This window comes from Cheilinus undulatus, linkage group 3, assembly GCF_018320785.1.
Source record: "Cheilinus undulatus linkage group 3, ASM1832078v1, whole genome shotgun sequence".
Lineage (NCBI taxonomy): Eukaryota > Metazoa > Chordata > Actinopteri > Labriformes > Labridae > Cheilinus > Cheilinus undulatus.
In genome coordinates, this window is record NC_054867.1 from 22,404,258 (window position 1) to 22,978,817 (window position 574,560).

A 574,560-nucleotide genomic window follows, 5' to 3' on the forward strand; every position below is an offset into this window, starting at 1 on the left:
AATTTAAGTGAGTAGACGCCCATACCAGCTGATTACCAGAGCATGAAACAGAGCGGCAAAAGAGAGAAGCAGAATTTTGCAGAGGGCAGCAAAATCAAATAGCTAGGGTCAGTTCTGGAGGAAAGAGTTTGGTACAATACATTTGAGGTTGTCACACTGGAGGAGGAAGATTCTCTGGGGAATGATGCACAAAATAGATCGAGCACTGATTCATTTGGACAAGAATTATCATCAAATGCCTTGAAAATCATCTTTCCTAAAACCTCACTGTATTTGGCTAGCAGTCATCGCAACATGTGGTGAACCAGCATCAAAGGTCACCAACCTGAGCTCACCAGCTGCACACCAGACTGGCCAGCAGATGGGACACATTATAGAACAAGGCGTTTTTTTAGATGATATGATCCTTTCTTAAATAGGCTCTTCCATGAAATTCTCCATCACTGCACCAATATTTGTTTGTGGTAAGTTCAAGTTGAAAGAAAGTGGGCGGGAGTTTCCCCAAGTTTCCTGAAACCGGTTTGACCTTTATGATGCTTTTTTCATATACATACAGTACTTACCTGTATTTGCCTGCGCTTACTCTTCTTGCTGTCCATTTTGTTTAATTCATGTGTCTTTCAGTCCTGCTGAGATTTCACCTCCCTTGTGATTTTTCTGCAGATGGCCAGAGTCTGTGATCCTGACAGAGAGGTCAAATGTGGCTAAGGCATTGAACACTGTTGCATATTTTAATTTCTGTTAACCAGAAACAGAACCAAATATTGCTGACTTGAAACATTATTTCATTTTTACTCACATGCACCTGCCACTTGCCATGTTTCTTCTCTACTTCTGTTTTCCTCTCCATCCACAAGAGCCAGCATGAGACTACTTGGTAAATGGTTGCATGCTGTTCATATGTGTGTATATTTGAACAGCATGGGTCTACATGATTACATGATGGATGGCTGTAGGTGAATGTAGGCTGTTGCCTTCTGAAGATTTAAGTTGGTCCTTTCTTATTTATCACCATGACTTCTCTGCTGCCATCTGTCTCCTCTCTTTCCTGCCGGTGTTTTCTCCTGGTAAAACAAAGGGGCTATGGCATAAAGAGCACAATTTATGGGGTTCAAGACAAAAATGTTCCATTATTATTTAACTGAGGAAAATAGTGGTATTCTTGTGTTTTCTGCTTTGATTGGTCTGCTTGTAAAAAGCATCACATTTATTTTTAAGGGAATAAAAATATTATTATTAATTATTAATTAATAATTAATAATTAATTAATTAATATTATTAATTATTATTATTAATATTATTATTAAAAAATAATCCAAAAATTGCTTGGCAGCCTGTACATCCTAATAAAACAAATGAATTTAGTAACTTCGGGTAAATAACACTATAAAAGAAAAAATCTTTGTCTTGTAAAACAGTATGTAATGCAAGGCTGGAAATTTAACCTCAACCTTTCAGAGAAAATCAGCAGTACAATCATTTTATTTTAGATTTCTTTCAAGAAAAGGTTTGGAAAATCTATTTTTCTGTAGGCACAGAGTAAAAAAAAAAAAATGTAGACATCCAAGTAGAAGCCAAATGTCACTGTGCTCTCCAATCAGCAGGATGCCCCCTGGAAACTCTCCAGATATTTGGCTGTCACTAACAAAGGGTCAGTTTTTGAGAATTTTCCAAAAGCTATAGGTCTGTGAGGGATACCGTATGGCCATATTGCATCGCAAAGAGTTGGTGCAAGGCAGATTACCTGGGACAATTTAGGCCAGGGCTAAGTTCTCCTTTTTATACACTAGGGATGAGACAATTATTCACTGAATAGATTGTTATAAATTCCAGGGAAACTTCATGTTGCAACCAAATCTAGTAACAGGTAAAGCATGTGATTTCTCTAAATTGCCTTTTTTCTTCAAGCCCAAGCTCAGTCAAGTAGGCAGTTTGATGGTATTTATTTGAAAGTGTACATCAAGTATGAACATTATGAAAATAAAAATATATATAAAACAAGACAACATTCAGACACCAAACAACATAAAATGCTATTGTATACAAAGGCTATTTGTCTAGACTGACCAGGACTAAAGTGACCATATGGCAGATAGTAAAGTGCTACAGTGTTGAAGGGCTGATGTATTGCACATGATCATCAATGTGCTCGAAGAAATTGCAGATTTACATTTGTGTACTTCACAGCGTGAGTGATATTATTTTAAAGGGTTTTTTTTTTTCTGTGTCTCTGATATTTGTGTGTATCCACAGATTTTCTGAGGATAGTTAAGGATTTTAGAAGACCTGATTAAAAAAATGCAAACCCCCTTCTACTTATTTCTGCTTTTTTGACTTTCACTTTGAAATTAGTCCCACCTGATCAATTACCAAAGTCAGACTGACTACATCTGATGCATGATCTTATGTTAACATTATCATCATGTTATCACTATCAGGCCCCCATGTTTGCTTGCCTCCATCAGATCTACACCTTTACCTCCCTGATGACATCACCATCACATCTGATTGGTCTGAATTGGTTGATTAACAAAGGAAACAAAGCTTTATAAAGGACCTGGTGCAAGTTCATAAAAAATGCCGATACACAGTAAAAAAAAAAAAAAAAAAGTTTTTAGGCACTTATGTGCAGAGAAACTGATTTTTTGATAAATTATAATAACATACAATAAGAAGTTTAAAACATTTTATTCTGTTGTGAGACATTCTGTATAAGAACTTGTACCTTTGCTAAGCAGAATATTTGGGCTATGCCATGAACTATAAAATTTGGTTGTCCAATAATCCAAATACATTCTGAATGTAGGGCTTTTACTTGAATTAAAATGTCTGTCTTTTTCTGAACCTGACACGCCAGATAGTAAACCTTCCATAGACAGTGTTTGGGAAAGGGAAGAGCCTTCGAAAAAAAAATTGGAGTGTGATTGGATGAACGTTCTGTCTGTTACATCTTTACGGGCCAATCAGAGCAACAAAACATGTGACGTCGTAGCCCTTAAACCAAGGTGCACCGTTACTGAGGAGTACACTCCATACATGCCGACTGTAGACATGTCAGTGCACAACTTTTGTCTTTTTTTTTTTTTTTTTTTTAAGCTTTATTTTTGGCCTTTTTGCCCTTTTTATTTGATAGGACAGTGGATAGAGTCAGAAACAGGGAAGAGAGCAGGGAGAGACATGCAGGAAATAGTGCCACAGGCCGGATTCGAACCCAGGTCGCCTGTGTACATGGTGCACGTCTTAACCACTCATCTACCAGTGCGACACGACTTTTGTCATTTTTGAAAAGGAAACAACTCAATGCTGTTCTTTGTTCTTCTTTTAACAAAGAAATGTCATCAAGTTCTGTTAAAACTGGCACTTTAGCAGCATCCATGATAATGTCTTCCACCATAATTACACCAGCCTCTTCTTGCTGTTTGCATACGTCACGACTCTGCCGTGCCTGAAAGTACTGCACCCCCTTGCTGATTGGTCCTGTCATTTTCTTACCAGGCCCAAACAATTCAGATGGGAGCTTTACAAAATGGATTTGCCTGTGAGAAACACAGAAGCGGCAACAAGAGACCGGTGCAGTTATGGCGAAAGACATTAACGTGGATGCTGCTGAAGTGCCAGTTTTATCAGAACTTGATGACATTTCTTCATTAAAAGAAGAACAAAGAACAGCAGTGAGTTGTTTTTTGGAGTTACTCCCGCGGTCTCACAAAAATAACTCTCGACAAAGGCAAAAGATCATGTTTACCCATCCAGGGCTCCACAGCACTCGGACCTTTGACATTAAGATCGGTTAACTGATCCAGATCACTTTATCTTTGCAAGTATTATTGAACAGGGATAACAAACTCGTGTATCTCTGCATGTAATATTGCACAAAAGATGCACACATAGTTGTATGTAAGTAGGTACACATGGAGGTAATGAAATGGTTAAACATGGTCACACTTCTGATTTGTCCTGAGCCACGCTCTCAGATGACACTTGAAACTTGCAGAGCTGGAGCATTCCCTGACTGAGCGTGGTAAACTGTTCCCTAGTGTGCTCTCTTTGAATGATACCACTTTTTGCCCAAAGGTGTGACATCTAAGGAGTACCTCACAGTCACCTCTGTGGCTCTTGTCAGTCTTGGTTTGATGTTTTGGGCTACAGTCATTTAGCTACAGGCCACAACCTTTGACTACAGGCATAACTATCTTTACAGATTGCCATTTTTCCTCTCACAGATGGTGATGATAATGATGATGATGTTATTACAGATTATTTATGAATAGCTAGGTTTTAGAGTAGTAAGATTAAAAAAACAAAAACATTGTGTTCTCTGCATAACTAGATGGAGCTCCTCTGAAAAAATGCAGATAATAACAGAAAAGTAAATACAGAAATTGTTCTGCCAACGGCTGTCCAATCTGTTATTAATGACTAATGCCCAGTGAAAGGCATTCTCGCCAATGCCGACACGGCTGGCTCGATACTGTACAAACACAGTCGTCCTGTCGGCAATGCTGAGAGCAACAGAAGGGACAACACAGGACAGGTGGCGGCTACATGTGATTCATTGTTCCTGTAAGAACGCACAAGTCCCACTGGTTGACAATCACTCCTCCCTCTCCCTCGCTCTCTCCTTCACTCCCTCTCTCTCTCTCCAGTCTTCCCCTCTCATCTGTCTCTCCTCCTTCTCAGATTAGGTGTGAAGAATAATTAGCGGGTACTGAAGAGCCCTTGGTGGACGGGATACTCATGGGAGCCTGGTCACTTTCTCCGCCACCAAATGTCCCCAGAAACACAGCTGACAGTGGGCCGCACTGTATCAGTAATGAGACTGCAGAATTATGTATGTGTGTGTCACTGTCACTGATGTGTTTGTGTGTGTTCACCATAAGGAGCAGGTTTTTGGCAATGCTCTCATTGTTCTTTGCCAGTTTGTTCTTTGCCACCTTTTAGAACCATACATTGGAAAAACATTTGATGAGTGATGAGCAGATACACAAGTTTGACGCAGATTCTATCATTCTGTCCTCAGAGGGAGCACACTCAATGAAAAAAGTCAATTAGAGCTATAAAAACAGACATAGGCCCAATCCCATTGTCCACACACACACTCACTGACTTTGAGGCGCACTCCCGCTAAGCCTGTGAGGGCTTAGGACTGTCCCACTGTCAAATCATAAAGTGCGTGAGGGATCTCTCACTGACTTTTTGAGCCCTTCATGCACCCTTTCCATGAGTGGGCATCTCTGCAGACTTAGCATGAGGGAATTACCCATAGTTCATTACATTGTGACGTATGACAGGGATTCTCAGAGGATGCCGCTGGTAAACGCTACAAAAGTGAAGTGAAAAGAGCAAAATTGTAAACAAAAAACATGGAAAGTGCAAAAAGGGGTGGACATTGCAAAAAAGAAGTATCTTTGCTGCAAGTATATTATATAAAGGGCCTTCATCCACTGAGAAAATAGGTCTATAGGTGAGGCAGGCTTGTTTTTATCTTTGTTTTAAGCTCTGCAAGATGCCGTCTGTCAGCAAAAGAAGCAAAGGGCTGTCCCATTCCTGTTTCTGCCACTTCTAGCCCTTGCAGCCTCACCCACTCAGTCACTTTCCATGTGCAGTCAGTCAATAAGGGCTCAGGGCTCAGGGTTTAGGGAGGAGTTTTAGGCTGAATCCCATTTCTCCCCTCAACCCTCAATCTTAACCCTCAGTCTCAAAATGCGCGATCCCGCGAAGTGCGAGGGCTGTCCCTATACTCCCGAGAGTTGAGCCTAAGGGGTGAGATAGAGGGCGTTATCTTGCTCAAATTTGAGCTGTTCCTGGACCTCACTTGGTTTTAAGGGTTATCACTCAAAGAAAGATGGCGGCGAATGTGGGGAAGAAATCGAGCTATAAATGTAAATTTCTGTGTTAATAGAGATCAAAAAATTAAGAAAACCACTCCAATATCTTAGTTTAGTGATATTTTATGGATTATTTGCCTTTTTGTAGCATAACATTTACTTTTATTTTTACGATCGTAAGCCGGTAACTGTGCCGTCACGGACCTATAAGGGTGTCCAGAATTTCAGCGCACTGTGTCCGGCACCCGGCGCAGCCTCAAGTTGGGCGCTTATTTGTCCTCTTTTGGAGAAAATAATGCAGCATATTGTCCACTGCTCTTTTTCTCTGCACATCAGTCCAGTGTTTGTATGTTAAATATGATCCTGGTAACGTTTATACAGCGTTGACCAAACATAAACTCTACCTGGCCGTCCCACATTAGTTATATATTTTTCAAAATTGGTGCCATCCGCAATCAATAAAGTGCGTGCGTCCGCTCGCTGTCCCTCTCTCTCCCTGTACTTGCTGCACAGAAACTTTCATCATGTCTGTCCAGGAAATTCACCCATTATACTGCGACCTCTCTTGTCAGACATCAACCTCTATAATTGTTTAGTTTGTGAATTTATGATAAAACTCTGTGAAGTTCCTGCGCTGGTTCTAATCAGGAATCAGTTGACGTTGTCAAACTCCCTCGTGCAGATCAGCTGTTCTAAAAATCATATCGCAGGTGAAAATAAATAAAGACAGGTTTTTTTTTTTTTTTGTTTTTTTTTTAAGATTTATTTTGGGGCATTTCTGTACCTCCACTAGACAGAGGAGGACAGTGGACTGCGTCGGAAACAGGGTCAAGAGTGAGGGAGAGACATGCGGCAAAGGGCCCCAGGCCAGACCCAAAACCGGGCCGCCCGTGTACATGGGGAACGCCTTTAACCACTAGGCCACCTGCTCCCCAGAGACAATGTGTTTTTAAAGGTGATTTAACAAAAGATGATAACACTGAGGCAGAAACATAAAGAGGAAGGGACAGAAGCTAAACGGATGAGCTGCTGTGTGTGAAGGAAGGGGAGCTGTGCAGGGGTGTGTGTGAGGGGGTGTAAGGGGGGCAAGATCATCTGGTTTATATTATTTTTTATTTCAAGGAGAAGACCCCAATAGAGAGCTAGTTGGATTAATGTTATGATGAAAATAATTAACCCATAGTGACCACTTTTTTAGACAGATAGAAATTATAAATGTCCTTATTATTGCAACACGGAACATGATCATCAAAATCAATGATCATTTTACTAACCAAGAACTGTGTCTTTTATATGCTACTAACTTGGGCTAAATTGCAAAGACTTTCTATTTCTCATCATTTTGGTAATATATCCTTTAGTTATTTTAAGACAACTTTGAGTATTGTTCAGTGAATATGTCTGGCCTTTGTCCAGGGGGGGTCCTGGATCTTATTGTCCTTTAATGAGTCAAGTATCTCAGAATCACTGTATCATGATACCATCAGTATCATGGACATAATTGTATAGTAGTGGGGAGTACACTAGAGTCCTATTTGTTTTGATTATTCTTGTTTCACTAAGGGCTGCAAAGTGTTTTTGGTGCTGTGGAAATGGCCACCCTAGTTACAACTGGTGTTTGGCGTTAGCTAATGGCCATGTTATACGGTGACTTTTAGCTGAACATGTCCGTGGTGGTGGTGTTTATATATGTTATTTGTGTGAATATTAACAAGTTCTCCTTCTTCTTCTTCCTTTGAATCGACAGACTACACCGTTTTGGCACATTACTGCCCTCTTCAGTCTGTAATCTTAACTGCTATTAAGGGGTGTTCCATTTCTAAGTCATGAGATGGCCCTTACACTTGGTTTTGAGGGGCGAGTTAAGACTGAGGGTTGAGCTTGTGGGTTAAGATTGAGGGTTAAGGGGAGAAATGGGATTGGGCCTTAGATTCAGCCATACACTTAGTGGCACTTCATTTCCTGTTCACCTTTAAAGCTTCTTTTACTTTCAGCTGTTCAGCACAGTTGTGGTGATGTGTCATAACCAAGGCCACCCCTAAGGGGGGATAAAGGGGAGGGCTTTCTGGGGCCCAGACAAGCGGGGCGGGGGCATGCAGGTCAGCAAAAGCATGGTCAATTGTAAAGTTAAGCTGTTATAAAAAATATTTTATATTCAATCACTCTTATCAAAGAAACATGAAATTAATTTTATGTATTCTTTTGTAGAGTGTAGCCTTTATCAAAATATAAACCCCTTTACTTGAAACAGAATCACCTTTTTATTGGTAATGTTCATAATGTTGGTGGGCACACTGACTAAACCATTAAAAAAGTCATGTCAGATATCACAGCTAGGCCATGGCGTGCACAATGCTCAGGATACCAGAGAATAAAGTACAAGCAATAGAAATATCTTGAGGGGAAAGTATTTAAACAATTGCAAAATAAAGGTGAAATTTGTCAAAAATGGGCAGAAACAAGTGGTGGAAAGTGGTTATGAGTGGCAAAAATGGTTTAAAATTGGCAAAAAAGGGGTTACAAGAGGCAAAAAAAATTGTTGAAGCAACAAATATAGGTAAAGAAAGGAAATAAAGGGGGGGAAGGGATAAAAGAGACAAAGTTGGGAAAAAAAACAAATATGGGTTGAGAAAGAAAAAAGGGGCAAAAATAGATGGGGAAAAGACCCAAGTTTACACATTTTTGCCACTTTACTTCAATTTTTTTACATTGTTTTGTCGTTCTCCACCCATTTTTGATGGGTTTTTTTTATGGTTTTTTGCCATGTTTAACCCGTTTTGGCAGTTTTTCGCCTTTAATGTCACTCTTTTGCCACTTTATGCCTATTTTTTTCACTGTATTTCCACTTTACTGTCATGATCTCAGCTGTTTTCTCCTCCCTAGTCCTTTTGTTTCAGCTGCTTTTCCCATCCCTAGTGTGTGTTGTCTGTTGTCTGTGTGTGGTAATCACACACACCTGCTGCCACTCCAGTTGCCAATCCTGCTGCACACCTGAGACCCATCCACCAATCAAACTCCTGCAGTGTAAATATACCTGGCTCTTCACTCCAGTCTTTGCCTGATTGTTCAGTTTCACCATGTAGTAACTGATCTCCTGGCTCTAACCCTTGAGAGGTTTTTGAAACGTTTAACTTTTTTTGAAACTTTGGACCCTGACATTAATCTCTGTGCTCCTTGTCCTAAGATCACCACTCACCTGGATCAAGTCCGTTTCCCTTGCCCTGCCAAGCCTTCTGTTGCAGCGTACCACCGTGACTTCAAATAACCCCCCCATCATTCATTCACTGTCACAGGAAACATCTTGGAATCCTCATCAGTTTCTGTTTTTGGGTCCTAGAATTCAACAAAGTTGACATTTACTCTCATTTTGCCACATCTTTCTGACATTTATTTCCCATATTTTATGCCTTTTGCCCAATTCATTTGCTTTCCACTTATTCTTTGCCACTTCTTATGCCAGTTTTTTTCCCAATTTTGCTGCCTTAGGCCCATTTTTGATACTTTTTTGCCACTTTTCTGATATTTTTTGCTTCTTTTTACAATCATGTAATTATTTTGTAAGTTGTCTCAGTTTTTTCTGTTATATTTTCTGGCATCTTGACGTTTGTGCACATCATGGTCTAGTTTTGAAGTCTTACATTACTTTCCAATGCTAGCTTTTCCTGCTGAGTTTAGTGTGCCCTTCCATGCTGCTAACTTTACCAATAAAAAGGTAATTTTGTTTTGAGAAAAGGGGTTTACACTTTGAAAAAGGATATATTTGTACCGTAGCGTAAATAAAATTAGTATGTTGTTGCTCTGATTAGAGTGATTATTATTAAGGTTACAACTTAAAGACCCTGTAAAGTGAAAGCCAAAGTTTTTGTCTTAACACTCTGGAAATGTTGGAATATGGTTGCTTTAAACATGTGAAAACTCTGAGATCTACATGAGACTAAATTCTGGATTTAGGCCATTTCATCTCTTTCCTGGCTTGGTTTCATGTGGGTGGGGCCAATATGTGGGCTCACAATGTCATGAGCCCACAGTAGAGAATGACCCCGCCCCTCTAACGCTACAATATTGTAGTAGGAAGCAGTCACCTGGAGCAGGGACTTCTGGTTCATTTTGTGCAAAGGAATTCAGTCCTGTACTCTTGTACCGTTCTATAATGTTCATGTTTCATTGAAAAGTTATAGTTATGCATGTTTTGTTTATTGGTTCATGTTTTTAGGGGAAAATATTTTTCCAAGTATGACACCATGAGTGAGGGGGTTAATGCTGCAGATTACCAGTGTCCTGAGTGGGCGTGGTTTCAGCTCATTCAACACACGCCCACACCATCCTGGAGCAGATTTTACTGCCTCATCTTTCATGATTTGAAGCTTAATTTTATAAACTTAGAGATGCTTTATGTGACTGAAATTTGACCTGGGGGTTCATGACACAGTGATTTATCATATGACAAACCTAAATACAGATTTATTTTTACTTTACAGGGTCTTTAAATATCTTTATCATAGCTCAACTACAAAAGACCTTTTGCTGACCTCCATGGGCCCCCATAGCTGGGCCCCCCTTATTCCCCCCTTATGGACGGCCTTGTAATCTGATGACGACATCCAATGTAAGTTTGATTCAAGCCTGACAAAGATTTCCTTTCCAACGCTCCTGTAGCATGCATGTATATTTAGCCTTAAAAATCAAGCACTGATTCCAGTCTTAGCCTAGCTTCATCCTACCCTGTTAAATCATCAATCAGTAGGAAATCCTCCCAAAAATGGGTAAATCAGGGTAAAACTATGAGGGTAACAACTGATTAATTTCATATCAAGCTGGGGAGGAAGCACTTGGGCCCGGTCTCCAGATGGCGGGAGGAAGCAGAAGAGACGGGGCTTTGCAGCAGCATCCATACAGATGAGTGGAAAGCTGTGAGTGAGTATAATATTGGTGGGGGGTGTTCCTGACACCCTGGCATGTCCCATAATCGGCTTTCCTCAGTGACAGCATGGAGCCCATAGGAGAGTCCTGTCTGTCTGTTTCTATGTCACACAAACATGAATGTGCAAATACACACATGAACACACACACACCTGGCTGAAGAAGCAGGGGGTCTCCCACTGCCAGCTGTAGATCAGGATTCACATAGAGCCGCACTGGAACACACAAACACGGGTGTATGCAAAATATGCAGAGGCAGCTTCTAATCCACATACTTAGCTGTAAATTTTACAGCAGGCTGGATGTTACACACTCACGGTGATTCAGGAAGCCTTAATATGAAGATCATCATCCACGCACACGTTTGAAGAGTGAAGGACTGCAAACAAAAACATAGATTCCCAGTCTCACACTGTGAGGTTTCATTACACCACCTGCACTCAGTTATGAAGGGGCCATGCACATTCACATTCACGTCACACACTGTCATACACAAAGTAATCTCTGCATCACACAGAGGTGTAGACTGCAGCAGCAGACAGAGAGGTCTGTCATTCATACAGCTGCAGGGAGTGAGCGCACACCTGGAGCCATGCAGGGAAAAACTATTGAACAGAACAGCAAGAAGCAAAACCTCTCAGACAGCGCTGCAGCCTGTGACCTTTCTCACCAGCTTACATCACCATCTGCTCTAGAACCTGCAGGACAGGTCCAACACTGTCAGAATATTGTTGTATAACTGACAATAAACACACATAAAAGTGACTGCCAAAAAGGGAATCAATATGACGTCATTCCTTTTTCATCTTCTAACATATTTTTGTTTCCCTCCTAAATTCACCTGCTCCCTGAATGTCACAGACAGTTTTCATGTCCTGTGGCGATCTGTGGAAGTCACCAGTCTCTGTGTCCGACAGCCCCATGAATAACTGAGGACTGCTATCTGTCCCAACACGACCCCGGGACACTGCAGGAAGGAAACGAATGTGAAGGCCAGCGTGCATCAATAAAGGCCAAAAAAACGTGACAGACTTCTGAGGCGTGGCGGAGGTGAAACTACTTTGGCCTTTAAACAGCAGCAGTGATCTAAGAAAGCTGAGAAATGTGTCTGAGTATGTGTAAATACAAGCATTTATTTCATCTGTAAATGTCCACATTTCACATAAAGTTACTCTGATCTATTCTATATTTCATTTTTAAAATGTCCAGTTTTGTACTGGACTTTGTAAATTTGTTTCAAGTTTTGCTAAAGTGTTTCTGACTTTGTCATTTCATCTTTGGCATTGGAAATTTGTTGTAACTGAAGTGAAAGTGTTTCAGTCTTTGTCACTCTGTATTGTCCTTTTTTAAAAATGTGTTGTGTAAAATGTAAAGATGTTTTGTCATTTTTAAAAGTGTTTTGCTACTGTTTATTTGTTTTATAAAATATAAAATTCTTTTGGTTGATGTAAATTAGTTCAAGGCAGAAATGCACACATGTCATTTTTTGCAAGTCCAAGTCAAGTCTCAAGTCTTTGAGTGGCAAGTCCAAGTCAAGTCTCAGGTCTCCGATGGTTGTAATGAGCGTTCTATGATCTGCCTCTGACGTCCAGTCTGCTTAGACCACTGCACTGTTCTATCTAAGGAATTTAAATCCTGTACTGTATTATCACTGTCAGTAGGGTGGGGTATTATCTGTGGCCGGCTCACCGTGGTGTGCACATATGTACACTTACATATAAACGGGGCTTGACATTAACTTTCTTCACATCAGCCACTGTGACTCAAGGCTACTAGCCACTCAGTGTTTCCACGGTACCTCTGCTTTAAGATGAAATACATGCTCTTTCTTTTTTTCCCCTCAACATGATCAGTTTAAGCTCTCCCTTTAATAAAGCTCCTCTCTGTGAACATATGAAACACTACACAGACATGAGTCATACTTCACTGATAGAGACAGAAACTGAGACATTGGAGATTAAATGTTCTTGTTATTTATCAGATATATTTCTTTAATGGTATTAATTTTATACTAACACAAAAACACTAACTGTTAATGAACTATTTATTCTGAAATAAAATAAAAACTCCATGAGCATTTCTAATTCTCACTCAGACAGATCTTCAACCAAGATCGCTGAGTATTTCTCCCTCCATTCTCCTTAAGAAACTTCTGTCATCATTTACAGTGTAAATTTCTTTATATGGGTAAAAACAAGCTATATTTTACTTTATTCAGCTGAAATCTTCTGGACTCCTTAATTACTAATTTATCTGTTACAGCCTCGTATCCATCTGTCTCTGTTTCTCGCTGCCTCCATGGACTGCATTTAAAGTTTTTAATGTTCGTATCGTCTTTTATGTTCATTATCAACAAGTGGCAATGCAGAGATTCTAACATTATTTTTTTCCCCATAAACATATGATATTAAGGGAATATTAAACAAACAATATTTTAACATTGCGCACACCCATGGCTCACGTGGGCGACACAGAGACACACACAACTGGAGCACACACACAAACAGCGCTGACGCTGATCCTCCGTGGTCAGAGAGGAGTTTTAATGCAGGAGAAAAAAGTTTAGGTATTCTGAAACTTTTGTGTTTGTGTGTCATTGTTATGCAGCATGAAAGAAGATGAGGAAGAGAGGAGAGCAGCCATTGGTGCTGCATAAAAGACGCACAAACCGTCAAACGTAAGGGGAGGAAAGTGGAAAAGAGTGACAAGGGGACAAGAGATCATGATGGAAAAATTAAAAACTGAAGATTTTGCATGAAATCAGCAAATTTTACTGTAGAGTTACTGGTGGGTTTTATTTTTTAACCCTTGGAGGTCCACTGGCTATTTTGTCTTTTTTTGTTGTTGTTTTTGTTTTTGACAAAAAAAAAAAAAAAAAAAACACTCAGAAAATGCATACAGTGCTCATGTTTGGTATAATCTTTTTTGGCACTACCTTAACTTTATAAAATGAAAAATATATTTCTATAAGTTTAATTTACTGTTTAAGATACAGTGCCTCAAAAAAAAACACAATACCCCACAAAAATTGTTATTCAAAAATTGTTATTTAAAATGATATATTTGTAAAAAGAAATTACAGTGTGCTGAAATTATGAAAAAATATCTGTGCATGTTCTGTACAGCATGGTCCACTGTCCCTTGTGTGTAACAACATTTTTTATATAAAATTAAAATGATATTTCCTGTTTTGCTTGGCCTATTGACATCAAACTAAAACTGAAAGAAAGCTTAAAGATCATGTTATCCACACAAAGTGATTGCAATGCAAAATATGGCTTTGTTTTCATGCTGTCATGCAAAAAAAAGTAGCACATGATGAAATCACGCTGGCTTGATCGTGGATCCCTAAAGCCTGTTTCAGACTGGGAGTGTGACATGGGGTCTGGACCATGACAGGTGGATTTTCAGTTTGATTGCATGTTAACAAGTCAGAGCTTTCAGATTGCCTGCATGTGCGCTGTGTTTTGCGTGGCTGATACGCCCGGCTCAGGCGCGAAAGGTTATGAGATTCGAAGTCTCGCCTATTTTCTCCGCACACCGCGTGTGGCTGTGGACCATATTAGACAGGAAAATGATAAATGCAGAGCCATATTTACATCATTGTGGCAAATATGGACATAGAATATGTTTACAATGTGTTTCTTGATAACCCTGAGGAAGGCCACTTTTATCACTTTTATCACTTTTTATCACTGTTTTTATCAAACAGGAGCTTGAAAGCTCCTGTTTGATAAAGTTGTCTGGCAGGAGCGGGAGCTGACACGCACGACACATGCAAGCAGCAAAACATGCTCCCAGTCTGAAACGGGCGTAAGAGTTAATCTAAACATTAACACCCATTTCAGACTGGGAGTGTGTTTTGCTGCTTGCGTGTGCCGCACGTGTCTGCTCCGGCTCCTGCCATTGCGGCTTTCACACAGGGTGCAAGTTTTCCGCATGTCAGCTGCATCTCCCTGCTCTCAAAGCCTTGTTCCTTCTTCATAAGTTTTACCTCAATAAACCTCCCTAAAAGCGACTTGATTCAGTGTACAGTGGAAGTTTGTCAGGAACGATTCAAAATAAAAGAATTCTGTACAAGTGAACAGAGTTTCTCTATAGAAATGCTAAACTGGGCTTTTAATTTGAAAAGCACAAACCAGAAAAGCATTCATATTGTGTTTATCTTTCCTGTGACATATTCTACCAGTGTGGAGACATAAAGTTTCCCTAATAGTTGCTCTTTAGAGAACAACTTTATCAAACAGGCACATTCAAGCTTGTGGCCTTCCTCAGGGTTATCAAGAAACACATTGTAAACATATTCTATGTCCATATTTGCCACAACGACATAAATATGGCTCTCCGTTTATCATTTTCCTGTCTAATATGGTCCACAGCCACATGCGGTGTGTAGAAAAAATAGGCGAGACTTCAAATCTCATAACGCTTCGCGCCTGAGCCGGGTGTATCAGCCATGCAAAACATGATGCACATGCAGGCAGTCTGAAAGCCCTGACTTGGTAACATGCAATCAAACTGAAAATCCACGCGTGTCGCGGTTGGGACACGCGCATCATGTTCCCAGTCTGAAACGGGCTTAAGACTGGCCAGTCATTGCACCCTGTTTCCACTCCTTGGCTATGATAAGCTACTTAGCCACTTCCTTTACTGTAGCCATACACTGTACAGACAGGTGTGAGATGAGTGTCCACCCACATGCATCTGATTCCGTACTATAACTAAAACAGAAATGTTTTTCAAGTCAAGAGCTTCTCATTTATTTTTAAAAACTAATAGAAGTATAAATTTGTGTGTTTACATGGTATGTATGCAGTACTTCATGTCAAGTTTTTCTACATTAAGGGTGTACTTTATCAGTAATTCCAAGCTAATTCTTTAGGACAGGAGCATGCTCTGCTAATACAACAACATTATAGCGAACCTGACCCAGCCTGAGCCCTGTAGATCATCACTTTATTGTTAGTGCATATGGTAATGTCATGCTAATAATGGTAGAAATCTGGGTAGGCCTCTTCTTAGCCAAGGATGCCAAAGCACTAAGTTGATATCTCACTGATGTGTTTGACACATAAAGCATATTTTCCTATATGGCTGCAATTTCTGCATAAGGATGAGCTGTGTTAGCTGTATCTGAGCATGCAAACGGTTTGCAGCCAAATCATAGTCCTCACGATCTAAGCTGAAGAGATTCAAAGTACTCGTTTCACATTAAAGAAAGCTCTCTTGACAGCCAAACATAAGCGAGTTTAATAGACTTAGCAGATGTATGTGTGGGAAATTTGTGTGTCTGCATGTTAAGCTCATCCATCCTGAATGAGTTTGCACTGTCAGGTCTGTGTTCTTAATGAACCGTAGGGGGACCACACTCCCTCGCTCTCCAGTCACTGCTGTGTAAACGTCCTCTAGCTGCTGCTGCCAATGACTCAAGGTAGAACCAAACACACACTCATACCTGCTCTACATGATGTGTGTATGTTAGTGTGTGTGCTTGATGATGTGGTAGATACACATGTACACTCTCTCAGAGGTAATTGCCTTCCTGCTGGTGACACTGGCATCCCTCAATCCTGGCAGTGATCAATCGTAAGGAAACAGGTAAACAAATCTGTGTCTGGAATCTTTAAAGCAGTCTATCTGCCCTTGTTAAGAAGTGCAGCACCTTTAAACGGACAAGGAACAAAAGAAAAGCACCTGGCATGGGAATACATTCTGATTCTGATTTGTAAAGCTGCAAATCAGAAGTTATTAAAACATTAGTTCCCAAATTTTTTTTCTTTTAAGCATCCTCTACTTGAAGCTGAGAAAAAAATTCCCCAAAGGAATAAAAGAGATACATTGCTGCTCAAAATTAACATGAATTCTAATCATTTCCATTGTCTATCTGACTGAGTTGCCTGTTGTTCTTTAAACGGGTAAAAAAAAAAAAAATCACATAGCCTATTAGACATTTTTAAAAACACTCATTTATTTTAATAGAGTCATTAAATCTGTAATTTCATATCGAGTCATGCAAAATATGTTTTTCTCTCCTATAAAGGGCTGGAGAGCACAGTGGTTTAAGTTGCTGACTTTGTTACCTGATTGGGGGTTAGAATCCCAGTCAGGGCACACTGAGTACTTTGGATAGAAGCGTTTGCTAAATCTCAACCTTTTCACCCCAAGACCTCCAAAAATAAAGGTAAAAGAGACCTGAGACCCCCACCGTACCTGAAGGTGGATGAACATATAAGGGGGGTATAAAAGGGAGAATTTTGTGGGACCCAGCCAAACTAGGGGCCAGCAAAAGGCCACAGTGTGATTAAGCAGATGCTTTTATCCAAAAGTGATGTAAGAACAAAGAACAAAAAATCATGGTCCATGGTAAAGTTAAACTGTGATATATATATTATATTAAATCTGAAAAAATAACGACTCTAATCAAAGAAAAAAATATCCTTTTTAATCATTTGTGTAGTAAGTAGCCCTCTTAAAAATGTAAATCCCTTTGTAAAAAAAAAAAAAATTATAATAGGTTTAAAATAACTAAAATGGGTTATTAATGGAAAAAACATGGTGGAAAAGATGGTGAAAATGGATTTTAAAGTAGCAAAAATGAGATAAAAATGACAAAAATTGGCTTAAAATGGGCATAAATAGTGGAAAAAAGGGAGTTAAAAAGTGTCTGAAATCGGTTGAAATTAGCAAAAATGGGTGGAAATTTGGCGAAAAAGGGAAAAAAATAAATATAAACATGCAAGAAAGGGTTAACTGAGAAACACAAAATAGGCAAATAATGGGAGAAATTGGTTCAACTTGCAAAAATGGGCATATCAGATAGTGAAATGTGGTTAAAATGGGAAAGCTGATTGTTTAAAGTGGTGAAAGGGGTTAATAGTGGCAATAATGGGTCAACAGAGACAACATTAGGCTCAAGTGTCAGGAACTGTTTTAGAAGTGGCAAAAACAGGCAGAAAAATGCAGTGGAAAGGGTTAGGTGTTACATGGCAAAAATTTGTTAAAATTGGTGGGAAGAAATGATGGAAAGGGTTACAATTTGACAGAACTGGTAGAAAGTGGCAACAGTGTAATTCAAACATTCTCTTAGTTTTTTTCGGGCATTTGGAGACCCCACTCTCAGTGACTTGAGACTCCTAAGGGGTTCCTGACCCCAAGGTTGAGAACCACTGCGCTAAATGACACTGTTACATTGTAACACTGCTGTTTGAAAGGGAAGTAATGAGCAAGGTCAGGGCATGTCACGACCAAATAAGCCAGGGGTGTCCAAACTATGGCCAGGGGGCCAAATGTCACCAGCAGTCCAATGTTGTTTGGCCCGCAGTAAATTCTAGAAATAAAATGAAATATGGCCCAGATTTGAATATTGGCAATCAAATGTCAATCAATCGAGGCCCCCTGAAATCTGATTGGTATCCCCAAAAACCTGAAAATGGTTGTCTATTTGCTTTGTCAGCCATTTAGCGTTAGTTCATCCGGGCCATAGATTCAAGCTCTGCCCCAGTCAGCAGATCTAATGCAAGCCCTCATCAGCTGACAGCAAGCTGATTTGCCCTAAGCATGCTATTGGCCAATCGCTCTCATACTGCCTTCTTTAAACTTCTCTTGCCTGGCCACACTCTGCTGCTCTGTCTGCAAGCTGCTCTTCAACCTTCCTCCACCCCAGCTCCTCCTTTATTCTGCTTCTGACTTAAGCAATGTAAGATACAGTACCTCATCTTGTGTATATTATAGTGGCCCCAACATCCTTATTTCTGCATGTGGCCCTCAGTGGAAAAAGTTTGGACACCCCTGAAATAAGCAAATTGCTGATGTCTCTGACATTGGTTTTGTAAGTTTAACTGCAGTTTGAGACAGGGACTCCAAGAATATCCAACCATACTTCATCTCTTCACACATTCTTCATAAGATCGTGGAAAATGTAGAGTCTCTATGCAGGAGAGAATCTTGCTACTGAAGGTAAAGGATTTATTTCACGAGTACTATTTTTGACTTGTGTTTGGTAATCAAAAGCATTGGTGCATCCTTGAAGCCATCGGCTACAATCTAACAACTTGGCTTTAATTAATGTCTCTAAAACCACAACTGTAAGTTACTCAGGTCAGGTCATGTATTAGCTGGCCTTTTGTAGTGTCAACCTTGGCCCTTACTGCTCTGGCCTCCTGGTGGCCACCACCCAGACCTGTGCCAGGCCCATGCCCCATCTCCAGGTATCCTCTTTGCTGACCCTTTGGGACACACAAGGCCGCCCCGGACATCTGGCAATTCTGTCACACATGTGCACTGCATTGTAGAGATGGTAAAAAAAAAATCTGTCAAATGAAAACTAGTTTTTCATTTGGAACAAAGGAAGTTTGACATTTGGTTAAGGCTGTGTTAAAAAACACTTAAGTCAAACATAACTCATGTAGAATAGAAAGGGGCTCTAAAAAGGAAGAGATTAGGCTTCTACACATAATTTAGCCAGGGTGGACTCCAAAGTTATTTTGAAGTGTGAGCAAACTCTCAGCTGTAGTTCATCTTCATCTGTTTCCCTTTAGAAACACCACCATTTTTACTTTTTAAATTGTCTATAATGAAAGTCTCAGCGTTTGACCTTTATTTTATCTGAGAACTATTAAAGACAAAAAAACATATCTGTAGCTCCCTTCCTAATTAATCTTCTTCACTGAAAAAAAGCTGAAAATGCACATTTTTAGATCTGGGGAATTAAAACAATTTCCAGGGATAGTATGTCCCCAAACCTCCTAAGTAAACTGGCTTTTGAAACTCTGAACTCTGTCTATAATCCTGCTTACAGCCTTGAATCAGGCTTTTGGCACCATTTCAATCTGCTCTCTCACTTCCCTTTACTTGCTAAATGGGCTGTACACAATGGCAACAAACTGAACTGGAAGCATTTGCTCTAAGTCCTTTGTCACTGGCTGCTGGTTACACTGAAGGACAAGAAAAGTGAACCTTTACTCCAATAGCAGGAAATCAAGCAGCTGAGATTTAATCATACTTAAAGACTCTTGTACAAATCTGGCTTTCCACTTTCCAAAGGGTAAAATATGCTGATAGGAAATCAATATACACTGAAAAAAAGGTACTTTTGGATAAACTTGAAAAAAAATTACTACAAGTGGTAACAAACTGACTTAAGTTTTTCCAACTCAAATTAACAAGGTGTTCCTTTGAGTTAAATGTATTTATTAATTTGATTTATTTCAAATCAAAAATGTTATTTGTTCTAAATTTAATGCAAGTGAACTTAAAGTTAGCGGTAATTCCCACTCAGCTATTTACTTTACCCTACACTGTAACACTGAACAAGTTAAAAATACCACCAGGTGAGCAAACTTTGTTTTTGTTTTACCTGGTTACAGCCCTGTTTTTTTCTTTATTTCTATCACATATTTGATTCTTGAATATTCATTCCACTCAAGGTTGGCTAACTTAAGGGATTACAAGTGAAAATAACTGTAAGGTGCATACTGCACCAGGAATTCCTCTTCCACCATGTTCAGTATATCATTCATTGTGTATTGTGGCTGATTCCAACAGACCAGACTTCTCTAACTGACTCAGTAATTTCACTCATTGTGCAAAAGTGTCTAATGTCTAAATGCATTCTGGGAAAACACTGAACACTATGGGGTAATTGTCAAATAATTTGAGTACAATTACAAAAAAAGAGCAATTGATTTCTGTTCTCTTAAAAGTAAAAACATGTTCTATTAACTCAGAAAAATAGAGCCGCTTTAGCTGTTTTAGAGTTTTAAGTCAACACAACTACACATTCAGGAGTGCCATGCACCCTCTCAACTCACTGTTCCAGGTCCACTAAAAAATTACAAAAGGAAGAAAAATGCTCTGAGGGTGGAGCTTTTTTGATAATGAAAAGGAGATCTTATCTCTTGTAGTTCTTGCCAATAAATATCATATTTTAATCTACAACTCCTGAGTAGATCCGCAGTATTTAGTACTGAGTACTAAATTCAGTACTAAACTTTCAATGAAATACTATTTACTTAAGTAAATAACCAGAGTAACTGTACTTTTACTTAAGTACAATAGTTTTCCACCTCTGATGACATGACGCTGTCATTGAAAACAAAACTTAAGAGAAACCTAACTGATGCACTTCGCCTGAGCTCATAGTTTAAAGAAGTGGTTCTCAACTTTGGGGACGGGACCCCCTTGGGGGTCTGGGGATGCTGAGAGGGGGTCTCCAAATGCCCTAAAAAAAAGTAAGAATATTTTTCAAATTACACTGTTGCCACTCTACACCAATTTTGTCACATTTTTTACACCTTTTCATCATTTTCCCCACCAATTTTAACACATTTTTACCATTTAACACCTGTTTTTGACAGTTTTAAACTCTTTCCACAACCTTTTTTCTGCCTGGTTTTACCACTTCTAAAACAATTCTTGCCACTTAAGTTTAGTGCTGCCTCTGTTGACCCATTATTGGCACTATTAACCAATTTTTACACCTAATTTTCCCATTTTAACCATATTTCCCCATTTGATATGCCCAATTTTGTTAGTTTAACCAATTTCTGCCAATATCTACCCATTTTTTCTTTCTCAGTTAACCCTTTTGGACAGTTTATATCAATTTTTCATCCCACTTCGCCAATTTTTCACCCATTTTTGCTAATTTAAAGCTGTTTTAGACAGATTTTAACTCCCTTTTCCACTATTTATGCCCATTTTAAACCACTTTAACCCAATTTAACCCATTTCTGCCGACAAAGGGATTTACATTTTTAATAGGGGTATTTACTACACACATGAATAAATGAAAATATGTGTTTCTTTGATAAGAGTGGTTGTTATTCAGGTTGAATATAAATAGTATCACAGCTTAACTTTACAATGGACTATGGTTTTGCTGACCCCGAATTTGCCAGAAAGCTCTCCCCTTTAACCCCCCCTTATGGACGGCCTTGTCTGCACACTACTATTCTGAATTGTGCATGGCTGTGTTCAACCACCTTCAGGTACAGTAGGGGTCCCCGGTCTCTGGCACCTTTATTTTGGGGGTCGCCGGCTGAAAAGGTTGAGAGCCACTGGTTTAAAGAAGCAACTCGCAATTTCAAGTTGAATAAGCCCTAAAAAGTATGCTACTGCCTCAGCAGCACAAAACTGTATTAGATTCATGCAAAATTTGACATTACTTCAACACTCAAATACACTTATTGGAGTGTATACCAAGATCTCAAGACAATGATAAAATAAAAAAATCATCTAGAATTTAACAATTGCTGTATTGTTTTGAGAATAATGTCCTGATATATAAACATTCAGTATTTAAACATCTTGCAGTTCAGCTATGGAGAAACTACACTTTTTACTTGGTCCTTCAGCAGAATAACACTGCCTCACATTTATTTGGTAGCATACCGTAGACTGCAAATGAGTTTGGATTGTTGTCATGCTTAATGCCTTCAAGTGAATTCAATATGGTTCAGCAAAGTAGACTCTTCAGTAGAAGTGTGTACAGTAAGACTGCAGGGTTAAGGAGACTTTTCTCATGTGGTATTACATGTGGTGAGCAAAAAGTTGAAACAGCATTAAAAATTAGACTACAAAGCATTCACAGGAAGCTGGAGAGACAGAGGGTTCAGGCATTTCCCGTTAAAAAAGACCGAACATTTGGAACCAATATGGCAGCAGCTGCCAGATTATTTTATTGAACTCATACACTCATATGATTCTGATCACTTTCATTGTTTATAACACTCCAACTAAGCAGCCTTTACTTTATTTATCTGCTGTAATTTCACCCTTATGAAGAATATTGCTGCTCAGGGGGTTAAATTAACCATCATTTACAGTAAACTAGCAGGTCATAGGTGAAATCAAAATTGCATGGTAACATAACTTGGTTTATTGGAAGTTTATTCAGAGGAGCAACTCATTAGAAATAAGCAGAAACATATTCAAACAAACTAAGTCCCCTGGTAATTGCTTCACAAGGTCAGAGATCACATCATTAATACACAGTATTATCATGCAGTGTTAGAAGCTGGAGTGCAGCATCACACATGCTGCTCGCTCCATATGTTAAATAAAAGGAAGCATGCGTCCTTAATCAAAAAGACTATTCATCACAGTGGCTACATCCACCATAATGATGCGCATAGATAAGGAGATAATAAGGTAAATGAGAAGGAGAGTTAAAATAATACCGTAGCCTGCATGGTTCATGCACTGTTGCACTGGTGATGAATGATACAGGCCCCTCTCTTCCTTCTGCAGCTCCTCCATCTTTTCCTTTTTTTTTTTAACCCATTTCCCACTGCAGTCCTCCTTGCAGAAAAATACAAGAGAAGCAAAAGAAAATCTGCATCTTATGTCACAAATAGTTTTCAGAAAATCAATACAATATATTTACACAGTTGCAAGTTAAAAGATTGAACATTAATACAAGTGGCTCTAAAGACAGATGCAGTTAAAGTCGCATGAGCCTGCACAGCTCACCTGTTGGTGCTGGCAGATGGTTTGGCCCTGGAGAACTGGTAGTAACAGAACAATAGCCAATTAAGAAGTGACAGAGAAGCTGAGGGGGCCAAGGCAGTTCATGGGTAGATTCAGTCAATTAGTCAAACGCTCCATTAGGAGACTGTCCAGAGACACCATGTTGATTGCGTTCTATTATCCACACCAATCCACAGCTTTTGAATGGCGTTATGTGATTATAGCATGTATAGAGGTGCTAATGTCACATTGAGAGGGGTTTGAAACTTTCACAATGACCTCTATCTCCTTCATAAAATGTGTCAGGATCACGCTGAGTGAGTTGACCCAGGGAGACTAAATTAAAGGTGATAGTCTATGATATATAAGGTAGAAAAGATGTGTGAGGTCAATAAGAACCTGTTACCATGTGGCTTCATTTTATTACGCTCCGTCTGTACCAGATACTAATTCATGCTCACGCACACAGGGGTGCTAGAAAAAAAGCAATTTACATTAGAATCTGAAACAATACTTTATTTCATCCTACATTTTCAACAGTACACAGTACAGACACAGCAAACCCACTAGTATGCACTTTTATGCACTGTCTCCATCTCCACTGTTGCACAGATGCAGGTGTTGGCGTATGGACTGTAAGCTGCACTGTTAGCATTAGTAGTGCTAGCTCATTACTGTTTCTGATATACGGATGTAGTGCCTACACTGTCTATGAAACTGTGAGTCAATCAGCCTGTTCTGTAGCCAAGACTCACTGTGGATTCTCCAATCCCCACGTAAGAGGAAGCCTGACGTGTATGCTGTGATGTGATTTGAATGCATCTTACTTGAGTTAGCAACAAGAGGTTGCTGTTAGACTATGACAAGTGTTTATACACCCAGTTAAGCTACAGTAGAAGCAGTGTTGTTGCTGTTCAGCTAAGGATAGGCCGCTGACAGAAATCAGAAAGAACACAGGAAAAAGCTTTCAGCTTGTTTAAGCTGAAAAATGCTTTCATTTTAACAACTACATCTTAATGATGTTGAATGTGGCCAGTAAAGATCTTTATAGAAATATTTGGAGCTGTAACAGAACATTCATAAAGCCACAAACTTGTATACTCAAACTTGACAGGTTACCTAAAGTAAGGATAGGTAATGAATCACTACAATACAGAGAAACATCTGATCTTAAGCATCGTAATAAAAAACTTCTACATTAATTTATTCTCTTATTAGATTTTGGGAGTGATCTGGATCACGTCCGGATCCAGGAATTTTTTAAAGGATTCTTTACTATTGGGAGATAGGGCTAATGGCAGAGGTCTGCACTGTTACCACTTCACACCAGGAGATGGCAGACATGAGTAACTTCAATCCCAGCAGCAATTTTTTGGTGTGTTTCTATTCAAAGTTTCGGAGTTTATAGAGTTTGAAAGACGCTCTCGGTCGAGGAGACAAGTCGGAGCGTAACAAAGAGAAAGACAGTGAATTGTAGCGAGAATACTCACAATGCTGGGAGGAATAGAGGAATATTCACCCTCTTCCATGACTTTCAGTTGTCAGGTGAGACCATGGGTGCTTCCGCCATGACAGTCCACATGTAGCAAAGCCAATGCTTTGCCTCACCGTGTCTCCACCCCACCGGGGAGGAAGTAATCGGTGAATTAGAATTTGGGAGTGATCTGGATCACCGTCTGGATCCAGGAATGTTTTTAAAGGATTCCTCACTACTGGGAGATATGGCTAATGGCGGAGGTCTGTGCTCTCTGAGTGCTTTTCTAGTTTACAGATGTGTTTATGTTATTTCATACACACAAATACATGTCGGTACCTCGCTCTGCGTGTGTTACCATGGCAACATGTTGTAGTCTCTCGTTCTCGTTTTGCCTCGCCTTCTTCCATACCGATTCATTTGTCTCATGCTTAGAATGCCTTACTGTCTGCCCATAATGCCCAAGGCAAAAGCAAAAATACCAAGAGAGCATAAATTAGGTGTTGTTTATGTAGAATATAAGACCAGCGGAAGTAGATGAATATTTGGTTTCGGCTTCTTCTACGTCTCCTTTCTCTTTCACTGCTCTTTGCAAATGTATAACAGCTTGACATTTTCCAGATGGTTTGGTCTGATGAAGAAGTGCAATGTAAATCCGAACCAAACCATAGGAAAGGGCAATATTGCAATTTGAGTCATGAACTGAGCCGAGACCCCCAGACTAACAGGTGTGAAAAAGCCCTCAGTTAGACGATTTACAGTAAATCAAGTAACAAGATTTTTATTATATAGTAACAGTAATGTGATTACTAAGCAATGGTAATGTGTTACACTGTTGCATTACAGACAAATGTAACACCAGGCACTGGTGACATGATTGTAAATCAGGTGACAAAAACCCTACAAATAGGCTAAATCTAGCATCTTGAACACATTATAGTTTGCTTCTTATGTCAAATGATTAAAAAAAAAAAAATGGGAATGTGTTGTAACTCAGGAATCACTTTGAACTGAAAATCAATTCTGGATTGAATCATGACCCCCAGATATATAAATGAGCTGAAATGTGAAACTGAAAGACTCACATCTCTAACACACATTTACACAAACACTGAGAAATCGTCTAAAATTGGGATGAAAAAAAGTCTTGGAGAAAGAAATCCATAGATACACACATACCAGAAATATGCTCATGCATTAAACATGCACACACATGCATGCCAAACCACACAGAGCACACAGACTCTGGCATCTATCTCCTCCACACACAGCACACCGTCACACACTCTTCGTGTTGAGATCAAAGATACGCTGTCTACAGTTGTGCCCTTCTCTTCTTCATGACCTTAAGCTGTCAGTGTTATCTGCTCCAGACATGAACACAAGCACATGGAGCATCACTGTAGACTATTTTTCTTCAAACACACACAGACACACACACACTAACAAATCTCATGGAGGCAATTACGTAGCTGAGCCCCTAATGTTGGCTGGCTATCAAATGTTTTCCTCCCAGCTCACTTTGCTGCGTTGTGTGTCTGCATGTCTTTTTTTTTTTCAGAGGAGCTAGCATGATTGCTACCTTCTCTATTCATAGATTATCTGTTGATGCAGACGTAACAATTTGCTTTTTAAAGCTGTTTTTTTTTTGTTACATCCTTAAGTGTCTCTAACTGTGCAACTATTTCATTCCTCTGCAGCTTATTCTCCATCTCCATTGTTCCTCCCTTCAATGTGTGCCAAGTTGTGTCGTGTTGCTGCCTCTTCAGCTCTTCATATCCCCTTTACATAGGCACCAATATGAGGTAAAGCAACTTGCTGCTTCTTGTCACATAACCTGGTAACAGCAACCATAGCAACCTATCACAGCCAGCCACTTTGCATACAAATGATTGTGACAGAAGTGTGCATGCATGTGTGAGTATGCATGAGAGGAGCTGGTGCCAGTTTGCTGGTGGGTGGGTATACAAAGCTGGTTGTGTGTCAATAGGAGTTCTTGCACACATACATGTAAAGGAGAGAGAAGGAAAAGTGAGAAAAGAGTGAGAGCGCGGAGACCAATTAAATTTTCTTGTCTTTTGATATCACTGTGAATACACTACGAGCAGAGGCCAGCACTTGATCTGTGCATCAGATGGTACTTATGTTTCAGGCTTTTATGCATGCAAGTGCATGAGATGGGAAGCCTCTTTTCTGTCTGTCTCCTGGAGTGTATTCTAAAGGCCTGTTTGATTGTTAATACCTTTAAATAATTGATATCATCTGCAATAAAAAGCATGCAATCTGGACAAAAATTTGAAACATAAAGGGCTGAAGGAACTGCATGACCTCCTGTTGTTTTGATATGATAAGCTTGAATTTAATTATGATTGCATGCATTGTTTCATTACAATCTATTGATGTGATTATTGTATCATGCATTATTATTACTCTGAGACCAAATCAGGCTTGTAAGGCACTATTACAAAGCAAGAAGGAAAAAACAGTACCTGAAATGGTCATAAATCCAGATGGAGCAATCATTACTATGAAGGCAGAAAAACAGAAAGTATCATCTTTACCATCTGTTCCATCAATGTATAAATTTAGAGATTGTCACAAGTGCTTTTCATGTCTGATGTTGTGTGAAAATGTATGCTTCTTTTCAGCTAATGGAGTTCAAAGTAGTCCCAAGTAATCAAACCTAATTTATAGCAGAAAGTGACCCCGCATCGTTCCAGGGCGCACTCACAATGAATAATAAAGACACATCTGTGACGGTCTGTTCACACGTTTCTTGGATTTGTTTGTTTGCACATAGTGTTTGTGTGTGTGCGTGGGATTCTGCATCCGCCTGCATGTGTTTGATTGTGTGTGTAAGAAAGCAGGGAGGAGGCAGCGTTTTTGAAGCAGTGGGGGGATATTGTGCATATCGTCTCTGCCTCCTCTGGTCCTGGCAGCTTGCCCAACATCTGCAGGCCTGTGTTGTAGCTGTGCTGTGATACCAGGGTGGCATAGCCCATGATGGATTACAGTCATTGCACAGGTACCCATGCAAAACTAATGTGTATATAAGCAGGTGTTAACAGCTACACTGATGTGTGGAAGTTCAGTGTTTGTGAACAGGTGGGAGGATGCTGAAAGGTTTGGAGTATTAGAACTCATAAATATAGATATAGTAAATGAACAGATAATTGAATAATAACAGAACTCTATGAATAGCCTCCATACACATGTTGATGTTGCCTTTTTGTTGCAGCATGGACTTGTGCAGGCTCGGAAACCAGCACTGAAGCACATCTTGTTTTTTTTTAATCCTACACTCCACACAGTGATTGTAAAATATGAATTAATCATTTATTGTCCATAAAGTCCTCTCCTCTGATTTAACACAGAAAGGCCAGTTGATTTGTCATCAAGTCTGCTGTCCATCCAGAAAAACAGATGTATACAATCCTTGTTGTCGTCTTTGTTTACCTAAAGCTTTTCAAGTAAATAAATAACCATTACGAAGCTGCATTGTAAACTGGTGGTATAGAGTTTTAATTTTAAAACATATAATAGAAAAAATGATCATTGGTGCAAGGGAACTGCATTGTTGGGACTGTAGGACCTACCATATTTAAGACCCATAGCAAGGACTAAAAGTCAGAATATCTTGCATCTCCTTTTCTGATTTTCTTCATCTTGAATATTCTCTTGCCAGTCTCCAGAAGTTATGCTATAAAAGGTTAAATATGTAGGAGCGTCAACCTGGAATGCTGACATACATTAAAAAATAGGGTGTCATCATATTAGGCACAAATGTTTGGTCCTGTGCCTGAGCTTGATCGCTCCTTCCTCCCCTCTGGTCTGCTTTCACATTAGTAAAGTAGGTGGTGGTAGCCTATGTGCTAGTTGGGTTGCAAATCCACCAAAAAGAAGAAAGGAGACGTGGCAGCCATGGCAACCACTTGGATCAACATTTGTTTTTGCTCCATGTGGGCAATAAAGTCCATCCTGCAGGCTACACAGCACAAGCTGGAGCGTTGAAACCTCAGTGTTAAACATGTCAAGAGTTGACAAAGTGTAATTCACTCATTGCTGAAATTATATGACAGTGTTGCATTCAGTGTTAGTCCAACTCTGTAGAGAGTCAGTGGCTCTGCCTACTGCCAGTTAAAATGAAGAACAGGCATAGTTTTTATATCCTTGTGCAAAGTGTTTAGATGGGTTTTTAGATGTATTTATATTCATTTATAAGTTATTAAATGTGTTTAGATGTTTCCTGTTGTACAGTGATCATTGTTGGGATTCCTTTGCTCATGTTTCTGGTGGAACGTCGTTGTTTTTGATGTTGCTGTTAATTACCCCCTTTTAGAATGACTTTGCTTTTAAATGTGTTTTTAAATGATTTTTTATGTTAATTTTTGTGTTGTTTAAGCCTTGTTAAAGAAGAATTTCTGTCACTTCATAGACAGACAATAAAGCCTTCCAACCTACCTAGACACTTCTGCACCATGAGTGAAGTTATCTGCTGAGTTACTGATTCTCATCAGAGAATGTTTCCAAACTCGTCTCTTTGCTCCTCCTTACCAGAAAAAACTTGATTTTGCCACAGATGGATAGTTAAAATGGCAGTTTTTAGTAATTATTAAAAATGCATTGCAACATGTCCAAAAATAAAAATGGTAAAAACTTGAAATCTAAACCCAAAGTAAGGAAAATAATACATTGTTGTGTTGAAAACTTGTATTAAGCGATATCCCAGTTTATTTGTAATTGATAACATAAATATTCATACCTTAGAATCAAATCAACATTCTGTGGTGTGGACCCATATAGACACTGTCAATGTGTCCGAATTACTTCTGCCAGTGTTGATTTGAGAATGCAGGTTTTACTGTGTACATGATTTTTTTTTTTTTTTTTCACATTTAAAAGACATCAACATTCTCCCTCCTTCCACATCCAGAATGCTGCTTTTAGGATGAAATGGGCCTGTGTTGCCTATACAATGTTTTTTGAAGGGGCAGTAGTTGTCATGTCTGTTAAGTATCTGTTCATTTATTTCTCAAGTTTAATGTCTTGCATTTCTTGTTTTATTTTGAAGATCACTTACCCCTGTCTGTGTTTCAGGTATGTGTCCTGTCCCTTCCCCCGTCATGTGCGCACCTGCTCCTGATTGTGCCTTCCCTCACCTGTGTTCAATCACTCCCCATTACCTTGTGTATTTTACCTCTTGTCTCACTCTGTCTCGTTGCCAGTTCATTGATCTTCATTGTCACGTTCCAGCACTCTTGCCTAACTTCAAAGTCTCATAGTTTTGACCCTGTTTGTTTTCGACCTTGCCTTTTGCCTCTCGTTTTGGATATCTCTGCCACGTTTTTGGAACTGCCTGGTCTCGAGTTGTGCATTTGGGTCCTGCCTCTGGTTTAGTTCATGACAGTAGTTGCAAGACTTTACAGCTGTACTTGCATGAATCATGACTGAGACCACTTCCTCAAGTAGACTGGGCCCTAGAACAGCATGTTTGCATTCACACAGAACAAACAGAACTTGGCTCGGACCTAGGTCCCAATATGAAACCACTCTGTCAACTCTGTAACATTTTATTACTTAAGTTGGGTACATATAGTACAATGCCAGTTTCAGTAGTTTTCTGAGCCAGAAAAAAATTCTTCATTTCTATAGTTGTAATAGATGTACTGTATCTTGTCAATCCCTGTGACACAACTGCAGTGACAGACAAATTATGTTTATCGTTGCCATAGAAATGCAGGATGTGATGTCAAAGTGTGTTCTATAAGGAAGCTGAAGAGTTACTGGAAGCTATCGTTCCGTTGCTGTTTCATTTGTACTTTGTGCTACTTATGCATTCTCTGCTTCCCCGTGTCTGCCCACTGTATGGCTTTTCAATATAAAAACTACTCTGTATAAGATTAATTTGCTTATCAGTAAAGTCCTGTTGCAGTTTAAAGGAAGAAGTTCATTTACTGAGGGAGAAAAGCTGTTGAAAAGTGGCCTGCTAGCAAAGCATTCTGGAATCCCTCTCAGCACTAACCAGGAAGGCCACTTTTAACGACTTTTCTCCTTCATTACAAAAACCATCATTGAAACAGAAATGACGCTTTAACTTCCTGAATTCAAATCAAAAGCAAGCAATGGAGGTGGGCAGGACATTTCCGCGCCCCCCTTCTTGTCATCCTTAATTTTTTTTGATTGAGTTCAACCTATCAAAAATATTCAAATTCCTGCTGCTTTTTGGGAGATATCTTAACAAAATAATTGTCTTCCCACAGAGTGATTATTTCTTTAGTCTTTTTAAAGTGTTTGTAGGAGGTGGAGATAAATCATTAAGTATGAGATGAAAGTGAGATATCACTTTTGACTTCACGAACTAGGACCAGACTTGGAATTGTACCAATACTGTGCATCAGTATCTCCACATTTTCTTGTACATCTGTAGGTGTGCATTTATTTATGTAAGTTTTTTCCTGTATATTCGACTGATTCCCTGCACACACTTGCCTTCTTTTATGAACCGCAACATACTGAAAGCCAAACAAGCCAACTGACTCCTCAAACAGCAGAAAGTCGAACCTTTTCAAGCCTCGTCTTAGAGCTTTTTCACTCAGACTTCTGGCTGTTTGAGTGTGTTTTGGATTTCCCCTTGGCTCTTCTTTCTCTTGATATCACATGCATTACACTCCGAGTAGCCCAACCGGCGATGCCTGTCTATGAAAAATGGATCTCTCCCAATACGCATTGCCATGGCGATGCACAGCTTACCCGCCAGTGCTGCCTTTTTAAGGATTTGCATCAAAGTTGCTGCAGTGATGAGGGGGTGAGGAGAAGTAAGGGTAGACACAGATTTCACTTCTCCCTCAGCACCTATGAAAACTTCATTTTATGTTTTATCATGAAATTATACACAATAGTAGGGTGCTGTGCTGTGTGTATTTGTGGTTGCATGTGAGAAAGGAGGTTTTAAGGAGGGTAATGTGTGCATGTGAGTAGGGAAATCTGTACTGTTTTACAATAAAATATTCCAAGCCTGAACACTCATGTTGTATGCCTTTTAAAAAAATTGTCAGGTGAATATTCAAGAAAAATTTAATCCAATATTTATTTTTACATTCTGCTCACGAAAAGGCTAATAAGCACTTTGGTAAAACGTGGTATTTAACCAAGGAGATAGTTCAGTAATACACATATGAAAACACTAAAAATCCACTACTGCCTTAATGAGAAATCAGTAGTTAAAAGTGACCTCCAAAACGTTTAATAAAGCTGACTAGACAGTCGGCTTACAGGAAATAAAATTTGTCTTACATGAAAAAACTGTAAAGCAGCTAATTTTGCTAATGCTGAAGCAAATGAAGCTAATGTCACTGTGTTAGCTATGCAGCCAACATAGCTATGTAGCTAAATCTCAAGCTAACAAAGCTATGTTAGCTAAGAAATGGCATAGATAACGTAGCTACACAACTAACATAGCTTATGCTAAAGCAAATGACTCTATGTTGGCTACGTTACATTATTCTATGTTTGCTATAGCTAGATGTTTAATTAAGCTGACTTAAAAGTCCATGTACAGGCAATAAATTGTATCTTTTGAAAAATACTGTAATGCAGTTAACATACTTAAGGCTAAAGCTAATGAAGCTTTGTTAGCTACACAAGTTACATAGGTGGCATAGTTATGTTATGAAATCTAAGGCTAACAAAGCTATGTTAGCTACAAAACTGCATAGGAAATGCAGCTAAATAACTAACATAGCTACATCCAAAGCAAATAAAGCTACATTGGCTGTATTTTACTATGCTACATTTGTTATAGATAGACACATTTTAGGAGTCGTAGTAGAGGAGTTTGATTTTTAGCTTCTTTAGCTAAAGCTATGGTACCTCCATTGCCTTACCTCTTATGTGTAAACTAAGCAGCTAGCAAAGCTATGTTAGCCTTTGCTAAAGCTAACAAAGCTAAAGTGAGTTGAAATGTGGTTACTTCATGAATGTAACTGCCAGACTTAATTTATGAATAAATAAATCAAAAAAAAAAAAAAAAAACTTCTTAAACATTGAGCTAGCAAATTATGTCCCTTAAGTTCTGATGGATGCTGTGTCTCACAGTAGTGGTCTGTGAGAGGGGGGATCTGAGATCTGTGGTCTGCAGCCAGACCCTACCAAAAAAAATTGTAAAGTACATTAAATTAAATTTCAAAATCAGGAAAAATTAGTACTAATCTTTCCTTGAAGATGCTGTGAGCTTTTCTGAGCGTAGCAAAAACCACACCCACTGACCCAACAATGACGCAGCTCTGTTGGCCCCGTCCAGCCGTACGTGGTTGATCCGCCAGAGCTGGAATCAGCTTAGGGACCTGAGGACACTGGCCTTCTCATTCTCAGGACATTTAGATAAAGAGCTCTTCTTCAGATTCTGGTATACAGGGAAAAGTCACAGGCAGAATGAAGAGCTAGCTAGCAACATCAGACTGTAATGTTGAAGCTTTCAAACAGAGAGTTCCTTGCCATCGAGGGGAGATTAAGGAACCCAAGTGTGTCATCCATTTACGCCTCCACCTCCACCCTCAACCCATCATTCAGTCCAACACAGACCTCAATCTTTTAACATGTTTACAGCAACTTTTTCTAACATACTCAGTGTGTTTAAGGGGTAATTTCATTTTTTTTCTCCACAGGAAGTTTATAATGTGATGCACATTCTCAGATGTCATGTTCTACATGCAGTATGTGCTGTACATTCCTAAAGGTCTTTCTTTAAAACGCCTGAATACATTTCAGTGTTAAAGTATGGCTGCTGTTATTCAGTTTTGTATTATAGTTTTTCAGTATGCTTTCCCTTTAAACCTCAGTGTTTTTATCAGTTGTTTTTTAGCATGACTCACTATTGATACTCCTGGTGGTTAACGGCTCTGTCAAACAGCTGGTGCAAAAATCAACAGAAAATTTCATATACAGATGTGGTTTTGATGTTTTTGATGCTAAAGATAAAGATTTGAGAAGGATCAAATATATCATTATTAAATAACATAACAACAAGAGAGAAATAACCATCTGTGGATGACTGTTTTACAAGAGATCACCTGTTTTTTCTTCTGCTGCACACCTTACATCAATTTAGAAATGAGTTAATAAATAGGGAGAAGAAGAAAATAACTAGCAATGTTTCCGGGCCTGTCCAATGGAGGGAGCACTTTGCCTAAAACAATGAAACAGTATGTAACTCCAGGTCAAAAATAGAGTTTGCAAACTGGGGCATCACCACCTTAAATTATGCAGATTCTGGGGCAGGTTTCAAGTCAAAGCCAGTCAATAACATTTCATCTGTCATCTTCTATCGCTCAAAAAAGATCTCTGGAGTTCTAAATTTGCCTCATGCTTCAAAAATGTTGAGGTCTGATGATGTTTCCATGAAAAACAAAGAGTTATAATTCTTTGTGGATATCTGCCACTCCATCAAGACAGAGCTGACACTTTCTTCTCTTTTTTATGACACAAAAACGAGACACATTGTAAATGCCTGTGAAGTGTGTCGCTGGTGGGTTAAGACGGATTTGCTGAGCCCTTATCTTACCTTTGAACACAGCTCTGATTAAGACAGAGATTTCTGATGGCTTGGATAAACATCCTGAGGTATTGTGGAATCAGGAACCGTGTAAACAAGCGTTTGAACAAAAAGTGCAAAAACATCACAAGGTCTCCAATTCTGCCGAGAGTCGAGAAATCATCTGGGCCTTGAAAATCATCTGCCTTGTATTTGATAAAAAATTCGTTGCTGTATTGCGCTGAGACAGGCAAAAAAAAGCATCAAAAGTATTTTTGATCAATTTTTCAACGCTTTCATTTCCGAGACTGGAACTATTTTAGGGTCATGTTTTAATGAGGCGATGCTTAGACAGTGTTGATCACACATTAATTGTTAGCGCTCATCTTTGAAGTAGAACATCTGCATATAGATGTGCTCTCCATAAACTGCGATTAGGTCCATTGTGCCATTAGATCACACTTTCACTGCTAACTGTCATGTACTCTGGATTATTCAGAGCTTTTTTATGCATTTAGTGGTAGTACTGATATCTCAGTCTGCTTTCCTTTTTAAAGTGTATTCAGGACAAGAGTGGAGTTCTTTATGGGGTATATTGAAACACTGTATAATATTTGAACAAAAATGATATGTACTGTGTCTTATTCACTTATTAAAAAAATACAAATTCCCTCTTATCTTTTATACAATACCATTTTTCACATAACCACAACTTTTGTGCATATTTGACCAATCACCCCATTTTCCGTCAGCATGGTCACATACATCACTTATTTAACTTTAAAAGATCATTCTCCTTAAGAATAAATTATCCACATACTTCACTGTATGCTCAGTATATTTATATATTTAGTACGCTGTCCAGTGCCTATATATAATTTGACTTTGTTGACCAAAAAAGTATTTTAAAAAATCTTTAAAGAAGTGGTGAACACTTTAACATTTTTTTCAGCTGTACACTGAAGTATCTGACTGAACTATGTTAAAACACATCAATGCTGGTGTTATTTCTGACATTTGCACCAAAATGATAAAAATCTGCATTTTACGGCTTTTAATCAGCTCAAACAGACATCTGCTTTAAAAAATGTTGTCTGAAAAGGCGTGGCCTATGAGACCATACTCTATATAAAAGGTATAACGTTACCACCCCTAACCAACTTTACCATTCAGAGACCACTCCCATCCTCTCCTGCTCCAGCTTTAGTAACGCCGGTGCTGGAGCCAACAGCCCAAACAGGTAGTGCTTAGGACCACCATGGTCCACCACCAAACTACAGTCTGCTTCAGGGGACACTGGAGGGGAAAAATTCTCCACCTCAAAAGATGCAGCACTGCTGAGGCAGTGGTTGCCAGTCAATCGCAGGGCTGACACATAGAGACAGACAACCAGGCACACTCACACCTACAGCCAATTTAGAGTCACCAATTGACCTAATGAGCATGTTTTTGGTGGTGGTGGGAGGAAGCTAAAGTACCCGGAGAGAACCCACACGTGCACAAGGAGAACATGCAAATGCCGCACAGAAAGGCCCTAACCCCTGCACCGCCATGCAGCCCACTTGTGAACCTGATATCTTTAAAATGCATTTGGAGATTTTCTTCTAATTTTGCACAAATATCCATTATGACTCAAGGATGAACTGAACAGACTTTGCTGTCATAGGTTAAAGCTCAGTGTCATGGAACTCATGTGCATCCCTTGCTTTTTAATGAAGAACACCATACCACACTAGTAGAGCACCACACCATACCAAAAAATAAAAACATGGTCACAAGTATGAGCTCTGTCTTTACTGCCCCGCCCCCTCCTCTCTTTCATCTTTTATTTGTTTTTCTTTTGATGCCCAGAGATGCCCCCCGCATCCCACCACCACTGTCCCAGCACTTTTTTTCCTCCTCTGTCCCATACTACTCCTCTCTTTTCGCTACCCCCTCTTCCCCCCTAACCTTCTCTCTTTCCCTCTTGCATCTGTTTGGTGTATTCCCAGGGGCCATGAGGGGCCAGAAGGGTCCATGAATAAGTCATTAACACTGGCCCCCCAGACTCTGTGATCATTGCCAACCTGTTCAAAAACATGGTTCCCTGCCACCTCTCTTGCTCCCTCAGCACCCCTCTCTCCACATCCATAAGCAATGAAAATGTAAATAAATAAAGCAATAGGGACCTGTGAGTGTCTGCCTCAATTTTTAGACCTCCAGGGGCTGGTTGAGCTGACATGGAGATGATACTGTATTAAAGGGATAACCAGCCATTTTTTGTATGTTTTTATATACTGATATATCATGTGGTCATTGTCAAAGCGCCAAACTAGTATGGTCTAGTCTTCTTTGTAAAGTGTCTTGAGATAACTTTGAATATGAACTGACACTTACAAACACATCAGAAGGAAAAAAGGCCTGCAGGTCTTTGGATGTTCTGGGTTCTTTCGTGACCTCCTGGATGAGTCGTTGATGCACTCTTGGAGTAATTTTGGTAGCTCCTTCTGGGAAGGTTTACTACTGTTCCAGGTTTTCTCCACTTGTGGATCATGGCTCTTACCGTGGTTCGCCGTACTCCCAAAGCCTTGGAAATGGCTTTGTAACCCTTTCTAGACTGATAGATGTCAATGGCTTTGTTTCTCATCTGTTCTTAAGTTTATTTAAATGGCAGCATGATGTGTTGCTTTTAGAGATCTTTTAGCTGACTCCACTTTATCAGACAGGTTCTATTCAAGGGATTTCTTGATATAACACACAAACACGGATGCAAAACATCGACATGACGTAAAACTGATACAACTGTTCCTCTCTATGACAATCTTAAATAATGGCGGAGTTTAAGAGGGACATATCTGACCAAAAGAACCCAAGAGTAGCCACCAGGTCAGTAAATTGCTGTCATCATTTGTGTTCTCAATTATTCTGAGGCCACATTTCTTGTAAACAAAGCCACAAGTATACAATGTGATGGTGTACATACATGAGGTAAATGGCTTAGGCAGAACTACATATGAGTGCAGGGAACTGGAGAGTGGGCAGTCATGCCTCAACGTGGTACAGGACAACTTGGCTTACTGTGAGTATTTCCTTACACTACTTACATAAAGTATCCTGATTAAATTTGATATCTGGGCAGAATGAGTCACATCTAATTTGGTTCAAACACTCAGCTGATGCTACAGTGGGGAAAGGTTATCCTCCACACTATCACACCTTAATGAAAACTGTGTTGGACTGAAACTGTAGACCTAACATAGACAGGGTATACTAAACATTTCAATCTCAATAACAATGAAAAGGGATAATAATGATCAATTGAAATGATGAGAGTGTTTTAGGAAGTGAGTATTAATGAGGCTCTTTGGTTCTTGCTGTGTTTCAGTGTCTTCATGTCTGTCACACACCTGGACTATGTGCAGTACCAGACTATTGAACTGTTAAAAGAGTTATACCACTTAAAATATGTTATGAACTTTTGGCTCGTTCTATTTCAGTTCATCTGAAGAACTTCGGCTCACAATTTTTCTGCACAGTTTGAGACGTAAACAGTGACTCATCCATGACCTAAAATATTCCAGAGCACTCACCTGAAACAGCCTGAGTGACTCTCACAAGCAGCAGGGGGCTGAAAAACATATCGCATAAGTTGAATCTGAATAAATGGTCGATGGAGGGTTCAAGAGGTCAGACAGAAGTACCACTTTGTAGTATGATCAGAATTTTAGATGTATTTTATCGACCTAAGCACTGTTAATTAGTCTTTGGCCGATTAAATAAACACAAGCTCTGAATTTAGATGGGTTGCAATGCAACACTTAATCAGAGGATGTTTTTGCACAGCATAGGTGATTTTTGAACATTTTTTAGGAGTGCTGGATGACCCCTAAATTCATACTCAGCACCCCTAAAATATTATAACTGGAGCAAGAGATCTCATTTTTGCATTACATGTCAGGATGCAGAGAAAAACGAAACCCTTCATTATTAAACTGCAGAAAAAGCCCAGATACTGCTATAGTGAAAAGTTATATTATTTAGACCAGCCACTCTCACAGGCCGTTGATTTGAGATGCCATATTTCTCAAAACAGAAATACATGCTAAAACTCTAAAAATAAAATCTGATTTAGAGTCAGGATACCAACAGTTAAAAGCAAAAAACCTGACCTGCAAAACCTGATTACAAAATGTTTTAAGATCTGATCCTAAACTCCCTGCTATACAGGAATGAAACAAACTTTTGCCAATTTTAGCTCAACATTTAGTTGTTTTGTGGGTTAAATGATTTTAGAAAAATATGTGGTTCAGCCGAACAGAAGCAGCACAACCCTTACAGGTAGCCACAGATCTGGAGTGGACAGGTTTGTGAATTGGTGTACGTTCACCAACTGCAGATTAATACGGATAAAACAGTGGAGATGCTGGTGGACCCAAGGTCAACTGGGGACAGTAGCTCAGTAGCCATCCATGGACGTAACATTGAGCAGGTGGATTCATACAAATATCTAGGGGTTCACATTGCTAACAACTTAAGTTGGCACACACAAGTGGCAAGTGTTTGTGCCCGAATCCACCAGCGCATGCACTTTCTCGGTCGACTCAGAGTGTTTGGTGTGTGTAGGAACATTATGTTGATTTTCTACAGAGCAACTATTGGGTCTGTGTTATGGTACGGTATTACCAGCTGGTTTGGCAACTGAACTGTTAAATTAAAAACTCAAATACTAAATCTGACAAAAAACGGCAGGCAAAATCATTGGTATGGCAGTACCTGTAACTCCTCAAGACTTGTTTGAACAAACAACCCTAAGACTTGCAGACAGTATTTCATCTGACTTGTCTCATGTACTGCATTCTGAATATGTTTTATTTAACTCAGGAAGGAGGTACAGAGTTCCCCTTTGTAAACATAACAGACACAAACACTCGTTCATCCCACTGTCAGTGAAGCTCATAAATGAGCAGATTGCTCAGGATGTACAGACAAGACAGTTTGAGGCCATGTGATGCTGAATTTGCACTGAGATACCAGTATGCACTTTTTATCTGATCTGATCCTATTGACTATGTATTTTATGTATTTTTATTTATTTTCTTCATTATGCAATTGGTTGTTCTTTGACCACTTCTGGATGAATGAGTTAATGTGCCAAATGAGCTGTATCTGTGCAGCAGACCTCTCTGCCCAAGACAAATTCTCCCAAGGGAGACCAATAAAGACACTTTGACTTTGACTTTGAATCTGGCCCTGCAGATTCTTACAATCCCAGCTTTGTTTACAATAAAATGCAAGTATGTTTTCTTCACAGTCTTTAAGCAAAATTAGATCAATAAAACTACAGTTAGATGGTGATGCAATGGTTAGCACTGTTGCCTCACAGTACAGCAAGAAGGTTCCTGGTTAGTATCTCTGTAAGACAGAGCCTTTCAGGAAAGACTCGCACCCCTGAAAAAGCGGAGAAATAATCATGAGAGTGACTGTGTGCTGTTTCTTCATCAAGGGCTTTTAGTGGAATTTTTAAACACATTGACAAATAATAAACATTTTACAAAATATGCATTTGCAATGCATTTTGAAACATAAGAAGACGTTGAGGTAGGTAACAAATATTTCCTTTAAAGCAGAAAGGATAAACAGTATTGATATTTATTTTTTTATCATTTTCATATTTATGTTATTATATATATCTATATTATATATATCTATCTCTCTCTCTATATATATATTTTTTTTATTATAACTGCAATACATCCTTTCCTTACCTTTCTTTTCAAGCAAAAATGTCTTAAATTCCTTACACACCTAGTGCTAAAATCATGAATATAAATGCATATGAAACAATAAACATCTTTTAACACGTTTCTGTATCAGTTCACATGAGAAACAGAAGACTAATACAGATCACACTACATGCAGCGCAGCTACAGGTCATCCTGCAGCACAGAGCAGGGGCTAGCTTAGCAAAATTACTCTTCACAAAACATGACTTAAACGTACTCCAAACATTACAACAATATCATCGCAAACTCTAAACATGTTAGAAAGTTATCTAGGACTTGGTAGCCGTATTTTTGACATTAAACATACCTGAAAAATAGGAGAAATAATCACAAGAGTGATTCTGTGCTGTTTCCTCATCAAGAGCTTTTAGTAGCATGAGGAAAACACCGCATATCCCCCTAGCATTTCTGTGAGGCAAAAGCAATTGATAACAGATGATCTTAGCTCAGCCTACTGCAAAGATACACGTTAGTAAATCTCACTTTTAACATTAAAGAATGAGGTAGATGTATATTAAACGCTCTTGTAGCACTTAAACTATTCCTCGTTACATCAAACAGATTTTTGAAAGTCTTTAATATTGTAATCGCTTTTTAAATGAACTTTTCTTGTGCATATAGCCTACCATGTTTTTACCCTTAATCAAATTTTTAATAATCATGAACTTGTTGTTTTAATCCTTTCTTATCCATGCATGACTTTTCAACTTGTCACAGAGTTACATCAGTCACAACTAATGATTGACCTCAATGTAGGCTATCTTTTCTTTTATTTAAGTTACAGCACAAATTTATGGCTCTGGCTCTTAATGTTGCAAAAAGTCCATTGTAACAGATGAAAGAAATAACCCAGTCTGACCTCAGGTTAAGCAAGTATCCAGACATCCCGATAGCACCCTTTTCCAGCTCTTCCAAGGAGATTCCAAGGTATTCCCCAGGCCAGTTATTTAGTCATGCTTTTATTCTTGCATTGTGCTCTTGGTGGCTGAAAAAGATATACCAAATCCAGTGGTCCCAATCTGGGGAAAAGGGTCACCTGGCAAATTTGGCATATTTTTTAATTAAAGTACTTTGTTTAAAACTTTTAAGGAGTTGTTTCAACCCACACATAGATTTCTCTAGATATTTCCAAGATTTTGCATTGACATTAAAGATACTGTTAGTAATAAAAGCATTTAATATTTCTCTGGGGCCTGAAATCACGCATGGAACATAGATTCTGCCAGGGTTACATCAGTAAGTAGCTCACTATGATCTTCATCATGACAGGGCCACCTCACAGACTACCAGAGGCTCTCCTGCTGCTCATAGTGGGGCGCTCTGCAGATACGCCTGCTCATCACAGTTTTCCCAAGGTGCATCTCTTCCCCAGCAGAGACGCCTTGTTTTTATTGCTGCTGCCTTTGAGTACGCTTAGCCATGCATGAAATTGTGCATAGGATCAAAGCCTGCCTTATTCTGGGTGTTAACAACTTTATCAAAGTGTTTTCATAATCAGAGTAGGATTGTGATTACATTATTGTATGCGTATAACATGAATGTATAATGCTAATCAACATGAGGCGGCTAAGGTATTAGTTTAAAGACCTCACAGCAGGAAGATCAGAGGTTTCATTCTCAATGCTGTCATTTTCTGTTTGCATACCATAAAACTAAACAGGAAGTCACTTGCATTACTGGCACTTGAACAGTTTTTTAAAACCCTTTGGAGAGTGCAGTTGTTTTTATTCATATAAAATGTTAACCATAGCACACAGGAGGTTACAATTAAATGCTGTCTTAGATGTGTAAGCATGGTGAACATTGATGTAAATTCCTTCAATAATGACCAGGTACATTCATACAGTCCCTTTGAGTCCTTTCAGAATAGCTTGAATTTTCTCTGTCCTCTAGTCATGGCACCATAATCCCCACCAGGCCTGCCCACAGAGTTTGCAGGCCCCTGATAAACCCAGAGACTGGCCCTCACCAGTTGTGATTTAATGATAGTTTCTGCGGTAATTTAACTGCTTCTCTGTGTCCAGTTCTGCATATAAGTTCCAACTATTAAATCATTACAAGTTTCCATGCATGTGTTGGATCAGTGACATTGGTGCTAATGTCCTGGCTAACAGTTAAAAGTGAATCAAACTATTATTGGATTCTGATGTTAAGATTATTAATGTGTGCCTCTTACTAACACCTTTAAACCGCTTTTCTGCCATTTTTGCCATTTTTTTGCTGTTTTTCATCAATCTTGTGCACTTTATTCAAAAGATATATTTTTGGGCCTTTATGCCTTTATTGAGAGAAGAGGATAGTGGACAGAATCAGAAGCAGGGACAAGACAGCTGGGAAGAGACATGCGGGAAAGCACCACAGGCTGGATTAGCTGACCGCATACATGGGACGCATGCTTTAAACCACTCGGCCATCTCCACCCCCAGTCCATTTTCATCAACCCCCCCTAATTTTTTTAATCTAATTTAAATAATTTAAATCTAAATCCTAATTCATTACATTTTCTGCCCATTAAAACACCATTTTCATCTATTCTGCACACTTTTTACTAATTTTTCCACACTTTAACCCATTCTCGTCACCCTCCCACCCCACATTTTGTCTCTTTTAAGCAATTTTTACCATTTTTGCTACTTTGCCTACTTGAATTGCATTTCACTTTTTCGATTACCCATTTATTTCCACTAGAAACCCGTTTTTGTCACTTGTAACCCACTTTTCACACTTTTTCTGCCTGTTTTTGCCACTTCTAACCACTTTTTGCCACTTTCTGCCAAAACTTTCTGCCTGTTAACCCATTTTTGCCACTTTTAACTCATTTTAATTCTGTTTCATGAAAGGGATTTACATTTAGAGGAAGGCAACAGACTACAACAAAGGAATAAAAAGTATTTGTTGCTTTGATAGGAGTGGTTATTATTAAAGACCCTGTAAAGTGAAAATATATCTGTATTTAGGTTGTTATATTACAGGTCACTGTGTTCTGAACCCCCAGGTCAAGTTTCAGTCAAATAAAACATCTCTAGGTTTATAAAATCATTAAAAATGATGCAGTAAAATCTGATCCAGGATGGTGTGGGCATGTCTGTTGAATTAGATGAAGCCATGCCCACTCAGGAAATATGATCTTCTCAGGTTTAAAAATGTTACAATCTGAATGGAGGACAGCACTCACACCATTATCCTGCCTCTTGACCTTTTGTTGACGTCAGATAAAGAGACAAAGTCTGTTTTCTGGCTCAAATCTCTGTTGTGATGCTTTAAATCATCCATAGACCACCGTGGCTGATAGATTTGGCAAATTTACCTCACAATGAACAAAAGAACAGCATTTAACTGACTGGATTTTATATTGTCGTGTAGGGGAGGCGGGGTCATCCCCCCACTGTGGGCTTGTGACATCATGAGCCCATATATTGGCCCCGCCCAAATTAAACCCAGCCAAGAATGAGGCAAAAAACTTTCTAACAGTCTAAATCCAGAATTCAGTCGCATGTAGATCTCAGTGTTTTCACATTTTTACAGCAGTCATATTCCAACAAATCTAGTGTGTTAACACAAAAAATTTAGCTTTTTTCTTTCCTTCTCTCTTCTGCCATGTGGCTCTCAAACTCTTAACCTTCCTGTCTGTGTCTCTCGATCCCCACACGACCTTTCCTCTGTGCTTTGTTCACTCCAACATGACTCTGTGTTTTTAAGCTGCTCGCTCACGTCTGTCTGTTAAAAAATTAAACTCTTGTGTTATATAACACTGACTTGTAATGGGGAGCTGCAGAACGGCGTACACTCTGCTGTGGAGGGTGAATAATGACAGCACTTACCCACTTTCAACAACCTGCTTTCCCACTTTTCCCTCACACTCACAGACACACAAACACATGAAATGGAGCTTCTGCTGAATTGTAGATGATGTCTCTGACATTTAAAGTAGATGTGTATTTCTTTTCAATTCTCCAATCTGGTCTTTTGTGTTTCTTTCAACAAATCACAGTAAACTGCATTTAAGAAGGGTCTTCACGTCAGCCAGAATAAAAGTGTATCTTTATTTTCTTGCTGTTCCCTCTTTTCTCTTTAGAAGAAAGACCCAAGTAATTAGAAAAACAGACACTCTGAAGTTTTTGAGGTGTTTGAGATTGATTTTTTAAGTCCCAGAAGTAAAAAATCTCAATAAGACATCACTTCTCAAACACAGAGAAGCAAAATGTTCCTTATCTCTGAATAACAACATATCTGGTGAGGGAATAACAGAAAACATGTAACTTTTGTTCATTTAAAGACTCAACAACCCTCATTTGCAACTCCTCAGTCCCAAGTGGCAAAGAGAGATAACAGTTTGAATTTCTGAGGAGTTTGAATGGCTTCATTACCCAGAAATGATGTAATATGGTCTTGTTCAGCACCCAGAAATGAAATCCCTCATTGTTTGGTGTCTGATAAGGCTGGTTATGTAAAAATAAATAAATAAATAAATCATATCAGTGGCAGCGTTTCCAGTTGCATGTGTGGCCAGCCTGCTACTGACTGAGCATTTAAACTCTCATTTTAAAGTATTTTGAAGTTTTGGTTCAGCAATCAATCAGCAAATGGATTTGAGAGGATTCCTCATCAGTGAGGAGCTGTGGAGTTCAAATCCCCAGTAAACTATGTTGGGAAAACTGTAATAGCTGCATAAACAGTTTGATCCATTGGACTGAGAAATGAATCCTTCATCAAACTCAGCTCCTGCTTCAGTCCAGGAGATGAGCAAACATAAAATGATCCTGCACCAACTCATGCAACACACATACAGGTGACTGTCGATAAATTAGAATATCATAGAAAAGGTAACTAATTTCAGTTTAAAAGAAGAACTTATATATAGGTTTATTATACACAGAGTGAAAAGTCTTTCTTATTTTGATGATATTGTCCTACAGTTTATGAAAACCTTATATTCAGTATCTCAAAAAAGCAGAATATTACATAAGATTAGTATAGAAATGATTTTAATACAGAAATGTTGGCCTGTTCTTGTGTATGCACTGATCACTTTGTTGGGGCTCCTTTTGCATGAATTACAATATCTATGCTGTGTGACATGGAGGCGATCAGTCTGTGGCACTGCTGAGGTATTATGGAGGCCCAGGTTGCTTTGATAGCGGCTTTCAGCTTGGCTGTGTTTTTGGGTCAGGTGTCTCTCATCTTCCTCTGTGGGTTTCAGGCAACTTGGCTGGCCAATCAAGGGCAGGCATATCATGGTCAAGTCCTGCTGGAAAAGGAAATTAGTATCTCCATAAAGCTTCTCAGCAGAAGGAAGCACTCCGTGGTCTAAAGTTTTGTGGCAAATGGCTGCGTTGACTTTGGACTTCAGGAAATATACCCACAGATGACGTGGCACCCCAAACCATCAGTGACTGTGGAAACTACACATGGATCCTGTGCCTCTCCTCCCTTCCTCCAGACCCTGGGACTTTGATTTCCAAATGAAATGCAAAATTTTACTTTCATGTGAGAAGAAGGCTTCGGACCACTGAGCAACAGTCCAGTCCTTTTTCTCCTTAGCTCAGGTAAGACTCTGATGTTGTCTCAGGCTTGACATGAGGAATGTGACAGTTGTAGTGTTAACAAGCAGTTTGTTCCTCTGAATGGCACCAAGATGACGTAAAGCACCTTCACCTGATTTAGTTTTGACTTTATTTATGTTCAAGTTGCCTCTATGTGATGAGCATAGGGATCTGACTGGGCTAACACCTGCAATGGATTGTTTCATTCTTTTCATTCAACACTTTAACCACTTTGCATGGCACCTGTTTCATGTTTTGCCTATGGTTTTCATCTTTTCAATAGGCATCTCAGACTCCACTTTTAGTGACAAACACTGCTTAGCTAGGATTTATTTTTGTTCAGTTGGTTTTCTTTGTAAAAATTTCCTCATACCTTTGAGGCCTTTATTGTACTTGCTGTATTGCTTGAGAGCATTAGACCCACTGTCTTGAACTTGTGCAGCAACAGTGCTTGTTTGTTTCCTTTCTTTTTTTGTCCCAATCATCTGTTAATTTCAACTGTTTAATGTGTCATGTCTGATGTTTTTAATCTGTGAAGAAGATGTCACTCCAAAGCCTGACACACGAAAAGATTTTTAAAATCCCAAACAATTTTAAAAATGTTTTTTATGAATTGACATCCCTTTTATCTTTTAAGTGGGATGTCAGAATCTGCTAGAATCTGCTTGCAATACTTCTTCCATCTGTTCCATGTTACGTCGTGCAAAAGAAGACAAATGATAAAATACTGAATTATCAAAAAATATATCTATATCTATCTATCTATCTATCTATCTATCTATCTATCTATCTATCTATCTATCTATCTATCTATATGTGTGTATATACTGTATATATATATATATGTATATATATATATATATATACAGTGCTTAACAAATTTATTAGACCACCCTAACCCTAACCAAAGTAAGGTTGGGCATTGGTAAGCATTGGTATCATTTTTTATGTTTCTGCAATGATTAATACACCAATATGTAGAAGCTCTTTCACCCAAATGATATTTTTAATGCTAAAATATAATTATTATTGTTATCCATGAATTTTCAAATTGATTTACAGAAAAACTGAAAAAATAGTAAAGCACATTATTATTTCTTTATTAATATGTCTAATTATAGTTATTGACTTGCATTCCTGAACAGAAAAATGAGTTTTAGTGCTTGAATGTTATGCTTGATTCATTTCTGACTTCTCAGAGAAGCCCAGTGAGCCGGCTCAAATTTGGGTGAGTTCAGTTTGAAATCCCTCATTCCTGTTCAAAATGGTAAAACGTGGAGAGCTGAGTGAAAATGAAAGAGTCCGCATTAAAGCACTTCATGATGCTGGACAAATATGACAGGTGTTCTAATAAATTTGTAAAGCACTGTATATATATATATATATATATATATATATATATATATATATATATATTTTTTTTTTTTTTTTTTTTTTTTTTTTTAATTTCTTTTTTTAAATAAATTTTTTATAGATCAAACTTCATCACACTCCTGGACTCTGTTTCCCAAAATGCAAAATGACCTCAGTTGTTTGGCTAATGAAAGTAAATAAGCTATTGCTGCTATCAGGTCCTCCAAAGGTTTTTCTTAGGTGATGATTACAAACACAGAATATATAAAATAGATATATGTTTCACATTTGCATGTTTGTAACATTTGAAAACGTCGAAGTAAAGAATTTTGGTTAATAAAAGTTTATTATTACCATCATGCCCTGTGATTGACTGGCAACCAGTCCAGAGTGTACCCCTCCCCACCCAGTGACTGCTAGGTTAGGCTCCAGCCCCCCCATGACCCCAAACAAGATAAGCAGTATAGAAAATGGATGGATGGATGGATGATTATAACCATCATAATCTATCAGTGAAGGTTGCAAAGGGTGCTGTCTCTACAGGGCAGCAGTGTTAATTTCGTTGACTAAAACTATGACTAAAAATCTTCGTCGACAGCCTTTTGGCTCATCCACACAGAGTTGCTCTATGTGCGGGGTTTACCAGTGCTGAAAGCCCTGTAATGGCTGCCTCTACTGCTCTAAATACTCAGATATAGCTTTAGCCTCTGTTTCACCAGAACTGGGCCACATTTATGTATGACAAAGAATAAAACAACCCTATAAGCTTTTCATGTTGGGAAAGATGTTTTTACTCCACTGTTGAGCTGCTTTGGCATGATTATGTCATAGCTGAGGGGGGAAAGGGAACTTGTTGTGTGAATGCTTGTGGCTGCTAGCCGAACGTTAGCTCAGCCTCAGCCAGAACAACACGTTTTCATTACAGCTAGTGCTGACAGCAACACGGTATGCTTTCTACGAAAGACAACGAAGATGCCGCTCTTCTGCCCCCGCTTTGGCATGAGAGAGTCACAGTTAGGGGGAATGGGTTAGTTGTTATATACAGCTAATGACTTGTGTCCCAGCTAACGATTAGCAGGCTTGTCATTAGTGGGGACTGAGCCGCAGTGGAGCTTCTGTCTGAACCAGACAATGTGTCTGAATCAAACAAGCGCAGAGAGCAACACTGAAAGCTTTCTGTGACAGAAAAAATGTTCTCTCTCCACTCCCGGTCTGATTCGGCACAGCTTTCTACGACCTCAACCGATGTTAGGAGCACATGCTGATGACGAGTTAGCATGTGGCTACCACAAAGCGTTAAAGGGGAGTCCACACAATCTCCTCTAATAAAGAATCCAAGACATATCCGAGCGATAAGAACAGCTCATTTCGAAGATAACACCCACATCCAGCTAACTAAAACAATAAACTGGGGAGTTATGGTTATATAGCAGAGAATGATGAGGAATTGTTCTGTATTGTAATAGGAGAAGCTAGAGGACTGCCACTGCTAGGCTAACAATAGCCTCACTTTAAAGCATTCAAATTCCACAATTGTCCCCAAAAACAGTAATCAGAGGGCATAATCAGATGATCCTATGCTGTCAGAGCATAACACAGCAGTGTGGGGCTGATAAGTTATGAGTTTGGAGAGAAAAGTAGTAATTGACACCACAGGCTATAAATAGCATTGCTATTCAGGTGTACTAACACAGAGTCTGCAGCGTCAGAGAGTGGTGTTTAAAGCCAGAGTATGCGACAGCATGAAGCAGAGCTGGCATGAGGATCAAACACATTCACTGTGGTCAGAACAACTGAGGGTGGTCATTAAAGGGAAACAGCATGCCCAGAGGAAAACATAGGAGATCCACGGTCAGGTAATAACGGTCTCCACAGGTGTCATGGCTGCTGCTATTTGAACATAAAATGTAATTGTAAAAAAACAAACCAAAACACCTCAGATCCCAGTGTTGCGCCATAATCAGGTGTACAAAATCACAATCCATACTGGTCCAGCTGATAATGACCACTAACAGGGCACCAATAAGAGGAGGCGCCATGGAGAAACGGAGCATTGAAAAGTTGAAGACTGGGACAGCTGCCCAGCAAAAAGACGTGCAGAAGGAGGTGACGTCACTAGTCTCACCGACACCCTCTGGGCACCTGAACTACTAACAATCATGGCAAAATCACTGCCAGAACACACATTTCAGTCAGGCACTTCAACAAGCATCCTGGATAGTTGCGGTCAGCCACATACTAGGTTTTTACCTAGTCTTGTTTAAATCTAAAGTAGAAGTCATTATAGATACAGCTAGGTTTTTTTTTTACTGGTAGTCATGTACCAGGCTGGTAAACACTGGTGACAGTAATGTGTTTTCACAGGTGAGGTATGATTCTTGTAGTACTTGTATGCATTTTCACATAAAGTGTCCTGCCCGGTGAGGCTCTAATGCACTTTGAGACATGCTAGCTGCAGACTGGAGGGTTCTCTCAGGACACGCTCTTGCCAGATGAGTCCTAATGCATGAGAAGTGGATGTGCAGCTGTGAGCATACAGGACGGAGGAGGAGGATGACGGAGGACAGTGGGCAGAAAGAGGGAGGGGAAGCAGGTGGGGCAGACGGGGTGGAGGAGGAGACGTCTGCCGGGAGGGCTGGCTCTACAACAGAAGGAAGAAAGAAAGTCTCTCCAGCATTCCTCATTTCTCTCATTTATGTGTCTCTGCCTTTTCCTCTCCCTCGTTTTCATGCCACATCTGGACTCACTCTATCCTTCTTTTCAACACCACTGTTGGATTCCTCACATGCCAATCTTTCTCCTTCCTGTCCAGGCGCTATATGTCCCCTCGTCTTTCTCTCCTCTCTTTCCTTCCTTTCATAGTCTTCTATCTCTCCTCGCCACCTTCTTTCCACTTCTGCTTCTTTGTGTGTATTTCAACCGTCTCCTCAATGCTCCATCTTTTCACAGGGAGAGAGCTTGGCATGTGATCTGTGCCAGTGCAGGCTAGTTTGTGCCACCCTGCCGAGAGAGTGGGTGTCAAACACAGACACCGGCACAGCTTGCCAGGGAGATGGCACCGCACTGAAGCCAATGGCTGCAGAGAAACATGAATATATGTCTGCTGCCACCCACTCATCCAGGACCTGATCCCCCTGGCTCACTTCAATTTGAGGGAAGATCTCTTTTTCAAGTAAAATCTTATCATGTTCTCTTCTCATTACTGCTACATTTGGACGGCAGAGCCTGGTACAATTCATTTGTTGGTTATGACAGCACATAAACATTACAGACATCAGTTCCACCAATACTCCTTTTTGGTAAGATTATACAGAAAATGTTTTTGTTTGTTTGTTTGTTTGTTTTTTCTGTAGTAACAAGAACCACATAACTGATAGCCTGCTTTAAAAAGATACTCGCCAGCCAGTTTTTTAGGTACACCTTGCTAGTACTGGGGTGGAGCTCCTTTTGCCTTCAGAACTACTTTAATTCTTTGTGGCTTCTTTTCAAACATTCCTCACAGATTTTGATCCAAATTGATATGATAGCAAATATCATATATATATATATATATATATATATATATATATATATATATATATAAACAGTGCTTGACAAATTTATTAGACCACCACCCAAAGTAACATTTATGCCACAGCTGCCCTAAATTAACAACATTGGTAAAAATTGGTAAAACCAAAATCATTTTTATGTTTCTGCAATGGTTAATACACCAATATGTAGAAGCTCTTTCACCCAAATGATATTTTTAATGCTAAAATATAATCATTATTGTTATCCATGAATTTTCAAATTGACTGATTTACAAAAAATACCCTGAAAAAAATAGTAAAGCACATTAATATTTCTTGATTAATATGTCAAACTATAGTTATTTACTTGCATTCCTGAACAGAATGAGTTTTAGTGGTTGAATGTTATGCTTGATTGATTTCTGACTTCTCAGAGAAGCCCACTGAGCCGGCTCAAATTTGGGTGAATTCAGTTTTAAATTCCTCCTTCCTGTTCAAAATGGTAAAACGTGGAGAGCTGAGTGAAAATGAAAGAGTTTGCATTAAAGCGCTTAATGATGCTGGATGGTCTCTGAGACAGGTGGTCTAATAAATTTGTTAAGCACTTTATATAATTTTTTTATTTATCAATTATTATTTTTTATTTCTATTTATCTCAAACTTTAAAAGAAAAAATAAATAAATAATTAATAACAAAAAAAAACAACAATCAAGGTCAAGACAAATCATATGCATATGCATATAAAACATTTCATATATATTACCAACTGTCCAAAATAAACAAAACAAATTCACATACACACGTATGTCAATACACATCTAGTTTGAGAAGGGACAGACTGAAGCAAAAGCTTATATAGTTCTGCCCCTTCATTGCAGTGTCAAAAAAATATATATATACTTCTTGGTCCCCAAGAGATTGGAGAACAGGTTTGTGCAAAAAAATGGTCTTTGTTGAATGTGTAACACATAAAAACATTTAAGTTCTAATTACCATTTACCTTTTTCTTTTGTCTTTATAGTGTCATAACTGTTTTAAAATTCAACTGACATTACTACAGCACACACATTCTTAAAGCCCAGGTTATTCTTAAAGAGAAAAGGGGTGTAGAGCAGTGATCATCAACTGAAGGCCCAGGGGCCACATCAGGCCCCCACGTCTTCCCATCCGACCCCCAGAGGATTATCAAATTCAGAAAATTTGATAGGGCAAATTATGGCATTATTTTTTTTTTTTCTTGGGGTTTAAATAAAACCTTTAACCTAGTGACTTGTCAAACAAGAAGCACACTAGTAGATCTGTAATTTGGCAGGGTAAACACATGCCTGGTATTGCTATCTTTACTAAATTTGCAGTTTTTGGATCAATTTTCACATAAAGCTCTCTAAGAGTGCAATATCCCTCTCAGAGAATCTTCACAGATCCCTTTCCTGCATGTGTTTTTGGTCAATCACGACACAGCATATTAGCATTTAACTCAGTGATATGTGCTCAGAATTTTCAATCACCCCCTTGTGGCTGGCTGTAGGTGATAGGGACTGATCTCACTATTTAAGGCTTGAAGTTCCTTTAATTTTTTGGAGGAAATAATATTTTCACAAGAGTATGTTAATTAGACAGAAATGTTTATTTTATTGCAGTTTATTTTAATGTCTGGCCCCCAGGCATCAGTTAATTAAAGCTGGGTCCTGTGAAAATGCACTTGATAACCCCTAGTGTAGAGCTTGACTGTGCACCAGAGGGTTGATGTTTTACAAGCTTTTTAAGACAACAAGTCCAGGTGAGAAAAACATGTAAAAATAGCTTCAGGCATGAAGAGTTAAAGCAAACTGAAACAGTTGAATCAGAATTGCCTGAGTGTTTGATGAGTTACACAGAAATCCAACCATCATCCATTATTAGTGAATATTCAACCAGAAATTTCAGCTAAAGAAACTTTGCCTGCTGTGCTGAAACAAATCCCCCTCTCTGTGACTGAAATGTCTGTTATGCCTTATCCTGTCTACATCTAAGAATAAGAACATGTAATTAAAATATGTAGCTAGAATGTAGCCCCTTGTGGCTGACTACAGTATAAGTGACAGAGACTGATCTTGTTAATTAAATTGATTTGCTAATGAATTTTAATTTCCTTAATATTTCTATTAAACCTGCTACCCTTTCTAAAATCCCCAACCCTGCTCACCATGTAGACGAATGGGTTTATCTTGAGTCACACAATGATGTCCTAATTGCGTCAACCTTTTATAGCAAGAACAAAAATAAAGTAGTGAGGTTCGTCTGAAAAACTGAATTCATGAATCACCTTGTGAAATTAGATCACTCTCCTGCTCAGTGGATCATGTAGCAGTGGTTAGAAAATGGTTTCAACATAGAGATGTTTGACCAGAGCCCATAGTTAACTAAATAGTCGTGTTAGTGTTGAACCATAAGGACCTGTACTGACAGCTGCCATTCATTTTTAAGGAGCAAGCTGCAAACTTTTCTGAGCAAAGCTTTCAGACTGTATTTGATTCTTTCATTTGAAACATTTCAGCAAAACTTTCCTCCCAGTCATCTCCAGCAGCTCTGCTCTGCCTCTGTATGCAGGCTGCTGTGCGTAGAGACAGTGTTTTATCATAGTTTGCTTTTTGATTCTATATCGAGCCTTATCGCTGAAATCAACCAAAGCACTTCCTTTCAAACAAGAACACTGAAAAAAAACTGCAGGTAACTCAAAGTAAAACTCTGTACATTAGTTTCCTTGTTAGCAGGCAAAATTCACAACATGTTTGAAACATTCAGCACAGAGGCAAAGTGTTAACTCTCACTGTTGTGGTTTAGGAGTTTGTGTGACAACAAACAAAGAAATGAGGAGAAAACTTAGAAAAACAGGGAAACAGAGAGTGCAAAAGAGGTGTGAAAGAGTAAAATGCAGACAACCTCAATGAGAGATTTACAATGCCAGTTGGGTGAGAAAGATTCAGTACAAACTTGACACATACCAACATCTAAAGACAAAAAACAACAGGGAAAAATTAGATGGAACTGGGAAAAGGGTACTGGAGGATGCAGTGACACTGATGTACATTCCAGCATGGAATTAGTTCTAAAGTGAAAAGGTGATAAAATTTTAAAAAATGATCAAGTGGGTTCATGTTTGATGTCTTTTTAGCTCAGGAAGATGTCAAAACTAATTTAAAAGGTCAAAAAAATGTCAAAATTAGCAAAAGAAAAGAAACAAGCCGCTCCAAACACTCTTAAGATTGAACCATGGCTCTCCTACATTAACACACACACACCCACCCCCACACACACACACACACACACACACATATTAGGCTGAACCCCCCCGACCCCCTCCATCCCAGTGGAAGTACCCCAGGATCAGCAGCAGCGACCAGGGGATAGCGAGCGGCCCGGGCCGGTGTGACGACCCCGCTCTGACAGAGTGTCAATACAAAGCAATTTACAAGCGCATGAAAAATCGACCCTCGATAACAGGCAATTTCTCTGCTCCGTTGCCTCAAGAGGCGTGACCCGTGTTGAAAAAGTAAGGGTGGGAGGAAGGAGGGAGACAAAACAGGAGGAAGAAGACGAGGATGAGGAGGAGAGGGGTGATCATGGTCCAGTGGATGTGATTACAGCCTTCTGTGCTCTAAAAGGGGGGGGGGCAAGGAGGGGGAGAGGGAGCAAGGATGAGAGGGAGGGAGGAAGCTAAACTGACCAGTAATAGGGCTGGGGTAGGAATTGGTGCAAGGGGTTGTAATAGTGATGTGAGGAGTAAAAGAAACCACTGGGATGAATGTGATGGTCGGATTAAAGCAAGGAGAACTGCAAAGATAGGAAGTTTGAGGTTCAGAGTTTTGTAGGACCAAATGATAAGAAGAAAAAAAGAGGCAGAGACAGCAAGGAAACAAGGCAGAGATAAAGAACAACTAGCAGAAGAAAACAATGAGAAAAGAAGAGGAGGAGGAAAAAGAAGAGAAAGGGAGAGTGAGTGTAGGAATGGAGGGAAAAGTGAGAAGGAAGAAGCAGAAAAAGTAAAAGAGAAACAGAGCAATATAAGAACAGGAAAAGGCAAGAGATGGAAAAAAGATTTAGAAGAGGGACAAGAAACTGAAGATCTAGAAGTAGAAGATGGAAAGAATGAAAAGTTATGTTGTGTTTACACCAAACGTGAATGATTGCCTTTCCACATGCATCTGAATGCGAATAAAGGGAGCTAACTCCTTTAAATTTTTTTATTTTATTTTATTTTTTTTACTCATATGAATAACTCGTTCCACAAGACATGAGAGAGGAGGGGCTTCCTTCTCCCACATCTGACATTTCAGTCAGTTGTCAACAAGCTTGACCACTCTGCGAGGATTGCTGCTTTGTATCTGATGTGACAAACTGACAGACAAATGTTTTCACCAAACACCAGCAAATCGACCCCCTCACTTACTTTCCTCTTTATTTATTCCTGTGCCAGTAGAACAGATGCATTGGGTCGTATAACTTGGGATAGCTACAGACAGACTCCACAAGCTTCTCCTCAATTTTACAGTTGAATGAACCTCCTCCCACTCAGGCTGGTCTGTCAGAGATGCTGATAGGCCATCACGGCACAAGTGATTTGTTTGAGTTTGGATTTTTCAACTCCTGTGAATAAGTGAATGAGAAAGGTAAAGCAATCTGTGCAAATTGATCACTCTATTTTCTACTTATTACTCACTAAATTTGTGCATATTACTCTCTCAATTCATACTAATTACTCACTCAATTCATGCAAATTAGTTGCTTAATTTGTGCTTATTACTCTCTTAATTCACACACACTTCTTGCTCAATCTGTGCTTATAACTTGCTTGATTCATGCAAAATTACTCGCTCAATTTGTGAAATTACTCGCTTAATTAAGCTGATTACTTGCTCAATTCACTTTAAGTACCTACTTCATTTGGGCGATTTATTAGCTTATTTTGTGCTAATTACTTACTCAGTTCCTGCAATTTACTTGCATATTTTGTGCTAATAACTTGCTCAACTTGTGCAATTATAGCTTACATTGTGGTAATTACTAGCCCAATTTGTGTTAGGTACTCACTTAATTTGTGAGATTTATTCAAACATTTTGCGCTAATTACTTGCCCAACTTGTGAAATTTACTCACTAGTTTTGTGCTAATTACTTGCTCAATTTGTGCAATTTACTTGCTTATTTTGCAATTTACTGACTTATTTTGTGCTTATCATTTGTGAAATTCATGCTGTTTACTTGTTCAATTTGTGCTATTTCCCAGCACAATTCACAATAAGTTCTCAATATGTGTGATTTGTGATTTATTTTGCACTAATAACCTGGTCAATTTGCATGAATTGCTAGCTCAATTAGTACAAATCATGCCACACATTTTCAGCATTTGGGGGGTCTAAAATGTCTACTACCATCTTCACACTGAATTTTCATGTGATTGACTTTGATGAAAGTTTTTACTAGCCCCTGATGTGACCATTACATTAGGTGAGGAAGAGGAAGACAAAGAGAAGAAATATATAAATCAAAAGAAAAAAATGAAGAAAAAGTCAAAGAAAAGATGAAGAAACAGGAAGAAAAAAAAGACAAGAGGGAGAAGAGGAAGAGTAGGAATTTGAAGAGGAAAAGTGGTAGAGGAATAGAAGGATGAAGAAGCAGAAAAAAGAAAAAAGTCAGAACAATAGGAAGAGAAAGAGGAAAGGGGACAAGATGAAAAAGAGGAATTAGAAGAAGAGGAGAAAATGAAGACCAAGGAAGGGGAAGACAAAGACAAGAAATATAGATCAGAAGGAAGAAAGGAAAAAGTAAGGACGGGAGGAGAGAAAGAGAAGAAGAAGAAGAGTATGTGTAGAAATAAACTGAGTAAAAGTGGTAGAGGAATAGAAGGACAGAAAGGAACAAGTGATAAAAGAAGGAGAAAAAGAAAAGGAGAATAGGAAGAGGAACAGCAAAAGTTAAAAGCTGAAAAAGAATAATGAGAAGAAGAGCAGAGGGGGAAAAGAGGATCAAGAAGTAAGAAAAAGAAAAGAAGAGTCAGAGAAGTAGGCAGCTGAGGAAGATGAATACAGGAGAAGAAATACAAAAGTCAGAAAGAGGAAGGGTTAAAGAAGAGGAGGAAAGAGAGAAGACGGAGAAAAGGAGAGTAAGAGGAGAAACGAAAAAGAGAAAAGAAGAAGATCTCCAAATAAGGGGAAAGAAAAACAGTTTGAGAGTGGAGAAAGCAGAAAAGGAGGTGTAGGGATGTTGCTGTTTTTGATGAGATGTGTATTGTGTGTCTCTGTTAGTGTGTGTGTTAGTGTGTGTGTGGACTGGAGGCCACAGGTGAGGACAGAGATAATGACCTCATTCCTCTTCTCTTTTGCCGAGACACTTTCTTCCTCGGCGCTCTATTCATCAAGCCCTCTATCCGTCTCTCCATCCCTCGCTCTTTTTTCCTTATTCTCCCTCTCCTGTGTGTCGGGGAGCCAGAGGTCACACCTTCATCCGAACAGACAGGAACACACACAAAGAGAGAAAAAATCCAGTCTATGAAATGTGCCAGAGCCTGCCTGTCACAGAAAAACACACAGGCACATGCAGCATGTTGACAGATGTCAGGGACTTAAAGAAGAGAAGGATTCCTATTAAATCAACACTTGATAATAAGTTCACCCATGTCAGGATCAAACGCTGACTCTGTACTGCTCAGTGAGATTAGAGGTTGTATAAAATTAGTCAGAGTTATTTAGTAAGAAAGATGACTTTTAAACTTTCTTTTTCAACTAAAATAAGATTCATTAGTATGGCTCCTGCACAATTAAAGTTTTCTTTCTTTACCTTGAAAAACTTTAAAATCAGTTTTGCACATGAATTACACTGTATCAGGGATTTAGTTACTTCATATCAGGTTCTTTCTGTATTATCCAGTGATGTAGAAGCAGTTAAATCTTTGTCTTTCACCTCCAAAAGAAGCTGTTTGACTCTAAAAATACAACAAGTCTCTCTGTATGATGATTAAAGGTGAAACAGCCCCTACATTTCAGTATTTTTGTCCTTCTAGTAGTGCCAGTCATTCATTTACTGATCAGCTTAGAGAGAAAATTTAAGGGGTTGATGAATCAGGGGATAGAGCAAATCATTTTAATACCTTTGGATGAATTTTAGCCAGAAGTTTAATGTATGAGCCAGGACTGATTTAGTGAAAATAGTAGCTTTAGTGGCAGCTGGATCAGTTCAGGTACTGTTTAATTTTAACACCAAGAGCTTCTTAACCCTGTCTATTCTCCCTGAATCTGACTTTAGACGCCTGATTTATACTACTGCATTCAATCTATGCTGTAGCATACACTGAAGGTTCATTTAGCCCTGAACTTGCAGAGACATTGTTTATACCCTGGTGTGCATCCCCTCAAAAATGTAAGTACTCGCTGAAACAGCAAAGACCCGTGCTGCCCCGTGATTGGTCAGCCAGGTAGCACTGGGTGACTACCAAGTCTGATGTCTACAAGAATACTGTGTGTACTCTGATGAGAGATAAATGGCTGCAGACAGGTAACTACTATTTCATCAGTTCCTCTCCCTAATGTGTCTCCTCTTTTTGTCTTTGCAGAATCAACTGCTGTGTGATATCTATCAGTCCAACATCATACACTTGGTTCCAACTGCCATAGTTCCCTGTGTACAAAGAACAGAGTGTGATGGAAAAGACCAGAAACTATCAGGTCTAGCACACCAACACACTACTACGTTCATGACAGCGTTAACCACTATGGCATAGCTACAGCATAGATTCAACATATATATAAACCAGGACAAAGGATAATATCGCATCACCTCTTGTTAGGAGGATTTTTACAGCTGGAGTGATTCTCAAAATATCCTCATTTAAATCAGGCACCCAGTATTGTTTAAGGGGATATTTCTTCATTTTTGAAGTTGAGGAGGTGCTTGGCGATAGCAGTGGTATTAGCCTTTAAGAGGACCTGCTGGTCGTTACAGCAAGGAAGCTAGGCTAACCAGTGTAGCAGATGGGTACATTTTATCTTTGTAATTAAGTAAGTTTTAGGTTAAAATGGGCCAAGAAACAATGTTGCCTCAAATGTACGCTCTATCAAACATTTTGGAAGCATTTTATTTTTTTCCCAGAAGCCTCTGTTTGGCTCTATTTTGCAATACAAGCTTCTGCTATGTGCTCTTCCACCTCAGCATATCGACATCGACATCGACAGCAACAGCGACAAGGACAGCAAACTAAGCTAAAGCAATCTAAAACTGTGGATAAGGTTGGATATTTTTTATAACCTGGGGCACACATGGAAACAACTTCTACAGACGGCGACTCAGTGGGAAGAAAGCCAGGTGAGAGAAACACAGGAAAACTGGAGAGCAAGTTGCCTGGTGATGTGGATGTGGAAACTGTGAGCCAATGCCGATGATAATGGAGAGATACTGCTGTTATGAGTCGGCCTTCCCAACACTTCTATAGGACATTTTTTGTACAGAGTATAGTTGCTCACATGCGCCTGCAGTATGTCGCTCTCCATTCACAGCTCTGTGTACTGAATGCTGGTGTTTTATAGACTATATACAACTTCCATAGAGATAAATTGGAGAAATCGACTCCAACCAGGAGAGCTGAGTGGAATATGTCCTCAGATTAAGTTCATGGCCGTCGATTTATTCTTCTAATGGCTGAAAATTAGACATGCTACGGTTGGCACCATATGTTTAACTTATGAAAACGTGTCAGCTGCTGAAGTGGAAAACTGAGATGAAATAACTAGTTTAGTTTAGGTAGTGGTCTCATACATTTGAGCCAACATCATTTTTTGGCACATTTTATCCTAAAACTCACTAACTTACGCTGCAAATCTGTCTGCTATAGCCAAGCTTTCCTGCTGGAACAACCAGCAAGTTTTCCTCCAGGGGCGATGCACACTGCAATAACAGGAGGCTAATGACACACACAACTATTGTCAAATATCTAATGCGACTGAACTCATCCCTTTGAGTGCTTTCCCAGTGTGCCTTGTGACTTTTCTCCCACATGTACATTTAAACTCTAATCAGAGAGTGTTTGCTGTCAATATGATAGTTTCTAACGTGTTGCATCTACAGGCACCTGCTGTGCTTTTCTGGGCCTGATCCAGCTCACTGCATACTGGGTGCCCAGGCCCCGGTGGGCTGTCGTCGCCATAATGGCTGTCAGAATCCAAGTTAATCCAAGTTAATGAGATAGTCTAAACTTGACGCTTTCCTTGTCAAATGCTCCTGCACTGGGCTCATTCTTCTGCAGGTCTTGAGTTCTGGGCACATGCCGGGCAACAGTAGCTGTAGCTGCTCAGCTAACCCAGTAGAGCAGTGGTGTCAAACTCAAGGCCCAGGGGCCAAATCCGGCCCGTGGAACAGTTAAATCCGGCCCCCAAGATTATATGTTATAACTGGCCCATCAGTATGAGGTCTGCAGATTCCTGAAGTATAAAAATGTAAATGTATCCTTGATGATTTAAGATATCCCTGTTAGGTCATAAAATCTGAAAAGATAAGGTGAATAATTAGATAAAAAGTCTGGAATGTGGGAAAAGAAATTAATTTGTGTTTTAATTTCATATTTTCAATTTTGCATCTCACAATCAGGGGTCAAACTTAGGATTTTGACTTTTTATTTCGTACATTGAATATTTCAACTCTTAATTTTGACTTCTTATATAATATTTTGAGCTTTTACATTCATAATCTTAAATTTTAGGTCATATTTTGACCTATTTAATGAATTACTTTGTATTTTCTCTGACATTTTCAACTCCTAACTTTGACTTTTAATCCCATAGTTTGGCCTTTTAGCCTCACAATTTAAAAAAAAACTGAATCATATTTTGACTTATAATTTCATGATTACAAATTTTACTTCCTATTTTGACCTTTAAAACTCATGATTTTGACTTTCTGTCTAATATATTTCAAAGTTTCTAATATATTTGTTTAAAAACATTATTTTTCAATTTCATTTTTTGACCTTTTTGAACTAATAAATTAACTTTTCTCAGATTGTGAGCCTTTAAACTTATCCTTTCAACTGTTTAAATTTCAAAATCATTGATCATCAGTGCATCAGTAAGTTTTTTTTTTTATAAAATAATAATTATATAATTATATAATATTCTATTACTGGTGAAACAATGTTGACAGTTTGAGGTTAAAAAGGTAACCTTGTTAGGCCCTCAGGCTACACCTGAATCCAGAACACGGCCCCTGCTGTGATTAAGTTTGACACTCCTGCTGTAGAGCTACAGACACTCCACTCCAGTGGTGTTTGCTGTTATGTGGTCAGATAATAAATTCAACTCCAAGTCTCCCTCCTGCATCTGTCAGCATCAATCCCTATCAAAATGAGCAGTGATTTAGTGAGAGCTGCCCAGATCCTATATAACCAGGAGCATGTTTCAGACGATGCATTTGCTTTGGACATTTGCATATGTTTTTAAACTTACAGCACATTACTACTAATGTATGTCGTTTAAGCAGTCGCGGATTGTTTGCCCCCCTCAGCCACCGTGGATTTCCCACCTGTTTCTGTAGCACATGGCCTGGCTTAACCTCTAAATAAAAGATTGATTTTCTTCTTGTATATTGACCCCTCTTTTTTAGCCAAAGGTGAAACATTTGCTCAAACAAAAGACACAAAAAGAGCTATTCTGGCAATGTTTGGAGACCCTGTGCTGCTGGGAAAGAAGAGACAGCCTTCTTTCTCCACTTGCAGCTAGCAGTATATCCAGCAACAAAAAAAGAATCACCAATAGCCCTGCACAGTCACAATCGATTACTGAAAACCTTAGCACTCTGTCTCTGAATCTATGACCGTATAGCTTAGTGGAGAGAGAGCTTTATACACCTGCTACTTGTGCTGCACCTAAACTCAGTATATCACAGTGAAGAGGTTACACTTCAATGCTGCCTGGATCTGGCTGAGAGGCTGCTGCTCACTCTAAGTAAAAAGTATAAATTTCATTTTTTTTATACTAAAATTATTGTAATTCTATTGCTGGACTGCATTATTGCAAACTATCATTTGACTGAATCTTTAATGCAGCACATGTTGGATTCTGTTGATTTTGATTGGTCCATAGAAAATAGCATTTTTGTCCTTTATTCACAGTTATACCAGACATAAATGAAAATGGATCATTTATCCTTAAAAACTAAAATAGTCAAATATGAAAAAGGGAAGATTTATTTATTACTCTGTTAATCTTAAAAGCTAATATTACTCTTAATTATTTTGTTTCAAATTTTTGTTTTAAAGGTTTCCTTCAACCTTTTCTCAATCATTACCATTATTTTGATTCTTTGTTTGCATTCCCACTTTTATGGCTGTATAGGCTACACTTAACCCTTATTTTCACCTTTGTAGGAGTTTTCTTTCCCTCTCAAATCTGCTAGGAAGACTATCCTGTCTGTGTGGACTAGAGGTCAGAATTATTAAACATGTTCATTGTAACAATTTGAAATCCCATTATGTGGGGGGAACAATTAGGACAACAGAAACAGGCAAGCATAGGATACTTTTGTGAAACAATAGCCAATCAGGGAGCAAGCTGGCTGAAGGAGGAAGCACAGCAAACACAGCCATGGCAATAGACATGAAGCATAAAGTTAAATGGATATCACAAATTGAGGAGCAAGTTTCAGATTCGTTACAACACAATGAGCTGCCTTGGCTGTGCCAGTTTATTTCTTATGAAGATCAAACATTTCTGGTAGTTGCAGCTTCCCACTAAAAGTATGATGTTTGATTTGACTTTTATTTTGAAGAAAGATAAGACTTTTTACAGAAAATGCCTGGGTTTGTGTTAGCACTTATCCATGCTCATCACAAAGCATTCAGGCTTCAGACAAAAATAGGAAACACAGCGGATCAGTTTGAAATATGTCATGGGATGTTCTATGAGTCTGGAGCGTTTAGTCTGTGTACAACCACTTTAGAACTGCAGCATCTTAACTTTATGGGAGGAGCTGTCCCCAGAAATTGGGGAAGTTGAGAGGGATCTGCCTGCAAACTGTACATTTCTGACAGAACATTTCTCTGTCAGAACAGAAATACATGTCAAAACATTAGAAATTAAATCATTCTAAACCTCTGTTTTGGTTTAGGGTAAAGGTTAAGGTAACAGTTAGAATACCAAAGTTAAAAGTTAAAACCTGACCTGCAAAACCTGATTGCAAAATGTTTAATAAAGCCAAATAAACAGTCTGCTTATAGGACAAAGGTCAAGCTCCATGAAAACATTTGAATACAGCAAACATAGCTAATGAAGCTGTATAAGCTGCAAAGCTGTGTAGCTAACGAAGCTAAAGTTAAGCTCACAAAGCAGCTATGTTTTCTAAAGCTCACAATGTTGTAGCTAACTTAGCTACATTGGCTTATATGTAGTAACGTGTATTACGCAGTTAGCAAAGCTAGTTTCGCTTTGGCTAAAGCTAACGAAGCTAAAGCGAACCACCATTCGTGTTACTACTAAAACGGGTCTATATAAAATTTAATCCCGGATTAGACTGCCAGACTTTGTGAATAAAGTTGAATTTAAACAGAACTAAAACTTTGCATGGTAAATTACGTCACTTTCATTCTGAAAGAGCCAATGTCTCATAAATAGTCTGCAAGAGTGGCTGGCAGAGAGGTACGGAGAGTCTGCAGCCAGACTTTGTTAGGGAAGTCTGGTCACCCTAATGTATACTAATGAAACAGTAGTGGTGAACAGCAGTAACGTTGTTTTTGTCTTTAGTGCTGCAACATCAAACTGTCAGATTCTAGATTGGTGGCAACGGTGTCAACCAGTGGAATTAAATAAACATGTATGTCTGTTATTTGGTTGCTTCTGTGGTACATGTGAGATGCAAAAATCTAAGATGGCAAAATTCAAGAAGGAATTCGGTTGGTTACCAACTTGAAAAAGCGGCGAATTTGGTGCCCATCCCTACTTACTTTTAAATATGGTAAATCTTTTCACATTTATTAGGCTTACTGCTAATAGGCTAAATTTAACATAATGTTCCTTTAACAATGCAATGAGAAAAAAATTTAATAAAGCAAGAACGTTAAGGCACAAAATTAGTGGATTCATTAGCAATGTGAATCTTCTCTTCGCATATGTCGATCTCACTTCAGTGAGCCTTAAACTACGTCAGTATTTAATCAAAACATACTGACAACAAACAGGGGTACAAACAAATTACAGTTCCCCCTCATAACCATCAAACAATACCAACAACATCTCAGCACCAACATCCTACCCACAACTAAGAGAGAATCATGACCTTTACATTTTGAAACTGACAACCAATCATTTCAAACATCCCTGCTCTGATGAAGTTGTTGAGCTCAGCTCCCTTCTGAGATTTTAAATCATGTTGTAAATGTGTAGATTTCTAAAACACAGATTCACATACCCATCTCAGTCTAATCAGAGGTCTCTGCTATAATTACATGCTTAGAGTCTTGCTGGGATAGAAAAGTGTGCTTGAGTTTCTGCCCAATTGTCTTGTTCTGCACCCCCACTAAACAAAGACCCCCTGCGTGGCACACCTGCGGTATCCACATAAAAGCTCTCTCTTTATATATTCAGCATGTGGGAGTGCAACACAGAAAAAGAGAGACTTTGGCCTGTATTGTTTCCTCTGCACATCATCTCTGCTTGCTTAGATCTCACAAAACAAAGAGAAGAGGAGAGGAAGGCATTCGAGCTAATAATGCAGAGCTTTTATTCTGAGCACAAACTCTTTTGAGAACACATCTTTACTGGCTTTAAAAGAATGCAAAGGATCAAAACACAAGTAAAGATAAAATGCACTTTAAGGTGCCTCTCGCAGGGATCACTGTATTGGAATTATTTTCACATAAAATCAGAAATGTCTCAAACAGAAGCGCAAAACTGAATCCAAGGTTTCAAATCGGGTGCTGCTCCTCCTGGATATGTAACTCCATGCTGACATGAATTATGTGCAGGCGGAGTACAATCCCTTGTTATTACACAAGCCATTTTGTTCAATGATTTAAGATAGTGGTGAGTTGTGTATATTGAATGTCAGTCTGTAACACAGCTTGTTCTCTTCTTCTATTGTCCCCATCACTCTCTGAACCCCCCTCTTTCCTCATTCAATAGTAATTCTCTCTTTTTCTCTGCAACGCTCCTCCTGCTCCCTACATACTCATCTTTGCGCTTGTCACTTTCCCTTCATGTCAATTACCATGTCCCCTCCGTTTTCCCCTTCTGCTGGCACTGCTTGCCCTCTTCTAACACCTTCTTCATTTGTATCCCACCCTTTCCTCATCCCTCCTTCAAGCACTCCTCTTTTATGTTTTACTTTACTCCACTGTTTCTTCATGTGAAGCTTCTTTATGTTTATTTTTGTCTCTCTCTGTTATAGTCACTCTTTTCTCTTCATTTACGTCAATCATTTCTTTACCCATTATCCTGCTCCTTCTCCGCCTTCTTCGTCTTCTCAAACCTCCTTATATTTTTTTCACTGACTTGAGATGTTTCCACCTTCTACCTCCTTTTTTCTTCTCCCCCTCCTCCTCTCCCTCATCCATTGCTCCATCCCACACGTTCTTCTCCTTCTTCTCCAACATGCAGCATCTTCTCCTGCATTGAGTGAGTGACCTCAATCTGTCTCTTTGCATTAGAGCCCCTCCCTTCTGCGGCTCAGGAACACCTTGGTGTGTCTGCCACCTTTTCCTCTGGTGCCCTTCATTCTTGTGCGTGTTCGAGCTGAAGTGTGTGTGTAATTGAACCTGGATTGATAAGGAAGCCTTTCTTTGTGTGCTGGTGCTACAAGTGCATTGGACTTGGCTGTGCCGTAAATGTGTTGCATGTGGGAGCCAGTTTGTTGGAGGCGATGGGGTGTGTGGGTGCACTTCCTGTACAGTGTGGTTATCAGTATGCCATGCAGGGAGCCTTAAATGGATTTGAGCTTGAATGTATCGCTTTTCCACAAAGAAATTCAAGATTATCTTGCAGTGCCAGTGTCTTAAACGCACATGCATATGTTGTAGAGTGTGTGTCTGCACGTGTGCAAGCTTGTGATATCACAGTGTCTGGTATGTTGTCTGTAATTGCCTGTGCCTTACCATCCATCACAGCGCTGTTTTTCTCACGCTTTCTTTATCCTCTTCAGTCACAAACTTGTTCTGTCTTCTGCAGAGAGGAAAAAACTTTTTTTAAATTCTCTCTGACAAGTGTTTTTATTTTTTAGTTTTTCAAATTGAACGAAGGCATACATAAGAAACTTTCTAGAAAGAGATTGCGTGGGGGTCTAGAGGGGGAGGAAGAAACATCATATCTGCCAAGCAGGAAAACAATCAAGGCAGATAGTTGTCAAAGACTGTGACACCGGCACAACATTGAGGTCCCACCCTGGGAAAATGAAAAACAATGCACTGACACAAACACAGGATTCTCTGCAAACCTGCCCTTACCTTGTTTTTTCCCATGCTGCTTTGACTAAACTTTCATTTTCGCAACTTTTATTTATTTATTTTTTAAGATTCTGCTACACTTACATTTTTGGTATTTCAGTTGGCAAACTAATGGATGTACTTGCTTGAAGGTTGGTCACAACATCAGGTAACCTGACAAACCAGATGGACTGTTATGTATATGCATTGCATGAATATATTTCACATTTATCTGGGAAAGCTCCCATAGAAAGTGCTCAGACAGAGCTTGGAGGAATGTTTGGTCTGGCACATCCATGATGGGCCAATCAGAGCCATAAAACAAAATTATGTTTTATGCCTGCACTTCTCTAGAGCTGACAGGTTGCTGCTGCGGTAAACTGTTAATGGCGGAGCTTCTTGGTGAATAAGATTGATACCAAGGCCAGTCGGGAGACATGCAAAAACATCTTCTCCGCCTAGACAAGCCTTCCCTGTGGCCCTATGCTCTTGTTTTGATAAGGAATGTGGTCCGGTTCTGATTGAACTGCCGCTTTCCTACTGCTACATCCTATCTAACATCTACTTCAGCAGCAGCATAGACTGTAGAAAGAATTGAAAAACCCTGTGTGACGTCAGTCACCTGCTTACAATAGGCGGACTCAAACGGCTTTTGAAGCCCATTCGTGGATGCTTCCATATTGAAATCGCGGTCTCAATCGAACTTTAGATCAACCTAATGGCCTGCCCACTAAGCGTGACTTCCGGTCAGCCTGCTAGCCTGCTGCATAGCTTTGCTAGTTATGTAATTAACGTAACTACATAAGCCAATGCAGCTAAGTTTCAGCAATGTGATCTTAAGCAAACTTAGCTATAGCTAATTAGAGAACATACATACCTATGCAGCTTACCTATACTTTGTGAGCTTAGCTTTAGCTCCATTAGCCATATACATTGCTCCCTTTGTTATGTAGCTCTGTTAGTTTCAAAACTGTTATATTTGTAGGTTATGCTGCTAAAGGAGCTATGTAAACTACACTGGCTGGAATAGAATGTTTTCATGGAGGTTAAGTTTTTCTACTGCAGCTGCAGACTGTTTACTTGGCTTTATTAAATGTTTTTGACTTTTATCTTTTGGTAAAAGAGCATGTATTTCAGCTCTGAGATACGCTGCATCTCAGATCAACAGTCGTGAGAGTGGCCATCAGACATGAACGGGCTGCAGCCAGACTTTATTGCCAGCCTAGGGTGAATAAAATAGCATCAATATAGATGGCAAGCAAGTTCCAACCCCCTCAAGAAGCTCCAGGATGTCTTAATATCAAGAAAATACAGTTAAGCAGATTTTTTGGTGGATGCCTGTGTGGGCAAATAGCAAGCAATAAATTAAATGTATACGATTTGTGGTAGTGGTAGTAGGGGTCTTTGCCTAGGGGCTCCAAATTCCAAAAGCCACCCCTGGTACCAGCAAGCATGACCTCATTCAGAGTAGACTACACAAAAAAAAACAAGAGATCAGCACAGCAACTGAAGAAATATTCTGCTTTACAAAAGGCTAACCAGCCCTTCTGGATGCTCTCTGAGAATTATCTCCAAATATTTTTTCGCTTTGGCTAGAAGTACATGAGAGTTTGCCACACTGTAGGAGGAAAAGAACTAGAGAAGTAACCAACAGAGGAGTGAAAAAGCCTCCCACTGTAAACGATGTACAAGAGGAGAAATATATCAAAGGACTTGAAATGCAAAGAATTTTCTTCACAGCTATATGACTAATGACAATTTGACAGGAATATGTAATTACATCAGTGGGTGTTTAAAGTGTAGCTTTGAATAGGACTGTCACTTGACTTACAGTGAGTGCTGCACATGTTCTGTATGTGTGTAACAGTAAAAATGCATTTGCTGCTTTGTTGCTCAGTCAGAAAAGGGTGGAATGCCCTCTCCAGGTTGGGAACGAGATCCTGCCCCAAGTGGAGGAGTTCAAGTATGTCGGGGTCTTGTTCACGAGTGAGGGAAGAATGGAGCGGGAGATCGACAGGCGGATCAGTGCGGCGTCGGCAGTGATGCGGTCTCTGCATTGGTCTGTCAAGGTGAAGAAAGAGCTGAGTCGAAAGGCGAAGCTCTCGATTTCCCGGTCGATCTATGTTCCGACCCTCACCTATGGTCATGGGTTGTGACCAAAAGAATGAGATCACAGATACAGGCAGCTGAAATGAGTTTCCTCCGCAGGGTGTCTGGGCTCTCCCTTAGAGATAGGGTGAGAAGCTCAGACATCCAGGAGAGGGTCCGCGTTGAGAGGACCCAGATGAGGGGGCTCAGGCATCTGGTCTGGATGCCTCCTGGACGCCTCCCTGGTGAGGTGTTCCGGGCAGGCACCACTGTGAGGAGGCCCCCGGGGCAGACCCAGGACACACTGGAGAGACTATGTTGCTTTGTTGGCCTGGGAACACCTTGGGATCCCCCGTGAAGAGCTGGACGAAGTGGCCAGGGAGAGGGAAGTCTGGGCTTCCCTGCTTAGGCTGCTGCCCCCGCGACCCGATCTCGGATAAGCGGAGGAAGATGGATGGATGGATGGATGCTTTGTTTAAAAAGATGATTGGAGCTCATAACTGATAGTTTCGAACATGGACCTCACTTCCACTAAAAGAACTTTGCTTTGCAGACTTGAGAATTGAAGAGATCCCAACCATTCTCAGAAGTTTTGTTCCAGAGCTGGTGCTGTCTGCAAAGGAAAGCCCAAACATACCTAGCTGTTAACACTCCATCTCCTGCGCCAGCTCTGGCACCCTCCCTGCAAGAGAGAGAGCTTCCACTTAAACACCAGCCTGTGCTCCTAGGGCTCAGCGTGCTACGATCCCCACTTTTGCCCGCCACCAAGCTTTGTATACATCAGACCCACATGTCTAATCCTTCAGGTGGTGGGCCTTTAGGTTAGAGGAAACTCAGCAACCATGCACTCCCCATAGAGCTCCCCCAGGTCTGGTTCTAGAGCAGTATCCTGGAGTCCAGTTCCAGTTTAGGTATTAGGATTCACTTTTTGCCATTTCGGGTGCCTTTGTTGAGTCTTTCTTCATCTGTTCCCTCCTATGGCACTAGTTTGCCTTGGACGACCCTGAGGTCTTGTATCCCCAATATCAGCTTCACAGGTTATAATACCAGGTTCACAGGGATACTCAGACCCTTCCCCCATATTAAGATAGAGAATCATGGAGGGACAAATTTTCTTAATGGACTTTTCTGATTCTCAAATTAAAAGTGTTTTTTCCCCCTTCCATATCTTTATAGTATTGACACATGCCCACTGTGGTGAAAGTTTATCTTCTAGAGGCAACATTTGATTGGTTAGTCCTGTTTTGTTGAAAAAAAGTGTTGTGGAGACAAAAAAAACTACAGAGGAAAAAGTGTTTACTCTGTTTTTTGTGTATGTGTTTGTGTGTGAGCATGTGGGTAGGTGCGTGTTTGGGGTTTTAGGTCCATAGAGGCAACGACCTGGACGTGATTGTTGTGTCGAGGTTGCGGTTAAATTGACTGTGTCTGAGGCAGTGGACCCAGTGGGTGAAAACTTTGCTTTAGGTGGGAGACACACTGTGAAATCACACAGTCACAGCTCAACACGCTACATCAGGCACACAGCACGGAACGCTGTCACGAATCCAAAACATTTCATTGAGAGCATGGAATTCTGTCTTTATCCCCATGTCACACCACAGTTAATTAATCAGTCTAAAAAACAGCGTTCACACCAGTTTTATTACTGCATGATGTAAAACTTCATGTCACAACATATCTGTCATATTTAAAAAAGTATAACTGCAGCATGTTCCTACTTCAGATTGTCTCCACACACTTCAGGGACACATCAAATTAATTCCATCATCATTGTATTATTTTGACACTAAAAAAGGCATCACATAGTAATTCACAGTGTGACTGGACTAAAGAGTATAAAAGGATATTTTCCACCATTGTCATTCCCTAACTAACTAAGGGAAAGAGTGTGATATCACACATTACCATATGGACATCTGTGTTTAACTTCATCACCATTAATTTATAGAAGAATAATGTCACTTTTATCCGCACAGAACAAATAGGCTGACCTGGTGAAAAACTATTGCTCAGGATATCAGGATGGAGAACCATTTGATTCTGATGTTGGCATGTTCAGTCATAGCTATGATGAAATCAGAAAGCAGGGTTGTGACCCCACTGTAAAAACAAGTTTTACTTGATTTTACTTTTCTAACTAATGCTAGTTAACTCATGCTAATGCATTTTCATGTTGCATTTGCTCACAGAAATGTACTAAGTGATAAATGGGCAATTTCTAGTCCATGGACATTAGATTGAAGCTTTAAAAAAAAAAAAAAAAAAACCTACGTCACACCAGAAACATCCTCCTAAAGTAAAAACAGTCAGACTCCATTATAATCTATTATCATCCCCTTACTCCCACCTGTCCTTAAGCCTGTGACGTTTTTCACCAGGGTTAAGGAAAAGTGGATAGGAAAGTTGTAAATATTTTTGTGTATTGTTATTACATTTTTTTTGGGGGGGGGGGGTTACTTTGTTTTGAATCTTTAACACTTTCTTACAGAGTAAATACTTTGGTTGTTATTGGATTATTATTGTTGTATTATAAGTGTATTGGTGAGGGTAAAAAAGGGGTGAGGGAACAAGGGTTAAAATGTCAAAATGGGTAAAATGTATCAATGTATATCCATGACAATAAGATGTGCATCTATGTAACTAACACTACTGATTGACACCATAAAGTATAAAAAGAAAAAATAAACAAGTAATGATTCATGCTTATCATCAAACAGAGAGTTCCTTACATAAAAGTTAAAGAATAGTCTTCTGAAGATTAATTTTTGGGTCTTTAGGATAGCAGAAAATAAATGTGGTCATACTTTTTACATTTGGCAAAAAGTAGACTATTGCATTAACCTGTGCCAATAAATTAGTTTTACTCGTTAGTTGTAACAAAAGACTGTCTCTACCATAGGCTAAATATTTCAAACATCTCCAGCATTTTATTTAAAATAAGAAGTGGAAATGGTTGAAACGTATTATATTTATAGGCCAAGACAAAGTTGTAGTTCTTGCACTGCTCCTAGATCGCCTTGATTCCACTCTCCAGTGTGAGTACTCAGGCTATGCACAACAATTGGACCGTAGCATGAGCGTATAAATCTCGAATTTTGGTTGTGTGTCATCAACGTTCAGTCACACAGTGACTGCTGAGATCAACCAGAGTTGGATGCAGTCAGTGCAAGCAGGCAGAGATGAGGGGGAATCCCCCCAGCAATTTGCACCCTGGTGATGCATGATGGTAAATATTGCTGGGCTAGTGACCATTGGTTGATCACTACTCTTTACAATGCATTGTGGGATAGAATTAATGCACTATGTTGTGTATAACAATCCTCACTCAGACCACTACAAAGTGGCGTATTCACAATATGGAGTGATTTCAGACACACGTGTTTGGCCTCTGTGTAGTCCATCATTGATTTGTGCCATACTGGAACCAATAATATGAACTTAGGTCCACATACAAACAATGTTATCTTAACAGTTTTTAACCTTTTTTATCTACAGAAAATGAGTGTATTTATTCCTCACATGAAACTTCTAACACCAATCAACCAATGCATAATAAATCTGCAAATAGTGTATTCCACAAATACATTTATGTGTCTGCAAATAGACAAATTTGTGACCATTTACCATGAGTTAAGCCCATTAAATTGAACTTAATTCAGTTACTTTAGAAATACTTATTTGCTTCTTGCAAATACTCACCGTGGTCTTACAGGGGCATTAAGAAATGTGATAACTTTAAAGGTTTTCTCATTTATTTAGGTGTTCTAGTTACAGATGTTTATTGTGTTGGCTGTCTTGTGCATGGCCTGCTGTCACATTTAAATGGAACTGAGCCATTGCAAATATTATTAGTTACATCAGTGCTTCTCCTGTGTTGCTGTGGCACGTCAAAACACCTGTGATGAGACCGGTTTGGGCTCAACGCATGACAGGGGCTACAGGTGCAGACACTCAGTGTATTATGAACTTTATTCGACAAAATCAAATCAAGAAGGAATATTACCAGTAAAAACTGTTGGATAAATTCCTCACTTTTGTGCCGTTTTGCTGAGTGGGTCTTCATCTTTCTACTCTGACGGTCTAGTCATCGATCTGGCCAAGGGATCCGCCTCTGACAGGAGCTCAGGTGGAGGAAACAACAGTGGGGGTAAAAGAGATTGAGGAAAGGTCTGATAGGACGCCTGCTTCATCTTGGCATTACCTCCTTAGACTCTGGGCTCCTCTCACCTCTCCTTCCTTTTTTTCTCTCTCTCCCTCTGCCTTCACTGTTCTTTGCCACACAGGATTCAGTGGAGCGATGGAGGGAAACAGAGCCGAGCCACCTCCACCTGGTCATTATCAGACACGCACCTGCTGCCTCTCCTCCATGCCTGGTTTCCTCTTCTGCTCCAACTTTTACCTGTTTTAGCTCCTTCGTCTGCGGTTAACCTTGACTAATAGAGACATGTTGTCTTTAATTTTTTTCAGCATGTCTTCATGAGTGACAGAGGCAACTCTAGTCCTTTTTTTGTTATTCAAACTGCATGTTTTGTCAGTATTTAGTCCTGAAACACAGTCTGTCTGTGCAGTCTCTTTCTACATGGCAACACTGACATGTCATATTATTTATAACTTCCATCTGCTGGGAGACAAAATACTTTGCCTTTGCGTGAAGTGCAAGGTGAAATGTGCTAAACCAGTTGTTAGAATCACTCTAAACTCACTCCTAACAATCCTGTGATGACACCTGTGTGACAGGTTACCATGACTACCTGACAGTGAAGGCACTTTTCCATCCATCTGTGCCGTAGCAATTGCTTCCACCTTGCCCCGCTCTAACCTCCCCTCTCTCCCTCTCCCTCCATCACTTTTTTCTCTCCCCCCATGCAACACACATGCCATTCACACAGAGAGGAGAGGAGAAGGTCGAGACTGCCGGCTTTTTTGAAAAGACAAGGCTACAAAGGCACTGAGCTCAGCCGACAAAGGCAAGCCAGAGAGGCAGCGACGAGCAACAGGGGCTATAAAAAATTCATGGCAAATAGAAAAGCACTGTGGAGTCCTAGAATGTGTGAACCGTGCACTGTAAACTTCTCTCTTTGGTGTGTCGCTCTCCCTCTCTCTGTTACACTCTGTTTTTTCATGTTAGTGTTCTACCCTGGCTCCCTGACTTTAATGCACATTATTTCGAAAAGTACTGCAAGAAATGGAAGCTGGAGTCAGTCACTAAGCTTGGGGAAACATATTTGACATGAATGTACGTTTAACACAGGACTAGAAGACAGCCTCACATGAATACTGTTGTATGCTGGAATGCACATGGTTAATGGTTGTAGTTGTTTTTGTTACTTCATGTTTTTCAGTCAGGATAACATACATTCAGTTTCATTGCAGATGAGTAAGACAGCATATCAATGATCTTGCTAAGGAATAAAACCATTTTTATGAACTCTCTGAACAATCTGATGTATGAGCTCCCAGCGTATCCACTATGTGTAGTCCCCGGCACAGTACATAAAAGCACATCTGAACATTTGGCAGCAGGGCTGGCTGGAAGATGAGCACAAGCAGCAGAATTTTCATATCCTGCAGTAATTTAAGCTGCAGTCTGCAGACCGGCTCATTCATGAGGTGAACTGCAATGAGTGTGCAGCTAAGAGGTAATTTATGCTCTGCTGACAAAAAATTAAAGTATTGAAAAACAACAGTTTTAAGTCCTATTATGGTGCATTACAATAGTGCACTTTGTTCATGAATTACTTCATGCACTGATGAAGGTATTGGTATCTTTTAGTTGTAGCATCATCAAGAATGATTCACTTTATAATCATCATTCAGTATGATGATTATAAAGTATTATAAAGTATAAAGTAGTTAGCAATGACAATATCCTTGCATGCCATTTTGAAGGTGTCAAATATAGTGCCTATAAAAAGTATTCAGCCCTTCAGATGTTTTACCCTTTTATTGATCTTAAAAATTAATCATGGTCAATATAATCTGGCTTTTTTGACCAAAAACAATATTTAACCTCAAAGTGAAAACAGATGTCTGCAAAGTAATGTCAGTTAAATAAAATATGTATTGTAAAATAAGTGCATAAATATCCCCCCCTTTAAAGTGACTGACCTAATTCAACAGAGGTCCAGCCAGTTGGTGCTAGTAGTCTCAGAATCAGTCAAATGAGGATCACCTGAGTGCAGTGAACATGTCTTAAGGGAGTTAAATTCTAGTCACTCCCTGTAAGTACAAAATGGCAATGCATAATTTGGGACAATATATACTTGCCATGATTAAGTGCTCTGTACAGCATTTGAGTGTACTCATAATTACACTGTACTTTGCAGAACTTCTTGGCCTGTTTTGGTCAAATATTGAGGCTGAAGTTAGGCAGATAGTTGTGCTCTGGATGTCTTTGCATATTACCAGGGGCATGGGAAAATAATCTGTTGAATAAATAAAGTCCACGCCTTTAGGGTGGAGTAAGGGATGGATGTGGCGAGTAAGCACAGCCAAGGGAACTGGCCAGGTTGGCAGTAGGATTGCCACAAGCCCCTGGTCAAGCTGTTGATGTCCAATGGGCCTGAAAACCAAGGGGGGTGTTCAGGCGTATTACCAGGGTTGAAAAGGCTTTGACAAAAGAGATGCTGTGGAGCTTGACCTTGGCTGTCTAGCAACACATATGCCCCAGTTTGTGGTACATGAGACCCACAATGCCTAAAAAGTATGCACATGAATTTCTATATAAGAGATCTGGAATACTCTAAGCGATTTATTACATCCATAGATCAGAGGGCACAAACGTCACACATTCATCAAAGACACAGCAATACGATCACACAAGCAGGGTTTAAGGCTCATTACACCGAAGACATCTTCCCATGTGACGTCTACAGTTATGAAACCTTAAAGGTCAGTGAGAAATATCTCTTCACACTGTAGGTAATACTGTGTAAAGTGATGCTATAAAAAGCTTACAGCGGGAATAACACAGCATCCCTGAACAGCACTGTCCTCAGCTGCATACATTAATTAACCCTTTGTCTTATCTCTCTGCTACAACCTGGTGAAGAAATGAACCAGCGGTTAAACCTCCTTCTCCAGGTATTAGTCAACTCAGCACAAACACATGCACTGTCCCTGTGGTTAATTAATAGAGCTAATTAAGGGTCCTTGTGTCAGTTCCATTGCCAAGCAATGTCCGTGCCTTATCTCCATCCCACAATGCACTTGATCACTAGCTGCTGTGTTTGAGACGTTCCCAAGAAGTGATTAATTAATTCATGAGCGCCAGGGTGGTTAAGACAGCATCCGTGTGACATCAAAGTGACAGTGGTGAATGCACGGGAGGATGGCGTGTGCGTTGAGTTAAAGTTGCATGTTCAGAACAACTCAGCTGATCACTCATGAAAGGCCGACACACAGGCTGAATGCAGGGGTTAAAGGTCAAAGCTTAGGCTGAATCTCTGAGGGAATTAGACAGCATCTGGTACCCTCTGATAGGTCTAATAAGCATTAATAATTAATCATAAAATGTATAATGAGAGCATGTCTTAGGCAGATTCACATGTGTGTAAAAATGAAAAAAAAAATCATCTGTTTAATTTTGTTATCTTTAAAAAAACATGCAATGTAGCTTTATCATTCTCCACTGCAGCATGTCGTAGCTAATTATTGAGCATGAATGAGGAGAATTATTCTGCTTATTGTCGAAGAAAACAGCTCTATCAAGAGCCATTCAAATAATTGGAGAAAATAAAAAATATGTACATATCTATTTGACTTCTTTGTTGTGCCCCCTCAAAGCTTAATGCCACAATAGAGCCAAAGAGATTCATTCTTCTCTCCAAGGAAAAGCAGACGCTTTCAAGTCCGAGTCACTGAAGCTGCAAGACACAGGGAAAAAAATGCAGCCAAATACACACATTGAAGATAAAAGCTGGTGGTATTGTGTGTTTTGTGGGTGTGTTTGCACGTGTGTGAGGCAGAAAGAGAAGTGTGGACTGCGGCTATAAGCAACAGTTCTGAAGCATTTTTATTAATCTGGCCTGGAGCATCAGCTGGATGAGCTGTGATTAAATTGACTGATGGTGTTGAGCGTGGGAAGTCAAAAATTGACCTCACTGACCTCCAGACTGCATTCATGTGTACTCACACAGATCTGATGCTGGAGAGCATGCATGTGAAAGCATCCCTGCACTCAGGATTCCCGCACATACTCCCTCCGTTGATCCCTCCATACTTGAATGGAGGTGTGAGCCTAATCAGACAGACTGTTTAGGGTCCCGAGGGATGTGACCAATCACCTGGCAGCTAAGACAGGCGAATCAGACAGACCTCCTCTTCCTATTCACAGTGGGGCGTCTCCACAGGGAGTGGTGTGCTGGTGTGTTTGAAGAGGAGGTGAAGCTCAGTGATGAGCAAGGTGACACATGGAAGTCAACTTCAGCTCTCAATCAATTAAGGTTAAGACTTTTGGCAAAAGTTCAGATTTGTTTAAAAAAATCAAATAATAGAGCAGATAATTTTCTTAGAAAGCCTCGGTCATGGGCGGCTGTTTTTTGCCAGATTTTCTTTGACAGATTAGGTGCAGAAGATACCAGAGTCAACCTCTTTAAATGGTCTGAAAAGCTCCATATAGATTGTCAACTCATGTGTGTTAATCAGACATCAGGAAGCTTTAGGTCAGTGGAGCAGGGAATGGATTTTCTCTGGCCCTGACAGGGAGACGCTGGCCGTAATGGTTTCTACCTGTGGAGAAATTAACAAGCCAGTCAGAACAGAAGAGCATCAGCCAGTGAACTTTTATTTCACCTCAGATGCAGAGACGATGGTGAATGCTTCACTTCAGATGGACTCAGTGGCCTGGAGAAGAGGCTGTGATTTTTACAGGATATTTCAACTGGTTAATGCAGAAAATGGTATATTATTCAGGGTTTCTTTGCTTGTGAGCCACTATGAGCCATATATGTGCTGTTTTCTCCCTGAGGCAGCTATCTGCTGGCTTCTAATGGTTCATGGCATGTCATCATGGTTTCTATTTAAAATCATTCTAATGAGGTTTTAAAGATTCATTTTTTCAGGGGTGAGGGATGTTTTTATGTAAGATAGGAGTGGATAGAGTAGGCCACAAGTCAGACCTGGACCAAGAGAACCACAGCTCAGGTCGGGACAAGACAGGTATGGGAGCATATGTCAGTTTGGCGCTGCTGTATCAACCTTGGTCCTGTACTGCTCTGGCCTCCTGATGGCCCTCCTCCAGGCCTGCCTCCTAGCTTAACCCCTACATGACACTAACCTAGCCAATCAGATTTCAAAGTCCCCCCTCGGCATCCCTTGATCTGTCTGTGCAAAGATAAAGGAACTGTAGAGATTGGTGGTACCTCTCTGTGGATTCTTTACTTCAGAAATTACTCTCACAGTGCAGTTCATAGCTTAAACAGCGCATAGGCTGCATCCATTTTAAATCTTCACCCTGCTGCTCACTCTTCATGGTGTATCTGTTTATGTCTGCGGTGGGCTGAAGGTTGGCAGTACCTGTACTTACACCCACTCCTCTCCTTTAACAGCTTTTTCTGTAAACCACAAGTTTAGAGCAGTGACGGTAATCCACCCTGCAGCTTTCCAAAAACAGTCATGGATGCCACCTTCCAGGAGAAACTGAACTAATTACTAGATTTAGGTGTCCTATAGAAACCACTGCCACTCATGGTGCTTCTTTTCCACCATGCACTTGATGCAGCCCACGCTGCCAAAAGACCCCTCAGTTAAAACAGATCTCCAGTTTAACCAGGTTCAGCGTGCGATAAACCACAGAGCCCTATTCAGCTGTAAATAAATGGGAAAAGAAGGGGGGGTGAATACAGATCATAGCTTTATTAACTATGGCAACAGAATTTTGCATGCAGGGAGAGGTGGAGGAAGGAGGCGGGGGGGGGGCATCGAGCATCTTATGCTTTGTAAGGAATTTATCATAATGTTCGCGCTGCAAGATCATTTGCCTCTTGACAGGATCATTACGAGATTCAGTGCTCCCACGACCATTACGCAATTTCAGCGTTCCTCCTCGGATGGAATTTTAATTGAATTAGCCCGGCTGGTTACACATGGTGCGAACGATAACATTTTCTGTCTATCTGGGCTCATTGAATCTGCCGGGGGAGGGGGCGGGGGGTGCTAACGCTTTAAGGCAGGCCGAGAAAAAAAAGGGACAAGGTGGTTTTGGTTCAATCCAATCTGCTTTCTTCTCTCTCTGTTCCTCAATGCCTTCTTGTTCAGCAACAATACGTGCTATGAAAATCACTGGGCCAGCCTTTCTGAGCCTGCTGATGCTCTGCTGTATTAACACGCAGAGCCACTCTTCCATGTAAGTGCCCATGTAAGCTGAGGGCGGTGCAAGCATGATGTATAGTTGGGGGGTAAACGTGTTAGTATTAACACCTCCAGAGAGTAAAACCTCCACCAGCCACTCAAGTATGTTCCCATCAGAATGATTAATGATGCAGGTCCTGTTATGAAAGAAAGGAGAGCGAGGAGGGAAGCTATCACACTGAGGGTCGACAAGAAGGTTCCCTTCACACTCAACATTGTGATAATTCTTCCATTATAAATGACCCAGCACATAAAAGGCTAATTTAGGCTGGGGATCAATGCAAAAATCCAAGTGTCAATGCAAACATCATGACAGAACTTAAAATAAGAGTCACAAATCTTTAAAAATGCTACATGGTTTAAACACAAGATGCAGTATTGTCTTGATTGTAAACAACCCAAAAATAGGAAAACCTATGATGCAAAGTTTAATTTTAAATTGGGAAATAATAGAGCATAAATCAGCAAGGGTATTCTATATTTTCCAAATTTGATTTTCTGCTATATCTGAACCTTTAACTTAGAGGTTTTGATGCAAATTTACCCCACACTCTCCTGCTTACTCTTCCTGTCCATCTTCAGCTATCCTATCTATAAAAAAAGAAAAATCTATTGAATTAAACAAATACACTCATCAGGGTGACAGAAACTTCAGTGAGTTTAGAGCTGTGTTTTGAGGTTATAAACATCCTGACAGAGCTGATATTAAAAAGTCGACAGGAGACTGCAAGGTCAAAAGTTAAAAATGAAAATAATTTTAACGTTCACTATAAGTTAGTGGCTTAGCCATCAAAAATAGGATAATCTCTGGGCACTCATAAGACAGACGTCAGAGGTAGAAATGTATTTAATGAGCAACAGTTTGAGGAAGGCCCTTTTCTATTCCAACATGACTGTGCACCAGTGCACAGAGCAAGGACTATGAAGACATGGTTTGATGAGCTGGTGTAGAAGAAATTGACTGGCCTGCACAGAGCTCTGACCTCAACCCAATCAAGCACCTTCGAGATGAACTGGAACCGAGAGCCTCTCCTCTTATATCAGTCAGTGGTTGAACTCAAAAATTTTCTACAGAACTAACAGGAACGAATTCCTAAAAAAACTAAAAAATCTTGTGGAAAGCCTTTAAAGAAGAGTGGAGGCTGTTAAAGCTGAAAAGGGGGGGGATTCTATATTAAAGAAAATGAATTTTAATACAATATTATTACAGTCCCTGCTGGTGTAAAGGCCAGATGGCCAAATACTTTTGTCCATATAATATATTAGGCTAGTACATAAAGAGTTGTTTTTTGCAGTGCAGGTTTGGTTTGGATTTGTTTATCTGGTATACTTTTAGATGCAAAGCACATGGACTTAAGATGAAAAAAACTAAAATCTGCATGGACAGCAATCTTTGGTGGTTGTGCAGGTCATGACACAATACATTAAAATGTTTCGAAGAACTGTTAAAGGTTTTAAAAGTACCAAATGTGCATTTATGAGGAATCAGAATAGCTTTAACCAAAGCACAGGTGTGAGATCTAGAATCATGCAGCAGGATATGTATTATTAATACAATTTACCTATGGCAAAGCCCCACTCTTCAACATTACAAGCCAATCACATTGCTTGCAACTCCCCAATGCACTTGGAAATCCAGCTCATAGACCTTGATAGAAAAGCATTTTTCTTGTGGTTTTATCCAAATTAATGCAGTTTAGACTTAAAAGAATGGAAAAATGGTGCTCATGAGGAAAATGCAACACTGATATCAACTAAGGCTAACTTCAGCTTGATTGTGTTCATCATATCTGTGTTAACTGTTTAGTGAAAGCTCAAAGTTAAAGCTATTTTTAACTGCAAACTATTAACATCAACTTGGGCAGTTTCCATGTATAAAATTGGTCATTTAAAAAAAATCCCAAGACACATTTTATTTAGCAAAAAATGTTTAATCTCTCCTTGATGTGTTTATTTACAAGTAGTAAATCTGCAAAATAGGAAATAACAGAATATTTACACAATGGATGTTAACCTGCAAACTTGTGACAGTTGCTTCAAGTCTGAAACTCTGCATGTGTCTGAGTTATAGGAGTATAAATTCCTTTGCCGGCTCCGCCCCAGATTCATTTGCTTAGCATCTCCTTGGATTCTATGTAACTTCCATTTCAAAAAAGAAAAGAAAAAAGGGGCAATGACTGAATTATCCAGAGTAAGATGAAAGCAGGAAACAGCAAGAACTGAAAACAGAATGGTGCCAGGACTTGTATTTGATTTTAGCTACTACGGTTGTTTGGAAAGTGTGACAAAGCATGTTTAAACGGCTCAGAATTAAACATGAGACACATGAATGTGTGCTAAATCTGCTCATGCTGAACACAGTGCAGTCAACTTTACTTGTTAATTTGTTCTGATCTGACAGACATAGTTTAAAAAACCAGCAGGTCTGTCAAACCGCAGACGGCGTGTTGTTCTTGTGACATGTTCAGCTTGTGCTCGCTTCCTCCTGATGACACCAAACACTATTAGACAACAGACATGCTGTAAACCACCGATAAATACAATTATCACACCAAACAGTGCAAAATGAAAGGCAGATTATGATGGCTGGGAAGTTTCTCTAAAGATGGGCCAGGACTTTCAAAGCAGGTCAATCTAAAAGGCAAGGAACCATGCAAATGATAAACAAGGCAACTCTCCCAGCAGTCATTTCAATCAACCAAATTACAAGCAGAATACGACACAAATGGAGCATGAACCTGAGGATAGATCAAGAATGTTTAAGTGTCTCTAAAAAGCCTGACAGATCAGCGACTGAGGGCTGTGGCCTCATTTAGTTCCTATCTGTCTGTGTGCTTTAGCATGAAGCACATGGATTTGTCTTAGTAGACTCAGCTTATTTTGCAGTACTCTCATACATGATTCAAATGGACATTATTAAATGTGTAGCCAACATAGTGCTCTAAAAAGGAGTTGTATTTAACCTAGCATGGGCAGGGTGGTCCCTAAAGACTGCAGTCTTAAGTATTAGTTCCAACAGGTATCCAGTTAAATAGGCTCATAGGTTTTTGCAGCTGTAAATAGTGTAAACAAAATTGTGGCTTAATATCAATTTGGGACTTTTGCTCATGTTTCTTGCATTCCAAACAGATTGTTTTTGTTTTTAAAGAACCTAGTGTAAAAATTAAAAGCGACAGCATTGATGATCAGCATAAGATGACAGCCCTAATGTTTGACAGAAAAAAACAAGGTACAAGAGTTAAAGCAGCAAGTCACATTTCCATCACAAAGACACAGATGCTCATCTGATGCAACAATTCCATTTTGATCCTTGAGATCAGGAAAAATAAACCTCGAGATCGGTCAAGTACTTCAACTTCAGGCAAACCAAAGAGAATTTTGTCTTCTGTGTACCGTTAAATGTACAATTTATATGTTCTAAAATAAAAAGACATAAAATAAAAACAACTCGATTACAAAAATGGCAAACAGCTTTTGTTCATCATGAAATAAAGTGTACAATTTACAAATGAAAAACAACAAAAACATTATACAGACCACAGTTTGGTTTTTCGGCAAGCAGGAAAAAAATTGAGAATATTTTTCACCACAAAGTCAAAAACCCTGACTTAAAGACTTTGAAAATAATCCTCTTAAAAGAACAGTTAATAAAGAAAAACAAAAGCTTAAGCCACACACGGCAATAGGCTAGTTTTGAAACAAGAGCTGCAGGCTAAGGGGAGGATTACTCAGCCTAATGAACAGAGGTGTGTCACCTCTATATCTTTCTATACCTCCTTAAGATAAAAAGCTAAACGACCTGTCTCAAATAGATAGGTGGAGAGCAACACTCGATATCCTTTCTTTACCCCTGGATTCAGGTCTTAACATTGGAAAAATGAAAGTGGTTTAAGGCTGAAAAAAAAAACCCAGCTTCTCCCACTTTGTTTCAGCACTGAGGAACTCGGCTAAGCTCTGCCTGACCTCAGTGTTACTCCTGTAAACAGCATCTGAGAGCGCCATCACTTTAGCTCCTCTAAAACGACTGTGCCAGAAAACTGATGACCCTTCAAGGGGGGATATCACAAACTCAGACAGATATGATGGCTGCGGTTGGGAATATTACAGGTAGTGCAATGTAGCTACTTCATAGTTGAGTCACCTAACCATGATCCACTGAAGTATTACTTAATGAACCAGCCGTGGCGCAGGATACTAATGTGGCCATGATGAAGCAACAATCCTTAGTGTGTATATATTTGGTTTTCTGAAACCAAGATTGCACTGATTAATATGGAAATAACAGCAACTTCATGTCATTGCTGTGCTAACTGAGGAAAATGGACAACTCTCTGTGTCGTCTCTCTTCACACTTTTTTTAAAAAGGTTCCTAGGATGTGTCGGACATTTCTTTTCAGTCACTAGGCATGTTCATATTCAAAAATCATACGGTAGCACATTCCATCTAACAAAATGTCTTTGCACTAAACAACATTCAAAGAAAACATGGCACAGTACGACTTTTTTGTTTCTTTTTCGTTGTTTTTTTTTTGTCTACGTTTTTTCTTTTGTACTTGAAATATCAAATCATGTCTTACTGTTGTATTTTTTATTGTGTTTGTTGGTTCAAAATGAAAAAGAAGATAAACAAAATGGTTTCTCTCTAATCTTTCTTTAAAAACGTAGCTGTATTTATATAATATCTATATCGTCTTCCTTTGTAACGCTTCTGTAAGTTGTGCAAATTCAGCAGTAATACAAGTGGCGAGAGATCAGAGAGTGGGCAGTTGATTACATTTATACAAAAAAAGAAATAAAAACAAAAACTAACATCCTTTAAAAGTGTGACACCCGTTGGAGTCACATGACCTAGAGAGCCTCTCTCCATTGGCTCATCACAGATTGGTCCATCCTGCTTTTGATACCATATATGGAGTTCCTGTGCAGGCTTATTTGTTTCTTTCCCGGACCACCGTGTCAACACGACAGAACTCCTAAAATCAAAATCAAGCAAACAACAAACACCAACATCCACAATAATCTAATGCTGTCAGTCGACATGTTTCTCCATGTGTCCGTGTGTGAACGTGTCCGGTGTCCCAGTCCGTCACACCGACACCAGCCCACACAGTGCACGGGGTCTGCACACAAACACACACATAAACATGTAAGCGTACACAGGCCCGCCCATCTCTGCTGAACCTCCCCCACCCTGGTTTACAGTATACTGCTTCAGTCTTTGCGCAGTTCATCTGTCGTATTGTTGGGGGGGTTGGTTGGAATTTTGTTTGTTGTCTGGGTGAGCGGAGCGAGAGGGAGAGACAGATGGAGAGGAGGAGTGAAGGAGACGAGGAGATGGAGGTGCTGGATGGTCCTCAGCTGGTTAGAGCCATTGTGTCGATGACCTGCTCCAGCTTGCTCCTCAGTCTCTGTCTTCTCGCCTGTTCATCCCGCTCCAATGCTGACAAGATCTGAGGATGTAGAGCAGAGAAGAGGTCAGGAAAAGGTACTGTGTGCTAACTCCCACACACAACATAGAGGCCCCCCCGGAAAAAAAAAAAAAAAACCCAGGGATACCAAGAAGGATTCCACCTGGCTTTTTCATCATTTGAACATTAAGTCCTTTCTTATAGAAAACAAGGAAACAAAGAATAGAAGATTCAAGGGATAAAACATGCTGGAAAGTTAGAAAAACCTGTTGCTTACGATTATAATCTATCGTGTTCAACATAATGTACATTTCTGTGGAGTGAGGCAATACTCAACAATTCACTGCTTGATGTTCACATTTTTCTCTTCTTTAGCTACAGATTTATGACTATACTTCCATTGGTGATTTTTAATCAAACAATAGCTCATCCAGGAACACTCTCGTCATACATTTTACCATTTTTTTTTTTTAAATCAAAATGGATATTCAGTTTTATTTGTCAGAGAAGGCTCTGTTCATAAGATGCTCCCTGGGTGAGTCAGACAGCATGCTTTGATTTTCAGAGAGCAAATGGCTATAAACCCTCATATGGATGGATACATTTATGATGATATGTTTTGAATACTACAAAATTAGTTAAAAAGCAATTAATCCATAGTAATATAAATCTGAATGAGGGTGCAACAAGCTTTGTTCTATAAAGAAGGAGGCTGGGGTGAAGGAGGTTAAGGTTTGCCAGCAGCAGCAGCATGTTGCAGCTTTACTAACGCAAGCAGGGATTAGTGAAAAGGATGTTATATTTAAATGAGCCGCTGTGTTGAGAGAAAGAGGTGTGATTGGCTGTGGGAGCTGGGAGGCAATAATTGGGATCAGGTGGCCATGTCCTGCATGAACTAATGCTAAGCTTAATTTCCTGTGCATTTTTTCTGTATAGGCATGCAGAGAAACTTTGGGAAAAAACACATTAGATTTATATATATTATAGGTTTGGCTATATCATAACCACATTTTTGTACTTATTTACACCCATGTTAAACAGTATCATCAAAATTAGTAAAAAAAATTTGGAACCAAAATTCCACTTTTAAAAACAAATCTAAAAATAAAAACATTGGATTTTGTTATTACACTGATGGAATATTTGCTGTTCATCTCTTTAATCGCACAGTAATCCAAAGAACAATGTCACTGAGCTAATATTTTAGTGTAAATCGAGCTCACTACAACATGCCTGGATGTGAAGACATTTTTCAAGATTATTTTTGGAGGTTTTCTGGCTTATCAGATAGGATAGCTGAAGGGAGACATATGGAAATATGGGGGAAGATAGGCACCAGGGAATCGATCCTGCTACCAGCACACTGAGGACTACAGCCTCTGTGTATGAGCGCTTGATCTAACCACTGAGCTAAACCAGCAACCTGAAGGAGATTTTTAAGGGAAGAAATATTGAATAATCATACTCTATTGTAATGCAATTTCATCCACTGTAGACCCTTTCTTTGCATCCAAATACATTTGTGCACAATTCATACACATCTGCTATCATCAAACATTAGGACTACTGATACTTGCGCCCTAGGTGACTGCCCATTTTGCCTATGCCCAGAACCGACTCTGTTAGGCTGCATAGTTCCTGAGGGTGATTTTTCTTTTTGTTTTTACAAATGTCTGCCTGTAATCACCAACAAATTGTTGTCAATTACAGCAGTTTCACAGCAAATGTAAACATTAATATGCTTTGCTGACTCAGTCTTGTAATTTCTCAGATATCGCCTGAATATTTATTTTTCACAAGCAAATATACGCTCTACAGCCTTGAATTTCTCATGTATTAGCAGGTAAAGCATCATGCGTCCTACTTATGTGTACAGCTGATGAGGGGGCAGAGAGTTTATCAGGCTGAAGTTGCTGTGTGAAAAGTTGATGTAAAAATGATAGATGTGATCATTCTCAAAAATTTACAGCATGATTTAATTTAAGATTAAAATCTGAACTAACAGTTGTTGTGGTTTATAGCTTGTCAAAGCAGATTTTCTGTTTCACATGTATCTACTTGCAATGCCAAAAGAGCTGCCACTGGAAATTTCACAAACTAAATTTCAGGCAAACATCATCAGAGAACCTTATTCAAGCTGCAATGGTGTAGTTTAAACAGCTGCATCTGTCCCATGTGTCTAACTGGGCTTTAAAGTAACCTGTTCTTAATGAAGTCTCAGCTGTAAGCCTGTGTTTCCTTTGAGTTTTAAGAAAAAATCCTTGAATTAAAACATTTTTAGTATTTATTCAATGGCCCTTTTTATTTTTTATCGAATAGGAGAGTAGGAAAGAAGAGAGAAAGAGTGAGAAATGACATGTTGGGGAAGGAGCAATAGGCTGAATATGAACCTGGGCCACCCACTTGGAGGATCATAGGCTCTACAGATGGACTAAAGCCTTAGGGCGCACTCACATTAGGCCATCCGTACCGTGCCGTATTCTAACCGTGCTGAAGCCCATTTGACTCCCTCTCCTGTCCCCCTTTGGCCCACACTCACACTGCTCAACACATTCAAGCCTGGGCACGGATACGTCACACGCTGACATCATCACACGAAGCCTCCACCGTTGATGAACTTATATGTGATGATGACTCAGTATATATAAGTGTTGTTTTTTGGCTGTAAAATAGCTACATTTATTTCACCTTGTCTGGGATCAGGCTACGTTAACTATACAGAGCCCAGTGAAGAGAGAGAGAGACAGCAGTTCAAAGTGAAGAGTTATCCCTCACAGCATATAATCTGGAGCCTGATCAGAGTTCCAAGCACTTCTGCTGAATGAAACCTGGACTTTTTAACTTGACGAGCCCCTACAGTCATTCCTCTGTGTGTCCGTATACTGTCTAAATCCCCCTGGCATTCCTTTATGTGCCATGAACTGTGCCATCTCTCAGCGTAATTTTGGATGCCTTTCAGTGCTGCACCAAACAAGCTCTCATGTCAAAGGACACCCTGTGTCCAGAGCAGGATTAAATGTTGAGTCAAATTTTTTTTTTTTTTTTACCGCAACAAGAGCAATTTTAACCATTTAATGAGAGCTGGAGGTGAATACGCCACAGGCTTAATAAAAAAGGTTTAAATCAAATGTCGGCGACAAAGAACACAATTTCACTTCTTGATAACATGAAATAGAATTAAAGGTAAGTTTATTCAGTGGATGATAGTACGGTATTTAGGGATGGGTACCAATTCGGTACTTTTATAGGCACCGACTGAATTCCGTCAGTACTACCGATTACTGATTCATGTATAATCAAATGGTACCATGTTTCGGTACCTAAACGCATCCTTGTGACTGCAAGAGAGTGGAAGAGTAGTCAATTTTCCATGCCGGACGCAAACGCAGCATTGCACACACCTGAGTAATGACGTCGGTAGCAGCGCAATGAATCAACAAAACAAGCATGGCTGATTGGCTCTGGCTGTTTCCTGCTTGTTCGCCTCCCTCCCTCTTGCTCTCCCGTAGTGAATCCTCACTTTAAACACTGTGATTTACCTGTTTATCTTGTGGATATCAACCACAGAAATATAGTAGATAAAAGGATATGTTTGTTAGCTCAGTCACCTCACAGAGATTGAACTAAGGCATGGTGAGGACTGCCTTGTGTGACCGTGTCCTTAAAGTTGCTCTCCATCTCTCTAACTTGACACATCTGGCGCCGTATAAAGCACTCTGTCAGGATGGATTCAGAGTGATTTTGAAGGAGTGACAGAACCACAGGCTCGTCCTCACTGCTTATTTCATCGCAGAATGAATCAATTTGCCACTTTCTGTTAACTTTTTGCAGTATACAAATATAACGTAACAGACCCTGTGCGTGACATTTATGCTTTTGGGTGGATGGTCACATGAGTGATTGATGAGTGAGGAGCAGACTCTGCTCTTACCAGGTAAAGATGACATCTTGGTTTTGTTGGAAAAAGAACTGCACGAGGAAGAAGATGTGCAGTACACGTAGTTCATGGTAGTTTGTTTACTTTGATTTTTAATACTTTAATTGGTAAAATTTTATACCTCTTATTTATTTATTTTGTTATTTTGACTCCATACTCTATTGTTCATTTGTTTTAAACTTATTCTCCCTCTATGGACCCCAACACACATTATTCCAAGGGGGGAAATTAGAGGAATAGGAGGTAGTGGGCTGGGTTTTCATTTGTGCAATATAAAGAAAAAAACACTGGGTTGTTATAGTAGTTTAGGTTTTCCATGTTGGGGTAATTTTTTAAAAACACTTTTTTTAAACATTGATATTTGATAACGTTTTGTTATTGAAAATTCATAAGTTTTGAGGTTATACAACATTTATTATTGCATATTATTTACACTCAAAAGTACTGAAAATGTGTACTGCTGTGTACCGGTATCGGGAATCAGTACCGTATCGGTTCAAAGGCAAAAGGTACCCATCCCTGATGGGATTATAATTTTATAATAAGAGGGGTTGAATCTGCGCATACTTGTCTGTGTATTTGGCACTCTCCTTTACACATGGAGGATGAAAGGTGTTTGCTATCCTGTGAGCTGCTGTTTGGGGCTTAATCAAGAGAAGAAGCTTTATTTCACAAACCAAAAAAAACTCTCACAGTGGTGAAAGACTGGCTTTAGAATCTGGTCAGAATGTGGACAGGGCTGGGAGCCATTACAACAAGGTCGGAGTGGAGCTGTGCGAAGTTAAAGTCTTCAGCTCTGGTAAAATCTTTGTAGCTTTTGAAATACAGTGAGACAAAATATGTAGTTCTCACTATCTTTCTAGAAAGAATCCTGCTGTCTCTAGCATGCAGGTGCTGCCTAATGTGCTCTCTGCACTCCTAGGTGGGTCCTTTGTTGTTACTTCACGTTACGTCACATTCCCACGCCTGTGCTCCTTCATTTGCATCCATGCCGTGCCTAGGCCGACCTTGTCCTTCCGTGCCGGGGCCGCGAAGCGTGCCATGGAACAATTGCACTCACACTGACCAAACGTACTGGACTTTAGGCTGAAATGGGCCCAGGCACAGTACGGATGGCCTAGTGTGAGTGCGCCCTTACTGCAAGGTCACTGACACCCCTACAATCAACATTTAACTAAATTTAGACTTGCACAAAACATAAAGTTATGGATGACAGTTTTAACAGTATCTTGAGGAATCTCACCTCATCCTTGTATTTAACAATGTAGGAGTAGATCTCATGGAGGGCTGACATGCTGTTGAACTGGTTTGCATGTAAGCGCGACTGTTCCGCCAAGTAGGCACTCATGTCCTGGTCGCTGATGGCCGGCATCCTGGAGATGTCAGAGTAGTACCTGGAGAAAAAAAAAGAACTCTTTAGCGCATGAAAAGTTTAATCTGACATAGCCTTAAGATGACAAGATTGTGTTTCCCTACCTTTCTACCCAGTTCTTATAGTTGGGGATGTCTTTAGCATAGAGCAGCTTGTTGGAGGGTGAGTCCTTCCCGAGTTTATGCTCCGATGTCGAACAAGAGTCCATGAAGGTCTGAGCCACCACAGACAAGCAGGCATCTGTGATGCTGTTCTTGTGGATGTCAAAGACGAACTGCGGGTTCTTGATCACGTTCACCCAGAACCGCAGAGGAAGACTGGAAATTGACAGAACAGAGGGGGTGAGGAGAAAGATAGAGCACTTGACAAGCCGTAGGTGCAGAGAGCGCTGCAGTCTGAGTGATAAAACACCTGAGGCAAGCAAAACGCGGAACATTCTGCAGAGCTGTAAAGTTATTCATTCCTGCTGCCTTATTGTCTACTTTTTTATACTAAGCAAGTTTTATACAACACTAATGAGACACAAACCAGCTACTTAATATTCCAAGACATAACCTTTCACAGCACGCACCCACACATACACACTCACAGACATAGACACACATGCAGACTCACCAGTTGCTCTTCCATGTGTGCCGTACATCAGAATCTGATATGGAGTGTTTGTCCGCCTGCTCGTCCAAGAAATCAAACATGTACTTGATGGCGAGAGGCAGGGCACTTCCCCTGTGTGCAGTGCTGAAGATGGTCTCAAACAGGTCATCTACAAACTTCTGAAGCGTACCCTGTGAATGACAACCAAAAAAATGCTTACTGAAATTGCAATATCATTATTTTCTAGGTATTCTAAAATTATGTTGAAGCATTTCAGAGAAAATATGAGCCAAGTTCCTAACATGTTGAAAATCACCAACAATGTCATAACAAGTCTATCAGGATTTTACTCTGAAGGACTTTAGGTTGAGAAGATGCTATCCGTTCATGCACATAACACTGAGCAGGAGAAAAATTCAAGAAGTGAGTTGACCACTTAAAAAAGCCTCTGTGTGCATCTGCCTCTCTGTTGGTGATGGTCTGGCTGAAGGCAATGGCTGTCAGTAGCAGGTGTTTGAGAATGACAGCGCTTTGCTTTTAGTACTCCGTCTTTCTGAGACTTTGTGATGGTGCTCGTCAGTGTTCTTTACAGTATTAGGATTGGGCCCAATGAGAGTTCAACCCGAGGCTGTTCTGCAATGTTTTTCACCAGATCACACAACTCTGGAGAATCTGAATCCTCAAAAAACTTCTCTGAAGTTGAAACAATTTTTATATTTCCCACAAGCATCTGCTGTCTTTGCCGCCATCTTCCAAGCATTCAGGCCACCTTTCACAGAGCCTTATTTAAAGCAGCCAGAAGTTGAATCTGCATTTTCTTTTCCTTTACACATCCACAAATCAGCTTCCTAAACATACACAGAGCTGTGGGGGCTGAAATAAACAAGTACAAACTGCAGTGTTCCAATTTCCCCCTCATTGTCTTCCCTTGGCTTGTATTTCCCAGTCGAGGTAACACTGATGCCACTAACCTCGCACTTTCCCACCAGGAGCTCAAACAAAATTAATCTGCAGCTAATGAGTGAAATGTTTGAAGGGAGGTGGTATCAGAGTGAGCTGAATCTGAGATAGTATACACAAATGAGAACAAAAGCCTGACACTGATGGTAGAGAATACAAGCTGCTGCTTTTTACTCTGATCATTAGACTTTGGTAACAACTTTGTGCACACAGAATGTGGACAAAACAGCTGATGTCTATGCAGGTTTTCAGTACAAGATGTGCACCTGAACAGGATGTTTTGGTACAAAACAAGTATCATGTGGAGCTAAAAAATACAGAAATTAGCTTTGTCTGGATGGTTAATGTGCTGGAGGATGTTTGGTGCTGTGCAGAAACAAGGAGCAATGAAATGTTATCAGCATCTTAGATTAGTGAAGATTTGGATTTATAACAAATTAAAGACTCCACGAGTGACACGAACAACACAGCTAGTTAAATTCCAGAGAAAATACGTAACCTGACAGTTGTATTTCTAACTCAAATGTTCACAGAATATTAGGACCATTCTACAGTGCCTATAAAAAGTATTCACCCCATGGATGTTTTACCCTTTTATTGATTTAATAAATCGACCATGGTCAATATAATTTGGCTTTTTGAGAGAAAACCCCCCTTACGTGCCAAAGTGACACAAATGTCCTCAAAGTAATGTCAAATTAAACAATAATATATCATGTACAATAAGTGATTGGGGGGTGAAAACTTTTTAAAGGCACTGTATGTGGAGCTGGGGTCCAGTAACTAGGGAAAAAGTTTGAGCATAAATCTGAGATTTCAAAGGATTTAAACAACATCGAACACCTGCCATTCTTTATACTAACTATGCTATTTTTATTCTTTACTTAATAACTGAATTACAATATAAAAATGGAAAAATGAGTTTCATGCTTTTGCAAAATTTGCTTTGCAGGGTATTTGTGCACATGACCATCAGAAAAGAACAACCTTAGCAACCTTTTGGCAACAAAACATTTACAAGTTTTTCTCTATTATTCTCAAAAAGCTCTGTTGTAAAAGCCACATCCACCTAGAATATAGAATAGTTCCAAGGGCTGAATTGGCAATTCAATGAATCAGTTTAAAAGTGAAGTGAACTCTAACACAATCTTCTCAATTGGGGTTACTTAGGGATAAAATCCACATAGTCTCACCATTGTTTCTCCAGGATATAAACACACACTGACTGCAAATAACCTTTCAGATCATCATCTGAAGACACGAGCTGCATAAAAAACCTGTGCACAGGTTCCACAGAGTGGTCCTGAGGACACAGAGGACTGTGGTGAGTAATGATCGTGGGGTAAAGGCCTGAGCCTAAAAGCCCTCCGGCTGCCAACAGAGGGCCCAGTAACACCAACAAAACAACTCAATAGTCAAAGGTCAACTTCCTAATTAAGACACACACACTCAATCCTGTGCATATGTGTGTGTGTGTCTTCGTGCAAAAGGTTATGAAAAATGTTAATGAGCTTTGAGACCACCACCAAACAAAGGTCAGGGGTAGGGGTTGCTGGCAGAGAAGACAGATGTGAAGGCTTGGGTGTTTTAAGCTAAAGGTGTGTAAATATTTGTGTGGATCTACATCTTCTGGTACCTTAGTGGCCAGAAGCCTGGTCAAGTAGATCTCAGAGACCATCTTGCTCCCTCTGTCCCCTTCCCTCTGGTCTGAATGGTCGTGGTTCTTGACCAAGTGCCAGAGTTTGGTGCCGCTCTCGAGGTCGGGGGTTATCATGGGTGTTCGGGAGCGAAGGCTGTCTGGACTACTGGCTGTCCTCAGCATACTCTCTGGAAAAAAGAAGACAAAGACACAAAAAATGAAAAAAAAAAAAAAAAAAATCAACACAAGTAACGAGTTGAACAAGTGATCTGTTACTTTAGACTGTTTTATAAGCATTAAGGAGAAAGGAAGTAAACAGGGAAAGAGGATGCTGAAAGGTCAAGGATATGTTTGAAACAACTGCCCTGGAGCTCTTCAGTAATATTTAGAGGTACGTGAGGGTTTTTTAATAGAGTTGTTTCACATTTTCTTTAAATATGAAACAGATGTGCCTTTAAAACAAGACTGAGGTCAGACAATAAGATGAGTCATACAGAACATACAGCAATTTGGGGCCTCTGGAAAAGAAGACAAGGTTTATATTTGATTAAAGCAATTAGGTAACACATAAAGCAGCTCACCATGTGATTGCAGTCAAAGGTTTATTTAATCATTTTCATTCATCATTTCAAGAGGCACAGTCAGCAAATGAAGCTACCTGGGTATAAAAGCCACAAAATAAGAAATCTGAGGCAGCTACAAAGAGCCAAATCTCTGTGTGAAGTTTCAAAGCATTTCTAAAAGGTGACAGCTTCTCCTGCTTGCATGTCACTCTCTCATTCCCAAATAAATTTGTCTGTCATTCTCTTCCCTCTTCCTCCGCTTTGTTGGACAGTGATCTGCTATTTTTATGACACAGAGCATTACACTCTCACTTTGAATGCTTGTCACATCCGTGACAAAGCAGGAAAAGGATTGAGAGGTTCAAAATGTCATGAGAGAGCATGGAGCAGGGAAGTATGAGGGTAAGTGTGATGGGAGGTGTTAGTGAGTATTTATGTTTGTGTCACGCAGGCAGAGCCCAGAAGCAGAGTTAGTGTACACCAGAGGAGGATGAAGAAAACAGAGAGATGGAGAAGTGAGACACAGAGACCCACTTCACACTAACCTTAACATGTGTTCTAAAGTGATGCACGTGATATGTTTGCAAATATGGGACACTTTATCATACAATGTCACTTGGGATGGACATCTTGGACGTATATGAACACCAAGATGTCTCCTTAAACATATTGAGGAGCTCTGATAGAGAGACATTAAAAGATACAAGCAGCAGTAGAGAGCTGGTTTATGCTTCTGCCTTGAATCTGCGGCGTACTACATACATTTGGGTACGTACACAAACATATATTGTAGGGGAGAAACATGATTTTCATGTAAACAATGATCTTACAAAGCACATGTGGACACCAGAAAACCTAAGGAACCATGCTAACCCACCTAGCATTCTGATTGTATTGATGACTGTAACCAGGTCTCTATAATAAAACTACATTCAATTTCATGTTTATAAAGGTGGGAAATAAATATTACACAACTTCTTTAATTAGTTTCTCTACACTTGTCAAAAGACAATATAGATTTAATGCACAACATTTAAAATTCAACCACCAAAGGATTCCTGATCAAAACAATTACACAATATAATGAATAGAGATCAATGCCACTGATATGTCTATCTGTTTTGAATTGAAGACCCTGTTCTCTAAAAACAGCAGTCCGTACAGTGTATTTACTAAACAGTAGGGGTGTAACAGTACAGAAAAATTTCAGTTCGGTACGTACCTCGGTTTTGAAGTCATTTTCGGTACAGTAAATTAATTAATTAAATCAATTAATTCGGTCCTGAATTAATTACATCTAATTTATTAATAATGCTGCGACCTCCTTCCAAAAGTTCTTCAATTATTAAAAATATTAATAAATAAATACATTTTTGAGTTACTAGGTTATTTTAATTGATATATTGGCATATTTATACCCATTCTTTAAACACTAAAATCTCCCAGCCAACTTTAAAGCATCATCATACAATGGTGAGTTAGCTTGATAAGTATACTAATTAGCGTCTATCCTGCTGATTTTAACACAGACTTCAGCACTGGATTACTATTTCAACCAATGGGACCTTGCAAAGCATGTTGAGACCACTTGCAGTGCGAATCTGGAAGGCCCCTTTTAACAGCTTTTCTCCCTCACTGTGAGAAATTAAAGAGTGAAACCAAATTCATTGGTTTATTGCCTATTAAATACACCTTATGGAGTACAGTTTTAATGAAAAAGGTCTTCAGTTAAAAAAAAAGAAGTAAGCCTAGGAGGCTGAACAGCAGGGGTTAGGGCAGGGACAACCTGGAAATGTCCAGTGGGGCATGGTTGGGGCAGGGAGAGTTTAACTTGCAACTGGTAAATTGCATCTTGTTTCATATTTAAAAAAAAATTGGTATTTCTCTGCTTTTGAAACTGTTTGAAATATTGGTGTTAATGTGAGAACTCAACTAGAAAATATACAGTGCTTAACTAATTTATTAGATCACCCTAACCCTAAACAAAGGTTTATGTCACAGCTGCCCTAAATTAACAGCATTGGTAATTACCAAAATCATTTTTTGTTTCTGCAATGGTTAATACACCAATATGTAGAAGCTCTTTAATATATCATATTTTTAATACTAAAATATAATCATTATTGTTATCCATGAATTTTCAAATTGACTGATGTACCAAAAACTGAAAAAATAGTAAGCACATTAATGTTTCTTGATTTATATGTCAAATTATAGTTATTTACTTGAATTCCTGAACAGAAAAATTAGTTTTAGTGGTTGAATGTTATGTTTGATTCATTTCTGACTTATCAGAGAAGCCCAGTGAGCTGGCTCAAATTTGGGTGAATTCAGTTTGAAATTCCTCATTCCTGTTCAAAATGGTAAAATGTGGAGAGCTCACTGAAAATGAAAGAGTCCGCATTAAAGCACTTCATGATGCTGGATGATCTTTGAGACAAATATGACAGATGGTCTAATAAATTTGTTAAGCACTGTATATAACACAGGGATAGTCATTTTAATTCTTATATAGAGCAAAAATTTATCAGACTGTAAATTTAACTTTTCAAAACTAAACAAAAGAATATATTTGATGCAGAGACAGAGAGACAGACATTTTGTTCTTACTAGCATCTTGTCATAAATTCAATTACACATACTATGAAATGGGATAACACATGCATACACTTGTACACACAGACGTACACACAGACACACCTTCTCTCGTACCGTATCGGCTGAGGGACTTGGTGAATGTGGAGGAGTTGGAGATGTTGTAGGCTGAGTTCTGTTTAGGCACCAGGGCAATCACTGAGCCATCTGTCACCTGAAGACAGGAATGTCATCATTGGTTATCATCACAGCACAAAATGTCTAGTAACAAGATTACTGTCCAAATCCACAAAAATCCCTGTGATGGATGTATTTTCCTAATTATTGTCCAGAAATCACATTTATGTAAGAGGGAATCATTGTGACTAAAGAAAATAACTGATACATTCAACTTCAAGAAACAAAAAAATAAAAGCACTATTTCTACTTGAATGTATTTTGAAGCAACAATTAAGTGCAACCCAACCCATATAAAGTGATTGTTTGAGCAGCAGTGTACCTGATAGTGAGCCAGGGTGTTGAGTCTCTTCCAGTCATTGTCGATCTTTGTAGTGACATCCTCGTCCTGCAGGATGATGCGAGCCATCCTTCCCTGTCTCCATTCTGTCAAGCACATACATGGAAGCGCAGTAACACAAATGAGAATAAGAAATGGGCTACACTTCACCAAAACTCCCTCCTTCAAATAAAAGTCAAGTTGTTTTGACTTTCTCAAGATTAAGACAGCAATGCTCTTTGAATTAATAAATGGAAAAGGGTATAGTGTCTTATTTCTCTGACTTTTGGCTCCTCACTCCAATTATTTTTTTGCTACAGAGGAGCTTCTCCTGCATGAAGGGCACCCTCCTGCTTCAGAGAGCGCTTGAAATGATTCCAGATTTACCCCCCTGTGGTAGTGCACCTGTGCTGTAAGCGTGTTCTTTGTGTGTTTTCTTACCCAGGTCCATGTCGGAGGCCTTGGGTCTCTGGGAGTAAGGTGTCCCTTTGTACACGGCATCCAGCAGCTTCTCCTTCACCTGCGTCACCGTGTCACAGTTCAGGCTCTTCACCAGCACTTCAGGAGCGTTCTCATTCTCGGGATTTACGCAGTGCAACGTCTGAAGAGGCAGGGAGAATAAGTCATGTTTTAACCAGTTAAAAAAGGCTGGAATGGTTAACCATAAAGTATGATCAACTCCATAATGATTGTTTTCATCTAAAACTGACTCTTTATGTGATATTTTATAATCAAAAATCAACTACAGAACAATGAAAATGTCTAAATACCTACTACAGTACAGATTAACATGCTGTCAATAAATTCCACATGGTACTGATTTAGCAAATACAACCTCCCAACAAATAGACTTAATACTTACCAAAGTCTTGTAGTCAATCTGCTGCCTGATGAGTTTATCCTCGCTGAGGGAGTAGCGGGCCTCTCCTGTGATTGAGTCTATCGGCCCCTTCTCCATTTGCTGCTTCATGGCACAGTACAACATGAAGAGAGGCTCACCAGCACACTCCTGCAGACAGGAAGAGAAAGCAGCAGATGAGTGAGTAGAAAGAGAGACACAGGTAGGGTTAGGGGTAAGAGTGAGGGATGAAAAGGAGAAAAAATGTGTGTAGTTCAATAAAAGTTGTTGTGTAAAAACTTTACTAACAAAAAATACTCAAAGCAGAAAGTGTGTAGCTTTGCTCTTCAACACTCCAATTATATTTCTAATCTCCTCTAAGCCAATCACAGGCTGAGCGGTAAATGATGAGGGCATGGGGCATGGTGTATGTTGGCCGACAGCTTGCTGGAAACTAACAAAGAACAGCGCACGCACCATTTTTCTCTCAGACACACTCTCCAGTCTCTCCCCTGTGTCTCGTCTTTGGGAGAAAAAACTCCCTTTGTAAATCTCTGTTAGTGTGTGTGTAAGTAAGTGAGCAAGAAGGAGAGGAGAGTGTGAGCGTGAGTGAGAGGCAATTGATGGAGGAGTTAATAGAAGGTTAACGACTGAGGGGTAAAAAACGCTTGGAGAAGCACTTTGGTGTGTGAGACGTGTCAACCAGGCAACGAGCACTGGGATGTTGGGCCTCCGTCTTTCCTTCCTTCACTCTCTCTCTTTACACCTCTTTTTCACTTACTCGTTCTGCTGGCCTGCCAAGTAAGCGCTGCCTGGTTTTACAACTGCTCTGTTCCTCCTGAAAGGGTCATTCTGGTTATTACAACCTGACTCTTTTTAAGATTTTCAAAAGCAATAATAACACGCTCATCCAACATCTTACTGGGTTTGTGCATTAACCGTTTTTCAGCGCAACAAGACATTATCACTGACTCCTGTTACTACCTCTGACTATACTTAAAACCAGTGCTCCCACACTTAAAGGCTGAGACCCTTTGTAGTATGACCAGGGGAAAAAATAAAAATAAAACATACTTAATATGTCTTTAACAGACTGACACAAACATCCAAGCCTGGCGAGAGTAAAATCACCTGATTTGATTGAAGAAGACTTCACACAATTTTAATCTTAGGTGTTGAGTAGTATTTTAACATCTAAATTTTATAAAAAAAAAATGTAAGGTTAAGGGTCCCACCCCTGACAACCCATAATGTCAAAGAAACTTAAACTAACACTAAACCTACTAAAAAACAAAAACAAAACAAAAATAAACAGCAGTAAATCTAATCAAAACTAGAATGAAATTCAAAACAAAAAGTAAAAACTGAATAATAATAAAAACTAACTCAAAATCTATAACCTTGATTCACTATGGGCTGTAAGCTCTGTGTGACCTTGTTGGTATACATAATGAAGTTGACCTGGCCTGCGTTGCCACTTTTCAACAGCTTTTCACCCGCATTTGGACATAATCTTTCATCTCAAAAAAAATAATGGTATGCTTTTAAGTAGCCTTGTGGAGTGCGGTGTTAATTCTGGTAGCTATTTTAAATTTAGCCTTAGTCTTTAGATAAAAATCACTTTTAGTCTTATTCACATTTCAGTCATTTTTTTAACCTTTACCATTTTACTCAATGAAAAGTCCATATATTTTAGTCTATAGTTTAAGTCACAATATTTATTCTCTTTGAACTAATTTTATCAGCCAAATTGTAAAATGAATAAAAAGGTAAAACACTTATACACTGGTGAAAATACTGACAGACCTTTAATGCATGGTGGAAAAATCATGGATTATATATCTCCAATAGTCCAGCACTAACATTTTAGTCTTATTCAGTCTCCTTGATGAAAACTTATTTACTTTTCATCAGAGTTTTCATCACCAAAGATCTATTTTTAGCTAGAGTTTAGTCTGCCTCGAGGAAAAAAGGTGAACATTTTTAGTTTGAGTTTTAGTTGACAAAACTGGCACTGATGGAGTGCTGATTTGACTAAAACACTTCTTAACTAAATACAAGAAGTAACCAGTTACGGTGCGAAGAGCACCTCTGGACAAAATGGTTGAGGGCTGTGGGTCAATTCTTCGTATCTCATGTACAGTTGCTAGCAGGATTACAAATAAGTGGTGAAAACATACTAAGAGAGCATCACAGCGCACCAAACTGTCACTTTCTGGACTTTGCTGAGGGTATGAAATTGTTACTATAGGGAGACAGTTTTAACATTTTCAATTTTGGGTATCCTGAAAAGCAGACTACATCTTCTGTTCCAGTGTGACATGTTTGAATAAGACACTGACATATTGCCAGACTAACACAAAGGAGTTATGAGTGAAAATATTGATATCCTCAAGAATCTGAAGTTAAAACTAAGAGCACTGCAGAGTGGATGTTGTTCTTTTTAAGATAAGTTGTCTCATGAAATAAGTGCTGGGAGAAAATGTTAAAGAGGAATCAGAATTTTCTTTAACTTTTTCCCTTTTGACTTCCAAATATTTTGGTCTAAATTTTCACATAAAATTTTAGCTGTAGACTGATTGACATTACCCTTTAAAGTTCTAATGTGATATTTTGTGCCTAAAGGCACAGGAAGTCTATGGCTAAGTCCTGCCCTCCACCTTTCAGTCGGGCATGTTCATGCATCAACATGTCAGTCATCTCGGTGAGCTGTCAAATGAACTCTATGGGATAATCTGACACTGGCTGCTTCCTGTTGAGAAAACACAGTCCACCGGCTGGCGTCCTCTAACAGCATACAACCATATCAAACCGCACCTCAAGCCCTTTTGTCTGTGCACGGCAACAGTATGGAAAAGCAATCCTCAGCCTCGATGTTTAAGAACTCATTTAGCTCTGCTGTGTTTTTGACTTCAACATCCTGTTGCTGTTGTAAAACATCCTTTCTTTAATTTAATTCCACTCGCACAGAAACATTTTCATACAGTCATCCCCCATTGAACCCAAAGCAACACACAGTCCATCTGGTGGAGGAAAAGAGGAACCATGTGCCTCCCTAGTCTTTCAAACAAGCCAGTGCACTGGAGGACAAGTGAACTCTTGGAATAAGGTAATGGATAAAAGGATTTTTTTTTTTACTCCTGTTCCCTTTTGGTGAGGGAAAGCTTCATCTATTTCCTCCCTTTAAACAGCGACTTGACCTTTACCCATCTCTATTCACACCTGGCTGAACCTTGAAATTGTTCCAGGCCTCTCTTTTATGTGACCCTTGTAAAACTCGGGAGAAAGAGGGGTGCTGAATTGCAGAGGTTAGATAAAAGCTGGGTTGGCAACCTTGCTGCTAGCTATAGCAAGTACTCACAATCCCTCTACTTCTTCCCTTTCACTTTTTCTGTCATTCTCCATTCTTTCATTTTAAACCGTGGTTGCTTCCAAACATCCCTCTCATCCACAGAGTAGCCATATAATACTGTTTTCCACACATTCCCTCACCTTCTTTGTCCCTTTATATTGTTTTGTCTTGTCTGAAACAGTGTTAATAACTAAAGTATGACTTACAATGTTTGTTAGCTACCTTTTGTGGGTACAATGAATGTACAATGAATGAGCCACTGCCATCTATTTTGGTTTGATCAGGCATCTGAAAAGTCCCTTAAAAAATGTTTTTAATATTCATCCCTGTAGATGTGTATTGTGGCCCAGCAAACTCTACCCAAATAGCATGCATGCCTCAGAAGACTGATAAATTCTTAAATCCAGGAAGAGAGTGGCAAAGTGGGTTGTTTAATGACGTTTCACCAGTTAATCCAACATCAGTTAAACTGTGGCACTGGCTGTCATACATCAGACAAAATAAATGATAAAAAGGTGACATCAGCTAAAACTTCTGACTCTGTTCTGTTACATCCCAGACTTAAAATAAGAACACTGAATCAAGTTTTTAATGATCATTTAAAATGTGACTGAATTTTTCAAAATGGTTATTTCTACGATTTTTAGTTATTCTAAATGATCTCTTGCCGCCCTCCTGCAGCACCTCTGGGCCCCACCAGTGGGCCCCGGCCACATTTAGGGAATCACTTAGTTAAACCATCCCAGCATACAGCCGCCTATAAACATTTGATAGCAGCTCTCATACAGGAAAGAGGCGGTGGGGTTTTTAAGTCAATGAGCGTGTAGGTCCACTTGGCTTTGGCCATAAGGTCAGTTGGAACAAGCAAAAATATAGAGGTTTAATTTATGTTAGTTGCAGTAAAAAAATTCCTATCTGGCGTGTCAGGTTAGACTAAATTAGTTCAAAGAGATTAAACTATGTAACTAAAATTAATGACGGAAATCTTTTTCATTGACAGTTTTTGTTGACTAAAAGAAAATTAAAAGTGCAGAGGTTAAAAATGACTGAAATGAGACTAAAACTAAAGATGATCTAAGACTAAATTTAAACCAAGATTACACTAGTCAGAAGTTCATCAACACAGCTTCTGTAAAAGATTCCCCTGCAGCTTCCCTTCTAGCCCACTCCCCTGTCTCTGAACCTGACTCAGTCTGTCCAGTCTCACATTTGGAGCCAAATTACACACAGAGAAGCACACTCAGACTGGACCCACACACAGTCACACAGATGCTAACTGGGACCCCTGGGGGCTTGGCTTGTTCGCTGTCCACCAGAATGTGGGTCCTGGCGGGGAGCTTAAGACCCCACTGCAAACTGATTAGCCGCAGCCATGTTTGAATGTGGAGAATGCATGTGTGGAAACAAGAATTTAGCACAGTTTAAGCCTCAATAATTCTCTCTGATTCCATATCAGAGGGAGAAGAATTCAAAAAGAGACAGAGGACATACAAACGCAGAGACGGACAGACAGAGAAATGAGAGAATGTATTTGTGTAAGATCTCTGGTTTTGCTCTTTTGCTAAGCCTCAAAGCTCTGAAGGGGGATACAAGCACACATGCTTACACACACAGGCTCACAAAGTCACTTTTTTGGCCTAATAAGAATCCAGTGCAGGACACAAAGAGAAGACAGGTTAGAGCGGGGGCTACAACTGGGCTAGCTGTGTGAACAGCGCTTCAGACGGCCGATTCCTCAATTCAGAGAAAAGGAGAATTTTTCACATAAAAGACAGAGGTAAGGGATAGCTAGCCTGTTGCCTCTGCCTTATCAAATGCAGCAGCTGTCAGTGTGTCTGTGATGCATTTTTATGTCCTCAAACAGCAGTTGTACTAGGATCGCTTCAAAAGTTGTGAGTCTGTATGTGTGAAAGACAATTTTACCTTGAGGAACTTGTAAAGCAGGAAGGTGAACCAGTTGGTGAGCATCTTCTCAGCGACTGACTCCGTCCTGGGAGAGATGAAAGAAAGGAGAAGGTGAGAGGTGAAGGTGAAAGACAAATAATAGAAATGTGGAGAAAGAGAGAGGCGGGGAAACATGGAAGTAAAAAGAAATAACTTATTTTGCCACCACACTCACAGAAATCTCTGCACAAGACAATGGGAGGTTTGGAGTCATTCCAAACTCATGTCCCTATTTCTCTAAGCAAGCGCACCCAAACATACCCCCCGCACACATACACACACACAAAGCCCTATGGCTACGATCTGTGGGCATGAACCAACACTTTCATCGCAGGGGGGAAAAGGCATTTAAGACACGCTACCACATCAAAGAGAACACATAGTGTTATCAATCGTCATGCAGTTAGCCTTCAAACAGCCGAGCTCTTCTCTTTGCTCCCCTCAGTCCCCCTCACATGCAAACATATTAACTTGGCAAAACAAACCCCCCCATTTCTTTCATTGTTTCAACCTCACCCCCCTATCACCCTCACATTATTCCCCCCTCCAAGCAAACACACTCGTCTTCATTAAAAATAAAGCAATTAGTATAATTTGCTAACTTCTCTCGTTAATCACAAACCTGCCGTGTAATGAGGGAAACCTTTGCACGTGCACGCTCTCAAGCAGACACATGTGAACAGCCAGCGAATGAGAATGGAGCAATTAAAAGGCATTGTAATTACGGACTTATTGTGTCTAATTTGTTAAACAGCTGAAAGGGAGAGCCAGCAGTAAGGGTATGTGGGGGGAAGGCAAGAGTGATTATTTCTTCCCTCGCCGTCATCGTCCTCAGATTTACCCCTCTTGGTTCCTGCAATCCTTCCTTTTCATATTAGAGAGAAACAGGAAGACTGCTTAATTACTGTTCCTTGTTTTCCTAGAGATGAATGGAGGATGCATCAAAGCTTACTAGAACTGGTTTATGCTGGGTTACTGGGTTGTCTAACTGGGCCATATTCCGACACTTCTAGTATTATTAGTGCTTTTGTCTTTAGCAAGGAAAAGGTGCATAAAAGTTGAAAATTATGTTGAGCAATGACAGCAAAGTACGATTTTTTTCTACTTAAAAGAGAACCCAAGCAACTAAGGAATAGTGTGGAAATAAAGATAAAGCAGAGGAAAACTAGGCCAATGATCTAGTGAAGGCCTGTAGCAGGAATGAGACGTGAACTCCTACGCTATGCTTCCGTGAGCCTCCCTGTTTGACTGTTGAGTGTTTTTTGATGTATGTGGAGCAAAAAAAAAAAAAACAATCCATGGCTGTCAGCAAAATAAAGTGGATGAAAGATGAGGCAACAGAGAGCGGAGGGATGAAGGCAATACACCTGGACGGAACACGCTTTTGGACATGATAGTGGGCGATTGTACAGCCTTTCATTCAGAGAAATGGTATCCCTTTGTCTGATGTTCTTAAAAGGAACCCTACATGATAAGACAAATTCATCTTAATGGAGAGATATGTATAGCTCTTATAAATATATTCAACAAAAAACTCACTAGAGATCTGCATTTTGAAAGGAAGAAAATTAAAGATGTAAACTCATCAGGAGGTGCCATATTTTAGTCCCCTGGACACTACATGCTTAACACAGTGTCTAATGACATGAGTCTCTATACATAAAGAAAGGGATAAAAGTCAAGCTCACTGCTTGTGTTTGTGGTATGTTGCCATTGGTTCTTGTTTTTAAAGGCTATCAAAGGTGAGTTGGCTCTGTGTTTATTACATCTAACAAAGGAAGTGTTCAGGTGATCACTGAGACATTAGGATATGATGAGGATCAGACAGGTGTGAATAATGGTACTTAAAGCTGTATGGACATCAACAGCCAGGACATACAGGCTTGCTCTCTCTGCAGGCACTGATACAGACACTGCAAAAACAGCTCTATTTGCCATCTCTTTGCCTCTATAACTACATTCACTTTCATGATGTTCTCTTCACTAACAGTGTGATCATGTTCATAATATGAGGACTTGATGGGTGACTATTACAAAGAAACCAACTGCTGAAGCCCAATGACGTCACACTACCGAGAGTGCAGTGTTGACTTAAACATGACGGTGTTTTGGTGGCTAATAAAAATTTTAATTAAAAAATTTCACTAAATGTGAATATATAAAAGAGATTTTTTTGTTCAATATGTATATCAAAGATGCAAATATATCCAACAAGGTGAATTTGTCTGATTATCATTTTAAGCGTTCAGGCACGGACATCAGAACAAGGGTTAATGTAGCTTTCCTGTACACAGTCACTGAGTGTGAGTCTATAATATCTCATTTAAACCAAATGCAGCAGCATAATTTTACCATAGGGGATGAAAATCCACATAGGAGCAGACTATTAGTATTTCTCCAGGGCTTTTCTATAAATATGCTCACATCTGAAGAAAAAAGGTTCCAGAGTCTATCTGTAGTTGAAAAAAGACTAAAACAGGGTGTACCATGTGTAATAATTGCCGAGCTTATTAACGCAAGCTCCCGAGGCTAACATAGTTAGCAGGGACAGCATGTTGTGACCGTGCACCCCAAGAGGGGATTGGAAAAGGCTTCACACAGGCACACTGGCTGGGAGTCATTTATTTGATTAGATTTTTAATTAAATATCTCTCAGAGGAGAGGGAGAAGCAAAAAAAACATAACTTTTTTTATCATTTAATGTCTAATTCCAATTTATTTGGAGTCAGGCCATTTCTCTAATTGTGTCTTTCCTTAAATACGTGTATCTTTTCCTGCCTGCCTGACTGCAGTATCTCATTTTTCTGTCTCTTTTTCCGTTTGCCTGCCTTGATGCTCTATACCAAGTTGCACCCTCTATTTTCCGTTCTTCCTTTCTCTCGTCCTATACATGTGCCTTCCTTTAATTTGCCTCCAGCTCCAGTATCCCTCTAGATATTTTGCCCTCTCCTTCTGTCAATCACTATTTCCCTTTCTTCCTCTGCTCAATCCTCCTTCCTATTTCAGTGTCTGTCTTTTTCACCTCATATTTTTCCCCTTTACCCCCTTACTTTCCCTTCTGTCTCTGTAAATCCTCTCTCTTGCTCTATTTACATCCCTGCATTCTTTACCCCTCTCTACCTTGCTCTCACCGTGAGTGAGAGAGGAGAGAGCGGCGTGTCTGACTGCGGCTCCACTGGGAGAGAGTATGTGTGCTCAGGGGTGTAATCCGCTCTGACAGGGACAGGGTTGAGAGATAGAGACGAGCTAACGTCACAGAGGCCTCTAAAAGTGACAGTGCCTGTCCACCGCCTTCCTGCTCCATGACTTCAGCCATACAAGTCAAAAAAATCTCTTGACATTCACAAAGAGCCGCATCTTTTTTTCCCCACCATTTTCCATTCTTGTCCCATCTTTGCATCTTGATGACTATGACTATTTGTTTTGCAGCAGTTGTGCTATGGCGACAGAAGGGCTGAAGAAGAGAAACAGTGAAAAGTGACCAAACTTTATTCAGTTTTTTAAAGGCTGCATAGTCAAGGTGCCCACTTCTCAAGGATGCTCTCAACCAGTGAGAAGTATGATAAATTATGGGATGCAACCTAAACCTGTACCCCTTTCTAGGACACTACCTGTGCCTGTGTGACATGTCTCTGTGCAGAGTTCAATCTTGTGTCTATCCCGTCTTCCCCTTCTCTCACCCTCTGTTTTCTTACCTCCTGAGTAAGAGCTTGGGGTGATTTTTGCTCTCCAGGTTTTTGTCGATGAGGTCAGACAGGAGCTGTTTTAGGACACCTGTGGCGTACTCCATCTCACCCTGCAGTGCTGTCATGATGAGAGAGGCTACGTTGCCCCGATCACGCATGGAGAAGGAGCGCTGAGCCTCCAAGGTGCGGATGAAGGTGAGCAGGAAGTGCTTTTTTGTCAGCAGCTGGCCAAAAAGTGTCAGGGCCTTCTCGACATTGGCAGGGACCTGGAAAAGACGGGGTAAGGGTGGAGAATGGGAAACAGAGAGAGACGGTGGATGGAGGGATGAGGAGTCAATGGTGGGATATGGACAAATGAGTTAAATAGATTGAAGCGTATTTTAAAGGATGCAGTAATCAGGTCATGGAAAGAGGAGAGAGAGAAACAGAATGCAAAGAAGGGTGGTGAAGTTAAAGAATAAAGAGAGGTTTAAGGTGGTGCAAAAGCATAGGAAAAGAAATAGGGCAGAATATTAGAGGTAAAGACGGATAAAAAGGTTGAGGTCAGGATTAAGAAGAAATGTAGAGGAAAGAATCGGTGGTGAGTCAGATTTAAGAAATGGATTAATGAGTATGTGTGAGAAAGTGGAATATCAGATGATTGCTACATCCCAAAGGGACACGCGTGCGCAGATAAAATGACAAAATATATTTCTAGAGGGATGATCCCCTTCCAGATGCTTCCATAAAACATTCATTTTAGCACTCTAGTTTTACTACCTATTATTGTCCCCTTTTCCCAGATCTCTCTTTACCATTCCTCTCTGCCTCCCCTCCCTTCCTACAGAAGGAAAAGGACAAGCCTCCCCCTCTGAGGGAGAGAAACAGAGGTTTGAAGTGAGAATGTGAGCTTCATGCTGTAATAAGAAATTGATCTCCCTGCTAGCGCACTACTGTGGCCTGTGATTGCCTGGGCCATACAAATGAAAATCCAATGTCGCGCTACACTTTCCCCTCGGAATACACTTGATAGCATGAGCAGATACCAAACGCCTCAAAGCCCCATCCCTGCGGCCACCAACTCACACGCATGTCAGCGTGCATTTCCATGTGATGTATGTGTGATAGACCCGGTGCTTACACAGAAAAATGATGGAGGACTGTGTGCGTGCTGCGTTACAGCATCCACACAGACGAGGTTCATGGAAATGATAGAGTGTTCCCTCTTGAGGAGGGAGCGGTAGAGGAGGGGAGAGTGTTTTATTGAACATGTGAACATTGCTTTTTCAGAAGCCTCAAACAGGCCGGGTCCTGTAGAGGCAATCTATCACTTTTATCAGGACACTGAGGAGCTCCTACATAGCTCAGTCCCAAAAAATACCTTTGATTTTTTTTTTTTTTAATCAAACTGGAGCTTGCCAAGAGACTTAAACTTAAGCAGGTTTTCCTGACTAGTTTGGACTTGAGTACTCTGAGAATTTACAGCTGTTGAGGATGAAAGCTGTTTGGTGGATCCCATACAAAAAATACTGATCTTAACCCAGCTAAAACTAATCACACCCTCTAAACTGTCAAGTTTCACTTTGTTAAGTGTTAGTTGTTTCCTTTTCCTGATCCTCCTTTTTTAAAGTTCTGGTATCAATGCAAAGCTTAAATTAGTTGAAACTTCTCGCTTTACTGCTCAAACATTTTAAAAACTAATAAACCTTTGGAGAAAGTTAAAATTAGTTTGAAATTTTCAGAGCAAAACTAGAATCTAACTGGATTTATCAGTGTTTTTCTTATGTCTGTTCTCGTAAAGTTTCTGAATTTTAAACAGCAAATTTTAAAACTCAACCTGATGATGTTTGTTCCTTTATTTCTAGTTCTCAAGATGTCTCATTCTGAATTATTCCTTATTTCAAACTCAACACAATTTCACACACTGGTTAAAACCTTTTTTTTCCATTCATTAATGTGATTATGTATGTGTGGGTGAATGAGTGTGAATTGTCGCTACTGACCCGTACCTCCATCTCCTTGAGCACAGGGTGGTCCTCTATCCCAGGGAAGAGGACCCGCATGGCATAGGTGCGATAATCCAGGAAAGGGATTCCTGCTCCATCCAGCTCCTGAGTGAGTTCATGGATGTCTGTCTGCAGCTCTGCAAAGGCTGCACAAAGGACAAGGAAGTAGTAAGGCATTTTTATGAAGCAGTGGCAAAGCAAAACATACACTTGGGGGGTTGTAACGGTACACAAAAATTTTGATTCAGTATGTACTTTGGTTTTTTAGGCCCAGTTCAGTACTGTGATTGAAGCAAATGCAATACAAAAAATATATATATACAAAAAAACCCCTCAATGTAAATTAATTACATAAATTAAATTTAAATCAAGAATAATGGTGCAACCTCCTATCAAAAAGTCTTCAGCGTATAAAGATTATAAAATAGTTTATGCAAATACATGTATTTATATACATATATGTGTGTGTGTGTGTGTGTGTGTGTGGGTGTGTACAGTGCTTAACAAATTTATTAGACCACCACCCAAAGTAAGGTTTATGCCACTGCTGCCCTAAATTAACAGCATTGGTAATTACCAAAATCCCTTTCTATGTTTCTGCAATGGTTAATACACCAATATGTAGAAGCTCTTTAACCCAAATGATATTTTTAATGCTAAAAGAGAGCTGTTATCCATGAATTTTCCAATTTACTGATTTACAAAAAAACTGAAAAAATAGTAAAGCACATTATTATTTCTTGATTAATATGTCAAATTATAGTTACTTACTTTATTCCTGAACAGAAAAATTAGTTTCAGTGGTTGAATGTTATGCTTGATTAATTTCTGACTTCTTAGAGAAGCCCAGTGAGCCGGCTCAAATTTGGGTATAAAAAGGTGAATTCAGTTTGAAATTTCTCATTCCTTTTCAAAATGCTACAATTATAATTATATTTCCTCAAATTTTCCAATTCCCAGCCACATTTGAACTCATCATAATATAACTGTTGGTGGTCTGATTAAGTGTGCTAATTTATGTATTTATTTTGGCTCAGTTAACTTGAACAGGTGTTTAAAATCTGCATTTTCAAAAACGTACATGTGTGTAGATCAGCTTGAAATCGTCATTTACTTGATTTTGTCCTCTCAGAAATTACCAGCAAAGGGTTGTTTTTGCTTTTGTTTTAAACGTGTTTGCTCTATTTTTTCTCCTAGTGGCATTGACATTTACATTTGTGTGGTGACGTTTTGAATGCTTTAATTGCCACGATGGGCGTGCTGCACTACTTACGTCTTATCCTCGTCTTTGTCCACTGTTGTAATTCACAAGAAAACAAAGCGTTCTGAAGCAGGAGACATTTTAACTGGGGATATTCAGGCTATTGCTCTTGTCTGCTGTGGCTGTCAGGACAGTTGGAGTTGTGCTCCTGTTTTACCGTCCCTGTATGAACTCCGCTTTACATGTATTGTTCGATACATGTCTGTAACGTACAGAGAGGCCTGTTCCGAATTGGTACCCCTATATGCATGCATGGTAAAGTTGTGAAATGTGACTATTTGGCTAATATTCCATTTTAAAGATATGCTTTACGCTCTCAGCCAAAAGAGAAGGAAGTTGAAATCTTGTCTACAGAGTGTCCTTGACTCTTCCTGCCTCCCTCAATGGGATTTTTTTTTTAAATTGCAGTTTTTGGAGAAAATGAAAGGCAACTCAGGTGAAGTTGAGGAAAAGATGGAGGCGTGTGGAGGAGTTGCAGTGAAAGCAGCATTGTGTGATCGCTCTCTGAGAGCAGAGAGAAAGATGGAGGGAAGAAAGTGAGCAGGAATGGAGGAAAGTGTTGTGGTACCCGTAGCTGGGAGGGTGTTTCGGGGTGGAACATGAGCCTGTGAGTATACACACATTACATACTGCCACCTCACACAAATACACACACACATCTCTCCTGTCTTGCCCCTCAGCTGAGCATATAACCTTGTGCCCAGATGATTTATGTGAGTGCATGTGTCAGTGTTTTTACACATTTTCCATTCGCAGTCAGTGTGTGTTCTGACCCTTTTCTGTATACTCCAGTGGTTTCAGAAGCTACATCTAGAGGGAACAGACCGGATCAAATATATTCTTTCACACAAATCCCAAAAAATAGCACAAATACCTAATGCTTTTGCTGTATAGCACTAATAATTTCATACAGATACAGAACTCCCAAGAGGTTAAAACAAGCAACTCTTCTATTCCAGTATCTTAACAGTGTAATTTTGTATCACCCTTAACTGCATCCAAAATACACCACCAAATGTATACACAACCCAAACAAATAATGAACCAAAGCCCAGACTAACAGATGGCTGGTGTCACCCCATCCCTCTCTTCCTATCCCTCCTATTCTCCCTCTTTCTTCCCTTCAAAGTGACATCTCAGAGGTCACCTCTTCTCTCTCCAATGGTTTCCTGTTTTCCACTACATCTTTCAATCTCAGTTTTTTTTTCTCTTGTTGGTTCCCTGATGCCATCAATCTTTCTTTGGATCTCTAGGTGACCTCTTCCTCTCTAAACTACCCCAAATCTTCTTTACTTTGTTTTCTTTAGTCCAACTATCATCTTATAAAACAGCAGTGACATGATAATACCAACCTTTCTTTTTTCAAGTTATTTTACACAACTTATCTGCTGAATTAACTATTTTTGTCTCCCTTAGTAATCTTCCTGACCATCTCTTCTTCAGCTCCCCTCCCATTCTCCTCTCACAAGTCGCCCCCTTATTTATCGTCCTCACTCTGTTCCTCTCCTTCCATCCATCCTGTTGTAGTCTTCCAGACAGTGGTGACAGCGGGGGACAGACAGGGTCACGGCACCTGGTCTCACTGCCACACACCCCAGCCAATCATTGTTTGACCTGTGGTGTGAGTTTAGGTGTGTGTATGATTGCAGAATGCAGGTTGCAAAGGGGCCGGACATAAAGACTTGAGTGTCAGAGGGACTCCTGTGAAGTACGGAAATGCTTAAGGAGGAATAACTGATGAAGTCCGCTTTAGAGTAGATGACTTCTTAACAGTATTCAACAGCAAAAAGTGCAGAGCCTAAATAAAGTATTCACCCCTTGGATGTTTAACCCTTTTGTTAATTGTTATTTTAAAAAATCATGGTCAATATCATGTGACCTTTTTGAAGTCTTTTTTTTTTTCAAATTGCATCTCTGTTCTTAGTAAGATTAGTTAGAAAAGGACGTATTCATAATTGTACCTCTGAAGCTCTGATTGGTCAACTGAGTCTAGACAGCTGTTTATGAGCACTGGAAAGTCTGGAGATAGTCTTGACTTGGGATAGCAAAAGAAATGAACATGAATATAGCGTCAAGCATATGATGATGTAGTGCTAAACTATGTAATGAGCAAGTTTGTAAATCAAACTCCTACCAAAACAGGTGAGGAGAAGAGAAAAGACAACTTTTCCACCAAGAAAAGCTTTCAATGTGGTTCCTTTATTTTTATCTAAAGAAATGTTGCTCGGTTCTGATAAAACTGCCCCATTTGCTGCATCCAAACTAGTCTCAGTAGCCATTTTTGACAGGCTTGCACTATAACCTAACCACGCCTGAAGCTACTGCCTCATTCTTCTCAAATGACTGTTCATTCATTCTCTGACTGGGAACTAACATTTCAGATGAATGCTTTTTAAGATGGACAGACATGAAATCTGTCCGATCCGTATGCTTTGTAAGGTTATCCATGCAAGTGAAAGCAGCAAATTTATGTATCTCATTTTTATATGTGGTTTACAAGAGCTGTGCAACAAGTGAATTGATCTCTAAAACAAATGTGTCCTGATGATTGTAGTTATCAGTATTCTCCTTCTCTTTCTCCCCATCTGCTTCGCTCTGTCTTGCCAGACAAACCAGCAGCAGCATCAATAGGCTCTCACTGGATCCATGCTGTCTCCTGCCAAATGAATATATGCTAATGCACTAGTGTGTAAGTCTCTCTCCCTCCATCTCTCCCCTTGCTTTAGTCACTGCCAAAATCCCTCCCTCCTTACTACCCCTCACTTTTCCCACCTCTGTGCCCTTTATCTATCTAACCTCCATCTCTTCCTCCATCTCTCAGCGTGGATGGTGGTGAGGCCAGCCAGGCGGCTCTCTCCTGGGGTGGAGAGCCAACATCTGGTGGCTGGCTCAGATCAAAGTACTCCTCTGGAAACACACCAACACCCATGCACACATGCACACACACACCGCTGCCACCTAACAGCAGGGGGATAGTTGGCAGCGAGAGGAAGGGAGAAATAGAAAGTAAAAGAGTGAGGAGAGAGAAATGGATACATAGACAGAATGGGAGTTGTACAGCATTTGAGGTAAGCTGCAGCGAGGGAGAGATTTACTGAAAGTTATTCAGGGACAGTGGAGTTATTTGAGGAAAAAGATGAAGAGAACTGAACAGGGAGAAAGATAAAAGGAAAGCAAGAGAATACAATCATTATAAGAGTTCTCTAGAGGTTTGAATTATTAGCGTCACACTCATTCTGTGTCTCAGCTCACCTTCTTTGCACTCAAGGGCCACCCTGGACTCCAGGTTGTCCATCTGCAGTTGCAGCCGTTTGAGAGTGCGGTCAGCGTCCCTCGACTTCCTCTTATAGGCAATCAGCACCACAATGATGACAAGCAGGAGCAGGCCACCCCCTCCTCCGATGCCAATGATGGCAGGTAGAGTGAGCAAGCTGTCTGAGTAGATCTGCAAGGTCCCTGGGGAGTATTCAAAGCCTCCAACGCGCACCTTGTAGACAGACACAGACAAAAACCCTTGTTTGTGTAGTGGTCTGATAAGGTACACATGAAAAACTGTGGGTGTTTTTGCCACAGTAGCCTATTTGACAGTGATCCAAGCTGAGGCTGTAAACCTTTACACTCTTAGATTCATCATGTAGATCATATATTAGCTGCCATTGCCTGCATCAACACTGCATGATAGTAAAATTTTAGAGAAACATCTTGGCATTTTGTATCATCTTTACCTTGAGCCTAGGGATGCACAAAAATAGATTTTTACCAATATTTGATATGCAGATATTTTTAACTCCAGATGATACCAATATATATACAGTGCTTAACAAATTTATTAGACCACCTGTCATAAAAACGAGAAAACAGAAATATCTTAGAAATCTTTCAAAAACTTGTCTAAAACTAAAATTGTTATTTATTTGGCAAATAAACTGAAACAACTAAATAGTCCTTTTCACACATAATAACCAAAAAACTTCATATTTTGTATGGCCTCCTTTGGCCTTGATAACAGCTTGCATTCTTGCTGGCACTGTTTTTATGTACTTTTCCACAGTCTCTTTTGTTATTGAGTTCCAAATAGTTTCTAGCTGTTCCCACAGACTTGCTTTAGATGAAACTTTTGTGCCATCAATCTTTGAATCTACTAAATCCCAAATTTGTTCATTAGGATTCAAATCCAGACTTTGACTTGGCCAGTCCATCAGTTCCAGTACTCCAGATTCCTTTTTCTTGGTCAAATAGTCTCTGCACAGCTTTGAAGTATGCTTGGGGTCATTGTCTTGTTGGCATATGAACCCACGACCAATCAGATTCAGTCCAGAAGGGTTTCCATGATGCACTAAGATGTTGTGGTAGACGTTCTTGTTCATGATACCGTCCATTTTCACTCATTTGCCCACGCCGTATCCACAAATGGAACCCCATACCATAATGGAATCTCCATCGTGTTTCACTGTGGGTGCAATGCATCTGGCATCAAAACGTTCTCCAGCTTTTCAGCAGACATAAACACGCCGATGCTGAAGGGTTCAAACTTGGACTCGTCCGTCCAGAGTACCTTCTTCCAGTCATCAACAGTCCAGTGTTTGTGCTCCCTGGCAAATCTGAGGCATTTCCGGATGTTTGCAGGCCTCAATAATGGCTTCTTAGCAGCTATCCTTCCCTTTAAGCCTTGTTCCATCAGTCGTCTGCTTATGGTCATTCTGCAGACTTTCTCAGACTATGATCTAGAAGCATTCATCTCTGCCTGAAGATCAGCAGTGGTCTTCCTTCTGTCTCTGGTACCTCAAATCTTGAGGTTTCTGACATCTGCTTCAGTTAACTTTGGTTTCCTGCCTCTTCCTTGGTGCATTTTGGAAGTACCAGTCTCGGCAACTGACTCCAAAGCATACTTGACCACACTGTGAGAACACTTTTTTCTCACTTGAAGAAAAAACACTTGAAATTAATTTTTCTGTTCAGGAATGTAAGTAAATAACTATAATTTGACATATTAATCAAGAAATAATAATGTGCTTTACTATTTTTTCAGTTTTTTTTGTAAATCAGTAAATTTGAAAATTCATGGATAACGACAATAATTATATTTTGGCATTAAAAATATCATTTGGGTTAAAGAGCTTCTACATATTGGTGTATTAACCATTGCAGAAACATAAAAAATGATTTTGGTAATTACCAATGCTGTTAATTTAGGGCAGCGGTGGCGTAAACCTTACTTTGGGTGGTGGTCTAATAAATTTGTTAAGCACTGTATATGCACACAATATTATATGTACTATTTGTATATAAACTATTTTGTGTTCTGGACCCCAGGAAGAGTAGCTGCGGCCATGTGCCAATGCTAATGGGGATCCAGATAAACAATAAACACCTTCTTTGTTGTACAAAACACTGAATGTCTCCTATGCAAAAAGAGGCCGAGTCAAGCAAAGTAAGTATTTTCCTCCCCGTGCTGTCTCAGACACAGATGCTGCAGGAGGATATGATGGTATTTAGCTCTGCTGTTAGCATTAGCAGCACTAGCTCTTAGTGTTTGTAATGTTTACAGTGCTGTGTCTGACATACTTAGAAACTGCCTGCACTGTTTGTAGAGCCTTGAGTTACTTAGCCTGTTCTGTTTTCTCAAAAGAAAGGTTTTAAGACTCACTGTGGATTCTACAATCCCCGGTAAGAGGAACACTTAAACGACATATCTACTAACTGTGCTAAACTTAAGTACTGTAGTTTGCTTCAGGAACATTCATATGCCTGAATTCACATCATACATACACGCTCACCCAGAGTGAGTGTCAGTAACTGCTGACTGGCATGGAAAGTGATAATAATAGGAGCTGCAGTCAAAGTTTATGGTCAAAGACATGTGTTACACTTTATAACTATATGGGATACTAATGGATACTGAAAATGTAAAGAGCCCGATTCTTTTTTTTTTTTTTTTTTATTAAACCCGTATATTTTGAGTATATATTAGAAATAACAGAAAATGTTTGGTGTTTTAACAATGTTGTAATTACAACTGACACCGACACTTTTGGCTGAAAAGTCACCAGTTAACACGGCCACTTGTTAAAACATAACACCTGCTCTCCAACAGCATTGTTTCCAGTGAAGGCTTAGATTTATGATCAAATTTTTTTGCTGGAAAGTTTCTGACAAATTCCTTTTCTGCTTAAATTCACATATTTTATTCATATTAAATTATTTTGTAATCTATTGTTTTCTTTGTTATCACTGTAATGAGTTGATTAAAAAACACTACAAATATGCAAAAAACCCACACAATATTATTCTGAGCACATTTCATAAAGCTTTTTCATGTCAAATATTGAGTTACAGCCCCTTAGTGCACAGTAGACTGTGCTGAAATTATTACCTCTTTAAAAGAAAAAGGGAATGTGTCGTGAATCAGGAAGTGATTTGAATCAAAAATAGATTCTAGATTAAATGTGCCTCATAGAATCAGAATCGAATTGTGAGATACTGAAAGATTTATATCTCTAATGGATATATCTTTGCTGTAAATTTTCATCTCTGCCGAGACCAATATCATGCTTATAATACTGTGCATCCCTAGTCGCGCTATTTTCATATTTGCACACCTGAAGATAAATAACATCTTTAGGCTAGTCTGCCCCTTAAAACTTTCCTGAGTTGCTCTTTTACACATGTTACAATCTGGAAGGTGGTTAGGGTTGGTGAGTGGAGGCCCTTTATAGCTTAAAAGACAAGACATGGTAAAAAAAGAAAAATAAAAAAAAAACAAAAGTTGACTAGAAGCCAGTTTACTATTACAACATACCAAAGCAATCAAGCCCAATGCTATCAGATGCTATCATATTGATATAATATATAGACTGTAGAGTTAAGACAAGGAATACAATGCTGAGTAGAAAAGTATGAGGAAGTTGTATTAAATGTATGGAAATGGAATCAGTCAAGTCAACATCCCAACTCCCAGCTTGCAGTGAGCTCTCCTGAATTGTTTTGTAATCTTTTTTTTTGTAAAGGGTGGCTGGCAAAAAAATAAATAAATAAAAATAAACATAAAAAATCTGGGTGAAAAATATGTCCCTTTGCCTTTACATAGCAGCTCACTCTGATAATTACAGGATATTTTCAGGACTTCAGTGCATCATTGGTTTTTGAAAAGCTACAGCTATATATAAGACATAGGTTCTACTTGGCTAAAATCTCAATAAACCAGCACTGGGATGAAAAAAAGCACTGTCTTATATTGCAGTTACTATGGCCAAAAGCCCTGCATGAGATGAGCCACAGCAGAGAAAAACTCAAAAACCTTTTACATATCTGTGTTTGGGGAGGCAGCATCTGGGCCCTGGGGCTGTGAAACAAATACATGTTTGCATAGTCATACATCGACATGACTTTCAACCATATCACATCAAAACAGATCTGGCTAGGAGATCATATTAGAAAAAAACCCACTGGGACATATTTTTTCCACCTGCTTTTTCCTTTTTTTCCGATCTTCAGCTCACTTCCTTCTATGAAAAACCAAATAGAGAAGGGTAAAAATAGACTCAGACCTCTTCCACCCACTAGCCATTTTTTGTCTCTATTGAATATCAATACTCTTCAAATCCCATGAAGGATGCCAGCCAAAATGAGACCGATCAAAAGCCTCAGTTGCAAAAACCAAGCAAGAGACAGGATGTGTGTGTGTTTTAGTTGAGTATATGAATGGGGAACAGAATTGCATCGTAATTGAAGAGATTTAGGTCTGATGGATGGGGAAGAAAGAATGTGATGAGTGAATGAAAAGCAGGAAGTGGATTCACATAGAGAGGAGGGATGAATAGCACAGTGGAAACAGAGCGAGAAAAGGAGGTATGGAAGAAAACGTGCTGAGAGGGTGAAAGAAACGTGAATGCTAGACACTCCAGAGAGTAACACACAAAAAATCCAAGAGGGATGATGAAATAACAGGCACTTAAAATGAAAAAAATGCAACCCAGAGAGTCCTGTACATGTAGTGGCACATTCCTTCACTCTAAGAATGAGTTAACACAATGGGAAAGGACATACCACACATTGGGATGCTGCTCAGCACACACTTCACACACAAGAATGAAAGTTTGACTCACTGTGACTTTGTGCTCTCCGGTCAGATTGGGCCATTCACACAGCAGCTGGCTCTCTGACAGGGTGAGCACGCAGGGCGTCTCCCCGATCAGCACTGTGTAGTTCAGCTTAGAGTTTCCTGGAGCTGAAGGGATTAGGTTACGACCCTGGAAGGAGACGCACACATGTTTCAGTTACTTCCATACTGTCTGAGTCTGAGACAGTACATACAAACAGAATTATAATCACAGAGTGAGGAACAAAAAGGAGTTATTCAAAATCGTCAAATGCTTCTTTCTGATTGGCTGGCAGGTGTCTGTCAATGGTCCAGTGACAGCTCCTAACAGTCTGCAAGGTACTTTAAACTGCAGGTAACCATAGCAACAGTGCTCCTTCTCTTTACCAGCAAATAACACCACTCAAAGACTGACAAAATATAATTTTTGACAAACCAAAAAATGAATTATGATTGTAACTGAGCATATCAAACCCTATCTAAAGAACACGTGATAATGAACACAAAGGAGTCCTGATGTAGAAATGTGTTTGTTGTTAAAGGAAAAGTTAAATTCCTTAAAGTAAGCCTCCCCCTTCTCTTACCTCTCTCTTCCCATCCTTTCCCTCAATCTTTTGCACTCTGCATGGATTTAATTGCTCTAAAATCCCGATGAACATCTAATTTCTCCTCAGTTACTTAATAGGATGCCATTTCTGCACTGTTTATTCCTGCAATTCTTTACCCACAGCAGTGTAAGGCAATCAGAGCCTTTCATTATAGAATCATATTTAAAGTTACAGTGGAGAGAGGCATGAATCTTCATTTTCTAAAACTCCTCCCTGATTGGCTGAGAGAATAAAGGCTTTAGTTTTCCATGAAATTGCATGATAATTTCCTCTCTCGCTCCTGAGGCTTTGAAGTTCAAGAGGAGAGGTGACATGACAAAAGACAGCAGGGGGAGGGTAGGGTAAAGCTTTTTTAAACGCATTCATGATTCAAATGCATACTGCATCCATGGCTTAAAGTAAACATGACTGTGAAGTCTCTCCTCTGAAGTTATCTGATAGAAAGCTGTGCCGGTGGCACAGAAACGCACTGGTCCACTTTATAAACATTACTTTCCTCAGCAGCTGATATTAAAGAGAGAGCTTTTTTACTTAAAGGCCTTCAAACCCCTACGGAGACAGCAGTCAGAGAAATATTGTCTTTCAAGGTAGAGGTGCATCAGTAAGACAACAACATTAAAACAAAAACTCTCAAAGCAAGAAGGAGGAGGGAGTAAAGTGTCTGTAAAGGAATGTTTGGAGAAAATCATTTCAAATTCTGTCAGCCTTATCACCAACTTCGAATACATTTTATAAAACAACTGTTTGTGAAATTGAGCTTTTAAAATTGGTGATGAATGCTGCTATCTCCTATTACTGCTCCACCAGTGTGTCCCCCTAAATATCCATCATTTTTCCTCAAGTCCTGGTATGTCTTAACCCTTTATAAAGCAGTTGTTGAAAAACTCAAAGATAACAATCTAAGCCTTAGAAGATTTTTAGTGGACATTCCATACTTTTTCACGTCTGTCAGTTACGTATATATATTTTCTTTATTAAGGTGAGAATCAAGGTTAGCTAAGTGATATGGTTCCTTGCCTATTTATCAAAAAAAAGTCCATAAAGTGTAGGCATATTAGGATGCTAATAAAAGGAAAATAAACACACAGAGAGTCTTGTGAGTATTTATTACACATTATCAAGTTATTTCAATACAAAATATTCATTTTACAGGACATGGTTAGGTTGCCTTCTGATTCTGTCTTTGAATGGAAGACATGACTAACTTCAGAATACTGTAAAAGTAATAAAGGAAACGCCCGTTTTATCTCATAATTCCAACAGAAAACCTATAATAATGAAAGATATTGAATCACTTTGTAAAATTTAGCAGTGATGAGGCTCACAATAAAAAGTAAAAAGCTCATTTAAGTAAAATTAAACTGTTTTACTGTTGTGAAACTGACCAAAATCATAAATATTTCACTATTTGTACCATCTATTTTTCTTTACAATTTCACAAAAACCGTAAAAAGGTTAAATGTCCAAATTAATTAATGCAGAAACACATTCTTAATGTGTAAATTTCATCATCTTGGCATATTTGGGATGTGAGGGCCACTTCTTTTGGACCAAACGATACAAAACTGCATTTTTTGCAGTTCTGCAGGAAACAGAAAGTTTGAGACGCTTTGGGCCAAAGCTGATTGGTCGCATGGTTTGATGTCACTTTCCATGATGCTGACTGATTTCCACTGATTGGCTGAGAAAAATCATTCTGGTTCTACTGTATAATAGAGAGGCCACGAAGGAAGTCTACCCCAGTGACCATATATGGTTTCTTGCTACATAAAGGGTTAAGACATTTATTTCACACCTTTTCGGAGCAATATATGATGCAAAACCACCTTAACGTGCTCCCTGGTATTATTTGAGAATACATTTGAACCCCTGCTTACAACTGCCTGATCTACCATGTGAGAAAAGAGGGGGCAGGCAGCAGAAAGAAGAGGAAAAAATGATGCAAGAACAGAGAAGCAAGACAGACAAGCTGATTCGCAAAACACAAAAAAAGCAGAGAAAGATAGAAACGCAGGAGGAAGACACAACGATTGTAAAGCAAAGCCAGGTAGAGACAAGGCCAAAACTGATCAATTCTATGAGCAGGAGACAATTTACCTTGAGTATGAGTGGTGAGCTGGGTTTCAGCTCCAGCATGCCTGAGGGGCTGAGAGGTTCAAACACAGGGTCCGGGTGGTAGCTGAATGTCTCGTTTACCACCAGCACAGAGCGCACATCATCCATGACAAAGCCGATCTCATCAGGACTGCTGCCAGCCTCTGAGAAGGTTTTATCAGATCCGGCCACAGAGGGCGCCAGACACACCATTACAGTGTTGTTGACAACCGTGCAGTTCTGGTATGAGGGAAGAGAGAGGGAGGGAGTGAGGGGTAATAATGAGAAAAGGAGGGGGAGAAAGAAAAATAATTTATTTTCCCATCCACAACCTTTTGTGCAAAGTTTAAAGGCTTGGAAAGAAACTGCTTGTTATTTCAAAACCAAAAGAACCAATAAAACATAATATGGTATGATAGCTAAAAGCAGGTGAAGTGATATGAGTGATTAAATGTCTCAGTAATGACATAATGAGGCAGAGGCTGGCTTAATAACATCAGAGTTGTAATCAGTGTTGATATCATCTAGAAAATCCCCTGTGGGGTTTGACACTTAAATCAGTGAGCAGAGAACAAATTAGACAAAATGACACACAGAGAAATAGGAGAGGTCAGTCGGTAGCTGTTAGCACTAACACAGCATGGCTAAAGAGACCTTTGCATAGTTTCACAGCATGTTACAGACTTACATTATGTTCTATATGTCAAGGTCTAACTTAGTTGCTCACAAAGGGTGTTAAATCACACTGAGACTGAGCAAGTCTGTGTGTATAGGTCAATGGAAACATTAAGCAAGCAAAATAAAATTGACTGCAGAGTTGGGGACAAAGGAAAAAAAGTGATATTTTTATTTTCAGCTAAAAGGAGGAGAGGGAAAAAGGTTAGCTAAGCCCCGTGGTGCTAGGTGAAGAGAGGGGGATTTGCCAGCGCTGCTTTATTGCTGGTTGACATTTCAAAGGTTAAACTGCTAAAAGGAAATTCAACATCAAAAACAAACAGAAAATGGGCCCTTGGCTGCTTGACCGACGGGTCAGGTGTGTGTGCCTGTATCTGCGTCCCAGGAGTGTGTGTATCGCCTGAAAATCAGTTTTTCAACAGAGAGGGAGAGACAGACTTAGAGAGACACCTGTGTGTCTATGTTGGTTTCAATACGTCTCACTTGCCAAGTCAAGCCACTGCTTTTTTTGTTTTGTCAATAAAACAAGCGTGTGGGTGCCTGGATCGACCACTCACATTTTCGGACTTGGCAGCTCCATACTTGGCTCTCATTTTGGGCTCCTTGATGGTGGCCAGATTGGTTCCAGTGATGGTCAGCATGGTTCCTCCGCTAAAAAAAAAGGGAAATACAGACTTATTATAGAAGAAATGAAGACATACACAATTGTTCAGTGTTTCTGAGAAAAGACAAGCAGTTCTATGTGCACCTCTGTGTTACATACTGATATATCATGCTGTTCTTCTTTCAGGGTCCAAGAGCATACACTATTCAGCAGTCTATCAGTGGAGATAAATGTTAATAAATCTGTTCTCTGTGGGAGCCAAGAGGGCCCTTCAGTTTGCGATTTACCATTAATGCTCACTCCTGCTGTAGCCCTTTCGCCCGCTTATTCATGGAAACCCATTTTCAGGTAATGACAGTAACGCTAAAGCCCTTGCATGAATGTTAAAAGCTTCTTTAAACCAATATGGAGCTGGAGGGAGGAATAAGTGAATGTGTCGCATCACTCCTGTGAGCTGAGGCATTTGGCCTCTTCTCAGCACCTCTCCAAACAAGGGAGATTGTTTCAAAGTATTTCAAAATTGCACTGCGTTATGTTTCTTTCTTTCTTTTTTTTTTTAAGCACGAGAGGCAGTCAGCAAATACACCACTGTCCGTGATCTGTTCTGTAACCTTTCCCCCTGTGACCTATTTGACTCTTTGTGATGCCTACCAGCAGGGACATAGGTAGTATGGGTGAGAGTCCTATTCCCTCACGCTGCCTTCTCAACAGCCTCCGCTGGCCTGAGAGGCTGAACTTTATCTGATGTGAGCTGTTCTGACAGCAGCTAAATAAGTTAGCATACAACCTAAAACTGGAGTTGGATAAGGCGAGGCTTGAAGCCTACTGGCACTGTGAGTCACCCTGGCTCAAATAAACCAAAAAAATCACATCATATGAAAGATGCACTGGCTGGTTTATCGCTTATTTTCATACAGGTGATGATACATCAATAAAAGAGCAGATTATTTGGCAGTGCTTTAACACTAATGTCCTGTTATCCAAATATCACATAATTTGGTTTGTGCCTTTTTTTAGCTAAGGAGTCAGGAGGTATAAAATGTTTAACCCATTCTGGAGGGAAATTAGGCCATCCTTAGATGTAAATCTATGAAGACATAAGACACAATGTGCACAACTAGGGGGTTTGGCTGTGTTTTGCTGAAGCCAAAAGGAAAAGGCATCTAAGGGAGGGGGATGTGGACTAGTCTAAGACCTACAAGTCCAAGTTGCTTTAGGAAGGACCCCTAGGATGAGGGGCAAGTAAAACCAGATTCTACCAAGGTACAAGAGGGCAAAGGGCTTTGTGATGGGTTAGAAAGAAAAATGTTTCATCTAGTAAAAAAATGACATTTTCAAGACACAAATTAGCTGAATATAATGCCAAAATCCTGATTATTAGTATTGTATCACCACCTTGCCTCTGTAAGAGTGTGAATCTTTTCTGAGCATACTGCATACTTCACTGTGTAACAAGGTGCAGTATAACTTCTTGTGTGTCGTGTGTACGTGTTTTCAGCCCGAGAGTCTCTTCCTAAAGGGAGCAAGTCTAAAATGTGTCAGAATTGTACTTTGGACAAGCAAGGCTCAGCGCTGTTTGATCCCTCCAGCAAAAGGGTCACCAAAGGGGAAAGAGGGCAAAATAGCTGGGTAAATAAAAGCGTGACTAGCCTGGAGAACCATATACCTCATCCTCTGGGAACACTGAGTGAAACGCTAAACACAAGCTTGGTGCAGAGGTTATTCACTCTCACGGCTGGAGCCAACTCTTTCATTCCCTACTTCCCCCTCCCATACATTCAACCTTTTATTCATCCACTCCAAATGAAACTTCTCATCCACTATCACCTCTTTGGCATGATGAGAGACTTTGTCTCCCTGCAGAGTTTTAAACACAACTCCCACTTTCACCTCCAAACGCTGTGATGCAGTAGTGGATTGTGTGTCTGCCTGAACAGTGTTTCAGTGAGGAAAATTCATGTAGGCTTCCTGAAGAGGCAATAATACCTGGGACAAATATACAGGTGCATCTAAAGAAAGAACAATATCATGTAAGCGTTTTTTTTTCTGTGATTTAATTAAAACAAGTAAAGCTTCAATAAATTCTAGATTTATCTTATTCAAAGTGAAATATTTTTATACTTCTTTGCTTCAGTGTTGATGATTACAGCTTACAGCTCGCAAAAATTAGAAGCCCCTTTCTCAAAATATTAGAATACTAAAACACAGATCAAAATAAGCATTTAAAAAACTGAAGTGTCTACATTTTTTTAATTAGGCTCATGTATGCAATCAGTATTTAGTAATGACATTGGCACCCCAAACCATCACTGACTATGCAAAGTGAAAACACTGGACAATGGTCCAGTTCTTTCTCCTTAGCCCAGTTGAAACACTTATGATGTCCGTGGTTCAAGATTGGCTGACACTAGGGACCCCCCAACACTTGTAGTCCGTTTCCTGGACATGTCTGTGTGTGGACTCTTAATCCACTGACTCCAGCCTCAGTCCAATCCTTGTGAAGCTCCCCTAAGTTTTTGAATCTGTTTTGTTTTGGCTGAGCACATCCCTGTTGCTTGTGCACCTTTTCTTACCACACTTTTCCCCTCCAGTCAATTTTCCATGAATATGCTTTGATATAGCACTCTGAGAACAATCCGCCCTGTCAACCAATGACCCTCTGTGGGTCAACGTCCTTGTGGAGGATGAAAATGACTGTCCTCTGGACAACAGTCAAGCCAGCAGTTTCCCTCATGATTGTGGTTGTGTGTACTGAACCAGAGTAAGGGAATATAGGCAAAAGAAACCTTTGCAATGTGTTATTTTCTACAAGTATTCTAATATTTTGAGATAGTGGATTTTTGAAGCTTTAAGACATAATCATCAAAACAAAAAAGTCTTGAAATATTACACTTTATATAAGACGAATACAAAAAAAAAATGGAAGTTTGACTGTGAATTTAATCAAAGGAAAAAAAATCAACTTTTACACGATATTTAAATTGTTTTTTAAGATGCATTAGTTTATTCATGTGTACCTTAAAGGCAATGACTTAATTCATAAGGAGGTTTATAGAGAATTCAGAAATCATTGCAAATTTTTCTGATTCTTAATTATTATAGGGAATATTTACATAAGAAGTGCACAGCTAAGAAAACCTACAACATTAATGAATGAACACGAATTGTGATCAATGTATACAACTACTTTATCATTTAGCCTTTAATCTTTACATGAAATACATCACCTGGTTTTTGATCATTCATTGAATCCAACCTTTTATTTCAGGGTTTTAAGGAGCTGTACCATAGAAAAACACTAAAAGGTTTGGAAATTTTTCAAGAATATGAAAGTCAACAGCAAATGTGGGCACATTTGTTTCTTTAGTCAGTACACTATTAAGTTCAGGGCTTCATCTCTGACTGAGCTAAGGAGAAGTTGAGTTTCTAGGTCATGCTAGTGAGCCCATTAGCTCTTAGAAGCTCCAAGCTTTTTTCTCTCTTCACAACACAGCTTGTGTTTGCACAGGAAACCTTCCCGTGGCTATGCAGTCTCATTTCAGTAAGTCAAATAATATTTAAAGATACATCTCGGCTGCAGCTCATCAACTAGCAGTGCTCTGCTTCAGGAGCCTGCTGTAGAGCTGTTCAAAGATTTACATTTGAAACATAAAGATAAACAGAACAAATAAAGTATCTTGAAAAGTAGGAACAGAGTGAAAATAGAGGGGATGTTTTGTTACTATTTCCCCTTGCATTAAGTCAGAGAGCATGCTGGGGGACTAATACATTTATCACCTTTTACATAGAGCATATATTTCAGTTGAATTGGCTTTACTTCTCTGAAAATAGATATTAATGTAGAGAACATCCACAACAGGGTTGATAAAGTATTGAAGCTTTTGTATCCATTCTACAGATGGACATCAAGCAGAATGTTAGATCAAGCGCTATGTTGATGTAAATTACAGATAATTAATTATAATATAACAGACAGACGTGACATAGCTTTAAGAGTTAGCTATATGATGATGCAAATAGAAAAATACAGCAGAGCTAATACTGGCCAGTGTTTGAATCTTTGCTCATGATTAGTCAGTCACTTTAAGGGCTGATTAAATGTGTGCATTATGGGAATTAGTTGTCAACAAGTATTTCATTCATTTATCCATCTAATACAGCCTCAAGCTTGTAAACAAACTTAAAAACCAGGGGAAAAAAAGTACTTCTTCTGCAATCGGAATAGCAGTGGGAAAGTCTTTGATTGTGTCCTCACCTGGCGATACTCCAGTCAGGCTCTATCTTGAGGATGGTTGGATCGTCTGTATAGTTGAACTTGACCTCTGGGTTCCTCAGCTCAGCGGCGTTAATGTCCACCATGACCGGGGTGTTGCCTGGGGCTAGTCCTGCTGGGGTCACACAGACTATCTCCTTGCTACTCCGCCTAGAGGAGGGTGCGAAGAGATTAAAAAACACAACAGGGGAAAAAAAAAAAAACAAAGAGAGATCAAGGATTGTTAGGTGACAGTGGTAGAATTAAAATAACTTTCATAACTCATAAATTATCTGTCACATGGAACAAAACAAAAAAATACCACACACAGAACTGTGACATAGCCTCATATGTACAAGGGCACATCTTTCAGTGTGTCCAGCCATGGTTTCATCAGCACAAATCACAGAGTGCTGTACTTCAAAGCTCCATCTTTTCTCTCTCTCTTTCTCTCTGTATGTCTGTCTCTCCTTCCATCCTGCGCTCTCTCTGGCTGATAGATCTGAAGTGGCAGATCAGGCTGGTTGTCTCTCTGTGTGATGTAACTCCCTCCCTAGCAGACAGGCAGCCAGCTGTGACCTGCTGGGAAAACTTTGTGCTGCTGCCAGAAACTTTGCGCTCCACTCCAGTAGCTCATTGCACCATCTCCTCCCCCTGTCAGGGTATCGTTGGCTGAGCTGCGGACGAATAGCTACCTGCGAGATAGCGTTTGTGTGTGTATGTGTACCAGTGCACAGTAACAGTACAAGCAGAGTGTGCACTAGCAATCTGTGAAGGTCTCTGAAGGAGCATATAAACACAGAGATTAGGCAATTAAGATTCAGTCAGGACCACTTTGTCAAGAAACACACAGGATTTGCCGGTCTAAATTTTTTCCCTCTTTATTAGCAGTTATTAATTTGCTCTAATTGATGTTATTCATATTTGACGGTGTGGCTGTTTTGGGATCCCCAGAACAGCCACACCTTTTTTTTTTTTTTTGTGTGGCCAAAATGACATGTGCAGAACAAGCTAACCTGAATGCAAAATCTCCCTCTGTTTGCCAGAGTAAGATTGAAATTCACACAAAGATGGAAAAGTGGACACAACCTCACCATCCAGGGAGGACACCACATACAAAGCTGGGCCCCTGAAGAGGAAAAACCGCACCCACTTCAGCCAATAGGAGGTGGAAACAGAGCTGCACTTTCAAATGAGCCGTCCTTCATACAATGACACTAGAGACAAGTTCCATCCACTTTTTACAAGCAAACAAAAAGATTTTACCAGCATGGACAATGAACAGAAATTTCTGCTGGGTGAAGAGCAACAGTGTTGCAGCACATTACATGAGCTTTTGTGACGAAGGAGAAATCTCAAACACCACACCACCACCATGAAATGGACTTTCAGTATTTAAAAAAAGTATTTCTACACTTTGATTCATAATTTAAAGTTAGACCAAGTTTTTGGTATCAACTATAATACTTTTATCCCCATCAACACTATTATAAATTCTTAGATTGCATTAAATTGAATTGGTTTGGAAGATGATTAAGAAGATTCATAAGGAGAAAACCTATTTTGGCATCTTAATCCAAACATCAAGGTAGGACAAGGAGGTAGAGCAAGTGGGTGGAAATGGCTAGAGGAACCTAAAGGAGGATGCTTTGGTGAGCCACATTTTTGTCGTCTCTCAGGAGGCTATTTCAACAGTGTCCTAAGAGCGAGAGGACTGAAGAGGGGATGAAGAGAGAAGGAAGATGTAAAACGAAAAAGGAAAGGACAACTTTTCCACATTCCACTAGTGCAGCGTTTCTATGGCAACCGTTTGCACAACCCTGTCGCCTTAAAGGGTGCCTGTGGTGCTTTGTATGTATTTTTTGACAAGGTTGCGGCCACACAAAAGAAAGCCAAGAGAGGGAGAAGAAAAGAGGGTGCAGAGGGAGGTAAGAGGATGAGTGAGTTGAGGTAAATAGGTTTTGATTAAAGCGGAGGCCTCACTGAATACAAAGACACATTAAAGAGATGGACTCATCCAGTTCATTACTTTGGCCATAAAGGTTATAGCTGCTCAGTGAATGAAAGGCCAAGACTATTATGTTCACCTTTCTCCAGATGTGCTACAGAGCTTTAAATTGGCCTTTCCTTTTTCTTTTGATATGATATAAAAAGAATTTAATGGGTCTAAGCTCATTAGGTTGACCTGTCACTTGTTGCCCAAAAGAAAGAAACGGCTTTTAGAAAAACACTGAAGTTCTTGAGAGTTTTTCTCTAGAAGCAGAAACAATTAAGAGTTTAAACCCGAGCTTAAACTTCAAACGTATAAGAAGAGGGCAAACATTGGGCCTGGAAATTCCTCTCAGTACAAAGAGGCTTGTTTTACTTCACTGACAATCTTTTCTGAGAGGTATCTTTTCACTGTCATCTGTCAGACAGCAAACATGAGTGGATTTAGTCCAGAGCTCAGTTTACTGTCACTTTGCCAGGAAGGGACTTGAAGAAAACAATAGACTTCTTGGCTTGAAGAATTAGAGTCATATCAACTTGGATCTTAGTCTTTTCTTCTTGAAATCCTGGGAGAATCTCTTGCACAGTGAGTGACAACCAAAGATAAGGTAGCTGATTATTTTTACAACTAAAATAGGCAACAAAAAAGTGCCACATTGAAACATGAGTTCAAAGATGGAAAATATGACTTACCAATTACTAGCAACACTATATCATTGCAGCAAAATTATAGTCATATCTCTCACAAAATGTAGGTCATGTTCTTAAACCATTCACAGTACCACTGAACAATGATATCAGCTTTCTCTGAGAAAAGCTACACTGTCATTCTCACAATTGCTGTGAATTACAGCACTGCAGGTCATCCTCTTTCTGGCTGTATTTATCAGAGCTGCTGCAAATCAAAGACAGCCACAAGGAAAAAAGATGATTTCTTTTTTCCGCACACAGGGAATGACTATAATTATTAAACCCTGAAGAACAGGAATGGAGGTGGATGGCTGGAGTAAAAAAGCAACAAGAGAAAATTACAACAAAGCATGAGGAGATTGATCTAAAAGTAAGACTTCAGAGTGAACAAACTGTACATAATAAAGGTAACTTGGATTCACACACCTCTCGAACCGGCATGGGTTGAGTCCTATCTTCACAAATACAGCACTTCCTGCATTGAGATGACTGCCTTCAATGGTGATCCTTGTTCCTCCAGACAGAGGCCCAGTGGAAGGATGGACGCGGGTGAAGTATGGAGACTGAGGAGGAACACAGGCAGAGGACAGGTGTATCAACTATGGCTGTAGGGTTTGATCAATCAGTGCAATTACAATGTCACCACTGTCAGGCCAAAACCTCCTATCTCCATAATCACCACTTTGCAGGAAAGGAAAAAAAAAACTTGACACTTATTTTTGTTCTAAAACTTGTTAAACCCACTGACAGATGAAAAGGGTGTCTGATAGCGCTGATTTATTAGAAAAAAAAAAAAAAAAGAGAGCGAGAGAGAGAAATGAGGTTTTGGCCAATGCAGAGATATAAAAAAAAACAGGTAATTGTGTTAGTCTGAATAAATCTGGACTTAAAAAAAATATTTGTTAGTTAAATGGAAATAATTTTAAACTGGATTTTTGACACACCTAGATAATGTTAGTAGAGGTGCTGAGAAAAACAGATAACTGTCAGAATAACAACTTCTAACAGTTTTTAAGATTTTTGATCAATTCAAAATGTAAAAAAAATGTTATTGTTACATGTATTTTATTTCATCCTAGATCAACATCATGCCGTTGATATTTTTCTCTGTTTTTCTCTGTCAGAGTTTTCCTTCCATGTATTTACATTGTAATAAGCAGACAAGAAGGCTACAAATAAAGGCTAAAACCTGCATTATCTAAACACTTACATGTTAATTATTATATACAGCTCCTTAGTTCACAGCAGACTGGAAAAGAATCTGTACTACACACCCCTTTGCTACAAAGAGCCAATATGTTGTGATTTGGGAATTATTTGGAAACAAAAATTGATTCAGAATCAGATCGTGACACTTAGAATATGAATCAAACTGAATCTTGAGATACTGAAAGATTCACAGCCTTAGTGGTTTTATTCTTGCATGTATCACCTCTGTCTGCTGGAAATTGGTCTATAAAGCATGTCTGAAGTAAGGTTGTGTAGTAAAACACTTGCTGTTTGTTGATTGTGTTGTGTCAATGTGACAATGACAATTTTTAAAAATCAGTTTTTTGTAATTTCCTTTGATTTTTGAAGGTCCTATATCATTTACAGTAAATTAAAGTTAAAAAGTAGTTTTCATTTCATAAAGTTGAGGTTGATCTGAAAAAATATGGTATGGCATGGTAAACACAGAGTGATTTATGTTGTCAAAAGAAAAGTATTGTTAAAACGTCAAAAATAGTCTTTGAACTTCTAAGGGTTAAGTCCATAGGATGGACAGCTGTTTTATGATAACTAGTTGGAAGGCGGCATATTGTCACCAGCTATAGCACAATGAAACATACTCCTGCACTGACATACTCCTGCAAATGGACTGAAAAACTTCAACTGTTAATCAACTTAATTGTGCATCTAAAATCTCTACTGTGAAGTATCAAAAACATACAAAACTTTTTCTTTAAGCTTCAGTTTACTACTTTAAACCATCACTTACCACAAAGGTGAAGGCCTTAGTGGAAACTGCTTTGTAGTCTGGGTGAATGCAGTCTCTGACGCACACTTCAACCTGAGCCTCCTGCACCCTGTAACCTGTGGCATCATTCAGCCGACACACAATCCTGCAAGGAGGAAAAAACAGAGGCAACATGTGAGTTCCATTATCACTATTATAATAAAATAAATGCATACATTTGTCTGCTTGACAATAAGACAGCCTTTTCTGAATAAAGTAAGCTTGGCTGAACAAGAGGTGAGTGAGGGAAAGACAGATAAGAGGAACAGTCCAGACCAGATGATGCTGCAACATTTTCTTCTGCTCTGTCCAAGCCTGAAAAACTCACTGTCTGGAATAAACCCTTTCTAAAGCCTTGCTTATAAAAAGTAATAATAACCTGAAAAAACAGTCTATTAGAGAGAGTCCACAGCGCTTGAGTGTCTTTACATTACTGCATAATGTAAAACCGACCAAGTGTCGTGCTTGGCCTTGGGTGCTGGCCGGCCAAATGAAAATCCACTGGAGAAATGATGGAGTGAGGGAAGAGGGCAGGAGTGGCAGCATAGCCCACGGGGAGAATGCACGCACATGCATACACACACTTCATGTTTCACCCACTGGAGACACTCTTGACTGTTAATTAGCCAGAGCGAATGAATGAGACAGAGAGAAAGGGTGAGAGTGCAGTGGAGAGAGGAAGCACAGAAAGACGGAGAGAGAGGGTTAAAGTGAGAGAGGCTGATTAATTGAACCAGCTCATATCCTGCACATCTCCTCAGCTTCCCTCCTTTCCCTGAGATGAGTTATTAACTCTCCTGCTTCCATCCTCCCTGTAGGTGGCCATGGCAACTGCAGCGCTGCGGCAGCAATGAATTTCACATTCCAATGCTGCTTGTTTCCCATTGTTTTTATTTTCCCTTTCATTTATTCCCCAGGTCTCCCTCTGTGACAGGGGCCGCCATTAAAATGCTGGACAGCTTTCAGTTAGAAACTGCGGCTTCGCTTGCATCATTATGGCACAGATGACAGGTGGCTACATTGAGCTGTTATTATGTGGTTAGAAAGACAGAACATTCACGGTACATTTGTGAAGATGGCAAGATTATAAATTACAACTCACTCAATCAAATTACTGAGGGAAATGTGATGGTAAAAAATTAACCATGAGCCAAATTGTCACCTGGAACTACTAACAAGAAAATAAAAAAATACCAGGTTCTGTTTATCCTCATTACTGGCAATGATTTACTTTCCTCAAAGTGTAATCCCATCCATCTATTAAATAATTGATGACAGCGGTAAAGGAAAAGCCTGCTAACACTCAAAGAAGTGTGATTTTCTTTCTCTGTCACTTCACTCTAACATCACTTCTCCTCATGAAGTAAAAGCACTGCAAGAGGGAGAGAGGAAAAAGTCAAAGCGAGAACAGTGTGTCTACATTTTGCCCAACCTTTCTTCTCTCCCCAGATGACCTGAGACCTCTGCTGTCAGTCCTGTAACCCTGTCCTGTCTCCTGTGCCATGGCTCTGATGGGGTCACAGGAATGACGAGAGGAACCGGGCCACTAATGGCACCGTATGGCTAACATCACTTTTAATTAGCATGACAGCCTCACTGCTGGCCGCTACGAGGCAATGAACATGTGGTATAAAGAAAAGAATCACATTATATGAGCCTGCTGCATCCAGAAACCGTATGTTCTGTGTAAAAACAACAATATATTAAGTTATACATTATAAATCAAGCCTGACATGTCACTGCTGAATTTTAATGCCCATTTTGGGGACACCTGTCATCGTTTGCAAGAGCTGCACAGCATTCTGTTGTCCTGGTTGTCAAACCATCAAAGTCACATATCTTACTTTTCTTCTTGTGAAGCGGAGGCAGAGTGAAAACTAAATCTGCTGGGATTGTGCGGTAAAACTCACAAACGGAGCATTTGTGTACAAATGACAGCTACATGGTTGGAAATAGAATATTGAGGACACCTCCAGTAGTGACGAGCGTCCCCATTTTCTCCTTGCTCTAAATTGTATCTGCTCTGCTTCCAGATAAATTCCACATAAAATAGAGCGCATGACTCATCTGGTAGTTTATCTGAAAACCATGATCTTTCTTTGTACCTGTGCTAGCGTCACACAGGATGCAGTTAAAAAAAATCCTTTTTCTCATTTTGAGTCTGCTCTGATAAACAACTTCCATGAATACTCCTGGTTGAGCACTTAAAAATTAAGAGCCATGTCTTGGGTCAAACTCAGCAGTCAGTGGTTTTCTATGTATTGAACAAAGAACTTGTAACCTTGTGTGAATGACTTTGAATATAGTTAGCATAAAAGTGTAAACACAGAAATGGGTAATAAATTATTATAAATAAATAAATAAATGTACATATTGCTGGCATCATGCCAAAACCTTGTATCTCCATTTTTCACTTTTTTTTTCTTCTGAAATCAGTGGTCACCCTTTACATCCGTAAGTGTGTTTTAACCAATTTTAAAGTAACAGAAAGAGTCAAAAAGATGCAAACTATGAGCATTCAGTATTAAATTAACTGAAAAATACAGCATCTTATTATCGCCTTAAGAAGTGGTGATTTTGGAGATACATCAGTAATATGCTTTAAAATGAGACAAACCAAACCGGGTCATGTTTAACTCGCGACAACAACATGTGGGGTTATTTGCTGCCACTGATAATACATTCATGGTTTCCAAGAAAAAAAATCATACTGTAAATAAACCAGTCTCTAATAATAAATCATAAATGTTCCTGTTAACATAACTAGATTAATCAAATTCAAAATTGTTATTATCTTAAAACTCAAAAATGAGGAATAATCTCATGTGAATGAGTTATAATGGCCAAAAATGTGAGAAAAACAGTGTAAAACCTAAATATGAGATGATTTGGAGCTGGAAAAACTTATTTTCTGAGTATTGTTGGAATAAAGCTATTTTCCAATAAACCAACACAAGGGTAAGCAGTACCAAACAGCCCACTAGCACTGAATTGGTTTTGTTAGAACAAGGAGAGTAGTGCTGAACTGATGGAGGGTTAACAGAAGCATTGTTGTGCTCAGCAGCACATCAAGGTTGGAGAAAGGCAAGCATGGAAGTAACAACTCCCAGAAACAGAAAGGTCTGAAATGAAGAGATGAAGACTTACTGCTCAGCACTGATGTACTGGTCCTCCTGAGGGTTGCAAGTCACCTTGCCAATGCGTACCCCGCTCTGGATGTCTTTAAACTGCAGACCCAGGTTCTCCCCTGTGATGGTCAGCATGGTTCCTCCCTGCCTAGGTCCCGTCTCTGGAAACAACTACATGGAAAAACAAATTAAAGAGGACATATGTTAGGAAGAACATATGTGACTATTGATTTTTATCCAAAGCAGTAAATCATAGAACATATGATGGATGTCAGCATGGATGACAGTTTACGTAAGTCATCATGGTCGCCTCCCATTCTGAGTGACTCGGATACTTGCTACCTCATTAGATGAGATGAAAAATGACTCAGGATGCATTAAGTCCGCCTCAACTCAGTCAAACATTCACATCCTGCCAACTCACACACTTAACCTGGACCAACCCATCAAGCCCTGGCTCACATCTCTCATTTAACCTTGTGACGATTAATCTACTGAACACAATTACTCCACACAGCGACCTCTGCTCCCTCTCTTTCCCCTAGAGGTCTGCGAAAGGTGTGCGGAGGTGCTAATGGCTACCCGAGGCTAGCCCATTCACTAATCACCGTCCCATTCATCCAGCCCGCAGACGCAGACAATGGCCCCTTTGGTAATCAGTCATTACTAGCATAATTAGAGCTAAAGCTAATTGGATTAGAACCTGGTAGGGGGAGGGCGGGGTCATTTGTCACAGCGGGGTGGGATGAGAGCAAAAGGGGAAGAGACATTGATGATTGGGTATCTTGATGTGGGGCTGTGGGTAAGGTCCATCTTTGACCTGCCTCGCTGTAAAGAAAGAATAAAACGAATGATTACCAATTAAGCTCCCATTCTTTCTCTCAGTCAGACGCGTCTCCTGAAAGAAGGAAGCCATCAGTACCCAGAATACAAATATTCCTATGGGGAGTACTAAATGTCCAAAGGGCCAATAATAATGGAAACATTTTACTGAACAAATGATTCTTCTTACTATTGGGCAAGGTTGAACCAATTTAGACCCAAGGCCACCTACAAAACAGCCACTAAAATCAAAGTATTGTTTGAAAACGACGTCCCCAGATCTTGGGATTTGTGAGAAACTGCACAGAATTTCAGCATTTACTAAAATTATTTATTCCACAGCCTATATAGCAAATACAGACATGAAATTAAAACACTCAAAAGCCTAAATCACTGGCTTTAACTGTAAATAACTGCCCTTGCCCCCTGGTTTTTTTACTTTTTTGAATCATCAAATCAAAGTCCTCAACATTCCCCTCTTCCTTGTCCACAATTACATTAAAATCTGGGTCTATGTCTTAATTTTGTTGTTCTGGTCCAATTTATTAGTGTTCTGGTCATTTAAAATCATCTCATCTCAACTTGCTCCCTACATTGCTACTTTACCACCAGGCACTTTGCAAAAATGCTCGGTCTAGCATCATTATAAGAAGGTGACAGGTTAGAGAAGCCACAGGTGTTCAGGACACTGCTAACAGAAACACACAATGGGAACAAGGCCCACTGTCATGTGGGCCAGAACTGAAATGCCACAGTGAAATAATTAAGAAGTGTTTTCCATCTTACACCAGCTAGGCCTCTGATGAACATCCCTCCTCTTTCCCTTGCCCTTTCCCTCTTCCTCTCTGGACTTGTGTCTTTTTAATTCACTCTCTGTCTCTTCGTCAATACGCCTGAATGCATTTATTTCAGATGGAGACAAAAGAGTGAGTGGCACACAGTCAGAATCTTCAGATATGGTAATCAAATCTCTTTTTTCCTTCATAAGCACTGGCTTATCAAAACACAAACACACACACCCACATACAAGTTGTTGCATCCACAACTAAGCAACACAAAAAGCTCTTTTTGATAAAAGCCACCAGCCTAAACACTCGCTCTATTCTCCTCTCGCCATTGCAGCCCTCAACACTCATTCAAGCCCCGTTTTTCTCTTCGTCTCTGACTTGTCCCATTGTGTCGGAGGCTTTGTGTGAGGCCTATTGTGGCTGGCTTAACAGATAGCATCTGCTAGTTATAGGGAAAAGAGGAGGAGAAGGAAGAGCGGAGCAGAGGACACACTAAAAGATGATATGAACATGGTGAAAGGATTCTAAAGTTTATCTGTTATATGAAAGCCTTTCAAAAAAATAAAGTCACACAAAACTGATGGAAGCAATACAGCGAGTGATAAAGGGGCTATTATGAGTCTTTACCAATAAATGTTTACATGTGGCTAATTGAAAGACGACATTGCTCGAGTAGTGAATCTAAGAAGAAGAGCGGGAAAAAGTGGGACAGAAGTCAAAATCACACTGGGGCTATTATATCAGTGCTGCTGAACTTTGGAAGCACGCTCAGATGGTATGATCATTAAAGCAACGCTTCATTTTGACAAATTAGGATAGAACCCATTGTTACATCACCTTTCCAGTTAACAGAAGAGTTTTTTACATTTCCTGGTTTAACCTGTTAACTTATTACCCTCAATGCTTTAACAGCGAGACTCTTTGAACAGTTTTATACAACTGAGGCTTTGCCAATACAAGCCAAGCAAAAGTTTTTAGCAACAGATGGATCAAGAAAAAAGTGAAAGTGAAACAAGGTTAAAACAGATGAAGGACAAACCGGAGTCTGCTTAGGGGGATAAAACGAGCTGGTTCAGTCATGCCAAGCGTTATATATTAAAGGTTGGGTATTCACCTACAACTGCTGTAAGTTTCTAATAAGTGATGTCTTTAGTTCACTGCTATACCTACTTACTGAAGTACGCATGTCATGTGTGCTTGCATGGCACAAAGGATCTTGTAAAGGTAGAGAGGATGTTTAAGACAATGAATGTTTGAGGTGTCCATGAAAATCTAAAACTTCTGAAAATATTCAGCAAATTGAACATACTGATCCAAACGATAGACAACTCAGTATAAGAATGATAGAAGAAATATAAATGGTCTCTATTGATAAAGAGACAATCTGTCAAATTTTGAATGCAAGTGTGTGCCAAAGTTGTCATAAACTTCTGATTCCTGATCAAAAGGAAAAATGCAAGCACACTTGTGGAGACATTTTAGAACAAACAGAAGGAAGCCCACATTTTTTAGAAGGTATGATGACATGCAATCAAACTTGGACCTTTCAATGCAACCCTGAGAAAAAAATGGCAGTCAATGCACTGGAAAACACCATCCTCAGATCACCAGGATGAAGAATGCACAACAAAGGAAGTCCATATTTAAGGCCATTCATTCATGAAGGGTCAGTGGTGAATTTACACTATTACAAACAGTACAAGAATAAGTCTGAAGAAAAAGCTCACAATTGTAAAAAAAATGGTTTCATTCTTCATCGAGACACACCAGCTCACAGAGCACTCTCTTTAAGGCAGTTTCTGATGCCAAAAACAAATCACAGTGTTTGATCAACCCTATTGACTAACCTTGCAAAGCAGAAAGATATGCCCATTTCAGTGTTTCTCACTGGCAAATCCATCTTGCAAAGCTCACATCTGAATTGTTTGGGCCTGGTTAGAAAGTGACAGGACCAGTCAATGGAGACATTAGTGTGGATGCTGCTAAAGCGCCAGTTTTATCAGAACTTGGCGACATTTCTTTGTTAAAAGAAGAACAAAAAACAGCATTGTGTTGTTTTCTTTTCAAAAACGACAAAAGCCCTGTACTGACATGTCTGCAGTCGCCATGGTTCGCATTATGCTGTTTCTTTATGGAGTTTACTCCTTCGGTAGCGGCACAGCTCGCTAGCAGCTACGTCACGTGTTTTGTTGCTCTGATTGGCCCGTAAAGATGTAACAGACAGAACGTTCATCCAATCACCCTCCGAGTATTTTTCAAATGCTCTGCCCTTTCCCAAACGCTGTCTGTGAGTGGCTTTCTGGTGTGCCAGGTTACCTATTCACCTGATCTAAGATTAAATCTGTACTCAGAGGAAAATTAGTCTGTATCAGAAGTTAGGAAAAGACCGACAGAGGTTCTGGGACAACTGACCAAAGATGTACTGCACTGCTTTGATCAGTGGAAGACAAATGCAGCAGTGTGTTGATGCAGAAGGAGAGAATATTGAAGGAGAAAGACATTAAAAAATGCTTGTCTAATAAAATTGTATTATTATATTTATATATAAACCCTTATAGTCTTGTATTTCAGACTTTTTAATTTAACAACGTTTACACTTTTTTAGCAGACACCCTGTATACACTGCGTTAATGCAAATTGGATTTTAGTGTCATAAACATTCAATTTTTAGTTTTTCAATCAAACTCATGGATGGTATTGTGTCTCAGGGCTCTTTGGATCACTGAAATCAATCTTAGACACCTGTGGTAATTAGCTGCCAGGTGAGCCCAATTAAAGGAAAACTACTTAAGAAAGACGTTCCACATTATTAAGCAGGCCAAAGGTTTCAAGCAATATGGGAAAGAAAAAAGGATCTCTCTGCTGCTGAAAAGTCTCAAATAGTGCAATGCCTTGGACAAGGTATGAGATACTTCACAAAAACTTGAGCGTGATCATCGTACTGTGAAGAAATTTGTGGCTGATTCAGAGCACAGACTGGTTCGTCCAGATAAAGACATAATGAGGAAGGTTTCTGCCAGACAAATGCATCCGATTAAGAGAGCAGATGCTAAAATGCCATTACAAAGCAGCAAACAGCTATTTGAAGCTGCTATTGCCTCTGGAGTCCCACCAACCTCAAGGTGTAGGATCCTACAGAGGCTTGCAGTCATGCAGAAACCTACTATTCTGCCACCCCTAACCAATACTCACAAGCAGAAACAGTTGCAGTGGGCCCAGAAACACATGAAGACTCATTTTCACAGTCTTGTTTACTGATAAGTGCCGTACAACCCTGGATGGTCCAGATGTTGGATCATTTTTTGTACTATTTCAAACTAAATTTCTCTTTTAACCTCTTAAATGTTGAAGCAATTCAGGTTTTTTACTAAAATATCCCAACATGAATCGATATTGAATTGAATCGAGAACTGAATTGAATCGGGGCCTTGAGAAAGAATCAGAATTGAATCGATTCAGGCAATCAGTGGCAATACCCAGCACTAATTTATATGTAGCTGGTGTAGTTAAGCAGCCCATTTGATGCATTTTACTTTGCAAAAAAGGTTTTGTTGAATGGTGCTATTTTTTAATCATGATTTATCTTTAGCACAATAAATACAGCAAAATATTGTGATAAATTTTTAGTAGTTATTGACCATCCCTAATTGAGAACCTTTGGAGCATCCTCAAGCCAAACATCTATGAGGGTGGGAGGCAGTTCACATCAAAACAGCAGCTCTGGGAGGCTTTTCTGATATCTTGCAAAGAAATTCAAGCAGAAACTCTCCAAAAACTCACAAGTTCAATGGATGCAAAAATAGTGAAGGTGATATCAAAGAAGGGCTCCTATGTTAACATGTAACTTGGCCTGTTATGATGTTTTTGATTAAAATAGCTTTTGATTTCAGTAAATATGGCCTCCTAATGCTGCAAATTCAACAAATGACCATTTTCAGTTCTTTTCAAACTATAAAATGTTTTGAAACTCTATTGTGCATAATAATTTGGAACAGTGCATTTACATTTTTTTATTTAAAAAAAAACAAACAAAAAACAAGTCATCATTGGGAGGTTTGTTCAATTGAATTTGAATTATGCTCTAACAGTTGATGACCTGAAAATTATGCTGTCATTTGCATCAACTATTTAGGAAAATCAGAGAAAAATATAATTTGCATAATAATGGAGAACGCAGTGTAGGTGTAGAAACAAACACAGAAGTCTTGCAGAGGCAGATACTGCAGCACCAAAACATGACAAAGAATTTATTTGCTTTTCACATTTACACTAAACAAAGATATGCATCTTACTACTAATCAATGCAAAAACAGACTCTGTAAAACACAACAATGCCATATAAGGAGGATCACAAAGAAGTTAAAACACAGACTTAGGCAAAAACACTAAAAATACACACTTCCTCACAAACATATACACACTAGCCTGGTCTGTGTTGTTTTAATTGGTTTCTAAGGGCCAGCTGTAATGCTCTTCCTGTCCCCTAGGAGTAGGCAGGCAGGAGATGATGGATGATGGAGGGCCAGGTAGCATCCAAGGCCAGTACTAGGACACTGCTGCACCACACTGGGAGACAACACCAGATAGTGTGTTTGTTTTTTGCACGTGTGTCACTGTGACTGTGGCTGGGAACGAATCACAAAAGCTTTACATTCTGGCTTATTTTATATTGAGTTTTCAACATGTTGTGTATGTATGCAGACTTCCTAGTAAATGTGTGTTTACAAGCAGGGGTTAACACACAAACTGTGTTTGCATGCTGCAAAAGGACAAGTAATTACTCTTAGTGCACAATGTCAGTGCAGACAATAAATACAGCACAATAAAACCAGCACTTTTACAACCTAACAACCAAATTCTTACAGTGTCTAAAACTAATCATTTAGAGCTTATAACACAAATTGCCATGTTTGGAGAACAGTACTTAGGTGCCAGGGCCATTACTGGAATGGTACCCAACTGCACACTATTGAACAACGTCAAATGGGCTATAGCACGCTCGGAAATGACACAAAATGGGTTCAACGCTTGCTGCTCTGAAAGCTCTGGATAGCTGTGTGGGTAAATTATGTGTCTGCATGTTGTGTGTGTGAGGGGACCCTTTCTTTCTTTCTTTCTCTCTCCAGTGGCGTTTCTTTGCTGGTCGAACTCACATTCTCCGGTCCAAATGAAATTAGCGGCTAATCCCTGAGCTAATGGCCACACAGCAGCTAGCATGCAGCAAAGAAAAAAAAGTGAACAAAGAAGCCTGAATAATTCAAAAAGAAATAAAAAAGGGGGTGTCTAACTAGGAAAAGGGGATTTGACAGAATGGATGGTGAAAAGTGGAGTAATATTCAATTTGTGTCGTGCATGTGATGCTCTCTGAGGGATGAAATGGCAGAAGAAAAAGGAGAGCTTTTCTTTGTCGCCTGCGGATGTTCTTTTGGCATTAAATGTCACACTGTAAATGTCAAAGGTGGAGAGGAGAGGTGAGGCTGGCAGCGCAGCTTGCTGATAACGCTTCCTCTGTCGTCTTTCATTTCTTCTTTTCATCTTTGTCTCCACCAAGTTCTGCTGTAGGTTTCTCCTCCTGCTGCTTTTGAAGCTCGTCTGCGTCTGCTTTTTTGACTGCCACCAACATCATGCCCTGAGGCCAGGATTTTACCTCTCAATATGCATGCAAGTGCACATGCTTGCATGCACACACTCATCCTTTAACCCACCCTTTCCTACACACTTTCCCCCTTCTTCCATGTTCCTCATACATACACACACAACCCAATTGCCTCCCTACATTTGTTTCTAAGAGATAACTGAAGCGAGCAAGAAGAGAGAGAGAACATTAGCTAACGGATTTATCTATGTGCCAGTGCCCCAATTATCCAATATCTCCATTACGCATTCAGAGAGGCAAACCCGTGTCGCACAGGAAATGTACTGAGGGCTCCAGCCATGAAAGTCTGCATCGATGAAGCAGGAATGCGTTATAAACTATACATATATTTCACACTCATTTAAATGGAGAGAAGTGGCCCTCGTCCTGACTGAAAAAAACGCTTCAATTTATCTGAGATGGAATTAAATTTAAAGAAAAATGTTGAAAAAAGGAATGATGGTGGAGGAAAAGAAAGGAAGAAAGCAAAAGGATGAAAACCATTTTAAGGGTTAAGTCACATCTCACAGAGCAGTGCATGCGAGAGCGTGCATGAGTGTCACTCCCAGCGGTGAGCTGTGAGGCACTAACCCAGGTCACAGTCAGACCAGGACCACTGTCATGGCTCCCAGTGGTAGCAGATGGGTATGCCAGGATGCCTAGATGCCTTAGCTCACCCAGCCTGTCACATGCACACTCACTTTCTGCACCCATGGTGGGACGCAATTAGCACTCCTCAAAGATTCTCTGTATTTCTTTTTTTGTCTTTTCTGTGCACGCACGCACTCTAGAGAAGCCTCCTATCAACCTCCTCAGGTGTTTGTATCTGTGTGTGTGTTTTTGCATGTGTAGCTATCATCTCTAATCCCGTCAGTGTGTACAATCATGGAGTGTGTATGAACCACCTCCTCCTGGCCAGCCCATCTGTGTTGTGGTTGCAGTCGTGGAGATTGCTTCAAAGTTTACTCCCCTCCCTGCTGTCTCCTCTCCATTCACCGGGTGCAAACAATGACGCAGACAGGTAGGGTTTCTAATCTTGTCTCCTGGAAAACTTACTTTTACTAATGAGCTTTGATAATCCTCTGGTTTGTGTTGAGCTTCAAAGTTTGCCAATGGATCATGGACTTCAATGTCCTCTCCTCCTGAATTTTGTCCTTACTGTTAAAGGAGGCTGATAACCTTGCAAAGCCGATGGATTGGCCAGATTTCACGTCTGTCACCAGGCAGATCCATCTTGCAAAAGCTCCAAACTGACCAGACCAATCAGTGCCATTTGAGGAGAACGAGGCAGTAGCTACGGGCAGGGTTGAGCTTGTATAGTGCTTTTACATTGCAGGTCACATCTACCCACACTGATGTCAACAGTTGCTAGTCAGATTTGGCCATCAGTATTACCTAATCCCATTCATACACATGCATACCCATTTACATGCCACAGACGAAGACGAAACAGTGGAAGCACACCGAGGTTAAGTGTCTTACTCAAGGACACATTGACATGTGAATGCAGGAGCCGGGGATTGAAACCACTCTACCTACTGAGCCACACTAATGAGTCCCCCTTTCAGATATACAGTCAGTCGGTAATGGCTACCAGTGAAGCACTAAGCTTGGATGTACCTTCTGTATAGCAGCGGTTTTTATCAGAACTGGCCCACAATTCTTTACAATAGGAAGAGCAAGGGCAGCACTTAAACATTTTCTTGACAGAGAGGATGTTTCTGTTCTTCTCCTGACTGGGTTTGGCATGAGTTTGTGATAGTTACAGGTATGATTAGTTGTACCAAAAGCCGGTATTTGTGGTTTTCCTGGTATTTGAGCATAGGGCCCTTGGTGCTTCCGGTCTCACAATACTCTTGTGACTTGCGACGTTGACTAATGGCAAGAGGCGCCACCTGAAGTCGTTTGTGACAACTTCTCTTTGGCGCATCTTTGTGCATCATTGGCAAGACTGTGTGTCTAATGCCGACATGCTCAGGATAGCGGGGATGGGAAGGACCAGCTGAACTTTTCCGTTACCTGGTATGCTTTCCTGCGCCTGAGCCAACTCACCACATACTGGGTGTCCAGAACCCTGTGGACTGGTCCAGCCACCAGGGGCGACTGTACGCGTTGTTGAAGGGGGCAGCTCAGAGGATAGAGAGGAGGGCCCTGTGCTGGCCTGGACAATGGCCATCAGGAGGCCAGAGCAGTACAGGACCAAAGCTTATACAGCAAAGTGCCAAACCAGCATATGCTTCCATACCTGAACTTTTCTGACCCGTATACCATGGCAGTTTATGTAACGATTAGCTTGGATGTAGGTACACCAGCATTGATCAGAACCGGACAGCATTTCTTTACTAAAGAAAGCAAAGAGGGGTTGGCCTAGTGGTCAGGTTATGCCCCAGTTTGTTTCACCAACTGTCTCCAGTAATATTTAGCAACAGTAGCGGCTACAGTGGTATGTTCACTCCGGAGCTGCACATGTCCACTATGTCATATGATTTGTTGCTTTAATTGGCCCATGATGATTAAGACAGGCAGAATGTTCATCCAATCACCCTCTGAGATTTTTTTTTTTTAAAGGTTCTACCCTTCCCAGGCTCCCAGGGAAGTTGCCAAGATTGATGTGAGGCATATTTAATCCCAGTCTATTTGGCATGTCTGGTTAGGAGGTTAAGTTACTGAGCAAAAAAACACCAAATAGCAGTTGAAGTGTGTGCATTATTCCAGAGGAGATTTCCTTTATCTCTGAGATCAGCAGCTCCATTAATGCTAGATTCAGAGTGGGCTGTAATCTGACCTTAGTGTGTTATTATGTGTGGCAAATGCATCAGGTAAATTTCCAGCCAAATGAGCTGGCAAACAGAAAAGTGTTTCACTTTTTATGCTATTTTTTAGGATCATTATTGAAACTTAGTTGCTTATGGCTAAGCTTAGTGCTGTGTAGTATTTAAATATTGAGTCACAAAATAGAAGTGGCATTTGAAAGTATGTTGAACACCTTTAGACAACCTTAAGAGGTCGTTCTGTGTGGTCTTGTATAAAACCATGCAATAAACTTTGAGCTTGCTTTCCCGGCTGCTGATTGGCTCCCTGTGTGATGTGTCTTAATAATGACGCCTTACCTTAGTGATCTTGGGGTGTGCACAGCGGCTGTTTCCTGTGGTGGCATGCATCCACGTAGTCTCTGGAGGAGTGCACTCCTGCCTCAGGGAGCATTTCTTCTCCTGTACGCACCAGCCGCACTCAAACCTGGGGTTTGCCTTCAGACACATCCCACAGCTGTCCCTCAGGGCATAGCATTTATACAGGTGGGCTGGAGAGGAACAGAGAGGAAAGATACAGAGACGAGAGTACATTTTTATTGAGTGGGAAACTGTAATAATAAAGCAACCTCATCATGAAAATGTTTTTTTGTTGAAATATTACATTACAACCTCATGTCAGAGATAACAAGTGAAGAAAAAAGCATGCTTTTAACTTTACAAAAACTTCTTCAATGTCACTGAGAGAAAGTTAAGTAAAGGCTTTTCTTCCCAAAGGCCTCAAAATTTGTAGAGTGATTTTTTTTCCCCCCTCTGTGTTATTTTCATCCCAAAATCCCATTGGTCATGGAGCAGCTTTAGAGCAACCCTGTACCAATTATGGGCAACTAAACGGCTCCTCTATAATTACATTAACATATCAGTATTTAAGACGAATGAGCATCGCTCACACTCCGCCAGATGATAATCATGATTCAGAAATGTGGAGTGTGCAGACGATGGAGAGATAGGCAGAGAGGGGGAGACATCTTTAGGCTGTTGTTCGCCTTTCAGGAGATTAGAGCTTGACATAACACAATGTTAAAGACATTAACACATGCTGCTGATACTGCATGCTCTTAATACTGCTGTACATATGTGAATATGTCATTTATGAGCTCTTTGGATAACCACTCAATGTCAAAGCATTTTATAATGCCTCAATGAATGTAAAGAACCTATCACCAAGGACTGCATTGGGGTCCCTATGTCCATATACTCAACTCTGGTGTATGTTACAGAAACGTCAATATAACATATCAGTATATGTGAAACTTGAGACATCAGCAGTTTGCTTGGTACATTATAGAGCGCTTCGTCAATAAATGGAAAAAAGTGACTCAGTGGTGTTACTTTACATTACTGACAAAGTGGCCATGATCACTGCTTCACAGCCTCTCAGATGTAACAACCTTGAATGTTAAATACAACATGAAAATCCCAGCTGTTTGCCGCTTCTTTCATTCAATCAAAGAGAAACAAACAAAACCAGACAAAACAGTTCCCTCTGCTTCACAGAGCCCCTGTGCTTGTCATCAATGGGCCGTATCGAGTACAGTGGTGATTGGAGAAGACGTTACCTTACCTCACAGAAGGGGAATAATGTTACAGACCCCTGCTGAGTTGTTCAGACTACAATAATTATGGACACAGTGATGTTAAGACAGTCCCCCTGGTAATTATATCCAACAGACATGATCTCATGTTATTCTCCCACACTGTTAATACGTCTGTGTTTAATCATTACCCAGACAGTTCTTTGTTTGGAAGAAGACGCATAGCCACTCACCACTGCATAGTTTATATTACTGTGTTAGAACTTAAGACTTCTCAGTTCTGTGTTCTGTGTTGCATCTATGCAAAATAAGTACATCATGCATCTGACAAGACATCATATGATACAAAAATGTCCTGTAACTTCCTTCTTTTGTGGATAATGTCTAGGATAATGTCTAAGCACCTTATAAAAGATAAAAAGACAGGCATTTAGTAACCTGAAACATGCTAGAGCTCTAGAGTGATCCAATAAATATGCAAGGTAAATCCGGGCTAAATTATAACCTGATAGGCTAGTAATTTTGTAATCAATACATTCCGGTAAGACTAGCAGGTTTGTCATTTTTCTTAGTTTTCTTATTGACAGACAAGTACAGCGTTGCAGGAATTTTGAGTTTCTTTTGTTCAGACATAAGGTGAAAATACCGATGTTAGTTTTTTACCTTGACAGTTTCGGCGAGCAGCTCTCGCCTTCTTCAGAAGCGTCTCACTGACGGCATGTTGTGTTACCTTGATATGTTTCAACTGCTAAGTTCAGCTAACAGACACACGACTTTGTTGGAAAGCTATACAAACCATAAAGTGCATTTTAAACATTGTGAGGGATGATGATACTGGCTCCTTTTATTACCCGAAGGTTATAAATTCAGTGCTGCTTGAAGAAAATGTGCACATATTGACAAGAAATTCATCAGGTAAGAATTTTTGCCACTACACTAGTGAGATGGAAAACTCAATCATTTGAGCATTCACTGAGTCACAGGGTTTAAACACTTATAATAGAAACAGCTCATCAGTGCTCTATTCCACAGTCCATCTCCCTCACAAAAGAGCACATTAAGTACCGTTAGGTCTGAGACCCTCCCAGAACAAGTACTGGTATTCAAATGTAACTGTTTTGTGAGAGTTGCAAAACAACTGAATGCACAAGTTGCACTCTGAATAAATAAGAGATGCACTCATTGTAAAAATCCTGGTTGGTACCAACACTGATGTTTGAATAACAATTTAGCCAATGTCTGTAACTAATGCTGATGTTATTTCATTGGTTCTTTACGTGCAACACTCCCACAACAGATTGGAGTTGATCCAGTGGGTCATATCCTTAAATCTTTTCTGTAAATCAGCTGTTAGGTGTGCTAAATGCCTGCTTTAAATTGATACGGAAAAAAAAAAAAAACAGATTAACATCTGCTACTGACATTGGTTCATGCCCATTTCATTTGCTGATGGTAAATGGGTTGATACTGCTGATACCAATGTTAAACTGATGCATCTGTGCATCCCTCCCATGAATCATCCAGCAAAAGGGATACATCTTCCCTGCTTTTAAAATAGAACTTGTTGGAGTCTAAATTGTTTCATGTTAAAGGTAAATAGAGATGTAGTTGATTAGAAAATGTAAAGATTAAAAATATATTTGTGCAGAATTGCACTATTACTCCAGTTCATTCGCGCCATGGTAGTGATGAAATAAGGTTGAGTTATATAAACAGATAAAGGTGGTTCATAAGTGGCATTGCATTAACTCACCTTTGATGTTGTAGGGGTTGTCAATGACAAAGTTCCCATTCCAAACCACAGACAGATCCACAGGCAGGTCGCTGATGTCATTGCCCTCATAGGTATACTGAAATAAAAACAACAAAATCAAGATTAGCAATACCCAGGGAAAATGATTTTTCTCTTAAACTACAACAACATCATTACAAGACCCTCTCAGCCTTTCAATAAAAATATTAAATAAGTGAAGAGGAAAAAACCTCTAAAGGAGCACACTCAGTTCAGCTACTTGCTGGTGGTAATGTCATACCCCGCGGCGCTCACACAGTTGAAGGGCTATAAAAATGAATGATGAAAGACGGGCAATATTGTGATTTTAACACGCGGCACATCCGCCGCTGCCTGGCAGAGCACAGAGTTGATTAAGAGATTGGAATCCCTTTCGCTGTGTGACTCATTTCATCCCAGTGATGAATGAAAAGCGGTATATATCTCCAACAATAATATTCTCATCTAATTTCATTTTTGCATCCTGAACTAATAAGAGTCGAAATGTAATTGACTCGTCTGCAGCGTAATCAGTTTTATGGAATCGCTTTAAATGAGACAACAAGTTCCAAAAGCTGCGATGTGATGCTGGAGTGTTAACTATGGGAATAACAGAGAAAGAGCTCCTTTGAGACCTTTCCAACCTCCCGACAAATAAATTATCTATGACGATTATCACCGGCAAATAAAATGCAGCTTTAGGAGTTAGACTGCCTCCTCACTTTCACAAAGCAGCTGAGGTAGACACACAATTATCTCATTCATCAAGAAACTCACAGCCCCCAGTCTGAGACACATTTCTGCATTATTAACTCCTCCATTCATTAATTGTCTTTGATTCAACAAAAAACAAAAGCCACACAGCGTACCATCACTGCCTGTGTTGTGCTTGGTGTCTGCTGCTCTGACGTGAGACTCTGAGATCAGACGTGCTAACCTAATGCCTCTGTCAGTCAAAGGGTGCCCGGTCACTCTCACTAACACTGCTCTGGTCACTATCTCCAGTGGCCTCAGGGTGACAGATTGCAGGACTATTCTCCTCTAGTGAAGTGGCGATAAAATCCAGTGTGAAAGCCCCGAGTGCCTGAGGCTACCAGACCCCTTGCAAATTGAATCTTGCTACAACTTCGCCACTGTGTGATATCACCCACTGCGATGCGATACTGAGAGATTTATCTTGACATCTGTAATAATAGTGAATTTTAGTGTATTTGAGGGGGAAGAGAGAGAGAAATGTGCAGAGAGAAGATAAGAAAATGAGAGGACACAGCAATGTCAGAATGAATGAATGGCTGATTAATTCATTCTTCACTTTGTACGATTTTGATGATTTACATCAAGTAACCCTGAAGCCTAAGATGCTGATACCCAAATAAAGAGAGATGTCTACATGAATCACAGGAAAGTTACACTTTGTTTTTAGACTTTATTTTAAAAGGGAACTGCTTCAGTGTGCTTTCGGACTTATTCTTAAGTGATTCAATAACCACAGCCTTGAATAACTACACCTGGGAGCAAAACCACCATAACTATGAGAAAGAAAATGTCAACAAAAAGTTGTAGTGCACATATATTTATACTCCATATCAGTTAATAGGGTTTCAACTGCACCTATGTAATGCGTCTACATTTTGTAAGCTTGGTTGCTTTTAATTTAATATCCCAGTAACAATTTGAGTGCTTCCAAAAGCAAAACATAGTTAAATTAAAGCCAAATAAAGTATAATAAACCTGAATAGCTGTGGTAGCTAATCAAAAAAGTAATGGTGTATTGACTGTGAAAATCATGCCAATGCAGAGCTCATGTCTATGGCTAATGTGTTAGATTGAGCGTTTAACATTTTTATAATTTTGACAGTTTGGCTGAAAAATAGTTTAAAGAGATTACATATTTTGACTAAAAGTAATGCCTTAGATGTAATCGCTTTATATTGACCAAAACTGGACTAGAATGTTCTGAGCTGTTGTTGACTGAAGTAGAACTATAGAGAGTAAAAAGGACTAAAATGTGTCTAAAGCTAATGAAAGTTATGAATCTAAAGTGTAAAACTAAGACTACTTTTAAAACTGGTCCAACGTTGGTGTCCCAAAAATCAATTTAGCTGACTGCCGATTCCATGGATTTTCAGGACTTCTCATTGGTTATTTTAATCGTTTTTATCTCCTTTGAATGAGTGATGTTATTATATACCTTTAAGTTTATTCATAAGTTTCTCCTTATGAAATGTCACTGGAGTATGCCTTATGAACTGAATGGTTCTCATCTTTCCCAGAGACAGTTCAGGACTACCACACGACCTACAGTTTTTTTAATGTTAAACCATGAACACAAGCTTGCTAGATTCAAAGTGATGTGTCCCAACAGACAGGCCTGCCCACAGAATTGGCTTGGCCCTTGAAAAAACCCAGTGAACAGGCCCTCCCTGGTTGTGATTTGGAGCTGTAGCAGCAGTGCTAGTGTCCTGACTAATAGCCATTTTGGAGCTGAAAAGTGGGTAAAGCTGTTATTGGGTTCTGATGTTCAAATTACTTATTCGTACAACTTTTAAAACCCTTTTCATCACTTTTTCCAACAATTTTTACCATGCTTCTTTCAACTTTCAACCATTTTTGCCACTTTTTAACTGCTTTTGACAATTTTTCTGCCAATTGTTGCCTTTCTTAACCCATTTATGCAGCTAGTGTCCTGTTTTGTCTCCTGTTTTTCTAATTTTAACCAATTTTTGCCACTTTGTAAATGCTTTTCACAGTTATTCTGTCCACTTTTGCATTTCTTTACCCCTTTCTGAAGCTACCATCCTTTTTTAGCTCATTTAACCTCCCTTTTTTTTACCCTTAATGCCTGCTGCATGTTAAACCCATTTAGCCATCTTTTGTCTTTATTTTTCATTTTGAAATTTTTTCTTTATTGTCCTCTTAAAGTTATTTCAGTTCCGTATACTACTACTATGGCACCCTGACGTTTTTGCAAATCATGGCTAGCTGTGAAGTCTGACATAACTTTCCAGTGGTTTAAGTCTATGTGCCCATCCATTTGGTTAACACCAGCTAAAAAAAAAGAAAGGTAATTCTGCTCTGAGAATAGGGGTTTACATTTAAAAAAAGCCTTTCTTGTACTACAGCATAAATAAATAAGTAAAACTCACTTTTTGTTTCTTTGATAAGAAGGATTATTATTACAGTCAAATATAAATCATGTTTGTCACAGCCTGTCCACTAGGCTGGTATCACCCATATTTGAGTATACCTTCACTAAAAGTACACTTTGATGCCTCATAATGACAGTTTCACATCTAAATCTCAAAAACTAGTTTCAGTAAAAGCAGAGAAAGATGAGATATATTTTTTAGATAAAACAGGTTTAATAGGGTCTTTAGATGGCAAAAAAGCACAGCCTGAAAAAGTGCGGAATACATCAGACAGAACTGCAAGGAAAAAGAGTACAAAAGTGAAAGTGATGGGTAAAACACTGGAAAATTTTCAGAATGACTTACAGGTCAGGGGGACAGGGGTGGAGCAGAGAAAAGAGGTGATACAGCAGCGAAGGTGAAGCAGAAATAGCTAGGGTGAGATGGATAGAGAGAGGTGATTGCGTGTTATTCTGTGGACACCATTCATTTACACATGGAGTAAGAGGCTGGGCCCAGCCTGTAAGCGCCTGAGCCGGTGGGGGCTAAAGTGAAATTGGCATTTTCAATTTGTTCCCTGACATGTCTGCCTTGGTCTTTTCACACGTTCCTCTGCCTCACCCTCTCTCGCACAATCCTCCGTTCCACCCACTCTTTTTCCTCTCTCTCCTTCTCATTATTCCTTCCCTCTTCCTCTTCACAAACCTCCTCCCCCATCAATCTCAGTTGCACTTTCTCTCCCCTGCTTCCAGCCCCAGAATGCCCATAGTCAAACAAGGAAATATGGAGCAGATTCCTTTATCGCATATAGCAAACATGACCGGAGTAGCACATGTGCACACTCTGCTATGAAAATATGCATTCTGCACACGGGGACACTTTCCAAGAGACGGATACCAGCGAACGCATCAAAGAGACTTATCACAAAGCACTGTGCAGGCAATAAAAAGTAATAATCACAAAAACACAGGAAGATAAGACATACAAAAAACATGTGTTTGGGATGTCAGCTATTATTTCTCTCCACTAAAGCCCAAACATATGAACTTTTTCATTCTTTCCCTCCCTCCTTTCCTTCACCCACGGGAGACCACCCAGTCTGCCTGGGAACAAGAACACCTCTTCACCAGGACAATATGAGCATGATTGAGTCTGAGTATTTACATGCATGCAAGACAAGGAGGGCAATGGGAAGAGGAGGAAAGTAAGAGATTGAATGAGGATGTGGCTGTACATGGATAAAAGTGTAAGAGAGAACATGATGAGACAAAAAGAGGGATAGCAAAAGAAAAAATAATCTAGAAAAAATCAGACTTACATACTTCATACTACTTCCACACAGCTGGTCAAAAACACTAACCTGATATTTGTCAAGACAAGTATTTGAGTTGGTTAAGAATAAAACATGTTATATGGACATATAAGCTTATATAAAATCATAATTACACAACTTATCCCATTTACAGTTGAAACCAGAAGTTTACATACACTATATAAAAAGGCACATAAACTTTTTTTTCTCACCATCTGACATTAAATCAGATTAAACTTTTCCTGTTTTTGGTCAATTAGGATTATCAAAATTATTTCTATTTGCTAAATGCCAGAATAATGAGAAAATGATTTTTTTAGACAATGATGATGTCATGTCTTTGGAAGCCTCTGATAGGTTTATTGACAACATTTGAGTTAATTAGAGGCACACCTGTGGATGTATTTTAAGGCACACCTGAAACACATTGCTTCTTTGTGTAACATCATGGGAAAATCAAAAGAAATCAGCCAAGATATCAGGAAGAGAATTGTGGACTCGCACAAGTCTGGTTCATCCTTGGGTGCAATTTCCAGATGCCTGAATTATACGCAAGTATAAACACCATGGGAATGTCCAGCCATCATACTGCTCAGGAAGGAGGGGGGTTCTGTGTCCCAGAGATGAACGTGCTTTGGTCCGAAAAGTGCATCTCAACCCAAGAACAAAAAGCATAAGACCATGCGAAGATGCTGGCTGAAGCTGGTAAGAGTGTGTCATTATCAACAGTCAAACGAGTCCTGTACCGACATGGGCTGAAAGGCCACTCTCCCAGGAAGGAGCCATTACTCCAAAAGAAACATAAAAAAGCCAGATTACAGTTTGCAAATGCACACAGGGACAAAGACCTTAATTTTTGGAGACATGTTCTGGGGTCTGACTAAACTAAAATGGAACTTTTTGGCCATAATGACCATCATTACATTTGGAGAAAAAAGGGGGAAGCTTGCAAGCCTGAGAACACCATCCCAACTGTGAAACATGGGGGTGGCAGCATCATGTTGTGGGGTTGTTTTGCTGCAGGAGGGACTGGTGCACTTCACAAAATAGATGGCATCATGAGGAAAGAACATTATGTGGAAATACTGAAGTAACATCTCAAGACATCAGCCAGGAAGTTAAAGCTTGGACGCAAATGGGTTTTCCAAATGGACAATGACCCTAAGCATACTGCCAAACTGGTTACAAAGTGGCTTAAGGATAACAAAGTCAATGTTTTGGAGTGGCCATCACAAAGCCCTGATCTCAATCCCATTGAAAATTTATGGGCAGAGCTGAAAAGGCATGTGCGAGCAAGGCAGCCTACAAACTTCGCTCAGTGACACCAGTTCTGCCAGGAGGACTGGGCCAAAATTCCTGCAAACTATTGTGAGAAGCTTGTGGAAGCACATCCAAAACGTTTGACCCAAGTCATACAGTTTAAAGGCAATGCTACCAAATACTAATGAAATGTATGTAAACTTCTGACTCTCAAGAAAATAATAGAAAATTGTCTAAAAAATGATCTCTCTTATTATTCTGGCATTTAGCAAATAGAAATAATTTTGGTAATCCTAATTGACCAAAAACAGGAAAAGTTTAATCTGATTTAATGTTAGACGGTGAGAAAAAAAAAGTCTATGTGCCTTTTTATATAGTGTATGTAAACTTCTGGTTTCAACTGTAGGGTCACACATCAGTCACAGGGCTAAAATGCTGAACAGAAACTCCAAAAACAAGAAGTAAAAAAAGATAACTGAGCAGCACTTTGTCTTATTGTTTAAGGTCAGGGACCTAACTGGAGCCAATAACAGGACTGATACAAAGGGACTGATTGGAAATCATTGCTGTTCAGAAGAAAGGGCCTTTTTTTTTAGGCCACCCTATCAAATGTCACTTTATGAAAAACAGTGAATGGGCTGGTCAGGAGAGAGATGCAGCATGGTTTCCCCTGTCCACGTGTTGGTTGCTTAATGTTTTTTCTTTATCAATATTTATTAGAGATATATCAACACTGTCATCTGTGCTGGGGCAGAAGCGCTTCAGTGCTGTCGTGGACATGTGATAAAGGATAAGTCTTCAGGGCAGAAAGTGTAGCTTTTCAGTGGAGCAGAGTTCTTGCGATTGTGGATGCTCCAGCGACTTTTAAATCTGATGTGTGGAAGCATTTTAGTTTCCTGGAGTCAAGAAATGAGAAAGGAGAAAAGCTGCAGACAAAAAATAAACAATCTGCAAAAAATGCCAGATCGTGGTAAAAACACTTGATGGGGAATATGACTAACATAAAGAGCCACTTGGAATGTTTTCACCTCCAAAAGATTTGTGACGATGCGAGGAGCAGATTCCGACCAGGCCGAAAGACTCTTGAGGAAGCGTTCATGATTGCACCTCCCAACAACAGTGCAAAAGCTCAACAGATCACTAGGAATATATCCCCAAAGACCTGCTGCTATTTTTAGTGTTGGACAACAAAGGTTTTAGGAGGTTAATAATCAAGCTGTGGACAAAGTTGAAGTACATATTATCAAGCCTAAATGCACATCTATGGCACTTTTTAGCACATATTATAATACTCAAAGTGCAACTGTTTAACAAATGCTGACATTACTTTTTTCCCCAAGTCTTTATTTGTTGTTTTTGGGTCTTTTTGACACTGTACTTAATACTGTACAATGAACTTTCCAAGGTATTAAACCTTGAGATTTTGATACTGTTACATCCCTAGTACTTATTAATGGCTCTGTGGAAGTAGCTAAGTAGGCACAACATTTCTATCCGTACCATATCGTACCATATCATATTGTACCAAATGAAAACAGAATCTTGAGGCTAATTGTTTTTAGTCAACACAAAACCAAATTTAATACTTGTTGTATATTTCTTGTACTTTTCTTTTTTTTTCATGCCTTTATTGGATAGAGGAGGACAGTGGATAGACTCAGAAACAGGGACGAGAGTGAGGGAGAGACATGTGCCAAAGGGTCGACTACCAGCACGCCCCATTTTCTAGTACTTTTCATATGTAACCATTACAAGTTTAACCTTTTCTTGTTAATTTATTGTACCCCATCGGGACCAAAGACTACAAAGACATGAGGTCAAGCTGCTTTCCACTTTCATCCTTCTTCCCTCTCCCAGCCAATCAAATCACACCCTGATCCTGATCTCCCCCATGGAGGAAACCAATTTGGCTTATAGTGAAAGAGATGATAGATGTGTGAGGACCTCTTAACCCTGCTCGAAACACTGACAGGCCTTCTCTGAGAACCTTAACACATCCACAATAGAGTTGTGGAGGTGCTGACGACTAAAACAGCAACACCTCCTGCCCTCCTCCCCTTGTTTGATCTGTGTTACTGCTATGTGTCTGTTTGAACATTCATCCTCACAGGTGCTGATGTATGTTGAGGGAGGGGATTCTGGGATCTGCTTGGGCATGTACTTTCACCCAACAACAAACATGAATATTTAGTCAGGGGGAAGTGTGTATGTGCGTGTATCTGTGTTTAATGGGCAACAGAGGGAGGGGGAAGCATTGGAAAGGTTAGGTTATGATCCAGAGCTCATCTCCTCTCATTGCACCAAAGGCTTATTAAACTTTCATACTGAACCAGCATTGTTGCACCATGCGCAGTCTAGGGAATACACACATGCACCCTGTACATGGTTTATCCACTGCACAGCAGATTCCAAGATGAAAATGAAAACATTAAGCAGGATACTCTCAAAAGGTCAGGATTTGCATTAGTGGAGAGAGAAAAGAATGTAAAAACACTGCGCTTAACCCCGTGATTTCTTCCATAAATCTACTTTTAGAGAAAAAAGTGATAGTCCTTTTGAGTAGAGATGTAAAAAGAGTTAAAAACAAAAAGATTAAATGACGTGAAATTTTAAATAGAGGATGGACTTTGTCAATTTAAATACTTCAGCTTGACAAGCTGCATCTTTGTGGCTGAAAACTGAAGGAGGGGAGGCCAGAATAGATGGCTGGAGAAGGAAGGATAAAGGAAGGCAGGATTCAGGTAACAACAGGTACCTTCTGTGAGGGTCACAGCCTGATAATTAGTCATTTTGAAGGTGTGTGCAAGCTGGATGGCTAAAAATATCAAAGTAGCCTGGGGCAGGCCCGTACCTGGGAGAGGATGGTCTGATCTCTACTCTCCCTCTCAAGGTGAAGACGACATTTATCAAAAAGTACAACCTCACAACAGCTCCCTCAGTCTAAATTATTCAAACCTTAAAACGGATTACATAAAGACACTGGAGTTGTGCTAAAGTAAAACAAACACAAACAGAAAGCCAGTCGCAGTAAACAGCGTTCAGGAACATATAGAAATACACACAACAGTACCCATGACACACAAACTTCCAGGCAGATATGGCCTCCTAATCAAGGATCAAGTAGTAATCCTTACTATAGCTTAGCGAGTGTTTATGTGCTGTATGTGTGGGGTCAGACGGCAAGGAATCAGCTGCCGCTCATAATAAGGGCTGTTAGCCAGTGCTAATCGCTAATGCTAACAGGATTGGAGGGCATTGCTAGACCCAGTTCCCCTGCTTATCTCTTGAGCACACACACATGTGCATACACTCACACACATGCTTCCTTCATTGATGGCAAGAGGAAGAGAGAGGGGACGGGAAGAAAAGTGCTGGCTGGAGGGAAAAATAATGCTGCCATAGCCAGTGTTTCTTATTTTCCAGCCTACGCATTAAGCTAGTGTAAGCTTCCTAGACCTCTCCCTGGACAAAAGGCTGACTTTTTTTTTGTGTCGTTTGCAGAAACAGTCATATTTTTCGGTCTGTTCACCCTTTTCCCCTTCTGTGCGCTCACGCCATTTTCCTTTTATCTATTCTTTCCTCACAAACCCAACAGCTCCATCACAAATACAGTTTTCCTTTGTGAGGCACCAACAGTTACATCTATTCATTCACATGCACAACTTCATTACTTTCATCTGTGAGGAAAAAACTGGCACATGATGCATACAAAACGGAGGGGAAGGATAATAAAAACATTATCAGCACATTGCGATTACAGGATAAAAACGTCATCTTTTCATATGTGTGGGGTTCTTTAGAGGTAATATTTGGATTCATCCGTCTTTGCTGGCAGGTGTTTCCCAACAATTCTTATTGCAAATGAAGAGATTCTTCCACTGATTAAATGTGTGAGGAATCACAGCCTGTGTGCCAGATACTCATGAAGATAGACCCATCACTAGTACAGAATGTGATCCATTTCCTTAATTTCACTGAGGTTTGATCAAGTTTACTTTATCATCCTTGTAAAGGGCAGATTGTTTTGCAGTCAGCAGTCAAACATTTCTCCAGACCATTCATAAATACAGCAAAAAGACACAATAAATAAAAGCTCAATGAGACAGTGGGTAATAAAATAAAATGCGACAACTAAAACACATCATAAAAAAATCACACAGGCACAGAACTGCTCCTTTAAAAAGTCGAAGGTAGCCGGGACAAATACGTTTTTTAGCCTTTAAGTCTTGCATGCTGTAATACTGAATCTGGTCAGACAGCAGCAGCTTAAACTCAGAAAACAAAGGACGGCTGTGACCATAATGGGCTTTTTTGAGGGTCCTAACTTTGTACTAGGGCTGTAGTCAACCAAAGAAAAACTTGGTCGACCAAAATCGCACCATCCCTGGTGCTGCCACATTGGTTGTACGAACTTTCTCCTGCTGTATGGCCATCACCTCTGCCGACCTCACAGGACAAAGGGTGGAACAGCATCATAAAGTGGACAGAAAAGCTACTGATGCTATTTTTTTCAGTACACACAAAATTACACGACACTATGGATTTTTCCCCTCACCCCTGATACCCATATATTTGTAACACTACACAACCTCAACAGCCTGGTTATTGGTGACATTAGGAGTTAACAGAGGGACTTTTTCTAAAATAATCTGTCTTCTCTTTTGGTTTTCACACATTTACGCCGAAGCAGAAAGACCTGCATTGGTCAACAAAACCTGTTGCAAAAGGGCCAGGGTCAGGAAGGGACAAAATAAAAGAATCATCAGAAAACTGAATGATCTGACGATTAACATGTTTGCATCGACACTCATTCGTGTACAGGACAAACTAGAAAAGCACTCAGAGAGTGCAGATCTCCGCCATTAGCCCTATCTCCAATAGTGAAGAATCCTTTAAAAACATTCCTGGATCCAGACGGTGATCTGGATCGCTCCCAAAATCTAATTCACCGATTACTCCCTCCCAGGTGGGGTGGAGACTCGGTGAGGCAAAGCATTGGCTTCGTGTGGACTGTCATGGCGGAAGCACCCATGGTCTCACTGGACGACTGAAAGTCATGGCAGAGGGTGAATATTCCTCTATTCCTCTATTGTGAGTATTCTTGCTACAATTCGCTGTCTTTCTCTCTGTTACGCTCAGACTCGTCTCCTCGACCAGGTGTGCGTCTTTCAAACTCTATGAACTCCAAAACTTTGAACAGAAACACACCAAAAACATGCTGCTGGGATTGAAGTTACTCATATCCGCCATCTCCTGGTGTAAAGTGGTAACAGCGCAGACCTTCGCCATCAGCCCTATCTCCCAATAGTAAAAAATCCTTTAAAAAATTCCTGGATCCAGACGGTGATCCGGATCAGTCCCAAAATCTAATCAGTTCTTCCTCATGCCATTTCTGACATTTCCTGAAAATCCATCTATGACTTCTTGAGTTTTGTTGCTAACAAACAGACGAACAAACAAACTAACAAACCCACCCGATCACATAACCTCCTTGACGTAGGTAATAAAAGGGGTGAAAGGACACACCCTCCTGGTGATCCAGTGGAGGACAAAAGAGCATCTGACAAGAAGCTATTTACCCTCACTACAATACTATTTGATTAAACTGATAATTAATATCTTCACTAATGTAGACCCACAACGCTGGTTAAATTTTGTGTCCAAGATGTAATGCAGTGACCCATCACTAACTGAGGATTCACTGGTTAATAGGAGCAGCACAGTTTGGCAGTGTTTAAATTAGGAAAATAAAGATTAAGGTATAAGTAGGTTGTGTAAGGCTAAATTGGCTATGTACTGGGGCGTGCCAGCATTACTGAGGTCAGGCACACCAAACCATTTAACAGTTTTTACCTGCAGACGCTGTGATCCTAGCTGGTCTGAGATAACATGGTGCATAGCAAAACATCATGACAATGATTGAAGAAGAGATGTTAGTTTATTTTTTTAACTTTATACAAGTCGACTAGTCTGATTATAAATCAATCAATTGGAAAAGTAGTTGAAAGGAATATCCCTCACAGGAAGATGTCTCTTCTCTGCTAATCACTCCTCAACAGGTTAACAGTGGGAGAATCCTGCTGTATGACTATTGCTGCTTCTCTGGCCATTCAATCTAACAAAGACTTGAACTTATTGAAGGGTGGATATTTAGCGAGAGAAGATTTAAGAGCAAAGGTTACAGATTGAAGAGATACTAGGAGACAGAGGAAGAGGAGGAGTAGATGATGAAATGGAGGTGGAGGATGGGGTGGAGAAGCCAGCATATGCTGATAGCTGAGCAGCAATTAATTCTTATTTATCCAGGACAGGAGCGTGGGAGCTCTGCTCTCCACCTGTCAGAGAGGGGGAGAGGAAGGGAGCTGATGATGGGGCCAAGATAAAGAGAAGGGAGAAGGCTAAAAGAGGGAAAGGAGGAGGAGGTAGAGATGGAGATAGGTAGATGACTAGAAGGGTAAAAGTAGGATAGTAGAGTAGAGGATCACTTTCAGCTGCATCAAAAATAAACCAAATTTAATGTTTACAAGTACACAGCCAAATTAAAAGAAATCTGTTTGCCTAAATGAAACAAATATCTGTCTATTAAGAAGGATATTGCCCAGTCTCAAAGGGAAAAAGGTGAAAGAGACATGGGCAAGTCAGTGACACGTCAAACACAAAGTAGACCCCAAAGAGCTAAATCAGATCAGCTGTTTCTAAAGCTGAACCATCACATGATGTACAGGAGAACTAATGAAACAACAAATAGTCTTGAATCTGCAGCTCCTGAAATAAATCCCAGTGAATTTCCCATGCACTTTCAGTCAACCCGCTCACTGAACACACACAAACACCGTCTGCAAGCCAATTAAAACAGTGTCAGTGTGCGCTGTGGCTGACTGCGGTGGCAGGTCTACTGTTTATATCTCATTAAGCTATGCCAGGCCAAACCAGACCACGCTGTACTATGCTCTGCTGCGCCTACCCTCCACCGACCAGTGCAGAGGCCCTCATTAGTCTCGTCTCTGCCACCTTCAGCACTGTGCGAGTGTGTGTTTTCCTCAGCAATGATTTATTTAGAACATAAGTTTTATTTTCCATAATTCATAATTTGAAGTTTTTACACTCTTTTAAATAAATCCTTTAAACATCCTCAAAAGTCAGGCTGAAGTTTGTACCAACCCTCACTCTCTCTATCTCACACACCATGTTGGGCTTGTGTGACACTATTAGACCAGTGTGGTTTGTGTTAAAGATTCTCCCTGCAGACATGTTTGGCCTTTCCTCTGCTCTGTCCATCCATCTATTCATCCATCTATCCATCTTTCTTGTCTGCCACCCTTCTCCCATTTACCAACAGAGCAGAGCAGTCCTCTCTCTCCCCCAACCTCCCCTCTTCCTATTCCCCTTTGCTTCTTTCTCTGCCTCCACATTTATTTGCCTTCTTTCTTCTTGTTTTCCTCCCTAATATCACTAAGGCTGCTTTCCCTGTTCTCTCCTCCCGCCATCTACCTCTTCATGTGTATGAGCTCACACACAGACAGAGGCGTCCGTTTCTGCTACCCGCCTGCAATTCATCATCATTTTATCTGCCTTAATTGGATGCCATCAGGACCCCTGATACTTCCCATTTCTTCTTTAACAAACAGCTGCTCTCTCTACACAGCAGAATAACACAAAAACACACACCCTATCCCAAACTAGATTTTCTCCTGCTGCCCACAGTGTCTGCTTTTTTTCTACCCGGTGAAGGAGTGAAAGAAAGACGGTGATGGAGTAGCCAAGCGGTTTATCAGACGGAAGGTAATGGTGTAAGGCCCGCGCTGATATTATCCGCCCTTTCATTCCTGCCCTCTAGGGAGTAACAAGAAAGACAGATACAGCAAGAAAGGAGGAGGGAAAGCAGCGACACAAAGGTTAAAATTTGCTAAAAGAAAAGAAAAAGAAGGGATAAAGCAGAAGAGAAAGGAAAACTCCTATACAGTTTAGTACTCTAAGCCAACCTCGGCCTTCAAACAGGACCCAGCTGTGCTCCATCAGCCTTGCTGACCCCAGAGTGTGCTCACTTGTGTGTGCGAGCATTGTGTGTACATGTGTTTATCCGCTCCCATGACCCCTTCTGGCGCTCTGAGCATGACTTCCCCAGCCCACAGCTCAGCATCTCATTCGCCCTCGCACCCTCACCTCAACCTCCGATTGGGCCACACACATGAGGAAGGTGCCTGGGCTGGGTCAGGAAACAGGGAAGGAACCGATGTAGACACCAGCTTGTTGTTGTGGTTTCTGCTGACCGGAGTTAACTGCTACCATACGGCCTGGCGGATGGCTCCGTATGTGTCAGTGGTAATGTGGGCTTGTTTGGCACTTACAAATACGGATTCCTTTTATTTTTTTAAACAAAATGATCAGCAATCTTCTCCAATTAACTTGCTATAGGACCTCGGACAATCTGCCACTTCATCAACTTTCACAGGTTCCAAAAATGTTGAGCTATTAGGTTTGGCTGGGTATTCAACTTCATAAGTGAGAAAGAGGAAGACTGTGAAGAACCATATTTTTCACATTTTGAAGTTCAACATAGCAAAATTTTACAGCTTTGAGCTTTTTTTAATCCCTACCCTAAACATACGATTCTTCAAAGACTTGGATTTTGTGTGGTTGGCTTGTTTCATGTCTCTTCTTGCAAGAAAAAAAAAACTTTTTTTCCAGCAAGTTCTGCATTCTTTCTCATGTCTTGTGATACGCTTGCTTTCCTCCCTTTGGGATCACTTTGTATGTACAGTAACCTTATACAGAAACACCATAGCACTAATATTTCTCCCATAAGAAAATACAGATAGTCAATATCCAGCGAGGTTAGAACAGAGCTGACGTTACACTCTCATATATCATGTGTGTCACATACACAGTAGGTTATTGACAGCCTCCTGTTAGGAGATACTTCATAGAGTATTACAGTCATTGTAAAATAAGTAATGCTTAGGAAACTGGACTTTAAATATGATCCAATTGTGGATATCCTGACTATATGTGGATAGTCACTTTCCTTGAGACAGTTTGATATTGTATGAAAGAGAAGAGAGAGAATGCCTCAGGAGAGGCTTTTGAGCTGATTTTCCTTCATACCCTCTCATCTAGTTTCCCTGTCTCTGTTCTTTTCAATATTATTCTCCCTCTCACTTTTCTGCATTCAACTCACCTGAAATTGTCTGCTACACTCCAGTTTCCCTTGTAAGTCTCTTATCTCCATTTTTGTTGCTTCCTTTGCTGTCTAGTATTACCCCTCTTGTTTTTCATCCTTCTTTTCCCTATGTTTAAGGTCTGTCCTCTCGACCTCGAGGCTGCTCTCTCAGTTTTTACTGAACAAGAATTTTCGATACCTTGTCAAGGCCTTAGTCCTTTTATTCAAGTAATTGAATTCAAGTGATTGTCAGTTTGACAAAGAGATACATACACATGCGAATCTCAAACACAAGGCTAAACTGTCGATTAGCACCCCTGTGTTTATCCCATTGATTAGCAAGCCCTCCCCAACAGTGTTCTTGCAGTGGTATAATGAAACTGCACACCCTAACACCCACATACACAGCTATCCTGGGATCCATAGCCTGAGGCATATTGAAGGATGCACATGTGAACACACGCGCAGACACTGATTAACCCCTCTTCCCATAGCTGTGTGCCTGCAAACAGAAGAGGCAGTGTGTACGCAGCATAACAGATGAAGTCTATTTCTACTGCAGAGTCATACATGATTCATTAAGTTGGTGCTGAGCACTGTCAAAGAAGGAACAAACATGTGGAGGGGGGAGGGGGTGGGCATGAAAAGTAGAGATATGAACGTTTATAAACGGATAAACTAATATTTAAGACGTTCATTCTTTTGAAATACTTCTCTGGAGCTATAATAAGGCTCCCATCCTAATAATTTATGACACATAATTATGCTCATAAGCTCAGGCTGGGATGAATTATGCCTTAATGGCAAGTTCATGCAGCTGGCATCTTTTTCATCCTCTGAATCTAACTACAGCCTCATGAAGAGTTGATGCACACACTGCATCGATATCTGAAAGTGCAGTCAAGTTGGCACAGCTAATTGCTAACAAGGGCTAAGTGCTGACAGCCCTGGGCTAATTGCTGCTAGCATGTCTGCTTTGTGGACATCAAATGAAGAAATTCAGCTTTTGGCCAGGGCTAAGATCTGCTGCTGATTAGCGCTGCCCTTGCAGCTACAATAAACAGTCAATAAACAGACATCTCTGTGGAGAGACAACCCTATCGCTAGCTAATTAGCCCTGCCTTCACAAACAACCTGCTGCTAGGGTGTGTCAGCACCTGAAGACTGCTCGTCAATACGAGCAGAATCAAATGCTGTGCTAGTTGTCACAGAGGCTGCCCAGAGACCGCTGCTGGCTTATGTGTGAGTATGTACGCTGCACAGGAGTGCATACCTATATCTATCCATATGCTTTGACTTAAGACTAGGATGACAAGGTATATCATTGGTGGTCCTCCCAATACATTTTTTATTTTGTGATTTATATATTCTCTTTTTCATTATTAGAGTAAAAATCAAAGTCAACAAAGTGAAAAATATGGTTCCTTGCCTGTTTATGGTAAGCATATTAAAATGTTAATAATAAAAAAAATAAACACATATAGAGTTTAGTGAGTATTTACTTACACATTAAAAAGTTATTTCAAATTCTGACCTCTTTAAGAGGTAAGAGATGACTGGTAATGGTGGTACAAGTTTTATCTTAAAGTTCCAACAGGACACCTATAATAATCACATGTATGAAATTATTACCTGAATTTTAGCAAGGATGAGGCTCACTGATAAATAAGAACTGATTTATGCCATTTAAGTCTTAACAAAATTGTTATATTGTTGTTAAACTGACTAAAATCACATATTTAACTATTAATATCACTTATTTTCTTTATAATTCCACCAGAAGATGTAAAAAACATCATATATAATAAATGTCCAAATCAATTAAAGCAGAAATAAGGCTTACAGTAAAATAAAAACTGATATGAGCCACTAAAGTTCCATAAAACTGTTACAAGTTTATAAAACTGAGCAAAAGTCACACCTATTTTACACCTTGAAAATTTCTAAAAGAGTCAAATTAAACACGAGATCACCCTTTAATATTTCTATCAACCTGTGGAAACTTCAAACTACGCTATATAAAGTACTGTTATCCTAGAATATAATAAGTTATTGGTCAAGAAAATACCCTTAATATGGTTGCTAGATGAGCTGGCCGTATCTCTTAATACAGACAACATTTTACACCCCTAAACAAACGCATGTCCACATACTGTTCCTCCATTTTTCACCCTAAAATTTCAGCAACTGATAGAAATCCTACGCAAACAAAACCTATTGAGAAATTTAGCACTACTATTTTACTGTATAATGTGCACGTTTCTCTAACTTACCATGGTTAATTATGAATTTAGGGCCATTTATTTGTCACACGGGTTCTGGAGGAAACAGGAAGTTGGAGATGCTCTGGGCCACTGCTCATTGGTCAGATGCTATGATGTCATTATCTATGATGTTGACTGATCTCCACTGACTGTCTGAGAAAAATCATTTTGGGAGGTTTAGGTTCTTTTAGCCTATTAACAGACATGAAAACTTAAGATACTTTTCTGTGTTTTTTTTAATTGTCTGTTTCTTGCTCGTGTGACACGTACCAGCTTTAACTTGTCTGATTTTTGTTGCACAGCATTATACTGTAAGTTGAGCTGGAAATAAAAACAACCAGCCAAGCTGCAGAGGCGAGTGTATGGGAGATGAGAAAGATGCAGTGAAAGCGGGAAATGGCTGAAAGAAGAAGGTATGACAGACGGGGGGGAGGGAGGCAGGGAGAAAGATGATTTTTACTCGCAGAGAGAGGAAGGCCAAAAGAAAGAGAGAGCGAGAGGTATAGAGTGGAGGTGTAAACATGATCAATCCGCTCCCAACTAGGTTCAGAGACAGACTTCCTCTTCACATTTTCAGCCTCAGTGAAGCGCGACGCTAGCTACCTCTTATCTGTCACTCTAGTTTGAAGCCTCGCAAACACACGCGCACATACACACACATTTACACAGCAATATTCTAACACATAAAGTGGCGTGGATGCACACACACAGACTCCTAAGTCTACCTGTAAATCCTGCACACCCAAAAATGCTTATAAGAAAATTCAAGGAAAAAAAGAATCCTTGAAAACACTTAGATTTGGCATAAACCACACGTATAAACCAACAAAGACACAAAATAAGATTGTCTTTTATAATTTCAACTGAATGACTGACTATAATGATGATTATAAGTATTTCCCAATTCAAATAACATCTATTATAAATCTTGATGTTAATATAAGTGTGCACACAATCAGTTCAGTGTAGGAAGATCGGCCTTGGATCATTTATCTAGCTTTGAGAGCGCCAATGTCCAAGACATGCATGGTGATCTATCAGGACGATGGGTTTGCTAGTGTCCTTAGTGCTCATTAGCTGTAGGAGGACATTATTTAAACCTCTGCTGAATTGAGGTCCTATGAGTGAGATCATGATTCAGTCACCTAGTTGCATTGATTAGCACAAGAGTTATAGCTCTGACTATGACTATGCTTTAAACCTCTAAAAAGTCAATGTATTATTAAGTGTGATCAGGAGATTTGGTCTCTTATTTTATTGTGTCTATGTAGAAGACATGGTGGCACCCATATCTAATTTTTTCACCTGAATCCTCATAATCTAAGTCTGTAGACAACACCAAAATGTATCCATCTGCTTTGGTCTCTACCATTCTGTGCTTTCAATCATTGAAAAAGGCTCCAATGGCATCTTCTTATTTAACCATGTGTCATATGTATTATTCATATTTACTCACCGCTGTTTTCTGGCACTGGATGGAGGTGCTGTTGAAGCGCAGGGCAGGCACACTGGTCGTCTCTCCCTGGATGTGGAAGACGCACTCGTAGTTTCTCTGTCCCGACTGTGGCTGGGGCAGGTTTTTGGCAGCTAAGGTTATTGGCTTTGTTACCCCAACAGGGATGTAGATCTGGGTTGACGGGAGGATCTGAGGGCAGTCCTGCAGAGACAAAACAAATAATACTTCTAAATGATTGCCCCCAAAGGAGAGAGTTAGGGAGAGAGTGAGACTCTAATATAAAAAGCCAGAAAACAAAGCAGAAAGAGCTGCAAGAAAAGAGCAGGAGTGATGAAATAAATCACTTGTTTGCTGATAGAGCCGTGGGTTACATATTTGACTCCATGCCAGATCTGCTGCAACACACTCTGCCTTGAGAGCTGTGCTGTGAAGCACTGTTCACATGTGTTACAGACTTGTGCAAGACCCCCACTGGCCTTGCACCAGACATAAATGCTGCATGACACAATTTAAGCAAAAGAGCATTTCACACAAAGTTCACAAAGAATTATCTACCCAACAAAACTATTTGAAATCACAGCAGTGCTGAAGAAGATTGACTCCATGAACTTTTTGTTTGCCTGTTTGTGTGCACATCAGTCACTGATATTGGCCAGAGCTGACACAGTCTTGTTTAGATCATCTGGAAGCCGCCCATGCACTGGCTCAAAGCACTGGAGCACACAACCCTAGAGGGCGTGTGTGTGTGTGTGTCCTTGAAAAGAATCATGTGGACAAATTAGTTCTTCAATGCGCAGCTGGATTAGTGTGTGTCTGAGGCAGAATAAGGCAGGACAGTCCAATCAGTACGAAACAGTTCCTATACATTCATGTGTGCAGTTGCTGGAAGGAATGAAGTCATTACAGCACTCATGCCATGTTTTGGCAGCGATGCAGAGCTAGTCAACACTGAGAACTAGAGACAGAGAAAGAGAGGGAGAGAGAGAGAATGAGCAGGAGGGTGGGGGATGACAGATCTTATACAACATAAATTAAAGCTTGGGTGGAACTAACCCAGCCTTTACTGTACTTCTAGAGCCAGAAAGGATAACAAATCTGCTGACAAATGACACATTGTGTAACCTTGAGACACTGTAAAGTGACTCACATAATAGGAGACATGTGGCAGGGGGAGGATACTTCTATGTGAGGAAAGAAGCCTAAAAACTTTGGACCTGGTCAAAGACTAAAGTGTCTTCTGCCTTAAAACTATAATTTTTTTCTTTAAAATCTCATAATGTTACAAGATAACAGAATTAGGGATGTGTGATAGGACTATCTTAGAACATGAAAAACAAAAAGAATGCATCTGCAATCTACGAAGAATCACATTCTACATGACTACATCTGTTTTCTCACACACTAACCTTCGGCAAGGCAGGGATTCACGGCTGAAAACAAAACTGAAACGTAAGATTACATCCCCAAAAACAGCAAAAAACAGGCCAATACATGGAACTTCTTCAGGTTTGGTTCTGAGTTGTAAGGATGCGAGGAACAAGAGGCCTCTCAAAAGGCTGCATCCTTAGTGCTTTCTGATAGATACGGTTCTGGAGTCCGAGAACCTTGGTGCTTTCTGGCAATCAGTCCGAAAGCACCAAGGAGAACGTGATGGACATGTACCAACACATCCAGCTCCACTTTTGCCCAAGTCTTTCTTGCTGTCCCGGTATTCCTTCTTCAGTTTCTTGAGTTCATTAATTATTTGTTCTGGTGTTTGGGTGAACCCAGCCTTCGTTATCTCTTCTGAATATACATATTCTCTTCTGATTCCTTGTACTACTCACAATCTTCACCTAGGATTCTGTTGATGCCTAGATTGCAACCAAACATTTTGTTGTCATTTTTCACTGATCTTCATGACCTAGAATATGACGTGCCCACGGATGATGTCATGGTTCCTGAGAAAGAAACAACTATTTTTAAGTTCCAGCTGAGAACCAACTTTTCAGGTTCTGAACCAATTGTTTTTCACCTGGTTCAAAATAAGGTGCAGGAACTGGAACCGGTATGGAGCCCTGCTGGTCTGAAAGGCCTACCTGAGAGTCAAACAAGTGAGAGGAGACCAGACCCACCTCTGCTGACACTGCAGTCTTCATAACATGACCATGTATCACAGAGAGTGCTGCGGATGCACATCTAGTCTTGCTGTATTAATTGTAACAGTTGATGTTTTCCTGCTTTCTCAGTGTTTTGCAAAGTTATTAACAAGTCCTTCCACCTCTCCACATAAGGCTAAATCTGACAGGATAACAGAATCCGGAGTAAAACTTTGTAATACCAGTCTTTTTTACGAAGGGAGGCGGTGATGCCCACGAGGTCAGGACTTCTGTCGTTATTTAAAATTGTTTAAGATGACATAATCGATTTACTTAAACATGAATGCAACTCGAAGTGATCCTGCAGCTTTCCGTCTCTCCCTCAGTGTGCAGGAGGCCAGGCATGACTGACGCCATCACAACGTGTTAATAAATGATTTCCCGCCCCTTTTGTGGATAAAAAACAAGATAATATTAAAACAAAATGAGGTTGTTTCTCACTGCATGGTCAGGCATCACATGGGTCAATACTTTAGTAATTAGCCTTAAAATCAGAATAAAAAGAATTGTGTCTTCCAGTCTAAAAGATGTTTAACACTAAAACACTAGCATAAAGGCACCTGAAGTTACTAGGTAGGGCAACAAGACCGTTTTAACAAATCACAAAAGCCTAAGACAAGCAGAACCTTTGTCAAATATTCACTGCACAGCCCCTACTGCACTCTGGAGCAGCTCCTTCTTTAAGCAGATAGCTGGCTCACTGTCAGTGAATTTTCCCCTCCCCTCCTCTCCTCTGAGCTGTTGTACATTAGAAGCTACAGCTTATCCCAGGGGCCCGAACACAATGCTGAAGTTTGTTCATTAGACTGCTTAGCCCTGGCCTTGTGTTTCTGATCACACACAAACACGCATAACACATAATGAGTAAGGGGAATACTATAGAAGAGAGAAATGGGTAACAGAAGACCTGATGTCAAATCAGTGAGGGGGCAAGGTCGGGAGTCAAAATGGATGGATCAGAAGGAGTGGAAGGAGGAGGAGGGAGAAGATGAACGAGTAGGGAATAAAGGAGGGATGGGAAAAGTATGCGAGTGGAGGGAGAAGCAGAGGAGAAAATTTAATTGGGAACAGAGCAGAGTGAATCAAGGAAGTCAGACAGTTGTTGATGCGAGGAAAGGAAGGAGAAAAAAGGAAAAGGGCAATATGAAAAGGATAAGACACGGACAGAGAAGAGCCAAATATATAAAGACTTAAAATATGATAGGAATGCCTTTGTTTTCTTCCCTACTCCCTCCATCCATCCTTTCCTCGGTCCTAGAGTCAAAGCTTCATCCAAAACACATACCAGACCCCCCCCCCAACCTGACAACATCCTTTTTAATTAAATGGCTGAAGCCTCAGACAATGCTTTTTGATAGAGAGGGCAAACAGAGAAGAAAGAAGAGATTGATTTGCAATTGTGGCTTTTGAAGTCTCAGTAGAGAGGAATGCTCCTGTCAAAAGCTGTGGGCTCGCATCATCCAAAGTGCCACAAGTCAAAAAGAGAGAGAGAGAAAAAAATGTTTTGAGCATCCTGCTGCTAAAGCTAAATCGCAGGTGCCATTGTGTCAGAAACTAGTGTTGCCTCTGGCACAAGATGAAGCAAACGGATGTTTAATTCATTCGAATATTGACTTTGTTTCAGCTAGGCTGTCTGCTTGTCCTTTTTCCCTGGCAATCATATTTCCTTGCAGCACATTATTCAGTCCTGTCTATCGTCTACAAAAGGTACATCACAGCTAGAAAGAAGCTGGTTTGCATATGTTTAAATTTTCTACCTGGATTCTCAAATATTTGATGACACTGTGTCACAGACAGGAATTCTGGGAAGGAATTGGAAGTGGAAGGAAGGAAAAAGAGGACAACGGAAAAAGAGAATAAAAGAAAAAGTGCTCTGCAGAAAGAAACTATTTCATCAGTATTTGTGACAGGTGCCAAAACAGTTCAAAGCCGGCTTTAGGGCTACAAAGTGCAGAGTACACTGAAACAATATTTCACCAGAGGGATTCGTTTGAAGCTGAAACAGATTTTTTCAGCCTTTTCCCCTCCGTTCTTTTGTTCAACTTCTCAGCTTTTATTTAATGTGTGAAAGACAGATGCTGCATTTTTTTTACTTTTTTTTTTTGTGGCCGGATGTGACACTGCATCCGGTGGATTTCAGAAGACCAGCTGCAGACAGGAGAGAATGGGAGAGGATGTTTTTTTTACATGTGCGTTGATGAAAATGTTTTTTTTTCATTAAGTGTACTCGATTGGTGAGAGAGGCTGTGTGCTGGAAATGCTTGCAAAGAGGGGAGCTGATTCAGATCAGTGTCAGATAGTCATTCAACGGGCATCTGATTGGTGGTTGTTGCTATTTTCTCTTGACACGAGGCACCAGAGCAGGATCTCTTTTTGCACATAACAGTAGCTAGCCCTGCCATGGGGTTCGGATCATCATGGCCTATTGTAACCCCAAAGAAATGTTAATAGTAGACCCGCATTTCAGTCATGTCGTCATGAACAAGAAACAAACATGATTCGTAGCTATAAATATTTTTTGTCAGCAGTTATTAATTTGCGCTTATGGTGTTATTTATGTTTCGGCAGCGTGGCTGTTCGGAGATCCCTGCCCTTACACAAGCCCACGTGGAAGACATTAAGCAGGAACAGCACACGTTCTTGCTTTTTCTATGCCGATAAGGAGGGTCTAAGGCAGGGAGAGGAGCAGCAAAAAACCCAGAGCAGAGCAGGCATCAGTGACAACAGAGCAACACTGATTAAGTCAGAAGCAGAATGAAGGAGGAGCTGGTGTGGAGGAGGGTTGCCAGAGCAGCCTGCAGAGAGAGTGGCAGAGCATAGCCAGGCTGAGCCTGAGTGCAATCAGGGTCAGCCAATAGCACGCTTAAAGCAAATCAGCTGGCAGTCAGCTGATAAGAGCCTGTGTGACACCGGCTGATCTCACTTATGGCAGGGCTTGATTCTGTGGCCTGCCTGAACTTACGTTATACGCTAAATGTTTGTGAAGTGGAGATGATGCATGCAGGAATGAATACCACAGATGGTTTCTCTGCAACACAGCTTAGTTTGAGCATAAAACCAGCTGCTCTGTTTTAATATAGAATTTTTACAAATCCATATAAAGATTTAACACCAAATGGATGTGTAAACTTTCGCAGAAAACTAGCTTTCCCAAATTTAAATGTCTTTGTTTCAGCTGATGAGTTGCATATTAGCTGTGAAATAAGCTCTCACAGTCAGACTAAAATTGGGATGTAGAAGTGTGTTTATGTACCTTTGTTTTTCAGTATGAGAATGGGTGTATATGTTTTGAAGAGTGTGTTTATGATGGCCGACATCCAAGGCTCCTACTTCTGTTCAAAGCTGAATAGCTAGAGGGCTTTCCTTACCTCTCCCTGTTTGTTATCCCGTTAGCTCTGGAGCCTGAGGCTAGTGCCACAGTTCTCATTTGTTAACAGTAAAAGCACATAAAATTATGTAGATTATAAAGATGTATTGTATATATTACCTTGCTGAAAATTTCCTGCATACAGAATAGGAGGAAATAGCTCTGCTCTGATTATATTTGTAATGGAAATGAACCTCAATATGTACAACAAGTTAAATATAATCCTGAAGCAACAGTCCTAACAATAGCATTCCTACCATCATATGGTGCATGACTGATATTTTTTATGTCAAACTGATGACATCCAGATGCCACTTTAGTTTAGTTGTCGAAAGTTGAGCTTTCTCAAAGCAGAGCAGCTGTCTTTCTAGGTCAAGCCTGTTCTAAAATATTCTTCCCTTCATTTTCATTGGTGGGTACTGCAGCACTGAATTACAAACAAAAAAAAAATACAAGAAAAAAATTAATAAACCAAGTGTTTAGTAGGCATATGAGGTAATTTTGCCTCATTGAAAGTGTGCAAAATGCCTTTTAAGATCCTCCAAAAGCAGATAATGAGCCAGTCAGCAGGCAAATGCATGTGTGGATGCAGATATGAGGAAGGTGAGAGATTAAAATCATGACATACTGTATGTGGGGAGGGGTGGAGGGGAAGCGAGAGGTTGGAGGATGAAGAAGAAAGCAGGAGCAGTATGATATATAAATAAATAAATGTATTAAAAAGCCAAAAGAGTTCTGAAGGCTTTGGCATAGTCTGTCAAGATATAAATTAATAAAGCTCAAAAAACATTGCGCATATGTAATGAGGCGGGTGTCTGTTCGTCTTTTTTTTTTTTATAAGCTCCCCCTCTCTCCCTCACTACCCCCCGTCTTAAGTCCATCCATAATTAATTAGCCGCCTCTGTGATGTGAGGACTATAGATCAGGGAGAAGAAAAAATAACACGCTAAATAATGAAGTAAAGCGATATGGGGGAGCCCTGGGGAGGGATGAGATGGCATGGACGGCCACAGAGGAGCAAGGGGGGCACACCGGTACATAAAAAGGGCCAGTGTGAGTGTTTGTGTGCAAGTGAGTGTATCACAGACGCTTGACAAAGGGGTACATAAAGAATGTTGAAATCCCCCCAACCCACCCCTTACCCTCGCAACCCCTCAACACCAGCTTTGGTCTCATGTATGAAACCAATGAGCTGTCTGCAAACTTGAACAGAAGAATCCCATCTATGCTGTGCTGCAACCCACTGTACATTAATATTATATCATAAAATATGACATTGGGTTGATCCTTTTATCCTGCATGTCATGATGTGTCATATGTTTTGGCTGTGGGAGACTGCAGCCCCTAACCGTGGTTATGACTTTCATGCATTTTCAATGACTAATCCTGTGTAATAGATCAGAATTCTACTCATTTAATACAAAATATAATCAAGTTAACATTGGAATTTCATGTTACTGGTACTTTGTGCAATTTTTAAAGGACAGAATGGAAAAAAGGAAAACTCTGTAGAGTGAATATTTTAACATCAAACTCTTTCTACAGTTCAAGTCTTAAAATGTTAGAGGTGGTAATAAAAATAGCTTCATGTTAAAATTTACGATTCTGAATCAATTAAACATTTCCAAGAGTCGATATTTTTAGACATACTTTATCACATAATAAACGCATTTTCAACATCAGACCCACAGCTGGTATTTTTCTCTGTGAGCTGATTCAACTGCAGGAGAATGTATGGCTCATTAGCAGGGCTGTTAGCACTAGCAGCGCTAGCTCTCAGTGCTGGTGTTCTGTAGATTTCTGCTGCTTTTTCAAAAAATGTTACAGCAGCACAAAAACTACCTCTGAGATATTACTAAGATTTTATAACTGGAGTATAAAAAATTTGAAATTGATTCTGAGTTGAAAAGTGACCCTCAAGAATCTGAATTGAATTAAATTGTGGGCTACTTAAAGATTCACATCTCTATTGAACGTGTTCGCATTTTTCAGTCTTTTCTTGCAAGTTACATTCAGCTTAATTACAACTTATTAAAAACATATTTTGAACCAGGCTCTGCAATGACAGAAATCTGATTCTGTGGAAAATGTTTCTAAGATGATAAAACAAACCACATTGTTAACAGAGGTCTGCCTGTTAATAATTCCCTGATTAATACAAGCCATATAATAACATGTCATAAATCACTCAATCCCCCTAGGACCACATATTCCCAATCTCCCCACGAACCAGCTGAACAGCGGCCATGTGTGCGTTTCATTGGTGTGTGTTTTGTGTATGTGTGTCTGTTTCTTTGAGGCTCAGCCACAGGGATAAGAGGAAACAGAGAGAAAAAACAAACCCACTCATTAAATATAGTCAATTAGAAGGAGTGTGTCCTGGTGTGATACATTATATGAAGTACTTATTAAGATTTTTAAAATTGTGTTTTACTGAATGTAACAAACAGCAAACAAGTGTGAAACTACAATTTAAAGTGAGAATGTGCAAGGGCAAGATCTGACACATTTATGGAAGTATGCTCATCTGTGAGTGCAAGAGAAAGTGTGTATGCAGGCTCATTAGGTGGCAGAAACCACAGAGATATTCCGTGACCAACCAGACACTTACGGTTGGGAAGGGGGAGAGAGAGGGGGAGAAAGTGGAACAACTTAATAAGGCAGCAACATGTAGAACAGTGCAGGAGCAAGAGAAGAAAAGGGACTTTGAACCTTGAAAGGGACTGTGAGATTGTCCGCCCACGTCCTACGGATCCTCGCAGAGTACGGGGGGGTAAATGGGAGCTGAGAGTTTGTGCAGAGGAATGAGGAAGCTCAGAGTTAGAATTAAAAAGTGAGATGCAGAGGGACGAGTGAGTGACATGAACGATATTCAGGGTGGATTATAAAAGTGTCACAGAGCAGAAGCTTGACTGAGTCTACCTTCATATATGTTCCTCCTATACATACATGTGTGCTTTGATGTAACACCCAGGCACAGATTCATGTTGATTTCATCTGCTAATCCCTTATCCCTGACTTATGAGCAAGCTGCCAAACCTACACGGTTTATACCGTTGACAAAGATGGCACACCATGCTTAAAAAAAAACAATGGAAAAGCAGGAGAGTGAGAATTTTTTTTCTCCTTATGGATTTTAATAGCATAGAGGGGTTGGAGGGGGCTCATAGCACCCCGTTATCATCCTAACCCAGATATGTCAGCAGCCATCAAACTTGGAGCTTTTCAGCTTTTTAAAGACAAACCTTGATTTCAGAGGTGGATATGCTCTCTGTCTGCATGGGTTCTCTCTACGCAAAGATTTCTGAACCAAAATATACCCCAATAATGACTATTTCTATAAAAATGAAATGGAAAACCTCACCAAATTATCTAAACTTCAATGGTGGAGTCAAGTTTTGCTTATTATCGATTTTTAAGCAGCTCTTAAAGAGTTCACCGTTTCATTTGTTTCACACAGAGAAAATATAGGTCAAGACCAGAGAGAGGAATGGTATATGGATCAATCAAAGTTCAACTGTTTGTATAGAATTAGCATACTTGTTATTCTGTTGAGGTATTCCTTTAGAACGAGAACAGACACCAGATTAACACGGCCCAGTATAACTGAATGTGCTACAAAGAAAGCCATCACTGACTAGCTCAGAAGTTTCAGTTTTACACAAAAAATAGTGACCCATGAAAGGACAACACTCATCTCCTTACAAAGAACCTAGAAACTTGTTCAGTCTTTCTAGGACTGCAGCCTGCGACTAAACAAAGCATTTCTAGGAACATTTTACCAAGCAAAAAACAATAATATGATTGTAAAAGGTCTTCAGTCAGAGCTTAGTTTGAACTATGAGTATAAAATTCAGTATTAATTAGGGGTGTAACGGTACAGAAAAATATCGGTTCGGTACATACCTCGGTTGTGAAGTCACGGTTTGGTACGTTTTCTGTACGGTAATTGAAGCAAATAAATAAAATGTAATTTTAATTTTCAAATTAAACTGTCTTAAAATAATGAATAAATCACATTTATATTATTAAAATATTTTAACAAATATTTATATTATTAATAATGCTGTAACCTCCTTCCAAAAGTTCTTCAATGATTAAAAATATTACTAAATAAATACATTTTTGAGTTACTAGGTTACTGTCATTGATATATTGACATATGTATACCCATTCTTCAAACTGGATTACTTTTTAAACCAATGGGACCTACTACAAAGTTTGGGAGAACTTTTCACAGCCCATCTTGGCGGATAAACAGGTTAGAGCCGTGTGAAATCTGAGGATATCTCTACCTAGGACGCAGCTACAGAGTCCGTCTCTCCCCCCTCCGAGGCTGACATATGAAGGTAAAATTAATTTGATTCACAGAGGCAGAGCACCATTGTTATAATAAAAACAATCTTAAAGAATAAGAAATTTATAACTGGCTGGTAAGACTGCTGTTTCTTCCCTTTACAGTGACGTTCTTGTTTGAGTGGAGGTTTTTCAAATGCTTTGGTTGGTCAGCTGCAGAATAATGTCAGCGCTATTGTTGTTGTCTTTGTCCACTGTTGTATTTTACTGGGAAACAAAGTGTTCCTAAACAGGACACTTTTATCTGGGAATATTTAGGCTGTTGCTGTCGTTTGCTGTGGTTGTGTGGTTGTCAGGGTTGTCAGGACATTGTGACAGTGAGTTGTTTTCTGGTTTTTCTTCTGTGTATGAGCTTGGCTCACATGTATTTGTTTGGTACACATCTGTAATGGTTTGGGACAAATACACGTACCTTTACACCCCTAGTATTAATAGATTAAATGTTGCTAATGGTTGTGAATCTTTACTACAAATTACCATTACCACAAAAATATAGCACTTAAAAACTTTTGTTATTTATACCAAATACTAATTCTTCAAAACTCATGTTTGACAATCAAGAAGACAAAAAACTGCAGTTCCTGAACTGTCCACCAGTGGCCAGCTGAAAAAGCCAAGGAATCACTGTTTCAGGTCAGGTCAGGTACAGGAGCATATGTTTGATTCAGATATCCTCCATGCCGACCTGGACCAGCCCACCAGGTCCTGGGCATCCAGAATGCAGCGAGCTGGATCAGGCCCAGGATAGTGCACCAGGTGCTTGTGAAGCACATCAGCATCAGACACGCACGATCGCGCCAATGATCGGCCACCCACTCTGGCCATCAAGCAACTTCCAGGCCTCACAAGAGTATAGTAAGACAGGGACAATCAAGGACTGAAAGACCCTGGTGTTCATCCGCAAGTTCAGATACCAGGAACTGTCTTGCTTGGTGAACCCATAGCATCACATGCAAGTCCGGGTCTGCAACTGATCTCTCAGCCTGACAGTCAGCGGATCCATGGATTATGCTGTCAAGGGAGGTGAACTGCTCTACAACTTTCATGCTCTTACCATTCACGGACACAGATTCCATGGCATCATTCAAGCCATCCTCCAATGCCTGGATCTTAGTTTTGGTCCAGGAGACGTGCAGTCCCAAAGCTTTAGCTTCCTCTCTCAGCAAGTTAAAAGCCCCCATAAGGACATCTACAGTCTACAATAATCAGGGGCATGAGTAATCTGACGGACTGGTTGGCATGCAGAGGTTATTTGGCACAAGGCTCAAGGCACACCTTTACTTCATCTCTCTGAGTTCTTCTGTATTAATCAAAAGTAGGGTGAGGATAGCATTTCCACTGTGGCGACCACCATCATTTGCCTTTCAGAAACAAATAGGTTACATCTCTGAGACTGGGTCAGTGTTACAAACAGCCAATAGTCATAATGAAACCTGAAACAAAAGTATCATACAAGCCTCTGCACTTGTTTAAAAGTCTGGTTGAGAAAAGTGAACATATGGTTCTAATGAAATCTATTATCTGTTCAAGTGCTATTAGTCCCAAGGAGGCCATAAAAGATAAACACAAGCAAGTCAGTTAAAAAAGTCTTTGTGTATGTACAAGATTATTAGCACTTAAAAATCACTAGAATTTGACAAATAAACTGATTAATGGTGTTTAAGACATAAAAGACAGACTGAACAAACATTTCCATCCTTCCACTGTAAAAAGCATTTATCTAAATGCCCTCACAGCCTGCACCCACTGAGCTGGGTTTCTTAGAGAGTACTACTTTTGAATGTAGGTTGGTAGAAAAATCAGTGCAGGCCACTTTCCAAACACACCATGGTAAAAAGCCCAAAATGACAAGAAACCATTAGCTGGTCCAGTGAGATTGGACGGTGCAGCACGCTGAAGACTCCCCCCTCTCTCTCCATCACAGCAGGCGGTTGCTGTTTTTCATTCACTCTCTCCTTCTCCGCTCTGCCTGCACTTTAGAGTTTCTTTTTCTTCAGCTCACTTTGCCGAGTTATTCATACGTCTCCGGCCACCATCATCTCTTTCTTCAAGTGACTCTGCATTTATCTCGTACCTCACTCTGACACACATGGGGGCCTGGTGGTTAAAATGCAATATTCATCTGTGTTCACTATTAGGTGGGCTGCCTTGCTGTGGAAATGAAGATTTCATACAGCCTAAATAATTAAACTGTGACCGACACACACTGGCACAGACACAAGCAATAAAAAAAACCCTATCATATCATTATATTCCTGGGAAACTTTGCATCACATGAGTTCTATATTAAGCTCCCCCTTGTTCATCATGTATTCATTGTTGCAGCTAACACATTTGGTAAAGTCAGGGTGATACTCACAGCATCGGTAGGCCTTGCAGAGTGGCATAGGATTACATCAAGGAGAGAATAATCTAGCAGCCACGATACACCTAACACGTGTATTTGCCAGGGCTGAGCTTGACTGCTACTTTACATTTTCTCAATGTCATAGAAGGATTAACACTTCTCAACCAATTACTCGAAGAAAGTGTCCTTCCAATCTGCATAAACACAACACTTTAAGCAGGTCTCTTCGATAACTGTAACTCCATTGTCCTTGTGTTGTTGACTACTCAACATACTTCTGAGGGTACGACAGGCTACTCTCTCCACAGTGTGTCCCAGCCAGGGCGACCCTCCCTCCCTGCCTTCTGTTAGTGAGGGATTGAAACACCATGTGAGAAGGCTTTAAAGAGCAAGAGAGGGAAAATTAGGTAAAGCTGCTGAGGAAACATAAGGAAAGAGCTGGAGGATAAGGGAAAAAAAGGAGATAAGCTTTGGGACGATGTGGCTAAAAATAACCACAGAGCGAAGGAGAGCTCAAACATCTGCATGCATGTGTGTGACAGCTCGCATGTGTGTGTGTTACCCTGGTAACACATCTGTGTGTGAGCGTGCACACAATACCAGCAACCAGGGACAGGATCCAAATCTCTCCTGCCTTTTTCTTTCCCTGATGTGAGTGGTACGATCGCGTGGGAAGAACACACATACACAAAAATGCAACATGTCTGAGGGGCAGAATTACATTAACAGGGCTCCAAAAGAGCCCCTAAAGGCTTCCTCGAGTCAATGCATTGTTCTGTATTAACAAATTAGTGGGATGTACTCAGGATAGTGCCAAAACACCTGATACAATCCCACACTGATTTCCCCTGAGGGATATTTGATTTTTCTTCTCTTTCCTGAGAAAGTTCACAGAAGAGTTGGAGAAGTGTCAACAACTGCTAAAGGAGATGAAAAACCAGGAGTCAAACACTAGACAATCACAGCCTGACTTACATCCATCTGGCGAAGAAAGCATGTGGTTAATTCACCCCGTCACCTCCACTTCCTCTCCATGTTGCCTCAATTTCTCTCCCTCCCTTCCCCTTAACCATGGATTTTTTCTGGAAAATAACGTGCGTCACTCTGGATGTAATCTGGCGCTCGTTACTGCCAGACTTCTCTACTTGCCTCTGTACCCTTGTCTTTGTTTCTTTCCTTTCTCTCCCTCCATGTTTACATCTGTTCTCAATTACAGCACCTCTGTCCACCTTTCATTTATCCTCTGTGAAATAAACGAAGCACTGGAAGGACTGCATTGTTTTGAAGAACTGCATGGGGAATACAGTCATGAACGAAAGTATTGTCACACCTGGAATTTTTCCAGAAAATACACCATTTCTCCCAGAAATTGTTGCAATTACAAATATTTTTAGTATACACATGTTTATTTCATTTCTGTGCATTGGAGCAACATGAAAAATCTGAAGAAAAAGGACAAAATTGACATAATTTTACACAAAACTCAAAAAATGGGCCGGAGAAATTGTTGGAACCCTTTTAAAACTGTGGGCAAATCATTTTATTTCAAGCATGTGATGCTCATTTGAACTCACCTGTGGCAAGTAACAGGTGCTGGCAATCTAGAAACCACACCTGAGGACAGGTTAGAATGTACAAAAGTTGACTCAAACTTTGTGTTGTGTGCCTGTGTGTGTCACACCAAAGATGGAGGAGAGAAAAAAAAGCCCAGAATTGTTTGAGGATTTAAGAAGCAAATTGTGGAAAAATATAAACAATCTCAAGGTTACAAGGCCATCTCCAGAGATCTTGAAATCCCTTTGTCCACTGTGCATAATATAATCAAGAAGTTTTTAACCCATGGCACTGTGGCTAATCTCCCTGGATATGGACAGAAGAGAAAAATGGACAAAAGAATGTAACATAGGATAGTTAGAATAATGGATAAACATCCTCAGTCAACTTCCACACAAATTCAGGCTGTCCTGCAGACTCAGGGTGCAAAAGTGTCAGCTCGGACCATACGTCGTCATCTGAATGAGATGAAGCGCTATGGCAGGAGACCGAGGAGAACCCCACTGCTGACAAAGAGACATAAAAAAGCCAGACTGGAGTTTGCAAAAATGTACCTGAGTAAGCCTCAATCCTTCTGGGAGAACATTTTGTGGACAGATGAGACTAAGGTAGAGCTTTTGGAAAAGCACATCATTCTACTGTTTACAGAAAACAGAATGAGGCCTACAAAGAAAAGAACACAGTACCTGCAGTCAAACATGGTGGAGGTTCAAAGATGTTTTAGGGTTATTTTGCTGCCTCGGGCACTGGGTGCCTTGACTGTGTGCAAGGAATCATGAAATCTGGAGACTATCAAAAGATTCTGGGCTGCAATGTAGGGCCTAGTGTTAGAAAGCTGGGTCTGCATCAGACGTCATGGGTGTTCCAGCAGGACAGTGACCTGAAACATAACTGAAAAAGCACCAAGAAATGGTTGAAGACAAAGCGCTGGAGAGCTCTGAAGTGGCCAGCAATGAGTCCGGATCTAAATCTCATTGAACACCTTTGAAGAGATCTCAAAACTGCTGTTGCAAGAAGCACCCTTCAAATCTGAGAGAGCTGGAACAGTTTGCAAAAGACGAGCGGTCCAAAATTCCAGTTGAGAGGTGTAAGAAGCTTGTTGATGGTTATAGGAAGTGATTGTTTTCAGTTATTTTTTTCCCAAGGGTGTGCAACCAAATATTAAGTTGAGGGTGCCAACAATTTTTTCTGGCCCATTTTTTGAGTTTTGTGTAAAATTATGTCAATTTTGTCTTTTTTCTTCGGATTTTTTTGTGTTGCTCCAATGCACATAATGAAATAAACGTGTATACCAAAAATATTTGTAATTGCAACAATTTCTGGGAGAAATGGTGTATTTTCTGGAAAAATTCCAGGGGTGCCAATACTTTCGTCCATGACTGTATAACACCCCGCTTTCCTGCATTTTCTTTTTTTTTCTCCTCAAAGTAGTGTTTACATTTTATTTAACATGGCTTAGGCATGACTCTTGTAGCATTAGGCTGAAACATGTGAGAATGTGTTTTGCATGTAACGAGGTCCAGGATAAAATACTGAGTATTGAAAAGTTACAAGGACTGTTTTAATCCTGTCTGACTTCAATCTGCAGCTCTTTACTCACTCGTATCTGCTGTAGTGTTAGGGGCTTGTGGTTTCCTTCACCTAGAAGGCGGCAAGAACTCTGAGCTTCAACATAACTCTACATCTCTAAGCCCCTCCTTTGTGTATGTGTGTGTGAAGGAATAAGCCTGCTGTATTTTAGAAAGAACAGAGAGAGGTCGGAAGAAAAAAATCGGAATTTATGTCCACAATAATTCCACAAATACCAGAAAAAGTTTAAATCCTCAAAAGTGTGTAAGGTCAGTCCAGAAGTTTTGTTGACAAACTCCAACCAAGAACTAAAATTGGGGGTTAAAAAAAACTTTTTATTTTGGCAAAGCTTCAGCAAAAATATGTACCAAAAAATGCTCAAGAAATTCAAAAATAAAACCTAAGCTGATTAGACATAGCAAATTTCATTGAGGATTACAGGCATCAACAGCAAAGAAAAAATGGATTATATGAAAATTTAAATGATTACATGAATGAAAAAGGATTTAAAAGTCAATTTTAAAGCAAAAACAAAACCTATTGGTTCAACATGAGAGTATAGGTACCAAAAATTCAAAATGGTGAAAAACTCACACGTTGAAACCACAAAAGACAGTTTTTGGTTAAATTTAACTCTCCACCTCGGACCATAGAAACAGTTTACTCTAACTGGCTGACGCTACCTTCGGTGAGCAAAATAGTAGTATGGGTCTCCCTGACTTTTAATAGCCTTTGGGTAGTACTTGTTAGCTTCTATTTATACCTTCTTTTGTAGAGGGGTTTCATTTCCACTCACAAGTAGCAACGACCCTTAACTGGTTAGTTCACTGATAGGAGTTATCACCGATTGCTCACAGAAGGTCTCAGGACTAAAGAACAGGTACATGCCAATCAGAACCTATGGTTGGACTCTGTGCAAGAGCCCTGACAGGAAATTTGAGGCCTTTTCATAAGGTACGCTAGGTCTCCACCTGTACTGTGACTTCCAAAAAAGTAATCTTAAAAACCAGACTTGAAGGGAAAACCCTATGTTGAATCTAAGTTTAGAATTTAGAAGGTCACTATAGTTTACCAGAACTCAAAGTTAATCCAAAAGGTCACCTGCTGAGGTAAAAGAAGTTCACCCAAGGCAAAAACCCCCTTTGCTGTGCTTAGAAGTTCATCTAAGGTCTCTTGTTGTCCCCTTGTCTCCATTAAGTAATACCATGTTTACAAAAAGAGGCTCTTCACACCTCTGCGAATCGCAATGTTTTTTGGTTTTTTTTTAATAAAGTGAATAACCTTTGCATACCCTTCCACTGCCACAGAACAATAGAGAGAGAAAAAAACAACTTAAAACCACATACAAAAATAAACCCGCCTGTTGCTAGGGCAGATTTAAGACATGTCATACTCTGTCATTTCACCTATGGATAAATGTTTAACAAGCCTCAATAAAGAAGCATTAAGCCATGATACTGTTCTTTCAGCTTCAGGAAAGTAATTTAATAACACCAGAATGTCAATTCTCTCAACAGCAATGTTGAAAAGAAAAGTGAACTAGGAAATGCTATGTAAGGGAAGTTTTGTGTAACAACAGTGATGCTTGAGGGGAAAAGATGCAGATAAAAATTGCTAAGGGGGAAAGACAGATGGACAAAAGCAGAGTCCATAAACACTAGTGTGATTTTGGTGAGGTTTCTGCATGGGAGGAAAAGGGAGTAGAAATAGAGGATGATAAGAGAGATAAGGACAGATATTACTAACAGATAGAAAAAGGGAGAAAGGGGAAAATGGGGTGGGGGGTGGATATTATTCAACCACTCACCCACTCCAGCCTCCCCCTCACCCTTGTGCCCCCTGCAGCCTCATGCTGCTGGTTGTGCTTTGTCCTGATAAGAACCAGTGACAGTCACACACACGCTAAAGCAGCATAGACAAACACACACATATAGCCGAGGCCCCTCTAGCAGCCTTGGCCCACAATCTGTGGGATGCCCTCCTCGAGAGAGAGAGAGAGAGAGAGAGAGAGCGAGAGAGAGGGACAGAGAGAGTGTTCTGCTCAGTGTCTGAGTACCAGCCAGGGTAAACACAGTGTGCCAGAATGTCACGGTCCGGGGCCTTCACACCTCCATCACAAATAACCCTTTCAGCCATAGAGAGAGAGTGTGTGTATTTGTGAGAGAGAAAGTGAGTGTGTGTTTCTGACTGTTGGAGAATGTGTGGGCAGGCTGGATGCTCAAAGTGTATCTGAGCTGGGTTAAGGGTTTGAAAACAGACAGCACTTGATGAAATATATTCATGCATATTGTTCTGAGCGCAGTCTAGATCAAGCTTCTCATTAGTTTAGTGTCTAGGGATGATGTTTCATACCCTTACAAAATATATGAGTTATCAAAGCAAGAGACTGAATACTTGGGTGTGCATGCAACTGCATTTAAAGTGATACTTTCAACAGATTTATGCTTCACTGAAGTCTACATATGAATCAAATGGCAAATTTGGGTGAAAAAAAAAATCAGGCTGTAAGTGCAGTTTGTCAAATGTCCACTTCAGGTTTGCAGAAAAAGTCAATATACTCGGGAGATCCAACATAAAAATACCAATTTTTTCAGCAGAATCAAACATGTTCGCAGCCTATTTCCAAAAAAATGAAGGGCATGAGATTTCTTACTACACTGGACCAGGGCTGAATATTCTGATTTAATTATCTGTTCATGAAATATTGAATGGTGTGGGGCAAAATATATTTTTTGGACAAAAACAACCAAATTTGATGATTTCTGGCACATTCCTGGCACATTTAATGCCTTTGTTCTATCAATATACAGTATATTGATATTATTCATAACACATTTTTGCAGGTGTGCTGAGCTGATTCTAAACAGTTTAACAATTAAAAAGCAGAACAATACTTTTTGCCAAGGAAAACCTGTTAAAATAAGGTAGGCTGAAAGGATATTTTAAGTGGACAACCTGGTAGCCGAGGTGTTTGAGAAGGGTCTGTGGTCCTCCCCCAGGAAACCTAAAACATCCAACTCCGAATACCCTGAATTATGGAAAATATTAATGTAAACATTTGTGGAGAAAGTTTATCAAAACTGTATGAGGATGGCCCAAAACTCCCCACAAAGATCGGATAAGGACAAGTCTTCGTTAAAGTGCCTTCTAAAATTTGAGACCTGGGGAGCAGGTGGCCTAGTGGTTGGGGGCGCTCCCCGTGTGCGCGGGCGGCCCAAGTTCGGGTCCAGCCTGGGGCCCTTTGCCGCGTGTCTCTCCATCACTCTTGACCCTGTTTCCGACTCTATCCACTGTCCTCCTCTATTTAATAAAGGCACAAAAATGCCCAAAAATAAATCTTAAAAAATAAATAAATAAATAAATAAAATAAAATTTGAGACCTCTCACTGGTAAAAATCAGACTTTTGAAGACTCTTTATGGTCCCAAATTTTAAATGTGCATTTCAAGACTATCTAAGACCTTTCAAGATCTGCAGGAACCCACTGATAATATCTTCACAGTAACCAACGGGTGATGTCACTGAGACTACATCCAAGTTTTCATACTATTAATGGCAAATGCCTTACAAAGAAAAAAATCTGACTATTTTCGCTTAATTTTTTATAGCTAGTAAAGAAGATTGAAATATCAGTCCAATCTGCGTCAGAGGAGGATATTTAAACATGTCTACATATATCAGCCAGCTAGATTAGCTTAGCATAAATGCTAAATATGAAAACTATCAGGTTCTGTTCACATGGTCTAAGTGTGTTTGTATCTCGCTAAATGGCATGATAAATCTAGAGGGCAAGTTCTTAGCAAGCACCAGAAAATTTGTGGTATCTGCACTGGTTAGGCAGTAACCTGACTTATCAGATAGACTGATGCACATTTCCGTTGCAGGGGATTTATTTCACATCCATCTAGGCAATGGCCCACTCTGTTTTGGGAAGGGCAGAACCTTTCAAAAAAAAAAAAAAAAAGGGGTGATTGTACCAGCAATCTGTCACATTACAGGCCATCGGAGCAGCAAAAAATACGGCGTAGGCATACACAGCACCAGAGAGTAGACTACATAATGTGAGCTCAACAGGCAGCGATTTTCACTGTTCACTATCAGTGGAGTCAGTTGGCAAATAAATCTCAAGCTGAAGCTGTCTGAGAGAAGAGCAAAAAAATCTCTGTTTTTGATCTTCTTTCAGTACTGTCTAGTTCTGATAAAAGTGCCACTATAGCTACATCTGAACTAATGTCTTCACCGGTCACAAAAACTGGGTTAAAAAAATTCTCTGATTCAGGTCAATTCTCATTTTTTAATGAAGATATCAATTCATATAACCCAGAAATGTATCTTTAAATATTGGCCTGCTCTGTTTACTGGCAGCTCCTTGCACTAGTCTTGGCCTTACTTCGGTCATTCAGCTTGAAACTTGACCTCCACTTGCAGGAAATGTGGTGCAAGTCTTAATATGAGCTGGATATGCATGTGAAAGATGTGCCACATGGATGTAAAACATGTAAATACTACTAGTTTGGGTCCATTTTTTAATACAAACCCTTGATATTCTTAATAATCTTTCTGGTTGGAACATTCTTTGTACTATTACAACATTTTGTTCTCTGGTATCTTTTCAATGTTGGAGCAAAATAGGTTTATAACTAAAGTATCCCTACATGGATCAATACTGAATCATATCAAATTGAATCCTGAACCAAATTGGATTGGGACTTTGTGAATCAGAATCAAATTGATTCAAGCAATCTATGGCAATACTCAGCCCTACCGGTCACCATTGGTTACCAGTGTGTAGTACAACTAAACCCGCCCTTCCTTATTCTCCTCAAATGACACAGATTGGCCCATTCATTCTCAGAACGGGCTCAAAGATTTAAGCTTGAAGCTTTGAATGATGGATCAACTTGATAACAGGCATGGAATGTGGTCTCTACATCAGCTTTGCAAGGCTGAAACCGGAGGCCAAACGAAGAAATATTCAGCACTTTTATCCAGGAAATTGATTTGTCACCTTTACTCAGAAGTCTCTTTACTTATCAAACTATTAGCTACTATGTGAACCTATTACAGACATTCTAGTCTATATATCTTGTTTACCTTTGGACAGAGTTATGTAAACTGTTTTTCTCTTTTTGCAGCCTTTATGCTAAAATATCTACTATCTACTGCTACATAACTACATATTTATAGTGCAGACATGGCAGTAGCATCAGTCTTCTCGTCAGCAGCCTCTGTGTAGGAAGAGAGTCAGAAACAGAACATGAAGTAGAAGGTGTTGAATTTATAAAGGGCTGAAAAATTCATCAGTGGGGTCACACATTCCTTTCCACAGAGGCGCTAAGGACACACCAGATACAAAAGCAGACGATGACACTGCTGTGGAAACCTATGTGGCTGAACTGATTTACAGAAACCCCGAAGGAAGAACACTGTCAGACATTTAGGACTAAGAGCTGGATAGCACAAAGTCTCCGAATGCTACATTTATATGAAAAGTAAGATTTGGTCAGAACCGCAAAGATGTCATTATTTGTACATGATGCCCATAACTTACAGAACTTTCTTTTGTCTGGATCTGAACCTTAATCAAGCAATTTAGTATTTCAAATGAAAAGAGTTAACAACTTTGTTTTTGTTACTTTGAACCTAAAGGAAGAGACGAAATGAAGAAAGTGATAGAAATTTACATCCCCAATGTTTGGAAGAGAAGCAAAGTTGTACTCACAGTTCTCAATCAAGTTAACCACTGCCTTGATTGCTGGAAGAGACTGAGCCTCACTTTGCAGCAAAACAAACACTTAAGCATGTCTTAACATAGTTGAGTCCAACCACCTCAGACCTAGCCTGGCAGTCATCAAATATGGCTCAGAATAGCACTTTCTCTCAGTGATGTTTAAGGAGAGCAGGAAGAGGAGAAGGAAGAAAAATAGAGAAACAAACAGTGATCAAGCCCATTAAAGAAAAGAGAGAGGACAAAGAATTAAAAAAAAAGAAGTGTTTCTTAGTTCTGTCACTCTACCCTTCCTCTCTCTCTCTCTCCAGCTTTCCTGTGTTTCTAATAAAGTAACTCTTACTCCTCTCCTGCAATTTTCCACCCGGTCGCTCCTTAATTCGAGACTTTGTTTGTTGTGCCATTGGAGGCATTGTTGATTCATGCATATTTGATTTGGAAATGTCACTCATTATATTTATTTCCTCCCTGTTCACTCAGTCTATTTGTTTCTTTCTTCTTCTTTCTTTTGTATCTTGCCACAGTAGCTACACAAAAACAAAAAACACTTTTGCTCCTCGGTTGGGCTGATTAATCCTTTTTTCTACAATCCTTTTTATTAAGTCACTATTTTTATGGCAATCAAACAAAACTTCTTGAACACAAATAAAGCTGGCTGAAATAACTGCAGATGGAGGAGGCAAAATTTGAGGATGAAATGGGAGTACTCCTCAGCACCATGTGCCGATCCTCTGGGTTGCCATGGTAACACGAGATTAAGCTAGTATCGGACATGAGAGAAAAAAAATGAAGTGGGAAGAATCTGAAGATATAGGGGACAAAATATTTGGTTTTTAATTTCTTAACCAATCTCACACATGTAAAGTTCAGCTCTCCCTGGTTTGGTTCCAATATGTAGGAGCTTGGGCATTTTTTATTGTCTAGTCAGTAAAAATGCATTTAAACCACACAAAGTCAGACCTCTCAATCCTGTGTGAAAACATCTATCTGGCCTTTGATCACAGCCTGAAGATGAGACTTATTTAATCCTGTCTGACTGTGTTCATCTGCAGCAGAGTGCAGCAGAGTGCAGCAAAGGTCTGAGTGAAATGTCTACTATCAGGAGAGCTCATTTCACTCTTATGTTAAACACTGCTATTTGTATTCAGAGCTAAGCTACAGCATGCACATGGAGGAAAAAAAGGATCGTTTGAGGTCTAAATTAAGGGTGCAAGCATATGTGTGCACACGCACACGCATGCATCCCTGATGGCATGCCAACCCTTTTCCACTTCAGCAGCAGATAAGAGGGAAAAAAAACATAAGGTGCTAAAGAAGAGAGGCACATTTCTGCCCTCGTTCTCCTTTTTTAACTATATATAATCCACCCACAGATAGGCAAGGTGGAGGGAAAAAAGAAAGATGAGAAAAAAACGAGGTGAACAAGCATCAAAATGGTGAGGGATGAGGTAGAGAACGAGAGATGGGCCCCAGAGAGGAGAAGGATAAGTCTAGCCTACAGGAAGAGCTGTACTTGTTGGGGCATTGAGAGCGCAACTAATGGATATGGCAGCTAGGAAAAGGATGATGAATGACTCTGCGTGTGTTTGTGTGTCTGTGTGTGTGCCCACGCACGAATGCATGTCTCTGTCAGGATGTTTACACTTACTGCATGAAATACACAACATATAGCAGTTTCAGACTATGGTTTTTGGTGTGTGTGCAATGCACATGCATGTGGGTTAGTGAGTATGACAGAGCAGATGATGGATTCTCTCACAAAGCATGTGGTTGGTGGTATCTTGGGCAGACGAGGTGACAGGAGAGGTCTCTCTGTCCACACGCCACCATCAGAGGATCTGTCTGTCCCTTCCTTCCGTCCTGTCCTCCCTTCCTTCCTTCCTTCCTCCTTCTGCTGCCTCTCTCTCTCTCTCTCTCTCTCTCTCTGCTCTCTCGATCCCTCATCTCCCTCTCCATTTGTTTGTCTCTTTTCCTTTGTCATGCTGTCACCAAGTTTCTCTAATTATTAACGCACAAAAACATCTTAAGCGGAGCATAGTTTTGCAGGAGATTAGCAAACTATTTTGTATCTCCATGCTACACAAATGCAGCAGGTGGACAGGTGTAGACTTCACATGAAACTACTTCCTCTGGTACTCAAGAGTCCTCTTCTCCTATCCTTATCAGATTTCCTTTACTTGTGCATCCTGCTTTCCTCAGTTTTTTCCTCTCGTCGCTGCAGGCCTTTCCTGTTTATCCATCCGTCGCCCCTCTGGCCTCTCTCAGCTCAGAGTGTGCTAGCCAGCGCTCTCCCCATGTCTTGCAGATGGGCGCACTAATCCGCTAACATTAGCTCCGTGAGGCGTGAAGGCTGGGCTCGTGTGTTGTTTTGGATGGGCTGTGGTTTTCGTATGCTAGTGTTTGGGATTCTGCACGAGCTCCGGTCGAGAGACGAGATAAAGAGGAAAGTAATTGGATAAAGGTTGACCAATTAATAAAGGCCTGTGAATCAGGGCCGGCCAACAAGGGGGGGAGCTTTAATCTGCATGGAGATAACGAGGAGAGTCAGACCACAAATTTCAGGAGATAGGCTGAAATTGTGTGAATGCGTTTCTGTATTTGTGTGTAAGGTATCAATTAGATAAAGCACAGCTATGACTGTCAGTCACAGGGGAGTGCAGTGGATTTACATCCACAAGTCCATGGAAAAAATATGCATTTTTCTCTGCCTGTTAATGTATGCAAGACTGAAAAAGAAAACCAGGGTGAGAACATAGCATTCCCAATTGTCCCGTATTCCCATACACAGCACAGCAATTGACAAACACTTGTTATGCCCCGCATGTCGCCCGCTGTAGCAGCAGCTCAGAGAGATTGATATTAGCTTTTATGCTAATGCAGCATTTGGCTATGTAAGAACAAGGCAGTATTTCCATCGACAGTCATTCATCCTGGCCTGCTTATGGCCTTATGGGCCACGACAGAATTATTGCTGCACAGTACACAAGCTGTTGTCCCCATGCCAAGAGCCGCCAACACACGTACAGACAGCAGACATACACAGCAGGGTGATGTGAGGAGACCCTGAGGCGAAAGCCACAGAAGCTGTGAGGGCAAAGGTGTGTGTGGGGCTGAAAAACGTGGGCCCATGTTTTTATTATGGGTTTTTGTGTGTCATAGAACACTATTAAAGAATATGATAGTATACAGATCAGGGTTGGAAATTAACTAATTCATCTACCTGCCACTTTAGCTGGTGGATTCATAAATCTACCAGCCATGAACAGTTTTTTACCAGCCACTTTATTTTAACAAGCAGCATAATGACATGAGGCACAGTATAAATTCAAAAATTATAGCATTCAAGTTAAAGGCTATTTAATAAAGGGACATTCAAGAAAATACTGGCATGTGTCCTGTCTTGTTCATATTATTTTGAAGCTTATTGCAGCCAGGTCAGAGAAATTCAGATTTAACTAGAAATTCAGGCCCCCTTTAACTACCTTGGACTTAAGACGAGTGAAACATCTTCAGTGGGTATACGACTGTAAACCTCTGATAGCAGCTTGTACAGTGGGATGAGAAAGCAGGGTTCTCTGGTCAACTGGTGACTGGTCCGCTCGGCTCTGATCATAAAGTTGGTAAAAACCCGAAAACCAGGACTCAGCCTATGCTGTTAACGTTACAAAATCAGTCTGTTATGTTACTTTTATTTACCTGTCCCAGTGGCTGGTAGGTTGAGCAAATTAACTAGACACTGCTCACAAATACCTGAATTTGGCTCATGGCAGGTGCCAGTTTCCCACCCTGATACAGATACATGCAAAAATAGTGGATAGAAATATCTATAAATAATTTATCATTCATTCTCTTGGGCTGCATTTTAGATACATCCCACTTTTAGGCTTTAAAAATGCTTGTAAAAGACAACAATATTTACAGTTCCCACAGTGGAAATCTTACCTCAGAGATGTTGACGCGTCCCTCCTGGAAAGAGCAGTCGTTGGCATTTTGGGTGCACATGTGACGGTATTTGCACCAGTGGCATGGGAATGAGCCATTTACACAGGAGAGGCAGCTGAAAACAGAGAGAGGCGAGACAGGGAGTTAGTGATGCCCCCTGTTTTCTAATTTGAGTGTAAATGATTAATTCTTCTGCTTTGACAAAGCAGTGACTGCAAAAAGAGGACAGAATGAGATGTTGTCATACAGCAGGGATGGGCAACTTTGGTTACCGAGAGAGCCACAAATGCAAAAAAAAAAAAAAAATAGTTGAAGAGTTGAAATTCATCTAACTGGATCTGCCATTCCAGTCCTATCCAGAAGACAATTTTCTTAGCTATTTGCAAAATTTGACACACGAATAAAAAGTAGAATTTTTTGAATGTTAGAGTGAGAATGCAAGGAAGATTGAGCACTCCCCCTCTGACATTCAGCAGCAAGATTTCAACAGTACATTTTATAAATAGTTTTGAAAACATTTTGAGGAAAGGGACTTATAAAAAGGTGAAGGATGCATTCAGACAAAGCTTAAATATAATGAGTGATTACTGGAGTGTTAGCAATGTGATATAACAGAAAAACTAATGTGTAAATAACTCAAAACCTAACAGAGATTTCTAAAGTCTATTTATCCTGCAGTTTCAAATTCAGATCTTCCCATCCTGTCTATATTCCTCTTTTCTTTCATCCTCCCATCCTTCATCTTCTCTATCAGCTGTCTTAACCTCTTTTCTCCCTTCACATCCTTCATTCATCACTCTCTGCTCCCTTGTGAATGTCCAGCGCTCTCTGTCGCTAAATGTTCAAAGACCTTCCTCACAATCATCCTCCTCTTTGCATATATTTCTCCTCTTTCTATACCTCATCTGTATCGTTCTCTTTCTCCATTCAGCTCTGAGCTTTTCTCTCTGTCCCTCCATCCATGCCTCTCTCACTCTATCCATCCCTTTCATTCGCAGCCGTCTCATTTTAAAAAGCCCCCCCGTTCTTTGTCTAAAGCTCTCTTTCATCCGCGGGGCTAAGAGCGCTGCTACCATTTTAAATTCACCTGCCTTAGCTGAGGAGAGGTGCAGATAGACAGGCTGAAAAGAGAGAGAGATGGAAGAAAGAGGAGAGGGAAAGAGAGATCAAAAGCAGATGGATTTCCCTGAGAGAGGTGGAGACGTCAGGTATCGTGGGAGAGAGATAGGGGAGAAGAGGGGGTGTAGCCTGAGGGGCTGTGCATGGGAGTCTCATGGGAGAGGGGGGAAACATTGGGTTGGAAGTTGGGAAGTTGGTGTGTGTTCAGATCTAAGGGGACTTGCAGAGGGAAGCCAGACAAGTTCAAGTCCATGGTTTATCAACCTGGCTTCATATTGTTGGTTTCTTTTCAGTGTTACACTGCTCTCTGTCTTATAATTGCAACATCCAGCATAACCATTATGAACTAAAAAGTACATTTGTTTCATTTGATTACAAATACAATTTTCAGCGTAACTCATCTGGGTATTTTGGTTTGTTCAAGCTTATGCTTTATTTGAAAAATAATGAATTACTATTTAATGCATTTCTTGTAAATGTGGCTGGAACCAGAACAATAAAAAACAGTTACAGAAGCTTCATAAAAAGGCTGATTTGTATTCAAACACATCTGCCAGGTGTGAATTTGCACGCCTGTTCTAAACTGCAATAAGCACACAAGCCGACAAGCTCTCAAGTGTGTTTTAACCCTGTGTAAAATGCCAACCGCGCTCCCCCTCATCGGCATGAAAAATTAAGGCTCCAGCTCTTGAGCTCTGAGATGGAGCCTGTACACGATTCCATCAAACCCTGATGTGGATTCATTTGGATCAATTAGGACCGCTCGTTTGTCAGGTGCGCACTTTAAGTGATCGTTTCCAGCTCGGACCCCTCCCCTTTCGAGCGAGATCAGAAGCTGGAGCTTAATTCAATCCCGCTGCCGCTTTAATTGACCAATTTAGCATTGTGCTGAGAGAAGCTGTCCATTTAGAATGAGGGATGTGCAGCTTAGGAAATAACAGGCCTCTTAATACCACACGAGAGCAAATAGGAGATTTGTCAATGTTGCCAACAAATGAAGGGAAAGAGATTAGGCTACGCTAGGTTAAGTTAGCATACAGTTGATTGACTCATACATTAGAACTGGGGGTTAGATCTGTGTTTTGTCCCAAGTGACGCAGCCTGAATCTGATGTGGGGACATCAATGCTGAACAAAGGAGCAGATGACATTATTGATGCAAGACAAATGAATGCAAGTTAGCGGAGTTCTTTGTGTAGCTTGCTGGTGTTTGCAGCAATCACTATTTGAATGTCACAGAGGCTTTTTTGTTAGGGCCCACCAATGGATCAGTGCTCATCAAAATACAGTACAGCACCAACTTAACACAGCAGGCACCAGAGCCACACGGTGAACAGTACAATGTATAGTTGGAAGTTCAAACCCAAACACCCGTCAACACATCTGTCACTGAGCTTGGATAATAACTATTTCTATCATGACTTTTATCTTTTATTCATGTCAAATCAACCTCGTTAGTGTAGCAGTGACTTTGAAATAACAAGCAAAATATCAGCAGGTAACCAGTGCCAACTTTCGGTGACTTTTTTGATCACACCCTTAGAAATACAACACGGTGCCATTATGTCTGCCACCTAAGGCCAGCGGTAGGCCCTGTCTGACAACCCCCTACTGTTCAATCTTTGGTTCACAGAAGTAACACAGGGCCTCATGTCAAGAGCGGCTTCAGGATCTCAAAACCTCTCTTTTAGCCCAGGCAAAACCCCTTTAAAGAAAAAGCCCACCCAGGGCCATTTAGGGGCGTTCGATAATTCTTATTCTCTTGTCCAGGGGTGGGCTTGCCTCTTTCAGACCCCCCAGTACCTCCTTAGTCCTCCTTCCTGTCACTCGCCATCGCCCTCAGCCACTCAGAAGCTTAGAGGCGGTTGTAGACACGCTCCCCGTATGGCCACGCTCATAATGCTAATTTAATCCGTTCATATTCAGATGCTAATCGAGCTATGCTAGCTTTGGAGCAGCAGTGTTTTATCAGGCTTCACACAATAGGCTCTGATTCCTCCTCTGCTCGGTCAGTTTGGAGTGCTTAATACAACCTGCTCTCCTGATGAGGTGCATTTGACACTTCTGCACTTGGCAAAATGAGTTATTTATTGGCTACTATTCATTTCAAAGAAGTGGAGGTGAATAATTTAATGGTGCTCCAGAGCGGTCTATCCTATCATTACTGGATCAAATTTCAATTTAAGGGGGGGTGTTGAAAATGGGACTCTTTTCATGCACATAATTTTGGTAATGGATATCTGAATGTTTGGCGTACAAGACAACTGTCTAAATGTGCCAACCAGGAGAACTGAAAACAGAATCTTAAGACTTTATCATACAACTTCTCTTAGTTTTTCAGTCATTTTCACTCATGATCTACAGCTTCTACATTCCTCTCATCACAAAAAAAGGAGGAAAAAAAAAAAACTCTCTTTCTATGACATTCATTTTAATCTTCCTCCCAATTACACTAAAAGCACCCTCACTCACACAACAAATGACCCACTCACAGCCTGAGCCACATTAACCCTCCTGAGAAAAGGTGCTTCATAGTGCCTTATATAGACAGTTAAACCCCAATTCACTGCCAGACTATCCTCCCTATCTGTAATAAATGGAGGGCTGTGGAATGAGAAAAAGCGTATGGAAATATTTAATTAAGGAGCAATCATGGCCGTGGGTGATTTTCAATTTCAATCTCGACAACCCTTAAACTGAAACAGTGGGAATTCTAATTAGATTAATACCACTATGCAAATTTATGGCATTTTTGAAAAGGCAAGGGCCACGACGTAATCAGTTGAGTAAATAAAATGGAAGGGTGTGTGTTTTTGGGATGGGGGCTGGGTGTCAGAGTGTGGTTATTAACCATTACCAAACATGATGAGCTGGTGCCGGATCACATTTTTAATATAGGCATTGTACTTTAGTAGAGGTTTGTACATTTAAAAGTAGGCTTTCATAAAGTCCCAGAAAAGAGGGAGTAGATGCAGAGAATTTATGACTAAAATACTATTTGTACAGGAATAGAAATATCTCTGGACCTCTGGTAATTAGTGTACTACCCCCTGATGTCAGTGTTTGGTGCGGTGTGTTCACATGGGATAAGCGAAGTCTGTTATGTACTTGAATTTACAGCTATTTCTGATAGAAAACATGAAGGTGCAGCATGGCTGCAGCAATGAAAATGCATAATAAAATCTTATTTCTAAAGTTGATGCAAAAATTGCAATGTTGTGCCATTGTTTTCTGTGGGTCATGTCTCCTTCATGTGTCCTATACAAATAACCAGATTTTCTAATAGATAACATACACTTAAGTGTTTTTCTCCTCTGTCTCCATATATTTCAACATTTCTCAGATCTGTACCAAGCTTTCCATGACATATAAACTAGTGAAATATCATCTCTAACTCCCCCATTATGCATCGAGGTTGTGTAAGTCACCTGTGTGTATCTGCAGCTGATCAGACAGAAGAAGAGAAAGTCAAGCATCCCTCCAGTCAATGTATGAGAAAGAAAGATGTCTGATGTTAAATATGAACCTCTCCCATTACTTTTAACAGTTTTATGCTAGTGATGCTGTGGATATCATTCTGCATTATATACATTTGGGATCTCACAGAGATCAGCTGTTTCAGCCTAACCACTGAATATTGAGCGACACGTTTCAAACCTTACACTGTGTTATGCATGAAATGTAAGGCTAAATGATACTGATATAAGATCAGGCACTTGCAAGAGAAAACTACAGAGAAACTGTAGCTGAATTAGAATAAATAAGTTAAGTAAAATAAAGCCAATTTTACACATAAACTGAAATTAAGTGAAAGACAAGCACTATTTATAACCGACGTGTCAAAACTTTGAAAGCCACCATTATTTTTTTCAATCAGAAAAGGAGCAGAAGAGGCCTCACAGACTATAAAAAAACATAATTATCACCCTAAATTACAGAGGTGGGATAAATGTTACCTGTGGACCTGTGTGTGTGCTGAAATATAATAGGAAATTTGGCCTGGAATTTTTAGTCTGCATATTACAGATACGGGCGATTCATACGGAATTAAAAACACGGATGTCCCATGCGAGGAGGTCCATAGGTAATACTAATTCTGTGCAAATAGGGCATAAGAAGGTGATTTCTGCACAGAAATGTATTCCTGTTCCATTTAAAAATGCCTGCATCCTTTACTGTGCAGAAGCCAGCAGTATTTAGAGCTTAAGTCCATTAGAGGACGACTCAGCTAGGAAAATGAACAACCAAGCTTTCTGGAAACAGGACCTTGCATGAGCCTGTGTGGGCCTGAAGTCATTACAGCAACGACATTACCAGTCTGATCTCATCAGACGCCACACACTGACGTCCGGGGGGCACAGCGGGTACACAAGCTGAAGTGCCAGCCCCAAATGGGATTCTTATCTCAGCATCTCTCGTCGCCATCAGAGTCACTGCTGAAGACGCTGTGCGCCATATCTCTAACTTCATTAGACGTGTCCATTACATCACTCTGTGGCTGTATTAGATCAGCACAGGGAGTGGATTTAATCAAAGTTCATTGAGGTAATATCTTCATGTCTGCGTCACTTCTCATACCTTTCTTACACTTGACCTGTGAGATCATAAGTATCAGGACTGCTGATGTGACATCATTATTCAAATATATAAATAAGGACACTATGTAGACACTTTTCTTTATTGGTTGCTTTGTATTTAAATATTTGGAGATTGTGGAATTAGGGTAAACATCAAAGGGAACTAGTAGGAGTTTAATAACCCCTAGGCATCATTATTAACCACCACCCCCTTAACCAGTTTAATGTATCATTGTTGTAGTAGCAAGGGATTTTCTATGGAAGGGCAAGGAGATGGGGATAGCCATGTTTGAGGTCAGAAGAGCAGATTAAGTGTCCGAAGAGCTGAAAGAGGTGTGGCTCTGTGTGTCTATGTGGGTGTGTGTTTGCAGACAATCCTCGAAGGAGGCTCATCTGACATCCAGAGGGAAGCTGGGACAGAGCCCTGTGGTACCCCAGGGGCCTCCGAGCCATCTGCCGCCCCGAGGCTAATACCCCATCAGACGTTTCAGCCTCCCCTGGATCAGCCATGGTTGGAAAAGAGGGAGGTTATCACGAGGGGCAGGATGGAAGAGTTGGGAGGATTCTTTCACCCCAGCGGGGAGCACAGGGCTCACGATGGGACTAACCTAAGGGTGTGGCTCGATGGGTGGTGGAGATTTTCAGCAGAAGGTGGATTAGGAGAGGCAGTGGAGTGCAATTGGGTGGATAGCTGAGGGCATCTGGAGTGTGAAGGAGACTAAGTCGTCGGAAAGACACAAAAGTCCCTTTACCATGTTACAGTATGACTGTGTCTGCCTCTGCTTTCTTATGTTAAGAAAGCAAAAAGCTTATGTTAATAGAGCTGAGAACTGAGGGCTGAAAAATGGTGCAAACATTTGTTTTATCAAGTGGTATGCAGGTAATAATGAGGTCAGGGTCTGTTATTGGGAGGCATTACAGTAGACCATGGCATAATGAATAATCATTGCAGTATCATCAGTGTGCATCGTAGGTTATCATATTGAGACTAGAATTACCATCTCATATGTGGCATGTTCGATTTTTCAGTCATATAGTAACACAAGCCTCCTATAGAGGTTGGAGGGGAGAGTGTGAATATGTGTCTAACAGTATGCCTCATGGACAGTAATGTGAGAAAGACCCTGGAGGGAACTGGAAGGAGATCATCTCTGTTAACCCTCCAAACCCCGCTGGATCACCTACGATCCCAGCAGATACGTTGTTTACAATATCTCAGGAACCATGAGATGGATCTCTGTGGAGTAAACTGTGATCTGTAGCTTACCTTTTTGCCAGTCTACCGACAGCACCTGACATTTTACATTTTCAATCCAGGCACAACGTGTGGTGTTTAGATAAAACTTTGATAACACAAGCCCACATCTCTAAATCCTTGATAATGTGACTATTATTTTGTCACAATGAAAAACTTGTCAGTTTGATATGGGTCCTCCATTTGTACAATAGAATACAAGTTCTTGTTAATCTGTTAGCCAATCACGATGCTCCATTTTCTTTTTCTATTGCACTATTTTGGCAGCTATTTTTAATTTTAGTCTTAGTCTTGAGATAAAATGTTTTCTAGTTTTTGTCACATTTTAGTCATTTCTACCATTTTTAGTATTAGTCCATAAAAAGACCTCTCATTTTAGTCTTTAGTTTTAGTCCAAGCATTAATTTTCTTGCTTAAATCTGGTACCAAATTCTTTCAGTGTGTTCTATTCACTCTGCCAAACCTGGGGTCCCTGAAATCTACTGCTGAGGGGCAGAATAGATACAGCTGCATTGCATTTTGACAGATTTACCCATAGTGGAGAAACAGCATGGATTTTAAATGTCTGACAAAAACGACATTACATTTTAGTCTAGTTTTAGTCATCTTGATGAAAACTAAACTTACTTTTGTCAGTTTTAGTCTTCAAAGATCTATTTTTGTTAGTCTTAGTCTAGTTTTTGTCATGGAACAAAAGGCTGTGGACAAACATTTTCAGTCACAGTTTTAGTCGACGAAATTAACACCGTTCTATTGTTTTCTTGGCAGCAGTGACCAATTAGGGCCAGCCAAAGTCTGACAAAAGAAAAGAGAGTTATCTGCCAGTTTGGGAAGGAAAGAAAAAAGATGGTCTCTATGGCCCAAATAATGAAAGAGGGAAGTTTGTGCTCCTAAAATGGGATTCATGCACATTTTAACACCACATGCATGCACAATCTGAAATGGTATTAGAGACTTAAATGGTCCTAATAGTTTCTGTTGTGCGTTTGTTAAAAAGTTGTTATTTTCTCCTGATAGACAAAGCCTAAAGGAACTAAATGCAGATGTGAAAAGGCTTGGTCATTGTTCATCTGGGGGTGATTTGTATAAATCTATAAAGATAAATTTCCATTTGTTCTTTTACTGGGTCTTTCTGGTCATATAACTTTTGATAAATTCATCTGGCATCTTTGTGGCAGTTTTGCAAAAGATACAGGCAGACAATGTGTGACTTACGACTGGTGGACACTGCAGTTGTAGAAGACAAAATCCACGCTGGCGAACTTCTTGCCTGTCTCCTTGGATTTCAGATAGAGCTTCACAACTCGCTTGTCACCTTAATATAAAAGAAAATACACAATTTCATTAAGAATGTTCACTAAATCCAGGTTGTTTTTGAGGAAACTATCTGTGAAACACCTCAGACCAATATCTTGGATATTAATGGTATAAATGTGAAATGAATTGATGCATAATAAAACAAATATGTATTTGTCATCACACCTTTACTTTCAGTTATGTGACCTCCACAACACACACACAAAGAAACACCGTAATCTAGCAACAATACACCCTTGCCACACCTCCAGTAGGGTGGCTTTAAAAATAGCAACACCAATCAGTGTTTGGATGCCGGAACTGATGAGAACTCATAATGGGGCATAATGGGCTCTGTTGAAAAACTACCGAGATGTCGCTTTGAGGAAACTTGGAGAACATGGTCTGACATGTTTTCAGTGCTTTGAATCTGAATACCAAACAAGTTTTTAACGTCTTTGTGGCTTGACAGAATTGGACATGAAACAGGTGCATAATCTCTGCAGAAAAAAAAAACAGACGCAGATATTTTTAAATTTAACAATAAACTACGCTGAAGTCAGTGCTCTGAAAAGAACTTAGGAGCAAAACCAGTGTCTGTTAGATAGGAAAAAAATAAATAAAATGAAACTGACAACAGCGCATAATGCATGATAATGGGAATTCAAAACAGCTCTATTTTCAGTAGATAAACGTAGACTCAAATTCGGGTCTTTGAAAGGGAATAGGCAAGCTTTATTGGTGTTGACAAGGCATTCTGAATATAGACCCACTAAGCAAATCATCTGGTGTGACTTAAATTCTGCTCTGGTTGATGCAATTCTGAAATTCTAATGCATAAAAGGCCTCTCAGGAGGATATAAATCAGCTCATTGTGAAGAACATGGACAAGGTGCTTTAGATAGTCAAAAGAAAGAGAGAAAGAGTAGTAGATGACATAAAACAGTGGAGAAGTATGACTACAGAACGTGAAAGGACTGAAATACAACCTAAATGTAACATAAAAGCAAGGCAAGTTTATTTATAGAGCATCATTCATACACAAAGCAATTCAAAGTAATTCACAGAGTTAAAAACACAACATACTGTATAACAATCTGACTATTGCATGAAAATGAAATGGATAAAAACAAAAGATAAAAAGCAAAATAAAAATTGACACTAAGTATAAATGAATTAAGATATCCTTGATTTAGGTTTCTGTTGTGGGCCGTACTGTGTTATAGTGCTCTGAAGCCTTTAACGACAGCAGCTTGTCTTACCCATGGACACAGATTCACCTACTGTTTTAAAGTGCCGACATGCTTTACAAATTCTTCTCTTAACTCCAAACATCCACACCCTACAAAAGCAACTTCAACCCAGTGATCTCACCACCCCAATGACTTCATCACCCTACGCCCTGTCAGTCCCCACCTTTGTTCCTCGTGATCGGGGTGACATCCCGGACTGAGGGAGACATGCAGAAGATGTGTCCGCCCTGGATCCGTCCCTCCGTCTCCACGTAGTCCTCAAAGGAGCAGTTGACCCCCGCTGATAGGTCGGGCACGTTACGAGCCTGGAGGACCAGCTAGAGAGAGAAAAAGAGAGGGGCAATCAGTGCAAGATCAATGGAAGGACATGGAGAACATGGATTGTTATAAGATATGACATGAGGGTTAATGGGTGCTGGGGAGGAGGGTGTGTATGTGCATGTGTGACAGCAGCAGGAATAAAGGAGGGTGAACGCTTGTGCAAATGCGTCAGTCAGTGCAGCTATTACAGCAAGGTTAATGTGTATGAGTTAATGTGCAGCAAGGAAGTGAGGCAAACTGTAATCACTCAAACCTATGTGAGTACACTGAAGGGCTGCTGACAGAATGGGAGCATGCACACACTTACAAATTTTTGTCATGATAGTGCTGTATCAAGAAAAGCCAATTCTTGGTTAACTTCACAAAGCAAAGCTATGCATCTTGCCTTACAGATGTTGATTTAGTCAAGAAGCAATTGAGTAGACTTTTTGGAGCAGGTATAGAGTTGTCACTGCACCAAAGTTGAGGAGTTGTATGTGATACTGGTTTAAATCAAACGATTTCTATTCCTGTTTCAATACTACAGCAACAAAAATATCTGCTGGACACCCAAGATTGCTTAATTTTGTTTTCTGTTTTTCATTTCCAGCCTGCACAATAGAAACAATAACAAAGTGTGACATACTGGCAAAAGGGAAAAAGAATATATTTCCTTTGAATTATTCTTAATAACCAGAAGAAGTATCAGCAGTGATTTTGCGGTGTGTCTTTAATCTATTTTATTCTTTTTACTTATTTTGGTCAAATTTTCAAAGCTCTGATTTTTAGACTAATGACCAAGTGTGAGGCACTGTCTGTGCAGGGCTGTGAGTCTGTCATCGTTCCACAGATAAGGATGTATAAGAAAACTTTTAGGGACAAGGAGACACTCCTGTTCTTCTCTGCTGTCTGTAACTGGCACTCACATTACCATGTGAATCTTTAAAAGATGCTAAAGAGACTTATTAGAAAGTGTTTGCCGACTCGTGAACTAAACGGTTAACGATGATATGATGCCGTGACAGAGGGCTGTAGAAAGGTATGCTGCAGGCAGACAGAGAGGCACTCCTTCTGCATCAACCTGACAAAATCCTGAATCTTCCTTCATGCCAATGTAGAGGTTTTGGTGTGTCAGTAACTTCTCAAGTGTGAAATCCCTGTGAAATAATTAGATAACATTTTCTCTCTGGATCACCGTTCTGTGTTAGCAACAGGACACCCGTACTTGCTCTCATCTGGTCCCCATTCACTGTGCACGCTCTCTCTCTCCGTTTGCAGTATCTTGCATTGAAATACAAGCTTTTAACTGTATTTTCTTTAAAACCCCAGAAGTTCTGGTACCATCAAATGGAGAAATTAGGGATGCATGATATTGGATTTTTGCTGATATCCATTATGCTGTAATTTACAAACTGATACTGACATCAATACTGATATTTAAATGTAGTTAAGACCTAAAATTTCAGTCCTTAGAACACACAATTTACAGCTTGAGGATGAACAAATTTCAGTCTTTAAAACACACTTCACAAAATAAAGTATGACGATGAATAAAGTCAAAGACTTCAGCTGATGTATAGGTCTGTAAGTCCACCCTAAAACTTCACTAACTTATTAATAGATAAAAGACATTTTCATATCAGCTTATAATAATAATTCACTTTTTAAGCTAATATCTGCTGATACTTAACCTGACATGCCAGATGGGTTTGTTTCACACATCGATCTAATAAACTACTTAAAGGCAGAGCCTTTGAAGAAAAACTCGGAGGGAGATTGGATGAACGTTCTGTCTGTCACATCTTTACGGGCCAATCAGAGCAACAAAACAGGTGACGTAGCCGCTACCGAGCTGCGCCCCTACCAAGGAGTAAACTCCACAGAGAGCTGCATAACGCGAATCATAGCGACTGCAGACATGTCAGTACACGACCTTTGGTTTTTTTTAATAGAAAACAACTCAATGCTATTCTTTGTTCTTCTTTTAACAAAGAAATGTCATCAAGTTCTGATAAAACTGGCGCTTTAGCAGCATCCAGGCTAATATCTTCTGCCATAATTGCATCGGTCTCTTGTTGCGGCTTGCTTATGTCACAACTCCACCGCTCCCCAAAGTACTGCCCCTCGACGCTGATTGGTCCTGTCACTTTCTAACCGGGCCAAGACGGTTAGGAGGGAGCTTTGCAAGATGAATTCGCCAGTGAGAAACATGGAAATGGGTGTAGCCATCTGCTTTGCAAGGTTAGCTGGTACTGATATCACCCTGACAATATTGTGCATCCAGAGCAAAAATAACAGGTTGCATCATTTAAAGCATGTAATCATGATTGATCGCATCCATTGTGTTGCATTTTTAAAATGCCACTAGGGTAATCGGCTTCCTGTTTTGATACAGACCTGCTTTTATAGGCATATTGAAGATTTTAACATGCACTTAACCACTTGTCATGGATCTTAAGGGAAATAAATGAAAAGTAAAAAGGTAAATGTTTAATCACACAAGGCATAGATGACCTCTGACTAGTTCACTGAGCTGTCTGAGTTTTTTAAGTCAAATGAGACATTAAGGAGCAGTGGTGGACTTATTTTACATCACTGTGGCTGCCAAAGTGTGCTGAAAGAGACAATAAGGCATGCGATGAATCACCATTTTAAAAAATAGTGCACCAATTGTGGACCCTGATGAAATGCGATTAAGATATAAACAAAACAACCATAAGCAGGTGGAAACAAATGGAGGTCTTAATATTTAAAAACCAGTTTACTTTGTTTTGAACAGGTTTCAGCCTTTACATAACAATGCTTTGAAGGACTAAAGTTTGCCCTGAGACTACATGTGTTATCTATTTTGTCGGTATGCTTACAGGTAAAAGTTTCATGGAACATAGACATGAGGAGACATACCTGGACTTCAGACATGGTGACAGAGATGTTCTTTGGCTGAACGGTGAGCTCCACACACTGCCTCTGGTCTGATGCAAACCTCTGGGGCTCTCCTGCTCGTTCACATCGGTCCTTTCGTGAGCAGCTAGAGAGCAGAAAGAGGAGATGGAGGGAAAGAGAGATAGAGACAAGAGGAAGAGGAGGAGGTAGAACAGATGAGTAAGAAGAGAGAGGAGACGGATAGTATGAGCAACTGTTAAACTAATATGACAATCATATTAACATGACAAACAAGCAATGCCATCACCGTCACACAGAAAAGGGAGCAATAATACAAGACAAATAGGCTAATAGCTTCCCCCACCATTACTGTAGGCCTTTATATCATTACCTTATTGGTCCTGACATTTTTGCAACAGTGGCTAAGCTATATGAACACTACGCAACGCTCATCTTTTCAGTTTACAGCCCCACCAAATTCAAACTTGTCTGAAGATATACACACAATCATTAAAGTTTCCCTGAACCGTAAAAATGATAGAATTCCTACCAGCCGCATATCAATGGGGTCAGCAATTTCCCCCCTGCTTATTACGAGCCAACTGATCGTGCTAAAAATCAGCATACAAGCCCATATTGTAGTGGTTTTAGTATTAGCAATTCATAATGCATTAGCTATCACTTTACCTACGCGCTAACAACAACTGGTCCCGGTGGTGAGAGGAAAGTGCTGATGTGGCGCTCTGCGGGGCCTTTACAATAAGAGGGAGGCTGAAAAAAAAACCCTAACTGCCTCCTCTGAGAACCCCCTCGTTTAGTTAGCCTTCAGTCGCGCTCAGCAAGAAAAAGCTGTCGCCAACCGCTCCCCTGAGAGTCACCAACACAAACTCACACACTGTACGGGCATGAGCAGAGATGCACAAAGGTATGCACACATTTTCTCATTACAGAAGCGCTTTCCTTCTCCTGTTTCTTTGTTGTGTGACTGTGTGAATTTGTGTGAATTATATCCTAGAAACACATGTGTGTGTGTCTCTGTCTGCCTGTATTCCCTGTTCAATTCCACTGTTAATTGAAACTACCATGGCTCTTAATAAGATGTGGCTAAAAGCACCAGAGGGCTGAAAAGAGGCTTATAAATAGTTTGCCTGTTAATATTTGCCCATTTTATCCACAGAGGCCTTGGCCAAATTTGGCAGCACCATCAGGTAAGAAATGAGTGAGCTGCATTCAGGACACGAGGTCAAAAATATGCCCCAACAGAGGGTTATTACAGGTTCAAGTCCATCATGATTGTGAAGTGATTAAAAAAAAATGTCAATGCCAAAAATTGAGTACGCTAAAAAAAGAGAAACACAGTTGGAATATATGCATGTGCCTTGAGGAGAGACGGGTTGCTGATATGCTCCGTAAGTTTAATTAACACACAGAGAGATGGCATTATGCCAGATGCTCGAGGTGCTCCAAATGTGGTTTAACATGCTGTCACCTTTCAATAACACGTAACTGTTCTCACACTCCTCTATGTGCATGCACGCCCTCAAGTCAAAGGGAAGTAATGGTGAGATTACACAGAAACTGTGTCACTGAACTGCACCACACTTATGAGCGATTAGATTTCTTTTCCACAAAAATCTCTACTCTCACTACTTAATATCTACTGAAACCTAACACTGTAATCTTAGAGCAAACAAAAGAACCAGTCCACAAACCAAACACTAGCACTGGAAATGACTAATCCTTAATCTACTGCCAAAAATGTCCCACTTTGGTATCAAGAAGCATACTTGTGGAAAACCATGTTAACAACACACAGAAAAACAAGGTAAATACTAATGAGATGAATGGTGTTGTTAATGACGCATGCTGCCAGGATGTGTTATTTATGTGCTATTAACAGGTTTAGCCAGTCAACAGGCGTATAGAGAGGATAAATGTATCTCCACCAGCAGGTAGAAGAACTTAGATTTTCTCCATGAATCATAATTCTATGACTAAATGAGAGGAGGCAATAGATCAAAGCTTTACTAGTAAGCTAAAAATAAACCCAGCTCTTTGAATGACTAAAATAAAGGTAAAGCTAAAGCTAAAGTAGAAGTTACCAAAAAGGGCACTACAAGGGAGGGGAATCCTTTGACCTACTAAAACTCTTGAAGGGAAAACTCATCCCACTGAATGAAATCAAGCCAATTATTTACATTTTTTTAAATGTGGGGTGCATCCTTTTAGCTGAAGGCTCTATGAGGAGTACATATGAATGATTACCTTGGAAAATTATATTATATTATATTAAAAATTTATTTCCAAAGTGGTGGGTTGAGAACCCTGGTGGGGTGGGGGGTTGTCATAAGACACAATCAGGGTGTCACGGGATGCTTTTAATAAACAGGTAACTCAAAATATTTTATTATTAAATTAAAAGTTGTATATCTTTCTTATCTGTTATCAAGGTTCCTCTGAAAAGCTAAAGGGGGAGGGTCCCCATATTTGTCTTTGGCCTGGGCCTCCAAATGACTAAAACCAGCCCTGCCTCACACCTGCAGCACCCCCCCCCCCCCCCCAAATCGTTCTGCTCTGCCAGTTTGTTGCTTTCATTTTTCTGTTCTTACGCTTTTGACAGTATTTATCATTATTTAAGAGCAAATAAAACACCCACCTTTGGACAAGTTTTACTCAATTGTACATTATTACCTCCACCAAGGAGGTTATGTGATTGGGTGGGTTTGTTTTTGTTTGTTTGTTAGTTCGTTTGTTTGTTCATTTGTCAGCAACATAACTCAAAAAGTTGTGGACGGATTTTGATGAAATTTTCAGGAAATGTCAGAAATGGCATAAGGAAGAACTGATTTGATTTTGGGACTGATCCGGATCACCATCTGATCCTAGATTTTTTTTAAGGATCCTGTACTATTGGGAGATAGGGCAAATGGTGGAGGTCTGCGCTGTTACCGCTTTACACCAGGAGATGGCGGACATGAGCAACTTCAATCCCAGCAGTAGTTTTTGGTGCAGCAGTTTTTGGGTGTGTTTCTATTCAAAGTTTTGGAGTTTACAGAGTTTGAAAGATGCACGCCCAGTCGAGGAGACGAGTCGGAGCGTAACAGAGAGAAAGACAGCGAATTGTAGCGAGAATACTCACAACGCTGGGAGGAATAGAGGAAAATTCACCCTCTGCTATGTCTTCCAGTCGTCCGGTGAGACCATGGGTGCATCTGTTTTCACACGTGGCAAAGCCAATGCTTTGCCTCACCGTGTTTCCACCACATTGGGAAGGGACTAATCAGCAAATGCCGTAGTGGGGGCCACATGGGGACAGATCCAGGAATTTTTTGAAGGGTTCTTCACTATTGGGAGATAGGGCTAATGGCGGAGGTCTGCGCTCTCCGAGTGCTTTTCTAGTTTGAAAATGTGATCCATGTGTGTTTGTCTCTTTGATGATGATGCACATCGCAAAAAATATCAACAAATACAAGTATGGGAGAACACTGGCAGGAAGTGACTGAAGAGATCTGTTACAACGAGGGCATTACAAGCTTCAATTTGAACACAAGACAGCACACCTCAATGAATAAACTTACTGAAGAGATGCACCACCAGCGGACTTCATCTGCACCCGTTTCTTTTTTTTTTTTTTTTTTTTTAAGATTTGTTTTTGGGCCTTTTCGTGCCTTTTTGTATAGAGGAGGACAGTGGATAGATTTGGAAACAGGGACGAGAGAGGGGGAGAGACATGCGGCAAAGAGCCTCAGGCCAGATTTGAACCCAGGCTGTCCGTATACATGGTGCGCGCCTTAACCACTCTACTACCAGTGACCCCTTGTCTGCACTCTGTCTCTCACATTTACGCACGTTTCTCCGTCCAGCGCGGATCCGATGCTAATGATATACAAGTTTTCATTTGAATTAAAAAGTATGTCTTCGGCGCGCCGGTAGTCGAGTGGTTAAGGCGCATGCCATATACGCAGGCGACCCGGGTTCGAATCCAGCCCGTGGCACTATTTCCTGCATGTCTCTCCCCGCTCTCTCCCCACTTTCTGACTCTATCCACTATCCTATCAAATAAAGGCAAAAAGGCCAAAAATAAATCTAAAAAAAAAAAAAAAAGTATGTCTTCTTTGTGTGGAATTGATTATTTGATTTGACTTATTGCAATGAGTCTTTACTGTTGACAGTTTTCACCTTATAAAAGATTTCCGGAGGATTTTTTTTAAAGGAACCTTTAAAAGAGTTGCACCTAGTCACTAAAGAGCCACATGCAGCTTGAAAGCTGCGGATTGAGTAACATTGCTTTACCCATTTCCAGAGGGGGTCCCTGGTCTCTGGCACTGTTATTTGGGGGGGTCACAGGCTGAAAAGTTTGTAAACCTCTGCTTTAAACAATTAATTCTCTTGGGCATAATGTGGTACTGCTCACAGGGATATTTCCACTTTGACATCACCACTGGACACACCTAAAACTCTCCAACACTTCATCCACATAAATCTAACAGTACAATGCAATGTTAGGCTGCACGTGAGGGGCACCGGGATGAAGTGTGTTAATGTTCTTGCATAAGTGTGTGTACTTACATATTGTGGAGGACACACCATCCACAGTGAGGGTCTCTGGAGCCCAAACACTCCCCACAAGTGGTGTACTGCTCACAGCTTTCCACTGGAACTCGCACCACCTGGAGAGAAAGACAGAGGGAGAGAGAGAGAGAGAGAGAGAGAGAGAGAGAGAGAGAGAGAGAGAGAGAGAGAGAAACAGGGAGAGGTGAAGAAGAAATAATTAGTATCTCCGTTGTAATCAACCTCACAAGATGAGCGGTGTTCAGCTGGATGGAGATGAGCGTTTGACAGCTTATCAGACTGATTCAATTCAGCAGACAGTTCCAGTGTGGATTACTCTGAGACTGTAGAGAGTTTGTGTGTCTGCGTCTTTGTGTGATTTTGTGCATCTGTGTGTTCTGGTGAGCGATTCTTGTCCAGCGGTGTGTGACAGCCTGCGGTGAAGCGTGTACAGTAGAGGCCTCGCAATGCATGCTGGGACACCTGGCAGGTGGCCATGGCAACAGAGCTTTGATTGACAGGTGACCTCAAAAACCGATGGGAGGCAGAGGAGCACAAGGACAGACCCCCAGTGAAAAGAAATGTCTACAGAGAATATGCAGCAATTTCCCAGTAGATAAACAAGGATGTGAAAAATTAAAAACATTTTAGCAAGACAAAGATAACCCAAGTAAACAAAAAATGCAGTTTTTAAAAGATGATTTTATTTATTATAGGGAAAAAGTCATCCAAACCCACCTGGCCCTTTGTGAAAAACTAATTGCACCATAAACCTAGTAACAGGGTGTGCCACAGTTGGCAACAACTGCAAGCAAACTTTTGCCATAACTGGCAAGAAGTCTTTGATAGTGCTACAGAATCTCCACTGGATTTAAGTCCAGACTTTCACTAGGCCACTCAATAACATTTATTTTGTTTTTTTAAGCCATTCAGAGGTAGACAGGTGTGTTCAAGGTTACTGGCCTGCTGCATAACCAAAGTCAAGAACTGTTGCCTGGACATTCTCCTTTAGAATTTTCTGGCAGAATTTATGTGGGGTGTTTTTGGTAAGTCGTCCAGGTCCTGGAGCAGCAAAGCCAACAAAATGCAGCAAAAAGCCATTTTTCCCAGTCTCTTCCTCATTGTTGAATCATGAAAACTGGCATTAACTGAGTCAAATAAGGCCTGCAGGTCTTAAGATCACCACTGTTCTGTGTTTTCTCAATTTATGGATAATGGCCCTCAGCATGGTTTTCTAGTGTCCCAAAGCCTTAGAAATGGCTTTGTAACCCTTTCCAGACTGATGGACTTCTGTGACTTTGTTTTCAATCTGTTCTTAAATTTCTTTAGATCGCAGCATCATGTGCTGCCTTTTTTTTTTTAGATCTTGTAGTCGACTTCACTTTGTCAAACAGGTTCTATGTCAGGGGTTTCTTGATTAAACAGGTCTGGCAGTAATCGGGCCTGGGTGTGGTTAATAAAACTGAAATCAATTTTCCAAAAAATGTGGCTCATGACAGTTAATTAATGATTTAAATTTAAAAAGGGGAACAATTCCTTTATCCCATAGGGCCAGGGAGGTTTGTACAGCTTTTTTCCCCTTAATAAATGAAATCTTCCTTTAAAAACTGCATTTTGTTTTTACTCTGGATATTTGTCTCATGGTAAAATTTTCTTGATGATCTGAAACACTGATGTGAAAAATAAGCACAAAGGAAGGGCAAATACTTTTTCACAGCACTGTATGTGAATATTCTTCCTGTGTTGGTCAGTCATTCATTGCCATACTATAGATGTATGAGCTTGGTGACAGGCTACAGATGTTGCCTAAGAAACCAGATCAAGTGTTAAAGTTAGCCCGCCCCTCAGGTTTAAGGTGACGACAGATGGTTCCCAATGGGTCTAAAAGTGTGAGTGCCTGAGTGTGTATTTTAAGACACTGAGTGAGCACTTAAGTGTGTTTAAGTGTGTGACAGACAGATTGCTAGCATATGCGCTGAATACTAGTTTGCCACAAAGCAGGTGCATCTGAGCGTGCACATGTGTTGAAGGTGTCAGCGCTACACTTTACTTTTCTTCACCAACGGGCCCCAGCTGATGAGTTGTTTGATCATCCCATGTGTGTGGTTTTGTTGTCCATGTTTGTGTGAGTGCATCTATCAAAATGCCACTACAGACTAGCTTTAACTCATGTAGCACAAAGTGAGCCTGCTGGTCAGTGAGTAACAGCATAACAACTCCCCCCTTGGGTAACTCTATTATAGCGGACACACACAGCCATACACACAATCTTAACCATGAGAACCCTGTCTAAGTGGTATACCGGGACTGAAGTAGTATCTGGACCAGGATGGTCTGACTTTTTTATGAGCTTTTGATGGGAGGGGGGAGTCTGAGAGATATATGGGAGGATAAGAAGAAGAAAAACATATGGCAAGGTAAGCGCACAGGCCTGAGGTAGGAGATAAAGCCGGTTAGCTGCAGGACGGAAACCAGGCGGACACAGGCACGCAGTACTGAAATATTAAATCCAGGCCAGGATTCCATGAGCTTTAAGTACAACACAGATATGAGAAAGATATGACATGGTGGAACTCATAAATGCTCTGAAATGTCTTGTATTGGACCAGCCGGGGAGGTATTAACAACACTGCTCGAGTACAGGGCAGACTGACAAGAACACTTGACACTATATGCCACTTATCCTCCTTTTGCCATTACTCTGCTTCTTTGTCAGCCCTAGGACTCTTTTTGCATCTCATTCATTCATTCAGATGCTGTTTCTTCTCCAATCCAGAGTCAATACAGACAACAGTACAGTAGTTTTATAGCTGGCTAGCTTCCCAGAGATAGAAGACAGCTGAAATGATGCAAACAAGCAGCACAGTGGACCAGAGTGGGAAGGAAAAAGAGGTGGTCATCTACTGGAAGTGCTCCCTGGATGGATGAACAGAGGGGGAAGAGAGGTGTAATGGAAGACAAATATGAATCGGGCGAGGACATTGTGCTGAGTAGATGGGATATGGTGGCAGACGGCTGCTATGCGTCATTGTCAAAACGAGTGAGAGTCTAGTTTTCATCTGAAAGGAGAGCTGGAAGAAGGATTGAACAAGCGATTGGTGTGTCTCGAATAATAAAAGGATGACAGAGGAGGGAGAAGGAGAGTGAATGAATGAGGAGATAATGGAGAGATGGATGATGTGGGGAACGCAGTTATAGTTGAAAATGTGTGATGGGACACCTTGGGTAAAGGGAATAATCACAGACTGTCTTTCAAAAAAGTTTCATAATAAAAGAATGCAAAAAGAGCAAGAACAGACAGTTCCTTAGATCAAAATTGAGGCAAACTCCTTTTCTTCATAAATCATTATGACTGTGATTAAGGATGATGGGTGCTTGAATGAAATGAACACTGTGGGTCCTTGGAGAGAAAGCATAACCTTATCCCTGCCCTGTGTAATAATATATCTGCCCTATTGTTCACTATTGTTCTCTTATTAGTAGAAGTGAAGACACTTTGGGCTTTACTGAGTGGGCGTGACATCCAGCAGTTGATGTGGTAGCAGCAATGATGGTTGCTTTTCCCTCTGAGGACATAAAATACTTAACTGGAGCTTGGACTGTTCATGTATAACTGCATGTAGATCCAAACAATACGTGTCTACTCACCCCCACACACCAAACATACCCTCACTGCCTTCCTCTTTCTGTCCCTCTCGATGGCTCTTTTAATGAAAGCCAATTCCCGTCAGCATGCCACATTACTCCTTTAAATGACCTTATAAACCAGGCCCGCCATCTCCCCTCTCTTGCCATCTCCTTATTTACAATAGCATCCACCACCGTAACTCAATTCTCTCTCCTCTCTCTCTTGTCAGCCCTCCACCCCGGCTGTACTGCAATGCCATGACATCTCCGTTCTGCAGTAAACTTTCCACCTTTTCCTCTCCAATCTGCTTTTACAGAGCACCATCACCTGCCTTTAAACACCCAGCTAACAGGCTTTGAGATGGTCACCCCCCGAAAAAACCCAAAGGTCCTGTAAAGCTTTCAACGGAGCTTTTCATTGGTTGTTAAATCTAAAGACATAAAAGGATCTGCCTTGTTGCAGTTTCTTTTTTTTTTAATATCTAAACACACAGGGAGTCTATAGTAGAAAGGAGGGGGAGGGGGCGTAGTGGAGACATCTACAGAAAAGAGCCTCTTCTCTGGGTTACGCTGTCTGGGAGCCAAGAGAAAGGAGTTTATTTTCAGTTATTTTTAGATATCTGCATGAGACTCGGCATCATAAATTAGTAACGCCCGCGCCTCTGACAACTAGCACTGAACCTCTCTTGCCTTACACTTAACCCCACATGGCTCTAATCCCGCAGCTTTGGGACCAGTAGAGAAGAGAGCTGGTTTTACTGGAAAAGGCCCAAAAGGTCAAAGCGTGGGATGCCAATATAGGGAAAAGAAAAACAGTCTTTTTTTTTGTTTGTTTTTTGCTACTTTCAAGAAAGCAGCATGTGTTCAGGAAACAAGATTCCCATGTTTAGTTTAAAGGACAAAATTCTCAGAAATCTCATAAACCTGTAGTTCTTTTATTACTGCTCTCCTTTTATCCAAATCTTACTCTGTAATCTTAACTAGCCATGGTTAGGCAGGAAACAAATCTGGAGAAAGAGTCCAATCAACGCTAAAAACTGAATCCAAACACTGCTCAGTGTATCCAGGCCTGAGCACTGATACGTCACATGCTAACATCATACATGAAGCATCCACTGTTGCTGAATTTATACGTGTTGATGACACAGAATAAATAAGTATTTTTTTCTTAAAATTTTCGTAAAATAGCAACAGATTTATATGATATTTGATCTGACACCATTGAAAGATTGTGGCGCTGTCATGGCTAATGTTAGCTATATCAAGCAAACTAACATGAAATAGTTTACCATGTCTACAGTGTTAATTTTGGCAGCTTTTTTAAATTTTAGTCTTAGTTTTGGTCTTTAAATTAAATGTATTTTAAAGATTTATTTTTGGCCTTTTTGCCTTTATTTGATAGTATAGGACAGGGGATAGAGTCGGAAACAGGGGAGAGAGCGGGGAGAGACATGCAGGAAATAGTGCCACGGGCCGGATTCGAACCCGGGTCGCCTGCGTATATGGCATGCGCCTTAACCACTCGACTACCGGCGCGCCAAATTAAATGTATTTTAGTTTGAGTCACATCTTAGTCATTCCTATCCTTTTTAGTTTTAGTCTAGTTTTAGTTGACAAAAACTCTAGTCTAATTTTAGTCCATAAAAAGTCCTCACATTTTAGTCTTTACTTTTAATCCAAGCATTTACTTTCTTGCTTAAATCTGGTACCAAATCATGGTAGTGTGTTCTATGCACCCTGAAGAAATATCACAGATTTGAATGTCCGACGAAAACTACATTTCATTTTAGACTAGTTTTAGTCACCTTTACGAAAACTAAACTTAGTTGTTGTCAGTTTTAGTTATCATAGATCTATTTTTGTTAGTCTTGGTCTAGTTGTTGTCATGGAAAAAGGCTGTCCATGAATAGTTTTAGTCATAGTTTTAGTCAACGAAATTAACACTGCACGTCTATATGGCCCTATGATTACAGTGTTAAAGGAATCGTGGAATGGCCAATAAAAACGGAATTTACAATTTAAGGCCGAAATCGTGGAAATTAAATGAATTTGACTGAAATGCTGTGCTTTTTAGAAAGAGGAACGTATATCCAGGAATATGTTCGGTGGGATCACTAAAGCGGGGCACAACTTGTGCCTCACTTCATAAACAGTCCGCTCCCTCCTAAACAATAACAGCATGTCAAAGCAGCTGCACGAAACACTGGCAAACATCACGTAGCTCAACACAGGGCAGAACCATGCGATATAATATTGCACCTTTAAGGAAACTCATCTGTGCTACGAGTATTACCACACCACACCAGAGAGTCACGGAAAGAGAGAGAGGCGTGTCTGTGTGCGAGACACACAGCTGGAGACACAATGTGAAGACCTTCTCACCTCTTGAGGGCTTCAAACTTGAGTCAGACGGGCTTGAGATGTTATGAAGTCCGGTAGTCTAAATGATGTTAAATTCGAGTAACAGTTAGTTAAATAATTCCTCCCGTAGATACTGTAGTTCCCTTTGGTTGCTTAACGAGCCGACAAGTGTCTGCATTAACGTAGCGGTTTGATATGAGGCAGACAGACAGCGATGTATGGAGGGAGATGATGAGAGAACCGTTATAGTCAGGAGTAGAAAAATGCAGCGTCAAACTGCATGGACTGTTACATACTGAGAGAGTAGAGAAAAGTTTAGGTAACAGGTTTACTTTTAACCATTTAACTTTAATGTTACTTTCTTATTAAGTAACTATCACTCTGTGTTAGAGAGAACAGAAGAATTTCTTCATTTCCATTATAAACATCAGTTAGGATACAGTGTGATTATACATGTGGATGTGTCTTAAAATGTTGGAAATAGGGGTGTAAAGGTACATGTATTCGTACCGTACTGATTCGGTACAGGCCTCTCGGTACGGTACAGATGTGTACCGAATGAATACATGTGGAACAAAGCTCATACACAGACAGAAAACCAGAGAGCAACTCACTGTCACACTGTCCTGGCAACCACACAACCACAGCAAATGACAGCAACAGCCTGCATATTCCCAGATAAAAGTGTCCTGTTTAAGAACACTTTGTTTCCCAGTAAAATACAACAGTGGACAAAGACAACAACAATAGCGCTGACATTATTTAGCAACTGTGTCGCTAAAAGCATGTCATCCAGCAGACCAATAAAAGCATTTGAAAAGGGTCTACTCAAACAAGAACGTCACTGTAAAGAGGAGGAACAACAAAAAGTCTCACCAGCCAATTATGAACTTTCTATTCTTTAAGGTAGTTTTTATTATAACGCTGGTGCTCTGGCTCTGTCAATCAAATTATCTTTACCTTCAACAATCAGCCTCGGAACAGGGGGAGAGCAGACTCCTTCATGTCTGCAGCTGCATCATAGGTAAAGTTATCCTCAGATTTCACATGCCTCTAACCTCTTTATCTTCCTAGATGGGCTGTAAAAAGTTCTCCCAAACTTTGTAGTAGGTCCCATTGGTGAAAAAAGTAATCCAGTGCTGAGGTCTGTGTTGACATCGGCAGGAAAGATGCTAATTAGCATACTTAACAAGCTAACGCACGGTTGTATAATGATGCGTTCAAGTTGGCTGGGAAATTTTAGTGTTTGAAGAATGGGTATAAATATGTCAATATATCAATTAAAAAAAAATTCAAAAATATATTTATTTATTAATATTTTTAATAATTGAAGAACTTTTGGAAGGGGGTTGCAGCATTATTAATAATTTTAATGTAATTTATTCAGCCTATTTATTTTAATACAATTTAATAAAAAATAAATAAATAAATAAATTTTATTCATTCGCTTCAATTACCGTACCGAAAACGTACCGAACCGTGACTTCAAAACTTAGGTACGTACCGAACCAACATTTTTCTGTACTGTTACACCCCTAGTTGGAAATATTTGACTGTTACACTGGTTATATTTATTTTGTATCAGCCAGCCACAGTTGGCTGGCTGATACAAAATAAATATAACCAGTGTAACAGCCAGCCAACTGTGGCCCTTTTTCAGTAAATTTAAGTTTGTTTCTATTTTAAAAGTGATTATTTGATTTATTTACATAAATAAGATACTCTTTTTCATAGTAAAATTAGTGGAAAGATTAAAAAACAGAATTCCTAAAACTTAAAATGGAAAAAACGGAATTTGGAAAAAAATAAAACAGATTTCATAGGGCCTTATATATGTATAACAGCAGCATACAGTAGCTGCAGTGGTCATTACTAACAACAAATGTCATGAACTGATTCACATGAATTAGAAGCATATCTACTGTTCTTAGGTTGCACCTGTATCTTTGAAGCAACACTGTAGTAACTAGAATTCATGTTGTCACCTTCAGTACCAGCAGGTCATGCCTTAAATATTATTAGTAATGGGACCTCCATCAGCATCTTGCAGCTTTTCTGGCTATGCCTGAGTCCAAAACATGGCTCCCTACAGGGTGTCCATGTAGGTGAGAGAGTTCCTCCAGCGCTGGTTTACCTGCTCACTCAGGGGCAGAGTATAGGGTGTTGTATCAAAGGCTGGGTCAGCATTTGTGCATTGACTGGATTGTAAGGGGCTTAGGAGATCAATGGCTGGCTCAGAGCTCAATGTGTTGACTGATTGGAGATAAGCAGCAGAGCAAACAAGACTTGGAGAGGTTGCCACTGAAAACAGAGGAGAGAGAGTTGCTTAAGGATGGATGGAGAGACGGGACATCAGTAAAAGTAGAAATGAAAATTTAAAAAAAAGGCAATTGCAGCATCCCCCCCCTCCCAAAATAAAAAGAAAAAAAAAAAGAAAAGAAAAATCATACGCTGTCACATTCAATTTGCTGAATTGTTTCCAAGTGCTAAATTGCTGCTACACTGCCGAGACGTTATTGACAGATCTGGTCATTGTGGTCAACTTAAACTGTTTGCAGCAGCCCTGTTTTAGTGAATTAGGTCTTTTAGTGTCACATTGGAAGAAAACAGTGCCTACAATGATAGCTGTAATCTTTTGTTTTCACTCTCAAAAGTTGCTCCCTGCAGTATTTTTCTGCACCCACTGCCCTACTCGCTATCTTTATCTCCCTCGTTTTGTCTGCTGTTTCTCCCTCCCGTTGAGCTCTCCTTCTCTTTCGCCTCTTTAATTTATCGTTTTATCCTCCTTCTCCAGCACTGGGCTCAATTATTCATCCGCTCCATTGTTTTTTGCTCTTCTGAAATGCTGTTTTGATCTCTTCTTCCACACTCCATCTCAGGAAAAACAAGAGGCAGATTAAAGAAGCTATTTATTTGTCATTTTAGCGTGCACATATCATGGATTCGAGGCCAATGAGGATGACAACTCAAATTCCCTTCTCCAAGGAAACAGCTATTACACAACATATAAAGTACACAAAAATGCACACATGTAAGGCAGTAAAAAAGCTTTGTAAGTGCTCAGTTGTAAGCATAAGCTTACATTAGAATGTTTAATACAAAATATGTTACACAACTTTTATAGTTTGTAGAAAAGTACACTGTGGTTATAGTTTGAGATGTCCTTGGCCTTCATAAAGTCAAATAATAATGAAAATAGCAGTAAAACTTGCCAAAAGTACATAAAAAATAGAAAATCATCCTATCCTACAAAAATATTTGAAGACTTTGTCCTTCAAGAAAGAGAAAGTGTCAAAGAAATAGATGAGTAAATCAACAGTTAGGATTTTCTATTTAAAATAACAAGGAAAAGACCAGGAGTGAGTCAAAAGTAAGAAAACAAAAATAATACTTGATACCATCGCTCTTCATCTATACCCTCACCACATGATTCCCATTACCTCCTCCAAAAAGATCTAATGTCAAACTACAGGTCAATAAACTCACTCTGTGTCTATCCATTTGTTCTGAAAACTCTGTCCCTCATACCAACGAGAGTCTGACAGAAAGAGGAAAAAGAGAGATGAAGAAAGACGAAGGAGCAAAGAGAAACTGAGACAGAGACAAAGGATGAGACAGAGAATAAGAAACTGAAGATAACAAAGTATTGAGGGAAAAGAGACTGTAGAGAGAGGAAGAGTGTAAATGTGAGCAGCTCAGGTAGACAGGCCTCGGGGTCTTCTAATTAAGTGAGGATGGGAGAGGCCGGCGGCCTGGTAAATGACTCTGTCACTTTAGTAAATGGACTTGGTGAGGAGTGAAAAGCCACACAGCTGGCATTTCCATTAGCACTGCCAGGTGACCCACCACCATAGATGCAGACAGAGGGAGAAAGAGGAGAGAAGGAGGAAGAAGAGAGGACAAATGCTTCTTTTTTTCATTTGCTCTCATAGGAGGAGCTGTGAGTGGCTCATGTCTGGTGGTACCTGTATAGACGAATGGTGATTGTGGAGAGGATAAACAAATCTGTCTGACTGGCTTGTGCTGAAATTTAAAATCACTGCAAACAGGCTTAATGGGACCTTCTGATTGTAATACCAAAATAACAAATTACAGAGAATTGATGGAAAGATTTTAGTATCAAACAAATCAGAAGACATGCAGAAATTCACGCAGATCTGATCAGCGTTTCTCATTTTTTCCTGTGAAATAAGCTGAGGAAGTTTTAATAATCAGATCACAAGGAGAGAGGACATGATGACAGGTCTAATCACCCACATCATTTATGTCATAGAAACTTGACTCATCAATACTACTGAATCACTTCTCTCACCACTATTATTCGCAGCGTGTCTCTGTGTCTCAATTTGCACGCCACACCACTGCTCCAGTCGCCCTTGATACCTCTCAGGAGACTTGTTAGAGACTGGTGCCATAAAAAAATCATAAATGTGTACAGATTTTCAATAAAACCCAAAATTGTGGTGACTTTCAAGTTTCCCCCCCTCCCCATCCCCGTCCGTCATTATGTGCCATTGATTAAAGTAAGCTCTCTCACAGCTAAACAGTGTAATTGTTTGTAAAAGCTCCACAATAAAGTGCATGCACTAAAACTTTGTTAGTAAGTCAAAAGGAACAGTGTTAATGCTCCCCTAGCTATGTTGTAGGCTAATCACAGGTGCCCAGAGACGCTGAGCCATTATGCAGTTATTGTGGGGGGGGGGGGGCTACCCTGTACTAACAAATTAGTCTTATTGCATTAAGAAGTTTTGAAGTTTTTATTTTATTATTGTGTCATACATACAATCATATGTGCAGCCCACATGGGCTTACATGACACCAAGAATTCAGACAAAACCAGGATCAGAGTGCATGGTAGTTCTTTCATCATTATAAAACAGAAAGGAAGATGGAGACAAACTAAAAATTAATTAATTAGTTAAATAAAGTACCTTTTCTTCTTTTCCAGGCTTTTGAGACAAAATTAGCAAGCTTAAACACATCAAACTTAAACAGTCATTCCATTTTTTGCTCATCAGTCAACTGCAGAATTTCAGGAATTTGGCCAGTCATTTCATGAGGCAATACTTCTCTTAAGTCATCATATTTGGTACAATGCAAAATAAAGTGGGACTCACTTTCTATTTCTCCTGAATCACACAGCTCACAGAGTCCATTTTCTCTGGGGATATTTTTGAATCGACCGATCTCAATAGCCAGAGGAAGGATACCAGACCTCAACTGTGCTATCAAGGATCTTTGGCTTCTAGATAGTCAAAATATAATGTACAGTTCAGGCATAAATGTGTTTTTAATCAGGACATACATACTTAGTTTTGGTTTGGACAGAACATGTTCATGCCATTTTTCTTCAAACTTAATGATGAGCTTCTCTTTTAGTGAATAAACATTGCAACATAAATTATTCCTGTAGATATACGACATATCCACCTCCTCAAAAATAAAATACATTTCATTAGCCCATGGAGAATTATCTAAACTACTCCATAAAAATACTCTAAGATTTGAATGATGTGGTTTGTAATAGCACAGGGTTAATAGAGATTAGTCTACTGTCTGTGAGAACTGACGGAACTGTGCTGCAGTTTTAATGACACATGCATTTTCCAGAGATCAGGAAACATCCACCACTGTATGACTTAAAAATAAATTATGATAAATGATGTGTAAAAGCTGGTAATTATTATTTTAATGTAGCTATTGCTAAGCTATAACCAGGAGTTTAATCCCAGCTCCCAGCTGCTCTTTTTTCTCTGTGTGTTAGGCATGACGAGGATGTGAGTGTTGTGATTCTTTTCTAGACTTTTCCTTCATTAAGGGAGGAAACTCTCTCCCTGCAGGTGGGGTTTGACACACCTGTTGCAGGTGGAGGTGGGAGTGGACAGCAGGTGCTGCAGGAGCGGGGTTAAGAAAAGAGTCCTGTGCTGGGCTCTAGTTTCACAAAATCGATTAGTAGAAAAGACCGCAAATCACTGGAGAATGGATAAAACTGATGCAAATAGATAAACAGTGGCTCCAACTACTACTCTCTTATATTGATTATGACAGTCCCAGTATACAACAGGACAGTATTTTTCGTTGACTCGCTCAAGTTTTCAAGCTTCATGCATTAAGTTTAAAATTCAGACTCACTTGAGAAAAAAAAAATAACATGCAGACCAAGACTTTCCTTGTGTGTGTGTTTTTAGGAAAGTCTACAAAGTAAAAAAACAAAAAAGACATTGCTTTTTATGAGTTTTAAAGAGAATTGAGGGGCTTTGTCAGTCCGTCAAACAGGTATTGCACAAGCACAGAGAAAGAGAAACCTTTTGTGCTGGCAATTCACAAACCATGACTTTTACAGTTTACAGATAATACTGTGTTATTTAACATATTAAGAATTACACAATTAATCATTTGCCCTCATTTTAGTGAGCAAATGTCTTTCCAAGTGTATTATACTCAGTATCATGCTCGTTCTTCTTGTAATTTTTGACACTGAGCACTGAAAGAAATTCTGTCATTATGCTCTATTCAGCTTTTTCCCATCTGGTTTGATGACTGGGCCTGACGAGGCCTGCTGTGCATGAATTTGAAAAGAAACTTGACTCAAATTCAAAACAATCCCAAGTGCTGTCATGCACGAGCAACACTTCATTGTTCTACCAAGTGTGGCCCTCAGCTCAGACAGGGGACTAAGAAGAGCCATGCGCCATTCAGAGCAGCTCCGTGGGCCAGACGGACTTATGATTGGCCTCATCCAGTGACAGTCAGGGAGAGTTATATCCTTCCAGCCCAATCACTCTCAAGCAACAGGCGGACCGATTGTGCAGACGATTGATAATGATGAAGAAAAAATGGGAGGAGGGGGGAAATTGGTGGGAGAGAGAAAACAATTAACCTCCCAATCCATCTCGTCCTCTTTTCTAACCCTATCAGCCGGCTCTATCATACCATCCTTTGGGAAGAGATGGTGGACTAAAACAGAGAGAGATCAGAGGAAGACAGAGCTATCTAGTGACAGGCTTCCATTAGGAAAGATAGCATCATGCCTACAACAAGTGTCTCAGTACACATTTCTGATGCTCTCTCATACAAACACACAATTCTTTAAGGAAAGACCACAAACAGAGTGGTAGCACAGAAAGAGGGGACAGAGAAATGGCAGGAAATATAATTAAGAGAAGGCAGAAGTGAATATGGAAGTTATCCTTTGTGGATAATGATGGCCTCTTGGTGGCACTCTTTGGATTTCACAACTTAAAATAATTCTTTGTCTTGACTTACCTACAGAATACTTGTAGTTGCACCAAACGAGGCATTATTTCAAAACACAGCTGTTCCACTACCAGAATTTTTGAATTTTGATACACAACTATTTAATATTTATCAATAGTAATGCCTTTTTGATTAATTAGAATGAGAATGATCCCCTGGAAACCTAAAACCGGTCCTTAAAATTGTTTTTTACAGTTCAAGGTCTGTGAGGCTATTAAGCAGCAAAAAAATCATGTTGACACCACACACTTGAAGATTATTCAGACAAATAATCATTTGCTATGAGCCTCCACTCAATTGTCAGGGGAGGCAAATCAGGCCTTCAATCTGGCTTAAAGTCGAGTAGTGTGTGGCCAGCCAAAGGTGATATCATGACACAGCTTTTTTGTCCTTACAACTGCCCAAAAACTTTATTAACTATATTAACAAAAGGCAGATATTTCTTAAGTTTTCAAACAGAAAACAGAGCGTTTGGTGTTATGCATGGGAATTGTCTCAAACTATAATTGACTGATTTTAAAAATACTAATAACTGTTCTTTTGCTCAGCCTAAAAACCAATCAATTTAATACAACAGGTCAGAGATATTACTATATATGTAGAGAGGAACTGGGGATGGAAGGGGACAAGCAATACCTAATGCGATGTAACATGCTTAGAGTACAAAGCATTATTCTCTTTCTCATCAGTGTATTATTTCATTCTTTATAATCTATTCATACACTACAACTTCAATTACAAAGTCATCTTTAGCACCGCCAATGAGCTCAACTGATTGATGTAAGCTATAGTAAAAAAATGACAAGAGATCTTTAAATGTGGACGTCCCCATGCGTGACAGTCTGCACTAATGTATGATTAACAGCATTGAGTAAGTGTGGGCGCATGTCTCGTGCTTTGATGGTTTGAACTCTTGTAAGTGAGTGCCACATGCATTAATGGCTACACCAGCACCTTTCAGGTGGAGTCAGTGTTCCCCCCATAATCGCACCAATGCACTGGGTGTATTAACATGTACATAACAATAACCACATCGTTGTTCAAAGCGGGCAGTCATGGTTTGACTGTGGTTGGTGGTTGGAGTGTTGCACTGAACACAACGCAGGAACGTAAGATGAAATAGATGAAACTGGAGTTGTACATCTAAATTAACATGTTGAATGTTATTGATGAAAGTGTATTTACTGCAAAATTAATTGGCGAAAAGTTTCTCCTCTTCCTAATCTGCTTAAACATTTAAGCTAATCATTTTTGGTGTATGCCGCCACACACGCACTCTGGTGTTTAAACGCTACATTATGCACTTGTTAACTTCTGGAGTTCCTCACTCAGCCTGAGTTTGATAAATTGTGCAAAATTAATTTTTAAGCTACTTAGAACGGACTGATTAGCTGTATCTAGTTCACTAAAATGTCACTCTTGATTGATACAACCAGCTGCCTGTTATGTGTGTGGATGTCAGGCGGTGCTAATGTGTTTGCTAACGAGATTGGCAGAGAACCAGTAATATGTGAGTGCAAACAGATCGACACGCAGTCAAACACACAAACACAGGATTGATGTCTGATGAAATCCTATGGGTAAGATATTACTTGATGAGGCCTTGTTGGAAGCGACAACACAATATACACCATTGTTTCCCTTTGTGGGGACTCAAACCAGCATGTTGTGAATGGAGAAGAACTTTGTGTGTGAACACAGATTCCTTGGAGGGATGAGTGTCTCGGTGAAATGTGGAGTGGGAAATCTCTTTCAGATGCTGAATGGAAGGCAGACAATGGTGTTAGCCCCCAGCCCACACACAAACACACATACGTATACGTTTGAAAGATAGGTCTGTGAGAAAAATGCAGATTTCTACAAAGATATGCAGATGTAGATGAATAAATGTACATGCATATGAAGCAACACCTGTACAAAATGCATTTGAAACATTCAGGCTTTAGATGTGCAAACAGACACTTATGCATTCACACTGTAGAGCTCATTTCAGCATGCTTGACACTTGAACAAAGGTTGTCTCATGCATACTCATAATGCATCAAGGCCTCTATGTCCTTCTCTTCTGTTTCCAGGACGCCTGCATTCGCTCCAAAAACTGTCACTCCTTCTCAGCACCAGAGGAGATGAATATTCATATTTTCAGCAATTAGCCAGCACCACAAACCACATCGTTCTCATATGCATGCCTGCTATCAAAGACATGCCCATGGTGGTGTATGGCACTACAAAGACAGCAAAAATAGCAGCAGTGGCCACAATTCAGTCAAGGTTTCTACCTTTTGGCAACAAAAGAGAAGAGGGAAGATGGAGAGCCATGACTGAGCCAAGACATGGTAAGATGATTTCCCACAGTGGTAGTTTTGCACATAAGAAAGATGCTTCAAAAAGTTTCTATGGAGTCAAAGAGTGACCTTGTTTTCTGTGAAGGTTTTCACATTTCAGTGTGAAGTAAAACAACTTGGCTTATAGGAAAACATCACAAAGTTGCTAAACAGAGGGGGACAATTCCTCATTTATGCCAAGATGACAGTTCTAAATCACCAGTTTGATCACAATACAATACAATACAATATCAATTCTTTGGATAAGAACACAATATTTTCTTTATTATTTATCACATATTTTCCACGTTTCAATTTCAATTTGATTCTACTCAGGAGCCTGCACTTGATCTTGGTAGATATTATGCATTTAAATAGCAGTTGTTTAAAGTATCAAATGTTTTTCTCCTTCATCTTCTGTATTCTGATCAATCTAAATCGCCAACATGTACTTTTTCTGCTTTTCCACACTGTTTCATAATCATGCTCAATGCTTTTGTCCTCTTTTTTTCCATTTTTTTATATTTCTTTGAACACATTAACACAATTGTGGACTTGAATAGTTATTTCTGCTCTCTTTCAGCCCTGCATACTTTCCATATTAATGTGGCATACATACCAAGTGTAGTTTGTGAGTCTTTATAGGATTTTAATCAGACTGAATCTGTTTTACATGGTGCTATAGTGAAGAATTTACACTGCTTCTGTTTAGATGTAATCCTGATTTTAATAAATGGAAAGTTTTGTTCTATTGGAATCACAGTGGCCTCATAATGGGAGGTATTGTGTAGAAATAGAGTAGCTGTCTTGCTTGGATCACTTCAAGGTTGGGCAGCTTGTATTTTTATTATAAATTCAACATGAGATGTCAGATTTCAAACAGTGCATCAAATCAGGTATGCCACAGTAGACTTTTCCCTCGCTGTTTAGCTGCAGAGCCTGTCTCAGACATCACTCACACTACTAAAACTAGGTATGTTCCAATCAGTGTTAATTTGACGGCTTTTTTAAATTTTAGCATTAGTTGTAGTCTTTTGATTAAATGTCTTTTAGTTTTAGTGTCATTTCAGTTATTTCTACCTTTTTTAGTTTTGGTCTATTTTTAGTCTACGAAAACTCCAAAATATTTTGGTCTAGTTTTAGTCCATAAAAAGTCCTCACATTTTTGTCTTTACTTTTGGTCCAAGCATAAATTCTCTTGCCTAAATCTGGCACCTAGTCGTGGTAGTGTGTTCTATGCATCATGCAAAACCCGGGGTCCCTGCTTTCTACAGCTAAGAGGCAAAAGAGATACAGATGCACTGCTTTTGACAAATTTACCCACGGTGGAGAAATATCATGGTTTAATGTCCGACAAGAACTAGACTACAATGTAATTTAGTTTTCATCACCTTAGTGAAAACTAAATGTACTTTTTGTCAGTTTCAGTCATCACAGATCTATCTTTGGCTAGTCTTAGTCTAGTTTTTGTCATGGAAAAAAAGGCTGTTGACGAACATTTTTAGTCATAGTTTAAGTCAACAAAATTAATACTGATTCCAATACCATATCTTCCTTCCTGGTACTGATTCCAATACCAATACCAGAGCGTTGGGTATGAGCTTATACCAAGTACCAGTCCGATACTGGTGTAAACTTTTGAACCGACTGTGCTGTGGAAAACTAGCACATAACTTTAGCTCTAAAGTGGACTCAGAACATGGCTCAACAAAGAGTATCTCCGTGTCCAGCCTCTCCGTGACAAGTTGTTTTTCATGCTAATTATTGGAGTTTTACTTCTATTTTATTAAATATGTGTTATTAAAATAACATTAAAACAACAATGATGCAGAGGGCCAACATCACAGTCTCTCCATCTATCTTTCTCTCCATTGTTTGCTGTTCATGCCACCTCTATAATGATCTGCATGTTGAAGCATGCACAATTTGACAAAGCATGATGGAACAGCCTGCCATTGGTTCACAGCCCCTCACAGGGGAACAATATGGCCATTAGCATTCAAGCTAATGGCAAGCATGCGAACTAGATGATGCTAATCGCTACCGGTTTCCACGCCCTCCAATACAGACTGGCACTCTCCCTCTGACACACGTGACGTCATTCTCTGTGCATCTCTGCTCGCAGGAGCGGACTGTCCACTAATTATGAAAGGAGGAGGGGGCTGATGGTGTGAGCATGTGGCTCGTAACAACATGTACTCGCCGATACCAATAGCTGCACTGTAAGCCGCGTGAGACGTATTCCTGATACTGGTATCCAAACTGGAACAACTCTAAGTACAGCCATGGGTAGATACCTTGAATTAGATAAGATAGAGAGGAGATTTGTTTCTATCTCTTTGGTGATTGTACTTTAATCTTTTTTTGTTTTTTAATTATAACATACTCCACAAAAAAAGGTGAGCGGCCCACCCTGATGTAGTCTCTGTCTGAAATATGTCTCTAACGGGATAATTAAATAACCAAGCAACGTATGGACCCGCATCGATAGACTGTTACACCCCTGGATTCAAAGAAGAAAGAGAGTTTGTGTGAACAGTTTAAATAGTTTGTAGTTGATAACATCAATATGCTGAAACACCAGCTGGTGCAACCTTTCCTTGTTAGTGTACACAAGGTTTAATATGCGAATGTAATACAAAACAATAGCACAAAAAATTGCACAAGATCAACCAGGATTGAAAACAAAAAACTGATTTAAATATCTTGGAAACTCATACACAAACATGCACAAACACTTAAACACATACACACAGCAGGCCGTTGTCTCCTGCTGTCATATCCTCCATTGATAATAATGACAGTGATGAATATAGCTGGAACAGAACAAGTCATAAATCACTGCGCCTCGCCCCTAACTCTGACTCACCGCATGGGCTTCATTTGTGTGTATTCATGAATGTGTAGGTTTGTGTCCGTGTAATAGAGGGAGAGAAGGGAGGACTTGTCGTGGGCTACGCATCAGTGGATATGTCCAGTGACACCTTAATGTGCTTGGCTTGTCTGAGGAACCCCCGCAGGCAACCGGCTGTGCACATACAAAGATGTCAACTTGCAAGATGAGTGCGGGGCTGTGTGTATCTATTTCATGAGAAAATAAGAAAAGCATCCTGGCATTCCTTACACAGTCCCTCTTCTCCAGCTGAAAACCAGTCCACCTAAATATTTCCTGCTTCTATTCATCCATCCTTCTCTCAATTACACAATTCTCCACCTTTGCCTCCTAGTCGTGTTTGTGAGGAGAGAGAGGGGGAGAAAAGAGGGCCAGAGCAGCGACAGAGAAAGATCATTAAAAACATGGGAGTGGGATCAGTAGCAGGCAGAAGAGAGGGGAGGACTCAATTTGGGCTTAGATGGAAACATGGGAGCGGGTGTGTGTAGCAGTCGAGGCATGGATTTATAAAAGCACTTCTGAGGGGGGCATGCTGGGATAGATGGAGGGCAGAGGATAAAGATGAGGGAACGATGGAGGGTGAAAGAAGGGAATTGCCCCCTCTAGTCATTAGTGCTGGAAAGGGGGTTTAGCTAGGAGGTCTGGCAACCGCAAACCCCTCTCTCTGGCTCCACCCGCCCTTTTCTGCCTAACCCGAGCCTGCTAACCATTAATGGGGATCAAACACAGTGAGATGAAGGTGTGTGTGAGCATGGGAGGGGGGGTTCTGAAGAAAAAGGGCATGATGGGAGTCTGATGGAGACAGGACGCCCTTGAGCCTAAAGGGTGTGCGTGTTCATGAAAGCTTGAGCGCATGTTCTTGTCTTTTTCTAGTGTCTTTAAGTACAAACGTGCATGTATGTGAGTCCCGAGTGCCCTTCACTGCTCCAACTGCCAAGATAAAGTGGGGCAGGCCACCACGTCACAAAGAAGCACACACTAACCATGTCTGCGTGTTAGTATTACACCTTTACTATAGTTCCAAAATACAGCTGTTAAACAAAAACCTTAAATCATAAATGCCCAGACTAACAAGGGCTCTACAACACCATCTCCATCCTGAGTCCAGCTGTCTGTAATCCTTACATCAAATTAGCCGTCACATCTGTATCATCAAATATGCCAGAGGCTCATCAAACCCTACAGCTAATTCAAGAAGACACGCGTACTAAATGCAAGTGTTAGCAACTAATGCTTCTTCCAGTTGGCCCCCTTACTCTGCCACATTTCTGAAGCCAGATGATGATTTATCCACAGTGACATGCGCCCATTCAGCATGATTGGAAATGCCAAATTCAAAAGGACGACACTGACCTGGAAATGGAGGTAAACAACAATCTCAGTGAGTCAGACGTAAATGAAAAAAAATCATGCTCCTTCGAGACGGGACAAAATATCGCATCACTAGTATTTTATTTGAGATTGTATTGATTTGCATTTTGGTGCATTTTTTCCTTCACCTCTGGCCGTGATCCTCGTCTGCACCTCTGACTATACAGCAAATTTGCAAAATTGCTAAACTGGTTAGAAGTTACAAAACATTTCATGGCCTCTAGTTTTCTGACTGTAGATCATGCTATTTTGTCAAACTTCCTGTGAATCTGCTTGTTTTATCACATCAAACAGTGAGGATTTATTGATGGGCTGTGGCTATCACTTCACAATCTTTACTCATAATTTTAAATCAAAACCAATTGTATCTGCAATAGAAGTTTATAATGAATACAAAGAGATAATGGCAGATTATGAGCTTGATAACCGAAGCCCCAGTCATCAACTGGCTTAAAAAAAGAAGAAAAGAACAAGGCTTTAGTAGGGCATGCTACAGAACCAACTCTCCTCCTAACCTCAAAAGACTTTCACAAAACAGACCCCAGACACAGTCTGTTTCTCACCCTTTTTAATCAGACCATCTTTTCCCAAAGCCCGTTTTAGATCTATTAAATACTGACATATTCACATCATGTACAACTCGGCTTTCCTGTCTCCCCCCTCCCTCCACCTCTGCTTCCTTCACTCACTGCACTAATGAGACAGACAAACTCGCGGAGCAGCTGGGCCTGGGGAGCGACGGAGATGCGACATGCTCTCCTCCGCCTCCTCCTTTTTCCTCTCCCCCCAACTCACCATCAAAGTAGACACAGCCTTTACCAGCGGTGGGGCTGGTAATGACCGCAGGCACACACACACATGCACCACATGTGACCTATAACACTCTCTATATGTCTGGGTGTGGGTAATGTCTTGATTATTAGCAAACTGACGTGGTGGTAATGTGTGTTTCTAGTGTGTGTGCTGCTGTGTAATTACATGCAGTGGGGGATGAGTTGTGCTGTGATTGTATAGTCGAGTAGGGGGATAAAGATATACAGCAGCTAACAGCTAATGGGGTGAGATCTGCTCTGGACAGTTGGTACTAGACCGCTGCGGCAGAAATGACTGCTGCAACATGCAATACTACATAATTATTTCTCTGTGAGTTTGTGTGCTTATGTGTGAAAAAAATATGTAACTGAAGCCATTTGTGTTAACAAGGCATTGTTAGCCCTGTACCACATGCTGTATGAGGAGGCTAATGATGGCTACACACACCCATCATTAGAGCACACACACTGTGTGTTTTTCTTTCACCACATGAAGGAATTTCATTAATTTAAGTCCTTGAGAATCGTGTCATTGATGTGTGATTCTTGCATGACAGCTGCTCAGGATGTGTTGTATATGAAATGTGTTTGCTTATTTGTGCAGATTTTTTGTGTTAGTCATCAACACTGAACTCACCTGTTTGTCAGTCAGTGTGTAGATGTGCTGCTGGTCCGGGCTGAACAGCATGTCTCTAAGTAAAGGGCTTCCTCCCTCACTCACAGTCACCTTCTCATAGAGCACCGCTGGACGGTTGGGGCTCACTGAGTTCACCAAGATCTAGAGAGAAACAAAAGAAAAAGTCAGCAAAAGACATGAATGCCAAAGATTTTTATAAAAAAAACTCATTAATACAACTATGATTCCCCAGAATTACAGGCAACAAGTTACAAAAGGACATTTCAGGCAACATAGTCCCTTTGAGCCCATATCACCAAATGCTTTAAGGTAAAATAGTTTAAATGAGAGGTAACAGGTGTCCAGCAGGTTACATTTTCTGCTTTGTAAAAAAATATATTATTTTATTATTCCTCTTCCTTCGTTTCTTCCACCCCACCACCCATCCTTCCAGCCCTTTTCAACCACAGCACATCTTACGCAGATGGCCATCAACATGAGTCTGGTTCTACTTGAGATTCTTGCCTGTTAAAGGGAAGGTTTTTCTCGCCACTGTGACTGGGCTTAATTCTGCTACTGCTGAGCTCATGGTCTTTATTATAATAGGCCACATAAGAGAGTACAGTCTAGACCTGCAGTGTTTGTAAAGTGTACTGAGATAACGTTGGTTATGAATTAGTTTTATACAAAGATTTATTGATTCATCAGCAAATTTTACAAGATCCTGGAGTTGATCTGATGACCACTGACCAGTCACAGAGTCACTCTGACGACCATTTAACAGAGAGTAACTCTGACGAGCACTCGATAGTCAGAGTCACTCTGATGACCACTAAACAGTTACAGAGTCACTCTGACGACTATTTAACAGAGAGTCACTCTGACGACCACTAACAGTCACAGTCACTTTGACAACCACTCTACAGTCATAGAGTCAGTCTGACAACCACCAACAGTCACAGTCACTCTCTCGACCACCAACAGTCACAGAATCACTCTGACGACTACCTGACAGTCACAGAGTCACTCTGAAGACCACTCAACAGTCACAGAGTTCCTCTGACGACCATTCAACAGTTAACTTGTTGCCAACTAAAAACACTACGGTTCAGAGCTAGATAAAGTTATGATAACATCTAAATGTATTTATTTAAGATAAAGCACAAGGCATTCATATCCTTGTTCTACTGGACACTCTCCATTATCTCCTATACACTCTTAAAATAAACACAGGCATTTTCCACATAGCAAATTTCCCCTGAACGAATATTCACCTTGTATTCTCTGTCAAGTGTGTCCTGCTGGGGAAATAGATTGCATTCACTTCAGCCGTTACAGGTGGTCATTATTGTAGTGGCAGTAAAAGGAGCAAACTTTTCAAAAATGAGAGTGACACATGAAGGACTACTTTGAAATGTGTTGTTAATAAAACAATTGAATGTAGTATAATTATTGTAAGGAAGGACGTGATAACAGGGGTAGATACATGGAAGGAAGTATTATTGACAGGATAATGACATTATTACACTGGATTAAAAGAGGCTCAATTCAGCACCTGATAGAAACTAATGAAAACACTAAAATGTTTAAACGATCACAAAAGTGGTACGTATGAACACATTGTGGTTCCTTATAAAGCCCAAAGAGAATAAGACTGAGACAGCATCTCTGGATTACAATGAAAACTTCAACATTTAGTACACCTGCAGACAAATACAACTATTTATCTCTCAGCACAAGCCAGCAGATGCACAGACGCACTCATAAGCCCACTCAGATTCTTCTTTGTGTGCTTTTGGCGAATAATTTGCCATGATATGGAAAGTAATGGTTCAGATAGAAGATAGCAGATTGGCTGGTTTTGGATGGCTGTGAGCCAAAGTCTTCTCAGCGACAAATGAAAAGCACAGACAGAGCGACGGGGGGGGGGGCAAGTATCAGCTCTCCATTACTGAGCTTTGTCGACTCGCTCTGCTATCAGCACACAGTGACAAGGAAGGGACGGCAGGCAATGACGAGCTGGGAAATGATACCGAACTCATACGTGCACAATAGATACATGGGGACAAATAGGTTCACACCTGAATAGATGAAAATGATAAGTTGAAAACAGACACACGTATATGATCACAGATATGCAGGCACTAATATGTGCTTTAAAAGGTGTGAACAGAGGGTACACATTTTATGATGAAGTAATTCATTTATAATTACACAAAAAAGCAGGGGTGACAATCCCATTGTCTATTTCTGAGAGAGAGAGAGAGAGAGAGAGAGAGAGAGAGAGAGAGAGAGGGGCCACAGAGCAGGGGGGGGAAGAGCTCATAATGCTGGGATAAAGCACAGGAGATGCAAGGAAATATGGATGTTATTATCTAGATAATGGTCCTGAAAACAAAGGATACATCTCATTCACGGATGGCTCACATCTAAATGAGCCTTTACACACACTCACAAACATACCAGCACACATGACAACACAGTTTTTAAGTACAGACAACCAGAATGAGGAAAAATACTGGCTGACAAACACAGAGGAGAAAGGATAGTTTCTGTATGGTGGGCCCCAAGTGTCATTTTCTCCCTCTTTCTCAGGAAAAAAAAAAGAGAAGAGGCATCTTAGTTGGCAGCCACATCTATCTCTGGACCAGACACCGAAGTCCAGTTCACTGGCTAATGACTAGCCCAAGTCTAGCCTGTGTTTTTTTGCACAAATACACAATAATATAGAGAGTGAAATCTGTCTCTCTGTCAGTCTTCCTATCTTCTGTCTAAATCCATCTGCTTTCCTCTCTGTGCATCTTCTAGGCTCCAAACTCCCAAACCTACAAACACCTGTCATAGTTTCTCTCCATTTGTCCATTCAGATTTCAAAACCACTTTAGAACCAAACTCAAACTCTTCACATTTGTTATATTGCTTAATTACACTTTTAAATTCTGCCTGAATTCCTTTTTGTTTCATTCTCCGTATTTCTCTTATTTTTTCTTTTTCTTATACCTTTCAAATAACTCTTAAAAATGTGGGAGTGGGAGTAGGAGACGTGTGAAAACAACAGGCAATAAATTGTCTCAAATCAATTTCTTCCACAGGCACTGCAGCCAAGACAGGTTAAAGAATATGGAGACCAAGGAGGGAACAAAGGATTATGGGATGTATAAGCTAAACAGATGGAAGATGGACGGACGGACATTTGTCTAATTGGATCAGCTTGAGCTGGTGTGTCTAGGAAACATGCACTAGAATCTAATAATCAGGTTGACTGTACATTTCAGAGGGCTTACAGGGTTCAAGAGTGTCTGACAGTTTTCATGTTTATTTACGAGCACCTGGTGTGTTATTGGCACGTATGAATCTGTTTTCAACACATGTATAAATTCACAGGTTTGTTTACATGCGTGCTCATGTAAATTTGAGTATGCATGTGTTAACTCGGGCCAGAAATCAATGCAGCAGTCAGTGATGATGGGAGACGATGCTGCTCTCTCTTTGTCTCCTCTGAATTGCAGAGCTTTCCACTAAGTGCTTGATGGATGGATTCATAGAGTGATGTGGTGCTTGTGTTTTCAGGAAAAGCCCATCTCTTTGCTCTTGTCAACATGTATAATGTAGCATTAACAGACCTTAAACACATTAGAGGCACTGTCTTAAGTAAAGACATGGAGTTAAGAGGAGGGAGGAGAGATGAAGCAGACAGTTTAAGAGCATGGAATAATGAGGAGTGAAGCCACAGGCAAAGAAAAGCAGATGAATAAACTGCAAAAGGAAAAAACAATCTTTGCATTTTAGTGGGTCTCATGTTAAACTTCAAACTTTACTTTTTAGAACTATAACCAGTGGCAGCTGGTATATTTTTCTTCAGGGAAGGATTATAAAATCATCTATTTGACTCAACAATGTTACTTAACAAAGATAATTTCATAGCCAAAAGGATTTTTAAAAACCCAGGGGGCATGCTGTGGCACAGCACACATTTATACAGATGCCACAGAGCTTGGGATGTAAAATTAAGTCCATTCACAGGTGTAACTATACGTTGTTTACAGTCACATGATCCTGCTGATATGGGAAAACAGTCAAGGAGTTTGTTACAAGTTGAATGGTTGGTTAACAGCACAAAATTTGGCATTTTGACAGAGCTTCTCTATACAGAAACCACCTTCCTGTCCCCTGTCTGGATTTCTCCACTGTGAGGTGACGCAACCTGCTAAGAACCTATTAGGCTGGATAGGTTTAAAGAAAATGTAAGCATCTTATTTATTTGGAATATATATTTTTGTTTTTGAGGTAAAAGAAGTGAACGCCATCTGTCCCTGACTACAACAGGGAAATTTTTCATGTCCTTCAATATCTTTAACTTCCTGTATAACTAATGGTCCTATAGTATCAGCAAAACTGTAAATAGAGAATGATCAGTCAGTCACTAGATTTTTTCCACTAACATTGTGCTCCATGGAGAGAAGTGGCCCTACAATGTTCAAAACAACTAAAACAGTAACTTGATGCACATTCCTTCTAGAGTAGCCCATATCTAAAACTATCTTACATTCCTTAACATGCCAAAACATTTCATCACCATGCCTGACTTTCCTAGTTCACCTTTTGATATTCAAAAGCCCTACATCATTCCTGAATATCAGAAAGTATGAGCAACCCTATCTCCTCCTCCTCAGACAACATTCATGTTTGTGCATTTACACCTCCCTCAAACAGCAAATCTACCCATAAAAACTCCACTAATGCAGGGTTTTATCTGTGCCAGGCAGGCCTGGTTAGCTCTGATAGACACACAGGATAGCTAGCTGGTGATAGAGAGGCTTCTGGTTTGAACGTGAAGGAGACCGGTGATAAGACAGAGGCATGTCCATGAGAGTGATGCCTGTCATGGCTGCCAGTGACAACTGATGGAGCTTGTGTACATGAAAAAGAGAGAGACTTGGAGGCAGAGAGAGACTGAGATCATCAATTCTATGTCTTCTGTTGCATGGGTGTGTTACTGAAAGAAAGAGAGCGGGGAAGTGATGGAGCAAGGGAGGGAAAAGGTGAGAAGCTCCTAAAGAACGATAGAGAAGAGGAAGTGTTTTTTAAGAAGCTAAAGAAATATCCCTTTGTGAAGGAAATTTAAATTTAAAAGACAAGTAACATCATGAAAAGAGTTGATAAGGAGGAAATTTAAAGACTAAGAAAAATAAATTAGCTGCTTGTGAGATGAAAAAAACAGTGAAATGGTCCAGGTGTTCCAGTGTCTGACAGAAAACCATAACATGCCAGCACGGGCACGACGCCTGAGTAACGAGGTTGACATTTCAAAGCCGTTTGCAGGATGTGTGTGAACATAAAGCATTCTAGGCTCACTAATAGCATGTAGGAAACACACAAAAACACATGCACACACAACTTTACGGAGGCTGAACTTGACATAACTAGGTCTACCCATGCTAAATGGTAACAGGCCTCGCATTCCTGACTTTGATGTGAAGAAGGGGTCCTGAATCTATGTGCCTGTGGATGTGGGTGTATTTGAGTTTGTGTTACAGGGGCCCCACTCAAGATGGGCATTCAATGTGGCCCTCCACCTTTATCTAACCAACAAAAGGATATGAAGAGAAGTAGTGAGAGGGGTAGGGAGAGAGGAGAGAGAGAGAGAAGTATCAGGGGGCTGGAGTCCCTGGGCTGTGTGAGGGAGTGAGGAAGAGCGTGAACGACTGATGACCAAGTGGATGAGAAGTACCAGGGAAATCCTTTACAAAGTATAATGTAGGATAATATCAATAACCAATTGGTTAGGCTGACTTTAGGGTTGGTATGTTTTAGCGATATCTGCATGCTTTGTGTAGGATTTTATAGTTGCAAATGTGCACATTTACGAAAAAGCACTCTCATCTTATTAATGCCTGGCGTCATCATGGTCAACAAAACTGCTGATCCACAGCCTTTAAGCGAATATGCTCAAGTAAGAGTAGATAGGATTTGTGAGTCATTGCAAGATAGGCTTACTGCACGTTATGATGAGAATAACATAAACAAAAACTAGTGGTTTTATTATTTTATTTGCTGAAGCAAGAGAAAATAAATCTCAACTAAAATACCCATCCATCTATCCAGATTCTTCTGCTTATCCAGGGCCGAGCTGCTGTGCTAGCAAGCCAAGCAAGTCAACTCAGCGACAGCGACACTTTCTACCTCCTCCTGGGGGAATCCCGACTTATCCCCAGACCAGACAGGATACACAGTCCCTCCAGGACACTCTGAGTCTTCTCTGAAGTCTCCTTCCAGCTGGATGTGCCCGGAAGACCTCCAAAGGAAGGCATCCAGGAGGCATCCTGATCAGATGCCTGAGCCACTGTCTCCTTTCGATGTGAAGGAGCAGCACCTCTACTCTTAGTTCTCTCCAGATGCCCGAATTCCTCACCCTATCTCTAAGGCTGAGCCCAGCCACCCTCCGGACAAAACTCATTTCAACCACTTGTATCCAGAATCTTATTCTACCACAGGTGAGGGTTGAAAGGTAGATCAACTAGTAATTCCAGGTCAGCTCCCTCATCACCACAAAGGCCCCATACAACGTCTGCAGTACTGCCGATGCTGCAGCAATCGGTTTGTTAATCTCATGGTCCATTCTACCCTCTCTAGTGAACAAGACTCCAAGATACTTGAACTCAATCACACACTCAACCAACCCTCCTCACCTCCAGATCCTATCCATGAAAATCAAAAACAGAATCAGAGATATGGGCCTATTACCATCATTCATGTAATAAGTGCCACTGTATTAAGTGGTGACAAAATAAGTCAAATCGTCAGGGAAATCTGTTTAAAGTGCCTTAGATTTTTAGATGAAATAATGATATTAAGACAAGCATTTCGCTAATTTCATCACAAGCAGAGATGCCCCAATACCAGTATTGAGTATGAGGACCAATACCAAGCCAAGGTACTTATACTTACAAAGCTTTTCTGATTCTGTACTTGATATCATTCCGCAACATGATGTTAGCCTCTAATTATTTAAACTGTTAGAGCAGAGCAGACTGCAAACAAAGCACTGCTGAACTTTCAACAGGATGCAAAACATTTATATGTATATGTTGCAAAACATATACAGTTGTGATATTAAGTAATAATATTTTTTAACAACACCCAACTGTAAGTACCTGTACTTGTTCTGAAAAGGTGATATTGCCACACCCCTAACCAATAGAGTCAGGACAACAGGATTCAATATTTGGCCCCACCAAAAGAAAGAAAAAAAAAAAAAAAAAGAAACTCAAAAAACACTCAATGATACCATGTATTTTTTCCCAACAAAACTTAATGATAGCTTCATGTAAACGTCTTCCGTATCCCCTGTGTCCCTCTTTAAGCTGTGTTTTCTATCAGCAGCAGGAGTATCCAGATAAAGGCGCTGAAATCACTCACTTCCTATCACATGGTGAGCTTGGCAGAACTTCAGCGCAGCAAGATGCAAAACAAATTCATCAATTGTTCCCAAACAGCATGAAACATGAGGAAAGGTACTTTCCCCTCTCTCTGAGCATGTTTGTGTGTGCTTTTAGATCCTTCTGCAGGAGAACAGGAGGAACTGGAACTGTCTGATCACCCTCGTATACAGCAGGCAAAGGATTGTGGGTTGTGGTACATACTGAATGTGTTCTGTTATATTGCTGCAATGCATTGTAAGTGAGAGAAGAGTATTCCCCTGATAAATTAAAAAATAATGGAATGGTAGAATATTTCATTTTTTTCCTCTCATAGCTCCAGTATGTTGTATATGTGTTTATGTTTTGTTGTTTGTGTGAGTTAAAAGATGGGAGCAGATGGAGCATCACACATGAGTGAATGATCGCCCTGATACATCTATTGGACAAATCCCCCAACACCACCATCACACACTCTCTTACACTAAGAACTGCAGACATATAGAACAGCTCAGGGTAAAACTATACCATATGTGGGTCAGACAGTCAGAGAGCAAACAGCCGTTCCTTCAACAACACAGAGACAGACAAAGAGTGATGGTGACAGTGATGGAGGAGGCGTGCACTCAAACACATATACATACACCCACATATACACATGCTGAGAGGAATGTCATTGTGGCTGCTATCAAAACACAGTGTGTGTCTGGAGGGGAATATTATAAGGTCTGGGAAGGAGAGCAGATGCAACCATGAACTTTAGTCTCTTTTTCTAGGGCCTGGAAATGGTTTATTGGTGTGAAATCTGAAATTCTTTCAGATTTCACATGATGGAAGCGGTACATTGACTTCTAACAAAAAAATATTTGTCAGCGATTTCAATTTGTCTTTAATATTCAAGCAGCTAATTTATTAATCAGCCTGGACTCAGATCAGACCAGCACTGAAATGCACTCCCAAACTTTGTGGCATGTCCAGTTAGGTAAAATACAAATCCAGATTTGAAATCTGTGGTGAATCAGTGGAAAAAAGTTAATAAGTGGACTTGACAAACAAACATGATACGTAACATTCTAATTTTGTCTTTCCAACTGAAAAGTATCATAAGTGATATTGATAAGGACTCAACAAAGAGTATCAATAAGGGTATAAATGATGAGAATACGTGGAGGAAATCTGCATCCCCCCCAGACGTCATACCTGGCTAGCTCTCCTACAAAAGCATGAAACACACCTCTCTTGTAAATCTTACACACACCACCAGATATTACTGACACTCATGCACTTACACCTTCAAGTGCTCAGAATCACAAAAATGAAGCTTTCTCAAGCACTCATCTATCATTATCACTGCTCCATTAAAAGACACTTCTTTAAAAAGTCATCTATTTTTATCTTTCTGATGTTTCTATGCCAGATAAGCTCTTTCTGCCATGACTGTCTATTGTTCATCTAGTATAAGCTGAGCTGAGATTTGGAGGAAAAAAAACTGAGCACTTTCTTCATCAGTTGACAGAAAATATATATCAAATCAGGCTCTCTGGAGCGCTTTTTTGAAGCTTGCACCTGACAGGTTCTATTAAAGTTTTTCAAGCATTCATCAGTGTAAAATGTGTCTGTGTAATCCAGAGCATCCTGTCATATTAGGTTACTTGCTATGCCAGCTCTGATGGACTGGGCTTGGTTATTCAGCCACATGTCTGCACTATGGTTATTCATGTGTGAGCCTGTGGCCTTTCACCAGCAGAGCTTACAAAAGGTCACATACTCACGCACACACATGCACACACACATAAACACAGATGCAACAGTCTGAGGAGGAAGAAAAGGGAGGAAAAACAAGAAGAAGAGAGGAACAAAGGGCTGCAGCTACATGTGGTGTGATTCTCCCAGCACACATGCATTCATACAACAAAGTGTATACAACCTGAGAGAAAGAGAGCTGCTTTAACGGTAAATTAAACCTATTCATCACTGCTCGGGCCTTTTAATTCCTCACGCCCTGAAATTATAAAGACCTTGTCATCTCTCTATCCCTCTATATCTACCCATGCTTGCATCCTAAGCCTTCCTCTGCGATGCATTTCTCCTCTTTCCACGTATTCATCTCTCACATATTCACCTGTCCCCCTCCCTCTACCTCTACCTCTCCTCCCCCTAAATTAAATGCCTTTAGCTTTCAGTCGTCAGTTAAGTGTGTGTAGCGAGTCAGTAGACACGGCGCGGCAGCATTTCATCTTCCGACCATCACTAAATCACACTAACTCAATCATCTGCATGCAATTACACACGCACACACATAGGCCTGCAAGTGGGAAAGACGCTGCATCTAAAGAGGTGCTTTACTATGACTGATTTTATCAGCTGTCTTGCAAACGGGGGAAGAAACTGCACCACAACATTATCATATACAATAAGATGAGACTGGAAGATAGAGCTTTCCAATTGAATGCCTTTTTAGTGTCGCCATTCAAATGAGAAAAGACCTCCTCTTACATCGAGGCGCAACACAAATCCCTTATGGGATATCTCAAGCGAAACAATATTACACATTTACATTTAAGACTGCTGAGAGGATATTTATGTTAAAGACATAAAGTGGGCACATATAAAGGCTGGATTCAATATTTATACCGCTATGAATTCATGCAGAACATAACATGTAAGAACAGCAACCCTGCACACAACTCATGAAGCAGCATCTATGGACAATAGCTAACCCTTCAAGAAGCACAATGAGCCATGCTAACCAGTGTTATTATGATTAACTAAAACTCATTAAGTCAAACTAATAAAAAGACGAAAACTTACACATAAAATCATTTAAGTTAACTGAGACTAACAGAAAAATGAGGTTTAATATGAACAAAACTGACCTATAAATTTTATTTTCTTACCAAAATAACTTAAATAAAATATAAACCTAAGACTGGGGAGTGTTCAATGGCCAGATTTGATTGATGAAGAAGGGATGCATGAGTATTATTTGCACAATATCGGTATGGGCAGATGTGAAAATTTCTGCAGGCATTTACAACCATTATACTGGCTGGACAGACCGCCAATTTGGCCGTAAACCTTGGCCATATGTACAAACAAGTTTGTGGAATTTCAGGCCGGTCCAACAGATGAGGACAAAATTATAAGCCTGTCCATGAAAATTGCAGTCTTTCCCAAGTATGTCTCAAATGCTGTTAAACAGAGAAAGGAAATTAAAACACAGCTTTTCCAAACATCCTAGCTCTATTTTGGATACCTTCATTATTTCACTTTGCACACAGAAACAAAATTATTTCACAAAAAAACAAAATCTATCAGGGTCAAAATAATCAGCCCCCTTTAAAACTGACCTTTTTTAGCCATAGCACAAACCACTGTTGTGCAATGATGTGCTTTAACTCTGTAATGCTCAAATGTGCTAAATCAAGCTGAAACTCTGGGTTATCTCCCAATTTACGCAGTATAAAAACTTTAATAAGGGATTCAGCTGTCACTGGAGAAAGAATCAAAAACAAATCAGTTTAGACTTGAGAAAAGAATTGTTGATGCTCACAAAGCAGAAGGACCTACAAAGTTATCACAGCATTTCAGGAACTGGAGTGAGTAGTTTCATCAAGAAATTCAAAGAAAGACACAGTCCAGAAGAGGCCTGGCAGATGTAGAAAGATAAAGATCTCAAAGACTCTGGTAAAAAACTGCCAAGTGGAGGACTTAGCCAAGTCAGGAACTGTAGTCTCAAAGAAGACCATCACTAGAACCATGCACAGGAATGGACTATGAGGTTACGGACCAAGAAAAACTCCACTTCTACTGAAGAGACACCTTCAAGCCAGACTGAAGTCTGCTATGGACAACCTGGAGACAGACAAAGCATCTCTTTTGGTCAGATGAAACTAAACTAGAGCTCTTTGGTAGTAATTTAGCCCTCATCTGTATGTCAACTGAGGTCTTACTACATATATAAATATCAGTGTTGATATTCTTGTTGACTTAAATTAATCTGTAAATATCGGCACATTGGATATCGGCAAAAATCAAATATTGTCAATCTCTTTGAAAAAGACTTCAAACAACGGTAATTTTAGGTTTTCACTTATAGTCAGACATCTAATTTTGGGTCTCAGTCCTAACAAAAATCATGTATTACTGAAAAATCTAAACACTAAAACTAATAAAAACTAAACCAAAAATAAGCATTCTGCATAATAAAAACTAAAATACACGAACGGGCAGTAAAACCTAACTATAACTAAAATTGGAAACAAACAGGTGAAAATGAAATGAAAAATAAAAACTAATGAAAATCCAAAGCTTTTATAACATTGATGCTAACACACTGCTGGCCTTATCGGATGTGAAGGTGAAAAACTAAACAAAGATTGGGACAACTGCTGGATGCAGCAAGGGGGGAACAGATGCTATCATCTATGAAGTGTGTATGTGGCTTTGAAGAGAAGAGAAATGGAGCACATACAAACACAGGAAGAGATCGGCTGGGGAGAAGAGTGTTTGTGTAGGAATGGGGGGTGGGTGTATTTGTATGGGAGAAAGGGAGAGTGCATACAAAGTGTGCCAGACAGTCTATCAATTTGCATGTGGAGCAGAACGCTCCTCTCATGCAGTGAATACCATGCAAGTGTGCAATTGTGTGTGCAGAGTTAATCAAAATCAGACGCATTAAAAAGGCATCAATAAATAGGTTGAAGAAATGGAGAGCGTAAAAACACTCCCACTCCTGATGTGACATTTTGCAGCACTGCTTGACCCAACATTAAGCGACTAGATCTGCCATTCAGTGGGATTACAGCGAATAGGAGCTAATCTTGTTGCTGGCTGTAATTACCAAGGTAGGTATGGGCGCGTGTGCGTATGTGTGTGCGTCTTCCTGTGGGGAAGCCAAAGTGATTACATGGCCACTGGTGCCTCTAATAGCATCTTTTAGGGAGAGAGAAGGAGAGATGAGTGATTTCCATCTTTCTTGGGAAGGACCCGAATTATGGCGGAGAAATTCTTTGGTGGTTAAGATGTGGGCCTGTTTTGACTGAGGCATCATATGAGAGTGCGTATGGGAGTGCGGGTGTGCAGATGTTTGTAATAGACGTAACACAAGAGGCTAATGGGAGCCAGGCCAAAACCACACCTCAGTGTAATATGCTCCAAACCATTTCTAGCCACAAATGCCTGCCTCTCCTCTGCCTCTTTCAATTCTCTATCTACTCTTTCCTTTCACTTTAAGCTACCCCCTTTTTTTGTTTTGAATCTTCCCTGCCTTCTTTTTCTAATAGTCCTCACCTTTCTTTTCAACAGCATCTTTGCTTTCCGCCAAAGCCAAAAAGAGCTAAAGCCTTACTCAGCTCGCACTCAGACCACAAACACCCACAACTGAAAGAGAACCGCTGAGAAAGAGAGGGAAGAAAAAGAGAAGTCCACGTAAACAAAGTTGAGATGAGCACAAGGCACAGAAAGGCAGAGACCAGCAAACCACAGCATGGCTCAGTGGGCAACAAAGAAGATGTTTTAAATTAGGAATAAGATTTCCCTTAACAATAGGAAGCTTGGTGGCTTGAATGAGAGGAGGTTTTTAGGGGGAGAGAAGTAATGACAGAACGCACAAGCACACACAAATAATGTCTGGCACTTGTAAAGAACGAGGAATGCAGATGGTGTTTAAAATGAGCTTTTATAGCGTAGTTTAGAGAGATTTACAGCAGTGGTTGGACTTGTGTGTGTATATGTGCGTCTGTGTCTAATCACTGAGTGGCAGAGCGCTAGTACGCTACGCTACGCACATCCTGTTAAGTGTTCCAGTAAGATGAATCGCTCCACCCTTTCACAAAAACACACATTTGGAGCTCATTGTTGTTTTTCTTGTTTGGTTTATAAAACGTCAGAAATAGTCAAATCTGGCTTTCAGTGTTTCAGCTCAAACTGATGTCTGTAAACTCATAAATCAAAAGATACTCCATTCAAAATCATATGAACAAAATAAAATAAAATAAACTGTACTGAATGAGAAAGTCAGTATAGATCACTGAGGCTAGTTATAAACTCACTTATGAGGTCTGTCTGCTGTGTAATACTTTATAACATTATATTTTGTAATTTATTCAAACTTAGTTTACCATCACTGTCATTTTTCTGGGTTTTATTTAAAGTGGTTAACATGACACATTTTTCCAATAGGTTTTATTAACAATTTAATGCTTTAGAGCTGCCTGTTGGAAATTGTCTATATATTTTTGTATTTATTTAATTTAAACAAACATTTCTACTGGCTGATATGGTGCTAATAATGTATATCATCACCACAGAGCTCAACACTGACTGCCAGCTTTTTCCATCACTTGTATTCCAACCGCTGAAATTTGCCCCTCCAATTAGAGACTGTTACATAAGTGCTGTTTCCCGTTTTATTTCGGTGCTTCCTCTGGTGACTCGGCTGATTTCACCTCGTTGGCTTGCACCTGTGGTCAGTTACCCAGGGTCTATCTAAGCAGGAACTATGGCTCTCACTCCCTCCCCACCTGCAGCAGCAACACCTCTCCTGTGTGTTTTTTGGATTATCTTCAGTTACTTTTTGTTTAATTCTTTAAGAAAGTAAACACAATGACTTAATTCCTTTGTGTGGTTTCCATTCAGCATTTGAGCCAATTGTAACAAAGAAGTTGCTGTGATACTCTAGGATTGTGGGCGATGTAGTGCTGCTGTACCCATTAAACTGTCTTTTGTTGAAAAATGACCGTTTGAATCAAGTGTAGTGGGAGAGCACAAAACTTCACAGGAAAATGTGTGATCTACTAGCCCGACTGGTCCCTGTGACACTCTAGGGTTGTGGGAAACGTAGTGCTGTCGACTGAGGCTGAGACTAAACCATGTTTTTCTTTAAAGGAGAGCACCTTGAATGGTTTTGACAAATCTGAAAAGCAGCATGGATTCAGTTAAGTTGTGGCTGATTAGGGACAGCAGGAAGGACGGTAGATGCACCCTAGTTGACACTCTAGACAGAAAAGAGCTCTCCAAGCTTGCTAATTACAACCCTCAGTACCACTGAATTGAGCTAAATAGTCAAATAGCAGGCCTATTAGCTTAAGTAAACAACTTAATATGTTCTATTCTCTCCATAAAGAGTGGTGTTTTCTTCATCAGAGAGGGGATAGGAGAGCTAATTTGCTGTTTTATACATTTTTCCATTTGCAACTTTCTTGTTTACCTCATAAAATGATTTTCAATAACAGTTTTGCTATCTATAAACTGATCAAATTTAATATTACAGGTTCAGCAAATATAAACTCGTGATTTTAAATGCCACTCTACAGACTTCAATTGACTTTTTAGGCAAGCACTGGACTTGATCATAAAAGCTGTAACTGTTAATACAAAGCCAACGTTGGCCTCATTTTCCTCTGCTCTTTTAGTGTCTATTACCACTGGGTAAGGGGGTCAAAAGTGCAAAGTAAGGGAAAGGTACACTGTGTTGGTTTGAGCCCTGTGTGTATATATATGTGTGTGTTGTTCCTGGTTACTTTAAAAGAGAGGAGGAGGCACATTCCTGACATGACTGCCCTAATCCTGCCCTTCAATACAATCCTCTTCCCCCTCACCAACTGTGTGGGTCTGTGTAAGCTGCTGTTTGTCTGAAAGTATTTTAAAACATGTGTTTGTGTCAAAGCACCTCTGTGCACTGACGCACACAGCAGTCTCTCTTTTTATCCACCGACACACTCCATATATCATCTTTAAATGGAAAGACATTGGCATAGCAACCTCACAACACACAGAGAGGGAGTGAGGGAGAAGGAGAGAGGAGTGTGTGTCAGTTCAACATGACAGGATAGTTTCAGAGAGGGAGAAAAAGTGCGTGGGTGTGTGTGAGTGTGTGGGGGGGGGGGTGTTAAACTTTGGGTTTGAGTCAAAAATATCAAAATCGGTGTCTTGCTTTGACTCTAATGGTGTTGTGGTATGTGATGTGTAGGTCTATCGGGGTTTCTGCTGTTGGTTTAACACGGCTGGACTCTATTTGTGTTTGTCCGGGAGGCAGAACTCTGTTTTTCCTGGCATGGGGTTAAATGTAATGCCCTCTGCTGAGAGCTGGGGAGAGATGTGTCTTAACAAATGAGGTTTATGTTGTATCTACTTGTGTTTTTGGTTTCTGTGTTGATGTTGCACACACACCTAAAAAAATGTTTTGTAAATGGAGAAGAAAAGGAAGTTTACTTGTGTCTACACTTTCTCCTCTCCACCCAACAAAGAAAACATGACTGTCTTTCAAAAACAAACCTCTGAAGCTGCAGAACCACAAACTAAAATCGTTTTCATTTTCTAGTCCACCTTTCATCCCCTTATTCCTGCATCCACAGGTGAGACCGTGATTTTTCCGCCCAGTTTGCTGACTCTTTTATTGGGCAGGAGCCAAAGGAAAGTCCCTGGCTTTAGTTTGGGCCTGGTGTCGGGAATCCACCTACCAAAATGAGCAATGAGAAAAAGGAGAAGCGGGAAAACGCCAGACAGGAAAACAAGTGAGAGTAAAAGCGGTGTGGCTTTCACGCCCTCCCATACACTCTTTCGGTGCTTTTTCTTCCATGGCTTCATCTCTGTGCTGTTCATTCAGCATTCTTCTTCACTTTATATTTTTATATCTCACTCCATCTCTTAGCTCAGTTTCCCATTTTTCCTCCCTCTCTTCCTCCCTGCCGGTTCATTCGGCTCTCCTAGTGTGCTGTAATGGTCCACAGGGACAGACTTGGCTGCTGCCCACCAAATACAACAAGCATGACTGATTCAAGAGCCAAGAGACCGGACTGGACAGAGAGGGAGAAAATGTTGCCCTCCATCTGTGTGTAAAAGACAGGGAGAGAGAGAGAGAAAGTGGAAATGAGTGAAAACCTAAACAGGCTGGAATGAAACAATAAAACAACTGAGGGATGAGAGAGAGAATGAACTGCTAGAGTCAAGCACAGGACAGGGAATAACAGACCACACATAGCTCTAGTCTGACCCTATTCAAGCACGCTAAACACTACTGCATTTATTCCTCTGTGAGTGTGTGACAGAGTAAGGGGACAGCTGTGGAGTATACATAGTGACATTTAGCAGATGTGCTCGCTAAGGGTGCGCAGGCACATGTGCTTGAGCGCACACTGCAACCGAGACATGACCTAGTCCCCAGCGCTATTTAATGCCTCATAGTCGTGATATGACTCATTAAATGGCGCCAATGGAGAGGAAAAATTAGGAAGAAACAGTTTTTGACATTTATTTAACCCACACTTCCTATATTTGAAAGTTTTGAAATGTTATAAACATCATCACTTTTTATACTTGACCTTCCCTTTTCCTTGAGTTTGGATCTGCAGAATCAGCAACTCCTGTGGTACATGGGACCTTTTGGTGCAAAGCTAGAGCATTTGTATCTTAGATTGAAATATCTTAAAATAATGACATTATTAATCTAACTGAAAAAGTAAATAACATAGATAATCTAAATTAATCAGATGGAGGAAAAAAAATGAATCTCTGATGAAATAGCCCAATTTTAAATAAAAATTGTATTTCTATAATATGTAAGCAATAATCTAAAAAAAAACTAAAATTAATTACTCAAAGGTAAATAACACCTTCTGTTTGTAATTAACTTTACCCATCAATCAAATTGATATTTACTTATACAAAAAAATGTTGAATATTAGATAAAAGTTTTTTTTTTATTTCATAGGTTGAGTGTTTCCACATGTTTGCTTATTTATTCTACTCATTTATCTTTATGATATATAATTTTATTATATTTTTTACAAATATATATATATATATATATATAGTGCTTAACAAATTTATTAGACCACCCTAACCCTAACCAAAGTTAGGTTTATGCCACAGCTGCCCTAAATTAACAGCACTGGTAATTACCAAAATCATTTTTTATGTTTCTGCAATGGTTAATACACCAATATGTAGAAGCTCTTTAACCCAAATTTTATTTTTAATGCTAAAATATAATTATTATTGTTATTATTGCTATATTATTGTTATTTACAAAAAAACTGAAAAAAATAGTAAAGCGCATTAATATCTCTTGATTAATATGCCAAATTATAGTTATTTACTTGCATTCCTGAACAGAAAAATGAGTTTTAGTGGTTGAATGTTATGCTTGATCCTTTTCTGACTTCTCAGTGAAGCCCAGTGAGCCGGCTCAAATTTGGGTGAATTCAGTTTAAAATTTCTCATTTCTGTTCAAAATGGTAAAACGTGGAGAGCTGACTGAAAATGAAAGAGTTCGCATTAAAGCACTTCAAGATGCTGGATGGTCTTTGACACAAATATGACAGGTGGTCTAATAAATTTGTTAAGCACTGTATATACTATATATATATACTACGATTCATTAAAATACAGAATCGTAGTATATATATATTCAGGCAAGCCTGCAGTAAACCCAGAGGAACTTCACATTACTTGAGTAAAGCTTCATTACTACTAACCACTGTGCATGGGCTGTTTTAAGCTGCCATATTTCCATTGATTTAGCAGTATATATTGTATGTACTTAACATTTCTAGGTTTGTCTAAGTGATTATAGTTGTTGAGAAATAATAAAAAGTACAAAAATAAATGGTTCAGAGTTAAATAAGCTATGGGGCTGGCTTTATTAGCACAGAAACAACAGCGGCTTCCTGACAACTATGGTAACTCTCAAGGCACATACCACTCAAAAGGCAAACAATCATTAGCCTGTTAGCACCAGTTAGCATGCACTTGTAATGATACTAGGGTGGAGAAGATTAGTCAGTAGCAAGTAACCTAACTGGCAACACATTATGTTTTGTGGAAGAAGCGTGTTGATAAAGTGACAGGTACGACAGACATGTGGATGGATCTCTCCATGGATTCACATGTTACTGCTGGATGTTGTCTGTGAAATGTTTACGGTGATGACCAAATAAAGTTTAGACCATCCTTTTCTTACCACAGAGCTCTGTGTTGATGCTTCTTTATATCTATTTGGTCAATAACACCTGGTTACACTTTCTTCTTATCATTTAATTCAGAGGTGAAATTCGGGTGCTGATGAACAGTATACCATAAAAACATAGCAGGCCACTAGTAGCTCCATTTGTGATGTATTTGTGTTTTTACTCTAATTATGATTTACAAGTAATGGTTCATTAGGTTGTGTGAGTACTTGAGTACTGTACTTGTAAAATCTCATCAGTATACACTTTTGCAGTTTTTTGTCTCAGTTTTGTTTTTGTGATTAATACATATAACTTAATTTCAGATCCCCATAAAAATCCACAATCAGGTCTTGTTCTCAATATCTGTTTCACTTCTCTTGTCTTTTCCTGTCCAGTACAGGAGTGTGGTTTGTGGGTTCATTTACAAACAAACCTGCAACTGTTAAATGCCATTAGGGGTAGAAGCCTATGCACATCAAGGACGATGTGAATGAAAATGTGCATAATCTAGAGGCAAATTTTCTACATGTTGAGGTGGACATTTTTTGCCTCTCTGCCTCCCTTAAAACCCTTCTACCATAGGCAACAACCAGTGTTTGAGTGGACAGATTTGTACTTGTCAAGAGCGAAACAGATTAAAAAAATATAAGCCACAATTTTGGGGACAGTACGTTGCTGGTGTGAAAGCTTATATAGACCCACTACAAATTTTAATATACATAATTCCATACAATTATTCATTTAACTAATATACCTCTGGTGCACAAGGACCCCCAGAGTGGCCATCAAAATGGGTTCACCCCATGCCAAGAAAGATGAACCTCATACACTCCCATCATCGTTATCCTTCAGTATCTGTTTACAGTAAAGCAACAGGATAGTTTTAAAATTAGTTGATAACACCCTAAAGTTAAGTCTTTTCTGGCCTGTAAATATGCATAAAACAAGTGGGCAGATGTTGTCTCCTTGCCAATTAGAGTAGCTGAAGGGAAATGCAACTCCACTTACCATATTTAAGTCAATGAAAAGCATCAATAGGTATGCTCTGCGGGAAAGAAGCTGCAGTTTTCCAGTCTCTGGGCCCAGTTGAGCAGATGCATCATATACCTCTACATGTAGGCTGCAGGTCTGACGTCCTGCACTCAAATAACATCTATTAATACCTCCACACTTCAAACAGGGCCACTTTAGACTGCCTTACATAACTGCAGGGTCACCGAGGGCACAGATAGAGGTATACTATAAATGAGGATGTGTACAGTACACTCAAACTTACTGGCATACACAACTCAGGCACACAAACCACTCATTGCCTGAGCTAGGCTAGCTGGCACACACACAGAAGTGCACATTCTCCCACACAAACTCCAGGAATGCCAGTGCAGTGCCTGAGCAGCTGGTACGACCAGGTGGAGCACAGATGCCCCGCCTCTGGTTTGGCCCGTAGCCATGGCGACACAATGGCTGTGTTCTCAGGGGAGGAGATGGGGGTGGGTTTGGTTGACACCCAAACCTATCCAGATGATACAGCCCACCCACGATCAACCACATTCCTGTCAAATTATTTCAATTAGAAGCTGTAATGGACTGGCTGTTTGTTTCCGCGGGTTCATGCAGGGCCAGGCTGAAGTCATACAACGAGCATGAGCCAATGTGGCAGCATGAAAACCAAATAAGCGCTGGCAAAACCAGAAAGTCAATGTTAGATAGCTTCTGTAAGTGTTCTGTTTAAAACAGTGTTAATGCATGATTTGTGGTGCACTAAACCCAAAATGCACTATTGTATTTGAATGTCTTGAAAGAAGCTCAGACAAAGATGGGGAGACTCAGAAAAACAGACCGCAGAGAGCAAGAGGCCAACAAAGAATAAAAGGAGGGAAAGAAAAAGAGTCAAACGTGTGAAAAAGCTGAGTGATAAGCGTGAGACCTTTTCTAAATCAGAGGCTGCTGGCTGCCAATTACTAACAGACATTCTGTGTCTGTTTGAGAGACAAAAGCAAACACAGAGAAAGAGAGAGAGCAGAGTTCATCTACAGTGGTGGCCAGCTGAGTCAACTCTCATTGCTCTCTGTCAGCGACAAAGGACATGACGGAGGTAAAGAGAGAAGAGAGGGAGGGGAGTAGATAGAGGAGGGAGAGAGAATCAAAGAAATGCAGGAGGAGGAAATGATGGAAAGATAACAACAGAGGATGAACAAAAGAACAATGAAGACTACAATCATTACTGGGTGATATTAAGGAAAGGGTTTGTGGTTAACTCTGAGGAGAGCCAGGAACTAAAAGGAAAGAAAAAAAGAGGGAGACATGGCTGATTATGTACACACTTAGGTTGGTCATTATCCTCTACAGTCCGTCTTCCATCCCATCAGTGTCTTCACAAGCTTTGATGAATTCTGACGAAAAAAATACAAACCTCATGATTGCAACAGACATCCGCCCTCTTAGGATAACATGATGGTTATTTTACTCACATTGTAGCAAGAGGGGTCTAGCTGCAGACCATACATCTCTGACCACTCTCACTGACGGTTCGTCTAAGATGTCGTATATCTCAGCAAGGACATACTGTAATTAGCCAGTACAATACAAATTATTCCAATTTTAGATTTTCTTTTTATTCAACTGTATTCATAACAAAGTCTGGCAGCAATACTCATGAAATACAAATTGGAAACTTATTAGAGTAAGCAACATTTCATAAATAAAACAGGGAAAAGGGTCAAAGGTCTAATCTGGGATTAAATTATGTATAAACCAGTTTTATAAGTAGTTACATGAACGGTGGCTAGCTTTAGCTTTATTGGCTTTAGCTAAAGCTGACACAGCTATTCTAGCTATGTAATTAGTGTTATAACATTAGGCAATGGAGTCGAAGTAGTTTTAACAACATGGACTTTAGCAAACAAAGCTAATATAGCTACTTAGATAGCATATCTACATATCTTACATAGCTGCTTTGTGAGCTTACATTTAGCTACGTAAGCTATGTAGTTTTGTTATCTACATCAACGTAAGCGTTAGCAATATTAGCTTTAGCAAGTGAAGTGAAAGCTAACAGCTACATAGATAACCTACATACAAAGCTTATGTAGCTTCTTTGTGAATGTAGCTTTAGTGTTCACTACATAGCTACGTAGCTTTTGCAGTTAATGAAGCAAAGCAATGTCTGCTGTGTAAGAATGGTTTAATGGTTTAATGAGCCTGTAAGCTGACTGTTTATTCAGCTTTATTGAATGTTACATATTCAGATTTCACAGGTCAGGTTTTGGAATTTTAATGTTTGGTACTCTAACCCTTAACAGAAGTTTAATCCCATATTCTTAAAAAGTTTATGCGTGAATTTCTGTTTTTCGTCTCTGATGAATGGTCTGCGAGAGTGGTTATCAGAGATGAATGGTCTGCAGTCAGAATGTCTTGGTTATAGCTAATTTTTAGGGTTTTTTAAGTTAGATATGCTCTTTAACACTCTACTATTGTTGTCAAAATGGAACAGTCGTATCACTTGTGTATCAGCATGGGCTACCATACAGGTCCACCTTGTCCATCCATGCCAGGGCCAAGGAATTGTACTATACTTTAGCACAGTGTGGAGGACTGGCACTAGTCAAATACGGTGGGGCATGGTACAGACTGTAAAGTGTGAGTGCACCCTTATAATCACACCAGTCAGACATTTATACATCACATTCGTTAACTACCTTAACACTTGACTAAGCTGCATGCCTGATTTTATACTTGAATTTGTTTTTTGCATATGTGAACGTGCCAGTTCAGTGACCACTCATGAGCCTGAAAGAGCAGAAATACCTAAAGCAAAATACTAAATCCAACTCTTTTTCCCTTCCTGCCTGAGGGCTCTGTGCTCAATCAAATGGTTTGAGTCAGAATAAAATATTCCGACACAAAAACACAGACAGTGTCGGCAGCATCACTTGATCAGAAATGGCACGGGCATCAGGATTCTGTGCACCACCATCAACATCTAAGGAAATGCCTGTAGTCTCTGAGCTGAGTCCCTGACAAAGCAGTCTCTGACACGTGTCACTGAGCATTAAATCTGGCCTTCTTGTCCTCTTCAGTCTGCTTTCTAACCATGTCTCCCTGTCTGTTTCTGCAGGGCACTGTGTTTAAATACATTCAGACCAATGCTAGTGAGCAACAAAAGGGAAATTGAATTAGAGTTAATGTGCATTGCCTATTTGACAAACACACGGAAATTGCTTAACTGGTGCGATGGATTTCCTTGGACCAAAAATAGGCAAGAGAGGGGAAAAGAGAGCACGGCAAAGTTTCCAGACAGTCAGCTGAGTGCAGTGGACTGTCACAAGATTGCTTTTTATAGCAGTGCTCTTTATTGTGTCTTTCTCACTCTCACGCTCGCACACAAACATCTGCCAGCCTATCCTGCCCTGTCACATCCTGCCCTCCCTTTCTCCCTGCACACACTGAAACAGGAAGTGTATGTGAACAGGGGAAGTAGTCCGTACAAAACAAAGAGGAAATCCTTCCTCCTAGATTACTTTCTCTACCACATGTCGACAACCACAAATACACATGTGATAATAATAACACAGGCATGCAATCAAAGAAATGAGGCCTGATTTGAGGTGATGTTAATTATACATTAACACACAAACACATATATTGATGGATCTGTTTCAGCTGTACTGACTTGACTTGAAGCCACAGAGAAATTAAATATCCAGCCTGTGTTAAATCCATACGATGAGTTTTTCATGTGAAGAGATTGGGTTTAAATCAAAGTGAATTAGACTGGAATTAAACTGTTACAATAACAGCCAATCAGATCTTTGCACGGCATAAATATGGATTCAACACAGTCAAAAAAGAGCCAAAATGACGCATCAGTCCCAGCATGGATTGCTCTCACTCTCTTCTCCTTCCTCCTCATTAATGCAAAACAAACTCTTGCAAACTACAAAAAAAGCATGCTAAAAGGTTCCTTAAAGGTGAAACCACACACTGCTTTTTAGCTCATTATATAGAGAAGGAGACTGGATTCACGCTCATTCCCTTTCTCCACTTCCAAGCAGAGCCGTTCGCATCCCAACAGACCAGGCACATGCGCACACACTTCGGCACACATAAGCACACACACACACCACTAGGCAGCAGCAGCATGGGGGCTCAGCAAGATTTAGAAGGACAATTAAAAAGCTCAATTAGACTTATATTCTTTTTTGCAGAAATGTGCGTGTTGCAGATGGCGAGGCTTGCTCTTAGCGTTTAAAAACACACACTTTGCTGGTTTCCCCCTGGGAGAAAACACAAGGGGAGCTGCAGGGAGAGAGAAGGGAGGGGTCTGATGTAAATATGTCTCATGGTGCTGCATGTTTTCCAAACGGTAGAGCTAAGCATCAAATGAAAATCTTTCTAACATCTTAGAATGCAATATAGCTGATACTAAAATGATTTGTGTCTTCAGCTTTAAATCTCATGTTTGCTTGTTCAGACACTGCATAAGTGTACATTTCATTGTTTGTTCTAGGCTCTGACATTTCCCCTCTCTTGTCTCAAACTACTACGGTCCAGCCCTTTCTTCAAATGTTCCCTCCTTTCCTCTCTCTCTCCCTTTTCCTCCTCTTTGCATCATTTCCAGTAAAATTAAGTATCACAGCCCCATTGTCTTTCTCCTCTGCATCCTCTAAGTTTTCCCAGTGCCAAGTCTGTTGAGTCAGTCGCTGCATAAATCCACTGATTGTGTGTTTGTGTGTTTCTGGTAAGGTCACAAACCTTGAATAGACAATACCTTTCCATTCAGAAAAAAAGTCTCAAGTTACACCACACATTCGAACACACAAAATACACACATGCATGAGGCAGATGGTCCAACCTGTAGGTTTTCTATGGCCCATTTGTGGAGGGCCGATGCTTCACTGTCCGCCCTAACTGAGTACACACTCGCACAGAAACGCACACTCACGTTGAGCATGCAGAGAGGGCAATAAATCCAAACTGGCACAATACAACCCCCGCATCGGACATGGTGGGAGCGACGGATATTGCCAGAAAAACATACCGAGCACCAGAGTTCAACTAGAGGTAAACTTCATTCACCCTCATATGGAGGGCATGTGATGTTGTTCTTCAAAGATGAGGGAGCTTGGCAGCATATGAAAGACTTCTTCCCTGACATTCAAACAGTTACACAGAATTTAACAGAGTTTAAAGATGCATTTTTACAGAGCTGGATATTTTTAATGTTCAGTATTTTACTCTCTCCTAGTTCAACACATTGCCAATGAAGACACCTTATCCCAAAGTCACGTAAAGCTCCTGCAGACAAAACAGTGCATCCTATTTCTCTGCTGATTTTGTCCTTTACATGCTTGTAGTTTTGTACGACAAAGTATCTCATCCTTCTTTCTATCACTTACGATTAATTTTTACATCAGAAATCGTTTTTGTCAGCTTGCTTATCTAAAACTAAACCACAGCAGAGATTGTGGGCATGAAAGCTAACATTATAGAAACAGTAAATCTTGTTCTGGATGGCACTGTTTGGTCTTGTGTTTTTTTTCATAAAGCACTTAAAGAGCTTAAACTCCTTAAGAAAAGCACTTTTTTGGGAAGAAAAGCTGGCATTCAGTTTCAAAGGTAAAGCTAATACTAGGGAACACTGTAGCATCAGGCTAACCTTGCAAAGCAGATGGATACGCCTGTTTCCGTGTTTCCCACTGGCAAATCCATCTTGTAAAGCTCCCATCTCGGCCCAGTTAGAAGATGACAGGACCAATCAGCGATGGGGGGCAGTACTTTCAGTCCCGGCGGAGTTGTGACGTAAGCAAGCAGCAACAAGAGGCCGGTGCAATTATGGCAAAGAGATTAGCGCGGATGCTGCTAAAGCGCCAGTTTTATCAGAACTTGACGACATTTCTTCATTAAAAGAAGAACAAAGAACAGCATTGAGCTGATTTCTTCTCAAAAATGACAAAAGTCATGTACTGACTGAATTGCCATGGTTGAATTGGAATTGAATTGAATTGGAGTTTACTCCTCGGTAGGGGTGCAGCTTGTGGTTTACCAGATAGATGTGTGAAACAAATCCATCTGGCGTGCCAGGTTAGCATCAGGCTGCATCATAACAAAATTGAAAAAAATGAAGGCCGTCTAAATACTTTTTGAATACACTGTACTTTATAAGCAGAGAGGAGAAATATCATGGATTTTGAATGTCCAACAGCCCAGCACTAACATTTCAGTCTCATTTATCTCCTTGACAAAAACTAAACATATTTCATGTCAGATAATTTATTTTTAGTTAGTCTTAGTCTGTCCTCATTATGGAGAAAATGTAAACTAAAAGTTTTAGTCAACAAATTTAACACTGGTTTAACATCAGTGTTGGCCAATATCAGCATTTATGACAGTCACCCTTGATTATGTACATGAAGGCTTTGGAGTGAAGACTGAAGGTCTCACGTCTGTAATTATTTCCCTCTTGGCCAGGAGATCATCTGCTCTAAAACTAAGACAAAAATATAAGACAGGAATAAAAAGGCCACCAACATCTCCCAATGCAGCTGTAATTGTTCTTCTTCTTTCACCATTTTTCTTGCAAGTCTCGTTTTCTACAATGATCCCAATGGTGGAATTAGCAGCCAGCCTCCCGTTCGTTACAGCTAATTGGTGAAGTCTGACAGTGAGGTGACCTTAATTTTCCTCATCGCCTTGCTGTTCTACACTCTCCTCTTTCTTTCCTCTGTACCAGTCTTAAAATCACACAGAGGATCGTGTGTAGCCACCAGCAGCGTGGAAGAGAAAAAGCCTGAAAACACACTCACACATCTTAGGATACTCACTTTTCATGTTCTCAGGCACATGCAGAACAATTGGTGTTCACACACCCACATTCACAAACACAGAGTGCTAACTCAGAGCTGAAGTTGAGAAGTCCCAGTGGGAAAAGCCACTTTCCGGAACATTTTACCCAATTTGCATTGCTCCTGGCTCCAACGCTCTCTCTGAGGAGAGGAGATGAGAATGAAGAATAAGTCACATGGTGGAGTGTTATAACTAAGAGGTAGAAGACAAGACAAGATGTACGACTGTTAAGTCAGCACTGTAAAATATGCATCTTTCAGTGCTTGAGAACAAAAAAAAAGCTTGTTTGCACATTTGAAATGCTGCGTACTCACTTGTTCAGCTATTTCATCCATCTATCCAGTCATTCAATACTCCATTTATTTATTCCTAAACTGTTTCACTGAAGGATGCAGGCCAGGTTTGACTGCTGATGAAATTGGCTCTATATAAATGTGCCCAGCAGAATCTGCTTCCATGATAAATGTTATACACATATCAGCACTGGAGGACTTAATTGGATGTGAATCACAAGGCCGTAAGCACAAATTTTGGTGAACATCCAGGGTTTCATAACATCATGACATACCCCGTGTGGCTTTCACCAATCTACTGAGGACCCTGCATTTGTAAACGGCTGCACACAAACACGCAGCAGGAGAGAGTGATGCAGGACCAATGCATTAGAGAGATGATGCAATGAGAGGAGTCAGAGCCGCAAGCAATCAGTCTGATTAACTGCGTATGTGTTTATGTGCATGCTGTGTGTTGCTTCTGTTTCCTCCTTTGCCCCTCAGTTATCCCTCACTCTTCTCACCCTCAGAGGAATGAGCTTGTTTTTCTAAGGTATGACATTATATCATCTGGTTAGATACACATGGAAGCACAAGTGTGACAAAAAACAGCTGTTGATCCATGAGGGGGACCCTGACAGGGGGGGTGGGGGGGTGGTGGTTAGGTGGATGGAGGAATGGATGATGAGATGTAGCCAGAGTGGTAGATGAACCATGTGATACAAACATATGGGCAGGAAAATAACTACAATGTATGTAATGTACATATTGGCGGTATAAATCAAACATCTGCCCAAAATATCAGCAAAATGTTTGACTAACCATCAGGCATGGTTGCAGGCCTGCCCACAGTTTTTGCCAGGCCCCTGACAAACTCAGAGGATGGGTGCTCCCCAGTTGTGATTTATTGATAGTATCAATGTAATCCTGTATGTGTGTTGGATCAGTAGCATTGGTGCCAGCCTTGGTGCCCCTTGTCATCAAATTTGCACACTTTGGACCTTTTCTCATCAATTTTTATCACTTTTTCTAATCAATTTGGCAGTTTTTAACCAATTTTTTACACCTTATGCCATTTTTTGGGTCTGTTTACCCAATTTTGCTACTTAAAACCAACTTTGCCACTATTTAATACTTATACCACTCTTTTCTGTCTGTTTTTGCCACTTTTAACAAATATTTACCACCTTTTAAACCCATGTATAACACCTTCTCAGCAAATTTTTGCCTCTTTAAACCCATTTTGCTACTTTTTACTTATATTTGCCATTTTGAATCTTACTTTACCACCATTTCTGCCCATTTTTGCCACCTTTAAGCCATTTTGCTAATGTCTGCCTATTGATGCCTCTAACTCCTTTGTGTCTGTTTTGTCTGTCACCACTTTTTCAGCCAATTTTTGCCTGTATTCATCAGTTTTAGCTACTTTATAATCCTATTTTACCACCATTTCTGCCCATCTTTAGGCCATTTTATCAATTGTCACCACTTTTTATGCCTATTTCATTGCCAAGTTTACCCCTTTTCACCCCTATTTCTGTCTATTTTTGCCCGTTTACACCCTTTTTTGCCACTTTCCGCCCACTTTTTGTCTCTGTTAACCTACTTCCTGCACTTTAAACACATTTTTTAACTAACCTTGTCCTTTCAACCCATCTTAAATCAGTTTTAAGAAAAGGGGTTTACATTTTTGAAAGAGGATGTATATAATTACAACATATTACAACATGAAAAAAATAAAAAAAAAATGTGTTGCTTTGATAAGAGCGGTTATTATTCAGGTAAGATCACTAAAATATGGTTAACACAGCTTAACTTTACAGTAAACAATGATTTGGCTGGGCCCCAGTCTTTCTCCTTTCCCTCTCCCTATGGGAAGCCTTGGTGATTTCCTAGGGTGCCACACACTGAAGGGGGCCCACTGTGAGCCCTGAACATTTTAAATGATGCTCCAAACCTAAGGCAACCACCAAACTGTCTACTTTCCTGCTCTTCTCTCAGCTTCACTTGACTCCGCCTCTTTGCACAGGAAATACTAAGTGCAGTTTTTTAAGATAAAAAAGGTGTGGTTGAACCATTTTGAAAATATACCTTATTGTGATTATTGTAATTTTGATTGATTCCCCAGCCTTAGTATATATTGGTATTGGCTAAACTGAGTTTGGAAATATTGGCACATTGGATATCGGTGAAATAGTGCAGATGAAGATTAATCTAACTGAATGGCAACCAAGTCACATTTACATGTTGAGACATGCATGGCGTTTTAAAAGCTTTTCCCACCATTTTTAACCCTGATGCACAGAGAGAAAGAAAAATAATAAACTGGAGCTTTTTTTCATCCACCGAGGTATTATGTAAACTTTGAGCAACATTTTCAAATCAATCCACATTACTGTGGACAATACATCTCACCTGATCTTTACTTTCTGTTCCTGGAGGTCACTAACAATTACAATCCCACCTCTTTATCAGAAGGTCCAATCGAAAGCTCATTTCCCTTAAAGCCTGCCTCTTAACTCTAATCACCGGAGGGGGTGAACAATAGCCAGGAGCTCCTGAACACCACCTTCTCCCAGATTAACTCACCTCAGGCCCTTTCCAATAACTCTAAGTGGCTTTGTGACTTCAATGTGCTCCTTGATATGTAGTGATACACAGTGAAAGACAGTGCATGTGTGTGCATAAAAGCTATTAGCGATAGCTGTGCGATAAGTCGAGTTTCCTGCATAACAGAGGGTAACAGATAATGTGCTAAAGCAGCCATGTAAGGTCTACTCAAGCCCCATGGGAGCAAATGTACCAGCCTGTATGGATGTTAACAATGCATGCTAGGATGTATGCAGTTGAGGCTGGAATTAGAACAATTCCACAGTAGCATTACACATCATAAATGATAAATCATGAGACTGCCTTATGCCACAAAAAGCTGAAATGTTAGGTGTGTATGATTAAAAACTCTCTAAAGGGTGTAAAGATCAGATGTTCTTATCTTAGTTGTACAGAAGTCATAGTGTATGTTATGTACACCCAGGAGGATATTGCAGTAGAGGACCTGTGTGATAAATGGCATTATGTTGTAGCCCACCACACTGATGTCAAATCCTATCGTGAGGCCCTTGACACGCTTACACACAGACAGTGTGGCAGAGGAGGTGAGCGGGGTACAACAGCTGTGCCAGTTACTGCACATGAACTTTATCTGGCTGCTTCTCTCCATCTCTATAACCCACTCAGCTCCCAGCGGCAGCCTTGACCCTCTCGCCTCCTCCTCACTCCACTGCATCACTAAATGCGGCCATTTTGGCTCCCGCAGGGCCCGTGATAGAGCTCTGGTCGCCTCGCAGCCACATTCATACCACTGGGCCTGTAATGAAACTATGGATTTTCCATCCGAGTCCTGACACTAACTGCCTGTTTGCTGTGCATCCTGTGTCTGCTATACTGTATATATGGAGAGGAGAGAAAAGATTCCCCTGCAGTGCCATTTCTGTAATTCTTTTTCCATCTTTCTGGCCATGGTAATGGTCTGTCAGCTGAAAAGCATGAACTCACTGTTATACTGTGTGCTGCATTAAAGTTGGGACAGCTTTAGACTGCATAAACCAGACTGTAGACTGTAGCAAGAAGCAGAATCACAAATAAGTCAAAGCACTGTAATACAACACAAGCATAAGAACATGACAAGAAAGACAAAACTCCACCAACAGAAGAACCCGTGAAAAACTCAGCCAGCATTGTAATCCCAACATCATAATAACCAAGTAGACGCATTATAAAAGCCACAAAGACATAATACAACCCCAGAAACACAAAAAATTCACAATGAAAATAAAAATGCAGAATAACCTAGTAGAATCCAGGCTACAAAGGAACTCAATAACAACAAAGAGATGAGATTTAGCAGGATAAAAGACAGAAAACAAGAAGTATAAAAATTAGTTTTAAGAAGTGATTTGCAGGAAATAATTGAATCTGCAAATCTTTCCTCAGGTAGGTTGTTCCAAAGTCGAGTGGTCCCATCACTGTTCTGAGTCTCGACTTTGGAATGACCAGGAGGCCCCATTCTGAGGATCTCAGGCTGCAGAGTGGCTCATAGGGGCTTAAAAGTTCTGTTAAGAAGCTTGGAGCCAGACCCTTAAGTGCTTTAAAAGTAATGAGTAAAATCTTAAAATCAATTCTAAAACTAACAGGGAACCAATGTAAAAATGCTAAACTGGTGGCACAGTGATGTGGTCTGTTAAAACCAATAAGAAGCCTATCTGGGGTGGGTGTAGATGGGTTTTTAAGTGAAGTCAGATTTCTACAATAGACATGTTCGCAGATGTAGTAGAAAAGCAACACAGAGTGCACATTGAATGTTCACAGTCCCCTTGTTGTGCATGGTTGAGCATGTCCTCACAAACACAGAGCTCATCTGAAGTGAACATGTCGAGGGAGTTAATGAGGGTGTGCTGTCTCTGCAGTTTCATCACTCCCTCTCTCTCTCTCTCTCTCTCTCTCATTCACTCACTCACCCTCACTCTCTCTCTCTCTCTCTCTCTCTCTCTCTCACCCTAACCCCCACTCACACAGACACACACATGCACACAGGGGTAAACATGACCTACAAGCCCACTTATTTCCAACCCAAGTTGAAACTGCATTCCCAGCGCTGCTCTGCTGCCGCCGCCGCCGCCGCTCCTGCTGCCACTGCTACTGCATGTGACTCTAACATTCAGCAAACGTTGCAGCAACCCAGTTTCAATGTTGTGGCTGTGTTCAAATCCCCTGAATGCACCACAAACATCAATGCTCCCTGTGACTCTCTCTTTCTCTCTCTCTCATCCTTCCTCTTCCTCACTATAGCCAGCCGTGGCTGCCGTGACGACTGTTGCCATGGCAACCGAGGAGCAGGCCCGCCACTGGGGGATTTGGAGACAACTTGGAGTAAAGACCCCTATGTTATTGGAGCCTTATTATTGGGTGTGTGCTTGTGTGTGCTTGGGTATGACTGTGTTTATGATTGTGTGCTAAAAACCCTCTGATATCCTCTCCACAATAATAAAACGGCTGTCTAACGGGGGGCATTGGTGCAGTCCAAAGACATGCCCTCTACGAAACACGGGATGGCAAATACAATTTTTGTAAAGTGGAACCTTTGACTTTAGAACTGTCATTACTTCACCTACAAGAGAAAACATTGTAAAGCAATCAAGAAAAAAAGAACCAGAATTACAGGAGTGAGGCCAGTAAAGCACATGCACCCATCACTTCTCCCCCCGCCCCTCATAAACACCCTCTGTGCTGGCCCTATCCATTCCAAGGTTATCAGTAATCCAATAGGTTTCCCTCGAAGCCGGCAGTTTTCCAGGGACAGAGCCAATATCCTGAAAGCGGAAACATCCGGAAGAATTCCTACCCAGTGAAACAGCATTCCCTCTCTTCCTGTCTGTCTATATGGTTGGATGAATGGGTTCCTTCTGTCCAGGATGTCTTTCATCTGTTTCGACCATTTCTTTTATGTGCCTGGGACATTTTTCGTATTGAAGCTTAAGCCCAGTCACACATGGTATATACATACTGAACGCTGGTACACAGACGCATGAAGGCATAAAAGCTCCCATGCCAGCTGGCAATGCTGTCCTGAAAATACCCAACACTACTAAAACTATCGACCGTGTACTCTTAGATCATACACACATAGAGCAAGGTTGAATTGAGAGGGTCTAGTGGTATTTCTGGGCCACCAGTTCTCTGCCAGTGACCCATAAATAGACAGCACAAGGCTCTTATGGATGATAACACATAGCTTGGAGTCCTGGGGCTGAGGCTTGGAGCAAAAACAGACTGAAGAAGAGTTCAAACAGAGGGGTATATATGGGGTGGGGTTGCAAGGACTTCAGCTTACAGCAGTCTGAAATGAAAATTTTTAATCACGATTTTTACAGATTTTCTGTAGTTAATCATGATTAATCTCATCCTTTTTATTGCTTTTGTTTTAAACCAAGGTTAACTGACTTCCTGTTTGAATGCAGACCTGCTTTTATAGATAGATCAAAGATTTAAATATGAACTTAACCATGTAAAAAATAACTTGTTATTGATTGAAAAGGAAATAGGGGGACAGTAAACTGAAAATGTTAGCTAATGATTGCATTTTTTTAAATGCACCACTTTGGAATCTTAATCCCAATTATTTCAACTAAACTCGAGACTCCTGACCGGACACATTAACATCCTGGACAAAAGTTACTTTATTTTGAACGAAAAAGTGTCAAACTATGATGATAATGTATATGTGCCACTTATGGATCCCATTAAACCACTTTTTCTGCCCATTTTTTGCCATTATCATTGCTACTTTTGATCAATTTTGTGAATTGTTTGCCCATTTCTGCCTCTTTTTACCCATTTCTGCCACTGGTAGCAAACTTTTTGCAACATTTTAACCCCTTTTCATCACTTTAAGCCACATTTTTTCTGTTGTAGACATCTTTTTGCCACTTTTAACCCATTTTTGCTATTTTCTAAATCCCATCACACCCCATATTCTGCCAATCCTGCCACATTTCACCCTTTTTTTGCCACTTGCTAGTTATACTACTTCTGTTGACTCGTTTTGCCTCTATTAATCCCCTTTACATCACTTAAGCCCATTTTGGCCAAATTTAACTGTATTTCACAGTTGTTATGCCTATTGTTGCCACTTGAATCTACTTTAAACTGTATTTTCTGATGATTTTTTGCCCCTTTCATGTGCATTTTGCCACTTTAAACCATATCTTCTACTACTAAAATCCCATTTCAAAAGCTTTTCTGCCCATTTTTGAGTTTTTAATTTTAATTATATTTGAAAGCTTTTTTAAAGCTGTATGAGACAGCATAAAAAATGCTGTTTTGATAAAGACTTTTATTATTCTGGTAAAAAATAAAATAAAGTAAGGTTAATACAGTTTAACTTTACAATGGACCAAGATTTTTCTGACCTCCATTGGCCCCCGATTTTGCTGGACCCTATAGGTCGTTTCCACCTAGCAGTTGGGCCCAGTTCGGTGCAAAACGGCATGCATTTTTTTGCATTTCCATAGAGCAAAAGTTGGAAAGGGTCCCAAAAAACTGACCGTACGGTCCCACTTTTCGGCACCCTTCTGTAGGGGTGCTAATCTTACCTATCCATACTAAAACATGGGGCTACACACACAACAATAGGGGGTTGTCCTGTCGTCACGTCAGTGTGCGACACAGCTGCTTGGCTACAAGCTGCAAAACACGGAAATCTGCTCTGTGAGGAGCCGGTGAAAACTGGAGAAAAATTGACTAATATCTGTTTAATTCTGAGATATATGGACTTGACAGAGATCCAAACTGTTTCCTAGTCTGTGGATATTGATATCTGGCCACAAATCCAGTTTCCTGACGTTTATCTGGATCTGATTTTAAGTACACAGAGCAGAGCCAGAAGGCTCACATCAGCCTGGTCTGTACACAATGGATGTGAAATTAAATTAATGCTGACGTTTTGTAAGTATAAAGCTTTGGAACAGTTGATTCTTGGTACTGTATCTAGTTATTAATCTACTTCTTACGTTAGGTAACTTCTGAAAACATCGCTCTTTGGTTGTTGAACGTGTTTGTAAAACTTCCGGCTGAAGGCTATTTTAAAACGAGATCAGCGCACCCCCGATTTCTGACTTAATCTAGTTTGATTTTAACACTGGCTGAACTTTTACTTTATTTTTTTATTCGGTGAATTCTCTCAGTACTGCTCTGAACTTTCATATTTTATCATATTAACTGTCAAAGACTAGACATATTCACATATTAACATACAGTTAAGACTCAAACCATCTCTGTACACGTATTCTAACAGTTGAGGATCTGTACTGACAGTGGTTAACATAATCAAAATGTAGTTATTTTTTTAAAAAGCACTTTCGGCTGAAATAAAGCTTTTTAATGGTTATTCCCTACTGATTTCTTTCACTCATCCTTCCTACAACTCTGCGGCTAGACCAGCAGACTCGTGCTGCATGTGACTTCACATTCATACCCTTAACAACCCGACCACCAAGTGAGGGTTCAAGTGTCTGTGGAAACGCAAACTATTTGGGGGTTTAGCGTACCAATCCATACCAAACCGTAATGAATCAAACTGGACCCCTGATGGAAACACAGCTCTAGAGAGCTCCCCCCTTTATCCCCTTTTTTATGGGCGGCCTTGGATGTGAGGCCAGCAGGCAGGTGCTGTCTTAATTTATGAATAGTGGGGCCTGTTGGTGGATCAAACTCACATAGAGGCCGATAAAGAGAGGAGCATAAATATCTTCTCCATCAAGAAAAGCACCCAGTGTGGTACTTTAATCTTTCAATAAAGAAATGTGGTCTGATTCCAACAAAAGTGACCCTCTACTACAGCCATATCTGAGCTATTTTCTACTCCTGTGTCAGCCATGGCTACAGCTAAACCCAACCTGTAGCTACGGCCTTGTTCTCCTTAAAGAAGCTGATTGGTCTAGTCTGTTATCAAACCTTGCACAATCGTTTCAGATTGGAGCTTTATAAGACGAATCTGTCTGAACACAGATGTGGAATCTGGCCAACACATCTGTTTTTTAGGGTTATGACAGTCAGCTCTATTCTTTACTGAAAATGAAAGAAGGAATAATTCGATATGCAAGATCCCACTGAAACCCTGAGGAGAGTTGTGAGCTTCTTTAGAGCAGACAAAAATGGTCTTAAAAGTATTACAATGATGTATGACAGGGCTCTATAATGACCACCACTGTAATGTACAGCGCTCTTAATAATAGCACATGCAAATAATATCTGCTCCAAGCGTGTGCTGCATGTTTTTGTGTGTATGTGCGCATGTTCTCATGTTTCCTGCTTGTTTTTCTTATTGTGGGTGCCTGTGTACTTGCATGCCTTAATGAGTGTGTGCATGTGAAAATGTGTGCGTGTGCAGCCTCTCCCCAGGGACCCTGTTTGCGATGCTTTAATTAGCTTAATCCACCAGCAACACATGGACAGAGGAGCAGAGAAGGAGACTGTTATGAGGATGGGTAGGAAATCTCTCCCTCCTGCCATTTGTTACTCCATCTCCAGCACACATACACACATCCCTCCATCTTGGCTCTTGGCAGCGTCACTCGCTGGCCAGACTATTGTAAAACCCATAGGGAGGAGGAAACAGTCTCCGAAATGGCCACATGTGCTGTCAGAGGCCAGCTTAACAGTTTCCCGGGGAGTTGCTGCAATCAAACAGTAGCCAAGCTAAACGGCCAATTAAATATAATAGTGAGGGCTTAATTGGTGTTAGTCAATTTAAAATGACACTACGCAATTAATGATATGGAGAAGGTATAGAGCACACTGAGGGGAGTGTCTGTGTCCCTCTGTGTGATAATAAACAGTGTTTGTGCACAAGATCATTATATAGAAAAGATGTTGTGGAGGAGGAAAGGGGGAGGTGTAAATAAGGTAAGTGAGGTGAGAAAAAGATGGGAGGAGAAAGAGAGACAGACAGGGCCAAGGGAGGGAGTGAAAGAAAGAAGATGCACAAACAAATGCTAGCCTTGGGAATAGATGCAATCAGCTCAGTCAGTCAGCTAATGACTAATTCCATGGAGAAAAGAGAGGAGCAGAAAAAGAGAGGAACTACGGTGTGAGTAAATCATGGAGAGAAAAACAGAGATGCTAGGTGAAAATAAAAAAGAGAACTGAAGGCAGACAGGGAGAAGAGAGATGGATGCATACATGACTAATTAAAGACTCCATCAGTTTGAAACATTTGAACCAAAAGAGAGGATGGATAAATATTTTACCATGAAGAGAAGGAGATGAGATCTCTCCATCTCTCAGACATAAGAGACTGGATGAGGAGAAGAGACGGAGCGATGCAGGGAAATTGGAAAAGAGAGGCGTTGAAAAAGAAATAACCCTCTGCGAGAAAGTGAATTACACTCTGTGCCCAGCGAGCCTCCTCTTAAATGTCTAATTCTTCATTTTTAAGGGCTTAGCAGATGGAAATGGTAAAGCCACAAGGTCAGCTGCACCAATAATAGAGCCATTAGTTGTTCCTTTGCTAGCACTGCTAACACTTTAAACAAGAGCCTACCCCACTGATGGAAAAACAGTTACTGCTCTTAATTAGCACTTAATTAATTTCAGCTCTGTAATTACAGCGGACTTGCTGACCTGCACGCAAGAACTAATAACAAATGAGCCAAAGAAACTCGGCTAAGTTCACTTTAGCCAAATCTTGTGCTAAAAGATAGCCAGAGGGCATTAAACCAGCACTAGGGATTTGCTTTCCGCTTGACTATCACCAACTTGTCACTAACAAGATTAGCCACAAGGTCAGTGCAATATGGCTAACAGTGGTCAGGAGGCAAACAGGCTCAAAACAGGCAGGCTGGGGGCTGGTTAGCATGTAGGATGATGTCTGAAGAGGTTACAGATTGAAGCTTTTTCCCTCCGGGAGATGGGGGTGGGGTGGGGATAATTAGTAAGACGGCGGGAGCCGCCACCATGCTGTGAGAAGCATGAGAGCAGGGAGCTGCTGCATTTGGATGTATTTGTGTGTGTGTAAGAGAAAGAGAGAGGGAACTCTACACCCAGTCTGACCATCATGGCCCTGAAATGCCCCTGAAGCATATGACAGCCATGTGACAGCGCACTTATAACAAAAAGCACTCAGACACAAACGGCTCGAGTAATCACATTTTCTGTTCACAAATACAACACTGTATGTAGATGTGTGCAAGTTTGGGTAAACAAAAATGTGAATTTGTTTTCATACACACAAACGTTAATCATCTTACCGCCACTGAATCGGAGGAACTAATCAAAAACAATCTATTAAGAATCTATTAGCTTAGCAATGGGTAATCTGATAAGCCCGCTGCAGTCTCTTCCCATAGGAGTGTGTGTGCTGTCTGCATTCTTCACAGGAGATTAACTAATTTGATATTTACACCCATCATTTGGTGTAATGAAGATGAAGAAGCCCCTTACATCCTGCGATTTACAGAGATTTGAAGGAAGCACAGGCACTCTGTTTTCTCTGCACACATTTGATTTTTCACTGCTTGGTGGTGAAGAGTTTGCAGAGAGCTGCACAGCCGTCATCCAACCCAGGGTATATACTGTGAGCTGCTGGGCTTAATTGCAAGGAAATGCGAGTGTGAGACATTTTGTGATTGTGTGTGTTCCTACAGCCACTGTGAGCCAAAGGTGTTGTTTGCCTGCTGTGCCGCTCATGCCTAACCCTCTGGACACCGTGCTGCCGTCCAACCAGCCCCAGTGGGTGTCCAGGTTTGTATATACCTGCATGAATGTGCTCATTTTGGCTTGTTAGTCTGAGATATGGCAACTCTTCTGGTGTCAGCATGCGTGTGTGTAGTTGGAGGTGTGTGTTTTGCCAGAAGTGAATATGCACATGGAGGCTTGGCACTGTGCCATACACCAGGTGTGGTGTTGGCAGTATCAGCTGGCATGGACAGAGCCTTTCCAGTACAGTAAATCCCATTCTCGATAACTTCCCTCTCTACAGGCACAAATATAGCCATGTGTCAACTAGGGTTGTCACAATACCAGATTTTACATTTTTATATAATACTAGTAAAAATGAAAAAGTTCTGACACCTGTTTTGAAAGGAGAACAAAAAAGAAGTCCTACAAACTGTTGAATAATTTCTTGGTTTTAATTACCCCGAACTGTAAGCAAATTCCTTCATGCTGTTTTAAATGCACCAACAGAGTAGAGATGATTCAATACCAAAATGCTGCCAGCAATGTAGACAAGATAATCACTCATAATCCAGTTGAACTGGCCTAAGCAGCACCCTTGTTCTCTTGCAGCAGCTTATGACTGAAAATATGATCTAAGACCTTTAAGGTTTGCACTTGTTTAAAGGTTTATTTTGGCATTTACTCTGCTTTTATTGGAGAGATAGGACTGTGGATAGAGTCGGAAATAGGGATGAAAGAAAATGACATGCAGTGAAAGAGCTACAGGCCAGACTTAAACCTAGGCTTCCTGAGAACATGGGGTGTGGCCAGTGGAGTGTTGGTGGTGTATGCAAAAGTGGGTATACTGTCATTTTATATACTCCTCATGGGGTTTACTCTTTATTAAGATGTGTATACCCTATGGAGACTAAAAAGGAAGTGGGTATACTCCGTACATACCCTGCACTTCACCGCTGGGCTTGACCTAACCGCCTACAGTGCACTTAATTAAATTGAAGAGGGTTGTATTATATTAAAACATGTGGTAAGACCATATCCAAAGTTCTGGCAACCTGACTGCAATAAGGGTGTCAACTTGCTGCAAATTTGACTAAAACTTCAAATACCGAGATAGAGATCTTCCCACAAAGTTAACAGTAATAGCCTTAAATCCTGCTTGGAATTGGCAAGACAGTCTGGCTGCAGACTGTAACTCTTAGACACCACCACTGTCACACCGGAAATACACACAAAAACTTTGAAATTAAAACTGGAATACATTTCCAGTTAGGATTAGAGTAGGGTTTCGGTAAGGTAGGCTACCATGGTAAAACTCATCATTCTTATACAGACTTTGAACTTTCACACCAAAAGCCAACTTAATAGTGTGTCCATAGGAAAAGAGATCATCCTCAGTGCAAACACGTAGCACAGCAAGCGTAGCAAAACTTAACCACCCTTTTGTATGACTGCTTCAAAAAACAGCATTATGTAATACCAGCAAATTTTTACCAGCAAAAAGGTGGTGTCTTACTGTGGTGGTCTGCAGGAGGGGGCATCTAAGAGCTGCAGTCTGCAGCCAAAACCTCACTCAGTTTTTAATACTGGTAACAGCAGGTCATGCAAAAACACAGAAACCAACTTATACTAGCACCCCCACCTCTGATTTACCTATGTCAATTAAATCATCTCGTGAGAAAAAGTGACAACCCTCGAGTGCTGGCAAAGAGTATCATTATAAAATCCTGAAAAATGTAGGCAATCTAAGGTCATGGCAGCGTTCACTTTTTTGACACTTTTCACCATCACCTTACTTTAATTATTGATAGTACTGAAAAGCACCAAAGCGTTACAAAATAGAGCTCTTTGAGGTGCAGATGGCCATGTGGTTAGGTCGCACCCCATGCACAGGTTCAAGTCTGGCAAGGGGCTCCTTTCCCACATGTCTATCCCCCACTCTCTTCCTTTTGTCTGATTCTATCCACTGTCCACCCCTATCAATAAAGGCATACAAATCCCCAAAATAAATCTTTAGAAAAACTTTTGTCATAGATTTACCAAAAGAGACAGCTCTGTCTTAATAGCCAAGAAAATATCAAAGTTAGCTGTCATTTTTGTTTCAGTTAATATTGTTTTAGGTGTCATGATTGTTTTTATTATTATCATTGTCATTAATACAATCATACTGAATTTTAAAATCTGGTAACATGACAATGTGACAGCAATCAATGTTTTTTCCATCAATATAACGTGTGTTAGGGTATCTGTTGAGTCTATTAATTGGTATCAGGAAGGAAAGATGGTGTCAAAACAACCCTATACCACCATACTATGGCCCTAAAACCTTAGCTCATACAACAAGTCATCTGTGGCTGATTAAACATACCTACAGCATATCCCCTGTCTTACATTTCTATTGGTCATACATAAAAATGAAAGTGGAAATTATGAAAAATAAAAAAGGTGGCAGCATGCAAGTTTGCACATATATAATAAGAAAAGCGGGGATTCTTTGATGTTCTATCCTGAGATGTCTAATGGAGATGACCTAGAAACGGGCTGGCCTAGTCCTCACTTGGATCATGTGAGCATCCCAGCTTGCATCCAGACTCTTCTAATCTTCCCTTAAAAATGGATTGTAGCATGGTACATTTATTATTCATCTGCCTCGCTCTTTCTATTCCTTCTGCCTCCTTTTTTCTCCCGGCTTTCTTTCCTTCTCTCTCATCTCACTCCTCACTTTGCCTCATTAACCCCTGGTAGTAGTGAATTAGGATGTGCAACGTGGAGGTAGTGAATGAGTGCCATACGGCACAGTCACACGCTGTTGGGCAGGCTAAAGTATATTAACACTGAACTCAACTGTTCTCATCAGTGGCATAGCTAACACGGAACAAGCTGTAACCTATACTGTGCTCCAAAAGTGATTACCTGTGAATATTTCAACACTCAGCTTAGGTTACTGCCACTTAATTTACAAGAGGTTTTTTGCTAAAATTAGTAAGTAGAGCAATCAACTTGTAGCACTCCATGTCCCGAAATGTCACCAGTGCCTGGTAGTATGGAAGGATCATTATGGACAGATGAGACATTTGTAGGTGTGAAGTTGGAGATCCTGGTTTAATGAGAGCGTGGGTGGATACACCAGAGTGTGCGTATGTAGGCTATGGGATGGCATTAAATCTTTTAAGGAGACCCCTCATTACTGTCTTCTTACAACACAGTTTCTAGGTTATGTGTGTGTGTTCACTTTCTCAAGCAAACTTCTGACATGTATGCGCATTTAGCGATCCATACTCTGCATGCATGTGTGCTCTGCTCTTCTCTTTAATGAGAGAAAATGATTAGAGAAAAAATAGCGATCACTACATCTCATCTTTATGCGTGCACACAAACGTACGCACATGCAACGCTCAACTATTATAAGGGAGAAGAATCTTTGATCACAGACTGAGACAGAAAGATAGAGCGGAAAGAGAATATGTGAGCAGGAGATGAAACAGAGAAAAAGAGAGAGAGAACAGACCAAGTTAATATGGAGACCATGGTGTGGAAGATTCTCTTACTAATTCATAGCTGTATTTTAAAGTAGCGATACAGTAGGATACGAGGGATAGGATCCTTTAAATATACAGTTTAACTTTTGAATATTCAACAATCTGTATGAGTGAGTCTTGCACAAATAAAAGCAAAAGTGGCAACCTTAAGTCACACATGCATCTTGTGTCAATGTGGGAAATTCTGCACCCTCTGAGTCTTGAGCATGTGTATAAATATCTGCATCTGAGTGCGTCCACAGGGAGATGCTGTGTGCTTTGTCAGGTTGAGTGTAGCCACACAAGAGGACACGCCAACAGATGGGAGAAGGATAATTGATATCCACATACTTCAGGAGGACGTGTGCATGTACACGCATACAGACGCACTCATTTCTGTAAGACCTGTGAAATATGCCGCTCACTACGGCACACATGGTCCACCTGTTGTAAGGCAGCAGACGGTACGAGTAGAATAACACAGCCAAGAAGGTATACATCTTCTATTTAAGAAGCTAGTTGGCCGTCCAGGTCATTTCATTGGGTTGATTTCATGCTAGGTTGAATACTAAAACAGGGTTCTTATGTGGAGAAAGAAGAGCTGTATCTGCTTGGCTTGTCACAGCCACATTATGGCTTAACTGAGCTGTGTGTAATTGGAAAAGGCTGCTTAAAAGCTGGACTGAGGAGAAAATGGCACTTTTTCTGTTAATTTGGGAACATCCTGATAAGATTAGATGACTGATGGTGTTCAGGGAATGGGCTAAATTAAGGGGAAAAACTGAGTGTTCAATGTAAAGTGTAAATCATCTATTTTGTCTGAACTTCTATGCCTAATACTGTGTCTGATCCCTTTCATTATTAACTACATCTCCATTTCCGCCTGCCTCTCTCTCATCCTTTCTGAGTGTGTTTCTGTGTGAGTGTGTGTTTGTATGTGTGACCCACTGCAGTGTTGTGAACTAATGACCGAGGGCGACCAAACGCCTGCACAAAGCCAGCCTCTGTGTCACGGCCTGGGCCAAACAACTCGTGGTTTGGCTGAATGTCGACAGAGAAACACACGTACATGCATGCTGGAAGAAAGTCAGTATGTAACATTGTCTGATTAGGAGTTTTAGTTTGGAAATACACACAGGGTATGAGAAAAAAACAGCTTTTCTTCCATCATCACTCCTCTGTGACTGCACCTCAACTGTAAGTGCTGTGTCCATGGTGTGTTTATTTGTTCCTCTATGGGTGGGGGTCTTCTCTGTAAAGACTGGTAGGTGGACACAGACATTTAAATACAAACCACAGGCATGTGTGCCCACACATCAGACACAAACGCATAAACACTGGGGAGTTTGACAGGGCAGCATTATGCACCGCTAGAATAACAATCATCAGTCAATTAGGCTGTGACATGGTCTCTTTATGGTGACACCAGCAGTCCCAGTGGAATACATCAATGACGTTACACAGAAACATAGACAAAAAAAAACAAACTGCCACATGTTTTTACCCCTGGAAAGCTCTGTGAACAGTGCAGTTATTCTAAAATGTTTGGATGTACAGTAACAACATTAAAATAAACAGTGTTTAAAAATATTTGCAAATGTTTGCATTGAGAATTTCTGTCATTTCCTTGTCAGGAAAAACACATTTTGGTTTATCTCAGTTTAATAAGCTGTCTTGTGGTTAATATGTACTGCCCAACTTAATTTAATGTTGTCTACAGTCCATGTTCATGTAAAAATCTCTGTGTTAGAGCCTACCTGTGTGGAGCAGTGGTTACAAATCAGCTCAAAGTGAGCACTTGATGTTAAGATTATCACTGCTCAGCTGATGCAGTCATCCCTTCAACCTTTATGGTGACAAAACTGATAGACATCAGAGTTCTACCTCAAGGACACCTTACTGGAGCAGATACTAATCAGGTTAAGGAAACACTCTCACTAATGCAAAGGTCGATTGTGTTATCTTTTGTTATGAGACATTATGAGACACTAACCAACAGGCGCTGCTGCCTTAAGCTTGAAGAACCACATTTTAATAGAAATTCAGTTCATACTGCTGAACTTTTCAACTTAAACTGCACAAGAAGTTTCACTTAACCACAAGTTTCTCTGTTAATCCACTCTTGCTTGTGCAACTACCCTCTCCCGCTGACTTTAAAAGCCCTGCCTTGCTTCATTGAAGCCCCGATCAGATGAATAGGCATTAAGCGACAACTCCCCACCGCGCCCACCTGAGCCTGGCATGGCCACAGTGGGCAAACACCAGGCACCAGGGGCTCCAACCACCTGGCCACACACACTCAGCAGATGGCGTGAATCTGCTCCCAGAGGAGGGCGCAGCTGAGGAATCCTTGCACATGTTACTGTGAGTAGTATCAAAAACAGGCACTTTTAATAGGTAATGGATTATCGACCAGGATCCTCTCTTTTGTCCTCAGGCCACCTATTGAGTTTGTGTGTGTGTCATGGTGGATGCCCTTTCATTGTCAATGCTCAACAGCGCCTTACACTGCAGAAGTGGCCGATAGAATTGTCCAAATCACTGAATCAGAGTTTCATTTGCATGTCCATCTGCTGCTGTTTCTCTACACAGACTGAGATTGTTAAAAAGTTGGTTAAAGACATAACAGGGCGGGAACAGAAGAAGACAGGCACAGTGACCAATGACAGTCCATGCAGAAAGATCTAATGAAACAGAGAAAGCAGGTCTTCAATCCTAAAAATTAAGCCATCTGATTGCCACTGTGTCCTTGACCACAGCGGTATCCAGATGACCGCTGGAATCAGTTAATCACTCCGTGGACATTACTTCTGCTCATCAATTCCCGTTCTCCTCCACCTCTTCTAGCTTAATCTCTCCATCTTCTTATTCATCTTTTATCTCCCTTCCTCTCTCTATATCTCTCATATCTTTGTCTCATCAAACCAGGATTCATTAGTAAGAGCTCCTTTTGCGTATGTGTGCTGAGTGTTTGCGTGTGGCCAACAGAGCACAGAGGGACTTCATTAGTGCATTAAATATGTTGTTTGTGCCACCGTCTTGTTGCTCTGGACAACCTTGAGCTATAGAGTTGGTTAAAAATAGACTCTGAGCATAGTCCTTTAAGTTTAGCAAACTGACTAATTAAGATAATTTTTAGGTATATTATTTATTAAAACCAAAACACATTCCAGGACCCTACTGAGAAAATAAAGTCTGTAATAATATCCATATATAGCCATAATGTTTGCAGACATTATTCAAGCTTTTTTAATCCTCTTCCTCTCACAAACCTAAAGTATGACAGAAAAGAGCTGTCTCCTATCACCCATCCTGTTTTTCCAAGTCTCTACAGCTCTCTCCCTTCCACATCCTCAGGCGGGGCTTTATAAACAACATTCAGCACTGCTGCTCTCCAGAGGAGAAGTAGGTACACGCTTTGCCATCATGGTCTGCATATGCTCCTATATGAATGTCAAAATCTTCCTCTGCAAATAACATCCTGCTGGCTCAAGCACTGTGTTACATCTTTAAGATAATAAGGATACAAATAAAACCATTTGTAGAAGCACTAACCCTCAGTAACTTGGAGAAAAAGAGGGTGCCAAATCAAAGAGGAAGAATCTGTTATCAGACTATTTTAATTCTGTTGCTCTTTTCCATTTTTTCCTACATCTGTCACTTTCTTATTTTGCCTTTTTCCTTCTTTTTTTAAAGTCAAAATTTTAATTTTGTTCTCCTTCAAGGCAGGATTCAAATTGGCACTGCTGTGAATCTCCATGTGCCTGAATGTCAGTTTTTAGATATTGTTCTTTCTCTGTTAATTGAATATTTTCCAAGTCCAAAATTATTCTGAGTTTTTTTCTGTCTGAAACGGAAAGCAGCCAGAAGAAAGGGCTCTTTGGCTCTGCACACACAAGCACACAGGAACAACACTTACACTACAAAAGACAAAAACCAAGTGCAGCATTTCTTTCCCAGGTGACACCGTCCACATACAGATACCCCAGCAGCACAGGAGACATGTGACGACAGCTAAATAAATAAAGGGACAACTGCCAGGCTAAGTGAATGGATGTCACTTTGACAAATGCACAGCCCTGAATCTTAGTCAACATTGTATTGTTTGTTGTCTCTCGTCCCTTCATAAACACAAACACGCACACGCACAAACCCATGCCATCACAAGCGCACACATTATTATGCGTGTTGTGAGTGACAAACACACAAACACTGCGTGCATACACAAACATGCATTTAGAGCACACAAACACACAGGCTGATTATACATTCATAATATTGAATGGATGACAGGTCTTGAGCAGTGCAGAGGGAAACCGGGTGAATTCTAATGAGCTTCCATTTACCCCGAGAGCGCTGTCCTCAATAGAGTCGGAACACACATACATTTATACACCAACAGGCCACATAGTAACAAATACCCAGGCTGCACATGAGCAATGTATAGAAATTACAGCGTATAGCAACCTCTAATACACAACCATAAAGGCAATTATGTATAATCTGCCCCTAAAACATTACATTTCCTTCTATTCCAGAACAAAACCCTGTGAAAGGGTTAAAGCAGAAGCCAAACTCTGACAGAACAGCAAATGATCAAACTCCACCCATGCACCACCTCTCTACCCCTCCGTCCTGTCCTCTATCAGTCCAACTCACAACACAATTGACCAGAACAGAAAAGCCATTCACCAGTCATAGCTGTTGGATTGATTAAAGGCAAGCTCTTAAAATTAGAGGCGAGGCAGGACGTGGCGTTGAGACAGCAGTAACGTTTTATGACTGACGTGACTACCATGGCAATCGAAGGGAGAGTAGCCACCGAAATGCTTGTTAAATGACCAGGTTTTAAAGAGACACTTGAAAGTCCTGTCGGAAATGGCCACTAGTGAGAAAAAGGAGCTGACTGCATTTAATTGTATTATAAAAAGTGATTTTCTTTAGTGGAGAACAATTAGGCTGCAAGTGGGTAGAACCAGCACAGGCTAAAAAGTTGCTCGCCATTCAAAGGCACAAAAAAGTCTGTGTATTTCCCTTAACTCAGGGTCCTCTAAAGCAAACAAAAAACTGACAGACTTATTACATGGAAAAAGTAATGCCACATACTATATTTAGAAAAATCCTACCTTCTTCAGTTTTCCATTCCGGGTGCCAACAAAAGCCACAGTGTTGCCTCGGTAGTCGTAAGCAGCCACAGAGGTCATGCCATCATCCTTGTCGATGAAGAGCGGGATGCCCTCAATGGTGCTAGTTCCTCCCAGAGGCTGGTTAAAGTCCTGGCCACAGAAGTTGTCGTCTATCTGGAGAGGCTGAAAGAAGGAAATAAAGACAACAGTCAGAAAAACTGGATAGATGGTCAAAAATGTATTTCAACCAGGACCACTTTGTCAAGAAACACACAGGATTTGCATTATACATTTTTTCTCATCATCGGCAGTTATCAATTTTGCTCTCATTGCTGTTATTTATATTTGGCAGTGTGGCTGTTCAGGGATCCCCCGGCCCTTCGATAAGCCTATGTGCATAAGCAGGAACAGGACATGTTCCTGCTCTTCCTGTGTCTACAAGGAAAGCCTGAGGCAAGGAGAGAAGCAGCATTAACCCAGAGCAGAGGAGGCATCAATGACAGAGTCAGATATAATATCGTGGAAGAGCTGGGGTGGAGGAGGGTTGCAAAAAGCAGCCTGCAGAAGGAGCAGCAAATTATAGCCAGGCTAGAGCAGTTTAAATATGGCAGCATGATTGAAATTAGCCGTTAGAGGGCTTAGAGTAAATCAGCTGGCCGTCAGTTGATGAGGGCTTGTGTGAGATCAACTGATCTCAAATAAATGGCAGGGCTTCCCTCCATGGCCTGCCTGAGCTAACGCTATGCACTCGATTTCTGGGTGTAATTGTATGGCAAACATTTTGTAAGAAGAAAATGTATTAATGAAAGGTCATTTTAATGGGGAAGATGTTTCTTATTGGACATCATGCATTAGTCTCCTAAAATTCTTTAAATTCAAGGCAAAGATTGAGAGGACAGGTGTTGATAATAAACACATCAAAGCTGATCCTTAAGAGGCATTATGCACTATACCCAGTGCAGCCATATAAAGCCTATCAATGAATTGAGCACTATCACAAAAGAGAGCGTGATGCTGTACTGAACATCAGCACTGTTATGGTTTTGAATGCCTCTTATCCAATCAGATTGCTTGATCAGAACTAACTGATGCATAATAGAATTTGATATGTCATCTAATAGCTTGAAGTTAAGAAGAGAGGGAGAATGAGGAAACTATGTATAATGAAACGAGACAGGTCTCTCCAGAGTACAGACATCAGCTTTAACTCAACTAGTTCCAAGAACAACTCTATAAACAGTGGTAAGGCTGTCTTAAGCCCATTTGTTGCTCTATTCTATGTCACAGTAGGAGTGCAGACAGGGCTATGGGTGAGCCATCTTATTTCATTTCTTGTTTCAACACTTTAATGCAATTATCCAACAAGTTAAACAGCCAATTCAAATATGAGCTACTGATAAACACAACCCTCTTTCTCTCTGAACTGAATCCCACCATGAAAAAACCATCAGCAGATTGTTAAGTGTTCAGTCACGCCCACGACGCGGCGGCAAGGCTGGTGACCATGTGACAATATCGGCTGCATTCTTGTATCATGAGGGGCCTATCACCCAGGGCAACCCACTGACCCATATGATGCCTTAACCAGTGGCCTAATACACACCCACACACCAGGGCGTATAATCATTTGCCTGTGAAGTTGGATTTGAGTTCAACAGACAATGACGGTTTTGTTAAACTAATATACTTCCGACATTTTGAGGCTAAATCTAATTACAGTATGATTTGATCAGAAATGTTATTCATGAAAGAATCAGTGTGAAAACTCAGTAAGCACTGATATGATTATAAAGGGGAAAATTGAAGGAAATTGTACACAATTCTAAACTATATGGGATACAATACAATAGGATAGGATAGGATAGGATAGGATATATTATACCAAATGATACGATGGATCTGGTAATATTTCTCTGTAAAGTGCTGTTTTGGTATTATTTTCCCAATTTTGTGTCCTCCTTTTATCTTAGAGTAGGAGGGAGGGGTTTGTGTAAGTCCAAGAATAAGAATTTATGCTGATTGTAGTGTGTAGAATTGTCAGTAGTTAGTGACTGTCTTGCTGACTTTATTAACATGACTTGACAGAACATAATACATGTGAGACATACTTGACTGTAAATTAACCTGTTTCTTAAGCACATGCACATTGATCCTGGTCTTGTGACATCGCTTCTTGTGTTTAGATGCATGAAATAATTCCATTACATTATATATATCACTAATGTGGGAATATGGTTTAACATTGTATTTTTCATTTGCAATTAAGTAAAAGAAGACCTCAGGTAATAAGGAGTAATGCAAAAGTAACAGAAATAGTAGTGTAACCAGTTACCTTTTGCCGCGGGTAACAAAGTACTGTAACTCATTACTTTTTTAGAAAGTAACTAGTAATGTTTAATGGATTACTTTTTGTAACGACCTCAACACTGCATACGACACATCATGATCAATACCAACTGAAAGGGGCCTATCACGGCCTTATGTGGCAAATGCAGACAAACGTCTGTCGATAAATTGATTCATTCTCAGTGCGTATTTACTTGGACACCTAACAGTAGTCCAATTTGATGGCCTAATCAAGCAATTACTGTTGCTCAGCTTCATCTTGCATGTAAACATGCTGATTCTGAGTGTGCTGTCAAACAGGTATGTCAGACATGAGGTTGCTCGCTAACTCCTCAGTGTAAGACTAAATGGGCATCAGTGTGTATCAACTGTGGTCAATGGACGACGTGTGAGTTAGTACACACACTTTGAGAGTGTATAAATGGTGTTGTAATCCACCGTCTTATCACTACATCATCTGATTGATCCAAACAGGAGAAAAGATAACACACGTACACTCTCCCTTACTCCATCTCTCTCTCCCTCCCAATCTGCCTAAACCGCCCGCAGCTCGGCACATGTCAATAATCTTTTTTTTCTACTTTCTCACTCCCTTTCTCTGTTTCCTTCCAGCGGCAACAGTAGCTGAGCAAACATCAATATCTGTCTGTCCTCTTCTACCTCCATCCATCCGTCCCTCCTCGCCTTATCGCTCTGCATCTCCCTCTTCATCTGTGCATTCTCTGCTCCTCTCCCTCTGCTTCTATCTCTTGCTCAGCAGCTAGTCGTCCACCTGTCACTCAAACACCTTTTGGGACTTTAGTAATGTCCTAAAACACAGACTACAGAGAGCTATCAACTGGAGTCAATGAAGAGCTTTCTCCTTTTTGCTCTCTATTTGTTCCTCTGGACTCTGTCAAATGGAGAAGCAAAGAAAGAAGGAGACACTTCAATTGAAGCGTCCGTGTGTGTGAGAATGAGAGTATTTGTTCAAAACTAACGGAAGCACACACAGCCATTACCTGAAACAACTTTCTTTTGTGACTACTAATAGCTAGAGGGCCATTTCTTTTCTTGAACAAAGGCGGCTGACAGACGAAACACACACAACGCAAATATACACGTTAAGTCTAGATGCACAACATCCGCACAACAAAGACCCACATTCAACCTACATAGCCAGTACATTGTCTGTCTACACACAGATTTGGCTCAGGCAACAAAACAATTCCCATCGTCTTCATATGACACACAACTAGAGGCAACAATTTTAAACCATATAGTCATGGGATACAAATCCATCAATCTGGATTAGAGGCAGCCACACTCACAAGCAATCCCATGACGTCAGAGCCTTGGGGGAAACAAGTTAAAAGGGTTAATCCATCTTCTATGGAGGAGACTAACAGTTGAAAATATACTGTATACAGTATCCCCCAGAGTCTATAAGGGTTAACACACACCACCACACACAATGCACACACTATCACACTCACAGCGGCCTATATAGGTCCCGGTGCGGCACTGGAGGGTAAAGGTGCTATTGCATTCCTGCAGGTCTGGAAGGTTTAAACAGCAAGGATCAGCATGGAATAACAGGCGTTTCCCATGAGGTTGGAAAACATTTTAATGGAGGCTACATTCTGATGTGGGCTCTGCAATTTGAGGCACTAAAAGATTCCCACGTGAGCCGCAGCCGATATTCAGTATGGAAAGAATATTTCCCCCTGTGGTCTCTGCAGGGTTACAGGCTGGAGGCAGCCTCAAATGTCCTGCAGGGTTTTCAAAGACACACAACTGTGCTAAGGAAGAAAGAGTTAAGACGACAACCTTCCAGTGACTTTGGTAACAGGGCCTTACAAATATAGATGAAGAGGTTTCTTGTTTGGACTGTTTGCAGATTTTTCTCAGAACTCCTGAAAAATACGTTTTGAATAAAACAGAAAAAAAACATAAACTTAATCCTTTATGAACTTATATATGCACGAACAGAACTAGCTAGGGACAAGCTTTTTTGGTGTTGGAAAAGTTTTGTTTGGTGTTTGACCAACTGTTTTTGTGCAGATTCATGTTGTGTGCAGGAAAAGTGTCCTTGAAGTGGGCAAAAGAGGCAGAACCCACTGTTTGAAATGCAATCCTAGAATTCAGCCGCTATCGTCTGACAAGGATTTTGCTTTTCTAATTTATCTCAGAAAACAGAAAACTATACTTGAGTGTGGACAGAGTTCTGGTCATGACCCACTCCCAGAGGCAGATACAAAGGGTAGCATTGGCCTATATTTAAATCTGACTGGACAACTCTTTTGCAACCCCAGAATTCTAAACTATGATTGGTTTATCTTGTAAGAGGCAGTGTTGGTGTAAAATTAACAATACAGCTTTGTTGTAAGATTTGTTGTTGTGTAAGAACATACACCTTTTAGGTAGGTTAATGTAGTCCTTTAAACCAATAAAAAAAAAATCATTTCTTGTTTGAACCAAAGGCTGCTTTCATCAAGGTCTACTCAAGCCTTTTGTGCAAAGAAGCCTCGAATAATTACATAACATTAAAATGTATTTAAGATGCTTCATCTGTTATATTTGCAATGTTTTCAAAGATTGTCTTATGGGTGTTTTGCCTTTAACAGCATAGCTGAAATGAAATATGGGGAGAGATGGTGGACAACACTTGCACCAACAGCTAAGATAAGAAATCAAACAAGAACGCTGAGGACTATAACTTCTGTATATGGGTGCCTGCTCTTCTAATTGAGCCAAACCAGAAAAAAAGAAATTTTAAATCTAAAGCTGTAACTGTTGATGGAGCTGTAGAGGCACAGGTCTGTTATAATGAAACAGATCATGTAGCTTGTTATCTTTATTGTCCATGACAGATCAGTGAAATGATGCCCTGTGCCTCGGTCAGCAGTTGTTGGTCATTGTTCCTCTTATTTTAACCCTTGGGTCGATGACTTATGATCCAAGTTTGGACATTTAAACTGTTGATGAAGTACTTCACTTTTATTTTGCTGACCTTGCATAATAAATATCCCAGATTAAACCTCTTGTTGTGTAAGCTAGGGGTACACAGATGCATCATTATCAATGTGCAATATCAGCTCTTTTGAGAAACATCAGCCATTGGCAAATAATGTAACACATATCAGGAACAGGCGTTATAAATCAATTTAACGCTGAAAATTAGCACACCTAACTGCTGATTTAGAGCAAAGATGTATTATTGGGCAGAAGATGTGACCTGTTGGACCAATTCTGATCTACTTTTATGATCAAACATGAGAAAATGATGCTACTCTAGGAGTTTCACACCAAAAGATGTTGTGAAAAATCATCAGCCTCAGCTTAATTGTTAATCTCAACATGGGTATCAGCATTGGCCCTGATTTTTACACCTGTGCTTTTCTAGTAGAAATGAAAAGGCACCCAACATCTGGGGGGTTGACTCCCCTGTTACAGTTATTTCTGCTGTATTTCAGCCTTTCCTTCTTTATTTAGGGGCCTATTACTGTGGCATATACTTACACATACATTTGCAGTTTTGATAAACATTATGATATTCTAATGAGATTACATCAGTGCCATGTGATGCATTATATTTTTATCTGCAATCTTGATTTTGATAAATGGAGGACTTAGGAAAAATGTTTATTTCAAAGGCCAAACTCAACTGTTATGAGCTGCCCCATAACAAGTCAGAAAGAGGGGGGTCGATATAAAAAAAAGTAGCTGTCCTGCTTAAACCCCGTTGAGTTAAGGGACCATAATTTCTTTTGAACTCTAATGTGAGCTGGTTAACTAAAGTCACTGTATCAATTGAGGCACAAAGCAGCAGAGTCCTCCTTCTCTGTTTATCCATAGAGCCTATATCAGACACCATTCATGCTACTTCAGCCATAACAAGGAGAGAGTGGTACTCTTCCGTAAACACTCTAATGAGGCGGTTGTATATGGATTAAAAAAAAGGCAGGCGACGTCTGCCAACCCTGGTGCAGATTCTGTCCAAAATACAGTATGTCAACACAGTCGAGAACAAAGTGGATATCCTCTTTACCTCAGCTGCTGACTGTTAGCAACTGCTGCTAACACTAGCTTTTTGTGTCAATGGGTGTGCTGGAGGAATTTCAAAATAAAAGTGTAGCTTAACAGTCAAAGTGTAGATCGATGTTTGACTGTCTATTAATCTACTTGGATAATTGATCAACCTATCAATTTATCAATATATACATCAATGTATCGTTACACTCCAACCAATGTCTGCCTTCAATGAAGGCAGGACTGGCTAAATGTTGCTGCTTCAAAGACAGAGCAGGTTAGTATTTTGGACACAGCCATAAATTACAAAAGCTGAGAGCTAGCAACTTAAATGCCAGGCCATGGTTTGCCATAGTCAAACTGGCAACAAGTAAAAATATACTTTAACTGAAAGGGAGTATGTTTTAGAAAATTGATTTCTGAGTGTTTTAAATTCAAAATGGTATGAATGAATATGGATTTTAAATCAGTGGATTTTCACAGTGTGGAAACGTCATGCCATCACTGCTTAAGTCTGTGTTCCAGGAGAGTCATCCCTGATTACCTAAGTCTAGAGATGCCCCTGTCTTTCTTATAAAGGGATGTGAGGTTGTGTTACAACATTATATACTAGTTTTCCTAATATAAATTACCTAAATAGCTTCATATTTAAAAAAATGTAGATTTATTTTTGACAACCAGTCCACTACTAGACACATAACTAATGTCATCAGACTAAAAGGGTTGTAGTTTATATATACAGGACATGTGAGTTGTCAACTGATATTCAAGGTCACTGAGAAATATGTGACCAAGATACTGCTGATACCATACACTTGGAGTACACACAACCACACAAACTCTTAAGAAACATTGAGGTCACGTGTCTTACAATAACAAACAACCACAACTGTGTTGCTGTCCCCTGGGTGGAGCTGCTTCGCCTATTTCTTACATTGAAACACGATGAAATATAGTCATTCATATGGCACCAAACGCATGTGTACACAACTCAGCCCACAATAACACTGACTGATTGCAGATGTGCGCTGGCTGGCCTGCACGGACTGAGGGGAAATGGTTGGATAATCATTCCCCTATGATTGCTATTTCTTTAACTCGGAACGTCAAGAAAAAATGTCCAGGCACACATTACGCTGACCTCAAGTGGAATTGGTCAATAGTGCGTTCTTTTCAGTGAAACATGTGAAAACAGCAGAGTACAATATGGGTTTATATACAAGAACATACATGGTGTTGTTGACTGAATGCAGTGCGGTGAATTATGGTGGTAAAGGTGGAAGAAAAACATGGTCTGCAACACAAAAGCACTCATTCATTTACATGGATTAACTGGGCAGCATGTTAGCAGGCATGTGTGCTTCTTTTAAAATCTGTTTTTACAGGGAAAGCTGCACAACATGCATGTTTTGGTATGACTGAGAGGAGAGGAGGAGACAAAGGATAGAAGGAAAGAAGTGGCTGGTTTAATGCTGACAGCATGGTTTCAAGACAAGCTTTCAATTCATCTGTGTGGTTGTTGTGTCAGTGCATGCATGTGCGAGGAAAATAAGATGCCTCTCTCCTTGTAAGTCAATAGCTTTGTCCTCATGAAAACCACCACAGATGCACACATTACCCTCTGAAGTGTTGTGTTTCAATGTTATTGTAAGTATGTGCACAAAAAAGCTCTGCCGCTAGAGTGAGAGGGTTCAGGTTGTGTTTGTGCGCCTGTGAACCTGAGAGAAGAGGACAGTGAGAAAGGCAAATTAACTGGCATTAACCACAAGAGCGCTTTCTCTGCAGCTTCCACCTTGTTTTTATATCAGATGAGGCCGGATTTGCAAGTACACAACTGAGCCAGCACACACATAATACTAGGAGTTTGTTAGAAGATGCAGGTGCATATTACCTGCACTGTGTGTGTGTGTGCATGTGGCCGGCTCCAAGCAGAGAGAGGGATTCTGGGAGAGGGCAGCTCATAAATTACCCAGAAATCTCAGCAGGGGCCTTGAACTCACGGAGACACTGCCAGAGTTTTATTTCAAGATGAATAAACACGAGAAGTGCGGCAGAGTTTGCGAGTTTGTGTGTGTACTGGAGTGACCTAGCATTGGATGTGCTCAATGCAAACACAATTATACCAGAAAGTTTGCACGCTTGTGTGGATGTGTCTGTGTGGTCTAAGTCTGCTTATTACGTCATAAATGAGTAGAGGTCTCTCAGTTGAATGCAGGTATTTAGCCAGAAGCATTATGGTACCACATTTAATCTACTGAGATCTTTGGTCAAAGTGCACAATATGCTTCTCAATGTCTGTTTTTCTGTCGACATCTTTTCAGTGTCAACAACACTGACATAGAAATTAACAGTAGTGATATGAATCTGTCAATATCTCACAGCTCAAATTGATTCTCATTCTAGGGGTCATGATTCAGCTCAGAATTCATTTTCACCAGAATCAGTTATTTGACATTAAAATGTAAAAATGAAAGTGTTCAAGATGATGATTTTTTGGCATGCATGTGTAGCTTGTTAATCAGCTGGCTACAATAATGTAAAAACACAGAAAAACCTCAAACAAAGATAACATCAATGTTTGCTTAAATACTTAAACTTGAACAGAATATGTGGGCTTTTTAAGGAAGGAAAGTATCAAAAACTTGTTTGGGACACATGATGATACTTCTAAAGCCTCCACTGGTGATGATGTTGAAGAGCAGGTGCTGGGCTTTTAACCAGTGGCTGTGTTAACTTACTAGAAGTTGAATGTTTCCATGGTTACCACATTATGATATATGTTAAAAAGCTGGACATTTTCCTTTATGTCTAGAATATACTTAAAATAATATAATGAAAAACTAAACAGTTTACGTTTTTCCATGTTTGCTATAATAACAACCACAGATGCATTTCCATATAAAGTCACCAGTTAACACAGTCACTTGTTTAACCATAACACCAGTCATTCACATGAAACAGATTAAAGATCCTGTTATTTCCATTGTGTGTGTCTGTCAGCAGTCGGTGGTTTTTGTTCTACTTATCTTAACTGAGGGTGATGGTGGTGCATGATGGCTGGCTTTTGACTCATTTCTGAAGTAGACAACTCTACTCTCGTTTAGCACAATAAGCATTCACATCAGGTTAGGAGTAATCTTCCCCAGTAACTGCAGAATCCACCATGCATGCTAACATTTTCCTTGAGAGAAATGGGAAAGGCTGAGTCCTTCACTGCTCTGTAGACAGTGCAGGCAGTGTGTATGTCAGACACAGCCATAAAAACATTAGCGACACTGAGAGCTAGCGCTGCTAATGCTAACGCTAACAGTGCAGCTAATGGGCCACACACCTCCCTATGAAGGTGGAGAAAATGCATGGAGAAAATACCAGCAGCTGGTTTGCTGTGCTCAATCCAGCTACTGTTGAAAACTTACTGAAAAGGTTAGACTCAACTGTTGGAAACAAATACACCATACTTAAAAGTACAGCGAGGAATCCTACCAATTTATCACTACAATGACACACCTAGTATCAAAAAATTGTTAAAATTACAAAATAAATGACTAATTCTGACTTCCGCTGGAATCTAAATGTAAGCCAGAAATGGAGATTGTGACTTTTTGATTTTGTTGGGCCTGTCATAAGCCTGCTTAAATTAAAGGGATAATCCAACACTAACCTAGAAATTGTCAACAGATTTTCGTCCATGGACAAAAAGACAAAATGAGTCGACTTTAATTGCATTAACTATTTTTTACAAAAGTCAAAGTGAAAATAAAAATTTGTCTCAATTTAACCAAGAATCTATATCATGTGTCATTTGTAAAATAGTTTATAAAAGAGCAGTGTAATTATGCCAACAAACAACCTTTTATCCTCCTATTTCTAAGGTTAATACTCCTTAAACTAACCTGTGGACATGATGCGTGGACAAGCGTGGAAATTAGGAGCATACAGCACCAACAGCTCTGATACAAACGAGCACACCTAAGAGGAAACCTCTGTGTTTAGTATAACAAAGTGTACAATCCCACAAGGCTGAACACCGACGTCAGCTGTGACGCTGTCACCTCCATGGAGATGGTGTGCGTTTGCTCAGTAATGTCCCTAAGGTGCTGCACAAAAATCTCGTTGCATTAACAACATCTTATGAAAAAAATGCTTCTGGCATAGTAGGAGTGTGTTAACGATTTAAATCTCCAAACAGCACAAGTAAAAGGAAATAAAATCTGGTTGTGGAGGAAATGGTTTTCTTTATGTTTAAACTATTCATAATCTATGGATTGCTTCCTTCTGAGATGCTGTGTTCTTTTTTCTGACGTCTGTTATTTGATCCAATCTGATCAATAATTTAGAAAAAGAAATGACTGCAACAGCTCCATATTCATAGGTTGCAGGGAACTTCTATGTCGAGTGCACTTCTGGCTGACAGAGAAACCTCAAGGAGTTGGCACCTTTTCAGAGAGTCTCTTCCAAAAGCTGTCACCACATGTTTAGAGCGAGTTCCGACTGAATGGCAGAGACAGGGGAGGAATAATATAGACTGTATGTAGAGGAAGAAATGCCTCTGTGAATGCACACAAAGAAGCGTAGAGGCTCATGGGAAGATGCGCTTGTGATCAAAAGATCAGTATGAATCTCCACAGAGGGTGAGAAACTTATAGAGGGGGAAAGTGGGAGAGTGGCACACCTTCTTCTTTCATCAATCACCACAGGTGCCTTGAGAAAAAGTGCTTAATCCTTGACGGCTCTGATGCAGCTCACCTTTACAGCTAAAGGCAATTCCATGACCCACCTTTGGGCTCCCACCCACCAGTTGACAACCAGTGATTTAAAACAAAACTCTGGAGTACAAAGAATGGCATTTGAAAATTGTAGAACAAGAATATATCCAAATATAATGTGCTATTGTGAAGCTGATTTAGTTTTTAGATTAGAAACTTTATGCAAACAAACAGAGATGATTAGCATGCTCAGGACAGACACAACGTCTGCCCCACATTTTCTGATTACTCCTGATAATGATGTATGCAACACAACACCTACACACAGAGCAGATCAATACATAATTACACTGACAATTAGTATCATTAGAGTGGTGTGAGAGATGGGGATTTGTTGAGCTAAACACTCCTCAGAGAGGGAGAGAAAGGTCAGGAATAAAGAGAGGGAGAATTAAGCAGCTCACACATCGCCTGCATGGGGTCTTTTCCAAAAGGTTTTCTATTGTCCTTTAATAATGGGATGAGAGACGCACTTGAGCACGGAGTGGGCGGGACATTGTTCACTCAAACTCGGACACAGACACAATTAAAAGTGAATCCTGTAAACACATTAACAAATTACAATTTTTCACATCAAATCACCAAATATGAAAGGAAACAGCACCCATTAGTATGAATAACATTAAAATCAACCTGACCAATCAGTGTCTCCTAGCTCAACTCATTTAGACTGTCAATTAACTCCACTCATCAACTCTGGCTCAATTAATCAAGTCTAATTACTTAAACGCATTTGCAGGCACATCCTTTTAGATTAGGTCCGCAGAAAAGACGGTTTCATGGAGACCACATGTGAGCTCGATGGTATGCACAGAGACAGTAAGAAATAAGAAGTCGTAGTTAAAGCGCTGGCCACATAGAGACGCTGGTAGAAAGCGTCTCTAAAGTGCAGCTTCCTCTCATCAGCTAACCTGACATGACCAAGATCTTAACTTTAAACTCTAGCGGTAAGGAAAACATTTGAAATAACTAAAGATAAATCCATAACTTTCTTAATATGCTCAGAGTTCACGCATGAAAACTCCACATCCAGATCAACAATACATATTAAAAGATTACAATCAAGCATAAACCAAGGGAAAGTCTTAAAACTCCATTCACACTGCATCATAACTCAAGTCTTTGAGCTGTGGTAACAAACCCCATCCATGACAATCCTAACAGCCAATAACGTCGATATTGATCCAGGCTATCCATCACATCTCACCTTTCACACTGATGGTGGTGTGACAGCTGGCCTATGCAGCATCAAAAAATGAATTCTTGAGATCAACTCTGTTTTTGTGCGACAAACGATTCCCTGACTGATTGATGCATCGGCTTGTGACACAGTTCAAAACCTCATCATCAATCTTGTGATTGAGAACAAGCAGCTTGACAATTTGAATTGTCTTTTCTGAGCCTCATGTAGAGATGTTTCTAAACAAAGAAGTTTGTTCTTTTTACTTAGATCACAAATAAAGTCATTAATACTTGGGAAGTAAAAACTACAAGCCTGCAACTACTACGTTTATACTAGAAGACTGATAAGTTAGAGCAAGCTTATATGTGACTCAGGTGGCCAAAGGTAACATGTTTGACAGTGTCACAGTTCCACATCATAAAACAGAATCATGATAAAGTTTGCTTTAATGGACTCCAAATGTTGATAAGTTTGTACAAGAAGTAGTTGTACAGAATCTGAATTCCTTGCATTGTCAGAGTAAGCAAATTGTTCAGTTTCATTTCCAGTTCTAGCATTATCCAAAAAATGTAAAAAAATGTCTGATATTTGATTGCTGCATGTTGCTTTGTAATTCACAAAACTATTTTAATCAATCACAATGACAACTCTATAAAAGCCTTGCTATTCACAAAACAAGAAAGGCAAAAGCACAATGAATTGCAGTGGAAATTTGTCACAATTCACTTTTGTTCACAGCATGTTACAAAAAAGAGAAAAAGCCTTGATCATCCCTCAAAGTAAGACAGTAAAACATTTCTCCCAGGGCTCATTGTGAAGGGAGCTCTTCAGGGAAAACTTTTAGGCCCTGTCCACACAGTCGTAGTTGCATTTCAGCCTTTTAGGTCACTGAAAACTCAACTTTAGGAGTACTCCTTAAACTTTTTATTTAGCCTACCCTCACGATAAGTGAGCTAGTTAACTTCTACTCAGCAATCCCCACTCAAATTTTAAGATTGGATAAATCTTTAACTAAGAAGAGAAAGTCCAAAATTTGAGGAGGAGGAGCTAAAACCAGTAAGTGCATACAATTCTAAGGTCTGAGTTTTTTTTTTTTTTTCCTTTTTCTGCCAAGCTGACAGTCTAAGGTAGACTGCTGCCTTTTGGTTTCATTTAATTAATAATGCAGATGTGTTTTAAGCTTATGAATTCACTAGCCTATGGATACATTGCTATTTAGGCCTACTTGTCTTCGTGTGTCTCTGCTCTGAACTCTGACATACAATCACAGTGAATGAAGCAGGCAAGAGCAGAGGAGAGACACAGTGATGCCTCCTCCATGACTGTTTATCCCCATTCACTTCATTAAGCAAACCTACGTAGCATGTTGCCGAGACATTATTTACTGTGATATTAAAGCACACTCATAACTAACAGTTATTTGTCATTATTAATACCAGTAACCGTTTCATCTCTAGACTACAGAGATCACTGCAGCTTCATACAGCACTCCTAAGACACAAACCCCGCCACCTAAGTCTGCGGTTTTGGATGAGAACTGGTGGAACAACTCTGAAAATGAAATGGTCATTGTCGAGGAACAACAGAAAAATGTTCACACATCAAGGATACTGTTGCTGTCTAGAAGTGTTGGAGGTCATCTGCACAGTGAAGGACAGGGTACTATGGACATAGCGAGCTCTTTACAGCACTTAAAAGTGCGTTTATGCAAGTTTTTTATGCAGAGGAAGATGTTTCAGAGAACCAAACATGTGGACAGGTTAATTTTTGTAAAACAGTGGAGGAAAACCTCCATTTTCAGAAATAACCGCAAACATAGGCCTTACCCACTAATATAACTGCACTGCCATGGTTACGACCTTTCAATAGGGATGCACAGATGCAATGGTTTAACATCGGTTTCATCTGATATTGGATCTGTTTGCAAACGTCAGCCAAATGTGACATGAAGAGATATCGATTATCAGTGTTGATCTGTTGTTTCATCACTTTTATGCTAGCGTCTGTTAGATCTAGCTGTTGAATCAAGTGAGAGTTTTCTTTACGGAGCAAAAATCTTACCTCTGACTTGATTTCAAGGTCAAATGTGAGAGAAAATGTTGACATGCTCAGTGTAACACCAAACAAAATAATGAAAAAAACATTTGTATCAGCATCTCTTTCGGCTAAACAGTTTTTTTAAACAATTGTATCGTTGGTGGCCATAATATCCACAATCAGTGCATCTCTACTTTACCATTACTATCTAAGCAAATGCATTTTTTTAAAACCTTAAAGGTTATTCATTTAATGCACTGCATACTCTTCAGAGCACAACACACCAGTGATCACCTTTAAAAGGGATTAATTTAGTGAGTCTGAAAATGTTTTTAGCACAGCGACCCTTATGCAAAAAGGTACACGCAGTAACAGAGTGCCCGTTATTATCACAGCACCTACAGGCCACACATGCACATCCTGTCACAGCGCACACATTGAGAGCTGACATGACAGAGAGGCGTGCTGCTGAAGAGGACAGTGTGGTGGCCAGGTGACGGACACGATATTATTTGTGCCGCAGCCAGCATTCAATCACCCTCTCCTCTCCTCCCTCCATCGCTCTCCCCTCTCACTGTCATTCGCCCTTTTCTCCCGCTGTTCTTGGCAGTGGCGGTGAAAAGATTTCTGGGGCTATCACTCTTCTCTCGCCTCGCTCTTCTCTGTGTCGGTGAATCACCACCTGTCCTCTGAGCACACCCTGGCTGTAAAAGGGCTGCTGCTCTCTGCTTTTCATTCTCTCCCTCTCTTCCTTCCTGCCAGTTTTTCTCTTCCTCCGTTATTGTCCTATTGCTACTGCTACTCGTCTTCGAAATATGGAACCAGAGTGCTTTAAAACACAAGTCAAACTGCTGTGGATCACTTTTGAACATGTTCAAAGATGTTTTGATGTTTGGCTCAAATTTCTAGTGACGATCAGTGTCCCCATTCCATCACTCAAATCACCATTTGTCCCTGACGTCACGTTTTGTGCTGCAGACACTCAGCTATCCTGCGTGACTGCAGCGCTAAACATGACTTCACATCAAACTTCACATGAATGATGCTGTTTGACATTTTCATGGTGCTTACAGTAAAAAGAGACATATCTGCATACCTCATCTAGTCTGCAGCTTGCTGATACTGTTACCTTTTAAGTAGCACTGTAGCATCAGCTAGCATACATGCGCCTTCTTAAGGTACAGCCAGGTGAAAATGCCTGAGAACAATAATCAGGCTTTATCAGTATCTGCAGCTAATGTTGCTGCATTTTCTTGCTCTTTCTCCCAACTATTTTCTCTTCTTTCGCTTGCTCTCTTATTCTCACACTTAATTCTTTTCTCTCATTTCCAAAACACAATTCTTTACATTCTCTAACTCGTTCCCGTATGTTGCTCTGGCCGCTCTTCCTCTCTCCATCTCCCTCGTGTTCTCTCTTTTATCACACTCGCCCACGCCCTGCCTCTTTTTCTCTCTGATTCTTGTCCCTCTTTCCACTCTTATTATCTTACCTGTTTTTTTAATTCATCTCCAGCACACAATCCCTTACCTTACCACCTCTCTCCCTCTCTCTTCGTGTGGAAATGGTCTGTATTGATCCACTCTCAAACTGGGGAGAAGGTCAGGGGTTCACCAATAAAGCTCAGGGACCAAACAGAGCATACACAAGACAAATATAGCCAGGTAACTGAAATAGGAAGTGACGGATGTGTGTCTATCTGGGCCTATTTTGCTAAAAAAACAAAAGATATTTTTTAATCAAAGCCACTCATAATGTGCCCAAACACTTGTGTTTACAGAAAAACTGCCACCATCGTGCTGTGCCCATAAACATGTCATCCTAATTATGTCCAGAGGCAAAGAAATCCCGATCCAGCAGTAACATGAAGTCCACACAAGGAGCTGACAGAGCGCCTGGTCATCCATCATGGCTGTGTGGCTAACAGCTGTCCAGTTCTCCCTCCCCTCACCTCCACGCCTGCCATGCCCTCTCCACTGCTATGTGGCAGGGTCAACCTAGACCTAGTGACCCTCCACCCCCCACAGTTGGCAGCCTTTCCCACACTGCTCAGTCACATGCTGACGGCTGGTATGGCTGAGAAAATCTGGGTGGGGTTCAGCGCCAAACACCAGTAGCTTAAACACAGCAGAGCTAAGGAGCAAGGGAACACCAATTTAGACAGCCTCATGTAGTCGAAGAGATGGAAAAGTTAAAGAGGTCAGTGGTTATATTCAAAGGTTTTCCTGTAAGGTAAAATCTAACTGCTGCCAATGGCACCGCAAAGGAAAAAACATTTTTCTCACTTTTTTAGCTGATCAAGGCAACCAAGAAATGCCAGTTTAAACTAATTCAAACCAAACCATTGTGGCTACACCGGTCATCGCCGCAGCGTCTTTCAGTGACAGTTCTGCACCTCAGGAATCAGGTCATGTGGACCTTATATGAAGGAAGGATAACTTTAGAAATGTCTGCCCGTCTGTACGCTTAAGAGAAAAGTGATTAAGAACTACAGCAGCTCAGAAATCTCACCTGTTGAGACGACAGAGCTAAAGTTTAGCTAAGATGCTAACACCAAATGCTTTTCTGAGTTAAAACTTGGAGGAGTCTTCAGTTATCGCCATAACAACAGCCCCTTTATTCACAGGGTTTAAAACCTTTAAATACTTAACAAAAAATCCTACTTTCCTAATTTTTGTGTATTTTTTCTTAACTAAAAATGAGAATGACATAAAAAAAAAAATTATCACTCCCATCAAAACAAGAATTTATTATTGTCATGTTGTTTTTTGAAATTGTTCAGCCTTGGTCTATTATAGTGTTGGTAAAATACAGAATGATTGCTTGTTTTAGAAAACATAAATAAGATGAGGGACTTACAAAATAATTGCATATTAAACCACATCACAATGTTGGGGGGAAAATGCAGTTGGATTTTTTTTTTTGCAAATTGTCAGCGCTTGTCTGAACTACGAAATAACGTTATCAAAATTAGTATCAGTTTAAAATAACTGGAAAATATCAGCATACCATCTGACTAGATATCGGTAAAAGTCCGGTATCATGCATCCCTGATACTGTCAGAAGATTTCATATCTGCCTGTAAATAACCTTTGTAAAATATATGAACCAGATTCTGATATCATACTGATAATAATCTTGAAATCCTTTTCCAACACAAGTCATCACCCCTAAATACAGTTTTAATTCTAAAAATCATTGGTTAATGGTTGACATGGGTTAATTTAATACCAATGCATTTCAGTATGATCCTGTGTTGGTGAATAGGTCATCTTATTGTGGGGTAATTTGCCCAAAGTAAAATCAAGTTGTTTTCCAAGGAACATATGATTTTTCCATTAAAATAAAAACACATTATTAACTTTCAATTAATGTAAAGTGAGGTCTGTAATGATCGAACAATTCAAAACCGTACCATGGCATTAACTGGCTGAATGAAGCAACATTACTGTAAAAATACCAAATGTATAGCTTGGAAAAAACCTTGTCATGGCAGTTTATCTATTCATTGCTACTGAATAAAGCTGACCTGAAACTGGGTCAATTTTGACCCAATTTTGGAGATTTTCTAACACTTACAGTTAATGATTTTAAGTTATTCTGTTTGGCGAGGAAAGCACTTCGTGCTTAAAAAGAAAAAAAAAATCAAATTTATACCCTGTATGTTGTTGTCCCGTCTTATTTGTCCAGCCATATCTTTGTGTTTGTTGTGTTTTGCTATGTTACACAGCACTTATATCAGGCATTCATCTGAGGTCAGATTTGAAGTCCCCTGGATCACTGACCGAGGTTAAGGCCAGTAGTGGGCAGCTGACATCAGGTCACTGCTTAGGGTTAACGTGGCAGATGTCATTAACCTGAGGGTGACCCCTCCAGCCTTGCTGCTGTCATAGGGTCAACCAAAGAGCTTAGCTCTAAGGCTATTACATCATTGTTGATGACAGCTTATGGGTCCATTTTTGAGAGGACACTGACGTTGTAAGGTTGTTTGATTCTTATCACCATGGTTAGGTCCAATTTGTCTGACTTAAAGCATTAAGAGTAACAACAGCATAGCTCTGAGATATGAAATGTGCAGGTGCATGTAATGAAATGACTAATGGCTGTTCCAGTCTTACAGCCCTGATATCATGCATCCTTAGTCTTTTTTTTTTCATTACACCTGTAAGATAAAGTACAGGCTGCAATGTTGTGGTTGCATTGGGTAGAAAGCAAACCAGGATGTCGAGTTGGAGTCTTATCAAAAGCAAACACACTCCACAGCAGTATACATCCCTTTGAAGTTCAGTGGTCTATCTATTTGAGAGTTATCATGACAGCAATATTTTTTTCCCTCCGGCTAAATGCTGATGAGGTAAGCAAAGTGTCAGCACAATGCAGTTATCTACCTGACATGTGCTTGTACACAAACAGTATTTGACCGGCCAGCACAGTGACTTACAGAAGGATGTTCTCATTCGCAAAAAAAAAAAAAAAAAAAGTAGGTTTTAAATTCTCTGGTTTCGTGTCAGGGGCTCTCCACCTAGAGTTTCTGTAGCACCAATGCAAAGGTCTAATTGAAATAAATGAGATAGCCTTTTTGTTCACCCTGAGCCATTGTGATTGTGATGGGCCTTGGAGAAAGAAAAGCGAAGGAGAGAATAAAGACAAGCACTGAACAGGAAAGGAACTACAACATCTATAGAAGGTGGCAATAGAGGGAATGAAAGGGAGGTGAAAGAGGACTTGGCTTGGTCTTTCACATTACTTACACTTCTTCACAAAAACACACCTGTGCACTCAAGCTAATAAAGACCCACACAGAGAAAAAAAGGCTTTTCTTTGCTGGGATACTACTTGATTTTATGCAACACAGTGTAAATGGTTTTTGTGTGTATGTTTAGTGAAGACACCTGCCAGTAAAATGGTGTGCAGTGACATTTAAGAAAAAGCTTTAAAAAGCTCCTTTAATTAAGCCATCTTAAGAAAGAGCGAGATGGAGGGGAAGGATGGGTGAATTTAAAGAGCACACAGTAAGAAAGATGAGGTCACCGAGACAGGTGGTTACTTATGAGTGAGGATCACTAAATACTAATGGAAAGAACAAAATATAAGAGGATTCAGGCGGATGTAGCATCAAGAGAGGGGGTTTACAGGGGTGAAAGGAAGAAAATGAGAAGTGAAGGTCAGACAGAAATAAAAGGTGAGAGCAGGTACACTCTATGTTTTACTGTTTAAAAAAAATGTGTAGTGCCTCAAGGCGTCCAGCGTGAGTTTATGTTTGTGAGTCTGTTTGAGCTGCGTCCTCTTTAACGCATGCAGGGCCATGCTCTGTGGATCAGTTAGTGAAAACCGCGTCTAGCTCATGCTATCCCCCAGGATCTCACACTGCAGTTCACTGAACCATGCTGTGTATGTGTGGGTGTGTGCACAAGTGCTACTTCTGAGTGACATTTCACAAATCCAGGGGACTGGGCTAATGATGTCCCCTGTCTGACTGACTCAAAGCAGCAAGGAGTTGCAGGGAAAATAATATTTGCATTAAAAAATGAATGAATGAGAAGAAAGGCTTCTCTTGCTGAATATTGCTGCACACTGCAGGCCTCTAGCAGCTGTCCTACTGAATGATTATAGCATATAGTGAGCAGTGCTGCATGATTATGGCCAAAATGATAATCTGGAATATTCTGATCAATATTCAGATCACAATTATCAATAACGATTTATTCCTAAGAGGTACATTTTTTGTTTCTTATTTCTTATTTTGAAGAACATCTACTGACCTATTTCCCAGTTTGGGCTAAGACAAAAATTCACTATGGCCCACAACATCTGTCTGAACACTTAGTCAAAAATGACACAACAGTGGCCCCTAAATACACAAAAAGTTACACTGCTGGGATACACAATTTATGTACTCAAAAGGAAGAAGTGAATCACAAAGAATAAAGCCTAGTGTTCAGTATCAATTCTCATCTAAAATTGCATTTCATCATATATTACTCAATATGCTAGTATACTTTAACTGCTTTTGGAAGGAATATGGTTAATGTTGATTAAGCTAAGAGATTTTTTTAAACATGCTGTCCATTACAGTACTTTTATTTAAATTCTAGACTTATTGTATCCTAATCTTATATATTCTACATGTATTTTAATACTGTCTTATGTCTAGTGTACTTTACTTACACGGTTTGGAAAGTGCTTTTTTTTACAGCCACTTAACTACAGCAAAAGAAACAAATCAATGTGAAATCTTCAATGTACAGTGTTTAATAGTGTAATCATGAGTGAAGCTGTCTAAGCATGACTTGTGCTATTTGAATGTCTATCTGATTTTTTTGCAAACTGAGCAGTGTCAACGTATAGAGAATGGAAAGGCATAGCTGAGGATGATGTGAGGTGCAGACTGGTATGCTGTGCATGTGCTCAAGTAGAAAAGATGATGGAGACACATTGGGCAGATTAAAGCCGTATGCAAACATTAATGTAAGACAATATTCACATATGCACAAAGTTTTCATGAACAATCGGCAACAGTGTGTCTCTCAAATCATGGGAAAGTCAAAATTGTGCTTGTGATTAAAAATCAATCAGTTGTGCAGGCCTACGTGACTCCTGTTTCTTATAAATTCAGCACAAAAATTAAGAAAATTACTTGTGTTTGGTAGATTATTTCTTTGTTGTAACAATGCCTGTCGGTAATAAATCTCATACTGTTGGAAAGCCAGTTTGTTCCCCTTTTAAATGACCTTTAAAATGGTGCCACACCAGCATCTCCCTCACTGGATAAACAAGGTTTGTCATCATTGGAGGCAATGCAGAGAAATAGTGAAATGAGATTCTGCAACCGGGGGTAATCCCGTATCTCCAAAATCCGGGACTGAACTCTGTCCTCCAAGATGACAACGCAGAGTGAGGTTTGTCAGAGACTACTTCCAGAATTTGGGAGAGGAGAGGATGGCCTGCCAGCAGTCCTGACCTCAAACTCATTGAACACTTGTGAGATCAGCTTGGGAATACTGTTCATGCCAGAGTGACCAGCACAACCACATTGGCTGACATGTGACAAATGCTGGTTGAAGAATCGGGACGTCATCCCACAGCAGTGTGTGACCAGGCTGGTGACCAGCATGAGGAGGTTCCAGGCTGTTGTGACTGTGTATGGTTCTTCCACACACTACTGAGGTTCCTGTTTGTTAATTTAATAAATTGTTAAATTACCAAAATGCCTTGTTTCTTCACACCTTAATCATGCAATCTACTAAACAATGCCAAACAATAGTCAATGGCAGAATAAGCTGTTTGACATTGGGAGAGAAGAATTGGCAAATTTTTCATTGGCACAACCCACATACTCTGCTCTGCTGTTCATCCCACAAACGCATGCTCCTTACAAATGTGGCACCATTTAAAAGGGTGGTAAACCAAGAAGCTTTGTTACAACAAAAAATTAACTTCCAAACAAAAATTTCCTTACTTTTTGTTCTAAGTTTATATGTAACAGAACATTCTAGGTGATACTCTTGACATGGATGGATGGATGAACTCTTGCCAAGGGGTTGTGTCCATAAAAACAGCACATCATGTCACAAGCTATACTATAAAACTCTCCCATCAGACTGGTCCATAAAGGGTCAACTCACTCTAATAATAGTGGTGTCTGGATCAATGTCACAATCATCACAGATAAATGGGAAGTAGACAGATTCATTCTAATAGGCAAAGTAAGAGATGAAGTACTCAACTGAAAATTCAAAAAGCAGAAAGAGAAGTTTGAAACTTACCGAGTTGATGCAGGCGAGCTCCTTGTTAAGCAGCCAGGGTAAAGAGAGTTTACCATCTCCTTTGTAGCAGGACTGAATTCTTTCTTTGATCTTCTCTTTTATCCTCCTCAGGGTGAACAGGCACAGCGCTGACTCTTTGGGTGGTTTGGCCCGATTCTTCTGACCCTGAGAGAAGATTGTGAAGAGGATGTCTTCATTCTCAGAGATCCCCAGAGAGTTGGCCAGCTGCCGGCCTGGCCGAGCCAAGAAGGCGTCCTGCACCAGGCGGTACTCCACCCCATCTTTAGTGCAGCCGATGGGGAATTCAACATAGGAGTAAAATTTGGGGTCGTCCACGCAGAGGCGGACAATTTTTGAGGTGAAGAACTGCTCCCCGCTGGCGTCAGGTGAAGTCAGCTGGGTATCCAGCTGCATTGTTAGATAATAGACAAACTGCTCGCTGCTAAAACTGTACACATAATAGATGTCAAAAGCAGGGAATTTAGACAAAGTGTCTGAGGGGATCTTCAGCTGAGAGGAGACAAATTCATCCTGATAAACAAAGCTGAACATGTCTGCGTTTTCTTCATTCTCCATCAGCTTGCGGCTCGATAAAGTGGGGAAGTACTCAGACTTTCCATCAATGGGGGTTCCAATAAAAAGTTTGCTGGTTGAACTGTGAGGGGAGCTTATGATGACCCCAGACATGGTGCCTGACTCAGCCACACTGGAGAGATAGTGCTCCTTGCGGTGGTGCGGCTCGCCAAGCTTGAAGAGGTCGTCCAGACGTAAGAACTGGCAGATACCCTGTGAAGTGCTGCCACAAGCTATGAGGCGGTTCTGTGCATAGTCTATGAGGAGAAGTTTGTTCACATTGGGGGTTTGGGCCAAGTCATGAGGGCATGACTGGACGCTCGGCGGAGGGTAACACTTCTCGTTGTCCACCACTGGACCAGTCATGTGGCTGCGCAGTTTAGTCAGGTTGCTTGAAAGCTTAAAAATCCAGTTGACAGCTCCCACATAGACCTCTCCAGTTTTGTTGTGGATGGCCAAATGTGTCAGCCCCCACTCAGAAGGGGCAAATCTTTTGAAGGGTGGGGGTTGGCCTCCAGAGAGGGATGGGCTCATGATAAGCAAGAGCCCCAAGATGAGGAAAAAGTTCCTCTGGCCAGAGGAAGCCACTGACCGAGCTAGGGGACACATAACTGGGCTGTCAGGGGGAGAGGTTTAGGGGGTTGGGGGAGGAGAAAGAAAGGAGAAGGATGAGTACCCACTCTTTTACCAAGTACGCAGTCAGGATTTCTCTTCAGGTTCTCTCTTCTTTCAATGAATAAGGAAGGAGAGTTTGAGGGAGAGAGGGGGGAATTCAGGGGGGAAACAATACTCCTATTGATCCGCTGTCCCACTTTTAGCGTTGCAGGCCGTCATCAGGAACATCATCCAGACACACAAGGTGGGAGCCCTGGAAGCCAGAAAAAACATGGTAAGTGTCCAAGAAACATTTCCTATTGATTATGCATCAAACAGACAGAGAAGCCTATCAGGCTTACATACTGCACAGCCAAAACCAGAAAAAATCCAGCTGACATTTGCCCCAGCGATAAATAAATTATATCAAATCAAGTCTGGAAGGCAAATGTGTGTCGGCATTTAATTACGAGTGAAGATAGCAGGGGAGGCATGGGCCGGTTATTAAAGGCTCTGAACGCATAATGCGAGTGTTGCTGGAATGAGTTATGGACTCACAACACTGAACTCTTTAATATTTCATAACTTTCAACTCCACCATGGTGGCTTTGGAGGGGGCGTTGGTTTGAAAAATTGCCAGTGGGCACTGTTACACTGACAGCGAGCAATTTACAGCCAGGTCTGCTTGAAGGCTTTTCCTGTCATGAGTTTCAACAGCATCAACATGCTATCAACTGAGCCCTTATTGTAATTATGCCTGCAGTTCTGGTAACTGTATTCAGGCATCAGGCACTCGTGCTAGCACAGCAGGTCATCCAACACACTCCCCTCACCCTAAGGACGCAATGATTACAATATACTGTATAATACACCAGGACACATATTACTGAAGCAGAGAGAAATACAAGACCTCTGAATATGATGTATGCTCCATACACAGCACAAATATGTTTACCAATCACTGATTGGTTTTCAAGGGTCCTTATCCTTTCACAGCCAAATCAACCCCCCACTCTCTGACCGCAGTCACAAATCTATTCAAGGCCTGCCTGTTTTTTGTTATTCAGGTACCTAGATAGAAAATTGCAAAGTATTTAAATATTTCTTTATTTCCCATGCTCTTTAAACCTGCCATGCTATATAGACTGATTCACTGCATGGAACAGGCTCACATCCATCTGGGCCACTGCCCATAGTCCACGTTTGGGAAGGGCAGAACCTTTGAGAAAAATCTCAGAGGATGACTGGATGAAAGTTCTCTCTGTCTCATTCATTATGGACAAAAAAAAGACTGACAAACATATCACGCTAGTAGGCAAGACCTACCCTGGAGAGTGAACTCAACACAGAAGTTGCAATTATGGCAACTATTGGTGGAGCCAGCTGGTGAAACAAAATCATGACAAAGCCAGTCAGGAAAAAGGAAAACATATTTTTTGAGCTTCAGCACAGTCCTTTGCTCTTCTTGTCAGAAATAAATGTGGTCTGTTTCTGATAAAAACCGCCATTGTATACTGGCTTAAAGTACAATTAATATTTAACAATGTTGTAACTACAACAAACAACAACACATTCAGCTGAAAAGTCACCAATTAACATGGTCACTAGTTAAACCATAACAATTGCCCTCCTAAAGCATCATCAACAGTGAAAGCTTTAGAGTTATAATTGAGTTTCCGCTGAAGAATTTCTGATAAACAGTTCCTGCTAAAGCCCACATATTTTATTCATATTCAATTTGCTCTCATTTTTATTATTGTAAGTTGCTGCTAAAATGCTAAAAATATGTAAATAAAAGCATTATCTTGAACAAATTTTATCTAGCCTTTTATTGTCAAATAATAATTTACAGCCCCTTAGTGCAGAGCAGACTTGAGCGGATGCTGAAATAATCAGCTCCTTATAAGAAATAGAGGATGTGTTGTAATTCGAAATTTGGTTTGAATCGAAAACTGATACTGAATCAAACCATGACCCCAGGAATCGGATCCAAACGTGAGATTAGGGGTGGACCATATGGAAAAAAATATCATGATTTTTTTATGGCCAGATGACGATCTTGATTTTATCACGATTTTTTAAATTACATTTCTAAAACAAATTTGCAGGTTAGTGACCAGAAAAAAACAATCTTTTCTCTGATTTTCTCCTATTTCTTCTGCACCATCCTGTTGGCTTATGCATTATATGTATGTGTGTGTGTGTGTGTGTGTGTGTATATATATATATTTATATATATATATATATATAGAGAGAGAGAGAGAGAGAGAGAGAGAGAGAGAGAGAGAGAGAGAGAGAGAGGTCTTATCCCTCAATGTATTAAAGTTCCAAACATTTATTTTCCTGCATTCTGATCTATTCTGTCGTCTGGTACCAATTTCTAAATTTTCGGCACCACTTTAGAATTATTATGTGTGTCTTCGTCTGTGTTTTAAAATCTCCTTCACTGTTTATTAAGCACATTTTGATGCTTTAATTTGCATCTTAAAGTATATGGTCTTTAAAGAGCGAGAAGTAGTAGAGCCAATCCTACGATAAAACAGATTAAGCAGATCGCCAGTACATTCTATTTCTTCACGATCTGAGATCGTCTTATCGCGCACCCCTACGTGAGATACTTAGAGATTCACACCTCTACAGCTCTGGCATAACAAAAATGTTAAATTGTACTTTTATACCTCAGTTTTACTTAATAGCGCCTATTTTAACATCCCTACACCAGTGTAGTCTCTTGTTTATGTTTCCTTCCTCTTGTTAGAGCAGTTATCTAAGGGAAAACATCCCATGAAGACCAGCATTTTATTACATATGGTCCTTGTTCCTTTCTTAGGGCTGTTATTGTCTTTTCATACCAGCTTATAAAAGAACAGCAGATGCTTGACTGATACACATTTATTCAAATGTGCTTTCATTTATGAGTTTCCTGTGAATGCACAAACATCTTGCAGTATTCACACAGCATCCACTACAGCTCACAGTCAGAATGTCTTCAGCCTTGGACGCAGACTGCACCAGCGGTATATTTTAAAGGAGCCATCAATATTTTAAAGGGACAGAGATAATTTATAGGACACAGATTTTACAGTTAAAGGACAAGGAGGAAGACAGTAGGAGGAGTGAAAAGGAATAGCATTTGCGCCCTCCCTTGGGTGTCCTGGAACAACCGCAGCATTACAGTGATGATAAGCAGCCAGGTTTGTGGGGCACATGGTGTTACTTGACAAGCCAATCATGTTCCTACAAAAGTGGAACATTAGTTCTGCTGTAAATGCTGATTATGCAAAACAGGCCGCAACTCCCAGGACCCTGCACTTCAATTTCACCTTGACTATCAAAGTGTCTGCACGAAGGGTGCTTTATGACCACACCAAATCAGAAAAGATGAGACACTACAGTGAGATGAGGAGTAGAGGAGAAGGGGGGAGGGAGATGAGTGAGACAGACACATGATACAGAAAAAAATCAAGAGAAGGGCAGAGAGAGCACGGACAGAGATTTTTTTTTTTTCTTATCTCAGTTCCTGCCTCCTGCTTCACATGTGATCAGGAGGCTATCTGTCATGGAGCATATATAGGGCAGGGCAGCTTACAAAGCTCAAAGGTATGGGATGGGTGTAAATGTGTCCTAAATACTGTTTTTATTTAGTTAGTTGTCTTAAGGAAAGGTTGGTAAGCGTGAGAGATGGTTCAGGTGAGCATGTAGCAGGAAAATTAATGCACTTTCACAGGTATTGAAAGAATTAAACACCTTAGTAAGAGGAGTCATTGAATTGCACATCAATTTTAGTCACAGGTGCTGCAAACAGTGTGAGAGAGAAAAAAAAAGGTAGAGAGCAGGAGAGAAGAAAAATAGTGGCGGCGATGTTCGTGGAATAGCAAACCATAGCTCAGCTGAGACAGTGCTAGCCAGGTTCAGGGAGAGGTGGTGTCATCCAATTTCCACAAATGAAAGGCCAGCAGAAGACAAATGTGTAGGAGTGAAGAAAAAAACTAAGTTGAGAAAGAGGCTAGAAAAAAAAGGAAAGCAGGAGACAAGAGAAGCTGAGAAATTGCAGGGACAGAGAGAGCTAGAAAGAGAGGAGCAGAAAGGCGAGTGAGGAGCAGCAGGAGCCAAACAAAAGGCAGCACTTCCGTTGCATTTTAATCAGAGCTATACCGGTGCTTGAATCAAACACCTGGGGAGCCCGGAGGATTGAAGCAGCTCAGCACGGCAACTGCAGACAGAAGGGCCGGGGCTGCAGCTATCAGATGTACCCACGCTCTGCAGTCTGTGAGATTAAAACAACTCGTGCAGATCGCAGCCTCTTCGACATAAGCAGCCACGATAAAGTGATGAGCTGGCCTGAAAAAAAAAAAAAAAAACTAATTTCTTGCTCAACAGTACAGCCATGCCACACGACAAGAGCAGGCGTCAATTTAGAGCATGATGGCACGTAGGGAGGCTGGATGCCTCATTTTCTCTTTGTCATTTCCAAGTGAGAGGAAGACACAATGAGGGTGAGGGGAGAAATGAGAGAGCCTGATAAAGAACAAGGGAGAATGTGAAAAAGACGTCCCTACTGTAATTCCTCTTCATTTAAACCAGCCAGGGCTTGATGTAAGAGAGTGTGAATCGCACAATAAATTGCATCTGGGGGTCTCGGGCTGCTTGTTATCTAGCCTGGTAATAAGATAATGACATTACAAATGCATTCTAGTGCGCAGACGGCATAAAGTCAACTTTAAATCAAACAGTGGGGGAAACAGGATGGATAATAAAATCACATTAACAACGTCTCGATCCCTTTACCTCGACCTTTATCCTGTCATGGCTGACACACCCAACTGCTGCAGCGAAATTCAATCCCTCTGCTTCTGACACACATTCCTCTTTTTTCCTCAAATTTCTCCATTTTTCTTACTCCCTCCTTATCCCTCCAAACCCTCTTCAATTTCAATTTCCTCCCAAGCTAAAGTCAAACAGTGGGAAAAACGCTGGAACAAGGTTGCAAGCCATATCTGGCACCATCAAGGAAAAACATGTCAATCATTCTGGGTTGGAGCGTGTCTGTGGCTTTGGGAATGGGCAGCCACCGTATCAGGGGAGCCGGGGTCGTTATCACATCAGGGAAAGGCATTAGAGAGGACGGGCGGTAAGGGGCCAAGTGGATTGGATTTGATATCAGCATGGCCTATCAATTGACGGGATTGTACTACGTCTCCATGGATATTGGGACTGGGAATGAGGGATTGAAAGGGAAGTAGAAGGCAAAACAGAAGAAAAATCTCACAAAGAAGGGGTCCTTTCACCGCTTTACTTAATTTTGTTTATTTGGCTTCTCAGAGAAGAGGTGGGGGGTGGTGGTGGTGGTGGTGGTGGTGGTGGAGCTAGTGGAGTGGGGACTCTCCTGAGTTGAGCTGGATCAACTCTTCCTCTTTCACCCCCTACTCCAAAGCAGCTAAACCTGTCCGTTTAGATAATGGTCGCTGCTCAGCCCCAGAGCTGTGCTGATTTATTGCTGGTGGCATATCAATTACAGCACTCACCACTGGAGGGAAGAGAGGGAGAGTGGGGAGAAGGTGCCGTGAGAGGGATGATGACGAGAAGGAAGGAGTGAGAGCAGCACTCAGAAAAATTCTCTACCCTCTGCACTGCATCGCAACATGTGGGTGCCATCTGAGTAGGGATGAAGATTGTTAATTTTCATTGATATTGATACCCTTACTAATACTCTTTATAAGTCCTTAATAATACCACTATTGGTGTTTTCTATTGTTTGGCATAAAGACAAATGTTCTAATTCAATCAGTCGATACATGGGCTATAAATAATGGCAGTATATATTAGGGGTCAAGTGATTACTGGTCTGACCAATTATTGAGGCTAATATTTAGCATTTGGCTGATTGTCAGTATCAGAGTTTTACTTGACCAATAATAAAGTAATTAATCAAAAAGTGTGATACCTTGCCTCCACTCCAAAGCCTCTGGTTTTACTTTCACTCCCCACAGTCTCACCAGTTGTCATGCAACAACACAATCCAATTGGTTGGACATGAAATTAATACCAGACAATCAGTGCTTAAGCCTGGATACCACTGACACAGTAAGCATATGGCATTACTTCCTGGTTTCCTGCAGCTGTGCTCTGTACCACTTCCAGCAGAGCTAGGGCAAATAAGTTTATTTTGATTGTTTTTTTATTATGCCATTTTCTTTTTGTCACATAATTACATCCTTTACATAATAAAAACATACATATAGGTACCAAATATTAGTTATTAGCCTCATGAGCTACTAACAATCCATATCAGCATCTGCCCTGAAAAGCCCAAATTGGTTGACCCCTTGAAAAAACGTAAATATAAACAAATAATGGCTTATGATAAAGAAGAGAGGGGGGAAAACGTACTGACAAATCTATCACTTGAAAACAAACACTGTATCATGATTGAAATTCAAATTTGATTTCTGGAGGTTTAAGTGTGCAGAACCATGTCTTTATGGACCTGGGTTTTGATATCCATCCCAACATCTGAGATGAGAGGATGAGGTGAAAAAGTGCAAGAAAGGGGATACAGTTAGAGAGAGGAGCGTGTGTGTGAGGCAAAGGCTCTGTAAATGCATGCAAATTCTCGAGACACATGCTCTCTATATGCATAAAGCTGCTTATTGTAACCAAAATCAAACGTTATCAAAGAAAGCAATAAGGTTTACATACTTTGCATATTTCAACCTACTGACATCTACTGCATATCCTACCCTCTGTGCACACAAACACATCTAGAAAATAACATATTACGCACATGCAAATCAAAACATACATGCACATAAACCTAATGGGTCTCTATCTTAATCTGCCCTCCACCTTTTCACTCAGCAGCCTACGCACTCTAGAGATTGGAGATCTGCCCGGGGGGGGGGAAGAGAGATGGGTGAGGGGTGGGTAAAGGATTGAGCAGCATAGGGGGAAGAAGTACAGGGGGTTGGGGGTTTGGTGGTATAGGAGGTAGGATGGTTAGAGAAGAGGGTAAGATAGAAGGAGAGCCAAGCCATGGAGCCTTAATCCTCTCCCAGGGTCTGCCTAATCTCACCGCCGCTATCTGCATATGGGAAGAATGGATTACCATCCCCCGACACACCGACAGAGGGGGGGATTGACGGAGGGATGGGTGGCAATCCCTGGACAGACAACACGCTCTCAGACAGACACAAACACACAGAAAGTCTTCTGTGAGGAGGATGTGGGTTGCTTTCTAAACTATTTCAGTACTTTGAACAAGCTGACACTCAGGCCTGTGCTCAGTCATACACGCATACTGAAGGTAGGCACAGTGCAGCCTAGTCATTTGCAGCCTGGTTAGCCCACCAGTCTGACATATGTACCAATCAGAGGTTGTCTCAGGGGCTCAGAAGGCCTACGAGGGGGGTCAGACCCCCACTGTAAAGCCGTAAAGGTCCTCAACACACCAAAAACTCAAATCTCAACGCTGCAACAAAGCAATCACTCTGTCTGCAGAGGATTATCGAGGAATGTCAACATTATTGCAATAACTCGCTGGAATATTATCAAAAAAAAGCTGAGCCCATCTGTTACTGTCCATGGAGAATTGCTCATAAAGGTCCTCCTTTTTCAATAACAGCTGAATGACAGCGGGGAATGTGTTAATAAAAGGAATATGGACAGCATTTCTAGACGGTCCTCTGAGGTAATATAACCAGAAACAGAGCACAGATCTGATGTTCATTTTACTTCATGTCATTGTCTTATTAACTAGAAACCTAAAAAAGGTGTTTAGTGAAAGAGAGAGAACATCCCAGCTAGCACTCTGAATATGCCAAAATCAACTGCCTCTATATGTTCAAGTCATCCATTCAGCAAGCCAAGACAAATTTCAGAGGAGGTAGGACCAATTTTCCCAAAGAAGTATGCTATACTGTGGTATCTTGTATCATTTCCGTCTTGTCTTGGCTGGAGGAAAAAGCTGACTGGCAATTTTTGAGGTGTATTTAAAGCCGTTATGAGTTCTGTTTCATATGCCAACGTAAATCAGCTTAGTGAAGGACAAGTGCTCGTGCCCTTCTCTGTTCTCTCTGTGGCAGGTGGCCTGCCAAAACAAAAGCACAACAGTAGTGCTTGTGTGTGTAAGGAAGTCGTGTTTTGGAACACACCGTGCCTCATATCTTTACAGGACCTCGCAGTGCTGACTTTCAAGTCATCAGCGTGACTGGGGTGATAAAAACCTGATCCAGACCTGCCTGAAGTAGCTGGGAAAAAAGCTAGAATCACTGGGTGTCACTCACTGGTATCTTCCTCAGATTTTTCTTCAACTTGTTCTTTAAAAAGTTTATAAGCGAAACCAGTGTGAGATTAACGACACATTTTTACTCTGCTGAACTGTTCGCACATGTTCTTAAGTCGATGAATGCCAGGTGATCTTAAACTGGAACCACCTGCACATTTCTCCTAATTAGCACAGAGAAGCACCCCTTTTATGCCCATATAAGGGCATCAGACTATAGGGCAGTGTGCAAACACAGAAGGCACACAAGAGTAAGAGAAGTAAGCTACCAGTAAGGTCCAAATTACAGCAAAAACAATCACAATAATTTCAAATACTTTGATGGTTCCAAAGCGAATGTGCTCCCACTCCAAATGACACCAAAAGAAGAAAATATGATTACATATTTAGCATCAGTGGCGGATGTTAAATATATGCTACAAATAGGCATACTGGCATCAGATCCAATATTTACATTATTTGTATATAGTAGATCGTACTGACAGCGCTAGTCCACGTCATCGATCCAAACTCAGATGCACACACATGAACCCCTGTAAACTGAACCATGCATAAGAGGGGTTTAAAGGTCACATATTTTACCCTTTTAAGACGAGTTTATATTGGCCTCAGAGGTCCCCAAAACATGGCTGTTAAGTTTGTTGCTTAAAAAAAAAAAAAAAAAAAAACTCCAGTATTGGATATTTGCATGTCTAAAAAACCCTCTGTTACAGCCCTGCTCAGAACGACGCGTTTTTGTCTGTGGCTTTAAATGTTACTGAGCTGTCTGACTCCACCCCTCTCAGGAATTTGATGTGAAAACTGCTAGGTCAGCTGCTAGCTGAGAGGAGGATCAGGAGAGGAGGGCAGAACTTTCTTCCAAGGGGGGAGGGCCAACTGAACATGGGGGCGGGGCAACTCCCCACATGACATCATGAGGGGAAAATCAGAGAACGGCTTGTTTCAGCACACTATTTCTGAAAGGTGGAGAAAGAGAAGGGGGGAAGGAATCAAATTTTCTGATTCTTTGGGGGATTGTGGACAGGCTAGGGGCACATATTTTTGCTAGAAAAGCCTGAAAGAGTGTACTTTGCACAATATGTGTGCTTTAAGAACACATTTCTTCTTTAGAACGGTTAATGAACAAGACCTCAGACATTGTCCTGTGTTTGCTCTGTAACAGTGTTGCTAAAGTGTGTTAGCCAAGAACATACTCTTTACAGCAGTCGCTTTACAAGCTGCTCAGCTCTGCTCTGTGCCATAATGGAAACTGAATGTTGTAAAGAATTTCTTTGAGGGAGTATCATGAGCCAAGGCTTCATAAAACACTTTATAATAAACAATCGTTAAAAACATGAGAAGCAGATTTCAAGATTTTACATGACACTTTTTTATGTTGTTATTAATCTGTAATAATCTGATGATGTCACTTATTTCCACTGTCCTCTCTCACTTGTTTCCCAGGCTCTAAACAGAAGCTGCACAAGGACGAGTAAAAAACTGCCAGACAATAAACTCACACATTCAAGGGCTGGAGTGGCAGTGAGTGCAAGAACAACTGCTTCTCTCTCACTCGGTGTGCAACATAGATTTTGGATGTGTGTGTTAGGGTGTCTGAGAGTGTGTGTTTGTGACAGCTGCCACTCCACAACAGCAGACAGACTGTGGGCACCACATCAAACAAATTCTTCTTCTCCTACTCCTTCCCTGGGATAATAAACACACTCACACTCTTGTGTTTTCAGAGGTAAATGGGATTATATGCTGACAGACGTTACTTCAGACACACAGTATGTGTAATGTGTGTATGTGTGGCTGTGGGTCATAATGTGTACGAGCATGCTCTCTAAGGCCGCGGCGCACAGTTGTCCCTGCTCTGCATGCATTTGTCAAACAGGAGACAGGGGGAGAGGGGGGTTGTCAGCGTCTGTGTGCATTTAAGAGGAGGCCACATACATGAGCAAAAACACAAGCTAACACCATGGCAACATTCAGACCAGCTCCAGCAACTCATCCGAGCCTCACAATGTAAGTCTGCTGATTACTGTGAAGTTATGAGAACAAACCTTTAAGCTGATCCATCAAACACTATGGTGTATATTTGTATGTGTAAGGTAATCTATGTGACAGGTGTGTATGAGAGCCCCTCTTTATCCTTTAAAGCTGACCTCTCTCCACAAGGCTAGCAGTGCTAAGCTTGCGTTCTGTATCATGCAAAGGCTAAAGCAGCCATTGTGTTGAACACTTTCTGAGCAGCTTGAGTCAGCTGTATAAGTGAACTGCGCCGCCTGTGAAAAGTTCATGAACACTATGTCTGATTTGGCAGGTGAACACAGGGTTTGGCACACCATGGTGTCTCCTGGGAATGCAGCCTCTTGTCATTGGAATAACCAATAAAAGCAGACAGACTGTAGATGTCTACATCTAATTCAATCTTCTCCACTGAATCATCTAAATTTCTCTAAGGTTTCTTAACATCTTTCTGTGCATCTACACCTTTTGTGACTCATATCAGCACAGATAAAACCCAAACTGCTAAAACGTCATATTGAGATGATCACAGCAAAGTTAACACAGGCACAGAATACATTTTCTCCTTCTCATTTCTTCTCTAGGGGGTGAAATCCAAGGAAAAACAAAGGCCTTCATTCCAGCTGCTGAAACAGGATGAAAAACAGTTGCTGTCGCACAAACCCTGCCCACACTCCAAAAGACAGCGCACAGACACACAAACATAGCGATACAGGCAGCGTCAGATTAGTGGTTTACTCTTAATCTCTCCACTGTGTTTGTGCGACGGGTCTTTCTTTCCATGACAAATCCTGTGTGTGTGTGTGTGTGTGTGGGTGTGTGTGTATGTGTGTGTGTGTGAAGGTGGGAGAGGTAGGAAATATGTAGGTCAAGGCCACAATGAGCCTGATACGAACACAGTAATAATGTAGTTCAGTGTTTCACCACAGAGATAATATCAGTCTGAGACTAGACTTTGGCCTTTAGCAGTAAGCTAATGCTACTGCTCATTGGCGTGGCTTTAAGAGAACAGTCGTGTTTAATGCTGAGAGGATGGAGCAAACAAGGCTGATCATTTAATTCTATCATCAATATTTTATATAAAGGTGGGCAATTTGCACATGTATAGGCCATTTTTAATTTCATATTTGTACTCTCAGAATGCACCCCCTTTTACTGAAATGTTGGAACATTTGAATCAAAATTTAATTTAAAATAGCAAAAAACAACAACAACATATATCCACAGATGAAATTACGTATGCTTGCTGGGGTGTGAATCTTTCCTTCGCAAGATGATTCGATTCGAATCTCGATTCACAGACTACGATTCAATTCACTGACGATTCATGAAAATACAGAACAGAGATCAGCTGATCTCCAGCTCAGTGAAGTCCTCTCTGTTTAATATCATATCAGTGGGCTCAGATATATTGATTATGTCACCAAAAAAGTCACTCCCAACAACACGCTACGGTTGTAAACCCTGTAAATAAAGGGGCTGTTGTTATGGTGATAACTGAAGTCTTTGTGTCTGGGTCTGTTTGTGCTACTTTTAGCATTAGCACCTTAGCTAAACTTTAGCTTCACCGTCTCAAAAGGTGAGATTTATGAGCTGCCATAGCTTAATCGCTTTTCTCCAAAGCATACAGACAGGCAGACATTTTGAAAGTTATCCTTCCTTCATATAAAGTCCACATGACTTGATTCCTGAGGTGCAGAATTGTAACTGAAAAATGCTGCGGCAATGACCAGTGAAACACATCCAGCTACCTAGCAAGCACCTATGGTGAACGAAACTCTTGTTTAAAGGTAAAAGGTCACCGCAGGTCGTGCGAGATTACATCTTGTTTATATCACGTTTATCATGGTTTGGTTTGAATAGTTTCAAGTCTACTGTGTGGTTCTTAACAGGTGAGTTACAGGTGATAATAAAGGTTTGCTATATTTCCCCTAAAAGTAGCCACAAATGAAGGCAAGTACTACACAGCTCATGTAAGCTATGTGTTGTCTCTCCTGAATCCAAAATAATCCCAAATAGCCAAGGAGCTGTTCATTTAACCACACCATCTTTAAATTTCTTATTTCCTCACTCATCTCTCCTTCTTCCCACTTTGCTTGTTCACATCTCTGTCATACTCTTTTCAATAATCATCTCTCTCTCAGTGCTTGTATACTGGGACATGTCCACACTAGTCCAGTTAAATATCTTAAGTGAGTTAAGCCCAAAACACACCAGTGCCACAGTGTCGCATCACGCCTCAGGTGTCGCCTCCAGCACACACCAGCAGCAGCGCGTCAACAGGCAAACTCCCCATCAGCCACTGCAGGTCTGACACCAGAAGCAAGAGCTTGCTAGCCTTGCCTCCCTGCCTCACCAGGTAAGTGCAAAAGCAAAAAGAGCAGTGGTATTTTACTGGTGGCCGAGGCTTATTCTACACATTCGGCTAAACGCTGTGAATTAAACGACTAGTTTAAAGAGAAGAAAATACTTTTAAAAAGTCAAATTCCTCACAGGATCATTGTGTCAGCAGGTATGATTTGAGCCTGATATACTCTGTGCAGCATGGCTAACATTAGCAGCTAGCTCCACTAGCCTTCGGTCCTCTTCACAGATTAATACCGTGCTTTGATATGTGGCGTCTTTTCACTTTGGTTGAGTAGTTGTATGTCAGTTCAATCCTCGACAGCCTACATACCACTTTATTTCCATTTTTTTCCTCAAAAAACTGTCAAACTGTGCTGTTCCTACTACACGCTAACTGCTAAGCTCCTCATATTTATGTCGGGTGAAGTGCTGGGGGAAAGCTCAGACAGGTGGGCAGCAGCCATTATCTGAAGCAGTGTTTTCAGGCCAAAACGCTGGTTCTGCGTGGATGAAATGCAGATACGATAAAATACTTTTGCGGCTACTTCTAAACCCGGTGCCTTAGTAACTGGGAAAAAGGAGGTATGTTTGTCAGCAGGATCTTCATCTGGTTGGCCAAAGCATCCAGTAGTCCATCTGATTGGTATAAGGTATCAACTATTTTATGATATGAAATGTGTGGTTTTCATTGTGCAATTGCTCAATCATTACTTGCTTCTTAGGTGTCCTTCGCAAGACTACATTGTGCATTTTTATGACGATGAAAATGCAGTTAATCCGTCAGCACAAGTTGGAATAGTCACTACATTCACAAAAAAAATGTACCATTCAAAGAGGAAACCACATAAAAACCATATACAGTACACTGCAGCCTTTTCTGAGCCTGAGGTTATTTAACACAGACTGAGGCAAAGTGGAAAATTGTCCTGTGGTCCGAAAAGTAAAAGTTTGACGTTCTGTTTTGAAATAATGGATGCTATGTCCTCTGGGCCACAGAGAGAGGGACCCCTAGGCCTCTTATCAGACATCACTTCAAAAGCCAGCAGCTTTTATTAACATTATAGGTTGTGCTGGCATGCATATAGCCAACAAACACTACATTGTTCCCTATAAGTTTTGCATACAGTATTTTAGTCCATTTAGTATATTTACATTTTTTTCAATACCTCATCTTCACACATCTACTTATATTATCTACTGTGGTATAAATAACACATACAAAACTCTCCCCTTACCCTGTCTGGTATAGCCAGTAGGTTGTGGTATAAAAATGTTTGCTAATTATGAGGTGTCCTAATGACGGAACTTTCCTAAGATTTGGCAAGGAACTTTTCAAAATGCTAGCTCAACATTTGAATACTCTAACAATGCTCTAAACATGTGAACTCTCAGTGATGTATAAAGGAAACTCAGGGGATATTTTAATAGTTCAGTGTATTGTTATTGTTGTTCACAAAGAAAGCATGCATCTAAGTGTTGTCCCATGACTTGAATCAACACTGACTAATGCCAATCACAATGAAGGTCAACCACACACAGCCCTGTGGTTTTTCAACAGTCATTCACACCACCAATCAAGTTGTGGTTTGAGCTCTCTATACAGGTTGTACAGGTGTTGATGTCATGAAACCACAGATGAGAACAGGTTCAGTCTGAGTAAACCCAAAATTAGGCAGGTGTGCACTGAGGTGGAAATATTTTTGTAAACATATTTTTAAAGTTAAAAAAAAGGAGAAAAAGGAGAAAGAAATGGGCCTGGTGTGAGATCTGTCTATCTAAAGGCCATTCCTGAACACAGCAGCACAACAAAAGTGGTGCTTTCCTCTATCGCCCTGCTTATTTTCTCCTTGCTGAGTTCACTATAATGGAATGCAGCCTGCTCTGCCCGAAACAGCTTATTACCAAACACTACTCTACTCTACTCAACTACAACTCCCTCCTTCTACTTTCTCTTCCTAACACCCTCCTTTTACGAGCCCAATTGACCCTCAGCACCCAGAGTGTTGGACTGGGCTTGTGCTGCTCGGCTCTCTAAAAACCTGCCAGCAGAGTGTTGACTGTTGTAAAAACAGGCATGCCATTATAAAACCTTTCTCTAAGGATTTGAGGACAGTGCTGTTAATGGTGGAAGTGGGTGGACGAGGAGTCGCTTCAAGGAGAAAGGTATTAAAAAGAATCACTGTCTCCTTTTGTTTTAATGGGGCAATAAAGGCAGCCTCCCCCTCTTGGACTTTATGTTTCCAGAGTAGGCTTATGTGGGCCGCTAGCACTGTCGGTACAAGATGAATGGTCAGCTTTCAAATGAACACTATGGCCAAAGATTCTCTATAAAAGACGAATGTTACAAGTCACACAAATGGTGATAACTGTGTGCACTTTCTGCCACAAGAACAGATAAACCAGAGTGACAATAATAACATCTTTAGCAAATAAACCAGTTTATTCACATTTTGGCATCTCATCTTGCCATTTCTGCCTATCTTGTAGAAAGAGATATCAACAGCACTTATAGTGACATACATAGGAGGAGATATTTTTGATTAATTTGGTGACAACAAAATCTGAAAGCTGTCATAATCTCAGCTCAGGCTCACTTTTCCATAGGTGCAAAACGACTTAAGACCTCCTTGTTTCCTAAAGGCGTCAAACAATGGCAAATCCATGTGACACAAATACAGGAAATGTATATCTGAGTGTGGTTTCCTTTCTGAACCATCTCTGGCATGCCTCTTATTATCCCCCCGCTATAAAATTACAGCAAAAGAAGCAGCTGGTACCAACTCTAAATCACATTCATCCTTGGCAAGTTTCATTTTAGGGGAGGCAAAGAAAAAAAAAGACAGTCCAAAGTACAGCCTGGCGTTTTCCGATCTGTGAGGAAGAATTTGAAGAAGAATGCATCTTCTGTTTATCTGACATGGAGTCATAAAAGGAGACCAACATCTGATCTTAGTGCTTTAAAGACTAGATCTCACTCACTGCAAGTTCCTCTGCTGTTCTATCACACTAGAAATGGTCTGGACTTATTAGGTTTACAAAAACAGACAAACAACTGACCATCTGCTGTCTACATTCTCCTTTGGTCTCAGTCATTACGTCATCCAGCACAAGTTTACAGAAATTAATGTCTTACTTTATTGTTATAACATTACACAGGCAACAGCACTGGTATGCACACAGTGCACACAGTGTAACTGGGCTGGTTCAGTATTGACTCGGACAGCATCCTTATCCATCTTTGTCCATTAGGGCCCATTCTGTTTCCGGATGTGTGCTGTTGAGGAGTATTAGTAACCATATCATTGGCTATGACCACAGGGCTTTATCCTATGCTCTAAATGCTTTAAGACAGCCGTGTGGCTTTTGTCATGTTGGGTTCATCTGATTTATTTCCTCTGGTGGGTCAAAAGACATCAGAGTTGATGGACATGTCTCTCCAGGTTCAGTCCCATAACAGGTTGGAGTTTACATTGTCACAAATGCATGCTCCTTTAAATGTTGATTTTTATTAGATTTGTACTTCTTTTTTATAGTTTTTAGAGCTACTGTGGTGACAGATGAACCTTTGCAAGTATTTGGATCAAAGACAAGTTTCCATTGAAATAAGAAGGGACAATGAAATGCATTGTGTCATGTATTATACCATATCATATTGTATCATATTGTATTGTACTGTATCATATTGCCCTAAGCTATTGTCTAAAAAGCTTGTAACACAACAACCCTGTGGTGCACAGCCAAGCCTTGAGCAGCCTTTCTTAGGACAACCTAGGCTTTAAGAATATGTGTGCTGCAGTAATGTCACTTGGATTTTATAAAAGCTAAGGGACTAAAAAGACAAAAAAAATCTAAACAGAAATTAAAACACAAGGATTTTCATTTGTTTTTGCACAAAAATGGATAAAAAGATGTTCAGTGTTTGAGTTAGTGGTGGGGATTTAATCTTTAAAGACTCTGGAAAGTTATCCAAGTTTCAGGCTTACTGGAAAAGGCTCAGTGAGGGCTACGAAGATTAGGGTAGGTTCATTAAAACAGCAAAACAACAGGCTGCAAGAGGAGTAAAAAAAAGTAAGTGGCTACAATGGCTCAAAAGTTAAATAACTTGTGTCTCTTCTTTTCCAAATGACAACATCAGTCTCACAGAGTTAGTAACAATGAAGAAACGGTAAAAATGTATGACTAAAATATAAGAAAAAGAGAACATTTATCACATGATAAAATCAATGGACAAAACAAATGTAACACAGCATGCAGCACAGTAATTATATAATATAATTATGTTGTTCTTTATAATCATTGGAAGCCAAAATTCTATTTGCCAAACTGTCATATCATATTGTATCATATCTCTTACAGCAATGTCTCCTATCATATTATTTTGTGTCAGACCCCTTTGTAACTGTATGAAAATAGAGAACAAAAGCCAAAATGCCACCAAAAGTAAAAATTAAAACACTGACCTTGATGGTCAAACTCATCACAGCACACAGACAGATCTGCAACAGCTCATACACTTCACAAATACGCTGCCATGTCTATGAACGTGGTGGGACAGCACCATTCATTTTATTTAAAATGCACTCTTACATCTGAGTCATGTGGGGCCAACGCCAATTATCTCCAGTCGCGCCGCTGTGGAGCTAAAACAAAGGAAGCTCATCCATCCCGACCATTTTAGCTCAGGAGCCTGGTTTTAAGCCGGAGAACATTCAAGCCAACAGACAGTGGGTGTAAATGTGCATGCACATAGAACCGTGCATTGTGTTGAGAGAATAGGGGTTCCTGGGCTCAGACGATTTCCTTTCTTGTCCAAGATCTTCAGCACATACTCTATTTCAGCTGAAGCGCAACGCACGGCATGCATGCACCACTGCTTCACTATAGAGGCAGCAACAGAGACGGAGAGCAATGCCGGTGCACAAATATGGGTGTTCGGGTAAAATCAGATAGAATAACAGTTATGCAATTTTACAACACAAAATTTAGCAGTGATTGTGGTTATTCTTCCTCCTCTCTTAAACTGCATGAGAGACTGAATGAATATACAACAAAGAATGGAACAAAAAAGAGTTAATTAGAGAAATGCATGAAAAATTAATTTAAAAGGGAAGGACTGGATGAGAAAGTGTGCAGTACTCATGCAGGAATGAAAAGGTGAGGTGATGGAAATAGAGAGAAAAGAAGGAGGAATAGAGGGGTGAGACGAGAGGCGTTGACGATACCTTTCCAGATAGGCGGTGGGGCAGAACAAGGAGGAATGGAGACAGATAAGAGGAGTGCAGTCCATGCATGTTTGGCTAAAAGGGAAACTTTTTCTTGCAGCTAGTGGGCTACTGAGAGCCTGTCACATAACACCCAACACCACTTCAACGCAGACTAAGTACTTCAAAACAATACTCTTTCTGGGGCTGTTTTCACGAGGAGATATATTTTTAAGGCTTTTAATCAGGTGCTTAACGGTGCAGCACTTCATCACTGCATGGAAGTAGCTAGGGGAGGACCCAATTGTTTTATTTTTATTAACTTACTTGATTTTTTTTTTTTACTTTCACAGAGAAATTGGAGTAACACGAAAGACTTCTGTGTACCCGCTGCAAACTACAGCATGTTTTTCTTGAGATTTGTTCTAAAACCTGTGATAAACATCTTCCTAATAATGTAGCTCTGCTATTGTGAAAATTTAACCTTAGCTGTGATTCTTAGGTGTGAATTTTTTACAAAACTCCCACACACTACTCCTGTAACAGGTTTGTTTTATGCAAATCACGTTAACATTTAATGAAAAAAATACCATCTAGTTGTTTCAGGAGAAAAGACATAGGCCTATATTAAAAAGAACTTAAATGTAGACAGCGCCTTTGTAAAATCATAGCAGTTATACATTTGGAAACATCCTTTATTGCTTAATCTTGTATTCATATCAAAATAAAGAAAGACCAGTTATGCGCTCTAATCACAATTCCAACTTTATTTTAAACAGCTCTTAATGGATATAAAATATGGATTCATTGAGTATCAAACTAGCAGCTGTTAAAAGAGAATGTGAGAAGGGGCTTAAATAAGGTTTTCTTAACGGCAGATCTTGAACAGATTTTTCTCTTTCACACAGTTGATGATGAACCAACTTTTTAAACAAAAATCCTCCCCAGGCCAAAAAACTTTTGGCACTGAAGTCTAAGTAGAATTCCAGTCTTCAGTCCAACACTTCCATTTCATGATCAGAGCCTTTACAGAGGCGCCTGCCTGTTCTTGGAGCCCTCCCAAAAGGAAGGGCCGGGCCTACTGGTCCGTCCAGAACAACGAGTAACATCAGCTATTGTGAGTCATTCACCGGGCAGACAAGGGGAGGGAGAAGGGAGATTCAACTGAAGACAAAACACACAGCAACCTGGAGCACACGTTCATTAGGTCATATTACAGAGAATGTCTTTCAACTTGGCAGACAGCACAATTAATAAAGCTGGCGCTTGTGTAAACAGAGCGTGTGTATTCTGTTGGTGTCTGACCGTCTTTGTGACCATCTAGGTTTACATTAGGGGTGTCTAAATGTAACAAGTGAAAGAAGGAGGGAGAGCACTGCTAACAAAACAAGAAAGAAGGAATGGGCAGATGAAGACAAAGCCAAATCTGTGTCCAAAGAGCTTGTCAGTGTCATTACAGCAGCAGAGCCCAAGACACAGTAGAGCTTCAGGGAAGACAAGAGTGTGGGGGAGGATAAGAGCAGACCTGGAGAGAAAGAAAAACACAGAGGGGGACGTGTTGGAGAGATGGAAATGTGAGCACAGAGGAAGAGAGATAAGGGGAGACTGGTGGGAGCAGAGAGGGGAGATGAGAGGAAGAGTGGTGAGTGAGAGGAATGCTAGAGACAAAGAGAGGAGAGAAGAGGGACTTAATATATCAGCGTCTTGTTCGACATCACGCCAAGTTAGATACGTGAAGTCTTATAGGACGAGCCATGCTGAAGGCCTGAAGCTGCACACAGGAGCCTCTTGTCATGAAATTGCCATCTTATTGACAGGAGAACTCAGAGATAACACAAAAATGTCTGTACAGCCCAACGCAAGAAAACTGATGACAAAATATGTCCGGAAATCTAGTCATACAGACAAAGCATGTCCTGGCCATCCATGACTCACACTGCACTTTTAATAGCCCTTAAAATGCATCTCCATGAGTTTAGTAATGTACTTAAACCTAATTTTGTCACAATATGCTCCTAAACTCTCTTGGCATCATTTCAATGACAGTATTATTTAATCTCCATCTGGGCAATCTTTCTATGTACAATAAAGATTGCTTCAATCTACACAAACCTGTCTTACATTTTTTGTGATTTTTTTTTCTACTATGAGCTTTGACAGTTTCAAACACCTACAGCCTGGCACACACTAAAAGATGTCTAAAACATTAACCTTTTATGAGAATACAAGCGAGCGAACATATGACAAAAATAATGGCAGATTTAACAACTTTCTTCTCACAGTGTGTGATGTGAAGCAGTATGCAGCAAACCACACACCTACAGATTAATTCACCAACAACCAGAGCATCCACTAACAATATGGGGAATCTTTCCAGTCAAATGCCATCATAGAGTACAGCAGCCATGAGCTTCAGTCGGCCTCATCCACTGCAATAGCAATGTCAATCCAGCTCCTCCCCTCTCAGATCAACTGGGGTGAGTTCCACAGGACATGTTGGGTGAACGTTTTTTAGCCACTTTCATCCATTTCTTATGTCCATCTAAATTTACGCTCTGCCGTTACTGTCATTGCTATGGCGGTGTTTGTTCTGCTTCCTCCTTTGGTCAGTTTGCTTTCCAGTTGACTATTGTTCTGTTCTGTGTGACATCCATAGAGTGTGGGGATCAGCATTTCTGATCTAAAATACTTCACGTTTTGTATAATTTTAAGTCAGAGCAGCTCCTTACTGCCTGATGATGCCCTTAGTCTGGCTTTCTTTGCAACAGCTAATCCTTACCTCAACCTCAATTTTTGGCGCAAACATACCTAAAAGTTCTGCACAGTTCTGCATGATGGGGGCCTAAACTGATGGCAGGGAGCGATCAGCAAGGCTTGATGAAAACAATGGGCTGAAATATTTTCATCTGCCAGAGGGAGGCCCGGTAGAAAACGTTTGGTAACCAGTGATTTCATGGATCATCATGTCAGCATTGACTTCACATGCAGCATAAAGCAATGAGACAAAACACACAAGGAGTGTTTGTAGGAATATATTTTAAGTCTTTGGTGCAAACACAGCATTCTGTGACTGAATCTGTTCACAGCTGCATTAATTTTCTGATTGATGTTATATAGGCCACAGCCAGATGATACATTCGTGATAAATAGAGACATGGTGCAATTAAACTACAGAAAAGTTGAAGCAGCGTTTGCATCAAAATAATCCTGCACACTAAAATATCAACACTTAAAAGATGTATGAGTGAAAACTTGTCAAAAATGCAGAAAGACTGAACCGTCTTTCCATCTGTCTTCATATTCCATAAATACATTCACTACTTGTCCATTTTACTGAGACTATGCACAGGATTTAGCAGTAGTGCAGCTGTTTCTACATGGGGGTGACCCGTTTCTTGTTAGCACAAAAACAATTTAAAAATGGCAGTAATTTCAAGTTCAACATCAGTCTTCATGCTGCATCTGTGTACTGATATCACGAGGTGGCTTCACCTTGACAAGAAATATTCTGACGTTTTAATATTGCAAGATCTTGTGTACACCACTCCTAGAGTGAACCCCACAGAGGAGATGAATAAAGCAAGTAATTCAGTCTCAGGTCTAAATATTGCTGTGCATGACAGACATGGCCTCACTGAGGGATGCAATCATTGCAAGATAAGAAATACTCTGCTCCCTGTGGATTTAAATGTGTTTAAATGTTATTTGCCTCAGCCTGATGAAGTCTCCCCCCTGTTTCTATTGCTTTCCTAGTGTGCTGAATAAACGCCTCACTTCCTCACCCCTCCCTCCATTCCCCCTTTAATGCATTCTCAGCCAGTCCCCTCGCTGTAGTGTACAAATATATCACACCAATACTGGCCAGGCAAATGACCTGCCATGTTCCATAGACCCCCAGGGACCCACTGCCACTCATAACTCCCCAATCCCTCGATTATTTCAGTCACTTAAAGCCACTTTCAAAGCAGATTTAAAATATGACTGAAGCATTATTTGAGCGCTTACTGCTCTCTGTTTACACAAGCAAAGTCTCCAAGATCTCAGGGAAGCAACTGATGTCAGTAATGATGCAAGAAACATTGAGAAAGCATTTAAAGTCATTATAAGCAAGGCAGAGAAAAATCATTAGCAATTTAATAACTATGATCCCCATATAAAGCAAAGTGGATTCAATGTTTATGCAAGCCCTTTCAAAATAAGTGGATTCCCTGATCACAGTGGCTGAGACCAGGCTTTGCCCTCAGTCCAGTGTCTGGGCAAAGTGATTTGGCCTAGAACAAAGGGTCTCTGTATTAAGTCCAAGTAAAATCAGTTCAGCAAAGCTATTAAATTAACTACAACCTAATATGTCTTCAGTACCAGTGGGCTTTGACCTATTATTTGACAAACGCTGTTTGATAATGGGATTCAGCACTAAGCCGGTCTCCGTCATAGAGCTGCAATCCACGTTGCTGCACAGGTCGACAGACCCTTCCTTTGGTAGGCTGCAGGACAGCTTGTATGATCTGCCTTACCTTGTTAAAACTTGTGATTTCACAAGGGGGGAAAGGTTAAGGCTCACACAATGACAAGAGCCTATCACCAGAGCCGCGCTTGTGACCTCTACCCACAATGCCACACCAGCAACCGTAAAAAAAAAAGTAGGGAGGGGGAAAAAGATCACCAGAAGATCCCTGCTTCTCTCTATCCACACTCTCGAGGAATACTCAACATTCAACCTGCACGCTTCATTTGAATTTCAACAGCTGCCTTAACCTGTTTTTAACTACACACACAGACATCCGATACAGATGCACACACAAATAGTGAGCTTACCGCTCCAATTGTCCAAGAGAAAGCGCATTTTCCAAGAGAAGTGACTCATGAATCATGAATTTGGGTGTCGGGGAGGTGTCTTGCTATGTGCCTTGACCTTTCCTTGAAGAGAATGAAGCAAATCCATTTCTGCTGGCAGTGTTTATATGAATTGCGAGGCAGCAATTATTAAAGCCTAATGAATAACTGGGACAAAACAAACTGCCGGCACACTCTGGCCATTTCAGCTCACCACAAAGGCTACATTTGCATCTTAAACGTGATGAAACTGTTGCTCAAAATGCAAACGACTCACTCCTGAAACACCACCTTTTCCTTAACTGTAGTTCCAAACAGGATGCAGCGCAAACACAAATTTAAATCCTCACGAATGCGGTCATCAGTTGCCTTTTATACACACAGGAGGGAGGACTTGCAATGGGTCAGTAAATGGTTGTTTTTGTTGAGCAGATGCAGATGGCTCAGTTCAGCAGCCTACATTTCCATCTCTTTTTTGGGTAGTCACACACCAATCTGTCACTAAAGAAGGGATATAGGGCTGCTACATGAGGGGCTTAACAAACACACTAGTACATGAAGCCTCTCTGTAAGCTGATTCACTGAGAAAGAGGAGGGATGAAAATAAGAGTCAGAGTAAACGAGATCGACAGATTATGCGGGGTGACCACAACCGCTTTGACCACCAAAAAAAAATCTCTTAAAGCTGTTATCATGTCAAATAAGTGAAATCCTGGAAAGCCTCGACTGAAGCGCGGCGCTCTGAACATTTATTTTACAAGCTCCCGGCTGAGCACACAACCAAATCTCTCACTTCACAATGGATTTCTGAGTCATCCATCAATGGATGTGCTGCTGCTGCGGTTGTGTGTGAATGGATGGCACCGGGCGACGCTTGAGGTGCTCTGTCCAGCCAGCACGAGTCCATGTGGCCTAGATCCAACCTCGGAGTGAAAAGGGCGACAATGGCAATGAATTGGGTCACTGTGTTGCGGCCTGTGTTTGTCCTGGAGCAGATATGAATGCGTGTGCATGGAGTGCATGCATGTTGCACTAGTTTAAAGTTTCTCATTGACTGTTATCCAGCTGTGTTTGTTTCCTGTGCTGAGCTAAGCTAGTCTTCTCTTTTATCTCTCCTGTTGTAACATGGTGTTCATTAGCAGGCCAGAGGCTGGCTGGAAGGGTTATTCCATTTGTGTTTGTACCTAAGGTCCTCAGGGAAGTGTCAGCCAGATCCACAGTTTGGAAAGGACCCTCACCACCGAGTGCACTATGAACATGACAGGATTCAATGAGAATCACAGAGGGGGGACATGTATGGAGCTGCAAGAGCGTGGAAGTGGTGTTAAAGGAGTATCGTGTGCAGCACTGTCTTTGTCTCCTGTGGTCTTGAAGTCAGGCCAAGTATTTAAGCAGTAAATACACACAAATGTGCACACAAAAGAACACACACTTGGCTCTCTTGACAAGCATAAACCTCAACAAGAACAACAGTGAAACAGGATCCTGAAACCATCTCCTGAAAGCCAACAGTCTGTTACTAAAGCACTCCCTGAACATTGGAAATAGAGGAAATATAGGTTTCCCTGACAATCTTTGAGTCTCTTTAGCCTCTCAGAGCACGTCTCCTCTCATGCACTAACTCAATGTGATCTTCCAGAAGTGGCACTAAGAAAGCATTTGAGTTTTCCTCTGTGATGGCAGCTTAAAAGCGGCAGCTCTCTTGAGCGTCAAAAGGAAAAAGATGGAGAGACTTAAAGAGATGGAGCATGTGGTGCAACAATAGAATGCACAAACCCAGAGTGTGTGCTGAGCCAACACAGCAGTATGTAATCTCTACTTTTGCTGTTCCACCTGTGAGGTTTATTCACACACGTATATCACAGGAAAAGCATACATATACACTGAAAAGGCTGCACAGAGGAAGGACCGCAGCTGATGCACTGTGTAAACACAAAACGAAACCCACCGCACAGAGAACATGGGGATGGGGTTCTACCACAGTGGCGCCAGGGCAGGGCAGCAGCAGCTACTAATTAAGAGTGGTTGGCTGAACAGCTATAGTTAGGGCTGAAGCTGGAGGGCTGAGGAGAGCAGGGCGACAGGTCTGACACCGTGTCTGTGAGTGTGTGTGTTGCACGGCCCTGGGGCTATCAGCTAGGGCCCCAGTTCAAGTCTTGCTGACTCAGATTCAGCGATGCCTGTCTGGCTGCAATACTGCTGGTGCAGCTAGCGGGGGGAAGAGCAATTTGCTCTTTTCCCCTTTCCCTTACCCCCCCCAAACTCTGTGTTTTACTCCACGCTTCCTTTTTTCTGCCTTGCATTCCCTTGCTCCACTTTCCAGCCACCCTGTAGTTTTCTGTATCTCCCTCTTTCGTCATTGCTTCTGCATGCAGTCAATACCATTCAATAAGCTTTATTTGCTCAGCAGAGGTGGGGATTACAGTGGGGAACAAAACAGGAAATAGGTTTGTTTCAAATGGTCTTTGATAGAGATAGGCCAGCTCCAATATATCCCACTCTCCTTTCTAATTTTGTTTTGGTCCAAACTTGTGGTAACTTGATGTTCCAGTTAAACTGCTGCTGTAGTGAATCAGACCTGTTGGGCAACTTAAAAACTTAACTTCTCCACTGGTTCAGTGCATTTTACTGAAATGTAAACACAAAGAAATATGACACTTATGACATTCTGAAACCCTCCATGCTGTATCTAATGTTCTCTAACGTTACTTAGTTTCAGTATAAACTGTAATATCTTCTAAGAAATAGTGTGGTTACTTCTCTTGGGATGTTTATGTCTATTGTTTTCCAGAAAGCAGTTAATATGCACTTTTATGCATTTATTGTATTAAAGTATGGCTGGTGACCATATTAACATACATTAAAAAGAGCCTTGTGACAGTATAAGAGGCTTGGCCTCGGCCTTAGTTATTTAGCGTGCCCACTAATCCCATTGTTGTTGTCGCGGGAGCATAAGTGGCAAGCTTGATGTTAAGTCCTTTGCTTGTGTCTCTTTGTGTCTCATTTGCTGCCATCCAGTGCCTAAAATAATTGTACTTCACATTTAAGTGTTGGCTACTTTATAAAGGCAATTGCTATAGACAAATATCAAACCAAGCATAACAAAGGATTTGAGTGTGGATACCTTCCTGTCAGAATCTCAAAAAAAATTCCCTGAATTTCTCATTTCTGAACAATGGAAAAGTGACGTAGTCAGCATTTGGATTTTTTTGAACTGTAGGAAGATTTATGACAAGAAATCAGCAAGACTCCATTTTTACACACAAAGTCCAAAGCTGCAACTCGACCTTCTCTGCCATTCTCAGGCCTGCAGTTTACTGTTGGACTGCCTACACAGACACAAACACACTAGCACGCTTGGTTTTGTGTGTTTGCAGTCTAAACAGAGAGTTACAGGAGAGTGTGTCAGTTTATTGTTTGTCTGTTCCTCTCTCTGTGCGCCCTGATGTTTACCTCAGCAGAACAATAGACTGGCCTGGGAAAACTTGCACACAGGAGGTCTGATCGGGGTGTATGTGTACTTTTATCCCACATAACTATTGTGATTTTGATTGCATTTCCTCAGTTCAGCGCCAATGATAAACTTGTCATGGATTCTTTGCCCCGAGAGCTACTGCTGTGGTATTTTTCAGCCATGTGAAGCAAAAGACAATTTGGCAATACCCTTCAGGGAAAATGTGCCTTCTGTAACATGGGCAATAACATTTGGTAGAGGTTATAGTATTTGAATTGTTTGCAGTAGTATTTTTCATCATATTGAAAATAGAGTATAATATCTCCTCTGTTTCAGCTAAGGTGCATCAAGAACATCATAAAGTCGATGCCACACTCACTCATCACCTGCCTCCAGATCAGCCAGAGGAAAAGTTCAACTGCAGTGGAACTATGCATATTTCTAACATAGTTTTAACAGTTTATTTATAATGAACACGTATGTCAAGATTTGGACCAGAATTGGTCAACAACATTACTTAAGACCCATACACATGAGTTATCAGTTGAAAAAGTTGTAAAATCTAAATTTGCTGTATTAAAAAAACAATTTTTTAAGTTCCTTACTTAGTCTCACTCTTTGTAAAAGCATGTCCTTCGTGTCCTTGGGTTTGATATTCCCAGCATGGCATGAGTTTTCAGAGGTTTATAATCAAATACTTGAAGGAAAATACTTGGAAATATAAACAAAAATAGTGTCTGGCATTATATTAGGAGGTAGATTTAAAGTTAGTCTAATGTAGCAGGAAATGAATCCCTGTGCAGCACCAATTTGAACAATTTGCACATATTCTTGGTTGCAGGCTTTCTTCTGAAGTATCAAAAGTCCCAGCCAAGAGAAAGCATTGCCTTGGGCACCAGTTTAGCTTGGTGGGAAGAGCAGGGGCCAAAGTACAGAGGCTATAATCCTCAACGCAATGGTCACAGGAATGATTCCCGGTCTATGTGCTGTTTGGAGAATGCCTTCCCCCCACTCTTTCTCCCCATATTTCCTGTCTCTCTTGAGTCGTCCTGTCTAAATAAAGGCAAAACCAAGAAAGCATTGACTCATGTTTGTTTCTGGCAGTATTTCCCAGCACTACTTGGTTCATAACACTCATTCTGAAAAGAAAAATGTGGGTGTTAAAGGAGATCAGTCCACTTCTGAGCTAATGAGATGTCTGATCCTGGAGTGACCTGGTTGACACGCCAAGGCTACAGGTTGCAAACATCTTACTTGAGGGCGTGCCTGTGGCATTGCTGACAATCATCCAGGCAGAAGTACACTTAAAACAGATTCATTTTATTAATATTCCAAGGCGACATGTCCATAACATAGAAAACAATAGCATAAACTTCCAACTCAATGTGAAATACAACTGGTGCTTGGGTCAAAATCCTTAGCCCTTCTGGGATCACACACCTGACCCTGATATATGATCCGTAGTTTTTATAACTAAGCTGCACCTATGCAGCAACACCAGCTGACCATACAGAAAAAGTACACTTGAAATAACCCATGAAATACTAACTTTTTGGCTCTTACAATGGGTCGACTTTAAAATGTTGCTTCAACTGGTAACAAACAACTGAATTAAACGCATTCCACTTCTTTTAGTTTAGTGCATCTTCCATTTAACAGGCACAAAAAGGTCCAGGTTGCATTATTTGTTTAATGCATTTTGAAAGAAAAGAAATGCAAGTCATTGTTTCTTCTACCTTGTGTTCTTTAGAACTACCTGTGATAGCTGGTACAGCCTGTAATGAATTAAACATGAAACAAAAGAAAAAAGAACCAAAGAAACCATAAAATTCACACAATGTAAGAATTAAAATGTGCCTTGAAGAGCAATACATCATAACTGTGATTTCTGACGTATGTGGTCACATAGCTATTAGTGTCACAGGAGGTGCAGCAGCTGGTGCAGTGGTTATTCAAGCTCAATGACAAATAAATATAAAGAATATGCATACGTCAATCTTTCAAATACCGACTTAACCCAGACAGATGAATGTAGGCATTTGTATGTGAAAGTGGAGAGCAACACAAACACTCAGTAGAGAGGTCAAAGGGGCATTATCTACAGTGAGGGCCTGTTAATTCATCCAGCCTCACATAAAAAGCACTGTGTTTGTGTTTGTGTGTGTGAGATCTGGGCCTCTAGCCAGCCAACAGCTGGGCTAACTGTCTCATGTGGGCTTACCACTGAGGCTAAAACTGATACCATCACTGTGGCTACAGTGCACTGGGCCTACAGCAGCCTTTAATGTAAAGAGGGAGGATTTCATATGAGACATTATTAACATGTGTAACTGACAAAAGAGAGAATCATATTAAAGATTTGAGGTGATGGACTAGAAAGAGGTAAAATACATGAAATGACTGGGACATTGGTAAAAAAAAGAGAGAACTGTTGAAACAAGACATTGTAAAAATCAGTGTCAAAAGGCACATGGTGTTATCATGAGTAATGGAGTAGAGCTTTCAAAAAGGAGCACAGAGACAGACACGAACAGAGAGAGCAGAGAGGCCCGCGCTGTGCCCATCCTCACTTTGGCCCCGTGCCAGGCCTGCTCCACAGAGAGGGGGAGGGGGGCTGCGAGCGCGTGGATGTGTGTGTGCGAGGGGGGCAAACATTCCCCTGGCAGGATCCCCAGGACCCGGCGGAGGGCAGGGTTCAGCCGGTGAAGGAGAGGCTGCGTGCCCGGCAGTCAATTAGCGGCTCGCATTTACACAACAAATGGAGCTCCCACGGCTTCTCCGGCGCTCACACGTGCGCACACACCTCTTATGAGTGTATCCACTCAGCGCTCATCAGCACACGCCAACGCAAGGTCAGAGCGATGGGAAGGGAGGGAGGGAGAGAGAGAGAGAGAGTAAGAGAAAGAGAGCAAGAGGCCAGCTATCTGCTGGAGTGGTACTCTACAATGCAAACTCATTGGCTGGATCAGACGCACTGGCAGAGCTTCAGTCTGCACCAAGTAACACCAACTCAACCAATACTTCAGCTGTCAGACAGACAGATACCTGTTAGAGCATTTAACACAGGCGATCATAGAAAGGGAGCTGTAAATATTCAGTCTACAGATTGAAAATGCATGATGCTGATTTATCACAATTTTTGTTTTCAGAATCACAGCATTATAAAAAGTCAATGTTTCAGCAGCCACATTAGTGAATGTCTTTCCTTTAAAGGTATCAACATAGAAACTGTTAGTAAGGAAGCTCTATACATTTATAAACTGACTCTGAATTCTCCAGTTCAATCTCCATTTTTACGTTGACATCTTTAGATTTATCTGAATCCTCTAACCTTGATCAGAAAATTCTCTCCCACCCTCACAGCAGGTTGTCTTTGTCTGCACAACTGCTACACATACAGTTATAATTGTTCTGTTTTAGTGCTGCAATATTAAAAATTAAATTGTTTTAAAACTCCCTCAGCAGGAAAAGCCAGGTCATGCATTAGGGAATACCAAATGAATCCAAACCACAAAGGTACTTAGCAGGTTGTTAATTTAGCTAACCTAGAAGCAGCCAAATACTCACTCTGTATGATTGGTCACAGTGTTAACTGTGGTGAGGCAACTAAATGGCACACAAATACTCTGTTTTAAAGGAGATGTGCGCAGAGAAGTCAGGAAACAGCTAAAGCACTGAGGAGAGACGGTGAGGCAAAAAATACAGGGCAGGAGTGACAGACATCCCTTTCAAACATTTAGCTTCCCAAAAGAAACCTTGTGGAAAATTGCCATGTCAGGGTGACGAGTGAACAGGAGCTGAAGTCAATACTGTTGACTCAATAAAGTTGATCAGGTAATACCCCCGTCAGGACCCGGGGAAATTCCTTTCCATCTTTCATGTGAACGAAAAGACGCACCACACCCAGGCCGGGCAGCAAAAGATTACATTACACTCACATGTAGACCAAGAAAACAACAGTTAGTACATTTATTCTGCTACTGTCTTTGATGCAGGCATTGTGTAAAATACACAGAAATGGAGATTTTCTTCAACTATTAAATATAATCATGATTAATATTCAGAAGGAAATTTCTTCCACAAAGGAAGACAAAATTGGAGAGATAAAGGAAGAGTTTGACTCTGCTAATATCAACAGTCAGTTTATGACCAGAGCGTGACCTCACATACAAGGTAAGGCTATTAAATAATGAGGCTGTGCTTATGAGGATAAACCAGGTGATTCACAGTCACACTGAGAGTTATCTATTAAAGCTTGGGTATTCACGCAGAACTGCTGTAAGTTTCCAGTAATGCCAGCAAATTTGTGGAGGCATTTTGGAGGAAACTGACGGAAACCCAATTTTTTTAGAAGGAGTGATTACATGCAATGAAACTTAGATCTTTAAATATGATCCTGAGACAAAATGGCAGTCAATGCATTGGAAAACACCATCGTAACCAATGATGAAGAAAGCACAACGATGCAAGTCCAATTCAGGAGTATGCTGATTGTTTTCTTTGACATTAGGGGTATAATTTTGGAGGAGTTGGTCCAGCAAGGTTCAATAGTGAATCCACACGATCACCAACAGGTTCTAGAAAAACTGAGGAAAAGAGACCAGAGTTATGGAAAAAATGTTTCATTCTTCCTCAAGACAATGCGCCAAATTACACTGTGCTCCCTGTAAACCAGTTTCTGGTCCAAAAACTAATCACAGTGCTGGTACTCCCTGTTTACCTGATCTAGCACTGCGTGACTTTTTCTTTTTGGAGTCTGCGTCAGAAGTTAAGAGAAAATAGATGGCGGCTCTGAGGCTGAAGAAGACCTCCTGCACTGCTTTGACCAGTGGAAGACCTGAATGCAGAGGTGTGTCAAAGCAGAAGGAGATGAGATTGAAGGAGAAAGACACTGAGAAATGTTTATTGTACTACAGCATTGGGCTTATTTTTAATAGCCATACCTTGTATTTTCTATTAAGGCCTCAAAGAGGTTACAACTCAAGTTGATGCACCTACAATTACTACTAACACTCCAATATTATGGTCTATAAAGGCTAAAACTTCTTAACTCTTGGCCATTAATCCCACTCTTTTGATACTCTTATCAACTTCATAACTCTAGCAGAGCAGGAGCTACTGCATTAACCTTTCCTAAGGTTAGCACATAAAGAAACACTTAAGTTGTTCGCTTAGTTCAACATTGAGAGTAAAACATCATTGTAACTGCTCTGATGACATTGAAACAAGCTAATCCTGTTGAGTACACAGAATTAAATGAGCTCTTGTAAAAGTGTACTTCAGTTTTAGTGTTTACAAAGCAGCATACGAGGGTGTGGGATCACAAATATGTATTTTAGCTCTGTTTAGTATAAAAGCCAAACTTTACAGTGATAAGGTCATTATCATGAGATAGACATCAGGATGGATGATTGTGTGAAGTAGCACAAGACAGGGGAGACAGATTCAGAAGAGAAACATCGTCTCCGTCTACCTTTACTTCCTCTGCTCCTCCCAACCATCTGTCATCTTCTCCCTTTGACATTCAGGTGAGAACTGCCTTGTCTGCAGACGACGTGTGTCTGTGTGTGTGATAGAGGCTGTGGGGTAGTGAGCTCTGCAGTTACAGTGAAAGCTGCCTGACAAAGTTAATATGAGAAGACGTGGGGCTTTTCTCTTGGTGATGAGGTCGTGGGAGTTTGGGGAGTATGTTTGAATCTCATCACCAGCAGGTCGTCTCGCTAATGTGCCCATCTCTCTGACTATGTGCCCTCTGCCCGCTCCACCCATTTATCTCTCTGCCTATACATCAATCTATCAGAGATGATTATTAGTGAGAGCAGACCAGTGGTAAGTGGATGAGAGTTGACCTGCATCATGCAACAATCAAACCCCAACCCGTCCCTCTCTCTGTCACCCTCCCTCTACGTGTCCCTCCAGCTGTGCTCTGAATAGGCCCTTAAATCACTCAGTCTGGACCCTTTGATTGGTTGACCTCTCTGCATGATTAAACAGCCATTTTCATCACGTCCTCCATAGGAGAGTGTGACAGAATGAAAAAGAGGGAGAGAGATACTCTGATAAAGAAGGTGAATGAGCTAGACCATCTCTCTGTCTGCCTCTGTCTCAGTCAGCCAAAAATGTCTGTTTATGACAGACATTTTTGGCTGACCGCTGAGGTCAGCCCTACACATGGCAATGTCTGTGTCTGAGTAAGTAAGTAAGTAAGTCAGTCAGTAAGTAACTGACTGACTGACTGATCATTGCACATTGTGGTTAGGCTGGAGGTCCAATTTGTGGTTGCAAGCTCAGAAACTGAGACAAAGATGTCTCTATAAGAACTCAAACAAACTGTAATGTGGGTGAGCTAGCTAACAAGCTATAGCAGGGTCATAGGCATCATTACTGTGATCAGTGGACCTTAGCATTAAGTCCCTGAAATCACCAGGCTAAAGAGTGAGAGATTTTAATTTCCGCCTCTTCCCTGAAACCAAATTTTTCGTCCGATAAAATCGCCACCCCCTCACAACATCTGTTTGGCTTCCAAATAAAAAAGCCGTAAAGCCGGGGTGGTGCGAGCAGCAGCAGCTGTTTCGATGCTGTGTTCAGGCCTTAATTAAAGTTTGACACAGCTTCTCTGAGTCTTTGTCATCCGTCTTCCCCCCACACTCTCTTTTTCCACATACAGCTTCTCCCTACAACATTATTTATTATTCTTTGGTGCAAGCTGCCTTGTTGCTGTTCTGAGTTCAGCCAGTGCTGCCAAGATCCCTCCCTCCCTCACTCTGTTGTCTTCTTTTCCCTCCGCTGTTTTCTGGCCGAGGTGCACGCTCTGGCATCATTTTGTTCAGATTTCTTCGATCCCGCCCTTTCACAAATCTAAACGCTCGAGGCTTTTATGTTGATGCAGCTACAAGCAGACTGGGAGACGGGCTACTTTTGAAAATGTGTCTGTGCTGTGGCCAAGTTTGACTGCGGCGCTGATTGCCGAGGGCAGGATGAGGTGTGCCTCTTGAATGAGCTAAAAACAGCTTGGGTCGTGTTTTCTCAATAGCACATGTGGCAGTGGATCTATAATGTGTTTTCTTTAGTAGTTTGGAAGTGAGAAAAGTCATGAATTACAGAGGATGCAAAAGGTTCATGGTTGAAAACGTTTTTGGGGGTAGAATTTGTGTTTCATTCTTATTTGTCAGTGTTAATCATTACGTTATAAATTTTAGCAGCACACAACATTCAGCTGCCCTGAAAATCCAGTCAGACTTTTACTAACTGTTTTGTGTCAGAGGGCAAACAGAGTCTGCTGGTACACCAGAGGGCATTTCATGCTGATCTCGAGAGCCAAATGAGGTCACACTTGGGTAGAAACAGAGCCAAGCTGATCAACTAGAACAGCCACATTCCTCCACTTGAGTCGGGAACCAAGGAAATCATGGATCTTGGTGATGCGGGGGAGGGGAGGGAAAGAGGCAGCCCCAAGAGAAAGGAAGCAACTCCTCCCAGCTGCCATGCATCAGCACATCACACCAGTCACAAGTTACACACCCCATTTGATTTGGAATGCAGCGGCCCGTCAAGAGCTGAATTGTATCACTGACGCATTCCTTAATGTTAGCTCGCTTCATCACATGCTCTGCCTCCTTATCCATCCAGGAAGATCTGCCAGCCGGGAAAACAAACAAACTCATAAAATAGTAATAGAGAACCGGTGAGCAACAACATTAGACGCTCTTTTACAACATTCCCTCTCCTCATGGGTGAAATAGCACATTTCTGACCTGTGCGGGAGAGAGGGCCAGGGTCATAGGTCACCAGGCACAACTGTAGCCATCATGGGACAGCAATGTGAAGCTCGCACCCACGCCTACCTCAACTCTCCTCCCCCATGCAGAAGCTCAAAGGTTTCACCCCAAGCTGGGCAAAAAGCAACAACAGAGCTCTGGCAATAAAACCTCCATGCCCCCACTCCACCTTTAAAGCAGGGATCAGTCTAACCTTTGGCCTCCTCCTATACCAGCCCTCATTCCAGTTTGAAGGCTGCCTCCTCCCCCTCCTGTTCTTCTTCTTTTTCTGGTTACAATCAACACCCAACCCCCTACCATCGCCACCATTGTCTGATCAGGAGTGCTTACTCCTGGGGTCCCCCTGCCCTGCTTGCCTCTCCTCCACAGGGGGTCGAGGAGGGAGACACAACTTTAAATGCACCCCGGGGACTTAGGCCACTGCAGGGTGGAGCCTAGGTCTGCTGGAATAATTAGGCTGAGCAGTGGCCGATGTTCTGCACAACACGCTGTCAAGTGGTTTTCTTCTTAACAAGCTATGGGAGGGAAGAGAGGGAAATGAGGGTTTTATGGTCCCGTTGCACATGGTTCCACTGAGGGAGAGGAGGATAAAACAACCAGGGGCCTCCAAAAACCTCTCCTCAACATGCTGCATGTTAGAGGATGGTGCTGCAAACGGTCAAACCACCCTTAAAAGGGAATTTAAGGCCAATGAAGAAGCAATGACAGCTTTCAATTTCATTCAAGTCCCTTTGCATGGAGCGACCAATGATATGTCAGTGTTGCCATCAGCCTGCTAACAAAACAAACCTTTGGTTAGTATTTGCATCGTTTTGCAGGAGGTGAGGTTTGTATTACTGAGTAACTGTAGTGCCTGTGAATAGAAAAAAAGTCTCTTGTACATGTGTCTCTGGTCGACATGCTATGCAGTGGCACAATGCCAACACACAATGGAGACCAGACTCGGCGGGCTACTCATCACTTCTCCCTCTTTAACCCTTTGAGAGGAGCACAAAAGAGGGCACTGACAATGAGACTGTAGAAAGGAGGTCTAAGAGGGAGGTGGTGTAGGATATTCAGAGCTGCTCCAACACTACTTTCCATGGTGGCCGGTAAGAGTAAACGGTCTGCAAAAGCCAGACACACTCTAAATGAAAGAAAACTGGTTCAATAAGAGAAATGCTTCAACTTTTGAGATGCAATCAAAAGTCCAAATGAACTTCAAAAGGGGAGACACGATGCAACTGACCAAACACTCTCCAAGAATCAAGAACAAATTCATGAACGACAAACGCGCTTCTAATACAGAAACGATTCCACACTCAAAACAATCCTAATCCAAAACACGCTTCAAAACCAGAAATGTCAGAAAGCACCCGGCCTCCGGGGGGGGGCGCTCTAGCAGGAAGGGCGAGAGGGAGCCAGACACCAACACAAACTCTTACAGGAATCATGGTGTTCATCTGATTCTATCTATCTGGAAATACACTTTTTTGCCTTCCTGCCTCATCAGGAGTAACTTTAGGACTGTATCAGACCAGTATTAGTGTAAAGTTTGTAAAGTTGACCTCTGCTGTCAAAAAGGCATCCCTACACGCAATTGAGTCTGACATCTGAAAGATTTAACTAACAACCAAAACAAATGATTTAGGAAACCGTTTATTGGGACATACAACATATTTATAATAGGTTAGATTATGTATTTTGGTAAATGTTCTTAATGATAATTGATTGTTCTCCACTGACTTTATCTACTCATTTTCTCTCTTCCATTCACACACATGCATGTCTCAGTCTCCTCCTGTTGTCTCTATGCCCGTGTGATCTTTTGTCAACACTCCTACGTTTATAAGGGTTAAAGAGTTTCTGTCATAATCTGCACGTTGACGAGGTTTATTTACAAGCATGAATAGCGCCAGAAACATGCACATGAGGAATAAAAGGACAAAAGGGGCCATCCACTAGTTTATTGATCCCAGAAGAATGAATTTGAAAATGATTAAATGATCATCAGGTGACCCACAGAGGGGCCGCTCAGTCATAGTCTGTACAGGAACTGATCCCCTCCATTATTCACGGCACACCTGCCCCCACACACCTGTGAGAGGTCGTGCGTATTTCTGCCTGCCGTGGTGAGAAGACCAGGAAGGAGCTGGTGCGGACATAAACCCAATGTCGCTGATTCTGACCACGTTTCCCATTACAAGTGTCAGACTTGTAGTGAGAATTTAAGAAATTGTGCGCAATTGCTACAATCTTGCGCCGATATTCAGCTCTCGTGTAACTATCTCAGACATTAAATAATCAGGACATCGGTTCATACACAACTTTAGAGGATAAATCAGTCGCAGAAAACTCTCTCATGATACTGAGTGACCGCAGCTCTGACACAGAGAGGAGGGGGCGGGGCTCTCTGCTCAGTGAGCGGTTTGCTCAGCTCTGCTCATGTAGTCAGAGGGAACGAGCAGAAAACCAGGACTAAGAAATTAAATACATCAATATTAATAGGATAAATAACTTTGGGCTATTTGTTTTTTTTTTTCAATAAAAGGACCAAGTAAAAACCTACTCTATAGGAAAATTATTCTTAAATTACTTCTATTGTGATCTGGCGCTATATAAAAAAACAATTAAATAAAATTGACTTGATGTTCAAGGGGAGCGGGGGTTGCCATTGGCAGGGCGGGGCGCTTTCCCAATAAAATGGTAGGGGAAACACTGGCGGCAATGCTTTTAATGTTAAAAGCCAGTTCTTTGCAGCAGATAGAACTTAAAAGCAGCCGTATATACTCAATTCTAGTGATGTTCCTAGGCACAGAATTTGCTTTTCCATTAAAAACAAACTAAAGCAGCTTCTAGCCTAGTAGACTACACTCATACAAATATATCATGTAAACCAAATTTACACTGTACAGTTTAACACCACAATAATGCAAAGTTGTTTTGCAAAATGTGGCTAAAGTTAGCACAGCTAGCACCACAGGCCTTAAATCCTTTTGCAGGTTACATCCACTTTCCTGTGCTGAATATCATCACACAATGCTTCAGTTATATGCAAGTATAACCAGACAGACGATGGATAACTTGATCCCCATTTTCTAGATCAAAATAATGCTGAACCACAGTGTTCCTACAAGATGCTTTCGTGCTAAGGCAGTTAGCAGTTGTGGCAGCAAGGCAGTAGTCATTAAGGGCAACTACAGTGGCTACTAGTGGCGTGTGGTTGCTTTACAGTTCGGACAGCATTTGCCAGGGATTTTGAGCCTGAACTAATTACAAAACTTTTACTGACATGTAATTCTGGTGCAAAAGACAAAGGGATTGAAATCAAACCATTTAGTTGGCTAAAAAATATCAGTAACTGATATCTGTTCATGCCACATTATTTGGCCAGTGGCTGATGTTTGTAACAGGGCTGATATCACCTGATAATCATATTAAATTGATGCATCTGTGCTAAGCTACAAAAAACGATTGGACTCTTACTTTTGCTAGTTAAAGCTTTGATTGTTTTTCTCAGGTGGGCCCAAACTTCACATGCCCCATTAGATTTCCAATTGGTAAAACTTGCTTGGAAGTGCTCCAAAGTGATTTGGGGCAAAAGCTGTCCAAAATCTACCCTTCTTTCTGCAGCTGAAGTGGAATCACATAGTGGATTTAAAAGGCTAACTGCCCATTCTGTTATGCTGAAAAAGTTGAATAAAATTTCCCTTTATCGACGGATTTTCCCTGAAGTATCTGCCTGTTCGACCCCACCGAACACACACTCACACTAAACCAGCCAGAAGCACCAGCCCACATCCAAAGAGTGCCAGGCACTCAAGGGAAAAAATGAGTGGTAAACAAAATGAATAAATGAGCACTTATCTCCATCTGGTAAACACACTTACAGGTGCTGACATCAGTGTGTGTAGTTTATGAGCCATGGAGCGTGTGCACATTTGTGAGCGTGCACGTACACAAACACAATCCAAATTGCGACTAATGGAATAGAGAGGGAAAGTAATCTTACCTGTGTCCTACACACATCTGCACAGCCCATCACCACCTGATGGGCGACACCACCATACTGCTGCTGACCTCTCTGAGTGAGTCGCCTTTCCTTCCGCTAACACGGAGGCTGGTGCTGGTTAGTCCACAACATAGCCACAGTTAAAAGGCCAGACAGCCAGCTAGCTGATTTATAGGCTAGCCCACAGCCATGCTTTCCCTGGGCAAGCGGTTCTCTTCAAAGGACCGCCTTCTATTAGTCTTATTTACAGGGCTGGGGAGAACAGACTGTCTAAATTATTTAAGATTCCCTTTGGTAAATACAACACAAACGAGAAGGGTGTGTGCAAGCAAGGAGAGGGGCAGAGATGGAAGACAGAATGAAGAAGCAGGAGATACAGAGACTGAGAAGGCAGAAAAAGCAAGTGAGCAATTATGAGTTGCTGCACCATTAACATTAATCACAACAATAAATGGCTATGTGTCTGTGTAAACTCCTTTCTCCTCCCCAGTGCAGTTACCTTACATTAAACATGAGGGGTGCCCATGCTCTCACACACAGCCACGTTCAGATAGCATCCAGCATACACATCAACAAATGCACACTGAAGATGCACTGCTTATCTCAATGCAAATACATGCAGAGGCACACACCCACAGTGCGCTGCCTCCTCTCTCACACAGTGGTTCTCATTAACAAGCCAAACATGCCTGAAGAGGCAGACAGACTTGGGTGAGCACGGTAAACAACCAGTAGGCTCCCTCATCTACACTGAGACTATCTCAGCATCAGCAACACACACTTTCTGCCCATGATACTGACAGGCGGGGTCGGATACATCCACTCGAGGATGTGCTTTATTTCTCACTGAACCAGCTAAAACTGCTGTTGTTTGTTCAGGGAGGAAGTAAGAAAGGCAAAGACTGGTAATGGGTGATGGTTCAAACAAGATTCATACAATTTTGGCTTTGACTTATTCTGAAATTACTAATAAAAATACCAAAATGGGGCATTTTTCACTGTGCTCATCAACATCTAAGTTTAAAAAACAGCAAACCATCCAACTGTACAGCACTGATATCACACATTTTGATGAAGTGCATGTTTTTATTTTGGCTGATTACCAACAAAAAGAACAGAATATTTTCAATAGATCTGTTCAAATTAAAACAATAATCACCACCCCATTTGCATACCCTAACACATGGTTTACATCTACATAGCTTGCTTAATTACAGCTATCTATTCAGACCAATTCAGCACAGAAACTGTGCAGTAAGAATTCAAAACAGGAAATAGATAAACAAGGACAATCCACAAATGTGCTGCTGTTTGAGTAGGACAATAATTCCATGTGAAACAAACTAACAAGATGACAGAGTCAGTTAAAGTGTAATTTTTTTCCCCAGTAAACTCTAATTACTTCAAATGTGACTATCGCTTTAAATTCAGCGACCAATACAGGTGACAGGTGTAGTTGTTAGCTAAAGTTACAGGAAGATATATGACCTCCTGATCGATAGCAGATCTTCTTCACAGGAAATGCAACAAGAGAAGCCGTTTCTTTATGTCCTAGCAAACTGAGGATCAGGCTGCATGTCTGAGTCAGTGTCTGCGGGGAGATGGACAGAATGCTGACGAGAGCATTAGCATGCCAGCGGGGAAACCTCATACGCCGAGGCTGTGCCCACTAGCTGTGGGGGTTGGTGGGATTTCCACACAAGGCCAGTGGGTCAGAAGTGGAAGTGGGGTCAATACAGCATGTTTGGACCTTCAGGCTGAACCTTCAGTACGACTGTAACTCAATCTAAGTGATGACGTGTCGGGGTCTGGGGGTCACGTATAACCAATAACTGAGGAGGATTTTTTTGGTTTGAAGGAGAGCCAATTCCAAAAATTACAGGAACGTCAATTTGATTTTACAAGAAAATAAATCCCATCCTGTTCTCCTCTTAAGAATACCAAGTGTCTGCAAAATGGGGGACAAGTGAACCGCTTTGTGCCCTACTTCAGTCAGACTCATCACTCTACTTTACATTTCAACCAAACTAATCAACAACCCTTTGAACAAAAGGAGACCATGTCAATTCTGCACCCCAACAGGCAGCACAAGCTGCAGCGGATAGACGCCACTTATTTTCAATTTGCAGCCAGATTAGCAGGCATGTTTTTGATACTGTCAGAACCGAAGAGATTTCTCTCTTCCAAGTCGTCTTGAGTGAGTGGCCTTTTTAGTGCCTGCTTCAAAAAGCATCCCCCGTACCCGAGCAGCTGTCACTTTCAGCAGGCACTGCGGAGGACGGACGCGGGGGAGGGGTCCTTTGAAGGAATGCTTAAAAGTGGGCGATAAAAATAAACCGGGAGAGAGGAGAAAATTAATTATACATAACAGACAGTTCACTTGGATGAGCACGACAGAGACAGAGAAACTAAGGCTGCTTCCCTCAAAGAAAAAAAAGCCATTTTCTGGCTGAGGAATTTTCTGTTGGTCGTATTTATTTGGCAACATCTGAAGTGAGGGATGCAACAAGATATCTTTTTTTTAAAAGGTCAAGGTGTCAAACAACACAGACCAAGCTTTCATTTCAGATTCTGTGGGTTGGCACTTGCCTCATGCATCCTCTCTAATTCGAGGCAGTTTCTGGGGACTGAAATAAAAATTGCCAGCCCTGAGTGCAGCCTCCTTCTTAAAAATGTGATGAAGCTTGCAGATAGCTCAGTCTGACTTCAAATTCCCTTCTGATTGGCACTGATGAGGGTTTCTGCTGCTGGCTCACCTGCAAACTCACCCCTTGATATGATTCGTAATGCACCAGCACTTTGCGGTTCAACACCGCCCACTGACTCTCAATCCGAGCTTCTTATTCGGGCCAAATGGAGGTCATTCCTATTTGAGCAGTCAGTCAAGACAGGCCCGCCAGGTATTGGCGAGTGAGTTTATTTCATATTAAGGCTTGTCGGCTGGAGAGGTGTTAGCACCATGAGAGCTGTGTGTGTGTGTGTGCATGTGTGTCTGAGGATGTGTGGATGTGACAGGGCCTTGGGGTGCAGCCCTGCTGCTGGTCCCTCTTTAGTGCGTTTTAATATTGCTGCTGCTGTGTGGCTCCTCGCCTCGGGGCACCACACAAACCCCAGAGACCAAGTCAAAACACTCAAATACAGAGAGGTCTGGATGAGGCTGAGAAAGACTTCGAAAATGACAACATAGACAAGCAGAAAAGGGATGTAAAACTGAAGTGTTAAAAATAAGACACCAGTAACAAAGCACCAACAACACAACTAACTCTCTTATAAAGAACAGAACAAATTAAATCTTATGCAATAAAAATAAAATCACATCTACTGCATGCTATGAAAGCAGATATTGTCTTATTGTGTAAAGAAAGCTCTCAATAACACATGGGTAGGAAGAGTTCAGTCTGGGACAATCTGTGACATAACCCCTGTAACCATCTGACAGGAGATCCTCTATCAATAGTATCACATGCTTCACTGTGCCTAAACTAGTGATATCCCCAGAAATGCAGGGACGGATTGAAAACCAGAAATGGGAGAATTTAAAAACTAAGCCAGCAGTCTGTGTAGAACGAGAGAAAAATTGATGACTGGAGCCTGATATGTCCCCAGAAAAAGGACAATAGATGGGTAAAGAGAGGAAAGAAGACAACCAGCATGCAAGGAGACCATAGTTAAGGGTGTAGGACAAATGAATGGAGAATTATTAGAGGAAAAGACAACAGAGAAGATAGAGAGAGTGAGCTGGTGGTGAAGGGTGGAGGAAGATGCAGACAACGATAGGCTCTTGACAGTAAACGAGAAGGAAAATTGGGAGAGAAAGCCTGAGTGGCAGCACAAATCTGGAGGCAGAGAGAGGAGAAAAAGCTGAGGTTGTCACATTGGTTTTAAACATCAACCAGTAAGGGAAACTGGAAAGGGAGCTGAATTTTTCAGTCTGGCAATGCTGAGACACGCTGCGAGTGTGAGCACAGCCCATATATATCAGCTTGCTGCATAAAAGCAATGAATCACAGTACAGTGTACCCTTAAGAATACAGCAATACACTGAAAATCCTTTCACGTATATAAACAATTTCACTGATCCAGAGAAGTTGTTTTGTACTCCAGCTGAGGAAGTCCCTCGAGATCAGTGTGATGGAATTCAAATCAAACCCCTTCTTTTTATTCCCTTTTTAAAACCTGTCAACAAACACAGCAAATTAAAACATTTTGGGCCGGTCCTGCAACGCCAAGTTGGGATTCAGTTCTCACTTCAGCACTGGCCCTCCTGCTTTGTCATCCATCTACAATCTAATTAGACTTTAAATATGCCGCTCAATGAAAGGTCCAGAGGAATGCAACAGGGGGGCGAGCCACACAAAAGCAGGAGCGAAGGGGGTGCAAAGTGCACATGTCAGCTCGAATTCCAAAGTTTGGACATCACGGATTTTAGCCTTCGTGGCAGCAGCCAGACCGGACAGGGCAGACTTTCAAAAATTCATGACACTGCTGGGCTATTGTGGGCCAGATCTGTATCATAATTAGGGACGATTGAGGCAAATTGTGTGTAATTTTCTGGCTGGACTGGCAACTTTCATGTGAAATGCCATGCAAGGTTACAAAAAAAGATTTTCAGCTGTAGAAGGTGGGAACATTTTGGAAAGTGTGAAGGGATAATCATCTAGGTGTGATTGTTTTGAGACGATTTTCCCTGAATTCTGTTGTGATTGAGGTCAGATAATAATCTGTGGTTGTTTCAGCATGTGAGAACATGTTCAAAAATCATTATTCTACTCAGTGCTACCCTGGATAATGACTTTTTTCATTTTCTGTCCACTCAATATAAAAAAGAGAGAGTGATTAAACCGCACGGTCTTTGCACAAAGGGAGTCATCTGTTGATGTTTGGTTACATGACTGCCACTCCTAGCTGTCAGTCACACACTCTTGTAAAGCAATGCTTGTTTTGACTGAACAACTTAGGTACACTTTTGCTGTGCAGTTGGCGAGATGTCACCCGGGTTTGTGGCTGAGTGATTTCAGCACTGTGACTGGGTACCACCTCTTAAACAAACACTCATGTCACGGTTTAAATCCTGAATCATTTACATGTGAATGCTGGTCCCTGCATTGAACTGTCAATAAGGAGCTGCTGCTTGACTGAACTGATGCAAAACTGGGTCACGTCACTTACAATAAAGAGTTATCATGTTAGTCATACAACGCCTGTGTCTTGCAGGGGTGCCACAGGAGATAAAGCACACCAATCAGTACCACTAGATTAATTTCACTCCATCAAGGAAATGCATGGTTAATTTCTGTTTAAATATGACCTGAATATTGCAGTGATTTCTTTCTTGATTGCCCAAAGCCCCCTTTTTCTTTCAAAAAGAAAAAAAAATCAAACATGTCAATGTCCTTCTCCTCTGATATGTTTTATGAATACATATTTAAATTGGACTCTAAATGAATTCACGTTTCAGTGTGGGGTCAGGGTGGGAAGTCTAATTTGGTTAACCAAGATTTGATTATAAAAAATAAGGCTGAGGAGAGTCCGATAGAGCAATGAGAGCGTCTTCAATAGCTGACAACCAATGCGCACTCCACACACCCACAGACAGCCCTCACCACTCCAGCCCTGCTCAAAGAGGGAATTCAATTGCTGCCGAATAACAAAGCTCACAAATTGCCTCCCATTCGTTAGCAGATTAACGCTCTTTTCACACTGCAGCAACACAATTTCTAATTATTTCAAAGCAAATAGGTGAATCGATTTTTTTTTAAGCCAGCGACCACGTCTACCTCCCAAGAGAAATCCAGCATAACTCCTCCCTCAGGTCCATTTAAGACAGAAAGCCACGACAGGATACATTAAAATGTGTCAGAATGAACAAACAAGAAAGCAAATGTTTGTTGTAAACCCATAGACAGCCTCCGCCACTCTCCACGGACTATTTACCCTTGCGACAGTGAGTGTCAGCTCCGTGAATACCTGTAATTATGTATCATGGTGGTGGTGGCATTCCTGCTCTGAGGCAATGCAACAGCTATGAACACCAAAAGCAAGACAAGTCTGAAAGCTAGCTCATGTCATGTAACAAGAGGTTATTTTACACATTAGCCAAAACACGCTTTTCCACATCAGAAAAGTACGTTTTCACTGCAGCCGACGTTCACCAAGCAGCCAAACTCACCTCACACTGCACCAAATCTGACGTTACTTGCGAGAACACACCTACCTTCTTCTACTTTCAAGTTCCAGGTGTTAAGCGTGAAACATTTCTTTAAAAATGTCCAAAATCAGAGGTTCAAATGCAAGCTAAAGCTTCCAGCACCGTTAAAATCCGTAGTTTTACAGTTTCAGTGCGGATTAATCCGACTGGTGGCGGTCACACCGGGGCGCACGTTCAACACACCGCTAACACAAGCACGAGCCTCCACATAAGAACACACACCTAAACGAAAACTGGATATTAGCGCTCCTCTACACGTCTCCGTGCCTCCTCGGTGGCCGGGCTTGGTTGGAGCCTTCAGCTCTTCAAACTCGTGGAGAAAAAGCAGACCCCGAAAGCGCACAAGACATGATGGGAAGCGGGAGGAAAACACATCGACAAACTCACCACACGGAGCACTGGAGGGAGAAAAAAATGTAACCTAAATATTTCAGCCGGCTCCACAAAAAAACCTTCCACGGGAGGGAAAAGGAAGCCTCGCGCCGGTGTATTCACGGTACTTACAGGTTCAGGTGATCCTGAGGCTCGATATCCTCGCCATGGTTTTAAATTCCAAAACTTAGAGACATTTCTCTCTGGTCACGGAGCGGCGGTGCTCTCTCTCCGGCGGCTCCCTGCGTGTGAATGGAGAGGACAGGAGAGGAATGCAACTCCGGCTCCAGCAGAGGGGGGAGAGAGAGAGAGGGAGGAAGCGCTCTGAGGCTGCAATACCCCAACTGAGCCCATGGAGGGCGCCCCTGCGTCAACACATGGTGTGACAGAAGCACAAGTAAGAAAGCTTTAAAATTAGAACTACCCATCTGTGAAAAACTTTAACAAAATATAGTGTCAATCAATAAATCGATTAAATTTGTTCATAAAGCACATTTAAAAACGTCAACAGACGACTGACGTGTTGTATATGACAGAAGCCACACAGAAAAGTCAAAATGCACTCACATGGCTATAAAACAAAAGGTAGTTAGGACAATAATAAAACATAACAATATAAAATCAATGAAACTGTTTAAAATACTAAGACCAGGCCACTGGGCTTAGGACTCAAAATCAAAACAGTAAAGGTAAGTTTCAGCCGGGACTTACAACACTCAACAGAGGGAGCAGACCTAATGAGAGGGAGGCTGTTCCCTGTCAAAGCGCAATAGTACTTAGTCGAAATTTAAGAAATATCGCTTTTATTTTGCGAAAATATGTAATGGAAACCCAGCTTGTGATGAGATAAATTGTGCTTTTCTATAACTTTGCATAATGGAAGCATGTAAACGGCATAGGGGAGAATAGGGCCTAGAACATGTAGTTGTAAAATAATTGCCTATATTGTATTGCATACTAAACTTTAAATGAGTTTTATTTTAAATGCACTAGTGTGTTTGATCTTTAATTCTATTATTTAGATGTATTTACTGAGCAGTCATTTTCTTATTTATTGTGAAATATAAAACCATGAAAAGCCATAGTATTTTTGTGAAATATATCTGTGATAACGCTGATGTATTTTTTATATTATAGGGATGATAATAGGAGCAAGAGGTATGGAAGCCATAAGAGGGCATGATTCAATTTCTGATCTGTTTTCCTGTGATTGAGTGAAATTTGGTTGTTTTGTCAGGATCTTGATTTATTTATTTTGTTATCTCACATACAACACCAGTCCTCTGATAAAAACGTTATAAAGTTAATTTTGAAAAACAAAACAAATAAGGAAACGGTAAGAAAATCTTGTCAATCCAGAAAAAAAAGAGATAATAAGGTCAGTATCTCCACTAAATAAGCAAAGTTTACTTGTTATTATGAGAATACAGAGTGAACTACAATGTATGAATGCAATCCCTCTTATGATCACACAGCAGTTAAAAGTGACCCAAATACAAATTTTTCACTCAAATGTGACTCATACCTAATATTTTTTTTCTGACATTGTAAACAGCGAAAGCCACATTGAATCTGATCTTTTTAAATCAGATTAGGGCAACTTTCTTATGTGGTACTACATCAGATACATAGCTGATCTTAAGGAGCTTTGGCAGCAGTTTGAACAGCCATGAAAAACTCATTTCTGTAGAGATGCAAAATCAGCAAATAGAAATTATGCATTCTTTTGTATTTTATTGAATGAATACAAAAGAAGAATTGACGGTATGTTAGTATTTAACGCCTGATACAAATAACAAGACTCTATGCTGTAAATATCACCAGTATGAGCACAGTGAGGTAGATAACATTAATTGTTAAATTACTTTTCACATCTGCCTTCAGGTCAAACTCAAAGCTTCGCAAAAGTATGAGAAAAAAAGTGTATTAAAATAATTATAAATCCAGTTATCACTGATGTGAAATACATTTAAAGCAGATATCTGAATCAAAGATAGTACAAATGACTACAGGCTCTAACTACAGACAGAAATAACATATTTTTAGGGGTTGACACTGATGGTGGGAAAGGGCAGTAATGTGATATCAATTTTTTTAGGACATATCAGCCAAAGTGATAGCGTGTAAAGCTCTGTCAGGCTCAGTTTAGCTTCAGTGTGGTGCATAACATTTGATACCCTACGGTTACATCTTAAGCAAAAACATGTAAGCTAAATTTACAGTGAACAGCGTTCAAAATAGAAAAAGCCCCGGGAGATATCGTAAGAGTCGGGATAGTTGTGAGTTCCCAAATCAAGGCGGGCTCCTTAATTAAATGAGGAGGCCCCGGGCTGGCCTGTCGTGTCCCATCAGCTGACACATTCACACAGACTAAGTTACACTGAATGACACTGGTGACAGATTTTGGATACAAGCTGAGCCCTCAAGGCTCTTTGGACAACTTTTAATTCTTCCAGTTTTATTTGATACATGCAACCTCAAGACAGTGAAAGTGACTTTGAAAGCTGTATTTCAATATTCATCACACAGTCAGGACAAGCTGAGACTAATGTGTGTTTACGGCAGCGCTCCATGATGTCTCTGTAATAAGGAAGCTTTTGCGATAACTGAGTTATTCAAACAGACAGCTCAGGTTACCGATTGCACTCAAGAGAGCAAAGAGCAAGATCTGGTATAACCACACCACCTGGCCTCCTACTCTTTGTGTGAGTTTATTTGTGTGTAGTGACATGGAGATAAATACGATCTCTGTGCTTGTTTTTTTAATTCTGCATTTCTGCTTGAAAATTTCCATCAAGTCTATCACAACACCCAGCTTTGAATGGTTTTCAAAAGGCCACTGTTTGCCATTAGAAATGGTTGGTTTGGCTGTAGTAATACCAGGAGATTAGCCTCACTTACCATGTGAAAGGCCTCTGGACAAAGCCATTCCCTATCTCACTGTTAAACACTAACACATTGATTAGCTCTCAGTTAGTGCAGTTCACGTCCATCCTGTTCCACTTTGGGCTGACTGTGGGTTCTCATGGGAATATTTCATGGAGTATGAAACACATCAGACAGAGTACAGATTTAGCATGGATTCAAATATGGTGTGCAAAATGTGCAGAGTCCTCCTTTTGGTTAGAAAAAGCTGTATAAAAATAAGTCGTCATCATAATGCAGTCAAAATAAAGATACTGCACTGTAAAGATGCATAAATAAAACACTTCTTCCACTTTCCTGTACCATTCAACCAACAGTTGTTTTGCATACAATCCTCTGTGATATATTTCTTTAAAGAGCCAGATTAATCTCCGCTGTCATGATCTGACTAGATAGTGCACAGGCCGAGCAACTTGGGCTGAAAGCACAGAGAATATTAAATAAATTTACACTCGACTGTTTGGAGGTTTGCTACAGTTTTGCTCTCTATTTTCTTTTTTTTTTTTTTTTAATGTTCATGCACTATTAATGGGCCAGTGTTTGGCAAAAAGAACAAACATTTTAAGTGAGCAGAGAAATACAGGAGCTGACTGATCAGAGAAAAAAGAGTCCCAGTCGTCCTTGAAAACACATAAAGGGTACACTAAACCTGCATTTACACATATACATGCTGTATAATACTGGGCAAATACACTCTGCAAAATATCATACATCCGCAAAGACCCATGCACAGATTCTGCAGCTTTTTCTGTTGACACTCTGAAAAGCAACCAAAAACAAATACAGTAGGGACGGACAGACATTTGTGATGAAAGAGTGTAATATCAACAGCTAAAATGGCTCAAAAATAAACCGAAATACTCTTTCAACTCTCAAGACCTGTGGGAGGTGTGTGTTCAGTCTCTACCAGCAGAAATTCTATCTCTCTCCAGTCAATGAAACCCAATCCCTCTTACTTAAAAAGCAAAAGAAAACATCTGATCTGTGCCAATTACGTTAGGCTAATCAGATTTGAGCCAGCGGGTGGAGTGCAGGTTTGGTGGCCTTGTAACCTGCAGTGGCCGAGCGCAGGCTAAACGGCTAATGAGCCATTAATTGGCTAACAACAAGATGGCTGACTGTTAGGTTGCACAGTTACAGGATATCATCTGGCTAAACCTGTCTGATCTGTTTGTTCACTCACTCCAATCCCATTTCAAGCTCTTAGCTGTTATGGAGCGACGCCATCTGGGCATGACGCTGCCAGATCAGGCAGATAGAAAGTTCTTGAAATACCTGTTTGAAGCTAAAACAACAAAATACACTGTGTGTGTTCCTGAGGGGATTTAAGATGGTGATAAGTTGTTTGAATCATGTGGAGAAACACCTGCAGACGTATGTATTAAATTTAAGTTTTGCTTGATTTTGTGACAAGATTAATGGCTCCAAGCATTTGGTTGGTGTTTTTGAAACACTAACCTCCATGAGCTTGTGTACTGGGTCTGTATTTTGTGATGAATAATAACTTGCAGGTTTGAGCTGTATCCATATTTCAAGTGACCTTGCAAAGCAGATGGATTCACTGTTTCTGTGTTTCTCACCAGCAAATCCATCTTGCAAACCTCCCATTTGAACTGTTTGGGCCCGATTAGAAAGTGACAGGACCATGAGTGACGAGGGGCAGTACTTTCAGCTGTGGCGGAGTCGTGACATAAGCAAGCAGCAACAAAAGGCTGGTGCAATTATGACAGAAGACATTAGCGTGGATGCTGCTAAAGTGCCAGTTTTATCAGAACATGACGAAATTTCTTCATTAAAAGAAGAACAAAGAACAGCACTGAGTTTTTTTTCTTTTCAAAACTGACAAAAGTTGTGTATTGACATGTCTACAGTCGCCATGGTTCACATTATGCAGTTTTGTATGGAGTTTCCTCCTTCGGTAGTGGTGCACATACACCTTGGTAGGGGCTACGACGTCATGTGTTTTGTTGCTCTGATTGGCCCATAAAGATGTGACAGACAGAATGTTCATCCAATCACCGTCTGAGTTTTTTTTTTCAAAGACTGCCCTTTCCCAAATGCTCTCTATGAGAGGTTCCACTTGGTGTGTCAGTAGTTGGTATGTCAACCCTGTATGCTACTTTTGGCCAATCCAGTGTGTACTCCACCTCTCATCCAAAGGGAGCTGGGATTGGCTCAACCTCCCCATGACCCTGCCTGGGATAAGCAGTACAGAAAACAGATGGATGGATTGCCACAATTTGTTCATTGAAGGATGATCCTCTAAAAATTGCAAGAATTATTTGCATACATCTTAAATATTTGTTAGTTTTCATGACTAAAAGCAAGGAAAAGGTACATGTACCTTACTATGTTTTTTCTTCCTGTGTTCTTACTATCACCCAGTCATACATCATTTCAGTTTATAAGTAGAGTCATTAATCAACCCCTAAGGCATGATATTGCCCTCAAGCAACAAACCATTTTTTTCAACTTCTTTATTATTTTTTTTTAAATAATATCACAAATATGATGCAGTCAAAGATCAACATCAATTCAATTATTTTATTGTTTAAATCCAAACAAAATAGCCTTGAACACAAAATAACTTTTTTTTAAGTGTTTTATCATAATTTCGGTCAATATGTGAAAGTCTCTTCTGTGTCTGTGAGTGACAATTAGGATGCTTTCCTGAAACCTTAACATTAAGACTAAGAAAACACCTAGAATGGCACCTACAGAGTAATTCCTCCATGAAAGCATGCATGCACAGACACAGACACAGACAGGTTCAGCTGGCTGCTCACACTAGGTTTTGCCTTTTTGTATCAGAAGCATTAAAGCGAGAGAATTTTATTGAAAAAGCCATGCTATCCTGCTCCACTGAATCTGCTTAGTCCACATTCATTAGGAGAAAAAATACTGAACATGTGTAAGGTCTGAAAAAGCAAACACATATTAGAATTCAGATTTTGTTGTTACTGTTATTTTGGTTAGAGACTGTTAGAATGTTTCCTTATACATATTGTAAAAATAACCAATTAATGTAAAGGGACAAATGTTAAATTATTAAATGTATTAAACTAATTTTGTAATGTCTGTTAGTTAAAAAATAAATGTTGGATAAACTAACATTTTCAAGAGCATTGTACGATATGACAGTGGTCTGGATATGATCTAAGATGGTTCTTTTGTAGGTCTGAACACTGTAAAGGCACTCATTGTTACATAAAGTGACAATTTATTTAATTTGAACCAGACATCTATCCTAACTAGAATGCTGTTGATGCAAGCTATCCATCTAGTTCACCTTTTATTCTAATTGAAATATTAAAAAATTCATCATATATAATAAAAGCGACTGTCTTTTGATGGTAAATGCAAGTCACTGAGGGCCTTGTATGGAACTTTGTGGAACACCACAATGTCAGATGAGTTAACCTAATTCCAAATAGGCAGAGATGGGAAAAGTAGAGATGCGTCTGGCTGCAGCCCTCTATGGTGGGGTGTTCAGCAGCAGACCTCTACACTGGGACGATGATGGTTGCTGCTCCCAAACATGACGGACAAACGAGAGGAGCACAGGAACACATATCAAAACTTTTTAAAAGCCTTTTTTTGTTGGTTGGTTTTAACCCAAGCATTTAATCTGTAAGAAAATGACAAGGATTCAAAACGGAGTAACTTTGACCCCTATGAGGATTACAAGACATGAGACCACCATCTTCATGCAAAAATAAGTGTTACTACACACAAAAATATCTACTATTTTACCACTACTCACACAAAACTCTTTTATCCATCAGTATTTCTATTTTTTTTTTTTGTGAAAATACGTTACGTTCAGTATCAGTTTCCAATGAAATTCTACTGTTAATTTCGATCCACAGCCATTGTCATGGAAATCTATGAGTCGCTGTTGCTAAATGTTTTAATTGTGAGACGGCGATGACGTCATTTCCTGCGGCCGGAGTAGTGTCCGAAATCATTTTTTGTGTTTTGCAGTTGAGTTCACTATGTAGTCCACTTTATGCTGCTCACCATATTGTGGATAGGGAGTAGGGAATGGGTTTGTGGTTTCAGACACAGCCATGGCTATTTTACATGACAGCACAGTTTTAGGAAAAAAAAAAAAAAGCTAAAAAATCTACCAAGTCTTGCAGTTTCAGCTTAGGTATTATAGCCTACATCATTGCCCCAGTGTAGAGGTCTGCTGTTGAACACCCTACCATAGAGGTCTGCAGCCAGATCCTCTTGGAAAAGTACCAAACAACTCTACTCAAGTACAAGTACAGTTTCTTTGGTTAAAGTTTACTTTAGTAGAAGTCAAAGTACTGGTCTATAAAGCTTCTCAAGTAAAAGTAAAAACTAACTTATTTAAGATTTAGTCAAAGTACTGAGTTGCTACTTTTGATTCCTGTGGGGGTTTCACAGTGAAGTATGACCTGTCCTTAATGTGCAATAACAACAAAAAATATGGACCTCCAAACAGGTTGTTTATTATAGGTGTGATGTAACCTAAAGTACAATGCAACAGTTGTTTTGGGAAGAAATACAGAATCATTCTCTTGCTATGTGTATGTACTGACTGTCAAGTGTGTGAAAGCCAAACAACTGGTTGTTTTCATGTTGTTGGCAGAAATCTTGGGCCTCCTTGTTGTGGCTTTTAGTGTTTATTTTTTACTCAGTACTCAGTGCTTTTTAAAATGTAATTAAGTACAATACTTAACTCAAAATAAACTTCAGTAAAAGTAAAGGTTTTGATTTTAAAAACTACTCAAAAAAGTATAAGTACACAAAAATCTACTCAATTACAGTATTTGAGTGAATGTAATTAATTACTTTCCATCCCTGCAACTAAGAATGAATATTGAAATCCAATACAAATCTATTACCAGTACCATCACTTCCAGGAGCCACAGTACCATACCGAAATTAAAGGACAGATTTCGGTGCTTAATTTTGATACTTTCCCACTCCAGTGCAATCCCATCACTCCAAGGAAAGGCACAAAATACATTATGTGAAGAAGTTACACCTGTTTCCTTTACTTATAAGTTCTATTGACATCTTATTACTGAATCATTCCTGATACCAAGACCACTTTTATTCAGCTGCACACAAACACTCTCTAGAGCCGCGTTTCCACTAGGTGGTCTGGTTTGATTGAGTATGGTTTGGTATGGTAAACACCAAAATAGTTTGCGTTTCCACAGACACCCATACGCTCACTTGGTGGGCAGGCTGTAAAGGCTTTGAATGTGAAGTCACATGCAGTCTGCTGGTCCAGCTGCAGAGTTATAGAAAGGATGAGTGACAGAAATCAGTGGGGAATGAGCAGTAAACAGCTTTATTTCAGCAGAAAGTGCTTTTTGAAAAATTAACTACATTTAAATTATGTTAACCGCAGTCAGTACAGATCCTTAGTTGATGGAATACGTGTACAGAAAAGTTTTGAGTCTTAACAGTATGTTAATATGCAAATATATCTAGTCTATAACAGTTTACATGATATAATATAAAAACTTAGAGCTGTATCATAAGAATTCATCACATTATTAATAAACTAAAGGTTTAACTGGTGTTAAAATCAAACTTGATTAAGTCAGACATCCTGGGGGCACTGATCATGTTTTGAGATAGGCTGTAGCCCGAAATTTTACAAGTATGTTCAACAACCACAGAGCGATATTTTCACAAGTTACCTAAAGTAAGAAGTAGATAAATAACTGGCTACAATGCAGAGAATCAACTGATCTAAAGCGTCATATTCGCAGAACTTCAGCATTAATTAAGTTTCAGATTCATTGTGGATAGACCAGGCTGATGTGAGCCTTCAGGCTCTGCTCTGTGTTCTTAAAATCAGGACCAGATAAACGTCAGGAAACTTGATTTGTGGCCAGATACCAATATCCACAGACTAGGAAACCGTGTGGATCTCTGACAAATCCAAATATCCCAGATTAATGCAGATATTGGTCTGTTTTGCTCCCGTATTCGCCTGCTCCTCACAGAGACTTCCTTGTTCCTTGCACGGAGTCGAGTGGTCGTGTTGCAATGTGATGTCAGAGCAAACCCCTATTGCTGTGTGTGGAGCTCCACGTTTTTGGACGGATAGGTAAGACTGGTACGCCTACAAAGAGTGCCAAAAAGTGAGACAGTATGGGTTGGTTTTTTGGGACCCTTTCCAACTTTTGCTCTATGGAAACACAAAAAAAATCATACTGTGCTGAACTGAACTGAACCACTCAAAATAACTTATTAGAAGCATCGAATCAGGTACAGTTTATAGCAACCAGCACATTTAAAAAATAGCAATTTAGCATGGGTATCTGGGAAATAAATGATGCCCAACCCTAATTCCAGCTTTGCCCCGTTTAACAGAAGCAATAGTTCTTGTATCTTTATACTGTAACGAACTTTACTGTGTTATGCTACTTCATGTTGTACATTTTATACACTGTGCACTCAAATAGAAATTAGCAATAGCTTAAAACTCTCAGTGAAGCACATTATCTTCATGTTTCATCCTGAAACTATATCTAAACTGCATTGTCCCTCCCTACTAAATGAAAAAAAAATGAGTTCAATTAACCAGTCAGGTTCAGAACAGATAACCCCATGAGCTTTAAATGCTATGGTCTGCAGTATCAAAAGCTTTATACATGTCAATAAATGCTCTCTTGTAAATTCCTTATTGTCTACAGCTGTAGATATTTCATCAACTAATTAGACTCTAGATGTGGTGTGCTTTTCACAGAACCATTGATTCTACAAGCTGAAGGTTTGCTGTAGTCACTCCATGCTTTAAATAATTTTTCTTTCACATGAAAAAAATCTTTGCAAATGTAAAAATAAAAGTGCTGGAGGAAAATTTGAAAACTTTCCAGCACTTCTGCCACTGAAGGATAAATCTGGCTTCAGTTGGTGGGAAAGAGCAGCAAAACAGACATGTATTTATGTGCAACATGCTGCAGATCATTGATGGTGAATCTGACAAATTATTGCATTTATATAAATCACAGAATTGCATCTCAGCTCATTAGGAAAAGCACTGATTAAACATGAAACATCAAGGGATGTGTTTGAGGACTAAGCAACCTGAAGTTGGCGGAGGTGAAAGCATTTATGCATTTTAACATCACGCAGATACTACATGTTTGAAATAATAATATCTTAAGTAAGGTAAAATGGGTTAAGAATAATTCAGCCTTAATTATTAATTCAGAGTGCATTTCAGTCGTGGGAGACCTTTAAGAGACTCTAGAGACTTGTTCTTTAAATTGCTGCAACCTTATAGGCACGCTCGTTGGCTATGATTTAATGTGCATCTTTTTCATAGACCTCAATTATCAATTAACTGTAAGTGTACACCGCTGGGAATATGCTCAGTCGTGTCCACCACATTAACATCCATTAGAAGTGAATCACCTGCCTGTGCTGGAGCTCCTCGGCTGCTGAATGTTTTTCCTCTGGGCTGCAAGCTGTCAAAGTGAGAAGGAAAAGACTGGTGAGATAATAATTTGTAACTGAGTCTTTTTAATGTGCTTGCAAACCTTCAAATTACCAGTATAGATCAAAGTGAATGAGTCTTAGCCTGAAGGCTGATTTCTGTAATTGTAAACGTAGCAGAAGAGTATAAAAAAGGGTGAAAATATATCAAATTTGTGACCTAATTTAGAGCTAAAACATGCTGTGCACCTTGTGCAGATTTAAAAAATACTTAAGATCATTTAAAAGGAAAAAGTCTTTGTGGAATTGCAGGGCAACTACAAAGCTAGTGTCAGTTAGCAATTTAAGGTTAAGATTTATGTATATCACAGAAATCTAATGCTGCATGATGTCAGTCATTTGTGGAATGACAAACAACTCTAATCACACTTCAAAGGTAATACTTTGATTTTCTAGTTGCTTTTTGTTGACATAAGCATGCTAACAGCAGGAAACTTAATGAACTTAATGCTAAACTAGTTAGCAGCTCTGCTTTCCTTCCTGCTTGCCAACAAAGAAGCTTAAAAGACAGGATGTTTGTTGCAGAAATATTTAAAGTACACAATCATAATTAAAATCTAGGTGAGGCAAAGGAAACATAATTAGTTACAAACAGCCTCTGTGTGTCTTCTCTGCTGCCATCAAACACCGAACATGGCCTTTTCGCCGGCCTCTGATGTGCACGCCTGCGGGTGCATGGCAGGGAGACTGGCTAACTCCAGCCTTTGATTAAACAGGGACATATTTCATTATGATCAAAATTATGGGAACTTGTGTCATGACTTTCTTTGATACTGGCCTTTTTATTTCCCTGGCAATAGATTTGTAGGTCTATGAAGAGGAAGGGAGAAAGAAAATCGAAGACAGCAGAGCTTTCATGTTTCTAGATGTACATCATGGTTGTTTTAGTAGATTGTTCTCCAACAGCTGAGCTCACTTTAAACAGTAATCCTACTTCCCTGCTCAGTGTGTGGGCTTGAAACAATATTAAAGCATATGGCCTGACAATGATCACAAGGCTTTCCTCCTCCACCATGTCAGAAAAAAGAACACAGGGAGCAGCAGTGTCATTTGATATTGACTGCGTTCATATTTAGATCCTTATACAAACAGGGTTTCTGTTGATGTCAGTTAGGATAAATAAACAAGAATGATGCTGTAAGACATTTCTCAACTACTATTGTTTGGATTGTCAGGAAACTTTATACAAGAGTCTCCAGAAGCAGGACCAAAAGTTTTTTTCTTGTGGTTTACAGTTTTATAGTGAATGTACCCACAAAAAGCCTGTTGAATGGATTGCAATGGAATTGGGTACTTAAATTAATTGAGACAAAATTTATGTTAGTAACAAGCTTAAAGTACCGCAGTATATAAATGCAGTTCAAGCCTCACAAAGCCATACTTTCAGAAGTTTGATCATGTTTTACAGGGTTATTCATGACAGAATCAATGTAACAAGATCTGGGACCATACAGCTGATGCAATAGACACGATACGATATGATATGAAACGATATGACCCACTACAATATGATACAGTATCCTAGATGGGAACATGGTAAGATACAACATGAGATATGTCACAATACAAGATAATATGATATGATACAAAATGAAACAGAACAAAACAAAACATTACAATACAAAACGATACCAAATGAGGGTTTGCAGATGGCCTAGCGGTCTAAGGCATGACCCATGTACGCGAGCAGCAGGGGTTCGAATCCAGCCTGTGGCCCTTTGCCGCATGTCTCTCCCCTCTCTCCTTCTGTTTCTGGCTGTATTCACTTTCCTCCTCTGTCAAATAAAGGCACCAAAAGCCCAAAAGAAAACAACCAAAAAAAACAATACCAAACGATACGATATGACATGATAAAATACAATACGATACAATACAAAGCAATATGATACAATGTGAAACCAAAACGTTTCATATATAATATGAGGATATGACATGTAATGATGCAATTAGAGATGATACAATTTCAATACAATAAGATAAGCTCAGATATGATATGAGATGATGTGATAGGATATGAGATGAGATCATTTAAGATAAGATACAACCCCACCACCCCTTTCACTCTCTTGCATGCTTTGTTTACAACACTCTTGCTGCTGTAAATTTGGAGTTTCCCCTTGTGGGACTAATAAAGGAATATCTTATCTTATCTTAAAGGAGAGCTGTATTGCTACTGCTGGAAGAAGTTAAAATGTTAAATATTTAACCCATGCTGTATGATTTCAGACATATAAGAAGAGTTTCATCACCATGCTGATCTTGGATCAGCTCAGCCTTTTGCAGTAAGTTGAATAAGACAGTTAGGGGACCAGCTTAGTTATTCCTAATCAGCACTCCTTCTCTGGGAGACTTAATACATTTCAGTCCAGACATTTTCCTGGGTACCAATGGGAGACAGCGTGTCAAAACATCTACTTCTACTGACTGCCTACTTTGTCTAGCTCATTTTAAAGTGGGGGGCCTTTTGCCAAGCCTTTGCCCATGCCAGGATTTAGGTCTGTGTGACAGTAACAGTTTTAGTCATATCTTGGCAGGTATGCTTATGCCAAGGGTTTCTCTGAGCAGGAAGTTTGGGGTTTGGCTGCTGTTACATTAACAGGCTCTGTCATCTCAGCTGGGCTCAGAGCTGAAATCAGATCTCACAGCCCTCTCTTCCTAACACTGATGGATCATGTTGCCCCTGACCATTGAAAACCTGCAGAATATAAAAAAAAACACACAACACACATTAAAACTCAGAAGAAAAATGTAACACTGGTGTCAAATTATTCTTTTCTTTTTCAAGTGTAAAATTGAAGTAAACAATGTTTGCCTTTCGGGGCTGCTGCTGCCATTTCCATTTTGGAGCTGCTTTGCAATGATTTGGCACTGAGTTGAGTTCATACTGAAAACATAAAAAAGTTAATTTTGTCACATGCTTTCCCCCCAGAAAGAAATATTACCTGCAGTTTCATCATCCCCTCATTTTCATCAACAGTGTCACAGTACACATTGTTGCTGTGTCGCTTCGTTCTCTCCAGCACTCTGTAAAGCTTGGACCCATCTTGCCCTTGACAGAGAAGCGTGTCACCCTCACACAGTAATTATACCAGAGCTGACGTATCCTCTTTCCATTGAATTATTGAGAGGGTGGAGAGGACACAAGATCCTATGTATTGAGAGAGAGAGAACTCAGTGTAAAAAAAATCTAAAATTGATGAACAGAAACAGACAACTGCAGGTGAAACGATTTAATTTCTATACATAGGATACTTTTAAAAGTACATTTGAGACATTGTGTAAAACATGAATAAAACAGAAAACAATGATTTACAAATCATTTTCAACCAGTATTTAATTGAATACAGCAAGACAGCAAGATATTTCATGTCAAAAAATATAAACTGTATTGCTTTTTGTAAATATGCATACATTTTGTATTCCATGGGTGCAACACGTTCCATTGGAGATTGCAGCACATTTACAACTTTGTTACATCACCTTTTCTTCTAACTGACTAAAGACACTCTTTGTTGAAGCCAAACAAAGAACTCCTTATTTTTGCTTGATGTATGTCTTAAGTTATACAATAAGTCTGGACTGCATGTAGTCCGGTCTAAGGCCTGCACTCTTTTCTCCGAAGCCATGCTGTTGAAACTCCTGCAGAAAGCAATTCTGCATCATCTTGCTCAATCAAGCAGGGGCATCCCTGGAAAGATGTTGCCTAGATAGAAACATATGACGCTTTAAGCAGTAATGGTGCCTTCACAAATGAGCGTGACCTACCCCATGGGCACTAATACACTCCACACAATCACAGAAATTGCTGGTGCCTCTGAATTTTAATGATCTACAGCATTGGTTTCCAACCTGGGGTCCCCCTTGGGGGGTTTCAGGGGGTGCACAATGGCCTGTCTGCTCTGAGGTTGTTAAAATTAGGTTCACTCAAACTACCTAAAATCATGATAAAACCTATATGAAAGGTTCATACTAAGGTCTTTTGCAAATAAAACTTGGCTTTGAACAATGAAAACAATTCAAATGTATGTGTTTTCTTGACAGCAATTTGTTACTTTTTTCAGTGTGAGTCTGGGGGGGGTTCTTCTTAGTTATGTGAAGGGAGGGTTCAATGGAAAAAAAGGTCGGCAACCACTGATCTACAGTACGGTGCAGAACTTTTGGCATGTCTGGGCCAAATGTTGAGGCTGAAGTAATGTTTAGCTGCCTGAGGGCAACATCAGGCGGGAGGGAGGATCACACACAACCCAGGTCAAGCTTTGATTATCCTTGCTTATAACCAGGGGCATGGGAAAATAATCTAATAATAATATGACATCCCAACTTTGGATTTGGAGTTAGATTTAAATGTTTGTTTTTTGTGGTAACCTGAAATAAATATCTAATTTTATAATTTAACTACCTTTCTTTTATATTCCACCTTGTAATCCGCTTCTACAATAGCTATTAAGCCTTTATCAGGAGCAGGTTTCATCCACAGTGTCGTGCTGTAAACCCACCCCTAGATGTCACTGCATCAAACACAAGGGTCCTTTGGTGAAATAGCAATAATAATACTAAAAAAGTACATCACTTACATTTTAAAATATCAGTGCTCTAAATATTTTCTAAGGGAACCAGTAGCCCAATGGTGTCTGTGCATTCTATGTACATTTAGCTGAGGGCCATGGCTGCTGGCTGTTTTCAAGCATGTCATTTTTGAATGCTTTCTGCTTTCATATCTGAATAAAGGCATAAAAGCCATTAAATGAATCTTTAAAATAATAAAAAAAACAAACATTTATAAACTTGCTAGAGGACAAAAAAACAAGTAACAAACTTAGAAAGGTTGCCATCGGTTCTCATCAAAGCATCTTTTATGTGCAAGACTTCTAGGACAAAGTTATCCTGCTAATGCAGGGTGTGTTTTACATCCCTTTGGCAGCTTTGAGCACAAGCGCTTTCAAAACCCTGGTGCCAGTAGAAATACCAAGCCCCTTGAAAACAGCTCGATAACCACAGCAGCACACTAAATATGAGCCATGGAGGACTAGGATGTGCATTTCTGTCCTTTTATGATTGATTATACAAAGGTCAGTACAGCAGACTACTGCAGGCAGACTCCCCTAAGACTGCTGTTTTCATTACACAGGAAATCCTGCCACGCTTCTCTCAAAAGTCAGCCTACGCTTGTGCAGTCTGAGGCAGATATACATTTAAATGAAATGCACACTAACCCACCTCGGCCGCTCCAGACTCACTGCTTGTCTTTAAATGTTGATGTCAGAGGTTTCTTACAATTTAAATAAGACTTAGTTTTAAAAATCACTGTTTTGTTTTGTTTTATCTCTTTATCTATCTCTTTATCTTAATTTAAAGGCCACATTCATTTAAGAAATGCTTTCTTTTAGTTACATGGACATTTGACATGGTGTTATACTTTTACAAGATTTAAATGCAGAATATTCAGCTCATTATTCAAAGTCAAGCAGGAAAATGTCCATTTTCTGGTGCAAACATTAGCAATCTAGCTGCAAAGCCCATGTCAAATTTTCTGACCTCAGGTTATTGTAGCTGAAGCGTTTACCTTCTGATTGTATAAATTCTTCTTTTTCTTGTTGTACATTGAAAAGTCAAGGTCTCAGAAATGTTATGATACATTTTCTCTCTAAGGACTTCACTTAAGCTTCAGGGAGCATGAGGTGGCTTTGAAGAAAGATTACATGGTTTGATCGACAACACTGATCAACACTCTAAGAAATGCATTATAATAGTAGCCTACAGAACAAGAAAACAATAAAGCCTCACCTCCTCACTTCGTTGTTACCATGGCATCATGGAGGTTGTAGTTCAGACATGACTTTCTTTCACTCTGCCTCCTCTCTGTGTGGGCTGAGATTTCATTTCATATTTGAAGTGAATGTTGTGTTCATAAAAAGAGAAAATGAAAGGAAATTGAATCACTCAGAGGTCGGTTAGAAAAATCAAAAAGTGGTAACTTATTTCACAGTTAAAGACTGAAGTTAAGAAGGGGAAACTTGAAATCATACACTTTTTAAAAAGACAAGACATGACAGCTTGTCAGACATGAACCCAAAATATTTGGAGTGCTGACTGGCTGCAGTAATGCTGGGGTCATAAGCACTGCCTCCCTGACAGATGGGGCATGGTTTAAGCAATAAAACAAACTGTGAGAGTTAATTGGTAAATGGAGTTGAGTTTGTATAGCACTTTTCTAGTTTTCCTACTACTCAAAGTGGTTTTTACAGACTGAGTGACGAGACCCTTGTCCCATCTTTGCTGACAGCCTGGCCACACTACAGGTATGAGCCCGACGCCTCATCACATCATGATGTCACCACTGTCTCCATGGCTATGTGTGAGTTCACATGGGAGGGGGGTCAAAGAGAGTGACTCATAGCGACAACAGAAGTGTTGTATGGGATGCTAGCAGTCTTTTGCTGTGACAAGAAGAAAAAACAAAACAAGAAACAAAAAAGGACTGGTCCTGATGAATAGAGGAGGGCAGTATGGCCGGCTCTCCTCCAAACAGAACTTGAGATATGAATGTGATAACATCAAAGAGATCTCTGTATGTAGACATAAACCCTCAGACAAAGGAAAGATATATCTGAGGGGGGGCGTGAGGCTTTGTCTGTTCTGAGGGTGCCAAAATTAGATTTGCAAATATTGACTAAAACCATAATAAAAACAGTTGATAAGTAGTTTATACAAAGGTCTTTTTGATAAGAAAACCATCCATAGGCCTTTTTTAGGGTTTTATATCATATCATCTTTACCTGGTGTTTAGATATAGTAATAATGCATGGTTGTTCAAATTCATAACACCGACTAGAGAGGCCTTGCTACACCGTTTTGGAACAACCACTTAATAAAAATACAAGCTTAACTTTTTGCTTTTTCAGTGTAAATTTTGGCCATATCAGCCTTATTTACAGTTGTTGATTAAAGTGATCTGCTGTAGCAAATTCAGAACTTTTTCTTCCTGTTATTTGTCATTTTTTCACTAAGTTATGTATGAAACAAAAGCACTGTTAGGATGTACAGTATGTTTACCAAATATGACTCCTCTCACTGCTGTTAGTTCTTGTTACAATTATTTAAACCACAGTGCTCCTTTTTCTGAAGGTTATTTTTAATTAGTTGCTATGAAATGATATAGTGCCATAATTGACAGCTCTGTTGACATGCTGTATGTTGCCTCTGTCTGCAACGCATTGGCAAGAAATAAACACTGAAGAGTCACTGAACTTTACATGACAGTGACTGTCAAACCAACAATCACACTACTGTGGACTTTAATGCCACATGGGATCTTTGCAGATTTATTGGTGAAGTAAATGCGTATGGTTTGCTCAACACAGATCCACCTCTGAATCCCTACTATGCAGGCTCCAGTCCCAGCAACAGTGAAGGAGCCTGTGCCATAATGGGGGGTATTTTGGGTTTATTTTTGAGGCACATTGTCCATCTTTACAGACAGTTGGTTGTTGAACTCAAGAACAGAAAACTAAACAATGATTGTCTACTTCAGCCAAACTAAATGAGCAGTCTGAAACACTGAACCTTTTCTTATCCTGTCTATCATGCAGCTGCTTGAGCTTTAAATGAAACGTATTATGTATATAATTCATGGTTCAGAGAATCTCACTCTCTATAGGTGTCCCACAATGTCATACATAGTTTCTTATATAATCCACACAAGAGAGTTTACATAATCTATCCTGCTCTAAGACCTTGTGGTTTCTAAAGGATTTTGCTCCAGGACTTTCTGTTATTTGTTTACCTGGAGATTTTTCTGTATTCACGTGGACACACAAGCATACATGAACTGAAAAAATATCATTTTTCTCCCTGTCACTCTAAACTGTCTTCCACACAGGAACCCATTACAGAGAGAAAAGGTGACATGTAGGAGCAGTACAGGAAGCCTGGCCTCAGTTCAGTGCCTCCATCTCCACTCCTGACGGAGTGGTGAGTGGCCCTCACTCACAGCTGTCCTGGACCCAGTCAGCCAAGTACACACAGTTTGAACCTGCAAAACAACACGACAGGATGCTAAGATGCATCTGGCACTGCAATTTTCCTCCTGGAGGAGATAGAGGGACAGAGAGTTATTTAAATGCTAAACAATGCGACCTGTTGCTGTAACTGCAGACAGCTACCTGCTGGGATCGGTCATACAGAATGTGAGACGTGAGACCATTTGAGGAATGGGGGGAAACAGCTTGAGATAAGAGGGCCGATGGTGGCTGCAAAGGGTCATTTTATTGACTAGGTGCATGTGACCGAACTATACAAAATTGACTGTATCTGCAAGAAGTCTTGCAACTTAAGGCTCAGTTACAGTGCCTATAAATAGTATTCACCCCCTTAGATGCTTTACCCTCTCATTGATTTTATAAATCAATGATGGTCAATATAATTTGACAACAACAAAAATAATGACTGACATAATTCAACACAGATCCAGTCAGTTGGGGCTGGTAGTCTAACAATTAGTGAAATGGGGATCCCCTGAGTGCAGTGAATTTGTCTCAAGTGATTGTAGTAAAAAGACACCTGAGTCTGGAAGGTCCGGTCACTGGTTAATCAGTATTCATGGCTACCTTTACACCATGAAGACAAAAGAACACTCAGAGAAAAGGTTATTGAAAAGTATGAGTCAGTAGATGGATACAAATAATTTCCAAGGCACTGAACATCCCCCTGAGTTCAGTTAAACCCATCATCAAGAAATTAAAAGAAATGTGTAAATGTGTCAAGATCAGGCCTTCCTCACAAACTGAGTGAGCGTGCAAGGAGGAGACTAGTGAGAGAGGCCACCAAGACACCTACGACTACTCTGAAGGAGTTACAAGCTTCAGCAGCTGAGATGGAAGAGACTCTGCATACAGCAACTGTTGCCTGGATTCATCACCAGTTCAAAGCCGTGAGAGAAAGTTCTTTGGCCTGATGCGACCAAAATCGTGCGTTTTTTTGACCATCAGACAAGATGCTGTGTTTGGCGGACACCAAACATTGCCAATCACCACAAACACACCATCCCCACTGTGAAGCACTGTGGTGGTAGCAATGTTTTGGCATGGCCAAATCAAAGCCCAGACCTCAATCCAATAGAGAATTTGTGTCTGGATTTGAAAAGGGTAGTTCATGCCTGAACCCTGTGCAGTTGGACAGAGCTTGAGCAGTTTTGCCAAATAGAATGAAGTAAAATGGCAGGGTCCAGAAGTGCAAACCTGACTGAGACCTATTCACACAAACTCAGTGCTGAGATTGCAGCCAAAGGTGACTCTACTAAATACTGAGTTGAAGTGGGTGAATATTTATGCAGTCACTTATTTTACATTAAATATTTTTATTTAATTAGCATTACGTTGTAGAGATCTGTTTCACATTAACATGAAAGAGGTTTTTTTTGTCAAATAATCCAAATTATATTGACCAAAATCAAAATAGGGTAAAACATTTAAGGGGGGTGAATACTTTTTCTAGGCACTGTACATATTGATCACCTGTTTGGACTTAAGGTATGCCTATTTTTTACATTCATAGCCCAAATTAGCCCTTTTACAAAACATAACAGGCCACAAACCAACACAAATAAGCTCTAAAGTCATAAGACATAAATGCAGCGCTCTGTATCAAAGAACATTTTTAAAAAATAAAATGAAAGCACCCATATTGTCCCCAATCCTACAGTGTGTCTAAGATCAGCCATAATTCCTCAAGAGTGCTTGATATTAAATGTTTGTTCTTTCTTCTTAATGTAATCCTGGGTAAATATAGAAGCAGTCAGCCACTGCCATCTATAACTTGACTAGCATGAGTAACGTTGATCATCATTAGATGTGACAAGCTTCCTGCAATACAGCACAGAGCTCAATTAATGCTGTCTCTGCACAACTTCATCAAATATGACATACAGCTTGGTGCCATATGGAGGAGAAAAAAGTGCATGTCATAAAAATAGGGAGCTTAATCAACACTCATATACATTAAAAATCGACAGAACCATCAGCCACTCTAACAGACTGTGATGGGGTAAAAATAGATCTGTGTATTATTTTTAGTGTACAGATTTTTAGTGTACAGTTTAGTTTTACTGTAATGGCATTTTTTAAGGTTATGAGGGGGAAAGTAGGCCATGGTAAGCTTCAGCATGAAGAGGGACAAGAGACAGGGAGTAGGTTGGGGGAAGTTGTGGTTTGTGCAGGGTGATATTTTGGCTCTGCTTAGAAGACACATTTATTTTTGGACAGTGACGAAATGATGACCCATTATATTCTGGAGCTGGAAAATTCCTGGAGCTGGAGAACTGCCATCCTTTCTTTTTGCTCCCCACAAAATCATCATTTCCTAAACTAAAAACCAGTGGTAACATCTTATGAGTTAGCAATATGACTACTTCTTTTATTTTTTTTAAGCATGGGTGTATTCAGCTCATACAGGCTACCTGCTATGGTAAAATGGCAATAACAGAAATGGTTCATGCAACACATCCACTGTTTTGTGTTTTTGTGATTTGGGTTATTTAGTCCAATTTAATGCTGGGCTTATGTATGTTTTTAAATTAACAGAAGATCAAATATGTAATGTGACAGGGGAATATACAGTTACAGTAATTTCATCATCACTCAATGCTGCAACTTCTTGCTCAATACATGCAAGCACCATTCAGATCCTTTTTTGGTTAAATTTACTCAGAACATTATTAGCTACAGGCAGAGAATACCAGGAAAATTTAAAAGTTCTGATAGATGGACTAGTTGTCTACACTAAAAATATGTCTTGAATTGCCATTTTTGTTTTCCTCCTCCTTGGACATGAGCCAATGTCTTGAATAAGTAATGTCAGACAGAGTGTTGCATGGGCATGATAAAGGACATTAGATTTGTTTTACTGTCCACCAACAATGGTAATGTAAAGGTAATGTGAACACTGAAGTTAGCAACAGTAATGCATTACATTATGACAGGAAAAATGTAGCCTAATTACAGTAAAGGCATCCACATAAAGAGCAATAGAGACCAGGGAGTGAAGCTTAGAGCTCCTCCTGCTGCTCCTCCTCCTTTTCAATAGGCTATCAGATGGGATATGGGTCCAACTATGAAGTCAAAATGCATGTCACATATTTGTTTTAAACCTTGATTCTAACAAAACAGTTTTTATCATGTGCCCAAGTGTTTTTATTTTTGACAGTTTTATGTGAATAATTTGTTTGCAGAAATACCAGGTGTAACATCCTCATTAACAGCTCTGTTGAATTTTGTGGCTTCTTGTAGAGTTGACATTGGAATAAGAGTAGAGGAGTAAAGGTGAGGGAATTTGTACAAAAACCAACTATACAGTCAAATAGACTTTTGGGGCTTAGGTTAGCAGAAGGAGTAAGGTATCCATTCCACAGTTTCACTGAGCGGGGTTGCATCAGGCAGAACAGAAATATTCTAAAACTTTCAAAATAAGGGTGAGGGTTTGGCTACCAAAAGCTAAAAGCTCAAAACTTGATCAAAACCTACTTGCAAAATGTTTAACAAAGCAAATTAAACAGTGTGCTAACAAAAAAGCTTGTCTTCCATAAAAACACTGAAATGCAGCTACATATGATGTAACTACGGCTAAAGCCAATGAAGCTACATTAGCTATGTAAGCTACATAGGTAGCGTAGCTACATAACTAATGTAGCTAAAGCCTAGCAAACAAAACTAAATTAGCTACAAGTGGATAATACTATGTTTGCTAAAACTAGACTTATTTTAGGAGTTATGTGAGACGTGGCTCATTTTAGCGTTGTTAGCTTTAGCTAAAGTCAACAGAGCTACAGTGGTTTATGTAATATTAACTACTTAGCTTGTGAAAGCCAAACGTGAGCCACTGTCGCATAACTACCTCTAAAATGGGTTATCCAGTGCCAAATTAGACATCTGACCTTTTTCTCTGTTTTATTTATGAAATGTTGCTTGGTCTGTAATGTTTGCTGTGTGGTTATTTCACGAAAGGAACACCCAGACTTTGTTATGAATAAAGTTGAATATATGTGATTAAAAAAACTGCAAGAGGGAGCATCTGAGATCGACAGTCTGCAGCGAGACCCCACTCAATGTGAGACACACCACCACCGTCAGGACAGAGGAGGCATAATTAGCCAGTACAATGTATTTCCTATTTTAAGAGTAGCTAGGCGAACAGCTGGCTTTTTTTTAAAGCTAACATAGCTGCGCTAGCTGTTTAAGCTAACAGAGCAACGGTAGTTTTAGAAATACTAACTTAAGCATTCTTAGTCAAAGCAAATGTAGCAACGTAAGCTACACAGGTAATGTAGCCATGCTAAAACATCAGCCTTAGCAATGTTATCTTTAACTATATCAGCTATTGTAGCTTTGTTAGCTTTAGCTAACGCGCATTGATAGCTTTGTTTGCTGCGTTAGTGTGTTTTGAAGGCAGACAAGCATTTTCCTGTAAGGAAAGGACTATTTAGTTGACTATATGAAATGTTTTGTTATTTAGGGTTTGTGGGTCAGGTTTCTAACTTTTGGTGTCCTAACCCTGACTTGGAGTTTAGTCTGACTTTATTTTAAAAGTTTGTGCATGTATTTCTTACCAGTGAAATATTTCAGCACCCATCACAGGAGCAATTTGGCTTCATATTGTACAATGGAAGAAGATGCAGAGGCACTGTCCAAGGTTCATATTTTACATTCAAGCAGCCACAAAATAGATATTTGCTTCTTGAAGGTACAAAGAGGCATATGTGATGTCATTGGCCAAAAAAAAAAAAAAAAATTGCTCAGGCAATATTATCTTCTTGGCTGACTACTTAAATGCTACTGTCATTTCATAGAAGACTGTAAAAGGCAGCAGCATGTGATCAACATTAAATTGCATTCAACTTTAAATTGGAGGTAAAAAAAAAAAAAACTGAAATTCCTCAGCTCAATCTCTTCCAGCCGCTGTTAAAAGTTGGGGATTATCACCATTGCTGCTTTTTTAAGGATACACTTCATATTTGCTGCCAACAACCTAAGGCATTTTTTGACATTTGATCAGCTCACATGACCTGAAAGAAGCAAGGTAGCCATGATGAGCAATGCATAAGTTGGCAATATGATCACATAAACACCTTTATACCACCTTCAAATGGTTATATAACACAGACTTTGTATGTTTTTTGTTTTTTTTCAAAATACATAATGTGGATTTACTTTTGCAAAAAAAGATATGCCGGTTTCACTGGGATTAACATATCAGTATGAGCACTAGCATGTATCCAGGCTAAGCAGCATTTTTTCTCACAATAGCACAAAAAGCGGGGCAGTTATGTATGTGAGCTATTGTTGGCTCTTGTATATAGTGTTTTATAATGCAGAAAAGATAATGAAAGACATCATTCTGTCATTCATTTCCTTCAGTAGGTGTCCTCTGACAGCACAAATACTGGGACTGAAAAGCAGTGGGAGTATTGAAAGGTGTTTTTACAAACAAACACAGCATTCTCTAACTGCATTCCTCACAACACGAAGCAGGAACAACGGCAAAATTGCTTCTCGATTCATTTCTCTAAACTGAGTGCAACGAGCGAGACAAGCTGAAAATTGTCCAATCAAAAATGTTATTAAGCAATGCAGACAGGTAATCAAGACAGAGGAGGTACACTGAGCTCTATTGTTAAATATATCTGTCTCATACCTTCCTTTGTTTTAGCCCTCACACAAACATTTGAGCTGCACTTATCTAATGACCTTGTACATGTAGTGAAGATATCCCTGTTTGACACAGCTAATTGGTTGATGTGTCAGAGGATGTTTAGCGGCTTAGGAAATCACATCTGCCCATTGATTTCTCCCCACTACGCCCCCTTCATCAGACATGTATTGCTTAATCCAGTCTACTACTCCATTGTTGTGAATCCTCAATGGATTGTGAGGCAGGAGGAGGAGGTGAGAAAACAAGAGAGCGGGAAGGAGATCGAATGAGAGGAGAGAGAACAAGCGATTAAGAGGCACTTGGGATGGGGAAGGTAAATTAGAGACTGTGTGTGAGAAAGAGCATCAAACAACAGTGTAATTGCAGTAAGAGAGATCAGGATAGAGAATACAGCTATGCTCCTCATTTGTGCTGGAGCATATTTAATGGCAGGAAGTTTGTCATGCAGTGGTTTGCCTTCACATGCGACTGTGTCATGCTAGTCGTGTTGGTGCTGAGTTGCTGTGCCAGCTGAAGCGTGCAGGGGTTTGTGCCGCGGCATCTGCTCTCAGCTCTAGAGCTTGTCTGCCCTCTGGTTAATCAGGAGAGTTTCTCTGTGTTTCTGTCTCTGAGGTAAACTCTCTGATACTTTTAAACGCACTTTTATAGGGTCAAAGCACACACTTGAGCACAGAGACACGCACAGACCCAAAGACACGTGAAAACTTAGCTGGAAGGTTCACATGAGGGTTAAGTGTCCTTACAAACTATTTGATAACATTGTAAAACGAGGCCCCATTGTGTTCAAATACATGTACTTTAATATGGTGTTGGCCTCCACTCTTCTTGTAAGTTTTTACTAAAGATTTTTGGGCAATTTATGCCCATTCATTCTGTAGAGCATTAATGAGGTCAGGCACTGATGTTGGACCAGAGGGCACACGATCTCAGTTCCAGTTCATCCCAACAGGTGCACAATAGGGTTAAGGTCAGGGCTATGTGTAAGCCAGACAAGTTCTTCCACACAGAACTCATCAACCATGTCTTTATAGTCCTATATATAGCATATCATTGTTCAAGATGTCCTGGTATGCTGAAGCATTAAGACTGGCCTTCACTGGAAATAAGTTGCCTAGCCCAAACCCTGAAAAACGCCCCCATACCATTATCCCTCTTCCATCTAACTTCACAGTCGGCACAATGCAGTCAGGCAAGTAATATTCTCCCAGCATCTGCCAAACCCAGACTCACCCGTCTGACTGGCAAACAGCTGCTTGCAAGTCGCTTTCCTTCCATGAAGCTTCTGCCGCACAGTTTTTTGTGCCTACAATAATGCCAGTGGAATTTTATAACTCTTCAGCTATGGAATCAGCAAAGCATTGGTGACTTTTATGCACCATGTACGTGAGCAGTTATTGACCCTATTCTGGGATTTTAGAGGTCCTCTGCTTCTAGCTGGGTTGCTGTTGTTCCTAAACGTTTCAACTTTCTAACGATATCACTCACAGTTGACTGAAAATCCATCAGGGATGTAATTTCAAACTGTCTTATTGCAAAGGTGACATCCATCACAGTCTCATGCTTGCTGTCACTGAGCTCTTCAGAAAGACCCATTCTGTTTCACAAATGTTTGTACTTGGAGACTGCAGGGCTAGGTGCTTGGTTTTATACACCTGTGGATGCAAGTCTTATTAAAACACCTGACTTCAATAACCAACTCATTGAGTGCCAGCCCTTTCATAAAATGGAAAGTGCCTTGTGCCTGCGTTTTTGGCCATTTTGAGTCATCTTTCAAGACCCACAGAATATTTTGTACTATGACTCTGAAAACACCAACTACACCGCGTTCCACATTATTATGCAAATGATATTTTTCTCTGATTTTCCTAAATATTAATGCAAATGACAGAATATTTTTCAAGTCATCAGCCATTAGAGCATAATTCAAAGGTTTTTGAACAAACTTCATAATGACAAAAATGATTTTTTTTAAAATAAAAACCTCAAAATGCACTGTTCCACATTATTAAGCACAACAGCTTTTTAAAACATTTTATAGGTTGTAAAGAACTGAAAATGGTCATTTGTAGAAATTGCAGCATCAGGGGGTCATATTTACTGAAATCAAAGCTATTTCAATCAAAAACATCTTAACAGGACAAGTCCCATGTTAACATAGGAGCCCTTCTTTGATATCACCTTCACTATTCTTGCATCCATTGAACTTGTGAGTTTTTGGAGAGTTTCTGCTTGAATTTTTTTTGCAGGATGTCAGAATAGCCTCCCAGAGCTGCTGTTTTGATGTGAACTGCCTCCCACCCTCATAGGTCTTTAGCTTGAGGATGCTCCGCAGGTTCTCAGTAGGGTTGAGGTCAGGGGAGGATGAGGGCCACACCATGAGTTTCTCTCCTTTTATGCCCATAGCAGCCAATGACACAGAGGTATTCTTTGCAGCACGAGATGGAGCATTGTCATGCTTGAAGAAAATTTTGCTACAGAAGGCACGATTCTCTTTTTGTACCATGGAAAAAAGTGGTCAGTCAGAAACTCTATATACTTTGCCGAGGTCATTTTCACACCTTCAGGGACCCTAAAGGGACCTATCAGCTCTCTCCTCATGATTCATGACTCCGCCCCCTCCTTGTTGACGTCCTGGCCTCATTGGGACATGGTGGCCATCCACCAACCATCCACTACTCCTCCATCTGGACCATCCAGGGTTGCATGGCTCTCATCAGTCAACAAGACTGTTTGAAAATGAGTCTTCATGTATTTCTGGGCCCACTGTAACCATTTCTGCTTGTGAGCATTGGTTAGGGGTGGCTGAATAGCAGGTTTATACACAACTGCAAGCCTCTGGAGGATCCTACACCTTGAGGTTGGTGGGACTCCAGAGGCACCAGCAGCTTTAAATACTTGTTTGCTGCTTTGTAATGGCATTTTAGCATCTGCTCTCTTAATCTGATGAATTTGTCATGAAACCTTCCTCATTATGTCTTTATCTGCACAAACCCGTCTGTGCTCTAAATCAGCCACAAATTTCTTCACAGTACGATGATCATGCTTAATTTTTCCTGAAATATCGAATGTTTTCATCCCTTGTGCAAGGCATTACACTGTTTGACACTTTTCAGCAGCAGAGAGATCCTTTTTCTTTCCCATATTGCTGAAACCTGTGTCCTGCTTAATAATGTGGAACATGTGGAAAAGTGCATTTTGAGGTTTTTATTTTTAAAAAAATAATAGTTATCATTATTAAGTTTGTTCAAAAACATTTGAATTATACTCTAAGTGTTGATGACTTGAAAAATATTATGACTGTCATTTGCATTGATATTTAGAAAATCAGAGAAAAACGTCGTTTGCATAATAATGTGGAACGCGGTGTAGCTCAAATGAAAAAACAAACTCTGTATTTCATCATGGAAAAAACATTTGTTTGCACCTTGTTCTGTTCTTGATTTATCTTAAGTTGAATAGAGGTTAGTTTCACCAAAAAGACCACTTTTTTTTTCTAGAAAGCTGAAAAAAATGCATTTTTGTGAAAGAGAGTCTGTCAAGCAAAACAGTGATTTGAATGTTAGAATTTTGCCTTCAATGACAAAAAACATCTGAAAATTGTATTACAAATGTTATTTTATTGTAAAATAAATAACAATGCTTCCAGTCACTGTCATGCCATTCACACTCTGGAACTGGACGGCATCCACGGGACCCCCCATATGCCCACGTCCTCTCCTGCTTGCATGTCCCCTGGCACTACCTGTAAATTATAGAAGTAATATCATCATGATACAGATTTGTAAGACTTGAAAATGCAAGTCAGTGTTCAGAAAAACAAGAAAATAATTTGCTTTGTTGTTTGTTTGTTTGTCGATTGTTTGTTGGATGGTGGTTGGATCAATGATCTTGAAACCCCGATTGGCTTTTGGGACTCAGAGTCAGGCGGATATGTGGTTCAAGTTAAAATGCAAAGATATCTGTTTAGAGTAATAATTAAATAGATTGTTGTCAGATTAGCGCTGAAGGGAGTCTGGATTTCATTCTTGCTGATGTGTTCAGTCTGTTTAGGTCTCAAGGACTGGTTCTCCTACAGACACCAGAGCTGTCTGATACCTGAGTGGTCAAAACTTCTAAGACTAACAATGGGATTAAAATAAAAACCATTACACTTCCTACCCTAAAAGGCAGCCCAATATGCTATATTTTTCTGTTGAACCTGTGGATTGAAATCATTCACAGCATAACTACAAAGAAGTTAAACTATGCTGATTGTTTTTGATCAGAAATGTCCATCCCCTTTTTAAGAACTTGGGAAATATCAGCAAGATTATTCCATCAGGGTTAAAGGAGTAAATAGCTTTAATATGATTTATGTGCATTTGCTCTTGAGCATTTTGTCTCCTCTCATTGTAAAGAGATACACTGTACCAGAGTAGCCACTATGACAAATGAACACATACCCAGACTCTCTTCAAGCTGCCAGTACAGTTGCTATGGAAACAAAGTTTGTCCAGCTCATACAAAATGAAGCATTTCTTTTTCTTGCGGCCTTGGCTTGTTGGCCAGACCTTTCAGTCTTCTTACTGCAGCCACAGCTGCATCGTGACCTGCACTTAATCAAAACTTTGGTAAAACTATGGTAAAAGTCATCCGTGAATCATTTCATGAATCATTTTTGTAAACCAACACTGCTATGGCATCGTGTTTTAGGTGATAACTATTTTAATCTCTCTTCTACCTGTGTTCTCGACACATCAGCCTCCCACTTACTTACACTGCTCTTTCACAAACCACCAAACAAACCACTGACTGTCACATAAAAGACAAGTTTTTGTATGATTGCCATTGTCTAAATGTTGGTCAATGTCAGCAAGTCCTGCAGAGAATTTCACACTGCCCATGGCTACAAGCTGCAAAGTTTACACACCCACTACCAGGAGGTTTTTGTTGGGTCACAGTTCTCATAATGAGATGATTCCTGAACAATCCTGTCAGCAATCCTTGACTGCTGAGGAGCCTGGGCAATTGTATGCTGTCTTCTTGCATGGTCACTTAGTTTGTGTGGACGGCCTGATCTAGGCAGATTTACACATGGTCCACATTCATTCCACTTCTCTCTCCATCCCCTGATTCATACTTTTCAATAACCTTTTCTCTGAGTTGCTTGGAGTGTTCTTCTGTCTTCAATGGTGTAATGGTAGCTAGGAATACTGAGTAACCAGTGACTGGTCCTTCCAGACACAGGTGTCCTTATACTGCAATCACTTGAGACACATTCACTGCACTTAAATGATCCCCATTTAAATAATGTCAGTAACTTTAAAGGGGGTGAACATTCATGCAATCATATATTTTACCTTGCTTATTCTTATTTAATTTACTTTGTAGAAATCTGTTTTCATTCTGATACTAAAGAGTTTTTGTTTTTTTTTTTTGGTCCGAAAAAAGCCAAATTATATTGACCATGATGGATGTATAGCATCAATAAAAAGCAGAGAAGACTTCTGACATGCATTTGAGACCAACCATGCTATGGAAGGACAATCATGACGATGGCACAATCAGTTCTGGATTGCTCAGTGTGTACAGAACACAGCACACCAAGATCCTGGGGAATTTGCAGGTTAATGCTCATCCCATCTCCATCTCTGCATCGGTTACTCAACAGACTGAGATTTAGGTAATAGTCAGCAGGTAAATGCTTCTTCAGAAACCAGTATACTGTACACACAGTTAGAGTGGAATGTAGCAGGCAGACATCTGAGCAATTTTTCAGCGTGTCATGAGGTTAAAGGCGCTAACTAAGGCTTGGGTGCCCTCACAGGTAGTCTGCCTGGTAACAAAGTGTCTGCGCATGTTTGTGTGAGTCTGCTGCAGAGCTGCTTAGACAGATTCCTTAGCTGCCTGTCTGTGCGCGAGGCATGAAGTCACTGAGCATCAATCAGTAACCTGCCGTCTGCAGAGCCACAACCGTCTTTGTACCTGCAGCGCTGGAAATTGCTGAGACTGTGCTCCATACTAGGTTAAACACCATCTTCAAACCCTCCAAAAACACAAATTACCGATGTTGTCTTAAAAAAAAAACTTGTTTCCACCAACTTTACTTAGCACAGAGACTCCTGCTGTTCCCATTCATTATCTGTGTTTTTCCTAATAGGAACGGAAATAGTTCAGAGCGAGAGGTGAATCATTTGACTCTGCATGTGTCCTTTGAGATAACTGCCTTGGTTGTACCAGGAATTTCTTGTCTTCAGAAAAGCAAGACACAGAGGGAAGAGAAATAACAAGCTCTCTGAAGTATACAGCTGTCTAATTTCAGGGTCAGAGGACAAATTTTGTTAAAAGTTCTGGTTTTGTGATTATTTCTCTGCACACTGAACTTACACAATAACCCATGCACAGTTGGCGAAGGATTTTGGATTTGTTGGTGCCCATGCCTTTGTATGTGTAAATTTGCCCCCTGCATCCATAAAATGATTTTCCCTTTGATTACCTTTCCTTTTGATCTGTGTTCTGCTATATTTTTTCCTGTACAACAAAAAGCCACAGACATGATTGATAATGCATGCATGCTCCACTGGCTGCTGGCATATTGCTTTGATCTCCGTCAAAACTGAAAGAGAGGAGCTGATAAAATGTAGGGCAAAGCTCGTTCTGCTGGGTTAAAGAGAACTGGTGATGCTCGGAATAAATGGTGAGACCCACACAAACTTACGCACAGTCTAGGAAATCAAAGCTCTCTTCGGATGTGACTGAAATTATGTTCTCAATCACGCTCCTTAGGGCTGCACTGGCCTCGCTTTCACCCCGATGGGAAATGCACCAACAACCTCTGCTTCTTATGTCTGCTGGAAGAAAAGAGGAGCAGCATCTACCACGAGATTGTCGAATGCAGCCATCTCCTTTTGTAAAGGCTGCATATAGACTGAATCTAAAGTTCTGTGACAGCTTTGGCCTTTTCCATAAGGGGCTTCAAGAGAAAACAGTCCTCGAAAGATCCATACACAAACATCTCTTCTTTTCTCTCCCTCTCTCTGTCTCCCCTTCTGTCTAACAGTGCAGCTAGAACATGCATGTATTATTCATTTAGCAACTAGCAGGATGTGGGGCCTTGTCAAGGAGTGAACCCACCACAGTGGTGAAGGGAGGGAGGCGGAGAGCAGCGGAGGGGTGGGTGGGAGGAAGGGAGAGTGAGGGGAAAGTGAGAGTGACAGAGGAGAAGGAAAGATGGATAAATGTTTTGTCTGGTGAACAGGTTTCTAAACCGCACAGCAGCACTGCAGACACAGGATAACCCTTCACTGAGCACTGACCTGACTTTGTACAGGCTTTTTCTTCATATAATGTCTACAGTAAATCTGGGTAAATGGTAAATGTACTTGAGTTTGTTAGTCCTAGTTGAGTTTTCAAGTCCTTTGAATACCTGAACCCATTTTTACACCACTGGTCATAGTTACCCATTTACACCCCATTCACTGCTATGTATGTTGTCCTTTAGTATCAGCTTGTCCCATTTATTCACACTAATACACATTCACTGAAGCAGCAGTGGGAGCACATGAAGATTAAGTGATCAAACCTCTGACCTTCCAGTTGAGAGAAGACATACTCTACCGCTGAACCACAGTCTCTTCTGTCAGGATAATACATCAGAATAACTAAATACATCAACAATTTGTGACACTGTTTTATAGTCTTTTTGATGCCCTTTCACTGTTGCAATGGCCAAAGCACTCATATAGACTATCATCATACTATACAACTTGTTAGCTTCATTTGACAGATATGTTGTAAAGATTCCACTCTGAATGCATGTTTATACTTGTAATAAATTAAACTTCCTGATATGGTGAGCTGCATGTGTGAGGACAAACTGTTTCCCTTAAAAGTGTTCAACTTGAAGTCAAGGTGAGCCACTGTACAAATGTAGCAGGAAATATTCAGGAAAGTTTGCATAAGCATGTGATGGGGTGCTGATATTTTTGTCTTGTTAACCCCAAAAAAATCTGCCAGTGCTTTGTTCTGGGTGTGCAGCACTTTGCTCCGACTGATGGCAAGCAACCTTGCTCAGTGAAGGTATTCCTGAAGCAGGTCTGCCCATGGAATTAGCTGGGCCCCTGAAAAACCCTGAGAATGGGCACTTCCCAGTTGTGATTTACTGATAGTATAAATGCATGTGTTGGATCAGTAGTAATAGTGCTAGCGCCCTGACAGAATATGACTTAATTTTGGAGCTGAAAGTGTGTCAAGCGACATGGGTTCTGATGTTCAAATTATTTTTCCATGCCATTTGCCATGCCATGAAAAAGTTTTAAGACAGCTTTTTTGTTTCATTGTGTCATTTAAAAGTGTATTAAACTTCTTTTGGGAGTCCACCAGCTCCTTTGAATTGTTGAACTATGAATTCTGGGATATGTTGGGTCACAAAGAATGCACTTGATGGCACCTTTGTTGGCCAGGAATGCTGGATGCACTAGCTGAAAAAAGCCTCCAAAAATGGAGGAGCAATTGTTGCACCACTGATGGAATTGTTCATCCTTCAAGGTATGCAGACCTAAACAGGGACTGGAAATGCTAGGTTCTTAACTTTTCTGGAAATTTTGAGGAGTTCAAGTGTAAGAGGGGCCTAAGTCTCCTCGAAGAGTCTGTGCACCAACTCAAGGAGCAACACATCATTACCCTTTTATAAAAACAGGAAATTAAACCAACAACCTTTCATTGCAGCTCCCCTCCTCTGCAGCTGGAATTGCTGCTGAAGTTGAGGATAGCTTTAAAGCTAAATCCAGGAGGAATATTTAAACTATAAACTAGCTTAGATTGGTTTTCTTTCCCCCCCTCCCTAATCTCAATCAGCGATCTGACTGGCATTTTCTCCTCTCTGAGGCCGTCACTCAAGAGACATTTGCGGTTGAAAGAGTCATAACACTCGGTCAGAGAGAGCCATTACTCTGTAGTGTAGAGTGTAGTGAAGAGAGGGGGTTGGCACTTTGAAGAAAGATGCAGAAGCTAGAAAAGGGTCAGTTTGAGGAAGGTGAAGAGGAGGAATGATAGATAAAAAGGTAGTGTGTTTTGTGTTAATGAAAGTGATAAAAATGGGCCAAAGGGGAAAAGTAAAATTGAAGATGTACTGTAAACACACAGGTTTGAATGAGCTTCTCTGCAGAGGCCCCGAGGATGCTCGTGTGTGTGGGGGAACATAAAGGCTATGTTGTTGACATTTGGGGCTTTTTAAAGTTTATTAAGGTCAGTTATTTTGTATTCTGCTGTTGGGCTGTTATACATTATTCATTTACTATGAGAGCAGATGGTTATATACAGTATTTGTTTTTTTTTGGTTCACTGTAAGACAAGCATGCACAGTTTTGCATTTACTTCAGCTTCTTCACGTCAAGCTGGTTTGAGAGGTATTAAGATAATTATGAAGTGACAAGGGCTCTGTCTGCATCAAGGTCATCAGCAGCACATTAACACTAGAATGAAAATTTAAATCAGGTAGAACACAGAAAGCCTACACCTGTCAGCAATCAGCTGGACCACTAAATTAATGTCTCACCTGTCTTAACCAATCACAGCTCATTCCCTCAATGAAGTGGTCCATTTGGATATGAAATCCTTCCCATCAATCTTTGCTGCATCAAGAATGAAAACTTTTACCTCCACACGTCTAGCCTAAAGCTTTTATCACACCCTTATATGGCTATTGCTAGCGCTGCACTCCCTAGAAAGTCAAAGCATGCTGCTTGGCTCACCCAGGAAGCATCTTTTGAGCAGAGAATACATCATAAAGCAAAACTGTACATCGATGATGAGATTGTTCCTGACTGAAAAAGAACAACATGCAATGGTCTGTGGACAAAACTAGCAAAAATGCACATTTCCTCACTCAAAAATATCAGGCTACACTCAGCCACACTTGTTATATAGGCTACAATAAATTCAGTTAAATGTGTTTAAGGGTCAAATTTTTTTTTAGAGACTGCTCACGCTATGAGTAACTGAGAGTTCAGAGCTCTGTGCGCTGAAGGTGGAAACAGTCTGTAAAGGCCTTAAATGTGTATTCAATAGCATTTTCTTGTGTCCTTTTTAAATTAAATCTTAAGCTTTTGCACATAATACTTAATTGTAACATAATACTTTTATTCTGAAGCTGTTCCCGGGTCTGTTTCTAAGTGAATGAATTTACTCGTGTGTTGTCTTAGGTCATTCTTGTTGTCTCGGCTAAACATTTTTAATGATTGATAATAATTATAATCGTCACATATTCGTAAGAATTGAAACATTGCCAGAATGAGGGGAATACCATATCGTCAATGTGATGATGCTTAATAGTATTAAGCTCAAAATAATTCATAGCGGTCTTTTTTCTCAGATTTAAAAAATGCTACCGTTTCCGTTGTAAAAGTAAACATCACAGATGCCTGTGCAGATATGATTCAGTGACAAGAAATCAGGATACTGCTATTTCTTATGGATATAAATAATCAGGTTTCTCTATGCACATATAAACACAGTATCTCGAATATGATAAAAATCAGCATATGACCCGTAACTGGGATACTAAAGTCCATGTAAACACAGTCTTAAATGAAGCAGAGTTATCAACCTGCCTACAACTTGTCCTCCTTGAAAACATTCTAACATACCAAACATAGCTTATATAAATCTTTAAGCTGCGTGAACTACATAGCTAAAGTGACTAAAGCTGAGCTCACAAAGCAGCTATGTAAGCCATGCAGATACGTTATCAACGTAGCTATGTTGGCTTCAGCAAGCTTGCTAAAGCTCATGTTGCTAAAGCTAACTTATCAACATTGGCTTATGTAGTAGCATTGATTACATAGCTAGCGTAGCTGTTAGCTTTACCTGAAGCTAATGAAGTGAGCCACATTTCGTGTAACTACTTCTAAAATGGGTTTATACACAATTCAATCCCAGTTTAGACCTCAAACCTTTTTCTCCGTTTTATTTATGAAATGCATCTTTGTCTGAAATGTTTTCAATGCGGTTATTGAATGTACCTGCTTGACTTTGTTTTTTAATGAAGTTGAATTGAAAAAAAAAAATCTAAAACTGGAAATATGTTGTAACAGCAAATTACAGTGTCTCAGAAGAACAGCCTGTGGCTGTAGAGATGTACAGCCTGCAGCCAGACTTTTTTAGAAAAGTTTAGAAAAGATAGATGTAATGTGATTTTTGTCCATGATTTTATTCCGTTTATCCTTAGTCTTATGCAACACTGTCAGCCATCCTCATTTAAGCTGTGACAGCTCAATTTACACAGTTGCAGCTGTTCCCAATGATGCTTTTAGATGGTCAGATTGCACGGCAAATCTTGGTCTAGTGCTTAACACACCTAGATAATGTGGTTGGAGACTGATTGTCTCTTGTATGTAACAGACCGGACCAGGCATTCTGTCCATGCTCTACAGTCACTTTGACACAGCTGCTAAATAGCATAAATGCTAATGTCACGTTTAACTCATTAGTATCAGAAGTAAAGAGTTTGTACGAAATATATATAACAGTAGAATTTGTCCATGTTTTTCACCACTTGATTTAGCTAACTTGCCTGCAAGGTCAACAGAAAGATGATCCATCATAACTAGCTGTAATGGGTTGTGGTACCACCAACTGTAGCAGAGGTAGCCGTGCTCCAGTCAATAAAACTATTCTCTCTCTCTCTGTATGTATCATGGGTAGAGGACAGTTGCGCACTTCAACTGCCTATTTAATATTCATGTAAACATTGTGACTGGCTGCAATTTCACACAGTAAATGCTAGCATCTAGCTTAAGGAGTATTTAAGGGCAGAATGCCAATTTATTTTCTTTAAATAGTTGGTGGCAATCAATGGTGAAAGGAACATCTTATGTAGTAGAAGAACTAAATAAAGCCTGGTGTTAAGCTGTGTCTCCTGGATGTAAAATACATTTCTCATTGAGAAATGTGTTTCCGTCTTGTATGGCACTCTCATCAAACATTTGACCATTTTATTGCAAAATGGATCAACAGTTTAACTTGGCGGAGAAGGCTCTACTCAAAAGATCCTCCCTGAGTTAATCAAGCAGTTTGTTTTGACTTTCCACAGAGCTCATAGCTAGAAACCCCCATATAGATGGACACATTAATGACAATGCCTACTGAATACAGTGAAATTAGTTCAGAGGCAATTAATCCATAGCAGCATGAATATGAATATGAGGGCGCAGCAAGCTTTATGTAATAAAGGAGGAGGCTGGGGTGGAGGAGGTAAATCTTTACCACCAGCAGCAACAGTGTGGTGCATCGGGATTAGTGAGAAATATGTCATATTCAAATACACCACTGTGTTGAGAGAAAGAGCTGTGATTGACTGTGGGAGCTGGGAGGCGATAATTGGGATCAGCTGGCTGTCAGCTGATCATGGTTGGGCGTATGAATACCATGTCCTGCATAAACTAATGCTGAGCTTCATAATGTTAACTTAAAGGTGCATATGCCGGTGCCGGCTTTCCTCCTGGTCTCTACTGCCTTTAAGTGGCCAAAAAAGTCTAATGTTGCTGTTTAATTTCATGTTTATAAAGCATGCAACCAACTACAGAGCAGCTTTGATAAAGAGGAACATGTTCATTTTACTTGGTTGATAAGGTCAGGAAGTTGTTATGAGGAAAACTGCAAGATTTGTGGTTTGACACGCATGAGTTTAAAGGACGACGATACCACAGACAGCATCACATGATTCCTCTCAAGGATCAATTTAAGGACACCTCAGAGACTTATGGTAGACATCTTTTAAAGATACTATCACAGACAGTTCTAACCATTGTGGCTTTAAGGTAATGACACACATGACCTGACTTTATTGTCTTGAATAGAATTTCAACAGGCAGTTACAAAAAGGCAAATGAAAATAAGAGAAAAAAAAAGGAGGGATGACAAAACTCAAATAAGGACTCATCACTTTTAATCAGCCTTCCTCCCCTGACAGGCGACATTTGAACAAACAAGGGACAGCATGGCTGTGAGTGAAGACAGGGCCCAGGGGAGGGGCCGACCCCAAACCATGTGGCCCACCCTGACCCATTGCTTCAGAGGGCAGGGGCACGTCAGCACAATCACATTATGCTAGATAAATGCCCGGCCTGCGCCAAAATATGTGTGGCGTCTTTATAACAGAAGGCTGCCACATGGCCCAGTTTTAAAAAAAACACACTAACTTGTGACTCTGAAGATAACACTGTGTGTATGGGGCAGCATGAATGTGTGGTGGTTATTATGCCCCTGAGCATGGCTGCAGACAGCTGCACAGTTGTGAAGGCAGAAGAGGAAAGAAAGGACTTAAAGGCACATGATTTCTCTATTCTGAAGGCTAAAATAGAAGTCTGGTGGTCAAGAAATCCCTGACCTCTTATAGCACTGGTTTGACAGAACAGATGAATAAATGGAAGGGCTTTTTGTAGCTCATCATAAAGTGCTCTAACAAGTTGAATTATGTGTTCAGTTTTTTTTAGCATGCAAGTTTTTGGCTACTCTCCTTGTACCAGCATAAAAGGAGAATTGTCTCATAGACTCGGCTACATTAAGTAGCGATCTGCCCTCTGTCAGCGACATGTTACTAAACCTTTTTCTAGTTGACCTAACTAACGTTCAGCAAGCAGCGAACAGCTTGTGTGCCATACAGCAAAAACATGAACAGACTTTACAGCTCTGCATATTTCTTTTGTTCTCCACACATTACTTTGGGTACGTGTGAGTTGCACACTATCCCTCTAGCTTATGACGAAATTGTAAAGCAGAAAAAACATGATTTCTGCTCTGCAACACATTTATGCTGTTCAACTTCTGGCTCAATGTATGGAGCAGAAACCGGAGCATCAGCAGATGTTCATTCTAGTTTGGATCCAATTGAAGTAAATTCCTTTGAGAGTTCACCTCTCCCTCTTCAGGTGTGTGAGAACCACTTTGAGGAATTTGACAGGCCCTGCTTTAGACATGGGCAGGGTGGAGCAATGCCCCCTCCCATGTGCTTTGACCACCCTAGTAAATCATCCTACTTTTGAGATAAATGAGTAGTATTTATTTTTTCTACAGTGATTTGACCAGTCATGAGCATGCCATACTAGGAGTCTGACTGGAGGGTCCTGTCACAGAGGAACTGGATAAATTGGTGGGATCAGTTATTTCTTTAGTTAGTATAACAAAACCCGAAAAGCACTCAGAGAGCACAGACCTCCACCATTAGCCCTATCTCCCAATAGTAAAGAATCCTTTAAAAACATCCCTGGATCCAGACGGTGATACGGATCACTCCCAAAATCTAATTCGCCGATTACTCCGTCCCCGGCGGGGTGGAGACACGGTGAGGTAAACCACTGGCTTCGCTACGTGTGAAAGTCATGGCAGAGGGTGAATATTCCTCTATCCCTCCCAGCATTGTGAGTATTCTCACGTATTCTCGCGTCAACGCAGAGGGCTACGCGTAGCTACGCCGTTGACGTGACACAAGCATAAATCAGGCTAAACATTGATGCTGTGACCATTAATGCTGCACAGGTCCTAGATGCACCCCTGTAAGTGTTTATAGCAAAGTGCTAATTTTCAACACCTGTCCAAATCAAACAGTTTGACCAACAAGTTGCTGGCAAACCTTGTATCTCCATATTTCATTTGTAATTTTTCGTTCAGAAATCCTTGCTATTGGTCACCATTGGCATCCGTCAATGGGCTTAACCAATTTCAAAGCAATGAAAAATTGTGAAAAAGAGGCTGAATATGACCATTCAGTGTTACATTAATTAAAAAAATACAGCTTTTTTTCATTTCCTGAAAAGTGATGATTTTGGAGATACAAGGTTTTCACCCAATGCCTTCAAAATACATATATTTAGAAAAAACGATTTGGGTTTTTTTTCTGTTCCAGCTCCATGTCCATCTTCTTCCTCGTATCTGGGGTCAGGTCACAGTGGCAGCAGGTTAAGTAAGTCGACCCAGACATCCCTCTCCCCAGCAACATTTTCCAGTTCTTCCCGAAAGATTCTGAGGCATTCCCAGGCCAGATGGGATATATAATCCCTCCAGCAAGTTCTGGGTCTGCCTCGGGTTCTCCTTCTAGCTGGACGTGCCTGGAAGACCTCCACAGGAAGGCTCCCAGGAGGCATCCTGATCAGATGCCTGAACCACCTGAAGTGGCTCCTTTTGACATGAAGGAGCAGTGGCTCTTCGAGAATCAGGATGTCCGGACTCCTCACACTATCTATATTTGTTCCCTTTTTTTGTTCCTTAACCCTGTGATGTTTTATTTGGGTTAAGGGAAAGTGGATAGGAAAGGACTTAGGAAGTAAACTGACACCTAGTGAGTAAAATCAAAGTGGAGGGGAGAAACAAGGGCAAGAGAAAAAGCAGAAATCAAACACAAGGGATTGAAACAACAAAATAAAAAAGGAAAGAAGAACAGAGAAACAATAAAATGACGGAAAAATTGGAAAAGCACATAGTACTGCACATTACCACAGTGTGTTGTATTTCAGCACAGCTGAGTGGAAGTGAGGAGCTTTACAAACCCTCCTAAATCTCTTCAATCAACTTCCCCTGTCAGAACAAACTGGTTTACTTTCAACCGTTAATCCTGCCCTCAGAGTAAGTGAGAGTTGTTGGCATGTTGGCAGGTGTCATTACCCATCAGCCCACAGGGGTGAGGAATACACAAACAGGAAGTAATAGTATTACACTTCTTCCCCTCAGGCTGTAAATTCCTGTCAGGTCTGCTGGAGCACAGTTATTGTTATTATTATTATTATTATAACAAAAGCAAGCGTTTGTTCACAGGCTGCAGCTGCAGCTGTTACCCCACACAGTGAAGATTAAAACAAGAATCACAGTCATTTTTCTAAAAATTTCATATATCTAATTCTACTTTCTGAGAAGATTTGGGGAGGTTTAATATTTGGATGAAGTGAGGAGAAGTGATTTCCCTTGAGGTGGAGCTCCAGGCTGGTAGAAGGAGAATTGCTGGTTGATTAATCCAGCCAGAGTGAACCATGTGTGGGTAAGCGAAGAACAGGGGGAGCCCCCTTCACAGGCTCCAAGGAAGAGATCCATACTGGGGGAATAAGTTAATCCCATAATGACTTCCTAAGATGGCGGAGTTGGATTGGCTTTCTCAGCTCAGATAAGACCGGGAAGGGGAGAGAGAGAAGGAGGCATAGAGAGGTGTGAGAAAGAGGAAGGAGAGCTGGATAACTCCTGTCTACCCCGGGGCCGTGTAATTATACCTGAGGATGAGATAAATGTCCTTTTAAATACACTGCCTTGCATACACACCGGCACACAGGTAATGTATAGTTGTTCCAGACCTTGGGCATTTCTCCACAAGTCTCCAACTGAGTGAGTGATTTCTCTAAACTGCACCCTTGGGCCCAGTGAGCCAGCCTGTCAGGAAAGGAGGGGGCTCACATTTGGTTAACTTCCCAGTGCAGAAAAACATACACTCTCATACACACAGGCACAATCCAGGGAGTGTGGGCCAGTGACGGTCTGAGAGGGAAATGGGTGATAAAATCCTCATTTTCTTTCATTGCTGGGTCGTTTGTCTTTGTCGTGTAGGCGGCTCGACTGTCATGGAAATGTTGGCCGGCAACTGAGAGCTGAGTCACGTCAGGCGTTCATCGATCATTTGACTGTTTTCTGTTACTCTCTCGTTCGGTCTGTCACTCTAACTGTCCCACAATCTCTCACTTGCACAAACTCAATAATCAGCCCATGAAAACTGACCCCATATTACCTTTCTGTATTTCTCTCCCCTGAGAGGAGAGAAACCTGCTATTATATTTAGGTTAAAGTCAATAAGAAGTTTATGGAGTAGAAAGCAGTATTGATGGATTTTTTTTAAAGACATAAGCTGATGGACAGAATCCAGTGTGATGTGTCGCTCTGTTTGGGATAAATTGATGACATACTTTCACCGTCCACTTTATTAGGTACACCTCTTTAATTGCTTGTCAACGCAAATGGCTAATCAGCCAATCATACGGCAGCATCTCAGTGCATTTAGGCATGTACATGTGGTCAGCTATCTCTAGGGTTAACAGAGAATGGTCCAAAAAAAGGAAAATATCCAGTGAGCTGCAGTTGTGTGGATGAAAATGCCTTGCTAATCACAGAGAAAAATGGGCAGACTGGTTTAAGTTGATAAAAAGGCAACCGTAACTCAAATCCTTACAACCAATCTGTAAAAATTGTTTTTCCTCTCGTCTTGACGGCTGAGTTAACAAAGTTTGCAATTTTACTTTAAAAAATCTGCATCTTGTTATTTTCTGCAAACTGGAGTCTCATTAATGGAAATCACAAGGAAATGTGTGTCATTTTTGGGTTTATGATGCTGAAGTAAGCCAGGCTTCCTCTGTGTGGCTTACTATTTATTGCTGAATTAAGAGTCATGTTAAACAGAGAGAACAGTGCTACTCTTGGGAAAGTTATGTACCAAGAAATAAAGACGTTTATTTTAAACATATATCGGTTCTTTAATGCCAACTTCAGGAAGTTGACCACCATCCTAAAGGACCTGTTGACCAGCTATGCACTCGTAACTTAGGTTGTATCATGGTTTGGATGTTAGGTACATCACTTAGTAGAGTGAAATGCCCAAATTAACTCAAATATACTGTAGGATCAACAACAGAGAACTCCCTTTAGGGGCAAGAAGTGATTTCTATAGAGAAGAATGGTACCAAAAAAGTCGTGTTTGAGCTGGTTATAATCATGCCAAGCATTCAAAGAGAGAGAAAATACACTCTTTATTCTAAACCTACTTTTATGTCCTGACAGTAGGGAAATATTCAGGCAATATTCACTGTTATTGTGGAATTATTTCACAACATAAATTAAAAAAAGGCCTCCGTCTAAAGCCTGGACAAATAATACTAGACCGTGATCATACGTAGTCCATTTCCACAATGTAGTCTTTTTTTTTCATACAGTTTTGTCATAGTTTAGCACAGCAAACTCTGATCTTACCTGTATTTCCTCTGCTGATGTCTCTCCAGCCTCACTCATTGTGACAGGAAATCCAAGAGATCCAGATCATTTGGTTCTGCTCAGTAGAGCTGGTTGTTTGGCTCTTTATTTATTTACAGTTTGGCTTTTTGAATTTGGATTAAATATTGTCAAAGGATGGGGGAACGGAAACTGGCACTAAAACGGAAGCTAGCTACATTGGCTTACATAAAGAGTCGTTTCGTAGCACAGGCTTGTTCATGAACGGTTCATCATTACTCAGTCCCTCCCTCCTCAAGATTTAATCGGTTTATAGCACATCACGGTTTCTATTAAAAACATTTTTGTGACAAAGTGAGGATTTCTTTTATCTGTTGAAAGGGCTCAGCCAGCCTCTTAGCTCTGTACGAGACTTATCTAGACTCTCTATCCCTTCATCTTGCTTGATGACACTAGATGCTAGGAGGTCTACAGGACTGAGTCATTTAGGATTTTGATTGTCTCCATGGTAAATCTGTCAAACTGTGGTATGAGAAAATTTCATCAACAAATGGTGATGCAAGTATATGTTAAAGATGACAAAGCATTGTGATAACTAGGTGATAACTACTCTACATCCTAAACCTACAACACCTGTTAGAGAGTAGGTGCAAATTTATGCTGCAATTCAAGCTACCTCAGTACCTTGCAGTACCTTAAATGCCAGTAGCATAAGCTAGATCTTACATTCAAACTAGCCGATGTTTGAACTTCAGCATAGCTGAGGCCTACTGTATATCATTATGCCACAAATGTAGCTGATGAGTTGTGAGCTGGGCACAGAGGATTACTGTTTGCGTTCAGCTCAGCACCTTTAACATAATATTATGTAATTACTGGCCCTGTTGAACAGCAGGCTTTGACAGTTTAAGTTTCAATTCTGCAACAATTTTAAAAAGGCTCTTTCAAACTGTTTATTCTCTGATTTAAGAGTGAAGGATGACAAGGACAAACTTAACAGAGCTTGAGGAGATTCAGTAATGAAGGTGAATAACAGCTGAAGAAATGTAGCAACATGTGCAGGGCTAAGGCTGCAAGCACTACTGCCCACATGCACTTACATGAAGGTATTAGGAGAATCAAGCTTTCTCTGCCAACATCAAATTCCCCATCAGCATGTTATTGTGAGAATAGGCTTTAGATGATTGAGCTGCTGTTATAGTCTCACTGGCTTTATTGGTTTGCATCAGCTGTCACGTGATAAAATTAACCATAATCAGAAGTAATAGGACTGCTTTTGTCTTTAAGATTTCTTTCAATATTTCATCATGAAACCCATTCTTTTGTACACCAACAAAAAAGCACATAAAACTGGCAACAAATAAGCATATCTGGAGAGCAGATCAACAATTTGACAACAGATGCACAAGAATCTGCGAGAGACTAAGTCTGGTTAAACACAGATACCCACTGCTAGTGAGTCTTAGCACTGTTATCTCTGTTTAAGCGTGCCTTTGGAATAGTTCCACCATTGTCCTACTTGCCGCTTGTTTCTGGGTTTGGATTTCCAACCTGTTCACAAAATCTGATGTCAGTTCGAGGAGAGTGTGTATTTTCATTTACTATGCCTTTAAAAAATCTCCAGCCCCTTTGGAATTCTACCCTTTTGGTCATATATATATATATATATATATATATATGTTTTGCACATTTATCATACTTAAATTTTTGGATAATCAAACCAATTTTTATATTTCACAAAGACAACCCAAGTAAACACAAAATGCAATGTTTGAATGATTATTTAATTTTTTAAGGGGGTGGGGAAAATCCAAACCGATCTGGCCCTGTAAAAACTGTGAAAAAGTAATTGCCCCCCTTGTTAAATCATGAGTTAACTGTGATTAACCACAGATTTTGGAAAGCTGAGTTCAGTTTCACTGGCCACACTGGCATGATGCATCTGTGGTATAAACCTTACTTTAGGTGGTGGTCTAATAAATTTGTTAAGCACTGTATGTAAAGTGCTTAACAAATTCATTAGGCCACCTGTCAGATTTGTCTCAAAGACCATCCAGCATCATGAAGTGCTTTAATGCGGACTCTTTCATTTTCAGTGAGCTCTCCACGTTTTACCATTTTGAACAGAAATGAGGAATTTCAAACTGAATTCACCTTTTTATAGCCAAATTTGAGCCAGCTCACTGGGCTTCCCTGAGAAGTCAGAAATGAATCAAGCATAATGTTCAACCACTAAAACTCATTTTTCTGTTCAGGAGTGCAAGTAAATAACTATAATTTGACATATTAATTAAGAAATGATAATGTGCTTCACTATTTTTCTTTTTTTTTTTTTTTGTAAATCAGTAAATTTGAAAATTCATGGATAACAACAATAATTATATTTTAGCATTAAAAATATCATTTGGGTTAAAGAGCTTCTACATATTGGTGTATCAACCATTGCAGAAACATAAAAAAGGATTTTGGTAATTACCAATGCTGTTAATTTAGGGCAGCTGTGGCATAAACCTTACTTTGGTTAGGGTTAGGGTGGTCTAATAAATTGTTAAGCACTGTATGTATACGTATGATTTTAAATTTGTTTTAATTTGTGCTTCTTGGGAAAATTTGATATTTAGTTTTTACTGTTATCAGGATTAATAATGCCAAGAAAGTTGCAAGTACAGAAGAACTGATACGTACCAATAAAAACTCATTTTAATATTTATCCCCAACTAACTTTAAAAGTGAGACATCTGGGTATGTGTGTCATGAAAACTTTCTCAACATAATTTCAGAATGGTTGCGCAGGAGTAGCACTGGAGTTTAGTCTCTTTTATAAGCAAGATCAAAATAAACTTATATTATTCTGAAATTATCTTGTTTTCCTCTTTTTTCTAATTTTTGTTAAAGAAAAAAAGTTATTTTGATTCCGTCATCAGTTTGTTGAATCGAATCAGACCCAACTGAATTGGATTGGATCGGACCGAATATTTCTCTAATTTAATGAATTGTCAGAGAATCGAATCATAGCTTGTGAATCGAGGATTCGAATCAAATCGAGATTCACACTCCTAGTAAAATCAAGAGAAAACACTTCATCAAATCACTCAGGATTAAGGAGTTGTGACTGGTGGCAGAGTTACAGTTCACCTCAAGATCCTTTACAGCCAGCCTGTTTCTAACATTCAACAGTTGAAGTCGATGGCGCCAAGGATGAAAAGATAATCAGTCATGACTGTTCTCCAGCTGCGCAGGTGATGGACAAAAAGAGAGTTGGAGGGTTGGTTTCACAGCTTACATTAATACCCTTCTTCTCTTTATGGCTCTCCCACACACACTGAACCTCACACACCTACACTGAAAATCTCCCACTGGAATCCAGCAAATCAGTTCCTCTGCCTGTGCAGGTGAGTGTATTTGCCATTCAGCATCTGTGTATGTGCGGTGTATGTGTGTGTGTTAGGGTGAAGACTGAATACCTGCGCTGTTCAGCTTGTACAGGATGACTCAGCAGCATTTGGCCCCCACGGGAACACACGCTGCCTGTTAGCGCTCGGCTAATAAGACGCCTGCTTGAGGTGATGCGTCACCAGCCTACCTGAACACTGCAGAGAGAGAAAGAGAGAGAGGGGATGTAGATGTAGCTATTAAAGAGAGGGAAGTGTCTTGAAGATGAGTGCACCTGTCTCAAAGCACAAGCTGCTGCTCTCTTTCACTTTCTCTGAGTGTATATAAAATGAAGAAACAACCACTCATATATCCACATGCTATATATTGAAGCACACCAATACATCATACTGTCTTATGTTTTGTTGATAAGAAGGGATCCCTGTGTAGAAATTTTTTTCTATCGCCTTGTATCAGTCTATAAAAAGGAAAAATGAAAGATTTTGTCATCATCCCTGTTTAAGTCAGCAGAATAACCTAACTGTTGCTGAATCCTTCATAAAGAAGACATATAGGACTATTAAAAATTAGAGGTCACAGGCATACTGGACATTCATGTTGTACAGGGGAAATAGTTAGCTTAGGGCAGGTTTATGTACAGAGATACCAGGTAAGGTTTGGTCGTTTTACTTGAAGTACAGTAGGTGCACAAGTTATGATAAACTTTATGTGTTGCTCATGTAAATATGAGATTTTATAATACATGTGTTTTTTGGCTTTACATCTTTATTGAGATTAGACAATGGATAGGGCTCTTCTCATGTTGGAAGGTGAACCTTCAGACTGGTCTAGGGTCTTTAGCACTGTGGAACAGGTTTTCATTGAGAATATCTCTGTACTTTGCTCCATCTCTTAACCCTGATCAGTCTCCAAGTCCCTGCTGCTGAAAACATCCCCACAGCATGATGCTGCCACCACCACGCTTCACTGTTGGGGTGTTTTTATGCAGGTGATGAGCCTCTTTAGAATTGAGGCTGGACAGTTCAATCTTGGTTTCATTGGACCAGAGAACCTGTTTCTCACGGTCCCTTAGGTGTGTGTGTGTATATATATATATATATATATATATATATATATATATATACACAAATATAAATATATATATTTTTTTTTTTTATTTATTTATTTATTTATTTATTTTTTGCAAACTCCAAGCAGGCTTTTGTGTGTTTTGCACTGAGGAGAGGCTTCTATCTAGCCACTCTGCCAGAAAGCCCTGATCAGTGAAGGGCTGCAGTGATGGTTGTCCCTCCGGAACTTTTCCCTATCTCAACACAAGATCTCTGGAGCTCAGTCAGAGTGAACATTGCTTTCTTGGTAACCTCTATTAGATTCTTGGTTTTTGCTCTGATATGCATCGTCAGCTGTGAGCACTTCTATAGAGAGGTGTGTGCTTTTTTCCACAGGTAGAATCAAATCAAAGTGTAGAAGCATCTCAGCAATGATCAAGAGAAACGTTAGGCATCCATCCATCCATCCATCCATCCATCCATCCATCCATCTTCTTCCGCTTATTCGAGGTCAGGTCGCGGTGGTATCAGGTTGAGCAAGTCAATCCCTCTCCTTGGCGAAACTTTCCAACTCCTGCTGGGAGATCCTGCAGCGTTCCCAGACCAGACAGGATATATAATCCCTCCAACATATTCCGGGTCTTCCCTGAAGTCTCCTCCCAGCTGGATGTGCCTGGAAATCTCCAAAGGAAGGGGTCCAGGAGGCATGCTGACCAGATACCTGAACCACCTCAACTAGATTCTTTAAATGTGAAGGAGCAGCAACTCTACTCTTGGTTCCCTCTAGGTGTCTGAACTCCTCAACCTATCTCTAAGGCTGAGTCCCACCACCCTCCAGAGAAAACCCATTTTGGCAGCTTGTATCTCATTCTTGCAGTCATTACCCAGAGTTCATGACCATAGGTGAGGGTTGGGAGGAAGGCTGCCCAGTAAATCGAAAGCTTTGCCTTCTGACCCAACTCCCTCTTCACCACAACGGCCCGGCAAAAACCCCCGCAGTACCGTTGACACCAGACCAATCTGCCTGTCAATCTCACACTCCCTTTTGCCCTCACTCATGAACAAGACTCCAAGACTCTTGAACTCCTTCACCTGAGGCAGAGACTCACTCCCCACCTGGATGGAGCAATCCGCTGTTTTCTGGCAGAGAACCATGACCTTGGACTTGGAGGTGCTGGAGAGGCCCCATGACCCCACATTCCTGCAGTACACCTCACATGACCCCCTGAGAGACATGATCATAAGCCCTCTCTAAGTCCAGAAAACACATGTAGACTGTATGAGAAAACTCCCACGCTCCCTCAAGAAGTCCTGCAATGGTAAAGAGATGGTCCACTGTCCCATGGCCAGAATGGAGTCCACAATGTTTGTCCTCTATTAGACACCTGTTGCAAAGGGTCTGATTACCATTGTAAATGTGATATTTCAGTTTTTCATTTTTAAAACATTTTCTAAAAAATTATAAAATCTTGTTTTCACTTATTCATTATGGGGTAATGAGTGCAACTTAATGAGAAAAAAAAATGAACTGAAATGGTGGTAGCATCAGGCTGAAACCTAATAACATTTACCTTTATCATACTGGCACAAGACAAAAAACAACTCCCACTCAACATGATGCTTATTTTACCTGATGTGAATATACATTTGCTAAATGAATATCTGAAGAGGATAAGGAAAGAGGCATGTTAATATGGAAACAATATGTGACAAATCACAACTTTGATTATCCAACATCCTATGTTGTCGTACTCGAGTCCTGATTCGAGCTTTAACTTTGAGCTTTCAGGACTTGAGGATGAAGAGAGGACTCGAACCTTTTCTTCTTAAGACTATTTTATTCTATGATATTTGTTGTTTTTGTGTGAGAAAACCCCTCATAACTGATCAGTGTTCACACAGCATCTGGCACGTGCGTTCACCTGCATGCGCCCTATGTGTGTCTAACCTGCTGTCTGTAGAACCAGCGGAGAGAGAGCAGGAGGAGGGGCGAGCCTGGGTAACAGAGAGAGGAGCTGATAGTAGTTTAAACCTGTGGCTCTTCTCTGTACTCCAGCCGTAATCTTTACAAGAAATTAGGCTAAAAATCAGCCAGCCTACCTTTGAATCACTGAAAATCTCCATCAGCTGCTCAGACTTGTCACATTAGCTGCTGTTGTACAGTAATCCTCCTCAGTCTTGGCCAGAAGGATAAAAACTCTTAAACCTTGTAGTGAGTCCCGTTAGTTAAAAATATCAATCCAACGTTGAAATCTGTGTTAACATCGGCGATGTTAACGTTAAATTATAATGTGTTTAAAGACAGCTCACATATTAGAGTATGGAAGGGGGATGAAGTTAAGACCTTTTTATGATGTTTTCAAATTTCCCATGGGGAAAAATTGGAATTTTAGTTTTTAGTGAGAAATCTCAGCCATTTTAAAGGAGGAATATTTAGTATAAGATAGATGTAAAGCAGTGGTTTTCAAAGTGTGAGGCGGCGCCACAGAACTTCAGGGGAGGCGCGGAACCATAAACCAGAAAAAAAGGTGATTTGCTTTGCTAACTTCTGCTGTGCATGGAGCAAAATGGATAGGCTCATAGTTACTTTAGGGACTATGCTATAGAGTCAACTATTCAAGTTAGGATTTTCCTGCATTGGTCCCAATGATGCTCAAGTCATAGTGTTTAATTTGCAAAGATGTACAAGATGACAGCATAAGGCTGTGTAAACCTTGGGGTCATCTTAAGACTGAGCAAAAAGTCTAGTGACCAAAACCAGGGGAATTTTTAACAGGAAGTGAAATGAATTTTGGTCACTGATCAGTACACCTGCACTGATCAAAAGCAAGAATGATCTGCTATTATGCAATCCTGTATCAACTGTACAAATAAAAATGTATAGTTCCCACTAAATAAGAGGAAAAAGCAGATGTTTAAGGACATTTGCAGACCAAAATTTCAAAAATATATTAATGTTAAAAATGTTTAAAGATAATATAAATGTTTGAAGTTGTATTGTTTTTCTTCTTTTTTTTTAACCTTTATCTTTATGTGGGTGAGGTCCACTGAATGAATAATTCCTCTGGTGAATCAGACTTGACTCGGACTTGAACACTAGGGACTCAGGACTCGACTCAGACCTGTGAAAATTGCAAAAGCCACTTTCTAAAGTAAAAACCTTTTGGATGATCATTTCAGAGCATGGTTTCTCTCCATGCCAAGCAAAAAAAAAAAAAGGAAAACAAAAAACTGAAGTGGTGAACGCCTTTGCAAATTAAAAAAAAGTGGATGCCATACAGTGAAATTACTCTCCACATCCTGGTTGCTGGATTTACTCTCCATTATGCCTCTCTGCTCAAATCAATAAAAAGCCACAGTGGGATAATGGACAGACATCATTTAAGTGATAAAACATTCACACAGGCTGTAGACAAACCTATGGAATCTGTTCATTGATAGTTTAGCAGAGTAGACCCTAAAGTAATGTTAAAATTAAGTGAATTGTTTTTTCCCATGTTATGTTTGACATCTTTTTTGTATGATGGGTCATCGTAATTAATATGACTGCACGCAAGGTTCACATAAAACTGGAACTAACTTTGAGTATCCTGAGTCAAGGCTAAATCAGGGATCAAAATCCCAGTAGATATGCAGTTTGTGATATAATCAGACCAGCCTTTCTGGCACCAACAATCATGGCATACTCAAAGTCTCTTTAATCCCCTTTCTTCCCTATTCTGATGCTTGCTGTGAACTTCAGCAGATCATCTTGCTCATGTTTATATGCCTAAATGCACTGGTTGCTGCCATGTGATTGGCTGGTTAGATAGTTGAAGGAGTTGTTCAGGCATGCCTAATAAAGTGATCGGTGAGTTTAACATGCAGGATCTGAACTATGCTGAATTCAGTTAAAAATTCAAACCAGAAACAGTCTGGTTATTCTGACTTTTGTTAGAAAAGCCCTTTTAATATGAATTAGATCAAACTAATGGGTTGTCTAAAACCCTTTTGATTATGTTACCTCTGGTCATTTTTGCCACTTTTAAACAAAATGCATCAAACATACTGAAGCCATGCCTGATATGACTCATCCCTACAACAATAAAACAAGGATTCAGATCTAAGAAAAATGATTTTTTTTTCTTTAAACTCACATTCATGTCATGTCGGGTTTCTTCAAACACACCAACGCACAGAGATGCACGGACACATCAAAAGACAGGCTGAAAACAGATGCACATACACACTGTTGTTGTCTTGAGCCCACTGGCGATGTCTGGCACTTCCATGGACGTTTTTTTTTTTTTTTTTGTGCATGTGTGAACAACACTCTATAATGTGCTGGGTGGTTTGAGGTCAGACTGAGGATGACTATTCATAGTGCAGACATGATCCAGCTATCCAAGTATCTTGTCCAGTAAGGCACAAACCCAAGAACTCGCTAACACTGGCCTCATTCTCACTGCAAAGAATCATGAGATTAGAAGAAAGAAACAGATTGCAGTGCAGCTGTGGAACAATTAAACTTTTTTGGACAGTGGATTGTGAAAATAACAACCTCTGACATTCCTACACTCAAGAGGGAAACAGACAGCGGCATGGTTTTATAACGCTGAGAGTCACAAACACATAATTCTGACCTGGGCCTTCCCCAGCCAGAGGGATACATATGTATGATTACACCACTGGATCAAAGTGCTTTTTTTTCCTTCTCGAACATATAAAATATATTTCTTTTTCAAATACAGAGACAGTAAAATAAGCACAAACAGCAAAATGAGTGAAAACTGAAGTGAACAGAGATGTGAGATATTTTCCAAATGTGTTTTCGTCACTGATAACTTCATATTTTTGAGATTTGAAAACCTCAAACCACCACTCATTGAAGCTCCTCTTATGCTGACAGAATTTCAGATGACATTTTTCATCCGATGCTGGGTGAAATCAGCTTTTTGTGTCTTCTGGTAAAGAGAGCTGTATGTAGTGTTTACCTTGTTTAAACAAAAATCTCCTCCGCAGTCTTAAAGGGACAGTTAGAGGGATTGTTGTAGTATGTCAACGTGAAGCAATGAAAATTTTCACCAGTATGACATAAACTGAGATTCAGTTTTAACACAGGAGTATTTTTAGATGCTAAACTTTGTGTTTGTTGTAAATAAGTCTACTGCAGCTTGTAGCTTAGCTTTTGTACTGAAAACTCCAGGCGATTTCTTCTAAATAGCACCATGCTGACTGTACGTTGTAGATGTATAATTTATAAGTACCTCAAATAACCCCACTTCAAAAAACTGAAACTATCCCTTTAAGGCATGCTTAATATGGAATTAAGAATGTACAGCAGAAGATAGTGGAAATACTGTAGAAAACACTCTAGTTTTGGAGACCCTGTTTAAACTTCGTGCTAAATGGATTAACATCTTCTTTGGGTACCAGGTGGTAATTCTTAAAGCACATCAACATGTACTGAAGACAATATGATGTCTGATAGCTCAGACTGCATAAGGAGGTGGCCTGGTCTACCTTCATCTGGATTGATTTGGTGGTGATGATGCAACCAGTACTGCCATGCATTAGAGATCACCCTGTCAAATGATAATCTGTGGTAATATAGTCAAAACATATATTTATGTCCATCTTGCCTCGTTTGTATATGCACAGAGATCTGGTCTTTTGGCTCCCATCAAGGGGTCTCATTTATAAATGTTACGTGGGCAAAAAACGAGGCCTTAAGTTGGTGTACGCCACTCCTCACGTAGAGTATGTGATCTATAAAAAAAAAAATGACCTGATGGTAAAATGTGCGCGCCTGTATGCAAACTCTGACCTGTGCGTATGAATGTTTTGTAGGCAGAGGGTTTGAACTGAATCCGTTTTGTCTGTTGATGCATTAGAAACAACTTATTTCCAAAATACCTAATTTTATTCCACCATCCACATCATCACAAGCAGACGGTTTAATTTTACCCATGCCTAGTGAGCTATATTTTACTATTTTACTATTTTACAGCACTGCATTAAATACAGGCATCAAAGAGACAAGAAGAAGCCTTATGTGAACACAATCCAGAAAAGCTGCTGTCTCCTCTGAGCCAAAGCTCATTTAAAATGGATTGAGTCAAAATGGAAAACTGTTCTGTGGTCAGATGAATACAAATTTTAAATTCATTTTCAAAACTACAGACTTAAGAGGCGAGGGACCATCCGGCTTGATATTAGCGCGCAATTCAAAAGCCTGCATCTATGATAGTATGGGGTTGCGTTAGTGCCTATGGCGTGGACAGCTTACACATCTGGAAAGGCACTATCAACATCTCTTTCAGACCTTTCATATTTCAGAAAGACATTGCTAAGCCAAATCCTACATCCATCACAACAGGGTGACTTTGGGCGTTGACATGGTCTGCCTGCAGACTGGAGCTTTGACTAATAGAAAACATTTATAGGTCGTTTCCACCGAGGGGTCTGGTTCAGTTCTATGCAGCACGAGTGCATTTTTTGTGTTTCCATAGAGCAAAAGTTGGAAAGGGTCCCAAAAAACAGACTTGTACTGTCCCACTTTTCAGCACCCTTCCGTAGAGGTACCAGTCTAACATATCCGTCCCAAAAAAGTGTAGCTACACACAACAAAAGCATTTTGCACTGACATCACATCAGCGTGTGACATGACTGCTTGGCTCCAGGTTGCAAAACACGTAAGTCTACTCTGTGAGGAGCAGGAGAAAACAGGAGAAAAACAGACTAATATCTGCTTAAAACGGGGATAAATAAAACTGTTTACTGCTTATTCCCTGCTTATTCCTGTCACTCACCTTTTCTATAACTCTGGACCAGCAGACTTGTGCTGCATGTGACTTCACGTGCATGCCTTTACAGCCCGCCCACCAAGTGGGTGTCTGTGGAAACAAACTATTTTGGTGTTTAGCGTACTGAACCATACCAAACCATACTCAATCAAACTGGACCACCTGGTAGAAACAAGGCTTTAGCATCACAAATCGAAAGATCTGGGGAAAATGACCTAGAACTGTTGAGCAGCTAGAATCATACATCAGACAAGAATGAGACAACATTCCTCCCCCAGAAAACAGCAACTGTTCTGCTCAGTTTCTGACATTGACAGACTGTTGTTAAAAGAAGAGGGAATGCTACACAGCAGTAAATATGGCCTTGTCCCTGCTATTTTGAAATGCTGCTGTCATCAAATTCATAATGAGGTTATATATTTCACAAAACACTAAATGTCTCAGTTTCAACATCTGATAAGTTGTTTCTGTTCTATTGTGACAAATCAACAACTGCACCAATCACACCAGACAGCTTCAGGGGTGTCTTTTTGCTTCAGCCATCCACTTTGTAGCTGTGTCTATCTCTGCTGTGCTGAGGGTTAGAAATGTTTGTGAGTGTAGAAACCAAGCATCATCCTCATGAATTATAATGTAGCTTGTCAAAGTGAGTGAGTCTTCAGGATGGTAAGTGGCCAGTTCATGTCAGGACAGACAGCTTGGTGCTCCATCACAGTTTGGCCTGTTAGGACACAAACATACAATGGCCACCGAGTCTCCGACCCCACTTGTCCTGTCAGTATATAATAAACTGTGTCAAAGACAGAGAAGATAATCACAAAATCAACACAACCTTTTCTTTCACACCTTTGAGGACACTTTGTCACATATTAAGCACCAATGAAGTAACACATTTGTCGACACCCTCCTCCAACCTTTCTGTCCCAGATATTCAGTTCAAACCCAGTGGTTGTGCGCAACTTGTGAATATTTGTCATTTCTCTGTATGCTTCAGTGTGTATATAGGATTTTCTGTGCATCTTAATCATGCTCAGCTGCCCCTGTGTCTTGTGAGGTAGCTGTGCCTCCATGCTTTCTGTGAATAGTAAGTGACAGTAGGTACCAGACCTGAGCAGGGACAGGCCCCGACCAGGCAGTGAGGTGGGGGGAGGTGAGAAGGACAGAAAGGATGGTAGAGCACCCGGGGGGACTCGCCATGGTGCTGGGCAAGACGTGAAGGTCATGTCGCTAAGTATCAGATCAGCCGGGCCGCCGGCCTAGGTGGGGTGCGTTTGTGTGTTTCTCAAAGGATGGTATCATGAGATACTCTCGAGGCATCACAGTGTTTCTTTGTTCACTCCAAGTGGTTTGAATGGTTAAGCCCTGGAAAGTGAGAGTAAAATACAATTTCAGAAGATTATTATTTTTGTCATTTGAAGACACTTTTTATGTTTGTAGCTCACATATCAGCATGTTCATGTTTTACAGAAAAAAAAAAAATCTAAACCATTTACAGTTGGTTTTCTCTATCAGCTATGACTGAATTTGACAGTTTGGTTCTGGGATTCAATGAGAGACTATTGGAGAAGGGCCGGTGTACTGTTCAGTAGAAGGGAAGAAACTGTCCTTGCCTGCATGCCCCAGAATCCTGGAGGTGAACAGGACATAAAGAGATGGAAGATTGCACCCAATCACCCTCCCTGCAGAACAAATGATATTTCTCACATAAAACCCAAATCTGCAATTTCCCTTAATTTCTATGTAGAATTTTGAAACATTTTAGCTGCTTTTTAGTGCAAGAAATTGTGAATACAAGTACTCGCCAATACAAAAATAGTGTTTGTGGACCCCAAAGACAGATATTATCAAAGCAGAAATCAGGGAAATTTACCAAAATAGAACAAAAAACAAACAAACAAAAAAAAAAACAAATATACATAAATGCAGAGACATAGGAACAAAAAGTAAATGACAGTTCTGTTTGATGGCCTTAAGAGGGTAGAGAGTAAAATGAGGGTATTTGTGTGTGAATATGCATGTATGAAAGTGTGGGTGTACATGATTCACTAGAGGGACCGGGTGAAATTGGAGTTGCAGAGTCAGAGGTTAAGAGCAGCAAGCGTGGTGAGAAGTTAAGGTGACAGTGCTCACCTCCAGCAATTAAATATGGAAATGCAACATCATCCAACTCTGCCACTCAAGTGAATTTCAGTGTATTGTTCTGAATATTTACTCCTATTGTTCACAGTCACACCTTATTTTCTCGGTGGTGGATTCCAGCCCAAGTTGGTTTTTATTACCATTTTCTTGCCTTTTTTATGTTGACAGCTGTAGAGACCTGACATTTGGGGAGAGAGAGTTGGGGGTATGACATGCATCAAACAGCGCCAGGATAGGAAGTTGATCCTGTGACTGGTGTGACAAGGACTGTAGCCTCTATATTGAGGACACCTGCTCTACTAACCAACCTAAACCAGTGCCCTGCTGCTTTCATGAAGCTTCACAGCAGACAGACTTAACAACAATGATAGTTTAGGACCCAGCACTACCTTCTTAATGCAGGCATGAAAATCACTCACCTTTTGGCGAAATTCGCCGTTTTGAAACCAGAATAGGTGATCTACGTGAATTGTGTAGATCCGATGAGAAAACATTTTTTGTGGGGGTGGAATGGATGGGACATGGAGGTATACCAGAGATTATCAGTGAACTGCGAACATGTGGGCGCCTGAAGGGAGCCTTGAATTCGATAAAAACATTCACTCTACAAGCTCAAGAGCATGGAAATATTAGCGCGAAGGGCCTCGCATCACCAGGTTTTTCTCTGGGAAGGTAGGGGAATACTGCTACCTGATTGGTTTATGAAGTGTACAAGTAGTTCGCTCGTGCAGACCAAAGCATTCGGAAGCTGAAAAGAGGATGCTTCGCTGATTTGGAAAGTGGAATATAGCTAATGTTGTCTGACTGAATTTGGTGAGTGATGGTTTCAATAATTTCAATATATTCTGGTTTATCTAAGTTACCCAGGAACTCTGTTGACATAGGCTTAACATTAGCTACAGGTTATTATCACTAGAATAATTAAAGCTTGCTGAAAGAGGCATCGTGTCATCGATGCATAACGTTAGCTAACACAGCAGGAGCGATAACCAGGGCTTGACATTTACATCCACCAACTAGCCAAATGCAGGCGGATTTCAGCCATGGCGAGTAGCAGCGTGATTCTAACTAGCCACGAAAGCGGGTGGAATTTATCAGTGTCACAGCTAATGCTTCACTCTGACCGTGCTTGTCTGTTAGGCTTGTTACAGAGGCCTTCAGCACATAAAGGCTCAAATTTCCCTCCAAAATAACTGGAAAGTGGCTGGTCTCTTCATCTATTCGTGCATTTTTACACAGCGCCAAGGACTTTGATGCTGTATGACACACACAAACACGACACACATATTTACTGACACACACGCACACACTAACGTGCTGGTAATGTACACTGTAGGTTTATTTCTGTTTAGGGAAAACATTTCAGAATGTTGAGGATAAACTCAGACCTGCGTCTCTCTGTCTACGGAGGATCAGCGCATCCATGCCGTTTGTGTGTGTGCTCCAGCTGTGTGTCTCTGCCACTCGTGCGAGCCAGGGCTGGCAGTGTGTCTGAATATTGTTTAATACTCTATTTATATTCTTTCTTTGTTGAGGGCGATCTAAACGATAAAGCCTCTGCAAATGCACGCATAATTGAACATTATCAAAACCTTTAATACGTTTGTATTTTGATTTGCCATATAATAATTAACGGATATAAAAGATGTGAGAAACTCTGAAACTTTGAATCAGTTAACTGAGGCAGTGAGAAACAGACAGAAGGAAAAAAGTCACTAACTGATCACTTAGGAGTCAAAGAGAATCCAACTAAACCGTGATTTTTTTGCTTCTCATATTAAACATCAGACATTACAGTTCTTTAATGTTCTCCAAATATGAGCTTCATGCACCAAATATATGTCATCTATTATTTAAACAGATATTTTGATTAATTTTAGAAACACATATGAAGACATTTCTACCATACAGTTTAAAGGAGAATAGAGCAGAGGACAGGAGGGTTGACACTTAACATTCTCTGGTGGAGATTTGTCAGAGAAAATTAGAAATGTTCTGTAACCTACAAGGCATAACAATTCAAAACCATGTACCCACTATTGGTGCAATATCCATTCAACTGCCACAAATCATAAATTATTATTCATTACATGCCATTTTGCTAGGCAGTAGTCTATATTCCTTTTTTTTTTTAGAACCTACCTAACTATAATTTGCATTGTATGAAAATGTTTGGGGACTTTATCAGGGGCCTGGACCTTGCTGTTGTGGCCAGCCCCCCCCCAGGACATTTTGAAATACCAGTATTTAGTCTGATGCTACTTTATTCAGTCTAGGCCCCTTGTTAGTGAAGGTAGACGTACATATTATATGAGGCACACTTATAATGACTTTATCTTGAGGCTCCTTGGAGCATGAGGCCCCAGGCAGTTACCTACCTTCACCTATTGGTAAAACCAGCTAAGATTTGCATGCCACTGATGCAGCAGTGGGAGCAATTAGGGATTCAGTGTCTTGCCCAAGGACACTTCATCAAGTGAGGATGTTGAAAGGCTGTTTTTTATAGAAGAAAAAAAAATCATGTTAACATCTGATATTAAAACAATTTTGGTCTAAGTGGCTCATGTCTTTATTGGTACAAACTTTACTGGGAGAAAATTCTTTCTTTTACTCTTCTGCTTTGACAGTTGTGCATATATATTGTTATTACAGGAAGGATTATTTGACTGATAGCTGAACATAGTGTAGCTGTTTTCTGGAAGGCTCTGCTTGATCTCATCAAAGCAACAAGAAAATCAATTTTATTTATATGCTGTAGAACAACATAGCCCATTTCAAGTGTAAACCCCTTTTATTATAACAGTTACCTTTTATTGGTGATGTCAACAATGTTGATGGGTGCACCTATATAAACAATTAGGAAAGTGATGTCAGACTTTATAGCTGAGCCATGTTATGCACAAACATCAGGATGCCAGAAAATACAGCAGAAAAAAACTGAGACAACCTTAATGGAAAATTATCACATAGTTGTGAAAAGAGGCAAAAGTAGGAAAGAAACTGCAAATTTGGGTTAAAACTGGCAAATAAAAGTATCAAAAATGGGCAATAAAGTGGCAAAGATGGTTGAAACCGGCAAACAGAAGTGGCAAACATGGCTGAGAGATGGAAAACAATGAGTGTAAAATGGTGAAAAACTGACAAGAATGGGCGAAAACCAGCAAAAGTGGGTTTAAAGTGGTAAACAGTGGCATAATGTGGCAAAAATTAGTCATCAGTGGCAAAAGAGGATGTAAAATAGCAAAATTGTAAAAAGTGCCAAAGGAAGTAGCAAAGGTGGTTTGAAAATGGGTGTAAGTAGCAAAAAAACGGCAACAACAGGGAAAAAAACAGCAACCAATTGTGAAATGTGGCAACAAGGAAAATTGGATGAAAAGCAGCAAAAAAAGGGTTAATAGTTGCAAAAAGTGGTAAAAATGGATGAAAAGCAGAAAAAACAGGTTAAAATGCAAAATAGGAATGAGGAAAAAATAAGCAAAAAGTGGCAAAAAAATGGGTGTAAAGTGGCGAAAAAGGGAGAACGCCGCAAAAATGAGTTAGAGTGTTAAAAAAGGTGGTAAAAATGGGTGGAAAGCAGTAACAACTGGGTTAAAATGCCAAAAAGAAGTGGAAATAAAAGATTGCAAAACAGCAAACATGGGTTTAAAGTGCCAAAAAAGTACGCAGTGGAATAAATTTAAAGTGGCAGAATTAGTTTAAATGGCTAAAAAAGTTGCAAAAGAGGTGAAAAATAACAAAAATGAAGGTAAAGTGGCCAAAAATTGGTTAAAATAGGACTAAAAACAACAAAAATTGACAGAAAATGGCAAAAATGGATGGTAAATAGCAACAATTGTTTAAAAGTGACACAAATGACGAGAACTGGGCAGGAAACATATGAAAAGGGGTAAAAAGAAGCATGAATAAACAATTCCAACATCAGAATCCAGTATTAGCTTTACATACTTTTCAGGTCCAAAATGAAGTATCTGTTAGCCAGGCAGATGTTAGCACCAATACTACTGATCCAACACAAATGCATTGATATTTGAAAGGGATAATGAATTTTCATGTTCACAGATGACATAGTCTGAGCATCAGGTAAATTTACTGTTTAATTTTACCTGGAAAAAGGAGATGATTCAAACACAAAGCTATATTTCGTTATAGGTTAGAAACACTATCCCTCTGTGGCTGTTAGACCCACAGGACTGATTTGTCTGATGTATTTATTCCAGCTGAGAGGTTTTTGACCACAGTATATTCATCTGACAGCAACACAACAAAGTGAAAAAGAAACAAGGAGTGGTAAAATCATATTACAGAGACCTGACTACATAGAGAGGATCATATTGTACCAGCAGAAAGCTTCTCTGTGAGTCAGATTCAGAGTGGGATGAGGAAAAAACACACAAAGATGAGGCAAAGAAAACATTCTTGACTGAAAAAAAAACATCTTAGCTACATTTTGAAGTTACCCTCATATTTCAAGTCTTGGCAGAGCAGGGAGAATATTTGTGCGTGTGTTTCTGAGTGACTGAAACTGTCAGTGAATCATCAAGTCTCCTCTCTCCCAGTTCAATATACAACCATTCCCAAAAATGCCCACTTTACTCACAGGTCAATTTCCCCTGCAGTCTGACAGGGAGGACTCCCTGGGGAGAAGGGAATGAGTCAAGGCGCACAGGCGAAGATTTCCAATCTACAGACTGAGGCAAGAAGAACCATATGACTCACCTATTCACCAAAATATTTCTGCACCTTTTCCTCAGGCCTGTCTTCTGCTTGGACCCTTTGTTTGAGAGATGTTTCACCTGAGAAATCTTTTCTTTTGTCATCTCTATTTTAAGGTGAGGCTTTCACTCTACTGCAGCATCTATTAAAGCTCCTCTGAGGAGTTTGTAATGGTTCTAAAATAGGCTGGAATTAATCCTAAAGGTTTATTATTGGCTACAAATGATGATGAGATCATCAGAAAGAAGACTGACTATAGCTAGCAGATGATGTTACATCACTGCAAAAAACTCCAGAAGGGGGGCAGGGGTGATTTCTGCATGGAGAAGCGTTATCAAAATGCTAAAATTTTGTCTTGTTTATGGCTGTGCCAACTATTTACATTAGGGAAAATAACAATCTGAGCTACTTTCAAGCCCAGTCGTATGGACTCATTAAGGCAAAAAGGTCAAAAAGCACCAAGAAACAGTGGCAGACAGATTTCAAGGCTTAGTGTAAAGCCTGAAGGACCAGATGCTGACAATGTTCACACATGCTCTGTTTCCACAAAGCAGTCTGCTTTGGTTCAGTGCAGTTTGGCACTGTAAACCCCGATCCTGCCTGTGTTCCTGCTGCTAATGTCCATCAAGCCTTGCCAGATGCTTGGTGCACCAAAAGAAGCAGGTCTTCAGCTCCTCATTTGATACCTGTTTGGCTTTTTAATGTGCATTAAATAAAGACAGAAATGGAAAAATCGCTCTCAAATAGGTGCCTACGCCTATTGTTCATACACTATATGGAAAAAAGTATTCAGCTGCCTGATCATTACACCAACAGAGACTGTAATGACATTGCATTTAAGCAGATGTACTTTAATATGAAGTTGGCCTCCCTTTTTCAGCAATAACAGCCTCCAGTTATTGTTCTTATATTAATGCCGTTAAAAGTTCAGGACTCTTCAGCTGTGGAATCAACAGTGTGATTTTGTATGGTCTTCCACTTTGTGGCTGAGTTGATGTTGTTCCTAAATGCTTCCACTGTCTAATAATATGACTGTGGGAAATCCAAAAGGGATGAAGTTTCATGAATTATCTTAGTGTGAAGGTGAAACCCTTAATTCAAGAGTTAACAGGTGTGGCCATATTTTTTTAAGAGAATTTCATCTACACTTTGGATGCCTAGATTAGAGGATAAGACAGTGGACAGAGCTAGAAACAAGGGGGATAAAGAGATCCAGGAAAGGAGCCACAGGCTGGATTTGCACCAGCTGTCGCTTTGAGGACAACAGAACCAGTAGATGGGGCACACATACATATTACTACTGGTGGTCCCATTTAAGATTTTTGGCTAGTTAAAAAAACCTCACTAATCGTGTATGAACAGGATGAGAAGAGCAGAGAAATTTGTGGTATTTTGTCCAACAGACATCAGTTGGTGTACTTTTAGAAAGCCTATTTATTGAGTGTACTTTTAAGATAATTTGAAGACAGTTCAGTTGTGTTGGGGGATTTGGTGTTTTATTTCACTCTGTGTTTGAAATATTTAGTGTTTGGTAATCTCCGTTCTCCCCTCTATTAAACTGACATTAAATTGAATAAAACATACCCCAGCGTGGCTTATCCAAAATAGCAAATATCTTTATTTCCTGCCATTATAAAACAAAAATACAGCAAAAAGCTTAGCAAAAGTCTGTCCCTTCCAACCACATCAGAGCAGAGCGAGCCCTGACTGAATACACCGCTGATCAAAAACAGAGAAATTCAAAGAGAGAGCTTCACTGACATCACATTTATATGATCATGAAAGAAAGGTCAAAGAGTGAATGAGAATGCACCCCGCAGTGTTGTGTGCCTTAATATGTAATGGGTGAAGACAGGTGTGGGTGGTATAGCAGGCTGAGGGCAGTAAAACAGAGTCAGGGTCACATAGAGGTCAAGGTCCCAACGCTCTCACGAGGATCACTGCCTGACCATCACAAGTCATTTCTACACATAAACACGGGAGACAGAGAGGATATTTGACAGAGATATCAGTGTTGTCACAGTGAAACAGCTGATCAGTCCTGATGTGTGTGCTGTACTGCACACACTCTTTTCGCTCTTTTCCTACCTAACCATTCACAAAAAAAAAAAAAAAAAACAGATTATTTGAAGTATAGCAAGAAAAACACAAAAGTTACAATCTGACTGATGAATGCAAAAATGTGATTGACTCTATTTGTCCCAAAAAGTACCAGAATGCAATCTTTTGTTAGCATTCTTTAATTAATCTATCAATTGTTGCTGTTGCCCTGTTTGTTGTCTCGATTCATCTCTTCCCTCTGTCCCACTCTCTGAGCTCAGCAGTCACAGCAGATGTCCATTCAACATGAGTCTGGCTCTGCTCGATGTTTCTGCCTGTTGAAAGGAAGTTTTTCCTCTATCTTGTATCTCAGTTAAATGTTGCCAAGTGCTGTTCTCATGACGGGTAAATGTTGGGTCTCTTTAAATAATCTGACAAAGGGTATGTTCTTGATCTACATTTTTGCAGAGTGTCATGAAATAATATCTGAGTTCATAATATTCCCCTTGTTTATTTACTACTCTATGCACATGTACAGCAATAATACAAAACTGCATATATATGACATCTTCACACTGCACCTGCTGCAGGCTTTATCAATAAACCACTGCTCAATCCAATGCTTGATGAAATCAAAACGGCACGTGCATCTTTGTCTACTGTGGCAGAAGCAACACGTGGATTGTGGTGTGTTACTATTTAATATAAAAGTCACTGATACTAGAGAGTAGAGAGGTTTGAAGTGATGAAGTCTAAAGCTTTAATCCCAGGAAAGTGTTTTATTAGCATGTATCTCTACATATAGAAAGCTTGTAGCCTAAGGCATTAAATCTATGCATGGCTATTGTGTTGTTTCAAAAAATAGGGTGTTCAGGGCCTCAATCCCAGTCTGTTGCTGGCACATAACCTCAGTTTCAGAGCACCTCTCACCATAAGGTCTTCTAATAGAGTTAATCTCACTTAGAAAATGTTTTAACAGTGTAAAGTAATCCTTCCCTGGCACCAGCATCAGCTCTAAACCTGGAAACTTCACTCTAAAGCTAAGCGTACACTATGCAAATTTCATCTCATCATGAGTCCTTCGCCATGCAGTGTATCTGGGGACTCAACGGTTGACCATGACCAACTGTATTTCTGACATGTTTGATATTTTGGCCAGACGACTGCACACACTCCCAGGATGAGAGCAGAACTACGAGCTGAATCCTCAACTTTGGAGCTTGTTAAAAGGTAAATGGATGTGAGCTTGAATAGCACTCTTCAAGTCGTCTGACTACTAAGAGCACTTTTACACCACAGGTCACACCTACCCATTCACATCCATACACTGATGGCTAAGGTTGGGGAGTTGGCCATCGGTATTAGCTACTCCCATTCAAATGCATCCACATCCATTTACATGCAGTAGGAGCAATTTGGAGTCTTACCCAAAGACACGTTGACATGTGACTGCAGGAGCACGGGATTCAACCAGCTAACGTCATATGCTCAATATTGTGTCTGACTTCAGTTATAGAATAGCTTTCACTTTCTCACACATCACAGCCTTTACACAAGACCTTATAACAACCAACTGACCCTGATGCATATGATTTACAATATAACCACAATTTTTAAAGAATCCTCCATGATGTCTTCATCCCCTCTGCATCCATCTACTCCCCGCGGTTGGCCAGTATGCAGACGACTTGATGATCTAACATGCAAACAGAATCCAGAGAGCTAATATAGCGACAGTGGTAGCAGGGCTCTGTAAATACCCACTGGGATACATGTCTGTGTGGCCTTGTCCATGCAGAAAGCTTCAGTTGCCTTTCAGGGTTGGACGGAGGGAGCCATGTTCACACATTAGAGTGTGACCTCCGCTAGCTGACAATGTGAGATCGAGCCACAGGCTGCAGGGAGAATGTGTTGCGTTTGGATCTGTAGCCTGGACAAAGATGTGACATAAAAGCACACACGCACACAAACAATCTCATATGAACGCTCTTTACACACACCTAAATGCCCACACACACGTTTTTTACACCTGCTTTCAAAGCCCCTAAAAATCACGGACAGAAACACAAACGTAATGTGTCTTGGTAACATTATGGATGGATGAGTGAGCGGCTCCATAGAGCAATGATTACTGGCTACTGTGAGTGAAAGGAAATAGATTAGTCACTGTCTCAGCTCTCTCCCTTTTAATAACACAACACATAAACACTTCTTCATGCTGTCTGACTGGGAAAATAAACCAAAGGAAAATTCAATGTTAGACACCATGGAAACTGCTTTTTAACCGAGTATGGCGTGAATCAAAAATATTTAGCACTGTGATGTCCTTGTAATGATCATGTATGTGTCTGCCTTAGTTTACAGCAAGAATGCTGAAAAACATGTCCAACAGTCTGCTCTGAAAATCATAAATGCTATTATTGTAGTTCTTTTATGTCAGATGTTTTTGTGTGTCAGGCGTCTGCTGTCAAAGAGGACAATTTTCAGAAAAAATGCTAAGAAAATTGATTGTGGCAGCATTGTTGCAACAGAAAATGCTGGAAAAGGAGAGTAGAAATAAATAGACTTTTTTGTGTGCGGTTCAGATGTTAGTGCTGCTCTTTTTCATCACAGGTGCATTGTGGGCAGGATGGAGTTGAACCCTGCCCTTCAGCAATCCTTATGTAACTTTTGTTCAAGCACATGTGTACATAGATGACACCTGGACGGACAAGTTTTCCCTGCAGTTATAACAGTAAGTTTTTCAGCCTATGAATTCCTTGTCACACGATCTACGAGCCAACCAAATCATTTAGCGATGTTGGGGAAAACTCCCTAAATGAGTGAGCTGAAGTCTGTAATGAGTGCATCATTAACACAACAGAATTCTGTCTCACCTGATCCCACACACACACCAAAGATGAGTCGTCTGACAACCAACACTCACACATTTCCAGAGAGGTGTGGGAGAGGCAGCGGCAACAAAGGGTCTTGTTTATTAACGGAGCTCGTGAGGCGACAAATGAAGCATGAAATGAGTATCTCACACACAACACAGACATACCAGGTAGAGTACGGCGAGTGCATGGAGGGAGAGACTGAGAGCAAACTTGTGTGAAGCCGTGAAAATGCTCACAAACATACAGATAAAAAGAATCAATTTCATGGGTCGTGATAGTAAACAGAATGTAGTGGCATCTGTAGCTACAACAGATTGTGTGACCCAGTTTTGACGGGCTGCATGCTGTTTGTGTGTGCTAATCCATCAGTACTCTGGTTGTAATAGAGGAGTTCAGCAGTTTAGGATGTAGACTTGTTTGCAGATTGAATCCTCATATAAAGACTGATGTCTGTATGTTATAAATACAGAGCTGGGGCAGTCAGAAAACTCAATTAGCTTAGTTTAGCATAAAGAATGGAAACATCTAGTTTCAACCTGCCAAAAGCTCACAGTAGGACCGAAAAGCTCACTAAATGAGATATTAAGCCCCCTTGATTATTTATTTATTTTTGTTTTACAGGGCATAATAAGAAGCATGACTCCTACTGGACACAGATACCAGACAGGGAAATTGGCTGTTATGTGACTTTGTCACAAAGATGAAAAATTTAGCTGAGTTTGCATTTTTCTAAACAGGTGCTCCTGACAAGGCCACCCCTAAGGGGGTAAAGAGGGTAAAGCTTTCCAAGGCAGTCTGGCTGCAGATACGGAAATACAAGCTAAATCTTTTGAAATGCAGTCGGATTAAACTTCTGTTTAGGGTTAAGCTTAGAGATAGGATATCAAAGGTTACAAGTCAAAAATCTGACCTGCAAAACTGGTTTACAAAAGTTGAATAAAGCTGAACGAACAGTCCGTGTACAGGAAAAAAGCTTTTCCTCTATGAAAACAATCTAATGCATATTGTAGCTTAAATAGATCGTGCCTATGGCATGGCCAGCTTACACAACTGGAAGGCACTATCAATGCTGAAAGCTAGAAAGATGTTTTAGAGCAACCTATACTCCCATCCAGTCTCTCTCAGAGAAGGCCTTGCATATGTCAGCTAGACAATGCTAAACCACAGACCGCATCCATCACAACAGCATGGCTTCACAGTCAAAGAGTCCAGGTGCTAAACTGGCCTGCCTGCAGTCTAGACTTTTCACCGATAGAAAGCACTTGGAGCATCAAAAAACAAAAATTTTGGCAAAGATGACCCAAGACGGATGAGAAGCCAGAATCCTACGTCAGACAAGAATGAGACAACATTCTCCTCACTTCTCAGATGTTTACAGACTGTTAAAAGAAGAGGTGATGCAAGGTGAGCATGGCACTGTCCCAACTTCTTTTTTTTTTTTTTTAAGTGTTGCAGCCAGTGAATTAAAAGTGAGCTATGAAATGGTTAAAATGTTTTGTTTCAACATCTAATGTTGTTCATGTTCTGTTGTGAATGAAGTTGGGTTTATGAGATTTGTACATCATTGCATTCTGGTTTTATTTACATTTTACAGTGTAGATAATACCTTTTGGGGATTTTTATGATTGTGATTTGAATTCCTCTGACCCATACTTTCACTTCTAAAATGGACAAGTTATTAAACTATGGTATCAGCTATTTATCCAGTCGGAAAATGGCTGAAGGTTTTAAGCATTCAGACCTGATTTTATTCTCGTCTTACCCAAACTTCAGTGTTAGATTCCTGCTCCTCACTGGGAAGATACAAACACAAAATGATAAATTGATTATTCTTGCAAGATATTAACAAGCCTCTTAGGGGCCAACTTAACTCCTAATCCAATAAATACATCTAAATCCTCTTTTTATTCTGCTAAACAAACAAACATGTTTCAGCCAATACATCTGCTGGAGCTTACAAGCAGCAGAGGTATAATAATACTTCCATACTGCATCATAACACACAACTGAGAGGGAAAACTGGAGCTATGCTGAATTAAAGTCTCTTTGTGTTGGTAGATGTGATGTAGCTTTGTAGACTGGATCCAGAGTGTTCCATAGAGTACTTAACACTTTTCAGTATTGTGTTTGATGGAAATAAGAATAAGACTTTTATAGAGAGAAAGATTTCCTAGACTGCAGCATAACTCTTTCAAATTTAAATATTTATAATTTAATTGCTATAAAAAGTGGATTTAAGTCTAATCACAGGCCTATGTGTAATATTTTGCTCCCTTTCATGTGAAAACATGCTCAAGTGTGTCCAAATATGACCTGGTGTCTTCTACAGCCTGATGACATCATGTAACCTGACCTGCCTTAGTGTCCCTGAGCAGGAAACGGAGACTCTGACACTTCCAGGAGTTTTCCGAGTTGACCTCCTTATGAGGTGAAAAGCAAATTTCCCTTCAGGGATCAACAGTGTCACACAAACAATCTGTGCTGTGCTGCAATGAAACCGCTCCAAGAGGGGTGTGACACGAGGACAGAGGAGTCTAATGCTGCCATCTATAGGCAGAAACAAGCTGCCGTTGAAGTTTCAAAAGACAAAACACTCTTACAGCTCTTTCTCAGACCTGAACATGAGTCTAAATGATCGCTTACCCTCACTACTCTATCAGCTGCACCTCTCATGAGTCTAATGTGCAGTAATGCCAACACAAAGTTCATTAAAATATCAAAAACTGCAAACTCCAGCCGATCAACCCCCTCCTGCTCTTAACATAAGTAGACCACACATGACCTGCAGGCTGCTGCTGATTGGCACCCAGCTGCCCTGTTGGCACTGACCAGCTTCTCACCTGCCAGCAGGGAAAGAGGTGGATGGCATCTTTCAGGGGTCTGTAACCTTGTCACTTATCTGCCTCTACACACGCTGCCTCTTTCAGGGGTGGGAGCACACACACACAGCATCCTCAAACTCGCATCACATCCTGCTCAGAACATGAAATCGGCTAAAAATTAATTTCCTAGCTGTCATAATGAGCCTGTTTTGATGGATACAGCCCACATGCCTATCACCAGAGTTAAATTGATCGCAGTGTGGCTGATGCACATCATGTGGCGAGAAGAGAGACTCTTTCTGCAGAGTGATGGATAGCCAAAGTGAAGGCAGCTAATTGGAAGTTTAAGGTAAAATCACACTGACAGTGGGGAAGGAAATTGGCTGAGTTTAATTTATGCTCTCTCAATGATTTCTGGCTGATGTAAAAAGATGAGAGTTGGCACATTTAGTTTTTTTTCTCATGTTTCTTTTTCAGAGAATTAATCACAAACAAGAAGTGGTAAACAAAACAGCAGGCTTGGAAGTAAAATCAAAAACTATTTGATGTATTTAATCAAATTTTCTTTATAGAGCTTCCATGCTGTGCCGCTCCATACCACATGAAGCTAGTCGCCTTCAGTAAAAACTCACAATTTACACCGTCTGTAAAAAGTATTCACCCCCCAGGATGTTTTACCCTTTTAATGATTTTATAAATCAGTCATGGTCAAAATAATATGGCTTTTTTTAATTACATAAAACCTCTTTAATGTCAAACTCAAAATAGATTTCTACAAAGCAATGCCAATTACTGTAAATACAAAATAAGTAAGGCAAAAAATTGACTGCATAAATATTCACCCCCTTTAAAACGATTGACGTAATTTAAAAGGGTCCAGCCAATTGGTGCTAGTAGTCACATTATTAATAAAATGGGGATCACCTGGGTGCAGTGAATGTATCTCAAGTGGTTTAAGTATAAAGACACCTGAGTCTGGAAGGTCCAGTCACTGGTTAATTAGTATTCCTAAATACCATTACACCATGAAGACAAAAGAACAACCCAAGCAAATCAGAGAAATGGTTATTGAACTGTATAAGTCAGGGGATGGATAGAAAAAAAATCCAAGGCACTGAACATCCATTGGTTAAATCCATCATCAAGAAATTGGAGGAATATTGCACATATGCTGCTGCAGTCTGCTCTCCCCTTCACCCGCCAGCAGCTCTGTGATTTGTATCTTAGCTTTTGTTAATAGTAGATTCCGGTTGTTTAAACACTGAGTCTAGATGTGTTAAATTTCTGTGAAAATATGTGTTTAACATCAAGTTTTTCACAGCAGGGAGTAATCTGTTTGTTATTTTCTTTGTTACTCATATCAAGACAATTAAACTGCTGCTTCACTTGCTTTAGTTGTATTACTGGTTTTCTTGGGAGTGGGATGAGTGGGATTACACATTATATTGTGTCCAGGTTCGCTTAGCTGGGACGTATCAGGCATGTTGAAGAAAACTCATATCAAATCTTACCTTGAGTTCACCAAAAGGCATGTGGGAGACTCCACGGTCAAGTGGAAGAAAGTTCTTTGGTCTCAGGTGTTTTTGGCCTATGTTTGGTGGACACCTAACACTGCACATCACCACAAACACACCATCCCCACTGTGAAACATGGTGGTGGCAGCATCATGCGGTGGGGATGCTTCTCAGCAACTGGCCCTGGAAGTCTTTAGAGGGTAAAATGAATGTGGCAAAATATAGAAAATTCAGTCAATCTTACTCTGCCAGAGAACTACAGGTTGGGAGAAGATTTACTTTCCAGCAGGTGCAAGCCTGATTGAGACCTATCCACACAGACGCAGTTCTGTGATTGCATCTATTTAATACTGACTTAACAGGGCTGAATGTTTATGCAGTCACTTATTTCACATCACATAATATTGTTTAATTGGCAATACTTTGGAGAAATTAATTTTTACTTTACATTAAAGAAGTTTCTGGCAACCTCCCTTGTTAAAAACAAATTATATTGGTCATGATTGATTTATAAAATCCATTGAACGGTAAAACATCCAAGGGGATAAGCACTTTTCATAGGCACTTTGTCCAAGACTTACAAAGGCTACTGCCTGTCCCTGCTCAATCAAGGCTTGTGTTGACACAAGAAGTCTATGAGATGATGCCATGATAGAGAGGTTCTTCATGTGTGTCGGGCTGATCCACTTGCACTCACAGGGCCTCTCCTCTCTTTGTGTGACAGACACAGCAGACGGCACCCCATCAATCTGAGAAGATAGGATCATTATACAAACTGCAGCCTGCCATTATTGACACTACATTTGTGTGAGAGTGTATGAGAGAAAGAGAGGGAGAAGACATAGAGTGTTAAGTGGGACTGCCTGACCAATCTGCATTGTGCTTCAAACAAAAGCCTGCAGTCACTTTTTGTCAGCATGTCCTCTGAATACGTTTCATTTCAGACGATCTGAAATTGTGTGTCGTTATCCAAATTTGTACTTTTCATCACATTCTGGCACTTCTGCAAATAAACATCTTTATGAGTTACTTTTTTTAGGATGTCCGTTTTGACCCCGTGAACAAAAATGCCATCTGGTTGTAATTATTGTTTACTTAAACACAGCCCTCTCTCTCCTTCCTCATTCCCCAGCACTTTACTAAATCACCCAAATTTGTGAAGCTCCTTAATTGCAGCTCAGGTCTCAGAGGGAATCGCACAGGTTGTGTTTTAATGTTGTAAACAAACTCCTCAGACCTTACTCCTTCAATCTTAAGAGAAAAAACTGGAGGAAAATTAAAGACAGCCTGGCAAGGGTCTTTAGAAGACAAGAAGGGGTGGTAAACAACAAAGGTGCATCAATATTTTAAGCCTTTTACTGCCTTAAACTTTGTCCTCTTTTCACACTAATTTCAATTTGACAAAAATGATGTAGCATAAATGTGTAAAGGGTGAACCTGCTGCTAGAGAAGGTGAAGAATGTCACATTAGAGGGTGGAAAATGGATGAAAGCATGAATAAAACTGACAAAACTTTCACCATGCCTTGACAATGAGACATATGCATGAGTTTACATTTTTTAGGCTATGCATTAAATCTGGTTGTAAATGCAGTCATATTGAACACCTTATTATGAAACATTCCCAATAAGTGAAAAAAATGGATTGTTACTCTTTATGTGCATGGTTCGCATTACAGAATTTTGCATTAGAGGAATGAAATAGGATGAATGTTAAATGACAAAACTAAATCTTAGTCGCATTTAAGTCTACTTGACAAAAACTTGTCTTACTTTTTGTCAGTTATAGTCATCAGAGATCTATCTTTAGGTGATATTAGTCTTGTCTTCAGTCATTTGATGAAATTAATACTGCTACGTTGCCATGCTCAAATGTTTTGATGGCATTTAATACAGGATTTTCCATTGTGTCTCTCTCCACAACATCTTGATTGTGCTGAGTTCACTCCTGATACTGTCATTAAAAGCTGCCTTTGATCAGCACTACAGAACAGCACATTTATCCTGCTAAAAACAGCCTAACACCTCCTCAGCCTGGTTAAGTAAACCACCAAACATCTGGAATTGGTTCAGTTATGGCTGATGCTATTGACCCTCCAAACCTAGCTGGATCGCCAGTGATCCCAAATCCTTGGAACCAAAAGATGGGTCTCTGTGGAGTAAATTGTAATCAGAAGCTTACCTGTTTGCTAATCTGCAGACGGCTCCTGGCGTTTATATCCCTTCCAGAACATTTTTAATACTGGGGCAAAGCACTGTGTTTATTCAGAGCTTTGGTAATACAATTCCACAACACTGAATCCATGCTAATGACTGTTTATTATGTTTTTTGTGTTGAAAACATTAGCAGTCTTGTTATCTGTCCTCTACTTGACACCACAAGTAAAAGAAAACAATTTCCTGTTGGCCAATCACGATGCTCCAATTTCTTCATCTATCGTTTTCTTGGTGTCAGCGACCGATCAGGGCCAGACAAAGATCAACAAGAAACAAGATCTGTCTGTTTAGAAAGGAAAGAAAAAACAGTCCTCTAATACCCCTGTGATGAAAGGATAATGTTTGTGCCTAAAATGGGATTCATGTGCATTTTACACACTGGAATACTACATGTGTGCAAAATGAGAACTTCCATCTTGTTCTTTTCTTGGTCTTTCTGTTCACATCATTTTTGAAAAATTAATTTGACATCTTTGCAGCACACATATTCTGATAGTTAAGGTTGTCTAGAAAGAATAGATGCCTATAACTTGATTGTGCTTAAAATGGTTGAGATTTTACATGCAACTAAGGCCGGCCACACACTACAGGATTTTAAGCCCTATTTTAGGCAAGATTTGACCCCCCAACGAACGTGGGGGGGTGTACCAACTGGAGCCTCGCTGCAAATGATTATTTGTCTGAGTAGTCTGCATGTGTGTGGTGTCAACTAAATTAATTCACTGCTCCAAATCGCGTTGTAGCCTCCCAGACCCCGAATCGTAAATATCAAACATGTTTGATATTGAAACTCAACACAACCTTTAAATACTCTCAGACCTGTTGCATCTTTCCCAAGGGTAAAGCTGTAGCAACACTTCCTGGCATAATATCACACCTTGCCAGATTTTGATGGCAGCAAAAATCCTTCTTCTCTGGGAAAAAAAAAATCTGCTCTCAAATCCTTTGCACAGCTTTCCAGTAAAGAGCCAAAGAAATGTAGAATCCATGTTAGCCCCTTCTGCCGGTGCAAGAAGAGATTCCAGGCCCTAAATACAGAAAATGAGGCATTAAAGTCTGGGGCTGAGGAGGGTAATAATAAAAATTAAAGAGGGAGGGGGTGTGTGTGGGGGTGAAGAGGGTATGACGGGAAAGGGGGACAATAGTTTCCCGAGGAAAGACAGAGAGAGAAGGGGGAGAAGGAGAGATAAGACTGGTGGCTTATCCTAGTTACTGGGGAAGGATTAAGAACCGTGCCACTCTGGTTGGGTGAATGCTTGTGCACGTTCATACACAAAACAGTCTCTCACACACCCTTTCTCTTATTCAATCACCCTGTGAGAGCGCACACATCCAGGCATGCGCTGAAAGGGGTTAAGGAGCTGTGTTGCCCTCTGAGCCAGTCTTACTGGGCTGTAATGACTTTAGAGGATGTCAGACTCTTTTTATCCACCAGTGTAATATAATAAAGCAGAGAGGAGGGAGCTATCCAAGCTGCCTCTACAGGCCTCTCCAATGTCCTCTTTTCCTCCACCTTGCTAACTTCATCCAATGGTTCTCTCTCCCTGCCCCCATCACCTTCAGATGAAATACTTTGTCCTGGGTAAACATGATCTCTTTACCTTGTCTACTCTCTGACTTGCTTACGTCTTATGCTCATTTTGCTTTCTTTTTTTCAAACTCTCTCCTCCTCCTCCTCTTCTAGTGTCAGCCATGACGGTGAAGGGCTCTTGAACTGTCCCACCCTCAGTCTCAGTCGTGCACTGTGACAGCCACTGTTTCACTCCAGACATCAGGGTCAGGTCCCCTGCTGCTTCAAGTCCCTGTGGGTTTTTCTACACTCTTTATTGAGTTCTAACACCCTTCTTTTTGTCTCTCTGTCCCTCTTTAACCCTTACAAATTTCTAATCCAGTATTTTTGAAGTTGAGTCATATGAGGTACGCAATAGTAGTGGCATTAACCTCCAATGATTTCAGTTCCTTTAAGAAGGACTCACTGGTTGTACCAGCCAGGAAGCTAGGTGATACAACTGACAGATGGGTACAGCACCCCCCCACCCCCACCCCCGGAACTGGGATTGGGCAAGTTTTTGGTCATACATACCCAGCCTAAAGCCTTTCTGTTTTTTGTCCCTATTTTGCAAAGCAAGAGCACGTAACAGGTAGCCAAAGCCTGCATTGCAAAAAAGGGACAAAAACACATAGGCTTTCTTGGTTAAAAAAAAAATTTAAAAAAATGCTTTAAAGTTTGTTTGTTACGCTGTATAGCCAAGCTTCCTGGCTGATACAACCAGTGAGTCCTTGAGGAGCAATGCTCACTGAAATCACTGTAGGCTAATGCCACTTCTACTGCTAGGTACCTCATACGGCCAAACTTCAAAAATACTGAAATATCCCTTCAAAAATCCCAAATAGCTATTTTAGCTCTTTTTTTCTGAGTTAATAAAACACATTTCCAGCTTTAGGTAAACAATACACAATTACTTTAAGTATTTTTGGTAAATGTACCCAAATTATTTGACATTTATCTCTTAATCTGCATAGTTTTCCCAGAATGCCTTTTGGCATAAGACACTTTTGTACCATGAGTGAAGTTACTGACTGAGTAAGAGAAGTCCAGCCTAAGGGGAGCAACCACTATACACAAAGGATGATATACTGAACATGATAAAAGGGGACTTCCTGATTCAGTGTGCGCCTTCCATTGTTTTTGTCTCTTGTAATCACTTAATGGGTCTTATCCGCTAGGACTTTTGACTGCGCCAATGTTTTCATCATGAATTTGGCCATGCCTGATTACGCCGCGCCGTGCCCAGAATAGTCCTGCTCTGGAGCAAGGCCCAGGCGTACCCACCCCTCCTCTAAGCTTGCTGCAGTGGCGTCACAGTGGTTTGCCATCATTCAGGGTCGCCTCACAGACGTGTTTAAGTACCAACCGCTGCACGAGACTTTGGAATAACTGACGTATTACCAACAGAAGAAACCTTGAAGTAGAAACAATGGCCAATTCTTGAACAATACATTGTCACTCAAAAAGCCATATCATCAACTCTAAAAGCAAATCCCCTGCCACGCTGGGCTGCTGTGCCGAGTCAAACCAAGTAAAGCCAAGCCGTTTAATGTAATAGAAAACCCCTAAGTTGGGACCTTGAGTGGTGTAAATGTTTAAGATTAAAGTGTGACAGAAATACAAAAAACAATCTCTCCTGCACTGAATGTTACCTAGAGCACAGTTGCCTCCATAACTCTCAAATGGAAGAAGTTTGTCACAACTAGGACTCTTCCAGAGCTGGTTGCTCAGCCAAACTGAGAAATTGGGGAGAAGGGCCTTAGAAAGAGAGGTGACCAAGAACCTGATGGTCCCCCTGACTGAGCTCCAGATACCCACCAGAGTATGGTGGGGCTTTTGTGTTAGGTCTGATGTGCATGTGCATTCACTAGAAAAAACAGCCAGTTATTTCTGCTGATGCTAAATAAGTAAACTGATGTTATTTTCAAGATAATAATTAAGATGATCTGTTACTTTTGATTCTAACTGACTTAACTCAGATATAACTGTGATTTAAAGTCGTACAAAACTTGCACTGAATTGCAAGCATCCAAACTCAGCACCCACCTCTCACACTCTTCTTGTTTTCTCATCTCCTTCCCTTCATGCTGAGTTTCCATCCATACAACTGCTTCTTCGAGCTGTGAGTGTTTATGTGTGGAGTCGCTGATTGTAGTGGGGGGTCTAATTCAATTCACCAGCAGCCAGTTCTAGTTCACATTAACGCAGTTTAATAAAAGACTATTCAATTAGCCAGCGAGTTCTGTGTGGATGTGTGTGCTGCGTGCAGAAAAAGAATGGTGACTGTCATTGATGGAGCCACACTCTCCAATTAGGCTCACTGTCAACTTCTCACATACGCAATGCCAAGTTGGCTGAGAGAAACAAGGAAGAAAGTAGGGAGGGAGTAAGTGAGAGAGGAGGGAACGTATAGGGTGGGAGAGCTCTGAGAAGAAAATGTGAGTGTGCGATTTTTTATTCCTGAATTCTACAAGTGTCTAACCTTACTTGAATTGATCCCCATTAAGTCTTTACAAAGGGCAGCAGTTTGTCAAAATCTGACACCACCTCTCGTTTGCCGACACCTTTTCAGCTGGATGAGAGAGAACAGCCGACAAACAGTGTTTCAAGAGCTGCACAAAGGAGACGGAGCAGAGCTGTTAAAACGTATATGTTTGGCTCCGTGTCTGACTGTCAAATTCGTCTACAAAGGGCGCTACGCGATGTCGGAGAGGTTAAAGACCTGGCAGCAGCTCAAAGAATCGCAAACACCTGCACTTAAGCTGTTCAAGGAAAGAACAATTACTGTGTGGTGGCTGCAGAGAGCATCCCCCCACATCCCCCTGCTTTATGCACATTTTCTGCTCCTCTTTATAGTCGACTGGACCCCGTAATTGTCAAAGACTGGAAATCAATAGTGGCGCATTGTGAGGCGTGAGCAGCCATCTTTCTAACCTCGCACCATGCAGCTGTCTTTCCCAATCAAAGCCAGGCCGGTTACCATGGCAACCTCAATCCCCAATCTTTCACAGTAATAAGGCGGGAAAAAGGAAGGCATGGCACTGAAGGTGCAGGGTTGAAATAGAGTCGGAGGAGACGGAGAAGGAAGGAGTGAAGAAATTCTCTGACATTAAATATGAAATAAAGTTAGAAGGGCTAAGAGTGTTTTAGCTGTGAGGCATGCTCCACGCTCACAGAAACAACAGCCTCCCTTAAAAAACAAACATCACCCCTCCATCAAGAGTGTGTTTATCTCATTTCATCACCAAACAGCATTCAAAACATCTCATAAAGCCCAGTCTGCCTTTTTTTCCACCTATTGTGCTTTCTTATCCGATATATTGGTGAAATATCCCTGATATTTCTGTAATTTTGCCAATTTAATTAAAGGGGGGTGGGTTTCTAATAAAAAGCCAAATGGCAGATAACAGTGCCGAGGCTTTTCAGGAGCTTGTTTAATCAGAGAATTGCTGAATGGGAGAAGGCAATAACAGAGTGAATAGAAGCTGGTATTTGTAAAGAAATGTCAGAGAGGGGATATGAGAGCAGCTCCTCTAAGGTGCTGTCTTTAATATAGGTAATATGTGCATTATGTCTGTGGGGTCAGAGCTGCCTAATCCCTGCTGGAAGTTGACTTGGAGGGGTCCACCGTCTCTCACACAACAAAACCTGACTGACAGGCTGATAAATACACACACACAGTCATAAATCCATGTCACTGGACTCAGTATTTCACTTTCACTTTACTAGATTTCTGTAATAGAGCGTTTATTGTATGGATTAGTCAGCAGGGCTGTGCGTGTTAAGTCGTGATCGATGCGATGGTGGCAGGCAGGAGGCAAACTGGGATCAATAGATCACTACTCATAAACAAATAAAATCTTAGTGTATTCACATCGACTATCACTTGTATGAATGTGCATTTATATCCTCTAACAAATATATAGGAACATTAAGAGTCCATTAATATTCTGTTTGTGTCTGCTGTGTGCTATTTGTATGTATTTCTGTGTGTGTGTGTGACAGAGATAAGTCTGTGCTGTTCAGTGTGTGACCAACCATGTCCGTATATTTAAGAGGAAATGCATTTAAACTGAGGCCCTCCTTTCTCACACGGAGGGGGTTAAGTGTGTGAGTACAGAGTGGAGTTGTGAGCTATAGCTCCGTGTGCTGACCTTCAGGGTTATCTAGAAGGTTCCTCCACACCTTGCTGTGAGCAACAACCCTGGCTGTCACCATGGAAACACAGCTAGCAGGGACAATATGCAGCCTGTCCGGTGTGTTTCTTACTTGCATGCAAGCACCTCATGTGACAACCTTTACTTAAACAGGAGAAAAGAATTTACGGACATGTCAGAAGTATTCACCCCCTTGGATGTTTTACCCTTTTATTGATTTTATAAATCAGTCAGGGTCAATATAATTTGGATTTTTTGAACATCAAAGTGTGAACAGATTTCTGCAAAGTAATGTCAGTTAAATAAAAATATGTATCTTGAAGTCAGTATTCAGTAGCTGCACCTTTGGCTGCAATCACAGCACTGAATCTGTGTGAATAGGTGTAAGTAAGGCACATCTAGACACTACAATTTTACTCCATTCCTCCTTGCAAAACTGTTCAAGCTCTGTCAGGCTGTACAGGAATCAGGCATGAGCAGCCCTTTAAGCCTGTTTGAGATCTGGGCTTTGACTCTGCCATTTTTCCTTGTTGTATTTAAACCATTTCTGTGTAGCTTTCCACGTATGCTTCATTGTCATGCTGGAAAATAAATCTTCTCCCAAGCCGTAGTTCTCTTGCAAACTGAATAAGATTGTCCACCAGGATTTTCCTATGTTTTGCTACATTTTACCCTCTACCTTTACAAACCTTCCAGGGTCAGTTGCTGAGAAGCATCCCCACACTATGATGCTGCCACCACCATGTTTCACAGTTGGGATGGTGTGTTTGTGGTGATGTGCAGTTTGGGGTACGCCAAACATTGTGTCTTGTCTGATGGGTAAAAAGAACAATTTTGGTCTCATCAGACCAAACAGCTTTCTCCTACTTGACCATGGAGTCTCCCACATGTCTTTGCAAACTTTAGTCTGGATATAATATGAGGTTTCTTCGACATGCCACTCTCCTTTGATGCTTTGTCTGGATGGAAAGTCTCTCCCATCTCAGCTGCTGAAGCTTTGAATTCCTACAGAGTAGTCACAGGTGTCTTGGTGGCCTCTTTTACTAGTGTCCTTCTTGCACATGGATTTGCATGATGGATTCAACTGAACTTTGGAGGATGTTCAGTGCCTTGGAATATATTTGGAACCGTTCCCTGATTTTTCAATAAATTTTTCTCTGAGTTTCTTGGAGTGTTCTGTTGTCTCCATGGTGTAATGGTAGCCAGGAATACTGATTAACCAGTGGCAGACACAGGTGTCTTTATACAACAATCACTTGAGACACATTCACTGCACCCAGGTGATCCTCATTTCTCTAATTGTGAGGGTGCTGACTGGGTGGACCTCTGGTCAGTCATTCAAAAGGGGATGAATATTTATGCAGTCATTATTTTACATGACCTATTTTGTTTGATGGACATTACTTGATAGAAATTTGTTTTCACTTTGACATCAAAGAGTTTTTGTCAAAAAAGCCAAATCATACTAACCATGATTGGTTCATAAAATCAATATGAGAGTAGAACATCCATAGGGGTGAGTATTTTTTAAAGGCACTGTACAGACATATTTATTATTGCACAGTTCATTCTTTACCATCCTGCTCTTCATTTATCCTTCGTTTTCTTCTCCGTCGTCTCCCTTCTCTCTTTTAATGAAACCATAAGCACGGCACAATCAAACCCCTGGGCCTCCCCGCTTTGACAGAAGGGTGCACACGACCCCATTTTCAGTGGTGGAAGCATTATTAGCATGCCGTGACAAGAGACAGCCACCCGCCACCACACTGCACGCACACAAATACACACATAAGACACAAAACCTGCAGTCTCATCACCACCGGATCACTGGGATTTATTTCAGCGACGGCAGGGTGTGCCAGCGCAACTTGACAATAAATCAACACATCATAAACTCTGGAGTGACATGTCAAGATAATACACTCAAAAAACAAGGAGGACAGGGAGGGGGGGAACAGGATGGGGGTTATTCAGTGATGGTGGAAAAATAACTGAAAAGATAAATCAGAGAAAAAGGCAAGAAAATAACTGATATGACATCTCTGCTTCTTTACAACATCTCCTCTTTCTGTCTTTGGGTTTCTCAGCCATGATTCGTCAGTGAGCTCTGAAAAAACAAGAGGGGGAGGGGAGAAAAGAAGAGAAAATGTCATATTATATCATTTACATTACAAGTACCTATGGGAAGACTCACAAAGACAGAATGCATCATGGGATATGGGTCTCACACATAGGAAAAAAAGCGTCACACTGCATATTTTCACAAATTCTAATAAGTTTACACCTCTAAATATTTCAGTATCACCCAGTGAAAGCTAATCAACCTCCCAACACCTAACGTTAGCCTTTTTCACACATGCATTCCTGAAGTTTCTTAAAATTTTCACCTTGCACTTGGGTTAGGAGGAGACACAAATACATGGCATAAGAAGAACACCCTTGAAATGTTTTTTTTTATAACCAGAGTGGTGACCAGAGCACAGGGTGGCCAGCAGAAATGAGTATTACGAAGCCTTATTAGGTGCTAGATTGCAGCAGTTTTGCAGAGGTCACATGATAAAAACCCCATTACCGTCGTTTACTAGTGGCAGGGAACTGCTCTGAATATTACCTGCTTCGTTCACATACTGGCTAATCCCATCTTTTTGAAGAAATTTAATTGAGCACCTTTTAAAAGAAAGTGCATGAGTGAAAGAGGTTAAATACTACAAGGATGCTTTAATATCTGGATTGTTTGGAGAGGTTATTCTGAAACAAGCAGGCATTCCCCTCTTTGGCCTGCTTCGTTTTTGACATATGAACACAACATTTTAAGTCTGTTTCGGTCAGAACAAGAGAGCTGAGGTCACTTGGTAGAGATGGTCTTAGCTTGCTTAGCTTACTTTTCCTCGAACCCAGTAGGAACACAATCAACCCAGCTACAATAACAAATCACTGGTGGACTCATTACACCCCAATAAGAAGAAGTAGTGAAAGCAGCACTGGTAAAAGTGATAAAAACAATTAGGCAAGTTTGATTAAAAATGATGGTAAAATAACAACGATCATTTGCAATCCAACATGGTTTATCACACCACTTTTAATTCTTGAGCACTAAATAGTGTGAAAAGAGCAGCATGCTAATGTGGGCAGAGCATCAGTGGACCTGGTTACATCAAATAGTTTAAAAAAAAAAAAAAAAAAAAAAAAAACATTTAGGTCCCAGAATTTTATCCAGATCTTTGAACAGGGAAGTAATGTTGTGTTCCATTTAATTCGGAGGTCAGTAGTTGGAACTGGGAATGATGTCACAATTGGTCTGCAAATACGGATTTCCCAGTTGTTTGTGTTCCATTTGTCATAACGAGTTGAAAAAAAACATGAGTGTCTCCAGTCGCTTATTTTGGTTGGATGTAGAGCAAACCGGCTCCAAAGTTCAGTTAAAAGAAAAGGATGTAACTTATTATTGTGACAATAGAAAGAGAAACTGTCAAAAGCTTTATATTTTGTATTTACTTGTACTGTTTGATAAATATTACATCCATACATGTAAATTGACTGAAAAGTTATAAAAGATACAACAATCCAAAATGGAAATAGAATATTATATGAGCTCACTACATGGAATGAAACACAAAAAAGCAATGAAAACTCTGGACATTTGTGAATACCTAAATATGTTTATTTAATTTCTAAGTACCCCATGTATATAGTGTATTAATTCGTATATACACGGGTTAATCATTTAAATAATGTTTGTAAATATGCATGTATGTTCTTCACATATAAGTTGGAAAAAGGATGGATGCCGTTCTTGCGTTAGCCTGTCATTGTTTTTAGCATTGCTGATCAGTTGTTAGCCGATAAACCTTTAAAACAGCACATTGCACAGTACTTCATGTTTTAAAAGACTGTTGCTACACACAGCATGCAACCGCAGGGTAGTGCTGTATTTACAATTTCTAAAAAATGCACTGACAAACAGCAAAAGGTTCTGAAAACAGGTCAAAATCAAAGTTTTTACTACACTTAATACATTGTGCCACCATGTTGGGATGTCGAGGTTGGGGTGCTCTGTGAAAGACCGAGTTCACGAGTTGTAAATACGACTTGGAGAGAAGTTCTATTTGCCACTTCCGGTCGGAAGTCGGAAAAACAAGTCAGAATATGAGTTACGATGACAAATGGAAAGCAGCATAATCCTTCCAATCACTAGATGCGGTCCAAGCTTCTGTGCTGACACAGACCCTCTAATTCCACATACTCTGTTTACAGCGTTCTGCACCTGAAGCCCACTCTGGAGCAAATCATTCCCTCTCTAGTCAATCTCTGCAGCTCCACTGCACTTGCTCTGGTATGTCTCTGATGAATGCGAGAAGCTCCACTGTGATTTGCTCCATTTGAAATGCGCATCAGGTCTATTTTTAGGGGAGGCCACTGCAGGAAGAACTCACAAAGCATTCTGTCAACTTCAAAATACAGCAGAATGCACTCCTGACTGTAATGTACCATTACTATATCAACATACTATATCAACACTGCTGCGCGCCTGGTGCGTGGTGTAGGCGGCGTATGTGGAATTTGCTGGTAAGTAGTGTTAAGAGTTTAGAGAGTGACCATGTTAACTGGTGACCTTTAGATGCCTGTGTCTGATTGACACAGTAAAAGATGTTGACAACGGTAAGAGTACTCACAAATGCCTCTTTTGTCTTTTTTTGTCAGTATAATAATACAAAATGTATCAGATGTGTCTTTGATTAAAACTACACAACACACAACAAAATGTTCACAAAGCATGCCACTGAACATCAGTTCCCTGGTCGTACATTCAACCATAACAGCACAACTTCTTTTATAGCATTAAGTACACATTGTCATTAATGTATCCATCCATTGGAGGGTTTCTAGCTATGTGCTCCCTGGAAAGTCAAAGCATGCTGCTAAACTAACCCCAGGAGCATCTTTTGAGCAGAGTCATCTCTGCTAAGTAAAACTGTATCCTTTTTGCAATAAAATGGTCAGATGTATGACGAGAGTGTTCCTGACTGAAATGTAACAAACCAAAGCTTCTGTCTAAAGGAGGAAACAACAAAGACAAGGGGCCAACAGGAAAGGCTTTAGTTTAAAACTAAAGACATGCCTGAATGTCATGCTAAATGTTTATTCAAGATCCGTGCAGATAATCCCAGGTCAACCAGCCCACCAACAAGAGGCAGGAGTTTCTATTTTGGGTCCCGTTCTTTGACAGTGGGACATTGTTCCTCACTAACAGGGCTCATTTGTTTCCCTAACAAATCTAACCAATTTAATTTGAATGGACAAAAGTATTGATGTACGCTTGTGCAACAACTGATTGAATCAACTATATTGTCTACATTTTTCATTCTTCAGCATAAGAGACACAGATTCAGGCACACAGACACAAACTTACAAATGCACACTGAAGAGGGAATTACTGTACAGCAGCTGTAGGGAACATCCTTACTAAAACACAACACATGGTACAAAATATCTACACACACGTTATTTAGCCACAGTCATGATTTGACCACATGGATTTTTTTGTTAGTACTGTCCAGCCGCTACAATTTCAACCGATTCTGTAAATATACAAACAAAATTTAAAACATAAACCTTTGAGCAAGGCACTTTACTTTGAAGGCGTATGAGCTTCTTTTTTATTTAATTCTTCATTCTATTCATAAATTCAAGAGAGTATAACAGCCTTTTTCTCTCTTATCAGGACTCTGCCCTGTTGCCATAGCACCAATGCTTAGCACTGGGATGAAAGTGGATGAGGCACACTGCTCATGAGGAAGACTGTCAACTAAGGAGAAAAAGGGGTACAGAAGTATCAGGGCAAGGAAATGAGCAGAATAAATATCACATGATTTTACAATATACAATAATCACAACATTGGTTGGTTAAAGTGTCCTGACAAAACAAAATCAAATTTAAACAAAAACAACTCAACAACAGTTTGATCAGAAAAAAAATCAATTGCACTTAACAGTAAAGCATGGTTACTTTATGTACATTTACAGGTGCATCTACAAGAATAGAATATCATGTAAAATTTCTTTTTTCCTAAGCAATGTGCTTTCATTTTTGAATTTTCATCAAATTTGGCACCCTTTTTTGCCAAATTTGGCATGAGTTACATCAGAGAAAAGATTCAGCTCCCTGCTGCCAGTGTGAACAAATCTTAACATTTCAATTTACTTGTTTATCACCATACTTTATATATATCTTTGCAACTTAGAAGACCTTGATCTCCATTACTTTCATTACTATCAGCATCATTATCATACTCGTTATTTTTTCCACGTAGTTTTAGTCTGTTTAGTGTCTCATTTTCCCTTATGTTTTCTTTTTCTTCATTTTTATTATTATTGTATTTGTTAAGGACTTTGCACTTAAGCCTTGCTATACTTATGCTTGTTGTCTCCTTTGATACTGATTATTGTTTATTGTGTTATAGTGTAACCTTTTATTGGAAAAATCCCCCAAAACATAGAAACAATGTAATTTTATTCCTGTGATTTACTTTAGTAAAGAAATTTGAGATTCATCTCATACAAAGTGATATTTTAAGACGTTTTTGTTTTAATCTTGATGATTGTGGCTTACAGATCATGAAAATCAAAAATCCACTATCTCAAAATATTGGAATATAGTGGAAAAGTTCAATTTGCAAAGGCTTCCTGAGGTTCAGTACACACAACTGCAATCATTGGGAAGACTGCTGACTGGCCAAATCATTGTCATCCTTCACAAGGAGGTTAAGTCACAGGGGTTCATTGCTGAAAGGGCAGGCTGTTTTAAGAGGCTGTTTCTTAATTGTGCTTACTGCCCAACTTTGAGCATAGGGCACAAACAAGAGCTCCAGGTGTTCCAGTCCAGGAGCAATTGCTCCTGCTGTCCCAATGTACAGCCATATAGTGTTGTGTAGGGGTGTGACGAGGTCTCGTGCCACAATATCTCGTGAGATCAAAACGCCACGAGATTTCTCGTCCCGGAAGAATCAATCTGGCGAGATCAATATTGTGCAGAGAGAAGGAGCAGCAGCTCTCCTTACAGAAAAAAATACCAAACTGGAAATTATAAAAGATCACAAAGATGCCCTGGAGACTTTAAAACTGTTCGTGAGTGAGCTAATGAAGAAATGGAGCTGATCTGTGACCCATTAAGATCACTGCTCCAACCCCCACCCTCTCCGCGTGCGCTACGTGGAGCCGCACATGATCATAACGGTCCGAGTTGATGGGATTTTGCTGCTGGTAACCTGTGCAGTCTCCATGAGGAGGATACAGCGTTTATTTAGCTCGTTTATGCATGCAGAATCACTTTAGTGCTGCTGTTTGTGACGTTGTAACTTTGAAACAGTCGCTGCTTCCTCATGTCTCCTTCTCATCTCACCTTCTGTCAGTCACATATCCATCAGCTGTTGGCTGTGCGTATCATCAATCAGAGCTTATAGCGTGTTCAATTATGACTTTCAGTTGTTTAGAGGACATATTTTCAATCCATGTATTTTTTTTCCAAATTCAAAAAAAGTGTAAATCTCGTCTCGTGGGCCTAAATCTCATCTCGTCTCGTCTTGTGAGATAAGTGTCTCGTCACACCCCTAGTGCTGTGTCAAGACCAACCTATCTAAGACCAAGACATGCCCGAGACCAGAGTGCACCGGTACCAAGGCAAGGCCAAGAATTTTGGGGTCCAGACAGAGACTAGGCCAAGGTGAGGCCGAGACGAGACCAAGCCCACAAAAATTAATTAAGAAATCACCACAAGGTATAACAGTAAAAGAGTACTCTCTTTTTAATGTTAGTTTGCTTTTAAATAAATTTGACAGCACAAAACAAGGTGTCTGCAACGGAATTATTCTAAATATCTGAAAATTAGATGTTCATTTAGATTCGTAAGGTGAATGAAGCCTAAAATAGGTGTTAAGAGGTATTTCTGACAAGAAATAAGATGGACTGGCTCAGCCACTTCGAAACCGAGACAAGACCAAGTAAAAATGCTCTCTATTCTGATGCAAGACCAAGATATTCAAAACGTGGTCTCAAGACCAGTCTTAAGACCAAGACCGTTTTCGAGTATTACAACTCTACCGCCAGTCCTCTTAACATCTGCATCTATGTAACGGCGCCTGGTGTTTCTTGGTCTACCTCTTTTCCTTTTCCCTAGCAGAATTCAGAAGAGGGCATGTCTTGTGATGTTAGATGCAAGCTTGCAAAGGGTGTGGCCAATCCATCCCCAGTGTATTTGGAGAATCTCTGATTCCCCAGCTGTTTCCTGCCACAGATTCAGGTTACTGATGGAGTTTGGCCAGTGTATTCTAAGGATTCATCTGAGGTAGGTGTAGATAAATGTCTGGATTCTTTTCATAGTGGTGACGGCTGGTCTCCAGGTCTCTGCTCTGTACAGTAATACAGGCTTCACAATGGTATTGAAAATCCAACTCAGAGGATCCCCAGATGTTCTCTCAGAGGCTGTATCAAAGCATATTTATGAAAAGTTGACTGAAAGGGAAAAATATGGTAAGAAAAGGTGCACAAACAAAAGTGCTGAACATAGGATCGTTAAAAAAAAAGCTGATCCAAGAACTTAGGGGAGCTTCACAGGGAGAGGACTAAGGCTGGAGTCAGTGTATCAAGAGTTACTAATTGTTGTGGTCTTAGTGTTAAGCCACTCCTTAACCACAGTGTTAGTTCTAATCTGGGCCAAGGAGAATGAGAACTGGAACATTGTGGTCTCAGTGGTTAAACAAAATTTTGCATTTCATTTGGAAATCAAGGGGTCTAGAGGAAGATCTAAGAGGCACTAAATCCAAGGTGCTTGAAGTCCAGAGGTTTTGGTCTCCACAGTCAGTGACTGTTTGGGGTGCCATGTCATCTGTTGTAACCCACTGTGCTTTCTAAAGTCCAGAGTCAACGCTGTCAGCATCTACCAGGAGATTTTAGGGCAAAATCCTAAAATATTCTTTGAACTTTTAAAACTCTCCATAGAAAACATTGAGAGCATTCACGTTGACATTCTAGGAACATTTGTACAACAGACTAATTTTTTGATTTCAGTTTTAGTTAACCAACATAAATTTTATATCTTTTTGTTATTTCATCAGTTTTAGTTCACTATAATAACCTTTGTATGGCAGGATGTGCTAACGTTTCCATGGTCAGAGGGCTCCAGAGACATCCCTACTATGTTCTGGGATTGGGAGTGCTGTAATCTTTTTCCCTGAGATAGTGAATAAGCCATGTTTTCTAATTAAGGTTGCTTTGATACAAACTCGTCTTCTAAAGCAGCATAACCCATCATTTCACACTTGTAACATTGTGGCTAATAATCAGATTCACTGTGGTGGAAATGTATGGGATTTTTTCTTCTGGGACTACACTGTTGAGCTCTATAGGCTATAACACCTTTAGTGTCAACACACATTCAAACACAGTCTCTTGAAAAGACACAGGACCACTGAGTGTTCCTGAAGCATTAGCTTGTGGCCGCCGGGTGGGCTAGTTGGCATGCTAACTACCTCTTGGTTCTCGGCTGGCAGACAGATATGCTGGCGGGCAGGTTAGCTGCTCACTTGCCAAGTGCATCCGAGGGCATCGCAGCCTGTGCCATTGAATTGGAGATGAGCGGCAAATGTGACAAGGGGATTTAGCTTTACCGTTCCACTCACGTCCTGAGATATAAAGGGGGACAGTCTGTGTCTGCATATGTGCATGAAAAAGCAGATTTGGTGCCAAAGTGGCTCTGTTTGTGTGCGCAGGAGTTTAAGCTTGCATTAAGGTGTGCAGGTGCGTGCATGTGTGAGTTTGTGGCAGCAGGGTGTGTAGGCATTGCCACATTCAGATACAGCGGTGTGATGGGACAATGTGCCTCATGCATAGTGTATGAAGTAGTTCCTGAATTTCAAACTGACCCCTCGCACCTCCCACAGTACACACAGTTCAATTTGGTGCCCCAGGTCCAATTTTGGACTGCTGCCATCCACACTTGGATAATTTAGAGACAGGAAAAGCTTTATATGTGTGACACCTTGGGTGGAAAGGGTAGCCAAATACTCAAGCTCAAGGTTTGCACTGAATTTAAGATGTACATTTAGCTGCCAGTTTATTAGGTACACCAAGATCAAGCTAATTTAGTCTAATCGAATAATAAATCCTGTCTTCATGAAGGTAATAATGTTCAAGTTTTTATTGAAAGTGTTTCAGGGGTGCAGATTCAACTTAATGATCATTTTGTTGGCTGTAGTTTGAGCTGCTGTTTAATTGCTCTGTGTTTTATTGAGAGGTTCTTCTAATGTTTTGCTCGGCTCATTAATGTCAGATGGAAGCATTACGCTGCAGCACAGTCAGGGAGATGAGCATTTTCAAGTGTAGCACAGTTTATTGTGAGACTGTAAACTGGATGCTCTTCAACATGGCCTATTTAATATACAGACAGAGGAATATAGTGTTGTCAACATCAGGGGTCATTTTTAGAAGGAATCACAGAGACTTGATTTTATTTTTCACAAAAAAGAACACAATAAAAACAAAGGTTACATTTGAAAAGTCAAAATTTACTATTTTTCAACGAAAAAGCGATGCAACAGTGTGACAGGCTGGAGAGTGACAGAAGAAAAACTTAAGTATTGATTTAATTTCCTGTTCTCATCTGTTGGACCCCGATCCACAGTCAGAGCTGCAGGTATTGGTTTAGTACCAAGTTCCAATAAATCAATGTTGTCTACAGTTATAAATCTAGGGGAAAAGTCTCTTTTTCAACTGAATGACATGTTAAAAATAGAAGCAAGAGTTATTTCTGGGCCTTTTCATGCCTTTATTAGATAGAGGAAGGACAGTGGATAGACTCGGAAACAGGGAAGAGTGTGGGGAGAGACATGTGGTAAAGGGTCACAGGCCAAATTTGAACCCGGGCCGCCAGCATACATGGGTAGCGCCTAAAACCACTCGACCATCTGTGCGCCCCCAACAACAGGCTCACCTTTTTAACCATAAACTGTCAACGTCATTTTATGAGTACTAATATATGAAAATAAAACAACAACTTTGCAGCAATGGTAAACGATTTTGAGATTTAAAAAGTTACAAACATAAGTTTAAAGGCTCATAATCTGAGAAAAGTAATGGATTAGTTCAAAAAGGTCAAAACATGAAATTGAAATTGAAAAATTGTTTTTTAAAGGCAAATAAATTAAAAAGAAAGTCAAAATCATGAGTTTAAAAGGTCAAAAAATGAAATGAAATTTGTAATCATGAAATCAAAAGTCAAAATATGATTTAAATTTTTAAATTGAGTCTAAAAGGTCAAACTATGAGATTATGAAGTCAAAGTAAGGAGTTAAAATATGAGACAAAATGTAAAATAATTAAAAACTGAAAATATGAAATTAAAACACAAGTCAATTTATTTTCCCACATTCCTGACTTCTTATCTAATCAATTTTACTCCTTACTTTTTCAGATTTTATGACTTGACAAGGATATCTTAAATCATCAAGGACATGTTGGCATTTTTATACTTCAGGAAATCTGCATACTGATGGGCCAGTTATAACAGAAATATCTGATGATCTTGTGGACGGGCTTTAACTGTTCCTGGGGCCAGATTTGGCCCCCGGGCATTGAGTTTGACTCTGTGTAAGAAGAACCACTCTGAGGAGCCATTAGTACTGACGCTGTCAACCAAAACTACCAAACTATACTAAACTATTGAAACTAAATTACTTTGTGTTGATATATGTCTAATTTTGTAACGATATCTCACATTACCAGTTTTTTTTTTTTTTTTTTTTTTTTTTTTGTTCTTTTGTTTTTTTAAGATTTTAATTTTGGGCCTTTTCATGCCTATATTAGATAGAGGAATATTTTCAGTGGATAGACTTGGAAACAGGGAAGAGAGTGGGGAGAGATCCGAACCCGGGCCACCCGCATACATGGGTAGCGCCTTAAACCACTTGACCATCTGCGCGCCAATTAGTCAAAGACAAAACGGCGTGCAGCTGCACGCAGCTTAAATTAGCTGTTTTCTTAATGAGGTTTGGCATATAAATCTCCGCAAGTCCCGCGGAGGAACAAAGGCACTAGCGGGAGTTTTAAATCAACTTAGGACATATTATGAGAATAACAAAAGAAACAACACTCACCGCTGAGTCTCTATAATGTTAGGATAGACCGTTTAGTGAAGGTAGTGTGTAATTTCTGCTGCCAACCAGCCGTGCTGCCTGCGTGACCCCAGGTGAGGAGATTGCCAAAGAGGAAGTGACCTTGTGCACCGGATATTTATGTGTTATGGGATGAGCTCGAATTGGATAATGAGTTGCGGATTTGGGGTGTGGTATGAACGGTTTGTAAACAAAATAAACAGTTTAAGGAAATTAGTAAATTAATTTGGGGAAAAAATAAAATAACCAGTTTGTTATGGCGGCACAAGGTCACTCCTGCAGGCAGGCAGGATGGCACAATCTGTATACATTTAAATTAATTCACTGGGTTACACCAACATTACCAGTTTTTTAAACAAATGATGGACCCACCGCAAAATTTAGATTTCACAGTTAGAGTTTAACTACATTAAAAACGTTTTTTTTTGTTGACTTCACAAGAAAAAAGTCTTTTGTGTGTGTGTGTTTTTTTTTTTTTAATTAAAACTTAATCATTGTTCAACAGTTGCTATAATGAGTACTATTCTAGTGCTCGCATTATAACTGTTTGGACCCATATCACTGAGGGACATTATGTTACAGCAACATCATAATGAAGTCAGAAATTACCACTTAATTTTTTGTTTCAGGTATGCTCTCTCCACCTATTCACAAGTATTGATCTCATTTTTTAACTGCAAAAAGCAGAACCCAAACTTGAGTTCATTATCGCTGACTCTTGCTGAGATGGAAAAGTGTCTGCTGAGCTTAAATTGAAAGCGCACACAAACTGATTCGCAGACAAGTGAGCACAACATACAGACACACAGAGACATGTTTTCTTCCACCTGCCAGTTTCCATCCAATTAGTGAGCAGTGTAAAGAGAAGATAGTGTTGTGTTCATTGGCCAGGAATCAACTTTGAGCGGCGGCAGCATCAAAACAACAGTGTGCACACGCTCGGTATGTTCACACTTTTTCAGTCATAAGCTAATGGCCAGCATACAGACATCAGACCCTCTATATGTCAACACATCTGTATCAAATATAGGAGGACACATCCCTCACATATACGCTCTCTCACATACACAAGCTCACTTGCCTTTTCTCTGTGAAAAACAAAAATAATAGACAAGTAGAAAATCAATAACTGTCTTCTCTGCTCAGTGCTAACAGCACTCAGTTCTCCGCCTCTCTCTGGAGGAACAGAGACAGTTGCCAGGCAGGACTGTCAATCAGACACTCGTGGAGTGGCCGAGGCAATGGCTGCTTTATAAACACACAGACTTTCACTGATTACACAGTCAGTAAGACAGCAACACAGTTAATCAGGCAGTCAGCGGAGGGAGCCTCTATGTCAGTCAGTTACACATACAGGAAAATGTGATTGTTCATTCAGTCTGTTGGATGGTGGGTGCTGTGGTTACCGAGTTAAGGACCCCCATTGACACTATGGTAAACTATCTGTAAAGATGATATTTATTTTATTTTATTGAAAATACAACTGTAAACAATGACCTAAAATATCCCTTAAAGACAAATATACAAATATTAAGACGTCTGAAATAATCTGCTTTAAAAACTGCAAAAATGCACAGGAAATATATTACAAAAAAAAATCTACAAAGTATGGTAACAAAGTAAAAAAAAAATTACAACAATCAGACAGACAGGAGCTGGTAGTTGAAATACAGTTAGAGGATTTTGGGTTGATTATTAGTTTCACCATCTGGGGTTGCATGTGTTTTGATGTCCAAAGTGCAAATATCCTGATTTCACAGGAGAAATAACTTCATAGAAACAATAATGTCGAGTTACTCATGTATTTAAGTTTTTCTCATGGCATCCCAATAGTAGTTCTATTCACAGTAACACCTCAGCCTTCATGGAGCTCCTTTGTCCTAGTGTAACCTGGCACCTTGTTTGTGCCCAAATGAAGACATGGAGGCTAAAAGGAGGACAAATCGATCATATGTCACATAGATGGTGGTCAGTGGAGTGTAACATGGATGCTGATAGAGTGTTATATAGATCTGAGAGACTAAGAGGGAGAGAGAAGGAGGGGGGACTGTTGGGAGAAAATGGGAGGGAGGGACGAGTGAGAACAGCTCATCTTTATGTGGACTGTGCATTCATGGGGTGGTCGCCTTGGAGATGATGGATGTGAAAGAAAGGCTGGATGGAAGAGGAGAGACATAAAGAGACGGAAAGATGTGAGCTCACAGGCATAGAGTGTGTTTGTGTGGGCAATATATATATACTATAAACGGGTATATGGTGTTCATAAGACAGGCGTATGTCAATATTTCTTTTCACAATGTGTTGCCAAAGCCAGTTAATAGTATGAAAAGAAAATGTCTGTGGTAGGAAGTAAGTAATAGGAATAATAATAGTGATTTATGGAATGAAAATGGCAGAAAATACATCTATAATTTCACATCCTACAAAGCTATAATCACTGTAGGAGGTATGTAAGTGTTCTGCAATGGAGATATTAATGACTGAACTGTTGTAGTGTGTGTGTGCTCTTGCATATTTGTGTGTTTGCACTCAGGAGCAGGTTGCTGAAGAATTGAGAGGCTCTGGTGTCAGTTTAGAGTCTACAGGCAGGCCAGGTCTCACAGTAGGGCTTACCACCTGCAACTTCTGCACACCTTTTCTGTATTTAACAATCTAAAATTCTGAATTTTCTTCTCTTGTTTCTCCAGCAGCAGTAGTTGACAGACCATCCTCCTCTCCTCTTTCTTCTTCCTCAAAATTTTCTTCCATTCACCCTCCTGCTGTCAGACCCACTCTTCTTCTCGTTATTCATCCTCTCTCCATTCCTCCCATCATCCACTCACTCCCACTGTATCTCTCTCTTTCAGTTTTCCATTAACCCTTCTTCCCTGACAGGCACCCTTAAGCCTCTTTCTCCCTGACTTTTCCTCTCTTTCATCAGTCTCCATCCATTTTCCCCATTGACAGGCACCTTTGTATTCCTTTTTCATCCCTTCAACAAGACCCATCCTGATTTTTTTTTTTCTCTTTTTAGCTCAAAATGGCAGAATTTCTCCTTTTCCTATCAATCAACTCCTTCACCTGGATAAGGTTCGTAAAAAGACATCTTGATGTTTTGTATTTGAGATTTGCTGTGGCTACAAGATGGGGAAATAGTACAGTGAAAGGCTTGGCCATTCCTGGAGCGATTCTTTTATTTTTCAAGAGGAATGGAGGTCTAAACATTTCTTTAGGACTGAATGTTGTCTGAAGGGGCTTAAGATTGTGTTGGTGCTAGGTTTTGAAACAGACGGCTCCCTGAAAAATACATTGCCGATTTAGTTTGTGGTTAGAAGAGATTGAAGTGGGAAATGTCAGCTGAAATGTTTTTTGAAGGAGGGTGGTGAAGTGCTAGACAGATACAGAAGATTCACAGACACTCACACATAAACAACTGAGCATGGGAGCAGTAAGGCAGCACAAACTGCACAGCTGATGGAGGTGACATTAAGAGGAAAAAAACACTGAACACGGTGGGATCCATCTGCAAACCCATCCACTCCAAACTGTTGCTTTTTTCTGTAACAGCCTGACATATAAACATAACTGCAATATGTAATTTTTTTTTAAATCTCCTTGGATAAGCTCAAAATGAGAAGATACATGTGATCAGAGGAACTCTGACTACACTCTCTCTGGAACTATCACAACTTTAACATTTGAGCTTTGTGGGGACACCAAAACTTTACAAATCAGTTCATTACCTTGTACTGCAATAATACAATAATACATGTAAAGGAGAACCGTATTAAGCACTATCAGATCAAACTCTCTTGGCTTGAGTAATGTCTTTAGCACATCTCAACCTCGACCATAACCTGACTAATCCTAACTTCATTTTTACAAATCAGCTCAGTTTGACAAAGACATTCAGCAAACAGGAACATTCCTGCTCTGTTGTCACGTCACTATAGCATCTTCTGCTCAAAAAAAACTTATTTTTCTAATGTTATTTAAGTGAATCCAGCTGGATACATTAATTCAATAGTTTCCTTTTTGTTGATCTCATTTGGTGATGCCATGCACATAAACACTTGCTTATCCCCCCAGCTGTATTTGCATTCTGCCTGGATGTTTTTCAGCAATGTGTAATTATTTATTGCCCTGTACAAACACAGGGTTTTCTTTCTTTGCATCATAGTTTGATCGGACTATGAATGCAGTCATTGTTTCCTGCAATTTTTTACTGCTATTCTATAACACTTCAACAGATCTATACCCAATTTATTACACGCATGTGTAAATGCCCCTTTCAGATTAAAACATCTACAAAATAATGAAGGTTGATGGTTTTTGACACCAGAAAAGGGGCTACAGGTATTATCGTTGCCCATGCACACATCTGCTACATGTTGCCTAAATAACAACAGAGGCAGGACTCGAAACACATTTTTATAAACAGGAAGGACATTGCAAAGGTAGCTATTCATCAAAAATTCTATCAGAATTTGATTTCTCCGCCTTCATTAAAAGACATAGTATAGGATCCTTGAAGATGACGTCACAAAACAGTGGAGAGCTCCCATTGGGAGGCAAGTAGACATATCTACATGCCAATAAGGCCATGTTTTGAGATGTTAATGACTATATCAAGTGTTCAAAGTGTGAAAATAAAACATTCTTAATTCTTACGCTACTCTCGTGTCCTTAACGTACAGAAATACTCTGGTAAAACAAACAAACAAACAAAACAAACAAGTAAACAAAAACTCAGTGAGCAACAACAGCGGGAAGCAATGAAAAAAGGAAGTAAGTCTAAAGCCTTGATGACTGTATTGTCCATTTCCACAAAGCAGTCTGGTTTGGTTTAGTACAATTCTGCCTTGGTTTAGCACATTAAACTCTGATCTTACCCATGTTTCCTCAGTTGATATCGGCCAAGTGTCACTTATTCAGACCATTTGGCTCACCTCAGTAGAGCTGGTTATTTGCCTCGATAAAAGCTCCCGCTTGGTAACAGTTTGATTTTTAAAATGTTGACTAAATACTGACAAAGGATGGAGGAAAGAAAACTGACACTCAAATATGGCCAGCTACCAGGGCTCACATCAAAAAGCTTTCTCATAGCACAGACTCACGTGAACCCCACCAGCTTTATTCAGTGTATAGTCCATCACAGTTTCAATTAAAAGCATGTTTGTGACAAAATGACGCTTTTTAAAATATGTTCAATGGGGATAGTAGACGACTCCTCTACACTCTTGTCTCCCTTCATCTGAGTTATTTGTGATATTGATCACCTCCACTGCCATAGAAACATAGAACTGTAGAAAAAAATTAAGTTTTTGTGAAGTGTAGGGATCGTACCCAACGTATGTAGATGTTTTCGATGAAAATGACAGTGTACAGGTCCATTTAGAGCTCTGACGTACTAACTTTCCAATTGTTTTTGACAATTGTTTGTCAGCATGTTGGCAGAGGTAACAGTCATAGAGTAGGAGAAAGGTAGTACAAACATGGCAGCACCAGGGGAAGGACATTAGGAATGCAACCAAGGCATGAATGAGATGGACATGACACATGAGGTTTGCTAGGAGTGCTACATGAAAATAAAATACTGCAGAAATACAACAAACATGGGGGCGAGACCAATGCTAAATCAGCTAAACAGTTGAAAAAATGGTATAGGTCGCAGGAGGAGGAGAACACACTAAAACACACAAAAATGTATATCGCTACACCGATTGGTTGATTAATAATCCAACCAGATCGATCAAATGTCAAAACATTTGTCTAAACCAATGCTTTAAGCTACGCTTTTATTTTGAAATTCCCCTTGCATGCCTGTAAACAGTTTCCGACCCAAGCAGCATCCTCAACAAGCTGGCTGCAAGCTAGGTAACTCCCGGCAGTGGTTTAAAGTTTTGCGGCTGAGGAAAAGAGGATTTCCTCTCCTCTCTCGGCTGTGTGGACATATTTCAGACAAACACTACTGCAGGACGGGTCTCTCCCCTTCGTTTGCCAACTACATCTACATCTTTATCGGCATACAACTGTGCTACAGTCATGGATGGAAGTACTGGCACCCCTGGAATTTTTCCAGAAAATATACCATTTCTACCAGAAATGTTTTTGGTATACATGTGTTTATTGACTTTATGTGCATTGGAACAACACAAAAAATCCAAAGAAAAAGACAAAATTGACATAATTTTACACAAAACTCAAAAAATGGGCCTGACAAAATTATTGGCACCCTCAACTTAATATTTGGTTGCACACCCTTGGAAAAAAATTACTGAAACCAATCACTTTCTATAACCATCAACAAGCTTCTTACACCTCTCAACTGGAATTCTGGATCACTCTTCTTTTGCAAACTGCTCCAGGTTTCTCAGATTTGAAGGGTGCTTCTTGCAACAGCAATTTAAGATCTCTTCATAGGTGTTCAGTAGATCCGGACTCATTGCTGGCCACTTCTCCAGCGCTTTGTCTCCAACCATTTCTTGGTGCTTTTTGAGGTATGTTTTAGGTCATTGTCCTGCTGGAACACCCATGACCTCTGACGCAGACCTTGCTTTCTGACACTAGGCCCTACATTGCAGCCCAAAATTTTTTGATAGTCTCCAGATTTCATGATTCCTTGCACACAATCAAGGCACCCAGTGCCAGAGGCAACAAAATAACCCCAAAACATCCTTGAACCTCCACCATGTTTGACTGTAGGTACTGTGTTCTTTTCCTTGTACGCCTCATTCTGTTTTCTGTAAACAGTGGAGTGACCTGCTTTTCCAAAAAGCTCTACCTTAGTCTCATCTGTCCACAAAATGTTCTCCCAGAAGGACTGAGGCTTACTCAGGTACATTTTTGCAAACTCCAGTCTGGCTTTTTTATGTCTCTCTGTCAGCAGTGGGGTCCTCCTCGGTCTCCTGCCATAGCGCTTCATCTCATTCAGATTACGACGTATGGTCCGAGCTGACACTTTTGCACCCTGAGGCTGCACGACAGCCTGAATTTGTGTGGAAGTTGACTGAGGATTTTTATCCACCATTCCAACTATCCTGCGTTGCATTCTGTTGTCAGTTGTTCTCTTCCATCTACGTCCAGGGAGATTAGCTACCGTTCCATGGTTGTAAACTTCTTGATTGTATTACGCAAAGTGGACAAAGGGATTTCAAGATCTCTGGAGATGGTCTTGAAACCTTGAGATTGTTCATATTTTTCCACAATTTTGCTTCCTAAGTCCTCAGAAAGCTTCTTGCTCTTCTTTCTCTTCTCCATGCTTGGTGTGACACACAGGTACACAACACGAAGGCTGAGTCAACTTTTATAAATTCTAACTGGCCTCAGGTGTGGTTTCTAGACTGCCAGCACCTGTTACTGCCACAGGTGAGTTTAAATGAGCATCACATGCTTGAAATAAAATGATTTACCCACAATTTTTAAAGGGTACCAATAATTTTGTCTGGCCCATTTTTGAGTTTTGTGTAAAATTATGTCAAATTTGTCTTTTTTCTTCAGATTTTTTGTGTTGTTCCAATGCACATCAAGGAAATAAACCTTGATATACCAAAAACATTTGTAATTGCAACAATTTTTGGGAGAAATTGTGTAATTTCTGGAAAAAATCCAGGGGTGCCAATACTTTCGTCCATGACTGTATGAGATTGTTCACAGACAAAAAAAACACTCAACTTGTTATGGCTGAGGTAGCGCAACTGTTGTCTGCAGCAGACTCCAGATAAACAGTGAGGGAAAAGTCCGCTGCTGCATGTCTCCTTTGATACGTTTATTTTATTTTGTTGTTTCATGTTAGATTTATAATGATGAGTTATGATGTAATGTCTAGCTGTTTAAAAGTTGTAGCAGAATCAAATATACTGCAATGTTTCTTTTTTAGCAGTACCAGTCCTGACCAGAGCCATGAACACATTCTGCCATTGTGATCTACCCAGTGAGAGCTGATGTTTAGCTGTTACTGGACTATTTATGGGTCACAGTAAACAAATATCAGATTGATGATAATGCTTAAGAACAGCACCAAACTAGGTGCAGATGGCAGCCAGGTTTAAGTCTGGTCTTCCCACTCTTTATTGCATGTCTCACTCTTTCATCTTTATTTCTGACTTGATCCACTCTTCTCCTCTCTGAATAAAGTCATAAAAGCCCAGAAGTATATACAAATAAAAAGAACAGCACCAAATTCAAAAACACAAGGGTTAGGGTTAGGGTTACCCTAAGCAGCGTTCCATAAGTCTTGTGTATTTAAGGCTGGACCAAAGTGCCACCTAACCAAACATCTCACAGAGCCTGCACATGCTCTAACACACCCACACAGATCAGGAAAGACAAATACTCCATTCAGGAGACCATCAGGTTCAAGTGGGTGAAGTATGTGGTATACAGTGGAAAGTGTTGCTGAAATGCCCATGCCCCCTGCTGCTAATGGTGTTAAATGACACAGCACTAGCATTAGCATTCAGCAAATGGCTGGTGTTGAAGTCTTGGAGTGTTGTGGAGGAGGGTGCGGTTGACACTTCTAGTAAGTGGTGGTTGGAGAAACGTTTGTTCTTGAATGTAACTTTGAGGATGGCTGTGTTTTGTTTCACTAGGAAGGAGGTTGAAAGCAAGTGTAAACGATGAGAGGTATAGGGTGGATTCGTAAACTCTCTTATGGGCTTATACACTCACATAAACACACACTGAGTGTCAAAAACTTCCAATGACAATGACAGTTTTGTGAGGATATATAAGAAGCTGTCAAGGACCCTCCAAAGAGAGACAAAACCTAACAAATGGTGATGGGCTGACATTTACCCTACGTCCTTAGCACACATAAGGTCCCATATGCATGACAATAGCCCAACTAAAGACACTGATGGGAGAGGGAGACGGGAGTGATAGCAGAGAGAAGGTGCAAGGCCGTATCCTGAAGCTACTGGATAGCGGAGGGCAGAATATGTGAAGAAATGTGTATGCGTGTGAATCATAAGACATAAAAGAACTTCTGAGTGACATATAAGGAAGGCTGTGCCACTGTAGATAGTGGGTTGGGTGCACTTCAAGGCGGGAAACAGAAGAAGTGAGATAGATACGCCAGTGGTGTTCAGATCAAGACACTAGCAGGGAAAAAGAAAGATAAGCAGGCTGCTGGTTTCATCGGCAGATTGACTGACAAACAGGCAGGCTGATGGATGCATACAGTAGTGTGTATGTGAACAAACTTATGGAAAGTCACAGAAGTCTCCAATAGCTTAGGAGAAGTCAATCCTAGCCAAGGCAGTATGCATCTTATGCCTTTTTAAATATACAAACTGCATCTTTGCTTTCACTTCTTTAAGAGACAATAGAATTAAAATACAGCAGAATACTATAAGGAAGAGTTTTAGGCAGACAGATGGTTTTTGATAAATGTCGAGTGAGACAAAAGGGAGAGCGATAACTATATTTATGAAAAGCATGAACCATAAGGTATCAGCTTCAGACAAAGATTAATTTCAGGGGGAAAAATAGCGCATTCTCCCTTTAATCACAGCGAAGAATGCCTTGCTTTAGAAAATCCTTACAAGCACATACTGATAACAAAAGAACAGAGCTTTTAAGCTGTTGGGAGGTTTTCACCATGCAGGCTAGAAGCTTTGCTGTCTATTGAGCAGTCTTGTTATTGTTGCACAAAGCTGAGAAATTACTGCATCCAGACATTGTATGTCTTTTCTAACTCACTTGCTGTCTTATCTGCCATGAACAGCCAGTTTATTTTGCTTGTTACTTGGAAAAAATCACTCATTTCTATGGTCCATCTCAAAAATATTCTGGTGGGTTATTCGCTGTCCTTCAGTGCAGCAGAGAAGTGGTCTTTTTTGTATAACAGAGGGAACGTGTGTTGGCCCAGTTAGTGTAGTTGACTTCTACAAAGCTGTGGAGTTGAATGAAAAATCCAACTTCAAAAATTGATGTCTCGGGAAATTTTGTTGACTTATTTTCCAAAGTCCTCTTTTTTAATATTTTTAAAGCATCAAAATGACAATTCATAGATTGCATATAAGCACTTGTCAGGAGAAAATTACTGCCTCCATGAAAAACAAACCCTGTTTTCCACTTTTGCAATGAGCAAACAGGCATGTGTTTCAGCTTCCAATTATCAACAGTCTCAGAGTTAGCATTATATTTCCCTCAGGTGTCTAGTGAATATCGTATTTCATAATGTAATATGATCCTCCATTCTCTCTTGTGACTAAATCTGCAGTGCATATTGCTCCCTGTTGACCCTTAACCACCTGCAGCAATACTGAAACTTTTCCTTGTAAAACTTTGGTCCAAGCGCTCTGCTCTGCCAAGCTGCTGGCTCTGTCAGATCCATTTATAGACGGGAACACTGGACAGCTGCCTGCGTGTCCACAGGGGTCTTGGGACTGCCCACTCATTTCTTTTCATTAAGGCTGACTGATCGGAAGCCTCCTGTGGCAGCTCAACTCGTCTTTGCTCCCATTTTGACCCAGTCTCAGTCATCAGGGTACTATTCCAAGGTAGCGCTCGAGAACACACGTTTTCACCCAGTGTGAATAAATATTTCCATGATACATGAGAAAAAAATCAAAATCTACAAGGCTAATAGTAGCATGGACAAATGTCTGAAAGCACAGTTTACTCTGTTGGATTATATGATATGTTTAACTTGTGCGGCTAACATATTTAAGAGGTATATTTGACCCATTTAGACCGGATGCAGTGTTTGCGTTCGTATACCTTTAAGACCAAAATTGTGGTGTGCCTCTACCTTTAAGACCAGGTGCACTGTCAGCAGATTTTGAATGATCTTATTGTTTTTAAGACACATGGCCAACAAAATTTAACATGATTCACAATCTGTGACACAGATGCCGATTACTGCAGTATTTTAAACTGGATCAACAATGAGATGACAACCCAGATGATGATGTGACCCTGAACCTGCCAGCGAAGGCTCAGCGGATGAGGGACAGCTTTAAAGATGATTTTATTTATTGATGTTTTTAAACGTGTTGACAACTTTAGGGCAAAGGCCATTACGTACAGTTAAAGTTAAGAGTTTAAGCTTTCAAATATGTATTTTTTAAATTTTGTGTCCCTGTGTAATTTATTAATCTTTTAGAGGTGTTGGCAGACAACACTTTGGTGTTGCAGGGTGTTAGTTGGCCTTTAGTCTGCATGGGTTAAGGCTAAAAAATCTAAACATACAGTACTAGGAGTATTACAGTAGTATTCTGGCATGGTCTGTTTCCCCTGAGATAAAATTGATAAAGTCTTTCCTAACTGAGTTCATACTGCTGGCTGCAACAAGAGTTGGGATTCCTTTTTGCCTGTTTTCATACATATTTGGGTCAAGTAACACCCTTAAAGAATCAGAGTCAGAATGAGTTTTATTGCCAAGAAAATTTGTCATACAAGGAATTCTGACTTGGTGTTTCGGTGCAAAATAAATAACATGGAAGAAGGAAAATAGTGAGTCTGTAAAAAAAAGTAGTTCTTCTCTGACAAGGAACTAAAGTGGTTTAATATAAAAAATATGACGGCAATGTACAACCTCCAATAAAATAGAAAATAAAGAACAGATCATGTACGCTATATGGACAAAAGAATTTGGCCATTCCACCAACAGGGTCTGTAATGACATTGTATTCAAATACATATACTTTAATATGGAGTTGCTCCCCCATGGAAGATACAACAGCCTCTTCTTCTTGGAAGGCTTTCAATAAAATTTGTTTTCAAGGAAATTTGTGTCCAACATTTATACGGTCAGGTACTGATTTTGGATGAGAAGGCCTGGCTTACAGTCTCATTCCAGTTCAGGTTGCTCGATCAGGTTGAGGTCAAACCATGTTGTTATAGTCCTTGCTTTGTGGACTGAGGGTTAAGGGGTGATAAAGAAATCATCTAATCTGCTTAAATGAAGGATATTTGAACTTGATCCATACTGAGACCCAGTGGACCATGGACATTGATATTAGGTCATAGCTAAATTTCCTGACAATTTTCTTCAGAGCCCTGGAGGTGTACAGCTCGTGGAGTGAAGGTACAGGTTATAGAGAGATGGTAGAGTAGTAAAGTATGCAAAACTCACGATTATATCCTCTTAATAGCAGGATTTCAAACCAGATTAGTGCCATCTGTTTTTAGATGACATTTTAGATGATATTCGATGAAATTAAAAATCACATTGAATATAAAAATGTGTTCACTGATCTGACACGTATAACTGATTTGATGTTGACTTACAGAAAACCTTAACTTCTATCACACATACACATTACTCCTGAACATCTCCCAAAATTTTCATAGAGAGCTGCATGTGTGAGTGAAAAAATGGCAGAAACTATGTGGACTCTTTTTTGCCAGCCTTATGAAACTTGTGTTAAAAGTTGGGGTGAGTTGATATGAGAGAGCAGCAGGTAATATTCACCATGGGCATGTGGGCGGGGATTGATTCTGTATAAATCATGTGACTGGTGAGAAATCTGTGGTCTTTGTGCATGTGGAAAGCTGTGTAAGACACTGACACCTTTGCTGTATCATATTTTATTAAGTAAGCTGTGCGTTGCTTACCGAACTGATGAGTAAGCCAAAGCACCACCACTCTCCTCCCATTGTTTTAAGAGCATCGGCATGCATCAATCCCTTACATCTTTCCTTCTGCCCCCACTTTCAGCTCTTTCTCGCCTCACAGTTTAAAAGTTTCTGGACTCAATCAACAATCTTCTGCCTCCATCTCAAATTCCTGTGTGGCTTCTTCACTCCCTTCTACTTTCACTGCCCACCCTCGCTGCACCATATATGACTCTTTCTAATCTCTGCCAGTGGTGCAGAAGATGCTCTTCAGAATACTATGGAACTTTGGATTCAAATAGTCATTGCAGTTGAGCTACAAGTAAAGCTGGGTTAAATAATTTCAGTAGAGGTTTCAGCAACACTAAAACTGTGGCAGAATTTTAAAATTGCTACCACATTCGATCAAAAAATGTGGTGCTCTGTTGCCAGTATGACAGTCTGAAACATCCATCAGACTCCCAACAGGGCCTCCTGAGGAATTTTTGTGTTCAACAAAAACAGCAGTGGGTCTGAGAGCAGGCTGTGTGTGCAAATAAACATGGAAGGGATAGTAGCTGATATGTTTGCTAAAACTAACCAAGAGCTAATAGAGCGTCACGGCTAGCAGTGCAGATCAGAGCTAATGCACTGGATAATATGGAGAAAGTGTGCAATGAAGGGAAGAGGACAAGGTTTAAATATAGGAAGAGAGATGCATGGAGGATGGGGACTGGAGAGAAAGAGATGGATCAGCAGTGACAGCAGCATGTAAGATCCAAGGGTGAGCAGATACAATGCAACATGGGTGAATAAGAGAGAAATAAAGCAGTAAAAGATAGAAAAAATAATGTATTATAGACTAGGTAGTTTTACGGGACATTTATAAATGGGGTCCTTTACATTTACACACTTCAATCTTAAATCTCAGAACATTTATAAGGCTTTTCAAGTTTTAGCGTGTGATAAAGCACCCTTCAGAAGTCTTTAAGGTCAACCTGAAAATCCAAACGACTTCAAAAGAACAGCACAGGTTGCTCATGAAAAGCAAGATTTCATCTTTGTGGGATTATCCCACTAAAGAAAGGTTACACTTAGAAGATGTCAGCGATAAAATGTTTCAGATCAAGATTGTCTCGGTCCAAAGTAAAAAAAAACAACATTAGGAATTGTATTAAACTTAGGAAGATGGAATACCAGACAAAGTCACACTAGTTTGGCCTGCTGAGTGCCTGTGCAGTTTAAAGGAAAATATGTGGTATGTAAAAATACTGTAAATACAGCAATAATGATATAACAAGATGACACAGGTTAATTTGAGCTCCATTTGACTGTATCAAAATCAGAGCTGTGCAAAAATTCAAGACAACAGGATGCTGCAATGTCTCAACCAAAGTGTGCAGCGATGTTAAAGGACAGGACTTAGTGTATATGTGCTCCCAGAGAAGTTAGTCAGCTGTTGAGTATGTCTGTCATGTGTCATGTTGAGTCAAGTAGTGTTAATAAAGTCTATTAAGACAGTCACCGCCTCCTGATAATTCTACATAACACTTCAATTAGCACAAATCCTTCTTCTAATAAGCAGGACATACACAAGATCTCTCCTTTCTGTTCTTTCATACCAAAACCAGGTGACAGCAAAGTTGAGAAAATCAGACCAAAACAGAGCTCTCACAAGCCTATTTATCTTAGCTTTTGTGGTTATCTGTTGTTGAAAATCAAGCTTTGGCTGCTTGATAGATGTCAGCCCATGTTACCTTGAGACTCACCCCGGCTCTTGTGGTATTAGCTTTGAGCTGCTGCCTTTGCAGGTGTTTGGAAAAATTTGATGGAGTTCATAGCGGACCGAGAGCTGTTTCTGACCTGGGCTCATATTATTTTTCACCGTCACATCCTTGTCCTTTTGTGAAACAAATTCAAAGTAGTATTCATATATCCATGCATCTAAAGATGCCCTTATTTGAATTGCTCCGCCATTTCCCTTTCTCTCCTCCATAGACTCACGGTAATGTGTCTATCACCTACTGTAGATCGGTGAGTGATCTTTCTTCATGCTCCAATTTTCCACATAGTTGGAGGATTTACAGTGTCGGAAGTAATGACATTATTATTTTACAATAAATGTCATTACTAAGCTAGCAGCAGTAAAGCGCTACACTACTGTGTTACAGAGGAATGTAATGTGATTACAGTATGACATTACTTTGGAACAGGTTACAGGCCTTTCGTTTTAAAAAGGACTTTTGTTTCATCTGCATTTGGGTCCCCTACTTGTTTGTTTAAACCCGCACAAGACAAAGCATTGCACAATAATTTTCTCTCATAATTGACACATTTGTTTTCTCAGATTTCTTAGTGTGATCAATTCAAACTTAGTGATGAATGTACTGGGGGTGCTTTTACCATAACTACAATCAAATTGTGATTAACTGTGCAGCCTTATTGCTGTGCGGCAAATATCAGCAAATTCCACCTTTTTTAACTCTGGATTCAAGTGAAGACTTTTATGAACCTCTGCAGAGGACGGTGCAGGGTTTAGAGTGAGTTCATTTATAGAAACTGTTGATTCCTTATTTGTGTTCATTTTCCCTTTTACTCCCTCTTTTATACTCTTTTGCGCTTCACCTTCTTCTTGAATTGTATTTACATTTACCTTTTCATTGCTCTGCCTGACTGAACCTGAATTAAACACTTGCTAGCGTGCCTTTTCCCTGCATTTTCCTCTAATGCCCACAATCTAAAATTATACAACACATGCTCACAAAACAACTAACAAACCAGCTCACGTACAAATTTATATACACTGCTTTCTCCCCATAGAGCCCCACCCCACTGGCAAATGGATCTTTTGAACCAGTTTAAAAAGACTGAATGCTTTTATTGTGAGCCTTTGCTTTGCTGTTATCGACCGTTTAAACTGCCAAATTCACCAATTGTTGATTCGTGCCTTTTATCTGCTTTGGAGCCATATCAGTGCGTTCTGTCACGATAATAACGTGCAAATTGCCCCGTTCATTATTGTTTTTTGATGGAGAAATTGGGTAAAATAAGCACTTTGTAGATAAGCGTAGGGTCTGAACATTATTTGCGAAAGCATCAGCTGAACGCAGACTGAATTTCAAAGAGATGAATGCCAAAACTGATTTTAATACACTAATAACGGTGTAATCTTCCTATCAGAAAGTTCCAAAACACAGAGCATGCCCGGTCACTTATAAATCCACTCAAAATGCACGTCCTATCGATTAAGCTTTCTATTTGAAGTGTCAAAGAAACCAACATGTAGATTGCAATTCTCAGAAGTGGATTGATTTTGTGCAAGGATTGAAAGGATTATTTGTCTCTTCACTTTTGTTCCACTATCAGTGTTACTGTCACATTTCCTGCAGGTCCCACTAATTAACTGTTATCCTGCTGTCTTCTTTAAAAACTGGAAGCAAATTAGAAATGTCTTTAAAGGAAAGAGAGCTACTCCAAGCTCTCTGGCCAAGATTGGTGTGAGCAAAGAGGCAAAAATAATGGGTAGAGGTATTGATTAAGAGTAGAGAAGCGTGGTGTTACCTGTGACGCACACTCCTTCACATATTACTACTGACTTATACACCCACAAACTTTTACTTTAGCAACCCATCCAAAAAAGTCCAAAATACCCACATAGATTCTGCAGCCCTTGCCTACCTTCTTGGCTTGCTGCACACAGATCATGTACTGTTTGGCCAGGCTGGAGCAGAGCAGGGTCTGCTGTGGATTTTCTCTGTAGCACTGCAGCACCTTGGCCTGCAGCTCAGTACACACAGACGCAGTCTGCCGAGGTCTGCACAGGACGAGAGGGGAGAGAGAAGGGTCAACATGATTAAAAACACACAGCACTGCCAGCTGAGAATGTCTTCAGCTTTTCTGTGTGCTCAAATCTCTTGGCACTGGTTATCAAAAAACTGGAGTGGCAAATTAAAAACAGAGCCTCTGCTGTATCAATATTTAAGGAGGTTCTGCCTCTTGTTAAAGACATACTTCTTGAGCCATTCAGTACATTACTAAGGAAACACAAAATGATTGACTGATTAGCATTATTGTTGCTTTTTCCTTTATCTAACCTGGAATATTCCCATTGAGTTTACAATCTCTTTTACAGGGAAAAAAAACCAGAACACAACAACAATCTGAATTTGTGTTTTCCCTCTTGCTTTTCCTTGTACACATTTACAGAATTAGACAGTCAAATGGCAAACTGCATGTAACTGAGTATTATCAGTTTTGATGGATGCGAAAATTTCTGTTGATATTACAACCAATGTTCTGTAATGGCTGTAAATGTTAATCTATAGGGCTGCCACAATGAATCAATAAAATAAATTTTAAAATATCTACAATTTAAAGTGTTGTTGATGAACTTCTTAATAGATTTGTTGTGCTGCACAATTATAGAGTGGTGCAGGTCTGTTTATTTCACACCTAGATGGTCAATTAAAAAAAAATCCTTACACATGTAAATCATTTCTTATTTTTTGTATTTATCTATGGCCTGTCAACTTTTTTTAACGTTACAGTATTCATAAAAATGTAGTTTTCTTTTAACATTAAAAATGCAGACATTTAGACTTTCAAATTATTTTATAAGCTTTGGAATATTTGTCTACTGCTTTTAATACAGACATTTAAAAAAGCAAACAATAATTATTGGATGAACTGATTATTGAAATAATCGTTTGGTGCAGCCCTATCAGTCTACATCAGAGTTTGATATTGACCATTTGTACTGATACATTTGTGGAATGTAATGCAAAAAGAAGATAAAAATGCAAAGACATCCCTGTTCAGTTTTTATTACATCAAAGTGCCTCGGATTTTCAATATTAACCGCCGTTTCTACCGTGGACTTTATATGCAAGTAATCTGGCAAGCCAGTTCTCCTTTTCTGCATGATGTTCTTATCCACTTAACCTAAAGAGAACCTACCTGGTAACAGTGCTCTAGACATTTTTGACAACCTCCTTTTCTACATTTGTAGAGTTTCATACAAGTCCAAAAGACCTACAGTACTGTGCAGAATTTTAAGGCATGTCTGTGCAAAAAACTGAGGCTGAATTAAGGTGTAATCGCAAGCCCACCTGAGGGCACCATTGGGTGGGAAAGAGGATTGATACAACCCAGGTCATGCTCTTGATGTCCTTGCTTATTACCAGGGGCATGGGAAGATAATGTGTTGGAAAAATAACAAAGTGCACACTGTCAGGGGCAGATGTGGTGAGTAAGCACAGCCTATGGTACCATCTGGGCAGGTAGTAGGGTTGCCACAAGCCCCTGATCATGCTGTGGATGTCCCAAGGGCCCAAAAATCATCAGTGGTCTCTGGGCGCATTACTAGAGCTGAAAAGGGGCCCGTAATGAATCCTTTGCACCCTACATACCTAAAACTTGTTTGTTTATCCATAAACTTAAAGTATTCTAAAGACGGAAGTCTTAGGGTCTGAACTGTACATTACCATATCAGTATCAGATTTGGCATCTGTATCAGTATCTGTGAAGGTGAATTTGGAAATACTGGCATACCAGAAATCTGCAAAAATCTAATATCATGCATCCCTAGCTTTTTATTGTGATTGAAAGATCATTCCAAAGTTATGTGTTAGGATAAATGTATATTTATTATCATATATTTTCACTGAAAGAATCACATACACTGTTTTGCACATAATAAATTTGCTTCTGATTTAACGCCAGTTGCATGAGAGGAAAGCCTAGGTCAGGAAAAAAGTGCAACGTACTGTATGTACTGTCAAAGTTCTGCCTATCATTTGTGTCTGTTACGATGAATTTTTACAACCAGACTGTGTTTTTGATTCAGTAAGGTCCAAAGTATAACTCTAACATCACAGAATTTGATGCATATTGATGGAAAAGAAAGAAATGGAAAAGTTGATCAAATTACCAAACAACAAAGGAGCCATTCATCCAACTAGGGATACCGAATTAAAACCGAACATCCATAAATACAAAGACATTTGTAAACACAAAAAAGGTAAAGCGTGGTCCTTGCATTTATGCTAAGCTGAAGCCATATACAATTTCTGTATTGTGTTATTACATTTTATGGCACCTTCTTTTTTTCTTTTAAAGAAGAAAACCTTTTGAGATTGTTTACAGGTTTTATTTTTTAGTTTGAAAAGAAAAAGAAGGGAGTTTCAAAGGCTTCCAGGTGCAGCCTGTGCACAGAGATGAATTATGCATTGACAAAGCAGCTTAGGAGTCAAAGTCAAACTTTCTCTTTTCTTTTATCTCCTTTGCTCATACGCTACATGTGTGTAGACAAAAGCACACAGTCACATCCACACCCACAAACACATGTGCACATGCACACATATACACACACTCACACACAGGCGTACAGGTAGCGAATGCTAATCCTACATGAGGGTAATCCTTGAGTGCTCTGTTGCTTGTAGTAATTTACCTGCTGTTGTGACAGAAGTCCTAACTGGAGGGATTGGGATATGGATATGTAAACGCACACGCACATACATTCACACAAATACACAACTTATTATTCAAAGCAATGCTTCCTGTCAGGCTCTCATTTGCAAACTCAACTCACAGGAGGAAGACAGAGAAAAAGAGAGGAGAGAGACACCATCCCTCCATTCAGGATGGACAGTGGTCATTTTTTGTCGAGACTCTTACTATGAACAACACATAGGATGTTTGTGAGTTTATATGAAAGACCCTGTTGGAAATATGGCAGACATAAAACAGTAGAGCACCCTTACACATATATTGATATAAACCTCTTTCCCTTGTAAAATGTACTCTGTCTTCAGCAACATGGCTGCCACTTTTCATACACTTTCCTAACTACATTATTAGTTTAGTGTTGACAGCTTTACAGCAAACTGCAACACTGTTCACTACCAACATAATATTTGGCATTTAGACATCACATGTAATATTTGTAATTCAATTAGATGCTTAATTTCCAGTCAAAAATATAGATTATATACATATCACCACTGAACTTTTCTTTTACATTTTGACCTTTTTGAAAAAAAAAAGAAAAAAAAGAAAAAACCTGGGCCGCCTGCTTCCAGGACAACAGTATCCGTACATGGACACAGACATAACCACAAGGCTAATGGTCCCACCTTAAGCAGCCTTGATAGCCCACCTAAAAGGGGGACTTTGGTAGGAAGGAACAAAGCAGAATGGGACAAATTGAAGAAATCACAAAAGTTGCAAAGGTAATAACAAAAGTTCAAAGTTGCATTTCTTGTAATACTAAAGCCAGAAAATCCTTTTTTTTTTTTTTAAAGATTTATTTCTGGGCCTTTAGTGCCTTTATTACATAGAGGAGGACAGTGGATGGACTCGGAAATAGGGACAAGAGAGTGGGGAGAGACATGCAACAAAGGCCCACAGGCTGTATTCGAACCCGGGCCACCCGCGTACATGGGGCGCACTTTAACCCACTTGGCCATCTGTGCGCCCCCAGAAAATCAATTTTTAACAGTTTACTTTAGGTCCTTAATGGTATTATTGATAGAGGAGCTAAAGAGAGACAGAATGAGGAGGAGAGAGCAGGGTAGATCAAAAGGCAAGAACAAGAGTCAAACCTTGGGCTGAAGGGCGCGCTGGTAGTCGAGTGGTTAAGGCATGCCCCATGCCTGGGTTCAAATCTGGCCTGAGGCCCTTTGTAGGCCCTGCATGTCTGTCCCCCACTCTCATCCCTGTTTCCAAGTCTATCCACTGTCCTCCTCTATCCAATAAAGGCACGAAAAGGCCCAAAACAAATCTTAACAAAAAAAAAAAAAAAGAAGAAGAAAACCTTGGGCTGATGTGTGGGGGACTGTAGCTTGTGGACATGGGATGCCTGCTCTAGCTAGTGAACAGGCAACAGAACTTTTTCAATTCCTCTATCGGAACACTTATGAGGTAGTAATAAATGAATGATAATCAAATATTATGATAATTACATTTAACTATAATATTTGTATTCAAATATTTATCATGGAGGTTGGACTGGAGGTGAGTAAAATTAACAGACATACAATGTAGATGTTTTTGTTTTATAAATGCTTGTTTGAATGGTGTTTATTTTACTTTGTAATGATGAATCTAGCATTTAAGGAAGTTTAACTTTCAAAATTATGTCACAGGAAAAAATGAATTTTTACATGATATTCTGTTTTTTTAAGATGCATCTGTACTTGTGTACATTATCTATGGCAATTTCTTCATATTGCCCTCTCATTCCTCGACAGTAAAAGGCAGCAGATTAATCACATCATCCCCTTTGAGGAGTAACAGACAACACTGATAGATTTTTCAAATCTCTGAATTGCTCCAATAATCAGGATTAGCATCTTGCTAATATGGAAAACACCACTTTGAAAGAAGGAATGGTAGGTCACAGCCAGAATTCATGCAAGGCATCCTGGGGGCTAGGAATAATGTGGATAAACAGAAAGGAGGTTAAAGAATTGATTTTTTATTTGATACAGAGATGCTTGGCTTCATCTAACATGCCTGTTTATTTTGGGAAGCTGACCAGCTGACATTCATGTATGCAGTCACATACACAATAAGAACACTCAATACTGCCTTCATGCTACCCCTCAAAGCAATTACAGAATCATACATCCTTTACATATGAATGAGCCCAATAGACCCTGCCTTCACTGGCAAATACACACAATGAATTTGTGTGTGCACTTTGAAAATGCACTGTAGGTGTGTGTTAGTGTGTGTGCATGAGATAACTGTACACATGAAGGAAATCTCTCTGCACTGGTGTGTGTATTGTGCAGCATGAGTGTGTGCCTGGGTGTGTGTGCTTAGAAGTGCAGTGGAGGAGAGAGCAGCAGGATTAAATAAATCACTGGCAGAGAGAATATTCATGAAAAGACCGGTGAATGCAACCTGAGAGAGAGAGAGAGAATGTGACAGTGACGTATTAAATAACCCATGCAGTTTTCCTGGACAAACGGTAGCAACCATCACAATCCCTTCACCGTAGTTGTGCTGTGTGGGATCATGCAACAGCTGGTTATCATTCTTCATGCATCATGTTTGGCTAACAGTCACTCAGTTGGGACAATGAAAAGCCACTGCTGGTGTTAATGTATAAGTCACATTTTAATATTTAAAAGGGCAAACAGCTTGGCATGTTGGTCAGTATGAAAGCAGTTCCCAGCAGATTTAGCACTCTGGTAGCCAGACCACATCCTGATTCAGTCCCTAGGAGCAGCAGATAACAATAACAATAGCCCCAAGGTATTAATCCAAGCTCAAATTAAAAAAAAAGAAACTTTTATTTCAATTCAACAAGAGAAACTTTCTGATAGCAGGAGTGTTTTAATAATGGAATCTGAAGCAGAAAATTGCCTCTGCTAATCTGCACCAACTGCCTCGTCTGACTGAAATTAGAGGTGAGCTCTTATTAGAAAAACATTAGCCGCCCCAGCTAGTCTGATTGCTAACTTTTGCAGGGAAGAGAAACAAAACAATACTGCGATGGTTCTCAGCCTGCGACGCTTTGCATAAATATGTGCAGAGTTGGTGGAGAGAGATTAGGCTCAAATCGTTAAAGTTTCTCATTATTTTTTGTCTCACCTTGGCAGCAAGTGGTTTTTATGAAGAGAGCTGAAGCTGTGCACGGCTGCAAACCATGACGTTGGGGAATAAAGCAATAAGAAGAAAAAGGAGAGTTCGTAAAGGCGTAGCATTTTATTATTCTCTCTGTGTCAGAGTCTGTGTTGTTTGCGTGTGCATGTGCGTGAGTGCTTATTAATGTATGATGACAAGGATTTGGGCTCTTCTTAAGCAGCAGCCATGGCATTGTACTTTTGGTTTTTAATATTACGCTGAGTGGCGGCAGGGAGAAGAGAGGATCAAAGATGTCATGGCTGGGGTGAGATCAAAAGGAATGACAGAGCGTGCATCTTGCATTGTTGGAGGCTTTGTAAAGCTTTTATGATAGTGCCATAAGGATAACTGTCACAACATTATATTTCAGCTGGCAGAAATCTTACTTTCAGATTCTGAAAAAAAATCACAACAACAGGTTTAGTTTAGTTCAGGTATATCTGAGGAAAGCCGTGATCATTCCAGCGGTTATAATAAGCACTGATGCCACCTTTGCTAAATGCTGCACACTTAAAACCTAAGATACATGTTACAATATGACAACATCTAGAAACTTTGCCCAATTTAATCTCACCTCTACTAAACTCTTAAAAAGTCTTAATCTCAAATGGGAATAGCAATCAAAAACAAGTACAAGCCGTGGACTGCAGACAGACAGAACTCAGGCCGTATCTCGGCATGGTGACAGCTGAAGAGCTGAACGGAGATAGGAGTGTAGGAGAACAATTCGCACTGCTGATTGATCCCCACCAAACTCACTTTGTGGGAATATAAGAGAGAGAGATGGGAGGGGATAAGGAGAGTGTTTCATTAAATCAGGTGACGTGCGGGAACAAGATAAGGGGCGAATGTGTGCGCGTGGGTTTGCGTGTGACATCTCATCACTGATAACTTTTCAATCAAGAGACCTCGCGGTTGGACGACTCACTCCAGTCGTGGGTGATGTGGGGTGAGACATGCTCTTTGGAGCATGCTATCATCTTACATCGCTGGTCTTTTTTTTGTAACATCCTCAAATTCAATTCCAGTTTTATGTCATGTAATTTGTACAGTCTCTATTCTTTAAATAATTTCCTTTTTCCTTTGAAAAAAACTGTAGCTTTCAAAGCCATACTGCACAAAAAATGACAACATAAAAGCACATGATCTAATCTTTACATTTATAGTCTGGCTCTCATGTGGCACACGGCATCACAAATAATCTGCCATATGTTTCACTGCTTCGCAGAATAAGGTTATGTATGTGACTGTATTATAAATGTTGAGTCTCTTTAGCTGTACCTTTGTGCTGCTTCATTGTCTGGTGCTGTTGTCATTGCAATTTGTGCTAATATAATAATAGACTACATGAAGAGTTCTTAGTTATATAATTAATGTTTTCAATGGTGGGTTCACTGGCAGCACAAGACCACACAACATTTATACGCAATTTCTTAAGTCATCTGTCTCTCTACACTGGAAGCCATGAAACACAGATTAGTGAAAACCACCACCCAGTAAATTAATGTAGTAAAAAATACACCAATGCAAAAGTGAGACAATAGTTTGTGAGTGTAAGAGCTTAAAGTGACTCCAGCTTGCTCCTTCTGAAATTATGTTTTTACAAATATCCCAAACTTTCCACCTGGTTGACCAGATTATAATGATCATTTTCACGCTCTCATATATCTTTGAACTGAACCAATAAAAAAATGTAGAATCGGTTCTGGTTACATTTGAAATACATTTGTAGTTCAAAATTTAATTTGATTTGATTTGATAATACTTTATTGTCAGATGCAAGATCTGAAATTTGTTTTGCATTAAAACAGCAGCTCCGTCGTATACACAATCCAAGGGACAATATACACAGACATACATATAACATTCAACAAGGACAATTAACAAAAAAAACATCTACCCAATTACGACCTCATTGATTTTGCGTGATTTTGTGGATTAAGCTCCTTATTTAGCTTTAGGATGGACTGATGTATGAAGGACTGTTTGAACCTGACCCTATTAAAGCGTGGCACAGAGTACAGACGCCCTGATGGTAACAGCACATATTCTTTGTTTAGAACATGGCTGGGGTTGGAGTCGGTGTTCTTAGCCAATCGCATGGTGTTATTGTGATAGGCAGCTTCAAACAGTGTGTCCAGAGGTTGGCCCACAATCTTTGAACAGATTTTAATCAAGTGTCTTAGTCCAGATTTTGCAGTGACTGTGAGGCAGCTATACCATACGGCATTACAGTACTGCAGCACACTAAGGACGACAGAGTTAAAGAACAGAAGGAGCACCTGCTGTGTGGCCCAGAATGATCTGAGGCGACAAGATAACCTGACCAATCAAGTATCAACAGGCTTTGGGGTTCACAGGTAAAACATTTCTGAAGCGAAAAACAGGCGAAACCTTATCCAGGCTAATGGCATACTAGTTTCCATCAGTGGTTATCTGAATGATTTATTAATCACAGCTTTCAGCTTAAAAGTACAGCTAACAATTCATTATAGACCCACCATTTTAACTTGGGCCACAAATTTAATTGACATTGTGTTGCTAAAGTAAATCAGTGTTTTGATTCCCTCATTACTTGAAATACACCAGAAATGATTGATCCAACCTCCATTCAAAAAACAAGTATTTAAAACTTTTTTCTATGCCTCCTCTGACCTGATAAAGCTGGACTTTTAACGAATCTGCATCATGATGCTATGATGAGCTCTACTTCCCTTAACTGCAAGAAAATCACACTGAATTTGGTTTCTTTTTCAGGCCCATACCACTTAAGTGGGCATGAGTCAAGTCTACTGTTAGGGCAAACACCCTCCTTGATATGTTGAATGGCATGGCTGTCAAGATGGAAAGTGGGCGGATCTTCCTGTTCTTACACTCAGCAGCTGATGAAAAGAGAGGGACAGGGTGGGCAGGTGTGCGACAGGACAACTGCAAGACTGTGAGCTACCTTGTGAAGAACTGTTTGCGGCCAAAAGCAAAAACATATTACGATATATTTTCAAAATTAACACAAACAAAAAAACCTCCTTAGAATTAATAAACAACTGTGATCGTTAATTGTGACCTAAATGTCAAATATTTGAGATTATCATTGTGTCCAAAATTTTGCAGCCCTACCCAGAGGCCTACATGACCTTTTAGACGATGTTGGGTGATGACTACCAGTGCTTGCCTTAACTACAAAGACACAACAGGACAAGAGATGTGCCAATACCATTTCTTCCTTTCTGATACAGATTCAGATACCAGAGCGCTGGGTATCAGCTGATGTAGAGTACTGATCTTATACCGGTGTAAACTTTCTGGCCCGGCTGTGCTGCAGAAGACTAGCACATTATTTTCAGAACATGACCCTTTAAGTTGTTATTGTAGCTAATTATTGAGATTTTTACTGCTAAATATTAAAACAACAGTGGCAGTGAAGGCCACATCATAGGCTCTTTATCTCCATTATGCACTTTTCTTGCTATCATAATGATCTGTGTGTTTAAGCATGCACAGTTTCACAAAGCATGATGTGATACCAGGACAGCCTGCCATTGGTTGACACTAGGGGTGTAAGACAGTAACGATACATTGATACATCGTAATATTTCACGGCGCAATACTTTATCGATATTTTAAAATGCAGTATTGATATTTTTAAGTAATAATTTACTTCACTGGTCAGGTAGTTTGTGGTGTAATTTCACCCCCTGACCACTAGTTGTCGGCAGGCACCACCAGCCTGCTGCAGGGAGTTGATTCTTCCCTCTTCTCTGCGTAGAAAACGAGATCACGCAAGACTTACGGTCTGAGCAAGCTGGTTGCTCATGCCTACCCAGCAGTGCAGCTTCTGCTGCATTCATAGTGGATATGTGGGCTTGTTTTGGCTTCCAAAAGATTGAAGACAGTACAGACTTCTACAGGAGTCAAGTTGTTTGTAAGATATGCCACTCCAGAGTGAAATACTTGAAGACATGACGAAACCTGAGTGCGAGACACCATAGCAATAGCTTTTAAGGCTGTTGGAATTAATTTTGGGGTTTGAATATAATTTGAATATTTAAAAACTCATTAATATTCGAATGCTTAAGATACTTTTCGAGCGTGTTTTTTAAAATATTTTTGCTGTTTATAATCGTTCTTGAGTCTCTCCCTTCACTCCTTGGCGTCTACTTCACCCATATGTAGGTGTAGGGACCAAATGTTTTGTCACATGACACTTGACATGATGAACAGTAAAGTTTTCCCATTGGGAATATTCGAGGATGTTTATCGCCAAGGTGGTGCACACGCTGCTGGTGATTTGGCAAGTCAGGCTTCGCTACATCAAGAGATTTTGATGTACGAGAGTAAAACCACGATGCCCACCGACAGTAACCCACTGTCGTGGTGGAAAACGGCCCGTATCCTCTCCCATCCTAGCTGGCACACCATTACCTGTGCATCCCGGGCACCTCCGTCAGGGCGGAGAGAGTGTTCTCCATGGCTGGTACGATAGTAAACAAAACTATCTGTTCTTGATTCAGAAAACGTGGATCGCCTCGTGTTTTTAGGTAAAAACATGTAGGGACAAGATAGTACCAATATTTTTAAATGTTTTGTTCATTATAAAAATGATGTCATCACCATCGTAAGTGGCGCAATTTAATCTATTTTTGTTTGACATTTAATTTCTAACCCGTTATTTTAAAGTTGACCATCAGTACCAAAATGTCTGTTAAAGGCTTCTATATGGTGCAGGTGGCTGTGTTTGCACTAAAAAAGTACATAAAAATTAACATTAACTACTTTTGCTTTTAGCTCATTATATCTCCATTGCAATCTGTGATGTAAAACTGGAGGGTCCTCTAATGGACAAATGTGTAACTACACGGTGATTAAAGCAACTGAACGTTTTACATATTAATAATAAAAAATGTTAATAAATATTCAAATGAAAAAAATCAAATTCGAATGAGACTGAAGATAAATACTGACAGCCCTAATAACTCAGCGACTAACAGCTAACATAAAAAAAGCCTGCTAAAGCTACTGCTAATTTTTACTCATGTCACTATAATTACCCAGTCAATACTTTATTCAATTTTTAAGGACCCGTTCCATCGTAGTGTGGTTAAGAATAACAGCTTCTGTGATACGATAAAAAAAAACACTCCTCTCAACACAGTCCATCAGTCCTTAAAGCTGGACATGAGGATCAGTCTTCCTCCACAAGCACCTTGTCATTACGTTGAGACATACAAGCCAATGTACCATGAAATATAAAAGATTTTAGTACATTTACTCTATGTTGATTTATTTTTCCACTTTTGTTTTAGAAATCCTGAAAGCATTTCAATTCATGACAACAAATGAGTAAATTCCTCACCTTCAAACTGCATGAAAAGAGGTAAAACTCTAGATGATGCAGGACCACATACTTTATAATACACCATATATTTTTTATTTGTATACTATACGTATAATTTCAATACATTTTTATTAATAGCCTAATTCTGTTCAGTTATATTCCATATTAACTTAAAAGTACAGAGTTATTTTATCTCTATAAATAAACATACAGTATATATACTGCCTGGCCAAAAAAAAAGTCGTCACCTGGATTTAACTAAGCAAATAGGTACGAGCCTCCTATTGGATAATTACTGCATGGGTGATAATCTTTCAGCTGGCAACAAGTTATTTAACCCCAGCTGATGCAATGAGTAACATCTCATTTCTTAATCAACCATGTCGAACGACATCCTGTGGTCGTGGAAAATATGTCAGTCTGTTTAAGAAGGGTCAAACCATTGGCATGCATCAAGCAGAGAAAACATCTAAGGAGATTGCAGAAACTACTAAAATTGGGTTAAGAACTGTCCAACGCATTATTAAAAACTGGAAGGATAGTGGGGAACCATCGTCTTCCAGGAAGAAATGTGGTCGGAAAACAATCCTGAATGATCGCGATCAGCAATCACTTAAATGTTTGGCCAAATCAAATCGAAGAAAAACAACAGTAGAACTCAGGGGTATGTTTAATAGTGAAAGTAAGAGCATTTCCACACACAATGCAAAGGGAACTCAAGGGATTGGGACTGAACAGCTGTGTAGCCTTAAGAAAACCACTAATCAGTAAGGCTAACTGGAAAAAAAAGGCTTCAGTTTGCTAGGGAGCATAAAGATTGGACTCTGGAGGAATGGAAGAAGGCAATGTGGTCTGATGAGTCCAGAATTACCCTGTTCCAGAGTGATGGGTGCAACAGGGTAAGAAAAGAGGCAGGTGAAGTGATGCACCCATCATGCCTAGTGCCTACTGTACAAGCCTGTGGGGGCAGTGCTATGATCTGGGGTTGCTGCAGTTGGTCAGGTCTAGGTTCAGCAACATTATGTGCCCAAAGAATGAGGTCAGCTGACTACCTGAATATACTGAATGACCAGGATATTCCATCAATGGATTTTTTCTTCCCTAATGGCACGGGCATATTCCAAGATGACAATGCCAGGATTCATCGGGCTCAAATTGTGAAAGAGTGGTTCAGGGAGCATGAGACATCATTTTCACACATGGATTGGCCACCACAGAGTCCAGACCTTAACCCCATTGAGAATCTTTGGGATGTGCTGGAGAAGGCTTTGTGCAGTGGTCAGACTCTCCCATCATCAATACAAGATCTTGGTAAAAACTTAATGCAACACTGGATGGAAATAAATCTTGTGACATTGCAGAAGCTTATCGAAACAATGCCACAGCGAATGCGTGCTGTAATCAAAGCTAAAGGTGGTCCAACGAAATATAAGAGTGTGTGACCTTTTTTTGGTGGTGACTTTTTGGTTTATGCCACAGCTGCCCTAAATTAACAGCATTGGTAATTACCAAAATCATTTTTTATGTTTCTGCAATGGTTAATACACCAATATGTAGAAGCTCTTTAACCCAAATGATATTTTTAACGCTAAAATATAATTATTATTGTTATCTATGAATTTTCAAATTGACTGATTTACAAAAAAACTGGAAAAATAGTAAAGCACATTATTATTTCTTGAACAATATGTCAAATTATAGTTATTTACTTGCATTCCTGAACAGAAACATTAGTTTTAGTGGTTGAATGCTATGCTGGATTAATTTCTGACTTCTCAGAGAAGCCCAGTGAGCCGGCTCAAATTTGGGTATAAAAAGGGGAATTCAGTTTGAAATTCCTCATTACTGTTCAAAATGGTAAAACGTGGAGAGCTCACTGAAAATGAAAGAGTCCGTATTAAAGCACTTCATGATGCTGGATGGTCTCTGAGACAGATAGGGAAAGACAAAGTGTTCTCACAGTGTGGTCAAGTATGCTTTGGAGTCAATTGCTGTGACTGGTACTTACAAAATGCGCCAAGGAAGAGGCAGGAAATGAAAGTTAACTGAAACAGATGTCAGACACCTCAAGATTTAAAGTAATAGAGACAGAAGGAAGACCACTGCTGATCTTCAGGCAGATAAATGCTTCTAGATCAGAGTCTAAGAAAGTCTCCAGAATGACCATAAGCAGACTGACGGAACAAGGCTTAAAGGGAAGAACAGCTGCTAAAAAGACTTTATTGAGGCCTGCAAACATCCAGAAACACCTCAGATTTGCCAGGGAGCACAAACACTGGACTGTTGATGACTGAAAGAAGGTACTCTGGACAGACCAAGTTTGAACTTTTCAGTCAGCATCGTCATGTTTATGTCCGCAGAAAAGCTGGAGAATGTTTTGATGCCAGATGCATCGCACCCACAGTGAAACACGGTGGAGATTCCATTATGGTATGGGGTTCCATTTGTGGATATGGCGTGGGCAATGAGTGAAAATGGATGGTATCATGAACAAGAACGTCTACCACAACATCTTAGTGCATCATGGAATCCCTTCTGGACTGAATCTGATTGATCGTGGGTTCATATACCAACAAGACAATGACCCCAAGCATACTTCAAAGCTGTGCAGAGACTATTTGACCAAGAAAAAGGAATCTGGAGTACTGGAACTGATGGACTGGCCAAGTCAAAGTCCAGATTTGAATCCTAATGAACAAATTTGGGATTTAGTAGATTCAAAGATTGATCGCACAAAAGTTTCATCTAGAGCAAGTCTGTGGGGACAGCTAGAAACTATTTGACACTCAATAACAAAAGAGACTGTGGAAAAGTACATAAAGACAGTGCCAGCAAGAATGCAAGATGTTTTCAAGGCCAAAGGAAGCCATACAAAATATGAAGTGTTTTTTGGTTATTATGTGTGAAAAAGGACTATTTAGTTGTTTTTTAGACATCGGGACCCTTGTATCGCAATACATATTATATCGCCAGATTCTTGCCAATACTCTCCCCTAGTCGACAGCCCTTCACAAAGCAACAATATGGCTATTAGCATTTGTTAGTATTCAAGTTAGCAGGAATAATGATTAAGAATGGATTAAACATTGGTTAAAAAAAAAAAAAAGAAAAAAGAAAAAAAGAAAAAAGAAAAAGAAGAAGAAAAAAAAATAAAGGAGTTCAATATTGGATTTTTATGGTGTGGATTTAAGTCCCTGAAAAGTCGCCCTGGAACAACACTTGCTAGAAAAGCTTCCATAAGATCTCTAAAGGCATGATAGCCTCATTGGACCTGTGCAACAGCTAGCTTCAAGAGGCTACAATTAATGGTTTAAAAGTGATTTAACTTTTAATAACCTGTGTCATTTCTTGCGCTACACTACAACAGCAGTCATTATGTTTGTTTGTTTGTTTGTTTTTTTTAACAAATACAGATAACAATAAATGTTATGCAGCCTCTTAACTTTGCTGCTGCAGTGTTCCTTTGTTTGGTGTATGCTGCTCTACAAACGGTAGCTGGTGCATGCACTATTTTCAAACAGCGAGAAACAATTGAATTACGGTTGATAAGGTCAACATTCAGCATTAATTTTTAACGCTGGTATCAGAATCTGAACAACTCTAAACAATCTTGGAAAACTTGTGGGATTTAAATCAAGCCTTGTATTTTACAGAAATGTCAAATTAGATTTTGCCAGTTTTATATTCAGATCTGACAACATGAAAGATCATGCTTTAAACACAGCTGTGAAAAAAGAAAGGCTTGTCTTTTTACTTGCCTAGAGTAATTACATAAACCTAATCTAATGTGTGTGTGATCCTGAGGGTTTACATGTAGGAGTATCTTAAAACATGGTACAGGCAGTCTACGAGGAGAAACAGAGGCACTAGCAGAGGCAATATGTGTACATAGCAGCAGCTTTCTCTCTTAAAGGTGAATCTTTGTTGGACTACAGTGAAGACAGGTGTTGTCTCTAGTAATGACTCCTGTAGGAGTCTTCGTCTTACCTGTCTGTGCCTGTAATTGGACGCACTACCCACACAAAGAATAAAGTAGATATAACGCACCCACATGAAAGCAGGCTTTTAACCACCAAGTGTCAGCAGTTACTTCATGGTGAATCCTCAGACATCCACCTGAGGCTCACTTAGGTTCTGTCTTTGCTAACACTTTGAGGGTAACAAGGTTTTTTAAGAGGATTAATGGATTTTTTTTTATCTTAAAGTAAGCTCTGCTGCAATGTTGTGGGTCCCTAAGGTGAGTTATTTTGAGGAAATATGGGTCTGGTACCCTAAGGCAAGGCTAATGGATGAACTTAGTTGGGAAAAGCAAGCAGAAAATGGCGCCAGATAACATTTTACCACTCACTCTCATCCCACAGGAGGCAGTATTTTAGTTTGTGACCTGTCCAATGAACGGAAAGTGAGGAAATATACTGAAAGCTTCCGGCCTTGTTGCCCTTCTGTCACCAAATACCATTTCTAAATTAGAGGCGCTTTTTTACTCAAGTTTTCACAATCACAATTATTCAAGACTGTTTTTGAAATCACAGTAAAGATCAGCTATCAAAGTGGATGACAAACGTCCTTAAATGACTTCAAATAATAATTCATTTTTCAATGTTTGGACCTCTTGAAATAAACCCAGAGTACTGTCTTACTATGGTTGTTTAACTCTGTTAATATATTAATGGTGAATTTCCTTCCAGTGGTCTAGCTTGGTTCAGTATAGTTTGGCATGATAACCACTGATCACAAGTGAGGCTGACAGCCAGTATCTGTCAGCCTCACTCGTAGAAAGGGGAATCCTGAGTCTTTTTACTAATACCGTTCATTTGCCTCAACTGCCTTTTTATTTGCCTGATCTAAAACTCATAATTTGCTGCTATTTTAATCAACACAAAAAAGACAACAGAAGAATTTTGTTGCAGAAGAATAACAAGTCTAAGTAGAAATTAGGCATTCATAGGCAGAGCTGGAGACAAAACCAGATACAATAATGGAAGAAAAGGACGTACTATAGCTACATCAAGTGTTGGACAGTAATGCAGCCCACCCCTCCCCCTCCCTCCAGCAGTGGGTAAATAGAATAATTACTGGGCGGTCAGTGTAGTGTGAAATGACAGCGTGACCACAGCACAATGAAACGCTGCCTAAATGCAGACAGAACATGACGAACACATGGCTGCCTGAATATAAAGTGTGCCTAAATGTGTGCCACAGACAGAAGAGAGGCGAGAAAGTTTGTGTGCATGCAGGGGTGTGTGTGGGTGTGTGTGTGTGTGTGTGTGAGTGTGTGCATGCTCAAAAAATAATGAGCAACAAATTATAGTAGGACAGAATGCTCCTCTTTCTGCAAACTCATGCAGAATTGATCTTGTAACCTCTTCCATGCAGCCTGGGACAATGGCAAATCCTTGCTAATATAATCATTTAGACCAAATTTTGGACTTGAATTGTGTGCTGTTAAATTCAATGGGCCAGGTGCATGAAGATAGCAGCATTGTGAATGAGGTCACTGCCCATCATACAATGCAAAGCTTGCAGAAAACCCAAGCATCTTCCTTTTCCTCCTGCTGTGTCCAAGAATTCACAAGTCTAGCTGCAACATTTCAGACCTTAAATCGACATTTGTGTAAACAGTTTTGCCATGTTTTAGACAACATTGTTTGAATAAATCATTAAAACAGAGATAAGGCACACTGTCTGACACTGAAAACAGCTGAGGGAGCCATCTTTAGCTAGAGAATAATAGCAATAAGCAACAAAACAACATATAACCCACTGACACTCACTTCTTAAGTTTACTACCTTATTAGAAAAAGACAGGTGAAATCAGATGTAAGTTTTACCATGAAGAAATCAATTACACATCTGTTTGGTGAGGGTGCTTTGTCCTCTAATGATGCTTTATTTGCTTGCAACACTCACAATAAAGCCTAAATAACTATGACATTGCACCAAGGCTCGAACTTTAAAATTAGACGGGCTGAACGATGTATAAATGCCTCGCATTCAGAAAAAGTTACACTTTCACCTTGGTAGTGAATGTGAAGTCAGTTTTATGCCTTTTTCAGTTTTAAGCATGCTTTATGTCCTCAAGCACTTTTTACAAAGAAAGTGTAATACCAATGGAAAGACATCATGTGCAGGGATTAGCAGCAGCTCTTGATTTGGAGATTGTACTCTCAAATACTGTATTCTCAAAAAGTATTTTCAACCAATTCAAACTTGGTCTTTGTTGTTGACAAGTATATTAGGCCCCATCCCTTCTTGCTTTTCATTGGTTACAGTGTCAAAATTTCAGTATCCTTGAGTATGTGCAATACAAGAAAGGATCTAGACAGGATGAAACAACATTAGTGAGTGTCACAAACTGCCTCAAGTTCCATCTGACATCAGCACTGTGTCACAGTTCAATACACATTTTACAGGTTGTATGAAAACATGTTTTGTTAAGGAAGTTTCTGGGTGAGTAATTTCAAATCTTAATACTGCAAATTATAATTGCATTCAGCTGACTGGTTTAAAATTGGGTAAATACATTCTGTAAACCAAATTTACACCGTAACAGTATGAATGTCGGTTTCCAGGATGTAGCAAACGTTAGCAGCACTAGCACTGCTAGTTTTGGATCATCTTTGCAGGTTAACATCTGCAATCCTGTGCTGAATATTGTCACTATTTGCTTTGGTTTTATGTGAGCATAATCACATAAAACTGAGTATAATTAACTTATAATATGACATGGCCATTGGACAACTGTTCTGATTTTATGGGTGAAAACAGCGCTAAACTACACTGTTCCTACGAGATGCTGCCAATGCAGTCGTTCACTGTTGTTTGCATTGAATCTCACAGTGCTGTGTCAGAATGGCAGTCATCATTAAGAACAGCCACAGGCACTAGAGTGGTGGGTAGCTGCATCACACCTTAAACAGAGTGCTTGGCTGGGATGGTAGGCCTGATTTAAAAAAAAAAAAAAAATCAAGAATTAGATTGATCAATTTATAAGTCTGGTGCCACTACCAAGGGATTCCTGATTAACTGTTTAAATGGCTAATCACGTGCATCCCTGGTTGTTGTGCATTTGTTTGTCTTTAATTGCTGCTCATATCATCATCACCAAAGCAACAAAGCATCATCATCATGTTAACTCAATATCATCCTCATCATCATCATCTTCAATGCCATTTTCATCCACATCATCATCTTTAGCACCAAACTACCAAGTGCTGAGTTCTTTAAGATAAGCTGAGTCTAAAATATCCTCAGAAGTTGAAGGGTTTGTGCTGATCAAAGTGGTTGGGTCACTCTTATTATGGTTGGTAGGGAGGGATGCTAATAATAAGAGTAGTGGTGTTACAACATCCGAGGGTGTTGTTTGCAGTGTCAAAACAAAAAGAGATGACACTAAAGAGGTTTTTGCAGCTTGGATGTTTAAAGGTAAATTCAACTTCATGCATCTATGTCACTTTCTATAAAGGCTGGAGCCTTCAGAGGGCAAATTCTTGTGTATGTGCTTCTGCTGGACATGCTGCAGGGCATCTCCCAGAAGCCCCTTCCTAAGGCCCTATGAAATCCATTTTATTTTTTGCAAAATTCCATTTTATTTTTGCCAAATTCCATTTTAATTTTTTAAAATCCTTTTTTTTTACCTTTCCACTAATTTTACCATAAAAAAGTGTCTTGTTTATGTAAATGAGTAAAATATTCACTAATTAAATTGAAATAACCTTAAACTAATAGAAAAAGGGCAACAATTGGCATAGGAGCCATTGTTTGGATAACCCTGATATAAAATAATTATAACCAGTGTAACCGTCAGATATGTCCAACATTTTAAGACACATCCACATGTATAATCACATCCTAACTGATGTTTAATGTAAATGAAGAAATCTTTCTGTTCTCTCAAACACAGAGTCATAGTAATTTAATAAGAAGGTCCCATTAAAGTTGAATGGTTAAACTAAACCTGTTATCTAAACTTTTCTTTACTCTCACTGTGTCTAACAGTACATGCAGTTTGATGTTGCATTGTGTTTTACTCCTGACTGTAACTTTTCTCTCCTCGTCTTTCTCCATCTGTGCGGTCTGTCCGTCTGCCTCATATCAGACTGCTACGTATTTGCTCTTTAAGCAACTTTAGGGAACTACAGTATCTACGGGAGGAATTATCAAGCTAATTGTTACTCGAATTTAACATCATTTAGACTGCGGGACTTCATAAAATCTCTAGTCTGTCCGACTCAATTTTGAATCCTCTGAGAGGTGAGCGTCTGCCTCATGCAGACACACCTCTCTCTCTGTGACTCTCTGGTGTGGTGAGGTAAAATTACTTGAAGCAGGGATGAGTTTTGTTGAAGATTTCCATGTTAAATTGTAAATACCGTTTATACTGGCTAATTCCGCAATTCTGTCTGCGATTCCATTAACGTGGAAATAATAGGGCCCTACCTTCCTGCTCTGCTTTTCTCAAAATACATACAAAAATACTTAGAAATGGAGCCCGCATCCAGCAGGCATCAAGCAGAATGGAGAAAATGAGCCAAACAGAAAGTCAGACATGAATGCATATAGTAACCAGTTAATTTAAAACAAATAAAATAAAACCCATTATGTAAAACTCTTAAAACTATGTCCCTTTATTAAATCTAAATCAACATTATCAGCCAAAGAAAGACAAAGTAACCATGGTTTAGCACTGAACACTGTATTCTGCATTCATATTTCTAATGAAAATGAGCGCTGTCAGCAAAAAAAAAAAAAAATGTAATTAGTCAGCACAGGCCCTCACTGGAACTTCATGACTGATTGAAGGGTCTAAGACTAATCAGTTAAACATGTAAATTTATTTATGCTGTAGTTGCAGGTTAAATTGACAAAGGGAACAACCATTATTAATCCGATGGCAAAAGGAAAGTAGGTCGCTTTATTCGCCACTTTTACAGGGTTTGCATTGTAGGTGTTTTGTTTAACTGACATTCAGGTTTTATTGCACATTAGGCATTAGATCAGGGTTAGAAAGGAAAAGACTGAGTGTGTTTATGAAAACCAATATAACGTTAAGTTTCTGTACCCGTTTTTGATCATCACTGCCATGCACACAGAAAAAAAGGGAAGATTCATTTATTTCTGGCTTGAATGGATTCACAAGCCTCTTTTTCTTTTCTTCTTTCAAGAAAAATGTTGAGGGAGGGTGTAAGGGATGAGCGTAAACTGACGAGGCCCACCAACTGTGGCAGTGCCAGTATGGTGGTTGATGGTTTGGATCAAATTGACACACTTTTTAACAGCAGGTGAGGTCTCAACTGTGTCATCTCAGAGGAGCAACTCTGTATCTTGTCAAATCCTGCTGTTTCGTTTTACTACCAGCAGAATTGGGGGATTTTGAAGACCATGGTACTTAATTGTCGTATTGGCAAAGTTATAATAGTTTTAATAGTTACACCGCATTCCAAATTATTATGCAAATTGGATTTTAGTGTCATAAACATTCAGTTTTTTGGTTTTTCAATGACACTCATGGATGGTATTGTGTCTCAGGGCTCTTTGGATCACTGAGATCAATCTCAGACACCTTCTTGTCTTGTTTAATGATGAGTGCTGTGGAACCCTAGGTAGTCCAGATGGATGGAGTAGTGGATGATTTGTGGATGGCCACCATGTCTCAACAAGGCTGTGATGTCAGGAAGGAGAGGGTAGAGTCATGTTTTGGGCCAGAATCATGAGGATAGAGCTGGTAGGCCCCTTTAGGGCCCCTGAAGGTGTGAAAATTACCTCTGCAAAGTAGAGAGTTTCTGACTGACCACTTTCTTCCATGGTACAAAAAGAAGAACCATGCCTTCTGTAGCAAAATTATCTTAGTGGATGACAATGCTCCATCTCATGCTGCAAAGAATACCTCTGTGTCATTGGCTGCCATGGGCATAAAATGAGAAAAACTCATGGTGTGGCCCCCATCTTTCTCTGACCTCATCCCTGTTGAGAACCTTTGGAGCATCCTCAAGCCAAAGATCTATGAGCGTGGAAGGCAGTTCACATCAAAACAGTAGCTCTGGGAGGCTATTCGGACATCTTGCAAAGAAATTCAAGCAGATACTCTCCAAAAACTCACAAGTTCAATGGATGCAGGAATTGTGAAGGTGATATTTAAGGAGGGCTCCTATGTTAACATGGAACTTGTCCAGTTAAGATGTTTTTGATTGAAATAGCTTTGATTTCAGTAAATTTGACCCCCTGATGCTGCTATTTCTACAAATGACCATTTTCAGTTCTTTACAACCTATAAAATGTTTTAAAAAGCTGTTGTGCTTAACAATGTGGAACAGTGCATTTTGAGGTTTTTATTTTAAAAAAAATAATTTTTGTCATTATGAAGTTTGTTCAAAAACATCTGAGTTATGCTCTAATGGCTGATGACTTCAAAAATATTCTGACTGTCATTTGCATTAATATCTAGGAAAATCTGAGAAAAATATCATTTGCATAATAATGTGGAATGCGGTGTAGTCGCCATGTTTCGCATCATTCGTCAGTAGCTGCGCATGCACAGCTTGATAGCGGCTTCGTTGTGTTGCTCTGATTGGCCCGTAGAGATGTGACAGAATGTTTACCCAATCATACTGCAAGTTGTTTTTCAAATCCTCTGCCTTTTCTCAAACATTTCCTGTTGAAACTTTGGCGTGACAGGTTAGGTATTTTACAGTTGCAAAAAAAGTATGTGAACCCTTTGGAATTTCTTGGATTTCTGCATAAACTGGTCATAAAATGTGTTCTGATCTTCATCTAAGTCACAACAATAGACAAGCATAGTTTGCTTAAACTAACATCGCACAAAAATGATATGTTTTCATGTTTTTATTGAACAAACCATGTAAACATTAAAAGTGCAGGGTGGAAAAAGTATTCGAACCTTTGGATTTAACAACTGGTTGACCCTCCTTTGGCAGCAATAACCTCAACCAAACGTTTCCTGTACGTGAAAATCAGATCTGCACGATGGTCAGGGGGAATTTTGGACCATTCCTCTTTACAAAACTGTTTCAGTTCAGCAATATTCTTGGGATTTCTGGTGTGAATCGTTCTCTTGAGGTCATGCCACAGCATCTCAATTGGGTTGAGGTCAGGACTCTGACTGGGCCACTCCTGAAGGTGTATTTTCTTCTGTTGAAGCCATTCTGTTGTTGATTTACTTCTATACTTTGGGTCGTTGTCCTGTTGCATCACCCATCCTCGTTGAGATTCAGTTGGTGGACAGATGGTCTTAAGTTTTCCGGCAAAATGTCTTGATATACTTGGGAATCCATTTTTCTGTCAATGACAGCAATCCATCCAGGCCCTGAGGCAGCAAAGCAGCCCCAGACCATGATGGCCCCCCCACCATATTTTACAGTTGGGATGAAGTTTTGATGATGGTGTGCTGTGCCTTTTTTTCTCCACATATAGCGCTGTGTGTTCCTTCCAAACAACTGAATTTTGGTTTCATCTATCCACAGAATATTTTGCCAGTAGTGCTGTGGAACATCCAGGTGCTCTTTGGCAAACTTCAAACATGCAGCAATGGGTTTTTTTGGACAGCAGTGGCTTCCTCCGTGGTGTCCTCCCATGAACTCCATTCTTGTTTAATGTTTTACTTATTGTAGATTTGTCAACACAAATGTTAGCATGTGCCAGAGATTTCTGTAAGTCTTTAGCTGGCACTCTAGGATTCTTCTTCACCTCATTGAGCATTCTGCGCTGTGCTCTTGCAGTCATCTTTACAGGACGACCACGCCTAAGGAGAGAAGCAACAGTGCTGAACCTTCTCCATTTGTAGACAGTCTGTCTTACTGTGGACACATGAACATCAAGGCTTTTAGAGATACTTTTTTAACCCTTTCCAGCCCCATGCAAGTCAACAATTCTTGATTGTAGGTCTTCTGAGAGCTCTTTTGTGCAAGGCATGGTTCACATCAGGCAATGCTTCTTGAGAACAGAAAACTCAAAACTAGTGTGTGTTTTTTATAGGGCAGGGCAGCTTTAACCAACACATCCAATCTCATCACATTGATTGGACTCCAGGTTGGCTGACTCCTGGCTCCAATTAGCTCTTGGAGAAGTCATTAGCCTAGGGGTTCACATACTTTTTCCACCCTGCACCGTGAATGTTTACATGTTTTGTTCAATAAAAACATGAAAACATATCATTTTGTGTGTGGTATTAGTTTAAGCAGACTGTGTTTGTCTATGGTTGTAACTTAGATGAAGATCAGAACTAATTTTATGACCAATTTATGCAGAAATCCAAGAAACCTCAAAGGGTTCACATACATCTTCTTGCAACTGTATATAATAAAGACAGTCATAGCTGGGTCAGGAGGTCACAGTAAGTCATCACTCAGCCTCATAACTGTGTGTGGGTGTGTGTGTGTGTGTGGGTGTGTGTGTGTGTGTGTGTGAAACAATATTGAAGTTCTGGGGATGATGTAGGTTTCTCTCTGCTATACATTGTGCTGACTGCTTTTTTAATGCAGTATACTATGCCAGTCCTTAATGTATATCTACAAGGTTAGAGAAAAAGGGGGAAAAAAATCTCACGTGAATTTAGCAAACTCACTTCCCCTGAATAGGGTTGTAAAACACAATGCAGGCAAGAAAAAAAAACAATAAAATGAGTGCTGAATGGTTCATTCCACATAAAATGGTGTTACAAAGCTCATTCAAAGTATTTACCGGATGTGAGCTTCAGCTCTGGTGGCTGCCTGGTTGTACTGCTCAGCTGTCTGCTCGTAGTAGTCAAGGTTCTGCCGACACAGAAACACAAAGGGAGAAAGTGCGAGAGAATCAATTCAGGTGTATTATACATTATTGTTGAAAATTCCTTTATGAAGTCGGACACTCATATCTTTGCAGCTTTTGAGGATGTAGAAAAAATGTACCAACGCTTTTTACTTTATTCAGTTTTTATATGAAATCAACTAAAAGATGGAGACTAACAGCTCATATTGTCTGCAACAACTCAAAGAGCTTTATTTAAGCAAAATGCATGAAGCGCTATTGGAAATGTCACATTCATTAAATTGGCAACCTTTGGATCTTGTTGTGTTACTTACAAATCTGAATGCTGATGGCCTGTTGAGTCTTGACAATGTTTTGTTTCATGTGAGAAATAAACGGCATTTAAACATCAGTGAACACGCAGATGGAGTTTGGGAAGGTTACATGTACCACCTTTCTTGGAGTAATCAGTGTTAACTACTCTGCACAGGAGTAAGAGCTGCTCACTTGGAGATCAAGTGAACCCATAATGTGTATAACATGTCTTAAATGATCAATTTTAGGATGAAAAATCCCCTCACTGGCTTTGGATCAAAAACATGAATTCAAGTTTGTCTAGAATTGCCCCAAACACAAAGAAATTCTCCCTCACCACCCTCTCTAACACATTCACTGTGTAGTAATCACCATTTTAAACCAATAACCGCAGTGCTCATGCTTTTACTTAATTATTCTCTATATTCCCAATAGATGAGGTGATAGGAGAGGAAGATAATTGAAGTGACTGAGCGAGGAAAGAGATGGGATCAAACACAAACCTCCTCCACAATCCCTAGCCCTCTACTCCTACAGTGCCCCCCAGTCATTTTCATATCTCATTATTTCAAACTGATCCTCAGACATGCTTCTCCTGATCTCAATGTCTGGTGTTGGAAAAGATTCAAGTTATGTCGCGGGCATCTTTTTCCTTAATCCTATCTGCTAGTATTCACTACAATGTAATAATCTATCTCTAATCTTTTCTTCTGTAGGAAAAGACAGTATAATTTAAGTCAAAAGCAGGGTATAAAGAAGAAAAGAGTACTTTGCCCTAACCCAATTACTCCTGCTGAAGTATCAAACAGGCATTATCTATTTCAGACAGCACAGAAAGTGCTGCTGTTCATTGAAGAACCACTTTATACCAATTTAAGAGCAATTATTTCTACCACTGGACCAAAAACAACCTCTATGATTAATTAATCTCATACACTCTCTGCATTTAGAGCACTGTTTGGCATTTTAGTATTACAGTCCATCAAAAGAGAAGACCTGTTCTGTTCTACTGTTCTGTTCAGAAGGACATAAATGTACAGTTCACCTTTCTTCATCCTCTAAATCTGTGATTTGTTTTGGCTGTAATTCACAGTCTTGAAATGCCAAATCCCAAGGTACAGGACTTTATTCCAGTCAGCTGTGTTTCCTTGGCTGTGTTATAGTGGATTCAGGATAAGACTCCTGTGCTGCAAAGTGTCCCCATTGCTAATGTGTGGACTTGTGTTAAATGCCACATCCTGACAGGGGGTTAATAACTGCAGTTCCAAAGCAAATCCAGTATACTTAATCTCATCTGTACTTTGTCAAAAAAGACCACCTTATGGTAATGGTTTATCAATCAACTAAAGCTATGCCCTTCTTTTCAATTTGAAAGTGTAAGAGAAGCCCTGTTTTAATGCACATCTCAAAATCAGAGTTCGTACTTCCTAATGGAGGAGCATTAGCTAGTACACTGACTGAATCCCTTGGAATATGTGGTAAGAACTTAGCCACATGTTAGCGACTTAGCCTTTAGCCTAAAGTCAAAGGCTCTGTGGGTAGACTCAGCAGAAGAAAGCTGAGCTGAAACTTGAAAGTCTATGATAGCCTGGTGGGATTGCCAGTGTTAGAGCCGAGATAAAAGGCTCCACAGTGGCTTAAACTCATGGGTGCCCCACATTATGCAGGACAGAGAGTGCAGGACACTAGCAAGGGAGGCAGCACACAGATGGGTAAAAAGAAGTTCTCAGCTGTGATTGGATGCACTGTACTGATGCTCTAACTTAAAGGTTTGAAGGGTTGGATGGCAGGTGATACAATGCCTCACACTTGGAGCAAGCAAAAAATCATTAGTAATACAGGAAGTGTGGGAAACAAGTGATGTTAATTCATTTTCCAGCTCTTACTTCCCATGTTCTTGTTTTTTTTTCTACCTGTACCCTTCAAAGGCAAAGACAGATTCACCAACAGAAAGGACTGGAGGACCCAAATGCAGAAACTTATCATACAAGAAAGTAAAAGACCATGATTATTAAACAACGTTCATACTGCTTTTGGATACAGTATGTTTAAAATAGACACAATAATGTAGTTATATTATGTTTTGTATATAAGTATATTACAATTGTATAATGGTTGGCTGTCCTCGCACAGCCTTTCACTCCTGTTCTCATAAAGGATACTGAAACATTCCTGGGAAGACCGATTTTTACTGGACTAGTCAAGTGATTATTGTGATAACACTTGGACCGATGTCAAGAAATTACAGGAGTGCTGTTAGATACCGAAGAAATGTTTTGGTAGTTACCAGGAAATGTGTATGTGGTGAACATTTAGAAGTGTGTAGTTAGGTACACGTAGACACACACTACGTGCACACATGGACTGAGAGGTATAATAGTGCATGGTTAGAGAGATTCGGGGTCTCACTTGTGTACCATTGTTCTGCTTGCAATAAACATAACGTCAAGGCTGCATTCAACTCATTCTGACTCCTGACTCGTCTTTTAATGTAGTATTTCTGGCTACAACAACATCCAATATTTAATGATCAACAGAATCACGCTCACTCTCTCAAGGTGGGGAAAGTCTTTGCCCCAAGTGAAGGAGTTCAAGTATCTCATACCCCTTTCCCACTGGCTGAAAAACTCGTTTAAACCCGCTAACAATCAGCTCCTGTCAGCAGTGGGAAAGGCTCTAATTGGCATTCAGACCCCTGTCGACTGACCCTGCAATGGACACGGGTTTTTATCAGCTCGCCTCCGATTGGCTCCAGTGGGAACATGACATCCGGGTGAAGGCTATATTAATAGCCTACAAGTAATACATTTATATTACTTGCCTGTTGTGATCTCATAGATCCTTTTTGTTGTTGTTGCACAGAAACTTTATTCTGTCTGCTGCGCATTTAAGCCTGATAGGCTGGAGGAGGCAGGAGTTTCAAGGCAGAAGTTTGGCAGCCCAGCAGCGCAGTTTAACGGCACATAAAAACACAAAAAATGCTTTTCTGGCTCACTCTTGTCATAAAGAAGATATCTACTGAAAGCGATTATTTTTTTGTGAACAAGCCAGGGTTCTACAGCCTTGGATTTCTCCTGGTTTATCACATGAAGCGCAGCGCTTCCTGCGTACAAATGCAGCTGGAGAATGGGAGACTTTTCTAAAAGGTTGTTTCTATTTCCCTTTATCATATGTCTGCTCCTTGGAAATGACTATACATTCTTTTTTAGTTTTCACCCTTAATTCTCAGTCTGAAAACTCTGCCGTCTCCTCCATCAGCTGTTAAGCTGGGTGACAGCTGATGGAGGAGACCGGAGTTTGGCAGGCTGAAGTTTCTGTTTTACATTAAAAAGATCAATGTTTGTCTAATATTTCCAAGAAGCAGATGTGAAAAATTGAAATAGAAACATTGTTTAGAAGAGGTTCTCCTTAACTTTATTTGGCTCATTAGTAGGAAGCGCTGCGCTTTACCGGATAATCCATGAGAAATTCAAGGCTGTAGGAGCTGAATATGTCAGTAGAACATTAACTATTCTCAGTGGATATCTTTGTTATAGAAAGACTGAGCTAGAAAAGCATTTCAGTGTCTAGGCTATTTGTGCCGTGAAATTCCGTTGCCGTGCTGCAATGGGCGTATATAGCCTTTCAAAACAAGATTTATATTTCCCTTTTCACATTTCTCTGCTTGCTGCATTTTTAAACCCACTCTCTAAGACTTAACAGGCTGAATTGCTGGCGACTCCAGAAGGCTTCATTCCAGCTGCAACGCTCAGTTCAGACTGCTGCGACTCATTCTAGAACCGTCTTGCGTCGCGAATCTTTGGTCTGAACTAGGCTTTAACTGTGTTTCGGCGCGCTGATGATGATATCTCCAATGTGATGACATCAGCTTGATGCACCAGAGGAAAAAAAACAGCCACGCAGCTCGTCTGCTGGCAATCAGACCTGGGTCTGCTGGCAATGGGAAAGGGGTCACCTGCCGATTGTTAGCGGGTTTACCCACGTTCAAAAACCTGCTTTTACACGCTAATTTTAGTGGGAAAGCGGTATCAGAGTCTTGTTCATGAGTGAGGATGGAATGGACTGTGAGATTGTCAGGCGAATTGGTGCAGCATCAGCAGTTTGTTTGGGCAATTTTTAAACTACTGTAGTTCGCCTGCAATTTTTGGTAGCTGAATTTAAGAGACAACCCAATATTAGGCACCTCAGACTTTTTTGTTGCCTTGATACTGAAAAGGTATGTTTTTCACTAGTGTCAAATCTAAGTCTAAGGTGTTAGGTTTAAGGTAGTGTGGCAGCCCTAACTGCTTGAAAGCAGTATTTTTTTAAGCATTTATGCTGTCTCTTACAAAACCATCCAACAACAGCTTTTTTATCAATAGGACATCAAGATAACTATAACTGAATGTTAATCAAAGTTTAGTTATTTATAACTTTTATGAGAATTTTCTCACATGCCACCAGGGTGATAAGTGTTTCTGATATGATTGTCTAAATTGATGCTTATTTTGGGTCATAGATGGAGTTAATCTTCCTGATGTACTCAGGCGGCTGGGGTTCAAGTCCTTCATGTGGCTCCATCCATGCATGTCATCCCTCGCTCTGCCGTCCCTATTTCTGACTCTGTTCCTTCTATATAAAAGGCACAGAAATTCCCCAAAATAAATATTTAAAAAGCTGTTGTATTCATGTATAATTTCTAAAGTTATTCTGTCAGATATCAGGGGCACAGATCTCAACTTTCTTTTAATGATCTTAGAGTAAAAGACAAAAAGAGTGAGAGACCAGCAAAGTATATATGACCATAATGAACAGTCTAAAATAAACAATTTCAAGCCCTTTAACTATCATGTCTCTGGCTCTGAAAATAACAAAGGGTGTACAACAAAACCGAGACACCGGCATGTGAAGGTAGTTTTTGGATGGACTCAGGTACAGTCTATCCAGTTGTAATGGGGTACCCCTTGGCTTTATTTTGTTTTTGAGTGTATCAACATGTTTTTGTGTCAGTTGACAGAGCAGACCCACAGTAGCAGCCCCTGCTCAGCTCTCATGACACCAGACAAGTGGCAGCACTATCACTGGCACACATTCTCCGAGCTCTTCCCAGTCATTTGCACCCGTGGGGACAAAAGCCCAATGTGGAGAGACAGAAAAGGGGGGATGATAACCCTTGGGGAGGGGGGGAAGCAAGGTTTTTGGGGGTGTTGGAAAGACTCGTGGAGGGGATTAGTTCAGATCTGACTGTGTGTGTGTGTGTGTAAGCTTGCATACATGCAGGTGTGTGACTAAATCAGTGTTTGTACGTGAATGCTTGTGTCGGATGATCCTTGCATGCACACTCGTCTGAACACCCTCCAGCAGCTGAGGATTGAGATGGGCTGATGTCAGGATTTTGAGAGGTTGGGGATGGGGGTTTGGGATGGGGGTTTCATCGCTCCACACTTGGACGAAGGCGGATTAATTTTTTTCGGGGTGGGGGGGGGATTAAAAGAGGTGAATTTTAAACTGAGACTTGTTTACAGAGTCATGGGGTATGCTGCCACAGGGAGACAGATATACTCCACCTGTACACTGGAAAGAGATTAGGGAGGCATCGTCAAATAAGCGAGAGAGAAGGAAGAGAGAGAGGACTGGAAGAGGGAGAGGTAAAGGATGTACCGGTATGTTTGGGGAGGGGGTGTCTTTTTGTGTAAGGAAGATGGGAAACACAAAGTTGTGTGGTGGATTGGCTATTCTATCACAATTACTTCTGAAGTGACAGCATACACACAAACCTGTCGCTGCACACTCACAGGCTGTTTTCTCATTTGTGTCAGTAGTGGACTCAAACAGCATCGACAGCCTTTGGACAAACACAACAGTCTGTTATCGTCACTCATCCCTTAGGCAAACTGGACACCAAAGTGTGTTTGTGTGAGTTTTCAAACAGGTAATCAACCTCACTCTCGGGCACATACACATACAAACACGCAGTTATCAGCCTTTTACAAAGGGCTGCTACTAAGCCAGAGGAAAATGTTGATTCAGAAGAAGATCACACACCAATTACCGGTGGATTCTCCTTCTAATCTGTCTGCTTTTTTCTTTGGCTTAAACCTCTGCCTCAGATCATTAACACATCCAAACAGTGCAAATGCGTGCATGAGTATGTGCTTGTGCTATTGTAGTTTTTGTTCAAAACAACAATACAATTGTGAGGAGAAAGAACTCCATTTTCTAGACTGATATTCACTCTTTGTCAACAGTATCATCACCTTTGAAGTGGAGCTTCAGATGAAGATTGTCTAAAACTATAATGATAGAGACGGATGTATGACAGAGCAATGTAAAGATGTCATCAAATGCTTGGATCAGGACTTACATGAAAAGTGAAGCATATCACTTCAGTGTGGTTTTGCATTTATGTATATGACCTGTGTCAGTCACAGTTTAGCTCTTTAAGGGGTAATTTATTTCACCCAGCTGGTATTAGCCTCAAGAAAAACAGAGAAACAGAATAAAATTAGGCAAGGTATAGCACACCAGGCATGAAAGGAGGCTCAGATGAATGGCGTGCTAGATCAGAAAATGAAAGAAGAGGAGAAGGACAGACTATTTAATGCACAGTCCATATAGTCTCTTTATCTCTTGCTCTCAGTCCCCCTCTTTCTCACGTCCTCATCCGCATGCAGGTCAGCCACCAGCAAGTGAGAGGTGAAAAAACCATATAAAAGGCAACTGCTGTGGCGAGCAGAGAGAGATAGAGCATCCTCCACTCTTCTGCCAATCAGTCTCTTTCGTCAAGCATTGCAGCGTGTGCTGCTTACCACGTGGCATGCAGGGGCCTTTCTATTTAAGTTGGCAATGTAAAAGGTTTTCTCAGAGGCCTAAAGGAGGCGAGTGCCAAGGACCAGATAAGATCCCCCGCATGCCTGATGAGCGCTGATGGACAGAGGGTGGAAGTGGAGTCACAAAGTATGTCTGAGAAGCAGAGGGGGGTTTCTAGTTATGGTGGAGGAAGACCATTAGGAAGGGGTGTTTGTGTGGTTAACTTTCCACATAATTATCCACATAATATGTTTGTTGTTTTTTATTTGTGACAACATGCCTTTAACTATACTAAAAACACAAAGTCCAGGGTTTCTGCTACATGTAATTGATTGTGGCGCACCGCCACGCCAAAACAAAAGTGGCCATGCCTTCAGAATTATGGTCTTTTTTTTAATCAGATGTTAAAAATATAACTTATACTGTATGAATGGATCCATATAAGCATATATTCTATATTTGTGCACATTTACATACCAAAGGAGTTTGAAATTGTAATCATGAAATGTGACACTGCTCTTAGTAATTTAATTTTGAAAAACGAACACCGGAGTCTTAACTTCTTGTCTGTAGTCACACACCGACGGCTGATAAACATTAATTTTGCTTAGTTTAGTACCTCCCTGATTATAATCCGATGATTAGCGGTAAACTTGAGTAGATATATCCATCATCAGATGGGGCTCAAGATGAGTGTATGTCAGTGACAACTCCAGAAACAACAATTAAAACACTGATAACTCAGTGAAATGGAAATCAAGGGATTTAATGTCATCGCTGCGAGTAATGAAGAGGCTGAAACAAAGGGAATTGTAAAGCTGAGCGTCTGAAACACCAATGCAGCAGCAGAGAGAGAGACCTACACCGAGCAGAATAGTGGACTTCGATAAACTACCTATGGCCAATCCTCAGATCAAGTTGGATTGTAGTCAACACAGAATCACATCGTGCAAAATGACAGAGACCGCTGGAGCTGATAAGACAGCTCCATCTCTCCTCCTCGCACGTAGCTGGCTCTTAAGGCTCAGGATGTCCTGGCTCATTAGCAGAAGTAGTCTTGGATAAGCAATCAATGAGAGGAGGACTGGACCGGGCTATCTGCTGTGGAGCTTTTGTCTTTTCGGGACTAGTCCAAATAAACCAGGATGGTTGGATTTCCAGCTTTAGCAGGGGTTACAGTTAGCTATATCATCATGAGGACTGATATTAGCAGCTGACGGTAAGACTCATTTTTCATTTAAAATGTAGAGTTCTAACACGGTGTCCAGTTAACAGAGCACTGGGGAGTTATGTTTGGATGCTTCGTTGTTGTCATTGGAGGATGGTATTTGGCTGTTACAAGCTGCTAAGTTATGATAGTGCAATTGTGCTAACAGGCTAACGGTGCTGATGTGAAGCTAACTGTTGTTGTTTATGAGTTTAACCTGGGTGTGTGTTGTGTGACTGACTGCGTGTGTAAGGAAAAGCGCAAAGCTTTCCTTTTGAAACCACTCACACAAAGAAAAATAACAGAAAGTATGTGTGCAGTCATTTCTAGGGTTTTAATCATCTGTACGTGTCTACCAGTCTGTAACAACAGGATAATAATTACTCAGGTTTACTGTCGGCTTATTTTCTACTGTCTCGGTCTTGGGTCAGGTTTGAAGATAAAAATGTGTCCTCTCTCCCATTTAGCGCAGACTTGTATGTATCAATGTACCACAGAATATCAGATTTATGCGTTTTGCTGCTGTTAATGCAGCAAAATAATGTTAAAGCAAATGTCCGATAGTTGTTCTAAATGGCCGGAATTCTTGAGGACTGCCGGTCATTTTGACTGAGGAAATAAAAGTCTAGTGGAAACGCTGTGTTATACATATGCCCATGTATGTATGTTTTTATACATACATAACGATTAATCAGTTAATTGATCGTTAACATTAACGATGCTCGAGTTGACAGGTTTCTTCCAAATGCCCATCCCTAATACGGGTGATGACATAAAGTGCACGTATGTTTAAAAATGTCAATTTTTGGACATTTTGAATCGAGTCAGAATTGTAGAAATGAACATTTTCAATTATGACATTAGTAGATTTTTTCCAGCACCTCTAATCAATGATTATGTATCACACTCCTGAGTTGTCTGTCATACATACTTGTGCCAACCTTGCTTGTTGTATTGCAAAGTCTTTTAACAAACCAGATCAAATTTACTTTGTAAGCAAGAAACCACTGTGCCTGTAGCTTTTACGGAGAGTGAAATATCAACGTCACATTACTGTTCAGGTGGAGGGAACACAGGACATAATTTCTTAAAAGCATCCAACAAATCATTTTGTTTTTCCTGTTTTCAAAGTTTGCTGGAAAAAGGGAACATAGTGAAGAGAAAAGCTCAGTACATTTGATTAGATGACAGAAGATCTCTCAGAGAGACTGTGCTGTGAAAGCTCTCTGGAGTGTTGGTCTATCAACAGCGAGTTGTGACTCTCATTTGCCTGCTGACAACTGTAAATTCATTTTCATTTACAATTTGGCACAGGTATGTAGGTTTGACATTTCAAGATGGGAAGAGTGTTTGTTTCCCAGGGAGATTTTTCTCTAAAAGGAGGATGTGTGTAATGTGTCATTTTAAAAAACAATTTTGATATTTCAAATATATAACGGCTTTTTCCATGAACGCCTACAGGATGTTCTTCAATGGTTATCAAATTGTCTTTTGCCTCTGTGTAGCACTCTAAACCCACATAAAGATGATGACTGATAAAAAAGCACAATTTAATTTCTTTACATAAGACTGTGTACTTTAGTAGTTGTGCTGGTATGGTCTCAAATAGGGTTTAAAACACTGCATGGTCTTCTTAATGGCAACTCTTGATAGTAAAATGGTGCTTACCTTTTTCTCCAGTATTTCTAGTTGCTCTTTATAGAAGCTGGAAATGCTGGTCAGTTCTTTCTCCTTCGTCTCCAGCCTTTTAGCCTGAAACCAAGACAGAGAGGACGTAATGGATAAGAAGAGGACAACAAAGACAGAGGCAAAGAAATAAGGAAGCCCTCCATTTGTTTGAGAAAATTGAACACTTACAGCATGTACACTTACTACTTTACTCTTGTAAGACCTCTGCAGGTCAGTTTAAATATCTACTTTGACTAACAAGGAGAAGGAAATTAATCTGGGTAAGGACTAAAGTTTCCTTTGCTAATACTTGGATCAAAACAACTGCTAAATAAATAAATCTAAGTTAAAGGTAATGAACTAAAAAAACACATTAACTTTTAATATGTGGGAGTAAATGAAAATGAGACACAGGACATAGAAACAACAAAGGGTGAGGGGAGAAGAAACAAAGCAACATGTTGCTTTGACTGCAGAACAGACACATAAAACACAACCATAATAGCAGTTTTAGATGTACATAAAGAGGCTCACTTACAGCAGGGGAAACCCACATAAAAATCATAACATATCTCTGTATTTGACTGAAAAATTGCCTCTCTGCCACTTTTAATCAGCACTTCAGTTTCTACAGCAAGGTAAGAAAACAGCTAAACTCCTTACCCAGAAAACAGGAAAACATAAATACGCTTGCATGTGTGATGGCTGCATAAAACACAGTTTCATGACTTTTAATACATAATTTTTCCTATTTTCTAACTTCCCACGTGTAACCTAGCACAACCAAATTTCTCTAGAAAACATCATAAATCTATGTTTATTGATGGGTCGATGGCACAAAATAACACATAAAAGACTGGCACTAACAGGACTTACAAAACTAATCAGGTGGCATGTGACCAGCACAGCAGCAGCAGCAGAGGCTGGCATGGTGATGCTGAAGTTAGGATGAGGTGAAACGCTTTAGCCAAGCTGAGTGAAGCTTTGACAGGCAGATAGAAGGCAGATTGGCTGTAGAAAGAGCCACAGTTTGGGCCATGGCCATGCAAGCGGAGGAAGACAGGAGGCAGATGTCAAAAAGATACACTGTGAAAACAAGTTGCCAGAAGTCAAAAATGCACATGCACAAGTTTTAGATATGAGACTCACTAAGAAATGATTTGCAAGATGCTCTGACATAGATTTTGTGGTGAAGCTGCTGTGCTTTTGCAACTCAGGGCTTCACAGTGTGTCATGAATAGTGGACTATTTCAGCAGGTGGAATGGAAATGAATTTCTTTGTGATAACTATTAACTCTTGGTCAACATCAGTAGACGCCAAAAAGCAGTTACCATGCTTCCAGAGGGTACTCAGACCCTCTTCGTTTTTTGAGTTTTGTTATGTTGCAGCCTGATGCTACAATCATTTAAATTCATTTTTTCCTCTCATATATTTTCACTCAGTTCCCCATAATGACAAACAGAATTTTAGAAATGTATGAAAAATAAAGACTGAAATATCACTGACATAAATATTCAGACCCTTTACTCAGTACTTTGTTGAAGCAACTTTAGCAGCAATTACAGCCTGAAGTCTCTTGGATATGGTATAACAAGCTTTAAACACCTGGACTGGGAGATTTTCTGCCAATCTTCTTTGCAAATCCTCTCAAGCTCAAACACAGCTCATCACCTGCCAATACCATCCCGACAGTGAAGCATGATGGTGGCAGCCCAGTCAGGTTGAATGGGGGCCGTTGCTGGACAGCCATTTTCAGGTCTCTCCAGAGATGTTGGATAGGGTTCAAATCTGGGCTCTGGCTGGGCCACTCTAGGACATTCACAGAGTTGTCCCAAAGCCACTCCTGTGTTGTCTTGGCTTTGTGCTAAGGGTCATTGCCATGTTGGAAGGTGAACCTTTGGCCCAGTCTGAGGTCCTGAGTGTTGCCAAACAGGTTTATTTTGAGGATATTTCTGTATTTACTCCATTCAGCTTTCCCTCAACCCTGGCCAGGCTACCAGCCCCTGCTGCTGAAAAACACCCCCACAGCATGATGCTGCCACCATCATGCTTCACTGTTTGGATGGTATTGTGGTGCCTAAGCTTAAGAGGATTTGCAAAGAAGAATGGAAGAAAATCCCCCAATCCAGGTATGTAAAGCTTATTGGGTCATATTCAAAAAGACTGTAATTTCTGCCAAATGTCCTTCAACTGAGTAAAGAGCCTAAATACTTATGTCAATGTGATATTTAAGTTTTTTTAAATTTTTATAAGTTTCTTAATTCTGTTTTCACTACAGGGTTGAACGATTTGGGAAAATTAGCCAATTGTGTGTTTTCCCCCCAATATTGCAATTGTGATTTGATATGTTATTATTTAAGTCCCTCATCTTCTGTATTTTCTGTATTGTTTTCACCAAGTGCACATTCCTAATGAAATTTAGATAATTCAGCAGTAATATGAGAGTAAAGATTTTCTCTTTGAACATAAAAGTGATGTTAAAATGTTCTGCATGGTCATAGCAGTGTCTTTGTATAAATATGTAACAGCTTTAAAAACATATATTTAAATGGACTGATTGTTACTAAGTCCAGCTGAACTGAAGTGAACCGATGGACAGAAAAAAAAAAACCTTTCAGCTTGGTTTAGATCGCAGTGTTTACAGGGTGTCTGTCAGAAGTTTGGTCATGCTGTGGAGAGTATGCAGTGGATCAAAGAAGAGCCTCAGCAGCTGTACAAACCGAATCACATATTATGACTAAAATGCATAAAGGGCTAGGAAGCATGCACATTGTGAACACAGGGTGGTTCTGTTCTTATCAATATGCACACAGTTGTTCTGTAGACATTTACAGATGTGCGCCTGCATTTTAAAATGATCCTTACACAGTGTTCAGGCACAAACATTGCTTCTAACTCATAAGGTGTGCCACAGCAGTCTGAACATGATATGTTGAATGAATGGAATGAAAATGGCTGGAAAAAGGCAGATGGAGAGCACAGATTTATGTAGCATTAAAAGTGTCTATCACAAACATACACCAAGACACTCTGACACACAAACACATGATGTGTAATGCCATGGTGTAATGTTGAGTTGTGCATTAGGGAGTGTGATATGGATCAGATGGAGTACCAGCATCATCCCTGGATGATCTTTGCTCTTAGCTGAAATGATCAACACAGGTGTGCAGATACACACACAGACATTACATTACATCTATTGTAATCCAATCTAATCTTATCCTAACTTAACAGGCACATGCATCCCAAAAGACCACATCTGCAAATCCCTCGACTGTGCTCGCTGCACTTTTTCTTTCAGCAGCGTCTGTTTGATGCTTAAGGGCTGTGTGTGTAGGAGTGTGTGTTTGTGTGTAAAATCACCTCTGCTAGCAGCGCAGATGATGTGTAATTTTCTAGCTGAATACCTCCCAAAGTGTTGTTGTGTGGAATGGTGGCGGCGGCACACTCACAGCCTCGCTTTAACGCACAATGAAAACATGACATTTGAATAGAGGAGAGAGAGAGAGAGACAGACTAAAAGAAAAAGAGAAAGGACGAGGTAGAGAGAAAGAGCGAGAAAAAAATGAACCGCATTAGTCGCGTTGCTTACCCAGGCATCCAAATCTGCTGGCTAGGGGAGAGACAAGGAACGGGGGGTTAGTGAGATGGCAGAGGGTATGAGGAAGAGACAGGATAGAGACAAAGCGAGAAAAACAGAAAGGACTGAGGTGGATAATGAGAGAACTTTTAAATATAAATCAGTAGAAAAAATGGATTTGAAAGAAACACAATTGGAGAAATAATAACAGTTATGAAAATGTTGTAAATGTAAGACTAAGAACAACTTTTAAGTTACTTAAACTAGTTTGCCATGGTAATTAAATACTTATTATATTCATGAAATTTTACATAGATCATTCTGGTTTCAAAATACTCAAAATGTCCTAAATCTCAGTCTGTCAAATAAATCTTCAAACCCTCTGCCATGTCTCTGTCTTACTCCTCTTTACTGTCTTGAACTGAGAGAATTTTCTTAAAAATAATGTGTGCAAGATGATAAAAACATTTTAAAAAGCCTCAAGTTCACCTTGCATGGAAAGGCTAAATCAAAGATAAGTCATCAGAAGTCATAATAATAAACAGTCTTTGTTTAATTCTTCCCACAAATCTTTGAATCAGTAGCCTACAGTAACCTAAATCAACATTCATGTTTTACTAATTCACCACTCACTAACTGATCGCTGTGTTGTACAGCCACAGGTGAAAATCGATTCAGCTTTACATTCTAGATCAGCCTTTCCCAAACTCAAGTATGTCGCTTCCCAATCTCATACAAAAAGTGTGAGAATCAAAGTATCTACCTCCATATCTTTACTTCTTAAACTAAGAATTTCAATGCCAAAGCTTAGACTTTAGAGACATTAGCATTACCAGAAAGGAAAATGTAAAGTCACTAAGTATAACCAATAAGCCACCACCATTTTTGGTTTCGATCAGGCATCTGCCACCTACCTTCTCTTTAAACATACTTTTTGACTTCAACTCTTTCCTAATCACATTAATGTGTACAAAGGTTCTGATAAATTCTCATTGTTGGAAAGCAAGTGACATAGTAGAACTTTTAACAGTGTAACTGCCTTATTTGCCACCAGTTAAACTTTTTCATTGACATCATTTATTTGAGCATTTACTTTCAAAACTTTCAATACACATTTTTTAGAATAGTTTGTAAAAAATCCTACCTGCCTTGTTTTTGTGAAGATTTGTCTGATAAAATATGAGAAAGATACAAAATGATACAATTCATATCAATTTGCAATAGGGGTCAAAATAATCGCAATTCGATTTTTTTTTTAATGTTCAGCCTTACTTTACTCCACCATATATTGTGTTTGTTACAGTTATTTATAGCTTGTTGGTTGAGAAATACAGAAGATTAGGAACTTTAAAAATATTTGTGTATTAAATTGCAATTGCAATATTGCAATTATTTTCTCAAACTGTTCAGCCTTAATTACGGCTTTTTTATTGTAACATAAGTGTCTACTAGTGATAAGTTAGGCAAAGGCAACAGCATCAGAGTTTTTCATAGTTAGGCCAGCAGGTACAGAAGATCCCAACAACAGCTATCAGAGTGCAGGGTTTGAAAGAAATATTTAAGCAGTGCCAAGTGAATTTTGAAAAAGATGACTCAAACACCAGTTAAAGAACTGGAGTCACAGTTTAATACCAATTAAATTATGACATAATTCTTTAAAAGAGAAGAATAAAATGATACAAGGCGACATGTGAGTCTCCCAGTTAGATTTTTTTTTTTACTTCAGGTACTTTTTATGATAAATTAAGATTTGATTTCAATTTTTTCAAGGTTATGGTTTAGATTTATTGTATATGACCCAGCACAAGTATCCTCTGGGCTCACCAGGGTGCCACATCCCACTCTTTGGGAAGCACTGTTGTGGAGAAATATTAAATTGTACTTTTGTACTAATCAACACAACTAAATGAACATATTTCAAATTAATGAGTTTATTCTTATTTTAGAAACATTGATTTTACTAAGGTAACAATGATACATACAGTAGAGTGTTAATAGTCTATTTTACAACAGTTTGAGGCTTTTAAAGCATAACAAAAGACATGCTCAAGATGTTTAATTATTGAACACTTTTTTTCTCATTGTATTTGTTACTTTGAACGAAAATAAACAATTATGGACAAAAGTATTTGGCTGCCTGACCATTACACCAACAGGGACTGTACTGACATTGTTTTCAATACCTGTACTTTAATATGAAGTTGGTCCCCCTATAACAACTTCCACTCTTCTTGAAAGGCTTTCCATAAGATTTTGGGGTGCTTTTTAGGGGAATTTGTGCCCATTCATTCTGCAGAGCATGTATAAGGTCAGCCCCTGATGTTGGACAACAAGGCTTTGCTTACAATCTCTGTTTCAGCTCATCACAACAGTGCTCAATCCGGTTGAGGTCAGGGCTCTGTGCAGACCAGTCAAGTTCTCACACACCTAACTCACCAAAACATGTCTTTATAGTCCTTGCTTTGTGGACTGGGGTGCTAAAAAAGGACTAGAAAAGGGACTTCCCCAAACTGTTGTCACAAAGTTGGAAGCATAGCATTGTCTAAAATTTTGTGGCATGCTTGTATAATTAAGATTGGCCTTTACTGGAGATAAGGGGCCTAGTCTAAACCCTGAAAAAAAAGGGCCCCAAACCGTTATCTCTCCTCCACCAAACATCACAGTTGGCACAGTGCAGTCAGACAGGTAACGTTCTCCTGACATTTGCAAAACCCAAACTCTCCCACCTGACAGAAGCATGATCCCTCACTCCACAGAATAAGTTTCCACTGCTCCACAGTCCAGTGTCAGAAAAATGGCAATAAATGTGAGTCCCCAACAAATATTTCTAAGTTGATAATAAATTAGCCTACACTGTATTGTGTGGAACTGCATGGTATTGTATCATATCATATTTAGTATCTCATCATATTGCATCCTGTTGTACAGTGGGACTACATATGCTAGTCCACAGCATGCCATATTATAAAACCAATCAATGTATAATTAGTATAAATGAAACAGACAGGACATCATATCTTTGTGTGCTTTCAGTCCATTCCAGTATAAAAGAAAAGAATAGATTACTGCACTGTGTGGCTCTAATGTTAGCATGCCTCATAAAAACTCCATTCAGTTAAATGAGGTGGACTCACAAAGCCAGTTGCTGCAGAGTACGTGCTTGTGTGCAGGGTAATCTGTGTAACGGATACAGCCCATGCCATCTGTTTAACCTCCCTGCTCCTCAGTGGCAGGCCTTAAACTGAATGTGGGTTTGAAAGTGTGTGTGTCTGTGTGGACCCCTGCAGAGTGCTCATGGAAGTGTGGAGGTCCCATTTCCATACATGACAGACTCTGGGAGAGAGGTGAAGGCTTTTGTTGTGATACAGATGCAGACAAACACACACTCAAGCAGTTTCTGAGTGGTCCATGGGCCATAGCGGACAATGGCATTAAAGGTACATCCACTCATTGTTTCTGCAGCTCAGAGCTCCCCTGTGGCTAGCAGTCAGGAGCCTCAGTCTGAACATTAAGAGTCTGGATTCAATGAACTAGCCAAAGCATGCCCCTGAAACTTTCTCTGGAGGACTAAGGCACAAATATTCCCCCTATATTTTATTGCTATAACTCAAAAATTTCGTCCATTATTAATCGAGTGCATTGCAATCCCTCAGTAAACATAATACAGACCACAACTTAAATGTCCCGAGGTGTCCATGAAAAATCAAATATCAGGACATATCAAAAGTCAATAACTCTCTGTGGACATATTGGAGTGCAGGTTACCATAGCAACAGCAACTTGTCTCATTCTGCACTGCCAGGAAAATTACAGTTAAGACTTACCAAACCTTTAATAATTGACCCAGGAGAGAAACATCACGGAAAAGTGGCAACAATAAAAATCTAAACAACTTTTCAATCATCAAAAAATGCCCTCCACCTTTTCACTTACTCGATAAACCTTATTGAATTTTGGAGAAAAACATCTGTTTCCCCCGAGTGCACCAAGCAGGAATTTATGTCAAACTGACAAAAATCTCTTGCCTAATTTACACTGCCATACTAAAGCATGATATTTATGCCCCTGTGATGTTTCACCTTTAATATGAATATCACAGAGGAGTTAAGGGGCACGAATTGATCCCTCCTCTGTGCCAGCTTGGGAGGTAGTAACAGAGGCAAGGCAAGAATTCAGTGAGACAAGGGGAGTTTGGCAAGAGAAGATCACATACACTTGCAACACATGTTAATATTGCAAAGAACCAGTGACCTTCTTGTAGAAGATTGTTTTTTATTGGGGATGTAAAAAACACTTTACTTTTGACAGCAGCACTTACAGCTTCTTGGTTTATTTGCATATCAAACAGATGCTGTGGGAAAGTGTCAGATTATATATGAAATGTGAATGAAATTATCAGGATTTGGTGTTAGGCTGAGCCATGTGCTCAATGAACTTCACCATAACCAGTAAATTTCAAAACATATTCTATGGGTGAGATGGCGGAAAACTGACAAGCATAGAGAAATCAATAACAACCCTGAAAACAAATTCACTGATCCGATGGTGCTGCTTAGCTGATCCATACCATGACTGTACCATGAGGGTCACCAGATGCACTAGTTAAGCAATGCTTCATGCCTGATTTAGACTTGAAATGTATCTGAGAGCAGTGTGTATGTGTGAGAGAGAGTGTGTAAGTAAGTGTGTATCTATAGCTGGGTGGGAGTAAAAAAAAGTGACAGAGATGTGACAGGATGAGGCCTTTTAGTCTCCATCACCACCTCACATGGTGAAAAAACCCGTGCTTGAAAATCAATTATGTAAATACTGAATTATGAAAATATTACATTTGAATAAATCTTTGGAGGACAGTTTTTTGGTATGGTTTCTGCTTAGAGTTAGAGAGAGAGCAAAAGACAGACAGGCAGACAGACAGAGACAGAAGGCTAAAACAGGATTATGCTGGAGAATGTCACTGGCACACTCAGTTTGCTTAGTCAAACTCCTGATTTGGCTTTTCAGGGAGAAAGACTGAGATTAGAAAATAAGACCTAAGTCATGGACACCCTTCTTCCTGAGAAAAAGTCAGGCATCTATCGTGAATTCCACCGAATGCTATTATTGATACAAGTTTTTTCTGCTCTTTAGTCAAACCTGATACTTAACTACAGAGACAGTGTTTATGTGGATTTGTCCTTAAGGGACAAAGTTTAGTCTAAAAGGCTTTTGCACAATGAGTCCATGTTTTTTAATGGTTACGTTTTTCAGATCTGCAAGATGATCCATAAACATCACTCACACAACTCTTTTCTAGTCTATTCTGTGAAAATCTACTATGAGACAAAATGCCAGAGTTACAGAGCTCTGTCAAGTTCGAGCACATTGTTTTAATTCAGTCTTTCCTGTTACATGACTGCGAGTACAAACTTTGATCTCTGTCTTTCTTGTTCCATGGTTGGAATCCACAGGAAGCATAAGCACAACACGATATTTAAAGTGAAGTTCCAGTGTGAAGAAGATGGAGCTGCAGCTGCTGCTCTAAAAAGTCAAACAACCCTCTAATTAACTTAGATGGATGCAAAAAACCCCCCACAAATTATCAAACCTGTTCTAAAAGATACTGACGTAAGTTCCTGAATCAGTGTTCAAACATGACTGACACAACGTAACACTGTATTTCTTTTAAAACATGCCACAATTTCTAACAAAAAAGGCACTTACTGTGCAGAGGCCTTAACATAAACCTACTAGAAATGTACAAAAGCCTCTAATGTTTTTCTGTATCTCTTCAGCCAGCTAGATTTACTCTGTACTTTTGATATAAAAATGGACAACTGGAAAATTTCTGGAATTAAACTGATTATGATGAATGCAGAGAAACACTACCAAAGGATAAACAATTAAACTATGCAATCTTCTTTTACTTTGTAAGGTTATTAGGTGTTATTCAAATACAATGGCTCATCAGACTAACACCTGTGGCTGACTCACGCACCTGTGCGCATACCCAAAAACACGCATGAAATCACACACACCTTTACATGCTACAGTAGAAATCCACAGGCAGGAATTGATTAGTCCAGCTGTTTGCTCATTATGTGTGTTTTTGTCACATAGCTGGGGGAGTTCAAAATGAACCAACACCTCATCATATGCCTGCTTTCTCACCACAGGCTGTGACACAGACACAAATAAAAAACAGGAGAAAGTATACATAGAGAAAGAAATGAAGGAACAGAGATGTGTAAGTGAAGAAACAGGGATTAATGGAAGAGTAAAGTGATTAGAAAAGATGAGAAAAATAAAATGTCACTACATCATATTTTTTACATTTCTATTAGCCCTTTCTGCAAGGGCTGCTCGATCATAGCAAAAGTCAAGAGCGTTGTCATTTTATTATTATAAAATGCTTTGTGTGCAAATTTTGAGGAGCAGCCAAAACTGCATCCCAAGTTCTCAAAACATTTTGCATTATTTGTTGTCTGACTCTTACAAATTACATTGGTCCCATATGACTGTGAGCAACCAACAGTCTGCCTTTCTTTCCTTTTCAGAGCTCTTGTTTTTCAAAATAACCAGAGTACATGCTGTGGCTCTCTCTGCTCCTCACTTAATTTAAAGTGGGAGCTGTTTGGGACGGAGGGGCAGAGCAACCACTATGCTGTAGAGGAAGGGACAGAGTGCTCTATTTACCGCACATCACAAAAATGACGGACAATACCAACACAACGTGGTTGGCAGCAGTGACTGGTTCATCTTGATCATCTAGTTTTTATCATTAAGGAAGCCAAAATTGTAACTGAAATGGAAACTAGGTTAAATGGCTAGCACTTCCTCCCACCCCAAGTTAAATTTGCAACAGATTCATCATATTAAGACTGGAAGTTAAACTCTTCAGGTCCAAAGATCCAACTTCTCTACTAATTAACTGAATAATCTGTCTTTGCCCAGGAAAAAAATCTTGACAACAGAGAGGAACAGATTGGTTGGACTGGGCTCTGATTGGACTATTCTAACCCACAGGAAAGTGCCAAGTTATGTTTTTTCATCTTGACCACCTGTGCAGATTTTCTTTGCTCCGCTTGGCATTGAACTTTCTTTTATTGACTAGATGTAGCTTGAAATCTCCAGCTCTTCAAACTGAAAGAAAGTTTAAAAGCAAATCCAGAAATAATCTAGGGATTAATATTAAATGTATTTAATGATGACTTTAACTAGCAGATACACCTTTCTGTTTCCATCTTTATTTTTTGCTAAATGCAGAAATAATGTTTTATATAAACCAAACAGAATAACAAAGCATGAATGCACCAGTGATTGGTTTCTGTATCTATATATGCAAAATCAGCCCTGTTGACTGAAATCAGCTGATTAAGAGATGAGGTGTTTTACAAGGCAGAAGAAGTGGCCTGCTGGAAAAACTCTTGTCTGTCTTGTATGAGAGAAAACATCTGCATTTTAGTGGTCTTACATCAAAATAAGTAATGTAAAAAAATCCACACTGCTCCTGGCAATTGGCTGAAGTGTTATTTAAACATCAGTATTAGTATCATCCCAGACTTTCACAATCTGTGCATCTCCAGGACAAGACCAGTTAAGCCTTTTGAGTCTTCTTACATAGACTTGTCAATGTATAGTTTGAGAACAAATTAAACTTACAAATTCAAGATGCATTCTTCTTAGGAATGAGACAAAATTGTACTTAAATAATCTTAATAAAGACAGTTCAAAAAGGATAACCTGAAAATAAACTGTTGCACCAATCAAAATTAGAGACATATATTTATCGTATTATTAAAGACTAATTTACTGAAGTCGAGGATGAGAACTCTAAATCAATTTGACTTGATCTCTATCAAAAAATTTAAAAACTTCTGAGTCAAACTATAATTTCATCCAAATTTATATCATTCATAAGATCAAGCATCTGGCACACATTACTTTTCTCCTGAATAATAAGTCTCTTCCAGCTGTCTCATTACATCACGACTACGCTCTGATGGGAGACGTGTTCCACTCCTACACATTTGTCCTTTGAACCTACAGGATTTGGGTGAGCACTCCCCCCTCCCTCGATCTTTCTGCTTGGAACCGATCAAAATCTCAGTTGGTGAGCACTCCGCTCGTCAGCAATTACCGCCGCTCGAGATGGTGGGGGAGTAGGTTTGTGTGTGCCAGTGTGTGTGAGAGTGCGAGCATGCACAAAGGGCTTAGCTGCTTTAACATGCAGAAAAGATGTCAAGTCTGTGATTACACTAGCTGATAGCAAGTAGTTTAACTGTGTGTGTGTGTGTGTGAGAGAGATTCCGTTGGATTTGACTTTGTCAGTTTCTACGTGAATGAAATTTTATACCTGTGTGTGCAGACTTGTGCGTCTGATGACTTGTAGACCATCACTAGTGGAGGGGAATGTTCAACCTCTGTCTCATTGTAAACCCGTGGCTCCCAAAGGTTTGCTGTGGCACGCTTGTGTGCCTTGACATGAGTCTTGGTGTAAGGTGAGAATTTATATAACCGTACGTTATTTCTACAACTATACAGCAAATAAAGGTATTGTAGCACGTGTCAAAGAGGCTGTTTTGAAGGGTAGAACAATATTGATTTTTCAGGGCTGATACCAATGCCAATTATTGGTAATTTGTGAGATATCCATCCTCCATCAATCTAATTTATCTTCCTCTGCTTATCCTAGGCCAGGTGGTGGTGGTAGCGGGCAAAGCAAGTCAACCCATACATCCTTTTCACCAGCAAAGTTGACCAGTTCCAGAGGAAATCAAGGCCAGATGGGATATATAATCCCTCCAGTGAGTTCTAGGTCTACCCCGGGGTTCTCTGGCTGGACATGCCTGGAAAACCTCCACAGGGAGGCAATCGGGGGAATTCGGATCAGATGCCCAAAACCATCTCAGTTGGTTCCATTCAGTGCAAAGGAGCAGCAGCTCTATTTTGAGGTCACTCCAGATGTCCATGCTCCTCATCCTATCCCCAAAGCTGAGCCCAGCCACATTCCTGAGGAATCTAATTCCACTAACTTGCACATGTGATCTCAATCTTTCAGTAATTGCCAAAAGCTTACAGTCATGGATCAAAGTATTGGCACCCCTGAATTTTTTTCCAGAAAATACACCATTTCTCGCAGAAGTTGTTGCAATTACAAATGTTTTTGGTATACATGTGTTTATTTCCTTTATGTGCATTAGAACAACACAAAAAATCTGAAGAAAAAAGACAAAATTGACATAATTTTACACAAAAATCAAAAAATGGGCTGGACAAAATTACAGACACCCTCAACTTAATATTTGGTTGCACACCCTTGGAAAAAAATTGCTGAAACCTATCACCTTCTATAACCATCAACAAGCTTCTTACACCTCTCAACTGGAATTTTGGACCACTCTTCTTTTGCAAACTGCTCCAGATTTCTCAGATTTGAAAGGTGCTTCTTGCAACAGCAATTTAAGATCTCTTCATTGGTGTTCAATGGGATTTAGATTCGGACTCATTGCTGGCCACTTCAGAACCCTCCAGCGCTTTGTCTCCAACCATTTCTTGGTGCTTTTTGAGGTATCTTTTAGGTCATTGTCCTGCTGGAACACCCATGACCTCTGACGCAAACCCAGCTTTCTGACGCTAGGCCCTACATTGTGGCCCAAAATTTTTTAATAGTCTCCAGGTTTCATGATTCCTTGCACACAGTCAAGGCACCCAGCGCCAGAGGCTGCTAAATAACCCCAAAACATCTTTGAACCTCCACCATGTTTGACTGTAGGTACTGTGTTCTTTTCTTTGTAGGCCTCATTCTGTTTTCTGTAAATAGTGGAATGACGTGCTTTTCCAAAAAGCTCTACCTTAGTCTCATTTGTCCACAAAATGTTCTCCCAGAAGGATTGAGGCTTACTCAGGTACATTTTTTGCAAACTCCAGCATCACAAGCTTGAAATAAAATGATTTACCCACAATCTTAAAAGGGTGCCAATAATTTTGTCCAGCCCATTTTTTGAGTTTTGTGTAAAATTATGTCAATTTTGTCTTTTTTCTTCAGATTTTTTGTGTTGTTCTAATGCACATAAAGGAAATAAACACATGTATACCAAAAACATTTGTAATTGCAACAATTTCTGCGAGAAATGGTGTATTTTCTGGAAAAATTCCAGGGGTGCCAATACTTTCGTCCATGACTGTATGACCGTAGGTGATGGAACATACAGTACTGTGCATAACTGTAGGCATGTTTGGGCCAAATATTGAGGCTGCATAAAGGGGTAGATGTGTGAGTAAGCAGCCTGAGGGCATCATGGAGCGTGAAGGAGGATGGACACAGCCCAGGTTGTGCTCTGTATGTCCTTGTATATTACCAGTAATATGTTGTAAAAATAACAAAGCTTACACATTTAGGGTGGTGTACAGGGTGGATATGGCGAGTTGCACCTCTGGCCAAAAAAGGTTGAGAACTGCTAATGTAACCCCCCCCCCACTTCCATAAATGTTTGTGCATTTTTTTACTTTGATCCATTTCTGTAATCTCTACCTCTCCTCTCAATGCTCACACCTACTCTTGTGTCCCCCTCCAACCCTCTTCCATCCTCTGTCTTTGGCGAACAAGCAGCATTGGCTATCAAGTCAGCTGAATCCAGACATCCGAATCTATTACCATACTACCCCCTGAGTCTCGTCTATGCATCTTTTAGTTCCCACAGCTGTCCCTGTCCATGTCTCTCTTCAACTAGGTTCTCTGGTCAAAAAGCTCCATGTCCTGTCTGCCCTGGCTGCTAACTGCTTATGTATGTTGTCTCAGAGAAGAGAAATGGGAATAAGAGAAGACTTATGGATAAAGCAGATATTAAACATGGATAAGGTGTGTCCAAATTCCAAGCTGACAGAAAAGTGGACAATTTAAAGTGACATGTGGATTTTAACCTCTGTTAATTGTGTATTCTGACTGTGGAATGCATCTGTGTTCACTTTTTCCTCTACTTGATAATAATGAGAAGTCATCTGCTGTGAAAAAACACTTTCATGCTTCCTTTTTTTTAGATATACACTGTCATGTGGGGTCAAGGAGGGAAAACAAGATTATATGGGGACTAGCTGTATGCAGCTGAAACAACACGTCCATCTGGTGCTGGAAAGCAAATACTCAAAGCAGCTGAAGTGATATGAATTGACAGATTGATGTAATCGCAGGCGACTTCAGTGAGGAGGGATGAGATGGTGGATTGTAAAGTTGCATTTACCCAAGAGTCATAGATTTATGCTCAGTAAAGTCTTCAAACATACCAATGATAGATTAATGCATGTAACATATTATTTTTATTATATGTTATACAATTGGAGATGAACAAAATCTTCCATTACTAACATAATGTTTAAACCAATAAATGTGAGAGAATTAGCTGAGGCAACAGTAAATAGATCTATTGCAGAGGATTATATGCTGTGACAAATGTCTTTAAGACTTAGACAGCAGGGGGTCCTGCTGGTTAGCGAGAACATCTTGTAACTGAAAGGCTGCATATTCAGTGCAAAACACATTTTCAGCCTTGTCAAGTGTCATTTTCCAGTGCTCTGAAGCAGCAGTGAAACAATACTGTTAGCACGAGGGGCTGCATCTACTGTGGTCTGAGTGTTTGTCATCTCAGGTCTGACTTTAATGAATGTTGGGCTTTTCACCCTGGTTTTCATCATCTTTCTTTTGGACAGTGTCAAATGCTTCCCTCTGAGTCATCATTCACACACCATACACACACCATACACACAGTGAGGGTTGAAAAGAAGAAGATAAAAAGATGAGAAGCAGAGCAGGAGGAAAAAATGCTGGCTGAACATGTTGCCCAGGAGCACATGTCGCTGTGCAGAGCATGCATCCATCCTGCTTTTTATCAGCCCAGCAAACCAAACATGCTTCAACAATGCCACCTAGTGACGATTTACAGAATTACTGCACCTATTCCCTCCCCTCGCAGTCACAAATCTTCCACATCCAAATACCAGAGATGCCAACCAATATCCATATAGTTATTGCAACGACTGCAGCTAGAGGTGATATGTGGTAAATGTGATGTGGTATGATTGGACAGGGTGGGCCTGATTACACAGTAAGAGAACTAAAACAACTCAGCAGATGCAATTACAGCAAACCACTTTGACATTTCTGCTAATAAGTGCAGTCTGACAGAGACATTTAGCAATATATGCATGATATAAGAGAACAGCCGGCCTCCTCCTACTAAATGCAATCTGTCGAGGTTTTTAAAGATAAGAGGTGTGAGAATATGGGGACATCAGGGCTGACAAAACGAGTGTCAACTCCTGTCACACATTTCAGCTGAAAAATGTATAACTGATAAAATTCTTATACGTAGATATCCTTAAATTCAGTTCAGTCGAAGATGTCACAACCTGCAGGTACAACGCACCTTTAGAAACAAATCTTATAGAAACTGCCTTGGCTTTTTGCCTCTATTGCATGGTGTGAAATTTTTGATCTTGGGACAAATATGGTGGACTTAAAGCTACAGTCAACCATTAGAAAAGAGCCACTGTAATGATACATTTCCTGGGAGTTAAAAAGTAAAAGAGTTGGATGAAACTGGAGAAGAAAATGAACAAAAGGTGAGCTGGTGTGATGGATGAGGGATATTTCGTCACTGAAATTGATATGAAACTGCCTCTAGGGCTGAGAAACTTCTAAATGAAGAAAGCACAGTAAATGTGAGGGGAATAAAAATGACATTAATTAACTGAAAAATAAATAAATAAGAAATACACAAAACCAAAACATGATTTCCAGTGTTCACACTAGATTTATAAATCATTAACTAAGTTATATTTAATAAGATTTTATGTATCCGTGTCTTGCTTATTCATTGAGTGATTTTATGTTACTTCCCTGCATAACATTTCTCCTAAACTGGTTTGCATTAATGCTGGACTGCAATGTTGTCCATAACTGCTTTTATTCTTGGAGACAGCAGGTGAGAGCTTACTTTTAACATAAAAGATTAAAGGCAAATCTTTTGACAGGTTACAAACATCGCCTGCAAGCTCTAACTAAAAAGAAACATCTATGGAAGCTTCTGAAATTCAACAGCTTAAAGCCTGTTATTATTATGTGTGTTTGTGTGTCTGTGTTGTTCTGCACTGAATGCCTGTGCATACTAATTGCATTTATTTGCAGCAGCAATGACACCTTTGAGGCGGAGAGAGTAGTCGGGGGAAAAAACAAATACAGGAAGTGCTAATGAAAGAAAGGAGAGGAGAAGAGATGAGGTGTTAATGTCACTACTGGTCTCTGCTGTTTTTTCACGTGAGGTGGGCCTAAATGTGGGCTAGGAATGATGAATGATGATGCCTAAAAAGATCTGTGGTGTACATCTTTTGAAGAGCACCTGTGTATATGGTGTGTTACACTTATTGTCCATGATAGAGAAAGTCTAACCATCCTGAGGAGGTCCTGGAGCTGACCCTGGCTGTCATTAGGTGAGACGCAGTGTACACCCTGGTCAATGACATGGCTGACATATAGAGACAAATAACCAGCTATGCTCACATTTGCACCTACAGTCAATTTAGAGTCACCAGTTAACCTAATGACTGTGTAAGGGACCAAGAATACCCTGAGGGAACCCACACATGCACAGAGAGAACAATCAAACTCTACAAAGAAAGGCAGAGTCCAACAGGGAGTCAAACCAAGAACCTTCCAATGACAGATACTGTACAGCCAAAATGGGAACAATGGGGAAAATGAGAAGGTACAAAATATTCACAAACAAGTTGCAGACAAGATTGAATAAATAAATACATGAATGAGTGGATGGATGTGCATCTCAATAAATTAGATATCATCACAAAGTTGATTTATTTCAGTAATTCAATTCAAAAAGTAAACTCATATATTATATACATTTATTACACACAGGCTGATATATCCATCCATCCATTTTCTACACTGCTTATCCCATTGGGGGGGTCACAGGGCTACACAGGTACACCCTCGACTAGGCTGACCTGATCAAGTGTTGAGTGCCGTACATGTTCTTACTTTCAGCAGTCCAATATTTCTGTGTTAAAAATCCTTTTTTATTGGTTTTAAGGAATATTGTAATTTTCTGAGATACTGAATTTTGAGGTTTCATTATCTGTAAGCCATAATCATCAAAATCAAAGACATAAACACTTGAAATGTATCAACCTATGTGTAATGAATGTGTATCATATAAGAGTTTAACTTTTTGAATTTAATTAATGAAAAACAAACTTTTGGATTATATTCTTATTAATTGAGATGCACCTGTTGATAGATAGATAGATAGATAGATAGATAGATAGATAGATAGATAGATAGATAGATAGATACTTCATTAATCCCAAGGAAAATTAAAGATCATAACTTGATCCTGATTTCAGTGGTATTTTCTTTTATGCTTTTCAATATTCACAGTGCCACCGGTTAGTGATACAGGTTAGTAATGAACACCAGGCCGCCCCTGATAGACCCAGTGTGCTTTGACAACATAAACCCATGCATGCAGGATAGCACACCTGCTTTTGAAAAACATATACCTCCTTGGCTTGGCTCTGACCAACTGTTGAGTTTGGATTCAGGTTATTGTTAAGGTTAGAAGCCTTAACTAGTTTCCTCTTTATCATGTCCTTTATTTCCTGCCTGACAAACTTTTTTGTAAATCCTAGAATGGCATCACATGATTCAACATTAAGGGCCCAACAGTTAAGTTCTACTGGCCTCTACACACGTTGGTGTTGCAGCTGAGAAAAAATGCTTATACCATTTTAACAAAATTGTCAGGATTGGTTTGAAATTTAAGTCTAAAAAAGGACCCAAGTGCATAGTGCAATCTTGTTTATTTAAACAATAGGCAAAACGTGCTAACAAGAACTACTTTTAAAAGTGAAACAAGGCCCAAAGGAAAAGTTCAATCACAAAAGTTCACCAGGTAAAGACACACATGGAGACAAAAGGAGACACACAACCTGGGTTGACATGCAACAAATGGACGCAGAAGGAGCATAGAGACTAATTACACACAGGGGTTAGAGGCAGGTGAGCCTGGGATTTTCAAACACAAAGGAAACTCGGGGTTTATCCAAAAATGTCCAAAAATAACTCCTTAAGTTCTTTCCTATCTACTTTTCTTAAAAACACCAAAGGTTCTAGGAAAGGTTGGAGTAAGAGGATAGTACAGGAGAACTGCAGTGATAGGGGAATCTGACTGCACTTTCCCCAGACGGATGTTACAGATATGACGTAGGTTAACTCTGTAAAAACTGCAATGTAATGGTGAGGGACTACAATAGTGAAACTATCACTCAGCCCATTCTCTGACTTGTTTAGTGTAATGAATGAAACTTGAAAACCTTGATGATAAATATGAGCTCATCAAGGTTTTTATAACATCTCCTAAGGATGACAATGAACATCTAGAACAGCTAAAAGTTTTAATACTTCTAAATTTAAACTCTCTTTATAGTCAGTAAGAGTAGATGAATGATATTCAAGTCTTAGCTATATTTTGCAACAATATTCATTTAATGGTTTTGTTTCATTTTCTACCTATCCATTCCTTCTTTTATTCTCTTTTTTTCTGTTAATCAAGTCTACTCTGGTTTTTTCTTTCTTTCAGCTCGTAATGAGAGAAGCACTTTAACCTGAAAATAAAAAAGCTATATTGGTTACAGGTTTTCTTTGTCTTACTCTTATAATTATGACAAGAAACAAAATTATCATAATATGGCAATATGTCAACTTCATCATCATCGAACATCAGAAATCCCGCTTTGAAATGGTTGTGATTTTTTTACTTTCGCCACACTAACTTTAGAATTTCAAAATAGCAAAACAAATGGAGTTTGAAATTCTGACTGATCGACTGATGAACTGTTTGGATAAAAAATTAAAAGAAAATAAATAGTGATCATATAGTTGTCATGTCTAATATTTATCTGCTCAGCCTTATTTTCTCCTATTATCATATGAATCATAAGTTTGACAATGAATTTTATTGTTTAATTCAGTAAAAGTAACGTTTCAGTCATACTGATAGCTTGTTTTTAAGAACTGTCAACAGGTGTGCCACTGTAAATAAAGTTAGTGTAAAGAACTGGGTTGGTTTCTCTTCTATCCTTTTGTAAAGGATTGTCCATTTAAAGAATTCAAACAGCCTTTATCATGGCTGACTCTAATATACTTCCAGGTTGTTTCACTCTGTTAGGAACTTTCCTAAGCAAAAAGGGTTATTCGAACAGACCCTAAACAACAATCACAGTTGAGAGAAACACCAGGAAGTAAAACTAGACATGACACAAGTGACAAAGATTACAAAATAAAACAAAAACAACAAGAAATCAAACATGGAAGCAATCAGGAAGAAACACAAGGAGTAGAAACTGACAAATGAAAACGGGAGACTCAGGCAGTGATGGCAAAATTACAAAACACAGTGGGAAGGAAAAAACAAAGCACTACAAGAGGCACCTATTAAACTTACGGTTGTGATAAAAAAAACACAATGGATCAAAAACAAGGCTGAGGAAGACAAACTATGAGGCACTGGAGGAAAAGCGGCAAGAAACACATCAAACTCAGAAACACAACTGAACAAAGTCAAAACCATGACAGAAATGGGGGTCACATTTTAAAACAGGCTGCATGTTACTGAAGCATATTACTTTGTGGAGGGATTGTTATTTTAATAGGGAATTGTGTCAGTGTTTAGTTCAAAGTAAAATATTATATTTGGGATGGACAAAACCAAATCTTAACCCCATGAGAGTTGGTCCCAGAAAGCTTTCCCTTTTTCACCCCTGTATGGGTGGCTTGATGAACACTGACAGCAGGTAAGAATATGAGCAATGTGGGAAGAGGATGTGGAGAAGCACTTTAAGCTCTTTTTTCTGTATCCTCAATCCTCAGAGGAGTCATGTGATGTTGCTATGAGGTGTTGATCCTGTCAGTCAGGATGACCACACTTCCTGCAACTGCTTGAGGACAGCATCTCAGGTGTGGGGCAACATATAAGCCCCCTCATCCTGGTTTGTAGTTTGTGAAGACAGTATTAATTTATTTAGATTATTCATGCGCTCTTATTTTTAAATATCTGTCCATACATGACCAATAACTGTAAAATGACAGATAGGAGCTTCCAAATGTCTTCAATTTGCAAATTTGTAAATTTATCAGAATAGAATATTATATGATTTTCTTTAGATTATATTTGCAGGTATCATATAGTTTGCCCCGCTATAATTTTTTATTTCCTCAAGTTTGTGGTATCGCATTAGTCCATTTATTATTCTTATTTATCTCAGTGACAAAAATATAGAAATACGATGATGACACTATTAGTCTGAACTAATATTTCTGTCTTTTACCCAGTGATGCATCAGTCAGTGTATCAAAAAAATGTGATATGGACTGGCAAACTGATCAATAATGACACATCATCGATACCTACATCAGTGTTTTCATTTTCATAACTACTCTTATTTGCTCACTGCATAGGAGGAAGGATATGAACGCTGCAAAAGGACAATAAGTATTGTACTAAAAAATGAAAATGCCAACGTGCAAAGTAAATCAATAAATGAAAATGTAAAATATAACATACAACACACAGAAAGAGTAATAAATCATATGAACTATGGATGAACCTTGCAAACATATTATACTCATACAATGCACACACACATTCCTTTAGATGTAAATAAACACAGAGCCTTTTCAGTGCACAGGTATGCACACACACACATAAATACAGGATATTTATATATACACACAAATAGTCCCAGCAGTGGTGGTTGGCACACAGCTAGGAGTAAATGGCTAATGTGAGTGTTTGTGACAGGCAGCCTGAGGCAGTGTGGGGAGCAGCTCCGTTCTCTGACAGGTGTTGCCTCCACACTTCCCTCGCCTCCTCCTCACCCCATCACTGACACACAAAATACCTGCTGAGGAGCCAGGAGCGCACATGGGAATATAAGCTGGGGGGATGCTCGCTATATATATGTTAGTCTATTGTAGTGGCATCACAGTAGCATATGTGTGTGAATATTTCTGTGTGTGCCTCTCCTCTGGGAAATAAAGCAGCTCCTGCACAACTCAAAGTAGAGCGTTTTAAGGTGGAATGGGGAAAGAGAGGCTGGCAGAGACTTTTTCTGTAAGCCTCCAGCTGTGTTGTTGCTGGGAGATGCAAAGGTTGACAGAAAATGCAAAGAATCGAGAGAAGCCCACCTGCTAGGCTGAAAGATTTGATACTACCAGATACTACCAGATTCCCTTTCAATCTCATCAAAAGCAGCAGCAATGCAGCAGACAGTGAATAAACCAAGCATGGCTGTCTTTTGAATCTTAGGAGTCAACTATTTTAGGTTTCACTCTCTTTCAGGGTACGTGTGAAATTTAGGACAGCAGAGAAACAGAGCAGGGGACAGTGAATGTGTTCGACAGCTGAGCAGAAGGAAAGAGTCATTAAGGGATGAAACAGAGCAAATGCAGGTGAGAGAGAGAGGGTGGGAGGAAAGGGAGAGCCAGCAGGAAGACACAAAAATAATCAGTGATATGCTGTCAAGGCTTCTCACAGAGTAAGAAAATATCTAGGTCAATACTATCCACACATAAATTCAGCCAAAAAAAGAAAACCTCCAACTTCTTACTTCCTTTACTCGTTTTCGATCTGGTATACTTCCTCTGGCCATTGAGGTTGGTTGATTCAAAAACAAACCAAGAGAATACAGACTCTGAGTTGTCTATCTGGTTGCACTGGAAACTGAAACCTTTTTTTGTTGCACTGTGCAAAATATGATGATCTAATATCGCCTCATGAAACGGCTTTTCAAACTCTGAAATAATAAAGTCTGGAATGGCTGTTTAAATTTGATGTGCTTATTGCTTATGCTCTCTACTTGTGCCTCAAATGCCTGGAAAAGAAGACAAAATAGTCTTTAGTCTTTAATTTGGCTTCATTCTTTTTATTAGTTCCATGCCGATGAAAAGACATATTATACACTCTGATCTTCTATAGGTCAATTTCTTCATGTCATGAAAGCCCATGACTGGGTATGGGGGTGCATGGACAGTGCTTATAAAAAGTATTCACCCCCCAGATGTTACCCTATATTGATTTTTATGGTCAATATAGATTGGCTTTTTGACAAAAAATACAAAAAGCTCTTTAACGTCAAAGTGAACTCAGATTTCTACAAAGTAATATCTATTAAAAAAGTATGTCATGTAAGATAAGTGACATAAATATTCACGTTCTTTCAAATCAGTAGTTAGTGGAGTCCCATTTAACTGCAATCACAGCTCTGAGTCTGTGTGGATAGGTTTCAATAAGACTTGCACATCTGGACACTGCAAATTTACTCCATTGTTATTCTTTGCAAAAGTGCTCAAGCTCTGTCACGTTGCATGGGGATTCGACCTGAACAGCCCTTTAAAGTCCAGCTAAAAAATTCTCTATTGGACTGAGGTCAGGGCTTTGACTTGGCCACTCCAGAACAATCACTTTGTTGTCTTTAAACCATTTCTGTGTAGCTTTGCTGTATGCTTCAGGTCATTTTCCTGCAGGAAAACAAATCTTCTCCAAAGCTGCAGGCTGAATAAGATTGTCCTGGTCTTAATAAAAAGTCTGACCTGCTGTGAGATACATTACTTTACAGGTAATATTACAATTTAATACTGATAACTATAATGGATATACACATTTGATTGAAAAAATGACAAAACCATTTTCAATGAAAAAATACTGATCACTGAAGTTGCAAGAGGCAGTCAAATAAGGGACTGTAAATTGTAACTTCATTATTTGTAATATAATGTATAATTCCTTCAGGGATAAGAAAGAAAGCAGCTGAAAGGAAACAGAAAACTTCTGATTCTCTTCACTCAACTATGGATAATGAGTGTTAATAAAGACAGACTGACTCTTTTTTAAAAGATGAATTTAGAGAAGAAAATTAATCATAGTGTAAATATTAATACTTTTTTGTTTGATAAAATATAAAACATTTCAACTATAAATCATGTCACAAACACACACAAGAATACAGAATATGAAGGGTTTAACATTTTTAAAATGTTCTGTTGAAAATTTGACTGAAAGTGAGAAATGGTCATGAATATTATTTTTATGACAATTGTTTAGCAGTGTTTTGTTATGAACATAAAATGGAATATCCACCGTTTAAAAAGTAGGCATTTTCCCTTTTTGCAGCGATTGAAATTACTGAAGAAAGAAAAGTGGAATTGCCAAGTCAGGCTGGGAAAATACAAAATTGGAACCAGCCAAAAAAAAACTGTCTGTGCATAGCTCTATTGACTTGCCATGACAGAAAAAGTAGAAAATAAAACTCTTCAGTAGGAAAGTTTGGTTTCACTCTGCTTTCCTTGAGCACATATCAGTGAAAGCTGAACCAGAGGCTTCATTCAGTATTCATTACAGTTAGCCAGCACACCGAAAAAGACGCTGCAGAACTAATCAGCCAGAGAGCAAAGACAGACAGCTAAGGGAAATCCACAGTGTTTTATTTTAACTAAAAAGGAGCAAGTGACAAAAATCAACAAGGAGGAAATAGAAAATTAATGATCATCAATAGTTTACTTGTCATCAGTATACATTTAAGTACCATCATAGCCCTTTAGAGGATAGCCAAAAGTCACACACACTTTAAGCATTCAAACCTTTCCTGCAATCACTTTTCCTTCATTCCCACAAACTGCACTGGTGGCTGACTTGTTAACCAAGGGAATTATGTGTCTACAAGTACACTTTCATAGCAACAAACTTGAGCTACCATAAAAACACTTTCAGACATGTACTGTCATCACCAATCTCAATACAAGGGCACAATAATTCAACTCTTTATTGTACGGTGTGTTGGAAGCCCTGTGATTTTGGTGGTGTTAAGTGATGCCATAAACAGAGGAATAAAGCATTCTGCATGTTTCTGTACTTTATTGAATACTCTCCTTATTCAAATAGCCTCTGAAACTAGATGATCTTTATTCTACCTTACTGGGACATACAAGTCTCAGTGCAGATATTGTGCAGGTACACTTCTTTCACGTCTTATTCTCTGTTATTCCCCACACGTAACAAAATCTTTACATTGAAGACATTCTGTCATCAGGGGAATTACAGGACTGTAAAAACTGAGCATCTCAATATACTTCACTAAAAACCTGAGGTTATACAACAGTGTAACACTCCACATCTAGTAATCTAACCTGCAGTGCTACACACATCACAGTGAGTACTATGTGCACAAAGTGCTTTTGCCTCAGAGCACAGTTGTCATTTAAAGATTGAACAGTAGAGGTCACTGTTGACTCATGCAAACAGCTGTAGAAGAAAACTTGTCTACTACTACAGCTGATCAGTGCAAAGATGCAAATGGTCACATTTATAAAAGTCACTGCAGGAAAATTGCTTCTTAGTCTAAGCCCAAAACAGGCATTTTTGAAGATTGTAGAGTGTTAAAAATAGCATAAAAATGCCACCTGTAAAAAAGAGAAATAAACGAACGTATTTTAGGTGTGTTTAATACTCAGACTAACCTAAGTGTTAATCTAATGAGGCATATTTTGTGTGATAGGTGGGGATCTATATCTTCATCTCCAAGTGGCTATAATGGCTATGAAGTGTGAGTGAGTTGTCTGAGGCTATTTGTAGATGTTTATTTTTAGTACAGGGTTAAATATGATTGAACCACATGAGCCCACAGAGAATGTTTTGACTTGATGCTTAGGGAATTTCTTTATATTATTAAGTGTGTAATGCACATGTGCACTGCTATTATTAGGCTTTAATATTTAATCAGCTGTAGGAAATAAAAAAGTACGATATAGAACAACTAATCAAGAATATAAGGCATAATCTAAAAACACGTAACTCACCAGTATCTTGTTTTTTTCTTGCTCTTCGTGGACTTTTCCTTTCTCAAGGATAAGGGCAGGGGTCAGCTCATCCTGGCCTGGGGTTCTTACTGTCTCTTTTTCCCTCTGGGCCAGTTGGGCCAGCTGCTCCTCCACAAGGGCCTGCTGACGCTCAAAGCTGAAGTAGAGGGAGATATAACCTTTTACAGCTTTGTTTGCCAAACATTTAGGTCTTACCGAATTCCCAGCCAGATCATAGTTATTGACTTCTTCTGAAAAACACGTTGTATTAAAGCCAGGAATAAAAGTAAACAACAAAAATACTGCACAGACTATGCACAATATATACCAAGTGAACATGCAGATTTAAGTTGAGCCAACAGTTTCTGGGGGCTAAACTTAAATAGCTGGCACAGCTACTTTAGTTGAGGCAACAGAAATATATTTTTCTACTGGAAAAATAATCTGCAAACTCAATATTTTTAGCTGGGAGCATGTTATGTCAACGAATCAGCAACATGACATATTAAGTTTGGCCCCTCAACTCAAAAAAGCTGGGAAACTTGTGAATTAACTATATAACATTGGGCCCTTAGATTCATTTTACAGTGTGCATACAGTATTTGTCTATGCATTGTGTACTCTGTGTCAGAACTATAACTATAAAGATTTTAACCTTGATGCATTTAAACTGTTGACAGAAGGTAAAGGTATTTACAATGTGCAAAACCATCATATTATAGTATGCTCAGTATGTATGTACTGTTTGTTTTGTGGGTCAACAACTTTGACTTGCCAACAGATAAAATTTTAGAGGTCCAGGATAGTATATGAGCATGCCAGTAGCATAGCAGCATGCCTGTTATGTAGCACAAGCAGTGTTGACAGGTCATTTAATGTGTGTATGAACAACATAAACATAACACTTTAGCATCAAGTGCCTGTCATCCACACTGGCTACTAAGCCCCTTTGTCAACACAAAGTCTCAAACATAATATATGGCACTATCTGTTCAGCTGAAATACTCTATAAAATGTACTATTTAGCATGCTGAATACACACAAACATTAACAGACATACCAGAAAGGTGTCATATTTTAAACTTGTTTAAAACTAAAGCACAACAATGATACACTACAAATAGCTGCACAAAATACAGCTGCATAACAAAAAAAGGCATTGGCTTTATGCTGGCCTACTTTTTGCGGATTTCCTCTTGGATTTCTGTACTGAAAGGTCCTGTTGGTTTTGAACCTGAAAATTAAACAGGATAAACATCAACACATGAAACTATGAATCAGTTTGAGAACAGTCAGAAGAGCATAACCATTGACCACAAAACGCAGGGTACATTCTGGCTAACAGAGGGCATGACTTGTGTATCATGTAATAATCTATTCTAGGTTGACCACAGTTGGCCTTCCTTTTAACCACCTCTATTCTGATGCAGTTATCAAGAAAAACAGGAGTTTGTTCAATTAATTCTATTCCTTACTACTACTGCCTTTATTCCTGCCCACAGAGATGCTGGGCCCCTAAAAAACCCAATGTATGGGCCTCCCCAGTAGTCAGTTATTGATGATATCAATGCATGCATGTTGGATCGGTATTGGTGCTACTGTCCAAGCTAATGGTTACTTCATTTGGAGCTGAAAAGAGTGCTGTGATAAGGTTCTGAAATTCAAATTATTTATTCAAGTCATTTTCCCCCTTTTTATCACTCTTTCTGCCCATTTTTGCCAAATGTGTTTCCCCATTAAGACCAACTTTTTGCGCTTTTAACCAATTTCTGCATATTTTTGCAACTTTTAACCATTTTTGCTACTTCTAACCCTTTTTCGCAACCTAGGATTCCCATTTTTGAACTTTCAGACCACTTTTACCATTTTACATCCTTTGTTCCGTTTTTACCTTTTTTAACCCATATTTGTCAACTTTAAAAATTTTCTGCTACTTTATAACAGCTTTTACTATTTTGCCACCCTTTTTGCCCCTTTCCTGCCTTTTTAACACATATTTGCTGCTTTCAACCTCTTTTTGCTTTTTTTTAAACTGCTTTAAACTTATGTTTAAAACAAAACAAAAAAAAACAAAACAACAACAACAACAAAATAAACGAAAAGTAAAACCAAAAAGAAAAAAAAAAGGCAATTGCCTTTTTAAACTGTTTTTTCCACAGTTAACCCATTTTTCCTTAAATTAAGCACTTGTACCATTTTCTGTCCATTTATGCCTGTATATCCCATATTTGCCAGTTTTTGCTTTTTTTGAACAGCTTTCACCATTTTTGGTCCATTTTGCCAATTTTTAACCATTTTCAGCACTTATTTCTGCCAGTATTTTAGCCACTTTAAAACGATTTTTGACACTGTCAACATGTTGCTACTTTTTAAGCACTTACACCATTTTTCCTCCCATTTTTCGCCCTTTATTAACCCTTATTTGCTGCTTTCACTCTCTTTTCGCTTCTTTTAAACAGCTTTAACCATTTTCCACCAGTCTTTGCCTTTCAAAACTCTAGTTTCAATTTCTTCTTTATATTCCAGTATCCTGACATTTGTTCACACCATGGTTTAGCTATGAAGTCTGACATTACTTACTAAATGGCAGTCAATTTGTCGATCCACATTGTTAAAATTAAAAATAAAAAGGTTATTCTCGCTTAAGAAAAGGGGTTTATGCTTTGAAAATGCTATATTTTAATACAGCCCAGATAAATAAATAGAATTCGTGGTTATCACAGCTTACAATACCATGATTTTGCTAACCCCCTCCCCCGACCCCCTCCAATTTGGTTGACTTTCATCCTGATATACTGTTCTCATGAACTGTTGTATGGAGGCATGTTTACAGTCACACTTGACCTGTCTTATGAGAACCATGAGGAAAGAGAGATCTATGACTGGAACTCACTTGGTGGTGGTTTATGACTGTCTGTTGGGGATTGGGGTGGCTTGGCGCTGTCAGACCCCTGAGAGTCCCTCATCCGCCTGAGCACGTCATCAGAGAGCTGGAAAGAAATGCGGAAATTCTGCACATAAACACAAGTGTACGTCCCTTGAAGTGCATGCAGAAATTGTCTTTAAAACTGCAATTTAGCTAGTTTATATCATAATTTTACAGGTCGCATTGCCTACCAAGGCCAACTGTGCTGCTGTACCTAAGACATATCACTTTACTGAGTAGTAAGAATTTCTGTGGCTTAATCTGCTTACAATATGAACACATAAAACACATGCTAATTTTCTCCCCTTTTGTTTAAATCGCAAACTCATTGGGTTGAATTTCCGTTCACATGGAACTGACGCTGTCTATTTTATTTACGTCTGACGTCACTAAATAATCAATTTTACAGCTACACTGACGATTATGACTGTCGAAAGATGATAGCATATCTAGCTAAGATTAATGTTAAGCTGTGGAATTTTGAACATCATTTTAAGGTTACACCGCTGAATAAATTTGCATTTTGCATTCTTCCAACACCAACACGTCGTAAATGAAACCTTTTCAATCATACAGGGTTAAGTTGGCGCACTAACTTTGCAGAGCGTACAACTTGACCGGGCATTGTGGGGTGAGAGCGGCTATGACAGGAGTCATTTGAGGACATGGGACCTGCCAGCCGTTAGACGCCACCACACAGGCTTCCTAGCTAACGGTTATTAGCTTTACTCGTTATGTTTAGAGACAATATTTAAACTTTGGCTCTGCTCTTTCTCAGAAAAGAAATCTTTAATATCTACCTTTACTCCTTCAATTACAGTGACCTTCTCGTCTTCGTCCAGTCCGAATGACACTTTCCTTGTTGTACTCCCACTGCCTCCCATAGTGAGTAGCCGTCGGTTTCCACCTGATATTTACAATAATGAATACCCTGTCTGCGACTGGGACAGGGGCACATACAGATGAGACAGCGGCTAATACGCCGCCACAGCGACCGGTGCTTGAAGCACTTCAATAAAGGTCATTCTGGCGCTGCAGTATCCTCACTGCTCATTCGCTGGATGAAATAATTCAGACCCAATGATTCGCAGTAGTGTGCTATCTAAACTCCACCAAGGGTAGATGGGAGTTGTAGTTGAGCTGCAGTCTGTTTCGATAAGGACTGACTTGTAAACCAGCTCGTTCAAAAGCAAAGCGTGTTCCAAAAATATAATCTCGAAGTGAAGAAATACATGGGGGAGAAAAAAACCTTTTCCTTAGTGTAGTAACGATAAGAAACCACAGCGTGGAGTCCTGTACTGAATTTGACCCTGAATTACCCAAACTAACCACTACTTGGTTTCTTGTGCTCCATGTCCAAAGCAAAAACATGAAAAAGTCTGGTTTATTTTGTAGGCCACATCACATCAATCATCAAAACATTGTATGAATATGGGGTGAATATTATACAATCATTAAACTTAAAAAGGCAATGAACAGATCATGTGAAATCATTTCAAATCAGAAATCATGTGGATGCACCTTATAAAGTCATGTCATCTAACAGCAAACTGTTCTCAAGATCTCCTCTTATTAAAATCCAAAACTCAGATTTGAATAGAAAACAATCACAAACAGATGCCGTTGCTTCTTGGAAATACATAACCGTATCTGTGGCATTTCATTTGGAGAAAATAAATGCAAGTCTTTCTGCATAAAGGTCCTATCAGTCTATGAATACTGCTATCATAAATACAGGAATCCACTCACACCAAGCACTTCCAGGGAAACAGTCACACACATTATTCTTCCTCTGAAGAAAAACGCAAATGAGATGTGAGGTGGTTTACAAAATACCTAAGTATGACATTGGGGTAATACCAAGAGATCAGACAGAACAAGATTTTGAAAGCTGGAAAAAGAAGCTAACAAGTCAAGCCTTAAATTGATCTGAGCTTAAAATGTGGTCTGCAACAGTCTAGAAGGTTTGCCTTTAGCTTAAACATGATGATGAGTCTTACTAATGTTGAAACAGCCTGTCGTCTCCAGATTGTTAATGGGGAATTTCATCCCTATAATAAAACTGCATGACTATCATCATGACATGTACTAAAATTGTTGAATCATGGTCTATTTTCTTTAACAATGACAGGATTTGTGGAATCTAAAAACAGGAAAGAAATAATCATATAAACAGCAGTACTTGAGCAGCAAGGAAAGGACTGCTAAGAAGAAAAGAGTGCATGGGCTTTTTGAAGTACATAAAAATGGTTTTATGCAGATTTGTCATTCAAATCACATTTGGAGTAACACTTTTTTCTTGAATATGGAGAACTCAAATGCGCGTTTAGTAGCAGGAATGATACATCTGGTATTAGAATAATAAATTAAAGAGGAAAGAAATGACAAATAGCACTTTGTTCTTATCAAAGCTTAACTAAGCAAAGAGCCTAAATGGTTTGTGATCTTTGACATGAATCCATTGCTTCTATTAGGGACAAACATCACACATCACACTTTGCCTGATTACAAGAGTGACAGCCCCTATTTTATAGGACAACATAAACCAATGGAAATTAATTAGCACTAGTCCTTTTCCTGTTAAGGTAGGCACAGTGATTCTGTAAAAAATGATTAGCCAATTGATTCATGTTACAAAAGGCAGCAGCAGACCCTAAAGTCAGTAGATACTATTTCTCAAAGCTTTGGGTAGGAATGTACAGATGCTGAATTTTCATCAAAAAAGAAAGTTAGATTTTACAGATGTGGTATTCTTGAACCACAGATAGACTTCATCGCTGAGGATTATGCATTAATGCTTGATGCTGGAATGACAGAAAATATGTGAAAAGTTGTTGAAAAGCTCTCACTTGAAAGCTGAACTGAATCAATTCAGTCTGTCGTGACTGCAGAGCAGGGACAGTACTCATAGTGTGGAGCTACAGCAGCATTGCACTCTGGCATCAGTGTTATAAAAGCTTTGCTAAAGTCATAATCCTCCTGGCTAGCAAAGGTCTTCACAAGTGTCCACTTAAAGTGAACACTTCTTGGTGTCAAATTCACACCAACATGGCCCTTTCCTGGTGTCCCACAACTTTGTCCTGCATTTTTTGGCCAACACCTCTGATGGCACGCTTTTACAAACCCTCACATCATGTAAGTCCAACTGTATGTCCCTCTCTTCTCTTCCACTCTCCTTTTTAATGTTTCACACATTGATAGGTCTCCAGCGGTCAGCTTCAATGCTGTTAATGCTGCTGGACCCATAGGGTCCAGATGCAACATCATCCAGGTACGCTCCAACCACACGTGAGCTGCCCGGACCAGAGCCATCAATCTGGGTGGAGGAGTAGTACAGACCCTGGTCTGTCAGCTCCTTCCTGCCCAGGGCAGCAGCGACAGTTGGGGGAAGGTGGACATCACTTTCATCTGGCTCATCCATCTGCGACTTGTATGAGAAGAGGATTTTTGGCTCTGAACTGTAAAAAAGAAGGAAGCAATGAAACAAAGCAAGAAAAAAACACAAGTATTCTAGGTTTTTTTTTGTATAATTCTGCATACATACCCAAAGAAACCCTTCAAGAATGTGACATAGATGAGCGGAGCAAAGGCGGAGAAGTAGAGGAAGGTGGTGACATCAACACAGCTGGTTAGAAAATACAAAACAAGCATGATTCAGAATGATCAGTCTCATAGATAACATTTTTCAGAGGATTCTGCCAAAAAGACAATTCAGTCCAATCATGATCTCATCCTTTTGCTTTAACTCACTTGAACTTTACTGAACCCACTAAAACAATGAGTCCTCCTCTTAGTTTAGGGGGATTTTTTTAAGCCAAAAGCCATTAAGTCAGAGGAATATTAAAAACAGCTACCAAGCCACATATAAAGAACACTTACAAAAACAAAATTAAAACAAAGCCATACTTGTGCTTAAACAAAAAATTCCAGTAAACTTTTCTTCGCTTACACAATTTTTCAGCAGAAATATCAAGTAGATAATACCAATAATACCAACCAGAGTCCTTCTATGACTCCAGCACAGAGCAGGGAGCTGCCCAGTCCCTGGACCAGGTTTAGTATAGACAGGATGGCAGCGTACACATAGAAACTCCTTTTAGCTGGACAAAGGTAGAAGAAAAGAATTTAACAGCTTTTGAGCAGGTGTAAAAAGCAAATTAGAAACAGTGCAGATTCTATAAAATGCTGATTAAATTAAACACCATCATAATCTTGATCTTTAACTTACAGGGAAGAGAGATCCTCTCTCTCACTGGAGTTTTAGGCAGGATCACAATCAAAGAGTAAACCTACAGAGAGATGAAGCATTATAAATCATCCATTGTGGACCTTTTAGATCTATCATTGTCATATTAATGTGTAATTGTGTCACTCACTAGGAAGAAGAAGCAGGAGCTGGCCAGCCAGAAGTGTCGTCCTCCATGACCGTAGATGTTGAAGTCCTCAGCAGACAAGTGGCTGTCAGGGTACAAGATCTCTAGAGTGCCCTGGAATTATAACCCATTTGTTTTTATTCTAATTGCATACAGAATTAAAAATCATCAAATATCATGTAGTTCAATGGACAGAGAAGATGGACCTTTAATCTTGTGTTATTACCTGTGTGATGGAGTAGGCCAAAGCCAGCACAGCAGTGATGGCCAGCACACGCTTTATACTGGATTTACTCTCAAGGTGACCTGATAAATAAAAAACAAAGAGGTTTAACAGACATAAATGCAGCACACATGTTAAGATCTATTTATCAGGATGGAAAAAAGACAGAACAATCTCTACAGTTAGGTTGTGCAACTGTTTTCATGTGATAAGAGAAAAACATCTTACTGGTTCATAAACAGTATAAAGGAAAAAGCAGCGTTTTCACTAGTCTGGTACACCTGGGTTCCATACTGTACTGTTTGCTACATCAAAAGTTGGAAAGGTGCCGAAATAGCTGATCCATATTTTTGGTGCTCTTTTGTTGGGGTACCAAGTGTGCTAATGCAACCCAAAGGGTAGAGCCAGACTGACTACAGTCCACTCGTCGGTCGAAACAAGCGTCACTTCCTGTGTGACTATAATAAAGGGCAAATTGAACAGCTTTCCTCCCAAATTTGGTCATAAACATGCTCTTAGATTAAGCAGTGATGTAGTATTTAGCCAAATGAAGTTTGAGGGGTACTGGTTAGATTGAAATGACACATTACAAGCCATAGTGATGTGTCATTCATGACCGAGCTGGTTCTAAAAGCTGGCTCTTTTATGTAACCAGTGGGAGCCGGCTCCTGTTTGACAGCTAGTTTCCTAATTTGCCATTTTTGTTGTTTAATACACATGAAAAGCCAAAATGGTACCAAATACTTATTACTGACATGATCCAGATCTCTAAAAAGGACAGCATTGGCAGTGTTAATGCGAACAAGGTCAAAGTTTATTTACTCAATCACTTGGTAGAAACACACGTAAAAAGAACTGAAACAGGAAGAACAAACTAACCAAAAGCCAGTCCCAAGATGATGACGCTGAGCTCAATAGCCAGCAAGAAGAAACGGGTGATTTCCCATAGCACCTGAAGGGACAGTAAACATCATGAGAATCCACAGTGGCAGACCTGATTGTTCGTTTCATATTGATCCTGAGCATATGCAACCTTCACAGTTCAGGCTACACTCTAATCATTACATAAGAGCTTGTACATTTTCTCTCTTCAACAGCACAGTGTTCCATGGGAACAGAGGTTTCATCAGTGGTAACTCCACAGAGATCAGTCTGGTATGTGAAGAATGTTAGCTATGCCTTTTCTTTGAGACAACAAAGTCATGCTGAAGCTCAAATCAGCCCTTCTGGGTGTTTAATAGAAAAGAAACATGTGACAGAAGGACATCTGTATTTATGCCGAAGCAGCAATTTTTCACGGGACTATCTGTGGTTGAAAATGCCTTTATACACTGTTTTAAAAAAACTATTTAGCAAGTGTGACCTATTTCTCTCAGTGTCAAAAAAATAGGGTTTATCTCACCATCACACTTTACTCAGATTTTAATTAATAACTGAAAGTAGACATCAGTGCCACCATGTGATGGAACAGCCCCATAATAACTTTCAAGAGTTAATCTTTTATAAATACAAAAAAAATCCTGAATTATACATTTTAAGTTCAATTATACTATCTTAAAAGTTTCAAAAGCATTGATGATTAATGCACTAATCAGTGATGCACAAAAAGTATTTTTTGGGCTGATACCAATAACTGATCATTTCCTACAAGTTATGGCCAATAGCCAATAACAACTGTTAATTAAAAAAAAAAAAAAATTATATATATATATAAGTAGTGTTAATGCTTATTTGGGGGTTAATAAATAGTGAGCAGAGATATTTATAACTCGCTAATATTCCATAACTCATAAATAATGACACAAATAAAATAAATAATTGATCTGAAATTTTAAATTGATAAGTATGAGGAAAAAAATCATGTTTTTACATTACTAAATGTTAGTAAATGCTGGGTTAAGAACAAAAACAAGAAGTATATATATCCAAAAATTAGGAACATTTTCAGAAAAAAGGCAAAATACATGTTTTAAAAAATCAGCCCTTAATATATGTCATTAATTATATTACTAACTTTATTCTTTATAAAATAACATGCACTGGGGTTGTTTGCTGAAGGTAGCAGTAGTTCACCAAATGCCAAGTAATATTTCTACACATGGTGTATTTTTACTGGACCATAACTGGTTTTGACATTTTTCATTTTTTTATTTTCCTAAAAAAAAAAAAAAAACAATCCGAAAACTCCCTGTTGCACAGTATTTTTTACATCAGAGGTTCTCAACTGGTGGGTCAGGACCCAAAAGTGGGTCATAAATTTGTCTAAGAGTCTTTTAAGTACTTTGATTCATCGCTTTAGTTTTAAGACAACAAAGAGACGATAGAACTTTTTTTCTCTGAATAACTTATGAATTTTCATTGTGATTTAACCCAAAGTCTTAGGAGATTTTCTCTATGAAATTATTTAAAAAGAAACTTAGGGTAAGTTCCCCAAAAAGTTTTCTTAAAATGTTTTACTATATTCTTTGGGATTTCACCAGAAACTTTTTTTTAATCTAAGAAAATTTCACAAGGAACAAGGGACTTTCAGGACTTTTTCCATATACTTTCATCACTCTTCTCTAGAAATAATTCAGTAATTTTTCAGTGGAAACATTAAGAAATGTTGTGAATTTTCTGTAAAGTGTTTGGATTTATTTGGGATTTATTTCCCAGAAACTTCCTATGATACTTTCCTGGAAATTGTATTCCTTATTTTATATATTCTTCCAATTTCTATCTGGGCTCCAAACAGCACAATGCTTTATTGTATAATCCAATTCATTGACAAATCCAATCAGAAATTTGGGTCACAATTTGTCATTTCAAAACCTGTGGTGGGTCCCATGGCTAGACCAGTTGAGAACCACTCTTTTAGACGATAGCAGTGCATGACTACCTATTTGTAGCATTGACATCGGGCACCCTATTTGTTACACATTAACTATAACTGGATAATGCTGGTTACTAACTGGGTAATAAAAGCACCGGTGTGACCTCAACTGAGGTGACTTCCAGTAAGTATCAATGATGCTTGACGTGCTTTCTTACTTTGTCTATAATGGTGGCAGCGCTGGATGCACTGACAGTCATGGACACAACAGCACGGGTGATTCCAACCGCTGCTACAACAAAAACCTAACAAAAACACAGTACATGTCAGGCCAATCTTCTGGACACAATAAAAAACATTTCGTTTTGTTGAATGAGGGAGAAAGTATGACCAGTAGCAGTAATGCATAGCTTAATACTAGCACCAAACAATGCACAGATGTCCTCCTTTATGGCTTTGTCAAGCAATGCTGAGCTGAGACATCCTTCCCTCTATAAAGCCTTTGTTGTAAGCTTACCATCACTGGATGGCAAGAAAATAATGCAGACAGTTTAAGCTGTGACACCTGGAATAAATATCATTAATAGTAGAGCATTAAACATGAAAAAAGAGAAGTCTTTCAGTAAGGTTGTTAAAACTTCCAGTAAATCATACTGAAAGTGAAAGCTATGAACATGTGTATGACCTGTCCCTTCAGACTTCTGTTTTTCAATAACGCAGGGATATTTCTCACCCCTTAAATCATATTTTGCTTCTAAAGATGCTGATTAGATTCACTATATCTTATCAGAGCTTTAGATGTCGTATATTGATTTTACTGTTTGGTCCTACCAGCAGGTAAAATGTGACAAAGATGGGGCTGGAGGTGAGTCGAATCTTCGCCCTGGCTGAGGGCAGCTTCCACATCAAGAATATAAAGAAGGCCACATTAGGCACAAGTAGGAAAACGTCCCAGAACCGCACTCTAGAAAAGAAAGATGAATTAATGGGGTCAGTTTTGAATTTTCAAAAACGTCTCTTCATCCAACTTTCTAATTCATATTCTGAAAACATGGCACATCAACAAATTTTAATGCACTGGACATTTACTTTGAACAGTAAGTATTTTTTTCCATTTTGTATTTTGGGTGCCTGGTCAAACAAATTCAGATTCCTGGTTTTCAACCAAATACCTGGAGTTTCCAACATCCTCGTACAAAACTTGAAGACATCTGTGAGGCTTGGTGATGTTGCTCTCAGTGTCAGACTGCCAGGTTGGGAAAGCAGATGTGTTCTCCAGAGGTGAGGGTGTAACGCTGCCATTGTATTGCGAAAACCTAACCACAGCAGTTACTGTGGCTAGCATGGTGTCAGACCCTGCAAAGAAAAATTCTGATTATGTCAGGTGAATTATGGCCTGCATTAGGGCTAAGCAATATATCCAGTTCTAGAGATATATCAATATCTATTTTCAAATGAGATATAGGGTAAGACAATATCATTCATTTAAATGATTATTTATATGTATTTTTTTTGTACATGTTGACATTGTGCAGGCCTACCCACAGAGTTGGCTGGGTTCCTAAAAAACCCAGTGAATGGGCCCTCCCCAGTTGCGATTTATTGACTGTATCGATACATGTGGGTTGGATCAGTAGAATTGGTGCTCCTGTCCTAGATAAAAGGTACTTAATTTTGGAGCTGAAAAGAGTGTCAAACTAGTAAAAGATTCTGAAGTTCAAAAATTTTTTTTGTGATGATTTTACCCCCTCTCATCACTGTTACCTCCTATTTTTGCTAAATCAATTTCCCCATTATACAATTTTTGGCCAATTTTAAACAATCTTTAAACCATTTTCCATTGCTTTAGCAAATCATTTTACCACTTTTAACCAATTTTTGCAGCTTTTTTGACTGCTTTTACCATTTTCCATTTTTTCCCCAATTTTGGCCTTTTTAACACACATTTGCCACTTTCAACCAATTTATGCTCCTTTTGACTGCTTTCAAAAATTTTCACCAATTTACTCACCCACCTATTTTTGCCTTTATACCATTTTCCACCACTGATTTCCACCGCTTTTTGCCACTTTTGATCCATTTTGAAAATGTAGGGCTTTATTTTACAATTATTTAATTATTTTTCCCCTAAATTTGTTAAAATTCATTCTACTTTGTGATCTGGTATCCTGATGTCTGTGCACATCATGCCTTAGCTATAAAGTCTGACATTACTTTCCAAATGGAAGTCAGTGTTCCCATCCACATTGTTAACATTACAAATAAAAAGTAATTCTGTTTTCAGATGTTTACATTTTGAAAATGCTATACTGTACTATATCATAAACAAATAAATAAAATTTGTTGTTGTTGCTTTGAGAATAGTGGTTATTATTCAAGTTATATATAAAATATGATTATCACAGCTTAACTGTACAATGTTTTTCCTTACTTCTATACAAAAAATCTTATCGAGATCTATGTCGAGACATGATTTTGGTACATATTACCCATTCTTATCTCACATAGGCTGAAGCAAGAATTTTGTATTATCCAAGAAGGTTCTCTTTTTGGAAGAGATTTAAGACTTCAGGAGGAGTTTTCAGTTGGCTCTTGTTCCAGTTCCAGGCATTCAGTCCAGCTCTCTCTTTCACATTATGTAATAAGCTTAGCGGCTATATCAGCTGTGTGCTGGGTACAACGCTCCGGTTTGTGACAATAATACTAAGATAATCCAATTAGCATTCAGTTACACCCACTCAAAAGTTTAAAAACAGAGAAGACAAAAACTAACCTAACACTGCTAGAGAGAAAAAAAAAACATGGCAAGAGATCATCAGCCACACAAGACCGTTTAAGCTTGGGCTTATCTCGAGCTGATATCGTGAAGCTAGCCAGCATGTAGCCAAACCTTTGAGTCCTTCCCAGATTTCTTTGAAACTCAAAACACCATCAAGGTGTAAGGGGGATTTTGACTGCTAGCTACCGATGCTAACGTCAGACTATGTACAAACAAGCACACTGCGGTCTGGGGATTTTCTGGTATAATATATTCCTATCATCTGAGCGACCATTAGATACTAACTTAACAAAGGGTAAATGACTAATCGTAATTATCGGCAGATATTTAACATGAAGTTAACATTACTTTAAAACCAACTGTCTCACGCTAGCACCATAACAAACGTGATACTAGTGCAAGTGTTGTGACGCCAACCAACGTGACATAACTACAGCTTTAGCTGGTTAAAAAACAACTTACCGATTCAGGAGACTCGGCTTCAATAATACAAACGCTGTCAATTCTTTTAGAAATGGTATAGCGTCAGTATATACTCTACAGGCAGGGATCGATCAATAACTTGATCACTGAAAGGGGACATAGCTGTTCCCGATAGTTTCGCTAACAAAATTTCCCTGTGTGGTCAGCTGACACTCTCGCCACACAGAGGAAGTAAGTCTCGCGAGAAGACACGATTCCTTATTTTCTTGCTTCCGCGGTGGTGACAACTGAGGTTGTAGACTGTAGAAAGAATGGGGACGGCTCAATATGTTGTGAACTGAAGAATAAGTTATTTTTTATATTGTATTATGAAAAAGAAACACAAATTCAAGTGTCGCAGAATTTTTATATTTAATCCGTTTCTTTACATTCCAACAAATTATTGAGTAGTTACATTCTTCAGGTCATACCGTAAATTCATTCATACAGGAAAATCACATTTTAAGTTACGTGAGTCTCTCGAGAAATATTAGAAACCTGATTAACTCAGAAAATACCAGAACTACAAGCTCCTAATCTTCAGCCAGAATGGAAAATAGCGGTTTTGTTTGCAGTAGTGACTGTTACAAAGTTAATCTGGGGTGTTTGGAAAATTAACTCTGTACTCACACATGATTAACATTTAAGAGAAATCATGACCACACTGCATTTTACAATGAAGACATAAGATCTAGGATGTAGTTATCTTCAGTCATTTAAAGGACTAATGTGTCCACCTGTCTTTTTGATCGCTTTTATTTTATCTATTTAATTGTCTATGACTGGTTTATATCACATGGGAAGCTTTTTTCCTACTTTGTATTACTGCATCACTCCAAAAAGTAATAAACACATACTCAAAAAATCATTAGTACTGTACAAGTCAGAACAAAATCATTAAGAAATGTTTAAAGATTTTTTTGTTTCTTTAACAGTTACTTTATGCATTACAAGGTGCATAGCTGCAAAGGAAAATTAAGAATGATGTGTTGTAGCTCTTTATGTAAGCACTAAATGTGAGGAACACAGCAACTATTTTAGACTTTATATTAACCAGACTGATACAGTTTTAGTCTTTTAATTAGCTTGTAATTCTTCTGTGCATGACATTTTCTATTATAGTGATTATTCAGTGCTTTGAAGTGGGGTCTGAGCTCCATACATCCTTTATCCTTTCCTTATCCAGAGCCATGTAGCAGAGGCAGCAGGCTCTGCAAGTCCAACCCAGACATCTCTCTCCCCAGCTACATGTTCCATGTCTTCCTGGGGGATTCTGAGGCATTCCCAGGCCAGATGAGATACATAACCCCTCCAGTGAGTTCTGTCTAACCCGCGGTCTCCTTCAGGTTGGGTGCACCCAGAAGATGTACACAGGGAGGTGTCCAAGAGGCATCCTGATCATGTAGCCGAACCACCTCAACTGTCTTCTTTCGACACGAAGGAGCAGCCGATCTGCTTCAAGCTCCATCCAGATGTCAGAGCTCCTCGACCTATCTCTAAGGGTGAGCCAAGCCACCCTCCTGAGGAATCTCACTTCAACTGCTTGAACTCAGAATCTAATTCTTTGGGTCATTACCCAGAGTTCATGACCATAGCTTTGCCTTCCGGCTCAGGTCCTTCTTCACCACAACAGTCCCCTAGAATAAAATTAATTTGGTTCTCTTGTTAACCAAAGTTTCTAATTTCTGATTAATACCAAAGTGTTTTGGTTACAAGGTCACTAAAGAGGAGAACAATTAAGATGCATAACAAATTTTATAGCCCTAACTGTGCTGTGTTAGCTGGATTATCTTTGAACATTTGTTGCTTAAAATATTTACACGTGGGATGCAACTATATAAAACTCATAATAGAGCTATCTGTCTATTTTGCAAAAAAAAAAGTTGAGATGTAAATTGTTGGCTGAAACAGCTGATCAGTACATTGCTTGTAAGGGAACTCTCATTTGGTGTGACTTGCTATGGGCAAAACCTCATTTTAAGGAAACCCAAACTTCCCCTTTGTACTATAGATGAGATCACGAGTGAATGATGGCACGTGCTGTAGGACTCCCTGACATCATCCTGTATGCTAGGTGCACTGGTTCAGTCAGGTTAGCCTTAAACGTATAAATATGAGTCTTTCCACTGATGGGGCTGACATTGTAGAAGCTCAGCCTGTGGGTCTTAAAGCTCAGTCTGATCTCTAGCCTGCGCGACACCGTGGTCCTTTTCAGTGGGACGTTGTAACCCTGCTCGAAGGCTGTCAGCAGATTATTGAACCACATTAGACACCAGGAACTCCGGCTGCTCTCCAGAGCTGAGGGCAACCCACTGCGCTCTAGCTTCCTGCTGTAGCACAAGCCAATGATCCAAGGAGAACCTTCCAGTTCCACCTCCCAGCAGTGTTCACCTTCAAAAAAGCTCTGGGTGCTGAGGACCTGAAAGAAGCTGGTGAACCTCTGAGGGGAGGCAGGATAGGGCTTTTTGGAGGCGCTGAAAGTGACAGTCTTCAAGTCTTCTGAGAGGACTAGGTTTGGGTGGGCTGTTTCTGGGTTAAAGGTCACTTCTGAAGGGTTAAGGGTGTTTCGAAGGGAGCGCTGAATCTCTCCGATTCGTTCCCTCAGCTCAGTGTTCATGTTTTCCAGCTTGGGACAGGCTTGTGCCATGTTGGTTTTTGTTTCAATCTGGTCTTCTTCATCTTCCACAGGCTTGGCAAGTAAATCTGCAATGCGAGGTTGTAAAGTCTGAAGATCGTCACAAAATGCAGCCTCATCCTCTTCCGTTAGGAGCGACTCTGCCATGAGTACAGCCTGTCTTAGCTGCTTTGTCAGCTCGGCAGCATGACTGACACTACGGCCTATTCTTTCCTCACCTGGAGCTAGTTGTTCTTCAATTAGCTGCATCACCTGTTCACTGTAGCTCTGTGTCAGATCTTTAATCTGCTCCAAAAGTTTGGATGTCTTTTCCCTCAGCTTATTATTATCAGCCTTCACCTCCAACTCCCGCTCCCTCTCTCTCCTAAGCACACTCTCTGCCATCTCTAACCTAACACTCAAATCTGTGACTTGGGATGCTAGTCTGAATTTGGGCTCCTCCATTTCCTTCTTGCCTTTGCTAGTTTCTTGTTCTTGGTCTGAAGAAGCAGGGTGCTTGATAGATTCAGCCTCCATTTGAAATCCATCTTTTTCATTTCTGTCTGAGCTCTCCTCCTGCCTCACTTTTGAGCTAGTTTCTTCTGTACAAGGCTCATCATGACTCTTCACTGTTTCTTCAGAAGGGTCTGCACCGGGTTTTAGTCTCCCAGCAGTGGCTTTGTAGGTTTCTATGATGCTGCACATTTTAAAACTTCTAAAAAGGGCATTGGTTCCTTCATACTGTGCCTGGCACTCGGGGCAGCTGTGCTTGTCAAGGCCTTCTCCCATTGTCTGAAGACAGGCTAAGCAGTAGATGTGTCCGCAGGGAAGAGAAACTGGATCAGAGAAGAGCTCCAAGCAGATTGGGCAAGTGAGCTCCAGAGCCAAAGCTTCTGGATGATTCTTCTTGGAAAAACATGCTTCAGCTGCATTCCCTGACATGGTGAGGATGCTGGAAAACATACAACTTTGAGTTAAGCTTGAAATTAAACTTTATCAACAACTTTGCTAATTTATTAGATGTGATTATCGCATGGCATTATGGGTAGCACGACAAAAGTAGCATAATTAGTTGTAGCAGGGAGTTTTGGCCACAATTACAAAGAAGATTTTGGTGAGACATTAATTTCAGGCCTTCTCAAGATTTAGTTGACATATTTTTTTATTTTTCAGATTTATTTCTATCTTTCTATCTTTCCTGATATACAAACTTCAATTGAAAAAAAAAACAAGGACTTTGTGTGAAATGTGAATAAAAACAGAAAAGAGCAATTTGCAAATTTTTTTTAACCTGTATTTAATTGACTATGGCACAGACGTGAAATTTTTAATGTTCAAATTGATAGATTTTTACCAAATTGATAGTCCTTGCATTGTGCATTGGGGTACAGTCATGTTGGAATAGAAAGGGACCATCCCCAAACTGTTGCCACAGAGTTGGAAGCATAGCATCATCCAAAATCTGTTGGTTTGCTGAAGCATTAAGCTTGCCTTTACTGGGGATAAGAGGCTTAGCTCAGACCCTGAAAAACAGCCCCATGCCATTGCCTCTCCTGTTGTTGGTGACTTTTACACACTATGTGCCTTAGCAGTCGTTGACCACGCGCTGTGATTTTACGTGGTCTTCTGCTCTATGGCTGAGATGCTATTGTTCCTAAATGCCTCCACTTTCTCATAATCCTTACAGTTGACTGTGAAAACTCCAGCAGGGATGAAATTTCAGGTACCATTTTCTTGCAAAGGTGGCATCCATGACTGTACCATGCTTAAAGTCACAGAGTGCTTCAGAACATGGGATGCACAACATTAACGGTATGATCAGTATCTGCAGATATTAGCTTAAAAAGGAAATCAGCAATTTTGGCAGATGTGAAGATTTCAGCCAGTATTTACAAAGTTTGGTTTGGCTGTAAAAACCTGCTTATATCAGCTGTAAATATTAGCTGTAAAAACAAATAAGTCTGAGGAGTTGACCAACAGACCTATACCAGTTGAAGTCTTTTTATGTACAGTATCATCATTCCTTACACTTTAAAGTGACCGTAACTTCTAATTTATGACTTAGAATCGGACAACAATCTCGGCTAAATTGAGGTCATATTTGTGTGACTTTCACTCATTTTACTTGCATGCAAATAACTTCATGGTTGTCTTATTCCAAGCTTTATGTTGGTTTTGTTGGTTACTTCCGAGTGACACTACAATAGCCTACGCTATGTGGACTAGTCACACCTGTTCAATGTTGGATTCAGGTGTTTCAATCAGACGGCTTGCCACAGGTGTATGAAATCAAGCACCTAGCTATGTAGTTTCCGTTTGTGAACATTTGTGATACAAAATGGGTCGTTTTATAGGGATGCACAATATGCTGCTATTTACAAAATAATCGTAGCCAATACTGGCATTTAAACAAAGTTAATTCCTGAGGATGAGTAAATTAACACGTCAGTCTTCAAAACACACTTTAAGTATGTTTTGTGCACAAGTGCAAAGTCTGCTAGGTTGGTTCCTAGTGTTTGTGCGTCGTCATTGTCTGTTCAGATGTTGCTTAAGTTTCGATTTCCGGCGAAGAAGAATCGAAGCTGCTGTTGGGGCTAAATAACCAACGTTTGAACAGTTTTGCTGTGCGTAGCCGATACTATGTTAAATAAAATGAGCTACAGAGTAAATAGTTTCTCTCTTAATCTGATGTTTCTTTCGTATAATATTATCAGGGGTAATCCTACATTCCTAAACACCTGCACATCACACGCATTAGCTGGATAAGCATGGTTCAAAACAAAATTCAAATTTGTCGTTGTTTTCGTTGATAATTATACGGACTTACCTGTTCCACCGCTTGCCTTGTGTCAAGTCTTCCTGTTCAGGTGAGAGCCAATAAAACGCACTGACGCAGAAATGAGAGGAGCCCCTCTGCGCCTTTTATAAACACTGACGTCTCCATCTGCGCCGCACGAGCTCAGTGCAATAATGCATCCTGTACAAGTGGCAGCCTGACTTAAAAAAAAAAACAAACAAGAAGTTTCCTACTCAGCCTCATTTACACTAACACAGTATCTGTCAGTCATTTAGTATAGTTTCCATGTAAAACTAAAAGACACAGGAGAGAGATATTTGTAAACGTCAAAATTAATTTATATTTCTCCAAGTTTGGTTAAAATCATCCAAATCATCAGCTCTAATGCATTTAATCACAGTTTCATAATGACATTTATGCAAAAATAATAAATATACCAATTTCTCCATTGTACAAAGGCACAGCAGCATGCTACACCGTTAAATTAACACATTTCATGTGTAAGGTCAGTATCATCCTGACCCACCTATGTGTTCATGTAGTGTACAAATTAAAAAAAAAAAAAGCCGTAGTAAAGTACCTGAAAGAAAGAAAACAAGTGTTGTGTGTGTTGTACATCATGTTTTGAAAATGCTTAAATAAACATGTTATTGCAGTCCATGGGTGTCCGATAAAAATGCTGTTGTCCCTTTTAACCAACCCAGTAACCGAACACATGCAGTATCACATCACTACTGGATCTAACTTCTTAAAAATAATTCAAACATTTTAAATACATTCTCAGATCGTATTTGAATACCTGGTTACATACAGCCATAAAACCCCCATAATGAGCCAAAGTCCAAACAAATTCTGTTGTCCTCAACACACAACAACAAATAAACTCAAACCATTAAAAACAATAACAGGTTTGTTTTATAGCTAGTCAGAGGATAGATTTGGCATTATTTCTTAACATTTATTACAGCGTATTTTCTGTTCCTGTTTGGAGAGGGTCTCCATCTGAAATGTGCCACAGCATTGAGAGACTTTCCCTATATTCTATTTAACCATTATGGCTGCACTCAAAAACAATGAATTGAAACAGTCCTAAGCATATTTGTCCAGTTTTTTCATTGTAGGAATTCTACATAAACAAGTGAAATGTTGTGTTAACAGCCAAAGATAGTATGACTGCTGAGATGAAGTGCCCCACTATGTTTTATCCACTTTCTGAAATGCAAAATCCATGCCGACTGTGACTTAATCTGGCTCTGTCTTTTGAAGATGGAACAGCTGCCTCTGTTTGTTTCATTTTAACAGTTGGCAGCCGTTTTGAAGGCATGCTTAAGGGGAAAAACAGACAAGAGTAAATGTGCCCTGCTACAGATTTGTATGTTTGTGCACGTCTGTGTCTACTGTAGTGCATCCAGGTCCAGCTCTGGCAGAGGCTCCTTCCAGTAGGAGAAGCTGCTGTACTCGGGGCAGTCGAGAGCGTAGGACTTGCTACCCTCCACAGACAGCATGGGAAAGAAATGTTCCACCAGCTCACTCAGGTGGCTATATCTGCAAAACACAGGCAGACACAAGACTAGCTGATACATCCATCAATGAGCATGGAAAACGTGATCAAAAGTGTGTGGAAATGTGCTCTGTGGCAGAAAGTCTGATTGGGTATTTTTACTAATACCATAAAATATGAAGTTATTTTGCATTTTCCAAACTTTAAAAATGATTCATTTCTGTCTTGATTTACACTTACGAGGACTTGTTCCCTTTAGTTTTTTCCTGGAAGAGCTCTCCTTTTGGGTTGACTGTAAATAACCTGGTATCAGGCACCCCGACCTGCTTATAAGCATACGCATCCTGAAAAATTAAGGAACAACATTACAGTTATAGAGTATCTTTCATGTCTCTTTGACCTTTGCTGCATTTATGTTGTATTTATGTGCTCTAAAAAGGATGCCTGTCTGTTTGAACAATACTCAGGATCAATGATTAACCTGTATTTACTTGTCAAATAGCAAACCCCAGGCTTTTCTACTCACTGGAGCATATTACTGGATAAATTATAATACAAGGTAAAACACATGGAAGCTCTTTGCTTCTTCTAAACCATACTTTGTGATGATGTATAAACCCCAAAGCTAAAAATCACTGCCAAATATGCACCACAGCACCAGGAAACCTTGACTGTGAGCACATTTCTCTATTGAGATCCAGTTTTACAGCATTGCTTACGTTAGTCCTGTTGCCAAAGGCAGCGTAGAAGGGCCGTCTCTGTGGGTTGAACAGGTCCCTGATGTCACTGAGACAGGCAACCTTAAAAACCTCAGGCTTCTTCTCAATAACTTCTCTGCAAGGTTTAGCACACACACTTCACAGTCAGAGGTAAACATGCTGAAATAAACTGTATTTTGTGTTAAAGAGCAGAAAAGCTTCATTTGAAAAATAGTTTCTCACTCAGTATACCATTGTAGCATTTTACCACTAGTTACCTGTAAAATGTTGTCAATGCAATTAGTAAGTGCTCTACAAAGTGCACAACAAGTATCTGAACCTTGTTCAGTAGCAATATTTGTTACCTGTGAAGTGCTGAAAAGAGGCTGCTGGGAGCCAGAAGCACAGGGCCTTTAGGCAGGACAGTGCCTTTATCATTCACCCACTGCAGGTAGTCCTTAGTGATGGCAGCCATGCCTATAGCCCGCGCTGAACAATACAAGAACTTATAACCATTTCTGCAAAGAAAGCAGCAACAAAATTTCTTTTAAGTGTATGGATTTATAAAAGAATAAAACTTTGAGAAAACTATCAACAAGACATTTTTGTGATTGGTTCTCAGACTTTGAGTTAAAAGAAAGCACTCTAAATGATAAAAAAGTACATTAAAAAATGGCAAAACATCTGGTGGTTGCAGTATTGTAACATCTTCTGCATTAATAAATTAGATCTGCTTTTTAACACGTTTAATCATTGGTAACATAAAAAAACAAGACACTTTATGATGATTTGGTTGTTTGAATGCTGACAGTATTTGTCAGCACGTACTGGTGGATTTTGTGGTAGAGTTTGGCGATGCCTTTGTGAGTCCAGTCTTTTCCAAACTGAGGTAGAATATGACCCAGAGCATCAGACCTGCAGGAGTCGAGACCACAAACAAAACCATGAAGAAAATGACTTCACGTGATGCTTTATAATGCATTTAAATAGCAATCAGTAAAGGTAATATTTTCTGTAAACCACATTGTATATTATGCATCACGTAATTCACAGCATGCAAAACTACAGTCGTTTTTACTTAGTGATGGTGCCATCTATGTCTGATATGATGATACGATCATTCCAGTTCCACAGGTAGATGGCAGCCTCACAGCGACAGGTGCCTTGGTATTGTGTGGTCACACTGAACACTACTTTGTTGGCTCCTTCACGCAGGTTTAATTGCTCCTGGTTGTGAAAAAGTAAATGATCAGCTTAATATGAAATCATCAAATGCACAAAAATTTCACACACTGCACAGCATGACACAACTCTTGCTGCTGGTGTGTAAATAAATTTGTTTTTCTTACTATCTGTTTTGAGGTCAGACGCAATGATTTGCGGTAGATCTGGCTGATACACTGAGTAGCACTGAGGGTATCTGTTGAGAGGCTGGAGGGAATGACGGCTTCTCTGCCAAGTCCTGCAGCCTCGTCACTGTCCATGTCATCCAATGTAGCTCTGAAGATAAGGCCCACATGTAGTGAACACAATTATTTTGAGTCAATGGGCATCTATTTACAGATAATAAAAATAAGTTGCAAATTTAAAAGGTAGAAAGTAAGATCCAAATGGTTATATGTATTATCACTTACTGTGACATGCACTATATAGACAAAGCTTTGGCCCCCTCTAGAGGCTCTAACGTCGTCCTTGTACACAGAGTATCATTCACCTACTTAAAATCAAGCAACACTACTAATAAAAGCTACAGTATGAGAAGTTTTCAGAAGATTAAAGAACTCTGATAACTCTACTTGGGTTGCAATCTAATTTTTCTCTTTTTCTTTTGTAAATTATGGACAAGATGATCGATTAAATAATGTGAAGGTAATCTTTAAAGCGTCTTCAGCTATTTCTCTGATTGTCCTTAAGTATACTCAGACATTAAAAGCATAAGAAAAGTTATGGAGCAGGAAAATCAGATTCCAACTAAACACATCCTGTAAGGTTTTACAAGGTTTGTTATAGTATGTGTTAGATCATTGCTTAGTTAGATGACATACTTTACTGAAGAAGATGCTCTAGCCAGTTGCTCATCTTGTTCCTCTTTTGAGATCTTTTGCTGAAAAACAAGATTGTGTTATTGGTTAGAATCTCAGCAGCTATGGTGGTTTTATAAGGAAAATACTACAAAACTAACCTTACTCTTAAGTCACACATGAAAAGAACATGGCTACACCCTGAAAATCCTAACAGTTATAACTGGAAACATGACACTTCTTTACCTGGTTACTGTCCATGTCTCTTCTCCTCCAGGAGAACCACCAGCGGCCAGACTTTTTGGGCATCTTGTCTTTCACTAACCGGTCTACTGCACTCTATATAACACAGAGAAGAAAGAATTAAATTTATTATAGAGGCACAGTGTAAACATATGAGGCATGCATGCACAACACTCCAAGATTATACACTGTAAACATATCCTCTGGATAAATCCAATCTTACAAACACAAATGGCAGGTCAGGGATGAAACAGCATCACCACACTATACTGCCTTCATGCATTACATGCTGCAGATGAGGCATGAATAGAGCCTTAAATATCCCACCTTGTATTGGCAGTGTGTAGCGTGCTAAAGACATTTCATATTTACTTTGAATAGAACCAAAAAAAACCTGATTAATATTGTTGAGATGTATTTCAGAAGACAGACTACCTTGGGTAGATTTTTCTGGAAAGCTGTCATCGATAAGACCATTGGAGCAGCCACAGCCCAGTTATAATAGCTGTGAAAGATCATAAAGAAAATTAAAATTAGCATTTCAAATTTGACTTCCTCTCACAGAACTATGCATACAAACAAGAAATAGTAAGTCAGATTACAGTGGTTAAAGCAAAAAAAAATATTGACTTTGAGAGCTTACTTGGAATTGATGCAGATTACAAGGCTCGGGTCTTCAATGATTCCTGGATTATTGGCAAAATCCTGGTATGTCACAATATGCTCCATGAACTTTTCTGCATAAACGGCAAAAGCAATTCAGTTACTGATATTACATCGTTGCTAACTCTTTCATATGTTGCAATGTTGAAAGCACAGTAAAACAGCATCCTTCACTCTCCCTCACCTTTAGTGATCTGGCTGGTGTCTCCCACCTGTCCACAGAGAGACATGCTGACATCCATGTTGTAGGATGTGAAATCGGACAGATACTCTGTCCCGCTGTCCATTGCCCCGCTCCCTACTGACTGAGGTGACTGGCTCCCAGAAAAGGAGCCCTGCTCAGCCCCATGCTGAAACCCTCCTTCTGTCTCACTGCAGGGGCACAAGACACTCAAAATGAATTTTTCACACTTAATTTCTTATCATTATAAAAAATAAGGCATTTTGTTATGTATTTTGCAGATGAAAAAGACCCAATATGAATATCTTTACCTCTTGGGGAAATAGAGTGCAGCCACTTCAGGGTCCAGCTTGGTCAGATCATCCAAGTAAATATCTGTTGGTCCGAGATGGTGATTTCGTTTACCTGCAAAATCAAACATGAACCATACTAATAAATAATGTCATAAAAGGATGACTTAATTAAAGCTCCTTAGAGGAACTTTTGGCTTGTGATGATTCTGGTGCCCCATTAGTCCATAGGGGGAGCCAAAATCATGCACCCTTGTGTTGGACCTCAAAAAACAAGAATATCATGTAAAAGCTAATTTTTTCCCATGATTTATTTCAAAAAGTTAAACTTCCATTAATTCTAGATACATCTCATACAAAATGAATCATTTTCAAGACTTTTTGTTTTAATCTAAATTCTTACAGCTCACAAAATCAAAAATCCACTATCTCAAAATATTAGAATATTGTGGAAAAGTCCAATTTGCAAAGGTTTCCTGAGCCTTCCCTCTCTCACTCTGGTTCAGTACACACAACCACAATCATGGGGAAGACTGCTGACTTGACTCTTGTCCAGAAGACAATCATTTACACCCTTCACAAGAAGGGTAACCTGTCAGCTCACATTTTGATTGGCAGATGGTCATGGAATGTTGAGTTGCATTATTACCGTAATGACCCAAATAAACAAAAGGAGCTTTTGGCATAAGTTAAAACATTTTTCCTATTAAGTTCTCACATCCACAAACACTCTCTTCACACCCTTCTCTTAATAAAATCAGCAGTGTGTCCCAACCCTCCCTCTTTCCAGTATATGCCAAAAACTGACACTGTAAAGTTTCATTAATAATCCTGTTGAGACAGTTTCACATATTTACAGAAAGACTGTGGACGAAGTGTCACTGCAGCTTTGAGTGAAAGCTTGTCACACGTTTTAAGGAAATCTGTGTTACACTAAGTCAGTATGGTTCTTGAAACAGAGGCTGAAGTGCTGGAAGCAGGGCATCCATGGCTCTGTAAGCATGTTGAAGCCCAGAGCTCTCAGCAATAGTAGTGCAGCATAAGCGGGAGTGATACTGTACAACTCTGACATATGCCTCCAACTAAAATGTGGCCCTCTATTTCTCAAAATTATCGTCATCTTCACAGGTGGATGTACAGCAAAAACACATGTGGGCGCAGGCGGCATGGCAGCTGGGTAATGCCCATGTGTGCAGGAAACCCGGGTTCGAGTCTGGCTCTTTCAGTGTGTGTGTTGTTCACACACTCCCATCCTTGTTTCCAGCTCTATCTACTGTCCTATCTCTACAATAATGGCAAAAAGCCCCAAAATAGGTCTTAGAAAAACACACCAGCATGACAGAGGAAAGAGTGAAAAATCTCACCCTACTCTCTTTCAACAGTTATCCATGCGAATCTTTGCCATGAATTTTTTAAAAAGCCGTTTCTGCAGAGTACTGTAAATCTCACACCTTTCCATGGCAACATTTAAAGGCATTAAAATTTCCTTTACAGAATTACTTAATTATGCTGCTGATTTTGTTATTTGCAAAGGTATTTATTAAGTTTGAGTACTAATTTCAGTTTAATTCATAATTACTAAAACAATCCTTACGGGTGCTTTAACACAAACCCTTAATTGAGAATTTAAACCCACTTTTAGTATTAAAATGAAATTTAAACAGTGATTAGAGAATGTCTTCACCCTTTTTCTTCTCCTGGTGCTCCACTTTAGTAGATGCCTCTGAAGAATTCGCTGAAGCCTCCACAGTAGTCCAGCTGGTCCCAGCACCTCTCCCAGAAGCTGTTGGTCTGCAGTCCTCCTCTGCTCCCTCTGCACAGGGATCTATCCCACTGTCCCCCTCACTCACAGGAGCGCTGCTAGTGGACCCATGTTCACTGTGCTCTGATAAAGCTCCCTGTAGAAGTGGATTTGTTACCTCTGTAGTACTTAAACTTGAGCAGTCTTCACTTTCCTTTACAAGCTGGATTTGTGCGTTGTTTAAATTGGTCTCACTATTTTGTTTTTTAGGACTAATAGCATCAGTCTCAGAGTTAAAGTGCCCATCACTGATTGTGCTTTCTTTGCAGACAGGAAAATCGGTTCCATGTATGACTTTGGCTGAAAAGGAAGAGGAGTTTCTGTTCTCTTCCCCTAATTTAGAGTCCCCATCACACCTTGCTACTGGTACACATGACATGGAGAGGTCACTAGGGGTGGAGTGGGCAATGCTAGAGCTTTTGTCCTTCGATAAAGGGGGGGTCTGCAAAGTGAGGCTGCCTAGATCTAGAGATTGAGTCCTTGGTTGTGGTCTGATCACAGTTACACTGCCCACTCTGCCACAGCTGATTGCAGGCTCATAGCTCATCTCAAAGGAGTCTTGTCTCTCAATGGTTCGGAAATGAGAGCTGCCAGAAGGGGAGATGCGCTGTAACTCCACTGGGGTCCTCTCTGATTGACACAGCTGTGAGTGGAAGGGCAAAGAGTCAGCATGACAACCCTGAATCTACATTAAATAAAATCTACATGAGTATTTGTGAGTACTTGTGGCATACCACAGGAAAACCTCCCCAGTTCCACTCAATTTGAGGCCCAGAAGACCCCTGGAGTTTGACCACAAGCTCAGAGTCGCTCTTAGGAGAGGGGGGCCGGCTGAAGAACACACTGCTTTAAATGAGAAAGATAAAAAGAGACACAAAGACAAAATGATCAGGAATGTCAGGGCAGGAGACACTTACATTGATGTGGCCTTATATCAATCATTATACAGTCAAGCTAATGTCAATGTTGTAATCAACATTTTATTCATTAAAACAGTTCATGCCATTAAAACAATGGCAATAATACAACAAAAATAACAACAGGAATACCTTAAAAAATATCATGATTTTAGGCAGAGGCCATTTTAGGAGCCTCGTGTTGCAGTGTATTTTGAAAATGAAGGCAGATCTCTGATAAAGGCCCCACTGCATTCAGTGTTAAATAGCTTGTGGATCAAATATAAGGAAAGAAGCAGCAAAACACAAAGTATGAAGATTGGGGAATAGATGGGAAATTAATTTTCCATATTTGTGTTGCTTGAGTTTTGCTTCAAAATAATTGAAGACCTATCTTACATTGCTGTCTGTCCCAGATAAAGGTGGGGTAAATAAAACCCTGGACTATCAGTTTAATTTACAGTATCTAGTTTCTTAAATGTATTTCTCTTCTTCATTCTAATGGGTCTTTCCCTGAAATATGTGCAACATGCAAGTTATTTACAGAAAACCATGAAAATAAAGACATAAATAATGAAAAAAACATAGCTAAATAGATTATTAAAATAATACAATATGACTAGAATTATATGTAAACTCAAACAAAGATAAGTGTTTGGATAGCCAGGTCTGCCTGGTCCATCTTACCTTCATTGCTAAATGTAGTTGGTGGTGCTGTTTGAATATATGTCTGTTTTTGTCGCGAAACAGTGTGATGCTTTGTAAAAGTTTCACAATAAAGTGCAGGCTCTAAAACTATGTAAATAAGTCACAGCTTTAATGGTGTCCTTAATGTGTTGTTGGCCAATCAAAGCAAGTATGCACTGATGTACAGAGATGCTGAGCCATTATGCAGTTATTTAGGGAAAAAAACACCCCTTTCCATGCAAATTGGCCTTATTGCTTAAAGTACAAATGTCAAGGTTGGTAACAGCATGCTATTAGTGTAGTAAAGATTAGCCTACTGTCTGTGAGGGGCATGCTCTTATCATACAAGATAACAATATAGACAGGAAATTGATCACACTTTGCTGTTAGAAAGCAAAGTTTATTTACTGTTATTTGTCGTTTAAAGTTGGATGATGCAGTGCAAACATGTTTGAATATATGTCCGTCCCCATGCATTCAAAGGAGGTAATATTTGGTTAAAGCTACACAATAAGGTGTGCGCTCTTAAACTTTTTAAATAGGTCAAAAGGCATGCAGGGATGTGTGTCATAATGCAGTTATTTTGGGGGGAAAACATCCCCTTCTGTGCAAATTTGTCTTATTACTTTAAGCCTGGTATTCACTGTGCGATTTTGGGCTGTCCCAGATGAAAGACAACTAATGGCATGGCGATATCTTTGGTCATGGCTCTAAACAGTACTCCTAGACACACTGCGAGACAGGTTGACAGACAGCCGCTGTCATGGTCTTGCAACCAAAGACAGCCTGGAATAAAATTCTGACAGTGTCAGAAATTTAGGAGGACCACCACACAATGTGACTGCTGCTACAACCTACGTTGACTAACAAACCAATAGGAATGCAGCAAGAAAAGACAATGATAAACATGATACTGGTGCCAACAAACAACCAAGTTAGTATTAGGCAATGCCAAAAAGCAGAAGTTTGTGGGATCCCAACAAGGACCTCAAATCTTGGTCACAGATGTTTTTCAAAGCATATGAACACTACATTTATAACGGCTTTGTTGTTGCTTTGCTTAATTTTTTACCACAGCACTGGCAGCATAGATGGATGACGCACACTGATGATGTTCATTTTTGAATATCAGTGTGCGTCCTAGCTTGTGATTTAGCAGCATTTGGTGGGAGTTGTCATTGTTCAGTCTGCACACATCAAACTTGATGTTGTATGAGATTCATGTCGCACAGTATAGCATGTCAGAAACTCTTAAGATGGTTAAAAATGTTAAAATACTAAGCTAAAACCAGGAGTTAGATCAGTCTGAGGCTCCCAGCTGCTCTTTTATCTATGTGCGGCACTGTTATGCAGGATAAGGAGTGTTGTGGTTGTCTTCTTTTCCGTCATTCTGTTATTCTAAATAGTAAAGCTGGATTAACAGCATCCGTGCATGATGTAGGCGGGACTGGACAGAGTGGTGTCTGCTCCAGGCAAGAGTGGTAAATATCATGGACCTTGAAGGGCTCACTTTTTCTGTTCCTCACCTTTCTGAGGGTGACTGCTCTCCGTCTGAGTGAGGGTGGGTGTCTCTAGCCTGCAAGGCCCCCAGCTCTTCAACAGGCTCCTCAGAGAGTGAGTAGTATACTGATTTACTGTAACAAAAGCAAGAAGACATAGTTTTACTAATCAGTGTGCTAACCAGTGGAAAAAAGTAAGACACGACTCCTTTAGAAACAAAATCCCTTTTTAAATCAACACAATATGTATTTAAAGTAAACCCCTTTACTAACAAGTACCAATGTTATTGTTAATTAACCCATAGCAGGTGTTCAGATTTAAGCCATTGAGTGCACTGATGAGGTTCACTTTGGTTCCATCCAATGAGAGATTTAGTCGTTATCCTCTATATAACAATAAGAGCGCATAAAACTCAACTGACCCATAAATAAAAAAAATGTTATCACCTGACATGCAAAGAGTTGACAGGCCCCTCTTTAACAGGACTTTCCTGTCCGGCCTGATCACTCTCTCTCTCCCACTCCCTCTCTCTTTCTCTCTCATCTGATGAAGAGCCGGCATCATCTCTAAGGTGAGTATCAGAACGCATTCGTTTGCGACGGCGTTTCTTCCTGCGATGGCCCGACCCAGAAACGGAGGACCCCTCAGCCATCTCGTCGAGATCCTCAGGAGCCTCAAGAGGGATGGGGGAGGTGCACAGATGGGCTGGAACCTGGGACTGAGGGGGGAAAAGGAAACAGATGTAGTGATAACTCAAAGTTAAAGGCTGCCCACCCGATTCAGTAAACAACTGAAAGAAAAGATGGTATTTAGATGGGCTCAAATCATTTTACCTCCATGTTTCCATTCTCCTCAACAAAGAAAGCCTCTCCATTGTCCCCCAGCTTCATGTGCAGGTCAACTGATTCTCCATTTATCTCAATGTCCACCTACAATCACAGTAATATATGCATGAGCCATATTAAAAAAGTATATAGAGAAAACTGAAGTAGATTTGTAAAATAAACAGGGAAATACTGACGATTTTCTCCTTGGAGCGCAGCACACCCAGCTTTCCGAACCGGACGTGAAAGGGGGAACACTGGAACGATCCATCAGGCTGTCGCACCACGATGACATCGATCCCTCCGGTTAGAGTGGCGGGATTAAGTCCACGGTACAGCTCCTTCACTGTCACAAACACAGTCTCTGCAAACTGGCCCACAATGTTCATGGTCTGGGACTAGAAACAAACCCAAGAACGAGAAGTGAGGATGATAAGGCTCAGAGACAGGAACAAAAAGTGTCAGCGCTTAGGTTTTTTCTTTTGTTTTTGGTTCAATCCTTTGTCCTTTTTCCACAACGTTAGCAGCACTCATTAACCCCGAACTAGACAGACAGAGGACAAGCCTACTAAGCATATACTACATTATGCATATGATTAAATACTAAAAAAAAAACAGAGACTTACAAGATCTTAATTAAGACTCAAAAACTTCTAACCTTTCCACTAAGACAGCACAAAACAAAGGGTGTCTTTTGAATATTGCAACATCAGTATATCCGGTGTTTAGAGTGCATCATAATGACCTTTGGATAACATCTTGTCATGAATACTCGGCTACTGATCAACGAAGGTGAAGTCTATTCAAGACATATTGTCACTAAAACACAAAAAAAGGAACTGTTGATGCCTTAGCATGACTAGAATGACTTAGTGAAAAAAGTCAGTAGGTTGAGTTAGCGAGAACAATGGAAAAAAAAAAACACATTTAGTTAAAGTAAGGCTGGAAATCTATACATGTTTTTCTAATGTTTACCTCTTCAGCAAGTCTGGACATGTCGAACAAGAAGCTTCTTTAGAGAGCTAAAGAGCCAAAGGCTACTGAAAACATCACATATGGCCCAGTTAAACCTGCATCAACAATGTATCTGTGGGGTTTAGAAACTGGTTTGTCACCTTATATGGCTTTTCAAGCTCCTGCCATGACTGAGCAGTGTGTCTTTAGAGAAAACCCACCATATTACCTTTCAGACATTTCAATTTAAAGCCCATGTAAAAACTTTGGTTTGTGCTGATTTTGATGTCCCCTGTGGACAAAGCAGTAACTTTAGAGGCATCAATATTAATATCAGACAGTGTGTTTCATAACCAGCTAAAACTCCTCACGGGAGCTTAATATGACAAGAAATTACAGAACATATTTACTTTTTGTAACTTAAGCTCACCATAGGCTAAATGTCTTTAAGCTAAGCTTCAGGCCAGACTTGCCAGGGATGAGTATGTAAATCTGATAGCAGTGTAGAGGTGCACAGTTACTGTACCGAATTAACAGACAGATTTGATGCTTCACTTTGGTACCCCTCCTTCCCCATGCCATCCCTGTCCTTCTGAAGGAAAGGCACAAAATACAGACTAAACTGAGTTTCACCCAGAGCTTTATGACACCAAATCTTGTTAGTACAAATCAAACAACACTGATACCTGTTGTGGTCCCACAGCAACAATAACAGAAGTCCCAAGCACCCAATGTTTGAGAATTTCTAGTTTTAGTTACCAAAAATTGGAAGCAAACGCCTGCACGCTGTCTAAATGTGGTACAGAAAGGGCATCTATATATTTGTACTTTCTGTATCTTCCATCTGCTGCAGCTTTCGGTTAAAATTATGACTGAAGTTTCTTAAAGCTATGGCACTTACTGAGGTTTATCATTACACACATATCGAAAAGTACTGAAGTATCAAAAGTTTTGAGAACCATATCCCCAGAAATTTCTCAGTGATCTTCATAATGCTGCCAAGAACCTATTAGAGAACAAGTTTGACAATCACTATCTCTCATTTTCTAATGAAAAACATTTGAAAAAAGTGAAAGCTCTGAACACATAAACAGCGGCTCAAAGACAAACTTGCATTTCGCATTTCCACTCTGTCTTACCCACAGTGAGTGATGCAGATGTCCCTTTCCAACCAGACTGTGCTTCCTTGGCCTCCTTTCTGCCATGCGACACCTCTACAAAGACTCTTCCCATCACAGGAACTGTGTTTCAAGACACTTTACCTTCATTTCCACCTGGGGAACCCATCAACTCCATTTCCCAGGATGCTCAGCTGTACTTGACTAACCACCCCTTTCTGTCAGTAGGTGTTAGGCTTCATTCTGTTAGCTTTGACGACTGGGAACTGTTTACAGTCGATTATAACTGTTGTGTCAAATTCTACTCTCCTCTTGATCAGTAATCATCAAAAGTACGGCACTCTATTCCTCTCTGTACTGCTCCAGGATGCAAAAGCAGCAATCTATCAAGAGTCTGAGTATATTCAGTCAAACACTGATGCTTCCTCTGACACTATTTCACAAGCACATACACACACCCTCCTGTCACAGTGAGTTCATACTTCCCCACTTTGCACCGCACATGACAGCCAGACCAGCAGTTTCTGAAAGGCTCGGACAGGCTATTCAAACTCGCTCTGCATGAAAAAACACACAACTGAGTGATCACACAGTTTCTGGGTCTGACCACCGCTCTCTCGGCCATCAAAGATGAGGAGGACTCTTCTGCTGTCACGCTCTACCAACGCTGGGAAATCATGCAGAGGCTGGCCAGCCTTCTCAGGAGGGATTCAAGCAAATACAGTGCACATTTACAGACATCACTGCCTGTGCTGTAGCTGAGGACGACTCAAGGGAAAGGTAGGCCTACGTTTGTACAAGTCTTACAAAAAAAAACTCATTAGCAAGAATAACCTTAATTACAATGTGTATTTCATTTAAAGGTATACTAGTCTGAAACTTCCAGATCAGCTGTAGTTAGAAAACAGGAAGAATAAGAGCCTATGTTAAACAGCAGTGGTGGCAGATTACCAAATTTTGAACTGTAGAATAGTTAGAGAAGGAGCAGATAAGGAGTTAAAACTCCATCTGAAGCAACATACAGTTGGTAATTTATCAAACACATTCAAATATAAACTGGCTTTACTCCAGATGAAGCTCTTTGAGGAATTTGACCTGCTGACAAAAGGGCTGCTTGATTTCATAAGATACTGTACAATGTGGATGAAGATTCTTGTTTTGTTCACTGGCCTAGTGGTTTACAGACTCATATGGTACATTATAAGGAGTAACTTGATGATGATGATGATGTGCGGGCACGCTATTTCTAATATGTACGGACAATATAAAACAAAACTTTTTAAAGGTACTACACTGTACACAGCAGTTACAGATGGCATATAAATTATGCATTTATAATTTTTTTCTTAACTTATTAAGATGAATAAGTGCAAGTCACTTGTTAGCTACTAGTAATGTCTTAATGCTCTACTGGAAAGTTTTATGCACACATATGACAATTAGTGAATTTAAGGAATAAAATCATGAATTAATTTGCAAATGCAGATAACCGTTTTTATTTTTATTTTTTTGCATTTATTACAGTAGAGTAGTGTCATTTCATTGACACCTAATCCAGTGTTTTTAGGGTTTGCTTGTATAAAGATAACATCAGTTTCACTGCTGATGGGGTGGCTTGTCCCCAGACAGTTACACAGTATGAAAAATGTAATACAATCATTGCATGCATATACAGTTGGGGATCATTGGTAAATGAGATCTTATCAGTCAGAAGCAGTTCAAGCTAGTCCAGATGGTCTTTGACAATTTTCTGATCTGTGCCTCACATTTTAATTGTGAGTCCAGGACTACACCAAGATTTTTTGTCATAAAGAGAAGCACATTGAGACCATTTTTGCACACTTCAAAGTTAATTTTAGCAACTTTGCAGCTTGTTGTAGAGATTTACATGAAACATGGATGACTGCATTATCCACATCATGTGTCAACATTCATCGTTACAGCTGTCAGGAAGCTCATTTATGCATTGGCACAAGGGAGGTGATCCCAGAATAGAACCCTGTGGGACGCCAACATTACAGTTCTGTAAGGATATTTAATTATTTATCGTAACACATTGCCTTTCAGGATTCAAAATATGACAGCTGAGATGTTGTTTTGAAAAATTAGGTTTTTAAGTTCATTCAAAAGCAAGATATAGTTAACAGTATATCAGGCCGTTTTCAGGTCAAAGAATGCTTCTCCCACAACTTAACCATCATCTAGCAGTGTTTCCAAACCACTTTTCCTTGGAGCCCCCCCTACATGTACCTAAGAAAAGCAGAACGCCAAAAGGGGGGTGGGGGCGCCAAAGATCTTAAAGGGGGGCATGAGGCTTTGTCTGCTCTGAGGCTGCCAAAAATAGATTTGCAAATACTGACTTAAACCATGGTAAAGCAGTTATACAAAGGTATTTTCATAAAATAAGCATGTATAGGCATTTTTGGGTTTTTATCAGTGAAATAATTAAAATCTATGTTGATTTTTGACGGCAGTGTGTCACTTTCTTATCTCTCTTGGGTCCAGGGGGGTTCCACTCTTGTTAAGGGGGTTTCAAGGAAAAATGGTTGGGAAACACTGGTCTAAAGATCAAGTCTAAAACAGTATTTAACATACCTCTGTCATTTGTAATTAGTCAAAGCTACCCAGTTCATGTCTGATTTACGTTACTTAAGGAAACATTAAGAAAATAAATTTGATGATAGCGTATAAAACTGAGTTGTCTGCTATTGCAATTTATCTCCTCAAAAATTAAAAATAGACAATCAAACAGCTCTGATGTCATGAGTGAAACATATGGACTAGGCAGGCAGATACTTACAGCTCTGTGATTGTTTTTATAAATACAGTGCTTAACAAATTTATTAGACCACCACCCAAAGTAAGGTTTGTGCCACAGCTGCCCTAAATTAACAGCACTTGTAATTACCAAAATCATTTTTTATGTTTCTGCAATGGTTAATACACCAATATGTAGAAGCTCTTTAACCCAAATGATATTTTTAATGCTACAATAGAATCATTATTGTTATATATGAATTTTCAATTTTACTAATTTACAAAAAAACTGGAAAAATAGTAAAGCACATTATTATTTCTTGATTAATATGTCAAATTATAGTTATTTACTTGCATTCCTGAACAGAGAAATGAGTTTTAGTGGTTGAATGTTATGCTTAATTCATTTCTGACTTCTCAGAGAAGCCCAGTGAGCCGGCTCAAATTTGGGTATAAAAAGGGGAATTCAGTTTGAAATTCCTCATTCCTGTTCAAAATGGTAAAACGTGGAGAGCTCACTGAAAATGAAAGAGTCCGCATTAAAGCACTTCATGATGCTGGATGGTCTCTGAGACAAATAGGGAAAGACATAAAGTGTTCTCACAGTGTGGTCAAGTATGCTTTGGAGTCAATTGCCAAGACTGGTACTTGCAAAATGCGCCAAGGAAGAGGCAGGAAACCAAATTTAACTGAAGCAGATGTCAGACACCTCAAGATTTAAAGTACTAAAGACAGAAGGAAGACCACTGCTGGTCCTTCAGGCAGAGATGAATGCTTCTAGATCAGAGTCTGAGAAAGTCTCCAGAATGACCATCAGCAGACGACTGACGGAACAAGGCTTAAAGGGAAGAATAGCTGCTAAGAAGCCATTATTGAGGCCTGCAAACATCCAGAAACACCTCAGATTTGCCAGGGAGCACAAACACTGGACTGCTGATGACTGGAAGAAAGTACTCTGGACGGACCAGTCCAAGTTTGAACTCTTCGGTCAGCATCGTCATGTTTATGTCTGCTGAAAAGCTGGAGAATGTTTTGATGCCAGATGCATTGCACCCACAGTGAAACACGGTGGAGATTCCATTATGGTATGGGGTTCCATTTGTGGATACGGCATGGGCAAATGAGTGAAAATGGACGGTATCATGAACAAGAACGTCTACCACAACATGGTTCTGGACTGAATCTGATTGGTCATGGGTTCATATGCCAACAAGACAATGACCCCAAGCATACTATTTGACCAAGAAAAAGGAATCTCGAGTACTGGAACTGATGGACTGGCCAAGTCAAAGTCTGGAATTGAATCCCATTGAACAAATTTGGGATTTAGTAGATTCAAAGATTGATGGCACAAAGGTTTCATCTAAAGCAAGTCTGTGGGAACAGCTAGAAACTATTTGGAACTCAATAACAAAAGAGACTGTGGAAAAGTACATAAAAACAATGCCAGCAAGAATGCAAGCTGTTATCAAGGCCATACAAAATATGAAGTTTTTTTGGTTATTATTTGTGAAAAGGGACTATTTAGTTGTTTCAGTTTGTTATTTGCCAAATAAATAACATTAACATTTTTAGTTTTAAACAAGTTTTTGAAGATTTCTAAAATATTGATGTTTTCTTATTTTTATGACAGGTGGTCTAATAAATTTGTTAAGCACTGTATATTTAAGAGGCCCTGGCCTTAAAGAGTCACCAACTGCTTTTCAAATATTTAAGGCTGCTTATTAAGGCAATATAAATGTCCAATAACTAAGATGTAAAATTGTATTGCATCGCTAAATAAAGATAACACAGGCTAAATAAATCAAAGATGGCAAAAGAGCTGGATACATAACTGGAGACATGTGGCTACATGCTTTGGAGAAGATACAGTCATTCTCTAGGAAAACCCTGACACACTTTATCACTCCCAAACAGAAGACCAGGCAAAGTGGCTCTAGGTCCGCTACTGGAGGAAATGAAGTTGAAAAAGCAGTTTCATTGGGGTTTTACCATCAGTACAAAATTCACTTCCCTCTGTCTTAAACATATCTCTGATGAGCTGAGTAAAAAACCTACAGTGGCCTTTAAAAATATTGGCTTCAGACAAACTGCTCTAAGACTGACTTCTTTAGAAATACATCGACTGCATCCTTTAGGACAAATAGATAACTGTATGGCTCCACAAAGAACTGAGAGAAAAGGGTGGGAAAAGTTACATATTAAACCAGTGAAACAGACTTTCAAGATAAATGTAGGCTTGCATGCATTGACTCATTTGGTTGAGGCAAAAAAAAAAATCTCAATGTAGAGAGCATTTAAGTGTCATGAACATTTATCTTTTGTGTTTGGATTTCTTCTTCCTGTCTATTGCTTGTTGTCTTGTCCTATTTAAACTTCTACGAATGGAAAGTTGGTCGAAAGTTGGACAAAACACTTGAACACATGTATCTTTGTTTTAATTACTGCCAGTTTGAAGTGTAAGGATTGTACCCTTTTACTGATGCAATCTTTGTGCCTTTTATGCTGATAAGAGCCTTTGAGTCTAAGATAAGGTGTAGGGCACACTATACGCTATAAGAAAAAACTGACAAAATTATTCAGTCAGCTGTGAATGGAGACAACCATAAGCATAACTTCTGATTAATAAGTACACCAGTAAATAAATCATTATACTCTATCAAATGGCTGGGCTGTACTACGATTTGCTATTTTAACTATTTTAGTTTTAGCTTTAACAGCCAACCACATACAACCCCAAATATAATGCAGTTTTACTCCTGTTTAAAGAAAACTTAGTGTGAGGAGACTGTTGTCTTGGCTTTTACTCTTATTACCTCCTGGAGACACAGACTGACAGACAGAGGTGACCTCAGTGTGGTTCAACACATCTGTCCCCCTCTCTTGACCACTCACTATTGCATTAAAAAGTGCTGAGTTACATCAGATTTTACCATTATATAATATCTGACAAAAAACATCACTGACTCAGCCTGAATACGACAATCCCTCAGGGGGACTAGTTTGGAAAAGGGTTTCTAAAAAACTGAAAACTTTTCATTTAAAATGAAACAATACCTACAATAAAATGAGACTGTTCGTGGTTATCAATATCTAATCGATAAAACCAATTTGACACCACGAGCTCAAGTAACTTCCGCAACAGTTTTCCGTAGTGTCTTCGTCTATCGTAAACTGATGTTAGCCACGAAAACTCTCGATTCTAACCCACAGCAACGTTGGCCGTCGGTGCTAGTATAAAATAACGTTTTTAATAATGCACAAGTTTTAATGGGAAGCAGAGGTACAAACTGACCGTTTAGAAAAAATACAGTAGAATGTATGGGTATTACAGGGAGTTCAGTATTGAGACATCTCTGACCTGTCCTAAAACAACGTGGAAGTTGCACCAACTAGATAAAACCGTACAAATTAATAGCACTATGCTTGCTCTGAAGTATTAACATCGTAAACAACGGTAAGTACTTTTTAAACGTTTTTTTTTCTCTATGTAAATGCCAAGAAAATATAGACAGTACCTTACCTCTCGTAATGCCTTTTTTGGGATAGACAAAACAACAGCGAACATCCAGGATGCTTCCTAGTATTCTGCGCCTGCGCAAAGCATATGTCAATCACTCCAGTAGCCAATGGGCAAACGGTAAAGGATGACACGTCCCTCCTCTGACGCTCATTTGTAAACAAAGCGTTTAATGATGCCTGAATTCCTTTGGTTTGATGGTCGTTTTAGAACCTTAAACGAATTGAAATAAGTCAGGAAAAAATCATAGACTTGAATCATATTTAAAGAATTAATTTACATCTCAAACGCAGTGGCTTATGCTGGCTGCTGATATGCACTATCTCTCTGAATAGACCCTTTTGGTAAACAAACTGATAAAAGAAGATATAATTGACAAAAATATCCATGACAAAAACCAAGTTTCTCAAACAGCCTCAAAGGTTATCCAGTACGTCTAGTACAGGGGTATAAGTTGATAGAGACAAATCCCTATTCATCTGTGTTTACTCTTTAATTTATAAATTCTTGCATCTGGAAGTAGCTATATAAAACAGATTAAAGCAATAAAATATGGGGCCTGTTTATATACATTTTTGGTCGATTCTACTCTATGAGACTTTTAATGTATTTTACAGTACCAAGGTGGACGCTAAGGGCCACAACAGAATCTACAGATGTAATTCTGCTTGTAAGAGTACTTGATGACATAATGCTAAAACTGAAATAATATAGGTTAAAAATGAATATTGTAAAGCTACAAATATAATCATCTTTACACAAACTATTTAAACTCCTCCCCTCTGGTAGGTGTTACAGGCAACTGCACACCAAAACAGCCCATCAAAGAAACAGTTTATTCATCAAGGTTGTCACTCTTATGAATGACCAACAGTCACAGAGTTACTCTGATGACCACTCAGCAGTCACAGAGTTAATTTTTTCACTTGTATTTATTTATCATATTTAATGTCCTATACATGCACATTGAGAGCAAAGCTAACTGGAGTCAAATTATTTGTTGCATAAGCATACAGGCCAAAAAAGTGGATTCTGATTACTTGAAATAATTTATAATCTATTCCTGTATTTGTAGCAAAGTTTTCATGTAGCTCACTAGAGCATATTTTTAACTTGGTTTACAACTTCATCCTCACAGCCAGACAGTACTATTTCACAACCCCCCAACATTACTCTGTTATTACTCACTGAGAATTGTTCAGCCCCTATCAGAAATGATAACCTGTGTTGGCCAGCAGAGGGCATCAGTGCTCCCTTTTTAACCAAGACCATCCCTTTCTTTGACTGAATGCACTCATTCATAATATTTACATATTTTTATCTTGTAAAAAAGAATAAGAACAAATTCTAAATGTAAAAGACTTTTAATACACCCAGACTAGGCATACACCATCACAAATACAAGATTCATGCACATATGTATTTTTTTAAATTGCAGTCTCTCTGTCAGTGTTTATATAAAAAGACTTTAAGATAAATTTGTTATTTGTGATGTCTGTTCTAATTACAAAAGCAGACATTATGTACTGCTTTGTCTAGGGAAGAAAACATTTTGACCAAGAAAGAATTAATTGAGTGACTTTGCTGTATTTAAACATTTATTTACAAAAGGTTATGTTCTTGAATAAAATAAGACCTTTTCTGATCCAGCAGCACAGATGTTACCACCATGACATAATTTAAGATGTTCCCTGCACACTGAGTTCTCAGTGGTGATGACCATCCAAGCTGCCTATTTAAGGAAACACAGTCTCACAACAGAAACACAGACTTTCAGAACTGCTCTGCAATTGCTCACATCTCTCTCCCTGATGTTTCCAACCCTCCACCACACAGAGCCTCCCTGAAATGTTTAGGCCCTTTTCTCTAAATAAGGCAGCCTTATCGTGGTTCCTGTCATTTCTGCCTCTTTCCCAAACATCCCGAGAAGCGTCTGTGGCAGTAGCAGGCTGCAGCCTGTGCATTCTTTTGCCTTGTATGGAGAAATGGCCCTGCCTGAGATGTCTTTGTACGGACAGGCCGGCCTCTCCATTGGTCAGGGCGGAAAGGGGAGGGACCCACCGGAGAGTCTGATTCTTTAAACAAACTTTCCAGTAGGACTGACTGTTTCCCTTTTGTACTGCTGTGTCGGAGCCAGACAACAGGAGTTTGAGGGACTTCCAAATAGTTTCTACCTGAAATCAAGGTGAGAAAGATCATGTTATTCACAGCGAAGAGCATTAAATCTTGTTTTTGTGTTTTTGAATGTCTAGAAGTGTCTTTCTGTCTGGAGGTTGAGCGTTCGAGTGTCAGTGCCAAGAGGAAAGAGGAGGATAAAGTTACAGAAAAACTGTCTGGAGTGGATCTGTGATTGAAGGAGACTTTATTGATCACAAGCTATCTATGTTACATAAATGTGCTTTGTGAATGTGTTTACCTCCATGTCATCACTATGGCACATTAGACACAGGAATTTCTGAATGGCCCATTTAGATCCCACTCACAATCACACATACTTCTGATATTGCCTCTCTGAAGGTGATTAGAGCTTAACCTTTACTTCATTCTGTGTTTGTTTTTGGAATTCCTGACTGTTGGTGTCCTCTGTTAAGAAGCAGTGACCTACATGACCTGGAGATTGAGGGAGAGGGATGACAGCCTCACTGTTTGGTGATATCAAAGTGGGTGCATGAGTCCGTGCGTGTGGACTGAGGGGACAGAGGAGCTTTGTCATCTGAGAGGATAAAAGGGTCCACAGAGGGGCTGCGGAGGTGGACAGGGAACAAATGCATTTGTCAGAGCGAGCCGAGCTGAGGCCTGTTAGAGAAATGTTAACATTGTTTATGTCAGGAAATAGTTGAATCTTGGCTGATATTTCAATCATTTTTAGCTGTTGCATCATTTAATCTCAGAGCGACTGCAGAGCAGAATTCTTTGTTTTGCACCTTGAAAATGTAACATTACATCACCCTAAGCGTCCTGATTATTGATTGCTTGAAATAGAGGTAGAGCTATCAGCCCTCCTAAGGCGAAAGAACTGCAGCCAAACAATGCACAGTAGAGATGACCAAATTTAGCTCCTGTTTACATTACAACTACTTTATTTAAGCCCCAACAAATTCTATTACAGCTACACAATTGTAGCGTAATGAAACTGTTGAGTGTTGTGGGTATAGAGAAGCATTTGAGAAGGAGAGAGTAGCCCTAATCGGATTGAGGAATTCCTCTCCCTCTCTTCCTGTAGCTGTAAATTGGAGCTGGACACTGTTTTGTTTCCAGCTTCCTCACAAGGAGAATGGGAGGGCTTTGGGCCAACAATACACACCTTCCAGATTTGTTCGTTTGTCTGGCACACGAAGGAACACAAGAAGCCAAACAGTAGTCGAAGGAAAGGGATGGGTGATCCAACATGTGTCTGCGGACAGAGAAAAGAAGGATGAATACTGATGGCATGAGTGTGTGAAAGAAAATACATAATTGCTAACAAAACTTCCCTTCCTGCTTACTAAATACCAACGGATCAATTTTTGGATTTGAAGTCTTTATGCAAATACTGCCATGGATGATCAAGTTCTCTTCTTACTCATTTACGTTGACCATGAAAGTTATAGTTCCACCCATGTATTAAAGCAGCTTTCATTTGTATAGAGATCAACATTGAAATGATAAGATATTCAAAGCTGCTCAGCCCTTTTTGAGGCTTCTGAATAACATAGATGGCAGACATGAACATTTTGGGATTATTCCTTACAGCAGCTTACTAAACATGATGACAGACGGTATCACACAGACAGAGCCCCTGGAGACAGAGATTTGGTGAATATAGGACAGCAAAGAGCTATTTATAAGTGCTGGGGTACACTCTGTAATGTTGTTACTGCTGTGTGCTTGAAAATACATCAGTGTAGAGGCATATGCTGCTGAAATGTGATCAAATTCAGTTGGTAACAAGGGACAAGGTGTACATTTTTGAATAGGAGAGAAATGGATGAGTTTTGTGTTGTCATCATAGACTGTAGAAAATACCAGAAGAAGCCTGAGTGACGTTACTGAAAGGAGCCTTTGAAGCCAATACACAGCAGAGGCCATATTGAAAACAATGTCTCAAACTGACTCTCTGTCAGGCTGGGAACAGACAAAGAGAGTCTGCCACAAGCCTCACAGCAAACAGCTACATAACTCAGTTTTACTTTAAAACCCAGACAAATTATGCACCGCTAGCCCATATAAACATTAACTACATTTGTTTTTTTAGTAAACCAGGCTGTAAATATGTTTATTTCTGCTGCAAAAGTGGCCCTGTTAACATGGGATGTGTATGTGACTCCCCGTGCTTCTGCAGCCAGCCCCTAGTGGACATTTGAGGAACTGCATGATTTTTCACTTCCCTATTTGCTTAAGGTTTTTTGTTTTGTTTTGTTTTATCTTTTTAACCCCAGTGTTTACTGCAGGTTTTTTTTTCTACAGACACAGGACAGCATGTGGGAGTTTTGGTATTTTATTTATTGGTGCAGCTATATCTTTAGAAACTACTGTAGATTCGAGACAAAAAGTCTTTAAAATGCACCCAGACACAACTTTGCATGTAAATAGTTCCTTCCTAAGTTCCTAAATTTTATGATTAGAGCAGTCAAAAGATTACAGTTTTTCAGTTTGATTGATCCTAAGATTTCTGTAGTTAAACACAATTAATCGCAGCCTTTTTATTGCATTGAAAAATTCCACTATTTTGCATATAAAATTGTTCATGAGTCATTTTTAGAATTAAACACTGACTTACAGACTAGCAACAACTGCTTTTACAGGTAGCTCTAAGACTTAACCAGGAAAAAGGAACTAGGAAATAAGCAAACAGTAAAAAAGACAATATTTTAAAACCCTATCCTCAGATGACTCTTGACTTGTCCACTGAGCTTTCTGTGAGTATTTCAGAGTAAATGAGATATAAAGGAGCAGTGGTGGATGTATTTAAATCATTGTGGCTGCAGGGAGACGCTGCAGTGGCTTAACCAAATATTTGTGGAAAGGGATATTAAAGCATGTGATTAAAGAAATTAGTGCACTAATTGTAGATCATAGTTAATTGCAATTAATGCAGTTAATCTTGACAGCCCTGGTTATGGTTCAATCTTTGTTATCCTGTATTGAAAGCTTCTGGTGAGGAATGTTAGGTTTGTGTTGATACTGGTGCTCCCTGTGGATTGAACATCATTTTCTTATTTATTTTCTGATTTCTTTTAGTATTTTAATCAATAGCACACTTTACAATATCCACACACTTATAAGAATCAGTAAAGCATTTAAAGTGAACTCATTGTTTATATAGCATTACATACTAATTTATATGTCAGTTATAAACACAATTATAAATGCTATATTTATACTATAAATGCATTATTTAAGACAATGGATGCCGGACTTTTTTCCTTGGACCTACCTTACTTTTGCTGTAAAAAGTTGAGCCCCCCCCCCCCAACCCACATTAAAAAAAAAAAAAAAATCATACCCTGCTGTCAAAAGTTGAAATACATTTGTTGATAAAATCCCACCAGAAAAGATCTAATAGCATTTGCTTCTAGCTAAAGACATATAAACTATCCATACAGTATGCTGAAAGGGAATTTCATTTTGACTAACTCAGAGCAGACAGATTTTTTTGCCCCTGCCCCACCCCTGGATCTGTGGATCTATGTAATGCTTCAAGAGGTACGGTAAGGGTAGGCGGTTTGGCTTAGGGATACTAATGCTTTACTGATGCAGTAATGAAGCTCTCAGTTTGTAGAGAACAAAAACGGTTTCATAGCTATTCTTATAAATGTTATAAAAATGTTAAGTCATCATGTGTAATGCTTTGTAGATGATGATTTAACCTTTACTCAGGCTTCATTGATGCAAACGGGGCCTGCTCTAGGCCTTTGGCAGTTCTTTGAGATTGCAATTTGGTGCCCCCATCTCATCATCACCTCTTAGAAAGTTTTTAAAGTTTACTCACTAAAATTATATTTTTGTTTGGATTTATCTATTATCTTTTGTTGCTTGTAGTAAAAAAAAAATATGATGCAGAGTGAAATGAGGAATTCAGTGATAAATAAAGAAGTCACTGGGCCTATTAAGACACAGGTCAGACTTTAGGGGGTCTGAGGGGGTCCTGATTTTATTTATGATCAAATTATTCACTGAAATTTAAAATGAGTGCTTTAAATTTGCTTCACAGTAGATATCATTTAACTTTAGTGTTGAAATTTAGAGTTTCTGTGCATTGTTTGAACCATTAGTTCAATGTCTTGGCATTTTTGTATCTCATTTTTACCAATATTTAACCGCTTTTACTAAGTTATACAGCCATTTTAACCAATTCTTAACCACTTGCACCCAATTTTTACCACTTGTAACCAATTTTTTACCGCTTTATAACAACTTTCAGCATTTTCCATCCATCTTTGCATGTTGTAACTCATTTTGCCATCTTTTAACCCCTTTTACACCATTATCTAGCCATTTTGGCATTTTTTGCCTCTTTAACCAATTTTTACCACTTTTGTCACTTTTTAACTGCTTTTCACCATTTTGAGCCATTGCTGTAACCCATTAAAGCAACCTTTTAGCCTCTTTTTACCATCTTTTGGTCCACTATCAACCCATTTATGCCAATTTTAATTACTTGCAATTATTTAACCATTTATCCCTTAAAGTTGCCTCTGTTCTTTTTATTTTACTTTTTGGCATCCTAACATTTGTACACATCATGGCTTAAAACAAATCTTTGATAATTTTCTCTCTTTTTCATATCCAGCTAAAAACTACAAACAGGAGCGTACAATCACTTTTTTAGACATTTCAGGATGCTTGAATGTGACTAAAGGCTGCTATCTGAAGGATTTTGGATCACCTGTAAGAATGTAATTTTGTTCTTTAAATAATTCATTTTACATGTTTTCATTTCAAGTTATTACCATTAATGGAAAAAAATCTGCATCTCAATCTGTTTAAAAGTTTACACTGCCATTTTCAAAGTCTAATCTTTGGACAGAACGGTGAGCAGTTTCATATGCAGCTCATTGTCTTATTGTGTGAGTCTGAGTCACATAAAATCATCAGCTGACCTCAGGGCCTATCAGGGCTTGATGTCATGTCATCTCATCTGTGACTCATCAGCCACACACACCTGCTGCTTCCTGCCCATCCTCTGTCTGCTGTTACCCTCTGGATATAACACAATCACAACACACACTAACTCGCACACATGCTTGACATATCCTGGCAGAGTTGAACATGAGTGACAGGTCTAATTCTGGAAAGATCTGAAGCTAAAGCTGCAGAGCGCACTGCGCACAGCATGTCATTTTCACACCCATCTCTGTACCCGACATTCAGGGAGGATGGGATTCTCACTGCAGAAGAAGTGACAGGAGAACTACACCGATGCAAAACATCTATAATTCATTCAACATATCTTTTTGTAGATATTGTGATATTGTGAAGCCTGTGTGTAAAGACATATTGTCCTACTTGAACATGGTGGTCTGTTAAATCTATGTACTATAAAACAGACTAGATCTCTACATTTTAAGAACATTTAGAAAATAAATCTACACTTCATATGATGGCATTGTAATCTTTCCAGATCTTTGCCCACATGTGTCATCCTTTAAGCCTTTTTAATTTAAACATAAGTGTATTTTGGTGAAGTGGACTCCAAGGCAGTGGTGTAGATCATGGTGAGTATGGAAAGAAGAACAATGTGCCCATTTGACATGACTATACAGCACTGTACCACAGCTGCAGCTTACATGTGAATTTACTCTATAATAGTGTTTCTTTGTTGATCATACTTATAAAAGACCATAATATAAATCATAAAGTTAACATGTCTTCATTTTCAAGGTTTCCCTTAAGCTCAGTAAACTAATGTAATGTCCAGGCAATGATATCCATGTTGATTTCATATTTAGTTGCCCTGTCATCCTTATATTTTCCTGTATTCAGCCCTCAGTTTTAAAAAAGTGAGATACTTTCCATCTAATCCATGAATCCTGTTTTCTGATTGTGCTCAGGCTCAGATCAAGTCGCCACGATGTCAAGCAAGCGTGCCAAGGGAAAGACCACCAAGAAGCGCCCCCAGAGGGCCACTTCCAACGTCTTCGCCATGTTTGACCAGTCTCAGATCCAGGAGTTTAAAGAGGCGTTCAACATGATCGACCAGAACAGAGATGGTTTCATTGACAAGGAGGATCTGCATGACATGCTGGCCTCTCTGGGTACACTGAATTGTTTTTTAAGGCAACATACAGTGTGAATATATATATAATGTATCCTGTAACTAAAGCCAGTGTCCCCCAAAGTCTGGTAAAAACAACTGTAATTTTCAGTAATGATATCTTGACAAAAATCTGCCCACAGAATTGGCTGAGCCCCTGAAAAACCTACAGAATGGGGCATCTCCAGCCATAGTTTATCAACGATGCCAATATACATATGCCAGATCAGTAACATTGGTGCTAGCATTCATCCTGGCTAACCATTACCTCATTTTGGAGCTCGAGAGGGAAAACTTTTAATGAGTTCTGTCGAATTATTCATTCATTCATGCCACTTTTTATCCATTTTGACTACTTTATGTAGTGATTTGTATGACTTTATTTGGCAACTCATCCCATTTTTGCCACTTTTTTCATGTTTAACCACTTTTTTCCACTTTTTGCCCATTTTTGCAGCTCTTAACAAATTTTTGCCATTGTTAAACCCCTTTAAAACTTTTTCTTGACAATTTTAACCTATTTCTGCCACTTTTAGCCAGGTTTTGCCCCTTTAACCATTTTTTCCACTTTTTGCTGTTTTAAAAGAATTTTGCAACTTTTTATACAACTTTCACCTTTTCCTAACGACTTTTGCATATTTACTCCTAATTTTCTCCCCTTTCCTCATTTATCTATTCATTCTGGGAATTTTTCTGCCACTTTTATCACATTTTTATCAGATTTTGTCAATTATTGCCAATCAAACCCATTTTAAACACTTTTTTTGCCCTTTTTATTCAATTTAACCAAATTTTACCACATCCTTATTAATTATTGTCACTCAAACCCATTTTACCAACTTTTTTGCCCATTTTTAAAATCATTTTTACCCATTTTTTTTACCACATTATTGCCACTTATTGCCAATCAAACCCATTTTAGCTACTGTTTTTTTACCCATTTTTGCCACTTTTAACTAATTTGTACCACATTATTACCAATCAAACCCATTTTAATCACTTTCTTGCCAAATTTGTTTCACCTCTTTCCAATTTTTGCCACTTTTTAAAATCATTTTTCACATCTTTGCATTTTAATAACTAATTTTTACCACTTTTGAACCCTTTTCACTTATGTCTAGCCATTAATGTCAACCTTTTGCCACTATTAACCCATTTTTACCACTGCAGTGTCGATGTCTTTCTCTATTACCCAATTTTGCCACTCTTGACCAATTTTTGCTACTTTTTAATTGCTTTTCCACCATTTCACACCCATCTTTGCATTTTTGTAATTAATTATTGCCAACTGTTGCCTCTGTAGCCCATTTTCTTCATCATGGCTCCACTATGAAGTCGGACATTTCTTTCCGAGTGGTTTAGTTAAGTGTGCTCATCTACATTGTCATCATTACTAAATAAAAAAGTAATTTTGTGTTTACAAAAGGTAATTTCTATTTTGGAAAAGGCTACATTGCACTACAGATAATAAACAGTCAATAAATCAAAATTATTTTGTTACTTTGATAAGAGTGGCAATTATTCAGGTCAAAAACAAAATATGGTTATCACAGAATTACTTTACACCGGATCATGATTTCCCTAACCTCCATGGGCCCCCAGTTTGTCTAGGCCCCAGAAAGCTCTTCCCTATAACCCTGATATGGATGACCTTATCTTGAGCTCTGCTGCTTCAATTTCAATGCTTATTTTTTAATATTTGTCTTTGTCAAATCTTTGATTCTTTTGAAGTATAATGTGGAGTCACTGGCATACACTTTAATTTCCTTTGTTTAACTACCTAAAATGTTGCTCTTAAAGGTCACCTAGAAACAGAAGTTGCACTTCTTGATGTTAATAAATTATGATTTAATATATTTATAGTGTCAATGTTTTTCTACTGTGTTTATATCTAAGCATGAAGACAGAAATGTGAAGGATGTGGAGTCCCAAAAAGAGCAGATTTATCTAAAAGTGTTGTTCTTCAGGTAAGAACCCCTCTGATGAATACCTGGAGGGTATGATGAGTGAAGCACCAGGGCCCATAAACTTCACCATGTTCCTTACCATGTTTGGAGAGAGGCTTAATGGAACCGACCCCGAGGATGTCATCCGCAACGCCTTTGCCTGTTTTGATGAGGAAGGATCTGGTGAGTCAGAATAACACCCTAAAACATGCAGGATAAACTCCAAAATGCACTCACACTGACTCCACCTCCAATTTTTGGGATGTTTTTTTTTAAGGTGTGATCCATGAGGACCACCTAAGAGAGCTGCTGACCACCATGGGTGATCGTTTCACAGACGAGGAGGTGGACGAGCTGTTCAGAGAGGCGCCCATTGACAAAAAGGGCAACTTCAACTACGCAGAGTTCACCCGCATCCTCAAACATGGCGCCAAAGACAAGGATGATGAGTAGAGCCGAGAACTGACTTCCTCGCACCGGCAGACTGACTGCACCTTAAATGAGTCCCTAGTTCCTACCTTTATGGGCCTTAAAGGCCAAAGAGAAAATGTTTATATGACGTCTTTTTTTTAAGAATCAGTGGATATTTTGTTACATTAATGATGATCTTGGTATGTTCAAAAAAAGTAGGAGCTTGGACCTCATTTGGGGTCTGCGCATGTTCTGACTCTGGTAGTTTGATGCAGGGAACAAGGTTGGACTTTCAGACACATCAAGAACATCATGGATTTTTTAAATGGACAATTTCAGTGCTTCAAACAGTGCCAGCATTCTTTAGCCTCTGCAAATTAGCATCACCCCTGCACAAGCACTGCATCCCTGTATATGAGAAATGTATAAAAATTCATCATTCAAGTTGTTTTTAAGAGTGATACATACTTCCACTTGTGTTTTTTAAAGCTTGTATTCCCCCCTTCAGCTAGTTGTGTATCTGTTGAAGGATCAGGTTTGTCTGCATTACTGAAGGAATTCACTTTAGAAGTTGCTCAGGCAAATAAAGGAAGTTTTTTCATGCCAGTGACCGCAACAAAGTTCAGATGTGTGCTTGGTTATTTGAAGTCCCTGTACTCTGGTCTGTACTTCTACATGGCTCAAAGGTAGGGATGCTTAATTTTGTTGCAGCCTGATACTACAGTAAAAAACAAAAACCCAAATTTTATTCTCATTAATCCACACTTAGTACGGCTTCAAGACTAAGTGAAAACAGGATTTGAAACATTTTTGCAAAGTAATTAAAAATAAGAAAAACCCTAAAATATCCCATATACATAAGTATTCAGACCCTTTGCAAAAACATTTTGCATTTAGCTCAGTTCCTCCCATTTCTCATGATCATGGCTGAGATGTCTCTTCACTTCGATTGGAGTCCACCTGTGGCAAATTAAATCCATATCAGGAACTACCTGCAGAGCTCAGTGACATGATTGCTGCAAGGCACTGATCAAGGGAAGGCTAAAAAAAACAGTTCTGCTGCACTTAAAGTTCCCAAGAGTATGGTGGCCTCAGTAATTCTCAAATGGACGAAGTTTAGCACAACCAGGACTCTTCTATGAGCTTGCCACCTGGCTTGACTGAGCAATCAGAGGAGATGGGCCTCAGTAAGAGAGGTCCTGATGGACCTGATGATCACCCTGACTGAGCTCCAGAGATCCTGTGTGGAGACGGGACAAAGTTCCAGAAGGACAACCATCACTGCAGCCCTCCAACAATATGGGCTGATGTTAGAGAGGCTTGACCAAAGCCTCTCAGTGCAACAACCATGAAAGCCAACTTGGCATTTATTAGGAGTTTGCATGGTTTGGTTGGAATTTGTTTTTCATGTGTTTCATGAGCTAGATTTTAAGTGTTTTTGCATAGGGCCTGAATACCTGTCAAAGTGATATACAGTGCTTAACAAATTTATTAGACCACCCTAACCCTACCCAAAGCAAGGTTTATGCCACAGCTGCCCTAAATTAACAGCATTGGTAATTACCAAAATCATTTTTTATGTTTCTGCAGTGGTTAATACACCAATATGTAGAAGCTCTTTAACCAAAGTGATATTTTTAATGCTAAAATATACTTATTATTGTTATCCATGAATTTTCAAATTTACTGATTTACCAAAAAACTGAAAAAATAGTACAGTTAAGGAATTGTCAGGCTCTATTCTTAAAATAAAACCAATTTAACACGGGTCAGCACGGGAAAAGCAGTGCACAGCTGAATTGCATGAACCACTGAGCTAAATATTGGGGTCAAATCTTGCTTTACTCTAGAATATTGAACAATGATAATGCAACAAAAATATGTCTACTGTAATCACACAATAAAATAATCAGTTTGGGCATCAACAATATCTAGAATTAGCACAATTGCTCTTCGTGCTTGTTGCATCACTAAATACAATGCTTCATACTACTTTAAAAAGTGAGTAAGTGGGTTACACCCATGAAAAATCCTTCTGGATCCTTCTGTGCATGTCTAAATGTTGTTTTGGAAACTGGATTGTTTCAGGTCTATTGCTCAAGGTTAGTGAAATGTTTACAGCCCTTAACATCCAATGATGATGCCATCACACTGGTGAATCAGGTGGTTTTAGAGACTCAACACTAAATAACTGAATCCATTTTATTTTTGCAGGAAAATAAAAATCAGGACAACTGTTTTATGAAAAAACTGAACTTTTATTCCTTTGAAATGTTTATACAAAACAGACATTTAAAGTTTAAGGCATATATTGCACAGACTATTGAGAAGTTTTATATAAAAAAAGAGACATTATCCCTCAGTCGTAGATTTAAGGCACAGCAGCCAGTCATACTGCTAACGGTTATGATTCACAACATGAACTTGAAAAACATTTTGAATGCATTCGACTGTAAAGAAACTACAGTTTCAAAGTTCATGCCTATACAAAACCAACAAAAAGAATACGGCTGAAAATATTTACACACATAAATCACATTGTCTGATCTGATTGGAGCATCTAAAATCACATAGAAACCTAGCTATAAAAAGGATGCCTCGACTTAAGCCAGCCATATCCAGTTCAATAACCAATAAGGTGTTGTCACAGTGGCATGATGAATAAAAATATTACTTTAATACTTAGTATTCTACATATGAAACAAGCCTGACATGACCTGTGGAGATTGAGGTATAAATGTACATCAGTTTAGAAAGTACCTGGAACAAAAAGAAAAACACTCCACTGACATCCACAGATCAAAACTGGCAGTGAGGAGCGACTAACACAAAAAAAACATGGAAAGTAGAGGAGTGTTGGAGTTTAGATATAAACTACCAGTTCTCCATTTGTTCTCTGAATGTAACAGACTGACCTAGGCACAGCTCTGGACCGTGACTGTGCCAAATCATGCTATGCTACCGTCCAGACAGCATGTGGCCATAAAGTGTTCATGCTAAGACAGTTTCATGGAAACTACAGCTTTGTGAATGAGCTAAAGAAAACCATTTCTAAACAGGCAGAGAGATCTGATGGGAAACTTGATTTAATGCTATGACCCTCCTTGGTTGGAAAAAAATGAGCTCTATCAGTTGATCTGCTACATTTGCTTTATCAAGACACTTTACTCATGAGTTTCTTTCCTAATGTAAGACATTCAGGCTTGAAATACATTGACCAGGTCCTTACGCTCACTGGACAGGAGAATCCGAATAAATTATCATCCCTAAATGTGAGGATTAGACATTAAAAGTGTTTGCAGCACCAAAGAGAAAAGGTGCCTCGACTCTCAGCAGCAGGTGTAACGTTTCAGTGAAAATGTAAGAGCGTGATGTCATCAGATCACCAAGCTGCTCACCTCTCCACTGACATTGATTTCTGTAACATATCCAATACGACATTCTTTGCTTCATCCTATCTCAACCAGTCTCCCCCTTAACATCAGTCCCTGAAGTATTTACACATAAAGAAGACGCTTCGCTCTCATCCAAAAAATATCTGGAAGTGAACCAGGAAAGCAAATACTTGGTGTTAAAAAGCTTGCAAGATAATAACGAGGGCCAATGTAGTCACTTTGCTCTAAAAAGACAGGAAGTGAGGAAGAGATACGAGTATGAAAGTCAAGGCTTGACATTCAGACAAGCTTGAGTACAATCACGTTCCCTTCTATTCATCTCCAAGGAAAAGGGGGAGATGTGCAAGAAAAATGAGAAATCCTGTCTTCCCTTCCTCCTGGGGGGGATGAATGACAGGCAGCCTAGCCAATGATAAAACTGACTTTTGTACATTCAACAGAGTCCGGTACTGCTACTGAAGAGGCTAACTGCTGGTGCTGGAGACTACACTGACTGAAACATTTACAATTACTGGATATTTTTCTCCTCATTCATAAATGTCATGTGGAAAGAAATGTGAACGTTTCATTTAAAAATAAAAAAGCACTTTACTTTCATGTCAAACTGGGGATTGTTCATAACCAGCAGGTGCCTCCTTACTGAACATATTTAGACAATAAAATGGCACACCTAGTGTTCTGGAAGTCACCTTTTCCAAGTTCCCTGTTCTCTGCAGGCACAGTCTTAATGAAAGGGATGATGATACATTCTCCTATTTACATTGTTGTCTGGCCAAAAGGAATGTCAGATCTCTGCCTCTAAACATTTACACTAATAGCTTCCAGCTATTAGTTAACAGTCTCACTCACGGTGTGCAGACTGTGCTGTGGGCCCCACACACTGCTAATGGGGGTCTTCACCACTTGAATAGAGGTGGGTTGTCTGCTTTCAGAGTGGACCACACTCCAGACGCTGGGGACTATTGCTGAATTCCTCTGTGTGCTACTGTTAATGCTACTACTGCTGCTAGAGGAGGAAGAAGACTGAGGAGTGTGCTGAGAAGCCATTAGAGGAGGGGAAGTTGTTGAGGCAGAAGCAGGAGGAGTTGTTGGAGCTTGTGTAGAGTCGAGAGCTGAGGCTGGTGATGACTGTGTGGTTGAAACGGGCAACGTATGAGTGACAGCGACGGGGATGAGGGGGGAGTTGTGGAACGGTAGGTAAAGTGGGACTCCTCTCTGGGCAGGGGCTGTCGAAACAAATGCTATACTTTGGGTTGAGCCCTGGCTTGGACTAGTGACGGAGGGGGGGCTGTGCTTGCCAGGAAGCAGGACAGGAGATGGCACCGAGGCTGGCCTTGTAGCTGGCACTGTAGAGCATGTAGAGGGGAGTGGAGCAGGGCTGGAGGTTGGAGTTGATGATGACGTTTGAGCAGCAACTGGATTCTGAGCATTCGGCTGGACTAAGACTGAGGCAGAAACTGGCACTGGGATAAGAAGAGGCTGGTTTGGGCTGGAAGATCTGGCAGCAGGCTTCTCCATTGGGCTCCAGATGATTTTATTCATTGGAAGAGGAGACTGCCTCTGTGCTGCGACTAAAACAGGAGCTGGGACTGCTACAGAGGCTGATATTGAAGCTACGGGTGAAGCTGGAGCAGCCATTGCCTTCTCCATCAGACTCTGCACCCTTGAAGGATCCATAACCTGCTGGCTGTCCTCTGGAGGCGGTGTAGGCCCCATGTCACTGCTGTAAGCCTGCACTAGTTCAGTCTTAACAGCCTCTGCTGGTCTGTTCTGGCTCTCCTTGAGTCTCTTCAGATTTTCCTGTTCTGCTGCTCTCTGCAGAGCTGCATCCACCAGGAGCCTCAGGTCGCTGAAGTCGTGCGTTGGGAACAGCTCAGGAGGAGTCGGTGGAGGTGTGTTAAAGAGGCCGCTGGTGGGGCTAGCTGCTGCTGTTGTGCTGGAGAGAGAAGCCCCCTGTTCCTCTGCTTCCCTCAGCAGACTCTGTGTATCAAGCTTCATCAGAGCCTGGACTGAGCCCTCCTTGCCGGGGTAGCCTGCTCCTGTCAGGATAGCTGTAGCCGTGTTACCAAGAAGGCTGAGATCCAACGTGGGAGCAGAGCGGATGACAGATGGGCGTTGCTGAGTGGAAGAAGAGGAAGAGTTACTTTCTGGAGAGCTGGCGCCACCTCCGTTAGATGAGGGGCCTTCGCTTTTGCCTCCGACCTTGCGGGAGATGGTGAACTTGGTGGGATCTTTGCCATCTTTGCGAAGGAGGTCTGGGAGGAGGCGTCGGCGTGCATTGATGAACCAGTTACAGATCTGAAAATAGAATGGAAATTTCGACATTAAAACTACCGAAAGATTGCTTACATGATGCTTTCATAAAAAGAAACTACTGTCTGCTTTTTTCAAATTCATCTTTTTTCTGCCCGACGGCCTCAGACCCAACCAGCCCTAATCATAACTGCACCCTTGCATCACAATCAAGCTTTAAAAATGATCTTAGCCCTGTGATCTTAACAACCGCCTACACACTCCCTTCATCTGCATCTGTACATGAGGCCTTTCTCACCCTCTAGTGGTGCAGCCTCCCACACAGGGAAGAAAAAAAGAGAGGGTGAGACAGACAGAGATGAGAGCCCTCAGACAGCTGGCAATAATGAAGCGCTGAGCTCAAATATGCTGAGCCACAGAGAAAGCAGCCAGAAGCATTCCAGTGAAGTGACTGCAGAACAAGAGGCTCTGCTGCCGCCTCATGCTGATCCGTGATGCCTCTACTAACTCCGTCTGTGTTGAGAGGCAAAGAGGAAATTCCTTCTACTGATGCAATGAAGTGAGCAGGGAGCTGGGAAAGTCCAATTCTTGATATTGTTTGTTTGGCAGTACTGTGGTACTATTTGGTTTCTCTTATGTTCATAAAGTTCATCATCATCATGTCTTACAAAAAACCTGTAGTCTTGACACCTTCCAGCCCTGTCACTAGTCTAATGGTGAGGTGAGGTTTTTTACAACACTAGATTATTGAACTGTGTAACCATTAGGCTAAAAAATGAAACAATCAAACTCTATTAATTGGGGCTGTCAAACTATATATATATTTTTTTATTGCTATTAATCTGAGATTCTATGTAGTTTATTGCGGTTAATTGTTCTCTTTTTTGGTCACTTTGTAATCCCACAATTTGCATTAAAAACTGTTTTTGCCTTATGATGCAACCCTGGGTCACCTACTCCCTGTTTGGATACAGATCTGCTTTATTTTGAAAGAAAATAAGGAAGTGTATGTAGCTTGTACATTTGGAATGGGCAGTAATACCGTATCCAGGGCTATCAGAAAATAGCCATAGTATCGCTTAAATTACCATCATGAAGATGGTGCTGCATAATAAATGCAATTTTACAGAGTCTTGAGAGTATGTGCCCATTTCCATCTGCAGCAGCACTGCCTGTGTATGAAGATGCTATGAAAGTGATGACAGAACTCCTGTTAAAGGTGTCAGGCTTATTTGGCATACGACAAACACAGGCTTATACCATCACACATATATCCGTGGTATGGCATGGCAGGCATGGAACTACGGTATGGTGAAACTGTTAAAGCCAAACAGTTAATCATGCACCAGTGGTTGATGTGGCTGATGTGATCCAAGACAATGTGAGTTTAGTAACACCCTAAGATCAGTGAGAAGAAATGATAAAGTTTATTATTAATAATCCCCTGCAGCAGCAATGCTAGACACAATTAAAACAACAGAATGTTTTTAAAAAAATGTTTCACCTTTTCTTTATCCCTTTTAATGTAAACTGTAGATGAAGTTTATCATTGCTAGGTGGTTATTTTAGCCGCTGAAGTAGTCTAACATTTTCTATAAGCTTCTTGTGAAGTGAAACTGCAACTGGATAGAGCTGGCCATTGAAGCAAAATAAATACAATAAAGGGCTAACTTCATCTGTTTAACATTACTTCACACTCCCAGATCTGATATGATTACACTTGATTATCATTTTTCATGTGTTTGCTCCTCTGTCCTGATGTAGCTCAGTTTACTTTGGTGAACAGTGTTTTAACTATAAATCACTTCCAGCACTCATGTAAACACTGCCTTATAAATGCTGTTATTTTTAGACCTGACGTATTTTAATAAAGGTTTTAATGAAACACTGGTGGAGAGGCAAACTTTGTCTGCAGGCCTGTATAATATGATTTTTGAACAACTGGCATTAATACTGTATACTTAGGTAAAATTGAGGGAGGGTATGATGGTACTGAAAAATAAATATCACCCAATCCTATCTTAAATTATGAAAATAATTTAACACCCCCCCCCCCCAAAAAAAATTCTTATGCACTGACTTTAAAAAGAAAGAAACAATAAAAAGGAAAATGTTTAACAATACACAGTACAGATGACTTGTCTTGTCTACTGTCTTTTTCAAACTTAGACACCAAATAAAGGAGCAGAGGTGAACATATTTGACATCACTGTGTCTGCAAGGAGACGTTGCAGAGGCTTGACCAAAGTGTGTTGAAGAGGTAACATAAAGTATGGGATTAATGTGATTTAAAAGCATAATGCACCAATTACCCACCATAAACACACTGAGATTTATTCATTATTGACCCAAAAATTAATGCAAATGCACCTAATATTGCACAAGGCCTCAATGTCAGTTATAAAAACTGCAGAAATTCCCTCACTTACCAGGTTATTCTTGGTATGTTTTATTTCTAAGTTTTGATACAGCAGATCATTAAAAAACCGATTATATTGTTTCAAAACACCTGGTTGCAATTAGTATGGAATCTCTGACAACCTTTGAAGATGAGTGTCTATCCGTTGCACATCAACTTTCCACTTCAGGGTCTTTGAGAGTACAATATCCATGCCTGAGAATCCACACCATCGACCTGTTTCCTAGAGATTTTCCCCCAATCTAAACAAAGCATGTTATGGCCAAACCTTGTGATGGGCAGAACAACGGTCCAAGAAAAATGTGACAAAATGTCTCAATTGCACCCAACTGGCAGTTTAGGTAATCTCAGTGTTAATGGTTAAATATTTGACAGTAATTTGTCAATAAGACCTAAATGTTTATTAGTTCCCTTGAAATTTCGGTTCTTAAAAGTGATTGCCAAGAAAAAAGAAGGTCCTTGGACAAATAAAGTTGATGATCCCTGCTCTAAAAAACTAGATTTTCATTCTATTATAAAACAACAGAAAGACTGGTAACAAATCCCACTACTGAGCAGAAAAAAAAACAAAATGCAAAGATCTGCAGATGACATTTCTTGACAAAGAAACCATAAAATAAGTTAAATTCCTCTGCCTACCTGCAGCACAGAGAGGTTGGTCTGGCCCGACAGACTCAGCTTCTCCTGCTCTGATGGGTAGGCGTTGAAACGGTGCTCGTACAGCCATCTCCGTAGAATCTGCACCGCCTCCTTGGGCAGGTTGCCGCGGCGACGGCGCTTCCCAAAGAGTCCTCTACCTGACAGGTCAAGGGGGGAGCCGTCATCGCTGTCCGACACGGCCGAGGAGTGCTCCTGCTCTGGGCGATGCTCATCTTCCAGAGCTGAGAGCGGCGAGGAGAAATGTCAGTCACACTGTTAACCAATGTCATTTAGTTTACTTGCATTGCATATATCCAATGCATCAGACTTGTCCTTAGAAATGTGCTTTTCCTATCTTTATTTTGCTGAAATAGAGCATAGACATAGCGTCTCTTAAATGGAAAGCTTTACTTTCGGAAATAAAATTAAAAACTACCTAGCAAAATCCAGAAGCCAAGAGGGCAAACAGAAAATCCATAGTGTCTTCCTCACAACCAAACTAATTTGGGTAAGGTTTATCATAAAACTGGCTTTTGGTTTTAACTTTCAGTTTGAGATTTATTTCAAAATTTGCCACTGGTTGGCAACTGAGAGAATCTTGCCTCAAAATGGAGCATGCCTGATCCCAGGGGTGGGCTGCAGAATGCAGTAAATGTCTTTCTCTGGGGCTGGGTGAAACCTGACCCCTGGGGGCAGCGCCTGTCTTCACAAAGAAGATTGTGTGCATATCAGCATCACAGTAGCCTGTGGCCCAGGAACCTATTGACCATGCAAAGGAGGCTGTTTTCACCTCATGCCACTTGGGCTCAAGAAGACTGCTGCAACAAATCTTTTGATTCCTGCATTCCTGGACAACAAGGGAAGTCCTGCACCAAGCTAAGGAAGGGGGGGGGGGGGTTAAAACATGCAAATTCAATGTTGTTACTTTAGACCCTGTTGCTGCAAAATGGCAGATACCCCAAAACACTTGGGTTAATTTATTATTTATTCATCATGAAAACTTGCACTCACTTATCGTGGTAGATAAAGAAGTACAGTATATTGTTTTGCATGAAATACACCTTCAGCTTTCACATTTCTGGCTATTCAGAGACTAAAGTGATAGTTTCTCAATATTTGGGTTGAATCAAATCTTGTTTTGTCTGAAACTATGGTAAAAAAAAATCCCATTTGTAGTCACACTCAAAGCCTGATAGAAATCTCTGCGTCAGTAAGAGATATGGAGTAGCCCACAACAGTTAAATTCCCACATCTCTGAGCACTGGAACATGGGACATTTTAAGGTTTATCTGCACCCATTCAATGTGGGGTTGATTAGAATCAAGCAAGGGAAGATTTCAGACAGTGTTTAGCTTTGTAGTGTGTCAAATTAGCTTCATCTGACAGGGAGTTCACTTTTTTGTTCTCATAGTATTTCCTCTACATGTGGGCAAATCAGTGCTGTGAAAGGAAAGTTATAACATTTAAGAGTTTTCAAAATATTCAGTGCAAATTGTAATAGAATAATTTGGAGGCTCAAGAGTAACTAAAACTTTATTTTAGTACAGTCACAGTTTGAATGTGACCGTTATCAGACCAGTCAAACACTAAACATCAACTCTACAGCCAGCTCTCTCTGAATGATAACGTCACACTTAACGAGAAATGACGGACGCTGACCAAGACCGACATTAAAACGAAATGTAACACTAAAGCGCGAAAAACCGAGGAGCTACTCGATAAATTAGCCATCTGGGGCGCACAAAGGCAGCGAGCAGAAAAGCACAGCCTCCCGCATGTCACTCCGCCAGATGGACACCATGCCTGCCTCCACAGATAACTAGCTGGCTAGCTGTCCCTCCAAATTTAAACACAAACACACGCTGCATTTGCTCGCAACAAAAAGCCTGCATACCAGGCAAAACCAACAAAGAAGACACAGCATGAAGGCAGGCACATAGTCCATGAGTTATATTCGTACGCGATAGTGAAAAAAACCCCTCACCTCGTTTGAATGCTTTCATTCTTTGTTGATGGCTTGCTTGAAAACACGCAGCTGTCCAAGTTGCTTGCTGTACAAAGCGTGCCCGGGAGCCTGAACGATGGTTGACACAACGCCACTTTCTTCCAAGAACCAGAAGGTGTTGCGCTTTTTTCACGCACTTAAACGCGTCGCATTTGAGCTTCCTCGACAAGATAGCCTCTCACCTGGCGGCCCGTTTCCATTTCCCCCCTCGCTTTCAGTCACGATAAATGTTTTCTGTTTGTGTCGCTTGCTCCTTTTTACCTGCACGCAGCAGCGCCTGCTCTTTGCCAATCTTGACAGTCGCAGCTGAAAAGATCCCGCCTCATCAACAGCTGTCAGCCAATCGTCCGCCTCTCTGACGCCTCCGCTGCAGCCGTTAGCCAATCGCAGAGCTTCGCGAGGAAGCAGACGGGCTCCGTGTACCTGTGATTGACGGGAGAACCATTTCATTCAAAGAACATCGTAGTCATTCAAACATTGTTATTTTCTCGACACGGCTGAGGCTCTGCTCGATTACACAGACGGAAGCACGTTTAAATATAGCAGCGTAGTTAGCTTTTTAACCATTGTGGCCATTTTTATTACAGTGTGCGGGAGAGGGCTGTGCAGTGTGGTTTCCCTTATGTAACGCTGAGCCAAATGCTCTGGTTACATAAATCATAAACGTCGAAGACGTCGACTGGTGACCACATCTGTACAGACAGTAAAATGAATAACCTGGCTATTTAGTCTCATTGTACACAGAGCATCATTGAAGGATAAGAAGACATAAATTCTTATAGCTTAAAAACTGACTGCTGGTGGAGAGCTGTTGTGATGCTGTAATCCTTTAGTCTCTGGGAGATTCCCTTGGCAAAGACTGAAAAAGCTGTCACAGTTTAAGCCTCAAGGTAATACAGTAGGACAAAAGAAACAACATCAATGTGTTAGAAAGTGTGAGAAGCAGAAATGACGGCCAACAAAGTGAGTCATCTTGAAGTTAAAGTCTGCAAACAGTGAGCAAATACAGCCATACTTTTAGAGAAAGTATTGTGTGCATTTTATTGAGTATTACTTCTCTTCATTAAACATTTGAACAACCTTGAAATCGTATAAATAGATCTACAGCATTGTAAAAGACAAATTCTGTGATTATTTACAGGATAAAACTTTAAAGAAGCACATGGGGGGAAAAAGCAAGTTTTATCTTAATATCAAAGAAACCTTTGATGCTGTATTGCACATTTACTTCAAATGTTACCAGAGTTTGGTGACAAGAATCTAAGTTAATTCAATTTTAGGACAACACATCCACTCGCTCACAACTTTGTCTCAATGTTAAACTTTAAATTTGCTACTAGACTCCACAAACCCTGACTCACATACAGCTAAAAGGCCTAGAGTAATATCCTATTCTTCGAATGATGTGCCTGCTCTCTAAAATATACTCTTAAACTTTATGTCTTTTGCAGGGAGCTGCCCCTCACCCCTTTCCCGGTTATACAACCAATTCAGTGAAACAAAGCAGGGGTGCTAATGAGCTCCTTTTTCTTTAAAACAGACCCTAGGACTACAGTATGAAGGTGAGTTCACTGTTAACTCAGCATAGGAAACACATTTCCATGGATATTAATCTCTAGGGTAACACTTTCAGGATTGATTTCAGATACAAGAGGAAAAAAATTCTCATAATGTTATATGACAAAAATGGGGAAATAAAAGGTAAACATCATAGGAGAATATGGTATTTCTTTAACTGATGATAGATTTACTACATTTAGACCACATTTGGTCTAATTTAATTTCATTCAGTGTTTTTGCCTTTAAGAATGGCAACTTATTTCCCAGTCTTCAACGTTGTGTTGGAAGGAGAGCACTGAAGAGGGCAACTGAATACAAGTGCTGAAAAACCAGTTCTAAAAATAAAGCACACTGCTGCTGAGGCAAATGCAGACAGTTTTAACTTTAAAAGGCCAATTCTATCAACCATTATCGCCCTGAAATCAATGGCTTTACAGACACAAACCCCCCCACAGGGCAGCTGTTTGGATCATGGATGAGCCTTCCCAGGAAATAGGCCTGTAGGTGTGTCCCAGTGATGTCTGTGCGTATTGGAGAAACACTTTGTTCAGATGTATGAGGTGATGTAAGCATGCCACTGACATCCCAAAAGGTTTTTATGCATCCAGTCAAAGTTTTAACGAGCAGGAGTAACATTACCTTTTTCTCCGGTCCTGCCACTGTTTTACTCAGTGGGTTTCAGATGCCACTTATTAGTGTGTGATATGCCCTTAATACAGGCACATGCCTGCAGATAGGTGTAAATAAGGGTATGCTCTAAAAATATCTTGCAGTATATTGGAAATGTATTTATATGTGGCCCTCTTAACTTGTTGCAATGCATCCCCTACAAGTGTGTTCATGTTGTGACAACTGTATACTTCTTAAAGCTACAATAAGGAGTTTTTATCTAGTCATGGAAAGACTGTTATTACTAGTGCCTCTATTTCAGCCTTTCTCAGCTGGGGCGCCGTGGTACCCTGGGGTGCCTTCTAGCATCATCAGGGGTGCCTTCAAAATACTTTAAATCTACCCAAGAATTACCATGAATAAGCCCATCATTAACCATCCTGATACTGAAAATCAAAACGTTCTCTTCCTGAAATCACATCAGTGCAAATGAATAAGCGTTATGTCAGGTTGGCCAAAATGCACCAACATATGTCTTCATAGAGGCATTTTAATTGTTTTGAGGAAGTGCTTTAGAGCAGTGGTTCTTAACTGGTATAGACGCAGTCTCTTAAATCAGGGGTTCTCAACCTTTTCAGGCCAGGATCCCCAAAATAAAGGTGCCAGAGACCGGGACCCTCACTGTACTTGAACACACACACACACACAGCCATGCACACTGAAGAAAAGTCATGTGCAGATAAGGCTGCCCACAAGGGGGATAAAAGGGAGAGCTTTCTGGGATCTAGCCAAACTGGGGGCTCATGGAGTGAGCAAAGTCACCATCCATTGCCTGAATAATAACCACTCTCATCAAAGCAACAAATATCTTTTTAGTGTCATAGTACGGAGATTAGGAAGTAGCAGAAATAGGTTAAACGTGGCAAAAATGTGTGGAAATTTTGGTGAAATTGGATTTAAAAGTGAGAAACAAGTGTTTTAACCTTGCAAAAATAGGCATTACAAATTGTGAAATGTTGTTAACATTTGGTTAAAGTGGGCACAAATCGGCGTAAAAACTGGTAAAAAAAGGAGTTAATAGTAGCAATAATGGGTCAACAGAGGCAAGAACAGGTGGAAAGTAACCAGAATTGTTAAGAATTGGCAAAAAATGCAGAAAAATATGGTCGGAAGGGTTTAAAAATTTGGCAAAATTGGTGTAAAGTGGCAAAACTGGGTTAAAAGAGGCAAAAATGGATCTAAATTGTGCAGAAATGGATGAAAAGTGGCAAATACTAGTAAGAAAATTGGGTGCGAAAAAATCATTTCAAAAATATTAATAGTTTTTTAAGGCATCTGGCGACCCCCTCTAAGCGTCTCGCAACCCCCAATGGAGTCCCAACTCCAAGGTTGAGAACCACTGTCTTAAACGACAAATCACAACCTCCATTAAAAAAAAATTGAACATTTTTTATTTATTGAATTACATTTGTTGCAATTCTGATTGTGGATAGATCAAAATATAAGACTGAAAAAAAGAAAGGGAAAAAACATGTAAACCTCATTTCCCCATGATAGCTAGTACATTTCTGACAATTTACCAGAGATCTTGTGGAGTTACCTCATTATAACTGAAAAAAAATCTGCGTTGTTATCTCAAGAAAAAGAGGTACAATGTTGAGAAAACATTTAAATTTGACTATTATCTCTGTAAGCAGAGAAACAGAAAATAAAATGTATGGATTTATAATGGCCTCAGTACTTCATAAACTTTTGTCATTATTTTTTTCTTCCAGGCACAACATTGCAAACAAATGAAAACCGGTCCACAACCCACCAGCTGAGAAACACTGCTTTAGATGTGAATCTGATTAAGTCTGTTACTAAATGAATCCCGGAGCGGTCAGAGACACATGGATTACTAATATGTTTTTTTCACAAGTACATTTTTCAGGGGTGACTTTGGATCTTTTTTTTTTTAATATAAAGGATGCACAGACAGAAAAGGTTGAGAGAGGCTGCTCTACATGTCCCACAGAAGCACAATTAGCCATTAGAAACCAAAATGTTTGACTATGGAGCTACTTTCAACGTCCTGAAACACTGCATCTGGGTAGGTGTCAGTCGAGGTGATTAACATCCTGCTGCATTTGTTTATAATTCCTCAGCACCAATACCATTTGAGTGATCTGTCTGACTGTTTAAACAAAGTAGGATGAGAAAGCACAACTTAATTTGTACAACAAGATAGGCAAAAAATGAGATGTACTGCTTTGTCCAACGGTGGGCACCTGAATCAACCAACACTAGAAGTTCCTCACAGGAGCTTAAACCTGAATGACCAAAATCCCTGACTGAGAGTTCATCGTGTTAAAACTGGAGACAACTATTTTGGCACCATACAGGTAATTTCATAAAGCTTTCATTTGTGAAGAAATCAAATCAAGCTAATGACTGTGTTGAAGTCACACGAAGGCCTTCAGGTGCTAACAATACTAGCCACACCAATCAAATGGAGTGGGGGCATTGACAGCCACCAGGGAACAACCTATTGACACCCCTGAGCCATTTTCCTTAGCAGAGTCATCCCCAAACACAACAGTCAAACAAAAGCCAGCTCTTCAGAGAAAGCTTCTACCAAGGCAGAGAAAGAAAAGTGGTCATGAGGCTTTTCCAATTCAAAGCCCCCAGGCTGCATTTTGAGGGACACAGTGGGTGAGAAAAAGAGAGAGGCAGACATTGCAGCAGATAAAGCAGTGCAGTGACACTGCTTAACATAAGTAATTAGGAAGTAGAGGTCAGGGTTTGTTTGCTAACCATTTGGAAGAGACCAAATGTGGGTGGAAGACGGGGAATGATTGCTGTTCATGTTGAAGTTGAGACTAGAGTGAAATCATACAGGGTTTCTGAGTGTCAGACATCTTTGTGTAATGACAAAGGAGTCTGCAAAGATGTGTAATCTACACAGTGAGCAGGGGTTGTTGCTGTTATTCCCAAAGTGGGACCCACACCCCCTAGGGGAGGCCTGAAGTTATGACAGCATGGCAAGGCAAAGCTAAAAATAAACTGGAAATGTTTGCAAAGCATGGTGAATCTAGTGACATGACTACAGTCTGAACATATGGATAATAAGGATTCTACCCTAGAAATCACAAAATAGAGATAACAGAACATGATGAGACGTGTCACGCTGTAGGCTTTACCTCTGTAAGAGCCACACTCCTTGCTTTTGCCACATCCTCTTGGTGTGGCCTACGTGTAACCCAGACTTGACAGGATTTAAAGCACAGAACAAGCCTGATCTACTGTAAGCATTGAAATTATGGCAGGACGGGAGGTACAAAAATGTTAGAATAATCATAATTTCTTACTTTTAGAGAGTGGTTTGATTTACAAAGGATCTGTTTAAAGTAAGGCTGTCACATGATTATTATTATTTTTTAAAATCCCAATTAACTTCCCCTTTTTGCAACACTTTAAAATTCCACTGTTTTTCCATTTGGAACACTTCGTCTCATTTTAGATTTTAGTACTCCCTTGAACTAAGGGCAACAGACTTCCGTATTGAATAAAATAACTGCTTTTACTGTGAGAGAAACTAAAACACTAAAGGTATCCATAATAAGATTACGAGGTGAACTTTCATAATACAAGGTTCACCTGACTTTTTACATGTCCACTGAGCAATCGGTGAGGGTTTGGTAAAAATAAATGAGATAAAGGAGCAGTGATGTCCTTATCTGACATCATTATGGCTGCAGGGAAATGTTGTAGTGGCTTAACAAAATAGTGTTGAAAGGGACCATAAAGCATGTAGTCAATCTCACTTAAAAAACAAAGAACTAATTATGGATCTTTATCAATTACATGAATTGACTCGGGCCATAAATGAATGAATGCATTAATGCTGCCCTAGTTCAAAGCAATCTTGTTAGATCTTAAAAATGTGGGGCTTTCACACTGAGCCTTTAAATAGTTTCTCCTGGTGTCTTGTTTCTGTATTCAGCTGGTTGAGTAAAACTGCAACAGATATTAAATACTGTTAGCAGACATTTTATGGTATACATTTTAAAAATAAATGAGCATTTAAGAGCAGTTAAGAGTACATTTCAAAATGAGTTTAAGTGTTGATCTACAGGGGCTTGAAAGTATTTTATTTTGAAAGTATTCCTAGATGGGTACAATATTTAATGCAGCAGTAAATATGGATTTAGGAAAATTCACTCCACAGCAGTGGCACTGATGGAGATAACTGGAGACATATCCACTGCAGTTAACAAGAAACACATTTTTTTTTAAATCATTTTGATTTTACCTACAGAAAGCATTTGACTCCATAGAACAATGGTTCTCAACTGATGGGTAGGGGCCCAATAATTGGTCACAAAGCTGCTTCCAGTTGGTTGCAAAGGTGTACCAGGAAAGAGAAAAGTGTCAGAGTTTATAAAGTACAATACATACAATTTTAAATGATATTCCCTGGGACTTTTAGGAACTTTTTGGAATTTTCAACAATAATTATCAGGACTTTTCAACCTTTCAGTCTTCTTTTCAAGGAGGTTTCCAGGGGTATTTCAAGACTTTCACTGGAAATATTAGGAGTGTTTGAGAACCTTCCTGGAAAGTTTAGAGAATCTTCTATGATACTTTTCCTGTGAACTTTGGGTTATTTTCTCAGTCTTTGTTTTGACAGTTGTCTTTGTTCTGTAT

General features: G+C 40.0%; 7 protein-coding genes across 13 annotated transcripts; 1 reads left to right on the forward strand and 6 right to left on the reverse strand.

Moving 5' to 3' along the window:
- Positions 1–80,176: 80,176 nt before the first annotated feature.
- LOC121503357 (plexin-A1-like) lies at positions 80,177–342,866 on the reverse strand. Of its 4 annotated transcripts, none has more exons than XM_041777706.1 (32): positions 342,703–342,866; positions 296,930–298,370; positions 274,823–275,005; positions 228,481–228,621; positions 207,217–207,317; positions 202,669–202,792; positions 199,628–199,781; positions 198,131–198,230; positions 189,966–190,080; positions 164,966–165,166; positions 146,368–146,464; positions 143,380–143,570; positions 133,044–133,195; positions 129,879–130,002; positions 128,327–128,463; positions 125,225–125,392; positions 120,923–121,016; positions 119,694–119,930; positions 116,996–117,139; positions 112,143–112,377; positions 107,627–107,775; positions 105,654–105,910; positions 101,938–102,004; positions 96,687–96,833; positions 96,266–96,425; positions 95,828–95,931; positions 95,434–95,542; positions 92,168–92,358; positions 89,593–89,762; positions 89,082–89,294; positions 88,849–88,999; positions 80,177–83,710 (listed from the first exon to the last, which is right to left on the reverse strand). In XM_041777706.1, exons 2-32 carry the CDS (start codon positions 298,109–298,111, stop codon positions 83,615–83,617), a joined length of 5,694 nt encoding a protein of 1,897 aa, XP_041633640.1. In that variant the 5' UTR covers positions 298,112–298,370; positions 342,703–342,866; the 3' UTR covers positions 80,177–83,614. The 4 variants fall into 4 exon arrangements, with proteins under 4 accessions (XP_041633640.1, XP_041633650.1, XP_041633659.1 ...); XM_041777716.1 differs by having other exon boundaries at positions 107,633–107,775; positions 342,703–342,864; XM_041777725.1 differs by having other exon boundaries at positions 95,446–95,542; positions 342,703–342,863.
- Positions 342,867–421,699: 78,833 nt separating this feature from the next.
- LOC121507111 (MICOS complex subunit mic25a-like) lies at positions 421,700–511,847 on the reverse strand. 2 transcript variants are annotated; one of them, XM_041783275.1, is made up of 9 exons: positions 511,485–511,847; positions 510,652–510,748; positions 508,938–508,992; positions 507,759–507,915; positions 485,870–485,890; positions 482,274–482,357; positions 472,250–472,320; positions 448,261–448,396; positions 421,700–422,003 (listed from the first exon to the last, which is right to left on the reverse strand). In XM_041783275.1, the coding sequence occupies exons 1-9, from the start codon at positions 511,566–511,568 to the stop codon at positions 421,980–421,982; spliced, it is 729 nt and encodes a 242-aa protein (XP_041639209.1). In that variant the 5' UTR covers positions 511,569–511,847; the 3' UTR covers positions 421,700–421,979. The 2 variants fall into 2 exon arrangements, with proteins under 2 accessions (XP_041639209.1, XP_041639210.1); XM_041783276.1 differs by lacking the exon at positions 485,870–485,890 and having other exon boundaries at positions 511,485–511,842.
- A 220-nt stretch (positions 511,848–512,067) lies between these two features.
- On the reverse strand, positions 512,068–521,517 carry tpra1 (transmembrane protein, adipocyte asscociated 1). The gene is made up of 11 exons (XM_041782566.1): positions 521,334–521,517; positions 519,265–519,448; positions 518,924–519,056; positions 518,311–518,397; positions 516,160–516,232; positions 515,284–515,363; positions 515,061–515,171; positions 514,913–514,973; positions 514,682–514,784; positions 514,229–514,309; positions 512,068–514,142 (listed from the first exon to the last, which is right to left on the reverse strand). Exons 2-11 carry the CDS (start codon positions 519,435–519,437, stop codon positions 513,872–513,874), a joined length of 1,173 nt encoding a protein of 390 aa, XP_041638500.1. The 5' UTR covers positions 519,438–519,448; positions 521,334–521,517; the 3' UTR covers positions 512,068–513,871.
- Positions 521,518–521,691: 174 nt separating this feature from the next.
- On the reverse strand, positions 521,692–526,910 carry trim107 (tripartite motif containing 107). The gene is made up of 2 exons (XM_041782565.1): positions 526,775–526,910; positions 521,692–524,899 (listed from the first exon to the last, which is right to left on the reverse strand). The coding sequence occupies exon 2, from the start codon at positions 524,887–524,889 to the stop codon at positions 523,351–523,353; it is 1,539 nt and encodes a 512-aa protein (XP_041638499.1). The 5' UTR covers positions 524,890–524,899; positions 526,775–526,910; the 3' UTR covers positions 521,692–523,350.
- A 166-nt stretch (positions 526,911–527,076) lies between these two features.
- On the reverse strand, positions 527,077–546,455 carry zgc:123305. Of its 3 annotated transcripts, none has more exons than XM_041782968.1 (20): positions 546,402–546,455; positions 538,247–538,447; positions 538,059–538,154; positions 537,672–537,943; positions 537,252–537,359; positions 534,877–534,985; positions 534,026–534,785; positions 532,363–532,456; positions 532,055–532,242; positions 531,851–531,944; positions 531,643–531,712; positions 531,211–531,303; positions 530,989–531,047; positions 530,293–530,443; positions 530,022–530,170; positions 529,772–529,858; positions 529,309–529,461; positions 528,965–529,079; positions 528,486–528,589; positions 527,077–528,289 (listed from the first exon to the last, which is right to left on the reverse strand). In XM_041782968.1, exons 1-20 carry the CDS (start codon positions 546,444–546,446, stop codon positions 528,139–528,141), a joined length of 3,099 nt encoding a protein of 1,032 aa, XP_041638902.1. In that variant the 5' UTR covers positions 546,447–546,455; the 3' UTR covers positions 527,077–528,138. The 3 variants fall into 3 exon arrangements, with proteins under 3 accessions (XP_041638902.1, XP_041638901.1, XP_041638903.1); XM_041782967.1 differs by having other exon boundaries at positions 534,877–534,988; XM_041782969.1 differs by having other exon boundaries at positions 534,877–534,988; positions 546,397–546,445.
- A 1,975-nt stretch (positions 546,456–548,430) lies between these two features.
- myl9b (myosin, light chain 9b, regulatory) lies at positions 548,431–557,611 on the forward strand. Its single transcript, XM_041782970.1, has 4 exons — positions 548,431–548,583; positions 554,432–554,635; positions 556,602–556,763; positions 556,858–557,611. The coding sequence occupies exons 2-4, from the start codon at positions 554,452–554,454 to the stop codon at positions 557,031–557,033; spliced, it is 522 nt and encodes a 173-aa protein (XP_041638904.1). The 5' UTR covers positions 548,431–548,583; positions 554,432–554,451; the 3' UTR covers positions 557,034–557,611.
- Positions 557,612–558,602: 991 nt separating this feature from the next.
- Positions 558,603–567,982, reverse strand: LOC121507244 (flocculation protein FLO11). Its single transcript, XM_041783486.1, has 3 exons — positions 567,682–567,982; positions 565,698–565,939; positions 558,603–562,684 (listed from the first exon to the last, which is right to left on the reverse strand). Exons 1-3 carry the CDS (start codon positions 567,698–567,700, stop codon positions 561,215–561,217), a joined length of 1,731 nt encoding a protein of 576 aa, XP_041639420.1. The 5' UTR covers positions 567,701–567,982; the 3' UTR covers positions 558,603–561,214.
- Between the last annotated feature and the right edge of the window lie 6,578 nt (positions 567,983–574,560).

What these genes read in the sequence shown, in the direction of transcription:
- LOC121503357 (XM_041777706.1), bottom strand. Translation starts at nt 298,111, where the DNA reads ATGTGTCCCCTAGCTCGGTCAGTGGCTTCCTCTGGCCAGAGGAACTTT. An exon ending in CTAAGGCCTTCACCTTTGTG is followed by an intron (nt 128,464 to 129,878) that starts GTAAGTGATGGT and finishes GTTCCTCCTCAG; the next exon opens with TCTCCATACTTCACCCGCGT. An exon ending in AACCCATGCCGGTTCGAGAG is followed by an intron (nt 125,393 to 128,326) that starts GTGTGTGAATCC and finishes ACCCTCCTCTAG; the next exon opens with GCGGAGTAGCAAGGAGATAG.
- LOC121507111 (XM_041783275.1), bottom strand. Translation starts at nt 511,568, where the DNA reads ATGGGAGGCAGTGGGAGTACAACAAGGAAAGTGTCATTCGGACTGGAC. An exon ending in AAGAAAAAAACAAGATACTG is followed by an intron (nt 485,891 to 507,758) that starts GTGAGTTACGTG and finishes TCTCTCCCCTAG; the next exon opens with CCAGCAGATTTGGATGCCTG. An exon ending in AGAGCTGAAGCTCACATCCG is followed by an intron (nt 448,397 to 472,249) that starts GTAAATACTTTG and finishes CGTCCTGTGCAG; the next exon opens with ACCTCGGCAGACTGCGTCTG.
- tpra1 (XM_041782566.1), bottom strand. Translation starts at nt 519,437, where the DNA reads ATGCTAGCCACAGTAACTGCTGTGGTTAGGTTTTCGCAATACAATGGC. An exon ending in TTGTCACATTTTACCTGCTG is followed by an intron (nt 518,398 to 518,923) that starts GTAGGACCAAAC and finishes TGTTTTTGTTAG; the next exon opens with GTTTTTGTTGTAGCAGCGGT. An exon ending in CTGCCACCATTATAGACAAA is followed by an intron (nt 516,233 to 518,310) that starts GTAAGAAAGCAC and finishes CTGTCCCTTCAG; the next exon opens with GTGCTATGGGAAATCACCCG.
- trim107 (XM_041782565.1), bottom strand. Translation starts at nt 524,889, where the DNA reads ATGTCAGGGAATGCAGCTGAAGCATGTTTTTCCAAGAAGAATCATCCA.
- zgc:123305 (XM_041782967.1), bottom strand. Translation starts at nt 546,446, where the DNA reads ATGTTCGCTGTTGTTTTGTCTATCCCAAAAAAGGCATTACGAGAG. An exon ending in GTAATCTGCATCAATTCCAA is followed by an intron (nt 531,713 to 531,850) that starts GTAAGCTCTCAA and finishes GATCTTTCACAG; the next exon opens with CTATTATAACTGGGCTGTGG. An exon ending in TCCAGAAAAATCTACCCAAG is followed by an intron (nt 531,304 to 531,642) that starts GTAGTCTGTCTT and finishes TGTGTTATATAG; the next exon opens with AGTGCAGTAGACCGGTTAGT.
- myl9b (XM_041782970.1), top strand. Translation starts at nt 554,452, where the DNA reads ATGTCAAGCAAGCGTGCCAAGGGAAAGACCACCAAGAAGCGCCCCCAG. An exon ending in TGACATGCTGGCCTCTCTGG is followed by an intron (nt 554,636 to 556,601) that starts GTACACTGAATT and finishes GTTGTTCTTCAG; the next exon opens with GTAAGAACCCCTCTGATGAA. An exon ending in TTTTGATGAGGAAGGATCTG is followed by an intron (nt 556,764 to 556,857) that starts GTGAGTCAGAAT and finishes TTTTTTTTTAAG; the next exon opens with GTGTGATCCATGAGGACCAC.
- LOC121507244 (XM_041783486.1), bottom strand. An exon ending in CCAACCTCTCTGTGCTGCAG is followed by an intron (nt 562,685 to 565,697) that starts GTAGGCAGAGGA and finishes TTCTATTTTCAG; the next exon opens with ATCTGTAACTGGTTCATCAA.